Source organism: Felis catus, chromosome C1 (genome assembly GCF_018350175.1).
Source record: "Felis catus isolate Fca126 chromosome C1, F.catus_Fca126_mat1.0, whole genome shotgun sequence".
NCBI lineage: Eukaryota > Metazoa > Chordata > Mammalia > Carnivora > Felidae > Felis > Felis catus.
Genome location: NC_058375.1, coordinates 1,571,918 through 2,123,809, shown reverse-complemented (window position 1 = coordinate 2,123,809; position 551,892 = coordinate 1,571,918). Strand labels below are relative to the sequence as shown.

Below are 551,892 nucleotides of genomic sequence, written 5' to 3'. Positions count from 1 at the left end.
GGGGCAAGGGGCTTAGACCTCAGGCTGCGGCCTCCAGCAGAGGGAGGAGGCTGCCCGATGGGAGGCCCCACCCCCGGCGTGGAGGTCCTGAACAGTGTCTGTGTCTGGCCCTCTTCTGGGAAAGGAGCTGGTCTCCGGCAGGGACAGCGAGTGGAGTCCCAGGGAAAGGGGGGGAAAGGGCGTCCTGCCCCGGGAGCAGTAGGGAGAAGACAGAAGGAACCGCCCTGTGGTGGGGGTGTCCCAGCTTCCAGCCCGCCCTGCCCTGCATCCCCAGCCTCGGGGCCTCCCCGGTTCTGCAGACCGTGGGGGGCTGTCACAGCACAGGGCAGCAGCAGCAAAGCTTAGCACCGGGCTGGGGGCGGGAGGGGGGTGCATCAAGCTGGGGATGGCTGCACTGTCCTCACACAGCGGGGACACTCACTTTGGCCAGGGTCTCAGGTTTCAGCCCCCGTCCCCTGCCCAGGGGGTAGCGGAGAATGGGGGCTGGGTGGGGGGGTTCAGAGGCCCCGGGAGCCAGGCCCCAGCGCCCCAGGCACCCCCACAGGCAGCAGAGGGTCCGGCCTGCCCACCGGTCCTCCTCTCCCGGGAACCTGAGCTCAGCCCAGCCCTCCAGCCCCTGCCCCACAGGCTAGACCTCGCCGCCCAAGCCCCCAGGGCCAGGGGTCCCCACAGGTGGTCAGGTGGTGGTGCCTGGGCTGGTGATCCCAGAACGCAGGGCTCTCCTGGCCATCCCACTGCCCACCTAACACCCTCCAGAACAGGACTCTCTAATGTGCCACGGCCAGGATTAGTGCCGCCCACAAGGACCGTGTCCTGGGGCAAGAGGAGAAGGACAGGAGGGACCCCTCAGGTCCAGCAGGGTAGAGCAGGGCTCCGAGGTCTGCAGACCTGGGGGCCGAGGCACCCCCCCCCCATGTGACCCAGCCGGGACTCCACCGCTCTCGGCCTCAGCTTTCTATTACAAAGTAGGGGTGAAGCCATCCATAGGACCGCTGTGGGGATCAGGAGGGTCCAGGAAGGCCACAACCTGTGACTGTACATCAGGAGGAATGACCCCTGCCCAGGGGCCCGCCCAGAGCCAGGGAGCCGACCGAGCTGGACACACTCCTCTCCCCTCCCCCTCCTCCGCACAAAGGCCCAACAAGGTAAGGGCTGCAGGGAAACAAGCTGGGCCACCCCCAGACCCTCCCCACTCAGAGTTCAGGGCCGAGCGCCGGGCACAGGGATGGGGTGAGCGGGGAGGCCCCCGTGCCCCAGAGAGGCCACGTCCCACCGTCCCGTCGCGCCCAGCCCCAGACTGGAGGCTCAGAAAACTCTGGGCTGAAGGAAACGGACCCTGGAACTCAGCACACACGTGGGCCCGCAGCACCGCTCTTGCCCTGGGTGCTCTTTGGGGTCCAAGGCGGGTCCTGCCTCCGGGAGCGGCCACAACGCATGGCCGGGTTTGCACTTGGAGAAGATTCTCATTTTATGTGTTTATTGACACTCGGTAAACCATCTCAAGCGGGTTTTGGGGAGGTAGATGGAAAGCAAACTGCTCTTAAAGTTTGTGTGCTGGTTGCCTCAGCCTCCCCTCCCTTCCCAGCACCCGCGGCTAGTAAGACGGGAGGGAAAGTCAGGAGCACGGACCGGCTGTGAGCACGCGGCCCGCGACCAAGTGCAGCTGCCACACGCAGGATCCCCCGGGGGGACCTTATTTTTCTAGCGAAAGTCGTAACAGAAAACCTCGTCAGTAGAACTTCAGACGACTCTTCTTATGTCCCCAGAGGCTCAGTTCCAGGCTGACTCACTTAGTGGAAGGGACTTGAGGGAGAGAGGAGACCTCCAGACTCGTCCCTGCACCAGGCCAAGCAGGGGCAGCGGGAGACACTGGGCTCAAACACTGATTCAAAAGATAGAGCCCCTGGGCCTCTGGTGGGGGGCATTGATAAAGGGTCCCCCAAGGAGCCCCCATCCCAGCCTCCTTTGTACCTCTTGTCCATACCACAGGGCCTTTGCTCCTGCTGTCCCCCTCCTGGAACACTGTCTGTCCCCTTGCCACCTGAAAAGCCTTTCAAGGCTCACCTCCTCTTAGGAGCTTCCCTGGCTCTTTTCAACTGCCTCTGTGTTCTGGGGCTTTCTCTCCCGCTTTTCTGGGTAGTGTGACAAACACCATGACCCACACCCTTGTGGGTGCGTACCTCGTGGGTGTCCATTTTCCTCTGGCTTTAACCCCGAAACACAGCTGAACCCCGAAACACTTGACCAACATAGGCTTAGGGGCACCGATACCCCATGCAGTCAAAAATGCAAGTATGACTTTTTACTACTAACCTACTGTTGACCAGAAACCTTACCGATACCATAAAGTCACGTAACACAGATTTTGTAAGCCACGTGGGTCATATACCGTGTTCTTACTATGAAGTAAGCCAGGGAAAAGAAAATCTTATTAAGAAAATCATAAGGAGGGGCGCCTGGGTGGCTCAGTCGGTTAAGCACCTGACTCTTGATTTCAGCTCGGGTCAGGATCTCACGGTCCAGTGAGTTCAGCACAGAGCCTGCTAGGGATTCTCTCTCTCCCTCTCTCTCTGGAACTTCCCCACTCACGCTGTCTCTGTCTCTCTCAAAATAAATAAATAACTTGAAAAGCTTTTTTTCTTTTCAATCATAAGGAAGAGGAAATACATTTCAGTATTGCGCTGTATTTAGTAAGAAACAAAACACAGCCAACAGGACTGAGCTGTTCCAAGCTATGCTATCCAAAGCTCAGCTCTGACTATCTATTCACGCCTCTTGAAAAACCTGCAGCAAAGAGCTTCCACAGCTGACCTGGCTAAGCTCGTCCAGCATCGTGTACCCTTGACCCTCAGGAAATTCTTTCTGGACACTAAAGCCCACTTCCCTCGCTGCATTTCGGGCCGACGCTGCTCTGAACCGGGAGCAGCAAGTGGAGTCAGCTGCCTGTATCTCTGCTCTGTGACCCCGGCCGGCCTCCTGGGTGTCACGCGGGGGAACCCGAGTGTCCAGAAGGGGAGGCGAGGCTGCAGAGCCGGTCCTATCAGGGTCCTCTATCTGCCCCCTGAGGCTCCTGACCACGGGGAGTGAGGACATTTCCCAAGCACAAGCACTTCTGAAGAAAGCCGAGAGGTCCAAGTGCAACTCGTCACAAAGTCCACCCGTGACCTTCCCAGACGTGGAAGGCAGCGATGCACTTGGCCTGAGGCTTCACAGGTTCCTCTCTCCTCCCTCCTTGCCTCCTGCCCTCCCCAGCATGCCTTGCTGGGTCCCGGCGCCCCGCCCCGCCTGCCGTGTCCACTGCTCCCCACGCCTGAGGCACCGTGTGCATCCGTGCTGCCCGAGGGCCCGGCAAACACGTCTCCCTTCACGGCCGCAGGTGAACAGTTTGGAGGAATAGCCAGCCTTTGGCAGACAGCCACCCTGGCTTCCCTGGCCCCTTCCCCATCCCATTGGCCAGGTTCTGCCCTCCAGCCTCCAACCTCAGAGCCACCTCCCCCAGGAAGCATCCTGGCCCGGCTGCCCCTCCAGCCAGGAGCTAGGGCTGGAGCTGAGCCCAACAGTAAGACACAGCAATGGGTCGTTTCCCAGGTTGGCGGCCCCGGGGTGGGAACCACGTCACTGTCCGGCTGCGTGGCCCCCGTCTTTGTGGAAAACGGGTGAACGGTGTCAGCCATGGCTTCCTCATGGGACCACAGTGGATCTGACTGGAGAGGTGGATACAAGGGTCTTTACCGGGCCCTCTGCCCGGATGTCCTCCCCAGACCTCTGCTCAGGAGGCTCCCCCGACTCCCCCTCGGATGTCACCTCCTGGGGTGAGGCCAGCTCAGCGCTCCCCACTCCTGGGACGCAGCACCGCCTGGGCCGGGGCACGGGGCGGGTGGGGGGGGTGCGAGCATCATTCTCTCCCGCACGGTTGGGGCAGGGTGTGTGGAGTGTGGGAGACGGGGTCTCAGCTCTGCGGCCCCTTTGCCCCTGCTGTGGGCTCCGGGGGCGGGCAGGCGGGCACCCTATGGATCTCAGAGGGCTCTGCCTTGGGGGGCTCCCTCCCACCCCCAGCGGGCTTCTGCTCTGACCCCAGTGTCCCCCGGCTCTCCACAGAACACTGACACCAGAGGTTTCATAGGGCACGAAACTCCGAGCCCCCTGGTCTTCTCTGGCAGGCATGTCTGGGCTTGGGTGCGGCCTCACCCAGAGGTGAGTGGCTGGCATGCCGTCCGGGCTTCAGGGGGAGAGAACCCGTCCCCCTCGGAGCAAGACCTCCACCCGCGGTGTTTCCCACAGCATCTCCCGGAGTCTGAGTAAATGGGTGGAAATGCCAACAAGACCGTACTCGTGCTGGGGGAGGCGCCCTCCCCTCCTGAAAGTATGCGCGCGCTCTCCTCGCCCAATCCTACGCCAGGGCCGTGTGGAACTTTCCACACCTCGCGCTGGAGAAACGTGCCCCCAGCAGCCCGTTCCTGCAGCTGCCGAGGCGTGTGTCTGCAGGATGGCCCTGCTCGCCTCTGCCTGCAGACAGCGCTGCTGAGACAGCCGGGGCGGCGGCCTGGAGCCCGAGCCGCGCAGGGTCCCCGTGCGACTCCCTACCGGCCTCTGCGGGGGCCCCGGTGAACAGGCCGGAGGCCCACGGATGCACAGACTTTACTGAGCCCCCAGAAAACAGCCCCTTCCAGGGTGCCCGGGGCCTGGAGCAAAGGTGGGGTGCAGCAAGTGGGGGACCCCTCGCCCCTGAGCCCCACGGGGGACAGTCAGCCTTCCCAGAGCCTGACGCTGACCCAGGTGTCTGCCCTGACTTCCTTCGCCCACGTCTCCCTTGTCCGTCTGTCTATCCGCAGGCCCCAATCAGGCCCTGCCTGCACAGCACCTCACTGAGCGGCCCCTGGTCTCCTCAGCGACAAGCACAGTGAAGGAGGTGGGACTCTGGTGGGGGGAGGGGGGTGGTCACTTCGACGGCCAGCACCTGGGGATGGAGAAGCAGCCATCACCTCCCCAGTTCACGGCTCCGGGGCGGACAGACAGGCCAACCCCAGGCCCTCCTGCCGGCTCTGAGCCCTGACAAGCTTCCTGGCGGGTGAGGGTCTCCCGGGTGCTGGGGGATGGCAGCACTACGCAGACGTGGCCCATGCCCTGCAGGAGCTGGTGCTCACGTGCGGCCATGGCAGCCGGCAAACCAGCCGCTGAGTGTGTAGGGGGCTCAGGACTTCACAACAGGCTGAACACGCAGCTCACGGGGCGGGGGCTGGGGGTTTCGCATGAGAAGGATTAGCGAAGCCCGCCGGAAGTGAAAGATGGGCAGGGTGCAGGGAAGCTTCCAGGCTGGAGATCAGAGGGCAGAGCACCTGCGGCCAGAGGAAGGGCTGATGGGAGGCGGGGAAATGGTTCAGCCCAGGGACCCTCTGGCTCCCGAGTCAAAGGCGTGATACCGGTCGTGGGGCAGTGCAGGGGCTGGCACACTCAGAGGTCACGTCGGGGCTCCGAATGAACGGGACGTTGGCTGTTGCAGAATAGCTCGCGCGTTTTGGCCACAAGCAAGGGAAGAAGGGATTTTCCACTAGCAGAGACCCGCCTGGCCGACTGGCCACTGGCGGGGCAGCTCAGCGAGCCTGGCGAATGGGGCCATCCCTCACCTCCACTGAGGCAGGCTCCTGTATTCCCCTTCCGGAACAGTCAATCCCTGCCTGCCCGGACCCCAGCGGCCCTGAACCGGGTCGGAAAGGACACCTTGTGGCTGCTGCCCCATTCTGCAGCCCAGACCCCTGGCCACTCCAGCCCTGTCCTCTCCCAGCCACTGGAACCCCTCCTGCCGGGTCCAGGTCCCCAGAGGCCCCGCCCCTTCCTGTCCCCCATGGCCCGCCCTCCTGGCTCCCAGGCTGCCCCTCTCTGTCGCTGCTTATCTCGGATCTGGTCATTCTCCATCCGTGCAGCCCCCTCCCATGCCAGGACCCTCCTCACTGTCATTTTCCCCGACACCTGCCCCCAGGTGTTCCAGCAGGCTCTGTGCTGTGGGGGGTGTGGGGGGGTGTCTCGGCCCGCCGTCCCCTCCCCCACAGCTGATGAGTGGCTCACGAAGCAAAGCCGAGTTCACACTTTTCACCCCCAATCCCCCTCCTGCCGTATCCCATCTGAATAAACGGGCGACTCCCTTCACCCAGCCTCCCGGGTCCAACCTGGGTTGTGCTCGCCGTCCCCACCCCCCAGCCCACCAGCAAATCTCGTCCAGGACTCAGGTGCTCACCGCCTCCCCTGCTCCTGCCTGGCCCTAGGTACCATCCCTCCGCAGGATCCGCCAGCGGCTTCGGGCTCCCAGCCTCGGCCCTGCCCCCCTGTGGTCTCCTCCGAGCACTGCAGCAGGGGCCCCTTCTAGAAGCCTTGCGGGATCTCGTCCCTCCCTCCCTCCGTGTGCCTGGGATACAGGAGGCGCTTAGGACATAGTTCCTGATGCACGGATTGGCATTTCCTACCTGGGGCCCTTCCCGCCCAGAGGCTGCACTGTCTGCAGGAACAGAGTGACCGGATCCTCGTCGGACAGCGGGTGGAAAGCGCTGAGCCAGGACCGTGGGCACGGGCGTTCACACACACACACCTGCCGGTGCCCACCAGACTGGCGGACAGCGGGAACCGGCCAGACGCTGATGACCCAGCTCCACATGACCCTGCAGGGGTGCCTAGTCAGTTGAGCGTCCGACTTCGGCTCAGGTCACGATCTCACGGTTCGTGGGTTCGAGCCCCCGTCGGGCTCTGTGCTGACAGCTCAGAGCCTGGAGCCTGTCTCAGATTCTGTGTCTCCCTCTCTCTCTGCCCCTCCCCTGCTCACGTTCTGTCTCTCTGTCTCTCAAGTATGCTTAACAACAAGAAAACGATAACTCTGCAGCCCAGACAGTCCTGGGCCCTGGTCAACAGACAGGCCTGAAAAGAGCCACGGGGTCTAATATTGACCCTGCTTGTCTCTTGAGGCTCTAAAGCTTTTGCTAAATAGTGAAACAGCCCGAGAGGATAGTGAAGGGGAGATCACAGAGATCAACACGGAAAAGTCGGCCCCAGGTGCCTGCTCCGAACCATCTCCAGTGTGGTCTCAGGTGAGAAGGGACCGTCCGTGCCCTCAGCTCCCTCCTGGGTCGGGGGCAGGTGGCCCGCCACGGTGGGAGAAGCAGCCCCCCCCCCCGCCCCGGTGTCGGCCAAACGCCCCCAGTAAGTGGGAGCCACGAAAGGGGTCGTTCAGCCTTCGACGGAGAGGGACGGTGCAGAGGCAAACCCTGAGTACAAGACAGCAGCGAGAGAGGATGCCCCAGCCCCCGAGCAGCCCCTGAGCAGACCCGGGCGCAGGCCTGACCGAAGCCGAGCATCAGGGCGCATCCTGCTCACAGACAAGGGCGGGGCCACACGGGAGATCCCGTGCTGCTCGTGGCACAGCACCCTGCGGCCCCAAAGGGCTCCCAGCGACAAGGGACGTGACAACGTGAGCTCGGGACAACCCTGTTTGTTGGTTTTGGGGTTTCAGGTGCTTTGGGCCAAATCTCACTTCCTCTTTCCTGAGGTTTGCAGCAGCAGGAAGTTTCTGTCTCCTGGGACAGAAACAGGAAACAGACACATTTACAAATCAGTGACCCAGCCCCCCCCCCCCAGGGGAAGAGGAGGGCGACTCCACCTGCCCCGGGGCACAAACGCACCAGCCTTGCGGACAGACTTGTCCTCGTCTACACAGAACCGAGCAGGGGGTGGGCCGCAGCAGCAATGTAGATGCTCCGTCCACCGTCCACGGAAGGACCCTGCACCTCTCACCCCTGCACCCCAGGGAAGATGCCACGCTGCAGCCACGCTCAACCCTGCCGACATTTGCACTGCAGGGGCCACTTGACTGGAGAGAAAAGGTCCCCACGTGTCCAGGCTTCTCTGCTGACTGCTCAGGGACACTGTCCTCCAGGGGCCCTGGGGGCTTCTGGCTTCTGCCTTGGGTTGTGCACATGACAACCAGGTGCTCCGGCGGCAGGCAGATAGCTCCCCTGGGCCACACACTGTCACTCCCCCCACCCCCGACCTTGCTGGGGACACACGCGCACAGGCACACACACATGCTCATCCCAAACCCACAATGCACACAATACACGCACACGCACGCTCTCTCGCACACAAGCACACCCGTGCACTCACGCACACTGCCCAGAACCTTCGCGTCTCCAGAGGCTGCTGCACCCCCAGGTCTCTGTGGCTCAGGCTCCTGGCCTCTGCCAGCCGCCGGGTCTCCCACAGGTCCCAACGGCCCCCACTATACCTGCATCCCTGGCAGGAAAGACGGCCCCAGCCTCCACCTGCTCAATTAGCAGCCTGGTACCTGCCTGGCCCTCGGGGACCTGGCAAGTCTGGAAATGAGCCTGGGTCCCCAGGGCCCAGACGGCAGGGGCCCAGCAAACAGTGCCACCCCTCCCCTCCCTCTGCCAGGCTGCTACCCTGCCATGAGACGGACACCCTGAGGCCGGTTTGCCACAAGTCCTTGACCTCGATCTCAGACCACACCAAGCCAGCCTAGCAAGCAAATTCCCAGGAGAGGATGCTGTTGACCTGAGAGCAGGTGCGGGCAGGACCGAGCTGCCAGCCCAAAGCCGGGAAGCAGCGGAAAGCCCCACAACTCAAGGCAACCGCCTAGCCCCGACCAGACATGACCCGCCCTCCTCTCCCTGGCTGTTGGTCCTGTCCGGCCAGTGGGCACTGGTCCCAAAAGTTCTCCAGGATGGGCAGGCATCTGCCTCTCTGCCCAGGACCTGCCCCAGCCCCTCGGTGCATCCTGCCTGCCTCAGCTTACCCTGGATCGCGGCACCCAGCCAGCACCGGATGCCTGAGCAGGACACAGACGGGAGAACGCACTTCCTAAGCCCCATCACGGCAAAAGCCCCACCAAGGCTCCCCCAGGAGGATGGAGATACGGTTCCGGAGAGATGCGGCACACCTACCGTGGCAAAATGCTGCGCGGGGTCACTGACATACAGCATGGTGGGCACGCGGGGGTCCGCACACGCCGGGGAGCTGGCGTGCCGCGGGACGAGGCATGGGTCTGGGTGGCCGGGGGGCGAGGCGGAGAGTGGTGGCCGCCCGGCGGGGTGGGCCCAGGCGGAGGGACGCCGTGGCTAGGGGGGCGGAGGATGCCCTGGGACATGTGGGCTATCTGCGGGCATTTTCCTTCTCCTCATCTCCCCAGTTCTGTCAACCGGCTGCATCTAACAACAAAACCGGTGGCCCACCCCTTATTCCTCATGCCTATTCATCAAAGTCCAGGCAGGCCTCAGCTTGCCCACTGCTGTGCTGGACCGCACCACGGAGGCGCGCGGGGAGGGGCGGCACGCCGGGCCACCGGCCCGCTCCGCAATTAAGCCACAGCCGGCTCCCCCCAAGACACCGCCCCTGGGAGGCTTGGGGGCCACAGGCCTGCACCCCTGAGCGCGAGGGGGCCAGCCCGGGCCCTTGAGACCCAGATAGGTGGGGCCAAGCCACCCCAGAGCCAAGACGTGGTGCTGTAGCCCTGGCATCCTGGGCGGAGCAAATCCTCCTGCCTCGGGAGCGTGTGGTCCACCGGGGCCACCCCGCAGGGCTGAACAGAGAGGAGAGGCACCCCAGGAGACTGCTCCCCCCGGTACCCGCAGGGAGCCTTGCTACGAGAGCGAGCAGCCTAGGCGGGGTCCAAAGCAGCGGATCGAGCCGGAGGACCAGAGTCCCGATGCCCCAGCCCTGCCGGGGCTGACGCTGGCCTTGTCCCCACCGGTGCCGAGCCCCTGGAAACAGGGATGTGGCCCAGGAGGGGGACCGCGTGCTGGCTTCCAGGTGCCGCATAACGGTGGCCCGCCTAGCCGGGGGCTCCGAGGGGGCCGCCACTACCCACTTTCTGGAGTCTGAATCTCCAACCCAACGTAACCATCTGTGGCTCAACGTTGCCTTTGGGGTAGAGGCCGGAGCCCTCCCTAGAAGCAGGCAGGACATCAGTTATACAGTTACATATAAATCATGTGAAATTGGACAGGCCACCCTCAAGTTTCCAAGCCCCGCCCACCCCCCAAGACCACTGAGGTGCTGGAAAGACGTCCTCGAGACCCTTGTCCGCCAGCCCATTCTTGTCGTGTCCACAGCCATTCCCAGCCTCCTGGGGGGCTCAGGGCAGAGGCAGGCTCCACCCAAGTCCCAGCCCAGACCCCGGGCTCCTCCGGCAGATGGGGAGGGAGAGCCCATGGGGGGGCCCTGGGGGCTGCACCAGAGACACTGCTCTGCAGGCTGGCCGGACTCACTCACTCACTCCTGTGGCCTGAGGCTGTCAGCTCCTGGCTCACAATGAGACAGGGGAGGAAAGCAGGGGGCCCAGGTTGGGAGCTCTGGCTGGAAGATGGGAAGGCCTGGGGTGGGGAGCCCGCTGCCCTTGGGGGGCCCGTTCTTCAGGGAGGGAGGCTGGAGGTGGAGGCGCCTGGTGGGCTGGGCAGGAGGGCGGAATGGAGGGACACAGAGCCAGGTAGGGGAAGAGGAGGAGGGTTCAAACCCCAACCTCTCACAGCTGGTGTCCCCCGCCACCCCCCTTGAGGGCAACACCTCCAGCTGGGACTCCATGCAGGGCAGCTGGCTTGGGGGAGGTCGGCTGCCTTCTTAATCATGCTGGGTTTGTAAAAGCCCAAAGGGGAGAGGAGAGGGAAGAAGAATTTGAGGTGAGAGACCCCAGGAATGGGCACAGGTTGGCACACAGGGGACCCACGTGTGGGAACTCAATCTTCAGGTGGCCCCAAGATTCCCACTCCAGGTCTGTGCCCTGAATGCCCCCTGTCCTTGGGAGGCACCGTAGATGTGATGACAGCCCCTGTGATTAGGTTCCAAACCCAGTCAACTCTGAGCTGATCAGAAGGGAGAGTATACAGGTGGGCCAGGCCTAATCAGGCGAGCCCTTCAAAGAGGTCAGGGAGACGTCCTCGAAATGGCCTCAAGGAGCACACCTCCAGGCTGTAGAGGCACCACATGGCAGGCAGCCCCCAGGAGCTGAGAAAAGTGTCCCTCGGAACAGCCAGCAAGGAGGCAGGGGCCCCAGTTTGACAGCCACAAGGGACTGAGCTCTGCCAACAGCCAGGGAGCGGAAGGGGTCCCTGGGCCAGACAAGACTGCACGCCTGGCTGACACCCTGAGCAGGGGACCCAGGGGAGACCCGCGGGACTCCTGACCCACGGACACTATGAGGAAACACATGAGTGCGGTTTTAGGCCACCAAGTGTGTGGTGAGGGTGGGGCCGCTCGGGCCACTGGGATGGCCGGGGAACACAGGCTGGGCCCAGGGGAAGCCAGCCACACGTAAGCCCTGGACAGCATGCTCTCCAGAGGGAGGGCATCAGGTCGGGAAGGCGTCTTCTCTCGACCGCTGACGGAAGCAGAGGCAGAGGGTCCGTGCCCCACCCAGGCCGCAGGGGCGGCACAGAGGAGGCTCTAGGCACCTGGGGCCTGAGGACCAGCACTGTCCCCCGCACCGTGAGCTGGGCCAGGCTGGGGTCCTAGAGCGACTGAGAGCAAGACACCATATGCAGACGTGCCTGACTCCAGCGTCTTTCCCGAGCAGCACCCACTTCCTGCACACGTGTCCTAAGTCTTGGCCACCCAGGGGGCAGGGACAGGGCATTGGGGGACTCTGTCCTCAGAACTGTGCCCCCTCCTCGCTTGGTCCTCAGCTGCTTCCTCCGGGTGGCCTCCCAGGCAGCCCCACTGGGCCTTGGCACCTGCTGTCCTCATTCTAACTCACTGGAGGTTCCACCCCACCGACCACTTCTGCAGGCTCGTGGCAGCAGAGGGGGGTGGGATATTTCTTCCCCCTCCCACGGGCGCAGGAAGGGCACCAGCGACGTGCCAACTCGGGGCCACACTCCTCATACTCCTTCCTGAGCACCCACGGGAGGATGGCTCTGCTCACCCCACGGAGGATGCTACGGAGGATGCCACGGAGCTGGCTCCGTGACCTGGCGGCTGGCTGGGACTCAGCTCCACGCACCCCAGAGGAGTCCCCACCACAGCCTGTGGAAGGAAGGGCTGCTCGGGGCTCACTACAGAGGGCAGGCGGGCTGGGGTCCTGGAGCTGACCTCGAGCTGCAGACCCTTTGAGGAGGGGGCGTCCTTCCCCTCCGTCTGCGCACCTGCCCCCTTCTGTGGGCTAGCTCGGCTTCCTGGGGACACCTCCCCGGAGGACACGCTGGGCTGTGTCCTCCCTTCCCCACCTGGGGAGAAATGCACCCCCAGGCCAGGAAGGCCTGCCCCGGGTCACTGCTGGGGTCTCGAGCCCTGGGCATCCGCCTGGCTGTGCAGCAGGTGGGGGTGGGGCCCCAGCATGGATCAGCCGCCCCTGCCAGCCACAGCCCTTACCCCTGTGGCCCACACCTGCCCACAACAGCTGTCACCAGAGAAGAGGCGCCAGGAGAGGCGGGAAGGGGTGCAGGGGGGAGGGGACTCTGCCGGGCGGGATGCTGGGAGGGGGTGGAGGGAGGCGAGCCCTCCAGCCTAGGCTGGCCACATGCCATCTCCCCCTTTCATGCATCATCGGAGCTGAGAAGTTGCCCCTCCCCCCCCCAAGAGTCTGGCTTTCATTTTGTCCCTGGGGACACAGACTCAGAGGAGACACACAGGCCCAGCACTGTCCAGCGGGAGTCAGGATTCCCACTGCCGGCCTGGGACACCCGGAGTGCTCACCATGAAGGACTTCATCCTGTCTGCGCCCCCCCCAGACCGTGGGGGGGCCCTCCAGGGCCAGTACAGACCTCACAAGGCCGCCCCCCTCACCATGCCAGCCCACCGCCCTCCTGAGCCCCTGGGACGCCAGGGATCCGATAGGCTTTTCTCCGTTCTCCCCTTGCAGGATGCGGGAGGCCTAGCTTATAGCTCCTTGTGGCAGGGAGCAAGCCGTGTGCGGCAGGCGGATGTGGCCAGGACCTGGGGCCGCCACCCAGGGCAAGGGCTCCCCCCCGCAGGGACCCCTGGGCAAGGGGCGTCGGGTCCTCCCCGGGGGGGGGGACAGCGCTCTTGGACACGGGGCCCTTCCCCTGCCGCCCCCACCCCACACCTAGCCGTGTCACACGCCGCCTGAGGCCCCGCACCACCCTCGACCTTGCCGCCCCAGCTCGATGTACGGACAAGGACACTGAGGCCCCGTGCGCGTCCCCTGGCCGAAAAGGGGTAGGGATGGGATGCGTCCCAGAGTTCTCCATGCCCACGGCGGCCTCCCTCTGTGTCACCTCAGCATGTGGTGTGGTGGGGACCTCGGGAGCTCACTGCCCCCCCAAGAATCTGTGCTCAGGTCTCCTCCAAGGCCCGCCTGTTGGGGCCCTGTCCTCTCGACTGCCGCCGGACCCGTGTGGCGGGAGGGAGGTCCAAGGACAAGAAGCCGTCCTTCTCGCAGGGCTGGGCGGAGCTCCTGCTGGGCCCACACCTGACACCTCAGCGCCCCAGGCTGGGACACTGAGGCTCAGAGTCATGGGGAACTTGAACCCGGGACAGAGTGGCTCTTCAGGTGGGCCCCCATCCACTCTGCCTGTCCCCACTGGCCACTGAAGCTCTGGGTAAGGGCATCCCGTGGGCCTGCAGTGGCCTCTCTTCTGACCGTGGAGGGGATGCCGCTCAGGAACCGGCCCGTCCCGCGGGAAGAAGGCCCCGGATGGTGGAAAGCGCCACCCTGGAGGACCAATGTCCCCCACTCAAGGACCGCGCCCATCTAGGCTCTGCCTTGTTGCCGGACCAGCCCCATGACTGAGGCCGCCCGCCCAGGAGCGGTGGGGGGCGCAGTGCGCGTAAGCCTTTACACCTGCCTCATGCTGAGTCACAACTGCAGCGCTGGCCAGCCGGGGTCACTGGTTCCAAGGCCCGGCCTGGGAAGCCTCTTGTCTAAGGTCACCAGGCTGGGGCTACCCCGCCTCCCGTTGAGCGGCTGGGTGGGGAGAGAGCCGCGCCACACCGCCGCTGTGGAGCGTCCTCCGGGGGCTCCCTCCTGCACCTGCTCCAGGGCCCTGGCCACACGGGGCGGGGAGCGGGGGGGCCCTTCGGCGAGGCGGCCAGGCACCCGGCTCTGCCCTGGCTGCCGGGCTGCCTCCGTCTGTGCATCCGGCTGCGTCGGCCACGAGAGGGTGAAGGGGGGCTAAGGCAAGCTCTCTGCATGGCGCCCGCCCCAGACCAGTCGCCGTTCCCACTGGTCCAGGCAGGGCTCAGGACGAGGCCGAGGCTGACCCGGTGGTCAGGGAGTCCCGGCCTCTGTGGCCAGAGTTTTGCACACAGGTGTTTCTGCGTGACTTTTACTAAGAGGTGTGTCCCTCCCTGGCTGGTTCAGGGGTGCCCTTTGCAGGGGTGGGAGGCCACTCTCTCTCTCCCCCGCGGCTGGTGGGAGGCATATGCCCTCCATTCCCAGCCCAGACGTGCTCAGCACCTGGCATGCTCCTGGGGGGACTGGGGGGAGCGCGCCCCACCCCTCAGGAACCCAGAGCTGCTGCCTCTCCCCGTTGGGGAGCAGACCCCACCCCTACCCCCGCTCCTGACGCTGCTGGGGTCTCCAGGCTCCTCTGCCCTCGAGGGCAAGGCCGGGCCGCTTCCCAAACTCAGGAGACAGACCCCTTAGGACACTCTTCAAGGGTCCTCTGTCCCTAGAGCCCCTGCCCCTCCACACAGTGGACATAGCCAGCACCGGCAGTCAGCTTTTTTTATTGTGACAGAAGTACCTGACGTTCTGCTTTTGATCTCGAGGCGGCCACTCAGCAGACAGCCACCTGGAATAAACGTGCGGCCAGCCGCCCAGCTCGAGGAAGGGCCAGGCCACCCCTGCGACGCAGCTCCCCTTTGAGAAAGCCCTGAGTGATCTAGAAACTGACCATCGAGTGACCCTGCTTTCCCCTTCCTGAGCTTTAAATCTGCCTTTGTATTTTAAATTCACCAGTAAAGAGTGAGCCCACGAAACCCAGGCCCGCACCCCCACCCCCATAAAGGCAGAACCTCCAGTCTGCACTGTCTCTTTCTCTCTCTACCTGCCACCTGGCTGCGTGGCCCGGGCCCGCCTCGAACCCTCCAGCCCTGAGAGCAATGACATGGGTCCTGCTGTTGTCAAACAAAGAAGGGCTGGTCCAGCCACAGCACCGGCTCGTGGGGAGATGCCTGCGGGCCTCCCCCAGGTGAGTGCCCCAGACGCAGCCAGCCGACGGCAGCCCTACTGAGATGCTGGGGAGGACACTGAGGTCCAGGAGGGGGTCCTGGGAGGCGAGGGGTCAGGACCCTTGGCCCCTGGGGAGCAGCTGGTAGAACAGGGAAGGTTCTGGGGGGACAGGACAGAGCTCGCGTTTTTGCGTCCTGGTCCAGGATGACTCTGCCCCAGCCCATCGAGACCCACCCTTTGCCAGCACCTGCCTCAGTTTCCCCGCCTGTAAAATGGGAACAAACAGGTGTGGAAGGCAGGCGGGCTGCCTTCACTGTGATGGTGTCCCCGAGCAGGAGGCCGGGCCGGACAGTCAGCTTTCTCAGATCCAGCGTGAAAGGTTCCTCAAGGGAATGGATGTCACGGGGGCCCCCTGCCTGCCGTACCCCGACCCCCCGGCTGCAACGGCCCAAGTCGCATGTGGGCCAGTGGCCAGCCCAGTGGCTTCGACGGACACGACAGAGGACTCAGGGGACCCTCCTGCCCCATGTCCCCACCCCAGCCTCGCCGTGGCTCGTTCACACGCTCACTGGAGCCCACACGGCCCTCGCTATCTGCCGGATGCTCAAGGTGCCTCAGACGGGTGTGTGTTGGGGTGAGGGGCTCCAACTTCTGGACAGGGGCTTTAGGGAATGGGGGCCAGGTCCTCCTGGCCTCTAGAGCTCCCAGCACCGCCTCCTTCCTGGGCCCAGGCTCTCGGCCTGGTGCTGGTGCCCTGAGACAGGCACTTGGCCGCAGAGAGGCCAGGGACCAGCACCGCTGCCGTCTGGGGGTATGTAGCAACCTGGGGGGGGCCGGCAACCACCAGGCATGTGGTGGGGACAGCAGGCGTCACTAGATCTCCCCGGGGGCCAGGGGTCCTCACACCCCCTTCTTGCATTCTGCAACCTCCTTCTGGTGCACCAGTGCCTTGCAGCGGGTGGCCAGAGAAAGAAGAAGGGACGCGGCCACCACCCAGTTAGCACAGCCCTGCCTTCTTGCCAAGAGGAACGCAAGAGCGGTAGGACCCGAGACACCGCAGCAGGGTGTCCGGGCCTCAGTGGCAGAGAGGGGGTGGAGGTGCTGCTGGAGCCTGGCACCATCATGGAGAGAGCAGGGCAGGAGACGCAGAGGCTGTTGCACCACCTAAATCCAGCCATTCCTACGCCTGGATCCAGCCATGCCTGAATCCGTTCCTGCCCGTGGATTAACAGTCTCATGAGCTGATACGTTTTCTATTTTGAAACTGAAATGTCCTCACGAGCCTACCGAGGAAGCTGTACTCCTGAGCACCAGTGTCCCGGTTCTGCAAGCTCCCAAGACAGAACAGTCCACACTTACCGCCCCCGTCCTGAGACCCCCCGCAGACAGCCGCCCCACTCACCATGACGGGCGCGGTCATGCCCTGTAAGTGTAAGACATCCATGCTGGCCCCTGAGCCGCTCACCACCGCGTTATTTCCCTGGCTTGGCTGGGGAAGGTCAAAGTAGGTGCTGTCTGGTTCCCTGGGAAGAGGGAAACAGAGCCGTCAGCCCCGGGGCACCCAGGCCCCGAGCTCGTGCGCTAGGCCTACACCCGTCCTGCCCGCAGGAGCCCTTCACCCCATCGCCTGTCTCCTCTGCTCCCCCTCTCTCCTCTGCCGGCCTCACCAGGGCTAGTGTCTGTGCCTGGGGTGTGTGGCCACACGTGAGCTCTGTCCCCTGGACCCCCCTGGCCCAGGAGTGCTGGCTGGAGGAAAGAGCCCAGACTTTGGACGCCGCACCCCCAGGAGAAAGCCCCCCGAGCCTCGCCCTGCCCGAGTCCGGCCCTGGGCGGCCGGAGGAGGTACTCACAGGGATCTCCACAGGTGCTCGAACGTGGCCCCCTCATCGGCGGCGGCAGTGGGCTGGGACATCTTCCCCGCACCCGGCCCGGAGGGCAGCTGGCTCTGCGAGGAGGGAAGAAGGACAGTGGGTGCTTGGGAAGGCCGGCCCCCGCCCTCCTTCAGCATCCGTGGGGTCTGGGCAGGGCCCGTGACACCGATGCAGACGCCGCCGAAGGCAGGGCACCCCTTCGCACCCCCCCGTCCGTCCTCCGCTTTCCGGGCCCGGGTCCGGCCTTGCAGACGGGCGGGCCTGACTCCAGACCCAGGTTGGGGGGCCGGGCGGTGCCTGGCACGGCAGGGGCTTCTCAGAGCTGCCACCTACGGGGTGGGGGTGACCACGGCACCCTCTCGGGAGGCTGCCGCAGGGCCCCGTGGGAGCTGGGGAACAGACAGGTGCTGCATACAGTGGGCTGTGCCCGGACCGCAATAAGGCCCCGACGGGTGTGGTCACCATTGCTCTGAGCTGTGTCTCCGGGTTTGGCCTTCGGGGCTCAAGCCGGGTTTGGGGGATCCCGATGCCCCGGGACACGAGGACGGCTCAGATCCCAGGCCACTCCCTCTCGGGAAGGGCATGTGCCGGGCACGCCCAGAGGCTGGAGCAGAGCCCCGGGCTTGAGTCCTGCTGTGCCCCAAGGCTGCAGCACATTGAGACAGCCGTCCGCCTCTGAGACAGGGTCCTCCCCGCACCCCCCCCCCCCCCGGCTGGACACAAAAGCAACTCGGACCCCACGAGGCAGCCCAAGGCCATGGCTGTGAAGCTGTCACAGCAGCAGGACCGCTGCATGGTGCTCTTCTGTCACAGGAGATGCCCGGCCACACCGGCCTTTGTCCCCAGAGCTTCCTCTCCTGAGAGCGTCCACATCCAGCCCCCACCCCGCCATGGCCTTGCCCAGGCCCGGCACAGCTGGGGCCCCCGTCCTCTGTCCCCCTGCGGGGAGGGGCAGGGACACCAGAGGCCACCCTGCCCGCCGCCCCACCCGGGCCACGGTGGTGCCTCCCCGGGCCTGCCTCCGGGTCCTTGGCAGAGGGCCGTGAGAATCAGCCTGGCCACCGTCTGCCTGGCAGTGACCAAGCGGGCAGGCCCAGACCTGCCCAGAGCCTTTGGGGGAGGGAGGGCACACCCGCAATCTGTCACCATGTCCCCAGGTAGGCGGGCGCTGGTGGAGGTCTGTGGCCCCCTCCCGGGACCGCCACGTGCCGGGCCGCTGGTCTCTGGCGCAGTGGCACGAGCCAGCGGGGCCGCCTCGGGGGCCGGGCCCTGGCGAAAGGAGGCCCCCGGGCGAAGCCCGGCCAAACAGGATGGCCCGGGGCAGGCAGCTTAGAAAGCACGGGCCCCAAACCAACTCTCCCACGGGCTCAGAGAAATTCAGTGAGCTGCTGAGGTCGTACAGCACAGCCCTACGCACAAGGACGACGGAGTGGTCCCCTCAGAGTTCAAGATTAAGTTAGTCACCCCTGACCGCACGCACGCCTCCGGCGCACGCTCTCCCCACAAGGGGTTTAGCAAGGCTGGGGAGTGCTGACTTGCATGCCTCCTATTCTGGGGAGGTCACTCCCACCCTGAGCTGAGCTGTCCAAAGCCCAGCGGAGGTGAGGTCGGGATGGGGCGGGTTTGGTAGGAGGCAGAACAGCGCCAGCTGCCTGGCTGCGGAGCCGGCCGCCCAGCCGAGGCTGGGCAGAAACCCGCCTCACCCGCTCCCCACGGGGGAGCGGGGACCGGCCGGAGCGGCCTCTCGGTGTGGGTAGTGTGTGCCGACACGAGGCTCGACTCACCCACTCTGTTCGTTTTGCAGACGGACCGTCCAAGCCCAGAGATGGAAACCGTTTGGCTGACGGCACCCAGCAAACGGTCAGGAAGACCTTGCAGGCCCCCCTTCACGGCCGCACTGACCCCAGGAGCCAAAAGATGCCAGCGGCTCGAGTGTGCAGGACAGATGAATGGATAGACACGGTCCGTCCACACAGCGCGGTGTTATTCCGCACAAGGAAGCGTGGACACCCGCTGCAGCGGCCACGGGCCTTGAGAACGTCGTGGTGAGTGAGAGAGGCGGACGCCAAGGACCACGCGTCGTGGGACTCCGCCCACCGCGTGTCCATGGCAGACAGACACACAGACCGAGCCTTCTCCAAGGGGCTCCCGCGGAGGGGGCTCAGAACCCTGCATTTTTAGCTCCCGGGGTTCACCACGCCTCTGAGACAGACCCTGGCGGGGAGAGCATCCCCCAGGCCCTGCTCACCCAGTCCCGAGGGCCCTTCAGCGTCCGCCCCGACGACGGCCACTGGCCTCCCCCGGTGACTTCCGCTCAGGTGTTTCACCGGCAAAAGGAAGGTCCGGAAGCCTGACCTGCCCTGCTCAGCGGACGCATGGGGCTGGAGCCAGGAAGCCACGGTGCTCCGCGATTTCCAATTTCCCTGGGAAACTCCCCAGAGCTGGTGGCCCTAACCCCAGGCCCCCTGGACCATGAGCCCACGGAGCTGCAGACCGGTCCCTGTCGGTGCCGGGGCGCCTGCCAGGGTGTGAGGATATGGTGATGTCGGGCGAGGATCGGGGCTGCAGAGACGCAGGCCCCTCCCCGGGGGGCCTCCCAGGACCCCGTGGGCCCCGCTCCTCTCTCCACGGGACAGGGACAGGGGCAGGGGCAGGGGCAGGGGCATGGTCTTCCCTATCCCCACGGCAGCATTTCGGCCACGGACAGCAGAGGTGAGAGAAAGAAATCGACGCCAAAACCTCTCCCTGCAAAGGGTCCCCGGTGACCCCCGAAGGCCCAAGCCTTAAATTTGGGACCACGTCCACCACAGAAACGGGCTCTCGGACCTAATGGAAATTGCTTTCGCAAACGCTGCAAATCATCTTAAAAACCACATGTGTATGGGGGGGTGTGAGAAACGCTCTCGGGCGGTAACGGAGTTGTAAAGTGTCGACGAGCGTCTCGCACGGAGCCAGCCGCCCTGGACGGAAATGCCCGCGCCCTCGAGGATCCAGGGGCCACGTGGGTGGATCCAGGTTTTGGGTACAGGGCGTGCGGGGTGGGCCCTCAACCCCAGCTCACTCGAGCGGGGGCGCCACCCTCCCTGCTTTCAGCCTCTCGATGTGACTCACGGGTTTTCTCACCAGGGAGACCTGGCATCTACTGATATTTTCATTTTTAGTCACTTCTGGGAGCGGGGGCAGGGGTGCTCCCCAACATCGCACAGAACACGCAGCCCCTCACAGCGGAGAACCCACAGGCCCAGAGGTCAGCGCGCAGGGGAGACACGGGCCACACCACTGCTTCTAGGTGCTGCTGGCCACGCCCTGGACAGGGCCTCTGGGCATTCACACCACCTGTCACAGCCAGTCCCCACGCGTCCCCTCCCTGCCTGCTACCCTGTCCCCTCCATGCCCCCTGCCTTGTCCCCTGTGTCCCCTCCCTGACCTCTACCCTGTCCCCTCTCTGTCCCTACCTGTCCCCACATGTCCCCTCCACGGCCCCCACCCCGTCCCCACGTGTCTCCTCCACGGCCCCCCCCGTCCCCACGGGTCCCCTCTATGGCCCCCACCCTATCTGCATGTGGCCCATCTATGACCCCATCCTGTCCCCACGTGGCCCCCACCCCACCTGTATCCTCCTAGGCCAGGCCAGACCCCAGCCTCCTTAGGAAGCATCTGTCCTCCCTGACTCCTAGCCAGGATGCCCCTCATTCTGCCCCGTCACTGGCAGGTGGGGAGCACCCCTCGGCTATGTGGCCACAGGACAGCCTTGCTAGTCAGGGAGGGTTGCTTGCCTGTCCCCGCTGCCTGCCCCAGGCTCCAACGCCACATCTGAAAAACTGGGGCCCCTGCGAGGCCCCCGCAAACAGAGGCATCCCACGCGTGGGAACGGCAGTCCCAGCCGCCTATAGAGCCCCGAGACAGGGCCGACACGGGGCCCGCACCCCCCCAACCCCAGCCATCTGGGTGCCCACACACCAGGAGGGGCAACTTCCTTCAGTTCTAAGAAACGAGGCCCAAGAGCTCCATCCTGACCCCCACTCACAAACACTCGTCTCCTCCGCTCTGTCACAACGGCCGTGACGAGGCCCCTTCCCCCACCAGTAAACACTGACGCAGCAGACTGACCATCGCAGGAGGGGACCCGGGCCATCCTGGGCTGGACCCCTTCTAGTCACCCCTGTGGCCCCAATTCAAGGGCACTGAGAACGTTCTGGCACCCAGAAGTCCCCCTACCTGGGTGGAGGGCTCAGGCAGCTGTCAGGGGAGGACGGAGCGGGCAGGCCACCCCTCTGGGAAATGGCGCCCTTCCCTGGGTGGCGGCCCCGCCGAATTCCAGCAGGACGCTCGGGGCATTCAGGGCGGTTGGGGCCAAGAGGCCTCTGTTGCTCCTGCCGCCCACTGCAACAAGGGTGGCCCTGGCCTCGTGGGGGGCGGCCTGGCTGGAGGACCCGGCTGGAGTGCCTCCCTCCTCAGGGAGCCGGGGGCGGTGGCAGCAGCCACCTTCGCCCCCCTCCCCTGCCTGTGGCCCGGGCCACGTGGCCACAGGAGAGCTGGGCTGACCTTGCCACGCAGGGTAGGGTAGGCTGGGTCAGGACAGGGCCGGCCAGATCCTCGCCCCGGAGAGACGGGGTCCCGCGGGGCCCAGGGAGGGGGGCATGACTAGGGGCCTCATGTCCCCCGGAGACCACTCCCTGACGCCCCTCTGCCCACGCTGGGGGGAGACCAAGCCCTGGGAAGGAGGGACAAATTTAGCTTCCCCACCCTGGGCCAGGGTGCACTTGTGAAATATGAAAACAGCTGGAGGTACCCGATTAAGCTGCCCTCTCTCCCTCCTGGGCTGGGGCCCGCTCGAAGGGGGTGGGGGGAGACTCTGGAGCCACCCCAGGAGCCCCCCCCGCCCGGCCCTGCCCCTTCTCATCTGCCAGCGTCTTACCCCGGCCACCAGCCTCCGTTGTGGCCCACGGCCTCCTTCCCCTGGCACCTGCGCCCGCCCAGAGAACTGTGAGTCAGGTTGCCAGAAGTTTTGCTTTGAGTCTAGGGGTTGGCTTTGCACCCACGTAAGACAGGCCCTCTGACCACGTGGGCTTTGTGCACTTCTAGAAGGAAACAATGGTAACACAAGCTTCCTGGGGCTGAGTTCAGGCCTCGGCTGCGAGAAGGGCTCGGCTGATCGGCGATGCCCCAGCAGCCCCGTGGGAAAGGGCTGTCGCAGACCAGCTCCTGGAAGAGGAACTAAACCGGAAACACCCAAGGCTCGCGAACCAGCACGGCATCCCCGAGGCGGGGGGGGGGGGGGGTGCTGTGAGACCAGCAGATCTGCGGCTCATTTTACTATCAATGTGGGAACACGCACAGAGAGGTGAGGGCACCCGTCCAAGGGCACACAGCTAGTTGGGGCCGAGAGCCCTACCCAGCAGTCTGGCTCTAGCAACCTTGCTCATGACCCCTGCCCTCAACCTGGCCCGACCCTCCTCAGCCTGCAACCCCACCTGCACACCAAGTATCCTGCCTGGAAAGCCCCTTGCCCAGCCCTTTCTTTGCCCCGCACCCCGAAGCCCCCACCCGCGGCGAGGGCCCCCCTGCCCTCTGCAGATCTGCCGGAGTCCTTCCCCCCAACACCTGCAGGTCCTGCCGAGGCACACGGCTCCTGTCCCGTCATTTCCTGCTCTGCAGCTCGGCACTGCCCCACACCCCTGCTCCGTCTCCCCCTCCGTCCACGCCCAGCCAGCCCACCTCTGCTGTTTGGCAGCTGTGTGACCCTGGACAGGTGTATTGCCCATTCTGAGCCGCTGTTTCCTGCAGTGTGTGGGAAGAAGCCTGCAGGGTGATCCAGACACACCGGGAGCTCGAGAAACAGCCGTGGGTTGCAGTCGGCCAGGGGTCGCTCAGAGCAGGCGACAGTGGAGGCATAAGCCAGGCCCTGGCCCAGGGGTAGCAACGGTCACTGGCCCGTCCCCGACTCATTAGCAGAACCCCCGCCCTGCATCCTGGTCTCTCCAGGAATGAGGCGCCTGCAGGCTGAGACAGACCCGTGTCCCATCACAGGAGGAAGCTTTGGAATGCCCCGGCGGCTTGGACGGGCCCCCTGCTTCCTCCTCTAGATGTCAGCTCCCCCGGGGCTCGGTCACTGCTGCATCCCCAGAGCCCGGGAGCGTTCGCTCGGCACACTGAGGTGGCAGCTGCTCCCTGTCTGCACAGGTGACCGGCACGGGGGACCGTGCACCTCCACCTCGGGGACCACCAGGAGGGGGTGGCCGTGGAGCCCCGTGCCGGTGACCAGACACTGCCTCTCACCCGTGGGGCTGCCAGGCACCCCTGACCTCTCTGTCTCCTCCAACCCTCCCCTCCCAGACCCTGTTTCTACCCCGAGGGGTCACGCTTCCACAGGCCAGCGTGGCATCATTGGAGGCGCCTGCTCTGTCCTCTGGAATCTTCTCTTCCCCAGACAAGCCCGTGAGCTCCTTCAACCGTGCCCTGGATGGTTGTTCCCAAACCATCATCCCTCCCAGCCACCCTCCTCTAGACACCTCTACTTTCCTAGAAGGAGATGCCCCTCAGGTGTGTCCCCCAACCCCCATGCAGACCCTCCGGCGCTCTGGATGCCTGCTCTGGGCCTGGAAACGCACTAACTGCCTGGGGTTCCCCCACCCACAAAGTCACTGACACCAGCTACTTTGCCGACACTCAGTCCGACTCCCACAGTATGTTCCTCCCTGCTCTGAGGTCCCCTGCACATCCCACGTGACTTCCCCCAAGCCGGCCAGCCATCCCTCACTCGCTCTAGAAACATCCATCAGCGTTCCACAGAGCTGTCTCTGTCCCACGGGCTCTGCCCTGCCCACCCCCCCGCCCTCAGCCTGGGGGTTATCTTTCTGACGACGATGCCCAGTCCCAGCTCCAGCCTGGGTGTTCTGTATTTATCGACCTCAATCACCCAGGAGGAAGGAAAGCAGGCTGCACCCCTACTCTCCAGACGCTCTCACAGAAGCACAGAGAGGGTAGGTCACCTGCCCTGGGCCACACAGCTGGGAAGCGCAGACCGGGTCCGAGCCCACTCCCGTCCCCACCAGGCAGCCCTGCTCTCCAGGAGGTCCCCTCTATTGGGGGACAGACAAATAAACCAGCTTTTACCCCCTAGTGTAAAGGGCGCCGTGAAGGGGTGTGGATCACGGCCAGCGTCAGCACAAGGGTGCGCGAAGGCCCAGATGACCGTTGTCGTTTGCAGGTCTCCCAAGCTGACATTGAACTTGGGGGCCCGGGGAGAATGGGCACCGACAGGGTGGAGCTCGGCCAAGGACAGGCCCTGGCAGCCTTTAGGTCGGGGACAGCAGGAATAGCAGGGTGGGCCGGAAAAGGGACGGGGCCCTCTGGAGGCCACACAAAGGGCCCTGAGCCTGTGGACTACGGGCAGCAAGATTCAGGGCCCAGCTCTAGCGGGGACGCAGCGGGACGTTCGAGGAGAAGGTCATCCCGGCAGGCACACGTGGGCCCGGCGAGCCCAGAGGCAGGCGGTCGGTGAATCAGGCCTTGGCGGGGTCCAGACGAGCTGGGAGCGCATGGCATAACGGACCGCGCCGACAGAGGGGCAGGGGGATGAGGACACGTGTCCCGCCTCCCCTTCCAAGCCGGTTCACGCCGGTTCACGCGCTGCGACCAGCTACAGGTTCAGTGCCTTCGGCCTGCACGTGTGGGGCCTCTGTTTTCTGGCCTGTGCAGCGGGGATGGCCACACCTATCGACCACGACTGAGCCACACAAGAAGCTAAGGAGGGTGATGCCTGGCCTGGGCAGGCCGTGCCTCATTGGCAGGAAGTGGAGAGAGAGAGAGTTCCCAGCAGGCCAAGGGGAGGAGGCAGCCGGAAGGAAGCCGCTTCTGCCCCCACCCAGCCTGCCCCCCCCCCACCCGGGGCCCTTTGGGTCACTCAGGGCCCCCCAGGGGCAGAGGGCTCTGCAAAGTGCCACCAGAAGGGGTTGGTCTTCCTTGCCCATCAGGGGAACCACGGACACGGCCTCCCTGTCTGCCCTCCGTGCCCCCAGGGCACCCCACTCCTGGGTGCCGGGTGGAAGGCAGCGGGGAGGGGGCTCTGTCCCCCCCGCAGCAGGTGGCTGCTGTGTGGCCGGGAGGCCAGGACAGGACCCCACGCTCAGGCCTGAGAGAGGCAGCCAGGCTGAGCCCAAGCCTACCTTGGCGGAGCCTGGGCCCCGAGGGTGGGTTGGGGTCCGTGCGGAGGCGGAGGCGGCTGGGAGGCCCAAAGCAGCTCGTGGCTGGGCAGGCAGGCGGTGGAGGCAGCGTCCCGGTCGCCTAGGCAATGACATTGGAACCAAGGAAGCAGCGTGGCCGGCCTGGAGCCTGGGGCCGCCGGGGCGGAGCGTGGCTGGGAGCCCTGGGGCTGGCGGGCAGCACCATGCCCTCCGCACAGCGACCTGGGGACAGGCCCCTGGCCGCAGGAAGCAGAGCTGGAAGCTGGGCTCGGAGTGGGGCTGTGTCAGCCACGCCCTCATGTCCCCCTGTAGTCCTCATCAGAGAAATTTCCACACGCACACAGAAACAGAGAGCACAGTGCAACCAGCCCGTGAACCTACCCCCGGCCTCCGCGGCAGCTACAACGAGTTCCACACACACGACATTCCACCCGCGACGTGTCAGTGGGTGATTCTAAGCAGCGGGTGATTGAAAAAGGACCCACCTTTTTCACCGTTAGGTCCAACCAGGAAGTGGATATTCAACTGTTTTGTGCTGCCAGTACGTGTGGGAGCACACGTACACGCACACACACGGCAATCGGGTAATTCAGTGTAATACGCGGCCTCGAGACCGCATTCTGATTTTCCAAGCACGTGGTGTTTCTTTCTTTCTTTCTTTCTTTTTTTCCTAGCACCTAGATCTTGGGGGTTATTTATTTATTGATCTGTTTTTAATTTAAATCCAGGTTAGCTAACATCAAGTGTATTAATGGTGTCAGGAGAATTTAGTGACTCATCACTTACATATGACACCCAGTGCTCATCTCAGCAAGTGTCCTCCTTAATGCCCATCACCCGTCTCGCCCATCCCCCCACAACACCCCGCCAGCAACCCTCGGTTCATTCTCTGTATTTAGGAGTCTCTCATGATTTGCCTCTGTATCTGTTTTTATATTGCTTTTCCTTCCCTTCTCCTATGATCATGTTTTGTTTCTTAAATTCCACATAGGAGTGAAAACATATGGTATCTGCCTTTCTCTGTATGACTTCTTTCACTTAGCATTATACACTCTAGGTCCATCCACGTTGTTGCAAATGGCAAGAAGTCATCCTTTTTGGTCGCGAGTAATATTCCACCATATACATAAACCACATTTTCTTTATCCCTTCATCAGTCGACGGACATTTGGGCTCTTTCCATAGTTTGGCTATTGTCGATAGCGCTCCAAGCACATGTTTTTAACAACTGGCCAGAAGGACCCTGAGGAAGCCCAGATTTGGGGCCCTAACCTGTGTCACCACTCACTGCCCCTCCTTCCCCCACCACAGGCAGCAGCATAGAAAGCTCAAACCACCTGACAGGAGAAGGGACCATGCGGACAGGATTAACGGACATATCCAGGGGCGGAGGCATCTTGTCCTGGGCGGGGGGACCCAGTACAACCACAGGGTCCTGGTTAGAGGGAGGCAGCAGGTCAGGGGGGTGCACAGGTGCTGACCTGCTGGCTTTGCAGAGGGAGGAAGGGACCACGAGGCAGGAAGTGCAGGTGCCTCTAGAAGCTGGAACAGTCAAGGGATGCATTCTCCCCCTCGAACCTCCAGGAGCACCCCGCGCCTGCACCTTGATTTTAGCCCAGAAAGACGGATTTCAGGCTTCTGACCTCCGGAACTATGGGGAAAGCAAATCCACAGGGCTCTAAGCCGCTGAATTTGTGGTAATTTGTTACAGCGGCAACAGGAGACCAATCCAGTTTCACGTAACACAAGTTGGGGGAACGTTGTTTGCAGTGGTTTCCTGGAGCCCCTGGAGCAGACCCCGCGGCCCTGTGGAGTCTGGGAAGAAACCCTCGGCGGGGGGGCAGGGTACCCTGCAGGGTAAGGTCTCCGGGCTGGATGGAAACTGAAGATGCGGCCGACCCGGGAGCCAAAGCCCTCGCCCTTCAGGGACACAGCACACACGCACGCACACACTTCTGAGGGACGCTGCCAGGGTGCTCTCACCTGGACTCCCTGGGAGGGCGGGGGGGGGGGGAGGGAGGCGGCCACCCAGGGCAAGGGGCTCTGCTCCCTGACTGTTCCTGGGGAAGCGTCGGCCTGCGGCTGTGGGCTCCCCGACTCCTGCTGAACACGGACACATTTCTGCAGAATAGCCCGCGTCCGTGTGCAGCCCGTGTGTCAGGCGTGGGATGGGGCTGCGGGAGTCCTGTGTGCGTGTGCACACGCCTGCAGGTGTGAGGCATCGTGGCCACGCAGGGACAGTGGGTGGTGGCGGGAGGGAGGTGTTCCCTGGTCCTGGAAAAGAGGCAAAGCAGCCAGCGGGCAATGCCAGGCTGCCCACGGCCGGCTGTTGACCACAGCAGGTAGGTGCCGTGACCTGCACGTCTGGGAAGCGGCCCTCATTGAAGCCATGCGACCCTGGGGGGGTCCCTCCCCACCCGGCCCATGAGATCTCATGGCCTGAGATCTCATCACCAGGGCTCCTGTGGGGGTGACCTCCTGGCACGCCCTCCTTCCCAGCCCATCCCCTGTAGAGAGACGGACGGCCTGACTCGGGAGGCTGGGGCCCTGCCTTCTGAGCTGGGTGGTGGACACACAGCCCTGAACACTTAGGGCTCACAGAACCCTTGCCACAGCCCCCGACGGCCCTGTCTGAGACCAAAGGCGGGTGGGTGGCCCTGAGTGATGGTGTCAGACGGGCCTCTGGACACAGTCGAGGCAGTGAGAACGGCCACCAGCTTGGGGTGCTCAGTGGGGAGCCGGACGAGCATTCCTACACAACTTCCTGCCACCACAAGACCCTGTTGGAAAGCCCTTCCCGGGACGCTCTTGCCTAGGCCAGGGCCCGATGTTCATTAGCGAGGTCCAGGTGTGAACCTTGGCCCAGGGCCTGGGTGTCTTTCGAGCAGGATGAGAGCAGGACGTCACCCGAGGCTCCGTCCGTGTGGCCACACGCGCACTCTCTCAGGGTTCCGGAGCCCGGAGTGTGGGGAGTCTCGTGGGCCTAAAATCAAGATGGTGGCAGGGCTGCTTCCTCCTACTTCCGGCCTCTTCCAGCGGCCAGGGTGCTCATGTCCCTCGGCTCGAGGCCCCTTCCTGCAGATTCAGAGCCCACGCCTGCAGCCTCTGCTTCCACGGCCACGGCCCCCTCTGTCCCCGACCCTCCAGCCTCTATGTTACAGGGACCTGTGTGATGCCATGGGCCTAGCTGGACGCTCCAGGGTCATCACCACCTCCAGGTCCCCGACTGAGTCACTGTCCCTTTGGCCACGTGAATAACATGACCAGAGGTCTGGGGCCTTAGGACACGGGTGCCTGGGGGGCCCTCACTCTTCCAGGAGAAGGCCCAGGGTCGGCATTTACTCATTCCTGAGTTGGAAGGTCCCGCTTCTGCAGGGGAGACACAGGGCGCGCCTCTCTGCGGTCGGGCGGGGGGACCTTGGTGGCTGTTTGCTCAGCCGCCCTTCCTCCCTCGCCTCTGCGCCTCCTGCTCCCTCACGTTTACCAGCCACCCCTGCTTCGCAAGGACGAGACCCCGGAAACGTGCTCGAAAGCGAAACAGCGGCCACAAGGCAGCGCACAGGCCGGGACGCCTTCTGCTCCAGCCTGACACCCGGCTTTCTCTGCACGGGGACCGTGTTGAGTGTCTTACAGGCCCTAGTCCCAGGCCCTCACATCAGCCCCACGAGAAAAACTACTGACCCCATCTTACAGCCCAGGAAAGGGAGGCGCGGAGGTCGCGTGACTTCTCCAACGTGGGGCGGTTAGAGGCTGGAAATAAACCCCGCACAAATCGCGTGACCGAGCCGCCTCCTCCAGGCGCACCCGGGCGGCACGCGTACTTCCCGTGTCTGTTTCTGTTTTTCACGGTTCAAGGCCGTCACTGGGCTCCTGTCTCCTGAGCATCAGGTGTCCGACCACCCGCCCTCCTGAGTGCAGGTTTCCAAACGTCGAGGGAAGGGGCTTGCTGGAGCCGTGGGGACGGGCTCTCTTGCCCCCCAGCTGTCCCCCCACCCCATCCCACTGTCAAGACCCATCCCCACACCCCCCACCCCCATAAGCAAAGCCCACTCCCAGGCCCTCGGCAGGGTGCCAAGGTCTGGTGGGTCCTGGGTGTGGCCCCCACCTGCCTGCTCAGACCCTGCAGGGAAAGGGTGGGCACCCCCTCACACACGAGCCATGAATGAATGCGCAAATTAAGTCTTCAGTGGAATACAGCCTAGCCTCACTTCCGTACGTTTTTGGGAATCCGGAGAGCTCAGAAAACTGGGAGTTCTTTCCCTCCATCTGGGGCTGACTCCGCTGGGCAGATGCAAACTCTAAACCCACTCAGTGTAAACGTTCATTGGCACTCTGCTGCAGGAACGGGGGAGAGCCGGACTGCAGGGTGTTTCCATCGAACCCCTTGGTGGTGTTTCTAAAATACAAGATTCATGGGTGGTGGGGCCTGGGTGGCTCAGTCGGTTGAGCGTCCGACTTCAGCTCAGGTCATGATCTCACGGTCCGTGAGTTCAAGCCCCATGTCGGGCTCTGTGCTGACAGCTCAGAACCTGGAGCCTGCTTCAGATTCTGTGTCTCCCTCTCTCTCTGCCCCTCCCCCACTCACGCTCTGTCTCTCTCTCTCTCTCTCAAAAATAAATTAACATTCAAAAAATTTTTTAATACAAGATGCAGGTACTGTGCTACTCTTCTAAAGTATTCTTCCTTTAATCTGAATTCTGAAACACCAGTGGCCCCCAGTATGACACCCAGATGAGGGGCCCAGATGAGGGACTGTGGGCGGCGCTCTGGGACCACAGTGTTTCTGGGAAGACATTTCTTCCTCTCATCCTACAAAAGCCAAGCTTTGCAAGATCACATGACTAAGTAGCACATCTGGGGTGGATTTGAGCCCCCTTCTAGCCGGTTCCTAAGCAGGGCCACCCTCACCATGATTTTGTCACCTTTTACCATCAAGAACTCTCGTCAATGGAATGCCTTTGAATAGCATGAAATTTGAAAGGTCACAAAGGGCAAAGCACTGGTCCATACCCGGCCTCTTGGATTTGGCAGGGCTGTCCTGGCCGCCAGAGAAGGGAGTTGGAGAGACAAAGCAAACGGAGGGGTTTTCACTACAGCGACTGGAAGAAGGAGAAAGTCAGTAACTCAAGCTCTGCTGGTCACTCACACTGATCTGGGGCCAGACAGTCCCGGAAACTCTGGAAAAGCAGCCGGCCAGGGTTCCCAGCCCTTTACCCCGTGCCACTCCCCTTGAGCCTTTCTTGTTTTAAAACATGCTGTCCAGGGGCGCCTGGGTGGCTCAGTCGGTGAAGCGTCCCACTTCGGCTCAGGTCACCATCTCGCCGTCCGCGAGTTCGAGCCCCGAGTCAGGCTCTGGGCTGATGGCTCAGAGCCTGGAGCCTGCTTCCGATTCTGTGTCTCCTTCTCTCTCTGCCCCTCCCCCGTTCTCTCTGCCCCTCCCCCGTTCATGCTGTGTCTCTCTCTGTCTCAAAAATAAATAAACGTTAAAAAAAAATTAAAAAAAAAATAAATAAAACATGCTGTCCAGAAATTACTCTCCTACTCACCGTGGAGAGTAGACTCTTTGTCTTATTCTAAATATTTTCAGAGATCAAATCGACCAGAGGGAGGTTTGGACAGTGTTCTTGGAATTACCTTGACCTCAATCTTACAATCGTCTTTTCTGTTATTTTCACTAGAACTCATTATTTCGCATTAATCCAATTAGCGTCCTGTTTACCAAATGCCTCATCCTTACATTTACGGCTTGGTCTGAAAGCTCAGGGAGACGTCCCCCCCTCGATGCCTCCTCCCTCATTACTGCCAAATAATTAGTCAAGGAGCATCCCTGATCAAAAATTAAGAACCCAGAAGCAAGTTGAGGCTTGCCTTCCTCCGAAAGAAAAAAAACCCGACAAGAGATGCCTAATTACGGGGTTTTGCTGGTGGTCGGGGCCAGCGGGAAGCAGAAAACGGCCAGGAAGAGGGAGCGGGCAGTTGAGACGGTGCGGATCACAGCGGTTCGACGTGGAGCGGCCTCGATTTACACCCCAATGCCTAGTGGCCCTCACGCGCTCCCTAACGCAGACCCACATTTGCATAGGGCAGGTGCCAGAGCACGCGGTCTGGGGAAGCACCGTTCGGGTCTGTTTATTTAACTGTGCGCCCACACTTAGGAGCTTTCCCTCGTGACGGCTGCCACCTCTGCAAAAGTGACGCCTGTCTCTGTGGCGGGTGGCCCACAATCCTCACGCCCCCTCTACTCGGCGTCGCTTGGCGGGAGGGCAGGACCCACGCCAGGACCCGTCCCTCCCCCTCCGCCCGCCCCCACCCAGCCCCGCCAGAGTGTGCACGGCCCAGGTGAGCCTCAGAAGCCACACCTCTGCATCTTGCTCCTGTGGTGCAGACCAATGGAGGAAACAGAACCCAGGAAGTCACCTCTAAAATCCCAGGAGACGGGGCAGGAGGGGTGAGGGGACATCCTCCCTGCCCATTTTAAAGGAACCGGTGCAACCCCCCCCCCCCACCTCCCCCAGGAAGAAGCCACCTGCCCAATTAGCCAGAGGCTTCCCCAGATGTCCGCCCCCTCCCCCAGGGCTTGGCACCTCGGAGCAGCAGGTGAGCAATTACAGCCCCTGCCCCCTCCCCACAGGCATCCAGGGCCACAGGGAGCGATTCACCAGCTGGTGCTGGGCGGGCATCAGGGACAGGAACTTCCTGCACGCAGCCACTCTGAGCAGGATCACAAAGGAGAGATGTCCCTGGCTGCACCGGGTTCCCAGCCTGGCCCTGCGCGCTCGGGCCCCGCACCCTGGCTGCTGGAACGGCCGGACGGGCAGTGCCCAGGTGTTCTGTGCCTGCCTGGTGAGGGCGGGAGGGGGCTGGACCAGCCTTCCCTGGGGAATCCTGCCCTCCGGGGATCCCAGGTGAGTTCTCGTGGGCAGCTCACAGGAGGGAAAGGCTAGGGCCTCCCTAGGGAGACGGGGAGGCAGGCGGGCCCACAGCTCCCATACACATGAACACCCTGGGAACTCACCTAGATCAGGACGGCCCTCTCAGGCTCTGCCCCCCTGTCCCCCCCCCCCCCCCCCCCCCCCCCCCGCCAAGCAGTCACAGCCACACCCTGATTTGAGACTTCTGGCCCCCAGACCCAGAGAGAGTAAGTTTCTGTTGTTTAAGCCGCCCAGTCTCTGTAATCTGTTACGGTCGGTGCTCCAGAAAACCACCACAGCTATCAAAACGAAAATTTGTGACTTAAATCTGGACGTGTTTCTTTACGCATGAAATGACAAGGTCCCACCGCGGGTCTCATAACTCCTCATTTCAACTTGGTGACAAGCAGAAACGAAATTTTTCAATTTCTACGGCCACTGTGATGCACGGTGAAAACATCGGTGATTCCTCTCACAGAAAAAGTCACAGGCGCCACTAAAATAGGGGTTTGCTGTCACGTCCACAATCGGACGGGATGCTGAAATTCATGCTGCAGAAATGATACAAAGAAAGGTTTCGTCTTTCCCCACCGCAGGTCACAGCATCCCTACATTCCGGTTTAGATGGTCCCGCAGCACCAGGGTCGGGCGGTGCCCTGAGGTCGCCGCACGGGTGGCGGAGCCCCGCGGCTCCAGTCCCGGCTGAGCTCTCTGCCCTGGAGCCCCGACTCCTGCACCCTGCTGTTTGTAACCTTGGGCAAGCGCCGAGTCTCGACATCTCCACCTCCCCTCTGTAAGCGAGCACCCAGTCTGCGGGCTGTGAGGAGTACAGGGAAAGAATGTACCGAGCATTCAGCTCAGTCCCAGCTTGAGCCACCGCTCGATGTTAGGTATTATCACAGGTGTCCAACCAAGACTTGTTTGGCTGAAGTTTTTTTTTTTTTTTCTCTTTGGGTCTCTGATTTAGGGCAGCGTGTCCCGGAAAAGAAAGCACTTTTGATGAGCAAATGTCTGCTCTGCTAAGGAATCCTGGTCAGAGTGGGCAGAGGTGGGGCGGTGGGGGGGTGGGCGACAGGGGGGACACATGGAAAGTTTATAACCACTTGTGCTTGTCTCTTGGAGCCCACCTGGCCATGACGTGTCTTTAACTTGAAGCCCAGCGAGCAGAGGGAACTTTTCTAGAAACCAGAATCCACCTTCCTCTACCTAACACACAAGGAAAGGACTTGCCAGGCGTCCCGCGTAACTTGCTTCAGAGGCAACTTGTCAAGGAGACGTGGTTGTGTGTTTTGATGTGTCCTCTGCGTTTGTGAAAGAAATCCGGGCAGGACCTGGACGCACTCGGCAGGGGTAGGCGGGGAGGGGGAGGGGGAACCGGTCCATAAGAAAGCCGGTCCCACCTGGAGAGAAGACCCCTAGGGTGGCCAGGGAGATGCCATCTGCTCCTTTCCCCTTTCCTGCTCTATGAAGGTGATACATGAGAACGTGACATGTTTTAAAAACATTGACTCGTCACTCCCACAGAAATACCCAAACTGGGAAATAAAGGCATACGTTCCCCTTTCATGGGGGCCGGACGGAAGAAACCCACTTGGAAAATGTTTCTGCCTTTCTGGCAAACCGGAGGTTCACCGTGTGGGCGACGTCTTTTTTCCCCCCCTCATTTTATTCTGTTTTAGTTTATATTTTATTTTATGTTTTATTTTGTTATTTTATTTTATTTTCTATTTTATTTTATATTTTGTTTTATTTTCTATTTTATTTTGTATTTTGTTTTTATATTTTATTTTATGCTTTATTTTATATTTTATTTTATCTTATTTTTTATTTTATTTTATTTTATATTTTATTTTATGTTTTATTTTGTTATTTTATTTTATATTTTATTTTATATTTTGTTTTATTTTCTATTTTATTTTGTATTTTGTTTTTATATTTTATTTTATGCTTTATTTTATATTTTATTTTATCTTATTTTTTATTTTATTTTATTTTATATTTTATTTTATGTTTTATTTTGTTATTTTATATTTTATTTTATATTTTGTTTTATTTCATATTTTATTTTGTATTTTGTTTTTATATTTTATTTTATATTTTATTTTATGCTTTATTTTATATTTTATTTTATCTTATTTTTTATTTTATTTTATATTTTATTTTATTTTTTTATTTTTTTATTTTTTAAATTTTTTAAAATTTTTATTTGTTTTTGAGAGAGAGAGAGACAGAGTGCAAGTGGGGGAGGGGCAGAGAGAGAGGGAGACACAGAATCTGAAACAGGCTCCAGGCTCTGAGCTATCAGCACAGAGCCCTACGCGGGGCTCGAACCCATGAACCGTGAGATCACGACCTGAGCCGAAGTCGGACGCTTAACCGACTGAGCCACCCAGGCGCCCTATTTTATTTTATATTTTATATTTTATTTTATGTTTTATTTTATGTTTTTTATTTTATTTTATATTTTATTTTATCTTTTTTATTTTATTTTATATTTTATATTTTATTTTATTTTTTATTTTATACTTTACATTTTATTTTGTTTTATTTTATTGTTATTTTATTTTATATTTTGTATTTTATATTTTATTTTATATTTTATTTTATCTTATCTTATTTTATTTTATTTTATTTTATTTTACTTCATGTTAAGTGACGTCTTTCATACAAGTATCTAAAGGGTAAATTCCCCTCGAAACTGTCTCCCACGTGGATGAACATGCCGCCCCCACCCACCCTCCCACCCATGAGATGAGATGGTTCCCTTTCAGGTATCAGAACCCGGGGGGTGAATGTCTGCCTCTCTCCCTATGTCCTCAGGCTCTCCACCTCCACCCTAGCTGTGTCTTCGCCTGTGCTCAATGTTACAAATCCACTCCCAGATGTGGGTGGGGCATACTCTATAAATAAATCCCGAACCGAGGCATCCTGGAGGCAGTGCCCCTGACTGGGGCCATCAGCCTCCGCCCAAGCCCTGGGCAGATTCCTGCCTGGATGCCAGCCACTCCATTCCCTCCCAGGGGAGACCTGCTGGCCGCCCCAGAGCTGCCCCCACGCCCCGGCTCCTGGCTCTCCCAGCTGGGCAGCGGCACCTGGAACCATCCGCCATCACTTTTGAGCCACTTCGTGAAAGACAGGCATTGCCTTGTAATTGGGGAGAGGGGATTCGAACCCCAGCATTCTGACTTCCACATCCCCCTGCTTAATCTCTGTCTCAGACTGGCCTTCCCATGGGCTACCCTTCAGAAATTGGAGACGACCCTGTTCCCCATGGCCTTCACTAGAAAGACAGCGAGTAGGGCATAAGCACTGCGGACAATCTACAAGTGCCAGCTGCCGGGCCAGCTCACCTGCGGCAGCCCCGGCCGACAGGCCGCTGAGCAGGCACAGCCCCGCAGCCTCTTATTTTTAAAATCACACACACAATCCGTGAATCTGCATGTTGCAAAATCTCAAATTGTTCTCAATGCAATGCCTTTTTATCTTTAATGGGTAAATCAAAAGATGGGTGGCTGGACCTAACAGTAGACCCCAGCCCGGGAATGCGATACATTTCTGTACTCCTCTTCTTCCAAAGGTGATTATGAAGTCTATACAAATAAACAGCAACAACGAGAGCAAACAGAACCAAACCATTGTGCTAACGGTTCCCAAATGTCCAGTGATTTAATAAACAATCGTTGGGACCGATTGACCTCCAGTCAGAAGTTAACCATGCACTGTCTCCCTGGTCCCTTGCTGGTTGACAATGGTCTACCTGTCACCCGTCTATTTATGTCGCCATGTGCACACTTTCTGCATATCCGGTTAGGGACCAGACAAAAATGCAAGCTGAGTAAGAAGGTAACGATAGCTCCCTCCCTCCAAAGGCTGAAAGGACAGTGGATGCGAGGGAAGGAGGGTAGGGAGCCAGGGAGCCAGGGCAGAGGAGCTGCTTCCCCAGGGTGGGCCGGGGGCCTGACTCTGCTCCTCCTGAAACAGGCTCAGAAAACAGACCAGGCACCCTTGGCCAGCTCGGAACCACCTGGAGATGTCTCTCTGGAACCCTGGCTCTTTAGTGACTGGCCCCATGGATGTGGCTTGGTGGTCACGCCCAGCGCCGGGGTCCAGGGGAGCACTGGGTCTCAGCCTCGGGGAAGTGGGGAGTAACGCGGCCGGATTTCTACAGCCCTCTTGGGTGCAGACGGAGCGAGAGGGCACCGGCGGGGAGGAGCTTGTCAGCGACAGGGACGCTCACCAACTTCCATCGGCACCTGCACTCCGACCCGGCCTCTTCCCCGTCACCTTCGGAGCCTCCCCTCAGACGCTGGGGTGGAGAGGGGTCAGCTGGAGGTAGGCCCTCCGGGATTCCCAGCGACGCTGTTCCTCCCCCCAGAGCCACTGCTGGCAGGCCCCCCCCTCCCCCCATCTCCTCGCGGGCTGAACTCCGGCCACTTCCCTGCCACCCGCGCGGCGTCCCAGGGGCCGGTCGGACCCCGGAGGGGTGCCCCACGTCATCCTCTCTCCCAGCTCCCGCACGCTCGCCCCCTCCTCGCAACCCCTAGCTTCTGAGCCCGTGTGCCCCCCAGCCCCGCGCTCCGGCCCCCGCAGGCCGCGCGGCGCCACGCCCAGGCCCCCTCGCGCGGGCTCGCGGCGCTTCCTACCTGATGCAGTCGGAGCCCGGGGGCATCGACGCCGGAGCCGGCCCGGCAGTGGGTGCACGGCGGGCACGGGCGGCCCAGGCGGGTTATATGCGCGCGCGGAGGGGAGGCGCCGCGGGCAGGGGCGGCCGCGGAAGTTAGCGCCTGGCGCCGCCGGCCGGGCGGGAAGGCAGCGCGGGCCGCTCAGCGCGGCGGGAGGAGCGCGGGCGGCGGGGCCGGGCCGAGGCCGAGGTGGCCGCCGGCGCCCCGCCCCCCCAGCTGGCCGCGTGCGAGTCGGGGTCCCGGGCGCGCTCTGCCCCGCCTCCTTCCCGCCGCCTTTTGGCGCGCGTCGCCCCTGCGGAGCCCGCTGGGCCGCCTACCCCGGGCCGGACGCAGGCGAGATGGGCACCGCGACCCTCGGCCAGCTTGGGGGCCGCGGGCGAGGGCGCGCGGGAGCGAGGGCAGGCAGCCAAGCAGGCTCCGCGTCCCGACGCCTTGCTCCCCCCGCCCCACCCCATCCCACCCCCCAGACGCCGCATTTTCCCGACACCCCGGGCGGCCCTCCCGCCCCCACCGGCGCTGGGCTCCTCCGTGCGCGGGGCGCTCAGACCCCCGGGAGCAGGGGAAGAGCCGTCCTGGTCCGCGGAGTGTCCGCCCTCGCTGCCGGGAGCAGGGGTGAGGGGCGCGGTCCCAGGGCGAGGGGATTGGGTGGGGCCGTTTGCGCCCGTGGGGCTCCAGTGAGACTCTGAGGAGGGCGCGCCATCTATACTGACACCGAGCCGAGGTCACGGCCGCTCCCCGGCCCCGCTCGGCATTGCGGATCCGCGGGGACCCTCTGGGAACGACTGTCTGGCCCCAGCCCACACTCATCCTGGGCGGAGGTTGTGTCCCTTGGCCCCTGGGGAGGATCTGGTGACGCAAACACTCCCAGGTCGCGGCGCGCACCCTGCTCCCTCCCTCCTCTGGCCGCCGCCTGCCGCCCCCCAGCGCTGGTTTCTCTTCTTCGCGCAGGTGCGCGTGGGCGTCCACGGCGACACGTGGATCGTGCACTCGGAATTGCTCTCTACGTTCAGACACCGGCCTTGGGCCGAGTCTTCCCTCGGACCGGTGTCACCCACGGCTCCACGGGTCTGGACCCACTCTGGGCGGGTCCTTGGCCAGAGGACCCGACCCGCAGGACACGTTTGGAAAGGCTCTCGCGGCGTGCACCTGCCGTGAACTGCGTTCCGGTGCTCTCGGGACCCGTTATCGGCCTCCGAACCGGCGTCCCCAGGCTCGCGTGACCCTCGTGTCAGTGTCGCCTGTGGAACTGCGTACGAGCCGGGCTGGCGCAAACTGGGTTCTCTGGCCGCCTGGGTCCGCGTTCACCTGGCGGACCTGGCTCACTTCCACACACCTTTATTGCTCACCCACTGGTTTAGATTCGCGGGGGCTGGAGACACAAAGACGGATGGAGCTGTGGTACCGCCTAGCTGGACGCGTGCACGCATCCCCTGCGTGGCGGGGGACGTCGGCAGGCTGCAGGCCGGGGGCTGTGAGCACAGAGGTGTGAGGAGGGCCCAGGCTGGGTCTGGGTTCTCAGAAGGGAGGGGCGAGAGTGAGTGTCTGGGTCCGCCGGCCCCGGTAGACTGCGGAGGCTCTGGCAGGCAGGGCCTGGTCGGGTCATGGGGCAAGCCTCCTTCGGGGGAAGAGGACCAGGGGTTCCCAGAGGGCGAGAGGACAAGGCACTCGCTGGGGCGCCAGCAAGGTGCGCAAAACCCGCGCTGACACAGGCGCGCGCAGGTCCCAGGTCGCGCCCTGCGCTCTCCCTCTCCTCCTCGCGGGTGCAAACGCCAAAGGCATTCTCCCCAGATCTGCGTAGTGCCCGAGGGGAGGCGAGGGCATCCCTGCAGGCAGGGTTGCCCAATTCAGCCAAAAAGAAAGAAAAAAGAAAAGAAAAAAACCCAGAAAACGAACTTATTCATCGTGTATAACACGTACTTATTCACCGTGTATAACATACAACGTGTGTATATACACTATTACGTATTTAGATAGAAGCGCGTAGGTGTCCGTAAACGTAGTTACATCTAAGCATATTCACGTGTAAGTATAAACACTCAAACGTAAGCGGACACACAGGATGCCCGTTTACATTTGAAGTTCAGATAAGCGGGTACTTTTTTGGTGTTTGTCCCATACAGTATCTGAGAGCATTTTCCCACAAAAATGATTCGTTGTTTGCCTGAAATTCAACTTGAGCGCGCGTCCCGCGTTTTCGGTGTCAACCCTCGCTGGGGGGCGGATCGTCCTGCTGGCGAGAAGCGCGGCGGCGCGGGAACGCGAGAACTACAAGCCCCACAATGCTGCGCGGGCACCCGGGGCCCTGATAGGCTGCGAGGTGCTTCCGCCCCCTCCGTCACTTCCGGCCGCGGTGTTGGCGGTTGCCGCAGACCCGGCTGGAGTGGAGCGCCCGGGGCCGGGGGTCGGAGGCCGCCATGAATTTCTCCGAGGTGTTCAAGCTCTCCGGCCTGCTCTGCAAGTTCTCCCCGGATGGCAAGTACCTGGTGAGCGGCCGCGGGGCCCGGGAGGAGGGTGCAGCTTGGGGGTCCGCCGGTGCGGGCCTCAAGCAGGGGCCCCGGGCTGACACCCGAGGCTGGGGACCCAGGGCACGTGACCCCGGCTGACACCCGAGGCAGGGGACCCTGGGCTGGGGACTCGGACGGGGGCCCCGGGCGGACACCGAGGCAGGCGCCCTGGAGCAGGGGACCCAGGGCATGTGGCCCGGGCGGACACCGGGGCTGGGGACTCGACAGATGCCCCAAGCAGGGGCCCCGGGGGAATGGGGCGTGGGCAGGTGCCAGCCTCCCTACACCCCAGTTTCCATCTGTCAGAGGCAGGTAATGGCAGTGTTGTCGTCACACATTTGAGGGTACAGAGGATATCAGCTCGTTGTTGTTATTTTGACACATGGGGGGACATACCTAGTTCTGTTGGCTGTAACCTGGTGCAGCGACTTTGTCTCTGCCAGCCCTCCCCGCCCCCCACCATATGGCAAATAAGCGATTGAAATAACCAGCAGTCTCTGCCCGGATGAGTCCAGTCCTCCGCACTGCTGTTTATTCGAACGATTGGGATTCGAGCTGTTCATCACGGGGGGGGGGGGGGGGGGGGGGGGGGCAACCAAATGCTGCTGAAATCGCTGAGCCAGTCTGTGCAGGAAACACACCAGCATCATCAGTGTGTATCCTCAGGACCTGGCGGTATGATTGGCACTGGAAGTCCATTCAGGAAAAGATCAGCCTTATAGAAAGTGTGTCTGTTAAAAAAAAAAAAAAAAAAAAAAAAGTGTGTCTGTTTAGTTCTGTATGTTAACTCACCGACGCTTCATGACTTTTCAGTTTGAACCTGAACATTCCTGTTCTTTGTCCAGCTCTTTGAAACTGGAACTCCTTTGTGGAGATATTATCCTAAATACATAAATTAGCATTCTGCTAAGAGATACACAATGTCTTCAGCTTCAAGTTCACCCCCAGAAACCATTGCGTATTTTTTGAAGTGCTCCCCATAAATTCGTTGTTTAAAAAAATCGTCTATGAAAATTCCAGTGAATTATAAAGAGAGAGACTATGTTCCTTTGCTTCATTGTGGTGCTTTTTTTTTTTTTTTTTGGCTTCTCCACCCTGGTGGAAATATGGTGTTACTGGAGTCTTGTTCTTCAAAGCTCTATCCTAAATCCTGAAGAAAGTAGGTCTGTGTTGCCGTTTTTAATATCTTGCAACAGATCTGATAATGGTTTTTCCACACCATGACACATGCTCCCTGTCTTACGGAGCTCATTGTAACTGATGACAAAGCTACAATGTGACACATGTTCTCACCTGAAGTTACCCTCCCCTTCTCCTTTTTACAAGGAAGACTCATGAGGTGTGTTTTTTAAACTTTATTTTTGAGAGTGAGAGCGTACGAGTGGGGGAGGGGCAGAGAGAGGTGAGAGAGAGGTGAGAGAGAGAGAGAGGGGGGGGAGGGAGGGAGAGGGAGAGAGAGAATCCCAAGCAGGCTCCTCGTCAGCGTCATGGAGCCCACGGCTCAAACTCACAGAACTCACACTTCCTCACAAACCATGAGATCACAAGGAGCCCCCCCAGGCGCCCCGAGGTTTTTTTCAAAAGGAAAAGGAAGGTTTGGAAAAGGAAAGGAAAAGGTTTGTAAAACACAAACCAATAATTGAGTGTGATCTTGATAAGAATGAAGCAATTAACATTTAAAAATCAGTTCTTGGGGTGCCTGGGTGGCCCAGTCAGTTAAGCCTCTGACTTTGGCTCAGGTCATGATCTCGGGGTGTATGAGTTCGAGCCCAGTGTTGGGCTCTGTGCTGAAAGCTCAGAGCCTGGAGCTGCTTCGGATTCTATATCTTCCTCTCTCTCTCTGCCCTTCCACTGCTCGCTCACTCTCCCTCTCTTCCTCTCTCCCTCTCTCAAAACTAAATAAACATTAAAAAAAATTTTTTTTTAAAACCAGTTCTTGATTTTTAAACTATAATATAATCTAAAATCAGAGGAGTATACCCAAATAATTTGCTTAGATATGGATATCATTAACAAAGGTGGACACAGACTGCCTCTTCAAGAAAACAGGATTAATGCTTAAACATCTTCACGGTCAGTACTCAGAATAAGTCCCCGCAGTGAAAGAGAAACCTCCCTGCGTCCCCTCCTGTGTCGAGAAAGCGTCAGCCTGCTGCTGCTGCTCCTGGCCTCTGCTGTCCCGCTGCTGCTGTTACGCTCGCCGCACTGTTGACACTTCCCGTCACGTTTGCCAGGAGCTGGGGGTGTGTCACAGCACACAAGCCCCCAGGACACCAGCGGGTGCCACACAGCTCGATTCTGGCACTGTCCCCCTGGAGACCCGAGGTGGACCGCCCACCCACTGCATTTTTTTTTAATGTTTATTTTCTTGTTTATTTTTTTTATTTTTTTTCATTTTTGAGAGAGAGAGAAAGAGCATGAGCAGGGGCGCGGCAGAGGGGGGGCAGGATCTGCAGCGGGCTCCGTGCTGACAGCAGTGAGCCCGATGTGGGGCTGGAACTCCTGAAGCATGAGATCGTGACGTGAGCCGAAGGCGGGTGCTTCACCAGCTGTGCCCCCCACGCGCCCCTGTGCCCCCCACTTCAGATTCCAGCCAGAGCCGTGGGTCCTCGAGCTCCCCACAACCTCCGTCTGCCTGGGCCACCAGTCAGAGGCTCCCACAGCCCCCTCCTTGGGTTCGGCTGATTTGCCAGCGTGGCTCACAGAACTCAGACACTTGTGCTAAAGGAGACCAGAGAGGATGCAGGTGAACAGCCAGGCGAAGAGATCCAGAAGACAAGGTCTAGGAGGGTCCCGAGTGCAGGAGCCGCTGTCCCCATGGGGGTGGGTGCGTCACCTGCCCTGTGTGCCTGTGTTCACCGGCCTGGAGCTCTCTGAACACTGTCCTGTTGGCATTTTACAGAGGATTCCTCGTGATGAATTATTAACTCCGCTTCTAGCCCTTCTCCCCTCTCTGGAGAAGGGGGAGTGGGACTGAACATTCCAAGCTTCTAATCATGGCTGTTATTTCTGGTGGCCAGGAGCCCACTTAGAGTTGCCTCGTTAGAACAAAAGACGCTCCTACCGCCCAGGACGTTTCAAGGACTCGAGGAGTCCTGTGCCAGGGCCTGGGGGCAGGGACAAATACGTATTTTCTGTTGCCTTGTCCTTATGTCTCCGTGGTCCTTCTCACCAAGGACCCTGAGGCCCCCGTCCGCACTCCCTGTGCCTTGTCTGCCGGTGGTTAAAGCAGCAGAGTGCTGGCTTAGTTCACAGAAGAGCTGGTCCCACGCTGTGTCCTGCTTTAGTTTTTAAGACGCGAGTCAGAAAGTAAAAAGTGACCTAGTAGAGAGTTTTAACAGAATGTCTTATCCTGGAGCAACGTCAACACCTAGTTTGTGTATTTCAACCTTGTCTTTTCGTGAACCCTTATCCTTAGAGGGGGTGACAGTCTGTGAACATGAGGCCGTCCAGGCAGGAAACACATCCGGAAGGACAGAGGGAGCTAGAATTCCTGGACGGAGGGGAGCACCGGCTCCTGAGCTCCCTTCCCTTAGACTGTTAGACCATCAAGGGCTTTTTTTTTTTTTTTTTTCCCGTTTTTAGGCTTCTTGCGTCCAGTACCGCTTAGTGGTCCGGGATGTGCACACCCTCCAGATCCTTCACCTGTACACGTGCCTGGACCAGATCCAGCACATCGAGTGGTCGGCGGACTCCCTCTTCATCCTGTGCGCCATGTACAAGCGGGGGCAGGTTCAGGTGCGCCGCCCGCGGGGCTCCGAGCCAGGGGCTCTTGCCTGAGGGTAACCGGGAAGGAGCAGCCTCTTCTGTGCCCTTGTCGTTTGAGAAAAAAGGCGAGGCGGCTCAAGCCGGTTTCCTCTTAAAATTGTAACGGTTCCCTAATAGCTTAAGTACTTTGAAAACAGGAAAACACTTAAGTAGCCTTAATGTGTCATCAGGTAGAATTCAGTAAGAGGAAGTGTCCGCAGACAGCTGTCTAGAAGCTTGGGCCTCACGGGTTTGGGGAAGCGCGAAGATGCGTTTCTAGCAGATCTGAAGTTTCCCCGAAGGAGCTTGGAGGGCTGGCGAAGGGCTTTAAAACCACCACTGCGAAGTCCCCCGGGAGCGTGGCTTTTGTGCCGCGGTCCGGCTCCAGCCCTGCCTCGTGGCGGATGTGGAAACGCGCCCTGTGTCCTGACCGTGTGCCGTTGAACCGGCTGTTTTCCAGCTTGACGCGCGTGCGCTCATGTGTTGTGGGTCTGCGTTTCTGTCCGTTGCGAATCCAGGTGTGGTCCCTGGAGCAGCCGGAGTGGCACTGCAGGATCGACGAGGGCTCGGCCGGGCTGGTGGCCTCCTGCTGGAGCCCCGACGGCCGCCACATCCTCAACACAACCGAGTTCCACGTAAGTGCAAAGGCCCCGGGCACACGTCGTCGAGCGGAGGAGGGTGACTCCTCGCGCCTTTCTCCGGAAATTGCTGGGTAGCGGTCAGGCGGGTGAATTTTGGAGAACGATGTGTATCTTTCAGATATGTATATACATATATGGGGAGAGAGGGAGAGACGGAGAAAGATGTGTGTCTTAGGTCGACACGGTTGTTATATGATCTTTCTGCCCAAATCTAAGGAAAAGTAACGTGGGTTTTAAATGACAGGATTTAAGAATTAAACAGTTCCTTTACTTCGGGGGTAGAAGATGAATTCACTACGATCGACTTTACATCTTTAAGATGCCTGACCTGTGACCGCCGGTCACTGCTGCGTCCTGTCCGAGCCTCGCTGGGGCTCCCCCCCCCCCCCCCCCCCCCGCCAAAGTTAGGGAATTTGCACATATAAAGGTGTTGGGGTAGAAGGTCTTTGGTGTCAGCAGTGTTGTTTTCAAAGACAGAAAAATGCGCAGATCCCGTTAACGATGTGCCTTTTGAGGGGGCGTCATGACCCAGGGTGTGGGCCCGAACCCCCAGGCCTGGGCTGCCCAGTGCCCTGCAGGAGCCCCGCCCCAGGCTGCAGAGGGGACAGTGCGTGCGTGTGGCGAGGGCGAGTGTCTGTGCCCAGCCGTGAGGGTGCCTGGCGACCCTGTGGGATGTCATCATCGGGTCTTTTTCAAGTTGGCATCATGTGGGAGAAGGTCTGTGTCCAGCCATGAGGGGGCGGCTGAGTCGGCCGCCTCAGATGGCCGTGTGGCTTCACGTACCTTCTGTTACGGTTTAAGACCCGCTTTTGATGTGGTGTCTGCTCATACAGGCTGTCGGAGACTGAGCAGGACGCAGGGCACTTGGTTTCCTTGCGGTGCACATGGTGACTTTTCTTTCATTCATTCATATTTTATTTTATTTTATTTTATTTTATTTTATTTTATTTATTTTTTTAATGTTTATTTATTTCTGAGAGAGACAGACAGAATGCGAGTGGCTTAGGGGCAGAGAGAGAGGACGACACAGAATCCAAAGCAGGCTCCAGGCTCCAGGCTCCGAGCTGTCAGCACAGAGCCCGATGCGGGGCCCGAACCCACGAGCCGCGAGATCATGACTTGAGCTGAAGTCGGACGCTCAACCGACTGAGCCACCCAGGCGCCCCCATTCATTCATTTTTCATTTGAGAGAGAGTGGGGCTGGGGGCAGACAGAGAGGGAGGGAGGGAGAGAGAATCTTGAGCAGGCTCCATATGCTCGGTGCAGAGCCCAGTGAGAGGCTCGATCTCACGCGAGATCATGACCTGAGCTGAAATCCGGAGTCAGACAGAAAGTGGACCGAGACCCAGAGCTGCACACGTTGGCCTTTTAAAGACATTTGCAATTTGGAAGTTTTCAGACGTGTTGAACTGTTTATACGGCCTCACCCGACAGTCTTCGTGATTAGAATTCTTGGGGCCAGAATCCAGTGTCCAGACGGGCGTGTGCCAGGGCCTCCCTGCCTCCCGTACACGAATGTGACAGGCCCTTTGCACAGGGTCCCCGAGGGTGAAGCACTGTGTGCCCCCCCCCCCCGCCCCCGAAGGCCCAGAGCAGGGCTGCCTGCATGCCCCACAGAGGCGGGACGGACCCTGCGTTCTGTGTTAACCTGTTCTTGCTTTCCTTTGGGTCGTGTGTGTGTGTGTGTGTGTGTGTGCACGTGCGTATACACTGTTGCTTGCTTTGCATCTGTTTCCAGTTTGCTGACGCGAGTTCGTCCTCTGTATTCCGGGGTGGTTCTCTTCGCCCTCGGTGTTCATCCGTCTGGAAGGTGTGGCTCACTCTGCTGTTCCTCGCAGGGGAAGTCACGGCACACCCGTCTGCCCTCTGCTGCTGCCGGTGTTCAAGGGGGTAGGGGCCACGGTGCCAGGAGTATATTGTATGTGACCTATATTGAGGCACCCTGTTGGGGGTAGCCTGGGGGACTACTTGCTTATAGTAGATGGCATTCGACTTTCCAAAGCTTTTTATCGGGATTTAAACTGACTGCCAGTCCTGGGGCACCTGGGGGGCTCAGTCGGTTAAGCGTCTGACTTTGGCTCAGGTCATAACCTCACAGTTCGTGAGTTCGAGCCCCGAGTCAGGCTTTGTGCTGACAGCTCAGAGCCTGGAGCCTGCTTCGGATTCGGTCTCCTCCCCACCCCCCACTCTCTCTCTGCCCCTCCCCTGCTAGCACTCTGTCTCTCCCAAAATTAAATAAACATAAAAAAAGAAAAATGAGTGAAATTCTAATTTCCTTCTAAGTTCATTCAAGTTCCTGACAACACGAGTCTAAGTTTATTTACTATTATTATTTTTTAAAGTTTTATTTAAAAAAATTTTTTTTTTCAACGTTTATTTATTTTTGGGACAGAGAGAGAGGGAGACACAGAATCGGAAACAGGCTCCAGGCTCTGAGCCATCAGCCCAGAGCCAGACGCGGGGCTCGAACTCACAGACCGCGAGATCGTGACCTGGCTGAAGTCAGACGCTTAACCGACTGTGCCACCCAGGTGCCCATAAAGTTTTATTTTTATTTAAGTAATCTCTACATCCAACGTGGGGCTTGAACTCACAACGCAGAGATCACGAGTCACATACTTCCCCAGCTGAGCCAGCCAGGTGCCCCAGCATGAATCTAATTTTAAAAAACAACTTCAGGGCCACGGGGGTGGCTCCGTCGGTTGAGCGTCCAACCTCAGCTGGGGTCATGATCTCTCAGTTTGTGAGTTCGAGCCCCGCGTCGGGCTCTGTGCTGACAGCTCGGACCCTGGAGCCTGCTTCGGATTCTGTGTCTCCCTCTCTCTCTGCCCCTAACCCACTCTCATTCTGTCTCTGTCTCTCTCAAAAATAAATAGATAGATAGATAGATAGATAGATAGATAGATAGATAGATAGGTGATAGATAGGTAGCTGCCAGGCCAGTGGAGCTACAGAGGAAGTGCATTGTGGTTTTACTTGTTTCCTATTAGTGAGGTTGAGTGCTTTCATACCTTGTTTTACACACATGCACACTCTCGCACACTTGATTAATATGCGCTTCGGGTTCCTGTGGACTGTGTGGTGTGAGGAAGGGATCCACGTCTATCTTTTTCCCAGCGACGTTTATCAAGAACTGAGTTTCTTTATGTTTACATAAAATTTCCGATTTTCCTTCCTCTTCCGCTGTTGGCACGCCGGTTTGCCGTGCCACACTGTTTACGTCCCCGGGTTTGTAGCGTGTCGGTGTCTGTGGGGCTGCCCCCTCCCGTTGCCCTTGCGGTGTTGGTTTGTTTACTGTACTTGTGAGGTGCTGTTACCAGCTGCGCTCGGACTGAGGATGTTATGTCTTCACGGCCAGTGGAGCCTTGATTGTAACTCATCGTTCGTGGTCCCTCGTGGATCCTTTTGCCTCACAAACCTGTTTTGTCAGCTGTTCGCCTGTGGCTCTCGTGGTTTTTCTTTTTCACTCCTGCTACTTTTCCACCTTCCCGTGTCCTTAAATTTCAGTGTCTGTGTTGTAAACAGCCCATAGCTGCCTCAAAAACATTAAGCCGAAAACCTTTTTCTTACGTGTCCACAAAGCCAGTTAAAACCACCGACGAGCACCATTCACCCCTTGAGGCGCGCAGCTCAGCCAGGACGTGGACAGCCCCGTCCGCGCCCACCGCTGCTCCCGGATAGCCACTGCCTGCTTGCTGTCCACATTCTCTGTCGGTGGGGCCACGTGGCGTGGGGGGCTCTGTGTTTGGCCTCTGTCACTCAGCGCTGTGCTGTCACTGAGGGTATCGGTGGCGGTCCCTCGTGGCCGGGCGCCATTCCGTGGCACAGGGACACGGCATCTGCTTTCCGTCCACCATCTGGCAGGCCGTGGGCGCTTTCCCGTGGGTGCCATCCGGAACGAGCTGCTGGGACACACGTCATTTGACTCGGGTAAATCCCTAGGAGGGAGTGCCAGGGGGGCGCATGCAGAACACTTCAGGAAACTGCCGACTGCTCTCTAACGTGGCTGCCCCCCCAGGTTAGAGCTCAGGTGTCTACACTCTCACGACCCTCGACACGCGTCAGTGCGGTTTTCTGCTGTAGTCAGTCTTGTGTCGTGGTGTCTCCCTGTGGGTTTTTGTTTTTTTTGTTTTAATTTTATTTATTTTGAGAGAGAGAGAGATAGAGAGCACAAGTGGGGAAGAGGCAGAGAGAGAGAGAGAGAGAGAGAATGAATCCCAAGCAGGCTCCTAGCTGTCGGCACACAGCCCGACATGGGGCTCGATCTCACAAACCCAGAGATCATGACCTGAGCTGAAGTCGGACACCCAGCCACCTGAGCCTCCCAGACGCCCCTGCCTGTGGTTTTAGTTTGCATTGTCCTCATGACTAATGCCATTAGACCTCTGTCATGCCCGTTATCGTAGGACTTGTCTGTTCGTTTCTTTATCGGGTGGCTAGTCACGTTACTCAACTGTGAGGTTTCTTCTACTATATTCTGGATGCGAGTCCTTTCCTAGACACGCGCCTGGCAACTGTTTTCTCCTACAGGTTGCCCTCTCAGTTAGTTAACAGCTTCTTTTAAAGAGCATAAGTGTTTCCTCTTAATGGAGTCTAACGGATCAGGTTTTTTTTTTTTTTTTTTTTTTTTTTTTATGTTTTGTGCATCTAAAGAAATCCCCACCCAACCCAAGATCCAAAAAGAGTTTATTCTGTTTTCTTCTACAAGTTTTATGGTTTGGGCTCCTAAGTGTAGACATAGGACCTATTTTGAGTTTAGATCTTTTCCACTCGCGCTTCTGTCAAAAACCCGTTGCCTGTGTGTGTGCAGGTCTGTTTCCGGATTCTGTCTTGTTCCATTGACCTATTAGCCTTGCTTTGTGCGAACAGCATACTCTCTGATTATTGTACTTCACAGTAAATCTGGAAACCAGGTCAGTGTGTTTTCCAGCGTTGTCCTCGTTCAGAGTCAGCTGTTGGACGCTCGTCAAGTAGTGAACTGCCACGTCAGCCAACGGGAAGGGCACGGAGACAGTTTTTAGAAACAAAACTAGGAATCGGGGTTAAGAAATTCTGGTTATTCCCTTTTAAACTCTAATGGGATCTAGGGGGTCATAGAACCTCAATGTTAGATGTAAATGTAGATGGGTGTTTGAACGCTTAAAAGCTATACTGTGGGCTTTTTCTGGGGACGGGTGTCTGTGACCACCCCGCCAGGCACGCGGGCGGGAGAGGAGGGGACGGCCGGCTGACAGAGCGGTCACCCCCAGAAACCCTGTGGGGAAGCAGCCGTGCAGCGAGGCCACCGCACGGGCCCTTCTGCCCCCACCTCCTGCTCACGAGTCTGCTGAGGCAGAGGACCAAGCAGGTTGACCTCGCTCAGTCCCCAGGACACCCAGCATCCTGGACAGCTTGCCTGCCGGCGTCTGCATGTTTGTTAGGAGAGGAAAACCGCAGTTACTCTGAAATTTTAAACTAAATGCACTTATATTCGACTTTGTGCCGCTCATGCCATACTGTTACAAAAAGAAAACCAAACACCAGGAGCATGAAATTAAAGGACGGGAGACTGGGGTGGGGGGGGGGGACACCCAGGAGCAACTGCTGTTCTCAATTCTGCAGTAAACCTCTTACTGGGTCACTGATGCCTGTCTATGACTTAACCGCCGTCTTCCCAGCTGCTAAACGTGCACCGTTTCTCTTTCCCCTTCTCCTCGACAGCTGCGGATAACTGTCTGGTCCTTGTGCACAAAGTCCGTGTCTTACATCAAATACCCCAAAGCCTGTCAGCAGGGTGAGTCTGCCGAAGCTGATTTGAAAGCTGTTTCTTTGTTGTTTTTGTTCAGGGCCCGGGGGCGGGGGCGGGGGGCGGGGGGAGAGGGACACTTTTTTAACACAGAAAATTTACGGGCACAGTAGTCTCAGCGGCTTACCAGCGTGTGGCCAGCTTCTTTCTCTACGCCCCAGACCTGCTGATGCTTCTCTGTGAATAGTTCCGTGTGTGTCTCCCGAGGACAAGGGCTCCCCTTTCAAGATAGAACCACAGTGGTTTAAAGGACCTCGGAGAAGTAGGCTTTACGTGCGGTTCCCTTCCTGTCGTAGGACTGGGGATCAGGTCCCTTTGGTTGATGTGTGTCCCAGGACCTGCCCCCCCCCCCCCCCCCCCCGTTCTGCACTTCAAACCTCCAGACTTCTGTTGGCCAGCTCTGTGGTCTCTGTGCCGGGGAGAGGGCGGCCACCCCACCCAGCCGGCCACTGCGGGACTCGGTTGGACCGCGGAGAGCGAGTGGGGTGCCCATCCCTGAATCGTGAAGTTGCCGTGATGGGTGCAGACAGCAGCGCCTTGTGTGTTCTTGTGGCTCACGAAGTGTGAGCTGGGGCCTGGGGCCTTGTGACTAACACAGAAGGGAAAATACGGTTTCACATTTTCAACCAAAGCTTATTTCTAAACTCTGACCTTACGTTTTCTTCTCCTGAGTAATTCAAAAGTACACGTAGGAAGTTGGGGCGCCTGCGTGGCTCAGTCGGCCGGCTGAGGGTCGGCCTTGGGCTCAGCTCCTGATCTCTGCGCTCCCAGGTTCAAGCCCCACGTCGGTCTCTGTGCTGTCGGGGCGGAGCCCGCTTCGGTTCCGGTCTCCCTCTCTCTCTGCCACCGCCCCCCCCCCCCCAGCTGTTGCTTTCTCTCGGTCTCAAAAGTAAATAAGATATTCTTTTAAAAAAGTAAAACTGGGTGTGATGAGAAGCTGACAAGCTGGCTGAGCTCCCTACGATTTGTGCTCCAAAAACGACGATCCGTCAGGAGCTGCATTTTCAGTGACACTTTGTGGTTCTTCGGGGGCCCGGTTCCTGCGGTTTTCCGTCAGATCCCTTGCCGGTCGGGGGTCGGGGGGTGCCTGGAGCCTACTGCACCGAGGCCGCGGTCTCGCCCTCCGCCCCGCCGTCTGGCTGCGGGCGCCCGTCCCTCCCCGTGACCCCTGCTTCTGGTTTCTCACCGCTCCCTGGGGCTGCAGCGGGGTGTCCCTGTCCTCCCGCCAGGGGTCTCCTTTACCCGGGACGGCCGCTACATGGCGCTGGCGGAGCGGCGCGACTGCCAGGACCACGTGAGCGTCTTCGTCTGCAGCGACTGGCAGCTCCTGCGGGTAGGGGGTGCGCTGCCGGCCGCGGGGCGGGGGCGGCTGACGCCTGGCGTCTCCGAGGCCCCGGGCACCTTTGGGAGGGGTCGCGGCAGCGCCATCTCGTGGTGGGCGGGTCACCGGAGGGCACGCCCCGGGGGGGGGGTGGGGGGGAGGTGCTGCCCGTGAGCGGGGCGGCCACAGGCCATCGGCGTGAGCCGCTGTCCTCTTGTTAGGGCCGTGCGGTTCGCCCAGGGGCTGCTGCCCCTGGAGGGTCTGCTCTGGGCCAGCCTCCAGGGGCCCCGGCCGGGTGCGCGGGGCCCTCCTCCCCTGGCCGGGCTCAGCTCCACGGGCCGGGTGGGTGCGGAGAGGCCTTCGGACTGGCAGTGCCCCTCCTGCCAGAGCACGGAGGTGGCCCCATCGACCCGGGCACGGGGTGTCCTGGCGGGATCTCGCCGAGCTGATCTTCCAGGAGTGAGGCCGAGCCAGGCGGGAAGGGGGAGGGAGTGGGGGGGCGGTGCCAGGCCGCAGGAGCTGCTTCACAGCCAGCGGTGCTGGGCACTGTCCTGCCCGGTGGCCTCCGCCTGGGCCCGCCTGGGGCCTCCTGAGTGCTCAGGCAGGATTTTAACGACGGAAGGACAGGGCTGGAGACATTGTCCATTTCTGTACAAGGAATTAAATACGAAACGTGTTCCCAACGTCAGTGATAAAATGTGTATTTGTTCAAAAAAACACTTAAGAATTTAATGTTTCCCTGTCTTGCTTTGGAAGCACTTTGACACAGAGACCCAGGACCTCGCAGGGATCGAGTGGGCCCCAAACGGCTGTGTGCTGGCAGTGTGGGACACCTGCCTGGAGGTATGCAGGGTGACCAGGCAGACCCTGTGTGTTGGGGTGCTTTGACCTGTGTTTACCTGACGCTTTCTGAATGTGGAGGCTCGGTCGGCTCACCAGGCTCCGAGGCCAAGCCCAGCCCTTTGACCAGCGAGTCCTTACGTTTGCGGCCAAGGTCCCCACTGTCCCCTCTGCGGGAGGGCCTGTCCCGCTCCACCGGTCTTCCTTCTGACCTCCCGCTGGCCATCGGCTGTGTCCCCATTCCACCCCCCCCCCCCCATGCTCCGGTCAGGGTGAGCGTCAACATCTGCACTGTCTCCCGCAGTACAAGGTCCTGCTCTACTCCTTGGACGGCCGTCTCTTGTCCGCGTACTGTGCCTACGAGTGGTCCCTGGGCGTCAAGTCTGTGGCCTGGAGCCCCAGCAGTCAGTTCCTGGCCATCGGAAGCTATGACGGGAAGGTGAGACCGAGTAGCACACGTGGAGATGCTGTGGGCACGGCGCCCGCCAGGGGCCCTCACGCGCACTCTCCCCTCAGGTGCGCATCCTTAATCACGTGACTTGGAAAATGATCACAGAGTTCGGGCACCCAGCCACCATTAACAATCCCAAAATAGTAAGTCTGGAATGCATCTCCCTTCCCTTCCCTTCCCTCCCCTCCCCTCCCCTTCTTTTTTAATGAAATTTATTGTCAACTTGCTTTCCATACAACACCCAGGGCTCATCCCAATAGGTGCCCTCCTCAGTGCCCATCACCCACTTTCCCCTCCCTCCCACCCCCCATAAACCCTCAGTTTGTTCTCAGCTTTTAGGAGTCTCTTATGTTTTGGCTCCCTCCCTCTCTAACCATTTTTCCCCTTCTTCTCCCCCCTGGTCTTCTGTTAAGTTTCTCAGGATCCACATAAGAGTGAAAACATACGGTATCTGTCTTTCTCTGTATGGCTTATTTCACTTAGCATCACACTCTCCAGTTCCATCCACGTTGCTACAAAGGGCCAGATTTCATTCTTTCTCATTGCCACGTAGTATTTCATTGTATATATAAACCACATCTTCTTTATCCATTCATCAGTTGATGGACATTTAGGCTCTGTCCATAATTTGGCTATTGTTGAAAGTGCTGCTATAAGCATTGGGGCACAAGTGCCCCTCTGCATCAGCACTCCTGGATCCCTTGGGTAAATTCCTAGCAGTGCTATTGCTGGGTCATAGGGTAGGTCTATTTTTAATTTTCTGAGGAACCTCCACACTGTTTTCCAGAGCGGCTGCACCAGTTTGCATTCCCACCAACAGTGCAAGAGGGTTCCCGTTTCTCCACATCCTCTCCAGCATCTATAGTCTCCTGATTTGTTCCTTTTAGCCACTCTGACCGGCGTGAGGTGGTGTCTCAGTGTGGTTTTGATTTTTATTTCCCTGATGAGGAGCGACGTTGAGCATCTTTTCATGTGCCCGTTGGCCATCTGGATGTCTTCTTTAGAGAAGTGTCTATTCATGCTTTCTGTCCATTTCTTCACTGGATTATTTGTTTTTCGGGTGTGGAGTTTGGTGAGTTCTTTATAGATTTGGATACTAGCCCTTTGTCCAATGTGTCATTTGCAAATATCTTTTCCCATTCCGTTGGTTGCCTTTTAGTTTTGTTGATTGTTTCCTTTGCTGTGCAGAAGCTTTTTATCTTTATGAGGTCCCAGTAGTTCGTTTTTGCTTTTAATTCCCTTGCCTTTGGGGATGTGTCAAGTAAGAAATTGCTGCGGCTGAAATCAGAGAGGTTTTTCCCTGCTTTCTCCTCTAGGGTTTTGATGGTTTCCTGTCTCACATTTAGGTCCTTCATCCATTTTGAGTTTGTTTTTGTGAATGGTGTGAGAAAGTGGTCTAGTTTCATCCTTCTGCATGTTGCTGTCCAGTTCTCCCAGCACCATTTGTTAAAGAGACTGTCTTTTTTCCATTGGATATTCTTTCCTGCTTTGTCAAAGATTAGTTGGCCATATTTTTGGGGGTCTAGTTGTGGGGTTTCTGTTCTATTCCATTGGTCTATGTGTCTGTTTTTGTTTTTTGTTTTTTAATATTTATTTATTTTTGAGACAGAGACAGAGCATGAGCAGGGGAGGGTCAGAGAGAGAGGGAGACACAGAATCCGAAACAGGCTCCAGGCTCCGAGCTGTCAGCACAGAGCCCGACGCGGGGCTTGGGTTCACAGACCGCGAGATCATGACCTGAGCCGAAGTCGGACGCTCAACTGACTGAGCCACCCAGGCGCCCCTATGTGTCTGTTTTTGTGCCAATACCATGCTGTCCTGATGATTACAGCTTTGTAACAGAGGCTAAAGTCTGGGATTGTGATGCCTCCTGCTTTGATTTTCTTCTTCAGTATTACTTTGCCTTATTTGGGGTCTTTTGTGGTTCCATACAAATTTTAGGATTGCTTGTTGTAGCTTCAAGAAGAATGCTGGTGCAATTTTGATTGGGTTTGCATTGAATGTGTAGATGGCTTTGGGTAGTATTGACATTTTAACAATATTTATTCTTTCAGTCCATGAGCACGGAATGTTTTTCCATTTCTTTGTAACTTCTTCAATTTCCTTCATAAGGTTTCTGTAGTTTTCAGCATACAGATCTTTTACATCTTTGGTTAGGTTTATTCCTAGGTATTTTATGCTTCTTGGTGCAATTGTGAATGGGATCAGTTTCTTTATTTGTCTTTCTGTTGCTTCATTGTTAGTGTATAAGAATGCAACTGATTTCTGTACATTGATTTTGTATCCTGCAACTTTGCTGAATTCATGTATCAGTTGTAGCAGACTTTTGGTGGAGTCTGTCAGGTTTTCCATGTACAATATGTCATCTGCAAAGAGTGAAAGCTTGACTTCATCTTTGCCAATTTTGATGCCTTTGATTTCCTTTTGTTGTCTGATTGCTGATGCTAGCACTTCCAACACTGTGTTAAACAACAGTGGTGAGAGTGGACATCCCTGTCGTGTTCCTGATCTCAGGGAAAAAGCTCTCAGTTTTTCCCCGTTGAGGATGATGTTAGCTGTGGGCTTTTCATAAATGGCTTTTATGATGTTTAAGTATGTTCCTTCTATCCCGACTTTCTCCAGGGTTTTTATTAAGAAGTGTTGCTGAATTTTGTCAAATGCTTTTTCTGCATCGATTGACAGGATCTTATGGTTCTTATCTTTTCTTTTATTAATGTGATGTATCACATTGATTGATTTGCAAATGTTGAACCAGCCCTGCAGCCCACTTGATCATGGTGAATAATTCTTTTTATTTGCTTTTGAATTCAATTTGCTAGTATCTTATTGAGAATTTTTGCATCCATATTCATCAGGGATATTGGCCTGTAGTTCTCTTTTTTTACTGGGTCTCTGTCTGGTTTAGGAATCAAAGTAATGCTGGCTTCATAGAATGAGTCTGGAAGTTTTCCTTCCCTTTCTATTTTTTGGAATAGCTTGAGAAGGATAGGTATTATCTCTGCTTTAAATGTCTGGTAGAATTCCCCTGGGAAGCCATCTGGTCCTGGACTGTTATTTGTTGGGAGATTTTGGATAACTGATTCAATTTCTTCGCTGCTTATGGGTCTGTTCAAGCTTTCTATTTCTTCCTGTTTGAGTTTTGGAAGTGTGTGCGTGTTTAGGAATGTGTCCATTTCTCCCAGGTTGTCCAGTTTGTTGGCATGTAATTTTTCATAATATTCCCTGATAATTGCTTGTATTTCTGAGGGATTGGTTGTAATAATTCCATTTTCATTCATGATTTTATCTATTTGGGTCATCTCCCTTTTCTTTTTGAGAAGCCTGGCTAGAGGTTTATCAATTTTGTTTATTTTTTCAAAAAACCAACTCTTGGTTTCATTGATCTGCTCTACAGTTTTTTTAGATTCTATCTTGTTTATTTCTGCTCTGATCTTTATTATTTCCCTTCTTCTGCTGGATTTGGGGTGTCTTTGCTGTTCTGCTTCTATTTCCTTTAGGTGTGCTGTTAGATTTTGTATTTGGGATTTTTGTTTCTTGAGATAGGCCTGGATTGCAATGTATTTTCCTCTCAGGACTACCTTTGCTGCATCCCAAAGTGTTTGGATTGTTGTATTTTCATTTTCATTTGTTTCCATATATTTTTTAATTTCTTCTCTAATTGCCTGGTTGACCCATTCATTCTTTAGTAGGGTGTTCTTTAACCTCAATGCTTTTGGAGGTTTTCCAGATGTTTTCCTGTTGTTAATTTCAAGCTTCAGAGCATTGTGGTCTGAAAGTATGCATGGTATGATCTCAATTCTTGTATACTTATGAAGGGCTGTTTTGTAACCCAGTATGTGATCTATCTTGGAGAAGGTTCCATGTGCACTTGAGAAGAAAGTATATTCTGTTGCTTTGGGATGCAGAGTTCTAAATGTATCTGTCAAGTCCATCTGATCCAGTGTATCATTCAGGGCCTTTGTTTTTTTGTTGATCCTGTGTCTAGATGATCTGTCCAACGTTGTAAATGGAGTATTAAAGTCCCCTGCAATTACCACATCCTTATCAATAAGGTTGCTTATGTTTGTGATTGTTTTATATATTTGGGGGCTCCCGTATTCAGTGCATAGACATTTATAATTGTTAGCTCTTCCTGATGGATAGACCCTATAATGATTATATAATGCCCTTCTTCATCTCTTGTTACAGCCTTTAATTTGAAGTCTAGTTTGTCTGATATAAGTAGGGCTACTCCAGCTTTCTTTTGACTTCCAGTAGCATGATAGATAGTTCTCCATCCCCTCACTTTCAATCTGAAGGTGTCCTCGGGTCTAAAATGAGTCTCTTGTAGACAGCAAATAGATGGGTCTTGTTTTTTTTTTTTTTTTTTAAATTTTTTTTTCAACGTTTTCATTTATTTTTGGGACAGAGAGAGACAGAGCATGAACGGGGGGAGGGGCAGAGAGAGAGGGAGACACAGAATCGGAAACAGGCTCCAGGCTCCGAGCCATCAGCCCAGAGCCTGACGCGGGGCCCGAACTCACGGACCGCGAGATCGTGACCTGGCTGAAGTCGGACGCTTAACCGACTGTGCCACCCAGGCGCCCCTGGTCTTGTTTTTTTTTATCCATTCTGATACCCTATGTCTTTTGATTGGCGTATTTAGTCCATTTACATTCAGTGTTATTATTGAAAGATATGGGTTTAGAGTTATTATGTTATCTATAGATTTCATGCTTGTAGTGGTGTCTCTGGTCCTTTGTGGTCCTTGCAACATTTCATTCACAGAGTTCCCCTTAGGATCTCTTGTAGGGCTCGTTTAGTGATGATGAATTCCTTCAGTTTTTGTTTGTTTGAGAAAACCTTTATTTCTCCTTCTATTTTGAATGACAGACTTGCTGGGTAAAGGATTCTTGGCTGCATTATTTTTCCTGTTCATCACATCGAAGATTTCCTGCCATTCCTGTCTGGCCTGCCAAGTTTCAGTAGATAGGTCTGCTACTACCCTTATGTGTCTACCTTTGTATGTTAAGGCCCGTTTATCCCTACCTGCTTTCAGAATTCTCTCTTTGTCCTTGTATTTTGCCAGTTTCACTATGATATGTTGTGCAGAAGATCGATTCAAGTTACGTCTGAAGGGAGTTCTCTGTGCCTCTTGGATTTCAGTGCCTTTTTCCTTCCCCAGATCAGGGAAGTTCTCAGCTATGATTTCTTCAAGTACGTCTTCAGCACCTTTCCCTCTCTCTTCCTCCTCTGGAATCCCAATTATGCATATGTTATTACGTTTAATTGTGTCACTTAGTTCTCGAAGTCTCCCCTCATCCTCCTGGATTTTTTTTATCTCTCTTTTTCTCAGCTTCCTCTTTTTCCATAAGTTTATCTTCCAATTCACCTGTTCTCTCCTCTGCCTCTTCAATCCGAGCTGTGGTCACCTCCATTTTATTTTGCAGCTCATTTATAGCATTTTTAGCTCCTCCTGACTGTTCCTTAGTCCCTTGATCTCTGTAGCAAGAGATTCTCTGCTGTCCTCTATACTGTTTTCAAGCCCAGCGATTAATTTTATGACTATTATTTTAAATTCATTTTCTGCTGTATTGCTTAAATCGTTTTTGATCCGTTCGTTAGCTGTCGCTATTTCCTGGAGTTTCTTTTGAGGAGAATTCCTCCGTTTCGTTATTGTGGATCGTCCCTGGGGTGGCACGGAACTGCAGGGCACTTCCCCCGTGCTGTCTGGAGTAACTTGCGTTGGTGGGCGGGGCCGCAGTCAGAGCTGCTGTCTGTCCCCAGCCCACCGCTGGGGCCACAGTCAGACTGGTGGGTACCTTATCTTCCCCTCTCCCAGGGGCAGGACTCCCTGTGGAGTGGTGTGGCCCCTGTCTGGGCTACGTGCACACTGCCAGGCTGGTGGTGCTGCTTCGATGGGATCTGGCGTATTAGCTGGGGTGGATCCGCAAGGTGCACGGGGGTGGGAGGAGCAGGCTCAGCTCGCTTTTCCTTCGGCGATCCGCTTCAGGAGGAGCCCTGCGGCACTGGGAGGGAGGCCGACCGTCGGAGGGATGGATCCGCAGAAGCACAGCGTTGGGTGTTTGCGCGGTGCAAGCAAGTTCCGTGACAGGAACTGGTTCCCTTTGGGATTTTGGCTGGGGGGTGGGCGAGGGAGAAGGCGCTTCCCAGCGCCTTTGTTCCCCGCCAAGCCGCGCTCTGTCTTCCGGGGCTCAACAACGCTCCCTCCCGTTGTCCTCCGGCCCTCCCGTTCTCCGAGCAGAGCTGTTAGCTCATAACCTTCCAGATGTTACTTCTCACTGGCTGACAGAATACACTCCGTCCGGCCCCTCCGCTTTTGCCAGCCAGACTCGGGGGCTCTGCCTGGCCGGGCATGCTGGCTGCCCCTCCACCGCCCCAGCTCCCTCCCGCCAGTCTGTGGAGCGCGCACCGCCCCTCCGCCCTTCCTACCCTCTTCCGTGGGCCTGTCGTCTGCGCTCGGCTCCGGAGAGTCCGTTCTGCTAGTCTTCTCGTGGTCATTGGGGTAAATTAGGCAGATGTGGGTGGAATCTAAGCGATCAGCAGGACGCACTGAGCCCAGCGTCGTCCTTCGCCGCCATCTTCCTCCCTCCCTGGAATGCAGGTTTCTATGTGAGCCACATTTGGAGAAGGGAGGTAGAAAAAGTCTTTTTTCACTTTACATTATTCATGATGATGTCGGTACTCACATCACCAGAAACTTCCGTCACGGTAACATTTCAAATGTTCGACTCGACCAATTCCCAAAGGATCCGAAGTGGTGTCCTTGCCCTGCCCTCCCCACTCCCCAGATGGGTCACTCTCAGGTCTGTTCCTGCCCTCGGCAGAGTACCCAGGGTCCCTCACCCACAAGCACCGGGCGTTTGGGGCTGGAGAAGCAGACCTGAGAAGTGGGGGGCAGGTGTCCCTGGGGCAGGCAGGGACGGTCACGGGGTCAGGGGCCAGGAAGAAGTGATACGGCGTCGGAGGGAGGAGCAGTTCTGGCAGCAAGAACAGGAAGTACAAAGGGCCTGAGGTGGGCATGTGTGTCCTTTTTAGCAGGGGACAGACAGACCCCAAGCTTGGGGAGCTGTCCCACACGTGGGAAATATGAGGGAGGCCACCAGGAGTAGGGCTGCAGGTAGCCGTTTGGAAGGGGAGGGGAGGAGAGAGGGAGGGGAGGGGGAGGGGACAGCTGGGGAGGCGAGGCTGGGGCGGCGAGGCAGGGGCGGAGGTCCTGAGGTGGGACCTGGCTGGAGGTGCAGGCGGGTGAAGCCATCCATGGTTGTGGGAGGCCGAGGCGGAGCAGGCCAACCACGTGGGCCGCGAAGGGTTTGCTCGGCCCTCCCGGCCTGCAGCTCGAGCTCGTTCCGAGGCCAGGGGGCAGTCGGGCTGCCTCACCGCCTCGGCCTCGTGGGCCCATCAGGCTTCGGGACACAGATGTCCCCTCGTTCCCAGGACCTGCGTCTGTCACTTGGCACCACTGAGACGCTTGTGTCCTCACTGGCCAGAGGTCGGTTGGGCGCGTACAAACCCGCAGCCAGCACAGGCCACTCCCCCGAGGGGCGGGCTCGGGGTGGGGCTTGGGGTGGAACCCACGCCGGGCGCCCCTGCGTCTCCGTGTCCGTCACCAGGAACGGCAGCGCCTCACGTCGAGGTCCAGCGTCACCACTACCCGGTGCGTCACCACCGCTGCTCCTGCGTGTCATGTGCGAGCGGTGGTGGTGGCAGGACCGTCGTGTCTTCCAGGTTGTGTACAAGGAAGCCGAGAAGACTCCGCGGCTGGCGCCGGGCCGCCTGGCCTTCCCCCCGCCCAGAGCAGCGGCCGGCGTGGCCTCCCCCGCGGAGACCAAGTGTGAGCAGCAGGGTGGGGGGTGCTCCCTCATTTGCCGGCGACACCTCCCGGCTTGCGTCCTCCCACCTGCGGGTCACTAGACTCGCCTGACCGGGGGGGGGGGGGGGGGGGGGGGGGGGGGATGATGTTTCCATCGCGTCCGGAGGGTTGGCGGTCCCAGTGTGACAGGCGACACCCTGCAGGTGGTTCTTTAAGGAGCAGTAAGATGCCCTTGGAGGAGCCAGATGGGGTGGGGCTGCGGAACTGGTCGCGGGTCCTGGGCAGGTGGCCTGTGCCTCAGTCCCGGCATCGGTACGGTGGGCTAACGAGGTACAGGAGGTGGGGGAGCAGCCCCCGGGTCGTGTGGTGTCCGCGGCCCAGTCCCGCTCAGTAAGCACCCCGGACGGAGGAGAGGGGGGAGGGACACAGCCAGCACACCCGCTCACCTGGCCTTCCATCATCACCTTACCACCTTTTGCCGTGAGTTTTATAATGGCTTTTTGTTTTTTTAAGACTTTTTTAGAGCAGTTTAGGTGTATGGCAAAACTGAGGGGAAGGCACAGAGTTGCCACACCCCTGCCCACTCTCACGTGGCCTCTCCGCTACACAGACCCCGCCACGGGGGCACCTGGGGCGCTGACCCGCAACACGGGCTCCAGCGCCGTGGCCGGGTCCCCTTAAGCCTCTGTTTCCATAGAATCTTGCCTCCGTGGGTTAATGCGAAGTCATCTTTTCCTTCCGTCTGAACTGAGTGGACGAGGCCAGCGGCTCCTGTCCCCTCCCTTTCCGTGTTCTAGATGAGATCGCCTCCGTGCCAGTCTCCTTACAGACCCTGAAGCCTGTTGCCGACAGAGCGAACCCGAAAATCGGCATCGGAGCGCTGGCCTTCAGCCCGGACAGCTACTTCCTGGCCACGAGAAGCGGTCAGTGGCCGCGCTCGCGGGTCGTGCCCCTCCCCGTTTCCTCCGGTGCCCGGGCATGAAGACCGGGTGAGCGAAACCCCGGTGACGGGCTTCCGGCACGTCGCGTCCTCCTGCCGGGACGCTGTGCCCACAGAAGCTTCCGGAGGCGCGGTGTCTTGGCGCCTCCGTCCGCTGCTTGCCATCGGGTGAAGAGCAGGGTCTGGGCGCCACCACAGCCACGGCCTGTTTCGTGCGGGAAGGGGGTTCACGTGTTTTGAGGGCTGTAAAAACCGCCAAACCCGCCCTTGTGGGCTCTAAGCCTGGGCGGGGGACCGTCTGGCTCGTAGACACCGGAGCAGCCACGTCCACGGGGCTCGTGGCCTGCCCCCCAGCGTGCATCTCAGGCGGGGACACTGAAGCAGGGTGTCTGCGTCTTCCCTCCCCAGACAGTGTCCCGAACGCCGTCTGGATCTGGGACATTCAGAAGCTGAGGCTCTTCGTGGTGCTGGAGCAGCTGTCCCCCGTGCGCTCCTTCCAGTGGGACCCGCAGCAGCCCCGGCTGGCCATCTGCACGGGAGGCGGCAAGGTGTACCTGTGGTCGCCAGCGGGCTGCGTGTCCGTGCAGGTGCCCGGGGAAGGTGAGCGCAGTGGCGCTTGTGACCGGCTGTAGGCAGAACCCTAACAGATGAGTCCCTCCCGGCCGACCTGGGCACCGTGGCTCGCGTGGGCGACCGCCTCGGGTGTACGGTCAGAGTCCCTCTGGGCACATCCGGGGAGACCTCAGGCCGGTCCCCGGCATCACACACTGGGTGGGGGTCCACCGCTCTGAGCTCTCATGGGACACAGAGATGCCCAGCCGAGTTGAGCTTTGGGGCTGCAGCTGGGTCTCTCCAGACCTGTCCTTCGGCCACAGGATTTGGGGCCGCGCTCACCCTGGGACCCTGGCCTCACCCTTTCACCCTCCGGCTGCCTGTCTTTCTCCAGGTGACTTTCAGGTGCTTTCTCTGTGCTGGCATTTAAACGGGGACTCACTGGCCCTCCTCAGTAAGGACCACTTCTGCCTGTGTTTCCTGGAAACCGAGGACAGGGTTGGCACGGCCTTTGGACGGCCAGGTGACCACACGTAGGACCTGCGAGTGCCCAGGCCCGGCCGAGACGAGAGAACACCGCGGCACGTGGCAGCTACGGGGGAAGGTGCGGGGCTTCTGGGGGGCGGGGGGTGTTCCCCAACAGTGGCCCAGATGAAATGACCGGCTTTTATTTTTGTATAGCATTCCTGTAAATATGTATGGTATGAAACTAATTTTTATTTAAAATAAACATTTGCTAACTCATGAGACGGCTGATGGTTTTCGTGACAGGTTTAAGTCATAGGAAGGTTTTCTGGTTTGTTTCAGGTTTTGGGTTCACGGTCTTACAGAAAGTCACTGACCCCAGGCAGCAACTTCCCCCTCAGACAGACATCCTGCTCTGCTCTGGCGCCCCCGTTCCTGGGCACTGAACCTTCTGGAGAGCGGGCTCGGTTTTCACATGGGGTGCGTGCTGGAGCGCGGGGACAGGAGCTGCCGGCCCCAGGGCCGTTGGGTCAAGGCCGGCTCCGCACAGAGTCCCCCCACCTCTACGTTCAGGTGCTTGTGATGAATGAAGCAGGGCTCCAAACCTGGACTGGTCTTCCTAAAAGCTAGACAGTTGGCCCATCACTCTGGGTTTTTTCTGTGAGCGAACTCGGGACCGTACTTCCCTAGCATCCTCCTGAACGTGCACAGCAAGGTGGCAGGTTTACAAAGCTTTAACGTACACACTTCAGAGGTGACTTTTCTTGGTTGTCGCCCCTACTTTGAATAACGATCTCAAAGAACGAACGATATCCATTCGGTTGTAAACGTCTTTACTGTGAGACCAAAAGCAAAGGCTCAGGACCCAGGCAGGATGGAGGTGGCGGCCTCTCGATGTGGACAGGCTATGATCTGGATCACATCCACGCGGGTTAGAGCTACACCAGAGCTGTAAATGGGGAGGACGCCCTGCACCAGCGCTTGGGGTTGATAACAAAGCTTCCAGTCAAGCCAGCAAGCCGACGATGTGTGGGTGCGACGGGCGGGGGGGGGCCACGGTTCCCGCACGGACGTGCTCGGCGGGCCGCCAAGCCCCAGGCACGTTCAGGGCAACACCAATAAAGCCTCGCATTTGCGTGGGCACTGCGGTAACCAAGCCGGGCGTTAGCGGCTTCATGAGACTCTAATAATACGGTTCCTTTTTCAAAAGGGCATTCTCCAAAAGCAAACTGAGCAGTCCCCATCTTAAATACAAACGTGACCGTACAAACGTAAAGCACGTAGAGCTGTCAAAGAACTACCTACCAAGGTGACTCAAATTAATGAATTGTCTAAAAATGATTTCCTGCCAGCTTTGGGGCCTGGGAAAGATGCCACAAATACGAACACGATATAACTTCAGAAAAAGTGTGACTTCAGGTCAAAGACGTATTTGCACAAAAGCAACTGTCCATCCGGGAGCCGACAAGGCAGACTGTCCCCTGTTTACTTCACCAGTCTGCTGGCTTGTTTTGCACTTAGCTTTAAAAAAATGGATTAGATTTCCAAATACAAAACTTGACACTAAGTATAAACTTATTTGCCACTCCAGGCACTGGGGTTTGGGGCCCTCCCTGGATGGAACCATCCACACGGGTGCAGTGCTAGCGGGGAGGCTCTGGTGGGGGCACATGTTTATTCACATGCTGGAGGGCTGGGCAGGACCACGAGAAGCCGAATGGAGACACTCTGGGAGAAACACGGAAACAAGTTCTAGAAGATAGAACACCAGCCACGAGCGGGACCGCTGGATTCACCTTGCTTTTTTGTCTGTGACTCCTATTACCAGACTTCCAAAACCCAGGGATAGCAGGGAATGCGTTCGACTATTCTAATCACACTCAGATCCCTAGAGGTTAACAGCCCCGACTCTGCCGGTGCAGCGGAGCTGGCCCGGGTCTGAGGCCCCGCGTCCCCAAGTCTACCTGTGGGCGCCATCTAGAAGCCTATTTTGCCTCTGGTCATGGAATAGCCCAGTTTAGCCTCGTTGTTAATGAAGGACATGAGTCCCACGTAGGTCTCGATGAGGAGGGGACGATCCAAGACCAGCACGCCACTGGCTTGTCCTGGCAAAGGATTCTCTTTCTGGGCTTTCTTGACAGCTTGGATTAGCAGAGCTTTGAAACTTTCCAGCTGTAAAGACAGAAATCATGTTGCCGGTCAGTGGTCTACATGTGGAACGGACCACCCCTTCCTGTGCCAGCCCCGTCCCTGCCCTCGGAGGACGTGCCTTTCCAGCCACACCCTGGCCGCCCCTCCCCTCGGCTCCTCGATGCCCCTCTCTGGAAACGTCAGATCCTAGCTCTGTGCTCACCGGGACAGACGACAGGCCTCACAGAGCACTTGTGTCGTCAGGGACCTACTCAATCCTCACCACCACCTGCCAGACTAGTGGGCAGGCCAAGTGCGCGACTGGCGAGGGAGGCCCAACTCCCCTCACCGGTGGCCCCAGGGCCTCCTCTGCTGGCGAGCACGCAGCCTGCTGGCCCGGCACAGACTGCCCAGAGCCCTTCCGGGCCCTTCCCCAAGGTGACCATGGCCACAAGGGGCGATGTCATACAGCTACCCTGACCAAGAGCCACTAGCCACATGGGGCTATTTAAACATAAGTTAGCTAAAATTTCTAAAACTTAGAAGTTTGTTTTCTCAGTTTTGCTAGGACACAGAACAGTCCAGGTGCTCAACAGCCACACAGGCCTAGGGTGTCGCCATCACGGCTGGACAGCGCTGCCCTCACGGTCTTACTTGGCACAGAGACGCTGTCTTCTCATCCGCACCAGCCATGGGGTGCTCTATGAACGTGGCATAGGGCATGTTGGTGGACCAGGGGTTCCATCTGTTTATGAAGGAAGGGCGGCTTTGTTTGTCCCACTGAATGCGGATCCCAAAACCTTCTCGCCTACAAAGAAAGAAGCTTTCACGTCACCCAGCAGGCCACAGCGCTCCCTGGCAGCCCGGCAGGTACGGGGTGTAACGTTAGGGGGCTGCTCTGGGACCGCGGACAGGACCTGTGTCACTCAGAGCCGGGGGTCTCCAGTCACCCGCACCGAGCACTTTGAATACTACAAACCAACGCCGTTGTTTTGGTTTGGGCCCAACACCCTTTATGCTATTAGTGCAGTTCAACAGCAACGGGAAGGCGCTGCAGGCAGGCTAACCACGAGAACAACATGTCTGTAGCCTCAGGCCCTTTGTCCAGGAGGCCCCACGGCCGGTTAGCGGTCTTGACTTGGGTACAGCCCCGATCACATCCCTGCAGCAAAGCTCTACCTTGTATTAAAGTCCAGGCTTCTCGTATTTCAAGATCCGCCCTTCTGAAAGCAGGTCAGTAACTATCTTCTGCCTTTAGTAACATCAGTAAATAAAAGCGATGCTTTTTTTTTGTTAAAATTTAACCAGAGCAGAGCTCGATGTGACAGAGGTGACACACACCGAATGTGGCTCTCATCTTAAGAACGCTACGTCAGCTCTGCTTCAACAGACCTCAAGTTCATCTTACTACCAGCCTGATAGCTGTCTTCTGTGCCAGAATTCCTTTTAATGCACCTGCTGCCCACTTGCTTCTATTCTAAGAAACTATCGATTTGAAGCAGACGCTTTTATGTTCGCGCAGAATGGCAGACTCAGGACAACCAGGGGGCCGATTTGGGACGGACCTGCTACAGGCCCTGGTACTAAGGCTCTGTGTCCCACAGTCTTACTTGTTGAGCGATTTGGGGGGAAACTGGAACTCTCCGCAGGAGATGGTGTCCACCGCGTTTAAGGCGACCCTGACCACCTGCTGGCACTGAAGGCTGATGAAGTCGTACTTGCAGATGAGCAGTGCCTGGTCTGTGATGAGCACCAGCCGCTCCTTCTCGTTGTTCCAGTGGTCAACCCTGCCCGCAGACGACACGAGTCACCGGGCGCCGCCCCGCTCACAGGCCACCCGGCCGGTCCCCACGCCCCGCGCGCCCCGCTCACTCGGTCAGCAGCCACACGCCCTGAATGTCGCCGTCCTCCACCGGCCGCACCACCACGCCGATCTCCTCCACCGCCTGCTCGATGGTGCCGGGCTGCGCGGGCAGAGGGCGGGGGGGGTGTGTGTCACTCTCCGCCCCGCTCCCCTCCCGTCCTAGCACCCCCCTCCCGGGCCGCCCCGGCCCCACGCCCGCCTCACCCGGAAGACGAAGTACTCCTTGACGCGGGCGCGGCGCGTGGGGTCGTGGATGCTGAGCGGCCACAGCGTCTGGCGCAGCGGAGTGCCCGCCCCCGGCCGCCCCCCGCCCGCGCCGCCCGCCCCGACCTCCTCGCCGGCCGCCAGCAGCGCCGTGGGGCTCGTGCCGGCCGAGTCCACCGAGTCCCGCAGCTGCAGCATGGCCGCGCCCGCCGCCGCCCCAGACCCCGACCCCGGACCCAGACCCGACGAGGCCGCCGTCTCGGTCGCCGCAGCTACCGCCCCGAGGGCCGGCGCGATTGGCTCGGCCTCGCCAGCCCCGCCCGAGGCTCCGCCCCCTACCCGCGCCCGCCGGCCCTGGCGATTGGCTCTTCCCCAGCCGTCTTCCGCGATTGGCCCTACGCGCCGCCCGTTCACAATCGCTCCCGCCCCTCGCCAAGCCGGAAGCGCACGCCGCGCGCACGCCCATTTCCTCTGTACGCTACGCGAGGGGAGGGGCGGGGCCGCGGCTGGTTGCCAGGGAGACGCAGAGGGTGCGTCAGGAGTTGAGCGTGCCCGATCCCAGTAAAGGGGGCGACCAGCCCCTCGTCACCGCCCCAACCTGGACGCGCCCGTAGTCCCTGGTCTCCGCCCCCGCGGCCACCGCCCCTCCCCCTACCGGGCGCGCCCCACCCCCTCGATCACCGTCTCACCTCACAGTCCCCCGGACGCGACCCCGGCCCTTGGTCACTGCCAGCCACCCCCGGACGCGTCCCCCGCCCGCCGTCACCGCCCCTGGCCCGTTCCCCCTCCGCGATCCCCGTACTCCCCCGCCCCGACGTGTCCCCCTCCGCGGTCTCCACCCCCAGACCCGTCTCCCCCGCCCCCCTCCCCCACCGGGTCACCGCCCCTTCTCCCCATCGGACGCGCCCCACCTCCTCCATTACCATCTCACGTCACCACCCCTCTCCCCGCACGCGTCCCCCGCGCCCCGAGACGTCTCTGCCCCCCCACCCCCACCCCTCCACACCCGACCCGTGTCCCTGCCCGCCCCCCGCGGTCACCGCCCCTCCCCCCGGGACGCCCCCCAACCCTCCCTCGCGGTCCCCGTCTCACCGTCCCAGGACGCGCCCCGATGCCGGGAAGGGCCGCGGGCTCTAGAGGCCCTGTCCAAAAAGGCCGAGGTGGCGTGGGTTTCCTGGAGGAGCTGCGGGCCCCGCTTCTGTCCTGAGCACAGCTCGCTGCCCGAGATGGAGCGGCCGGGCGGTGCGCCCAGCGCTGTGACCAGCCTAGAGTCCTCACTGAGCCTAGGAAGCTGCCCTCCTCTGATCCCTGTTTCACAGAAAAGGACACTGAGGCACACAGCCGGGTCACTTACCACAGCCACGCGTCAAAGATCCATTCCAGGTCCCAGCTCTTGTCCTCTGGACACTAGAGCCACATCTGTTCCTCCTGTGGGTGACCTCTTTGCCCAGGGCTGGTGCCACCCTAGGCATCTGCCCTCCCTGTCAGGGGCCCCAGCTTCGGTCTTTGCCCCCACGGGCCCCAGGACTTCCTCACCACCCTCTTTGCACCCAAGGGCTGTGCATCCGTGACAGTTTGCAGCCCCTTCCAAATCCTCCCCCAGTTGGTCACTTGGGACTTCACTGCTTCTACTCAGGCCACCCTCTTACTCCCCCACTCCCCCAACCCCGAAAGCCTTGCCTCACCCCTACTGGGTCCATCCTGCCACACTGGGTCTAAGACTACCCTCCCTAGGAGACGTTGCCATTCCCCATGACTCGATTACTGTTTTGTTCTTCGCTTTTTCCTCTGTGTGCGTGCCTCATTAGTTAGGAAAGTTCAGTGGAACCAGCCCTTTGCATATGGTTGCATCTTGGGGTTTACAGCCAGTTTCACAGTTCTTCAAATTTCACCAGAGCCCAGGGCTGGCCGCACCGCACGCCACAGGTTCAAGAGCAGGTTCGGAGAGTTCTGGGGACATCCCCTAGGCCGGCACAGCTCTGCCCACGAGCTAAGCCCCTCCGGGGGCCGTGCAGACTCGGATGCCCTCTTGGTTTGTACGAGATTCACAATTCAAGGATGGCCCAACCTCCTGTCTCCCAGGACCTCCCTCCAGGGAGGGCGCTGCAGCCCTGCACACAGCAGGCCCTCGGCACCACCGGCTGCTGCCCTTGAATGTCAGCATCGCCAAGCTGGCACCAGATTCCACGGGTACTGTTACTGGCGGGAGAGCCTGACTCTTGGGAACCGGAGGGCTCGGTGCTTGGATTCCCGGCAAAAGATATACGTGAGGACTCTGCCTCGAGTACAGACAGCCAGAGGGAAGGTAGCGAGCACAAAGCGGTTTGTTCAGGACGGTGCACTCTCAGGATGGGGGAGGGGGCGGGCCTGGGGGGCAGGGCTGTCTTTCATGGCTCACAGCCAGGGTGGTCTCCCACTGAGGTGGCTTCTTGTCGGTTGGGAGGGGGAGTTGGGGCCCTACTAGGTCCTGGCTGGAACCATCAAGGCCCGTCCTCCCCCCTGAGGCGTGAGTGGGGGCGGGGAGAGGTCCAGACGGCAATGTCAATATATTGTAATGAAACTAAGGGCTAGGCGAGGCTGGGAAGCAGGGCGCACGTTCATCACCTGTTCCTCTTGGGTGGCTAGCCCCCCTCCCCCCGCCCCGGAGGTTGGAAACCACAAAATCACTCCTACTGCCACCTTGCCCCCAGCTCCTCTCTAGCTAACTTCCAACTCTCAATACCGGCATAGTTTTGGTACTTGGCTCCCTGCAAAAAAAACACAGAGATCTCAAAGAGTGTTAAGTGAGTGTGCAAATATGGGCGGCACAGTGCTTCTATCCCCTCTGGCCTGCTGAGGACAGACGCTGCTGCCTTCTGTTGACCCCAGGGCCGGTGACACCCTCTTTGGGCCCTGTCCCCGCGGGGGTTGGGGGAGCCCCTCTTCTCTGGCAACCACAGCCGGGGCTGAGTGTGCTCTGCCCTGTCCCTGTGGGGTGGGCCCCTGGGGGGCCTGCTGACCCCTCTCTTGGGTCTCCTGTCACCACCCAGGGGAGTTGGAGCAGAGCGGGGACCCATCAGGGATGGCAGCTGGCGTGTGGGCCCGGGAGCCCTGCTGTCTGGGCCTGGGCCCTGCCTCCTCTACGTCTGGCCACGAGGGCCAGCTCCCTTCAACCCTCTGTGCCCCGTTTGCTTTCGTACTGACTCTGGGAGATAATAGTTCCTACTTCCAATGGCCACAGGGGGGCCAAATGACGTGACGTGGCTGGCACTCTGCCGGGCCCGTGTCAAGAGCCGTGTCTGGGTCAGCGGTTACTCTTTTTTTTGTTTTTATTTTTTTTTATTAACGTTTATTTATTTTTGAGACAGAGAGAGACAGAGCATGAACGGGGGAGACACAGAATCCGAAACAGGCTCCAGGCTCTGGGCTGTCAGCACGGAGCCCGATGCGGGGCTCGAACCCACAGACTGTGAGATCATGACCTGAGCCGAAGTCGGACGCCCAACCGACTGAGCCCCCCAGGCGCCCCGGCGGTTACTCTCTTTTACGCTGGTCCTGAGTGCCGCTGTATCGCAGATATTGCCTCTGCTCCCAACACTCATGCACGGGGGGCAGGGATACCCCTTTTCCCGAGGAGCAAACAGCCCAGAGAGGTTGTCCCGTCCACAAAGCTAGGATGCCCCGAGGTTCAGAGCCTGTGCTCCTGCGCCCGAGGCCCCTGCGGTGCTCCGTTGGGCACCGATGCCTCCAAGTGGCCGAAGCCGGGGCTGGAAAGCTGCAGGAGAGCTGAGGTTAGGGGAGGGCGCCACGCTCTGCTGGGCTGGGGCTGGCAGGCGAGGTGGGAGCGCACGGTGATAAGCGAGAGGCTCCCCAAGCCGTCTCGCAAAGCTAGGAGGGCGCAAGCTGGGAGGACGGATGGCCCAGTGCTCCTGACGGAGCCGGAGCGGGACGCTGACAGGTGGAGTCCCCGAGAAAGTGGGGCGCGGAGGGGAGAGGGCTGTGATTGACGGCGAACTGTGGGAGTGCCCCGGGCGGCCCCACCCACCGGTAACGAAGGAAAATCTTAAATAGTCATTAGTCTAGACTTCTAATAATTGAGAACATACCCCAAAACTCCTAGGAGAAGACTTGCATTGTTCCTCTGCTTCTGGAAGCCGGAAGTGTCATCATGCCTGAGGTGCAAGCTCCCGGGGATGATGGAAACCAGTAACTGGATCACCTGCCTCTGGGTCAGGATACAGACCCTGCCGGGGAAGGTCCCTGCCCGCCTCTCCATCACGGCCTCTGCGGGACTGCCGGTCAAGGGCAAAGCCAAATCTTAAACGTCCTCTCCACAAACGTCAGTGAAAAGCCTCAGCCGCGGGAGGCGGCCCTCACCTGTTCCACCTGCCGGAGACACGGTGGTTTCCACTGTTACACTGTTGTGAGGTTCACGGCTGGAGTGTCCGTGCCCATCTGCGTGTTTACGGACGTGTACAGATGAGTGTTCCCTGTGTGCGACGTCTGTCTCCCCCGAGGGTACTGCGGAAAGTAATTTGTAAAAGGGCTCTGTTCAATCGCCTTACAGAAAAATACGCTTTCATATCAATGATGTACCCAGGAAAAATCGAAAATTGTCTTTCGTCTGGTGAAAGGACAAAGGTTTCTTGGGTGATTGGTCTCTCTTGATGGAATTATGAAAGGTTTTCCTTTACCTTTTAGGTCATCTACCTAGAAGACAAAGATTCTGTGTTTTATTAAAATACTTGCCTGCGTCCTCTGTTTTTATCAGGTCTTTGATTGCTTCCGGAAATGGAGTCTTCTCTATTAAAAGAACTAAGGGTTTATTTTAATAACTGTGTAACTTTCCATGTTGCCTTTGAAGCCTTTCGTTGTCATTTTATGTTTTTAAATTTCTTACCGTTTATTTTTCAGAGAGAGAGAGAGAGAGAGAGAGTGCGTGAGTGGGAGAGGGCCAGAAAGAGGGAGACAGAGCATCTGAAGCAGATGTGGGGCTTGAACCCACGGACCCTGAGATCATAACCAGAGGTGACATCAAGAGTTACTGCTCAACCACCGGTCCAGCCACCCAGGGCCCCTTTCATTGTCATTTTCATTAAATGGAGAGCTGATCCCAAAAGTCAAATTCTGGGTGAAGCCTCGTTGGCCTTGAACTATCTTTGGGATTTTGCGGAGGTCCCTGAAACATTTCAAAAGACGGGTTCTCTCGGGGCGCCTGGGTGGCGCAGTCAGTTAAGCGTCCAACTTCAGCCAGGTCACGATCTCGCAGTCCGTGAGTTCGAGCCCCGAGTCAGGCTCTGGGCTGATGGCTCGGAGCCTGGAGCCTGTTTCCGATTCTGTGTCTCCCTCTCTCTCTCTGCTCCTCCCCTGTTCATGCTCTGTCTCTCTCTGTCCCAAAAATAAATAAACGTTGAAAAAAAAATTAAAAAAAAAAAAAGACGGGTTCTCTCTCCTGTCAGAGAGAGATTATGCTAATGAGGCTTACTGGACACGTTAACTCCTGTGGGAAGTGCGGTCAAGAGAGCAGGGACGTTAGACTTCTGTTAGGGCAGATTTATATACAAAATTCCTAAAAATCTGATGTGTCCTGGTAAGAAGGCATCAGCCATAATTTTAAGGCGTATGTCGCGGAGCGGGGGGCGCCTGGGTGGCTCAGTTAGTTAAGCATTTGACTTCGGCTCAGGCCATGGTCTCACAGTTCATGGGTTCGGGCCCTGCATGGAGCTCTGTGCTCAGCTCAGAGCCTGCTTGGGATTCTCTGTCCCGCCCCCCACCCCTGCCCTTCCCCAGCGTGCTCTCTCTCTCTCTCTCTCTCTCAAAAATAAACATTAAAAAAAAAAAAAACGGTACGTGTCACAGGAATGTCCAACTTTCCTCCTCGGTGCGTCACAAGGCCCCCTCAGCACATGTGTAGATGTGGCGATTTGTGTTTCATGTTTTCTCATGTGCAGACGCGTATGGCTTTACTCGAACGCTTGGCAAACCTACTTCCTCTTCAAGGAGATTCATGGAAAAGACTCGGGCGAGTGCAGGCTTGTGAGAACTAAAGTCCGTTTGCCTTCACATGGGAGGGGCAGCAGCGGACCGGGGGCTACCTGCCAGCCCCCCACCATGTCAAGGGGTAGCAGTCCTGTCCCTGTCCTCCTCCCCCCATTACGTTGGTGACGCGGCGTTTGCATGTGAAGCCTTGTCCCTGCAGCAGGACACTCTGGGGACCTTGCTGGAGCACCTGTGTGTGTGTGGGGGGGATAGGTGGAGCCCAGGCACCCCCCCCGTAAGGTTTTGGGGAGCTGTGTGGTCGTGTAAGATGCACACCTTCCCAGAATGTGTGATGGATCAGATGCCAGCCTATCCAACCCCTGGGGACAGGAAAGAGGTGCGAGCCTGTGTAGGGATTTAGGGGCTAGGGAGGATTTTTATCCCCACCCGGCACGGTGCTTCTGTCCCTTCGGTCACCTGGGGAAGAAGGGGCATGGGGGGCCAGAGACGGAGCAGGGAGCAGCCTCTGAGAACACGAGAGAAGCAGGTGAAAGGTCTGGGGTCTCCCAAGCAGGGCCGCCCTTCCAGTAGGGCGTGTCTGTGTCACCGGGAGGTACCAGTTGGGGGCTGTGGCAGAGACAACGACTGTCCCCAGGATTCTGGTTCCAGCTCTGGAAGGGGCCCCCGAGAGCGGCAGCCCTGAGCAGTGTGCCCCGAGCTCCTCCAGTGGAGCGCCCCACGGAGGCACAGCCGATGGCGGCGAGACCTTCCCCGCCCGCCACGCGTGGGTGACGACGTCGCCCACCCGCGCACCTCGGCCGGGCGCAAACCCCCACGCTCAGCAAGCGGCGTGCCTGTGCGCCGCAGAGCAGCGCCCGGTCCGCCAGCCCGCCGTCTCCGGAGATGCGGGTGCCACTCGAGCCCGCGGGCCCGATCCTCACGTGCCCCGCCCCCCTCCGTGCCAGCCCGCGGGGAGGGAACAGAGACAGATGACGGATTCCGCCGACGCCCGCTGACGCCCGCTGTACGGACGGGTCTGTTCGAGGCAATCCGTCCACGCGGACCGGTTACCATTCAGCCCAACAGTGACACCGTGTGGACGGCAACAGGGACCAACCACAGCCGCCTCTGGGCGGAACTCCGGCGGTCTGGCTGGTGACCACTCGTGGGTTCTGGCCGTGAACCCTCTGTGCTGGCGGGCTGTTGGAAAGGGAGGGGCCTTTGGGCTCGGAAGCCGAGGGGTGACGATCGTGAATGAGCCTCTGTGGGGTCAGGATACGTGGAAGGACGTTCGGGTTGAGCCGTGAGAGCTTCAGGTGGTCCGCCAGCGTCTTCCGCATCCTGGCTCGGGAGGCACTGGGCCCCCTGCCCCCGCGCAATCAGGAAGCTGACGCCCCAGCCCGAGGATGAGCCCTAGCAGGTGACCCCCAGTAGACCCAGCAGAGGGCGTGCCGAGAAAGAATGGCCACGACCGTGCCCAGGTGAGGTGGCCTAATGCCAAGGAGGCCAAGGAGCCTGGGGCCGTCCTCCGGAACCCCCTGCTAGTAGGGGACCGGCACGTTATAGACAGACCGGTGCCGCCCTCTGAGTGAGGCTCCCCACAAGCCCCGGTTCATGCGGAGGCTGCATCTGGCCCAACCCAGGCCTCCCGTCACCACGCAAACCAGGCTGCCACCATCAGGGCCGCTGACTACCACGGATGGATACCCTTGTCGAACAGACGGTGATTGGGGGTCACATTTCAAAGGCCACGATGTGGAGCCCCCGCCCCCCTAACCAGCAAGCAGCAGGGGTCGTAGGAAGGAAACATAGGATATGGAACCCGCAGATTAATCCCCGACAGGTAATCACCTTGCCAGTGCGCTGAGTTACTGTTGGGTTCTTACACATTTCAGGGCCTGTTGTGCCCCACGGGCCAGCCTGGGGACCCCCGCAGAGGCACCCAACACCGGCCGGCCCCGTGTGGAACTGGCGGGAAGCAGCCGTTGCCCCCGGACCCTGGATCAACGCGTTGCGCTCCCGGGAACCCTGGGCCCGTCACGCCTGGGAGAGGAGCTGTCTGCCTGAGCTTGCGATGGGGTGGCCCCGGAATGCGTGAGGGGGGCCCCCGCAGTCTCCCTGGGACCCCAGTATCTGGCACAAGCTGGGCCGGTGGAAACGCACGGTGGCTGGAATGGAACACACACCGTGAAACGGGGGGTCCTGGCCGGGCGCACCCACCCGCCCAGTCCTCACACCTGACCATGCTGCCCTGCCGCCCCCCCCCCCCCCCCAACACGTACGTGTGTGCAGCACCTCCCTCACCCGGAGACCAGCTGTGCTCGTTCTGTTCCCACGGGTCGGGTCGTCGGGAGCCGTGTCTGCCCTCTACGGGCCGGGAGGCGCCACAGCGCGCAGAGGCCCTCGCCAAAGCCGCCCACAAGCCGTGAGGGACAGCCAACAAAGCGAGTCCTCGAGTACTGCAGGGTCCCTGACGGGAGAGCCACGCTCCGGAACAGGATACAGGATGGTCTTGGACTCGCCTCCTGCCTCTCGAGGAGTTGTGTGTTCAGACCCGAGGAGTCTGCTAGGGCGTCTTTATTAAGTCACACTGAGGACACAGGGCAGCGCCCTGAACCGTCTGACCCCCAGCCCAGGGCATCTCATAAACCAGTGGGTCCGATCATGGGGCTCTTGGTGGAAAAAACTGTCACTTGTTTTGGGAATTCCCATCCCGATGTGCGTTTTCTCCTGCATGTGCCCGCACTTTTGCTGTGGTCTCTGCCCCCAGTGGAGCCAGGAAGCCACCGAACGAGCCCCCTCCAGGCTAGTGCCGCCCCTTGCTGACCACGCAGGGCCCGCTGCGGAGGAGGGGGCCTGTGAGACTGAGAGCCGGTCACGGGTCACCGGGGGCCTGGCGTGGGAGGAGGTCACGGAGAGGACGCGACCGCCGGTGGACCCTGGAGCCGGCCCCTCACCCCCGCCCGGATGTGGGCTGTGACCCCTCATTCCCACAGCGGGAGCCCCGCGGAGGCCTCTGTCGTGAGATTCTGGCGGGTGGGCGCGGGGATCCCCTCGGCCTGCGGCGCCCAAGACCAGCCTCGTAAGTAGCTTATCACACCTGCTGCCCACCAATCACCAGCCGGGAGCGTCTGCCTCTTTCTTTGGGGTCCCCCTGCCCTCTGCGTACGGGGGGCCAGGTAGCCACCCAACAGAGGGAGGTACGAAGAGCCAGAGCCCAGAGGGAGCGCGTCGGTGTAGGGAGAGAAAGAGCTGGGCGTCCGGGCGCTGTGGCCCACGGGTGGGTGCTGGCAGCGAGATGCCACAGACAGGACGCTCTGCATGGTGGCCAGCCCCAGTCTCTGTCTTGGGACCGGTTGCTGCGGTGTTGGCATGAAAGACTGGGCAGGCAGGGGCCCGGGACCCGTCAGATGGGTGGGTCCTGAGGTCCCCAGGATGGTGGCAGCAATGGACGGGAGGAGGAGGAGGATGCTGGCCCGGTGCCCGAGCCTCGGGTGGGTGTGGGGAGCACCCAGTAGGCCCGCAAGTTGCGGAAATGACGAGAGATGACGTGTGTGTGTCATGGTAGGTGACAAATAGCATCGGCTGGTGCACCAGCTCCCAGGCTGCCACACGGAAGTCTCCCCCCCGCCCCCAACTCCGGGGCCCGAACACCAGGGACTTGTCCCCGGTGCTGGAGGCCAGAGGCCCGAGGCCGGCGTGCCTGCAGGGCTCTGCTCCCTCTGAAGCCTGTAGGGAAACCGCCCTGGCCTCTCCAGCGTCTGGCGGTGGCTGGCAGTCCTCGGTGTCCCTCTGCCTGGGACCTCATGCCCACAACCTTTGCGTCTGTTGTCACATGGCCATGTCCCCTGTGTCCTGTGTGTCTCGTTGGATGAGAACTCACCCCATGCCCTCATCTTGACCTGCTGTATCTGCAGAGACCCTATCTCCAAACGAGGCCGCACTCGCGGGAGCGGGGTCAGGACTTGAACATATCTGTTCGGGGGACACAGTTCTGCCAGGGCAGATGGGCAGTATGTGTGCACACGGTGACCGGGCCCCGACAGAAACGCTCTCTCCACACACGTGCGCACGTTGGCCATCGGGCAGGGGAAGGCGGCTCCCGGCCGGGTCCCCCTGGGCGTGCGAGACCTCTTTCCAGGGACTTTGACAGGCTGCTCCCCTCCCGTCAGCAGGTGGCAGAGTGGCCACACGGGGCCTTCGAACCGGGGCGCCTCGCACAGTGCGTGGCGTGAGATGAAACCAGTTTGTCTTCTCTTCCTGCAGAGGGCAGGGGAGTGTGGATGCTTACCTTATCTTCCCGATGTTGTGGTTTAGGGTTTTATGAAATCCGCCTCTGATGGAAGCGGCGGTCAGGGGCACGAGGGGCCAGGCACGTCCCGCATGGGAGCCCCAAGGGTGGGAGCTCAGAGCTGGACTGTTGGAGGCTAGTGCATAGTCCAGAGAATATTCCCGACTGCAGAGGCCGTGGGCCGAGCTCCTCTTCCAGAGAAGTGCACTCTGGGTGAGACTGCTCCCTCCCCAAAGGGACCAGAGCTGCATCCGAGGCTGCGTAGAGTTGGGAGGCTGTTGTGGCCCCTAGGTCTGAGAGCTATCAGATGTTATGTCACAGAGACAGCCTTTAATCTTTGACTTGGGCAGGTCACGGCGAAAGTAGGGGTGACGTGGACAGAGAAACACCCTTCCCAGAGGATGGGGGGCTAGGGACCAAGAGGGCAGGCTTCCAAATGTGGCTTTTTAAAAATAATTGTTTATTTGTTTTGAGAGAGAGAGAGAGAGAGAGAGGGAGAGGGAAAGAGAGAGAGAGAGAGAGCGAGAGAGAGAGGGAGAGAAATCGGGGAAGGGGCAGAGAGAGAGAGAGAGAAAGGGAGAGAGAGAATCCCAAGCAGGCTCCGCACTGTCAGTGGGGATCCTGACTCAGGGTTCGAACTCACGAACTGTGAGATCACGACCTGGGCCGAAATTAAGAGTCACACGCCTAACTGACTGAGCCACCCAGGCGTCCCAAAACATGATGGCTTTAAGGCAAGCAGGATTTGGAGAATTGGAAAGGGAGTGTTCTCCTGCAGTTTCTAAAAGCTGAGTTGTTTTCATGGTGACTTTGTCACACATTCTGAATGTCTCGGCCAGAATGGGGGTTTTTCTCTGGTTCCACCAGGCCACCCACCTTGCTGGGTCCAGGTGCCCCGAGGTCCCTCTCCACACCTGGCAGGAGCTGCAGCCACGGTGGGATCCATGAGAAGGTCAAGCTTTGATGTGCTTCCCTTGGGCGAGCTGCAGCCAGGAGGGTGCTGGGGACAGCAGGCTAGGTTGGGGGCCAGGAGATCTTGGAATGCACACTGTCAAGGACTGGAGCGTCAGCCCCGGTTCTGGCCGGCACAGCTGGCGAGGGGGACGCACACTGCCTTGTTTCTAAGAAACGCAAGGGCCACCCCGCAGAAAGCGTGTCCAGCAACAAACTCCGCATCTCCCACACTCGGCTTCCCCAGGGAGCCTCTGCTCGCTCAGTGTCCACGTGCTGCTGCGATGTCTGGAGGGAGGGGCCCTCCGCGAGCCCCCAAGATGGCCAGCTCCCCTCTCGGCCAGGAGCCCCAGGGGAAGGTGCTGGTCGGCCTCGCCATGGCTGCTGGCTTCCTGGGCTACCAGAAGAAATCCGCAGGCTGGGTGGCTAAAACAGCAGCCCATCCTTCTCTCCTCCTTCTTTGGAGGCCGGAAACCTGAAATCCCTCTGGCACTGAGGGACACCTGTCCAGGCCTCTCTGCTTCCTCGCTTCCAGGGCTCGGTGGCCGCCTCTGGCCTTCCTTCACCTGCAGGCACACGGCCGGACCTCTGCCTCCCTGAGGCCATATGGCCTTCTCCTTGTCTGTCTGTGTGTCCCAACTCTCCCTCCGTTCTCCATAAGGACACCTGTCCGTGGGTTTAGGGCCGCCGTAAGTCCAGGGTGATTTCATCCTGACATCTTTAATCACATCGGCAAAGACCCTCTCCCCAGATCCGGTCACATGTGCAGGTACTGGGGGATAGGACGTGGCTGTATCTTTTTGGAGACACAGTTCAGCCCACGGTACCGCTGTCCCCCGACACCCGGTGCTTTGCGTGAATGGGCAGGTTTTTGCTCTCGGTGTGGCAGGTGACCTCAAACACCCTGGTGACCCCTTTCCGGATGCTGCGTCCCACCCCGGGGGTGGGAGAAGAGAGCGGCTGCGGTGTGGTGTGGGCCAGGCCTGTCCGTTCACCAAGCAGTAGGATCCAAGGCTCGGCGGGCACCAACTCCGGAGGTGCCTCTCTGTTGTCTCTGGTTCACGCGTGAGGACGGAAGAACAGAAGGACGTTGTCCAGGGCCACGCACAAGGCACAGGGCCGGTCCAGGGGAACGTAGCTGGCCAGCACCTGCCCCAGAGTCTCCGTCCTACCCGCCACGCTTGAGTGGATTGCTTCTTTGGTTTTGTTTCTCTTTCGGGGCACATGAGGAGGTTTAGAAATGAACTTCAGAGCTGGCTACCCAAAGACTTCCCGCAGACGTGGCAAAAATATTTGGCGTGCGGTTCCAGTTGCCATAGTTTGTGTATCTACAGGATTCCCCCGTCTCTGGCTCCAACCAGCTATGGTGCTGATTTCCCGCGTCCCCTCCCAGCGCCGAGCACGCCCTCTGCCTCCGGGCTGGGCAGAGGGGACAGGTGGGGGTGCGGGGGTCTCCAAAGACAGTGAAATCACCCAGCTATGGACGGAACTGTGCCCCTCCCAAATTCACAAGTCGAAGCCCTAAATCCCAGTGTGCCTGTATTGGAACAGGGCCTTTCAGGAGGTCGTTAAGGTAAATGAGGCCATAAGGGTGGGGCCCTATAGGGCTGGTGCCTTCTAAGAAGAGGAAGAGACAACAGAGCCTTCTCTCCTGGCCGCCCCCTCTCTGCCGAGTGAGAACTTCGAGAGCGGGCAGCCGTCCTGGCACCAGTGGCCGGCACCTTGATCTTGGACTTCCCGTCTCCAGAACGGGGCGGCGGGGGTGCGGTGGGGGATGTCCGTTGTTCACCCTGCTGGGTCTGCGGTGCTCTGTTCCGGCAGCTGGATAGACTGGGACACCCCCGTGGGGCAGTCAGATTTGCGGGACCTCCACCTACCCCATCCCATGTGCTTTAGAGCTATGCTTAGGTTCACAGCCGCAGAGTAGGGCGTTTACCAAAGGTCCCCAGAGCCAGACCCTGCGTTCCGTTCTCAGACCTGCAGTTTACAAGCTGGGTGACTTGGGGGTGCTGCTCCCCACTCTGACCTCGGTTTCCCCATCTGCCGTCTCGGCCCGATGACTATAACCCTCCAGGTGGTGTGGAGGGCTCAGATCCTCGGCGGGGGGCGGGGGGCACTGCCACATCTCCACTGCTCCTGGACAGCTGGGGGTCCCTGTCTCCCAAGCCCCTCCCAGCCAGGAGTTCCTGCACTTTGTAGGAGGGCGAGGCGAGGGCCAGTCACCCAGACCACGGGAAGTGGCAAGGACGAAAACCCCAAGAAAGAGGCCTGCCAGCTTCGGAAGTGAGCCTGACCACCCGTGGGCCTCTGCAGCTGGGCCGGGCACACGGGTGGCTAGCGGGTCCTAAGTCCCGGCCACTCCTCAGGTCCTACCCAGGCTGCACCTTCCCCTGCTTTTCAAAAACCTCCGGAGGGGGTTGTTTCCACCCCAGGGACCCCCACGAGCCCCTGGACCCTGGAGCACCTAGTCGTCACCCCTGGAGTAAGTGAATTCCAAACCCCACCCAGCTTCATTTAAGTTACCTCTACGCCCAGCCTGGGGCTTGCACTCAGGACCCCAAGATCAAGAGGCGCAGGCTCTACTGACTAAGCCAGGCAGCCGCCCCAACCAGGTTACACTGGCGAGAAGCAGGGTCTCCGGAGGGAGGCTCCTGCCCTGGCCGGCTCGCCCACTTCAGGCCACGGGCCAAGAACGCCCTGCACAGAACAAGGGTAAAAATGCCCAGGGGGTGGTCGGTGATCCGCGACGCGGGTGCCCAAGGGGGAGCACCCAGAGGCACGGGGAGGGCCGTTACCCCCCACCCCCTTGCCCCCCGCCCGGGAAGGGAGGGGAGAGGGCAGCCCGTGACAACGGACCGAGCGTCCGCAGAGACTTAAGAGGGACGGAGGGAGGGCGGAGGGCTCCCCCAGAGATGGGCGCCTGGGCCCGAGGTCCGCCGGAGGTGGTGGCCACTCGCTCGCAGGGCATCTAGACCCGGCGGCCTCGGAGCAGCCGAGCGCGCGAGGCTCGCGGCGAGGACCTGAGGAGGGTTGGGGGCGGGGCCGGGCGGTGGGCGGGGCCGGGGCGGGGGTCCGGGCCGGGGGCGTGGCAAAGGCGGGCCGGCCTCTGGCGCCGGGGCCGAGCGCGCAGTGTCGCGCGAAGCGGGCGCCGGCCGGGCGGGAAGCCGGTCCCTCCGCACCTGCGGCTGCGTCCCGCGCGTCCCCGGCCATGGCGCACGTGCGGGCGGCGGCTCCGAGGGTCCGCCGGGACGTCCAGTGAGCTGGGGGTCGCAGGAGGGAGCCGGCGCGGGGCGGCGGGCGCGATGCCTGTCCTTCCGGAGGCGACGGCGGCGGGGCGCGCGGTGGCCCTGGCCCTGGTGCTGCTGCTCCCCGCGGGTCCGGCGGGCGCCCTGCCCCGCCTGCAGCCCGGCATGTGAGTAGCGGAGCCCCGGGCCCCTGAGCAGCTTTGTCCCTGGGGCCCTGACAAAGTTGGGCTCTTTGCCGCCCCTGGGGAGGGAGTGGTTAAGACACGGGGGTCGGGGCTTGGGTCTGGGGGCGCTTCCGTGGCGGGGCCACCTCCTCCTCCCCTTACCCTGTCGGTGACCCTCCACTCCGTCATGTGCGACCGCGCGCTCTGGCAGACGCCGCGCTCCAGTCGGGGTCCTCGTGGGCAGGGTCTGGCTAGCGAGCAGGAAGGAAGCAGCCCCTTCTCACTTCCTTCCAAAGCTGCCTCCGGGGGCCTGGGGGGCCTGTGCAGGGGCGGGGAGCGCCCAGACGCGGGGGGGGGGGGGCGGTAGTGGTGGTGGCTGGACGTGGTTTATGTGTTAAACACGTGCGTGCTGGGGCTGAGAGACAGAAGGAATTCAGCACCAGAATGGGCAGGAAGAGAGGGTCCGGGAGCCAGCGGAGATGAATTCAGTTTTGAAAGATGATTCCCCAACGGGCCGTTTAGCGGTCTCTCTTAACGGGCAGATTCATCCCGTGTTGGCCTCCCAGGACCGCTGGTGCCAAAGTGAGCCAGAGAGGAGGGGGAGGAGGGGAGGTGCCTGCTGGGGGCCCCCAGCCCAGGGCTCCTGCAGGGTGCTGCAAAGGGGCAGGCCAGTGGCCCGGCCCGGGTTAGGGACCCCTGCCCGGCACTCGCCCAGAGGGCCCAGTGCACCTGGTGGGGCAGAGCTGGGGGGCAGGGCAAGTCGGTGCCCCAGGACCCCCATCCCCCACCCTGGGTCTTGCTTTGCCCCAGGCAGGAAGATTTCCTTGTGGCCTTTGCATCCAGAAATGTGAGTGGCCTGAGTCCCGACTCTGCATGACTTCTGCTGGACATTTTTCTTTCCTGTGATCCCAGTGAGTTCATTTGTCCAAGGGAAGCTGCAGGCTCAGAAGGGATTATCACAGCGGCGGGCGGCCCCTGACCCTGGTTGGCATGTCACCTAGGGCTCCGGGAAGCCTCTGGCCGCTCTGGGGCAAGCAGTGGGTCGCAGGAGACCTCTTTCTGCTTCCTGCTTTTCCCCAAAGCCTCCTCTGCCCTGTCTCTTCCTCCCCTTCCTCCTCCTCAGGGAGCCTCCCACATGTCAGGGGTGGCTTCCCCTATGGGGGCCTGTGTCCCTGTTTCTTGGCTAGCCTTCTGTTCTCAGATGGCCCTGGGCAGACTGAGTTCTGTGACGCCTCGGGGTGCACCTTCCACAGCCCCATTGTCTCTGATTGTCTCTGAGGCACCTGGTGCTAGGCAGCATTGAGCTACGCTGGCCAGCTGAACAGGGGACAGCTTTCTGCTAGACCCCGGAGTGCTGGAAGCCGGTGGGCTCTGGGTGCCGGAATTTGCTTTTTGCTCCTTGTGCCCCAGAGGAGCAGGGGAGGGGGCCAAGAGAACAGCCGGGGTCCCTGAAAGTGCTTTGTCCTCGCTCGTCCTGTGCCCCCTGCCCCCTTCCCCTGGGGGAGGTCTGATGAGCCCGTAGGGCCCCGCACAGGCCTCCCCCCTGTCTGTGACTGGTTTTCCTGGTGGGCCTCTGTGGACGTGTGGGAGCTTGTGGCTGGTTCTTGGGTTCCCGCTGGCCGACCGTGTCCAGACTGAAAACCCTACAACATGTCTTTATTTATTTATTTATGCCTCTAAGTGCATTTCTGCTGGAAGAATGGTTGGCTTATCTTCCTGGGGCCTGGAGTGACCGCTCACTACACACAGGGCTGGCCCAGGGCTGCTGGCGGGGTCTGGGGATGGGGAGACAGTGTCCCCTACACTGGAGCTCCAACCGGCCCAGGGCCGAGCCTGCAGGCTTCCAAGTTCAAGGGTTGCGCCTGGTCCAGGGGGACGTGTGTTCAGAGGCCCACCCTGGGGTTCAAAAGGGGAGCTTGTCAAGACAGACATGACCGAGACGCTTCTGGGGAGCCTAGCCCTCCTCCTGCACAAGGGTGTGCACGCAGCCCGGCTTCGCCAGCTGGGCGGGGCTGCCTGCCTCTCCCTCCCCGCCTGCTTTTCCCCTTCCTGTCTCCTCACCCTGGGGCCATCATCCTGGGGCCTGCTGGCCTGGAACCGCCTGCCCCAAAGGGACGCCTCACGTGCCCACCTTCTCCTCGGCTCTGGGCTGAGGCGCCGGCCTCCAGGAGCCCCTCTCTGCCCGGGAGCAGATGTCCCACGGAACTGTTTGCTTTGTAGTCTGGGAATTGCCTTGCCTCTCCAGATGGGAACCAGGAGCCGACTGCAAGGACAGGCCTGTGACTGTCCTGCCACTTGGGCTGACACTTCGTCTCTATGTCTGTTCCCTCCCCCATCCCACCTCCTCCGCCCCGAAGATGGAAAAGTTGGCTCGAGCTGTGCTTCTGAAGGGCTGGGAGCTCCCCCGAGGGGATCGGTGCCGCGCTCACCCCCGTCCCCGGGAGGCCAGTGGGCAGCCAGCAGAGCGGGGACTGTTTTGGGGGGCTGTGGAGGGAGCAGCAGAGCCGGAGGGGGAGCCCAGGCCCACGGGCCTCGGGAGAAGTCACGCAGGTGACTAGGGGATGGGAGAGTGGCCAGTGGGAGTGAGCCCACAGGGTTGTGTGACCCTGAGGGTGTCCACGGGAGAGGCGAGCCCACCCCCCATCCCCTTCCTCAGAGGCTGTGGAATCTGGCTGGCCTCGAAAACTTTGTGCCTTGTCTCCCGAAATTTGAAATTTGCCTGTGTCTGGCTGGGGCAGCTGCCCCTCCCCCCACCTCCCAGGCCCCTTCTCTATAACCACCTCCTTCCTGAGCGAGGCACCCTCCTGTCCTTATTTGGGGGCGGGGGGGGGTCAAGGGCACTGGGGAGCCACTGACATCAGAGGGCTCCGCCTTGCACCCCTTCCACGCTCCCTGGTGGCTCCCCGCCTTCCACACCTTGTCCCACCTGGAGCGAACTCCGTGTGCCCAGCGGGGGCAGCTCAGGGGACATCTCTGAGGCCAGGATGGCTGGGAGGTGGGGGCCTAGGAAGGGAGTCACACGGACGCGGGGTCCGTGTCACTGTTTCTGCTGACCCTCAGGCCCCTGTTGTCCGGGCAAAGCTACAATAGTCCTGTGGGTGGTATGGGACCCCTGCAGGGGGTCTGCAGGCTGTGGCCCTGTGGCCGTCCCTCCTCGTCCTCTTCCCACACCTCGAGCCTGGCCCTGCCGCAGGCCTGGGACGGGCACCGCGGGGCCTGGCCCTGCTGTGCACCCCACCCCTGGTGGCTCCGCGCCCTGGACTGGGGCCTACTGACCATCTGTCCTCTGTCCCAGGCCGCACGTGTGCGCCGAGCAGGAGCTGACCCTGGTGGGCCGAACCCAGCCCTGTGTGCAGGCTTTCAGCCGAACCGTGCCCGTGTGGAAGCCGGGCTGCGGGCGGCAGGCGTGGTGCGTCAGCCACGAGCGGAGGTATGTGCTGGGGCCCCAGGTCCGGTGTGCGAGCGGGCTGCCGGGGTCGGGGGGGGGCTCTCCTGGTCCCAGGGCCGTCCACACCCCTTCCTGCTGCCCTGCGCCTGATGCCAAAACTTTTCCCACCCTGGAGGGCAGCTCACAGACGGAGCATTGCTGCGCAGTGGGCCCTGCAGGGAGGAGGGGACTCTGGGAGGGTGCTCTGAGGAGGACGGGGTCCCGTGGCCGAGGCGGGGTGCTGGGGGCAGTGGCTGGCCACACGAGAGGGGAAGAGTGGGGTGCCCGGCCCGCTGAGTGCCCTGTGGGAGCTGCATCGGCCGAGCCCTGGGCCTCGTTCCCCGGGGGAGCCAGTGCCAAACCTTTTCTTGCTCAAGATTTTATTTCAAAATCAAATTAAGGAGTGCCTTTGCATACCTCTCCTCTCTCTGGAATCTGCCCGACTGCAGAGCCGGATGGTGGGGGGGCCTCAGCTCGGGCAGCTCCCCCATTAGGTGCAGGGAAGGTAGGAGCGGCCCTCACGTGGGGTGTGGCGTCCAGCTTCGCAGCGTGGCCTTCGAGGGTCGCCTGCGTGGCGTCATCCGTGTGGGGTGCCAGCTCCCTCCGGGGGCCCTTGGTGGTCTCTGAGGGCAGCGTCCCTTGTTCCAGGTGCGCCGAGGGTGGGCGCCATAGCCAGCGGGCGGGGGTAGGGATGCCGCTGCCCGTGCCGTGGGGCGTAGGGTGGCCCCTCAGCCACGGAGGGTCCTGCCCAAAGGTCAGGGGCGTCGACGCTGGGAACCGGGGGCAGAAGGAAGATGTCTGCCCTCCTGCTGCCCCCAGAGGTGTGCTCTGTGCGGTCCTCCGGGCCTCCTCGTGTGTGCGGCCACCAGCATTCACAGATCGGGAATGAGGTCACGTCGGCCGTGTCCCCACGACGACCCGTGGGGAGAGGTGCTGTTTCTAGAAGCTGCCAGGGGCCCCGTGGTCCCAGGGCTGGAGCGTGGGGGGGGGTACGTGTGCGCTGAGGGAGCCCCCAGGGCGGACAGTTCCCCGATTTCCCTGTCGCTGGTCCCCAGGCTGGCCTGGGTAGGGGCGGGAGCATCCGGGCACCTTCAGTCTCCTGGCGGAGCGTCTGGGGCCCTGGGAGGAAAGTCCCACTGTCTGTGAGGGCCTTGCTGCCCGGTCACGTGGGGCGGGGGCCATGGGTCTCTGCCACGTTTCCTGCCAGGGAGTGGGGAGTGGTCTGTGTTCTGTGTGGGGGTCTCCTGGGAAGGCTCAGCAGGGGCCACGTGCGGAACGGGTTCCTGGCATCCTCTCCTGGCCCAGCTTGAGGTGATGGGGCTGGGGCAGTTTGGGTCCCTGGCCTGCGGGGGGTGGGGGTGCCTGGCCTGGAATGCAGCCACGTGGGCTGCTCCCCCCATGGTCCTCCACCCCACGTGGATGAGAGCTGTCTTACCACCTCTGTGTCCTGTAGGGTTTCCGCGACCTGTGCTAACCGCTTCCCTTCTGTGGGGCGCCCGCTGCGCCGTAGTGGGTGTGTCCCCTCCCGCGGTGCCACAGCCGAGCCCCACGTGCTGTCTGGGGGCAGTTGCCCACACGCCTCGTGCGGACGTTTCTCCAGTGGCCGTCGAGGCTGTGGCCTCTGCCAGGCACGGTCCCCTTCATCCTTCAGGAACGCACAGGGGCCCCAGCTTGCCTGGGTGGCCGGCCCTGCCCCCTGGCCCCCTTTCCCCATCTGCCAGCTCCTGGAGCATCAGGAGGGTCTCCCCGACAAACCACCAGCCAGCTCAGGCTGTGCCGGGGGGAGGGGCTCCCCTCCCCTGCCCTGCCCCTCCACACTCCCCTGCCCTTTGGGGGGTGTGGCCTGTGCCGGGGGAGGAGGGAGGGAAAGGGTGCTTGGAGGAGCCCGGAGCCCTCCCAGAACCCTTCCCTCCAGGCCCGCCCGGCCCCCCACCCCCTGTCGCCCCTGGCCCTGCCCTAAGCTAGCTCCCCGGCGGTGGCCAGAGCCCGCGTGGGGTGTCCCGTGTGGGCTGCAGGGGAGCGACGGGGCAGTAGGCCCACCAGCTGTGTCGCAGGGGTCTCTAACTCCCAAGGGCGGGAGCGCGGGGAGGTGGCAGATGGGCCGGCCGGCTCCGTTCTCCGGGCGACCGCGCACAGCAGCACGTAGCCCCGGGAGAGGGATAAATATTTACGGCGGAAGGGCCCGAACACCGTTTGCTCTGCCAAGAGCCGTCCACTGCTGCGGTCGGTGTCTCTCCAGGCAAGCGGTTTCATGTCCTGCCGAAGTGATGTTTTGCAAAGCTCTCCCGAGCTGCTGTGTGCAGCGGGCACATGAACTCACGCTTCCGGGAAGTGGCCTGCCTTGTTGGTGGGGTCCCGGTCCCCAGGGTGGCCGTGGGTTTCCCACGGCTCCCTGCGGCCAAGCCCCAGCAGGCAGGAGGTGTTTGCTCACCTGGAAAGGGCAGGCCGGGCCCTCGGGCCGCTCCCGGGGCTCAAGGGTCCTTGACCCCGTGGCTGTTGGACGAGCCCCGGTCACCTTTCCCACAGACAGCGGTGGGGCAGGGGTGGCCTCGGGTCACCCCCTTCCTTTTGTTCTGTTACTCCACTCTCTGTCCCTCTTCCCCGGCCTTCCTGCCCACCTCCCCACGGCCTGTGACCAGTCCTGTCCCGTGGACACAAGGACCTCACAGCCACGGACCCAAGGACAGGGGCTGAGCACCCGGGCCGCGTTAGTTTCCTGTTGCTGCTGTAACGGGTTGTGACAGACTGTGGGGGCGGGGCTTCAGTGTTCTCTGCCTGGGGGCCTGAGACCCAGGTGTGGGCACAGCTGGTTCCTTCTGTCCCAGGCCTCTCCCTGCCCCGGGTCCTGGTGGTGGCCATGTCCTGGCTCACACCTGCCTCTCCCCAGTCTCTGCCGCGGTGGTCACGTGGCCCTCCAACGGCGTGTCTGTGACCGTTCCCTGTCTTCCGAGGACATCAGTCCTTGGACTGCGAGCCCACCCGAAGTCAGTACGGGCTCCTCTCAGTTTGTTTCCATTGGGAGAGACCCTGCTTCCAAATAAGGTCAGCAGTCTTCGCCTCTAGGTGAGAACAGAGAGGCCGGGCTGGGGCAGTTAGCTGTCCGTCTGGCTGACCGTCACCCGGTAAGGGTGGAGGTGGGCGGGGCAGGGATGAGGAGGGAGAATCCGTTGTAACTCACTCTGAACAAGGGGGAATGGAGCTTTCCGGAATGGCAGAGACCCTTCCGAAGGCTGAGGCCCGGCAGCAGTGGAGCCAGGATGTAGGAGCCTGGGGCTGTGGGGTGCCACTGAGACGGGGGGCTGTGTGGGCGATGTGGGACCAAGGCACTTCTGCCCCCCACCCTGGCTGCGGCTCCAAGGTCAAGGCCGCGGGGCGAGTCCCAGGATCTTGGGAGGTGGACCCCTTGACCACTGCTCCTCCAAGGCCACCCTGTGGGGCCTGCTGCTGTGCAGAGAGGCAGGGTGGAGGCTGGGGTTGGCCAGCCCGCCATGCAGAGGGCGGCCCCAAAGGTCCTGGGGCTGCAGGTGGCCTGGGGCAGCCTCCAGGGGAGCTGGTCTCTTTCTGGTTTAGTCAACGCCCTCCTATGGGCACTGCCCGTGCCAGGCCCCAGACTGGCCAGACCCCGGTGCCTCCTTCCAGCGTGGACCCCCTCCCAGCTCCTGCTTGGGGCTCTGTCTCTCTCCGCTCAGCCTTTGTGAGAGCTGCCCCCATCCTGAACAGGAACTGGCCTTGGACCCAGGCCGCCCTGTCCCATCTCCTCTGAGGGTCCCTCCCGCCTGCTCCCCTCTGACGGCAGTGCTGTGTGTGACCACAGTCTGGCCCCTCTGCTGTTGTCCACAGCTGTCCTCCCCATCACCCTGGGTCCTCGGCTCAACCCTCCACCCCGCAGGTGGGGAAGAAGGCCCTCGCAAACCGCGAGCGCTCGGGGCGGTCCTGCTGTCTGGTGTACTGGCAGCCTGGGGTCTGAACTGGCACTATCCAGGGCACAGCCTGCCTAGCACTGGGCACCTTGGAAGCCACTCTTGGTCCTCGGCTGGACATTTCGAGTCTGACCCCAAAGGCCTCAAACCTGGCCTGGGGCCAGACGTGGGATGCTATGCCCATCCTGACGTTGGCTTGGAGCTGGGCCCCAGCAGGGGCGGAGAGGGAAGGGGGCAGTAGCCCCACGGGAGGAGCTGGCCGGGGCCATCGGTCCTGGCTCCAGGGCAGCCACGTGTGCCCTGCTGCCCCTCTTCGTGCGGGTGTGGCTCACAGACCTTCCCCCCACCTCGGAGCCTGGACCTGAAGGGAACAGTCGGGGAGCCAGCGCGGGGAGGGGTGGATGGGCGAGAGCCAAAAGCAGCGGGACGTGCCGCCAGAGCTGTGTCTCCACGGTAAACGTTTCCCTTCTCCCTTCTTTTCTAGAACCATCTACTACACGGGCCACAGGCAGGTGTATGCCATGGAGGCGCAGACCGTGTTCAGGTGCTGCCCCGGGTGGAGCCAGCAGCCCGGTGACCAGGGCTGCCTCTCCCGTGAGTGTCCTCCCCCAGCACTAAATCTGTGCCTCAGAAGAGGCCGCGTCTGAAGGGATCGTTCTCCAGTGGTGGGGGTAGAGACCCTGTCTCTGCACTTGGTGGCACTTCCCACAGCGTGAGAGTTCCCCACTCTGCCCCCCACCCAGGCTGTAAAACAGAATAATAGAAGAGTGAGCTCTGTAGGCTGATGCGGGCGGGGGCCAAGGAAAGAGGGCTGGGGCTGGTGGGGGCTCCGAGCGGAGGGTGGGGGGCTGTCGGCCAGGGCCTGGCATCCGCGGGAGGGGTCTGAGGGCAGCCCCGGGACCACGCGGTGGTGTATGTGGGCTCAGGAACCTCTTCAGGGCCCTGTCACGGAGCCAGCCCACCGTAGCCACACCCCTGCTCTTGGGTCTTGCGGGCCTGTGTTCCCAGGAGGGCCCGGGGCTGGGCGGTGGCCCCCGGCCTCTGTGGACATTCGAGACGGCAGCTCCTGTCCTGCCTCCCGTCCTAGAGCCATGGGCCTCAGACTCCCCAGGTGCCTAGTGGAGGTTTGTCACTGCCTCCCTCAGAGAGAGGGGGTCCTGATCGACGCAGGAGGGACGGGGAGCCCATGTGTCAGCACACAAGAGCCTCACTGTGATGCTTCTGCTTCTCGAAAGGAAGGGGGGTCACAGCTGTGGAGTCTGGCGGTAGAGGGTATTTGGGAAGCCGTTCCTGGCCTGTGGGTGTGGGCACAGGTGGGCCGGCAGGTGGGTGTGGGCACCGGAGGGTGTGGGGACAGGTGTGTGCGGGGACAGTTGGGCCAGCAGGTGGGTGTGGGCACCGGAGGGTGTGGGGACAGGTGTGTGCGGGGACAGTTGGGCCAGCAGGTGGGTGTGGGCACAGGTGTGTGGGCACAGGTGGGCCAGCAGGTAGGTGTGGGCACAGGAGGGTGTGGGGACAGGTGGGTGGGCAGTTGGGGTAACTGGGTAAGAGGAGGCCGCATCCCTTCCCAGAGAGGTGGCCTCGGAGGTCTGGCCTCCCCTGAAACAATTCCGTGGCGCCCCCTGATGTGAGGCGACGGACAGGGCCATGCTGTGGCGGTGGCTGGGGGTCCCGGCTCCCCCCTGCTGGGATGGGAACCAGACTTGGGGGGCCGTGTTCCAGCCTGTCTCTGCCCCTGGGCCCCCCTCCACACACGGGGAACGTGGGAGCCGCTGAACAGGGGCAGAGAGTTTTTACACGGACTCCAGTTGGAGAAGGGGAAGAGAAGGATGGTGGGTGCTGTTTTCTGGGAGAGGAAATGAATAATTCTCCCCAGGAAGGGAGCAGGAGGGAGGAGGCGAGGAAGCAGCTCCACCTCCCTGTGGGCAGGAGAGCCTGGGGGGACGAGGGGGGGACGCCTGGATGCTGGCCAGCCCCCCACCCCCGGCGGCGGCCCTTCTCCCCACGCCCTCTGATCGCTCTCTGATCGTGGTGATGTGTGTGTTCCCTGCTTCCGGCTTCTAGGAAAACAAAGGGGTCTGCTGAGTGGGGGTGCAGACATCAAAGCCAAGGCTCCTGGTTTCCGCTGTGAGGCCGGGGCTCCTCAGACCTGCCAGAGGCGTCCCTACCAATCTGGTGGGTGACGGGGGCGGGCGGAGGAGGTGCGGGTGGGGGTGAGGAGCGTGGCCTTTTACACCTGGGAGGGGACACGGATGTATAGCCACATGGTGGCCCGGGGGTGGGGGGCCCTCTGGGCTTGGCTTCCTGGTTTGGGGGGACTGGCGTGTGGCCTGTCACAGGCAAGGACGGGGGGAGCCCGGGTGCAGGCTGGGGTCTGTACCCCACGTTCCCACAGCCCAGGCTCATGAGCTGGGGTCCCATAACCCTTGGTTTTACCCGTGTCTCAGAGAGACCATCCCAGAGGCAGGGCCAGGGAGCAGCCGCAGGGCCCAAGGGCCGGCCAGACCCTGGGAGGCCCTGTTGGCCTCTCTCCATGGCAGAGACGGGGCCCAAATGCTGGCTTTTCAGGGATGGGAGGCCAATTTCAGCACAGGCGTGCAGGGCCAGTGGCCACCACGGTCTGCCCTGCCCGGTCTGGCTCCACTGGCAGGAGCGGGGATGCGGTGGAGGGGCAGAGCGGCCTTGGCCTTGCAGAGGTGGAGGAGATCGGCTGCGGTCAGGGCTGTGGCGGTGAGGACATTGTGGGGGGGCGGGTCTCGGCCACAGTGCCTGGCCTTGGTGGTCCCGCTTGTCACCGATCTCCGCGTGTATCCTGAACTGGAGGCTTTGCCTTTCTTGATTGTTTTTTTTTTTTTTTTAATTTTTTATTTTTTTAATGTTTATTTATTTTTGAGAGAGAGAGACAGACAGACAGACAGAACACGAGCAGGGGAGGGGCAGAGAGAGAGACTGAGACAGAATCTGAAGCAGCTCCAGCCTCCGAGCTGTCAGCACAGAGCCCCATGCGGGGCTCAAACTCACAAACGGTGAGATCATGACCTGAGCTGAAGTCGGATGCTTAGCCGACTGAGCCACCCAGGCGCCCCTCAGTTTTTTTAAAGGATCATTTTTAGTGCAGGATTTACTTATTTACGTATTTGGGTTTTATCTGTTTATTTGAACGTTCCAGAAAAAGCCCTGTGATCCAGCCTCTCCGGACACCCACTTGTTCCCCGGTGTCTGGGCTGCCGGCATGGGAAGGGGAGGGACTGGGGGGTTCACATGGGGAGGGTCCTGAGCCTGGGACCCTGCCCCCTGTCGCTCAGCTCCCACCGAACTCTGGGGAGTGAGGCCCGACGGGAGGCTGGTTGCTTGAGGATGCTGATGTGATGGGGTGTGAAGGGGAGCGCAGAGCCAGCTGGGGCTTCGGGGTGGCTTTGGGGTGCAGATGGGCAGGGGAGGCCCGGGGGGGTGGGGGTGGGAGCATTCCGGGAGCCTGCTGGGGCCCTGAGCAGGAGGAAGTGTAGCGGATGGCGGGGGGCGGCAGAGGAAGGCGGGAGCACATGTGGGAGCACCGCCGTGGCTGGGGAAGGTGGGCTCAGCACAGGGAGTGTGCTTCCTGCTGTGACCTCTCCCGGGCTGAGCAGGTGCCCAGAGCCCCCAGCGCCCGGGAGGCCCTGCCCTGGGGGGTCAGGTGAGTGTCTGCGGGGCTGCCTTTGGCCTCTCCATGGGCTTGCCTGTGGTGGCAGGGCTGGGGCAGGGTCTCTGGGCTCCTGAGTGCGAGCGCTGACGGGGTGCCGGGCCCCACTTGGGAGGGGTGCCCGCTTCCCTGGGGGTCAGGATCCTCTGACCTTGTCCCGTTCCTCTGGTGGCTTCCGGCACCTTCCCTCGGTCCCAGTGCAGAGTGTCTGTGGCCCAGGGGGAGTGGGAGGTGGTCAGGCTGGGACAGGGCAGGGAGCAGCCCCCGCCCTGCTCCACCAGCCTCGTGCCCTGGAAGTGCAGCTGTGTGCGGGCCGACGTCCGGGCCCTCCGTGCGTTTGTGTGGGATCGAGGAGGGGGCCTAACGCCGTCTGGGAGAATGGCAGGAAGCTTCTAATGGCCGTCATGATTGCTCAGAGACCCACTAAGCGGCATTTGTGACCCGGAGGTGACCGAAAAGGAAAAGTGCTGGCTGGGTGGGGCGCGTTGCCTGGTGACCGGGGGGCTTCCCCGGGTCCACGTGGCTCCCCTCTGCTTGCGTCCCCAGGGCAGCCTGGCGCTGACCCCCTCTGCTGTCGGGGTGCCAGATCCCTGCCCAGCGGCTCTCGCGAGTCCCCGTCTCTCCCAGTCAGGCGCAGATTCTGCCTAGACCCCCTGAGGCCCTGGGTCCTGGCTCCCCTTCATCAAAGGCGGGCCTGAGTGTGAAGGTGGGTGTCTGGCCTGACCCTGACATGCACGCACCTAGGAATGCGGTGCCGAGAATACGTTCTGTGGCTCCCCGATCTCTGTCCGTGTAGGGCTGGGCTCCGGCCATCTGAGGAGGCCACAGGATGCAGAGGTAGGGCCCGAGCAGGTGCTGGGAGCCGCACCAGAAGGGGTTCTGCGGTCCTCGCAGTTCTGGTTCCTTTGTTGCAGGACTTCTCAGAGCATTTAACATGCTAATGTGCCCTGAGGATTCCTGAGACAGACCGTAGTGTTCCCAACCAATTCTCTCTTTGAAAAGAAAGGAGGAAGACACAACAAAGTCGAAACAAGCAGGGTCCTTAAAGCAGGCCCTGGGAAACACTGACGCAGCTGATCCACTGGATGGACGTCTGTGCGGGGCCGACGCGGTGCCCGGCGCTGCTCTCGGGCAGAGGCTCCTGGGGCTGCTGTCCTGGGGCAGGTGGACACGCGGGAAAGCTTGCAAGCAATGCTGTGCGGGCTGGTGAGACGCGCTCTGGAGAACGCGGAGGTGGGGAAGGGACCGCAGGCCGGGCGGGGCAGGGCGGGCCTTGGAACGGCTCAGATTTACTCCCTGGAGGCCAGAGGTGTCCAGTCTAGGTGCGCGTCGGGGTCCTTCCTTCGTCCGCTGGCTTGTGGCCGCGTCAACCCCCTCCTGCCTCCTCCCTGCCTGTGTCACCTCCTCTCTCCTAGCAGGGCCTCCCCTGCTCCGAGTGGGCTCGGGCCTACCTTGGTCATACCCGCAAACACTCTATTTCCAAACGGGGTCGTTTTCTGAGGTCCTGGGGCCTTGTAAGGACAGGGAGCCAGGGCAGGGTCTGAGTGGGGCAGGGACACGGTCTGCTGTGGAGGGCAGAGGCAAAGTCGAGGAGCCACCTCGGGGCTGGCCCTGGGGGATCAGGGAGCATGGTGAGAAGGGGTCGGACTCTGGGTGCGTGGACAGTGGGAACTGGGTCTGGAAGCCGTGGCCGTGGCTGGGGGCCCAGGACCTCGGAGCCCTCCGGACCCCCGTGTGAGCCCAGGGTGCATGGGACAGCCGTGCCCTTGACTCTGAGCAGACCCTCAGAGATGACCGGGTCCTGGGGAGGACACTGTGGAGTGACCACCTGGAGCTTTCTCCACGGGCTTCCCGCCCCATCTTGGTCACTCATGCCTTCTTGCTGCCCGGGGGATGCCGGGGGAGCTAGAAAAAGTCTGTGGCCTGTGAGGGCTTCACATCAGTAGGGGAGGGACTGACATGGTTTGTTGTCACCGGAGCCCAGGACGGGCCGTGGGGCTGGCCGGGGGACGGAAGCCCAGGCTGCTGACTGCCTGGCAGGCTGGCCCTATAGCTCTCCCTCCCGGGACGGCCGCCGCCTCCTCTGGGCCCCGCTGGTGGGGGTGTTAGGGAAGGAGCAGCCGGGGGGCAGCCGCGAGGCCTGGGGATGGCCGCCCTCTGCTTTCCTGCCTTGCCGCTCACTTTTCCGTTTCTGTTCTGGACGCGTGTCAGCCCGCGCCCAGCGTGGGAATTTGGAGAGCTGGAGTCCTGGCCCTCCTGTCCTCTGTGTGGACGTAAGCGCCCACAGGGTCGCTAGGGGTGGGCATACTGTCCTGCTGTGACCTCCCCCCCCCCCCCAGGTCTCTCGCACCTGGTCACACGCAGCCCCGCACGGTGCCGTGCCTGGCACACGTTCGCACTTGTGCACACGCGTGCCCTGGGCCAGCATGCTGTCCACCCAGGCCAGCTGACCTGCCTCGCGGCTTCACACACGCGCCCGTGCATGCGAGTGTGCTCACACTCCCACATGCGTGTGCACACAATCCCGTGCTCACGTGGATGGTCTCACACGTGCTGACACGCTCACCCTGAGACAGGCGCACACACGTGTGCTGTGTGCTCACACACGCACAAATGCGCCTGCACACACGTGCTCGTGCTCACATGCACGCGCATGCACCCGTGCTGCTCACCGGTGTGAGCACTGCACGCCCACGGGGGTATGCTCGCACCCGTACTCACAGCCCCCAGCACTCACACTGACCACGCGCTCCTCCCCCGGGCCTCCAGCACAGGCCTGTGGTGGGCGTGTGCCCGTGGCGGCGCCCGTGGAGTCCCCAGGCCCCAGGGCAGGCACTAGCTCGGTGCTTCCTCCGGAGCTTGGAGCTGGAGTGCCTCCCTCCCCGCCGCGAGGGTCCGGGATGGGCGGAGGTTGGGGTGGGGGTCCGTGGTCCTGGCCTCTAGCCCCCAGCCGGCAGGTTTGGGGACAGACCAGGGACAGAGCGACGGAAGGGGGGGGGGACTCAGGGCCTGTCCTGTCCCCTGGGCTGCCGGGGAAGCGCCTCTCTCCCGCAGCCCCCCTTTGCTGTGAGGTGGGCACTGTGGTTCCCACACCTGGCCGCCCCGCGGCTTTGCTGGATGAGCGGAGGACCGCCCTGAGCCACGGCGCTGATCCACCTGCCCTGCGGGGCGACCCAGGGCCAGTGTCGTCCTCGCTGTCACCCCCTTTGTCTGCGCTCTCCCCCACCCAGGGTTGTTCGAACCCCTGAGTGCCTCCCTCGATGGCAGACGGAGGTGCTTTGCGCCGGGTCCAGCCCTGACTCCCCTGGCCTCCAGGGCCGGTTGCTGGAGAAGTGTTGGGGACAGGCGTGTCCTCCTGGGGTTCCACCGTGCTGTATGTGCCCCGCAGTCCTGGGAGACTTTCCTGGGCACCCGGCTGCGTCTCACAGACCCTCCCTCCGGCTGGCCTGGCGGGGTTTGGCCACAGGCGGGACGCTGCCGGGTGCTGGTGTCGCTGCTATCCTTGCTAAGGCTGGGAGCTGGGGACCAGCCGTCATCGGATTGATAGGCTGCATTTGGGGTGGCCTATCTGACCTTTCCTTGAGCCTGGCCCACACTGGGAGCCTATGTGGGCGGTTTTGTTGAGCCCCCACGTCCACCACGTGTCTCGGTGGGGGGCTGATCCCGGGTTCCAACCTCGGAGCTGCGGCCCAGAGAGCCCCCTTCCAGGCTCCGTCCTGGAGAAGCTGAGGGTTCAGCACTGGGCATGCGCGAGGTGCAGGGAGGGGCTGAGTTCGCCTGCGGGTCTGCTCAGGATGTGACCTCAGACCCATCCCATGGACAGGCGTGCCCCTCCTCTGGGGATGCCGTGGGGGAGCTGGCGGAGGGATGGGGCTCCCCTGCTCCTGGCTCAGCCCTCGCTGCGGAGAGACGACAGCAGCCAGGGGCGTCCGCAGGGGACGTGCGCAGGAGGCCGGCAGCCGGAGTCAGCAGGGTCACAGGCGGGGCACTGAGTCCTGGGTCTGAGTTGGTTGCTCCAGCCCCGGCCTCCTCCAGCTGCAGAATGCACGTAGGGTCTCCGGGCCGCTTCGGCAGAGGGGCCCAGGGAGGGGCTCATTCCCAGCGCTGGCCTGGAGAAGGCCGACGTTCGCCACCCACGGTTGGTGACCTTGGCCGCGTGCTCAGAGCCTGCGGGTGGGTGGCCTGGCAAGACCAGGAGAAACTCCAGCCTGGATCACACCTGTCCCGCCTGAGGCCACTCTACTGTCCAGCAGAGGAAGGGAAGAGGAGGGGCCGTGGGCTCGACGGAGGGGCCCTTCTGGGGGCGAGGCCTGGGCCTGCGTGCGGGAACCCAGCCACAGTGGAGGGGCGGGCCCCGCGTGGAGGGGGCGGGGCCATGTGGAGGGGCGGGGCCGGCGCGGAGGAGGGCGGGGCAGGTGGCCTGGCAGATACTGCGCCCGCTGCACGCATGAGGAGTTCCAGCCAAGCGCACCTGTTTCTTGCCTCCCACCTCGAGAGAAAGTGGCGCTAAGATGCCACGCAAGATGTCCACACGTGCCGCCCTCACCCTGGGGACTGCGCTCCCGGGATCTGCCATCCTGCCGACTGGACGCCCCTCAGGGCCCTGCCAGCCTGAGGATATGGGCAGAGCCTCCTTCCTTCCCCCCAGAGCCAAGGCCTGGTCCGGGGAGGGGCTGGAACGCTCGGTGAACCGTCACCGTCCTCGAACCTCCAGCCCGCACTCTGTACACCAGAGCAGTGTTCCCCCTTTTCTCCCCAGATCGTGGGCGAGGAGACCGGTTCAGCCCTGGCAGCTGCTGCAGGTAGCGTGTGCGGCTTCAGGCTGAGGCAGTGGTGTGGAGGGGATCCTTGGTCGTGTGAACGTCGCTAAGAATGTTGTATTCGATGTGTGCAAGTCGTGGAGCTTGACAGGACTTTCTGACCCACTGGCTAATATCCGACCGGAGCTTGAACGCCTGTGCACAACACCCAAGCCGCCTGCCTTGCCCGCTAAGGCATCTGGGCTGTGGGGCGGTGTGTGCACGGTGGTTCCTGGGGGGCTTCTCCAGCCACGCGGGACTCCCCCGGCTCGGCCCTCCCTCTGCCTGCTTGGCCCTCAGAGAACAGAGCCACCCAGCGGCAGCAGACCTGTGGGTGCCGTGGGCCTGGGTCACCTCTGCCTGCCCTGGCATTTCTCACTCTCTCGGGGCAACCGGTTCCTTCCAGGGCCCCTGAGGGTCCTGTGGGCACAGTCCTGGCCCCCCTGACAGCCTGAGGGGGCGTCCCCAAGCCGAGTCTCTGTCGCGACCCCGGACCGTAGTAGGAATTCATAAAATTCATTTAAAAAAATGAGCTAATGTTGGGGCGCTTGGGTGGCTCAGTCAGTTAAGCATTCGACTTCGGCTCAGGTCATGATCTCACTGTTTGTGGGTTTCGAGCCCCGGTTCAGGCTCTGCACTAACAGTGTGGATGGAGCCTGCTAGGTATTCTCTCTCTCAAAATATATAAATAAACCGGGCACCTGGGTGGCTCAGTCTGTTAAGCGTCCAACTCCGGCTCAGGACATGATCTCTCGGTTCATGGGTTCGAGCCCCACGTCGGGCTCTGTGCTGACAGCTCAGAGCCTGGAGCCTGTTTCAGATTCTGTGTCTCCCTCTCTCTCTCTCTGACCCTCCCCCGTTCATGCTCTGTCTCTCTCTGTCTCAAAAATAAAAATACACGTTAAGAAAAATAAAAAAAAAAATAAAAAAATGAACTAACGTGAAGCGTAAAACACATCTGTTCCTTGGAAATCCCGAAGTCGTTTTGCGAGGCATCCGTCCAGCCTTCAGTAGCAGCCACGCGTCGAGTTTTCACGTGTTTTGTTTCCAGGTCTCTTACTCGGTCCTTCTTCCTATCTACCTGTTCCTTTCCCACACAGGGAACCTCCCTCTTCCTTGTGCGGGTGTCAAACATGCTCATTTGAAAGCCAGGCTCTGGCTCCTGTGCTCTGTCTGCCTGGGGGGGGGGGGCAATTCTTCAGTGTTTGCTCGTGCGACCTCTTCCCTCAGCTGCCGGGGTGGGGGGGGTTCCTTGGGGGGCCTGTCCCCTTGGACAGGGGCAGGTCCTCAGCCAAGCCTGCAGCCTTCCTTTCAGTGGGGGGCTGTTCCCCTGCTGGCCCTGACTCCTTCCCCACCTCCTCAAGAAAGTGGGGGGGGGTGGTTGCAGGCTCTGGTGGTGTTGGGCCAGTGCATGACCCAAGACAGAACAGAGCTGGACCCTGATCTGGTGGCAGGGTTGGGACTGCCGGCCCGGGAAACCTCCTCCCCTCTCCCCCGCCACCCCCCCCCCCCCCAGCCAAGGTTCAAGGGCTCGGGCTTCAAGACGTAGTCTGGGCTTTGCTGTCTGTGAGCTGAGGCTCTGGGTCCCATCCATCTCCAGGCCTGGCCTTATGGGGAGACTTCAGGGACCATCCCCAGGGTCGCTGGTGGCTGGGCTGGGGCTGCCCCTAGGCTGTGGCCCCTTCTCACACACCTTCTCTCCTCTCTCCACAGCCCGGTGCAGTGCTGGCTTCTGTTTTAACGGCGGTCACTGCGCGCCCGGCTCAGTCCAGCTGTGCCGCTGTCCCCGAGGGTTCCAGGGTCCCCGCTGTCAGTACGGTGAGTGGACGGCCGGGCATTCTCTCATCCCCTCACCCTGCTCCCTGCGGCTCATCTGAAGTTGTTGGGAGGAGGGGGGACCCTGAGACCCCCTTCCTCCACCGATGCCTCCACACCCCTTCATCTTAGGGCCTGTCTAGTTGTGGCCTCCCCTGGAGAGATGGGCAGGGACCGGCCGGGCTACTGGGCGGCCAGGAAGCGGCCCGTCCCAGGGTCTGCAAACGGCATTCCTGCCTTGCTGGAGGCTCCAGCGTCCCCAAAGATGGGGGACAGCCAGGGTCCTATCGGAGGCGACTGGTTCAGTAAAACTGGGCACAGCTGTAAAGTGACGTGTCACGAAAACCCAGCCACGCTACACGCTGTTAAATAGCAGAAACTCAACGGAGCGAATTTCAGAGATCGAATTGGCTTTAGGAATCGATTCATGAACCGGGCAGAATCCCATATAACAAGGGGGAGGGGAGCTCCCGGGGGCTACAGAAAGGAAAGGTTTTTAAAGAGAGAGAGAAAGGGCAGGAAAAAGGAAATCGTCAGCCAAGAACCCTGGCTGCAGGCGAGGGGGGCCTCCTAAGGGGAGCGGAATCTGCCGGTTTGCTTCCTTGTGCCAACCAGGGTTCCCGTGATGACCCCCCCCCCCCGCCGGGGGCTTTGAGCTGCAGTCAGGTTGGGTCTTGGGTCCTACACTACGTGGTGCCATTTTGGGGGCCTGCGGTTTTCCTTTTAACAACGTGCCGTCGGGGTGCTGGGAGGGGGGTTGGGCCTTGGAGCAGACGTGCGGGTGACGGGGTTTCTGTAAGGAAAGGGAGTACAAGTGCGTGAAAACGCGTCACGGGAACCCCCGCAGACATTCATCCTAATCTCTCTGCGACGGATCAGCGAGAGCTCCCCTCTCCGGGGTTTCCTGCTCGGTCCGGGGTGCCTTCATTGAACGTGTAACTTTCCGGGTCCTGTCGCCACGGGGCGCAGAGCCACGGCCGCGGGGGGGAAGTGAAATACTCCCGACGGCTTCCGGTGCTTTGAACTTGCTCCTGGTGAGCGGCTGGGGGCTTCTTTGAGGGCGTTCGTCCTGCACCATGCTTCAATGCTTCGGATGCCCAGCAGGCAGCCAGGGGGAGGGTGGGCATCAGGAAATTGTAGGGAGCAGGAGGCTCTCTGTTTATAGAGGAGACCCAGCCCTCTCTCTGGTCCCTGCATGTTCACGTGTGGTGGCCCCCCTGCTGTCCCCAGCATGGGCTGAGGGTAGGGGTCCTGGGGAGACAGGTGCCGGTAGCTGAGGGTGCTGACCATTGCACAAGCTGGCGGGTTGGTGGCTTTTCGGATACCCTCTGTTAGCTGGAAGGTTCTCTGCTCAGCCAGCTCCTCAGTCCCGCTGCTTCATGGGCTCTGTGTGCTGGGAGGACCGATGCCTGGGCCAGGGAGTGAGGCCCGCTGTCTCTCAAGCCCTCTGGGTGCTGGGGGGCCTGCCCTGTGCCCTCTAGGACCCTGAGCCCCTCTGTGGGCTGTGACCCCCCGCCCCGGGCAGGCTGGAGAAAGAGACACACCTTGGTCCTGGGGTGGGCTGGCTTTGGGGCCGTTGCTGGGTCAGGGACGTGACTTACCAAGTCGGCAGCACGGATGCTCTGTGGTCCCTGCCGCGGGGGGAGGGCAGTGAGGGGATGCTGGAGCGTGGCCTGTCTTTGGTCACGTCCTCCAGGAAGCAGCTGGGGACACCTGCCCTGACCCCCTCAGGGCCGGCCTTCCTCCCATGCCCTGCTTCCTGTCAGCCATCAGCCACCCCCGCTCCTGGCCTGACTCTGTCCAGGTGGCCAGCTCCGAGTCCCGAGGGCTGGTGCTCTCTCTGATGAGCAGCCTTCCCCGCCCAGAGACCCTGACACTTGGCCTCACGGGGCCAGGGGTGGGGGTCATGAGGCCTGCAGAGGCAGAATGGGGAGGGAGCATCGAGTGGGGGGAGCTCGGCGTCAGCGAGTGACCCTGTGTCCACGGGAGGGGGCCAGTCTGGCCAGGACACCTGCTCGGTGGGCTCAGATCCACACACGGGGTCTTAGGGAGGGGGGAGCCGTGCTCACATGCCTTGTCCTCTAGCTTCCGGGCCTGGGCTCTAGGCTTGGCTTTGCCTCCAGAGCAGCCCCCACTCCCCGCGTTCACATCAGGGGGCCTCTCTGGGCCTGGAGACTTGCGCCGTCTCACCGAACCCTCAGTTTATCCACTTGGTGGAAGAGGAAACCGGGATCAGGGAGGCCACGTAGCTGGTCACGTCTCAGCAGAGCTGGGGCAGTGGGTGCTCGGAACCTTCCACCGTCTTCCCGCACCAGGCTTCAGTGGGGCCCTGTCAAGACCTGCTTTGGAGAGAGGGGGCAGATCTCCAAGTCCCCACCCTGCCGTGTACACCCTGTGACCAGCCTGAGTCCTCTGGGGTCGGCCGGCTTTCCGGGAGTGGCTGGTCAGGGGTGGGACAGATGTGGCCTTCAAGAAGCCGCAGGTCCAGCTGGAGGGCAGCTGCTGGGCTGCCTCATGAGGCGCCGTCTCCTGGAAGAGAGGCTGGGTGTGCAGAGCCAGCTATGCAGGGCTGGGTGAGGGCTGGGTGTGAGGGCGTGCAGGCTGGGTGTGCAAGGCTTGGTGTGCAGGGGTGGTGGGCAGGCTGGGTGTGGTGCAGGGCTGGGGGTGTAGTGCTGGGTGTGCACAGGTGTGCAGGGCTGGGCGTGCAAGGCTGGGTGTGCACAGGTGGGTGTATAGGGCTGGGTGTGTAAAGCTGGGTATGCATAGATGGGTGTGTACGGCTGGGTGTGCATAGGTGGGTGTGCAGGGCTGGGTGTGCCCAGGTGGGTGTGTGGGGCTGGCCGTGTAAAGCTGGGTGCGCACAGGTGGGTGCGTAGGGCTGGGTGTGCGAGGCTGGGTGTGCACAGTGGGTGTGCAGGGCCAGGTGGAAGGGCTGGGCCGCCTGCAGGGACAGCCCTTGTCTGTGCTGCTGCCCAAACGTCCACCAGCACCACCTTCCAGTCTCTCCTCTGTCCGGATGAGGCAGACCTGAGCCTCAGCACAGTTGGCAATATTTAACCAACCCCCCAGTTATAATTGCTTCCAGTTTTGAAAATAAAAGCCATATTTTTTCTGGTTCCCCCAAATTCTTTCGTTTGAACAAAAGAGAGGGGGGAGGAAAGGACCCAGCTGTGTGAATGGTGGAGCGTGGAGGGGGCGGAGCCCTAGGAAGAGCCCTCCCCCGCCTGCCCCCTTTCCCTGGGGCTGGGGGCCTCGGGGGCCCCGGTGGCTTAGCCCCTTTGTTCCACCTCCACCCGCCCCCATCCCCCCTCCGGAAGGCGGAAGGCTTTCTGCAGGAGCCAGGGGACACAAAGGGGGCCTGTGTGGGCAGAGCCCGGGGTGTGGGGCGGGGTGTGGGGGCTGGGCCCTGGGCACCCGCAGCAGAGCCCCCACCCCACCCGGCCCAGGCCCTCTGCCGCCAGGGCCAGCTTCGTGTCCCGTAGGTGGGCCAGTGTGACCGCGCACAGCATCCTGGACCCCAGTCACTCCTTCTGTTGGGTGGGGATCAAATGGTGTTTCGTGCAAGTCCCAGGCGCCAGCGCAGGTGAGGCGCAGGGCGTCCCGGTGGAAGAGGCTTGTGGTGGGGGTGGTGCTCTCTCCCCCCAGAGGCCCGGTCTGCTGGGCGTGAGGGCCTGAGGGTAGATGACCGGCTGGCTGGGGACTGTCCCTTGTTCCTGCGGTAACTGCATGCACAGCGTGCCTGAGCTTCCGGGCGGTGCTGCTCACATGTGGGCCCTCTGGTAGGGACACCCCCCAGGACTGGGGGCCTCCCCGCCCTGGTGGTGAGCTGCATGTCAGCAGAGCAGGGCCAGTAGCTGTCCCTTGTTGGGCTCCGCGGGCCCTGCAGATCCACCAGGAATGTTCTCACCAGCAGAAAACACGGCTTTGTCCCACCCCTACACCCGGCTCACAAGCGCGTGCTCCTGAGTGAGCCAGTACCTGCCGGTGACGCGAGTGCTTCCTGGCCCCGAGCATGGGGTCTTAAGGAAAATACAGGCAAGAAACACATACATTTAGGGACACAGCTTGCTTTTGCACTGGGCGTCGTGACCCAGCCGCTGGTCATTTCTTGTGACTCGATCTCACTTGACTTCTTGGGTAAGAAGCAGACTGAGAACTCAGGTCTGGGTTATCTCTAGGTACCTTCTGGGTCCAAGAAGCTTTGGCTTTTGTTCCCTTCTGGGCCTCAGTTTCCTCACCTGTAAAATGGGTGGGTTGGGCAGGTCTCTGAGGCAGTTCTGGGACTCTGGCTCTCGGGTCCAGCTGAGCGATCAGGGCATCAACACCGAGGCCCAACAGAGCACAGCCCGGAGCGCTTCCTGGAGGAAGAGGGCCTGTGGGCTGGGGAAGGTTTGGGGAGGTGCAGGTGGTTCAGGGTGGGCTTTCCAGGTGGAAGATAGGCTGGAGCAGAGCCGCAGAGAGGAGACAGTGAGCCAGCTTGGCCTGGAGGGCCTGGGCGGGGGCCGCAGGAGGGTCAGCCTGGAACCCCCAGGGCCCTTAGCCTCCCTCTCTGAGCTGGTGGAAGACCTGCTTCCCGGGGCCGCCTGGCAGGTGCCCCTGGGGACCCAGTGTGATCTGTTGCTCTGCCCCCACGCCAACCCAGCAGGGAGAGAAGTCAGCGGTCCTGCCTGGAGCCTCTGCGCCCTGACAGTCTGCCTTCTGAGCAGGAAGCCAGCGGATGGGAGACCCCGGAGGCGGCTGTGCAGGGAAACAGAGCTGCCGAGGGTGTGGGGGCAGGAGGCAGGCCTCAAGGGCGACTCTGTTTCTAAATTGGGATGGCTGATCAATGGGGAGGAAGCAGGCCCTCCCAAGCCACCCTTCCGTGCTGCCCACTGTGTCTGAGGGTGGGAGACTGACCCCCGGCCCGAGGTCCAGACACCATCAAGGGCTGCTCCTGGCCAACCGCTGTGACCAGCTCATCGAGGGGCCAGCGCTGCCCGCCTCGGAGGGGCTGGGGCCCTGGGTCAGGGTTGTCTCGTTTTGGAGGGCACGGCCCGCAGAGGCCAGGTTCCAGGACCTCTGTGGTCCTGCCACCTGCCACGGGGTTGCTGTCCTGAGGCCAGCAGCCACAGTGGCCCTACACTGGCCCGATTCCCTTGGAGGCAGCTCAGCCACTGTCCTGTGGGCGTGGCCTCGGGTTAACCTGTCCTGACCTGCCTCTGACCTTGGTCCTGGGCCACGGTTGCGGGTTCCCTGCACCGTTCCCTGCACCAGCCGTGTGGGGTGGCAGGGCCATTTGAGTCGTGCTGGCTGTCAGCGTGAGGTTGCTTTCTGAGCCCAGGAGTTGGGGGGCGTCCCCTGTGAGCACCTGGCACCTTTTGCCTAAGCCGGGGACACACCTTGGCTTCCCTGGGAGGCTGCCCTCAGGCTCTAGCCTTTGAGGAGCTGGGTCCAGTTTCTGGGTCATGAGAAAACCCAGGCATGTGGGGGCCTGCCATGCGTGGCTCTCCTCCGGCTGCGGGCGGCCCGCTCTGCCCTGCTTTCCCCCCCGGGTGGGCGGACTGGCCGTGGGCTTTGTCTTCTCCATGCACACCTGCTTTAGCTGCACCAAGCCCCTCCCTCGAAGACAGTTCCCGAAATTTCCAGAGCCCCAGTTCCCTGCAGGAGGTGGCCCTGGGCGTCTGCCCAGTGACTCTTGCTTCCTGGCACTGGGTGTGTGTGTGTGGGGGGGAGCCCTGCAGCCCCTGGGAGGGGAGGCCTGCTGGCTCAAATGCAGGGGTGGGTAGTGGCTTCGACTCTGCCCTCTGGCCTCGGTCCCGCTGCCCTTGACAGTCGGCTGGGCCCCATGGGTGGTCACTGCGGGTCCATCCCGCACTCGGGCCGGGCCGCATCCCTGCAGGGCCGTGTGTCTGCTCCGGGACAGTGGAGACCAACCACTCGCAGAATCGAACAGGTCTTTCAAAGCAGCTGACTCTGGGAGGGGTGTTCGTGTTCATACAGTGAATCACTTAACTACCAGGTTGGCCACCCCCCCTGCCCCCCCCCCCCCCCCCCGCCGCCCGCCCTGCTCCAGCCAACCACAAAGGCGCCTCTGTCTTTTGGGATGACTGTGGCCTCCAGGCAGGCCTCGTGCCCAGTGGGGCTGTGGGCCCCTCCCAGGGCTGACTTCAGAGTCGGGTGGTCTCATGGTATAATTATAGCCGAGAGCCACGGGGCAACCCTCCTGGGGGTGGGCCGAGAGCTCGCCCCGGCTGTGCATTTGCTGAGTGGGCATCTCGATGGCCCCTGCCCACGTGGGGCCTACTGTCCAGGCAGGGTCGAGGCTCAGATTAGAGGACACGGCCTCCGCGCCTCCCCTCCCCGTGCTGCCCCAGGCTATAAGCCCTGCCTCATCCTCATGGGTGGTCTCCTGAAAGGACCCTGTGAACCTGCCCTTCACCCGCCTCGGCCACACTGCCCTGGCCCTCCCTCCCCAGGGTTGGCCCAGACTTTTCCGTGGAGTGCTCTTCCCTTACAAGGGCGGTCCTGGGGCGTACCCTGCGTGGGCTGGATGCTCGTCCCGTTTTACAGATGGGGACACTGAGCCCTGTCACTTCCTGAGTCGGGGTCAGTGGTGACTCAGTGTAAACAGCTTCTTGCACCCACCAGGGCAGGACCGGATGCTCCTGGGGGCCCCCCACTGATTGGGGTTGAGGGACCCTGGGTGGTGTCTGGGGGTCTGTGCAGTACGGGTACCCCTTGTCGTCACCTTGGGATTGACAGACTCTACTGCAGGAACTCCCTCCTGCATGTTTGGGGCCAAGGGGCCTCTTCCGGGCCTCCAGAAACTTTTCCCAGGGGGTCCGCTGGACTGTAGAGCCTGGCAGCTGCCCACTGGCCAGGAAGCAGCAGTGCCCGATGGTACGGCACCCAGCTGGCCAGGGTTGATGGCTTGGCGCTTTCTATCTGGACAGAGGAAGGGCTGGGCCGAGCTGAGCCGGGCAGGCTGTTGTCCCCCGGCCCTCAGGGACCCTGCTCCATACAGAGGCTGCCCCTTGCCCTCCTGCACCGTTGGGTCCTTCAGACTGTCGCTGCCTCGGGCCTTCTCCGCCAGTAGAGGGGAGCAGAGCTGGGGAGGCCTCTGTGGTGGGCCCGGGCGGGTGCCCACTCCAGGAGGGGCGGAGAGATGGGCTTTCAGGTCGGGACAGTTAGCTGGAGGGGGCCGGGGATGCTAGTGCGAGATGGGGGGTGGTCCTTGCATTTGGGGAGCTCTCAGGCTGGACACGGGAGAGAACGTCTCCGCACAGGTGAGGATGGGCACCTGTGAACGGAACTTGCGTAGGAGGCCATGGGGGTCCTCCCTCCACCCCCCCGTGAGGACCCCCCCATGCAGGAAGGGGCACCTCCCGAGTGAGCTCCCTGCCGTGCTGGGCCCCTTCTCGCTGCCCCAGAAATCTGCCCCGTGGGGGCTTCTGTGGCTCGGCAGAGGCTTTGGGGTTTGAATTCCTGCAGAGTTCCTGCCTCGTGCAGCCCTGCGCTCAGGAGCCCTTTCTGGGCCTGGTGCTGCCTCCTTAGCGGTTGTGCCCCTCGGCCGCCACGTCCCTGTCTGCAATCCCAGCAGTGCCCCGAGACTGTGGGGGGAGGGCCTGGGCGGTGAGCACAGCAGGTCCGGGTGGGCCCGGACCCCTGGCTATTTTCAGGGCTCTTGGAGAGCGCCTCAGCCTCCTGTCTACCCCATCCCCCCAGGCGCTGGCCGCCCACCTGCCAAGCGCTGGCCTCCCAGCGCTGTTCCGGGGGCAAATTCCAGGAAATGTGCTGATTGCTCGTTTTCGGGATTCCTGGGGCTCGTGCCTGCCTCCCCATCTCGGCAGGATAATTAACGAGGGGTCTGCAAGCAGGGAGCTGGCCTCGGCATCCCGGAATCTGCTCTCGGGTCTTGGCGGCTCCAGGCATTCCAGAGCAGGGCCTGGCTCTCTGTGCCCGGGTCGAAGTGGGGCCTGGGCAGCATCGCGCAGAGCCAGGCCAGCTGACAACAGGGCAGCTAGCGCAGGAGGAGGGGGTGGCGGCCAAGGGTGCCGACGTCCTGCCAGACCGGCCTCCGGCCAGCACCGGCTGCACGGGAGCCCCTGCCCCGGTCAGTCTCTCTGGCCAGCATCTCCGCTGGGAGCCCCGGATACCGGGGAGGTCACCCTGCCATTTGGGGCCAGGGCGAGATGAACCTGTGCATTAGCCTTCCGTTGTGGGGCCCTCTACAGCCAGCCCCGCACTCAGAGGTCTCTGGAGGGAGGAGGCCGCATCCCCACCGAGCCCCGTGCTGCTGCCCGTCCTGCTGCGGGCTGGGTTTCTGCAGAGCCAGTCTCGAGGCCAGTCCGGAGCAGGACGGAGTGCAGGCGCCCCACGCGTCTGTCCGTGCTCTCCCCAGTGGATGCGGCCGCCTTGACTTGGGGACTCTCGACCCTGAGCAAACTATGGTACGTGTTGGTGGGTGCGGGCCTGTGAGCCCCTGGGACAGAGAAGCCCGGCGGACCTGTGGCCACTTGGTTTAACTGGGAATTTGGGAAGATTCTTGGACACTGCACACCCGGGCGCTTAGCCCCAGCTCCTAGCTGGGGATTATGTCCCGGACGGACTCGGTGGCCCCACAGACAGAAGGGGCGTGACACCTGGTGGAGTGCCCCGCCTTCACTCTTCCAGCCCCCTGGGGCAGCCCAACGCCCCCCGGCATGGCCCTGGCTGTCAGACGGGCTGGCTCTGCGCTCGTCCTTCCCTTCCCAAGGCCTGGCAGGGCCTTTTCTGCTCAGGGGAAAGGAAGGGCGAGTTTTGGCAAACCCGTGACACGACTTGTTTGTCAGGAAAGGCGAGCTCACACCTTGTCCTGCAAGCATCACCCTCCTAGCCAGGTGGGCGCGGCCACACGTCCCCGTTTGCGCTGCGGCTGCGTCCTGGTGGGCATGAGGGGCGGACGGCTCTGCCCGATGCTGGCTGGGTTTGGGCGCCTGTTGCAAGCTAGGCGAGACGGCCTCTGGAGAAGGGCCAGCGGTTTGTGTGAGCACTGAGGCCGCTGGGCCTTTCTGCTCTCCCTGGGGACTCGGGATCCAGTACCGGGGACCCAGATTGGCCCTGGAAGTCAGAGTGGCCGGGCTGGGAGCTGAGGTCTCCTGAGTGCCTCCTTCAGGGCCGTGGGCACAGGCCGGTGGGCCCAGCCCCAGAATTCTGGCTCCCTGTCCTGGTTTCCCTCACCTGCTGGGGACCGCCATCACTTTAGGGTCTCTGTGCCTGTGCCCAGTGCTGGCCTGTTCACCCCCAGCCCTCTCTGGCTGGATTTGCCCCCCTCCGGGGCTGTCTTTCGGACTGAGGGTGGGGCAGGCTGGGTTATGGATTCAGGCTGGCTCTGGGCTGCGTCCAGGACAGATCACCACCTCCCCGGAGCTGCTGCCTTCCGGGGAGAGCATTTCTGGCCACTCGTAAGTGGATGAGGACCCCCTAGAAGGGTGGGAGGTGGTCCTGGGGAGGAGGTGGCCGGGATGGGGTGGCTGGTCCTGGCACAGTCCTTGGCACTGGGCACCAGACCCATGCAAGGACCTCTCCCTCCAGCCCCCAGGGGGAGAACTCGTCCACTGGTGGGCACGTCTGGAACTCACACAGCCTGTCCCTAATTTGAGCTGCATACGAGGTCACCGCCCTCGGGACGGCCCTGCAGAGGCTATGGGACTAGGGAGCCGGGACGTGATACTCTGCTGGGTGCTCACACTGCTCTGTGAGTCCTCTGACGTCGACACAGCCCCCACCTCACTTTGTAGGTGGGGACACTGAGGTTCCCGAGGGGTGGTGTTCAGAGGCAGTGACTGTCCCCCTGTCTGTCCTTCCTCGGGGTCACTGGGTGCAGGGCTGAGCTGGGCAGCCTGTTCGTTGTTTGGCTGAGCTGTGGTGCCAGGCGTGGACACAGAATGGGTGCAGGCCGTGCTGGCCACTCTGCCCACAGCCTCCCGGGCCCTCCCATCTCCTGTGCCCTGCGTTCTGGTCTGAGGGGGAAGGTGCCAAGGTTTCTGGCCCTTGGGTGTGTGGGACTGGGAGATGCCCCACCTTGGCCCAGCCGGCCCCGAATGCACCTGCTGGGCCCAGAGCTGTCACAAAGGGCCTGGCGAGTCCACCTGGGAAGCCTCAGGAGATCATGCAAGGAGGGTCTTGGGCAGTGTGGCCCCGTGGCTTGAGGGCCCAGGCTGGCTACCTCCGCTAGCCCTTGGAGGCCACAGACACTGCTCCCGCAGGCATGGGCAGAGCACACGTGGACGGCATCGGGGTGACGGGGCCCAGCCTGGGCGGGACTGTCTTTGGGAGCCTTGTGAGCGCCTGCTCATCCTGCAGCGAACATGGTTTCATTTCCTGTTTCCCAGCCGCAGCCAGGCTGGGGCACTGGGGGTGGCCCGGGTGGGGCTGCAGAAGGCACCTGCCCTGCTCCTGGCGGTGAGTGGGGACGAGCTGAACCTGCCCATTTCCGAGGCCAGGCTCCAGGAAGGGGGCAGTCGGGCCATCAGCGTTGGGCAGCTGCCTGGGCCCGCCTGGCTGTCCCAGAGCAGGAGTGTCTCCCCGGGCGGGTGGGGACTTGGATCCCCTCAGAGGCTTCCGGATGGTGCTTGTGCTGGGAGGCTGCCTTGACCTTCGAACTCAGGGATCGGAGGCAGCCGGACACTGGCCCCAGCCCCTCCTTTCACAGGTTGGACTGTGTTCTGAAGCATGTGTGGCTGTGGCACCTCCCTGTGTGTTCTGGAGGGCAGGCGCCAGGCTGGGGACCTGCTGGGCTTTCTGTGGGCTGTGTGAATGAATGAACGAATGCATGAATGAATGAATGAACGAATGAACAAATGAATGAACGAATGAATGAACGAATGAATGAATGATATGGGTGATCTGGCTCTGTGGGCTATGTGAATGAATGAATGAATGAATGAACGAATGTATGAACGAATGAATGAATGAACGAACGAACGGATGACTGAATGATATGTGTGATCTGGCTCTCTGTGGGCTGTGTGAATGAATGAATGAACAAATGAGTGAATGAACGAATGAATGAATGATATGGGTGATCTGGCTCTCTGTGGACTGTGTGAATGAATGAATGAATGAACGAACGAATGAATGAATGAATGAATGAATGATATGGGTGATCTGGCTCTCTGTGGGCTGTGTGAATGAATGAATGAACGAACGAACGAATGAATGAATGAATGAATGAATGAATGATATGGGTGATCTGGCTCTCTGTGGGCTGTATGAATGAATGAATGAATGAATGAACGAATGAGTGATACGGGTGATTTGTAGCCAGGCCCACCTACAAACCTTCTGGCAACCTGTTCCTTTCCTTGGGATGTACTGGGGTGGGCAGCTCTCCGGGAGCCTGGAAGGTGGTGGCGGCCCTGAGGGGTGGTGGGTGGGGTGGGGTTCCTGCCAGGAAGATGTTACCTTGGGGGCCCCGGTGCCCAGGCCTGGTGGGACTTGAGGCCAGGCAGCCGGCCCTGTGCACCCAGCGGTGTGCCCCCGGGCTTCACCCCACGCGAGGCAGATGTCCACAGAAGGCCAGGTCGTGTCCCAAACCATCGTCCATGCTGACCTCTGCCCTCAGTGGGCACTGGGCTCTGCGGGTGGGGTGGGCAAGGCCCAGAGGCTGGCTGGGGGGTGACCCTTGCAAACGGGTCCCTCAGCCCCGGGCCAGCCAGCGGTGCCCCCGGGGCCGCCCAGCCCTGCCATCCTTTCCAGAGTGTGGCCCGGGCAGCGGGAAGGCACAGAGAGGGTTAGGGCCACAGACCCCTTCCGGGTGGGGTCTCCTGCCCCCGCCTTTCCCTGCCTGGGTGGTCAGGATGGGGCACCGGCGCCCCCTGGTGGCGATGAGAAGCCAGAGCAGGTGCACCAGGCTGCCTGGGAACTCTGGGGTCATTTCCTCAGCTGCTTCTGAGCCAGCCCAGCCCCGTGACGCCTGGTGTCACCTGGTGTCACCTCTGACAGCTGCTGAGGCCTGAGGGATACCGTGGGAAGAAGAAGATGAGACCCAGACCGGTCCTGGGCAAGAAAGGGGAGGGACGGCCTGGGAGCCCCAGGGAAAGGGGGCTCGCGTCCTGGGGGCAGATAATAGGAGACACGGGAATGATTTCTGATTTCAGGAGTGGCAGGTGTGAGGGTCGAGCCAGGAGGAGGGATGTAAGTGTCTGGGGGCTGCATTGGTGGGGATGGCGGGGGCTCTGAGGGCTTAAGTACATGCCCCAGACATGAGTGTGAAGGCCTGGCTGGTCCAGGTGGGGGACACGGCCAGCACAGGGCCCAGCTAGGCGGGGGCCGGGTCCCAGGGGTTTGTTTCCGCCGGACTGCTGAGGGCTCTAAGTTGGGGGGGGGGGGGTGGAGGGCAGACTTGTGCTTCGGGGACCACCCGAGGCTCCAAGGCCAGAAGCCCGGGTAGCTGTGGTGGCTCATGCTGGGACGGCCGGTGGCCAGAGGGACATCAGGCCAGGGCAGAGAGGCGGGGCTGGCAGGGAGGGGAGAGGAGGCCGCCGGTGGGTACAGGCCAGGGGCGGGTGCTGCTAGGCTGGGGCTCCGCGTGCAGTGTGAGGGCAAGAGGCGTCTCCCGGGATCTGGTCTGAGAGGTGGGGGGCATAGCGGCCCCTTTCCCACAACTGCAAAGACCGGGGCGGGTGCAGGCTGGCCGGCACTTGGAGCCTCTGTGCCGGGAGCCGCAGGCATGGCCGGGAGGTGCCCCCGGGCCCTGGGGGTGGGGCGTGGACACTGCAGGGCCCGAGGCTCCAGACACCGAGGTGGCAGCACCATCCTTTCCCGCGTGTGTTCCTATCTGTGGGTTGGGCCTTTGAGGGCCTCTTGGATTCTAAGCCCCGAACCCCAGCCTCATCCCCTCTGCAGGCACCCGGGGACCCAGAGGAGGGCTCTTTTTGGAAAACTGAGCATTTGCACCCAAATCCCAAGTGAGATAATCATCACCTTTAATCTTCCAGGAAACCCTCTTCCAACGAATGTTTGTTGGCTTTCCCTGTGTACCAGGTGCTGCTGGGGGCAGTCCCGGGGGGTGGGGGGCGGGGGGCGGGCGTGCGGTCACCAGAGGACCTGGTCCCGGGTGAGCAGCCACTCTGTGGGTTGGTTCTGTGCTCCTCTGCACTAACTTCGTCCATCTGTCTGTCCGCCTGTTGGATCCCATAGCTTTGGGGTGCCTGCCGGGACCAAGCACGGGGCTCAACGCTGGGCCTGTAGGGACTCGCCCTCAAGGTCTCCGGTGACCTCCAGGGAGACAGTCGTGAAGCTCGGGGAAGATGAGTATCTGCTGAGGGTGTGGGCAGGTAGGACAGCCGCTTGCGGGGGCGCGGGTGACATGTGTGTGTGTCTAGGGGCCCAGGCTGTGCAGAGGGCTGAGCTGGCCCGCAGAGTGGGTGGCCCCCAGGGAAGTGACCCTCGTGTGGGCTAAGAAGGAGCGTAGATGGAGGCCGGTGGTGCAGAGGTCCGTGGTGGGCAGCGGGATGCTTCTCTGGGGAAGCTTGTGGGGAGCGGCCTGCCTGCCCGGGGGTAAGTCCTGAGAGGGGCCCCCTCCTCCCCTCTGCTGTAGCCACCGCTGCTGCCCTGGATGGATGGGGTGGGCCTGGCCGCGGGGGCTCCTGGGGTCTCACACCAGGGAGGTGTGAGGGGCATCCAGGCGTGGAGCAAGGTGTCAGAGCCCAGCTTCGTGCGTTTGGTGGGGAGGCTGGGCTCCCAGCGAGGCCTCGGACTCTGCTTCGGGAAAGAATGGAGACGTGCAGGGCCCCCTCCCCCCCCACCCCGGTCCTTCCTGATCTTGGCCTAGAAACTGAGCGAGATGCAGAGAGGGTGTCACATCCTGTTGTCCAGACCAGAGGGTGGACGCCTTGTGGCGGGGCCGCCGGGGCCTCTGGGTTGTGCCGCTCGGGTCTCAACCATGCAGGGGATTAGATTGGCTGTGGGTGGACTGGATGTGAGTCCGGACGTCCAGGTTCTTGGGACACAGAGAGGCATGTGCACTCACACGTGCACAGTGCAGACACACATGCACACACGTGTGCACAATACAGGCACGCACACACAATGCACATGCGCACACACAGAAGAGTGTGCATGGCTCGGCCCACACCAGCCCTTCCTAAGCGTCGCTCCTGCTGTGGGTGTGGCTGGAGCCCCCGAAGCAGTAAGCTGTTTCGGGAAGGCGCTGCGGGGGAGGGGGGGGCAGAGTGGAGACCTGGACATTGGGGGAACCGAGGAATGTTCTTGGCTCCCTTCTGGGCCTTTTACATTTTGTCTTGTTTTCTGGGAAACAAATGGAAAAAAAAAAAAAGCCCCATTCCCACATATTTGAAGGCTGATTTGTATAAACAGACCAAACCCGATAAGTTTCAGAGTAAACAGAGAAACTCTGTCTGAAGTCGGGAAAGGCAGTCCTGTGTCCTGGGCTGATGGCAGGAGGTGATGGAGCCCTTCTGGTCCAGCCGCGGGTGGACCTGCTTCCTGAACTGTGCCTGCTGGGGGGCCCGCTGGGGGGCCCGCTGGGGAGCCTTCAGGGCCCCTCGTCGCCAACTCTGCCTGGACCTGCACCCCATGTCACACCTCCAGGCCCCTCTGGGACTGGCAGCCGAGTGCGATCAGCCCTGTGCCTCGACGGGGCCAGGCCCCCAGAGCTCCACTTGGAGCTCGAATTTCCTTGTTCTGCCACCTTCGCGGCTGGAGCCGGTGGCAGCCTCTGCCTGGTGGGACTGTGCCCACCTCCCCATCCGAAGGCGGTCTCCTGCCGGGTGGGCCTCTTCCTCCATGACCCCTCTGCTTTGCAGAGACAGGGTGTATTCAGCAGATGCTTCTGAGAACTTGCCGCCTCACCTGATCCCGGGCCACCTCTGTGCCTGGCCCCAGGGACATGGGGACCGAGAGCTGGCCCCTGGAATCCTCTGGGAGAGGCCCCAAAGAGGGAGAACGCAGCACCCCACTCCTGACCTGTCCCTACAACCTTCTTCCAGAGGGGACTGCCAGGTGACCCTGGAAATCCAGAGCGGGTGAGGCCTGTCCGACCATTTCTAGGCGACCCACTCTTGGTTTCCCTGGTTGCCCTGGAAACCACAGACGGGGAGGGTGTTGATGGGACCCCCTTCCCCCCAGCCTCTCTGGCCCTGGGAAGGACTCCCTTGAACCTGGAGCTTTCCCTGGCCGCCCAGGCTGTCCTCTTGGAAAACCACGTGAACAGCTGAGCATCCTTAAACACCGATCGCTGAGTGAAGGAAGCGTGTCCAAAAAGGCCCCACGGTGTATGATTCCAGCTGGAGGGCTGACTGGAAAAGGCACAGCCAGGGAGACAGCGCAGAGATCGGTGGTTGCCGGGGCTGGGGGGGGCGTGGGGGGACAGGTGGGCAGGTGGGGAGCCGGGTGATGTTCAGGGCAGCGAAGCTACTTAATGTGACACTGTCATGGTGCATACACGGCGGCACACATTCGTCAGACCCCTGGAATGCCCAACACCGAGAGCGGCCCTCTAGTAAGCCATGGGCTTAGTTACAGATGCTTCGTCAGTCCCGCCCACGTGGGGGTGAATGTGCCGAGAAGGCAGGGAGTTGGTAACGGGGACCCTGTGTCCGCAGAGAAGGCAGCGCGTGAAGTCCTTGCACTTCCTGCTCGATTTTTCCCCGGAACCTAGAACTTCTCTGAAGAATAAAATCTCTTAATTCATCACAAGGTGATGCAGGAGCCCAGCCTTGGTGGCCGTCAGGACTGGCCTTGCCCGACCCCGCCCCGAGAGCGCCTGCCCGCTCTTGAGATCAGGGTGGCTTCCTCGCTTTCTTTCTGTGCCTTCTTGGCATCTTGCGCCGTGTGCCTCCGGACGCCTCCTTTCCTTTGTCTCCCGAGGACGAGAACGGCTCGATGGTTCCCGTCTCTGCCTGGTCCCCCTGCCGCACCCCTGCTCACAGCCATTGGGCCTCTAATTGCCGTTGTTACAAATGATTGTAACGTGATATTTCAACGGTCAAATGTGGAGGCGCCTGGTGTGAATTTAATTCCATCCGGCAAAACGCTTTTGGACCTGCCAGTTACCATGGCAACCCCATGAAATGTGTGTGGCGTTTTCTGCCCCCAGGGAGCTCACAGTCTCCTTGGACCCAGGGCGTGGAGTTCGATCTGGAAACTGGCTAGCAGGTCACACACAGAAACTCCCGGGTTACCTGTGGACCCTTGATCCACTCTGTCCCTGGAACTGCCGGCCGGGTGGGGCAGGGAGAGGACCCCGAGTGGACCCCTGGATGGCCCGTCAGCACAGCCAGAATCATGCGGTGCCGGGGTCAGGGAGGGCTGCTCTGTCTGTGACAGGCTGAGCCCACCCCGAAGCGGGGCCTGCAGCCAAGACCCCTTCCCTGGGCAGTGATGGGACAGGTTTTTGAGATCTCAGAATAACTGTTTCCTCGCCGGGGGGCGGGGGTGGGTCTGCCTTTGGCTGCCCGCCTGGTCCCTGCCCTACCTGGTGCACACTTCCCCCCAGGGAATGTGGCTCGGGAGCGTCTGGGACAAGCCGAGGCGAGTGCCTGGTGGCAGCCGTGCCGGGAGAATGTGGGTGAGCCCGGAGATGTTCTGTGCCGCCCGTGGGCTCTCCGCATTTCCATCATAGGCCCTCGCAGCCACGGAGAAGGCTCCGGGTCTAGCTATTGTGGGCCTGGGTCCCAGTCTGGGCCCTGGGGCTGTGTGACCACAGGCTTTCATTTTTGACCCGAATGGAATTGAACACTGGCCGGGGCCTCTGTTCCTTCGAGGGGCCCCTCGGGCATCCCCTTCCTGCCCTCCGGTGCCTGCATCGCTCTCCCCAATTCAGAGACGAGGAAGCAGAGGCCCAGAGGGTTTTTGCGACGGGCCACGTTCACCCAGTGGCTGGAGGCTCGGGCAGCCCGGACCTTTGTCTGCGGGACCTGAGCCCTACTTTCGGGCACTGCCTCCCCCAGCTTCTGGGGGTGGACGTGCAGAAGGGGCCTCTTTCAGCCTCGGGCATCTGAGCAGGGGCCTGGCTGCAGCGGTGGGTGTGGTGCCCCGTCAGCCGAGGAACACGGCTCTTGGAAGAGGCCCCGGGAACTTCCGTTTCTAGGGCCTCAGGAGGGAGCGTGGCCCTGCCGCCACCTGGTTTCGGCCCAGTGACCCTGATTCTGGCCTGCAGGCCTCCAGAACTGTGTGAGAGAGTATATTACGGTTGTTTGAGCCCCCAGTCTGTGGCCCTCTGTCCCAGCAGCCCCAGGACACTATGCCACCACCTTTCGCCACGGCTGGGACACCTTGCCTGACTCCGGGTGAATTTCTGCTCTCCTGGGTCAAAGCCAAGTCCCCGTCTACAGCTTTCCCCCGACAGAGCCACCAGGGGCCCGGTGACCTGGCCTCCCCCTCGGCCCTGCCCGGCCTTCCTGGCACCGTCACGGGGGTCCCCGTAGGCCTGTCGCTGCTCCGCGGGCTCCTGTCAGCTGCTGTCCCCAAGGCTGGTTTGGGGCCCCCACAGGGGCCTTGCATCACCTGTCTTGGGGGCCGGGACGTCCTGTCCTAGATACTCAGTAGGGTGCATGGGAAAGGGGGGGTCCCCGGGGCGGGGGAGGGTGCATACGCCCAGCCCCACCCCATGTGGGCTCCTGGGGCAGGCCCAAGCCCGTTCCGGCCGGGGTGCCGAGCAGGCATGTGGGCCCGAGGAGCAGGCTTACACAGGGAGCCCCAGTGTCCTGTCTCCCCTGACGGAAGGAGGGGCCGGCTGGGCTCTGGGGGTGGAACATTCCTGGGGAGATAGGGAGGGCAGGCCCCGGCCGTGTGTCCTGCCCAGAGAGGGGGTTCCCTCAGCGTTCAGGCACGCTGGCTGTGGGGCTGGCCCGGGCACCCCTCTTCCCGGACGTTGAGCCTCCCGTCCTTCCTCGGGGCACAGGTACCTTTCCAGGCCCCTCTCCCAGTGCCCTTTGTGAAGCGGGAGCATGAGACCAGCCCCCCTGAACCTATAGGTCCTGAGCCTTGCGTGGCGACGCCGGTCCAGCCAGCTTTCATCAGCCCTCCCGGCAGAGACGTGGGGAACAGCCCTGGCCTGTCCGGGTGACACCTGGCTGCAGGGAGGGAGGGTTCTTGGCCTCCTTGGCAGGCAGGGCCTCATAAATCCTGGCTGCTAACAGGTTGCCCGGGGCCTGGTGGGCCGGCGGGATGAGGGCTAGCTGTGCCCACGGACCCAAGGCCCAGCCGAGTCCGGCACCCCGTGGGCTTCCGTGGCCTCCTTCTGGGTGCTGTCAGCCTTCAGTGGAGAATTTAAAGGCCCCGGGCCCCAGCGGGTGCCTCACGTAGTTGTTTTCTGGCGGGAAACCCGAGGTTGGTTTGGGGCCGGCGGGTCGTCGAGGCCGCTACCCTGCCCTGCCCGCCTGGAGCGGCTCGAGGCCTGTCCTGCCAGAAAGCCTGGCTCAGAGGGTTGCTTCCTGTCCTGCGGGGGAGACGGGGGAAGGCACGTGTAGGGGGAGGGCAAGGGCCAGTGTGCTGCAGGACCCTGGGGGCTCCCCCCGGCTCAGAGATAGCCTGTGACCCCCGAGGTCCCACCCGGGTGTGGGGGGCTCGCGTTCACGGGGCGCCTGCCCCGTGCGGGTGGGCGGCTGTCACTGCCACTGCAGTGGGATGGCCTTGCCGTGTGGCAGGCAGCCTGGTGCCTCTCCTCACCTGCTTCCTGCCTGGGGGCTCTGTGGCCCAGGCCAGCCCCGTCCTCACCTCACCTCACCTCACCTCACGGTCCACCTGAGAGGCCCGTGGCTGTCCCCAGGCTGCTGGCGGACGGGCGGGGAGGGCACGCGGGCCGTGGGGCGCGGGCCCCTCTGGTTCCCCAGAGGGTGGCAAAGGGACAGCTGCCGGGGACTCCTTGCTCTGTGGGGCCTGGTCGCCCGCCAGCTGCACAGGCAGGGCCTTCGGAGGAGCGCTCGTCCGGCGGGGATGCCGCTGGCTACTTAGGACGTTTGCAGAGTTGCTGGCGCTCGAGCAAGGGCCCCGCGGCCGGGCCAGAGCCTGCCTGGAGCCGAGGCCCGACCCCAATTCGTGCTGCATCGCCCCCTGGAGATGCGTGGTGGGGGGTCCAGTTGGAGGAGGGCTTTCTGATTGTTGTCCTTGAGGTGAAATTCACATAACGCGGACCTGACCCTTTTAAAGTGATTCCAGCACATTCAGGCTCCTGTGCCCCTTGGCACGCCTAGCTGGTTCACGACATTTTCATCACCCGAGGGGAGACCCCCGTGCCCAGCAGCCAGCCCCTCCTCACCTCGCCCAGGCCCCCCCCCTCTCCCCCCCCGGCCTGGCTTCTGTCCCCGAGGGCAGTGTTTCTAGTCTCTTCCGCGTGTCAGCTCCTGGTCTGTCCCTGTAGCTGAGTACTAGTCCCCCCGTGGGGACAGCACGGTTTATTGTCTGTTTGCCCACTGATGGACATTTGAGTGGTTTCCACCTCTGGCTGTCGTGACTCGTGCTGTGAGGGACATTCACGCACACATGTCTATCTGAGTCCTGTTTTCGAGTGTCCCGGGCACACGCACACAAGTGGTGTCGCTGCGTCCTTTGGAGACTCTGCTTAACCTGCAGAGCTGGAGGCATCCTCCCTGGGTGGGGAGGGCTGGGGGCAGGGCACCCTCCCCTCCCTTCAGCCTGACCTCTTGCTTCTGGTCGCTTCTGCCTGTGACCTGACCCTGCCTGGGCTCAGGCGGTCCCTGCGGCGTGCTGGAGTGAGGGGCCCACGTGGTGCCCAGCCTGCTGGGTTCCGAGACGCACCCCCGGACCGGCCCCGTGGGCGGGAAGGGCAGTGAGACCCGCCTGGGGGGTTTCCTGGGCCGAAGCACCCCCCGAGTCTGGGTCACGCACGACGGGCCAGAGCTGAGCGGGGTGCTGGGCTGCAGTGAGGAGTGGGGGCTGCCGGGGTGTAATCTGCTGGAATTTGGCTCCGGGGCACCCCACGCTGAGGTCGACAGTGAACTGATGGATGGCGCTGGAAGCAGCCATCCCGTGAGGCTTGTGAAGCGCATCACTCGCCTGGGCCAGGACTTCCCAGGATCTGCTTCCAGAACCCTCCAGGCAGCTCCAGCCTCCCCTCCCAGCTCCTGGTGCCACCTTTCCTTCCCAGGCTGTGTGGGGGGCTCCGGGCCCTTTGCCGCCCGCCTCGCTCTGGCCACGTGGCCTCAGCCCAGGCCTGCCCTGCCGTCTAGCCCAGGCCTGGCTACTGCTCCAGGGAGGGGTCATTGCTGGCCCCATCCTGTCCTCAGCAGGGCTGCTGATCACCCTGGGGTACCCACGGCACCCACAGCTGCCCCATAGCCCTGTCTATAGCAGTGGAGTTTTTGAAACATGGCTCAAGAGGGGCCTGCTGGAGGTGGGGGAGGGGCAGGAAACAGGTGACCAGGGGCCCCCACTGAGCAGGCGACTTTGAACCTGAAGTGTAGTCTCTGGGACCTTACTGCTGCGTGGTCCCCTCCCTCTCCCATGCTCCCCCCCCCCCAGGATGATGGGGTCCCTCGTCTATATCCTATTCCCCCAGCCATGTGCACAGCAGGGGCTCAGCGGAGGGGAGCCTGCCGAATCTGGCCAGCCCCTCCCTGGCCCCGGCCAGGGTCACGTTCTGCTCCGTCTGGGCTGCCGTTGCCCGTGGAGGGGACTTGGGGAGGGCCAGCCACCTGCCCTCTCTGCTTCCACTGCCCTCGGGGACAGGCCCTCGGTGTGATATTTGTTCAGGGTTCAGTGAGGGTGTCCCGTGGCCTCGGCTGGGCACAGGGACCCCGACACTAGTGGGGTCCTGCCCCCACAGCGAGGATGGTGCGGCCCAGCCTCGCGTGCACACAGGTGCCGAGCAGCCCGCCTGGTGCGGAGTCACAGGGGGCTCGGCCCAGTCAGGGTTGGGGGGCTTCCTGGGGGCTCTGGGGCCGAGGGGTATGGCACGCAAATGCCAGGGGTCAGGGTAGCAGCGAGGGGTGTAGCGCCGGGCCCCGCAGCCCCCTCCCCCCACCCCCAGCACTCAGGACTTTTCCTGGGGGGTGTGGAGCTGCCAGCAGGGTCCGGGTAGGTGCTGGCTCATGCAGCCGTCGGGCCCGGTGGGCCCTGTGCGCCAGGCTGTGAGGAAGCTCCCTTGGTGTGTGTCCTGCCGGCCTGGCACGCTCCCTGCCCCCGGGGGCCCACTTCCTGTCCACCCGCCCACTGGGGCTGGCCTCTGTGCTGTCTCCCCAGCCCAGGCCGACTGCTGCCCCGGGCACCCCGTCTCTGACTCCCGGGCCGGGCTGACCTCTGTCTGGCCCTGCGTAACTCTCTAGGAATTCCCAGAGAATTCCCGGCGTTAACCTCTGCGGGTCTGGGCCGAGGGCTGCGTTCCCGCGGTCCCGAGGAGGGTTCTGGCTGCAGCCTTTCGTGTGGAACTGCGGCCTCAGCCCGGCCCGGGGTCTCCCGGGGACCCTCCCGGGGACGTGCAGAGGTGACGGGGCCATCAGGGAGGCTTGGGCTCGGTGGGAACACCAGCGGTTGTGGGGTGGCCTGTGTGGTCATCGAGCCTTGTGGGAGGGGCTGCTCCCTGCGTGGCCAGGGAGGGTCTGGTGCTCAGTACTCGCACCTGGCCGTCTGTGGCCTGTGGCCCAGTGGGGTCTCAGCGTGGTCTGTGCCTGCCTCTGGGTCGCGTTCCCCATGAAACCAGGGGAGCCTTGGCCTTTGGCCTCGCGACGCCAGGAGACGAGCAGAGCCCCTCTCAGATCTCAGATGGGCATGGGGGCAGGGCAGCCCGGGCCCCCGTCATCCCACGCTCTTGTCCGTCCTTGCTGGCAGCCGTGGCTCTGTGAGGTCCCCAGCAGCCTGGGGTCAGCAATGCGGGGGGGGTGGTGCACTGGTTCAGGTCTAGGGGCTCCTCCTGGCCTCGGAGCTGAGGGAGGCCCGGGTTCCCTGGAACGCTGACAGGGGGTCGGAACACGTGCACGGGCAGTTCTTGGAAGGACTCAGAAGAGCAGGTGTGGCTCCTTTATGGGGGAGCAGAAGCTGTACCTGCAGGGCCTTCCGGAGAAACCGCCCTCCACTGCTGCAGGACAGACAGCTTGTCCTGGACTGACACGTTGGGTGTCCTCTCTCGTGGGGTCTGTCTGGAAGGGCGAGGCTTCCCCGTCCCTGCTGCTCAGTATCCCCCTGTGGCCTCTCTGGTCTGGGTCGTGGGGTGGGCCGTGGCTGGGAGGGAGGTCCCCACGGCTCACCAGCGTCTCCCCCTCGCAGACGTGCGTCAGTGTGCCAGTGGCGACAGGGGCCGTGGGGATCAGGGCTGCAACACTGTGGGGGCTTCCACTGCCGCTGCCCCTCCCCTCCCCCCACCCCGGCCGCAGGGAGATGGCAGGACCCGCCGAGGTAGGCCCCAGGGCCCAGCCCACTGCTGCCCCCCGCTGCAGCCCGGCCTCAGCCTCACATCGAGGCCCTGGCTGGTCCCTGGGGCGCCTCCTCCTTAGTCCCCCCTGGCTGCCCTGGGTGGCACTCGGGCGGTGGGCCCTTCCTGCCCCACCGCTCGTGATGCCGTTAGGGTACCCACGTGTGTCTCCTAAAATGAGCCTTGGGGGACCCAGAGAACCTGAGGGGGTGGGGGCACCCTGGAGGCCGTCTTGGGGGAGGTGCCCTTGGCGGGCCTCGAGCTGCAGCTGGCCGAGTACAGACAGCGGGGCCTCGGGAGGGAGGGCCGTGTGCCCAGGCATGCACGAGGCACCGGTGGGCACCGAGCCCGGCTGGGGCTTGCTGAGGCCTGGGCTGGAGGTGTTTGCCGGCCTTGGGTATACTCTCGACCTCGGCCCTGTGGTCGCTGGCAGGCTGTCAGCAAAATCGAGAACGGAGAGATTTCCCCCGGGGGTGGGGAGGGAGAGGGACGGATTAGGGTTGAAGCAGGGGGAAGGCAGGGGTGGGAGGGCGGCTCCCCTCACACTCCCCTGTCTGCCCCAGCCCTACCTGACCCCTGACCCCGGGGCCGGGTCTGGGCAGCGTGGGTCCCCCTGAGTGCACACCTGTCAGGCAGCAGCATCTGCCCCATTTCCCCATATTGGACAGCGCCCCACCCCCGTCTCTGCGTCCGGAACTTTCCAGAGAACACTGTCTCCACCGGTGCCAGCCAGGAGCTGTCCGTCAGAGGGCGGGATGGGGCCCAGCCTGCTGGACCGGGGTCCTGGGGTGGGGGGGGTCTGTGAACACAGGGTTTGCCTGTGCTGAGTCTCTTTTCCAGCGTTTCCATGGCCAGGAGGAGGGCTGGAGGGAGGCGAGCAAGTGCAGCAGGGACGGGGGGTAGGGGAGCACCCCCAGTCCCGGTGAGGAGGCCCCCTACCTCACTCCCACCAAATCCGCACGTCCAGTGGCCCACTGACGTTTTGGAAAGACGGGGCTGGAGGTTTGCTGCCAATGAGGAGCGTTTTTGGCACCCGTGGGAGAGTCCCGGTGGGGTTTTGGGGGATGGTGTTTGCATTTCCCCACCTGGGACCAGCTGGCAGTGCCTCCAGAAGGGAGGAGGAGGACGGACTGCCTCCCCCCGAGAGCCTGTGTACCTCTCTAAGCGGGGAGCACGTGTTGGTGCGGCGAGCGAGTCTGGGGTCCGGAGCGTGCCGGGCCCAGGGCAGAGCCCCGGGAGAGTCCGCTTCGCTGCCGGCTGCCCTGGCCCTCCTCCGCCCCAAGGATGCCCACGTACAAGACGCACACGCCCTCCGCGGAGGTTCTCCTGGGCTTCGGCGCCCCCACGGCGCCCCCGGAGGATCCTGGTCCGAGCCCCCATCTGCCACCTGACCCTGGTGGGCCTGGCCGGTCTGGGCCTCGACTTCTGCATCAGGGTCTCCAGCCTCAGGAAGCTGCCGTCTGCTCCTTTTGGGCCGGTTTGTGCACAGTTTGAGACGGAATCGGGGTCCCCTAGCCCAGTGGCCTCTCGGGTTGGGGCTGGGCCTTGGGTTTCCCGCCCCCCGCCCCTTCCTGTCCCCGGCCCCTAGAGCCGGACCCTTTCAGGGTCCGGAAGGCCCTGGGGAAGGTGCTGGGGCTGCTCCAGAGCTGGAGGTCTTCCGACATGTGCTCCGGGCTCCCGGTGCTGCCCAGCCACTGGCCAGGGCCCCGCACGGAGCTAGCACAGCACAGGATCTGCAAACCCGGCCTCTCCGAGTTCCTTTGGGAAGCTTTGGAATCCCTTAATCCACAGGGTCCCGAAGGGCAGGCGGGCTGCCGCCATCTGGCAGAGTTGTCTGAAGGCAGCGCCGTGGACAAAATGACGAGGTGGGGGGGCGGGCCGGGGGCGGGCGGGGAGGTTGGCCTCAGACCCTGCATCCCGCAGCGCTGGCCTTTTGTCCCCCGCCCGGGGCCCCTCCCTGGTCTCGGCCCCTGGGAGCGCGCAGACCCCAGCCCTGCGTGTTTGGGATGGCTGGGGCTCCGAGTCACCGCGAGGCTGAGAGGGCTCCGCAGAGAGCCAAGCGCCTGCTGTGTTTTCTCTGTCCCCCTGCCAGCCCAGCCCAGCCCCAGCCCCCAAGTGCAGCGCGCGAGCGAGTGAGCCGGACCGGTGGGCGGCCGGCGGCCGTGAGCGAGCAGAGCCAGCAGGAAATCAAGATGTTACCGCCGAGGAAAGGGCAGCTCTGCTCGTTCACACGCGGGGTGGTGCGCCCCGAGCTGACGGTGGGGTGAGCCCAGAAACCGCTCAGAGTGATGAATCGACGCTAAAACCCTGAGCGCTGGCATGGGAGCCTGGCTGCAAGGCGGCTTGGCCCTTGCTCCGGGAGCATTGCCAGACCGTGTGCTTGTCATGTTCTGGGACACCATCCTGGAGTAGGAGCCGTGCAATCCATGAGGCTGCGAGGTGGGGAGGCCGGGAGGCCTGGAGACTGGGAGGCAGGGAGGCCAGGAGGCCTGGAGACCTGGAGATCAGGAGGCTGGGAGACTTGGAGACCAGGAGGCAGGGAGGCCTGGAGACCAGGAGGCCAAGAGGCCTGGAGCCTGGGAGGCAGGGAGGCCAGGAGGCTGGGAGACCTGGAGACCAGGAGGCGAGGGAGGCTGGGAGACTGGGAGCAGGTGCACTTCCGAGGTGAGGTTGACGCTTCTCTCAAGTCCCAGGGCACGACCTCTGGCGTGTGTCGGCCTTACCCCCAGACGTGTGGGTTTATGGAGGTGGCGGGCCCCGGGGAGAAGTGTGGGCTCCCCCATAAAACCTCCGTCCTGGCCGCCCGGGGTCCCCGAGCTCCCGTCCACGGTCCCAGCTCTCCATGGCAACCCCTCTGGGGAGGCCACTCCAGGGCCAGGCTTTGGTGTCAGGCCCGGGATGAGCCTCAGCTTAGCACCTTGGGTGACTCTGAACCTCAGTCTCTTTATCCAGTAAGTGGGACTAAAAGGACCCTTATGTCTCAGGGAACTTGGAGAGGCCCTGGGGAAATGCCTCCAGGCCGCTGGCCCAGTGCCCTGCAGGCCCCCAGCCCCAGACCGGCTCCCTCGGTGGCCTGGGGTGGAGAGAAGGGCCGTTCCAACCTGGCCTGAACCTGTCCTCCCCCTGGCCTTGGGTAGCTTGCCCCTTCTCCAACCTCACAGCCTTCTCTTCAGCAAGGACCTCTTCAGCAGGTCCGGGGGATTGGGGAGACCACACTGAGGCCACTGGGGGGGTCCCAAGACCCTCTGGCCGGTCTCCGTGCCTGTCCCAAGCCCCCGCCCCACCCCACAGCTGGCTGGTTGGGTACTGGGTTTGTAGCGCCTCATCTGGAAGATGCGTCCAGGCCTCATGCTAGGCCAGATGGTGTGGCCTGAGGACCGCAGGGACACTGTCACAACGGGGGGAGGGGGTCTCGGTCCCACGCCCTAGGAAGATTGACACTGCTGTTTGGAGAGAACGAGGATGTCTCTGGGGGGGAACGTGAGGCCCACAGGCCTGCTTTCCCATGGCGGGTGACCCCACTCACTGTTCCCACCGCCCTGATGGCCCCCCTTCCAGGAGATAAGAGAGGCTCTGGGGAAGGGGCAGCGGTCACTGCCAGGCGGGAGCTAAGTGGGGAGCAGGCTTCCTTGGGGTGAGAACAGCTGGGTCTTTCCTGGGGGGCTGGGCGTGCCTCTCCATCACGCCTTGCCGCGGGAGGAGGGTGGCAGAGCTGGGGTCCACATCAGAGTGGCTGTGAGAAACCTGGGGGGCTCTGGGACTTGAGACGGTAATGGGGTCCCCGCGTCCCAGCCCATGGGCCCAGCTTGGGTGTCTGCGCTGAGCAGAGGGTTCTGCTGACCGCCGCCCCACCCCCCACCCCGACCCCCAGGGACACGAAGAGGGGGCAGGGCTTGCTCTCTGCAGGCTGGGCACCCCCCCCCCCCCCCCAGCCTCGGCTGTGGCTGTGGCTCCGGGCCTGTCTCCACCCCCGAAGCAGACGCGGCCGGACAAGTGCTTCTCTGTCGCTCCCACTCTGCCTGGCCAGACTCCTGGCTTGGCCTCCACTGGCCTCCTGGACGTGGCTGCCAGGTTCTCACCATCCCGAGGGAGAGGCAAGAATGTGGGAAGTGACAGGCCTTGATTAGGAGGCTGCAGGGCCCCGTCCCTAGCCTGGGAGGGCCGTGGGCTGACCGGGGCCAGCTGTGCTGTCCTGCGGCGACATCCTGGTGGGGGTGCGACAAAGGGGACTGCCAGGGACCCTCCTGGTGGCACCCAGGTGGGGCCTGACCACACTTCCATAGGGTCTTGATAGCGGGGGGAGGGCTTTCTCTGACCCCCGGCCCGGGTCATACTTGGTCCCTCCAGTGGCAGGGCCCCCCCACCCCCCCACCCAAGAGAGTTTCGAGGGAGATTTAGCATCGTGAGGACTTCTGCACCTCCCGGGATGATCATGCTCTTGCCGAACCCAGAGAACGGGGAGGGTGGCAGGAACCGTCATGGTGACCTCAAGAAGGCCGCCCTGTCTTGTCCAGCCCACACCGCACCCCGGGGCCTGCAGCGCTGCTGCTCAGGGCTCAGGGCTGCCCAGGGCCGCCCAGGGCCCAGGCGACACAATGCAGCGGGAGGCCCAGGGGTTCATAGTACATCTGGGGTCACTCAGCCAGGGAGTGTGGGGAGCCGGGGACGAAGCCTGGAGTGACATCCTGGGCTCCCAGGCCCCACCTGGGGGGCCCCTTGCTGTGTCCTCCGGGGCCGTCTGAGCTGGCGGTGCCCGGCCCATAGCGGGCGCTCGGTGAGCATCTGTTGGGTGACCCAGATGTGGAGACCGGGACCGGGACCTGCCTCGTTCCTGCGAGGGACGGACCCCGGGCCCGACTGGGAACCGAGGTCCTTCCAGGCAGGATGGCAGTGTTTCCAACGAGGCGTCTGTGGTAGGGTCTCCTTCTCCTCCGTCAGAGGCCCTGAGAATCGAGTGCTTTCGTTTCCCGACTCCGGCTGCGTTTGCTCCCCTAGTGAGCCGATGCCAGCAGCCGTGCCCTCGGTTAAGGGCCAAGGCAGGAAAAATGACAGCCCTGCTGTCGGCAGTCAGAGCCCGCCGGCGACCGAGAGACCACGGCCTGGCCCGCAGGCCTGCCCGACCCCCGAGTCCGGGGCCCAGTGCCGTTTTCCGGGAGGAGACCTGGGGATGGGCTGCCCGGACACCCACGCGGGTGAGCCTGGGTGCCGAGGCCAGTGGTACGGCCTGAGGGTTTAGGCCGAGGTGCGAAAGGCCAGGTTCAGATCCCCGACTTAGCACAGGCATGGCGGGTAACCTTGGAGGCCGTGGTCCTTACGCTCGGGACTCAGCAGGAGGAGGCCGACCCATGTTAACCGTGAACCCCAACGTGCGCCGGGGGCCCAGCCTGGCCAGGGCAGCTGCTGGGGGGTGGGGGGTGGAGTTGGGATATGCCCCTGGGCCGAGAGGACCGGCGAGGGAGGGCACAGCTCAGGAGTCAGGCCGCACCTTGCCCTCGCCCCAGAAGCTTCTGCCACGGAGCTGGGGGCCTGCTGTGTGGGGCAGCCACTGTCACCTGGAATCACAGTAGTCCAGGGCCCCCTGCTGAAGGCTGGGTGGTTCGGGGCGGCAGCGATGTGGAGCTCGAGGGGGCCGTGGCTCACCCGGGGAAGGTGAGAGAGTGGAGACAGAGGCCCCTCACAGCCTCGCTCCTGGGGGGGGGGCTCTCTGCCTGGCAGGGGGCAGGGGGTCTTACCCTCCGCTTCGTCCCTCACCCGGTCCAGCTCCCTTCCTTGTGAGTTTCTGCTCATCCTGAAGTATACCCCCCCCCCCCGGCCCCCATGCCTCATCTCCTGATTGGATTCTGCCCCATGTATCTTGGCTGCCCCTTGTCTCTGTCCCTCCTTGTGGAACGGTGGCCTCACCTTCCCCTCCCTCCCTGGCTCTTCTCCAGGCATCCCTGGGAGGCGGGGCTGGGCTGGCCTCCACTCCCGTCTCTCCCGGCTGCTCTGGACCTCGCTGGGCTGCTGGGCTTCTGACCACACCCTGGGGTCTGGCCAGAGCAGCCCTGGGGGTGGGCAGCTGTACCAGAACTGAGGGCAAAGGTTTTTCCTTCCTCCTGACGAGGAAACGAGACTCCTGTGGTAAGACCACAGGATTGGTGCATCTCCTGTGAACCGATCTTAGGGAGAGGACGTGGGTGCTCAGAGCCCGGGCCCTTGGCCTGCCGGGTCAGAGCTGGGGAGTCCTCTGGACTTACTTCTTGTCCCTCTGCTTGTCACATGCACGGTGTCTGTCCCTGAGCTCAGCCTCTGCAGGAGGTGGCCTTGAGTACTTGTGGTGTGACGTCGGGGCCTCGGCGGCAGGAGGGGCCGATGGCCAGCCTGCCAGTTTCGGGCTCGGGCACCTTGAAAAGGCGCATATGTGCGGGCTGGTCCCCGACACTGGCTGGAGCTGGCCGACACCCCCGTGACCGCAGTGTCCTGCCTTCGGGTTTGGCCTTCGGGTGGGAAAACAGCAGGAGGAGTGACCGACGGGGCCCAGCAGGCCGAGTGGGCTGCTGGGTGAGGGCCTGGTGATGCGCCTGGCCGTCGATGTTCTGGTTCCTTCTGGTGGTCTCTCTGGGTGACTGCTGTGGACCAGGGCCAGGCGCACGGCCAGATTCCCCGGCTGGCATCCTCCCTTCACCGGCCTTTCCTGCCTCTGCACCCGCAGCCCTGCACCCGCCCAGATGTCCTCCAACGAGCCAGTCTTCACGGCTGCCCCCTTCCCCGCTACCTGGCCACAGTCTGGCTTGTCGCCTTCTTGGGGAAACCTCCCCGTCCATCAGCCTTCACCGTCTCCCCTTCTCTGAGTAGTGTGAGCCCCAGCGCTGTGCATGCGTCCCTGGCAGCTCAGATGTCCTCGGTGAGAGCCAGGCCTCGGGGGCTGTGCCCGTCGTGGGGGCCGTGGGCGTTCCTGGACTCGGGTGGTGGCACAGCCTGCCCTGGACTCACCACAGCCTGTGCGTGACGGCAGGGGCGTGAGTCCAGGCAGCGGGCAGCCACAGAGCGGGCCCTGTCACGCGCACACACGCATGTGCACACGTGTGTGGGAGGCCTCCAGCACGGCTCTGGGGCTGGCCCTCCGCGGGCGCCTCCCCGGAGCAGGGCAGGCCTTGGGTTCTGCGGCGTGGTGCCGGGGTCGGAGGCCCCCCGAGCTGGCTGGTGCCCGGAGGACACGGGGCCTGCTCTACCTTGGGCTCTCCTGGGGGGCCCGTGTGTGAAAGAGGAGGGAGCAACCCCATTGTGCCGGGCCCCCGCCACCGAGGCCATAGTCGGGAATGGCAGCTGGGCTCTCGGAAGCAACCGTGGTTTCAATTTTCCTTCCCTCTGCTTGGGTGAGGAGTCCAGCCGGGTAATGGGTTTACCAGGAGGCTGGCGCAGGGACCAGCTGGCTCCCCGCTCCTGAAATAAACTCAGGCAGCAGCACGGGGGGGGGGGGCAGGGAGGGGGCGGGGGGTGTCCTGCAGGCAGCTCCGCTGGGTCTGGGTTGATCGCGTGTGGCCCCAGACCAAAAACTGGCCTCCCCTCTGGGCTGGGCTCTGGATGTCAAGGGTGGGAACAACCAGGCAGGGCGTTTGTCACCTGGGGGACCGGAGGTGGCAAGGAGGACTTTCCATCTGAGAAGACTTGAGTACCCCCACCCCCCCTCACAGGGCAGATTGAAGATAAGCCAGGGGCTGTCTGATCCCTAGCCTGTCATGTTCGGTCCCTGTGCCCCCAGCCTCCTGGATGGCACCCACACTGCTCTCCCCTGCCTTCGGCGCCCAGTAACCGGTCTCTGCCTTTCAGCCCACCCTGCCCCACTCTTCCCCTTTTCTACCCCCCTCATGCTCCCCCCCCCTTCATCCTGCACCCTCAAAGAAGCTTTTCCCCGGGGCCCAGACAGGTGGAACCCCGTGTGTGTCCCCGGGCACGCTGTGGCTGTGGGGAGGGAGTCCGCTCGGGCACTTGCTGTCCGTCGCTCCCGCCCAGAAGGGACACGGGACACGCCCAACTTCAGTAGGAGGGGGAGCGGAGTGAGCAGAGGTGCTGGAGAGCCTGGAGGACCCGGTCTTCCTGCCCGCGGCCTCGGCCCCCACACAGCGCCCAGGGCCACAGCTGCTGGGTGGCCAGCACCTGCTGTTGGACTCTGGAGCCTGCTGTGCCGGCGACTTCACCCTCAAGTCCAGGCACCCTGGGACCACGGGCAGTGACTTCTGGGAGTCTCTCTGTGTGTCCCTCTCTGCTGGAGCCCCCCACCCCCACCCCTGCCCCGCCTGCAGAGCGGTTAGCTCCTCCTGACAAGCTGGGACCCAGGAACGCCTGGCCCCCAGCCACATAGGGAGGGTCCAGCCCTGTGGGTTCCCCCTCGGGGGCCACACAGGGTGCCTGATGCTTGGCCTCCTTGGGTTCTGCTGGAGGGCCTGCTCACTCCATGTCTTGACCCCCAGGAAGGGGGGAGGTGTGGGGCAGCCTCCCAATGCGGGCCAGCATCTCACGCTCCCAGGCTCAGCCAGACTTCACCCGGCGCCCACTCTGCATCCCGGAGCTAAGGCAGCTGGCACGGGGCGGGGTTGGGGGGAACACCTCCCCACCCCCCTCAGATTGGCAGCATGTGGCCAGGCCCCTGAACTGAGCAGGGTGGGGCCTCGAGAGGCCTCAGGGAGGGCTTCAGGGAGGAGGTGTCCATGAGTACCAGGGGACAGACACTACAAGTGGGGGTAAGCCTGCCTGTGTTCTGCTTCCTGTTGGCCCCAGCTGACCCAGGAACGTGGCAGCTCTCCCTAAAGCCCCGATGTCAGGGGTCTGTGGCACTGAGGGGGCAGTGTGGCATTTGTGGGGCAGCACGGGGCCCTCACCCCAGCCTGGGGCCTGGCAAAGGAGCCCCGTGGCCGCCCAGCTGGGAGAGGAAAGCTGGAGCCGGCCTGGCGGGTGGGGGTGACACGGCTCCTTCTGCTGACACACAGACATTCCGCCGGGCAGAGACGCCCAGCCCGCATTTCCGCATCGAGAAAGCATTTCCCAAACAGCTTCCAGACCCCACAGCCGCGGCCCTGGATGCGCTCGGCGGCACCGAGCCCGGGGGGCGGGGGGGGGGGGACAGTGGGGCGGCTGTGGGCACTGTCTGGACGGCCGGTGGTGTTCTGTCCTGGGTGGTCTGCTGGCCTGCATGGCCGTGCCTGAGTCCCCGTGCCTGGCCTGGTGGGGGTAGGGCCCAGAGCCATCCGCAGCCCCCCTCCCCCAGTCCTTCAGGGAGGTGCCAAAGCCGTCTAGGGCTCTGGGGACCTCATCATAACCCTTATTTGCTGCTGCTCAGAACCGTGTCCTGCCCACTGCATAGACGAGGAAGCAGGCCCAGTGGGGTCCTGGGACTCGTCCGTGGGCCTGCACCCATGTCTGCTGCTTGCAGACTGTGCTCTGCCCTTCCCAGCCCCTGGCCGTGCCGGTGCTGAGGACAGAGGCCTGGAGCAGCATGCCTCCCCACCCCGAGGCTGGGATGTGCGACGGGGTCCAGGTGGATACAGAAGGGTAGTGACAGCCCCGCGGTGGGACGAGGTGGCCCGAGCAGCGGTCCCTGGCTGGGGGTCCTGGGGTCGGGGAGAGAGTGCAGGGGGCACTGGGGAGGTGGCTCTTGTGGGATAGGGACAGTCCTGGGGCGCCTGGGTGACTCAGTCGGTTGAGCGTCCGACTTCAGCTCAGGTCACAATCTTGCGGTTCGTGAGTTGGAGCCCCGCGTCGGGCTCTGTGCTGACAGCTCGGAGCCTGGAGCCGCCTTCGGGTTCTGTGTCTCCCTTTATATCTGCCCCTCCCCTGCTCGCACTCTGTCTCTCTCTAATACTAAGAAAAAAAAGAGAGCTAGGGACGGTCCTCAGGTCCCTTGGCTCGTCTCAGGCTGGCCTGGCTGGGTTCCAGGATGCCGTGGTCCTCACGGCTGCATCTGCCATGTTGCAGGGAGCTGGCCAGGTCCCAGGATACCGCCCCTCGGAGACCCAGTCTGGGCACTTCCTTGGGGCTTGCTGCCCCGCCTGGGGGAGGGCCTGGCAACCAACCTTGACTGACTCCTACTGACTCTCAGTGAAGCATTTTCCCCATCAGCTTACCGGCTCTGTGATGATCATCCCTCGTTACAGACAAGGCAGTGGGCACAGAGAGCCTCGTGCCCCTTGGTAGCAGAGCTGGGGGCTGGGCTCGGGAAGACCAGCGCTGCCCGGCAGAGGTGGCCGGAGCCACACCGAGAGCACGTGTCTACCTTAAGTTCTCTGGAAGCGGCACTGAAAAAGGGAGGAAGCAGGTGACGTTAATTTTGACGACGTATCTCATTTAACGCAACACGTCCAGGTAGAATCATTTTAACGTGTGATTAATACAAAAATAAGAAGGAGTGCCATCATCTTTTCGGTACCAAGAAAGTGGTGTGTTTTACCCCCAGTGCGTGTCTCCATTCAGGACGAGCTACAGTTCCCGTACTCAGGCCCCCCTGTGACAAGGGACAAGGCAGAGCCCTTTCCCAGGGTGGGCTAGACTTGGGCTGCACGGGAGACGAGGCCGGCGCCTCCCCCTTCCTGCCTTTGGCTCCTCCTCCTCTCACGGCCCTGGTCCTGCATGGGAGTTAGTGATGCTTCGAGGGGCCTCCACCCCAGAAGGGTGCTCCCGGAGGAGCCCCAGGCCCTGTGCCCCGTTGGTGAGGGTGATCTGTGGATCCGAGGTGTCTCTCTGCCCCTCCCTGTGAGACAGACAGTCTCCACGGCCTCCCGTCCCCCTGCACCCTGGCTGCTGGCTGCAGGGGTGAGATCCTCCGGTTTCTGTTAGCACTTGTTTGCATGCTGTTGGAGAACGAGGTTTACGTTGCAGTAACGGACTGCCAGCCCACGTGGAAGGCCCCGTTCAAACAGCAATCTGACAGTGTGCCCATCGGGGAGACTTCCGGAGGCTCCCCGGGTGAGAGCCCGGAGTTCGAAGGCTGGTGTGCTGTTCAGAGGGAGGCCAGGAGAGAGGCTCATCCAGGAGGCGGGGGCAGACAGGCAGGCGGGCCCCAGGCAGGCCTGTGTCTGCACTGCAGGGCGCCTGGCAGGCGGGGGGCCAATGGGCTGGCCTCCGCACCGCAGACAGGACCGGGCAAGGTGGGTTGGTGCCTCTCTCCCACAAACTTGAGGACCCCACCCATTGCGGGGCAGGGCTGAGTGACGGCCAATAGGGCCTTTGCCCCAGTAGTTGGCCAGGAGCTAGAGGGTCGGCCTAGGCAGGGCACGAGGGCCAAGACATCAGGAGCCAGCATGGGGCCGCCGGTCCGGCGCTCATCGGGGCCAGAATGCATAGACCCTTATGATGCCATTGGCCACTCTGGACAAGGCTGGAGCCTCAGGCCCTGTCCTTGAGCCAAAGTGGGGGTTCAGGGGTCTGGATTCGGACTTGCCTCCCGGGCTTCTGTAGCCTGGCATCTGGGGCTTGCTGTCCTTGCTAGGGAGTCCATTTTCCCCGTGGCCCTCTCCCACCTGCCGTGGGCACAGGGATTCCCTTGCTCCCTCCGGGTGCCAGTCCCTGTCTACTGGAGGACACGACAGTTCAGGGCGCAGGACACCGGGCTTGGGGGCTGCAGGCATCTCTGCCCCTTGGGATTTCCACTTTGGTGGCTTGGCTCCCCACCCCCCTCACACTTAACAGCACTCAACCCCACCCCACCTAGCCGCCTTCTCGAAGCCCCAGGTGGCATTGCCAGGGTGGCCTCCGTTTCTGCCTTGGTTACTTTCCCGCGTTGGTGCTGGAAACACATGTGTTTGAGCATGTGTGTCTGGGTTTGCTGAATACGTCTGTGCAGGGTCCCCTGTGTGTCGCGTGCGTATTTGCACACGTGGGTCTGTTTGTGCACGTGTCTCAGCGTCTTGGCCTGAGGGGTGCCTGTGTCCGAGTGCGAGGGCGCGAGTGCGAGGGCGAGGGCGCGAGGGCGAGGGCGCGAGGGCGAGGGCGCGAGGGCGAGGGCGCGAGGGCGAGGGCGCGCGCGCGCGCGGGAGTGCGCGGGGGCGGTGGGCGGTGCACTGGGGGCGAGGGCGCGGCCCGCGGGGGCGGGGCGAGGGGCGGGGGCGGCCCGTCCGCCTCTAGGATTTGGCTTTCACCTGCGGGGGGCGGAGGGAAAGCCGAGAACATAAAGGCGAGGGGCGGGGCGCCGGGCTCAGAGCGCGGCGGGGCCGCTGGGGTGCGCGCCGCTCGCCGACCGGCCATGGAAGCGTCCCGCGGCCGCGGGGGACTGGCCGCGCTCTGGTGCCTCGGGCTGCTGGGGGGCCTGGCGCGCGTCGCGGGCACGCACTACCGCTACCTGTGGAGGGGCTGCGTCCCGTGCCACCTGGGCCAGGCCGGCTACTCCGGGAACGCCGGGGACCGGAGGCCAGGTGGGCGCCGCGCGGACTCTGCGCGGGGGGCGTGGGGGAGGCGGTGCCCTGCTCCGCGCTGGGCTCCCTTTGCTCCGCTTGGGTCCGGCCTGCGCCCGTCCCGGCTGACCGGCTGACGGAGCCGAGGCCGGAGGGAGCAGGGCGGGGGCAGTGCCGCCGGCGGCCCCCTTCCTCTGGGACGGGGCCCCTGCGCCCTGAGCCGTCGACATTCCATCCCCTCTCGGGCCTGGCTGAGTGGGCTGCCGACAGCAGAGTGGTCTCGAGCGGAGGGAAGAATAAAACAGCCCCTTGCATTGGCCTGTGGCACAGGGCGTGCATTTCCCTGGCGCTGGCAGCTCTGGGGGTCAGGCAGGAAGGCAGGCTCAAGAGAGAGTCCTTGGGGTCCCCGGGCAAAGTCTCGGCTTCCGGGGTGCCCAGGGCCTGGGTGGATGTGCAAGCGCTAGCCTTTCTTTCTGTCACCTTTCCGCAAGCCTTGGGAGTGGTCAGCCCAGTGGGCTCCGGGTGAGCTGTGAGGACCCCGGCAGATACACCCCTGTCCTGGCTGCATCCTGCCTCTCCCTGCTCTCCAGATCTGGTACCCACGCTGGGCCACCCTCGCTGCGGGAGGGAGCTCCTCAGAACTTGGAGCTGGTCATCCTCAGGAATGCGAGGTGGGGCGTGGTGAGTCATCAACCGGATCACGGCAGGGGCGGGGGTGCTCCCCTCCAGGCCTTCCCGGCCCTGCGTGTGGCTCTGGGCAGGGCACGCGTCTTCTTGGAGATGCTGGCCCTGCCCAGCTGTCCCTGGGGCAGTCTCTGCGGCCCTCCGTGCCAGGGGACACATCGAGCGCTGAGCTGCAGGCCCCTGATGGTGGCCGTCTCCCACCTTCCCTGGCTTTGTCACTCGGCCAGCCGGGTCCCTGGCTGCGTCCCCACGGGGTAGGCAGCCCTCCCACTCTGGCTCAGTCGGGGCCAGGCCGGTGCTGTCACTGAAGCAGTGTGGCACCAAGCGCCGTGAGGCTGTGTAGCATCCCGAGGCCTGGGGCTGTGTGGGGCTGGGCTTCGGGGAACCCCCCACCCCCCACCCCAGGCCTGCCTGGACTTGCAGAGAGGAAAGGGTCCCGGCCTGTGGTTGACAGGGCGCCACCCGCGGGCCTGAGGACCCTCTGGCGTGTTTGGGAGGAAAGCACGACTCTGAACTTGGTAACCATCGGAGCCGAGCTTCCCGGCAGCATCTGGAGGGAGCAGGGCTTCAGAAGGGGCTTCTCTGGGTGGTTTCTGCAGGGGCGGCTTGTTTGGCCCTGGCCTGAGCTCCGGGCTTGGGAGCTGCCGTGACTTGATGGGCTCCCGGCCGCGTCGTGATGGGCGTCCCCAGGCACCGCAGGGGAGCCAGCCGGGTCTCAGCCCGGTGATGTGTCACCAGGCCGCTCAAGTCTCCAGCCACACGCGTCAGCTGAGGGCAGCACGGCACCTGTGGGCGATGCTGGAGGCCCCAGGCCCGGCTATTCCTTCCCGTAGCCCGGCTCTGGACCTGCCCGCTCCTGGGCTCCCGGCTCCTCCCACGCAGGTGTGAGCTGCCCCAGACGAGTGTCAGCTGGGCCTCGGGCTGCAGAGGGCAGGGGGTCTGCACCCAGAGGCAGCTTTCGTCCCCTGGCTCCACTGGGTCAGCATGGGAGGTGCGGTGCCTTCGCGCTCTCTTTCGGCCTGGGGGAGGACCCAGACCCCCTTCTGTGCCACCTGGAGAGTGATGTTCTCTTGGTGGTTCCAAGGCCTTCTGTGTCAATGCTCAGTTGGGGCCCTGCTGCTTGGGGTGCCTCAGGGCACTGATTCCACGGCGGGAATCGCTACGTGTAGGCCACTTGGCCCGAGAGGGCAGGCCTGCAGGACGGGGCCCAGGGGAGCACGGCCAGCCCCCGGGGAGCACCGGAGATCTTACTGTGGGAGTCAGGAGGCCGGGCTGGCCAGAGTGGACATTTGGAAACCTGGATTTCCAGCATGGGTGGTCTGAGCCTCCCCACCCCACAGTTCCAGAAAAGACCGCAGAGGGAATCTTTACATGTGCCCCATGTTTAACTCCTGCGGCTGCTGCAACAAATCACCCCAATCTGAGTGGCTTAAAACCATACGGGTCTATTACCTTACGGTTCCAGAGGTCAGAAGTCTTAAATGAGCTAAAGTCCAGGAATTGACAGGCCTGGTTCCTTCCGAGGCTCCAGGGAGAACCTGCTTCCTTGTCCTCCCAGCGTCTAGAGGCACCGCATCCTTGACGGTAGCCCCGCCTCCGTCGACACAGCCAGGGGCCGGGTGTCTTCCCATCTCTTTCTCTCTGACCCTCTTGCCCCTTCCTTTAAGGGCCACGTCATGACACAGGACCCCCTGGATACTCCAGGATCATTGGTCACCTCGCTGTCCTCAACTTAAGCCCACTTGCAAAGTCGCTTTTGCTGGGCCGGGCTCCAGGGATTAGGATGTGGACCTCTGGAGGGCTGACCACACTCTCCTTAAAGACCACTGAGCTGTGGCTCTCAGGGCACAGCCATGGCCACGGCCACGGTCACGGAGTCCGAAGCTCCCGGTGGTTGGAGCGGGCTGAGGACGGCTCTGCTCTGCCCCCACGTGGTCACCTCAGGAGTGGGGCAGGCGGGTTTAGGTAATTGGATGCTGCTTGTGTCCTGGTTATGTCTCTGTGAAGGGGCCCCAGCTGGAGGGCATGTGGCCAAACGCCCCACCACCCTTAAACAGGCTTCCCTTGCCCAGAGAGCTGAAGGGGGAGGCTTCAGATCCTTCGGCCTTGAACTGCCCACTGTGTCCAGATACCCACCCGGGCTGACGGCACAAGTGGTGCCCGAAGTGGTGGCTGAGCATCACTGCACCTGCCGGGGCCCCGCTCACAGATCTTGTCCCCACCCCCCCTCCCCAGTGGCAGGTTGCAGATCACCAGGCAGTGCGGCTCCAGGGGCCAGGGAGAGCTTGGGGCTGTGGTCAGCGTGCCAGCCCCTCCCGAGGGGGGCGCCCTGGGAGATGGCTTGGTGGATGTGGGCCTGTGCATCTTAGCGAAGAGCAGGATTTCTGTCCCCTGGGGTGGAGTCTGAGTGTTCCTGTGCGGGCAGCAGGGGGGCCAGAACAGTGGTCACGTGGGCAGGGGGTGTGAGCTGGGGAGGGAGGCCCCGACTGGAGGGGCCCTGCTGGCTGACGGCTGCCTCCTGCCCCTGCGTCCCCCCACGTGGCTCTTCCCAGACTGCCCATCTGGTGTCCTTGTGGCCCACAGGGCTGCTGAGCGGGCCCGACAGGCTGACGTTGACCAGGGCTCCCTGCGTATCCGACCCGCCCGGGAGCTGCTGGAGGGTGCAGTCCTCAGGGTGGGCTCAGCGCCCCCAGCCAGGTGTCCGAGAGGCTCAGGGGCGTGGTGCCATCCGAGCCTGCCTGTCCCCAGGGTCTGGACTGAGTGAGCATGGAGACAGAGCTGCCGGCCGAGAGCAGGTTTCCAGAAACCAGCGTCCCTGCCTGCCTGCTCACCCAGCACCTGCCTCTGCGGCCACGTCACGGGGTCAGCCTGCCGGAATGACACCTGCCTGCCTGGCAAGGCCGCTCAGGACACCGAGGCCGCCGTCCACCCAGCCCTCAACACACACGTGGTGCACCTTCCTCAAAGCTTCACTGAGTGCCAACTGTGTGCCCGGGGCTGTGCCCCCTGGAGGCACTTACCTTTCAGGGACTCTCTCAAAGACAGGGATCTGCGCTCAGAAGGGACGGGCGGGGTCTCCAGGGTCTCCTCTCTGAGCCCCCTTGGGTGGGTGCTGTCCGCCTGCCCTGCCCGATGGCTGTGGGTCTATCCTTCTATCCCCTCCCTGCCCAGCCAGCTCTCCCTCAGCTGTGCCCTGGGTCCCTCTGTCCCCCACCCTCTTTGGGGGCTCTGCTCTGCCCTCCAGCTTCCCATGAATCACCCTGGTTCCGTACTGAGAGGACTCCAAGAGAGCCTCTCTTGCTCCTCTGTCGTCTGTCTTAGGCAGCCTCAGGGCTTGGCAGGGCCCCGGGGATGTCCCCAGAGTAGACGCAGCTTGTGTGTGGAGCAGAGGCCCTGTCTCTGTGTCGTTTCTGGAGTGCCGGCCGGGCACATTCTGAGCATGGACCGGTGGCGGGGTTTGCATAACCTGGTGGGCAGGCTCTGGGGTGGCCGGGAGGAGCCTGGCCCCCGTGTGCTGCCTTTGGCGCCCTTCAGAAGTGGGCTCACGTGGCTGGCATTTTAGGGTCGGAGCACCGAAGGTGGGCATTTTCACGGGAACTGGAGGGTGCAGTCGTGGCTTGTACGTGCTTGAGTGAAGCGTCTGTGTGTCTGTCTCCTTGCTTCTGTGGTTAGGGGAGGCTGCGTCTGAAAAGTGCGGACTGGCCCGCGGCCCAGGCGTGGGCTCCCGTCCCCGTGCCCGGCACGCTGGGGATGCTCCGTGTCTGCAGCGGCTTCCCGCCTCGGTCTCCGTGTCTCCCGGGCAGTTGCGTCCTTCCTGGCCTTAGCCTCGCACGCAGGTGTCCCGGACAGCCTGTTCTGACGCCCTCAGTCGCTGCCCGGCCTCCCCTCGAGCTCAGCTTGGTGGACGGAAGCCTGGAGGGAGGGATGAGAGGCGAGGGCAGCCCCAGTCTTCTCCACACCTTTGCATTCCTGCAGAAGGAGGTGTGACCCTCCTGGGGTGCATGCGCACAGGTGTCCTGCCCTGGTGGCCGGTGGTCTCAGATGGGAGGTGTTCTCCCAGAAGCGGAGTGCCGGGGACCTCCACTGGGTCCTGTGCTGGGGTTCTTGCTGGTGGTCTCCTGTCCCCCTGGCATTGGGAGCCCCCCTGGACCCCAGACAGGTCCTGCGCTCGTTTCCTGGGAACAAAACGGACACAACAGTAGACGTCGGTTCTCTCGCTGTTCCTGGAGGCTGGGAGTCCAGCATCAAGGTCACGGCAGGGCCACGCTCCCTCTGCGACCTCCTGTCCTTGACGCGTCCCCCAGCCTCTCGTGGCTCCCGTTGTCCCTCAGCTTGTGGCCACCTCACTCTGACCTCTGCTTCCCCGTGTGTCTCTTGTCAGGACCCCAGTCGCAGGATCTAGGGCCCCCCTCACCCAGCGCGGTCTTGCCTGGATCTTTACTTGCATTTGCATTTTATTTGCGGATAAGGTCACGTTCTGAGGCTCCGGATGGATGTGGATTTGGGGGGCATCTAGTCCCTCTATCCCCTGCCCTCCCTTGGGCTTTTTGTCCCCCAAAGCCTGGGCAAGGGCACCTCACGAGTTACCGGTTTTTTCCTTTGGGGCCCATGGGCCCCAGAGGAGCGGCGGGCACTGGCTGGCACCGTCCCGGGTATTTCTGGATTTGGACTTGGGAAGCGCACTCCACTCCCCCACCGCTCCCCCTGCCCCGCCCAGTCCCCTCTGCAGCCACCGAGTTTCCTCAGTGAGGGGCCCCGACCCCAGGTGGCTGCTGGCTGTTAACCCTTGGCCTTGTGTCCCCGCGCAGATGTGGATGAGTGCCAGGTGCACAATGGCGGCTGCCAGCACAGCTGTGTGAACACGCCAGGCTCCTACGTCTGTGAGTGCAAGCCCGGATTCCGGCTCCACGCGGACGGCAGGACCTGTTTGGGTAAGCGCCCTGCGGCTCCGGGAGCGGCCGGCCCACCCACTTGCTGGGCGCGCCCGCCAGGACAGGGGCTGGGGTCCCTGTACTCAGGGACTGAGAGACCCTCTGGGGTCTGTGTGCTCAGTGGCAGCTCTGACGGCGTCTCCGTCCTGCTGAGTGTGTAGCTCCTGGGGGAGGGAAAGGAGGAGTCCCAAGGACCTGGCTCCCCCTGCTGAGGCTGGGCCCTGGGACGCCGAAGGCGCGTTCCCGGGGCGCCTCTGTGCACCTGGGGAGGAGCCCCTGGGCCCCCGATACTGTGGAGCGCCCTCTCTGCAGAAGCCGCAGTGATGGGGACCAACCTCGGGGGCGACTTGGGTGCTTGCTGGGTGTCAGGGGAGGCCTGGTGAGGGCGGGGGTGGTGTGAGACCGCTCTGGGGTGGGTGGGCTGGGGTTCCCGGGCCCAGGTCCCCCCGCCCCAGCCTTGGGGAGCGTAGGGGGTTGGGCCTTGGCGGGGTTGGGGGGAGGGATAGCCAAAAGCCGGGTCCTGACCCTCACTTCCTCAGCACGTTCTTTTCCTGTGGGGAGTAGGCTTGATGGAGTGCCTGGCCGTGGCCTGCTGTCCCTGCGAGCGAGCCTGGAGGGCTACTGGGGGGAGGGGACAGAGCCAGGCTCCCGCTGAGGGGGAGGCTGGAGGGGCGGGAGGCGGGTCTGGGGTCTGGCGGCCAGCGCTCACTCCCCACCCTCCTGTGCCCCTCTCCTGGCTGGCTCCGGACGAAGGGGCCGAGGGCACAGGGCTGCTGTGTCTGGGAGGCCACGGGATGGTCGTTCTCGGGGGGGGGGGGGGGCTGGGGGCCAGACACCCCTTCTCTCACCCCAGAGACCCAGAGCGGGCCCGGCAGGCTCCCAGCGGCCCCATCCCCGCCTGCCTTACTGCTATGTGGCAGGGCGGCCTGCCAGCCCCGGGGGGGCCCTCCCGGCACTCAGGGCGCATACTCACATGTCCGGGCGCTGCTCCGTGAAGCTTCTCTGGGTCGGGAAGTGGAAACAGATGTGGGAAGTGTTGTAATGTGCTTCCAGACAAATCTGACTAGGGTGCAGTCTCCAGCTGCTGCCCCCTGGCGCTAGGGGGAGGGGGCTTCTGGGAGTCTGCTGGCTCACCCTGGCCCCCCGACGTCTCTCCTCACCCTTCCTTCGGGCTGGGTTCTCCCTGGAGAAGGGTGTCCTGGGGGTTGGTCCGGGGTGGGCCGGGCCTGGTGGGTGCCCACTGCCCCCTCCCTGTCGCGGGCTCCCCTGCAAGGGGCCTGGGGCTGGGACCCACCTCCCCAGTCTCTCTAGTCCCCCCGTGTGCGCTGATCGTGGCCTTCAGTGAGGTGCTGGGTGGTGGTGATGCGTGGGCAGCATGCAAAGGGAGGGGGGCCTTCACGGCTGTGGAGGGACAGGCTGTGGCCTTGAGACTGGCCTCAGGCTGTTGGCTGCGGGAAGTTCAGGTGGGGCGCCCCTCAGCCTTGCCCTGGCCCCCAGCCCACCCCCTCGCTGCGCTGGAGCTGTTCCCAGGAGCCTTTCCTAGGAGTCCCCTCTGCTCTAGGCCCCAGAAGTCTTGATTTGTGACATTTGCTTATTTAAAGGTCTTCTCGGGTCTGATGCCGGGCTCCTGGGCGTGGTCTGCACAGCCCGACCTGAGGCTGCTGGGACCTCTCGGCCCCTGCCCGGCTGCCCCTCACACTGCCCACCGGGCGGGGCAGGTGCGCTCCGTGCCCAGGTGGCGGCCAGCCCTCTCCCTGTCGGTGCCGCCCCCTGGGCGCTCCCCGTAGCCGGAGTGGCTCCTTTCTTAGAGGGCATGCGGCCTCTCGCTCTTTCTCTTTCTTTGGACTGGAATCGCCGGCGGGAAATGCGCGCACTGTGCCCCGCTTACCTGCACACACCTGGCTGTTTTGGGTGAATTCTGGGACCTGGTGGATCCCAATGGATACCTGGGAGTCTGGGAGCTGACAGGTTGACAGGCCGGTCCCCACGTCCCCCACGGTGTCTGGGATTAGTGCAGGATTGTCAGACTTGGTCCACTGGGAGCTGCCTTTCCTGGGGAGGCCTGGGCTTTGCTGAGAAACTTCCAGAGTGGACAGGCGTCTCCAGGGGGCTTCTTCACAGGCAGAGCGGGAAGTGTTCGTTCTAGGGGCACCTCTCCCTTCTTGCTACTGTGCCCCTTTTGGTTGCCGAGGGACCTGCCCAGGTGCGGTGGTGGCCTTGGGTGGGTGGGCAGGCTGGCCAAGCATCTGAGATCGTGGATGGGTGGCTTCCAGGTGGGACTCGGGTGGAGGGTGCCACTGGACCCTCTGAGGGCTCTGAGTTGGGGGGGGGGCTGGACTTCTTGCCACTGAGAAGTTGTGGGGCCCTGCCCCCTCTCCTCTGGGGCCCCTGGGGAGGAGCTGGGCCTTGTCTGAGGTTTACAGGGTGCCTTCTGAGCCCAGACCACCCTAGGGCTGTAGCACAGGATTATGGGAAGCATCAGAATAGGACCCGCACCCCCACCCTGTGCAGCTATGGGACAGGCTGCACAGCTGGAGCACAGCTGCTCTGGAACCCCTCTCCTGGGCTCTGCTGGGATCCTCTGCTGGGGGAGGGGTGCTGGGAGCTCTCCTGGGACTTTGCAGGCTGGCAGGAGACAGCCCCAGGCACCCGCTCCCATCCAACAGCTGGGAGTAAGAGTTCTAGAGATGCTGGGGGGGGGGTGGGGAGAGGGCGGGTAGAAAAGATGCCCACAGGGATATGGCCATCTTTCCTGTGTGCTGGCATCTCTTGGGGTGTTCCATGTCACGGGGCCCTGAGGGACGTGGGAAGTCCTCAAGGGAGGCACACTGGAGAGGGGAGCCTTGAGACACACAAGGGGGGCCTTGAAACCTTTGAGGAACTTGCCTCCGAGGCAGGGAGAGGGCAGGAAATCCCTCCCTCTCAGAAGTTCTGATGGAAACAAAACACAGAAAGGTTTCAGTTCTTAAAGATGAGAATTTGCCAGAAGGATTTTGCCAGCAGCCTGAGGCCCCTGAGCACCACCCACTCAGCCTGGCCCCAAGGGAAGCAGCAGTAGCCGGGTGTCTTGGGGCCCTCCATCTCTGGGCTGCCCTCCTGGGTGTGTCCCCCGGGCTCTGGGGTGGGAAGAAAGAGCAGGGCAGGGCCCAGTGCTAGTGCACCCTGAGTGTCACCCTCGGGTCACAGAGCAGGCCTCTTGCCTTTTCCAACTTGGGGCAGCAGGGCCTGGGAGTGCCTTGGTCAGGTGATGTGTTCAGGAAGGCCATTCTCACTTTTCTGTGACATCTTGCCGAGGGCCCAGCTGCTGGGTGGTTTAACACTTGGCACTGGGAAACCCGCCTCCTCTGTGCGGCTGGGCGCCCTGAGCCAGCAGGACACCTGCCCAGTGGTCCCTTCTGGACCTTGGACGTGGAACTTCCCCTATTCCCCCGCAGCAAGCGATACAGCACAGGGTCCATTTGAGGGACCATGACCTCACTGGCCCAACTAGTACGGGGTCCGTCTGTGTGATACCCCCCCCACTCCCAGTCCTCTGCCCTTGGCCTTTTGGACTACTCACCCCCCACCCACACCAGCCCTCGCACTCCCCACCCCCCTTCACCCGTGTCCCAACGCCCTGACCCGGGTTCCTTCCCCTAGGAGTCAAACGGGCCCTGTGGTGCCCACGGTGTGGGGGAGGGTCTCCCCAGCCCTGTGTTTCCTCGGGCCTCTGCCGGCCGTGCCCCGTCGTCTCAGGGCCGTCCTTTCCCCACCAGGCCTGGGTCCCTCAGGGAGGGAGCAGCGAGGGCTGCTCAGAGGGGAGGCTCCCTGCCCCCCAGGAGGCCCCGTTGGCAGAACGTGGGGCTGGCGCCAGAGCCACAGGAAGCGGGAAGGTAGAGGGCTCTAGGCTCGTTTCCACGCCTCCCTGCAAAGCTCCCTTGCGGCTCCGGGCGTGCTCTCTGGTGCCTTCCAAACCCGAAACAGGCCACCGTTGCAAGAAAGCAGTGTGCCTTCCCGGCCCTGCGGGGCCCCTGGGTCTCAGTGGGGGGGTGGGAAGGGCTTCCCCGCCCCTGAACCCCCCCCCCCCCCCAGGAGAGTCCTGGCTTTGGCAGAGCCCAGGGCCCCAGAAGGGCAGCTGCCGGCGTTCGGGAGCGACGGGACGGTCACGCTCGAACCCTGGGGGTCGGGAGCGGTGGCCACAGGCCCTGGGCCGACAGGCAAGCCAGGGCGCAAAGACGGGGTGGTGCGGTGGGGAGGGTCGGTGAGTGTGGGCCGGCGCAGAATGAAGCGTGGGGCCGGGCATGGGGCCGGGTGGCCTGGGCTGTGCGAACAGTGGCGGATGCACCCCCAGGGGCTGCGGCAGAGCCCGGGTTCACCCCGAGGTGGGCGGAGCGGGGCGGGCAGGCCCTGGCGCCCTGCTCGTGGCTGTCCCTCTCCCGCTGGGACTTGGGAGCTGGCTGGTGGGTGTGCAGTCTGTGATGGGGCAGGTCTGGCCCCTGGCACGTGGGTGGTGGCGGCCCCTGCTGGCGGAAGGCGGCAATGCAGCCCCACCCTGAGATCCTGTCGGGGGAGGGGGGGTGCGGAGCCGAAGCCCCCCAGCAGGTACCTCGGTGGGTGTCTTCAGGAGTGGCAGTGCATTTTCTCACAGTTCTGGAGGTGGGCACTTCCTGCTCATGCTGCCGGCCAGCGGGGTCCCGCCTTCCTGGTGGCCTTCTGGCCGTGTCCTGTGGTGGAGGGAGAGACAGAGAGAATCTCGCGTCTCTTCTTACGGGGGGGCAACATTTCTGTTGGATCGGGGCCACGCCCTGTGACCTCATGTAACCTTAATTATCTCCACGAAATCTCTGCCTCCAAAGGGAGTCACCCTGGGGGTTAAATTTTAGGGGCACGCGTGTCGATTCAGAGGAACGGAAACATCAATCCCGTCAGGGGCGGCAGGGCCTGCTAACCTCCCGTTTTCTGACCGGTTCTTGGCTCTGCTTCGGGTCTGAGCACCGTCCTGATCTGCGGGGCCGCGCAGGCTGGGGCATGGGTTCCACGGCCGGGTCTCAGTGTGACCTTCACCACCAGCTCCGGGCACCGGCCGTGCCGAAGTGGGCCCGTCCCTGAGCTGCACGGCCCCGTGTCTGAGAAAAATCCGCCGCCTCCAGCTTTCTGGGCCTCCGTGGCACAGGGTGTGCCCGAGGCCGCTGGGCTTGGCTCCCTCGTGCACGCAGCTTGGGAGCACCCGGAACCTTAGCACTGTGTGGCCGGGCAGCGGGAGTCAGGTTCCGGAGGCCAGGAGGCCCCGCGGCGAGCCCCAGCTCCCTCTGCCAAGCCCACCTGCTGGGGATTTGTCCCCTGGCTCACTTGGCGGGGGCGCCCAGTGCCAGGTCATCCCCGGACTCGTCCTGGGGGCTCTGCCTGTCAAGGGGTCTCCTTTCCACCCCTGCCACAGCCCTCTGGGCCCTCCTTGTGGCCGTGGTACCAGTCCTGTGGGCCGCCCTGCCCTGGGCTCCAAGACCCTGTCTCTGGGCACCTGTCCCACCTGCCAGGAAGGCCTTCTGGCTCCTGTTACGAGTCCCAAGTAGGGAGAGGGCTGGGAGGTGTGCACACAGAGAGCCCAGGAACCGGGTTGGGTCAGGTCGTGCTCGGAAACCTCTGGGTGGTGCCGGTGGCTCAGTCAGTCATAGTGGCTCAGGTGTGGCAGGCAGGGCCGTGGGGGGTCAGTGCAGAGTAAGGTGGCTGTGTGGGGGAGGGGCTTAAGGGCTGACGGACATCAGACAGCGGCTGCCATGCAGGCCTTGGTCTGGCCCAGGTCCCACATCACTGCCATTCCTCGGTGCATGTGGCAGGCAGGTGCTGCCAGGGGACCGAGCCCTCACTGCCACCCTGGTGTCCTCCCCTAGGCTCACTTCCCTAGTGCTGGTTTGGGCCTGATGGGACCCTGGGCAGGGGCTCCCCAGCCGTATGCCTCACGGGAGGAAGTCGGGTCTCTCACGAGGGCGGTGTTCTGGATTTCTCAAGCACACTGCTCCTGGCAGACAGCGTGGTCCTGGCGTCCTCGGAGCCCTGAGGCCAGGCACCCGGTCTGTGGGGATGCCGTGTCTGCTCCTCCATGCCGCCAGGCCTGCCGCTCCCCCTCCCACAGGCGACGAAAAACGGCCCGGGGTGGGCAGGGGCTGCGGGCCAGGCCTGTGGGCTGTGCTGGCCACCTGGCCCTTGGCCTGACCGACAGGATAGTGGAAGTGTCTGGGTCTCCACCACCCACAGCCGGCCCACCGCCTCCTCCAGGGAACCTCCCAGTCTGCTTGGCCTCTGAGCCCCGAACACCCGGGCTCTCAGCGGGGCCCAGTGGTTTGCACTGCGGGCTGGATGGCGCTGGGTAGGTCTGCAGTCCCTGTCTGCACCCAGTCCCCAGACAGGCTGGGGATGTGGAGCCAGAAACAGACCCGCGTCCCGGGCACCCTGTGTATGGACTGAGGAGCAGAGCCAGGCCCGTGAACACCGCGGGAACAGTGTTGCCCTCTCACAGTCCCTGCTTCTGGAACACAGAGCAGAGGAGGGTCCTGGGGGCTCCCTGGAGGAGGCGGTCACGTGATATCCCTGCTCTGTGCCTGATGAGGGTAGGCCCCTCAGCCGGGTCACCCTCCTGGGCTGACCTGGGCTCCTGTCTGTGTGTCCCCAGCCATCAACTCTTGTGCCCTGGGGAATGGCGGCTGCCAGCACGAGTGTGTCCAGCTCACGGTGACCCAGCACCGCTGCCAGTGCCGCCCCGACTTCCAGCTCCAGGAGGACGGGAAACGCTGTGTCCGTGAGTGTGCCGCCAGCCCTCGGGAGAGAGGCTGGACCCCACCGGGGCTCCCATAACCCACAGAGCCACCCGGGGACCTGAAGCCTGAGCCCAGGGCGGGTGCAGGGGCAGATGCTGGGGGGCTGCGGCTGGAAGGGGGCCTCAGCGGAGGCGACGAGGCATCGTCCAGCCCCTGGTGGGCACTGGAGAGGAAGCCCCTTAGGCTGTGCTCTGGGAGCACGGGGGAGGGAGTCCCTTAGGCTGTGCTCTGGGAGCATCGGGGAGGGAGCCCCTGGGCTGTGCTCTGGGAGCACGGGGGAGGGAGCCCCTGGGCTGTGCTCTGGGAGCCCTATGGAGGAAGCCTCCTAGGCTGTGCTCTGGGAGCACGGGGGAGGGAGTCCCTAGGCTGTGCTCTGGGAGCACGGAGGAGGAAGCCTCCTAGGCTGTGCTCTGGGAGCCCTCCCAGGAGGGAGCCCCTGGGCTGTGCTCTGGGAGCACTGAGGAAGGGGCCCCCTAGGCTGTGTTCTGGGAGCACTGAGAAGGAAGTCCCTTAGGCTGTGCTCTGGGAGCACGGAAGAGGGAGTCCCTAGGCTGTGCTCTGGGAGCACGAGGGAGGAAGCCTCCTAGGCTGTGCTCTGGGAGCACAGGGGAGGGAGTCCCTAGGCTGTGCTCTGGGAGCACAGAGGAGGAAGCCCCTAGGCTGTGCTCTGGGAGCCCTCCCAGGAGGGAGCTCCTGGGCTGTGCTCTGGGAGCACTGAGGAAGGGGCCCCCTAGGCTGTGTTCTGGGAGCACTGAGAAGGAAGTCCCTTAGGCTGTGCTCTGGGAGCATGGAGGAGGGAGCCCCTAGGCTGTGCTCTGGGAGCACGGGGAGTGAGCCCCCCTAGGCTGTGCTCTGGGAGCCCTGTGGAGGAAGCCTCCTAGGCTGTGCTCTGGGAGCACAGGGGAGGGAGTCCCTAGGCTGTGCTCTGGGAGCACAGGGGAGGAAGTCCCTTAGGCTGTGCTCTGAGAGCACGGGGGAGGGAGCCCCTGGGCTGTGCTCTGGGAGCCCTGTGGAGGAAGCCTCCTAGGCTGTGCTCTGGGAGCACGGAGGAGGAAGCCCCTAGGCTGTGCTCTGGGAGCACGGGGGAGGGAGTCCCTAGGCTGTGCTCTGGGAGCACGGGGGAGGAAGTCCCTTAGGCTGGGCTCTGGGAGCACGGAAGAGGGAGCCCCTAGGCTGTGCTCTGGGAGCACGGGGAGTGAGCCCCCTAGGCTGTGCTCTGGGATCGTGCATCTGTTGGGAGCAGGAAGGCCAGGACGGGGCACGTGGGGGACGATGGGAAGGGCATCTGTGTGTTGGCCCTGGGCTTTGTGTGGGCAGGTGGGACCCAGGCCCCGGCCCTCGGGTGGAAGAGGTGGACAGGGTGCCACCTGGCATCTCGCCCTGGGGTCTCAGGGCTGCGTGCCACGTGGAGAGGAGCTTCCCTGATGGAGGTGGTGGGGGCAGGCCCGGGGGCCCCAAGATGTGGAAACTGGGGGGGCGGGGCGCTGGGATGGGGCAGGTACTGTGAGAGCACAACCCCCACTTGGCCTTCTGGGTCCCAGGCCAGGAGTGAGGGTGGATCTGAGAGGCCGAGCAGCGGGGGCACAGCGGCATGGGGTCGCGGGGGGGGGGTGGGGGGCAGCTCGGCTCCCACTAGAAGGTTCAGGAGGAGCTGGCCGGCACCCAGTCTTCTCTGGAGTCTTCTCGGGCTGTCTCGGGGGCTCCCGCATCTGTGAGAGGGAGCCCCCCCCCCCCAGCCTGGTGCCCTGGGGGAGCTCATGAGAGGCCCGGGACTGTCACTGCAGGGAGAAACCCGTGCGCGGACCGGAACGGCGGCTGCGCTCACACGTGCCAAGTGCGCCGGGGGCTCGCCCACTGTGAATGCCACGCGGGCTACCTGCTGGGGGCGGACCGCAGGTCCTGCGAAGGTACGATGCCCCGCCCCGGGGTGAGGCAGCCTCTGCACCCCACCTCGCGCGGGGGATGGGCGGGGGCAGGGACACGCTGAGCAGAAGCAGGTGGGAGACCTCGGGTTGTGTTCTTAGTCCTTATTTTTTAAATGTTCTATTTATTGATTCTGGGGGAGAGAGGGAGACTGAGAGCGGGGGAGGGGCAGAGAGAGAGGGAGAGGGAGTCCGAGGCAGGCTCCAGGCTCCACGCTGCAGCACGGAGCCGACGCGGGGCTCGATCCCACAAACCGTGAGCTCCTGACCTGAGCTGAAATCAAGAGTGAGATGTTTAACCGACTGAGCCAGCCAGGCGCCCCTTGTGTTTTTATTTTTTAAATAGTTCCCATATTAGCTAAGTAGTACACGGTCGTCAGGGAAACAGAAGAGAGATCACGAAGAGAAAGGGAGGGAGGTCACCCGAGCCCGGGTGGCGTCTCCGAGGCCGGCTTCTGGATGTCTCCACGGTTGTTTGTTGGGCCGGTGCCCTCGGAATCGTCCCCGGTCCCTGGTCCCAGGTCCCAGGTCCCAGACGAAGCTGTCCTTCATCCCTGGCTGCAGGGGTGTGTGCTGAGTGGCCTGGGGCGTCTGTTACCCCATCACAGGAGTTTGGGGCGTGCCCCCTCCTCCCCGTGCACACGGCTCTGGGGACGGGTCTGTGCATGTCCCCCTGTAACCCTCAGGGTGAGTCTGTGAGGCGATGCAGTGTGTCCAGGGCAGGCGGCAAACTTTTCCCCGGGCGTCCGAGAGACGTGCCCCCCACGGCACCAACACCAGGACCCAGGGTCTCGGGCATCATCGCCCTGCCGCTCTGTGTGCGGGCGTCTCAACAGGACATGGGGCTGAGGGGCCCCTTCACCCCAAGGCTCCCCCCCCTCCCCCACACACTGGGGGCTGTGCATCCCAGGCCGGCAGCCCAGGGGCCTCCTCCTCGATCTCTCCCATCCAGATGTGGACGAATGTGCCACAGGGCAGGCGCGGTGTGCCCACGGCTGCCTCAACACCCGGGGGTCCTATAAGTGCGTGTGCCATCCCGGCTACGAGCTGGGCGCTGATGGCCGACAGTGCTACCGTGAGTAGACGGTGGGCGGGCATCGGCCTCAGGGGGTGTGGAGGGGCCTGGGGGGGGCTGCAGGGGGTCAGGGAGGACCGTGCCAGGTGGGAGCGGGTCACCAGACCCCCGTCCCCGGTGGCGGGTGTCACTGCAGGGATCGAGATGGAGATCGTGAACAGCTGTGAGGCCGGCAACGGGGGCTGCTCCCACGGCTGCAGCCACAGCAGCGCGGGGCCCCTGTGCAGCTGCCCCCGTGGCTACGAGCTGGACCAGGACCAGAAGACGTGCATCGGTGCGCGGGCTCCCCGCACACGCCCCCGGTCTGCGCACTGCTGGCTGCCGTGACTCGGCATGCCCCCGTGCTCCCCTCCGTCCTGCTTGCTCTGCCCCCGGCCGGGGGTGGTGGCCAAGGGCGGGCCTGGGAAAGGCGGTACTGGGCCCCCTCGGCCCCCATCCGCTCGGTCACTTGGTTAAGCGCCCCCCTGTCCCCCGTGCCGCCAGGTGGACTCCTCACCCCCCCTGCGGCCCCCAGTCTGGCCCCCACAGCCGGCGGGGTGGCCCTGGGGCCGGGGCATGTGTCCCGTGTGTGTGTGTGTGTGTGTGTGTGTGCGCGCGCGTGCAGGGCCGGGGAGGTGCGTGGGTGCGTGTGACCGCGTGCAGGGGTGCGTGCAGGTGGTGCCAGCGGCCCTGTGTGCGCCCTGCAGACGTGGACGACTGTGCGGACTCGCCGTGCTGTCAGCAGGTCTGCAGCAACAGCCCCGGCGGGTACGAGTGTGGCTGCTACGCAGGCTACCGGCTCAGCAGCGACGGCTGTGGCTGCGAGGGTGAGCCGGGGGCCGCTGGGGGGCCGGGGCGGGACCGGGGGGACCCCCCAAGGGGGACCCGGGTTTGGCTGCCCTGCCTGCCGCCCCCACCCCCGGCCAGCCGCGTCCCGCTCCCGGGCTGTGCACCCCCGCCTGCTCCTGGCCCGGCCTCCCCCCCCGGCAGGTGTCCGCTGTCCCCCTGACGCTGGAGGTGGGGGGACGGCTGTGGCGCAGTCATTCTCGGTCACGCATGCCCCGACCTCAGTCCGGTGGGCGGAGCCGGGGGTGGGCGGACCCCGAGGCCCCCCGGACAGGCCCAGAGCCCCGGGTTTGCCCGCAGACGTGGACGAGTGCGCGTCCGGCCGCGGCGGCTGTGAGCACCACTGCACCAACCTGGCCGGCTCCTTCCAGTGCTCCTGTGAGGCCGGCTTCCGGCTGGACGAGGACCGTCGAGGCTGTGCCCGTGAGTCCCTGCCTGTCACCGCAGGGACCCTGCCTTCTAGGCACCTGTCCCTTATGCCCCCATGCGCCCCCGTCCTGGCCAGGCAGAGCCCACCTCAGTCCTGCCTCTGGCTGTGGGACAAGCTGGGGGCAGCGGTGTCGGGGAAGGGGCTGGTCAGACAGGCCTCCACCAGGGCAGGGGTTTGCCCAGGGGTCCGGGGTGGTCCAGTTCCTGCCCTGCCCCGGTGAGAGAGGGACCGGGGACGGCGTCCAAGGGAAGAGACCGCCCCTGACCCCCTCCCCCCCCCCGCCCCCACACCGCCCCTGCCGCATCTGGTCAGGAGTACAGCTGGGACGTCCCCTTGCCATCGAGCTGAGGTGGGGTGCGGCAGGGGCTATAGGTGGGGCCCCAGGGGGTGGGAGCTGCCTCTGGGCACTGAGGGGCGGGGGAGTCCGGGACGGGAGGGTGGCAGGGGCTAAGGGGCTTTTGTGCCCCCGCCAGCCCTGGAGGTACCCGAGGCGGACCTGGATGGCCAGCTGCCCTTCGTGCGGCCCCTCCCACACGTCGCGGTGCTCCAGGACGAGCTGCCCCACCTCTTCCAAGATGACTACGTGGGGGCCCAGGAGGAGGCAGCAGCGGTGGAGGCCCGGGGCGAGCACACGCTGCTGGAGAAGTTCGGTGCGGGCGGGCCCAGCCGTGGGGGCTCTGCTGTCGGGGACGGCGGCCCAGCCGCCACCCGCCCTGGGGTCTCGTTTGCACAGTGTGGTGGGGGTGGTGGGGTTGCTGAGCCTGGCCGGACCACGTGGGCCCTGACCTCTGTCTGCCGGTCTGCCCCCAGTGTGCCTGGACGCCTCCTTCGGCCAGGACTGCAGTCTCACCTGTGACGACTGCAGGAACGGGGCCACCTGCCTCCCGGGCCTGGACGGCTGTGACTGCCCTGAGGGCTGGACCGGGCTCATCTGCAATGAGAGTGAGGCCTCGGGGGCGGGGTCCTGCGGGCAGCCACCCTGGGCCGGGGGAGGGGGGTTGGTCCCCGGGGCCTCCCCGTTGCCGCCTTCCCTCCAGGTGCAGCGTCCAGCCAGGCGCTGCTCTAGGTGCCGGGGGGCCTCGGGGACTGGCAGGGGCAAGCGGGGCGGCAGCCCAGGCGGCAGGGGGTCTGACGGGGTGCCGCCGGTGGGCGGGACCAGCCACGACCCAGGCCGCACAGCGAGTTGGTACTGGAAGTGCCTCTGAGACCTGCTGTCCCAGCCCCCACCCGGTGACCAGCCCCTCTCAGGTGCACGTGGGTGGGCGGTCTCAGGGCCGTGGTGACTGTCCCCGAGGGTTTGCCTGCTGAGAGCACCGCACAGGAGGTGCACGTACTGGGGTTTAGAGGGAGGGAGTGTGGTGATCGATTAGTGATGTCTGCCGTGTGTCGTGGCCGGGCCCGGGGCACAGGTGCTTCCGAACTGGGGGGCTCACACCCCGGGAGGCGCCTCGGTGTCTCCAGAGGGGCTCCTGGGGCCACAGTGCTTCTGCGGCCGGTGACCCCGGTGCGTTGCTGTCACCGCCCGCAGCTTGTCCCCCGGACACATTTGGGAGGAACTGTAGCTCGTCCTGCAGCTGTCAGAACGGGGGGACCTGCCACCCCGCGACGGGGGCCTGCCGCTGCCCCCCTGGCGTCTCTGGAGCCCACTGTGAGGACGGTGGGTGCAGCCCTCCTGGGGTGGAGGGGATGGGACACGGCCTCCCAGCTGGCCTCCCGGCTTTCTCTTAGCCACCTGCCTCCTGCGGGAGTGGGGAGTGGGGAGTGGGGAAGGCGGCCGTGTGGATGCGAGCTTTGCCTGGGGCCCAACTAGAGCTGATGGTGAAGACTTGGCAGGAAAGCAGCCCCTTCAGAATGGGTTCCCCTGGAAGATAGTGAGCTGTCCGTTCCTGGAAGCATTCAAGCAGACTCCTGGTGGCTTAGTGGGATTTGCACGAGGGAACGTGCCTGGGCCCATCATTGCATGGGACGACGCTAACGTCCTTCCTAACTGTGAAGCATCAACATTTTTGAAGGAATTCGAGAGTCTATATAAATAAGCTTCCAAAAACGCTTTACCTTTAAGTCTGCAGGCCTTTAAAATTCTGCCTCTTTTGCCGCAGAAAGTAGCTAGTGCGTGAACTTCCTGCCTTAGTAAGGGGGTAGTTTTAGTCACTGGAAGCCACCCCTGGGGCTCTGCCCCTCCCCATTCGAGGCTTCAGGGCGTGTGTGGGCCCTGAACAGACCCACGGGGCTCCTGGCACGTGAACGGCTCGCATTGTTCGCTTTTGCTTGTGGCGTGGTGTGGCGTGGTTCCCCAGAGACCTGGGCCTCTGCTGGGGTCCTGTGGAGAGAGTGCACCAGTCCCGGGAGAGGCTGGCAGGCCAGTCCTCGGGCGGGAGGGCTCTGCGGCCCCCGCATAAGTTTCCTGGACTCCGGGCGCTCCAGGGCCCGGGGCTGCATCCCTCAGCCTCTGCCTCCGTCTTCCCATCTCCAGCTTTCCTCTCCTTTCCCTTTTAAGGACACTCAGGGGATTCGGCCACTTGGATAACCAAGGGGGGGTTCTCACCTGCAGACCCTGGGAATTTAGACAGCCGGTTGGGGCTGTGTGTCCCTCCTTCCCTGAGGGCCAGAGGTTAGGCTAGGTGACCACCGAGGGACGGAAGTCAGGATGCTGTAGATGTGGATGGGGGAGATCGGGGGAGTCTCTGTGCATCCCACGCATATGCTGAAGAATGTCCTTGGCTTTGCACCCCGGGCCATCCTCCAGGCCACAGATGCTGGGGAGACGGGCCAGCCAGGGCAGATGGCCATATGTATGGCTCATCTTGTGTCTGCCCTGTCCTCATGGTGCCCTTGCCTGCCCCCCGGGCCCCTCCCTGTCTGGGGTGCAGAGTCCTCTGACTGCTGGTGGCACCAGAGCCCTCTGCCCCAGTGGCCCGGGCCACTCCTAGCTCCTGTGCTAGGCACTGGGGCCCCCGGGAGCATCTCCACGGCCTGAGGGCGTGTCTAGGGGGTCACTCAGCAGGCCCTGCCTCCCCCAGGCTGCCCCAAGGGCTTCTACGGCAAGCAGTGCCACAAGAAGTGCCACTGTGCCAATCGTGGCCGGTGCCACCGCCTCTATGGGGCCTGCCTCTGCGACCCGGGGCTCTACGGCCGTTTCTGCCACCTGGGTGAGTCCCCCGCCCTGGCTGCCTGCGCCCAAGGGGATGGCCGAGGGCTCCTTCTGTGCCTTGCTGCCCGTGCTGAGGCTTGGGTGTGGCGTCACCACCTGCAGATGACGATGCCGGGCTGGAGAGGCCCCCCCGGCTGGGATGTGGGGTCCGCCCCCGGGGCTGTGGGCTCAGAGCCTAGTCCTCTGAACTACGCTGGCCTTCAGGGTGTCTCCCGTTACCTCCCGGCCCCACCCGGGCTAGTGGGTGGGCTGGCTTCCCTCTGAACGGGGTACAGGCTCACCTTGGCTTTTGGGGTTCCCTGGCAGCCAGGGGGAGTCCTGAGTCCCCAGCGGGGCCACCCCTCCCTGGTGGGCCATGGAGCAAAGGTGGGTGACGATGAGCCGACCTCACCTGGGAGCTCTCCACGTTCCCCTGTAGAAGGATCATTTAAAGGGGAGGAACCGGGAGTCCGAGGGTCTCCCGGCTGGGAAGTGGTGGGACCCCGGGCACGCACCCATACTCTGCCGAGACCGTGTCTCATCTATACAACGGGCAAGCGGGTCGCAGCCCCCTGGGACACCAGCGGCTAGGAGGGCAGGACCGCCCTGCGCGGCTCCCGCGGACACGTGTCAGTGAGCGGGAGCTGGAGAGCTGGGACCCAGGAGGGGCTGGCCCGTGCAGGTGGCCAGGCTCTCACGTGGGCTCTGTGGCTGCAGCCTGTCCTCCGTGGGCCTTCGGGCCGGGCTGCTCGGAGGAGTGTCAGTGCGAGCAGAGGAACACGCTTGCGTGTGACCGGAGAGACGGCAGCTGTTCCTGCAAAGCGGGCTTCAGGGGCGAGCGGTGTCAGGACGGTGAGTGCAGGGGGTGCGGGGGGGGGGTGGGGGGAAGGGCCCCAGCCTGGCCGACCCTGCAGGCCCCTCTCTCCTTGCCCCCCTGCAGAGTGCGAGCCAGGCTTCTTTGGGCCGGGGTGCCTGCAGGCATGTGCCTGCCCTCAGGGCGTGGCCTGTGACCCCGTCAGCGGCCAGTGTGGGAAGCAGTGTCCCGCCGGCTACTGGGGGAAGGACTGTGACCAAGGTCAGTGGCCAGCCCGAGGGGCGCCCAGGGTTGGGTAGGGTGGGGGTCACCTGCCTGTGCCGGGCACTGGGCCCCAGAAGTGACGGGAGCAGGAGGTGGAGTGAAGCCGCCAGCCTGGCCCCGTGGCACTTGCACCTGCCGTGGCCCCGCCCTGGTCATGCAGGGGTGACTCGGCACTGGTCTGCTGGTCCCGGTGCACCTGTCAGGGCTGCTGGGGAAGGAGTAAGTCTGTGCTCGGGGCCTGGCCCAGGGAAGGGGTCTGCCCCTCCACTGGTCAGCTAGAACGTGCTCAGTGTGCTGGGGGCTCCATCCCGGTGGGTCTAAGCCTGGGGGACCCGGGGCAGCTCTCTCGCGGTGGGTCTGAGTGTGGGACCCGGGACAGCTCCGTCCTGGGGGGTCTGAGTCTGGGGGACCCGGGGCAGCTCCCTCATGGTGGGTCTGAGTGCGGGACCCTGGCAGCTGCTCCTGCAGGGGCGACTTGAAGCACAATATTGGGCTGGAAGTGCAGCGTGGTGAGTGACAGAAGGCCCCCCGCACGGCTGCCCTGGCCACGCGGTGAAGGACATGGGCAGAGCGGTGGGCGAGGCTGGAGGCCCCTCTGGTGCTCACACGCCGCAGGCAGATGAGGAGGAAGAAAGCCCCCCGCGTGGGTCCTGGGGCTGCCCAGCCCTACTCTTGGGGTGTGGACAAGTGGGGACCTTCCAGAACACACGGTGTGAGCACTGTTTGCACCTGTTGGCCCAAGTGGATGGGAACTGCCCGGCCTGAGCGGTCCACTGGTGTGAGCATTCTTTGACGGGGGGGACTGGCTGGCTCGAGCTCCCCCTAGTCTTGGCCTGTCCCGTCCCGGGAACAAGGAGGGGATTGGAGGCCACTACCCAGCCTGAGATGAGTCAGTGTCTCCCTGTGCACCAGGCCAGGTCCCTCTAGAGGGGTAGTCCTAGAGGCCAAGGTGATGATCTCGCAGAGCTCTCGGGTCCCAGGGGTCCAGGAGGAGTGTGTGGGGGGCTGGGAACCCAGCCTGGACCCCCAACCCCCTGTGCACCCCAAGGGGCTCTGCGGTGTCTGGAGGTCTTTAGTAGCTGCACACATCTGCTCTCCTGTCCTACAAGCCCCAGCAGAGCTCAGCGAGTTACAGACTTGCCTTGGGGACCCCTGACTCTTCTCTCTGCCTCCCCCCACCCCACTGGACACTCACGGGAGTGCTTGTGAGCACAGCACACACTTGGGCAGCTGCCCCAGGGAGGGGCAGGAGGTCTCTCCGGACACCGTCTACCTGGAGCCCTTCTCTGCTGGGTTTCCTTGTTTCTTTCCCTTTTCTCTTTGATAGTTTCTTGCGCCCTAAGGATGCAGCACAGGAAATGCCATGCATATTTTTTTGGGAGTGATGGGCTCCCCACTCCTGTCGGTCTGGAGAGATTTACCACCCCAAATGCGAGTCTGCCGGGCCCCCTGAGGCCCCACGGGACAGCTTCAGCTGGTGCCGTCACCGGCCTCCGTCCCCTGGTCCCCACTGCACGGCTGCCCGTGTGCGCGCGCCTCCGGTCCTGCTCAGGTGCCCTTGCCCCGGGGGCGGGGGGAGGCGGGTGCGCGCCCCGCCCAGGATGGGCCCTCAGGACAAGGGTCCGCAGATGTGTCCTCAGTCCCAGAGCCCCCTCCAGGGACTCCACCCACCCCTCCGACACTCTGCCCCAGGGCAGGGTGCTTGCTCCCCACTCCCCCAAGGGCACTTTTTGATTCCTTGGGCGTGGAGCTCGGCCCCACAGCCCGTCCCCTCCAGGGGCTGCGCCCTCCTTCCTGGGCCTGCCAGAGCTTTCCTGTGGCAAGGGGCAGAGCTGCAGGGGGGCCCAGGGTTACTGTGCGGTGTGGGGGAGGCCGTGCCCAGGCTGGTCGGAGGCTTAGGGCGCCCTGGGCTCTGTGTGTTCTCTTGGGGAGGGCGCAGAGGCTCCCAGCACCTGCACCCGCAGAGCCCGGCGTCTTCGCCCCTCAGCAGGCTCTCTCTCCCTGGTCTTGGCTCTTCCCCCAGGGTCTTGCTGCCCCTCTGCTGGGCAGAGGAGGAGGGGGCCCCAGGACTCTGGGAGGCCCTCCACCCTCCTAATGTGTCTGGCTCCCACGGTAGCCCCCATCCTGCGGGGAGAGGGCCACAGCTGGGGGTAAAGTGGTGTGTGTAGACCCCCGCCTCACCCAGCCCCTACTCTTTGGGGATCTGAGATGGGGCCACGCCTGTCCTGGGCTTCCTGGCTGGCAGGGAGGGGGGAGGAAGGAGGGCAGAACTGCCTCCAGCTCCAGTGTGCTTGGGGGCCCGCAGAGTCCTCCCTGTGCCCCCTGCCCCCACCTACCCCGTGCACGGTCAGCCCAAGCAGGCTCCTCCCTGCCGGCGTGCTCTGTGCCTTGCCTGTTCCTATGACCACCATGGTCACCCAGGGGACTCTGGCTGTGCCCAGCAGCCCCACTGGGGTAGGGGGTTGGCGAGGCCCCACCTACCTGTTCCTTCCTGCAGAGTGCCCGGAGGGGACGTTCGGTGTGAACTGCTCGGGCTCCTGCTCCTGTGGGGGGGCACCCTGCGACCGGGTCACAGGGCAATGCCAGTGCCCTCCGGGGAGGACTGGGGATGACTGTGGGGCAGGTGAGTGGTAGCAGTGTCCTGAGATCCCCTCCCCCCTGCACTGCACAAGGCTGGGTGGTCCCAGCCCAGACCGTGTTTGGGGACCCCAGCCCCAACTGCATTTGGGGACCCCCAGCCCTGGCCCCCGCCCCGGAGGCCTGCAGACCCCGGCCCCATCCTCAGCAGCTGAGACCCCACGCTGAATCACGCTTGGGTCTGGGGGTGGGGACCGAGCTGACCTACGTGCACCAGGAGCCCGTCAGCCACGGCGACGGACCGGCCAGCTGAGCCGCCTGCCCTCCCTGTGGGCGGTGCTGTGCCCTCTGGGCTGCCGGCTTATGGGGGTCTCCCAGCCTCTCTGATGCACTCCCCATTTTGCCTGTTGAGCTGTCCTGGGGCAGGGGCTCCTCTTTGGGGGTGGTCCTCTGCAGCCCGCAGCCCAAGGAGGGGCCGGGGGCTCCCATGACCCGTTCCTCTCCCTCCCCTGGGCCGGCTCAGTTGGTGCCACCGCTAGGCTGGGACACAGGGTCGGTACCGTGCTCCCCCGGGCCAGCAAGGCCCCCGGGGAGACTGACTGGCTGTGGTGGGGGGGTAGATTGTCCCGAAGGCCGCTGGGGGCCGGGCTGCCAGGAGATCTGCCCCGCGTGTGAGCACGGTGCCGTCTGCGAGCCCGCGACCGGAGCCTGCCTGTGCCGCCCCGGCTACACGGGCAGCCGCTGCCAGGACGGTGAGTCCCATGTCCCCCCGACCTCAGACCCTAGCCCGGGCGGCCCCATCCACCGCTCACGCTTCCTCGTCCTGCAGCGTGCCCGGCGGGCTGGTTTGGGCCCGGCTGCCAGATGAGGTGCTCCTGTGCCAATGACGGGCACTGCCACCCGGTGACCGGACGTTGCAGCTGTGCCCCCGGGTGGACCGGCCTCAGCTGCCAGAGAGGTGTGTGGGCCCGGGGCCCGGGGCCGGGGTGGGGGGGCGAGGAGGAGACGGGTTGCTCGTGGGTTCTGCCGGGCCTGTGCGGGCTGACCTGGGTTGTGTTGCAGCCTGCGACAGCGGCCACTGGGGACCCAACTGCAGCCACACCTGCAGCTGCAGTGTAGGCCACGGGAGTTGTGATGCGGTCAGCGGCCTGTGTGCGTGTGAGGCCGGCTACACGGGCCCGCGGTGCGAGCAGCGTGAGTCCTGGCCCGCCCACAGCCGTGCTCCCACGCGTGTGCACGCACGCACGCAAGTGCTGGGGGCCCTAGTCCTGGGACAGGCAGGGGTCCCCTCCCCCAGCTCCCCCTGCCCCCCCAGCTCCCCCTGCCCCCCCAGCTCCCCCTGCCCTGCTGGGCCCAGGCAGCCCCCATGTACCTGGGCCTGAGATACAGGCACACTTGGAGCAGCAGACAGGGAGGGGTGGGGTCTGTTGCACCCCACGGGGCACCCGGAGGGGGGGGGGACCAAGGGCCACGACCTTCTGTGTGTGCCCCCCTACAGCTGGGCCCAGGGAGTCCAAAGTCATGCCTGGGGCTCCTCTCCTGGGGGCTCAGTCCTTAGCTGGCTGGGCAGGGAGGGGGTGGAGGCAGGAAGATGAGTCCCTTGGGGACTGCCCCACGGTCCCGTCCCCCAGCTCGGATGGCAGAGGCGCAGGCAGGTGTCTGTCAGTGTCTCCCCACCTCCGGCTGACGCTGGGCGGGGGCTGCACGGCTCAGGGTGTCCCCAGGGCTACTTTGGGCCGGGCTGCGGGCGGCGGTGCCAGTGTGAGCACGGGGCAGCTTGTGACCACGTCAGCGGGGCTTGCACCTGCCCGGCCGGCTGGAGGGGAACCTTCTGTGAACGTGGTGAGCTGGGCCGTGGGCCGGGGCTGGCGGTGGGCCCCGTTTCCTGGCTGTCTCCCATCACCGCCCGCTCTCCTCAGCCTGCCCGGCGGGCTTCTTTGGACTGGATTGCCGTGGCGTCTGTGACTGTGTCGCCGGAGCCTCCTGTGACTCCGTGAGCGGCTCCTGCCTCTGCCCCGCCGGCCGCCGGGGCCCCCGCTGTGCCCAGGGTACGAGAGGCCCAGGCGGCCCCGGGGGCTACGGGAGGGGGGCCGGGTCCACCGAGCCAGACTCGCGTCTAGGGCCTCATCCTGGGTGTTCGATGCTGCCTGGTGGCCACCTGGGAAACGCTGCTTTTGCCCACAAGGGCCAGCATGTTGGTCTCTGTGGCCACCCTGCCTGTGCCCAGCTGCCCCGGATCTGCTGCAGCCCCGGCCAGGGCCGCTCCCCAGGCCCCTGACTGTCCCCTGTCCTGCAGCCTGCCCAGCCCATTCCTACGGACACAACTGCAGCCAAGCCTGCACCTGCTTCAACGGGGCCTCCTGTGACCCTGTCCACGGACAGTGCCGCTGTGGCCCTGGCTGGATGGGCCCCACTTGCCTGGAGGGTAAGCCCTCCCGAGGAGGGGTCCTTTAGGAGCAAACAGTCCCACCCCCGGTGGTCTGGAACCAAGGATTGTGTCAGCCCTTCGATGAGCCGTGCAGGGTCACGTGGGCATGGGATGCCGGTGACGCGCGTTTCACCGGGAGCGACGGGCAGGGAGGACCGGGGCCTTTCACACCCCCACGGGGCCCGCGGCACCTGGGGGGGCAGGAGGGTGCCGAGCCCCCCCCCGAGGTGGGTTGGGGGCCCGGGGTGGCCTGGGGCAGGTTATCTTACACACAGCCCTGGGGGAGGTCCTCCCCACAGAGCCTGGTGTTGGGTTTTGGGGTGGCTGGAAAGCACAGAACCACCAGGGCCAGCCCTCGACAGGGGAGAGGCGTTGGCCCTGCTGGGCTGACTGGTGGGGTGCTGCCCCCCCCCTTCCAGCCTGCCCCTCAGGCCTCTACGGCGAGAACTGTCAACATTCCTGCCTTTGCCAGCACGGGGGCACCTGTGACCCTGTCTCAGGCCACTGCACGTGCCCAGAGGGCTGGGGTGGCCCAGCCTGTGAGGAGGGTGAGCACGGGTCAGGCGGTAGAGGAGGAGGAGGAGGGACCCGGGGTCCGGGGCGGGTGCTCCGAGTGTCCTGGCACGCCCCCCCCCCCCCCCCCCCGACCTCCGTGGGCAGAGGCGGCTTCCTGCTGCTGGGGGCTGTGGCCCTAGACCCGTAGTGTGGCCAGCCCCAGGCACCTCTCCTTCTCGATGTGGGGTGCAAGGCCCTGGGCGGGGTGGGGGTCTCCTGGGCACGGGGGGCACAGGGCACTCCCGGAGCACTGTACCCTGCAGAATGTCTGCCGGGACGCTTCGGGGCCGGTTGCCAACACAGCTGCAGGTGCCTCAACGGTGGCCTCTGTGACCGGTACTCAGGCCGCTGCCTCTGCCCAGCCGGCTGGACCGGGGACGAGTGTCAGAGCCGTGAGTGGGCCAGATTGGGGGCCGGTCAGGGGAAGTCCGGGAGTCCCTCTGGGCCCATCAGGGGCTGGCCTCAGCCTCCCTGCAGGGTGGAGGGCCCAGTGAGGGGTCACTTGGCAGGTGGGGGCAGGGGCGGCTGTCTGAGCTCCCAGGGGTCTCCTGTGGGAGGGCTGGGGGGGCCCCGCTTGAACCCCCGGAGCCCGACCCAGCCCTCTGCCTGCAGCCTGTGCCGAAGGCACGTTTGGGGCTCACTGCGAGGAGCGCTGTGCCTGCCGGCGGGGAGCCACCTGTCACCACGTCACGGGGGCCTGCCTCTGCCCCCCGGGATGGAGGGGCTCGCAGTGTGAGAACGGTGAGCCCCTCGGCGCCGCCGCACCCGGGGGCCCCGCTGCTCGGGTGGGGGTGGGCCCTGACGCCGTGCCCCCCCCCTCCCCGGCCCGGCCCGCGCCGGCCCCGGGGCTCCCTGCCACCCCAGCACATGGCTTCCCGCAGCCTGCCCGCGTGGCCGGTTCGGAAAGGACTGTGGCCAGCGCTGCCAGTGCCCGCCGGGCGCCGCCTGCCACCACGTCACCGGGGAGTGTCGCTGTCCAGCGGGCCTCACGGGGCCCAGCTGCGAGCAGGGTAGGTGACCCCGCCCGGGCGGGCACGGGGCTGTGCGTCCCCCTGGAGCGGCACCCCCATGGTGGGGGGGGTGCTCTGCAGGGGGGCGGTTCTGGGGCGGACAGAGGGGGCTCCCGAGCTGGGCCGGGACCGACCTCCGCCTGTGCCCCAGCCTGCCCGCCAGGCACCTTTGGGGAGCGCTGTGGGCAGAAGTGCCGTTGTCCCAGCGAGAACCAGACCTGCCACCCCGCCCTGGGGACCTGCACGTGTGCCGCTGGCTACCACGGCTCCGGCTGCCGGCAGCGTGAGTGCGCCGGGCCGCCCGCCGGGCCGTCCTTGGGAGGGCTGCGCACTGCCGCGGGCCCGGCCCAGCTCCTGGCCCCTGGCAACGGCCCCTGTCCTCGCAGGGTGCCCCCCTGGGCGGTTTGGACCCGGCTGTGAGCAGCCGTGTGGGTGTCTCCACGGGGGCTCCTGTGATGCGGCCACCGGCGCCTGCCTCTGCCCTGCTGGGTTCATTGGGGCCGACTGCAGCCTGGGTGAGTGGTTGGGGCGAGGGCTGGGTGGCTGGTTGAGGGAGGGGGTGGCTGCCCTCTGTGCCTCGGTGGGCAGGGCCCCTGACCATCTGCCCCCCCCCCCCCGCCCCCGATTCTCCTGCTGGCCCCAGGCTGGGCTAAGGTGGGGGGTGTCAGTGTGACCCCAGTGTCCCTGCCGGTCAACTCTGTCCCTTTCACCTGTCCCCACTCTACCCCCCCCCCACCCCAGGCCCCCCAGCCACGCCCGGCAGGGGCTTGTGGACCTCTGTGCAGAGGCCGGCCAGGCATCCAGCTGAGAAAAGTGCCTTTCTCTGAGTCATGTGGGGACTTCCCGCCCATCCGGGAGCCTGGCTGGGCTGGTGGGGGTGGGGTGGGGGCATCAGTGAGTCACTGTCGCTGCAGAGCAGGCCTGGCCCCCAGCCGACCCGTGGGTAGAGGGGAGATGCCAGGGCGGGTGGGGGCACGGGAGGAGGTCGCCTCCGCCCCGTCCGGGCCAGACACAGGGCTCCCCCTGCCCCTTCCTGTCCCTGGGCCGACGTGGCAGAGAGAAGGGCAGCCGGCAGCGGCGGCCACCCTCCCGTCTCCTCCCGGCAGCCTGTCCACAGGGCCGCTTCGGTCCTGGCTGTGCGCGTGTGTGCAGGTGTGGGCAGGGAGCGGCCTGCGACCCCGTGAATGGCAGCTGCACCTGTCCCCCGGGGAGGACCGGCCTCCACTGTGAGCACGGTGAGCACGGACTCCACCCGTCACTGTCCGTGTCAGCCCTCGGGAGCGGGGCCGATGGGCTGGAGCCATGGGTTCCCCAGGGGAGACCTGGGCCCCCAAAACCGGGTGGTACGTTCATGCTGATGGTCTCCGGCGATCCCAAGGGGCTCGTGGGGGCCGAACAAGTTCCAACCCGGACCCTCCCAGCAGATGGTGGGCGGGCGGGGGGTCGGGTCAAGCAGCTATTTCGTCTGAGGACAGAGCCAGCTTCCTGGCTCATGGCCCCTTGGCATAGCGTCCCGCTGGCCCTTTCTGCTGGCCCAAGAGGCCAGGGACCCCAGGTAGAGGGACGTCTGGAGCACGAGGCATGGGGGAGAACAGGGGTGGCTTGTGCCCATGATGGCGCCCGGGCCCCACGGCCACAGCTACAGCCCCTTGGCCTGGCCCCCCCACCCTGGTAGAGCTGAGCTCTCTGCTTTTTTTAGTCCTCCTCAAGGAGTCAGTGACAAACCCCCATTCTTAACCAGCGGCAGTAAGGAGTCATAAGCCTTATGGCCCGGCTGTAGCTAGGCTGTGTCTTCGCCTCCAGGGGAGCACGGCAGCCACGGTCAGTCGTATTACAATCAGAGGCCACCGGGGGGCATGGCAGCCCGGCCTCCTCCTCAGCCCAGAGGGTGTGCCTGTGCGGAGGGCCGCCGCCTCCAGGAAGGCTTCCCTGACCACCTCCTGCCAGCTGGGCGGGCACTCCCGTGCCCTGGAGGCCGCTGGCCCCTTTCATCCTGATCGTCCCTGGCGCCCAGCCAGCCCTGGCATTTGCTAACTGAGAGAACGGATGAATGAGCAGGACACGGCTCGTGTCACTCCCTGGCGCTCGTGTCCCTGGGGGTGGAGACCGGCACCAGCAGGCCCCAGAAGGCGTCTGTTGAAGGAAGGTCTGACGTGGTGGGGACGTGTCCCCAAGCGTGTCCAGCCCCGGCCAGAGCCGTGAGCAGCGCCTGACTTCTGCCTCCAGGCTGCCCTCGGAACCGGTTTGGCGTAAGCTGCGAGCACACGTGCTCCTGCAGAAACGGGGGCCTGTGCCACGCCACCAACGGCAGTTGCTCCTGCGGCCTAGGCTGGACGGGGCCGCGGTGTGAGCTGGGTGAGCTCCCGGGCGGCCGGAGGGCCAGGGCCTCGATGCGGGGGGGGGGGGGGGGGGGGCTCTGGGCCCCCTGGAGAGCGTGGGGCTCGGGGGCCGCCGCGGGTCTGGGCCAGGCTCCCGAGGCCGCTGGAATCAGGCTGGCGTGGGGGGGCCGCCCCTCACGTCCCCGCTCTCTCCGCAGCCTGCCCTCCCGGTCGCTACGGCGCCGCCTGCCGCCTGGAGTGCTCGTGCCAGAACAGCGGCACCTGTGAGCCCGCCACGGGCGCCTGCCGCTGCGGCCCCGGCTTCTACGGCCAGGCCTGCCAGCACCGTGAGTCCTGGGGAGGGGACCCCTGCCCGGCATCCGCCCCTGCCACGTCAGGGCCCACCTGGGCTTCCGGGGCAATGGCCGCCGTCCCCGTCCCTCCCCGCGGGGCGGATGGCTTGGGGCCCGGCCCCGCTCACCGTGGGAGTCCGAGGCCAGGGGTCACGTGCGAGCCGGCGGACCTCCCACCCGAGCCCCAGCCGCGATGGGGGAGCTCCCCAGGCCTGGGAGGGGGAAGGGGGGACGCGAGCCTTGGAACCAAGCCCTCTGCTCACTCTGGGCCAACTGAGGTGGGGACTCTAACGCGGGTCCCCTTCAGCCTGTCCCCCTGGCTTCCACGGGGCTGGCTGCCAGGTGGCATGTGAGTGTCAGCACGGAGCCTCCTGCCACCCCGTCAGCGGCCGGTGTCTCTGCCCCGCCGGCTTCCACGGCCAGCTCTGCGAGAGGGGTGAGTGCCCTGCGCTCCTGCGTGCGACCCTGGCCCTGTCCAGTCTGGCGCGGGGACCGGAGGGGACACCGAGCCCGCTGCCTCCCAGCAGGGTGTGAAGCAGGCTCATTTGGAGAGGGCTGCCGCCAGCACTGTGACTGCGAGGCCGGGGCACCCTGCGACCCCGTCACCGGCCAGTGCCTTTGCCCCCCAGGGCGCACAGGGGCCACCTGTGACCGTGGTAAGTCTGGGGTCCCGCTTGGTGGGGCACAGGTGTGGGTCTCTGCCTTTGGCGAGTGCTGCTGGTGCAGGTGGAGCCTCAGCTGTGCTCCGCCCTGGGCACATCTCCCCCCTCTGTGGGGGGCAGCTGCTGGAGGGGGCGCCCAGCATGAGGCTCCTGCTCAGGGTCGTCAAGGCCCCACACTCTGCTCTCTGGCCAGAGCGGGGGCCCGGTTGGGCGGGTTGGAGACCTGCCTGATCCGCCAGCCTGCCCGGACGGAGGAGGGGCCGCACACATGAGCTCACGGTTGTGCGCTCAGCTTGACCCGGGGAGGAGCGTCCCTGACCGCCAGGCCCCCTCTGCCAGCCCCAGGGCCGAGCGGGGAGCGGGGTGGTGACACCGGGCAGGTACCCGGTACCTGGCGTTTTCTGGTGTGGGAGCTCACGTGGGGCGGGGAAAGCAAGGCCTGGGGCCTCCGCTCCCTCACGCTCCTGCACAGAGGGCCTGGGTCCCCTGGGCAGGGCAGGTGGACGGACCCTCAGGCCTGTCTCTGCTACTTCGTGCTGCCTGCAGACTGCAGACCGGGCTTCTTTGGGCCAGGCTGTGCCTTGCGCTGTAGCTGCGGAGCTGGGGCCGGTTGTGACCCCGTCAATGGGCAGTGCCACTGCGTGGACGGCTACACTGGGCCCACCTGCCAGCAAGGTGAGCCAGGCTCCCGAGGGGGTGGAGGGAGGGCGACATGCTTCTCAGCCCCACCCCCGGCGTCCGCCCCACCCCTGGCGCGGGCCCCATCCCTCCTCCCCACACACGGCGCCCCTGCGAGGACATCACCATCCCAGCTGGGTACCCCTGTTGTCCGTACGGCTGCTGATGGGCGAGGTGCGGACCGTGGGGCCGGGTTCTGCCGCGCCAGCCGCCCACGGCGGCCCTAGACAGCAGCAAGGGTGGGCTCAACCCCCGGGGCAGGGCTGAATGCATCCGCTGACCTGGCCCTCCACCCCTCCCCTCCTTGCCCTGCGTGTGTGAACCAGAGCGTGATGGTGCGCCCGTGTGTGTGTGTGTGTGTGTGTGTGTGTGTGTGTGCGCGCGCGTGTGCTGCAGTCTATATGCTAACCCGTGTGTGTGCACGCTGGTGCGTGCCCGTGCCCCTGTGCACGTCGGTGCCTGCCTGCACCCCCAGGCAGTGAGGGAGGGTGTAGGAACTGCACCTTGGCCCCTCAGCCCCCTGGGGGGACGTGCCTCTGCAGGCAGAGCTCTGCGGTGCCCCTGGGGTTCCGCGGTCAGCTTGCCCAGACCCAGCCTGCTGAGGGGAAGGGCTGTGTGTGCTGAGAAGGTCGTGCCTGGGGCCCGTCTGGGGCCCGCGCGGACGGGTTGTGCACACAGGTGAAGCCAGGAGCCAGGCTGGGTGGGGATTCCAGACAGGTCCTCGGCTGGGAACCCCAAATGCGGGCCGGATGTTGTGCAAACGTGCCTTCCAGCCTGTCTGAGGCGGCCCTGGGCCCAGGAGTGTTGGGAGTTCCGGGGGCGGGGTCTCACGGGAGGCGGGGTGGGGGCGGGGCGGTGGAGGCGGGGCTTGCCGGGCTGCGGCTCGGGACGCAGCGCCACCCACGGCGGCACCTGGTGGTCGGCTGTGGGATTGCGCCGCAGGCGCTGCTAGGCGGTCCTAGCAGCCTGGACAGGTGGCAAGGGTCTGGGACCTGTGTCACCCCTGAGCCCGGTGGAAAGGAGGAGAGGCGAGGCCTCCCTGCCTTGCAGTTCTGGGCCCTGCTCACTTTCCTGGAGTGGAGCGGCTAGCTTCTAGTGAAACCCCTCTCCATCCAGCCTCAAAGTCCCTCTTCCCGGCCCTCCGTGATACTGGCCTGGGGCACTGGGGGCTTTCATTTGCAGAGGGAGGGCCCTACAGGCCTAGGTGGCAGAGAGGCATTTGCTGGTGTCACTGGTCTGTTACCAGGAGACTGAGGCCAGAGGAGGGATGAAGATTGTGCATGTAATTACTTATAACCCAGGCCCCACAGGGTGGCGGGCAGGCCAGAATCTGGACCTCAGACACGGGGCGGTGCAGAAGCTGGGGGGGAAGGGCTGGGCTGTCTCCCCTTCATCGGCCTGGAGCTGGAGGGGCAGGAGGGGACACCTGAAGTGGGAGCCCAGAACTGGCCGGGTCGAGAGTTTCTCCGTGCCCCGGGGCTGACCCTCCTTTCCCCTGTCCCTACAGCGGCCTTGCAACCGGCCTCGGACGGACCAGCACCTGGGCTCAGCAGCAGGGCACAGAAACACTAGCGCAGAGGCAGCAGTCAAGCAGGCCCGTCTCCCGGGTGCTCTGGCGACGACTGAGGAGGGCGCCCGTAGGCCAGGACTCCAGCCGCAGCCTCGTCCCCGAGGGCCGTGTGCAGCCACGCAGCCCCTCGCTCTGCAAGGATCGGCTGGCACGGGGAGGGAGGCCCTGGCCGGCCCAGCCGCAAGGAGCCCGGACAAGTGGACCGGCCCTACTGGCTGTGCGTGCTGAGCAAGCCCGCCTCCCTGGGTGGGGACTGAGGTGTGGGCGCAGGTGCGGCAGGGGACCCCTGCCCCCCAAGCTGGTTCTTCTGGTGCTAGGCCCTGGGACTGCTGTGGCCCCGTCTGTTCGCCTGGAGCCACAGCCCACTGTATTTATGTAAAAGTATTTATGGGCAGCTGGACACGCCCGCCGCACCCTGGGCACCGAAGGCTGCCCGTCCCCTGCGCCACGAAACCCCGACGCGGGACCTTGGGGCTCTGAGGGGCCTCTGGGTGGGGGACTCTGGTACATGTGAAACCCAGTAATTTAAGGAAGAAGCAGTCGCTTCCTTGTGACCTGTGTGCTCCCTGCTTCGGGCTCACTGTGGTGGCCTCCTGGGTGCGCCCAATGAGTGTGTTTGGACGGGGATCCCCTCCTGACCGGGGAGGCCCCGTCTGGCCCCTCCCCCCTCACCGCTCCCCCAGGGTGTGGCTGGCACACGAGGAGGGTTGAAGTTTGTCCTGGTTCCCGGTGCCCTGGAGGGGCACGAGGGGGCTGGTCTGTGCGTGGGCCCCTCGGGGAGGAGGCTGGCCCGAGGGCAGGGGTGCTGTGGCAGGGTGGGGGGGCAGGCTGGGCACCCCACCCCTCCTGTCTTCAGAGCGGAAACGGTGGAGGGGTGAAGAACATCCAGTAGAGTGGGCTGCACCCAGATGGTCAGGCCGGACACTTAGGGTCGGGGCTGTAGCCCCTCTGCCCTTCCCTTCGACACCAGCCTAGCTAGCTGATCCCCTCAGGGCAAAGCGTCTCATGGAGCGAAGCGACCCACCCTGTCCCCTTAGGCAGACACCTAGTGAACAACCCGTGGCAGAGGAGATGAAAGGGACGGGCCCCTGTGTTAAGGTCTTAAAGTCCCAGGAGGGACAAGGGGGGACAGATTGGTGACGTGATACAGGAAGCTGCGGTCACAGGAAGGCTGGGGGTGGAGCTGTGCAGGGTGGGCGGCGCCTGGAGGCGGCAGGGAGGCTCCTAGAGGGGACAGGGGATGGGGACAGGGGACCGGAGAGGACGGTTAGCAGAAACAAGGGGAGTCGTGAACATCCTTCTAAGACGGAAGCAACAGAAGTTGTCCGGCCAGAAGGTGAACCGTCTCAGACCAGAAGCGCTCCACGCATAACACAAAAGTAAAAGAGCCAGGATCCCAAGAATTTTAAGAAAATCACTGGCAAAGAGAGACTCTAAGACGCCCAGAAAAGAAGGGAAGTCCTGGTGACGTCAGACTTGACGGCAGAAACTCGGGAATTGAGGACTGTGGTGCTGTTTTCAACGTTTTTTTTTTTTTTTTTTTTTTTTTTTTTTTGGGACAGAGAGAGACAGAGCATGAACGGGGGAGGGGCAGAGAGAGAGGGAGACACAGAATCGGAAACAGGCTCCAGGCTCCGAGCCATCAGCCCAGAGCCTGACGCGGGGCTCGAACTCACGGACCGCGAGATCGTGACCTGGCTGAAGTCTGACGCTCAACCGACTGCGCCACCCAGGCGCCCCCGTGGTGCTGTTTTCAAAGCACGGATGACGCTCGAGATTGATGTTCCTGTTCAAGCGTCTGGAAAACACAGTCAGGGTTCTTCTTGGGTCTCCCAAGTCCCCACTGGGTGAGCCCTCGAGAGCCTGATCTCAAGATGCACTCAGAGGACGCTCACCAGCAAGGAGAGAGAGCCTAGGAAGGTGCAGTGAGATGTCCCCGCGGTTCCCGCATGACCTGGTAACGGAATCAGGTATTCCCCTGAGCCGGCAGCAGAGACCCCGAGAGTGTGTGTGGCAGGGGTGGGGAGGGACATCAGCAAGCCCCACGCAGCGGCAGGTGAGCGCAACTGAGTGCAGACATGTGCTAACAGGCTGGGTCACTTCCTGCCCGGAGGGAATGTCATCTCATCTCCGGTGGAAAGTGGAGAAGGAGGAATAATAAAGCAGAGTGAGAAAATAGATTAGCAAAGCCTTGTAAGTGGCTACAAAGGACATCAAAACGCTGATCCGTGGGTTGCGTCAGACCTCATTCCGTGGTACTTCAACTGTCAAAGACCTGCCTCGAAGGACAAAAACATAAGCTTACGAAATAAATCAAGAGAAAGCCGGGGTAGGAGTTTTAACGTTTCTGGGCAGAAAGCATCGTCAGTGACTCTATAAATACAGGTACAGATAAATGCACGAGACAGTAGAGGCTCTGAAGTCCGTAAAAGTGACACTATAACAGGTAGAAATAAACGACGGTGGGTGATTTTAACGTGTTCCTTAATAAAAACCACGTTAAGCAAGCAGGACATAAGCAATGATAAAATTTTAATAAGCTTTAACATGCGTGGTATACATGTAAACTTACGTTCTTATATTTATATTCTTATGTACAGAATTTATATTCGTGTATATAAAGTTTACATTCAGTAAGTGGAGAATGATGGGGCACTTAAGCCTAAAATTCCATTGAAGATGAATAAGGAAGAAAAAAACTAGCAAGGCTGATGATACTAAAAAAATTTTTTTTAATGTTTTATTTATTTTTGAGAGAGAGAGAGAGCGCGCGCGTGAGCGGGGGAGGGGCAGAGAGAGAGGGAGACCCAGAATCCGAAGCAGGCTCCAGGCTCCGAGCTGTCAGCACACAGCCCGACGCGGGGCTCAAATCCACAAACTGGGAGATCATGACCTGAGCTGAATTCGGACGCTCAACCGGCTGAGCCACCCAGGCGCCCCTCGATAGTATTTTTAAACGCAAAGAGAAGATACAGGAGGAAGGACTAACTTACAGACGCGACAGAGAGGAAGACCTAAAAATGATGTTAAGAATGATTACGTATAACTAACAGAATTAAAATTTTTTTTAACGTTTATTTTTTTGAGACAGAGAGACACGGAGCAGGAACAGGGGAGGGGCAGAGAGAGAGGGAGACACAGAATTGGAAACAGGCTCCAGGCTCTGAGCTGTCAGCACAGAGCCCGACGCGGGGCTCGAACTCACGGACCGCGAGATCATGACCTGAGCTGGAGTCGGACGCTTAACCGACCGAGCCACCCGGCGCCCCTAAGTAACAGAATTTTTAAAAAGTGGGTAAGTTTTGAGGGAAGATACGAAACGCCAGGATTGATGCTGGTGGAAATACACACTTGCACAAACCCACAACTGCAGTAAACACAAGTAGTAACGGAAGCCGCCGCCCGCGGGAGGGCCTGGCCGTATGCCCGTCCAGGTGGCTGGTGCCAGAGTTGCAAGGCCCCGTGAAGTTGTCTAATGGGAATTGTTCCGGAAACTCTCTGAAACCGAAAAGCAGCTCACCTCATTCCGGGAGGCCCATGTCAACCTGGTTCTGAAACCAGGTGAGGGCGGGGCAAGCAAAGGAGATGACCGATGCGTCACGGGTGCGCCCAAGTCCTAATCCCAAACACGCACCACTCCAAAATGCTCGCAAAGTAATAACCTGATCCAACGTGAATTGCCCTAAGACGGCGGGACAGCATAACATCACAAAATGCCTCCACGTGTTTGTGAGATGAGGAATCAGATGATTGTCCGACAGGAGCAGAAAGAACATTCTATACAGTTCGTCTCTTCAGGAGGTAAGTTCTTGGAGGCCCGGGTGGCTGCAGGCAGGAGCTTTGCTGGCAGTGGTCACGTGCCGAGAATCTCTCGCAAGTCTGGTGGAGAAGCTGAGGGGGTTCCGATCTTTAAGCGACGCGACGCTGGCCAGCCCTGCCCGCCTAGCACCCCGCCCCCACCCTCCCCGCGGCCTGCATCATCTGCATCCCCGGCCCTGACCCGAAAGCCCCCGTCTCTGGCTGTCCTGCCCCAGGAGAACGCAGTGCGGGAGACGGGGCTCCGCTTGCTTTGTGCCGGACCCCCTAAGGCCCAGGAAACACTGCAGAAGGAGTGGAAAGCCGGAGCGTCTCCCGCCCCAGGCCCCAGCGGAGCTCTGTGGCTCGGGCCACACTCGGTGCGAGCGAGACACTAGAATGTGAGGCTGTGGGGAGAGAACCCCGCCCGGTGCTCGGGGGGCAGGACCAGGGAACAGAAAAGCTTCAGACCAGTAAGGGAACAGAAAAGGGCCGACAGACCAGTAAGGATCAGCAGGGCGGGGCATAAAAATCGTATATAGCATATGAAATGTGTAAAACCTATAAAACTCGATCGTGCTTCAGCGGAGGCCATGACCAACTAGGAAACAATGCAAAGTAAGACGCCCTTCACCTCCCCAAGAAAACCCCTCAATGCCAGCAGATTAATCTGGCAAGAGGATGCGGGAAGCCCTGAACCAAATTAGGAGAACAGACCGGAGAGCCCCCAGTCTGATGTGACCACGTGCCCAGAGAGCTCCATGATGGCCCGGCAGGGGACAGCTGGGGTTGGGGGTCTGATCTTGGGGATACGGACAGTAACCAGGGGTGGCAACGTGAGCAGGATTTGTGGACGCCCAGGGCCAACGGAGGTAAGGGCGGAAACACTGACCTGCGCGTTGAAGGGGCAAGAATCGGGGCTACAGGGGCTCCCATCGAGTTTCAGGGACTGGGGAGCCCCAGGCACTGCTAGGGTCCCGCCGTGGCACCCAGGGGCACTAGATGTCTTCAGGGCTGTGGGCCCGACAACGGTGTCCCCGCCAGCCACCAGGGGCGCTTGATTGGGGGGAGGGGGCGCCCTGCAGAAAGGCCTTGGAATGTTTCGGAGTGGTTGTAATAGGTGGGTGGGCGGGGACACCTCGGTGTCTGTTCACACTGGGCCCCACGGGGGTTGGCTGATGTCCTAGGAAGCCCACCGACCCCAGCAGCAGGCCCAAAAGGGGCGGTGCGGCTGGCTGGGAGGAGGGGCTGGGCTAGATTGCTTCTGGAGACCCCTCCCCAGCAGGGCAGGTGTGGCAGAGTTCACAGAACCCCCAGGAATCCGGGGGTGGGGGGCAGTGCTGGGCACTGCCATGGAGGAAGGGTTGTTTGGGGTCTTGAGACCTCAGCTGGGCTAGAAGGCAGATCAGAGCCATCTCTGGGAGGGGCCGGGGTCCCGGCTGGCCTGCCCCGCCCTCAGGAAGGCACCTCAGGCTAAGCGGTGTCGAGTGGGCACTGGCCCTGGAGGGAGCCCTGGCCTTCCACACGTCACCGCCCAGCCCCACCCCCCGCCCACCTGAGCCCCTCCAGGCCTCCAAGCTGCCAGGGCCCTGTGCTTCTGGAGTCTGCTTTGAGGGGTTCCCGTCCTGGGCTGGTCTGGCCCTGCCCGGGTGGGCCCAGCCCCTCCCCCGGGGTCCTGGGGTGTCCTTCCTCCTGGCTAAGCACCTTACCCCTTGCTTGGGAGGACGAGGGGGCTCCAGCCACTGTGCAGACCGAAATGGGCCTGAGGTGGTGTCCTGGCCCCAGGTCAGGAAGTCGAGGGCCTGGTCTCAGGGCTTTCCAAACCCTCTTTGCTCCATTAACTGGAAAGGTACCCGGCAGAGGGCGGGCAGTGGACAGGTCTGCCCTTTCGAGGAGCTCGGGGGTCGGTGGGGAGAACGAGCAGGCGGGCTTCCTTCGGGGGATCTGGGCTTACACAGAAAGCCGCCCCCACCCCTGCCTGACACACACACACGCGTGTGCACACGCCCGGCCTCTGCAGCCAGCTTGCCCGCACAGCAGTTCTGGGAAAAGAGCCGGGAGTTAACCCAGCTCACAGGTGGGCAAGTCAAGGTCCCAGATTCCCACCTGTGCAGTTAGTGGCAGGAGCTACGGGGGGCTGACTTCAGTGACTGGACCCTGCCGCTGTCCCACCGCCCTCTGGTCGTGTAAAATCCTTGCCCGGGACCCCAGACCCTGCTTGGGCTCTGACCTAGGCCTGGTCCTTCCGACCGCCTGTGGCCACGGAGGTCACCCTGGAGGTCGGTGGGGAGGAGGTGCTCACCCCTCCTGGCACTATATTTCTCCTCCAACCCCATTCGGTGGGCAGAGCTGGGACAGCTCATCCCCACCGGGCCCTCCAACTGGCTCCGGCCGGCCTCCCCTCCCCACCTGGCCGGGCCCAGGACGGGGAGAGGCACAGCTCAGGGCCTGCCCGATCGCCCCCTTCTGGCTGGGAGTGTGGAGCCGCCCCCCTGGCTTTCAGACCGGAGCTCCCGCGGGATCTGGGCAGATTCTTGTCATAATGGGAGCCCCCACCCCAAGAACAGCACTGCCCGAGCCGAGAGGGCCCTGGGTGTGGACAGACTTCCCCACCTGCCCGTCCAGGTTCTGGGGGGACAGATGGGCCCTGAGGGAGGCGGGGGTTGGTGGGACATCCCAGAAGAGCCCCCAGACCCACTAGCCAGATGGAGCCCACTAGCCAGCAAAGGAGTGTGTGGGGACAGGGGTCAGGAGCCACTGGCCTCGCTCACCAAGCTCCAGGCGGACAGTCCAGCCAAGGCCACAGACGAGCACGGGTGACCAGGAAGAGGGGGGGCCGGACACGCCCCCGGGACCCGGCCCAGGTGACTACGCGTGGTCCTGGCCGGTGGCACCCTGGGGATGTTGCAGGGACTGCTCTGGCCTTCCCCGAGGCGCAGGCTCCCATGGAAATCCAGGCGCTAAAGAAATACTTTCTTTAATGTCTGTGAAAACCTCAGTCAGGATTTCAGCACTGGCACCAGAGTCCGCTCCCTCAGGCGGGACCTCCTCTCAGAGAGTGGGGCCCTCGGTCCCACGTGGGGGGCAGGAGAGGCGAGGGAGGAGCCGGGCCACGTCCTGCGTCCAGTCACGTGCCCTGCGTGGCGGTGCGGTGGGTGCAGGACGTGTGGGAGACGTGGGGCCAAGCTGGCTGGCGTGGCCCTGACAGCTTGGGGGAGGGTGGCCCCCGGGGGGGACGGTGCGTGCGGGCTTCCCACCGGATGTGTCTGCAGCCGGCACTGCAGCCCCCAGCGCCTCGGGAGACCCGCGGGCTGTCAGGCTCCCGGGGGCCGGTGGATCTGCGCCCCTCGAATCGCCGGGCAGAGCGGGCTACACGTCTGTCTCCACGCGCAGGCGCTCCATTCTGCGCACGTTGCCCTCCACGGCCACGCGGCTGGTGATGCATCGGGCGAAGTCCTCAGGGAACCAGCCCGTCTCCCCGTCTCTCAGCCTCTCGCCGTAGAACCATCCTGAACACAGATGCGGGGCGGGTGAGGGCGGGGTCCGGGCACGAGGGCGGGGCTGCGCGATGCCCTCTGAGCCGCTGTTCCAGAAGGCACCAGGCCGAGGCCCCTCCCTTACAGCAGATCACCACCAGCTCCTGCCAAGGGGGCCCGGTTCCGGGTCACACGGGCACCTGGTCCTCCATCGGCAGCTCGGCCTGGATGCCGGCGCATGCCCCGTGCGGGCGTGTGCAGGGGCCCCCGGAGTAGCACAGTCACCCTCCGCCCACTTATGACACAGAGTGACAAAGGACCTGATTCTGATACCGTGACTCAGGGACATTTGAGAACACCCCTGAGGGAGGGTGCCGAGGGGGCCTTGGAGCACCGTGAGCAGTGGCAGAAACTGTGTCCAGGGGGCCAGGGTCAGGGTGCACCGCCCACACGGGTGTGCCCTGGGCCCTGACGGGGCTGGCGGCCTGTCGCCCGGGGCCTCCCCACCAGCGCCGTTCCACTCACCGTCTTCCTGCTCCAGAACCAGGACCACATCCGCCTGCTGCAGGGTGATCTCGTCCGCCTGCTTGGCCAGATAGGCCTTGGTGACCTCCACCTGGGGCAGGTCTGCGGGGGCAGGTGGGGTGGGGGTCAGGGGCAGAGCCACCTCCCAGCACATCCCCCGTGGCCTGGTCTCAGCGGGGCCTGGGCTGGGCACACGGGCTGGGGACACGTGGCAGCTTCCCCCGGAGGCCACGGGACAGGCTGCCCCTGCCCGGCAGAGGGGGCAGGTGGCTCCTAAGGGGCGGGGCTGGAGCCAGGCTGACGATCTATGGGCTGGCCCGGCTCCGTGTGCTCCAGGTACGGGGCACGGTCCTCTCCCCCGCACGGACGAGGCGGCCCTGGGACAGAGCTGGGTCTGTGCGCACAGACGGATACACACGTACCTGGGCAGGTCACCCTGGGGGCAGACAGTGGCACGGACGGAGGGCTGGACGATACCTCTTAGCTCCGTGCCGCCCCCCTGCCCAGGGCCGGGGAAGGGGTCGCGAGCCCTGTTCTCGGTGCGGCGGGCACTCACCTCCTTTGTTGGCGGGACTCTGCCTCTCCTTGTGTGTGAGCGCCACGATCCAGCGGGCCCGGTCACTCCTGGGGCGGGACAGAGCGTGGGTGAGGCCCTGAGGCCAATCCCGCCAGCCTGGGGACCTCTGGTTTCACACGGCCCACCCCCAGTGTGGTGCTGTGCGGGGACAGGGGGTCAAAGGGCCTCCCCGGGGTTCCTCAGGCGTCCCCCCACGGCCCTGGAGCTGTGACCCGCAGTGATGATGAAGTTCACGGGACACTGGCATCCTTTCATGACCCCCCACAAACCAGTTCCCTCGGGGGCCGGGTGTGGGAAGTCACAGGCAAGAGGGGCAGCAGGCAGGCTTTACCGAGTCAGGCCGACCCCGAGTCTCATCTGCCCAGGGTCACAGTCAGGCAGCAGCTGCACCCCTACGACCCGGGCGCTGGGTCCCAAGCCCACCGTCCCTCCCTCCCCTGCCCGCTGAGCCCCCTCCCTGCTGGCACCTCCCTGTGCTGCCCAACGCCCCCCAGCCTGTTCTGACCTCATCACCCCCACCACTGGCGCCCATGCTCGAGCGCCACTGGCCTCACGGCTGCTTCTTGGCAGAGGCCTCCTGCCCCAGGACCTTTGTACTGTGGTGCCTCTGCCAGGCCCTCCTCCCCGGGCCACGCCGTGCTGGTCAGGCTGCCCCCTCCTGGCATTCCCTTCCCTGCCGTGTTTCCCTCCGTGGTCAGGTCCCCCCCCCCCCCCCCGCCCCGCCCCGCCCCGGGACCTCCCCCCGACTCACGCGGAGTCGGACGACAGCAGGATCTTCTCCTGGCGGCCCTCGCTGTTGTGCAGCAGGGTCACCTGGAAGGGGTGCGGCACGGAGGAGCCGCGGCTGCCGCCGCCCCCCAGCAGGGAGGGGTCGGAGGCCTCCGTCTTCTGGACCCGGATGTGGTCCACTTGGGCGTAGTCCTGCACCACGAAGCTGTCCTCGCTGCAGGGAGACAAGGGGGCGGCCAGATGCCTCCGAGGGTGTGTGGGCGGCCCGGGTCCCCCGCCCGACGGGGGCCAGAAGGACGCTCCTGAGGGCTGCCCCCCTCCCCCCACCCCCTGGGGAGCACAGGCGGTGCGCTTTCTCGTCCCCGTGGCCTGGGCGGGCAGACCCGGGTCTGCAGGCACAGGGAGAGACCTGGCCGCCCCACGTCACATGCAGGGGGACCCGGGCCGCCGCCGGGGCCAGGCCAGGCCAGGCTGGGAGGGGGCCCCCACCGTGTGCCCCAGCTCTGAGGCCTGAGGAGGCCCGGGTGACTCCCCCAGGCCCCTCCCGGTCCCCGTCTTGGGGCCGCATGGCCCGGCACCCACAGCGGCCTACCTCTTCTTCTTGGTGACCACCAGGACGTCGTTGAACAGAAACAGGTAGCACGTGGGCCGGCTGGCCAGTTTTCGGAAAAGCCCGGTTTCCTCCACCACAGAGAGCTCCCCACGCTTCAGCAGCCAGCGGGAGGCAGAGATCAGCGGGAGGGACTGGAAGGAAGGGCCGGGGAGGTGCCTGAGTCGGGGCGGTCGGGGGGCGGGGTGTGGGCGAGGATGTACCGAGGCCGGGTGGGCACCGATCCCTGCCTCCGAGGACTAGGTGACTGCCCCCTCCCCCCGGGCTGGACCGAGGAGGAGGACAGTGAGATGTGTCCTCGCCTCACAAAGGGCTATTCAGTTGGCCGACAGGCACGGATGGGGCAGCTGCGCCGTGCCAGGTCCCCGGCCCAGATCCTGCTCGGCCACCCAGGCAGGTGGGTGCCCTCCCTGCCTCCGGCCGGGCCCAGGGACTCTCCAGGCACCTACTGAGCACCCCCTGAGCCAGAGAGGCCCTCACACCCTCGTCCGGACCTCCGTGGCCTCCCTCTGTCACTCCGTGGCCCTCGTGCCCTGCCCACAGCACCTGCTCCAGCCTGCTGGGCAGCCTCTGCTGGCTGATGACAAGTTGAGGCCCGGCCCACAGAGCTGCCTCCAGGCCCTGACTCCTGTAGAGCAGTTCCCAGGAGGAAGCGTCTGTCTGTCTGCTCCTCTCTTGCTGCTGGGCGCCACCCTCCCCAGGAGGTGCTTCCTGCGGAAGCGGGATCCCGGTGGCCTGGGGCACAGCGGGGTCCTGGGCAGCCGGTGGGACCACCCCTGGACCATGGGGTGGTGTGGGATCCGTGGGGACAGAAGTCTGAGCCCTGCCTGCGTGGGACGGCCTTTGGGATGCCTAGGCCCCCACCCCAGAACTGACGGACTATTCCTGGCCTCGTGGGGAAACCCAAGACGCGCGCCGGCCCGGACATCGTCCTGCCCCTTGACCCCAGCATGCCGCCTGCAGCCCTGGGGGTGGGGGCACAGGCCAGAGAGACCCGCGTACCCACTGAGCCTCGGGCAGGAGCGCCGAAAAGCTGAGCCTGTGGCCAAGGGGGTGGGAGTCACAAGGGTGCCGGGGAGGCCGAGGCAGAGGCCCCGGCCCCCTCGGTGCGGGCGCCCGCAGGGGCCTCCCTCCAGCCGGAGCCCCGAGAGGCGGTGGCCCCCTGACCTGAGACGAGCCGGGCGAGGAGCGGTGGGGGTGCCCACCTTGACCTTGCCGAAGTCCAGCTGCGTGTGCAGGGTGTACATCTGTTCCGTGCGCTCCATCTTGTGGGCTCCCTCGTTGCACCGTCTCACCAGCTGCGAGGCGGGCGTCGGGAGAGCAGGCTGTGCCGTGGGCAGCGGCCCGGCCGCCCCGGCCCCGCCCCCGCCCCCACGGGCTCGCCCATCGTGTTTCAGCTCCACTCCCTCCGTGAAAAGCTGGAGACGGACGGTGCGGAAACCTTCCCTTCCTCCCGGCCTTGCCCTCAGGGTCTCTACTGCTGGGTGGGGGTAGGGGGGCAGCATTCAGGCCCGGGCTTGGTCTGGGCGCCCCCTCCTCTCCCCTGGACCCTCCTCACCTTGCTGATGGCCTTGAGCGCACGGCTGGCGGCCTTGTACCTCTCAGGGTGGCCCTGACTCTTGAGGCAGAGGGTCTGCAGAGAGAATACCACACGTGAGGTGCCAAGGACCCTTTTGCCGTCCAGGTTCAGGGGCCTGCACGGGCAGGGGCGCCTCCACTAACGTCACACCGGGTGGGGCCGCAGGGAGGTCGAGGGCCAGTGTCCGGAGGGCTCCTGCCAGGCCACCCTGGGGTGCACGGCCCCCAAACAGCTCTGCTGGGTCAGGCTGGTTCGTGGGACCTGGAGAGAGCACGCTCCCGGGACCCCAGCCCTTCCAGTCCTTGGCATCTTGGACCGGTCTGGGAGGTGCCCATGGCCTCTCTTTCTACGCTTCCCAGAGGGACCTGGGAGGTCTGATGTCCCGTCTGCTTGGAAAGACGGCACTCTAAGCGGGAGCCACACGCTGCCTCTGTGTGCTGTGTGCACGGCTGCACGTGTACGAGTACGTGCACGCAGATACACCTGCCTGCATGTGTGCGAGCATGCACACACGCGTGTGCCTACATGTATACGAGCGTGAGCACGTGTGCACCTGCGTGTGTGAACGTGTGGACATGTGTACGCCTGCATGTGTGCGAATATGTGCACACGTGTACACCTGCCTGCATGCGTATGTGTGCACACATGTGCGCCTACATGTGTGTGAGGGTGTGCACACGTGTGTGCCTGCATGTCGAGCGTGAACACACGTGTGCAAGTGTGAGCATACGTGTGCGCCTACATGTGTGCGAGCCTGAGCAATGCGTCCGCCTGCATGTGTCCTAGCCTGAGCACACGTGTGTGCCTACATGTATACGAGTGTGAGCACACGTGTGTGCCTGCATGTCGAGCGTGAACACACGTGTGCAAGTGTGAGCATACGTGTGTGCCTACATGTGTGCGAGCCTGAGCAATGCGTCCGCCTGCATGTGTGCTAGCCTGAGCACACGTGTGTGCCTACATGTATACGAGTGTGAGCACACGTGTGTGCCTGCATGTGTGCGAGTGTGTGCACACGTGTGCCTGCATGTCTTCAAGCGTGAGCACACATGTGCACCTGCCTGCATGTATATGAGTGTGCACGCATGTGTGAGCCTGTGCACACGTGTGTGCCTGCATGTTGAGTGTGAACACGTGTGCAAGTGTGAGCACACGTGTGTGCCTACATGTGAGCGTGTGGACACGTGCACACGTGTGCACCTGCATGTGTGCGAGCGTGAGCACACGTGTGCACCTGCATGTGTGCGAGCGTGAGCACACGTGTGCACCTGCATGTGTGAATATGTGCACACATGTACACCTGCCTGCCTGCGTATGAGTGTGCACACATGTGCGCCTGTGTGTGTGAGCGTGTGCACACGTGTGTGCCTGCATGTCGAGCGTGAACACACATGTGCAAGTGTGAGCACATGTGTGCGCCTACATGTGTGCGAGCCTGAGCACACGCGTCCGCCTGCATGTGTGCTAGCCTGAGCACACGTGTGCACCTACATGTATACGAGTGTGAGCACACATGTGCACCTGCCTGCATGCGTATGAGTGTTCACACATGTGCGCCTGCATGTGTGAGCATCGCACACGTGTGTGCCTGCATGTCAAGCGTGAACACACATGTGCGAGTGTGAGCACAGTGTGCACCTACATGTATACAAGCATGAGCACACGTGTGCGCCTGCACGTGTGTGAGCTTGAGCACACACGTGCGCCTACATGTGTGCAAGTCTGAGCACACGCGTCCGTCTACATGTATACGAGCGTGAGCACACATGTGCACCTGAATGTCTTCGAGCGTGAGCACGTGTGCACCTGCGTGTGTGTGAGTGTGTGGACACGTGCACACGCGTCCGCCTGCATGTGTGCGAGCCTGAGCACACGTGTGTGCCTACATGTGTACAAGCATGTGCACACGTGCACCTGCACGTATGCCTCTCGCCCCCACCTGCCCTGCAGCACTGAGCAGGCATCTCTGAGGCATGAGCCACTCCAGTGAGCTGTTCAGAGCTCCACGCACGGAAGGGAAGGTGACGGGCACCCGGGCTGCCCTGGGGGCCCACAGCCGGGACAACTGGCTGAGGATCCTGGAAAGGAGGCAGCGGCCCAGGACCCACCCTCGGCAGAGGCCCGGGCAACCCTGGTTCTCACTCATCCACCTGAAGGGACCTCGTGAACCTTCTAGTACAGGGACGAACACCTGCGGAGTGCTGGCGCCGCTCCTGGCACAGAGCCCGGGGGGAGGGCAGGGTGGGGGGAGGCTATCAAATGTCAAAGCCGTCTTACGACTGAGTGACGAGGTGGGGGAGGGGGCGTGCCGTGCTCCACTCCACTGGAGAGGGGACCCGGGCAGCTCCGTCCCGGCGTCCGGCCCACCTCCCTCCCCGGGCGGGGTCCGCGCTGTGTACTCACGTCTGTCAGGAGGGGCAGCCGGGTCACCCTCTGCATGGGGAGGATGAGGAAGGAGATCATGGGGAGACCCCCGCACGCGGGACGCTTCTCGATCTCCCTCAGGGCCTCGTGGAAGGCGGCGTTGCTGCTCCTGTGACAGAGAACGGGGCTTCCGAAGTCAGGGCGGCGGGAGGGGAGGGGGAGCCCGCAGGAACGCGCCCCGAGACCGAGGCCCCCCGAGACCGAGGCCCCCCCGAGACCGAGGCCCCCCGAGACCGAGGCCCCGCTCACATCAGCCTCTGCAGGGCGCGCTGCTGATAGACCTCATTGGAGCAGTAGGCGACGTAGGGGTGGAAATGCTGCTCCGCGTGTTCCTCCAGGATGTCGCTGATGTCCTCCACGCACACCTGCGCCTTGTGCCGCTGCTCTAGGGCCTCGAAAAACCTGAGGGGTGAGAGCGGGCTGGGGCCTGGCCGTCGGGGACCGGCTGCCCAGGCCGGCGGCGAGCCGTGACCTTCCCGGGGAAACCCCGGGACGGGTCAGCTCCTTCGGCCTGAAAAATCGGGCAACTCCGAGGCCACTTCCCGCGCGGTTCTGGCGGAGACCCCGGGGGAGCCCGCAGGCCGGACGGGGAGCCTGCTGCTCTGGTTTCATGCCCTGGACTTGGGTCAGGCCGGCCCGGAGCCCCGGCTCCCTCTGCCCGGCTCAGGGTGGGAGTGGGGGCTCTGGGCGGACTCCCCGGTAGGGACCCCCCAGGCCCCGCTTCCCCCTGGGGCTCCCTTCCGAGATCAGCCGTGACTCGGCCTCGGCCACGGACAGGAGGCCGCTGCCGCCTCAGGAGGCCGGACGTCCCACCCCAGGACAGCGACGGCCAGCCAGAGGCCCTGGGGAGCTCAGAGGCAACCACGTGGCCGCTTGGCACAGAGGACAGCCGGCCTACGGCGGCCCCGGGTCCTCTGCTGCGCCTCACGGACACGGAGCTGAGGGGCAGAGCTGGGCGGAGGGGCAGCCACCATCCCGGGCCCCCACGGAGTCAGGGGCTGCAAGCTTCCCCGGGGCTGGTCACCGCGGCTCCGCAGGAAGACTGTCTCCAGGGACAAGATAGCCACCCCCCGCCCACCCCACACGGCCCTGAAACTTCATGGGGCAACAGGTAGCAGGGACTGGGGGCTGGGGAGCTCGGGGGGCTGGTCTGATGCTGATGTGAGTGAACCGGGGCTGAGCCACCTTCTGTCACCTGCCCCACCCTAGTCTGCAGAGGGGGGCTCGTGGAGCCCACCTATGCAGTTTAGAGAGCATGCTGGGGCATGAGGGACGCTGTCCCAGGGTCTCCTGGGACCCAGCGTTGGGTGCAGCTGAGTGCACACGGGTGCATACGTGGGCTGTGCCCTCCGTGGGAGTAAATACACACGTGCACCCGCTACCAACCACACGCACACTCACGCAGGCACATATGCGCACACACACATGCACACACCTGCACAAATACATACACACACGCACTCGGGCACATGGACGCACACACACCTGTGCAAGCACAGCCACTCGGGCACACGGATGCACGCACACAGCTACGCACAGGCCCGTGCAGGCCTGGCCCCTCCTCCACCCTGGGCCTTGCAACCAGAGCCCCGGGCCAGGCCCAGACACCACCGGGCGGAACATGACCCGAGGCTGCAAGTGAAGGGCCCCCCCCCCTCGCCCCGCCCCGTGGGCACCGCCCGCCTCGTCATTCGGCCGCCTTCACCCGATGTCCCGGTGGGGATGTGTCCCGTGGGAGGAACTCCACCCTCTCAAACATCCAAGGGACAGGGCGCTGGGGCTGCCGGGGTGCCCGTGGGCCTGGTGCCCAGCCTGTCCCTGGCCCAGCTGTCGGCGGCCTCAGGGCCCGAGAAGGTTCTCGCGTTCCCTCCCGGCGGGCAGCAGCTCCGATCCGTCCACCCCGCAGTCCCGGACCGGGAGTGTCCTGGAGCCCCAGCCCTCCCGCCCTCTGTGGGCACGGGCCTCACCTCTGGCTGGCGCTCAGGACGTCCAGGATGTTGGAGAAGAGGTGATGACGCTCCATCTGGGTCATCGTTGCCTGCAGCTCCCCGGACTGCAGGAACTCGGCCACCAGGATGCCCAGGCTGTGCTGGTACGAGAACTCCGACGTGAGGATCTCAAAGATGGCCTGGCGGGAGGACAGCGGCTGCTAGGGCCACCCTGCGCCTCGGGGGTGCGGTCAGGGTGCGGGACGGGCCGGACCCGGGGCAAGGCTGGGAGCGTGGCCGTGGGGACAAGAGCCCGACACCTGGGTACGTGCTCTGGCTCAGCGGCTATGAGCCGTGATGCTGGCGAGGACTCGCACCCGCATCCGAGAAGGGGCGACGGTAGGCCCCGCCACCCTGCCACCCCGCCAAGGGCATCAGCCATCATCCCAGTGCCTGGCCCAGGAGGTGTCCCCACGACCACCGTCCCCCGTGCGTTGTGTGACCCATGCCAAGTCTTGGGCACAGGACTGGACCCCCCCCCCCCCCCGCCCCCAGCCCCCTTACCTCCTGCCTCTTGCGCTCCTCAGCAGGCAGCCTGTCCAGGATGCCGGACTCTACCACCTGAGGGGGCACAGGCCTGGGGGTCACGGGGTGCTCATCCCGGAAGCCCATCCTCCCTTCCAGAGAGCCCCGGGGCGGCTGAGGAACGAGACGGGCATCTGGAGGGGATGGCCGACAGACACCCGAGGGTGGGGAGTGTGGGCTCCGTCCCCTAGAGCTGTCCCGGGGGCCGAGAGGCCCAAAGCCACCCAGGAGAGCTGAGCGGCGAGCCACGGCCATGACTCAGACACACCTGGCCCAGGTGGGCGTGCGGCCTGCCCGGGAGGTAGGGGAGGCGTTCCAGCTCTCCACCCTTGCAGGCCCAGCGGCCCTTGGCTGCCCTGGCTCGCGTGCTGCCCATCCGGCCACAGCGTATCCGTGGTGGCCCTGCAGAGCCGGCCAGGCCGCTCCACGGCCCAGGGGCACCCCCCTGCAGGACCCAGGGCCACCTGATCCTTGCCCTCCTCCCCTCTGGGCTGGCCAGAGGCCGTCACCAGCACCTGGGCCAGGAGTTGGGGGGCTGGGTAACCCCCTGCCTCCTCGTCCAGCCCAGAGGCTTGGCTGAGATCCCCCGAGCTCGGGTAGGAACAGAATCTGCCAGCATTTTGAAGGTGCGGGGTCCTGGACCATCTATGCCAGGAGACCACCCACACACCCCAGGGTGCATGCAGCTCTGTCCCTGGGCCCTCGGGATGGGTCACCAGCGCTTGCCCTCCTGGGGTAGTGGCAGGCACCTCCCCACACACACCTGCTCAGAGCACCAGGGCCTCTGTCCCAGCCGAGCTCTCCCCGGAGACCCCCACAGCCCTAGGGCAGGGCCTTCGCCCTTCCGCTGCCGTCTCCCCCTTGGACCCTCCTGCCGCTTTCCCGGGCCTCGGAGGGGGGGTCCTTCTGCCCACAGCTCCGCAGGCCACTCTGAGTCAGGCGAGGGCCAGGGGCTCACCTGTGGGGGGCTCGTCACACATGCGCTGATGGCACGGGCCCCTAGCTGCTCTCCTTCCCTCGGGACCAAACCCAAAGTGCCCTTGGAGCAGGGCGGCTCTGAGGGTGCCAGGAAGGGGGGCCCCCTGCAAGCTGGGCATAGGAGGGTACTTCTGGAAGCCTCCTCCCCTCACTGGGAGGAGGGCCCCGACCGGCTTTGAGGGGCCAATCGCCCGTTGGCTCGGACGCAGAGCGTCACCCCACCGTCCTGGCCTCACCTCCGGGAGCTGGCTCCAGGTGATCTGTGCCGGCCGGTAGCTCTTGACCACGATGGGGGCGTCCGCCTTCCCGGTTCCGTCGGGGCTGGACGGCTCGTCGAGCAGGTCGTCGTCAGACTCGTGGCTGGTGTTGAGGCCCCGCTCCCGGATCTCCTGGTAGAACCTGGGGTCTGGGGACGGGGGCTGTGTCACCGGCAGGCCTGGGGGTTCTGAGCGGGTTCCCCCCGGGAATCTGCGGGCTGAGTCCTCCCCGGGAGACCCTGAGGGCATCAGGCGGCTCAGGGCCCCCCACAGCAGGCTCCCCTCAGGCTGGCTGGCTCCCATGGCTGTGCCCGGCCGAGCCCAGGACAGGGCTAGTGTCCCCATGCAGAATGTGGCACCTTCAGACCAGGGCTGAGCTGACCAATCAGAGCCGTGGGGGCCGCCCTCGGTGGGGGCTGCTCCCAGGCTGGGCCGAGAGCAGTGGACGCCTGTTCCCGAGTCCTCCGACCCGAGGTGCGGTCTCCCGCTCTCCCACTCTGCAGCCATCACCAAACCCCCTGCCCCCCGGGGGCCAGCTGGCGCCTGGCTCAGGGCCACCAACCCTAACCCTTCTCTTCCTGTCCTGGCTCTGAGACTGGGCACCACCGCTCCTCTCCCTGGGGCAGGAGGGGGCCCGGATCCTGACGCCTCCCCACCCCCAGGCCTGTGGCTGTCCACGCAGGGGGGCCTCCTCCTGGCTGAGCCCCTGCACCCTAAGAACCCTGCCCCCTCACAGCCACTGGGTGCTGCATCCTGGCAGGCGGGCCCCTCCCCCGCCCCCCCCCTCCCTTCCCCCTCCCTTCCTCCTCCCCTCCCCTCCCCTTCCCCGTGGGGTCCCGTTGGCATCACCCCTCAGCAGGCCAAATGCACTGCTCCGGGCCCTCCTGGGCCCCCAACACTGGGCTCCCTGTGTCCCGTGGGCAGTATACACAGCATGGGTGTCTACACCCTGGGGCCAGCACCCCCTGGCTGCACTGGTGCAGACAGGCCTGGCACACACATGCACGCTGGACAAACGTCTCCTGGGGTGAGTGTGGGCGCTCTGTCCATCCCCTGCCCCTGGAACAGCACAGAAGAGCCCGAGGGAACTTTCCACACACGTCAGAACTGCACGATGAGACAAGCCACCAGGACCTCCAGCCCCCAGAGAAATCCCAGTCGGCCTGTTCTCCCTGCGCCGCACCAGCCTGCCCTGCCCCCCAGCAGCCCCGGCGAGACCAGCCTCAGCTGCGCCCGGCCTGGCCCATACTGGCCTCTCGAGGTCACGTCCCTTGGCCACACTCACCGTCCTTGAAGGAGCCCTTGTGTGCACGTTTCCGCCCCAGTGTCCTCTGTGCAAACAAGAGACACGGAAACACCGGCCGTCAGTGGGGAGGAGGGGCAGGTGTGAGTCCACAGCAAGGCCACCCTGGGGGCCCGGAGATCTCATAGCACCACATGTGAAGGCATGCTCAACAGGAGGGGGCCCCTGCTGGGCACGTGGAAGGTGCTCGATAGACGTCAGCTCCACAAGGAATGCACGGCCACCAAGCAGAGGCTCGGGCAGGTAGGGCAGGGTGACCGAGAGCTAGGCAGATCCAGGAGGGCTGCCTGGAAGAGGCAGGCAGGCCTGAACTAATCAAGAGCGGTGCTCGGGACAGCAGCGTGTTCCGACTGGGTCTAGAGAGAAGCCCAAGCAAGGCCGGACGGGTGTGGTTGGAGGGGGCTCAGAAGGCCCAGGGTGGGAGCCGGGGCCACACCGGGGGAAGCAGAAAGGGCAGGGACTGGCAGGTTAGTGTCGAGCTCCCAGCACAGGCTTGGGGTCCCAGCAGCTGCTAGCAGGACTGCAGAGGCAGGTGGGGGCGGGCAGGGTCTTCAGGCACCCCCGGCCCCGGCAGCTGGCCGCACAGAGCCTGCCCTCTTGGCCGGGACACGGTTTTTCCCGACCTCGGGGCTATGCAGGTTCCGGGAAAGGGAGAGGTTTCTTCAACAAGTTGGGGCCTGAAAACTCCCCTTGTGGGTCGGGAATGTGTGGCGCTCCCCCCACACTGGGCCCTGCTCCCCCACCCCGGGCCCCGGGCCCCCCCTCCCAGCACCCCTACCCCTCCTGCCTCTGGGTCTGGGCACCTGCCCAGCGTTCACCCTCTGCTTTCTGCCTCTGGACCACCTCCGTGCCCCTGCTCAGAGTTCCTTGGGAGTCCCTCCTCCGTGCTCTGCTGGCCCCCCAGGTTCCCCCAGCCCAGACCGGAGCACCCCGGTGCACGCCTGCCCCCTCCCTGCCCTAGGACCTCGCTGGGGGCCACCTACAGGGGTGCCCTGGGCACCCCGGCTCCAGCTGTGCAGGAAGTCAGGAAACGTCTGATGCGAGGGAGTGAGGTGGCAGCTGGACGGGCCTTGGGTGGCTGCAGTGTGCCTAGGTCCTGAGGCAGCTTCTGGGGCCCGGGCATCTCAGGGAGGCCTGGCAGGAGCCGCGCCCCACCTCCAAGGCCACGGGCATCTGAGGACTGCGGCCAAGGTGGTCCCCGGGGGTCCCCTCTGCACGTACTCCGACGGGTGGGCTTGGCTTCTCCTCTGCCCGCGGCCACGGCTCCGGTCCCGGTGACAGCCCCCGGAGAGGCGGCCACCGGAACATCAACTCTGGGCACGGGGCCCCTTCCCACCAGCCCTGTGCCCGGCCCGTTCTCTTGAGAGCACTGAGGTAAGAGCGGCTGTCGGGCAGGGCGGGGAGGGCGTGCGCGCAGAGAGGGCGTCACGCGTCTCCTGAGTCCCCAACCAGGGGGCCCCTCGGGCAGACCCACCGAAGCCAGGTGCTGCTGTGAGGTCGGCACTGAAACTCGTCCTTGAGACAGGCCGGCTCCCCTCGGGGCTCAGAGAGAGAGGCTGCCTTCGGGACCCTCCATTCCTCGCTCCAGCTGAGAGCGGGGACCCCCGAGCCCGGGGTCCTACGGAAACCCCTCGACCTCGCCGAGCCTCGACTGCCTCATCTATAAAGCGGGCACACTCACACTCCGCTCGCAGCCTGCCCATCAGACCGAACCGGATACACGTCAGGACCCTGCGCGAAGTAGGTGCTCACTGAATGGCAGCCGCACGAGACAGGTGACGGTGGCGGTGACAGCGAGGGTGACAGTGAGCCTCCGTCTGTGCCTACAAGCTCCCGAGGCCCCTCGCGGCACGGCCCCCGCCCCGAAGTCCAGGCGGCACGGCCCCCTACCTTATTCTTGGCCGGGCACCGAGCGGGAGGCTGGCTGGGCTCCTCCGCCAGGGCCTGGAGCTTGGGGCTGAGCTGGAGGGGGCCCCTCTCCCCGCCCGGCGCCTCCAGGCCCTTCATGGCCGCCCGGTAGGATCGGTTCCGTAGGTTCCGTCTCAGCGCCCCCCCGGGGCCCGCGTCCACGTCCATGTCGTCCAGGGAGAAGCTGGGGGCTGACAGGAGCCGGGGGTCCCGCCGGGCGGCCTCCTTGCTGAGCACGGCCGCCCCGAAGCTCTGGTGGCGGGCCGGGGTCTTGGCCTTGCTCGACACGGCCAGGCTTCTGGGGATCAGCTGCTGAGTGCCCATCTTGAGGGCCGCGGGGCTCTGCGTGCTCAGGACGACAGCCCGTGGCTCCTCGTCCTTAGGGGACACAGAGGGGGGCACCGAGGTATCGAGCTGGAAGCCTTCGTTGTCCCTGAGCTGCAGGGCGCCCCGCACCATCGGGAGCCCGGACGCCGGGTTCCCCCTGGCATCGAGCCGCAGCTCGGAGTGGAAGCGGTATTCCAGCAGCTTCTCTTCCAGGGAGCTGTCCGAGTGTCGCTGGGACATGCTGAGTGGCCACGGTGTCCTGGGGCGAGAGGGCAAAGGTGAGGGCAGGCGGACACGCACACCCTGCAGCCCTCCTGCCCGCGGGCCCTGCCCACCGCCTCTCGGCGCCCGCCCGGCCAGGGACCCCGCTCGGGATGCAGGGCCCGGAGGCCGGGAGGGGGGTGTGCGGGGGGCGGGAGGCTCAGGGCTGCCGGGACCCAGCTGCTGGGACCGGAGCGGAGGACAGGCAGCCCCCCGCCCCCCCCCAACCGTGCTTCCTCTGGTGGGTGCCCACGCCGAGGACGGACCCCCAGGCCGGGGGGTGCAAGCGTGCGGCAATGAGGGGCGCGTGGCCCCGGGGCCCTGCCAGCCCGAGCCGGGTCGGACACTGGGCATCTTGGCACCACCTCCTCCTGGTCGCCGAGAGCACCGCGAACGAAGCTGTCTGCGGGGCTCCCGGGACCCCGGCCTCCACCGCACCCCCCACGTTCCAGAGCACGCAGGGCCAGCCTCCGCCGTGCTGGGGGAGGTCGTGTCAGCTCGCTCACTCGCGGGACGCGGGACACGGGACACGCCGGCCGTCTGCGTTCTCGGTTTGCAAACAAAGACACGAGGCCCCGAGAAGCCCAGGAGCCCCCAGGGTGTGGGACGGGACGTGTGGGAAACTGGGTGGGAGCTGACCCCTGGCCTGTGTGATTCCAGACCCTCTCTCTTCACTGCCCCGCGTGGTGACTCTCGCGTGGCCGGCTGTCTAGGTGGCCTTTCTGCGTGTGCAGTGACACGCCCGGACTTTCCCGCATTCACGGACTCTGAGCGGGGCCGACCGACCCCGTCTCAAGAGCCCACTGGGCACGGTCCCTCTATGCCTGGATGCAGAGGGGGGAGGGGGGCGTCTGCAGACACCCGGGGCCCACAGCCCCCGCTCGGTCTCCCTACATCCCGTGGATGCCCGTCCCTCGGGGGACCCCGAGCGCCTCACATGTGCAGAGCCCCGCCGACCGGCGTGGGGCTGGTTCTTCAGCTCGGTCTGGCTCGTGCCGGGCCGAGGGCGCACGGCCCTGCGGTGTGGACGGGCCCGCCGCTGCCTTTCCACTGTGAGGGCCCACACAGGCCTCCCGGCCACCGGCTTCCGGCCAGCGACCGTCACATCCCCCGGCTCTTTTCTGAGCCTCCCGCTCAAGATCAGCAACGTGGGCAGAATGGTGACAAAGCCTCGGGAGCAAGGCTCCCGCTCGCAGGAGTCGAGTGCTGCCGCGGCCGGCCCTGGGCTGCGGGGCTGCGAGGAGCGACGCCCCAGCCGCCGGGCGGAGCCATGGCCACAGCGACCCGCGCTGACCAGGGCAACAGTCAGGGTCGGGAGGACCTTGGAGGCCTGCGGGAGACGCACTCCTTTGCACCTCCTCCTTTCAACATTAACGCAAGCAAACGGAGCCGCCACTCCGGTGCTTCTTGTAGACACGGGGCTTGTGCACACGAGGCTGGAAGCCCATTTTTCAGGCGGAAAAATCAAGTCTCTGAATCTGCAGCCCAGGTGGCTGAGACTCCGCGCCCAGCTTCCGCGCGGCATCCTTTGCCACGTTCCCTGCCGATCTGGGAGGGAACGGAGACGCAGTTTATCCGACAGCTCCGTGGGAGTGAGGCGGTCACCTGCCCTCTCCTGCCCTGGGGGGGCGGAGGGGGGCGCGCAGCCAGAGGTGCCCGGGCCTGCGCCAGGCCTCCCGGGCCTCTGGAGTCGACGGCTCCCTGGACCCCAGGGACACCACTGCCATCCGTCCCAGGACACGCCAGGCAGGTCCCAGCCTGAGCCTACCTCCCACACTCCCCGCCCAACCCTGCATGGGAAGTTCCCGGCCCGGCCTCGGCTCCAAAACCCCTCCCTGAGGGGCAGCCGGGCCCCAGAGGGCCCTAAGCCACAGCACCGGCCGGAGTGACCACAGCAGCCGGGAGCCTGGCTGCCTGTGCTCCGACCCCCAGCACACAGGGTCTCTGCTGAAGCCATCCCAGAGAGGCGAGTGTGGCTGCCTGAGGAGCCCTGGCCGCCCCCACCCCGGGAGGACTGCCCACACATTCCTGGGGACATTCTGAGTCGCAGGCAGCCAGCGGCGGGCGGTCCCCCACCCTGGCTCACCCACCCCCACGTAAACTTTGCATTCACCCAGGCCTGGCCGAGAAAGGGGTTTCTGGTAGACTTTGACCTCTATGCAGGCCAAGCAAAGTGCCCCCGAGTGGGCAGCCCGAAGGCTCGGTCAGTCCTCTTAGTCTGGGAGGCGTTTACCGTGGGGGCATTTCACCTCGTCGCCCTGAAACCGGCACCGCGACTGTGCCTTCCACCTGCCCCATCCCCCGTCCTCCCCCTCCCCTTCCCCACCTCAGGCCCTAGGCCTGGGTCTTCTGGGCCCAGACCCCAGACCCGGACCCTGGACCCCAGACCCCGGACACAGCCAGTAGCAGGGCTGCTCCCAGCAGGGGGCAAAGTCTACTCTGGGGACAGGAGGTGCCCCAGCAGGAACCTGTCGGGTGAGCCACTGCTGGGTGTGACCTCCGTTCTCAGTAAGGTGGCCGCACCCACAGGCCTGGAGTGCCACCCGCGTGGGGACCGAGGCCCGAAGAGGAGTGGGTGCCATCCCAGGGCTCTGCTGGACCTCCAGGACCGGGGCCGGCTGCAGCCAGCTGTCGGGGGGGGGGGTGCAGCTGACATGGGCACACTCTGACCTCCTCCTTCTAACCTCAGGGTTCTCACAACTCCCCGGGCACAGGTCCAAAAGTCACACGGCACCGAGAGGCCTACCGTGAAAGACAGGTGTCCCCTCCTCCACTGCCCTGTCCCCCACAGGCCACCTCTCCTGATCGCACAGGCCAGCCTCTCCCCGCCGTGTGGACGGGATTCCAGCCCAGTACGCAGGACCCGTGGGTGTCTGTGTTAGTACAGCCGGCTCGGCCGAGCAGGACGCCAGCGCCTGGCCTCCCCTTGTTAATAATTCCCTCTTGTTGACCGGCGGCTGTCCTCCTGTTAACTCCCCACGCGTTCCCGCGTCCCTGCCTCGCGTGTTTGGACCACACACTCCATGCGATCAGCGCATCAGCCCTGGTTCTCCCAGAGACCCCGGCCTCTCTCCCCGGCGCTCCCTTCCCTGCCCCCAGATCCCATCCTGGAGCTCCCCACCTTCCTGAGGCTATGAGGTAGCCTCACGGGAAGCAGATCTTTGTCCCTGGGGCGGGTAACCTGCTGAGCTCAGAGTCCCGTGGGAGATTATTTTCTTCCAGAATCCGGAGGCCTCCTTTCTTGTCCGGTGCTTTGCTCCTGGGAAAACACCAGACACGCTCCGATGCTGGCTCCCCGGACGATCACAGCCTGGGGCGTCCCCTGCCCTGTGGAGGTGTGGCTCCCACTTTCAGGTGGGGGGTGACAGGGAGCGCCAGCACTCGTGGGGAAAGGTCCACATGCACTCCCTGAGTCACAGACTTGTGCCTCCTTCTAGCCCCTTCCTTGGGCCTCGCAGGTCTGGGCACATCCTGGTGATCTCTCGTGCAAACTTTCCCCCGCCTGCTTTCTCCAGCCCCTCGTTCCGGGACGGCCCGGATCCCGCACTCCAACCTCTGGCATTGTCCCCACGCTGCGGCCCCTTCTGTCCTGGGTTTTCATTCTCTGCCCACGCCGTGGGAGGTTCCAACTCTTCCAGACACCAGCACTGTTGTTTGCACGTCCTGCAAAGAGCCGTCCAGAGCGCCCTGTCCCCGCGGCGTGCTACGGCTTCTGTCGACGCTGAAAAGGTCGCTTGTGGTTCCTTTCTGCTCCCTGGCCGTCCCTGTATGGGCTTCCGTCGCCAGCTCGAAGGCAGCAGGCCCTCCCGGTCCCTCTTGGCTGTCTGCTTCGACTTTAGCAGGGAAGACGGCGCCACGCAGGGAGTGTTGCTGCCCCCCATGCTCCTTCGGGACCCCCGCCCCCCGCGTCCCCACCCGCCGCCTCTCCTCTGGCTGGTCGGCTCTGCAGAGCGGCTCTCCCTAGGTCCTCACTGGCTGCCGGCCTTGGCCTGGTGTCCGGGGGCCGGTGCAAGGGAGGGGCCGAGGGCACGGACTCGGGCAAATGCCAGCCACACTGTCCGGGCAACGGAGCTCCCGAGAGGGAGGCCAGCTGCCCTGCGGCGACCATAGGGTCACAGGGGCAGGTCTGCTCCCCAGCACAGCTCCTCCAGAGACACCCGGGGCCCTGAGGGCTGCGTGCTGCGTGTCCGTCTTCCTGAGGGGTCTGTGGGTCCTGCAGGCCCAGGGACGATTTCGGTTCACATCTGCACACGCGGCTGGGCTGGACGGTGAGAAGCAAGCTCTTGGCTGTGGTGGTGCGCGAGCTCCGCCCTGCTGCCCTCGCCCCGGTGCCGCATCCTCCCGGGGGGCCCTGGGGTCCGTGCCCAGAACCCACCCACACGGGTACTTAGCTTCGAGCCGGCAGAAGCCACCAGGGCGCATCGCAGGGGCTTCCACACCCATCCACACCACCTTTTAGGTGACTTTCAGGGGACTTCCTGCTGTCTCTGCACCGGGTGGGCGGGGGAGGGTGGTGACCTGTTAAGTCCTTGGAATCCATGGCATTTAACTCTCCTTTTGCACTCCGCAGCCGGCCCGGTGTCCCACGCACAGGTGCAGGGACAGGTGAGGGGCACCTGTGACTTGGGAGGGAGGAGGGGCAGCAGGCGGGGTCAGGGAGGACCAAGTGGCCGGGTCAGCGGGGCCTCAGCGGCACTTGGTGCCGGGGGTCCTTGCAGCCCGGCGCCCGGCTCCTGCGTTCTTCTCACCGGACGGGCTCCCCGGACTCCGTGGGCTCAGCGCCCGCCCTCCCGCTGCCTGACAGAGGAGATCAGTCCGCCTGGCCCTGTGGCCCTGTCCACAGCTGCTCCCACTGCCACTGGGACCACTCCGTCCGTGGGGCCTCTCTGTCCCTTCTGCCCTGCCTCCAGGTCCGGCTGACCCCACCCTGCCCGGTGGGGCCCGGCCTCCCGAGCACCAGACCCTGGTCTTTGCTCAGGCTGACTCGGGCCACGATGATGGTCTTGTACTTGGGTAATTCTGCAGGGCCGCGCTCAACCGTCAGAGTCACACGGAATCCGGGGGCAGGATTTGGCTGTGTAAGTCCCAGAGCACACAGCAGACGGTTCCATTTGCCAGGTGGCCAGGGGTGGTTCAGGGACTCTCGACTGCGGTGGCCTTGCCCTCCCCCCACCAGGGACACCTGGCCACGTCCGGAGCCAGTTTTAGAGGTCACGGCCGGTCCTGACTTGCTGCCCCGCCTGTGTGGGCGGAGACCGTGCCTGCGGGTCAACACCCTGCAGGGGGGACCTGTCCGGAGCAAATATCTGCAGTGCCTAGCTTAGCTGACTCCACCCCTTCACGGTGGGGGTCAGGGAAGCCCAGCCCCGCAGGGGCCCCCTCCCTTTCTGGTGGGGCCCGGGAGACCCACTGGCCATGCCCAGCCTGGCACCCGGCCTGGCAGCAGGGAGGGGCCGTGCTGGTCCCGCCCCACACAGAAGCCTCCCGCTGCCTCTTGCTATGAGGCTTCCAGGCTCGGGCAGCGGTCACAGAGAAGACCACCTTCCCGGCTCAGTCTGCGACGTCCACGCCCCCTGGCTCCTGTGTCTGGGTCCGGACGTCCCATAAACCTGGCTCCGGGCCCAGACTCAGCTGACACGCATGCCATTTCCCCAAAGAAGCCTCTGGATGGGAAATCAGAGCCCCGACTCTGACGGGAGCATGGACAGGTGACCAGCAGGTGTCTTCCAAATGCTTTCTCCCCCGCAGTGTCTGCAGTCCCTCCCCCATCTTCCGGAAGGTGGGTGTGTTCCCTCGCTGACAGGTGAGGGAACCTGGGGGGTGGGGGGGGGTCAGTCTGCCTGTCACCAGAGAGCCGGACGAGGAGCCAGGTCTGTGCTGACCTAGATGACCGTCCTGAGGGGCCCCGCAGACGGGCAGGGATTCTCACCAGAAATAAAGACGCTCTTACAGACGGTCGGTCGCACGAGCACGGTCACTGCCATGGGCAAAAACGACCAGCAGCCGCGATCCGTCTGGAAACCGAAACTAAAATTCCGGGCCCCAGACAGACGCAGGGTGAGTGGCTGTGCCCATCAGGTCACGCACACAGACTGCCCCTCAGGGACAGCACACGTGGGGGCCCCAGCAAGCCCCTCCACCCCTGTGCCTCATGTCCCCTGCTGGGGAACAGCACTTCCCGGGCGGGGGTGGAGATGACCCCGGGGACCAGAGCTCTCCCAGGCTTCTCCCCCAAAGGAGGCCCTCTGCTCGGCTCAGTCCCTCTCACTCTGCAGGTGACATCTGTCCAAGGGACTGAAGACCTTACTTCTTCCCGAGGTCCGCACCTCCTGCCGCACTCTCCCACCAGGCCTGGGGGAGCCGGGGGCAGCGCCTTTGATCTACGTGGGCAGAGGTCGCTCTGTTCTTGTGGCCCGCGGGCAACCCCAGAACAGCTCAGCGGCAACTGAGTCGGGGCCCTCTCTGTGGGTACCCTGACTACCCCCTTTTACAGACGAGGAAACCGAGGTCCAGAAGCCTCACGTAACTTGCCTTAGTTCATACGGAACCAGGACCCCCACCGCTAAGCACTCGGCCACGGGGGTGTCAGGGTGGACAGGGTCAGACACCCTCCTGCTGGTTCCGGCCAGGTCCCCGACAGGCGCCCTCTGAACCCCCACACCAGGAGGGGCAGATTGTTCACCTCAAGGAGAGAGAGGAATCAGGCCTTCCCGGGCTTCGGGTCAGATGAAGAGGTTCCCCCCCACCCCATGCCGGGTGCTGGGCTGAGACCCACCCAAATCTCAAAGGGGGCTCTTGCCCCCCGGATGCAGAAGCCGAGGCTGGTGTCAGCAGTAAATGGGGCCCCCCGCCCTCCAGAAGCTGCTCCTATACCCCTCCCTCCTCCTCCCCTACTAGGTAAGAGTGAACAGCACCCCTGCCCCCCACCCGGGCCTGCCCACCACATCCACCGGGTGGGGGAGGCGGTGGATTTTGGTCTGTTGTGGGCGGATGTTCGTTTCGGGGGCTGCTGACTCTTGAGGCCAAAGAGGGTTTGGGCAGCAGATTGCCCGGAGTTTGGGGGAGGGTGGTTTTGTCCCCGCTCCTGACCTCCATTTCCAAAGGTCCTGGGGCTTCCTCAGGGTCTCCCGGCTCTGATGTCTAAACAGGAGACCCTGCGACAGAAGCGTCCCCCCGGGGCTCGAGGGGAGGCAGGGGGCGGGCAGCAGGACGCCGGAGGCCGCGCGGGGTGGGGTCCGGGGACCCGGGTCGGGCCGCGCCCGGGCTGCGGGCTCCGTCCCGCGGCGGAGGGAGGGCGCCGCCAACTTCGCCGACCGCGGGGCGCCGGCGGGAAAGGCGCCCCCGGGTTCCCGGGCCTCCCCGCCCCCACCCCGCTCACCCGTCCCCAGGCTCACCTGCGCCGCGCGCCGGGCGGAGGACGTGGCGGCCAGCGGGCGGCGACTCGGGCCGGTGTAGCCTCCGGGCTCCGCGCCCCGGCCCCGCGGCCGATCCGGGCCGCGCTCCGAGCGCCGCCGGTCCCTCCCAGGCCCCGCCCCCCGCTCCCTGCGCGGCCCCGGGGCCGGGGTGGGGGTGGGGGGAGGGGAGGCGCGGGCGGGCGCGCGCGCGCGGCCGCAGGCCAGGTGGGCGCCCAGGTGGGTGGGCGCGCGCGCGCGGGCAGGGCGTGGGCCGGGCGGGAGCGGACGGCCGGGCGCGCCCGGGACACCTGGCCGGGCCACCTGCGTCACCGTCCCCACCTGGCCGGCCGGCGCTCACGTGACCCCGCGGCCGGGCCGGCTCAGCTCCCCGGGCCGCAGGTGTCCGCCCCCGGACCGCCCACCCCGCCCGCTGCGGCCCGGCCGGCGTCGCCCGCGGGCTTGGGGCGTGCGTGGCCGGGCAGTGACCCTGAGCGGGCTCCCGCCTTCCTTCCCGGCCTGGCTAGCCCGCCTCCTCCTCCAGGAAGCCCTCCTGGAAGCCGACCGGCGCAGAGGGGAACCCGATCTTCTCAAGGCAGGAAAGGCGCCACCTTCTGGATTCGTTCAAAAGTGCGGCCGGAGGGCGGCCCAGCACCGCACAAAACACTCTTCGCGGTTGTTGATGTGAGGCGTTGGGGGTCCGGGAGGCCATGGTCGAGAAGGAATACTTGAGAGGCGCCTGGCTGGCCCAGCGGGGAGAGCGTGTGACCCTGGGGTGGTGAGTCCGAGCCCCGGGTTGGGTGTAGGGATTACTTAAATACAGTTTCAAAAACTTAAAAGAAAAAAAATTCTTTAGATGTTTTTGGTGCAAAAACAGGCCGTGTTATTAAAACACGGGGACAGGCGCGGTGGGCAGAAAGAGCTGTCCTGGGGCTGTGAGAAGTGACTGGTTACATACTTTCAGGTTGGGAGGGGGTTAGGGACTGGGAAAGCCTCTAAGGACTTTGGAAGCAAGGTGTCCACGACCTTGAGGGGCCAGCTGCTGTTAGGATAAGGCCATTTACTCCTGTCTAGTAAACCCTTAGTCATGAGACCCTTTAGATGTCTATCAGTGGGCCACGTGCTTGGAGGCTGGTGGCCAGCATGTATCTTGGGGGGATAAAGGAAGGCATTTTTACAGGATCCTGGAGGTCAGGCTAATGTCAAGCCAAGGTTGCCCTTTGCCTTTTTAGCACATTGACATCGAGGCAGCTGAGCTCCTCGGGAAGGTCGCTCTGCCTGTCTCAGGTACTTGTCAGTGGGCTGCAAAGGGACTTTAACCTTTTCTGTATTTCTTCCGCCTTTGTTTCCCACACCAGTGGTTTTCATCACCCCCATTTTACAGGTAGGGCCACTGAGGCTTGGGAAGGAGGGCGCTTGCTAGCCTGTGCAAAGTCAAGCCCAGCCTGCAAGCCTGGCCTTTCCGGGTCTTGTCCACGGTGGGTCCCCCGGGCGGAGGCTGCCACAGAGGCTGATTTCAGGAATCAGGATCCTTAGTCCTGCCGGAGGTGCCAGGGGCTGGGAGAGGTGACCTGTCGTTCCGCCAGGCCGGGGCGGAATGTCCTTTGTCACCCAGCCTCCCCAACCCCCAGCCCCACACCAACCCAGGGTGTGGCAACGGCAGAGTGCTCCCGGTTCGCCCCTGCTCGGGAACCGCCTGTGCCCATCCAGCAGGGGCAGCGGCCTCCACTTCCCCGTGACGCCCACCCCTCTTGTTCACACTCTGCCTGTGCAGCCCCCCTCCCCGCGCCTTTTCAGGGGGAAAGCCCGCGTGACTCTTTCCCAGGCTCCCCATCCTGCGGGGGGCCCAGCCCTGCTCAGGAGAGCTGGAGCCCTCTCCGTGGGAGAGACATCCTCTTGCCCCACTGAGCCGGTGCCAGGCCGCCTGCCGAAACCTCAGGAGCCGTTGTGTGTTTGTGCCGAGTCACGGGGTCTGCCTCTCGTCCCTGCTCTGTTCCTCCTGCAGCTGGTGTCCCAGAAAGAGAAGGCTCGTGGAGGACAGCCGCGGCGCCCTTGGAAGCCCCTGGCGCGAGGGGCGTGCTCGTTACGGCAGCACGCCCTGGTGAGCCCTGACCGTGCCACCTCCCTTCTTCCTGATGTCACAGCCCTTCATCTGGGGCCAGCCCAGGGTTCATCTGTAGCAAGACGCCTTCTCCTTCCTGCTTTCCTTCCTCTTTCGCTTGGAGGTATTTATTGAGCGCCTACTGTGTGCTGACTGTTGGGCTCAGCGTCAGAGATACAGCTCTGAGCAAATCGGATTTGGTCTCTGTCCTGAAGGTCCTGACTGCGGCTTGTGCGGGGGGGAGGCGGGGGGGGGGGGGTCAGCACCACCATACTGCCCCTGAAAAGGGCTAGGAGACCTGAGACCCGGCGGATGAGCTGGAGTTAGCTGGATGAAAGGGGACGGAGGGGTGTCAGGCAGGGTCGCAGCACGTGCGGAGGAGGCTCTGAGGTGGGAGGGCGTGGGGCTGGGGTAGAAGGAGCAGGATGGGGGTAGGACGGGGCAGACTGGCGTGGCCTTGCCATCTGGGCGTGCGGTCTATCGTTTCTCCTCAGGGCAGCAAGGAGCCGCTCAGGTGGGGGCAACGGGCCGAAATGATCAGATCTGCTGGAAAGACCCCTCAGGCAGCAGAGGAGAGGGCAGGGAGGACGGCTGAAGCAGACACCCTGAGCCCCAACCCAGACCAAGGAAGCTGATGTCTTGCCTCTGGAATGCTTTCAGGGCGGGGAGCTCACCCCCTCCCAATACGGATCGTTGCATTGTCTGCCTTCATCACGTTTCTTAGACGTTCCTGGCGTGACGTGGTATCCAGATTTTTCATCATCCTGGCATGTCCCCCCCCCCCCCCCCCCCCAAGACACTTCAAAATGTGCCAAAATCCTTCTCAAAATGTGGTCTTCGGAACAGAACCCGGTACCACGCCAGTATAAGAAAACGGGGAAAGACTCACCTCCTCTCTTCTGGATATGATACCTCTGTTAATACAGCCTCATCCTGCTGCAGCCCTTACACGTATCCATCCCACAGCACAGAGCCCGAGGCCCTATATGCAGCAGGGGCTCAGCCAGTGCCTGGTGACTCACTGATGTGATCTGAGGTCCCAGGACTGAGCCCCAGAGATGGCGAGTGCCAGCCTCCTTCTGACCTGTCTCCAGGTTCCCTTTTCCGGAAAGGCCCATTGCTAAATTTCCATTTGAATGCACTGGGACGTGCATTTGGGTGAATTTTCAGACCACCTTGGTGCCTGTGCTGACCCCAGGCCTTGGTGCGGTGGGCAAGGTGCAGGGGCGTGTCAGCCCGCAGGGCACAGTCTAGCCCGGGGGCATAGGCCCGCCCTCCCCTGGCAGCTCCCTCTCCGGGGCTGGGTGAGGGGGTGCCACAGCCTCACAGGGCCGACTTGGCATTTTCTTGGGTGTCGTGGTTTGAAGGGTCCCGCCCAGCACACCTGTGGCCGGCCCAATGCTTGCCCGGCGTCGGGGCTCCCATCCCCTGCCACGGGGTGTAGGTGCCACCTGGGGGACCCAGATTGGCCACGGGAAGGTGCCCAATGGGGCCGTCAGTGCCATCTGTGTGTGTTTTGGGTAGGGGGTGCCGATGGCTGACCCCTGTGGGTGGACAGCTTCTGGGCAGAGCCCTGGGAAAGGTGGGGCGCTGCTGCCCTCCAGAGGCCATCTTAGGTACTGCACCCACAGGCCCAGCCTGTAGGAAGGGGAGCTGGTGGTTCTTGGGCCTTGGGCCGGGGGGAGACGAGGGCCGGTGGGTGCCTGACCCCCACTCGGTGCTTTCCTATAAAACGCATCTTCAGAACCCTGCTTGGTCATTGCAGGGTTAATCCCCACCCCAGCCCTTCCTGCCCAGTACCTACTTGGCCCCACCAGCACCCCGAATCTGGCTCTGTCCCCAAACTGGGGGGCTCTGGGGGGCATCTCCTTGTCTCCAGCTGGCTCAGTGTGTGGTTGGGGCCAGGTGACCCGGAGCGAGTGGCTTGCCTTCCCCGGGCCCCTACTGTCTCAGTCGCAAGCTGGGGGTTAATGATGATCGTCTAAGTAGTGTAGACCTGGTTCTCAGGAGGGGCCTGGAAGGGAGCGGCCCCGGGGTCATAAGTGGGGGGAGAAGGACCCCAGGGCTGCCCGCAGGGGTGAGTCTCTTCAACTCTCTGCGCCCTGTGGCTGAGACCACGAGTGCCGGGGGCCAGGGGACTCCGTGGCCCTCCTTCCCCACTTCGGGCCTCCGGGCTGGCCCCGCCCCTGGCTGACAGATGAAGGCTGTTTATCTCATGAAACCCCGCGAGGCCCTCTTCAGGGCCCCCCAACATCAAAAATAAGGACCCCAGTGTTTGCTCCCCGAAGCTCAGGGCCTTTGCACATGCCATGGTTTCTGCCTGGGATTCTCTTCCTCGGCAGTCTTCGCGGAGCCGTCCCCCGATCCTGCACACCTTTGCCTCAAGCACACCTTCTCAACCAGGCCTTTGCTCACCACCCCACAGAGGAAGGAAGGCACTCCTCACCAAACCCATTACTCCTGGTTCCTTGAGGTGGGTTGACTTGAGTTCCTCCCAAAATACGTTAACATCCTAATCCCAGTATCTGTGGCGTGCCCTTATTTGGAAATACGATTTTGCAGATGTAAGTAAGACAACGTCAGAGTAGAACAGGCTGGGCCCTAAATCCAGTGCTCAGTGTCCTCATACAAAGGGGGACATTAGACACAGAACAGAGAAGGCCAAGGGACAACAGAGGCGAGGGCTGGAGTGACGTGGTCACAGGCCGAGGGACATGAGGATGGCCGGCAGCACTAGAGGCTGGAAGAGACGAGAAAGACCCTGCCCTGGAGCCCCCAGAGGGCAGGCGTTCAGACCTCCCGCCTCCAGACGTGACAGGACCCGCTTCTGTGGCTTAGAGCAGCCCAGGGAGCAGATTCAGGCAGCTGTCTCCCTGTCTCCTCTGCCCTCCGGTGAGTCCTCTGCTTTGCTCATCTGTTTCCCGGTGTCCCTCTGGGCCTTGGACGCCCGCTTGTGGGGGTGGGAGCGGGCTGATCTGCAGAATGGTGGCCGGTCGGCCCGGGTTTCACGGGCTTTCGTGTGGCGGGCCTGGAAGGACTTGGAAGGGTCTGGAAGGGCCCAGAGGGGGCTGGAAGGGTCTGGAAGGGGCTGGAAGGGTCTGGAAGGGCCCAGAGGGGGCTGGAAGGGTCTGGAAGGGGCTGGAAGGAGCTGACAGGTCCTGGAAGGACCTGGAAGGGGCTGGCAGGGCCTGGAAGGGGCTGGAAGGGCCTGGAAGGGCCCAGAAGGGGCCAGAAGGGCCTGGAAGGGCCTGGAAGGGGCTGGGGCAGTCGGCCGGAGCTCACCCCGCACACCCCAGACTCCCTACTGGCCCGAGGGTTTTTTAGCCTTGAGAATTGAAAGGCAGCTGCCGTGTGGCCCTGGTTCCTGCCTTTCCCATGAAAGCCTTGGAGGTGATGCCACTGTCCCATCTCTGGGCCATCGCAGGAGGCCACAGGCCGCCTCAGCTCCTACAGCCAGCGTCCCAGGCCTGGAGCTGCACATCGGTGTGTGTGCCTTTGGAAGGTAACGTGTGGGTCAGCCTGGAGCTCAGGAATGAGGGGCCTTCCCCATGCAGCGTCCCCAGTGGGGGGAGGATGTGCACCCCCAACCCCGTGACTGCCCGGGTTTCCCTCTAGGGAAGTCGATGCTCAAGTCTGCAGGACCCCTTTTCCGTGGCCTGAGGGCACCCAGTGCCCCTGGACGTCTTGCTCTGAGACTTCCAGGGGCCGCTGGGGCTGCAGCCCAGAGAGATGATGCCCTGGGGCCGGCGGCCCCCCAGGAGGCCTTTCGGCCCGACCATCTGGGTGTCTGGTGCCGGGGCCGAGGACAAGCAAGGCCGCGGGGCGTGTCTACGTCCCCTTTCAGGGCCGAGCGCCCAGTGCCCGTGGCCTGCCCCCCTCCCTTCCTGGGAATGTGCCGGGGGGAGGGAAGGGGCACAACCGTGTCCTTTATTCTCTGGGCCCGGGCACCGGGCTGACCGACCCCTCGCTGCGGGGCCCTGTGTCCAGCCGGCGGGCAGCTGGGAAAGGCCTCGCTGATCTCGGAGGACGCTGCGGCCGTGAGTGGGCCTGAGGACAGAGGCTCCTCTGTGCTGGGTGAGTGGAGGCCCGGGCCGGGTGGGGTCCCCAGAGGGGGGCGGGGGCGGCACAGGAGCCCGATTGCCAAGCGGGGCCTGGCTGCCTGTCTGGCCCACCAGGGGAGCCCTGCCGAGCAGAAGGCTCAGCTCAACAGAAGGCCACTCGCCCTTGTCCCCCAAAGGGCAAACGGTCATTACTTGCCATTAAGCGCCTACTGTTTGCATCCTTTTATTAAGTTCTTACGCCACGTAACTGAGAGGTGACGCTTTGCCCGTTGTCACCTGGCTAGTGAGTGGCCGCAGTCAGGATGAGTCTGTCTGACCGCAGAGCCCGGGCCCCTGTGCAGTGATCACGGACTCTTTCAGGTTTCCAAAGAGGCAGGGAATTTTTTTAAAAACATGTGTATGGCCTCCAGCTGAGAGTTTCAAACATTGTAAGGATTTCACTTACAGTGAAAGCAGCTCCCATAATCACCAACCAGAAAACTGAACAGAAACTACAGGAAGGCGGGGGACATGGTTCCTGGGAGGAAGAAGCGAGTCGGGAGAGCCCCACAGATGCACGGCTTTCTTCCAAGAGGCAGAACGCGGTGGTCTGACCCAGCTGGGGGGACAGACGTGGGGTTCAGGGAGGTGGGGGAGGGGGCGGGGACGTCTGGCAGAGGTTCAGAGACGGAGCTCCAGGAAGCCTCCAGAAACGCTACTCTGTGCACACGCAGAGGGAGGTCCCAGGAAGCCAGGCACAGAGCAGTTACCAGGACCAACAGCACTCAGTGTCCACGCAGGGCCTGGGGGCTTTAAATGCCACTCACCCAGAATGAAGAGGCCTCGTGGCTGCGGGGCATTTGATGGGGACCAAAGGCCGTATTTCAGGTGTGAGCTTAGCCTTCAGGTGTGAAGGCTGCTGTATGCCTGAGCCGATGAGCTGTGCAGTAAGCCTTGAAAAGACCAGGCGGGTCTCTGTCATCACTTAACGCCCCGTTGGCACAAAACTCAACATCCTTAAAAAGAACGCCAACAAAATCTAGGATCTCAACAACTTAGCATTTACAAGCTCCAGCACCTGGTGATTTAAGGAATCTTTGCCCAAAAGGATTTAAAGGAATCTGGGCACAAAATCAAAAAAAGAAGGTATGGTGAGTGTAATCAAAAGGGAAAGAATAATAGTCAAATGCAAATTCTAAAGACAAAAATAGACAATATATAAAAGTAAAAGAAACAGTAGCAGCAGATAATATGCTACGGAAGAAAAGATCCGTGAACTTGAAGCTCGGCCGATTCGAGTTCCCCGAAATGAACACCGAGAGAGCAAAGCCTGGAAAAAGCAGGCAGAGGCTTGCTGATCTGGGCTGATGTCAAGCAGTCTCACGATAATACGTAGAGTCGGAGGCCCCAAAGGGGTGAGGGGCGAGAATGTCTGTGTGACAAAGTCATGGCCAAAAATGTTCCAAGTGTGAGAAAATCCTCAAGCCCACAGATCCGAGAGCCTCAGGAGTACAAAGAGAGCCCCACCGTGGCACCTGGCACCTCATAATCCGATGACTAGGAACCACGGCGGAGAGAAAGCCTTGACGCCTTAAGAGAATCAAGACACGAATCACGGCTGAGTCATCACTGGAAACCCCGTGAGCCTGGGGAACGGAGCCCCGTCCCCGGCGTGTTAAAACCATCTACAACCAAGATGTCCGTTTCTGGTGAAGGTGTCCTTCAAAACTGAAAGTGAGGTCAGTACATTTTCAGACAAAGGATAAGAGACCTGGCACCCCAAGAATGTCAAAGGAGGTTTTTTGGGGCAAAAGGATATGATGAGAGAGGTACATTCAGGTGTGCACAAGCCATAGAAGCCCCTTGGGAACTGTAAACACGTGAAAACACGTGAGATTTTTTTCCTGGATGTATTTTAACAAGTTCTTTACAAGATAGTAGACTATTTTTAAAAAACTATTTTTATTAATTTTTTAATAAATTTCATTATAAACATTTATAATTTTTTAATAAATTTTTATAAATTTCACACTCTCAAAAATAAATTTAAAAATTTTTAATATTTATTTCTGAGAGAGACAGAGACAGAACGGGAGCGGTGGAGGGGCAGAGGAAGATTGAGGGAGGCACAGAATCCGAAGCAGGCTCCAGGCTCCGAGCTGTCGGCACAGAACCCGACACGGGGCTCCAAGTCACGAACCTTGAGATCATGACCTGCGTCGAAGTCGGACGCTCAACTGGTTCCCCGAAAGTAGAGTATTTAAAGCAAGAGTGATGACGTGGAGTTTCTGACACGTGTAGAAGTAAGATATACTGAGGCAGAGAATAGAATTATACTTTTGCAAGGTTCATACATTTTATGTAAAATGGTATAATGTCATTTAAAGATAGATACTCGTAATAAATTAAAGATAAAGCACTTGACCCAACCCGGGACTTAACAACGATAAAAATCGTGGCAATGTAGGGACAGAAGGGAGCTTCCTCGTCCAGGTACAGGCACCTACAGCTGGCATGGTGCCCAGCGGTGAGGAGCGGGCAGTGGTCTCCTTCGGCTCTGGTGCCAGACAGAGAGGTCCACCCTGTCCACTTCTGTTCCCTGTTGGTCCTTGCCAGGGCCGTGGGGCAAGAAAAAGCATACATTTTGGAAAGGAAGAACTGTTTCTCTCTCTTTAAATGACCCCCTAAGTGTCTACAAGTCATTGAGGAGAAGATTGGAGCCCCTCCCCAGCCTTTCCCCCGCTCCCGCCTCTGTCTCTCCAGCTTCCCAGGGAAAACCACTCCCAGGGCGCCTGGGTGGCTCGGTCGGTTAAGCGTCTGATTTCAGCTCAGGTCATGATCTCACATTCGTGGTGTCGAACCCTGCGTCGGGCTCTGCGCCGACCGTGTAGAGCCTGCTGGGATTCTCTCTCCCCCTCTCTCTGCCCCTCCCCTGCTCTGCACGTGCACGCACGCTCGCTCCAAATAAATAAATAAACATTTAAAACCCAGCCTTCTCTGAGTTGGGTATTTATTCACCTCGTACATGTTCCTATCCGCTTTCTGCTCACATAACCTGCCATAAACAGTCCGCAGAAACGCTCCTGGCATTTCTAAGCTGTGCGGGCGGTTTCAGCTGGAAGTCTGTGCCTACAAGGTCTGCACTGGGTGGTCCGGGCGGGACTTGGGTGGCCGAGGGGTGAACGGTGGGCACACCCAAATGCCTGTGGTAAAGCAAGGCTGGGAGCCCCCCGAGCTGGGCCCCCGAGATCCAGGCTGGGTGCTGTAGGGCAGGCTGGACAGGTGGGGCCCCTCCCTTGCCAGCCTGGGTGGAAGGTGCCAAGTCCCTCTAGGGACCTCAAGCTTCATGATGGACTCGTGTCTCAAAGAGGGAGTGGGCGGGACACAGTTTTTACAAAAATCAGGTTAATTGAGGTACAAGGCACCTGTAACTAGACCGCCCCTCGGAATGTACTGTTAGTTGAGTCTGACACAAGTGCGTAGGTGTGTAACCACACTCACGCCCCGGCCAGCCTCCCCCGCCTCTCTTCCCACCTCCAGCCCCCTCCCCGTCCCTACAGCTCTGCCTTTTCTAGAATGCCTTGTGTCCGTGTATTTTCAGAGACTGAACGTACTGACAACGGCCAGATCGTACGTAGAGACAGGAGTCTGACCTCTGACCCACAGTGTGAGAGAAAAACCCAGAAAGTCAAACAGGAACCCCCGGAACGATGAGCCCAGAGGGGCCAGGACTCGATCCATCACCGGCGGCCTCCCTACGTTTTGTCCCCACCTCCGGCTCTGGAGCAGCCAGAGGAAGCCGCGTGCGCCCCCAACCAATCACGTGGGGTGCCTGCTTCTGGCCAGTGCCTCGACTCCCTGGTGCCATCTGGGCTCATCTGGAACTTTCCCTTTTTCCACCGGGAGGCTCCCCAGGCCCCTGCCGTCCTGCGAATCTCCGCCAAGTCCGGTGCTGTTGGCGGACCCCCTGCTGCACGGAGCTCTGAGTAACGTCCTCTGTCCTCTGACGGGCGGCCTTCCGTCACTCCCATGGCTTGTGCTTTCACTCACCAGTGGATGGACACTCAGGTTCTTTCCAGTTTGGGGCGATTACAGATAAAGCCGCTGTGGACGTCGGCATACAGATCTTTGTGCAGATGTTGGTTTTTCAGCTCACTCACTGTGTTCTAGAAGCAGGCTCTTGCTCTCTACAGGCTTGAAGGCTTCCCGGAACCTCCTGAGGGGCTCAGGAATCGGAGGGCCACAAGCCAGGTCCCAGGACAGAAGAGGCAACTCTGTCCTTTAGGGTTTTGGGTGGCCCCAGCCCCCCGCCCCGCGGGGCCTCAGCTGGTGCCCACGTCCCCCTTCTTGTGACCTTAGAATTCTATCCTCTTCTGCCCTGGACCCTGGAGCTGACTCTGGCTTCCCTTTCCTGAATCCAGAATAAGCCGTGTGGAAGACGTTGCCGGCCACGGTGAGCACAGGTGCCTTTTCCTTCACGGAGACCGCGATCCTGGCCGGCGACTGCAAGGCCCTTCCCGCGCCAGAACCCCGCCCGGCTCCTCGGACCCCACGAAAGCCACCTTGCGTCGGGCCATTTTGCCCCGAATGGGGACACATCTCGGTTCGGGGAAGACATTTGCTGCCGCGAGAAAGAAGGTTAACGATTCTCAAAATAGCTTCTCTGCAAATAAGCAACAGGCTCGCTTGGCCCCAGCTGAATCTGAGGGCAATTTCAAAAGCATCTCTTTTCCCAGAAAACAGATTCCTCATTGACACATGTTTCTCCAGTTGATTCTTGCCCCCCACCCCCTGCCTTTTCCTCCGTCTTCTGTGCAAGGAGCTGGGTTGCAGAGACAAAGTCCGCTTGTCAGCGGCTGGTCCTCTCTGCTCTCCCTTCCTCCGGGCGCCCCGACAACAGGGCTATTATCAGATAGCTCCCTCGTGGCTTGGAGTTTCCTCTCCCCTCAGGGCGAACGAGGAGGAAGGTTGCCAGGCTGGACAAGGACGGGAGGCACCGGAGCCCCGGGGCGGCGAGCTCCGGGAAGGGCCGCGGTGGGGGGCCCCGGCCACTGTCACTCTGTCGCTGGAGTAACTTGGAAGCACAGCCATTCGTCAGGCTCGTGATTCGCATGATCTGTCCTCCGAGAACGGAAGTGTGTCCCCCAGAGACAGGCCTCTCGCGCTGCCCCCTCGCCTGGAGCTCTGGGGTGAACCCCACATCTGACCATCGGGGTCAAGACCTCAGAGACACCTCATCAGTCACATCTGGGGGGAAAATGACCTGGAAACATTCAAACGCTTCCCCCAACCGACGCCTCCCTGGGGAAACACACTTCACTTGATGGTATTAAGAGAATGCAAAGGCTCAATGCCCCAGATTTGGGTCCGGGGATCTTGTTTCAAGATCAACTTCTGTTTCTTCCCTTTTGTGGCTACCAGCACTGCCGTGGCAGGGACCCCAGGCCTCCTCTCCCCGTCGCTCCCGTCAGAGCCCGTTCGGGCCCCTCAGAGGCACTGCCGTTCCCAGAATCCATGTGGGAACTTGCCTGCAGCGAGGGTCCTTATAGCAAATCGTCTATCCGTCCGTCCATCCACCCATCTACGCGTCCACGTGTGCAGCCCATCTTCTACCGAGAGAGTGTTCAGGCTAGGCCTTGGGGATTGAGAGGTGAGTCCTGACATTTCCCATCTCTGCAGCCCCAAATCCAGTGCAAGTGCTGATTTCTGACCAGGGAACAGGTGCAGGGGCCTCTGTGAGTCCCGGGGGGCCGAGAGGTTGCGGGGAAACTCTGGACCAGACACTTCTATGGCTGCCGGGGGGAAGGCATCGTCCCCCAGTTCGTCTGTTGGACATTAAGTCTTGTTTTCTTCCTGCCTCACACCCCTGGGGAGGGCCGTGTGTCGTCTTGGTGAGGGTGGGGGCTGTTCTGCTAGAGAGACAGCTCCTTGAGTGTGCAAGCCAAGCTATCCACCTCAACTCCATGCTCTGGTGGAAGGAGAGAGGCCACTGGGCGGACTTCCTGCTGTGAGTCCCCGGAATTTAGGGGCTGAACCTTGCACTTGAGTGGGTGAAGGTGGGGGGCACGTAAAGGAGGGGCGAGGAGCCCCCCTGAAGCCCCAGGCATCTGTTCAGTCCCGGTCCACCTGGCCGTCGCCTGGTGGGCAGGCTCAGGTCCCGACTGGGGACAGTGCAAGGACAGCAGGCATAGCCACTGTGGAGGGCTGGCCGGCGGGGAGGGCTAGTCAGTGGGGAGGTCCGCCCTCGGGAACGGCTGTGTTTAGGATTGGCCTTATGGGATGGGCTTCTCCACCGCCAAGAGACGTCATACAAGAGTTCCCGGTGGCCGGCTCGGGGCCCAGGTGCAGCTGGAGGCATCAGGCCTGGAGGTGGACACGCCTGGGGGCCCAAGTGCCTCGGGGGAGACGCACTTAGGGGAGAGCCCGCCTGGAGATCACCGCTCTCACCGCAGGGCCATCCAGAGTGGTGGCACCTTCACTGAGATTGTTTTCTGGGAAATGCGACTAGCGAGGGTCCCTGCCCTGGCGGTGGTGTTGAGATGATGGCCTTGCACGTCTCGCAGCCTGTCCCCGGGGACCCTTGACCCAGGCTGGCGAGCCTTGCCGCTGGCCACGCTCCGACCCCGAGTCCTTCCCCACCCCGGGGGCCTCTGTTGCCCCTCAGTGAAGCTCGCGGGCACCGAGACTTAGAAAAGCACACAGATTTATTGCGTATCAATCTCATGTATAAATTCATTGTAGCATCGGAAAGATTACATATAGTCCTATTCTACAGCATTAACCTCCGATCGGCTGCTCTAGCCTTCATCTTAAAGACGTTTCTCGACACAAGTACATCTGTCTTTATCACAAGCATCAAAACGAAATCTGCAGAATCACTCTCGATGATTTGCTACACGGGGTGTCTTTGACTTCACGGTCGTCAGCGATTTCCGCGTCGATTAAGAACTGCGCTTTGGCGTGAGCAGTTCTGAGCTCCTAGTCCGGAGGACGTAGACCCTAATCACGTAATTCAACAAGTGCATCTACGGAATTCTCCTTTTCATAAAAATTTCACGAACAGACACAGTAATGACCGCTAAACACGAGCCATGCACGGTTTACTGGTAACAGAAGCAATTTACAATCAGGGGGACATGGGACACACACCTGCCTCCTTCTCAATGGTTTTTTTTTTTTTTAAAAAAAACATTATCTGAAAGCCTGACATTTACACTTGATTTCTTTTTCAACACTATACAGTTCTAAAAGAAAAACGAAACAAAAACCCAGAAAACAAACGGAACCGAATCTGTAATGGAACAAGGGCAAGTGGGGGGGGGGGGGTCTTGCCAGCAGTTACACATGCACACGTGATGTGTTCTGACACGGGGGCTCAGCTTCCCTCGTCTCGGGAACACCGACGGTAGGAAACACACCGAGAGACACCTTGGGAAGTGCTCTGCTCACGAGTGAATTGCACGATTGGAAACTCAAGCTGCCTTTTGCTTTGTTTTCTTTTCTTTCTTTTCCCAAAGCCGTAGTACGAATCGGGGACAGAAAGGAAAAACACCACAAAACTGGAATGCAGGGAGGGAAGGAAGGCTCCTGGACTCACGCAGGAATGTCTTGTCACAGTATTGCTCGCTGCTGCACAGACAGTTTCATGGCTTTTGATTCCCGGCTGACCTCCACCGACCGGGAGCGGCCGCGGCCTCGCCACCCTAGCCGGGCCGGGCGCGAGGTACCCGGCTCTCCTGGGTGGCGCTGCCCCCTCGCCTCTCTCCCGGGCAGCACAGTAAATACAGCTCAGTAGATTTCAGTCACTTGGGCAGGGGGACGAGGGACGGGGGGACGGGGCGGGGGGACCACAATCCAGTGCTTCGAGGCTTCAAGGCTACCACGGGTGACACGTATTTGGGCAAGTGCTTTGCGAACGCTCATTGAAGAAGCAGCTAGGACAGAGAGGGCCGAGGGCCCTGCGAGTTTCCGGGGCCAGGCTCGGGCCGTGGAGGCGCTGGGCCTTTCGGGGTCTGGGCAGACCGGCTGTGCTCCTGCCTCGGACGGGAAGGCCGCCGGGGCTCACCCTGTCCACCGATGCGCACCCGGGGTCCCAGGCGGGCTGCAGGAGTGCACACCCCTGGGTTCAGAACAGGGGGTCTCTGGGGCCTACTCATGAAGGCCCTGTCTGGCCAAAGGATCGGAGCCCCATGCGTCCTACCCAATTGTCCCGGGGCCGAGAGCAGCGGAGGGGGCGGGGGTGGGACGGCGTCGGCCCGCTGGCGGCCGCGGTCTGAGGGACGGAGGGCAGGGCAGGAGGCTTCCTTCTGAATTTCCATTAGGGGATGTCAATCGTCCAAAGAAAGAACACCGTCGAGGCTGGACAGAAGGACCCTGGCCCGGTGGTGCCCGAGTGCACGGGCCTGACCCTGGCCACCACCCAAGGACACGTTGGCCAGCCAGCCCGTTCCCCTGTTGCAGCCGTGCCCTGAGGCTCGGGTCTCAGAATTCTGGCCGTCCGGCTCCCCGGCCCCCCACCGTCCGGCCCCACGGGCCTGATTGGCCCGTGCTGGTGCTGTGGCCCGGAGACGGAGAACCGCAGGGAGGGCAGCTCCCTGTGGTCTGGGGCGGGGAGAAGTGCCAGGCGTGGGGAGGAAATGGTCACTCTGTCGGGGGTCCAGGGACAGACCCCCCCGGACCCGTCAAGTGCTTGGGCCCACGGGACTGAATGTTTAGGAGAAATGGGGCTAGCGCTCTCGCTGTTCTCAGGGGGACAAAGGTAAGGACTCAAGATGTGCATGGGGCGCTGGGAGGGAGGGAAAGAGAAAGATGCCTGCCGGGACTGGCCGGAAAGGACACGACGCCCCTTATCTGGGACCACGGAGAACAGGCACTCAGGTCTCCACCGGCCAAACTTCCTCTTTTGGGCGGAGAGAGGCATATCGCAAAAAAAAGCACACACCTTACTCTTTAGCAGAAGAAATGTAATTAGGGTTTACAGAAGTGGGCGTTTATGTCCGAGGTCGGCTCTGCGAAACGGTCCGACGCGGATGGAGGGGAATTCGGAAAGCCCACGCCACGCCTGGCGGGCCCGGGGTGGAGGTGGGCGCGTGTGAGGAGGTGAGGGGGCCCCGCCTGCAAAGCCTCAGCCCTTCCTGGAGCGCGGCCACCTTCCAGCCGCACGCGCGTGTGAGCGGCCTGGGCGCCCGCGAGGCCGGCCGGGTCTTGCTGCCTCCTGTGGACCGAGAGCAGGGTGGGAACCCTTTCGCCGGGGCCCGCGGGCCTCACGCGGGCCTCCAGCGCCGACACAGACGATTGTCGCTGGCCTGGAGCGGCGGGGTGGGGGGACCCGGGGGCGCGGCTGCTCCGGCCTGCCTGCTGCCCCTGGGCCAGAGCCAAGGACTCGTGCCCCGCCAGACCCCCGTCCTCAGGTGCGGCCGCGCCCTCACCGCTTGCGTCTACATTCGTTTTTAAGGGCCACTTGGGCGATCTTCTTCTCTTCTTGTTGGGACACTCTTACTCTTTTTTTTTTTCTTCCAAACAATAAAAGAAATAAATAGAACACTTGTCTTAAATGCAAAGGTAACTGAGACTCTAATTTAACAAAAACACGTGATTGTCTGGAAACGGGGCAGCAGGATCCGTCGGGGGGCGCGGGGGTATTTGGCACATTTAAAACCTCCCCGCTCCCTGGTTATCAATCACACAACACACAACCTTATACACGGTTTTGGTCCTTCACTAGATACTTATATTAACAATATTTCTTCACAATAAGAATGTCTAATGCCAAAATACTGTTAAGGAAGAAATAAAATAAGAAAAGAAATGAATTAGAAAAAATTACAAGTTATATACAGATTCAGGTAAATTCCATCAGGGAAACAAATTATGAGTTGAAATTGGCCCCTATGGGAATAACTTAAAGCCCATCCGCGTGGAGAAGGAGACCCGTCCCGACCGGGCTGTGCTGTCTTTGCTCCCGAGGCGGGTCCCACCTGGATGCCCTTCCGTTCTGGAGCCGGGCCGGCCCGCCGGGAAGCCGCGCGTGGAGCGGAGGTGGCGGTCGCGTCCTGGAGCCCGGGTCTCACGCGGGCACAGAGCCTGGCGGGCGGCCTCGGGCAGGGGAGCCGCAGAACGCGCCCCACGGCGGCCACGGGGGATGCCCACTCTCCCCCTTGTCCGTCTGACGGTGCGGGTGGGGGTCGTCGGGCTGGAGACCCGGTGTGGCCAGCGGGGCCCCCCTCCGGCAGGGTGGCTGGCGTGGGTGTGGCTGACGTGCAGGCCGTGTGGGCAGGAGCGTGGGATGCCAAGCCCACCCTCGCACAGGGGACCAGAGCCGCGGCTCCCGCCTTCCCCGTTCAATCGGGGGGGTCTTGGTGGGGGCCACAGGCACGACTCACATGCCACACACACCTCCCAGCCTTGGGCCAGCCCAGGACAGCACGTCTAAGAATTCCGAGGTACAGTCTGAAACTGCTCCCAGGGGAGGGCCCCAGCCCCCTTGGTTCTGCGCAGGGCTGGGGTGGTGGGGGGGGGGGCAGAATCACGGCTTTACAAACACGGTCAGGGATAGAAAATTTCTCCGTTATCTACAGTATAAAGAGCACACCCAAACACGGTACCAGTTCCCAGTGTGGGCTTGCAAATAGGCTGAGATTTCAAAGCAATGCAAAATTACTCTTAAAAAACAATTTGCAAGTCATTTTTCGATTCTTTAAAAAATACTGTCTATTTTTAAAACCACATGCTTAAATAGACTCTGTCGTCAATAAGATTACCAAAAGGGTTACTCTCGTGATTCTCATTATAAAAATCGGTGGGGCGATCTCCCTTTCCAGGGCACACCCGTGTCCGTCCGTTCCTTTCCGGGGCACCAGGCGGGTGCCAAAGTGGCCCGGCTGGCTTCAGTTTGGGACTGAAATCCCGCCCTCACCCGGCGGGTCGGTTCCGTGAGCAGCTCCCGCGAGCCGCACGTGGCCGGCCGTGCGTTGTACCATTTCTGGAACGCTGTTCCGGAGACCAATTCTTAGACGGTGGGGCTCCAGGACCGCTCAGCGACTCCTGGGTTCTGAGTTTTCACCGGAAAAGTTAGAGCTGAACCATAGTGTGTGTGTGTGTGTGTGTGGGGGGGGGTGCTGAGGAGTGATCCACACAGGTGATGGGGGGTCTCTCTGGCCCAGGCCACGCCGCTCCCCAAGGCTCACTTCTCCATCTCCCGCAGCCGGGACTTCTGTTGGGACGTCGGGGCCCCACGATGCCTTGCTTGGACTCAGACCCCAGCCCGTCCTGGGCCCGTCAGAGGTGGTTGATGGGGTTAAAGGCTCCGGACTCTGGCGTGGCTCCCGTGATGTTTAACCAGGCGTCCAGAGGGCTCTGGGAAGAGGTGTGGAGAGGAGCCTCCTCGGAGAGGGACAGCATCATTGCATACGCCTGGCCGGGGAGAGGACAAGGACACACGTGCACACACACACACACACACACACACACACACAACAGGCAGGTGAGCTGCGTGAGCTGGGGTTCTGTAGATCCCAGAGGGCCCCTTCCTAGCCCCCCGTTGCCCTCTGGCTGGGCTTAGCCTTGCGCAGATCCAGACTCTCCCCTGGGGCCCGGAAGCGGAAGATATGGTGGGAGGTGGCGGGGTGAGTGTCTGCTGGGCTCCTGTGCAGACAGTGGCAAGAAGCCGTGGTCCTGGCTGGCCTCTGTGCACAGGGGCCCCTCGGCTCTTTGCGGTGCTCCCCCTGCCCCACCCCCACTTTTTCGAGGGCCCTGGGAGTTGCTGGTGGTTGACAAGAGGCAGCGTCTGTCTGGGGGGCACCGGTGGGCCTGGGGGCTGCCCGTCTGGACCACCGTGGGGACAGCGCGGAGCGACCCGGGGAAGCGGACGCACAGCTGGTCTGAGCTGGGCGCCGACACGTTTCTGGGCCTGGGGCGTGGCTGGCCCACGGGACGATTCTGCCACAAGACACAGGCCACGAGGTAATGGGACCTGGGGACCGTCCGGAGCAGAGCGGGGCGGGGGAAGGCCGACCCTCCTCCCACCCGGGTTTACACTCTGGACAGGATTAGTAAAAAGACAAAGACAGACACGCAGACGGTTTTTGCTGAGACTCAGGGGTGGGCCGACGGAGACCCCGCCCCTCTAGACGGATGAAAGCAGGAAGCAGGGCCCTGCGGCCGCCTGCGCTACAGAAGGGGGGGTCGAGGCCCAGCCTGACGCCCTCGCTGACCCTGTCGGAGCTCCACTGTGGAACGAGTGGCTGTGTGAGAGGGGGCTTCCTTCAAGAGAAGCCTGGGCCGCCAGCCATTCGTGCTTGAATCGGAGAGGGAGGAAGGCCTGCCCGGCTTCAAGGCTGGACGCCCGGCCGCGGGCGCCTGTCGCCGGGGACAAGAGGGCAGCGACCCACGCGCCCGGGAATGCCCGGTTCCCATTCATCTGCCTCAACCTCTCCCTGCCCCACCCCTGCTCGCGGGGGAGGGGCGGTGGCTTGGCCGTCTCTAGCCGATGCAGTGGGCCCCGGGACAGCGGTCCTGGCGTGCCCCAGGCCCAGGATGGCCACCACGAGAGGAGGCGCGGCCGCCACCTGCCACCTGGCCTGGGGGTGCCGGGGGTGGGGGGCTCTGCTCGGTACCTACCTGGTTCTTAGCCTGCCTGTACAGTGTCTGCTTTAAAGTCTCAGAGTCTAAGGTGGGATTAAGCACATCTTTAACTTCAAACGCTTCCTCAGCTGCTCTGCGCAGATCGAGCCCCTTCCCAAAAGTCGGCATCGGCTCCAAAGCTAACAGACCGCCTGGTTGCTCCTCAATACACCTGCACCAATGACCGGGGAGAGGGGGCCTGGCGTTAGCTGGTCTGGCCTCTGGCCGCCTCTCTGATGCCCCACGGCCGGCTCCGTGCCTGCATGCACGCCATGGCACCTCCGCGAGCCACATGCACAAGGAGACGGACACACAGACACGTCGACACCTGGACAGAAGCCACACAGATGCGGGAGGGCCACGGACGGAGGCCACCGGAGGGGGCGAGGGCGTGCACACACCACAAGCAGCAGGCGGGGGGCGCCCGGGGCTCTGGGGACGGGGGACAGATCGGGGGGCCGCTCTGGAGGGCGCGGGGGCTCCCGCTCGCAGGACCCAGGGGCGAGGGGAAACGGGCAGTCCCTGCAGGGCTCCCCCAGGACCGTCTGGAGTGCTGGCCGCATCCCTGGTGCCCGACAAAGGCAGTGAGCAGCCGGGCGGCGCGGGGAGGGGTCCGGCCTGCCCTGCTTGCAAACCGCCAGTGCTCAGCCCGCTGGAGGCCAGACGCCACTGCCCCGGCCGCGGGACGGAGGCCGTGTCGCTACGGACCAGCTCCCGCTCAGCTCGGGAGCGTGCCTGCCCCCGCCCCCCAGGCTTGGGAAGTGTGTGTGGGAGGGGGCGGGCCAGCCCCTGACCCCCTGCCTCGGGCTGGGCCTCGCAGCCTGTGTGTGGAAGCTCCCACCGCGGTGGAGACACCTGCTGGGAACCGGGGTGAACCCAACCAGGAGGATGCTGGGGCCTCGGGTGGCCTGAGAGCGAGGTCGCCCGCACGATGTTCAGGCCCCTCCCTGGCCCGGGCCCTAGCAGGTCAGGCTGCCCGGGCGTGGCCCCCACCTTCGCGTGTGTTCGAAGCCCACGGCCAGGGAGGTGGGCGGATCCTCGTCCTCCTCGTCCTCATAGGCACCCTGGGGTTCGGGCGTGGGGGACACGGTGTCGTCCTGGGACTTCCCCGCCAGACTGTCGTCGTCCTCCTCCTCCTCTTCCTCCTCCTCCTCCTCCACGTCCTCCGGCTTCCCGCTGGCCAGGCCCGGACACTGGGAGTTGCCGTCCAGGTCCTGGACCTCCGGCCTGAAGGGACAGGGGAGGGAGTTAGCCCCGGGGCCCACAAGGCCTCCGACTGGGCTCCGGTCGGCTCTCCCCCCACGGCCGTCTTCACCCCCCTGTGGAAAGAGCCTGCATTGTCGGAACCCTCGGCCTCAGCAGCCCCTTGAGGAGCGAGCGAGGGCGTGGCAGGGGCGAGAGCAGGGATTCAGGATGTGCGTGTCAGGGAGGGAGGCCACGGCCAGTCTAGAGGGGAAGGGGGTCTTGGGCGCTGGAGCTGGGGTTGGGCACTGCACAAGGGGTACCCTTGGGGAGGTTTGCTGATCGGCCCTTGCTGGCTCCTCCTGGCCAGCCACGAGGACACAGGGACACCGGCAACCCAGGGTGAGGGGGCCTCTGCCAACAGAGGCTCTGGGGGCCTAGGGCTCTGTAGGGTGAGGGCTGGGTTGCTGTCAGTCAGGGAAACCCACCCAGACGAGTTTGGTTCGGAGGCTGCTGGCCTCCCGCCTGCAGCCCAGACCCCACATCTCCCTCCTAGTGACTCTGGCTGGGTGACACTTTTCCACTCTGGATCCTCGTTATCAAGAGGAAGACACCCAGGGGACCTGGGTGGCTCAGCCTGACTCGTCTGACTCTTGATCTCTTGATCTTGGCTCAGGTCTTGGTCTCAACGTTCACGGGTTCAAGCCCCAAGGCAGGTCTGCTGTGTGGAATTCTCTCTCTCTCTGCCCCTCCCCTGCTCTCTCTCTCTCTCAAAATAAATAAAAACTTAAAAAAAAAAAAAAAAAAAGGGAAAAACCCAAGCTGAGCGATGGTGAGCCTTCTCCTTTCTTTCTGAAGATCCTGGCAGGTGTCCAGCGTGGAGGGGGAGGGGGAGGCTGGGCAGACGCCTCCTGAGCCCACGTCTGGGCCGGAGCTCAGAGCCCCCAGACCCCGTTCCTCCTGGAGCTCACACGGCCCACAGGAATCCATCCACTGATGTCAGGGGAGACCGGGGTCCTGGTCTGGGCATCAGGTGGAGGGGGTGTCACTTCCGAGTGACTGCTGGCCTCCACACTCAGGGATCTGTGCAGACAGACTGGGCCGGGAGGTCCCCGATCTCCAGGCTGTCGGCCATGCTCATTTTCCACCCTTGCCTTTCCTGGAGGAAGTACAAGATGCTGACACGCGACCGGCTTTCCCGGACATGCAGAACCCTTGACGTCCCCCTTCTCGATGGCCCCTCGCACTGTCACCAGGCACGCATCCACCCGCCAGGGGCAAGGGCTCTGGAGCCAAGTGACACGGGCCGGGACCCGGGTCTTGCCTTTGTCCCTGGCTCTCTGGTGGGTGACCTTGCCATCTCGGAGCCTGTGCCCCCTCGGCGGTGTGAGGGTGGGATGAGCCGCGCAGGTGGCTGTCTTGGGGGCCGGGACTGGGACTGTGTTCAGCAGGTGGCCCTGTGCATGTCTAATCGGAGTTAAGAGTGCTTTGCAGTTTCTATATATGGGCCCCTCTGTTTGGGAGCAGGGACCGCAGCCCCGCGCAGGAGGCCTGTATCCACCAGGAGCACTCAGTGGGGGGCAGCAGGGACAGAGGATGGGGTCCCGCAGGCTGGCGTCAGCTTCAGACAGAGCGGGCACCTGTGGCAGGTGACGTCCCGGGGCCACCGTGACCCAGCGCCGGGGCTGGGCTTGCACAACCGGAGCCCGGACTCTCCTGGTTCTGGAGGCTGGAGTCTGAGACCCGGGTGCAGGCGGGCCTGGTTCCTTCTGAGGCTCAGGGACAACTGTCCGGGCCTCCCGCAGCCACTGGCGTTTGGCAGGCGATCCGTGGCGCCCGATGGCTGTAGGTGTATCTCCCCATTTCCCATCTCTGCTACATGACACGGCTTCTCCCCGTGTGTGCTGTGCCCTAATCTCTTCTTTCACGACATCGCGTGGCACTGGGAGCCACCCTGGTGACCTCATCTTAACCAATTACATCGGTAAAGACCGTATCTCCAAACGAGGTGACGTTCTGAGGTACTAGGGGTCAGGATTTGGCGGGGGACGCAGTTCAGCCCAGGTATTTAAGCGCTTCTGGGGCCAGGGAGCCCGGCATCCCTAGATTCTCCTTGACGATCAAGAGAAGGAAACTGGTTCCGGACGAGAACCCGAGAATGTCAGCGTCGGCTCCACACGGAACCGCCAACGTCTCAGCACCTGACGCAGGGTGGTGGCTTCGTGCCGACTGTGATCGTGGTTCTCACTTCTGGCGATGACGTGGGACGTCTCCTGGAGGTTCCCCAGCTCCCGGGGACAGGGTCTCAGCGGGACAGGCCATCCGAGGGCCTGGGTCTGTGGCCAGCTCCGCCCCAGGCTTTCTGAGGGACGCGGGGCCCAGTCTCCTCTGTCTGAGCCTCGCCTCCTGCCCCTCCCGCGGGGGCTGGACGGGAAGCCCCGGTTGAGACGCTCCGTGGAGAAGGTTAGGGTGATGCCGTCTCCTCTCCCCTCCGTCCTGCCGGGTTTCTGGTCCTCACGGCGAAGAGCTGGGCCACCCGGGCTCTAGGCGTGAAGGTCTTCCCGGCGCTCCTGGGCTCACCCTGGCATGGCCGCCCACCCCGTGGTGGATGCCACTGACAAGCCCTTGTAGGCTCTTCGTCGGCCTCTGTCTTGGGTGGCCCTCCTGTGGCCAGCCTAAGGGCCAGGGCTCTGGGCCCAGGTTCCAGTCCCGGCTTTGTGGCTGGAGCAGTGCCCCCCCCCCCCCACTTCACCGGGCTGTCTTCCTCTGCAGAATTAGGGGCTCACACCCCAAGGCCACTTGAAGTTTGCAGCGTCTCTGGTTTTCTGACGGCTGGTCTGGCCCCAGCTTTTACGCAAGGAGAACGTCTTCCTGGGGGTCTGACGGGTCCTTCAAGAAGGGACCCCCAGAGTAAATGCCACACCGTGAGCCTTGGGATCCAGGGTTGTGCAATACACCCTCCACATCTCGAATCTGAATTCTACCATTTTTCTGCGACCGTGTGCATGTGCGTACGAAGTGTGCGTGTGTGCACGTACGTGAGTGCATGTGTGTGTATGTGCATTGTGCGTGCACGTGCATGTGCATGTATATATGTGGTGTGCATGTGCGTACGAGTGTGTGTGCATGTGCATGAGTGCGTGTGCGTGCATCTGTGTGCGTGTGCATGTATATATGTGGTGTGTATGTATGTGTGTACATGTGTATATGTGTGTAAACATACAGGTGTGTAGGTAAGCATGTGGGTAACTTCATGTGTGTATATACATATGCACATGTGTTCATGTGTCCGCGCATGTGCATATATTTGTGGGTATGTGTGCACATGTGTGCACGTGTCTGATTTCATGCAGATGCAGACATGTGTGCATGGGTTTGCATGTGCACACGTATGTACGTGTGTGCATACATGTACACACACGTGTGCCATCATGTGCATGCATATATGTGTGCATGTGCGTGCACATGCACGTGTGACTTCGTGTGCGCACACGTGTGCGCGCGTGTGTTGGGCGGCGCTCCTGTTTGGAAACCTGCAGTGCCTCGGACTCCACAGAAATGTTCTAGACTCTCACATCCACGGCAGAACTCACGCCAGAGCCCTCACCCGGCCTGTGCTCCGCGGCACGCCCGTGACGCCCAAGCCAAAGCACGCCAGCAGCTCGGTGCGGCTGTAAGCACACGGCGCGCACCCTCAGCCCGGGTGCTTACTGTCACCACCAGAGACTGAGGCGGGAGGGGACCCCCTGGCCGAAGCCCCCCCCCGCCCCCCGCCACGTGCAGGGGGCAGAGCCGGGCCACAACGGTGCCCGTCGGTCTCACCCTGCGCTGCGGGCCCCTACTCATGGAGACTTGGGGCTGGGTGGGGTGCCCCTGCTCTGGGCGTGGCCAGGCAGGTGGGCTTGGGGTCCGGAATGGACTTCTTACCGTTTGTCTGTTCGCGTTGATGCTTGGTTCATCTCACTATTGGCAATAAAGTTTCTGATTTCAGAGAAATAGGAGTCCTCTTTCTCGTCTAAAAGTGCATGGTTGTCTGACTCGGACGCGGGGGAGGAGGCACTGGTCCCCAGGTGGTTCGTGAGGACCCCGGAGTGCTGGCTCACTGTGGGGACGGGGGAGCATCAGAGAAAGAGCATCCCTCAGCTGAGCCCTCCCCTCCCCTTCCTCTCCCTCCCGTCTCTCCCCTCCTCTCCTCCCCCCTCCCCCTTCCCTCCCTTCTCTCTCCCCTCCTCTCCCCTGTCTTCTCCTCTCCCCCTCCCCCCTCCCCTCCCCTGTCTTCTCCCTCCTCCTCCCCCCTCCCCTCCCCTGTCTTCTCCCTCCTCCTCCCCCCTCCCCTCCCCTGTCTTCTCCCTCCTCCTCCCCCCTCCCCTCCCCTGTCTTCTCCCTCCTCCTCCCCCCTCCCCTCCCCTGTCTTCTCCCTCCTCCTCCCCCCTCCCCTCCCCTGTCTTCTCCCTCCTCCTCCCCCCTCCCCTCCCCTGTCTTCTCCCTCCTCCTCCCCCCTCCCCTCCCCTGTCTTCTCCCTCCTCCTCCTTCCCTCCCCCCACCCCCACCCCATGCCCACAGCCCACCTGGGGCGTGCTCGTGCTCGTGCTTCTTGAGGTGCCGGTCCAGGTTGGTCTGCTGCCCGAAGCAGCGGTTGCACAGGTGGCACTTGAAGGGCTTCTCCTTGTTGTGGATGTTCCGGACGTGCCGCTGCAGGTTGGAGGAGATGCTGAAGGAGCGGTCGCAGTACTTACACCTGGAAGACACGCGCGCCTCAGAGAAGCCCCGCCCCGCAGCCTCGCAGACGCCCCGCCCCCGCCTCCTGGCAGGCGGGGCAGGGGGGCGGGCGGTGGGGACTCACCCGGTGCTGCCGCCGCAGGGGGCCCCTGGGCGGGGCCGCCGGTGCACCCGGGTCCCCCCTCCCCGCTGCCCGAGGGCCGCACTCCCAGCAGCCTCAAGGGGGCAGCCGAGCACCATGGAAGCCTCTCGATGCTTTTCCCTCGTCCCCCCCCAGGAGGAGCCGGCATCCTGCTCCTGGCCACCTTCCTCCCGTCGGAGAGACGGCGAAGAGACCACCCCCCCCACTCTGGTATGGGGAGAGCTGGCCTGGACCCGGCCGCCTTTTAGTGGGTTTGCGGGCACATGGGGCCTCGCGTGCCAATTCACTAACTGGGGGCCGGGGGCTGCCCCAACTTCCCCAGAGGCTGTCCCCCGCCTTCCTGACACGGACCGCGAGGGTCCCGCGGGCCCCACGCGATCGCCTCGCGTCCCTGCCCCTCTGCGGACGGTGATCGCGGGCCCCGGCCGAGCACTGAAAAAATCCGAGAACGACGCTCCCTCCACCGGCGCCTCAGTCGGGTCCCTCAGAGTGTCCGTGACCTGAGCGGTGCCCCCTCGGTGTGGGGGCCTGGGGCGGGCGCGGCCTTTGCTCCCATCGCAGGCCCTGAGGGCAGGAAAGGGAGGCTATTCTCCCAGTTGAGGGAAATATCCACACCCAGAAGCCAGAAACAGCGGCCCAGCTAGAGCTGGAGGGAGGGTGGCCCGACACGTCTGCAGAGCCGCGCCGGCGCCTCCTGGTGGCGGAAGTCCGAGCAGAGGGGACCTGATGCAGTCGTGTTCAGGTGCACATGTGTGCGTGCCCATGTGCAGGTGTGTGCACGCGCGAGCGTCCGTGTGCAGGAGTGCACGTGCATGTGTGTGCGCGCCTGGTCCTCAGAAGGCCTCCAGGGATGCTTCCCCGTGTCACAGGCTGTGAACACTTGCAACATTGTCTGCAGGCTAGTTTATTTCCCGGACTTGGAAAAAAACAGCTTCTGCAGGGGACAGGAGGCAGTGCCCCGCCGAGTCTCTCAGGAGCCATCTTCGCAGCAGGTCCCAGCAGGGCACGCGATGGAGGTGCGTGTTCTTCCGGAGGGTGCGGCCGGAGGTGCCAGGGACCTGTCCTGAGTGTGGCAGCGTGGTGTTCCCACAGGAGGCCCCTCCCCCCTCCATCGCTCCAACATAGAATACGCTCACGTGCCCTGGGCCACGGGAACCGAGTCGTGCCCGAGGGTGCTTCCGAAACCCCAGCCTCCCACCCGGGGCCGGGCCAGCACGCTGTGAGGCCGGCCTTCACGGCACTGCCCTGCCCGGCTGACGTTTGACACCTGCCCAGGCAGTCTGGCCATCACAGTGCACTTGGGGGGGGCCCGAGGCAGGAAGCTTTAGGCCCCGGCTGGCAGCCGGAGCCTCCTGCCTGAGCCCCTGGGCGGATAGCACTGTACCCGGGAGCGGAGCTGTCCCTGCTCCCAGGGACAGCTTGATGAAGCCGTCCAGGGGAGCCCACTTCCTGCCTCACGGCCCCTGGGGGGGTCTGAGGACGGACGCACGGCAAACAGGGCGAGTCCCCATCAGAGGGGACCCCGGTCTCCCACGGTACGATTTTGGAGCTTCTCTCATTCGGTGTCTGAAGCTTCTTGGCCGAGGCTTCGCTGGCTCTGGCGTCCTCCACGGTCGGCGGGCAAGGAGCCATTCGTGATCTTTACGTGAGCGGCTTGGGCCGCCGTCCCTGGCGAACTCCTGAGTGACCTTCAGCCTTCTCTGCCCCTCAGCCCAGGACTGGCCTGGCGGCTTCTTCCCTGTTGGGCTGGCTAAGCCGCCTCCGGGCCTCTGGAAGCACGCGGATTTGGTCACAGCCTCTCCTCCCACGCCTCACGATGTCCGCTGGCCCCAGCGTGGACCCGCCATCCTGGAAGCCCACACGGGCGCCAGCGCTGTTCTGCGTGAGCTGCACAGGGACCGAGGCTTGAGCCCTTCACGCGGCTGGGTCAGCAGCGCTGGGGTGCCCTGGGCTGCCCCTCAGGATGGCCCAGGAAGGAGAGCTTTTACATCCCTGGACACACCATCTCATGTCACAGACGTCTCCTTGCCCCCGATGCTGACAGGTCCCCAGGCGACCATCCTGCTTTCAGGGCGATTGCTCAGGAAGGACCGAGTACGAGGCCATGCTGGCTGGGCACCTGCCCCCTGGCCACACAACAGGCCTCCCCGGGGCCTGTCTACGCGTGCGCTCACACACACCCGCACGCGGCACCCTTCTCGTCTCTTTGGAAATGCAGGAAACTTTGACAGCTTCCACCTGACCCACGAGCTCTGGCCGGGGCGCACCCTCGGTCAGACACGGGGTTGGACGGGATTGTCTCGTTACTGGAAACGGAGCGCTCTCTCCACCCGCTGTGGGGCCGGGGAGGGGGGCGGAGGGGAGCCATACATTGGATTTGGCCCCAGAGAGCCCTGAGTGTGGCCCTCTCCTGGTTCCAATCTAAACCAATGGCCCGGATAGAGAAGCCCATTTGAAATTTAGGGGAGCAGGGAGCCCTGGGCTTCGGGGGATCAGCGTCCTCTGAGCAGCCGGGGTTTGCCTTGTAAATAAGCCGCCAAGTGGCTAGCGAAATTTATGGCCTGGCTGTGGACCATCACGGCCATGGCACTGGCTGCAACCAGGAATGACCGGTGGCCCGGCAGCATGCAGCGAGGGCCTCGAGAGGACCCCTGGGCACCCTCACCCGAGGGAAGCCAGCCAGGCGGAGGCGCGGTAACAGGGTGGGGGCAGGCGCAGGGTCCTTCCCGGGACCGGACACCACAGGGGGACACGCTCTGCGTAGTTGTAAAAGCAGGGGGAAGGGAAGCGAAGAGAGAGTTTTGAAATCCAGCCCGAAAACTCAGAACTAGGAAAGCAAGGGGACGGTCTGGGCCACCTGAGGGGATGGGGACAGGGCCTGGCTCACGGGGAGGAAAGGACCTGCCGCTGGAGAGGCGCGTGTCCCTCCGGGAGCCTGCTGGCCAGACCGCGAAGGCCCGCGCCAGACCGTGACCCGGGTCCTGGGGGGACCCGTGGGCGAGGCGCTGGCATGGGTGCAAGGGGCAGCCCCTCACCCCAAGCCTAGGTTTACGTCCGTCCAGCCCAAACTGCGCCCCGTGCCCCCCACCTGCTGGAGCTTTCGGAGACGAGCATGTGTTTTCTGGCACCTTCCAACCTCAGGCAAAGATCTCTAAGCCTGGAGAAGCCATTAGCTGAGGACACTGGGCCGGCAGGTGGGCTGAGCTTCCCTCCAGGAAACAGACTGCCAGTCACTCTAAGGGGTCTTCCTTTCCCTGAGAGTCAGGGCTTTGAAACACATTCTGAGTGATTTTAGGTAATCTCGGGCAAGGGCTTAAAAGGAAGCGTCCCGAGGTCGTCTGGTTTGATTGTCTCTACTCTGCAGCACCCCAGCAGCCCTCCCTCCCTCCTCCTGCCCTCGAGGGGCCTCCAGGGGCACACGAAGGGGCGCACGCCTGGGGCTGGCCCCGAAGGGGAGCTCACCCCGGGTGGGCAGCCGGTGGTTTGGATTCACCCTGCCGGGGCGGGGGTGGGGTGGAGTCGTTGTCTTTTGGTGGAGGTGCTGGGGGGGGGGGGGCTGTCCCCTGGACAGTTTCTGAGGACAGACGGACGAAATTTCCTCCTCCAGTGTAGATTCTCCCAATGATCAAAGTGATCCCAGAAGCGCCCAGTGATGTCAAAAGGGAAATCACACACCCCACCCTCCCCATCACAGGGCTGCCTTGAGCCAGATAAAGTCAGGATTTGCAATGCAAACTTTCAAAGCAATTATTGTTAGGAAAGTCGAAACTCACAGATTGGAGAGAGCAAGAGAAATCAATGATAATTAAACTCTTCCATAAACACCGCCTGACCCTCGGGGGGGGGGGGGGTGGCTCCTACACACAACACTGTTCAGAAGGTGGCTCCCCTTATAGGAAAACACGTTTTCGGGGAGGAAGCCAGACCCAATCAGCCTTCCCTTTGCTAGGCTTTGTGGAATGGGGGGACGGGGGAACGTGCGTGTTGGGGTGGCCTGGGGGCACTGAGATGACTGCTGAGTGACCTGAGCTGTCACTTGTCCAGGCAGGACAGGACATGGCCCCGTGGTGGTCGCATCTCAGGGTGGGGCATGGGGACCACGACACCTGAGGGGACCCCACGTGGCTGCCCTTCCCAGGGACGGGAACTCCAAGCTCTGTGTGGCCGGGGCACAGGAATCTTGTGCTGCCGACTTGAAACCAGACTCCGAGTTCCCAGCAGCTGCCGCTCTCCAGACATACCCCAGAATGAGGTCTTGACATCTACACCAGCGTTTTCCCTGATTTGCCTCCTGGTCACTGCCACCCGGTCTCTCATATAAAATGCCACCTCTCGGGGCACCTGGGTGGCTCGGTCGGTTAAGTGTCCGACTTCAGCTCAGGTCTAGATCTCGCGGTTCGTGGGTTTGATCCCCGCATCGGGCTCTGTGCTGACAGCTCGGAGCCTGGAGCCTGCTTCGGATTCTGTGTCTCCCTCTCTCTCTGCCCCTCCCCTGCTCATGCTCTATCCCTGTCTCTCTCTCAAAAATAAATAAACATTTAAAAAAAAAATAAATAAAATGCCAACTCTCAGGCTCGTCGCTGAAAGCCAGATGTCACCCCCATCCCTTCTGCTTCTGATGAAGGCCCCAGGGACCGAGGGACAGGCTCTGCTTCTCTGGGGACAGGACGGTCACCTAGAGAGGCCATGGGCTCCGCTCCCGGGCAGGTCAGGGTGTCTAAGCCTCTGGCTCAGCATCTTTGAAACGGGGGTGCCACCCCCCCTTGGGAACAGATGTGACGGCTCTCACACCCACTTGCGGGGTGGCTGCGTGCCCGCAGGTAGAAGCCCAGCATTGAGGAGACAGGACGGGAGCAGACACACGGTTTCCATCCAGGGCTAGCGACCCGAGAGTCCCTCAGGACGCCCCAAGCCCAGGCTCAGACTCGGATTTGCATGGAGCTCCTTTTCCACTGCGCGCCCCGCCTTCGGTGCCGGCCCTGGCCCACCACCCACCCATCGTATGGGAGTTGAGCTGGGTGGGGGTGGGGCGGGGTCTCTCCATCAGGCCACCCGGGCCCTGGCTTTGGCCGGTGCTGCTCTGAACGCCCTGCCCCCATCGACAGCGGCGGTGGGAGAGCTGCTCCCAGGCACCCGACTCTGGGGGGTGGGTCCCGCTGGCCACCTCCTGCCTAATCTTTATGACACCCCAGGACACAGGACGGCTCTGGGGTCCAGGGAGCGACCTGACCCGAGCATGCTGGCTCCCACCCTCACCTTCCTGTGAGTGGGAAGTGGCGGGGGCGGGGTGGGACGGTCTCACCGGGAGCCTGCCTACCCACCGCCCCGGCCCCGATGGGACAGGCTCCTACCTGTACGGCTGCTCCCCGGTGTGCGTCCTCAGGTGTCTCGTGAGGTTTGCCGATCGGGGGAATATCTTGCCACAGTACCTGGGTGGAGAGGGCAGGGGGACCGTTAGGCAGTCAGGCTGCCACAGACTGGGGCACCCGCACCCTTTCCCGTTGCGGTTCCTCCTACTCGCTGTCTAGGGCCCGAGGTCCCAAAGCTGGGGGGGCAGGTGGCCTGGCTGTGGCCCCCGGGACTGCAGTCTGTCCTTCAGCCCCAGGGCCCAGCTGAACTTGACAGAGAGGCCTGCACCTGCCGCTGGACAGACGGGCCCCGCCTACTCTGGCCTGCTGGGACTCTGCCCCCTCCCCCAGCAATATGTCAGCCACGTTGAACGGGCTCCTGCCGCTGGGGACAAGCTGTGCGTCTGGACTTTCCACCCTGGCTCTGAGGACCGGGCTTAAACGCTGACCAGCACACCTTGGCTTCGGACCCTCCGAGTTCTGATCGGCTGGGTTAAGGCTGCATTCTCTTGTGCCACCCCACACCTACACATCCGTGGGGAACGATCTCCATTGGAGAGCAAACCGTGTACTTCTACCCCGCTGTGCTCTGGCTTTGACCTAATTTTCCCAGGACGCGCAGGCTCACGGCCGCTGCGGGGCACCTGCGGCCACCTGGCGGGGCGCCCACCGGCCCCCGGCCCCCCCGGGCACGCCCAGCCTTACCTGCACGTATACCGCTCCTTGCCCTTCCTGAGGATGGGGTCTGACAGCGTGGGGGGTGGGGACCGGAAGTTGAAGGGGTGGTGGGGGAGGGGCTGCAGGGAGCTGCCCGCTTCCGCCTTTATGGCCGCGAAGCTCTCCAGCTTGTCTGTCATGGTCTCGATGGCTGACATCTGTCGGCAGGTGAGAGGGAGAGACGGGGACCCCCTGAGCTGCTACCTCTCCTGAGCAGTGTGGACGCCTCTCCCGGCGACTGAGCACATCCGCAGCTGGGCCAGGACAAGAGGCTTGTGCGGGCCCTCAGGCTGTGGGTAGAACGGGCCGTCTCCGGGCTTCTTGGCCACTGTGGCCAGCCCTGCCGCTCGTCCTTCCCTGGGAGCCCCGTTTCAGCCCAGGGCCCAGGCCGTGGGAGCCTCTCTGCCCGACAGGGGCACACGGTGGGGCAGGCTCCTGCCTTGCAATGACTCGCCTTACCTCGGACCCCCACACCCCACCCCTCCCCGTTGTCCTCATCCCTGGCCGGCACTCCTGGGGGCCTAGCTTGGTTTAAAGACAGAATCATGTCTGATTTCTCTCTCCTTTCTTTTCCTTTAATTTTTTTTTTGAGTCGTGAAAAATCAAGAAATCGACCTGCATTTCACGTTAACAGGGACCAGGGGCCTGGGCAGCACCGCCTAGTGGCAGCGGGCCATGATTGCAGGCGAAGTTCTAAGAAGGAATCCGACAGCCCAAGGCTGGACGCCCTGAGTGTTCAAAAGGATGATGCCCAGGTGACCCAGCACAGACTTGGTGACCTGGATAAGAGGGGCCACCTCTCCAGGCCTTGGAGATGCCAAGGGCTTGCCTGGGGGAGGAGGACGCGGCACTGGCCATTTCCACCTGGTGGGGAGAGTTCTGATCAGGGTCCCAGACTGTGCCTGTCCCCGAGGGCTCAGGGTTTGGGGACAGGAGAAGGGAGGGGGCCGCTGGGGCTGCATGGACACACGATGCCACCAGCCGTGGGCTGCCCTCCCTGTCCCCGCTGACAGCTTGCCCCTCGGCTGCTGCCCGGCTTCTCGCTGGCCCCTCCACCGCCTGGACGATGGGACCCCAGGCGCACAGACTGCTGCCCAGCTGGCTTTGCACCTCAATTTTAGCTGCAGCCTTGAAAGGCTCTGGAGCTCTCTCCACACAGACTCCCTGGCAACTCCAGAGGTGGTGGGGGGCCGCGGCCAGGCAGGACCGCCTCGTCCTGTACCCCAGGGGCTGCACACACCTGAGTCGGGCGTCAGAAAGGCCCTGGCAAAGTCCTGCACTTGGCCGCTGCGGGCTGATGTCTTCATACAGCGGTGACCCTGTCCTTTGCAGAGGCCATCAGTTATCGCGCCCGAGTGACCACCGGACCTCAGACCATTTAATTAGGTGACTCCCTAGGCTTCCTCCCTGCCCCCCCCTTCCCCGCGCTCTGGCCCAGGGGCAGGCAGCAGAGCGGGGGTGGCTCGGCTCAGGGGGGAGCGGCAGGAGGGACAATGGGCAGCCGGCCCCCTGCCAGGCCTCTCTTCCTCAGGCCTGGGTGGGTCTTGCTGAGGCCGCCCGAAGGTCCGGCCTGCCGGGCCTGCTCCCCCGATCAGATATTCCGGGCCGCTAGAGCTCCCGCACAAACACAAACACAGGATGCGCCTGGCTGGCTTGTCGGCTTTTTCCAGCCCGACCCGAGGAAAATCAGGGGAAGTTATTAAGCAAACCCCATGGCCCCGACGAAACAATGGGAGGTGCTAAGTTTAGCTGTGAACCCAGGCGGGGGGCAGGTTTCACCGACTGGGGGTGTTTGTCCAAGGTGGGAAACACAGAGAGAGAGAACAATGCCCGGCCTGGGGTCTGGTTCAGGCCGTCTCACTGTTCAGGTACCAGGACGCCCAAGTGAGGTGGGGGCGGCCCCAAGGGGTGAGGACAGGTGGACAAACTCTCCCCTCTGCTGCGCATCCCCCACATCTCTGCACCCACCCCCTGGGAGGACGCAGCCGGAGTGGGGGATGGGAGTGCCTGCAGGCGGGCTGTGTGGCCACGACCTGGCTTGGGGATTCACGTTCCCAGACCCCTGACCCTGGTCTTCCCTCATAAACGTCCTGGGTCTGTCACCTTATGTTCCAAGTTCTTGGACCCACCGTCTCCAAGCTGTTGCCGACGGCCTTGCTGGCTCACTGCCCCTCCTAGAGCCTGAACCGTAGGTGGGTGAGTGCCCTCATGCTCTGGGGTCTTTGGCCACCTCTGAGAGACCCACAGGGCTGCCCTGCAGAGCACCACTCTCCTTCCTCACTTGTCTTGGACCTTGTCATTCTTCCGGGCTCATGGGGACCCATGGTGGCAATCCCCTGGCCGTCTGACGGCCAGGGGAGCTGAGGCACACCTTGAGTGTGGGAGCCTGCCCCCTGCAGAGCCCTGTCTGTCTGGGCAGCCCGGCTGCAGGGCCCCAGGACGGGGGTTCCGAGCCCAGCCCTCTTGCCTGGCCCCAGGATGGGGGGTCCCGAGCCCTGCCTGCCCACCTGGCCCCAGGATGGGGGGTCCCGAGGCCTGCCTGCCCACCTGGCCCCAGGATGGGGGGTCCTGAGGCCCGGCAGTCCTGGGTCTTACCTGGGGGTGGAAGAGCAGAGGGGACGGCCGCAGGTACTTCTCCTTCAGGACTCCCACGGGGTCTGTCACCTTCCGCTTCTCTACCCTGCTGGACGGCAGGCAACACAGAGGGTTACGTACCCCACCGAGCCACCGGGGCTGCACAGGGAGGGTGCCCATCCGTGCCCCCCCGCTACTACTCTGTGCGCCTGACAGTGGGGGGTGTAGTGAAGGAGCCCACCTGCCCACCTGCACGGCCTCCAGGCTGCCACCTGCCTGAACGCTTGCTGTACCTCCCCCGCTGCTCCCCACGCCCGGTTCCGCACCCCTGCAGGTCCACCAACCCCCCCCCCCACAGCGTCCACCAACCACCCAGCGGCTGTCCCGGGGGGTCCTCAGGGCCTCCCATGGCTGCCACGTGGGGTCTACCGAAAAGCTCACAATGGCTGCCGAGAGGACAATTCTAGAATATTCCCCAGATGCTGGTGACAACCCATCATAGGACAAGCAGAGGAAGTGGCCGGAGCCTCAGTCCCCTCGGGGCGGGGGGGGGGGGCTGGGTAGAGACTCACAGAGTGCCATCTGGGGAGACCTGCCACTTCTCTGCACACAGACACGGCTGCTCTGAGCAAACCCCACCAGCCACTCCCGTTTTGTCCACACCAGGGCCTTGCTCTGCTGCACAGCCGGGAGCTGACTGGACGCCGACCAGAGCAGGATGTACAGATGGCACAAGGAGAGGCGTGAGCCGCAGGGAGACAGCATGGCCACCCTGGGAGTGTCCCAGGGGCCACCGGGAACCGCGCAGGCCCGCCGGCCTGGCCCAGGAGGGAGAGGGCGCGGGAGGGGGCGTGGAGGGCCTCCCCCCGGAGAGGCGGTGTTGGTCGTGTGGGAAGCTGGCCTGGAGGGCGTCTCGCTCTGTGGGGCCTACCCGAGGCCCTATTCAGAGCTGGACGGTGTCCGACTCGGCCGTCGAGCGAGATGCTGTGGGGTTGGTGGATCGTCCCTGAAGCCAGGGGACCCCAGGGAGGAGGCTGGGCAGTCGTGTCAGGCCAGTTCCTGAGCATCCAAGGCCAGCTGAGCCCGGCTGACCGCACTGTCACGTGCGCCCAGCCCGGGGGATGGAAGATTGTGGGTCACGTGTTCGGGGTGAACCGGGCGGGGGGGGCGGCCCGTGGGGGATGGTGCAGGGTTTTGCTGGAGTCACCCAGGAGAGGAGGGGGGCCCTGGCCCCCAGCCCCAGGGCCCGGCCTGTTTGTGGGCAGTCGCAGCCGCCCACACCTTGGCTTGGGGAGGGACTTCCAAACACCGCACGTTTGTCCTGATGGGCTTGGTCGTGGCAGGGAGGGATGTGGAGCCAGCTTGCCCTAGGGCATTTCGCTGGTGTCTGTGCCCGAACCTGGGGCCCAGGCAGCCCCTCCCTCGGCTGATGGACCCCAGGGCTGACAGCCAGAGCCAGGGGTATGCTGGGTCTCAGAGGAGGCCCGATTGGACTTCCCCTTCTTGGCCTCACTCAGCTTCCGGTAAAAGGCCTGTGGCCCTAAACCAGGTGAGAGGGGGCAGAGGGGTGCCCTGAAGAGAGGGCGGGGAGGCCAGGGACAGGATGGGAAGAAGTTAACTGACAGCCCGCTGATTCCAGCCCTGTGGCCCGACGGGGAGGTCCCGTCTCTCAGCCTGCAATCACCCTGCCGTCCTCTGCACATCCCAGGGGCACTCAGGGCCGTGCCTACAGTCTGGAGAGCCTCACTGAACTGTCAGGCGCCCTCTAGGCCTTTCGCCGGGCACGTGTGGCCCAGAAAGCTAAGGAGACGCATTCGGCAGGTGGAGAGTCACCCCCTCCTCTGCAAGTGTCTGGTCAACTTTCTCAAACCGTCTGTGGATGGGGTGTTCCGCACCAAACACTTAAAGGGGCATTTTCCATGTTTCCTGTGGTGATGACGTCAGTCCTTGGCCGCACACACAGGCGGCCGGGGCCACGGGTGCTGAGTGCAGAGGGTGGGAGGCCGGGCCAGCCCGGGCTCGTGCTCTGATGTCATTCTCTCCCATGCGCACCTTCAGCAGATGTGGGCTCCTCACTCGCACATGGTCTCCAGGCCACAGTGGCCCCTTGGGGAACTCAGGCGTCTGTGCCTTCAAGGCGGCCACATACTCTGGTGCTCCCTGAACACCAGGTGTACACACACATGTGTGTGTGTGCATGGGCTTGTCACACACGGGCACCGGCGGTATCGGCCTCAGCAGCCTGAGCCCCACAACTGTGCCTGGCGCCTGCTTCCTGGACCCCCCGGCCCCCCTCCCAGGCCGCCCTCTCCTCGAGGCTCGGCCTGCCCAGCACCCACAGGACACCGTGTGGTGGCGGCGGGACCCCTCCCACCTAACAAGCCCACCTGATCGGAGTCTGCCCAGAAATTGGGGAGGGGGTTCCCCAATTGAGGGGATCAAAGCCCTCACTGGGAGGGCTACCAGAGAGGTGGATGCTGATGTTTTGCGGACCCTCCAAAGCTGCTCCTTCCCCCTCCTCCTCCCCCTCCCCCCTCCCCCCGCTCCCGGAGACCAGCGGCTCCTTCTCTGCTTTCTCCTGGGCCACCAGGAACCCCAGCTGTGGCTCCGGGGCAGGGTAGGGGCCACGAGGGCGGCCTCGGGACCGGGACTGGGAGCAGAGCAAAGAGCAAGGGTCTGAGTTTTGCAGGAGGCACAGCTGGTCCAGAGAAGGCGACTGGAGACACAGCGGGGCCGGGTGGGGTCCGAGGGGAGGCCGGGGATCCCAGCGGCTGTCCGCGAGAGGGAGCCCCGAGCGTCCGGGAGGCCCCGCCCAGACGCCCAGACGCCCAGCCGGGCGGTGGCGGCCCCTCTGGGAGAGCAGGTGAAGGCAGGGATGTTAATACCTGTAGATGGGGTCCATGAAAAAGGGCGATGGCTTGGCGTAGTGCAGGGAGGGCTGCTGGGGCAGCTGTGCCGGGCACGCCTTGGGCAGCCCCTCCCCGACCCCCAGCTTGCGCTCCCCGTAGACGTGGTTCTTGCGGGGCTCCCGCCCCCCTCCGTTCTGGCTGGCTCGGACGCGGCTACCGATGCTCAGGTCCAGTGGCTGCTCCTCCCCGGACGCTGGCGCCGGGGGCGCCTTGGGCGCGGCCAGCACGGGCTTTGCCTCTTTTGGTTTGGTGGTGAGGTCGAAGGGGGACTCGGCGCTGGGGCCGCCCACCTTGAGGGCGTCCCGGGGCGACCTCGGCTCGGCCTTGACCAGCAAGTTGTGGGCGAGGGAGCGGTCCGCGAAGGGGCAGAGGGCCGGGGGGAAGTTGGGCAGGAACTGGAAGGGGAACACAGAGTGGTAGGGCAGCGAGCCCAGCTTCTTCTCCTGCATGCCCACGAAGCCGGGGCCAAAGTACTTCTCCGCGATGGAGGCGATGGCCTTGATGGAGTCGCCCGCGGCGCCCGAGGCGGCCAGCAGCTGCTCGTCGGGCGGCGGGAAAAAGGCGTGCTGGGAGTAGAAGACCGGCACCTCGCCCACGCTGTTCGGGGCGCCCGGGGGCGCCGCGCCGCCCCCGCACTCGGGCTTGCCCTCGGCCGCCTTGCTCTTGTCCTTGGCCTTGTCCCGGTCGCTGTCCACGTCGCTGTCCAGGTCTGAGCCCGTGCCCGTGGTCGTGTCCAGGTCCGTCCCGGTCGTGGTGTTGACGTCCTCGAAGTCGCTGCCGTCGGACAGGTCGCTGCCCCGCGTCTTGAGCTTCTCGGCGTATGAGTCCTCCAGGCGGCGCTCGAACTTGTCCTCAGGCCCCGCGGCGGCCGTGGCGCCCTGGCCGCTGTTGCCCACGGCGGAGACGAGGGGCAGGGCCGGGTTCCCCAGGGGGCTGGGGAGCTTGGCGTCCTGGGTGTGGTTCAGGGGGCTCTTGAGCAGCGGCGTGGGAGGTAGCAGGGGCGGCCGGGGGTACAGGGACGGGGGGAAGATGCCCGGGAAGCCCGGGGCCAGCGCGGGGAATGGGGGGGCCGCCGCGGAGAAGGGCAGGCCGCCCGGGTGCGGCCGGGACGGGAAGTACTCGTTGAAGCCCAGGCCGGCGTGGTTGAGGTTGGGGGGCGGCTTCGCCTTGTCCATCATGGGGCTGGGGGTGAGGGGCAGGCCCGGGGCGAAGATGCCGCCCGGCGGGTAATGGTTCTTGCCCTCGCAGAACCGCCGGTGCTTGTTGAGGGAGGAGGTAGTGCTGAACATCTGCCCGCAGTCCTTGCACTTGATCTGCGTGCGGCAGTCGGCGTGCATCCGCTTGTGGCGGCACAGGTTGGAGAACTGCGTGTAGGATTTGTGGCAGACCTCACCTAAAACATCAGCACAAAGCAAAGACAAACGATATGAAATTACGGGGAAACCCTGCGGCGGAGGGGGCGGGGCCCCGCGATCGGGAGCAGACTGCTTATGTGCGCGAGCACACGTGTGTGCGCGCGTGTGCACGCGCGTGTGTCTGCGTGTTTGCACGAGTGCGTGTATCTGTGGGCACGTGTGCACGAGCGTCCATGAGTGTGCACGTGCGTGTTTGCATGAGTGCATGTATCTGTGGGCCTGTGTGCATGAGCATCCATGAGTGTGCACACACGTGTGTCTGCGTGTTTGCACGAGTGTGTATCTGTGGGCACGTGTGTCAATGAGTGTGCACGCGCGTGTCTGCTTGCGTGCTTGCTTGAGTGAGTGTATCTGTGGGCACATGTGCACGAGCATCCATGAGTGTGCACGTGCGTGTCTGCGTGCGTGTTTGCACGAGTGCGTGTATCGGTGGCCACGTGTGTCAATGAGTGTGCACGCGCGTGTCTGCATGTGTGCACGAGTGCATGTATCTGTGGGTACGAGTGTCCATGAGTGCACGTGCGTGTCTGCGTGCGTGTTTGCACGAGTGTGTGTCTCTGTGGGCATGTGCACAAGTGTCCATGAGTGTGCACACACGTGTGTCTGCATGTGTGTTTGCACGAGTGCATGTATCTGTGTGTGCACGAGCGTGTGCGTGTGCATGTATGTATGTGCCTGCATGTGTGCACACGTATGTAAGCGTGTGTGGGCACCCTACCCTGGGGGCTGACCTGTGGTGACCGGCACACACTGGTGAGACCTGCCTGCACCTTCCCACTCGGTCAGGTTTCAGGCGCCTGCCTCAACCTTCCGGTGAGAAAGTGGGGTACATGTGCTGTTTGTGCACGTGAGTGTTTGTGATGCGGGGGCCAAGGTCTCCTGGAATCCCTGCCGGGGGCTAAACCTCGGTGTGCAGCCACCCAGCCACCTGTTTCAGTCCCTCCCGGGCCCCAGGGTTCCCACCTGCACCCTGTCCACCTCAGTGACACTGTCCCCGCCACTAAGAGGAAACCCCACTTGCCAGATTAACTCTCTTGCTCTCCGTCTGGGGAGAGGGGCCTCGGGGGGACCAGCCCACTCGGGGGATGCTTAGGGGGTCTGGGCGTGGGAGCACGTCCCCTGGTTGTGTGTAGTGGCCGTCGGGGGATGGCTGGAAGGTGGGCACGGGAGGGAAGCCCAAGCAAGCCAGGCCGCGTGGAGACGGGCTGGTTCCGAGTTCGAGAGAGTGAGAGGTTGGGGTGAAGAAGCAGCAGGCTCAGGCTGGGGGACACCGGCCTCTGCTCTCGGCAGGAGGGGGCGCTGCCGGCCAGAGCCGAACACCAGGACCCCCGGGCCCAGGCGACCCCGTCTCCCCATTTCCCCGGTGGCTTGTGAGTCGAGTGTTGTCACGGAATCACCAGCTTTGCTTCCTTTCTTTCCTTGTTTTTCCAGCCAGAAAGGGAGGAGCGCACGTGCACACGTGTCTCTCTCCGCGGGACGATTTGCTCCCTAAACGCAGCCCCAGTGGAAACAGTGATTCCAGCCTGTCTCTTGTTCATACAAATCCTCGGCCGCCTGGTGTCCTGCTCCTGCCGTGGGGGCTCTGGCCCCGGATTATCGCGTGCTTTCATCGCAGTATCTATTTATATTAAAGGCCCTGCCTTCCTGGCCGTCGGCGTGGAGGGACGTGTTCTAGGCTGAGGGGGGAAGAGCGCGGCCTCGTTGGATCAAATCTGCCCTTTTTGGGAGGCGGCTGATACAGAGGAGACGGTCTATAAATACACTCGGGTCGCCCACCCGGCCTCGGGGGAGCAAGGCCATTCCTCAGCTCGGGCTGCCCTTGCTGGCTGAACGAGTGACGTGTCACTGTGCCCCGGCCCGGCTCGCCGGTGCCTCGTCACTGGCTGCTACGAACCCCAGATTGGGAACCGGCCTCGCACACGCACCACCCCCCCCCCCCGCCGGGGCAGCTCCTGGCAGGGCCTCAGGGCCGGCCCCACGCCCGGTCGTGGGGAGTCTGGGCCCCTTGGCTCCCACCGCTCTGCTCTCAGGGTGGAGGGTGTGGCAGGGACTCTGGGGCTACCGAGGACCCTCCTGGGGGCCCGAGATCCTCACGGGGCGGCCGGACCCGCACGCTGGCAGCTGGCTCAGAGCCGTTGCGGCCCGCGGTGGACGTGAGAGGGGCCCCCCGGCCCTGCCGGGGTGCAGAGTGGCCCTGCCCACCGCGTGTCTTTTGTTCGCAGGGTGTGTGCACGGATGCGCTCCCACGCGACACTCACTCTAGGGAGGGGCCCTTTCCGGAAAGTGCCCACGGGAGGCTGACCACCTGCGTGCCTGACACCGCCCTCCCAAACAGCCAGCACACGCTCCGCTCCGTGGGGCAGGAGGCACCCTGGGAGGCCACGCCGCCTCGGCCTGCGTGGTCAGCGGGGAAAGGGCTTGGGGGCGTCTGGGCAGATCCCACAGTTGCCGTGTGCATCCACGCAGGGGGTGCCCGGCAGGTGGACGCCGTCTGGGCACGCCCGTGACCGTGCTGCAGTGAGCCCGCACCCCTCCAAGCAGCCCGTCCTTCCTGACCGGCGCGCGCTGTCTGCGCCCCTCCTCGCTCGTTTGCGGGTTCGCCTTTCCAAGCCCAACACGGCCTTTACCACGGGCCGAAGGAGGCTCCGCCGGGGTTTGGAGGACGTGCAAAGCCACACTTATGTGCCATTTCCCAAGCGTGTGCCACCCTATCTGAGGCACGTGTGTGTGCAGGCAAGCCGGTGGCGGGAGCTGCGGCCCCGGGGGCCCGGCCGGGCTGCCCCACGCCCTGCCCACCCACACGGGGAGTCTGTGCAGGCGGTGTGAACGGTGGCAGAGACCTATGGTCCCTGGAGCTTCTGTCACTAAATACGCTCCAGGGAGACTTCGCCGAGATCTCCACGCGCCCGGAAAGGCGGTAGCTTTTGAACCTCTGCACGACTTCCTGCTCTTAGCTCATTTAGAAACTCTGAGCTGCTATTCGAGGCCCCACGGTGGGACTCCCTGGGACCCTCATCCACAGAATGCAGGACACACACCTGCAGTCACCAAGTCCCAGCCCCTGGCTCCCACTCACACCCGCTCGCCTCTTCCTGACCCCTCCCAGGGGGAACCACTGGTGCACCCCAGGGCGCACATGCCTCCATCCAGGACCTGCAGGTGACTGGGGGGCTGAGCGGCCGAGGAAGGCTGGTGTCTGGGTCATCTCTAGCAGGGCAGCTGGAAGCTTGGGCTGGGGACAGCAGCAGGAGGAGGGCACAGCCCCAGCTACCTGACAAAGGCCTGACCGGCCGGTCAGCCCTGGGTGTCCCACACCAGAACAGCATCGCTGAGACGTCCCCCAGCCCCCAGTCCTCAAGCTCCCAGAGTTCCTCTTCCTCACACCGGTGTTGTGGGGTCTGAGAGGCTCCACCCCCCAGCCCAGGGTCAAGGGCCAGGCCTGGGCTAGAATCCAGGCTCTGCAGCGTGGCCCTGAGCACCTGCTCCCCTAATGTCTGCAAGCCTCAGTTTCCTTCTCTGCCACTAGGAGACAGTGTGGCCCTGAAGGGTGCTATGAGATCGTGTGTGTGAAATGCTGACCCCATGCAATCCCATGTGGATGATGAGTCCAGGCAATTCTGGTGATAACTCTGCACAGGTCACGTGGGTGACGACTGCACAGTCCGTGTGGGTGATGACTCTGCACAGTCCGTGTGGGTGATGACTGCAGAGTTGATGTGGGTGATGACTGTACATTTCGTGTAGGTGAGGACTCTGCACAGTCCGTGTGGGTGATGACTGCACAGTCGATGTGGGTGAGGACTGCACAGTCGATGTGGGTGATGACTGACTGCACAGTCCATGTGGGCGACGACTGCACAGTCGATGTGGGTGATGACTGCACAGCTGGTGTGGGTGATGACTCTGCACAGTCCGTGTGGCTGATGACTGCACGGTCAGTGTGGGTGATGGCTGCACAGTTCTTGTGGGTGATGACTGCACAGTCGATGTGGGTGATGACTGACTGCACAGTTTGTGTGGGTGACGACTGCACAGTCTGTGTGGGTGATGACTGCACAGTCCATTTGGGTGATGACTGCACAGTCTGTGTGTGTGATTACTGTGCAGTCGATGTGGGTGATGGCTGCACAGTCGATGTGGATGATGGCTGCACAGTTCATGTGGGTGATGACTGCACAGTCTGTGTGGGTGACTGCACAGTCCGCGTGGGTGACGATTGCACAGTTTGTGTGGGTGACGACTGCACAGTTTGTGTGGGTGAGGATTCTGCACAGTCCGTGTGGGTGATGACTGCACAGTCTGTATGGGTGATGACTGCAGAGTCGATGTGGGTGATGACTGCACAGTCCATGTGGGTGATGACTGCACAGTCCATGTGGGTGATGACTGCACATTTCGTGTGGGTGACGACTGCACAGTTGATGTGGGTGATGACTACACAGTCCGTGTGGGTGATGACTGCAGAGTTGATGTGGGTGATGACTGCACAGTCCATGTGGGTGATGACTGACTGCACAGTTTGTATGGGTGAGGATTCTGCATAGTCCGTGTGGGTGACGACTGCACAGTCGATGTGGGTGACGACTGCACAGTCCATGTGGGTGATGACTGCACAGTCGATGTGGGTGATGACTGACTGCACAGTTTGTGTGGGTGACGACTGCACAGTCTGTATGGGTGATTACTGCACAGTCGATGTGGGTGATGGCTGCACAGTCCGTGTGGGTGATGATTGCAGAGTCGATGTGGGTGATGACTGCACGGTCCGTGTGGGTGACGACTGCAGAGTCGATGTGGGTGATGACTGCACAGTCAATGTGGGAGACAACCGCACAGTCCATGTGGGTGATGACTGCACAGTCCGTGTGGGGTGACGACTGCAGAGTCGATGTGGGTGATGGCTGCACAGTCCGTGTGGGTGATGACTGCACAGTCGATGTGGGTGATGACTGCACAGTCCGTGTGGGTGACGACTGCAGAGTCGATGTGGGTGACGACTGCACAGTCCATGTGGGTGATGACTGCAGAGTCGATGTGGGTGACGACTGCACAGTCCATGTGGGTGATGACTGCAGAGTCGATGTGGGTGACGACTGCACAGTCCGTGTGGGTGATGACTGCAGAGTCGATGTGGGTGACGACTGCACAGTTCGTGTGGGTGATGACTGCACGGTCCATGTGGATGGTTGCCGAGTGCAATTTGTGTGATTGGCGACAGTGCAAATCACTTGACGTGATGGCCGAGCACGATCTGGTGTGAATAACAGCACGCTGCCAGGTGGAGAGGAATCTTCCGTGGCTTCCGAACTCCTTGAGAATAAGGGTGGTGACCCTACGCTGGCTCACAAAGTCCCCCACGACCTGGCCCTTGGGACCCGTGGCCCCTTTCCTCTTAGTCCCCCTCGCTTACTCCCCCCCACACGCCAGCCTCAAGGCCTCTGTGCTCCCAGTTCCCGTCCCAAGCACCTCCGTCCCCCGCAGGGGCCCCCTCACACCCGCCCGTCCGCCAGCCGTCCACCAGAAAGCCTCTCGTTTCACAAGCCGTCCTGGCCCCCCTGCACTCACGGGACCAGCGCCCGCCTGGGCCACCCTGGACACTCGGAGAGCCTCCTAAGCCTGCGCCCCGTCTGGGCTGATAGGCCGGACGCACGTGCCCTCATCGTTCATCTGGTCTAGCCTCTATCTCCTCCACGGCGCGTAAGCTCCGTGAGGACAGGGGCACTTACGGCCGCCACCTGCCGTCCCGACAGTGCTGGGGACCCAGGCCGGGCTCCCTAAAGGCCGCGGAGGGGTTGAGCAGAACTCGGTGAGCGTCACCGGCATTTTCACGCCTCTCAGAGCTCCGGCCGGGGTGTGAGTGCGGAGGAGAGTAGGGAGAGCGGGGCGGCCGGGCTGGGGGACCACTTACATATGAAAGGTTTGACGGTGCTGTGGATGTGCTTGTGCTGCTTGAGGCCCGAGGACGTGGCGAACGTCTTCCCGCAGTCGGGGCAGGCGTGGGCCCGGGCGCCCACGTGCTGGGAGCGGATGTGCCGCTGGAGGTTGCTGGGGTCTGTGAACACCTGGGGGGACAGACACCTTTGCTCGCTCCCCTGTGGGCCCAGTTCTGGCCGCCGGGTCGGGGGACGGGGGGCGGGTCTCACCGCTGCTCTGCCCCCTGCGCCGAGCGGTGGCCGGGGAGGGGATGCTCCGGGCACGCGCTCGGAAAGCGTGGCCGACCCGAAGCGCTCTGACGACGCGCTGGTGGGTGGGGGGCAGGAGCCCGCCCTGGAGAGCGCGGGGTCGGGTCTCCCTGCGCCCCCTCCCGCTGCCCTTCCTCCGTCCCCGGTAAACCGAGAGCCCCAGAGGGCTTCCGGTGTCTTATTTGCACCCTCCGTCCGCACGCGTGTGGGGGGCACGGGCGGGGGCGGCGGGAGCGTTACCTTCACACAGTTTTCACATTCGAAGCGCTTGCCACTGTCGTGGGACATCTGGTGGCGAATGAGGTTGGACTTCCAGTTGAAGGCCTTGGGACACTGGTCACACTTGTACTCCCGCTCCTCCGTGTGCACGACCATGTGCTGCTCCAGGCTGCACGCGGACAGGGGGCTCGGGTCACCGGGGGGCCTGCCCGCCGCCCCGCCTGGCCGCGGCCCCTCCCGTCCCCACCGCCCCCCGCCCAGAGACGGGAGTGAGTCCGCAGCGCGTCTGTCCGCCCCCTCTCTGGCCGGGCCAGCAGGACGGAGGGCGGAGACGGCCCTCCCACATCCCACCGGGAGGAAGCGCTGCCCGGACAGAGCTCAGGCCCTCGTGCAAACGTCTCCTCTAGGCGGCCGGCGGCAGGGCGGGACCCTGGCTCACAGCTCCTCGCTGCCCCTCGGGGTAACCTTAACCTTGAGGCTGACCTCAGACAAGGGGCGCAGAAGCCGCCAGCACCGCCGAGAGCCCCAGAGTGGGGGCGAGGCCCGGGAGACCCAAGGCCACGCCCGGCCTACCCGCCTGGCACACACCGAGGGGGCGGGACGGGGGTGAGGGGATGGGTCCCCGAAGGTGGGGAGGACACAGCCGCTGGGAAGGGGCAACTGCGCCTGGACGCAGGAGCCACTCCTCACCCCTCCTCTCGGGGGCGGGGGGGACGTCCTGGCTCGCCTCCTGTCCCAGGTGTGACCGTTAATCTCCGTGAGCAGAGCAGTAATACATCACGGCCCGTTAATTACGGGGCCCAGCCATCCATTTACATCAGAAACGCTTGGTTCTCGAGTGCTGGCAGATTGTATCTTTTTCCCTGTTGTTAATTGTGATTTATGTGTTTATGTAAAGAAAACACGGACCCTCTTGAGCAGCGCTTACCGCCCAGGGTCTCAGTTGGGATTTGCCCAAACGCTCATTTTCTTAGTCATCTGTTCAGGGTGGAGGGTTTCCCATCCCCGGGGAGCCCACGGTGGGATTGGCGCTCGGTTCCCAGCAATAGCACAGCCAGTCAGTGACCCGACGGGGCTTTGCTCTGACCGTGCAGGGCTGTCCTGGGGAGAGTCCCAAAGGTCGGAGGAGGGGCCTACCTCGGACGAGTCGTCACACTTCTCGCAGGAGCGCTGGGACCGCATGCCCCTGACGCTGTCCCCACAAAGCCCAGAGGCTCAACTTTCCCGGGGGGCTCCCAGGGGTCCTCGGGGCCCCCATTTCCCAGGGGGAGGGCCAGCTCGTGCCTGCTCTAGGCTGAGCACGTCCGGCCGTCACATGGCGGGCCTGGTGTACCGTGCCCACGCCTGTGAAACCTCCCAGGACAGGTGGGTTCCATCCCTGGAGCAGAGGCCGGTGCCCGGGGTGGGGGATGAGGGACCCCCGGGCGGCCTTGAGCCGCCTGCTCCCGCCCACCGTGTGAGGAGTGGTCTGTGTGTGCAGAGGGTCCGGGGCACCGCACGGACCCCGGGACAGCAGGGTGTTGCCATCCTGCCGTCCTGGTCTTGGGCCTTGCTACGGGAGTGGCCTTGGGGCTTGAGCCCCGCACGTCTCGGGGTCTGGCCTGCATTTCTCGCCTTCCCCGTGGTCTATCTCCAAGGCTCAGCCCTGACTGCAGAATGGCAGGGCCAGAAATATCTCTACCGACCACGCGGATCTTCCGGGGGTGGGGGGCACCGGCCAGGGGTCAGAGCCGGGAGCACCCGTGGCCTGCAGCCACCAGCTCATGGGCCACGCTGTGTGTAGTGACAGATGAGTGGGCAGGGAGGGGTACCTGCCCCGAGGTGAGCCACACTGGAGGGGACGCTGGTCTCCCCCTGTCCCTAAGGCTCTCTCGGCTCGTCGGTGTGGACAGGGCTGAGGGCCGAGGTCCCAGCTGTGGTCCCAGGGTCAGCTGGCTCTGCTGACCAGCTTGGGGGGCCTGGGGGGCAGTGAGGGGGTGCGGAGCGGGGAGGACAAGGGGGGTGCGGGGGGAGGGGAAGAGGCCTGGGGGGACGGGGGCAGCCGCACCTGTACTTGTTGGGGAACATCCGTTCGCAGTCCTTACACTCGTGGGCCTGCTCACCGCCCCCACCGCCGAGCCCCTCCGGCTTGAGCTCCTCGCCCAGGCCCTCGTAGAGCGTGGCCCCCACGGAGCCGCACGCGTACTTCTTGTGGCGCCGCAGGTCCAGCTTGGACTGGAAGAGCTCGTCACAGGCGTCGCAGCGGAACGTGGGCTCCCCTGCTAGGGACAGAGGGTGGGAGGTCCGTGGGGAGCGCGAGACGGGGCCCAGGCTCCGGGCCCGAGAGGGGGTGTTGGGGGTGGGGGCGGCGGGCCCCGCTTCCCACACCGGCCGCTCCCGCTCCTGCTTCCTTTCCTCCCTCGTGCCGGGCCGGGTGCGGCCGCCCCGGGGACCTGGGGACCGAGGGGACCCTGTGTCTGCACCATCAGAAATGCCGAGAAACACCGGGCCCCACCCCGCGTGGCAGGAGGCCACGCCGGGCTCCAGAAGGCCCTGCGCTTGGGAGCAGAGAAGGAAGCTGGCCAAGTGGTTTGTTTATGAATCAGGGGAAAAAAGAAGACAGAGCTCTAATGCATATCGTAAATTACTGTCGTCAAGGTCAAACAAATTAAAAGGGGGGCAGCTATTATTAAGTTTACGAGGCGGCATCCTGACCACCGTGCCAAGCCAAACAACCCGCTCAAAGCCGTAAATTTCCCGGCCGAGACGTCCTCTGGGCCCATCCCCGAGCCCCCACCCGGGCCACTGCTTGCGAGTGGCTTCTCCCCAGCGCCGTGCCCCCTCCCTGCCCGAGGACGGGACGGAACGCTTGTGCTGAAAGCTGGGACGCAAGTCGGAAAGCGTGCCTGCGTGTGCGCTGAGCGGATGTGTGCATGCTCGTGTGCTTGTGCACGGGTGTGCGGCTGTGAGTGTGCGTGTGCACGAACATGTGTATCTGAACACATCTGCATCCTTGTCTGTGCACCTCTGTGTGAACGTGTAGAGATATTTGTGCATCCACACTTGTTTGTGTTGGTGTGCGTGCGTACTCGTGTGCGTGTGCCAGAGCACGCATGTGCTTCCGTGTGCGGCCACACGCGTGGAAATGTGTGTGCTGGCACATGTTCACACACGAGTGCGCCCGGGCGTTAGGGCACCTGTGCACGTGTGTGTGGGCGTTAACGTGCACGCTTGCTCTGCACGTGCAAGTGTCTGTTTCTGTGCACACATTTGTGCACACGGTTGGCATGTGTTGTGCATGTTAAGAGTGCATGTGCACATATGTACATGTGAGTGCACACGTGTGTGAATGTTTGGTTGTGTGCAGTTGTGCGTGTGCTATGTGGCTGTATTTCTGTGCGTGGCTTCGTGTGTGTTTGTGTGAACGTGTGTGGGTAAACAGGTATATGTGTGCAAGAGTGAGCCTCTGTGTGTGCCTGTGACCGTGTGTTGGAGTGTGGACATGTGTGCCTGGGCTTCTGTGTGTGTGTGTGTGTGTGTGTGTGTGTGTGTGTGTGTACAAGCTTGTGCAGAGGTCAGCCTTAATAAGCTGACCCAAATGGCCTGCCCCCGAGGGGCGTGGAAGTCAAGGACGCAGGGAGGTGGGGGCACAGGCACGCCCCCTCCCATGTCAGAGAGACCACCGGAAACATCTCAGAGTGCTAAGGACAGGGAGGGGGTGCTCTGCAGCCCGGACAGGGGGTCAGGAGAGAGGGCGGGCCACCTGTTCCCGACCAGAAGCTTCCCTGAGACTAACGTTGGAGGCACCGCTCCCGGTGTGTGGTCACACCTGGCATCCCCACCGGTGGCACCTGGAGGCCCCCACTCCCCGACACCCAAGGGGCAGGCTCCGTGGGAGCTGGATCCGAGATGCTCCGGGGCCTTGGACGACCCCCTCAGGTGCACAAATGTGACTTCTGTCCACATCTTTGCGTGGAGGCAGACATCTGGGTGACGGGAGGGGGGAGGGGCTGCCGAGAGGGGCCCTGCGGACAGGCCGGGCGGGCTCCAGTGCTGGTCTGACGCACCGTCCGGGCCTGCCGGCCTGTCCGCTGGCCTGTCCACGGACCAGAGCGGGCTGTCGAGAGTGTTCGTTTGGAGGAATTCAACACAGATGGGGACAAGCAGCTCTCACTTGTCTGGGTCAGGGAGTCGAGTTACAGCACCCAGCCCTGCTCCAGGCGAGAGCCTGGCGGGGCCCCCGTGTGGGCCTCTGAGGCCGCGAAGGCTCTGCCCCAAACACCTCCCCGAAGGGCCGCAGACGCATGGCGAGCTGCGAAACGGACCAGGAGGAGGCAAGGCCAGCCGGTCCACACCAACCGCAGACCGGGGGCTGGAGGAGGCAGGGAGGGCGGCCGCCCCGGTGACCTTTCAGTGTGTCTGCAAACACAAAGACCGGGGCAGGCCCCCGTTCCTGCGAGGGGCAGACCAAGGGGCGGGAGGATAGGGACGGCGGGGCCCGGGGTCACCCAGAGCACCAAGTCAGAGAAGGCGCTGGCACAAAACCCATGCGGGCACTGGGCGGGCACCCCTGGGTGCCAGGGTGGAGTCCGGGGAGGGGGAGGGGCGCAGGGAGGGTGCACATCACCGCGCCATCATCCCCGCGCGTCTCTAAAGCATCGCCTTTGCGGGAGAACCGGAGCGTCCGCGGGAAAGGCCGTGGACGGCGATGGGGACCCTGGAGGTCCGGGAGCCCCCACGCAGCAGGCGCCGCCATAGGAATTTCCCGGTGTTCGCGGATCTAAGGCCCGTGCCAATCCACGCGCTGCCGGGGGGAGAATATTCTTACCCCCGATTTATAAGTGGGAAACGGAGGCCGGGACAGACGGAATGGCCGGCCCAGGGCGCCCGGGGAGGAGGGGGCAGAGCCGTGTAACTGGAGCCTCAGCACCGGGCGGGGCCCTGGAGGCAGGGTGGCAGAGTCCCGCCGTGTGCGGCCCGGGGAGAGCACCGAACGGGCCGCGAGAGCTGGGCTCGCCCTGGCGTCTCCTGCAGGCCCGCCTCGACTGAACACATGTGGCTTTCCTCTACATCTGAGGACCGAGAGCCCCATTTCACAACGGGGCCGGATGCACGGACCCCACAGAAACGGCCCCTGTGGGTTTGTTCTGACTTCCTGGGGCCCTCCCACCGCCACCGGCGCCATGAGTAAGTTAGAAACGCCAGTCTGTAGTTTATTCTTTCTGGACCCAACTGGGAACAGTCCCAGAAGTTTGAAATTTGACAACAAATACGAGAAGAAAGGCCGACCCCACCCGCCCATAGCATCAACCAACCCATTCTCTCAGTGTTGATCTGGAATTTGGATTTAAAATGAAAATCCTGCCCGATTCTCACTCTGACGGCGTTTGAGGACCTCCTAGAGGCCACGGAACTGACTGGAGATACATGTCGCCCTCCTTCCCTGCCCCCTCATCCCTCCACGGACCCACGTTTGCCCTGGTTGAAGGACAGGGACGGACACCGGACATGTCTAAGCCTCAGTCCCCCACGCCCCGTGCCGTGGCGTGGACAGGTGTCCCAGCATCTCCCACGCAGGTAAGGCGGGTGTTGAGTGCACACGTCCGGGGCACGCTGCACGGGCCACAAAGGATGCACGCGGCCATGTGGGTCCCAGGGCCCGGCGCAAATAACCCCACGTGAAAAAACACCAAAAGGATAGGTTATATTCTGGTTATATTGTGTTACGTTGTATTATATCACGTTGGTCGTGTTATGTCATATTATACTACACTTATAGCATATCGTATAATGTTACGTTACATTGTATCATATTCCTCATACGCTTTATATACAAGTCGCTGCATGCTTGCGACTTCTTTGGAAGGGGGAGCGAAGTTAACGATTTTAAGCCTTTCTCGAAAGAAAAGCATCCTGGAATGGAAGTGATTTTCCTTATTTTCTCCCAAGATCAAGGGGCTTTCCCGCAAGGGAAATCTTTCCCCTCCGCGCTGAAAGAGTAAGCAGAAAATAAAAAGTCGCCGCAACTATTGAATGAACCCGAACGTGGCGTCCCTGTGCTCCGAGTCCCTTGCAGGGAGACTGGAACTGCGTTTCTTCCCAAAGCCGCGGCTCTCAAAGAGCATTTCCAGGCCGGGATCCACCAGACCGGCGCCCTCGGCCCCCAGTGGGCCGGCACCCAGGGGCCCCCGTGTCTGCCGCGATACCTGAACGCTGTCCCCGCCAAAGGCCCCCGCCCGCAACAGCAGCACGGAAAATTGTGAGTCAGCTCCGAATCTGACGGACGCTCCGTGTGCTACCCAAACCACACCGGGCCCGGGCCGCGGCAGCCCGTGCTGTGCGTGTCACATCCACACCCCGCCTGTCTGTGTGAAGTCCCGTCCGCAACTTCACAAGGCAGGAATGTGACAGAAAAATAAATCGGTGCCTAATGGCTTCAGAGAGCCGGGGGGGACACAATTATGCGGTATCTGCATGGCAATGGACCAGACCGGAGGCTCAAAAGCACTGGAGAACCCACTCCAAATTCCCGCCGCGATAAGGGGCCTCTGCGTTTAGCTGGGGCCGGGAGAAAAGATTTTTATGATAATTATCTTAGCGAGGAACGATTTTGCATTTTCTTTCTGTGCGATTCTGAGTTTAGCTGGGGAGGGGGCGGCCGTTGGGGGGCTGGGGGATGACTGTGACAGCAGAGAGTATGAAAAGTCAGATATTTGATGCTAGACCATTATGTGTGGAAAGCAATTAGCCCACAAATGTTTGATGAATTATTAGGGAGATGTGGACCCGGCTTATTTTAAGATCAGGGGGCCCGGTGGGGGCGGGCGGGCGGGGGGAGGGGGAAAGCAATCCAGGTTTTTAAAACCTTTTGGAAGAAAGAAGTTTCATTATACAAACGACATTCCCTGGCCGGGTGCTCCCCGAAGGGGAGTGGGTTTATCTTTCCGAGTTCTCGTGTGCTACCTGAGACCCATAGGTCTTTTCAACGATCATTTTAAGGAAAATGAGCCCATCCCCTCACTACCCAGACCTCAGCCGTTAATTTTTCTTTTCTCGACGGCCTAATTAAAACCAAACTTGAGAGGCGCGCGCAGATAGGATCCGGCTCCGTGACGACTTGGGAGCGGCGGCTCAGGGACACGGGCCGCGGGGAGGAAGGACGCAGCCGCCGGGCCAGGCTCGGGGATCGAAAGGGTAAATTAAGGCAGAGATCTCCGTGTTTGCTCCCGGCCCCGGCCCATGCCACTCCCTCTCGTGGCATTATTAGAGGAACCTGCGGTAAGTGGTGTTAATCATTAAGCCTCTGTGCCTCTGGAGGGGAGGGAAGGAAAGGCAGGAAGGGGAAAAGGCGGCCTCCCGCCTGCTCCGGCGTGAGCTGAGCGGAATCACCAGCCCCGGCTAGAAGGGGAGGTGGCTTTTCTGCTCCCTTGCGGGGTCTCAAAGGGAAGACGCCGCGAGCTCAGCGGCGGCACTCAGGGAGTTAACCACCGGCCCTCCGCTGCCAGTGCAGGGTTCCTCGTTCCTCGGAGGGACCCAAACGCTGTTCCAGAGTCGCCAGGTGAACGGCATGTTGCTTCGCAGTGGGGACGAAGGAGGAGAAGGCCGCGTTCCGGAAACGCCAGCCTGCTTGCGGCTGGAATTTTCTAACACCCTCTGAGATGTAGGTGTGTGTGTGTGTGTGAAGGAGGAAGGGTGGGAAGGGACGAGCACCGAGTGACGAGTCGGGAGCAAAGGACAGGAGGGCGGCTCTCCACACACGGTTCCGGGGGCTCAGCTGCCGTCCAAGTGCCCCTGTGGCAACGCCCCAACCCGAAATGTCCCCTTTCACGACATCAGTTTCCCCTTAACTTTTCTCTCGGACTCTGCTATCGACGATAGACAGGGCACCGCTTTCAGAGACCTACACGCCGGCGCTGCCCTCTCTGAAGTGACCCTGAAACGTCTCCCGCAGCACGGAGCTCTGCAGGGTGGAGGTTTCCAAGCCACAAAACCATGCTGCTAATAATCCAGTTAAAAAAAAAAAAAAAACAAAAAGTCCCCCGGGACACTTCCACGACAAAGATATAATACCACACGATACCCATTGGCTCCTATGGCCCGAAGTCCTGGCGGGAATTCGGCGTGTGGCTCATATAACCCGCGGTGGGGAGAGTGCGACGCTTCAGTGGAGAGCTTGTTAGGAGGGGGCCGGTCCCGCCGGCCCGGGGTCTGAGTGGCGGGCCCCGGCATGTGGCAGGAGTGACGGGCGGCCTCAGGAGGGGGGGCTTACCATCCAGACCGGGGGGCACCGGGCCCAGGGAGTACGCGCCTTCCTTCACGTGCACCAGCAGCTCTTCCCCAGGCTCGATGTCCTTGATGACTTTATAATAAATCTAGGCGGAAAGGCAGAGAGAAGGGGTGAGTGTTGCCGTCCCGGCTGCCGAGAGAGCCACACTGCGTGCACACGGGCGACGCCCGCGGGCCACTCGACCTGCCCACTAATTGCCGCTGAGAGTCTCCCTCCTGGAACTTTGCAGAATATGCTCACAAGGGCTAGAGCCCCGTGTCGTTTGTTCCGTCCCGTTGTTGGAGGTCGGTAAAGGGGACGGAGGACGCCGTGCCCAGGCGGGGCGGATCCCAGCGGCAGGCACCAGGGAGGCTGGCGCTTCTCACGGGCAGCGGGGCCTGGCTTGGGTCTCAGGCTCCTTTTCTCAAAGTGTACGCGAGATGCCCTTTGCCGGTGGGGGCCTGGAGGGGGTCGAGGGCCAATCTGGACATTCTCGAAGTGGCCGTGAACTCCGACAGAGGCTCTGCGGGCCAGGACGGCAGGCCGTGAGTCTCCCGTGAGCGTGGACACCGTCCGCAGGGACGGTGGAGGGACACACGTGCCTGCGGCTAGCTTGGTGACCGGCACCCGGCAGCCCTGGGGACCCAGATGGGGGCACCTTGAGCGCGGGGAGGGGTGCGTGGGGCCTGGGGGAGGGGCGGAGATCGAGGCCTGGAGCAGTGGGCTCAGGTCTAGGGGAGGAGAACGTGGGAAGTGTAGCCTCAGTACTCGGAGTGCCTCGGCCGGTGCCGCTGCATGTCCTGAGAAAGGGCCGTCTGCTCTGGGAACCCGAGGGCTCAGCAGGGCCACAGGGGCAGGGGCTGTTTGGGAGGGGACCCCGGAACCAGCTGCAAAGGCCGGGGTGACTGTGGGAGAGAACCGGGCTCTTCTGTGCCTGGGAGCCTCCCCACCCCTGGAGAGAGGCGACACGGGTCCTCTGCTGGGGGGGGGGTACCGACCCCTCACACGAGTGGGGCCGACACCAGGAAGGCTTCTATCTCAATTCCAGAAATGTCAGACAGCCAGGCCACTGCCCACCACCCCAGCACTTGGGTATTTGGGTCTCTATCCAGGCGACAGTAACCAAGGTCCTTCCAGAAGCCCAAAGGCCTGGCTGTAGGACTGGCTGGGAGACCAGAGAAAGACCCAGAAGATTCCATCTGCACCCAGAAAATTCGAGGGCTGAGGCTCCTCCAGGCCCTTCCCTCCCTGAGCTGTTCCGGCCCCGCCCTCACGGAGGACCTGGGCCTTAGGTGCCAGGCCAGGCTTTCCAGCATCGGGGGCAGGGACACGGTTCGAGCTGGGCACACGGCCTGCACGAGCCCTGAGCCTCCCCCCTGGCCCCCGGGCCCCAGGAAACATCTGGAAGCCTGAGCCATCCCCGTCACTTGTGGGACCCCTTTTCCCCTCCACAGGCCACATCCGTGCGGACTCCTTTACAAACCACCAGTCCTGACAACAGCAGGGAACCCCCCCCCCCAGGACACACAGAGCCCCACGGTGTCCCCGGGGCCTGCCCGGATTGATTCCCAGGGCACCGCACGGCAGAAACACACACGGCCCGGGCGTGTCACGCGGCCCAAAGTTCCTCCCCACCCCCCCCCACCCGCCCCCCACGCACCTTCATTTTATTTGGCACCTGCCGTCACACACGTCGCTGCCAAGACGTGGGGATTTCAAATGGGGAAGGGACCTTAGCAACTGTCGCCACAAAGCCATTGCTATTAAGATCCCGCTTTTGTATCACTTTCACTAAAAATTGCAGTGGCCAAATGGTTACTTGAAAAACAAATCAGATGAGCCACTGGATCTCAAAGTGGGACCCAGCGTATGGGACACTCCAACAAAGCCAGGGGACCCCGGAGTGACCGGGGAGGGGGCCCCGAGTCGGCAGGCCGGGTCTCACACGTGCATCTGGGCGGTGAGCGAGTAGGCACCCCAAGTGCACGTAGCCCCGGCCGCCAGCTACGTGCGCACAGGCTGGGGCCCGGCTGGGGCCAGAGGAGAGTCCTGGCGGCTTTCCTCAGGCCCCGTTAGAGGGCAATGTGGGCCCGCCCACCACATCCCTCCGCGGCCGCATCCCTCCCTGAGGCCCCGCTCTGACCTGGTCCCGCTCAGCGCGGCTCCTGGGGCCGCATCCTGCCTCCGGCCGGGACTGCTGAACTCCTGCTCCAGCCCGGCTGGCAGGGGCTGGGCGCGGCCCGCCTCCCCTCTCCGCCTCCCCGTCCGACCCCCTCGGAGGGCCACCCGGCCTCCCGGGACCCCCCCCCCCTCCTCACCCCCCTCTCTGAGTGCCACTGCCTCTCCTGCGACCCCCCACCCCGGTGGCTCCCAAGGCCACTGGACCTCCTGGAATCCCCTACCCGCACTCCAAGGCCACCTAGGTCCCCGCCCCCACACCCCTCCCAGCTCTGAGGGCTGCCCGGGCCTCCTGGGACCCCTCTACAGCCCCCACGTGTGGTCCCAGGCCGCCTGCCTCCCCGGGGACCGATCCTCCCGCCAACACAGCCTTGGAGGAGCTGAGGGAGGGTCTGGTGCACTTGGCCACAGGGAGCAGCTTTGTGCACAGCGGGCGCCCTCTCCCCAACCTCGGGACGGCACCTGGCAGGGGTGTGAGCGCAGCACAGGAGGGCAGCCAGCGGCCCGCAGCCGTGGCCGCCTGGACTTTGAGCGGAAGACAGAATTAATTGCTATTAGTGCTAATCGCAGGGCCCTGGTTAGGGTGGGGGGGCAGGGGCGCCCCCAACCTGCCTCCACCCGGAAGGGGAGACAGGAGGCGAACAGGGACCGGAGCAAACTTTTCCAAACTCAGCCGATGCCGTTGCCAAGGGCACGGAGGTGTGAGGGAGGCTCTGGAGTTTTTATGACCTGTTCCCACCGGCACAAAGGCCTTATCAGCCAGCCGCCTCCTGATCCTTGGTCCTCAGGCTCTGCTGACTTCCCAGGACAAAGGCCGGGCGCAGGCTTCGGTGGGACTGAGGCCTGGGCGGCTTCTGGCCTCTGGGGGCGTTACAAATTGCGCATTTACAGTGCGGAGCCCGGCCCCTTCCGCAGGGGCCTGTAATACATGATTCTGTAGCCCCTTAAAAACTCCTGAAGTGGGCGGGCGACTCCCGTTCACCGTGTGCCCCTCGGCGGCTGGGCCGGCTTCAGACCGAGGGCCCCGTCTGCCATGTGGACGGGCTGAGCACTCGTTTTCACAGGAGGGAGAGAGGCCTGTTCCTCCAGGAAAAAGAAACCCTCCCCTGTGGTGCCTCGTCCACCGCGGGAAAAGGAAAAAGGTTTGTGCCTGTGACAGCAGCGAAAACCGGCGCCCTCAACAGCTGCAGCCCTGCACGGCTGAAACCCTGTCTCCGTGCTCTGGGCAAGGCCCAGCTGGAGTTTTCTCTCTGGTTTCAGGATCTAAGAGCTGGGGAAGTCGCAACAGCTGGGTTCATGGGAGCCAATAAACGTCTGCTCGCAAACGGCTTTCAAAATACCGAAGCCAGACAGACAGGTCTGAGGTCAGGTCCCTGTTTGAATGTCTCTGCTCTGTCCGCAGGGACGGTGGTGGCCCTGAGTGTGGGTCCTCTCCTCCCCCTCGTCCCTCTCCCAACACGGGAGCGGGCCCCTTGCAGGTGGACGGAGCTCGGGGACAAATAAGCCCACGTTCCCAACACAAGGCGGAGAGAAGTGCCTGAGAACAGTCGATTTCACACAGGCCGTGCTCATTCAGACCCTTCCGCGAAAACAAACGTCACTCCCTCCCCCCAACGTTCTTTAAGACAAAGAAATATTTCAGATTTAAAATAGATGTCAGTTTTAGACAGCTTCTTGAGTTCCTCAAGTATTTTTTTTTAAATATCAAATCAACTCACGAGGGTGATACTGTTTTCGAACACGACGACTTAGGTTCTACGATTGTCGTTCCTACTTAATCTGGGGGTTTTACGATTGAAATTACGAGAAGCTGCCCCCGCGTTGCACGGGGTGCTCGGCCACAGCCACGGCTCTGCCCGGCCCGGAGCAAACGGACGGCTCAGAAAGGTGAAAGTGGTCAAGTGCACGGGACCGCTTCTCCCCCTCTGACAGTTTGAGGACCTTTCAAGGAGTGTCTGAGTTACGCGGGCAACATCGCTTTCAGTGTGCTTATCGCAAAAAGAAAACCTCCCTGCATCCTGGATTTCGGCTTTGTGCGGGATCTGTGAAGGCCTCTGGGGGGCTCTGCGAGGGCTTTTCACAAAAGAGAAGCAGCAAGGGGGAGTGGAATGGCCGGTCCGCTTCTGGCCTGTCCCCGCAGGGGACGCCGGTCCTTGGGCATTCTCCTCTCAGGGACCCCCGAAGAGGCAAGGCGGTTCCGGTGCGGACTCTGGAAACACCGCTGTGCGTCCTTCCTCCTTGAGGTCCCCACGCTGTGGGCAGTCTCTGCCTGGGAAGGGCTGTGGACACCAGAGCCCTGAGGCTGCCTGAGGGCTGGAGCACTTGGAGTTTAAAAAGCCACCCAGGCGGTGCTCCAAGCCGGATTGGGGACGGCTCCGGGAGCCGCGGGGGGCTGCGGAGGCCTGCCTGTGCCTTTTCAGAGCCGAGCGGGACCGCGGGGACAGCGGGTCTGGGTCGGGCCCCCACGGCAGGCTCAGGCTCCAGGGACAGGCAGACAATTCCTTCCTCCGCCGGGGAGAGGACACGGCCTGGCGTGCCTGGTGGTTGCCACGCTCCTGTCTTCCCACGTGGGGCTGAAGCAACTCGTGCCCGAGAATCTTTCCGGTCTTGCCGCTGTACCGTCTCCTTCCCAGCGGCACAAACGTGGGAAAAAGTCCCGCACGTCTGTCTCTTCCTTCGTCGTAGGTTTGGGGCTGGAGAGCGTGTGTATCTACACACGCACATTACTGGGGAACGTGGTCCCCACCGTTCTTACGTGGCTCTCCTAATCCAGCACCCCATTCGGTCAAGGAGAAGAATGGAAATTCTGACAAGGGCTCCGGCCGGTGTTGGGCCGGCGTGGTCGAATTTAGGTCTTGTTCCTTCCCGAAGACGGGGTCAGCTTGCTCTGAAGAGGACACCGCAGAACTCCTCGGCTTTTGGACTCCGATGAATTTGATATATATGTTAAGTCTTTTGTAAACTGGCCAAGAAACGCTACAATGAATCCCCTGCCCTTCTCCTTTCAAAGGGGGAAATTGTATCTAATTGTTTGGGAGCTACCATTGAAACGGGCCAATCCATTTACAAGGTTTAATTTAGAAAATCCTGGGGGGTGGGGGGAGCAGAGGCGGCGGGGGACCCGTGCTGGATGCCATCCTGCGGGTTCCAGCCCCGGCGGACGGCTCCACGCCCCGACCGGCCACCGCGGCGGGGTCCCCGCATCGAGGGCAGGGAAGCGAAAGCAAAAGAGAAGCTTCCGGGCCGACGTGCGGCCGGCCCGGGAGCACCAGGTTTTCATTAAACACAAGCGCTGGCTCTCCTGGACGCGGGGCTGTGTGGTTATCGGCCGGCTGATCTGCTAACGAAATGCCTTTCTTTAACAAGCTTGTCTGCTTCCTCTTCGGGGAGACCCGGCCCCGGTGCCCGGGCTGAGCCGGCTGTGCCCCGGGAAACCTGCTGGTGCTGTTGGGTTTTCCCTGCCGCCCGGCCGGCCCTGGGGGCGCACAGCGTGGGCCCCGGGGGCTCTCCTCCGTGCGCGGGGGCGTTCGGAGCCCCCGAGTCGTGCTCCCCGACATCTGCGTGTGACCCCAGCACCGGCTCACGCCCTCCTCGGCCCCGCTGGCCACCGACGTCGGGCCCCAGCATCCTTGCCCCGGTGAGGCGGGTGGGGACGGCGAGACAGCGCGCTGTGAACAGGCCTCCGCCCCTCTCTGCTCCCTCCGGTGGGCGTGTTACTTCCAAGCTCTTGATTTCGGGCTTAACGTTAAAACAAATCCAGGGACAGGCCCCGTCTGTCTCCGGCAGCGTTTCAGACCAACTCGTGTGCCCATAATTGCGGGAGAAAGAACCACCTGGGGGTGATCTGAGCGTCTCAGATTTTCCAGAAGGAAAAGCAGGGGCTGGTGGGCGGCAGGGGGAGGGGAGCGAAGGTCGCCCGGGGCCGGGGGAGGGTCATGCTACCCGGGGGGACTCTGCTGCCCGCGGGCTCCCCTTTGCTTCCCGTTTATGCTAAGTGGGAAGGTCAATCAGGGCCCTCCAGAGTCTACGGCTGTGATCCGACCACTTCCAAAAACCCAGAGACAGACCTGGAGCCCCCAGCCGTAGGCCGTGGACACTTTGTCCGGAGCAGACCGGCCGCCCCAGAGCCTGTGTTGGCCCAGGACCGTCTGTGAAAGCCGCTCACCACTGTTTAGTGGATGGGGCTGAGTCCAGGGGGAAATCCACGGCCCGACTGTGGCCTCTCTTGCCCTGGGCTCCGCCGTCTGGAGCTGCAGAGAGGGGGACAGAGGTGGCCGTCAGAGCCACAGGGCGCCAAGAGGGGGCCTTGTGGCATGAACGAGAAGCTGGAGGCAGGGCTGTGCTCACGGCCATGGGAGCCGCAGTCCGTGGAAGAAACGCGTGGCTCCCTCGGAAGGACACGGTCTCCTGTTCGGAGCTGCCAGCTCGGTTCTTCGGGGAGCCGTGACTTCAGGGACTTTCTCCTCGCGCCCCCGAGACCCCCTCCTGCCCAGGGTTCTTCGTCCTCTCAAAATGGGGGCTGAGGTCATGTGACGGGCTTCTGAGCACCATCTGGCAAAACCCACACTGCCTTATGCCTCTTAGATTCTCAGTCTGGACGCTGTCCCCTCCACGTCCGTGCTGTCGAGAGCGGTGTGTGTGTGCATGTGTGTGTGTGTGTGTGCGCGTGTGTGCACGTGTGCGAGTGCAGGCAGCGGGGGCTGGGGTGTCCATAAGTGCCAGGAAATCCTGGTAGAAACTCTTGGGATTATGGACATCTGAGAAACCCCATTAATATCGTGTAATGTTTCCTTCTCAAAGAGAAGCCTGTCTTCAAAAATCTTTGTTTTATTATTAATATTTCAGGGACGTTCTTATTCCAGCTCCAACCCAGGTCAAGCCTGTTGCTCTGTAGAAACCGGTGTTTCCAGCCGTCGGGACCGGTCACCCCCCTCAATGGGGTTAAGGGAAACAGCCGGGGTTCAAGACTCACTCCACCCCAGCCGAAAGTATCCCTGTTCCCTGATGGAAGGAGATGGAAAGACTTTGCTGCAAAGCAGTCAGTCCCACGTGGACCCTTATGTGGAGCCGGCAGAAACGCTTCCCCGAAACGTTAATAAGAAAACAAAGATGTCTGATGACACATCCGTGTGCTTTTCTAGAAGCTTGTCATGAAAAGGTACCTGCTTTGCTACTAAAGTTTGGCTCAAACGGTCCAGCAAACATGTTTCTTAAACGGAGAATCTGGATCCTGCCTCTCACGGAAGTGCCATCCTGGGCTCGGCCCCACGGTGTTCCTTCCGCTGCCCATCAGCTTCCAGACACGGGTCGAGGATACGCGCGGTCCGCACAGGAGGGGCGTGCCTAGATCTGACCTCCCGTCACTCAGATTTCACTTTCATTTGGAGGAAGGAAAAGAGGTTTGTTTTTTTAAGTTCTCTTCTAATTTTTGAGGATTATTCTTTTTGGCTTCAATTTCTGCAATATTTTTTGCAATCAGAAAAAAAACCCCAAACAACCCATACCACCTTATTTTCAGAATGCTGGGTTCTGGCTACAAGCTGTAGTCGTCTCAGGAGCAGAGGTGGATTCCAACTTCGCCGCGTCTGGCGGCAGCTTGTGTCCAGGGCTTAATCCAGGCCGAGCCCCAGGGCCGAGAAGGAGCCTGAGCGGATGAGGGGGGGCAGCTGACGGGGGTCCCAGGGACCTCCCTGGTGCGTGCTCTCTGTGTTTCCTAATGCAAAACTGTTTCTCTGAAGTCAAGAGCCTCGAACCACTTTTAATGGATTGCACGGGCGACGGGAGAATGCAGTCTTTGTTATGTGGTCTCCGAAAACATTTTTGGAAGCGGTGGAATCCCGTTCGCAGATGAAATCTCCTGTGGAACCCCAAGATATTCTCGGCAAGCGCATGCTGCTTCGATCGGCCGGGTCGGGCACCCGGGCACCCCGAGGAGCCCGGGGCTGCTCCGGGAACGCAGTGGAGACGCGCCGAGGGGCCTGGCTCCGGGGTGGGGAGTCTTCAGGGGCCATTTGCACCCTTGTAGTTAAAGACACAGAATAGGGCCTCCCAGCACTGGGGACACGTGGGGGCCACATACGGCATCTTCTCTCCTGTTCGGCGCTCAGCCCGGATGGCCGCCATGAGCAATGAGGGCCAGCGGTGCCTGCGTTCCCAGGGTGGCGTGGAAATAGCACGGCGAGTGAGGCTCCAGCGTGCCGAGCGGGGTCCTTGGCCTCCAGGGGGGCTGGCAGCAGGAGTGAGGCCAAGGGGCCTGGGGCTGAAGTCAGGGCCACCCGGCTCGGGAGAAAGATGCGTTGTCGGCCAGGGGAGCCAGCGGCCTCCGCAGGCTGGCCGGGACGCCGTAGGGGCTCACAGGGCACCCCCGGAGGGCGGTGCCGACCCCCCAGAGAGCACTTCCGAGCGGAGCCGCAAGGACAGCCGCGCGCAACTGGATTGCCAACAGAAGGCTCCAGGGAACAACCACGGGGCGTCACGGAGCTCCCTGCCCCGCGGCAGGACAGGGCCCGGCGGGGCCCGGCTGCCCCTCCGCCCCGGCACCCCCCGCCCCCACCGTCTCTCTGGGCGCCGAGGCCCCAAGAGCCACTCCGAGGGCCGGTGTGCGAGCCCCAGACCCACCTGCTCGTTGATCTGACACATGGTGAGGTTCTGGTCTTTACAGGAGCAGGCCACCCGGATGTACTTGAGCCAGCTGCCGGACCCCGCCGGGGCAGCGTCCATGCAGAGCTTCTCCGCGCTCAGGTCTTCGGAGATCTGTCGGGGAGAGCGAGAGCCGAGGAGGGTCAGAGACATCCTGTGTGCTGGTCTACACAGCCTGCAACTGCCCGATGAGGGACCAGCTGTCTGGGCCCAGTAGGAAGGCAGTTGGCGTCTGGACTTCAGCAGACCCCCTGGGCATCGGCCACGTCCTTGTCCCCCGCCTCCCCCCGGGCTGCCCGTCCCAGGAGCCTCTGAGAGCCTGGCGGAGGGACAGGAGGACGGCCCTTTCTCTCACCGAGCAGACTGCAGCCCTGGTCTGGCAGTAAAGGGGCTGCACAGCCCGCCCCCCCCCCTGCAGAGCCGCCCCACACGTGAGAAAGCGGAGGCCACTGTGTCTAAGAACAGAGCCCTCTGCTAAGGGGAGCTGGGGCGCTGGGCTGGAGGAAAACATTCTTGAAGGTAAAGGTGTTGTCGGGGTGTGTGACCGCACGGGACTCGGCGTGAGTGTGCGTGTGCAGGCGTGTGTGCGTGCGTGCCCACACCGGCGTGCACATCCCCCTGAAAGTAAGAGAGCAAGAAAAGCATTCAGTTTTCTTAAAGGTGAAAAGTTTCCGTTCGACACCCGGGGCCCGCAGATGCCCGGCCTCTCCCGGCGCGCCCAGCGGCCGACGCGCGTGTGACCGGCGTCACCGACCCGGTCCCCGCCGCGGGTCTCTCTGCACAAGCCCCTGGCGGGCAGGGCTTGGAGCTTCTCCGGGTGTGTGCGTCCGAGCGGGTCATTTGCTAGAAGACCTGAATGCTGTCCCCCGCCGGGAGAGGGGTGCCCCTGCAGCAGAATCCCTCCCATCCTCACCCCTGCTCCGTCCGGTGCTTGCGCGGGGTTCTGAATCCAGAGCCGCGGAAGCCAGCGGCATCTTGGACCAAATTCCCGGGCAGCGCAGCCCCAGGTCTTACAGCCTAGGAGGGAGGGGCTGAAGCCTCAAAGAAGGAAGGGGCGTCCAGTGGGCAGGGGACATGAGAACAGGGTGTCAGAAGGACCCAGTAAAGTCAGGGCAGGGGGTAGCAGCCCGTCCCGGCAGAGACAGAGGAGGCTGATCCCAAGCATCGTGGCCTCTGCTCCCCCGGAGGGCGTCCTGAGCGCCCGTTCTGGACAATAAAGCCCGGGGAAGGGCAGCTCCCGGCAGAGGCCCGCAGAAGCTTCTTCTGACCAGCAACTCTGGATGCTCTGTAACAGCTCAGGTGCTCCCCAAATGTCCACAGACACTTTCTACACAGCCAGGGCCTCTGATGGTGAGGAAACGGAGATCTCGGGAGGCAGGCGCGTTGCCGCGGGAGACGCGGAACCTGCCTCTGTCCCGTCTGCCCCCCCTGCACACGGGGGCGCCTGGAGCCCCTCCTGGAGCCACCAGCAGTGCCTCCCATAAATGACAAGTCTCGGAGCAGACAAGCTCGGGCCCAGCTTTGCTGACGTCTCTGGAGGCCTCCGAACCCAGGGACCACGGTTCTGTGATTCTCTTTTTTTTTGGGGGGGGGCTTTCACCAAATGGGCCTAGTTCTGAGAGAGGGAAGAGAGGCCGGGGGGCCTGGGGAGGAGGGAGATGAGAGACGGAGGGGTGGGGCTGGAGGGCGGTGTGGCGCAGAGAAGCCGGGCCTCGGGGTGCCAGGGGGCACAGGGGCACGGCTGGCTCCAGGCCGGCATCGGGAGGCCACTTGGGGCTGGCCGGCAGGGATGGGAGCGCAGGCCCACGTGGGAGAGGCCCCCCTCGGGGCACTAACGCCTCTCAGGGGCCCCCCTTGCGCCTCCTACCCCAACTGCAGGAAACCCGCAGAAAAGGCCCACAAAGCAAAACCTGCGGTTAGCGGCACGTCAACTGAAGGGGCAGTCCTGCCACCTTCCTCTGTCACCGGAGGAAGAGGGGCCGAGCGGCCGAGACCCATGGACCCCACCCCACCCCCCTCCGGGGGCCCGGGCTCCCTGTGATGCCCCCCCCCCCCACAGCCACTGTCTCTGTCCGACCCCACCCGTGGCACCGGCTGGGGAAGGCGAAGAGGGCACAGGCTGCCGGGACCGTCACGGCCCTTGCAGCCTCTGCCCCCACTGCCCGTGCGGCCCCCGTGGTTCCCCCCCACCCTGGGCTGACCTGTTGCCTCAAGGGTGTTGCTTCACCTTGACGGGCTTGGGTCTGTCTCCCCAAGTAGTGGCTAGAGGGACACTGATCCATCCGTCCAACCAACCAAGTAACCACTGTCCTAAGTGCTTAGAAGCCCTCTTCACCCAGTTTGCTCATATACGTGCGTGTGTATATGCATGTGTGTATGTGCACGTGCATGTGTGAGTGTGCATATGTGTGCATGCACGTGTGCGTGTGTGCACGCGAAAGTGCACGTGTGTGCTTATGTGTGCCTGTGCGTTTGCATGTGCACGTGCATGTGTATGCTTGTGCGTGTGTGTGCACACGTGTGAATGCACGTGTGTGTGTGTGCGTGTGAGGCGCCGCTCAGGTGGTTGCTGAGAAACCAGCAACATGTTTTGGGAAAAGACAAACCAGCCCCAGTGAGGAGGTGGCCCCGAGGGAGCCTACAGGGCCGACCCCCAGAGGCCCCCGCTTCCCCCCTGCACGCACCCTCCCCGGGGGGCCTCGCTCATCTGTGTCCTTTTTTGCCACCGTCCTCCACGGCTGCACCCTCCCGTCCCCCCCGCCTCCCGCCTCCCCGGCTGGGAGCGATCGTCCTGGGATGTGGGTCCCAGAGGCAGAGCACATTCTCTGGGGGCTGGGACTCTGCACTGCGCCTTGCAGGCTCCGTCCTCGGGGCTCTTGGCCTGCCGCGAGGGGAGCTCCGTGCCACGCGGGGGTGGCTCCACACCGCCCCCCAGAGAGTGAGTCTGACCCTCCGGGTGCTCACAGGACTTGTCCTGGGGGCAGATGAGGGAAAGCGCAGGGCGCCTGGACCACAGTGACTGTCCGTCGCCCTCCAGCACCTGTCGGTCCAACACCGCCACCTGAGTCCACGCCCGAGTCCCACGTGCGCACCTGGAGCCAGCCGCCTGGTCTCCCCTCGGTCTCCCCGCGGCGGCCTGGTCTCCCCTCGGTCCTGCTGCGGGCAGGGAACGCCTTCGGCGCGGACGCCCCAGCCCTCCCGTGAGCTTCCTGGGTCCTCGTGGAACCAACCTCTCTCTCTGCCTTAGGACGGCCGGGCAGGTGCTGGCACGTGGCCCGTGTTCTCCTGAGCCTTCCCCGTGCCAGGCAGCCCTCTCTGTCCTCTCAAGCGTGTCTGGGTGTGGACACGGCTGGCTGCTTACCCGCACGGGACGCCAAGCCGTCCCTGTCCCTGTGGGGCAGGCTCCGCGCTGGAGGGCCAGCAGCCCTCCTTCCTGGTGCCCCCTGGGAAGTGCCCCTTCCCTTCAGCCCAGAAGGCCTGTCCCCCCAACCCCTGACCATCTGGGTGGTCACAGGGTGGGCGTCACCTCCTGGCGGGTCCCGGGGGTCAGAGGGGACTCCTCCCTGAAGCTCCACCTCTGAGCAGCATCAGGTACCTCCTCGCCAGAGAAGGTCCGAGTCCTGGTCTGGGGCCCGAACCTGCAATGCCCGTGTGGTGGGAGGGCCCAGGCCTGCGTCTGCCATCGCGGCTGGGCGGTGGGGCCTCACCTGGGCCTCACCGGGGCCTGAGCCCCGGGCTCGGCGGGCAGGACACTGTAGGCCTGGCTCTGGTTTGGGGTGTGGATGGGCCCGTGCCCTCTGTGACTCCAGGCAGGGAGAAACGGGGTGCAGACACGTGTCTCCTCTGGCTTCCGCTCCTTTCCTCTCTCCGTCCTCCCCGCAGGGCCTCTGCAGGGGAGGAGCTGGGCCTTTGGGAAGCCCACCCCGAGAGCCCCTGCGGACTCAGGTCTCCGTCTGTGCTTGCGCGGCCCCGTACTGGTCACCGCAGGTGCTGGTGTTGCCGGGTTCGCCGCAAGAGGAGACAGAAGCCAGACGCAGGGCTCTGGAGCCAAGTCAGGGACAGGAGGGAGGGTCTCCGTGCCTGCTCAAAGACCCACGGGGTCCTGGAGTCCAGAAAGCAGGCCCAGGAGGCCACAGGTCTCTGCCCTTGCCTCGCCTACAGTGAGACCTTCCAGCGCCCAGAAGGCCAGGTCGAGACCACCCCTCACCCGCCTTGGCTCCTGGAGCCCGAGACAGTTACAAGTGGATGCGGGAGGGCGAGAGCGGCAAGCGGCTGTCCCCTGATTGTGCACGCTGCCTGAGGAGGGAAGGAGGGAGGGGGCCCAGCCCCCCGGCCTCTCCCCCCTGCGCCCCTCCGCCCCCGCCCCCTTGTAGGCAGCGGCCTGGGGGGCCTCGGGGCCGAGTCTCTAGATTTGCCATCCGGCTGCCTTGCCTGACCCCACTCCAAAGCCTTGCTCCGGGTTATTCGGGGCTGAGCTTCGGGGATCCCAGAGCCTCTCCTGGCAGCTGCCTCCTGTCCGTCCCCCCACTCGGCCTCACAGGCCCCCCCACCCCCGGTCCCCCTGCCAGCTCCCCTCGCTCATAAATCACCGCCATCAGAAATGCTGAGTTATGAAGCAAAGGGATGGAAAAATTCTTTTAACCTTGACAATTTTTTTTGCACATCATTTGAGGTTTCCTGCACTTCTAATCTGTGGGCTCTCTGCTGGGCTGGCTCCCTCACGTGCAACAGCCACGGCCCTGGCCGGGCGTGCAGGGGGGACGCCGAGGCATCTGTCGTCAGCTCGCCTAATGGACTCGGGGCATGCAGGAAGGCGCGGGCACTGCGAGCCTGCCCCCCCCCCCCCGGGGCCGTAAGGTAGCCCCGTCGAAGTCCGGGCATGGTGTCCACCCGTGACAGTGGTGGGGGGACCGGAGAGGGCCTCCTCCTACCCTGACCCCTTCTCTAAGGACCCCCAGAGCCGTGGGGGTCTCGTTTCTGTCCAGAGGCACATGCAGGCACGTGCACACACGTGTGCACACACACACACACACACACAGCGTGGTTACGATTTATGGGGTCCATGAGTAACTAAAGCAGAAAGTCCATTCTTGTGACGGAAGGAGGTGGGGGAAAGGCATTCTGGAAACACCTCTGTCCGGGTGCAGAGGGAGCCTGGATGAGCTCATAAATCCCCTGTCCTGACTCTCATTCTGGGGCTCAGTGGTGATATGACCAAGCACTGACCAGCAATGTGGCTGACAGCATGGGGTCATAACACAAGCAGACAGGAGTCCTGGCAGGCAGGTCATGGGCCTGGGTCCCCACCTGCTCCGGCTGAGAGGGAGGTGGGGATGAGAGGGGGAGTGAGGGAAGGGAGGGGTGGAGGGGGGTGGAGGGAGCAGGAGAGACGGGAGAGAGAGGGGAGGGAGGGGTGGAGGGAGCAGGGGAGATGGGGAAGAGGGGGAGGGAGGGAGCAGGGGAGATGGGGGAGAGGGGAAGGGAGGAGAGGTGGGGGATGGAGAAGGAGGGAGGGAAGGGAGGGGTGGAGAGGGGGTGGAGGGAGCAGGGGAGAGGCGGGCAGAAGGGGGCTGCTTCCAGGAAAAACAGGTATCTCACGGAAGCCAGTTCTCCAGGGCAAGGGCCAGCGTGGCTCCCAAGCTCATGGGGAGAGAGGGGCTAGAGAGCCAGTGTTTTCTGGAAGCAGCTGGAGGGGGCTCCCCATGCGTGTCTGGGGAAGACAAGGGCCGAGGTCGTTGGTCTCAAGGATCCGAGAGAAGCGTCTCTAGCTCAGGGCTGCTCTGAGCTGCCTGCAGCAGAACCGGGGTCACTGGCCCTTGCTGTGACCTGAACGTGACCTCGCTCTGGGGGTCCCCCCACACTCTGCAGCCTGAGGGGCTGTTTGGGGGCTGGGCTTCCTCCCAAGCGCACGTCTTGTCCCCAGGCCGTGGGCTGTAGCCCTGACCCTAGAGGAACACACGGGCAGACTGGGGATTCGGACCAGCGCTTGTAAGTGTCCAAGGGAATAAGGGGACAGAAACCCCTCGAGTGGTCAGCAGTGGTGGAGGTGGCGGTGGCGTTGGGACATCTCCGCAGGCAGCCCGTGGACGGGCGAGGGGCCTTGCGGAGAGGCGAGCACCCCGTCACTGGGGGGATTCAAGGTGTAGGTGGCCGTCCTTCCAGGGTGCTCAGAGGGAGGCTGGACTCTGACCTGTATGTGCCTGTCCTGCCCTGAAATCGCATAATTCCTAACTCGACAACACGGGGGTTGTCGGGTCGTCTTGCCTCAGTCCCTCCTTTGGAGCTAGAAATCCTCTTTCCTGATTTCTGGCTGCGTGCGTGGAGGCCCTTGGCTCCCTGCACACGTGGTGTGCACCGTAAGGGACACTTGGCTTCTCTTTGGAAGCTTGCTGCACACACCCAGCACGGAGCCCCGGGCCCACACCGGTCCCGAGAGCGCTCAAGTGTGCGCGTGCCGCGGGGACTCGTTTCCGGCTACTGATGGCTGTGGCGCCGGCTGCTTCTCCGGCTGGCCGCACCTGCTCCGCGGGCTCTCCAGAGACGCGCTAGGCTGGGGGGCTCTGTCCAGCACAGGACCGTGAGGGCACCGGTCAGAAGCGGGGCTCTTTCCTGGGTCTTCTGGCTGGTGAGGAAGTCGTCCCCTGGCCAGTCAGGAATCTTCAGTGGGAGGCCCCAGGACCCCGACGGGGACAGATCAGTTCTGGCTGTGAGTAGGAGAGCGATGCCCAGCAAACAGGTGTGTGTCTCCCTTCAGGAGCCCTGCTGCCCACCTGTGCAGGAGGTGGGCTTTCTGGAGTTTCTCAGGGTGTCCCCAAAGAGAAAGCCCCTGGTCACTACAGCGAGAGCCCCGGGCCCAGCCTCGGCCCCCAGCAGGAGAGGGTCCTCGTCACAGACCCGCCAGCACCAGAGCAGCGAGCTGAGCCAGGGGCTGATGGGCGGGAGTCCCGAGGACCCCCTCCCCTTGCCCCGCCCCATGGGGGTGCAGGCTGTTACGGCCACTCCCAGGGGGTGACTTTGCCCAGAGGCTCCGTCTTCAGATGTCATTCCTGGGATGACATAAGACTTTCACCTGTGATGTTGTTTGTACGTTGAATTTCTGTAGTGGGGACCCCGTCTACAGATGCGTCCTCCTTAAAGGTGTCCTGCATTGAGGTCGAACGGAAGGTATTCTGGAAGGTGAACGCCCCGTGTATGACTGCCTGGTTGTGTTGGGAGCGGGTGGAGAGGAGGTGGGAGGGGACATCGAGGCGGGCGCAATAGTGAGAAAGTCAGCCAGCCCTTCCCGCGAGACAGCTGGGACCCCAGGGTCTGGTGTCGGAGCTCCCGAGGGACGTGCCCGGCGCTGACATGCAGGGGGGGCCCGTGCGTTGCCTGGGGGCCACCTCGATCTGCGATGACGGCACACATCATTCCCTCCTAGCCAACCCAGAAGGACAGCAGAGAGGGTCACACTCTCCCGAGGGTCCCAGGAGAAACACCGGGGTGACTTATTGATATCAGTGCCTGGGGCGCTGGGGCCTGGGGCCTGCTCTGTCCGTTCCCTGTGGATAGTCAGGGGCACCACACCAGGACTGGCCTTCTGTCCCCGTGGGGACACCTGGGTTGGCTGCCTGTGCCGAAGCCCCTGCCGCCCCCCTCTCTGCTGGACGGAGTGGGCTCCTCACGCCGATGGCCCACCTGCTCTCACCCCCAGGGCTGAGCCCCAGGCGTCTGCAGCCACAGGGCGGCTGGGCCCCACCACACCTGTCCACCGACCCACTGCCGTGGCCTTATGGGAGAACTTCTCACAAGCATGGAGACAGGGTCTCAGCTGAATCCAGATTCAGGAAAGCAGGCCCTGTAGACCCGGGTCTCCCTTCTTTCCCACCTCTGAGGGGCCGGCTGGTGTGACGAGAGAGGCCTCTTGCCAGAGCCGGTCTTGCTGAGATTCCTGACTTCAAATAACCCAGGTATGATCTGGGTGCACACGCTCTGTCCCCGTGTGCACCCCCACCCTGACCCGGCAACGCCGCGGGGACACCGACACCTGTCTCGTGGGCGCCCAGGTGCAGAAGCATGGTCCCGCCAGGGCCCCCGGCAAACACCGGCGCGGAGGGTCCCAGCCCCACTCGGCCCCAGCTCCTTGGGTGGAAATTTCACAAGTGGTTCTGCTGCTGGGCCTGGAGGCTGACGGGGGCGCTGAGGCCCAGGGAAGGGCGGAGCCAAGAAGGGCCACCGAGGATCGGACAGGTGAAGGCCGGGTCCTGGCCTGGCTCGCGAGGCCCCCCCCCCCACCGCCGCCCCACCGCCGCCCCACCGCCCAGCTTGCAAGTCCCACACCCTCCTGCCCCTGCCCCTCGGGCTGCTGTGGTTACGATGCTAACAGCCCCAACGTCTTTTCAAACCCTAATTTGATTTGAAGCTGGGCCGGGAGCAGAAGCCTGTGAGCCGAAGGGCTGCCTGCACCACAGGCTCAGCTGTGACATTCTGAGCGAGACACCTCTGTTTTGTTCTCGATCATAAAAAAGATTGGAAAAAAAGCCCAAACAACCAAAACCAAACGCCTGTGGCGGCGTCCTTGCCCGGGGTGGGTGGGAGCCCGGGGTCTGCTCACAGGAAGCGGTTCCACCGACAGGCTGATGCGAGGCCCCGGGAGGTGTCACATTTGTAACCCTTCTCTGGCCACATAGAGGGTGACAAACTGCAGAGCTTGTGAACAGGCGCACCCCCCCCCCCCTTCCCCGGCAGGTGCGGGAGGAATTCTCACAGCTGCTGCAGACTGCGGGGGGCGGGGGTGCTGGAGACTTCCAGGCACGCGCTCTCGGCTGGACAGAAGCCTCCAGAGTGGAAGCCAACGTAGAAGCCCACCCGGGCCCCCCAGGGCCTCCTCACCCAGCTCTGTCTGCTCGGCTGCTACCCGTGCGTCCTCCAGCCCGTGACCTGGATTGAACGCTCCGAGGTCCGGGGCCTGGTTGTCCTCAGACCCTCCGGGTCCATCCCGGTCTCTGCGGACGACGATCATGCACGCAGGCTGCACCCAGGAGTGATTTCAGATGCACCTCTCAGAGAACCAGACGCGTCTGGGTGGAGAGAAGCGCAGTCTTCCCATCCCTTCCTCAGACATTCTCTACAGGGGCTGCCCACCCGGCCCTTCCCACCACGCTCCCCGTCATGCGGAGGCAACATGCCCTTCTGGCCACCACCCCCCTGCAGACCGCTGACTCTGTAGTCACTGCCGAGCCTCCCCACCGAGTCACGAAAGGCTCACATCCACCCAAAGGGGCAGCCACCGTTGTAGGCACTTCTGTAGATGAGGAAACTTACAGAGAGGAGTTGGGTAACTGGACCGATGTTGCACAGCAAGAAAGGGGCAGACAGGTTGGATAATGGGTCGGCTGCCTGCCTCATTCCTTTCATGACCTATGGGGACTAGTGCTGCACACCCTGGCTGGACCTGTCCTTCTCACCTGTCTTCTACCTGAGGATGGTGGCCAAGAACAACTAAGGCTTCCGCAGAGCTTTGCCAAGGACTGGTGTTCAGTTGGAGCTCACTGAGCATTTCCACCAATGGATGGATGGATGGGTGGATGGATGGATGGACGAATGGGTGGTTGGTTGGATGGATGGATAGATGGATAGATGGTAGGTGAGTAGATAGATGGGTGGATGAATATGTTGTTGGACAGATGGATGGATGAGTGAATTGCTGGCTGGATGAATGGATGGATAGATGAGTGGACTGTTGGATGGATGGATAGATGGATGGATGGATGGATGGATGGATGGATGGATGGACAGTTGGATGGATGGATGAATGGATGAGTGGACTGTTGGATGGATGGATGGATGGATGAGTGGACTGTTGGATGGATGGATGGATGGATGGATGGATGGATGGATGGATGAGTGGACTGTCGGATGGATGGATGGATGGATGGATAGATGGATGGATGAGGCACAGTTTTCCAGACCTGTCCAGACACTTTTGGCTTCCTCCACTTGCCAAAGTGAGATATAAGGGAGCATCTTTCCAGGACATGTAAAGCAGCAGAACACAGGGACGCTCTCTCAGGAGACCTGCCCTGATCCCACACATCAGGGTGGGCCCCTCTGGGGGTCCTCACAGTCCCTGCCCCATCACAGTACAGATTACAGTGGGCTGTGACTGTCTTGTCCACATGATTCCTTCCTTTTCCCCTGGATGATGAGAGCTTTGAGGGTTTCATCTGATTCCCAGAGCCAGGCAGACGATGGGTGCTCAGTGAATGCTTAGGAGACAAAATGGGCACTTGAGACCTCTCCCTCCTGCCATATTCCATATGGCTTTGCCCAGTGGGTCTTTCTTTCCTCATCTCCCTTTGTCCCACTCTCGACCCCTCCTCCTTGTTCCTCCATGGGTTCTGCTCAAGCAAGTACACACCCTCCTTCTAGTTGCCCTGCCTTGCTGGAAATCAGAGCTACAGTTTTTCCTGGATCCAGGGTGACAGTACGACTTCCCCCTAGTCAACGTGACCGCGTCCTATTTCCCAGGGCAGAGGCCACGCTCACTTGTCGGGCTCACACCCTGTGGAACCTGGCACACAGTAGGTGTTCAAGGACGCTGGGGCAGCGGCCAGGATAGAGCCGGTGGGGTATATTTAGTGCCTTCTGTGCCGCTGACTCAGTCTCTCCAAGCCCATCCTTCTTCCTCCTTGGGGACGCAACAGTCCAGAGAAGTACCATGACCGGCGGCCTTCCATATCGGGCGGTGTTTTGAGATCAGCTCCTGGAAATAGCTCAAATCTCAACAGGCCAAACCTAAGCAAATACCTGCCTGTCCCAGAAGGAGCACCTCTTGTAGCTCTTTGACATACAAAAATGGTCATTGGCAGACGGCTTCTGGCGCAGATGCTATCGTCTTTGGATGCCTTACAAATAGGCAACTCTGGGTCCTTCCCAAGCAGGCCCAGAACACCGCCCTGGGCCTGGGTCTGCACCTTGTCTGGCTTCATGGAGACTGGAGGTCCGCTTTTTCTCCGAAAAGTTGATTGCAGTGATTCTACCTCCTAGGATTTCTTGCTTCCCGCGGCACCCAGAGCTCAGCCACCGTCTAGTTGCATGAGTGGGGAGAGGCCCCGGGGTCCCGTAACTGTAATCCAACAGGCCCATCCTTTCTCTGGCACCCAGCCGTCTCCGCGTATCAGACGTGGAATGACAGAGACGGGGAGGGGCAGTACCCGCTTTCTGGGTGTCACGGGCTCTTGGAATCTCAGGCGCTATCATCCCGGGTTTTCAGTGATGGACCCTGAGCCGCACGCCAGGCCTGCCCTTGGACGTGAGCTCGGCCTGAGACGTCTCCCCGGGAGCCCGAAGCCGGCTTCCTTCCCAAGCTGTGGGCACAGTTGGTCCGATCGGCAAGTTTGAAAATGATTCATAGACAGAGGTGGGCAAAGTCAGTCTTGAATGACAAATGGGACCAATTAAATTCAATAGCTCTCCCTCTTTCCCCATGTTCCAGCCAGTTCCTACGGCCAGTCACCTTTGACGAAATATATCAAAGGAATTAAAAGTGTGTCCCCCACAATGATATTACCTGGATCCCTTTCAGGTCCACGCCAGCCAAGTTCAAGCATCTATTCAAGCCCAGGAAATAGAATCGAAACGGTTTATTAAAAACCTAATCACAAGCATTTATATGACACAAATGGTCCTGAATGGCACCCACCAACTCCACGGCCCCTCCCGGGGACAGCACAATGCAGCCGATTACCCAGAATTTAAACGGGGGTGTTTAAGAGCCTGGGAACATTTTAATGGGGATCTTTCTTTGTGGATTCTGCTATTGTGTTATTATTATTATTTTTTTTTTACTTGAAAAAAGCAAAGGATGGGAGGGCGCATTCGCTTTCCTCCCTTGAGTGATATAAGAATATATGACTTATTCTAGCAGATCTGTTTCTATGGATGCTGTCAGGATGTGAACATACACCCGTGGGGAAAGGGAACACCCTGCCCGCCTAATTAAAGCCGCACAGCGTGGCTGAGGGCGGCTCCCGGGTCAGCTGTCCTGAGCGGGGCCCCGCAGCGGGTGCGGGGCTCGGAGAAGCTCTCCCAGGCGAGGGCCGGGTGCGGGTCTCTGGTCCCTCTTGACTCTCTGGATCTCTGGATCTCTGGCTCCCCGACAGCCGGGCAGAACAGCTATGCATCAGAAGACTTTCCTTTGAAATCCTCCCGGTGGCCACCCCGGGGGCTCGATGGCGGGGCCCCCTCTGGTGGCCGGGACCCCCAAACTTCCTCCAGTTGGAGGTGCTGGAGAGCTGGGCTCCCCGGAGGCTCCTGGGGTCTTTGCCAGAGCCGGGCCCACCGCGGCGGTGGCCCAGCGAAGCCTGCACCCGCCCCACGCCAGCACCCCACGCCAGCAAGGTTCGGGGTCGCTCTGTCAGGACGAGCGGGTCCTCAGCGGTCCCTCGGAGGTCAGGGATGAAAGGGCACGGAGCTAGGGGTTTCTCTTCAGGGCACACGGTCCCTCTCTCTGTTGGGGCACAGGCTCTTTTCTAGAAGATTCTCTGTCTCCGTGAGGAGGTTCAGCCCTTCAGTGCGTCAGATGCATTATTTCCTTTACCCCTTACTCTCCAAACGATATACCCGTTCGCTTTCATTTTATTTTTGTTCAGTCCTCCCTCTAGAGGATTATTTTGAAATTATTCCTTCAGCACAAATAACCCCAACTTTGACTCTTTCCCGAGTGCCTTGTTTTGAAGAGGAGGCTTTCTCGTTTGACTATCCAGTTTAATTTTTCAACGACATAGTGAAACACGCAACAGGATAGAAACATTTAAAATAAGCACGCTCACTTCCCACCCCCGTGATTCATTTGCGGCATCAGCTACAAATTGTGAAAACCAACTTCAGAAGCGTAATTGCTTCAAAACACACGACTCCTGGGGCGCCTGGGTGGCTCAGTCGGTCGAGCGTCCGACTTGGGCTCAGGTCGTGACCTTACAGTTCATGAGTTCGAGCCCCGCGTCGGGCTCTGTGCTGACAGCTCGGAGCCTGGAGCCTGCTTTGGAGTCTGTGTCTCCTTCTCTCTCTGTCCCTTCCCTGTTCATGTTCTGTCTCTCTCTCTCTCTCTCTCTCTCTCAAATATAAAATAAAACACAAAAACATTTTTTTTAAATAAAAAATGAATAAAGTACACGACTCCTTCCACTTTTGCCCATACTTTACATTTATGTACATATTCCGCAGCGGAAGCAGGCGTTCTCTCTGAAAACACGACCTTACAATCCCGAGGGGCGCATCGGAGCCACGGACAACGGCTGACAGATACAGGCGGAGCCCGGGGTTCTGCAGCTGGCATTTTGCAGGTACCATCCACTGCCCCGGTGTGTTTGTGTTTGTGAAACGCATCCCCGGCTGAGTGACCCCACGGCACGGCCTTCAGCTCTCTCTGGGTGTTTCTTTAAGATTTGCAAAGCGGCCCAATCTGGGGGGCAGTCCTAGGCGGCCGCCGGTTGGAACTCCCTGTGGTCAAATGTACTTCTTCCGAGTCTCGGAGGCTGGCTGTGACGGAGGGCTCCAGGACGGGTCACGCCAGAGCTCCGTGGAAGGCCTCCCATTTGGGGTCCTGGACAAGGTCCCTGGGGACGCCTGGCACATAGAACCGTCCCTAGAAAGGGAGCCTCGTCCCAGGTCCTGGCCTCTGGGGAGGGTGGGGCAGGGGGGACGCTCGGAGATGTGCCTTTAGGACGAGTGCTCGCCGGGCTGTCACCGCACCCCACCGCCTGGGGCGAGACGGCACAGAGGCGGCCTCCGGAGGCCAGGGGGCCTCACGTTATATAACCACCCGTGAGAAGATCTCCATCTTTGGGTTTTCTGCAGAGGTCGGTGGAGAGATTTCAGGATCTGCATGGAACTCAGATCCTGGAACGTTCCAGCGAACAGCTCAGGGGCAGACAGGGATTAGACCTCATTTGCAGGGCAAGGGCGTGGAACTCTGAGTGAAGGTTCTCTCCAGCTTTGCCACATTACCTCCTACCCACTGGGGGAGCAGGGAGGGGCTCTTTTTCTTTTCACATTTGGGTGGATGAGGATTCACATCAGGTTTGAGATTTTCGTCCCGTTTTGGCTTCTGGAGCGATGTCCTTTCATGGGAATCTTCGAGAGTCAACTAGTTGCTTTTAGGAGCTGGTAAGTTGAGACACGGCCACGAAATCGGAGGACAGCAGGGCTGCACGCATGTTTTGGACGACAGACACTTGGGCGCAGGGAGGTCCTGGGGCCCCGTCACGTCCTGGTGGCTCCTAAAAAGCCATCTGGCTGTCAGGTGACTCGAGGGTCCCCTGAAAGGTTCCCTCAAGGTCCCCACCCTCCCAGCAAAGCCAAGAGCATGCATCTACCTGACCTTCCTCTCTGCCGGAGGAGACCCCTCCCGAGCCACACCTGCCACACCATCCACAAGGATGACCTCCTGTCGGTGGTGACCCCCTTTCTGGGACGGCCAGATCTCCCAGCTGCAGAGACCCCTTTGCTCGTCCAAGTGCAAACACTAGAAGGCAAGTGCCCCTTCCTTAACGGGCCGACATCTCATAAACAAAGCAGAGAAAATAACACACGCCCCCCCCCCCCGCCCCCACCGGCTGCCCCCAGTGCTACAGTGTCCCCTTTGTGAGCCCGTGACTGGGGTGGACGGGGCCGGTGTGCGAAGACACGTTTACAGCCTGGCATTATGCAACAGGATCGTAACCACACATTCTAATAATAAAATAAAATAAATACTAATAAACATTCGACCTAAAGATCCTTCACGAGACGCCCTAATCATTTTTCTGCTCCCACTTTGGTTTTTTCTGGAACAGCTCCAGCGAGCCCAGGGTGGTGCAGCAGCCTTTTTCTCCGAGGGAACAAAAGGTCTTTTTTAGTCCCAAGTTTATCCAAATATTCTCAGCTTACTACTAGCCCCTTTCTGAATTGATATTCCCAATAAAAGGACACTTTGTATCTTTAAGCCACACTGCCCACCCCCACCCCCCCCCCCGACCCGAGCGAGGATGGAACCCTGGTCTGCCACTTCCTCGGAGATGGGCGGGAAAGGGGACATCCCCAGTGTCGTGGGGTGGGAGTGGGCGGCCGGGGGCCCAGTGCGGTGGCCAAGGCCGTGCGCCGGGGGCGGAAGACGGAACCCACAGAGGGTGCCTGCCCTCCAGCACGCCGGGCTCTAATTTTGTGCAAGCCCATCCAGGCTGCACGCACCTGCCAAGCACGTTGAGTCCTGCGTGAGCTCGCGGCAGGGGAGAGAACTCCCTCCAGCCGGGCTGAGATGTGAGGCCTGTGTTCTGGGCCGCGAGCGCCGCTGGGGGAGCCCGCCTTTCACGCCAGGCACAGGCTGCTTCTTAGCGTCGGCTCCTCCCCATCTGCCCAGACCCTCTCGCGCCAGCCAGCGTCGGAGCCGTGTCCTGTGCGTGCACGTGTGGGCACGGGTGCCCACGGCCTCGTGTGCGCGCGTGTGCCCCCAGCAAGCACGTGTGCGCACACAGAGCCGTCCCCGCGGCCCCACAAAGGGCATTTCCTTCCACCCCGGCCTCCTCCAAACGGCTCTGATTAGCGTCAATGATAATTCTCATTAGTCACCTTCAGTGGCAGGAGCCACTTAGGCGGGATTTATGACTTGTGTGCGTGGTGGCAGCTCCGGGCCCTGATGCCTCTGGCCTGTGGCTGACATCACGGCCACATTTGGGCTCCAGCACGGAGCCTTTCGTGTTTCTTCTCCCCACCCGACCTCAGGGGTGCCACCGACCCGGGGGCCCTCCTGGTGCACAGCTGGGCAGAGCAGGGGCGGGGAGGGGGGCAGCCTCAGGGTTTGGGAAGAGGAAGGAGCAGGAGGGGCCCATGTATTACCAGCAAGTCTCCCACCTTCCTCCCCAAGAGCAGCCTCACACCCCGTTTCTGCCCCTTGAGCCCTTGGGAAGGTCGGCCGCCCCCACAGAGCCCAGCACAGACAGACCCACCTCGGACGTGGGACCGCCTCTGATCCACCCGTGACCTTGGTGGCCTGCACAGTAGGTCCTTGGGGGGTTTGGGGCTCGGCGTGGGCTGCGTGGGGGGCAAAGGAGGGGTTGCAGGGCTGAGCTCATGGGAATCCAACGGGAGTCCCCCTGAGCGGCCACCCAAGGTCTTCGGGTCACGGCTGACTCGGCAGCCCAGCCCCCGCGTTCCCACGTGGCCCGCACGGAGCCTACAGTCCGCTGAATCCCGGCTGCTTCCGACCCCTGCTCACCCTCGCGGCCTTGCCCACTGGCCGAGCTGCTCGCTGGCCGAGCGGAGCCCTGCTCATCGTGGGGACCCTGCAGGTTTCCTCCCTTCCCATCGCCACCTGTGGCCCTGCCCTGGGACTCTGCTGGTTTGGACGCAGCAGGCACGGGGGTCAGAAGAACGGTGCTCTGGAAGGACTGATCCGCCCTGGGACACTCTGCTTCCCTAACAAGCAAGCAAAGTGTCTTTCTCGGGTCTCAGGGAGGAGTGGGCCCATGTGTCGGGCTTCTGGGGCTCCCTGCTGGACCCTGATAATTCAAACGGTGCCCTCGGTCTGGTCTCCACAAGGCCCACCCGGCTGCCTGGGGCAGCTGGGAGCGGGGAGGGGGGCAGGAGGAAGAGCCTGGGCAGCAAGTAACGACATCGCCATCAGCCCGGTTTAATTTTGCCCTTGCGCCAGGGGGCCGAGTGCGGGAGCACAGGGTCATTACTAGGCTGTTGCCAGGGCGAGGGGGGTGGGCGGGACCGGCTCGGGCAGGGGATATTCTGGAGTCTCTGTTAACCTGGACTGAACTAGAAAAGGACTGAACTAGAAATGAATTGCCAGCCTCATCCAGAAGCACCCTGGGTGGGGTGGCCGCGACCCAGTGCGATAACCTCCCGGGCCGTCTCCAGGCCCTTCCGTGTTCCTGAGCGGCAAGGCCGAGGTGAGCTCTCTGAGGGCTGCTGTGCGGGGCTCTCTGGGATCCACGTATGGGCGAACCAGGAGCCCCAGAGAACCAGCCAACCACCTACAACGCAGACCTGTGCCCCGCACCTCACACTGGGAGCAAAGGCTTCTTAAGCAAAGGAACCTCCATGCCACGGCGAGGACAGCGGGGGTGTGGGCCGTTCCGAGCTCTGTGCCCTTCCGTGGCAGCCATGGGGGGGGGGGCGCCTCTTTGAATGTCACCTGGGCGTTCCCGCGCTCAGGGCCTCCGTGGCCTAAACCACGCCCCTGCCCCGGAGAGACACAGCTTCTCCGTGCTTCTGAGGGGCTCTTGGGCTGCATCGGGTCCAGGACGCTCATTCGGGCGCTGGTCTCAGACCCAGAACCACCTGCTATCAGTTGGGTGCTTTGCATCTACCTGCATGGAGCTGGGTTTGGTTTGTTGTGGGGTTTTCCCCTCCTCCTCCTCCTCGTCCTCCTCGTCCTCCCTTCCTTCTCCAAAAGGATTTTCATCCCAACATCCAGCTTCCTGAGCATTCCCGGGGGCGGCTGTAATCACTTGAAAGAGAACCACCAGGCAGTGTTGAGGCTTGTTTGGAAGGGGCCTTTTGGGGGACGGGGGGAGCTTCTTCAGGACCTTGCACTTCTGAAAGCATAAAGCCTGGATCACACTCTCCTAAACGAACACCCCCGCGAACGACGCTCAGGCGGAGCAGCCTCATGGGAGGCCCGGGGTGGGGGGGGGGACTTGGAGGTCTCGGACCGCCGGTGCTCCATTGGACTCCTCGGCCCCGAGGCTTCGGGGCTGTGCACCCAGCGACTCCCTCCCATGTGGGAAGGGATTCCCCAGAAATGAACACTTTCCTGCGGAAGGTTTACTTAGGGACGGTGCGGTCTGCGTCATGTTGGTGGTTAAACCAGTTGTCAAAGGACAGGGACGGCGAGGGGACTGCAGTTACTGGGACACCAGCCCGTGGCACGGGCGTCTCCTCAGACACCGCCGTCAGGGGAGGTGGCGGCCTCGCAGCCTGGGCGGAGGTCTGCCGCCGGCACCTGACCCGGCCGAGAACCAGGTGTCCCCTGCACGCCCTGGGCTGGAAGGCCCCCGAGCTGCAGCCAGCCTACCAGATTCTGGGTCCCTCCCTCCACTCCTGGGGTGCAGACGAGGGGGCCCTTCAATGGCCTCTAAGTAATGAGGCTGCACGTTGTGGCGTCTTCGAATCCCTGCTTCTCAGACGTCTGGGGAGACGCACGCCTGTGCTTCAGAAGGAGACGGAAGTTCTTCAGATCAAACCCTCGATGCCCTTCGCGGTCCAGGGTGGGCCTCGAGCCCCAGCTCCACGAGCGACCTCCGGGCTGGCCTTCCTGTGACCGTCCAGCCTCCGCTCTGCCGTCCCAACCTGCCCTCGCCGTCCCCGTCCCCGCCCCTCCAGGGAGTCCTGACGCCCGGCTCACAGTCAGGACTGTGAAATCTCTCGCCTCTCCTGCAGGAAGCCTGATGCATCGTTGCACCCCCATGGGTCTCTACGCGCCCTTGGTTCCCAGCAGAGGACCCCGGGCCGTCCTGTGCACAGCACAGGCGAGTCCCGTGCCACCACGTCCCCTCTGGTTAGAGTGTTCAGTAGGACTGGAGATCAGCACTCTAAACGCCGTGGGACACTTGTCGGAGGAGGAAGGACGAGGTCACCGGAGACAGCGGGCGGCCACCCCGGGCTCCTTGCAGAGAAGCCTTGCTGGGAGGCGGGGCCGAGTCAGGAGAGAGCACTTTCCCTCACCTTCCAGATGGACGTCCCGGGCTGGCCAGCCACCAGCAGATGCCCACGCCAGGCTGTGGCCAGTTGGGCCTTGTCACTTCCCACTTGCCAAGACTCTTTCGAGCTCACTCTTCTCCCTGGCCTGCTTGGGGCCTCTCCCAAAGTCTGGGACATGTTCCTTCCTGTTCTTCAACTGCTCCTTCCTCTGGGAAGTCGGGTTTGGGCAGGTGTTACGCCCAAAATGGGTAACGTTTGGACTACACCAGCGGTTGTGTTGCTAAATCTCTCTCTCTCTGCTCAGTTGTTTCCCTTTAAGGAAACAATGATTATCTTGGACTACACACGGCCTTGAAGGGGCTGCGTGGTGAAGTGGGGCTCCCCAAATGCCTGGAGCCTTGGAGAAGGTTCTAGGTAATTAACGCTGCAGTGTTGGCCCGATCACACGGAAGGAGGCCACGGACGTGCAGAGCCCATCAGCTGGGACAGGTTCTCCGGCCCCGCCGGGCGCAGCGCTCGGGCCTCGGAGGCCGTCCCACCTCCCAGGCTGGCGGCGAGGACACCGGAGCGGCATCCAGCTCAGAAAGCTGGCCCTTCCTCTTCCTCAGGGAGGGAAGTCTCCAGAGGGAAGGGCAGCAGCCCCGGGGCCACTCAGTGCTGGGAGCCCAGGCTCAGGCTCAGGCACCTCTGCTTGTCTGCAGGGAATGGGGGGGGGGTGGTCAGCACGACTCACATGAATGCAAGCCCCCAACCACACAGCCTCATCCCCAACTGGGGGGCTGGGGGTGCAGGCCCCTTGCACGGCACAACCTCCTCCATCCCAGCTGAGCAGAACCTTTGTCCAACAACATAGACTGTTCTAGAAGGATCCGGCTGCTGCCAGAGATGACTGGCCCCTGTCGCAGCATAAGACATCTCCCTGGACAGAAGCCCCTGGGCCTCCCACTCGAGTTCCGCACATACGGTCATCATTAACGCGCCGAGTCCCGGATGACGGGATAAGAGAAGTATTTGATTCATTTATCAGAGCTTTCAAATAGGTGGCAATTAGGGACAAGGGACTGTGGCCCAGCTGATAGGAACACATGGACTTAATTACGTTTGTCTGGTGCTCCTCTCGGGACGCCGAGCTGCTGCAGGAACCCCGTTCTGGGAGGGGGGTCGGGACACCCCGTCGTCTGTTTCTGGGGCGAGCCTGTCTGCACGCGGGGCGTGAGTCACGTCCAAGCCCAGACAGGTGTGTGGCTGGCAGCTTCCATTTTCCGGGAGACCTCACGCTCTGCACACCCGAAGCCCTTGTCTGGTGCCGACTTCAGATCAACATGACCTTCGAGTGAGGGCGTTGCTCTCACGGGGCCTCGCTGTCCACGGGCGGGGGCTCTGGCCTCCCTGCCCCCACACAGACGACACGTTTGTTCCCAGGGGGAAAGAAGTTATCACCGCCAACGGTTTTCTGAAGACGCTTTACAGGCGGCCCCACAGGACGGAGGTGACAGGGCTGCTGAGGATGAACAAGGGTGACAGGTGGAGTGGACCAGAGCCACAGAGTCACTGCGGAGACACTTCCTGCAGACGGAGGGGGCAGCCTCGCGGAGGGCGGCCATGGGTCCCGCTCGTCCCGGAGCCCCGGCCTTGGGCCCCGGACGGAGGGCACAACATCCTCACGGCCTCGGGCGGCAGGGTCCGGGGAGAGGGGGGCTGTGTCAATGACCTTCAGTCGCAGGAGAGAGGGGACCGCCCCATCCAGGAGCTGCCCAGCCCCCCGCGGTTCGGTTCGTGCCCCCGATTTTCTGAACTTCCGGAACAGTGCGCCACTTAGAAATTCAAACACGATGTGTTTCAAGCCTGCGGTGGGCACGCAGAGTTGGGGTCAGTCTGCTGAGTGACACGATGACCCCCGATCACCCTGTTGGCCATGGCCATGGCAGCACCCTCCCTGGCTCTCCTCAAGGGGGACCCGTGGGCCACCGTCCAAGCCCCCACGATTTTCTCTTCTCCTCGGACACGACGGAGGGTCCGTTTCCCTCACAATGGTTTGAGTTAGGAGTGAGCTCACCTCCTCCCCCGGCACGAACCGCCACACACGGGGACGACGCGGAGACGCGGAATAAGGTGGAAATCAGGCATCGTTTCCTATTGCTGGGTCCCATTGTCTTTGGTGGTGTTTGTTCCTGGGCCCTCCGTCTGGTTTGCTGGCACCGCCCCTGCTGTCACGCTTTGAGGGATGTCGGGAGCGGCGAGGGGTCCCCCCGCCTCTTCCCAGGCTCCGGGTGCCCACATCCCTGCTGCTCTTGGAGGCCGGGGCAGGGCGTCTGCAGTGAGGTCGTCTGCGCTCCGCTCCCTGGCTGCCACTGTGGGGGTCTTGCCCCCCCCCATGCCCTCTTAGGGCAGGGGGGCATCTGGTGTCTGGAGAAAACCCCTTTCCGGATCTGCTTGTCTTGTTCCTGGAGCCAGAGCCTGTGAGTTTGAGTTGCATGGTGACTTTTCCCTGCATTTGGGGACAGGGGACAAATGGACCCCCCTCCCCGTGGAAAGAGGCCCATTGAACTGTGTCTGCACTGCCTACGCTGACCTAGGCGTGTCCCGGGCCCGAGGGCAGATGCGGGCAGGACAGGACCACGCACAAAACGGCTTCTATATTCTCAAATCTTGGCATCGCGTTAAGAGCACAGCAAGGTTCACCCAAGGGCACGTTTTTGCCACAGCGTTAATACACGTCAGTGGTTTCGCTTTACTAAGACCGCAGCCTCAGACGGGGCCCCTCCACTGCAGCGCGTTTGGACCCGGACCGCACTCTGCTGTCGGGGGCCGGCCTGGGATCTACCCAGTGGCATCGCCAGTGTCTCCTGGAAGGCAGTATGGCCCGTGGGTGAGACCGTGGGCAGACGCTCTCCCCGCCGTCACAGGCAGGCCCCGGGGCACGTGAGCGGCTCTGGGGGAGAAGTGGGTTAATCTCGGAGTGGGGTCTGGGGAAGGTGTCTCTGTGGAAGCCGTCTCTCCCACGGGCGCTAGCCTGGCACCTGTAGAGAAAACCGTGCTTTCTGGATGCAGGGGAGGGAGGAGGAGGGCTGGGCGGAGGTCCAAGGCGCAAGAAAACTCTGCATGTGAGCCACGTGGAGGGGCTCCACTCGGGCACCTGGTGGGTTCTCTCAGTTCTGCCAGGCGGAGGGTACCAAGTTTCCCACGGCCAATGCTGACATGGGGAGGGGAAGAGGCTTCTCCAGGTGAGCCCCGCGGCTCCGGGAGAGACGACCCCCCGCCACGTGCACGAAGCCGTCGAGGGTGCTTTGAAGGACGCGTTTCATTCGCTCAGAAAGTGCGTCGTCAACAGAGCAGGGCTCCAGACGAGGAGAGAACGCCGTTTCCAGGGAGGAAGGTGGCCCCTGGCTGGCCTGACCACGAGGTCTCCCCACCCGCCCCAGTTCACCGCCCGGTTGGGGCACTGGGATGGTGGGGGCGCGCCGGGTAGTGGAGCTTCCAGTCTGTGCCTGGCTGCGGATTGCGGTGGCTCTCGCGGGGTCGGGGTGAGGGGCTGGGGGCCCCTCTCTGCGGCTCTGTACCCAGCGTCCTGAGTGTTTCCTCCAAGGCTGGCGGGATAGGAAGCAAAGCTGCCCCACCTGTTTGCTGCCCCAGGCACCTGGACGGCTGGTGGCTGGCAGGCTTCAGCTCCCTGAATGTCTCTGCAGTTCGGGGACTTTCTCCGTGGGGGCTGGCCAGCTTCCAGGACGCTGCTCCTGAGAGTGTCCTGCTGTGAGGGCCTCCTGGACCTGCCCCCCGTGACTTCACTTTCCTGGCCTTGGATTTGCACATCTGTGAAATGGGGGCAGCACTGCTCTGGTGGGACTGGCCTGAGGCTTAAGCAAGACCACAAACATTTGTATCTGACAAGTGCTCGGAGGGCCAGCTCTGCAGCCTGCAGGCTTTCGTTTCTAAATGCGCTGCAAACAGGCGGGGGCGGGGGGGGGGGGCAGGGGATGCTCAGGGCTTCTCTGCTGGAGAATGAGGGTTTCAATGCACCATCCCCTCCCTGGGCTCGCTAGGGCTTCCCCCCACCCAGGAAGGTTTCCGTCTGCCCCCCCACCTGGTTCCCGTCTGCCCCCCCCACCTGGTTCCCGTCTGCCCCCTCCCACAAACACCTGGTTCCCGTCTGTCCCCCCCCCACAGCTGGTTCCCGTCTGCCCCCCACCTGGTTCCCGTCTGTCCCCCCACCACAGCTGGTTCCCGTCTGCCCCCCACCTGGTTTCCATCTGTTCCCCCACACCTGGTTCCCGTCTGCCCCCCCCCACCTGGTTCCTGTCTGTTCCCCCCATCTGGTTCCCATCTGCGCCCCCCCCTTGGTTCCCATCTGTCCCCCCCACTTGGTTCCCATCTGTCCCCCCCACACACACCTGGTTCCCGTCTGCCCCCCCCCACCTGGTTCCCGTCTGCCCCCCCCACCTGGTTCCCATCTGCACCCCCATCTGGTTCCCGTCTGCCCTCCCCACCTGGTTCCCGTCTTCCCCCCCCCACCTGGTTCCCGTCTGTCCCCCCCACCTGGTTCCCGTCTGCCCCCCCACCTGGTTCCCGTCTGTCACACCCCCACACACACCTGGTTCCCGTCTGCCCCCCTACCTGGTTCCCATCTGCACCCCCCCTTGGTTCCCGTCTGTCCCCCCCACCTGGTTCCCGTCTGCCCCCCCACCTGGTTCCCGTCTGCTCCCCCCACCTGGTTCCCATCTGCCCCCCCCACCTGGTTCCCGTCTGCCCCCCACCTGGTTCCCGTCTGTCCCCCCCACCTGGTTCCCGTCTGCCCCCCCACCTGGTTCCCATCTGCCCCCCCACCTGGTTCCCGTCTGCCCCCCCCACCTGGTTCCCGTCTGCCCCCCCCACCTGGTTCCCGTCTGCCCCCCCACCTGGTTCCCATCTGCCCCCCCCAACCTGGTTCCCATCTGCACCCCCCCTTGGTTCCCGTCTGTCCCCCCCACCTGGTTCCCATCTGCCCCCCCATCTGGTTCCCGTCTGCCCCCCCACCTGGTTCCCGTCTGTCCCCCCACACACACACCTGGTTCCCGTCTGCCCCCCTACCTGGTTCCCATATGCCCCCCACCTGGTTCCTGTCTGCCCCCCCACCTGGTTCCCGTCTGTCCCCCCCACCTGGTTCCCGTCTGTCCCCCCCACCTGGTTCCCGTCTGCCCCCCCACCTGGTTCCCGTCTGCCCCCCCATCTGGTTCCCGTCTGCCCCCCCCACCTGGTTCCCGTCTGTCCCCCCCCCACACACCTGGTTCCCGTCTGCCCCCCTACCTGGTTCCCGTCTGTCCCCCCCACCTGGTTCCCGTCTGCCCCCCCACCTGGTTCCCGTCTGCCCCCCCACCTGGTTCCCATCTGCCCCCCCCAACCTGGTTCCCATCTGCACCCCCCCTTGGTTCCCGTCTGTCCCCCCCACCTGGTTCCCATCTGCCCCCCCATCTGGTTCCCGTCTGCCCCCCCACCTGGTTCCCGTCTGTCCCCCCCCACACACACCTGGTTCCCGTCTGCCCCCCTACCTGGTTCCCATATGCCCCCCACCTGGTTCCTGTCTGCCCCCCCACCTGGTTCCCGTCTGTCCCCCCCACCTGGTTCCCGTCTGTCCCCCCCACCTTGTTCCCGTCTGCCCCCCCACCTGGTTCCCGTCTGCCCCCCTACCTGGTTCCCATATGCCCCCCACCTGGTTCCCGTCTGTCCCCCCCACCTGGTTCCCGTCTGCCCCCCCACCTGGTTCCCATCTGCCCCCCCACCTGGTTCCCGTCTGTCCCCCCCACCTGGTTCCCGTCTGCTCCCCCACCTGGTTCCCATCTGCCCTGAGCCCCACTCTCTGGCCTCTAACCTTTAGCCTGGGGGCTGAGAGAGGACGATGGCGAGGAGGGTGGGGCTGCGGGTGCAGTTGAACCAATTCCACTAACACCAGCCACGTCGGGTGGTTCGGGGCTGGTGCGCAATCCACCTGCCCGCTGCATACTGATGTGGGCCAGATTAATTAGGGAGGTTTTGCTAATGCCGTCGGAGAGTCGCCAGAAAAGCAAACAGCACTGTTTCCACAAGAGCGAGGGTCTTGGACCCTTAAAATCGCACTTGGTTCAAGGTGTGGGTGGCGGCTGTCTCCTCTTCACCGACGGGCAGTTGTCTTTGTCGGAAGCACCCAGGCGAGCCGGACTTGAGTGTCTTCGCCCACACGCCTCCCAGATCTCCGGACTGGGGGTGCTGGGGGGAGGGGAGCCCTGGGACAGGCAGAGCACCCCGATTTCCAGAGGCAGCCGGTGGCACGGGAGGTCGGGAACTGAGCCCGGCACCCAGGTCCAGCTTGTCTCCCTGGGGCAGCGGCTCGGCCTTCTCGTCCGCGTGAGCCCAGAGCTACTGAGTGTCCCCACTCGGAGGAGGTCATGAGGGTCGTGGGAGCCACCGTGCTGTCCGGGAGCGGACGCTGTCCTTATTCCTACTGTCACTGACGTGCACCTGCGAGCGGGGCTTCTCCAAACCGGGCCCCTTCAAGCAAAAGCTGCTACGGGGAAAGCCTCTGATGCCCCTTGCCCGGGGACATCGGTCAGCAGGGGCCCTGCTGCCTGCTGGCCGCAGAGAGCACAGTCTGTGCGTCTTCAGGGGGCAGGGCTCCCGCACACAGACCTCACGCACACCGCGTGTCAACCCTTGTTTGCTCCCAGGGAAACTGAGGCCCTGCTCCCCGCCCTGCTGACTGAATGGAAAGAGAAGGTGTGGGCGGGCCGGGCTGTGTGAACCCGACTGGAGGACGAGGGGTTGACGCCAGGGGGCAGGCGGGTGAGGTGAGGAAGGAGCTCAGCCCCCCGGTGGGTGGCCTCCCACCCGCACCCTCCGGCCTCGCCCCTCCCCTCCCTCAGCGCCCCAGGCCCCACACGCGTTCGCGGCACCCAGACCTCCACGCGCTTCTCGAACACCTGCAGGTCGGGGGCCCTCGCTCCAGCCTCCCCCCAGCGGGCCCCCGAGGCTTCCCCTGCCGTCCGTCCTCCCGTCCAGGTTCGTTCCCAGTGGCGCTCCCTGCCTGCCCGCCCACCGCGGTGCTGGGCCTGCGCCCCGGGTCACGCTTCCACAGGCTCTGGAAGGCCGGCTCCTTCCGGCCCCGGGACACACTCGAGGTGCCCCCCTCTCCGAGCCCTGCCCATACTGTGTGTGCCCGGAAGTCCCTGTCCCGCCTGCGCATGATTGTGTATCACACACACGGCCTCTTGCCTTCTCTTTCCTGATGGTATTTGCTGGAAGGTGGTGGGGGCGGGTGTGTGTGTGTGTGTGTGTGTGTGTGTCAGGATTTTGGTGTCCGGGTCCCAGATTGCTCGGTGGGAACCATGAAGCCCGCGTTTACTCCCCAAGTTCTAACGGGAAGGAAACTGTTCTAACTGCCTGATGGTAACGGTGCCCCTGCACACATCTCCGCTGCACCCTGCCACAGCCCTTCTCTGGGGACGTCTCTGGGGACGCCCCGGACCCTGGCCTGGGGAAGGGCCTCTGGACTCCTCTTTGAGGTCCCCTGCCCTCCTGTCCACGGCTGTGGTCGGCTCCAGTCCCTGTGCCGGCCTCCCAAGCGTCTGTGCTTGAGGTGAACCCCAGGCCTGGGCACCGAGTCGGGGCCAAAGAGTCGGGGATCATGTGCCAAGGCCCGGCAGGGTCCTCTGTCTCTTCCAGTCCCTCCAATGCCACATCATTCAGAGTCTCTGGCGCTCTGGTCTGTAGTCGATTTTCACCCACCTACACCGATCCACTCAGTTTCTCCCAGACAAGTGTCTGGACCAAGAACCAGTTCCACAAGCGTGGGTCTCGTGGGAGAGCCCCCAAGAGCACCACAGATCGCCCTTCTCTTGGGACCTGGGGCCAGGCCCGCGTGTGCCCAGCAGCCCGGGTCTCACCTGCGTGCAGGTCCCTAGGCCCCGGGTTGGCCTCTAGACTCTCTGGGCTCACAGACAGCAGCTCCTGGCTCCACTGGGAACCAGGGTGACCTCTAGGGAGGGAGGGGCTCCACAGGTCGGAGCAGCACAGCAGGACGTGGACCCCCCTGAGCTTTCTAGCTGGCCCTCTGCAGAGCTCACCGGAGGCAGCATGGGGGGGGGGGGTATGTGTCATCAGCCTGTGGCCAGCGCAGCACTTACATGAATTATAAGCGGCTGGCAGTGGGGACCGGCCTCGAAAAAGGCATCTTGGGACGGCCCCCAGGCCAGGTGCAGGGGGCCGCTGGATGGAGCCAGGTCCACGTCCAAGAGGTGACCAGAGGTGCCCTGGGCTGTCCCCCACCCCACCGAGCTGCGGGGACCCTGGATGCCGTCTGCAGGCGAGCAGCGGAGAGCCAGCTCGGAGCAGGTCAGGGGCAGATTATCCGCCGTCATAAACTTTTACCACATTTCACACCCGGTTAACTTTTATGACACCCTCCAAGAGGAAGCAGCGGCAGCTGGGGAGCACGGAGAAGCAGGCCGGTCTCAGCTACAGGGGTGACCCCCAGGCGCGCAGGAGTCTGGCTGGGGGCCAGCGTGCGAGATCTGCCCTCCTCGCCCCCGTGGCGGGGACCGGCCGGGAGCTCCGCACCGCGCTTGGCCCCGCCTCGGGCTGCTGCCCAGAAATGGCCCTCAGCCTGGCCCCCCGCGGGCTCCGCAAGGAGGCCCCGGCCACTCCGGGGACAAGCCTGCAGGGTGAGCGCCCCAAACTGCACCCCAAACCGTACCCGGGCCCCCCTTCGACGATGCACTCCTCCCCCCACCCCCCAGCCTCTGCGTCACTTTTGCACACGACGTGGAACTTTGATGAGTTCCAAATGTGGCCTGACCTACACCCCCAGCTATCTATTGTTCATTAAACGGGGCAGAGGCCCCGGTGGGGGCCCCGAAACTGGGGGAGGGCGAGGCAGGGGCGGGGGCTAATGTCTGTTTTCAATATGCGGCCAATCACGGCCTTTTCTTCCCAGTTAGTATAATTTATACTGGGTGGATGTACTTAGGGGCTGAATGGCTTGACAGTAATGGTTGATACTCTGCATTAGGAGGCTCCAGCGTGAGTATCGGACGAGCCGCCAGTCCGCTCTCATCAGATGGCCGGGCCGCAGGCCTATTAAAAGCAGCAGGAGACCTTGAGGCTTAATCACAGAGGCTGGGCCCGCGGAGGGAGAAGAAAGGGAAGGGGAAGGAGAACAAATGACGTGGTAGAACGCAGAGGCGGGGATGCTTCTGGAATCCCCCTCCCCCCCCCCCAGGCGCAGTTAGCGGGTGGGGGTGAGGCAGTGGAGGGGAAAGGGATGGGGAGGGCATTCAGGAGGGAAAGCAATTAAAAACTGCCGCCACCTCTGCTGCTGGGGACCGCGGCTCTGCTGGGCCCTCTGCGAGGGGCGGGCAGGGCTGGGGCTGAGGAGGGCAGAGGGCAGCCCGCGGGGGCACCGGGGAGCGGCCCCCACCCTGACGCGCCGGCTGCCCCCAGAGGATGGCCGCTTGCACGTTCCCTCCCAAGAGTGTCCCCTCTGGATGTCACGTGTGTGGTTGTCCTGCTCTCTCGGGGTCTGGGCACCCGGGCAAGGCTGGCGTGGGCACAGCTGGGCCCCCGGGAGCCTCAGAACCAAGTCACGGGCGCCGTGGGGTCTCCTGCCCGGGACGAGGAAGTGAGTTCCCACCGGGGGCCAGAACCCCTCCAAGTGGGCTGGAGAATGGGGGGCAATGGTGAGACCGTGTGAGAGGGAGACAGAGAGACGCGAAGCCGCGGGCACCGAGTGAGTGGCAGCGAGGGTGGGGGCTCCGGGCGCTGCAGCACCTCGAGGCGGGAGCGGGGCGGCCCCTGCCGGGCACCTGCTGACCGCCCCCCCCCCCCCCCGCCCCGGGCAGCCCGGGTCCTGCTGAGGGACCACGTGCACCCTCCTGGAGGAAAGCGTTCCCGAGTGCAAAACGTGAAGTTCGAGGCGGGGGGAGGGAGGTTTGGTTTTGTCTGAGAATCTGGAAAAATTTCAGAGCTCTGCCTCGAAGGGACCTCCCTGCCCCCGTTCCGGCTTCTTTTTCTGAATTCCAGGCTCAATGTGACGAGTGTTACGCATTTGGGGGAAAATGAATAAAAGACAAAAAAAATTCTTCTGAATTTTTCCATAAAATATACACCTCACCCAGCCTATCTGCACAGAAGTCAAGGTCCCCCCGCAGGCACCCAGCTGTCACAGTTCGCAGGGGAGGGGCAGCCAGTGGCCCTGGCCCTTGCTAAGCCCTCTGGCCTCCGCAGACCCAGACACCCAGCTTCAGGGGCCGAGAGGGGTGAAGCCCAGTCTTTGGAGAGCTCCACCCCCAACCGTCTGGCAGTGCTTCCTCGTCAGTCGAGACAGGTTCCATACAGGTCCCGAGACCCCAGGCGGGTGGGTCCCAGGGCAGAACTTTCTCCTAAACACAGCCAGGTGAACGGGTGTTCCAAGTCGGAAATCTCCAGGTAGGTGATTTCTCCTGCCCCTAACAGGGTCTTTTCCACCTGAAAGCCCGGTCCCCTCTCTGTCTGCCCAGGGCCCCGTGGGTGAGGGGGTGTGGCTGGGAACCCGGGCAGCACCTGGGTGGACCCTGGGGGCATGGTCGGCTCTGCTCAGACACCCCGAAAGCCGGCGGACAGGCCACGTGCGACGCCATGCCTGGCCCGACCGGCCGATGACCATTCCCAGGACGCGGGCAGGTCCCGCTGGGGGCTGCCTGGCAAGCCGGGTCTGTCTGGGTCTGGGAGAAGCTCGTGCCAGGTGCATCACCCCAGCGGCCCGGCGGGCAGCGTGCAACGGTCCAGATGGTCCCGCTCTCCACTGGCTATTTTTGGAAACGGTTTTCTGACTTTTCCCCCCCAGCTCCAGGGTAACAAGAGCCCAAGAGCAGCCCTGACGCCTCCTTCGGAGCAGCCTCGGCAGGGACAGGGGCCGTGTGACCCGGACGGGCTAGGACTGGCCACGTGCCACCACCCGGGTGCAAACATGAGGCCTGGAAAGAGGGAAACATTGGGGGTCGCATCGGGGACGGGGGCGGGGGGAGGCGGGGATGCCTCGCAGACACAGAGCTCTTGCCGGGGAGGGAGCTGCGTGTTTCGAGCCGGAGAAAGGCTCTTGGACATCCGGGTCCGGGTGACACGGGGCCTGGCTCCCCTGCTTCCCCTGCCTCCCCTCTGCCTGGCGGAGACTCACTCCATCTACACCCCGGTGCGAGGGGCCCCAGAATAGCATCCCGGAGGCCCGTGCAGCCCCGGGGTACATGTATCTTTGCACTAACACGCATCTCCACTGGGCTGGGACTTCACACTTGCACCCTCACCGAGCTGGACCCCGACGGCAGCCCCAGGACATGCAGACGGGGAAACGGAGATCAGGAGGGGGAGTGGGGGGGCCCCGGGAGCACTCAGCTCCAAGGTGGCAGAGCCTGGCACTTCTAGCCCCTTCCCTGGGTTGGGTGCGCACCTCTGACCCCTGCTCTCCCCGCTGGCGCTCAGGGCTCGGGCTGGGGCAGGCCGCCTGAGGCCCGGCTCGGAGGCAAGTGAACCGAGCGCTCCCGGCAGGGGGCGCCTGAGCCACGTAGACCCGGGCCCTCACTCCCCACGGCCGGCGCGGGCTCTGGCGGGGCCCGGGCTCCGTGTGCGTTCCGGGCAGCAGCGACCCTGCAGGACATCCAGCCGCGGGGCCTTCGAGGCCCCCAGAGCTGGCCGCTGACCTGGCGGGGCGGAGAAGGCGCAGCGTGAGCTGACTTTGACCGACGCCCCGAGCCCCGATGACAGCCGCCCCTTAAGTGCTGCTCTCTCCCACCGGCCCCGAGGCTGTTCCCTTTGGCCGTCCTGGGACAGGGATGCCCCTGGGATTAGGACGGCCGCTTCAGATGAGCGGACACTGGACATCGACGGGTGCCGGCGGGCGGCCGCGCTTCCCACCCCGGCCACTTGGCGGGCGCCTGACCTCCGGGTTATCGGGGGCAGCAGCTTGTGCGATGACCTCATTAAATGCGGCGGCCACGTCAGCACCTTTCTGAAGCCCCTTTTATCACTCACAGCGTGCCGGTGCGGCCCCGTCGGCACCTCCTCCCTGACACCGGCTCTATCTTATCTCCCTCGGGGTGGGGACCCTCGCTGGGAGCCAGAGAGCAGGTCTGGGAATGCCTCCTCCAGACGGGGGCCCGGGGGCCCGGCAGCTGCTGACCCGGCGGGGGCGGGGCGCGGGGACCGTGCATTCTTGCTGACGACACGGTGCAAAAACGCATTGGCTTCTGGCTCCTGAAATTTAATAACGCGGGGTGGCTGTGCGTGCGAGGGCCAGGCCTGTCCGGCCACCACCCGGGCCCCCGTGGCGGGAGGATGACTGTCCTCTGAGGAACCCAGGGGCTGGTGTCAGGAGCCCTGCACGTGGCCGGGTGGCACCTGGTGTTCAAGGTCACCTCCCGAGAGGCGCTGGAAGAGAGGCATGAAGACGCTCGCTCGCGCCCTCCCCGCCGCCCTGCACACGCAGACCGCCTTTGTGACCGCACGCCTGATGGCCCGACAGAGACGGCCCTCCGTCCCCTGCCCTTGGCCCACGGTTTTAGGGACGGGCTCAGTAGCTGCCCTCCTGCTCGGCTCTCTTTCCACTCTCTGCTTTGCCTCTCCCGGGTGTCCACACGAACACGGACGAGGGCCCAAGCAGGCAGCCAGTGTTTGCTCTAGAAAGCTCAGGGCCCAGGCCCGGGGTTGGGGGGCAGTGGGGGCTGGCAGAGACCCAGGGACCCCGCAAAGCCCGCAGGCTTCAGGCTCACGGTCAAACCTGCAGAGACGCCCGGCCGGAGGACTGAGGCCGGGCCTGGGCTACCGGGCTGGAGCCCGGGGCTGGCCACGCCTACCCTCTCTCATCTCTGTCCCGGGCTTGCCAGGGCCCCGTCCCCTTGGTGCTCCTCTCCTGGCCCTTCCGTGCTCCCCTCATCCTCATCCACGTTGCAGGCGAAGCTCTGCTTCCTATCGCCAAGTGGGTCCTCTGTGCCCGTCGACCTACAGCTTGCTTCTGGCCCAGGCAGGATGAGCCATTGAGATATGCAGGCCAGGGTCCAAATCCTCGGGAAGGCCCAGGGCCCAGCACCAGCCCTGGGGATACTTGGAGGACCCCATAGCCACATGGGGTGGGCCACTGTACAGGACCAGGTGGTGCCCTCCCTGTGACAGGGCCCCCATGGCCAGTGCTTGCCTGTGGAAGGTTCTGGGGCATTTGCGGTGGGGACCAGGGCCAAGTGGAGCCTGGAGCGGACCACTGCTTGCTCTCTCTTGGGCCTCCTCCTTAGCCCAGGACCTGTCTGTCCCCCATGGCACACCCCAGCATCACAGAGGCACCAATGTCATGCACCAAATGGATCAGCGACCCCTCCCCGTGACTCAGGCTCATACTGCCCTGAATGTGAGCGGACCCTGTCCGCGGGGCGAGACGGCTCTGACTTCCTGCTGCTGCCCCTCGGCTGGCCCCTGGCCGCCCCTCGCGTTCATTCCAGAGCATGTACTGAGTGCCCACTGTATGCAGAGCTCTGCCCTGGGTGCAGAAGGGACAGGGATGCACCTTGAAGAAGCAGACAGACAGTATTTATCAGTGGGACCCAAGTCACCCCCGTGTGACGCCCAGGGCGCTCCAGACTCCTTCTGGGACTGCAGCCAGTGACCGTGCCAGAACTTGCAGAGGCTCCCAGGGGCCATTCCCTCCCTCGGCCTGATTCCCCACCTGGAAAGGGAGCCGAGGTCCCTTTCAGCATCTGGGCTGGCTCTCCGCTGCCCCGGTGCCTCTCTGCTTGTCTGCCTGGTGAGAAAGCTCACGTGGCATCGTGAGCCCAGGGTCAGTGGCCTGGGAGGTGGTGTCCCAATTCCTTCCTGTTTTCCCAGGGCCACACACCTTTTTGCACTCCTCCCACTCTCCCGGGACACGACTCTAAAGCTGGGTCCTCTGAGGTCTCCAGGAGCTCACAGCAAGGCGGTGGGACATCTCTGGGCCTCCCTGAGCCTGGTCGGGCCCCCACGCCAGAGCTGAGTGTCGGGGAGAAACATGAACGAGTCCCTGAGACAGATGTCTTCAGCCGTCTCAGGAGAAAACACGGACACTTGGGGAGAGCGATGACAGGGGCACGTGGAAACAAAGCCAATTCGAGTGACCGGTCAAACGCGTGGCCTGCTCGACGCCCCACATAACGCGCCAGGCGCTGGCCACACGCCAGGGATGGGCGTGCGTCCGAGGCAGTCCCTCCCCTCGTGCAGCTGCCCACCGAGGCAAAGCAGAGTGGGTTCTGCGCGGGCACCAGGAGGGGCCTCTGGGGCAAGATGAAGCATTAGCGTGTGCCCCCTAGGGGACAGAGGCCGCTCAGAGGATGAAGGGAGTGGGCCTGGCTGGCCGTCTGGATAAATTTCAAGGAGGATGTGGCTTTTGCGCGGCCCCTGGGAGACTGGGGCAGGTGGACACGAGAGAAAGGAGGCCCCGGGACGGAACGGAGGGCGGTTATGTGGAAGCCTGGGATGTCCCGGGGGGACCACAGGGCACCCGAAAGGGAATGATGGGAAATCGAGCGGGGGGCGCGTCGCGGGAACGGCAGCACTTTCCGGACGTCGGACTTATTCATTCAGATGGACGCTCCCTCCAGTCGGGCAGCCCCAGCGTCCCCCCCAAGACCCCTGACTCTCCACGGCCCCTTTACTGACAACAGCCACGCCAGCGACCTGAGGCCCGCGTTCTGGGAAACCCGAAGCCCCTCGCCCAGTCTGTGTGGAACCCAGCGCACGGCCGCTCTGCAGACGCTCCGGGGTGGGGGACGGGATGGGGTGGGGGGCACCACTGCCCCCCACCGTGGGGCAGAGCCAACGGGAGGAACGACAAAGGAAACCTGATAAACAGTTTCCATATCCAACATTTTCCACATTCAATTATTTTTAAATTAAATAATCTCTCCCTAGGAGAAAAAGGAACGTTCCCACTCAGCTCAGCCCTGCCAGGCCTCACAAAGCCCACATTGTGGGGCCCTGATGGAGAATGCGTCTCCTTGGAGCCCGCCCCTCAATGCCCCCCTTTATGCTCACACTCAGAGGCAGCCCCTCAGACCGTTCCTGAGCGGTGGAGACCCTGGCCCACAGCCACGTGGCCTCTGTGGGCTCTGTGGGCTCCCGGGAACCCGGGGTGGGGCCTCAAGCAGCTCTGGGTGGAGCGAAAAGGCCGCCAAGAAGGCGGAAGGCGGCATGGAGAGTCTGAGGGGTGACCGGGATGGGGCCGCAGGACCCAGGAGCCGGAAGAGCGTGAGGCTTGCAATCAGCCCCTCGGGGTTCAAGACATAGGCTCTCCTCCTAACGGTCGGGTGTCCTCCAGGAGAGGTGCTCGACCAGGGTGAACCTCGCCACGGCCAGCGATACGACGAGCGTGGCGTTTGTGCTAGCCGCGTCAGCGAGGGCAACGGCACGAGGCCACGCAGACGTCACACAGACGTGCGCACGGAATGCCGAAGGACGGGGGCTCCGGAGGCTCTGACTCCAGAGTAGGTTCGTGCTGGGTTCACCGCCCCCCCTGCAGAGAGCAATTACACACTCTGGACAAAATACATGAGAAAAACAACGGGAGGCATTAAGGAGCGACCGGAAGCAAGTAGAAACTTGAGGGAGCGACCCCCCGCCAGAAGGCGATGCACTGGCAAGGTGCACGATCCTTTGGCTTCTCCTCGAGGCCACCTTTTGGCACGCGGTGGCTAGGACTCCAGCAGAAAGCCACAATCTTGCCAGACTGGGGTGCCGGAGGATGGGCCTGGAGCCTGCCAGAGCGGCTCGACATGGAAGGAGGAACTTCTGGAGAGGAGGGAGGCATAGACGGGGGTCCCCAGTGTGCAGCTAACCCCTCTGAGTCTTGGGCTTGCTCGCACCGGCCAAGCCCGGGGGACACCGCAAGGGCCCCAGTCGAAGGCAACGGCCGGAAGGCTGAGAGAGCTGAGCAAACATCCCAGCTACCGCTCCCCACGGCGGGAGAACGAAGATCCGGGATTCGAGCCCTGTCAACTCGGAGGGTAAGAGCAAAACTGAAACAGATACACCCCAGCCGAGTATTCGCAAAGCTTCTGCGAGGTGAGTTCAAGGAGGGGCAGCCGGTGACTGAAAGGTCGGCCAGAACAAAGCCCAGCAGTCTCCAGAGGAAACTCACAGAATCTAGACTTTCTCCAACGTGTCACCCATGACGCCCAGTACGATGAAACAAGAAATAATTACTGGGGCACCTGGGTGGCTCAGTCGGTTGAGCGTCCTACTTCGGCTCAGGTCATGATCTCATGGTCCGTGAGTTTGAGCCCCGCGTCGGGCTCTGTGCCGATGGCTCGGAGCCTGGAGCCTGCTTCGGATTCTGTGTCTCCCTCTCTCTCTGTCCCTCCCCCATCACGCTCTGTCTTTCTCTATCAAAAAATGAATAAAAGTTAAAAAAAATTAGAAATATTACTAAATGTATAAAGGAACAGGAACATGTGACCCAGAGTCAAAGGAAAACAGCCCGGATAAGCCAACTCTGATATGACCCAGGTATTGGAATTAACAACAAAAACTTTAAAGCAGCTATTTACGTATGTCTGAAGACTTAAATAAAAAGATGATCATAATGAGTGCACAGACAGGAAAGGCTGCCAGAGAAATGGAAAATGCAACGAAAGACCAAACAGAAATTCTAGAACTGAAAAGTACAGCATGGGCTGGGGCGTCTGGGGGGGCTCAGTCGGTTAAGCATCTGATTTCGGCTCAGGTCATTATCTCACGGCTCATGGGTTCAAGTCCCGTGTCTGGCTCTGTGCTGACAGCTCAGAGCCTGGAGGCTGCTTCGGATTCTGTGTCTCCCTCTCTCTCTGCCCCTCCCCTGCTCGCGCTCTGTCTCTGTCTCTGTCCCTTTCTCTGTCAAAAATAACTAAACATTAAAAAAAAAAAAAAAAGCACAATGTGTGAAATGAATGAGTCTTTGGATGGGCTTTCAGAGTAAGTTGAAGATGGCAGAAGAGAATGTAAGAGAACTTGGAGACAGACCCACAAACATTATCCAATCAAAATTAAAAAAAACAAAACAAAACATTGAAACAAAAGTGAACAGAGCTGCAGTGACCTGTGGGACAATATTTGGTATATGTGAAACCAAAGTGTCAGAAGAAAGAGGAGATAGAAAATGGAACAGAAAACATAAAATGAATTAAAGAAGTACGAAACACAAAACATTGGAAAAACTTCCACTCACCCCAAAACTCAGTTCAGGAAGGAAAAAGCCAAGCCATGCGGTAGGAGAAATATACTTGCTATATGTGTAAAACGACTAAGATTTATCTCCTAAAGATTTCCTAACACTCAATCAAGAAAAAGACAGTCTAATAAAAAAAATTTTTTTAAACATTTATTTGTTTTTGAGAGAGAGAGAAAGACAGAGCGCGAGCAGGGGAGGGGCAGAGAGAGGGGGAGACACAGAATCCGAAGCAGCTCCAGGCTCTGAGCCGTCAGCACAGAGCCCGACGCGGGGCTCAAACTCACAGACCATGAGATCATGACCTGAGCCGAAGTAGGACGCTCAACCGACTGAGCCACCCAGGAGCCCCAACAAACAACTGAATTTAAAAAGTGGACAAAAGACTTGAACAAACGTTGCACAAAAGCCATTACACCCAAGACTCATAAGCACATGAGATGAAAATATGTTCAACACCATTCATCATCAGGGAAATGTGTACTGAAACCACAGGGAGACGTCGTGTCGGACCCACTCGAATGGCGGGAGCTTACAAGATGGACAATGTTGAACGTCCGTGAGGAACGGGGCGGCTGAAGAGTCGGCCACTGCTGGCGGGGACGCGAAGTAATTCATTACGTTCGAAAACAACCTGGCGATGTCGCACACGCTTAGACATACACTCACCCTAGGACCCAAAGATTCCACTCCTAGATCACTTACACGAGAGAAATAAAGACTTGGGTCCACAAAGGCCTGTGCGTGAATGTTTGCAGCCACTATATTCACGGTAGTTAATCTGGAAATGACTCCCAGTGCGCCACCCGCAGGACGACAACGGAAAAACACCCTGTGATCTCCTTCGGCCATAGGACACCACTCAGTGGTGACAAAGAGCGAATTACTGGCAAATGCAACATCGTGGATAAATCTCAAACATCATTAGGTTGAGGAGAAGGAGCGAAGGAAGAGAGGAGACGGTATGAGTCTCTCCTTAGGAATCTCAAAGACAGGTGGAAGTCATCTGGAGAGGCCATAGCCGTCAGAAGGGGGTGGCCGCGTGCCCCGGGGCGCCCTGGCTGGCAGGGTCGGGAGTGACGGCTGATGGAAATGCCCTCCACCTCAGCTCAGGTGGGGTTACATCTGTCAAAAGCCGTCTGGGCGCACGCTCGTGATCTGCACAGTTTATCATCCGTGCGACATGGCGCGCGTGTGGGGCCCGGAGGCCACGCTGCCCGGGTTTGAGTCTCAGCTCCACCCCTGGCTGGACGGGAGGCTGTGTGGGTCCTGTATCTTTTCAGGGCCTCAGGTCTCTGATTCATAAAATGGGGACAGAGTCATCCGGGTGGACTGTTGTGACAGCTGAATGAGACACCCGGGGAAACTCCCAGAACGCGGTTGGCACAGAAGAAAAACGCTCCGCCCTGTCAACTCCTGCTATCTTTCGTGTGAGCGGGCCGGAGCCCCCGGAGCCCCACATTCACAAGCTGCGGGCCGCCTTCCCTGCGAGCCACCTTCCCTGCGGGCGTCGAGCAGATGTCACGCAAGCTGCCGCCCGATTAGCGGGTGGCCTGGCCGTCCCGTCCGCCCCGTGGCTTTCCCCGGATCCGCGGCGGTTCATTTCTCTGCCCTGGAACTTGTCACAAGCGGCTCAGTGGGGGAGGGGACTCCCTGGGGAAACGCCCGTGAACTCCCCCGAGGACCTGGTGTGGACTGCGGGGTTTCAAGGTTGTTGCTGGGGCGCAGACGGAAGAGCACAATCAGAGGCCAGCGGGTGTGATTTTCCGGCTGCCACCTGTTGGCGGAGCGAAGCGGCCCGAAAGATCAGGGGCGCCCGGGTGGCTCGGTCGGTTAAGCATCGAATCTTGATTTCGGCTCGGGTCACGTGGCTCTGAACTGACAGCGGGGAACCCGCTTGGGATCCTCTCTCTCTTTCTCTCTCTCTCTGCCCCTCCCCCCTCCCCACGCTCTCTCTCAAAAATGAACATTAAAAAACTGCTTTAAAAACCTAAACTTTGGCTTCGTGCAGGCCCTACTCCGGTTTTGAATGAAGACACTGCTGATCTTCGAACCAAGAAAGCGTGTGTAACTCCCGACACCCTGCTTCCCCATCTTCGTCTGCCCCTTGCTGCGGGCCGCGCCGGCTGGGCTGGCCGGACACACGGATGGAGGCTGTGGGATGTCCCCCGTCACTTGTTTCAGGAGATGCTCTGGAGGCATGTGGCCCAGCGATCAGTCTGCTCTGGGCTTCCCTCAGCGGACCGGGAGCTCCCAGAGGAAATGGCTGTCTGAACACGCTGCCCCCCGGCCCCGGGCACCCGGCCTGGCCCTTGCTGGGCGTGAAGGAGGCTGAGGGAGCATCTGTCACTGCCTCTGTGACCTGCATACCCTGTCTGGGGGGGAGCTTGGCAGGGTGGGGGAGCCTGGCTAGCAGGGGAGCCTGGCTGGGGGGGAGCCTGGCTGGGGGAGGGAGCCTGGCTGGGGGGGGGAGAGCCCGGCTGGGGGAGGGAGGCTGGCTGGGAGGGGAGCCTGGCTGGGAGGGGAGCCTGGCTCGGGGGGAGCCTGGCTGTGGGGGTGCCTGCCTGGGGGAGGAGCCTGGCTAGTGGGGGAGCCTGGCTGGGGTGGGGGAAGCCTGGCTGGGAGGGGAGCCTGGCTTGGGGGGAGCCTGGCTGGCGGGGGGAGCCTGGCTGGTGAGGGAGACTGGCTGGTGGGGGGAGCCTGGCTGGGAGGGGAGGCTGCCTGGGGAAGGAGCCTGGCTGGGGGGTGAGCCTGGCTGGGGGAGGGAGCCTGGCTGGTGGGGGAGCCTGACTAGTGGGGGAGTCTGGCTGGGGGGGTGGAGCTTGGCTGGGAGGGGAGCCTGGCTGGGGAGTGAGCCTGGCTGGGGGGAGGGTGTGCACCTGTGAACTCTGCCTGGCGCCTTGGCTGTGAGCTTGTTCACAACCTGCCGTCCTGTGGATGCTCTTCCCGTGACAGCAAAGCGGAAACCACGGCTCAGACAGCCACGTGTCCTCCTCCTCAGCCCGGGGCTGTTGGCACCACGCTGCCTGGCATGAGGTGCTTGGGGACCTGCTGTGCTCCCTCCTCTGGAGGCACCCCCCCCAAGAAGTGCTCAGCTCTACCCCTCTCCCCTGTGCGGAGGGGCACAGGGGCACCTTCCTTCAGTCCCTCTGGGACTTGTGCTCCCCCTCCTCACCCATCTCTCTGGCTGTTAATTTCATAAAGAGGCCATTGTTCATCTAGATGGTCTTTACAGAAGCATGTCCCCAGCGAGTGGAAACATTTAGTTAATAATTTAACACTGTGCTGTCTGCTGAATTTTCAGGCCCCCAAATACGATCGATGAGGCTTACAATTGGCTTATTGAGTTTCCCAAAGACACAGACGAGCCGAGAAGGGACGGCCGGGGAGTGGGGGAGGGGAGCGCCGTAGAGGGAAAAAATGTAGATGGTATTGATGCAACTTGTCAAAAATAATTGTTTTATTTTCCCTGGGAATGTTCCAGACACCCCCGGACGCACTGATCCGTGACGCTGGCTCTCCAGAAGCAGGAGTTTGGCATTTATCGGCATTTTGCTGCCCCCTCCTGAGATGTTCATCAGGTAAATGCTCGCACTCATTATGTTACAGCCTATCCCCAAATTGTTTCGGGGGGAGGGAGGGAAGGAGAGACAATGGCCACAGTCCTTTCTGCTGGCCTCCCGAGGGGTGGGTGGGGGCTTGGAGGGCTTGGCCCGGAGGGTCAGAGGTATCCGAGTCTGTGCGGCATGTCGGGGACGCTCTGGGTTCCGAACGTCCACAGCCAGGAGAAACAAGACAGAATGGGGCCCGGCCAGCGTGGGCAGGACCCCAGTACGAACTTGGCTGGTGCTGTCGAGGACCCACGGCCCCTTTTCCAGAAGAAGGTGGGGATGGAACTCTGTCGTGAGGACGTCAGGTAGCAGATTCCAGACGGCAGGTGCGTCACTGCTTACCCTTGGGATCGTCTCAGAAATTCTGCTGGCAACCCCGGGGGCGGGGGCACTCAGATCACACCTTCCCTGGTCCCAGCACCTGCCCGTCGAATGGTTTTTCCAACTTTGGTCCGCTGCCCGGAAGCGTTGCCTCTTTCCACGGATCGAGAAGCAGTCTGCCTGAAGTCCTCACCTCCTGGCTGGGTGGGTCCATCCTTCCCCGTGAGGGGGTGGCTCTCTGCTGATTCTGGCAGTCAGGGACATGCTGGGCAGAGGAGGGGTCGGCCCCACCTTGCACGTTTCTTGTGCGCGGGGCCCACGGTGAGAGATGTTGGGGTCTCATGAGAGCAAGGTGCTGGTCTCTCTCCAAAGCCCCTCCCGTGCCCGTCCGGCCTCCCTGCCTGTGTCCCTTCATCAGGGACAAAGCCTGATGCCCTCTGGATTCCGGGCAGGGCAACACCTTCTCCAGGGAGGTAGGCACCCTCTCCACTGTGCTCTGAGCACGCCCCAGGGCTCACTGCCCAGGCCCGTCATCGCCCAGCCGTCCGTCTGTTTACAATTCCAGGCACTGATGCATCGATGCCTGTATGCGCCTCACTCCAGGCAGGAGCCAGGGGTGCTAAGATGGGCAGGACACCTCCCGTCCCCAGAGGGCTGTTTCCACTGGGGGCTATGTCCCACAAAATGTGGTTCAGCTCTTAGTGGCCGGAGGAGAGGGTGTCTAAGAAACCGTGCTTTAGGAGGGGAAAGATCAGGGGACGCCCAGAGTGCCTGGACAAGAAAGGGCCTGGGAAGGACAGAGCGGGGCGAATGGTTCAGAAACTCCCAGTTAATGACCTGAGGGGGCAAATGTCTGCAGGGAGAGAAGGACTCCAAGGCTGCCTGTCACCCTCCGAACTGGGTCTTCCTGCTCTCTGGGGCTTGGGGAGCTCAGCACAGTCCCTCCAGCACAGAAATGGTTTGGACGGTGCTCCCTCGGCAGCCCATCCTCAAAGATCCTATCTGCTCTGGTCAGCTCCCGGCTCGACACCAGGAAATGGGGTCCGTGTGCTGCCCACAGAGGGCCCTCATCCCATCCACGCACAGACACCTTCTGTCCTGGTTGCATCTGGAGCCCCAGGAGGGCATGGTGGCCAAGACCCCTGGATTCTGGGTACTCTTCCCCCCCCTCCCCCGCCCCACCCAGCCAGCTGAGTGCCCAGCCTGGCATCAGACCTGGGTTGTCAGCACGAGAGCCAAGCCTGGAAGGTATTCGTCAACCATCAGCCCTGGGTAGACAGACGGGCAGGGTGGCCAGCACCCCAACTTTGAAAGGAGCTCTGATGTCAGGAGGTTGGGTTAGGAGCCCCAGGGACCTCTTAGTTGCTCAGACAGCTGGGAGCACTTCGAGCATCCTGGGCCCGCGGTACGTCTGTGGGAGCCCAAGAGCCAGATGCTCCAGGGGCCTCTTCCGCCCTGCAGCGAGGAGGGAGGGGGGCATCTGGCCCAATGACACATCCTATCTGAGGATCCCAGACTGTTTCTGGAGGCACGCGGGGGGCCTTGCACCATGTCAGGGGGCCTGTACTCCGTTCCTTCCTTCCCGTCAGATCCCCCCCTCTCCCCAGCTGGAGTCTCCCTTGGAAATGCCAAGTAACATCGCCTGCAGCCCCCAAAACAGAATGTGGTTTGTTTCTCTAGAATGAGAAAATGACCACTGTCTTCCGTGTGTGCACGTGTGTCTGTGTGTGTGCCCGTGTGCGTGTCCTGTCTCTTTCCCCATCTTCTTTCTTTCTAGCGTCACCGCTCAGGGCACTTGGCTCTGGGTCGTCGCGTGAGAAGGGGCTGGAAATGAAAATCAGGAAGAAATTTACCTCCTGTGCCACCTGGTGTCCCCAACCAGAGAGGACAAATGGAAAACCGTCCCACATCACGCAAAGGGAAGGTCGCCAGCTCAGGGCCGTGACGGCCGTGTGGCGTGCACCCACGGTGTCCGTCTCGCCTGCCCAGCAGCGCCCGGGCCCCCGGCCCGGGAGCAAAGCCTGGGGCGCAGCCTTTCCTCGGCCGCTCCACCGGGCGGGGCTCGAGCAGAGGGGCCCCTCCAGGCAGAGATCGCGACCCTGCCGGTGATGCCTTGGGAACCCAGCCTGGTCCTGGGGGCGCGCCCCTGCCCCCCGAGACTCCAGCTCCAGAAAGCAACGCTCTCCTAGGAACCCACACGGCTGCTCATCCACAAAGGGAGGCTAGGCTGCCGGCTCAGAGAAGTAACAGCAGGAAACATCCGGAAGGCTCAAATGAGGAGAAAAACATAGCCAGCCTCATGGGGCTCCTTCTCCTCCTCTCTCCTGATTTAGCCTTCCACAGCGGGCGTGCACACACACATACACACACACACACACACACGCTCATGCACCCTATCCAAACATACCTCTCCACGTGTGTGCACAGGCACGTCCACATGTGCACGCACTCGGAGGCTCACACTCCCACACCAGCGCACGCGTGCACGTATACGTGCCCGTGCGTGTCTGAAAGGCGCACATGATGGGTTGGCCTGGCGGTCAGACTCTACCCCACCCCCCACCCCCGCCTCCATAGTCCTCCAGGGCCGGCTCGGTGGACGGGGCTGGCACACAGACTCGTTTGCTAGCGGGTGGGGGTGTCACAGCCTCGTCTGTCGGCAGCCAAGGGATCCGAGTCTAGAATTCCACGAGGGAGTTTCACAGGGATGCCAGGTTCTGACGGCCGGCGGGGAGAGAGGTCCCTGGCCCAGGTCAGGGGGACCAGCCCACGCGGCCCCTGTGACCCCGGCTGGGGGCTGGGGCTGGCAGAGGGGCCCCTCCTCGCACGGGCCACGCGGAGCTTTTTTCTGCCGGGACTGGGGACGGAACCCGGAATAAGGGTGGGCTTGGAAAGAAGTAGACATTTTCCTTCGGAAAGTTTATTTGTGGATTTACGTCCGGGGGCGTGTTTTGTCTTGTTTTTTAAACCTCAGCCTCTGGGGTCAGATTTCAGATGTCCTTCTACCGCTCGGCTTCTTTGAGGTCCTGTTTATGTGTTTGGCTTGGCCGGTCAAAAGTCAACACACACGCTCGACTCCGCTGAGCGCACTTGTGGCCACGTGCCATGTGGTCGAGTTCGGACACACAACGTGCTCTCTGTGGACGCCTCGCGGGAGGGGCTTCCCAGTGTCCCCTGAGGTTTCCGTGCGGCCCCTCGCTCGAGTCAATGACATCCTTTCATCCACTGTGCCGAGCGGAAGGGCCGAGGAGGCGTGCTTCCGTGCAGGGACCTGGCCGCGCGAGGTGCCCGGCTCCCGAAACACGGCCTCCATCGGGGCTGCCGCACACAGCGTTAGGTCCGCGTGCACTGTGTCCCCTTCTGGGTTGGGGCCGGAGCCTGGCAGTGGGTCCCCGGTCCTCTCTGGGAGACCAGCTGTGTCTCCTCCCTTCCCGCCTGTGCCCGCGTCCAGGTGAGGCCAGGGTCTCTGGCTCTTTCCAGTATCCGTGCAGGCGCTGTCTAATGGGGTGGGGGGACGGTCGGCCGTCGGTGCGGGGGCAGGTCACGGATGAACTCGGAAGCCTCCTTTCCTGCAAAATGGGTTTGGTTGTTGGCACTAGATTTGCGGAGAGAGAGGCGCCTCGGGCCCCCCTCCCTGTGACGGCTCCGGCTGGTCACTGACGGGCACAGTGCAGGCCAAGCTGGAACTCGGGAGAAGCCCGTGGTGGCCAAGGCGGCCATGGAGGCATCCGGGGCTCTGAGCCCAGGTGGCCTGTAGGTGGGCGCTCGGGGGCCAGCTTTCACCAGAAGGATCTGGTCGTCTCAACTTCGGGAATGACTTGAGTAATGTCTGCGGTGTCCCCAGAGAAGGGAGGGACAGGCTTGGGTCTGCTCTCTGACCTCGGCATGTCTCTCAGACTTTGTGGCCTTGCTGATGGGAGCTCCTGGGTCCTGGGCTGGGGTCCGGGGCTGTGGCTCTTCACGTGGGAGGCTTCCAGACCACACCATGGTGCGTGTCTGCCCTGTCTTTGCTGTTTCCTGAAGTTTGCGTGTGTTGGGTGTGGGGCCATGCGGATTCTCATCCTCGGGTGCAGGACGCGTGAGCCTGTCTTCACTCGACAGGGAGGGCGGCCGATGCCCAGGGCATCGACCCTGGGTTTGAAGTCAGATGCATGCCACGTCAGCTGGACTCCACATCTACGACCTGTACCACAAAGACTTTGATGGAGGGAAGGTTCCAGAAGATTTTGGAGGCAGGCGCTTTAGCCCAGAGAGGAGAAGCCTCGCTTGCGCGTTCCACAGACATCTGCCTCCTCTCCGGTCCTGTGCTCCTCTGCTCCAGCCCCTCCCCGAGGGCCTCCCGGGGTCCCCAAGGTGCCCCCTCACCGGCACCCCTTCCCATCACCTCTGCTGCCCAACCGCATACGCTTTGTCCCTCTAAGATTTGTAGGTGGACCAGATGACCCAGCAGGACCACCCGAAGTAACATCCCGAACACCCGAGGTTCGAACAGAGATTTGGACACAAGCGTTCACAGCAGCACGATTCACAACAACCGAGATGTGGAAACAGCCCGAATGTCCATCAACAGAGGACTCAACGAGCAAAATGCCGTCCGTCCACACAACGGGACGTTATTCAGTCATAAAAAGGAACGCGTTACCGACACCTGCCGCGTGGTGGACAAACCCCCAAAACGCTAGGAGGAAGGACGGCAGACACGAAGGGCCGCGTGCCCGGAATGGGGGGACACAGAGACGCAGAAAGCAGATGTGCGGTTGCCAGGGGTGCTGCCGGGCACGGGTTCTGGAAGGGGGCGACGGCTGCACAGTGCTGGGGACGCCACCGAACCGCACCCTTGAAGATGGTTACGACGGCGAGTTTATGTTATGTATCTTGCCACACAAAACAAAAGACAAAAAAGCCAAAAAAACCCCCAAAAAAGCCAGAATAAAGCAAGCCGGGCCTCCCCACAAGCCTCAGGACCTGACTTTCCCACCTGGTCTTTCTCGGTTCCCCGTGGGTGTGGCTGGGGCACGGGCTGGGGGGGGGTGGTCCTGGGAGTGCAGCCGCTGTCCCCTCCCCCGGGACGGAAGGCACCGTGGGGACCCAGGCTGCCCCCCACCCAAGGCAGGAGGCCCCAAAGCCCCCGAAAGAAAGGACAGGCTCCGCGCTCGCCGGGGCCGCGGGAGCCGAGGGCCGGCCTTGGCCGTGGCCGCTGGCCGCCGCCCCTCGGCAGAGCTCCCCCTGCAGCCCCCGCCATTAGAGGCGTGATGATTGCTTCTCTAACCCGGAGCTCCCGCCTGTAACAACGGGGCCGCCTAATTGAAATGTATGAGAAACAATTAAGAGTAATTGGAATCAATTAATAGATGATTTTCTTGGGAACTAGTACACAACGTGAGGCAGAATGTAATTACCATTTCCAAGTGCACGCACCTCCCCAATCGGGAGCGGGCATATGCCACCTGGGCCTGAGGATGGGCCAGAGCGGAGGGGGCGGGGCGGGGCGGGGCGGGCCGGTGTCCCCGGGGCAGCTGCATCCACCCGGGGCACGGCCCTAGGGGGCCCCCACGCCTGTCGCCTGCGTCCGCTGGCCCCAGGGCCGGGCTTTATTCTTCAGGGACGCGGTTGAGCCACTGTCCAGACGGACGTGGAGGTCACACCTCTGTCATCCTTTGAGACTCGGGGACACCCGTGTGAAATGAAAAAAACACCCCAAGCCCGGAGTCCCCAAACCCCTCCAGGACTACGCATAGAGCGGACAGAAAGGGGAGTCGGGTGACAGCTCATGGCCGTCCCACCCAAGGAGGGGAGACTGCTAATGAGGGCCAATTAGCCCAGAACAGAACCGCCAAGAGCCCAGGACGGGGGACCCAGGGGTGACGGCTCCTCAGCCTCTTGCCAACACCTCGGCCCAGGGTGCCGGGCAACAGAGAGAAAGGCCATCCTGCCTGTTCCCCTGCCTGTCGGTGTCCCAAGGACCAGGATCCTGCGCGGCCGCTAATTAGGGGTTTCGGACAAACGCGTTTTTCCTCCAGGATTTGGCTTAATTCTTAAAGAACAGGCCGAGAGAGGCCCCCTCCCCCCACCCCCCGTTCCTGCCCCCTTTTCAGCGGTCGCTTAGCCTGGGAGTAGAGTCTGGGATCTCTGCCGCCTGGTCCCCTCGTGCATTCGTTCACGCGTTTCTTCGGCAAGGGTGTTGGGGCCTCTGGGGGCGGGGTCTCCAGTTTGTGGATCTGCCGACCGCCTGTCCGCTGCGGAAGCAGCGTGTGTCTCAATCAACAGGCCCTGGGATAAAGGGGGGCTGTCGGCAGAGCCCGCGGGGAGTGTGTGTGTGTGTGGGGGGGGGCGGCCTCGGGTGGGCTCTGAGTGTGCCCTGTTGGGTGTGCAAGGGGGAAGGGAGAAGCTGCAATCCGCCACGGCCAAAGCCCACCCTCAGGCCGAGGCCCCTTCTCCCCAAGGAAGGCTTCCCAACTGGCCGGTTCCAGGCTGGCGGGCAGGAGGCCCTGGGGGGCGGTGGGCGAGGGCCTGTCAGTGCGGGCTTAGCGTCCTTCCTTATCAGATGGGACCCGGCTGGGTGGCTGCTGGAGCTGAGAACACCGAGCTGTCCCCAGCATTCAGGCCTGCTTCCCGTGCTTTCCACGAAAGCCCCCCCCCCCCTCCCCGGGCACAAAGGACCACCTCTTGTGTCCTCCCCCTCTGACCCCAGGCCCCCTCGGAGGCCGGCCGTAGCTCCAATTTCTGCCCCGGAGCAGCAGGTGAGACCAGAGGGTTCCCCGAGGGGGGAGGGCAGCATCCTCAGCGGCCTCCTCTCCAGGAGGGAGCGAAGGTGGGCTCCCTCATTCTGGCCCAAGATCTGAGGGCCTCGCAGGGTCCACGCTTCCCCACGAGCCGGCCCTCCCCCGCAGCGCCCCCACGCCCCCCCCCCCCCCCCCCGCCGGGTGGTCTGTCTTCTCACTGCTGTGCAGCCAGGACGAGTGGGCCCTGGGGAGGCCCTCGGCTCGGGATCTGGAGAGGGGGCCGGCTGGAAGGGGCATGTCTGTGTCCCCAGGATGAGGACAGGGAGCACGGTGAGGTGGAAGGAGACAGAGAAAGGGCCGTGAACCTCGGCAGTTACAGGTGGGGCTGCGGGGGCAGGAGGAGGGAGGCGAGCAGAGAGGAGGGCCAGCACGCAGGGGTGAGAGCGGGGCGGGCGAGGCGAGGCCGGAGGCTGCTCTCGGCTCCAGGTCAGCGTCATCCCAGCCCAGCGCCCGCAGCTCCGGCCAGGCAGGAGTTAAACGCTGCCTGCGACTTGGCGACTCCGAGGTAAAGTGGGTGGCCAGAGTCTCAAAGGCGTCCTTAACCCCTCGTGGCTGAGAATTCCAGCTGTTGTTCTCCAGATAGACTCCCGTCATCACTTGTCACTTGACACGGGAATCAGAGACGCTGGCAGCGAGATGGGCTTGCGTTCTTAAAGGGACAGTGAGGCCACACATCCCCGCCCCCCCCCCCCCAACCCCGGGAAGTTCCGTACCTCGGTGCGTGTCTTCCCAGCTGCAAGAACCCCGCGCGGCCCGGCCCCGGCCCGCTGTGAAGGGCGCAGCCTGGGTGCCCGGGACTCGGAGTCAGGCCCACGGCAATGACGGCTGCGTCGGCCGGGGCGGGGATGGGGGGTGGCCCGGGGCCTCTGACGATGCCCCTCTCTGGAACCTGCACAGACCACGGGCGCCCCTCTTCCCGTGGGCTGAGCAGCTGGGAGGGGGAGGGCTGGCCCCGGCAGGGAGCTAACTCACAGGGGGTCCTGCTCTGCCCTCTGAGCCTGGAGTCTCCGTGGGTCTCAGCAGCATGTAGGACCCCCGCAAGAGCCGCTTCCGCTGAACCCCCCGGTCTCCCTTTTCGGTGTGAGGTCAGGACGATTCTAAGCCGCATGCCTGGTGCCTCGGCCACGCGAAGTTCTCGAGCGGCAGTGGGGAGTCCGGTCGGATCCCCGCAGCCTCGACAAGCCAGCCGAGGTCCCAGCTCACTGCCCAGGGCTCCCACGGACTCTGGTTGCCCAAATCCGGACAGTGAGACGCTTTGGGGGCCGGGGGCGGGGTGGGGGGGGGTCGGTGAGCAGGAAGGGTCCTACTCCGATACTTAACCCTTGAGATGAAGAAGCCGGAGAGAAGCCCCCCAGGCTCAGGCTCACAGCACATCTGCCTCCCACCGCAGAGCTCTGAGCCCACGACAGCCCCATGGCCACGATGGGCTCACTCCGTTTCCACCTGCTGCACGGCCCAGCCCCACCGTCAGCTGCCGGCACTGCCCTGAGCACAGCCACCCGAGGTGCCACGGGGTCAGAACAGGGCCCCTGGGTGGGGAGGGCAGTCCCCTACACTGTGTGGTGCAGGCTCCGCGGGGCCTGAGGCCAAGGCCATGCTCAGGAAATGCGGCCTGTCTCGTCCCAGGGCACGGTGTCCGTATCCGGTCTGGCCTCCTCCGGGACGGCGCCCACACCTGACTTTAGCAAAACGTGGTTGGTGGGTTTGGGGACAGCTTGAGAGGCCGTTACAGGGACAAGAGCTGGCTGACGGAGGGGCTCCAAGCTCTTTCCTTGCTTTGCCATCAGACAGTGGGCGCAGGGCGAGGGTGCCCTTTCGGTGGCTGGAGCAAGGGGGGGGTGGGCTGCTGGGGGGGGGGTCATTCCAGCCACGCCGGCATCGGTGCTCACTCCACGCTGTTGTGCACTGAACGAGAAGCCGAGGGGTGAGCTCTGTGCGTCGTGTCTTTGTACGGCAGGGAAACCGAGGCATTCGGGATCCCACCCAGCTGCAGAGCCCCAGTGTGAAGCAGCTCACAGAGCCCAGGGTCCTTGCCAGGTCCGCACGCGAGCCTGGTTCTCCAGGAGGGACGGAGGGTTGTCCAGGGTCTGACGAAGCTCACTCCCAGCAACACAGTGTCTCTGCATGGGACCCTCTTTGTCCCAGAGGAGGGGCTGTCCTGTGTGGCAGCGCCTGGTGACACGGGTGCCACCGTGTCCTATCGGCTCCAGCAGGATGCGGCAGCCTACGGCCCTTCGAACGAGGAGGGTCTGTGTGTCTCCTGCTGCGTTTGTAAGAGACCCGGTGGCTCCGGAGGAGTAAATCTGCTCCCGGAGCAGGGCTGATGGAGCAGGAAGCCACCTCAGCCGGGGGGACCCCCTCTGCCCGCAGTGTCACCTAGCAGGTGGAAGCCAGGGATGGGCGAACACCCCCCCCCCCCGCCCAGTGCACAGGGTGGCCCCCAAGCAGAATGACCTAGCCCCAAGTATCAGTAGATCCGAGGTCTAGTGCTGTGGCCACAGCAGCTGGGAGTGGGGACATCTGGGGACTTCTTGGAGTCCCCCCAGGTCCAGTCAGCTCACTGCTCAGCCCAGCAAGGGCTCTGTCACGGGAATCAGTCCCCCAGGACTCTGTGCCCAGATACCCAGCCCTTCGAGGCATAAGATACGGACCCAAAGAAGCATCTAACAGCTTGCACAGTAAGAGAGCCCTCCGTGGTCACTGTCCTGATGGAGAACTCCCGGTCCTCCCAGTCCCCAGAGACCCCTGCTCCTGAGCCCTGGGTCCCCCGCGCCTCTGACCCTCCATCAATGCACCTGCTATGAGGGGCCACCCAGGAAGGACGTGAGGTTCACCCTCGAAGCTCTGGGACCCCTCCCAATGTGGGGCCGCCCCGACTCTCCTGCTGTCCCTCCCTCCTGGACAGGGGTGAGCCCTGATGCCCAGGCCCCTCGTGCGTCCTCCCTGCCACCATGACACGGCCTCCCCAGCGAGGTCCCGCTTCTCACCCCAGATGTCTGCGAGCGGCAGCCGGGTGCAGAGGCAGAGCCGGCAAAGAGCTGATACGCTCAGTATCAGTAACGGATCAGCGTCCGGGTCAAATAACTTATTGTCGGGATAAACAGAATTCCTGCCCGGGACCCGCCGCGTTTGTTGTCCCAACGGTGTGGACGGGGGTGTTGAAAGACGGCTCCAGGGTGCGTGATTAGGGAGGGCGGGGTGGGGGGCCCGAGGGGCTCACGGCCATGGAGATGGGGAGGCAGACAGGTGGCAGAGGGGCCCCTGGCAGAGGCTGCCGACCCAGCCCCTGCCTCACAGACGGATCCAGCTTCTCAGGAACCTTCTCTGCACTGGCCCGAGGCACTGCTTCGGTGCGGGGTCCGGCAGGAAGAAGGACCCCCCGGTTGGGCAATTTTGTACCTGGGGTCTCATGAGGGCGGGGGCCCTGAGGGGGACTCCTGGCCGAACGACAATTCAGAAATAAAAAGAAGGATGTAGGAACAAAGCATTGTAAATGGCGAATGTTAGTTTCGGGGTCCTTCCCGCTGGCCCGGGGTGTGTGGGCCCCAGGCCGGCTCCCTGCTCCCTGCTCCCTGCCTGCGGCCCTTTCGTCCCACGGAGGGTTGTCTGTGGCGGCCCACAGAGGCCCGGGGACTCAGAGAGCTATTTTCCCTCTCCGACACACTGGGCCCAGCGAGGCTGAGTGTGGCCTGGAGGGCAGGAGACCCCTGCTCTGCCCCCGGCCCACAGACACGGCGGCCTGAGGGCCCGGGGGGCAGCCAGCGGAGGCCCAGGAGCCACCACGGTCACGGGCCCCGAGGGCTGCTGCTGGTCAGGCTCGCGTCAGGCCAGGTGGCCGCGCCCCGCACCCCCGCGGCCTGCCGTCCGATCCTCTTTCCTGGGCTCTGGCTCCCACACGTGGAGCCCCCTCTCTGCTCTTCTGCTTGACCCTGGCAGGGGGAGCGGCACCCATAGGCAGAGGTGAGGACGTAGGCGCCGGGGTGACGGAGGGTCCCGGGTTCGCGGCTGCACAAAGACAAGGAGCGGTCACCTGGCCGCTGCCCTTGCTTGGCTGGCTTCCAGCCCTGGCTGCACGTGCCCCTCCTAGAGCTCTCTGTGGTCCCTGTAGTCGGTTCAACAGCACCCCGCCAAGAGTCACGTCTGCCCAGAAGCTGAGAATGTGCCTCGTTTGGAAGGAGGGTCTTTGCAGACACACGGGAGAAGCCACGTGACAACGGGGGCGGAGGTCGGGGCGTGGGGTCTACGGGGCGAGGATGGCCGGCACCATGACAGGCCCCCAGGAGGAGCCCGCCCCACGACACCTTGATTTCAGCTTTGAGACGGCAGCACCGTGAGGGTAACCGAGGGCCGCTGGCCGCCTCCCAGCAGCGGGCACTTGCCACGGCAGCCCGTCCCCGAGCGCCTTCCCAGACGGGAAACCCGCTGACGCCAGCGGTCAGGAGCACAGAGGGGACTGCCCCGCACCGTGTCCTGTGCTCTGAGGGGCGTTCATCACGAGGGGGGCTTTGCGCCTCGCAGGCAGCAGATTTCCTGGAAGACGCTCCCAGCGTCCCTCAGAGAGGGTCTGGGGGTTTGGGGTAACCGCTCCAAGGAAGTGTTTTCAAGTCACAACACCAAGAGCAGGGGATCTGGAGCTGGTGGGCTTTGGGGGCGGCCGGTCCCAGGAGCCGTGGCTCCCCTCCGTGTGTGTGTGGGGGGGAAGGGATCTTGGGCTCTGGGGATGGGGCGAAAAGCGTGTCCCTACCGGGTAGCCAGGGACTCTGCCCAGACCCCTGGTGTGTCCCTTCCACAGAAACAGCACCTCTTCTCTGTGTGGCCCTGGGGCCAGCTGTCATCCTAGGTGATGAGGACCATAGAGCCTTTCCTCGGGGAAGGAAGGAAGGACAGAAGGAAGGAAGGAAGGAAGAGGGAAGGAAGGAAAGAAGGAAGGAAGGAGGGAGGGAAGAAGGAAGGAAGGAAGGAAGGAAGGAAGGAAGGAAGGAAGAAGGAAGGAAAGAAGAAAGGAAAAAGGGAGGGAGGAAGAAAGGAAGGAAGGAAGGAGGGAAGAAGGAAGGAAGGAGGAGGGAAGGAAGGAAGGAAGGAAATAAGGAAGGAGGAAGGAGGGAAAGAAGGAAGGAAGGAAAAAGGGAAGGAGGAAGGGAAGGAAGGAAGGAGGGAAGAAGGGAGGAAGGAGGGAAGAAGGGAGGAATCTGTCAGACGTGTGTCTCTCTCACGACGCCCTCCCGCGCTGGCAACACCGTGCGGCACAGGGAGGTTGTCTGGAGTCTGCTCCAAGCTTCGGCCAGAAGAGGGAGGGGGTGGCCCCGGCCGGGGTGGGGGTGCGATGCAGCAGGTGCCGCTTCGGGGAGGAGCGTCGGGGGGACTAGCCCCCCAGGCCCCGCTCTGAGAGTCCCGCCCCGTACCCCCTTCGTGGCGTGGCTGGGACGGGGAGGTGGGGGGGACGGGAGTCCCCGGGGCCACCGTGACCTGTCCTGGCCGCGTTAAGTCCACACCACGCTTGTTCCTCTGGCCGCGGGAGGGGAGTGTCCAGGAGCCGCCAGCCCCTCTGCCCGCGAGGCCCACCCCCGTTTGGGCTTCTGATGCCCAGTCGTTCTTCAGCCCGGGGCCCCCCTTCCATCCGGAGACGGGGGAGATGGCGGGTCCCTCCTCACCCGGCAGCTCGCGGCCTGTTCTTCTCCTTTCCAGCGAGGGAGCTGTTCCCGCTTCCTGGCCCCGCCCCCGCAGCCCCACAGCCCCGGGGAGATGCTGCCCGAGCCCGGAGCTGGGGACGACCAGAGGCTCTCTAAGCTGGAAAGGCCTCTTGACATCATTACATAAGCTGTCACATTGTTACCCGCCTTGCCAGAAGTTGTAAATACTCAGGGAGAAAGCCCTCTTTGTTGATGAGGTTCTGGGATACGGGGCCTCGAAGCTTTTACTACTCTGGATTAAGGGCAATCAGGCCTGCTGGAAAGCACGCTGCCCGGGGAACCTCCGCGCCCTTGAAGCAGCTTTTTCCCGATCGTGCACATTTGGTTTCCTGGCGGGGGGGGGGGGGCGCCGGGGGGTCCCCTCCTGGGCTCACAGGCACCCGCGTGTGGCCGGAGGGGTGGCCCCGGTTCTCACGAATCCTTTCTCCCTCGGCCGATCCGGCCCCCTGGGCCCCCTGGGTCCCAGAGAAGCCCCCTGCTGGGCGCGGAGAGGAGCCGCTTTCCCAGGCTGGCCGGGCAGGAGAGCACCTGTCCCACTGGCAGACACATCCCCGGCTCTGGCTGCACAGGCGGGGTGAAGGTCAGACGCAAACCACGGCCTGCGGCGGCCCGAGGGCTCTAACCCACCCCGGTCCGTCAGACTCCCAAAGCCTCTTGGGGATGGTGGGCGTCTGGTCGCTCTCGGCCTCCCGGTGCGCCACGGCCAACGCCCTCGAGGGAGGGGGCTGCCAGTGGAGGGGGTCCCCAACGTTCCCCGGTGCAAAGTCCCGAGAGAGGCGCCCACGGGATCCCAGGTTGGAAACATGCCGACAGCATCTCACTTCCCCACCAAACCACAGCAAGAGGTGCACAGACCCACGGACCGCTCCTCGTGGGGCACTAGGTGGCCTAAACCCAACACCGCAGCCCCGCGCAGGCGCTCCCCACAGTCGCACGGGGGTCCAGGGTCCTGTCCCAAGAGCCGGCGTCCACATCAGCCCCCACGCCCCAGCCAGCGCCCGGCCCCCCGCATCCACGGGCCCGGAAATCCCACCGAAGCCTGGAGCATGACCTCGGCAGAGACCGAACCCTGGGGAGGGCCTTATGACCGAACCACAGCGGCGAGCAGAAAGTCCAGAATGCCATAAAGCCCCGCATAAGACGGAATTTTCTTTCATTTCTCCCCAGGGGACTGGCAGGGACGGCGGGGTCCTCTGCAGTGTGGAGCTTTGCACGGAAGAGGGAAGACGGACGGATAGGGTGATCGTGGCCCAGTTTCTGGGTATAGGAGGCTCTGCCTAGTCAAAGGGTTTGGGGGAGAGGCCAGGACCCCAAGTGCAGGAATTTCTGTCTGCACAGCCTGTGGATGTGGGGCACCTGCCCGTGACATCTGGGCCGCCCCAAGTCTGGGAGGACAACAGAGCCCACAGACCAGCAGGGCTCCCCAGTCTCCTGCCTCAGAGTGGGTCCCGGGGTTGGGACCTGCCCACGAGCCCTCCCCCCAACCCTGTCCACAGGCCACAGGGGCTGGGGTGGCCCGGAGCCTCAATTGTTTTTAAATTCTGTTTTTACAAGGAGAGGGAGATTTATAGGCTCTCAAGGGGGAAGAGAATGATGTCACTTGAGTCAATCAACTGTCGGTTTCTTCCAGGCCCCTTTCCTCTCTGTCTCTGAATTCTGGAGGTGGCCTGGGGAGCTCACACGCACATGCCGCCCTGCACGCACGTGTGCACACAGAGGCGCACCCACCCCCCCCCCCCAACCTGCTCAGGTCCACTGGCTCAGACCCAGACCCAGTGCCACTGCACACACCTCCTGCAGCTGTCCCCGGGGTGTGTGATGAGGGCAAACCCGGCGTCTGGCCATCCTGTCCCTCCTAGAGTGCGACACAGTGCGCCCCGTGGGCTGCGGTCACTGGAGAAGCACACCCCCCTTCCCCACACCCCCCTTCCCCACCCGGCCTCAGCCGGCTCCTCCCAGAGGCATGGCTGGACCCCGCTGACCAGGTATAGCTCAGAAGCCCTTCCTGTCACTACGGCGGCTGGGGCGGGGTGGGCGGGGTCTCTGAGTCACCCGGGCTTGGGGAGACGCCTTTGCAGAGATCGATGGAGATCAAAGGACTTTGTCTTATCTCAGGAGGACCTTTGCGCAGTGCCGGGAGGATGGCTCAGTGGGAGGCGTTTCTGTAGATACAGGTCCGCATTATCGATTCCCCTCTCCCCCGCTCAGGGTCAAGGTGGACAGATGCAGACTTTGTGCCTAAAGATGATGATAACAGTGGCCTGGCCCACCTGGAAAATGAGCCTGTTTGTCAAGAAGGCAGGTGCACTGCCTGTGCCCGCCCCACTTCCCGTGGAGCACGCTGGAGGCAGCCCCCGCCCTCAGCCTCTGCAGACCCACGCACACTCACGCTCCCCTACACACACACACACACACACACACACACACACACACACAGCACCCATCTACCTTTTAGTTGTACTTTGCAAAGCCAACACCCCGCATTCGAATTCCCAGGGACCTCTAGGGTCTGGTCCTTAACAGACAGCAATTTGTTTTTATTTTCTGGTCTCGGCCTGATTTACATGTCTCTGCTAATTCTGGGTACTCGTGCATTTTATCAGGACGCCGCAGTACAGCTAATTACCAGTAGAGGGCGTGATGTACACTTTGCGAAGCTTGCATGGGGGGGAAAAAGGAAGTAGGTCTCCCAGAAGGTCGTACCTGGCCACTGTGGCAAGTCTTAGGCTCCTCCCTCTCAGGGACAGCCTCGCCGTTCTCTCCCTTCACAGCCCTCTGCCACACGTAGCCAGAGTCGTGCTGACTGGGAGGCGGGCCACCCTGAGTCACTCAGCTGTGCCCCCCCAGAGGCCGGGAGGCCCATTAGTGTAACCCGGCTGGTCCCGCCTTGGCTTCCTTCAAGCGTGGGCACGAGACAGCGGCGCCATGGGAGAGGCACATACCTGCCCATGGAAGGTGGTCTCTAGGCCACGTAGGTGGCTTGGGGTGACAGTCCTCTAGACTGGGAGCCAGCAGGGCTGGGCTGGGCTGAGGCTCGGCTCTGCCCCCGAATTGGGGAAGTCAGCGTCACCCCCGGGGGTCAGTTTCCCCAACTGGACAGCGAGGTGGGACGTCAGGCAGGTGCTCAGATCACCCCTGGAGCCAGGGCCCGGCCGGCAAGATTCCCACATGGGGAGGGCTTCTCTCCCGGCTATACCCCTGCCCCCCACTTGGTTTGACAGCCTCAGACTTTTGTCTCAACTCTGCGGGAACCAGAAGCAAGTCACAGTCCATGTTGTTCCCCATCGTTCACCTGCCCCGAAGGCCGATGCTCCCAAGCCAGAGAAGGCCGGACTGTTTGGAACAAATGCCCAACTGAGCATGTCAGAAGAAAACTGGCCGGTTTTGACTCATCCTTCAAATATGGAGACTTAAGGCCAGCTTCTAATCTCCCCTCCGACCTGCAGAGGAGCTGGAGGGCCCCGCGCAGAGCCACATGTCCAAGCCCTCCCCCCCAGCTGGCCCCCCCTCGCTCCTCGACACCTGCGGGGCCTCTGGGGCTGCCGGACCCCCTCCCACAGCGTCCTCGCTCGCGCTGCACGTCACCCGAGCGTGCTGGTGCCCCTGGCTTCTGGAGGAGCGTTGACGGCGGGACACGCGGGGTCGGAATTCCCGGGTGTCACTTCAAATGTCACGCCACGTGTGTAGCCGTTTGTGGCATTAAAAACGCAAACGAATTTAAAAATGTAAATGAATTAATTACGGAGCTGGGGGGGCCCTGCTCTGTCAGTCACAGTTGTGTGTTTCCAGGGAAAGTGGCTGGGCGCGGGCCGCGGGCACGGTTCCCTCGGCGGCAATCCGATGACTTTTTATTGTTACCAAATCTCTCAGTAAGCAGGGGAAAAACACACCTCTCCGGCTTTCTGGCACGCCATAAATATCCAGATGATGCTCGGAATTTACAAATTTGCTTTTGTTACTTGCAATTTAGAAATGTGGTTACTGAGATCTGCCACCCTACCAGGAGGTTCAAGGCCGCGAGGGCTGTTGGCAAGGGTGTTGGCAAGGGCGGAGCTAGAAGCCCAAGCTGGAGAAGAAATGACGTATCTGTGTGTGTGTACACGTGTGCGTGTGTGCACAGGTGTGCGTGTACGTGCACGTGTGCACGCGTGTACATGTGTGCGTACACATGTGTACACATGCATGTGGGTGTGCATGTGTGTGCACACATGTGCAATGCAGCTGTGTGCACACGTGTGCACACAGGCGTGCTATGTTACATGTGTGCGCATGTGTACATTCATGCAGGTGTGCACACATGCACGCATGTGCGTGCATGTGTGTTTGCACACACGTGCCTCGTGTACACACGTGTGCTGTGCACGTGTGTGCATGTGCGTTTGCACACGTGTGCCTGCATGTGGCATGTGCACTGTGTACGTGTGTGCATGCGTGTGCGTGCACATGTGTGCGCGTGTGCACGGGTGTGTGCGTGTGTGCGTGTACACACATGCTGGGCCGAAGCTTCCTTTCCCACATTTTCCGGTCTAAGGTGTCGAAGAACAAGAAGGGAACGACAGGGAAAAAGGGAACTTGAAGCAGATCGTTTCCTCGAGCACAGGGGCGCGTGTGACACAGCTGTAGGTTAGCAACCTGATAAAGCGGGGCAGAAGGGAGCTCGGAAGAGGCTATTCATACGGTTATTAAAAGTCCTATACGTGTCTTCCCTTGTAATTGAATTTCACCGCATAATTTGGGAAAAGCCACACAAAAAAAAACTTGTAGTAAAAAACTGGGGTATAATTTTCTTCAATCAGCTCTGGCTCATGACTGCAATTACCCCGAACCCTTTGCGAGCCTCGCCGCGATGCTCGGGGCCGGGCTCGGAGCCGCCGTGGGTGGTGCCTCTTTCATGTGCCTCCCAAACCCTTCTTTATTGTAAGGTTTCGAATTAGCGCTAGCAGCAATGAGCAAATTTGATAATTCGATCTCAAATTAGTTAATGTAATGTGCCAGTAACCACTAACTAGTGCATTACAAAGAGGAAAATGTATCTTTTTGGAGTTGGGATATGAAGTTAACCAGCCTGTGATTTTGCCTTTGGAAACTTCTTTGGTCTTTATTAAAAGGAAATAATCCTCTGAACGACGTGCATCCCTCACGTTGCTGGTGGTGTTGGGGCGAGGAGGCCGGGGTGTGCGGCAGGTCCGGGCCCGCGATGCCGGCCCCGCCGGGCCTGCCCTCAGAGGGCTTCCCCGAGCGGCCGGGGCTGGAAGGCCAGGGCTGCCGAGGCGTGGCCCGTTCGGGAGGACCCACCCCGACGGCAGCTTTGCAGGAGGAAGTCGGTTCCCAGGGGAGAAGCTGGCTCTGGGTAGAAGCGGGGTGCGGCGGGAGCCCAGGGCCCTCCGGCCCCGGAGCCTTCCCACGGCTCTGCACCTTCACCGAGACCCTGGCCGCCCGTGTCTGCACCCAGCCTAGTAACGGGGCCGGCAACAAGCGACAGGCGCCCGGAGAGAATGGGCACCGGGGTGCCTGTCCTTATCAGCTGGGGTCCCCACAGGGTCAGCGAGGGGCTGGCCAGGAGTGTCCTTCTATTCCCCTCGTTACCGTCACCCCCCAGGGAAGTGCCAGCAACATGGCCCGGGGTGCCTGCTTCCGTCGTCGGAGCAGACAGCCGAGGGGCCGAGCGGCCAGAGAGATGGTCCCCCTCCCCCCCCCCCCCCCACCTGTCATACTGTCAGCCGGCAAGGGGTTCAGGAGTGAATGTTCATCCAGAGCTTTTTTTGGACCAGGATGTGGAGAGCCTCATGCCTGCGTCTGGGTCACTGCACGTGTCACTGGTTCCCGCCACACTGCGTCCCTGCCTCCCGCCACACTGTCTCTGCTTCTTGCGACACTGTGTCCCTGCTTCTCACTACATGGCCCCTATTTCCTGCCCCACCGTACCTCTGTTTCCTGCTACACCGCATCCCTTTCCCCGCTAACTGGATCCCGGCCCCCTGCCCACTCCTTTCTCCTCCCAGGTCCTCACCTTCCTGGGGGCTGGAGTCCTCCCAGTGCTTGCTTCCTACCGGTGGGTATTTAATGAGCACCCACTCTTCCCTGGGAGGCGGATGGATATGCGGTTGGGGACCTGAGGGGCCTGGAGCCCTTCCTTCCAGGCTGGACCGATCTCAGGGCCTCGGAAAAGGCGGGGTTCCTCCGGAAGGCAAGGCCGGCGGCTCCCCTTCCCCGTGGTGCGGGGCAAACCCGTAAGTAAAGCAGGAGAGAAGGGCTGGAAAGGCTTTCGAAAGCTTCACTGTGGCCCTGAACTTGCTACTCTAATCAGAGCTGAAAGGTCCCTCCCGCCCCCACCCGCCCTCAGTCAGTGACAGACGACTCCTGCCCGAAATGGTTTAGAAGGAAGAGGAGAAGCTCTTTATCTGTGTGGCCCGAGCCCGTTTGCCCGGGAGAAAGCCCCAGCCCCGTCCGGCTGAAAGCCATGGTTTGTTCTCTCATCTGATGGATGAAAGGAATTTGGAAGCCTGATACTGTCCCCTGAGATGTCATTCAAGTCCTCAGATACCTTCTCCAGGCAGGGCCACCGCCACTCACACGCATCCTCCCTGCCCCCCCTTCATCCCGGGCCCTCACCTCGGAGCCGGGCTCTAATCAATAGAAACTAGAGTGACCTGGGGGGGTCTCCAATTGGTAGACCAGGAAAGTAAAAACATGATTAGAAACGAAGTCGCTGGGGATGCTCTAAATTGGAGCTCTTTGAAACCAGCCCAGGCAGATCGGCTTTCCTTCATGGGGGGATTTCTTGTCAGTTTTCATGTAAACGAAAAAGATGAAAAATACAGAAGACAAAGCTTGTGACCCCTCCTCTCCAGGCTGCGCCGGGGACAGGGCAATGTTCTCTTGGCTCGTTAAAAAAGTACAACAAAGAACAACAAATTGTTAAGTGTTTCCTCTTAAAAAGAACAAAGAGAAAGCCGCAGGTCTCAATGGTTCTTATTGATGGCTTATAAATGTGCCCATGTCCTTCAGCTAGAAGCTCTTCCTTGGCCAGTCCTCCTCGGTTTTATTCCAAACTCCCCTTCCACCATGCACGGCCCCCCCCCCCCATAATAATTCAAGCAAACTTTAAAATCTATAGATGCAGCATTCCCGGGTGATGGATTTGCCCCTCTTCCTGAAATTCAAATATAAATCCCCCAGCCTTCTGCAAAGTAACCATGGCAGCTTGATTTATTTGGGCTGCTGCAGAGTTGCCCTGTAGACTTTCAAAAACTTGGAAAGGCAAAGAATGCAGGGTGAGGGAGAGGGAGAGGGAGAGGGAGAGGGAGAGGGAGGGAGAGAGGGAGGGAAGGAGGGGGGAGAGAGGGAGGGAGGGGCAGGGGGAGGAGAGGGAGGGAGAGGGAGGGAGGGAGGGAGGGGGAGGAGAAGGAAGGGTGGGGGAGGGAGGGGGAGGGAGGGAGAGGGGCTGCGCCAGCCTCCCCCATGCCCTGGTGGGGTTCCCGGCCAGCCCCACGGAGGGGCTTTCCCCAGAGCGGGGGAGGGAGGGGTTTGCTCGGAGCAATCTCGTGAACCCGGTCAATTCATCTTTGCCCGGATATCACTAATCTGCACATTTCTCTTCTCGTGTGATGTTACCATCGCTTTATCATAAATGGGCTATGAAGACATTCGGAGCTGCTACTGTTGTAATCTATCCAAGATGAATAGGGGCGAGGGCTGAAAGAAACTCCCCGCTTCCTGTCCCATCTGTCTGCCAGACTGCGGCTTCAGGTCAGGGCATCCTCCCTCTGGGCTGGTAATTGCCAAGAACGAGGCGGCTGAACCCGAACCAGAAGATCAAAGCCCAGAAGAGGAGGAGGGGGTCGAGCCTTCTGAGAGCAAACTGGCCACGGGGGCGAAGGAGATCGGGGAGGGGGGGGCGGGGGAAACAGCACCAAACCCCAACCTGCCCTCGCTAACAGAGAGAGAAGCCGCTGGCGGGCGACGTTCGCTCCGGTGATAACTGGACCCGAGGTGGCCGGGGGCTCAGACGCGCCAGGTCCTTGTCCCCGTGGCCCTGGGGCCCGCAAGATCTGATCAGCCTCCGGAGAGAGACACCGTCTCTCCCCCCACCCCTCTCCCGCCACCCCTCCCTCTCTCCCCCTCTGCTCCCCAAGGCCAATTTAAAACCAGTCTTGGCCACGACAGAGTTGAGAGAGCCGGGGAGAGCGGCGCTGGGTGGCTGAGCTCACGCCCGCCGGGGCCCTGACGCGCTGTCCTCTCCCGCCACGTGAGGCGTCCTGTCGCTCTCCGGGGACCCCTGCACCCACAACTTCTGAGACGCCCTGGGGATCCAGGCTCTCTCTCTAGATTTGGGGGACGGAGGGGTGGCTGGTCCTCCCCTTCGGGAGGAGGTGTGCTCCCGGGAGCCGGTCCGAGGGACGCCTCTAAAAACCAGGTCGACGGACCCGTTTCTGGGGGCCCCACACTCGGCGACTCGTTAATCACATTTTGCATTCAAACGGACGAAACTCTGCCACGGAGCGATGTTTCCCCGGCATCATCGGCAATAAATCGCGGCCGGGAGTGCTAACAGAGCTCACATTTCCTCCTGTTAATTCTTCCTGTTTCTGGATGCTGGGCCGGGTCCAGGCTCGCTGCCTTACAAGCCTTGCTGCTGGAGAGCGAGGCCCCCAGGCCGCGTTCCAGTTCCGACTGGCAGCTAATACCTTCACACATTCGCAGATCCCAGGCCGGGCCGCGGGGAGCCCGAGGGTTGCTGGGGTCAGCACAAAGCGGGGCTCGGCCCGGGGGGGGGGGGGGGCGCAGGTGGGGCGGGCCCTGGGCGGCAGGCCCCGGCGCACGCTTTCTAATCCGGGCGAAAAGTTTCTGTCCGCGGTCGGTTTTTCTTTCCACTTGGTCTGTGTCCCCTGGACACTCAGGCGGGGCCACGAGCGCCCTTCTCTCGAGGTCTCGACCTTGACCTCCTAGAGGGGCAGCACGCTTCACAGGCACCTGACCGTCCTCGCGAAGGCTTCTGGTAAATTCCGGGGCTGGATGCTGCGCTCTCCCTTTCTGACTCACGGCCTCGGGGATGACTAATCCTCACGGCCAGCGTGGGTCCAGCTTCGAGGCCCCACAGGGCAGAGCGGATCGGGGAGCGTCTCGCGGACAGCGAGTGGGGACGCTCCTTTCCAAGCATTGCTCTGCCTCACCGCCTGACCCCTCGTGGGCAGAAGGCCGGGGACGAGGCGGCAGAAACCACATCCCGTCAGCGTCCACACACTGGGAAGCGCATTTACCGCAGCGGGCAGATCGGCCGAGGGCCCTCAGCTCCCCAGGAGACACCGCGTGAAACACGCCCCCGGCCCACACCTGCCCGTCACGTGTGACCACGGCCTGACGTGGGACGGCTCGGACCCTCCCGAAAGCCCTTCCGTGGACAAAGGCATGTGGCACTTCCTCAGGCGGACGCCCAAGGTGCACTCAGTGCGTGTGTGGGCACACACACCCGTGTGTGTGTGTGTGTGTGTGTGTGTGTGTGGGATTTGAAAGCTTTTCTCCCTGTATGTCAGGATCACACGTGTTCAAAATCCAGGCACACTTTTCAGAAGTTATTTCTGGAAAAATGTTGAATCTCATAACAGCAATAAAAGGAAAACACTGCCTCGGCCAACATAAATGTCTCTCTGGAACATGCTTGGAGAGCTCGGGGATATTTGTGTAAGTTTGAAATTCCAGCCTTCCGAGCCGAGCAGCGCGGCTGTCGGTGGGCTTTTCGGGGCGAAGGCTGGAAGGGCCGGTTCTGAAAGCCCCTTGCTGGGTCGATCCATTTGGTGGCGCAGGTCTGCTGGCCTCGGGCTCCTGGATGGGCTCGTGACGCTTTCCACCGAGAGAGATCCTGGCGTCAGATGCAGGCTGGGGGGTGGGGGGGGGGGAAGGCTGTTGGGACACGGTTGGCGAGGGCGGGGCTGCGGCCTCCTGCTATGACCCGCACCCCAGTGCCCGACCTGCCGCTCCCCAACCTGGCCGGGGGCATCCTCTCTGGGGCCCCACGACGACCCCAGGTCCCGGCACAGGAGGAGCATGGGAGGAGCAGAGGGGAGCCCAGTGAGGGTGAGGGAGTACAGGACGCCGCTGGGCCAGGCCGAGCACCCGCCTGTTCTCCCACTGCCTCGTCTGATCCCCACAGCACCGAGGGTCCTGGCCACCATCCCGATTCACACAGGGGGAGGCAGAAGTCAGGGTCCGGACCTGGAGCTCCTCTCCAGGGACGGGCAAGCTGGGTATGGAAGCCGCTGGCAGCATCCGAGGCCTGGGCATTGCCGGCCAGGAGCTGACCTGTGACGGTGACTCTGGGGCGGGACTGTGCAGACCCGTTGGCTTTGCAGGCCTTCCGGACTCAGGGGAAGGGGCAACGGGGGTGTGGCTTCCGACTGCCTGCAGGCAGGGCTCTCTGCGGGAGGTGGGATGGCACTCGGTTCATTCTCCTGGGATGGGACACGAGGCGGGGCCGTCTTTGGGGTCCGGCAGCCCTGGCCTCCCGCTCTGACCCTTCCTGGGCCACCCGGGAGGGCTTCTGGACCTCTCTGTGCCTCAGTTTTCCCATCAGTTACACAGTCAGGTGACGAGTAAACAGAACAATCTACTGTGCTTGGCCCGGTCCTTGGCCGGATTGATCCTTGATCATTTCCTCTTTTCCTTCCCTTCTACCTCTGACTCCCCGAGACCTGCCCGTGGGCCCGGAGCCTCCCCGGGGCCAGGATCAGCCTCAGAGCGGTGGCCCAGGGCGGGGTGCGGCGGGCACGGCGGAGGGGCAGGTTTCTAGGCAATTTGGGGAAGAAATAAAGAATCTCTCTCTCTCTCTCTCTCTGGGCTTGGCTTCTCCTGTCTGTTTCCAAAAACGAAGGAAGAAAGTAAGGCAGCAGACGCAGACGCACCGAGCCTGCCCTGGGGAGCACCAACAGAGATGCGTCCCGGGAGCGGGAGCGCGGGAACACTGCGGCGATTGTTGGAGGACGGCTCTGGTTTGCATTAGCGGGAAGTGACGGCTGTCTTGGCACAGGACCCCGAGCCCGGCCCGAGGGCGTTAACCCCTTCCCCGCCTGGCTGCCCTCACCCGCACACCACGGGCAGCCCGAGCTGGGCAGTCCCGACCCCCAGGTCCGAGTGAGGGCCGTCTGCACCCTGCCGCCAGTGACGAGCGTGCTGGTGCTCACACACGCGTGCACACGCACGGGGCGCTCTTCCCTGGGGCTCTGTCCCCGGGGGTTCTGCAGAGACTCACCTAAACCATTAAAGGGCACGAGGGAGCGGGACAGAGGAGGGAAGGAGCCGGGGGAGCCTGGGGCTACAGGTGGGGTCAGAACCGGGTCCGCTCAGGCGAGAAGGGCTTGTTGGCTGGGCTTGGGGACCAGGGGCAGCCGTGGGCACAGGAAACCAAGTGGCCCAGCTGGTTCAAGCCTCCGCCTCTGGAGACCCTGACTTGGCCCCAGGCTGGGCAGCCCAGAGACCCCCGTGCGCCATGATGTCAGAAGTGGGCAAAGCAGGAGGGGCTGCGGGACCCCTGCCCCACCCGGCTGAGGAGAGGGCGTGTGAGCGTGCCAGGGGCCTGGGGTCTCCTGGGGACGTGGGTGGGGGGACCCTGGACTCCAGAGGCTGAAGGACGAGAAAACTCTGCCGCTCGCGGTGGGCTACCTGCCTCTGGGTTCACAGCCGAGTAGACTAATGTCCCATCAGCACTTGAGGCGAGCGTCCATCACCCCCGTGCGGACGAGGAGGAAATGAGTCCCCCAGAGGCTGTGACCTGACCCGGGGCCCTCCGCCGGGCAGTGGCGGGGCCACGACGTGTGTACGTGACTCAATCCTGGCTTTGTATTTTAAAATGCACTTTCCGCGTGGAAAAGGATTAAAGCAAAGTGCAATCCACGTGATGCACACACGTGTGCACGCACACCTGTGAGTCGGGTCCGAGGGGCCCCTCTCCGGGGGCCGGGCCCGCGCTGAGCCCTGCGTGGACCCCGGGGCTGGCGGCAGCGGGCGCTCCCGGGCTTTCCTCGGAATCCGTGGTCTGAATGTGGCACGGTGTGGGCCCTGCCCCCCTCGGCCCCTGCGGCTTCGCTGTGCCCTCCATCCCTTGTCCCCCGGGGCCCTCTGCCCACCCTGTCCCCGAGAGCGGGGGTCACCCAGGAGAAGCACGTGCTTCCGGAAATGCCCCACTCCAGCCGGTGTGGCCTCAGCCTCCAGAGTGGTGGCGAGTACCCTGAAGCTGGGCACAGAGCGAGCAGGCCTCGGGGGGTTGGGGGAGGGACCGCCCCGTCCCCCGGACGTTTGCTGAGCGTCTTCTCCGTGCTGAGTACAGTCACTTGCTCTGCCTTCTCCTGATCCTGTTTGGCATCTTGCAAACGGGACACGAAGCCCGGAGAGGTCGAGGGCACTGCCCGTGGCTGCGGAGCTGGGATGACGGAACTTTGGAGCCACCGAAGGTGCTCCCCACGTGTGCGTCCACGGCGGCCGGGCCCTGCCCTGCTCCCTGACTGGAAGGGGGTTGCCAGGCTTGGGTCCAGGCGATATTTTCTAATGATCAGAATCCGGTTTCTTCCCCGTGACCCTCTGCTTCCGGCAGAGGGCAGATGGTGTCCACGTCAGGGGAACTAGAAGGCCTTCTGGAAAGGGAACCGGGTGCTGGGGAGGTGGGGCGGGGGGTGGGGGGAGGGCAGAGGACCGGTGTCTGCGGCTCCTTCCTACCCTGAGAAAACCTGGGAAGGCGGTGTGGACAGGGTTCGGGGCCGTGGGCTGGGGGATGTTCAGGGTCACTGGGGACCAGCCCATCCTGGACCCTCCGTGGACCTTCGTCATTACGTATGTGTCACCGCATCACGTCACCCAGACTGTTCGCACCTCTGACGGAGGAGACCCAGGTACAGCGATGTTGCGTCACCTGCCAGGGCCACATAGCCAGGAAGTGGCCAAGTCAAAGGTCTGGCTGGAGCCCAGGTCTGCAGTGAACCCTGGCCGGGCAGCGTCTGGGCCCGAGTTTGGTTCTTTCTCAGGGCCGCGGGAGACAAGGCAAAGCCACACCTGAGCGGGGCTTGGCGACGACAGGGCTGCTGTTCTTTATGAAACCCAGGCGCAAGGACACATGTCACAAACCCAAGGTGGCAGTGGTGATTTGTACCAAGAAGAGGAATCCCTCACCACCCCCCCCCCCACACACACACACACTGGTCCTGCCAACTGCTGAACTTGGGGCCGGAAAGCAGGGCCATCACACGCGGCCGTCCACGAATGTCGCTGGTCTGTCAGGTGACCAACCCCTCTGGCTGGCAGGGGACTGAGAAGTGTCCCGGGACCTGGGCCTTCAGTGCTAAACCTGAGGAAGTCCTGGGCCAACCAGGATGGTTGGCCACCCGACTGAGGCCACACGGGGCCGTGTTGTCCAACGGGCAGCGTTGGACCGGAGGGGGAGGGACACTGCCTGCCAGCAGGCCCCCCTGCCCAGCGCTCGCAGGAGGGCACACGGGACCACTCGACGTGGCCCCGGGACCTTAGGTGAGTGGGGATCAGATGGGGGAGGTTGGAGCCCTGAGAGAGCACGGGGATCCCGAGGAAACCATGCGGGGCTGACGTCCCCACCGGGGAGGCTTTTGCAGACGACCCTGCCCTTGGAGACGGTCCCCAAGCAGGCACAGAGCCTTGTCCACTTGTCCACAGCCACGTGACGCCAATCCAGACAGCATTCCCCAAACTGTGCAATTTAACTGAGGGACCGGTTAGGGATGTGAGCTGTATCTCACGAAGCCGCCTTGAAACTTCAGTGACTGCGGAGGGCAACCCTGTTTCGGCGTTCCTACCTCCCTGCGGAATACGCGAACGTCTCGGGAACATCCCGCACCTGTGTGCACAGAAGAGCTGCTCCGCGGATTCTCCCAGAACTGCCTCCGTCTCTGCCCCTCGCGTGTCGCCACGTGGCTGCCTCTGGGCGCAAAGGAAGTTCAGCCTTCCGGAACCCGTCAGTGCCCCGCTCGTCTGGACCACGACGTTTTCCAGGTCGGAGAGGGCGTACCCCTTCTGACCGCTCTGCCCTTGGAGACGGAGGGTTTCTAAAGCCTGTGCGCCGTCTCCTGGCCTTTGGTTGCTGGGTTCTGCGTGGACGAGCCACGTGTGTGAGGGGGGTCCACAGAGCCCACGGGAGCCGCGGCGACGGGCCCAACGATCCGGCCGCTTTGCACCCTTGCTGGCTGCGGGCTCTCGCACCTGAGGGTCACGCTGTTTTGCTGCCGTGACGGTCGGCTACGACAACAGATCATACCGACAGAGGAGCTTCAGCCAAAATCATTAGCAACGTGCAAGAGGCCGCGAGAGAGTAAGCAAATAGATAGAAAGAAAAGGAAAATCCACTTATACCTAATTATGTACCTGGATGGTTGCCACGGATCAGGCCCTGGGTGCTCAAAACCAGCAACCAGCCAGAGGCTGTGCGGAGAGAGGATAGGACCGCTCCGCGCCACCCGCCCCCCCAGGCCCGATAGACATCTAGGGCTCTGCCTGAGCGTGGGCTTTGCACGCGGTTCCCACAGCCCCTGCCACCCCTCTGCTGGGATTTCGTGACTTCAACGTGCCTGTGGGACCCTCCGTGGTGGGTCCTTTGTGAACGTTCACGGAAACGTCGCACAGAAGCACCAAAATGCATCAGTGCTGCTTGCAAGGCGGGTGGCTTTCCTGGTTCGCGCTATTTCTGGCCAGTGGAGTCTCTGCTATGTTTATTTGCCCGTCAGTGACCCTGGCGCTGGACGGTACTGGGTCCATACAACCCATTCCCTGGGTCTGAGTGCAGATGTGGCCTGTCCCACGCTGGCCGGGCCACGAGGGAGCTGGGTTGGGTCCCAGGTTCCCCGATGGCCGCGATACGGGGGCTGAGGAGGAGGAGGAGCCCCCGGAGGTGACCCTTGCTCTGAGGCCGCCCCCTCGCCTCTCTGGAGGATTTGGGGTGCGCTGGACCCCGGGAGAAGGGGGCAGCGAGTGTTGGAGGCTGTGTCCCTGCTGTCGTGAGCTCACCCAGGAGGCCCCTCCCTGGAGCTGTTGCACATGATGGGCTCCCTCCTGCACCTGCGCTTGGGGGGGGGGGCGCCACTCGAGGCCAGCGGCCCTGCAGGGGGGGGACGAAACACAGGCTTTCTTTGTTTCACAGAAGGGGATGAGCGTGTGCCTTGGGCTACAGACGTGGTTTCAACTAAGACCTGTCGCGAGAAAGTTCCACGGAAAACTGCCTTCCTTCCTCCCGGCTATTTCAGAGGCAGCGTAGTTCACAGATGAGACGATCCCCCTGCACCGCCTTGGCCGGGCTCCTGCCTCCTTGTCCCCCGGCGTCCCGAAGCTACTCTCCTCCCGCACCGCCCGGAGCTTCCTCTCCCAAAGCAGCACACACACGAGACACACGTCACACCCGCGTCACACCCACCGGGACGCTGCCATCAGAAACGATGTGCCGGGTGTCGGGGAGGATGTGGGGAATCAGACCCCGGGACGCCGCAGGTGGAAACGTAATACGGGGCAGCCGGGGCAGAAAACGGCAGGCGGTTCCTCACAAAGTTCAACGTAGAAGTCACCGCACGACCCAGCAAGCCCACGCCTATCGGCACCCACCCAGGAGAAGCGAACACGCGTTCGCACAAAAACCTGTAGGCGACCGCCCGGGGCAGTGCTGTGCGGAACAGCCCCGATGCGGGAACCCCCCCAAGCTGGACACTTCAAGGGGGTGCAGTTTGCTGGGCACCGGCCACACCCCAATAAAGCCGACAGACGTCGTAGCATCTCGGTATCCAGATTCCGTATTTGCGAATTCAGATATATCTGTAACCCCCAGACCAGCAACCACACGTCCTCTGTCACCCGTGGACACGCACGGTCTGCCATGCACGCTCCCCGCGGAGGCTGGCGGGACAGCGCTCTGCCCGGTGCAGCACAGGCTCTAACCAAAGCGTCCCTCTCGCTGTCCGTTTAGTGTCTCCTTTTTTGCCTTCTTGTGGGTTTTGTCAGTGATTTCACCATTTAAAATGGCTCCTAAGCACGGGACGCAAGGGCTGTCCAGCGTCCCAAGCCCAACGAGGCTGTGATGGGCCTCAGGAAGAAATGGTGTCAGAGAAGCTTCCCGCCGGCACGAGTCACACGCTGTTGGCCCTGAGTTACTGTTTGTGAATCAACAGCATTTGCGAATGTGTCTTCAGACAGAAGCATGCACGACACAAGGTTGTGTATCGATCCGAACACAAATGTTGTGACCAGAGGCCGACAGGAATTGAGTAGCCTGTGTCCCCTAGGAGCCGTGGGTGACGTTTAGTGTCCCCGGCAACTTTATAAAACTCAACTTCCACAGATGATGAGGGTTGGTGGTGTGTCTAAATGGGAAGGAGCTGGTTCTGGGTAGCTTAAGGGGTCTCCCCAGTTGGCCTGAGCGAAGCCTGTGTGCCCCTCCCGCCCCCCCCCCCCCCCGTGGCCCAGCACGTGCCCGCAGGCTCCCGAGGGAGGGGCCTCAACCAGAGGAGTCAGGAATCCCCCTGAGGCTTTGACTCTGCTGTGCCAAGTGCATCGACCTGAGCGAGGATGCCCTCTCTCAAGGATGCTCGGGCGGCAGACAAAGAAGGCAGCTAGAGACACAGAGGGTGGGTGTCTGGGGGCAGGTTAGACACCAGGGCCTGTTTGGGATGACCATGGCTTTGCTCAGGGTAAGTAACAACCCACCAGGCAAAGCGTGAAACCCATCTCTGGCTGGGGCTCCTGTAATATCTCTGTTTGTTTTTTTTTTCAATTTTTAAAAGTGTTTATTTATTTTTGAGAGAGACAGAGCGTGAGCAGGAGAGGGGCAGAGAGAGAGGGAGACCCAGAATCCGAAGCAGATTCCAGGCTCTGAGCTGTCAGCACAGATCCCGACGCGGGGCTCGAACTCACGGACCGTGAGATCATGACGCGAGCCAAAGTCGGACGCTTAACGGACTGAGCCCCCCAGGCGCCCCCGTGTGTCTCTGTTGATGGGCAGGCAGGTCCGTCCTGACCAGCTTTAGACTCCAGAAGCCTTGGCCGCAGACCGTGGTTGGGGCTTAGAGACAACCTTGTCATGGCGAGCTACGTCTTGCCCTTCGCACTGAGCTGGGCACACGGTCATGAGATGTTTTCCTCGGAAAATACAATGACAACAGAGGGACGACGACCAAGGGGCCACGTAACGTGACAGAAATCCAACCTCCCTCTGCGTCTGACGCATGCGCCCCCAACCACATAAGCACCTACTCTTTTTCCCTGTGTTCGTTCATTAGCAGGTGTTCCTTGGACCCTGTTAAGGGTCAGGGTCTCCAGTCGAGGGCTGAGGCCTTGTCCTCGAGAAGCTCGCTCAGGGGAAGGGAGACGGACCCAAGAAGACAGGGACAACTGTGGGGGATAAGTGCAGAAAGCAAACAGACAGCCCACCAAGCGGCCCTTCCTCTGCCCAACGGGGCGGTCCCCACGTGCGGGAATGACGGCGGAGACGGAAGCCGTTTCTCTCTGTGGTTGCCCGTCACTCACCCGATGGACGGATAAATGTATCTCACACACGTGAGGCGGGGGGAGGGGCGGGCACAAGACAAAAACCAATAACAACAAGGAAGGAAACTGGAGGGAAGGCTACGGTCGCATCCAGACCGGATGTGGGGGCACGGAACGGCGAACGGTGATCCACGCAGCCCAATTGCATAATCGTTCCAGACGCCGGCACGCCAGAAACCTGCTCCTGGACCAGAGCAGGGCAGAGCAGAGGGCCCTTGGGACTGGGACACTGGGGTCTGCAGACAGAGCTCAGAGTCTAATCCACAGCTGATTCCAACCCACTTCTTTGAGGGACAGCCGATGTCACTTTATACTCATTCAGGCTCTGAAGGTCTGGGAGACCTTCTTTAATGGCCCCGCCCCTGTCTTCCTGCTCCTCACGGCCCCCCTGCCTTTCGGGGGGACGTGGGAGTCTCCAGGGATGCTTTGGAAACAGCCCCTCCCTCCCTGGATGCTAGTCATTGGATTTCCTTTCCCCTCTGGCCTCCTGGGCCCCTCCTTCCGCCCCCTTCCTGCTCTGGGGCGGCTCCCTTGGTTCCCCTGCTGAGCCCCGGACAGCAGCCTGAGGGCAGAAGTCAGCCTGGGTGGGCATCAATGTGACCCAGGAACCCGGTCCCCCTCCCTGATCCTTCCTGCCTCCCTGCCCTCATATCACCTGTAGCCTCACAGATGTCGATAGGGCTCCCGAAGCCCAGGACACTGAGCCACAGAGAGGGCATGGACACCCCCACAGACCCCAGCACCTGCCGCAGGGTGGCCCCGACGGACGACAGGGCTGTGGAGCACAGACCGGACAGGCCACCCTCACCAGAGAGCCACAGCATAGACAGCAGACAGGGCAGGGATGGGGCGGGGGCGGGGTGTGGGCAGCTGTGGTCATCAATCCCAGATTCCTTCCTTTCCTTTTGAGCACCCCTTCTCCCCCTGCTGAAGCGAGTCCCTGGCGGAGGGGGGTGGGCGGTGGCGGCTGGAAGCCCCTCCCGGCCCAGCCCCTGGCCCCTGGGCACATAAAACAAGACGGGCATCCGGCATGAGGCGGGGGACTGAGTATCTGTCAGGTGGATTCACGGGGCGCTGGGCCCGGTGACGGATGCCGCCTCTGGGACCATAGACACTTGTGGCACATCTTTTCCAGGAGGGAAACGGGGCCCCTGTGTCCCCGCGTGGGGTGGGGCCGGACGGCACCCCGACGGGGCTTCAGGCAAGAACTGTAAAACCACCACCACATAAGATCTGTCGGTGTGACGGGCACCCGGCCACGGCCACACCATCGCCGCCGGGAGCTGGGATCGAAGGGATTTGAGCAGACAGTTCAGGCTGGTCTGGAGACCGGCCTCTGTCCTGAGTTTAGGATGCGGGCTGGGGGTGGGGGGCTGCTGAGCCCTACCCTCCTGCTCCGGGGCCTTTGGGAACACCGTGTCCCACACTCGAGGCCTTCCGGTGGGGCGTGGGGTGTCACGCTTCAGTTACCCCCGTTCTCCCCTCGCTCTCGCCCTCGGGAGAGACAGGAACTTCTCCATCGAGGAGGGCTATTTACTCTCCCCTGGGGCTGCCTGAGTGGTGTCTTCAGCCTACAGAATTTTGGAAGAATTTGGAGAAAAAAAGAGCCCGACGCCCAGAAACCCAGACTAAACAAAGTCTGCAGTGGGCGAGCCGCGGCGTGCGGGCCTCGGGAGCCGGACGGCACAGAGGGAGCGGAGGCAGGCTTCTGGGTCACAGGCGGGGCCGGCGCCGGGCCCCGGGGAGGTGACGGTGAAGGGACCCTTTGTTCCTGTGGCACACGTGCAGGCTACCTTCAACGAGTGGGGGCCGCCCACCTGCATCAAAGGCCACTTCGTCCCATCCCCCACGCGCTGACGCTCCCGGGGGTCCAAGCCAGGGGCACGAGGGCCAGCGAGGGACCTGGACACGAGTGTCACCTGGATGGGCTCATCACGGGACGAGCTCGTCTAGGGCCTCTTCCACGAGGGGTCTCCCCCGTCAACACGACCCCCTCCCGACCTACACTCAGACGAGCCCACCCTCCTGTAAAGAGGGAAACTGAGGCCAGAGGGGTGGCAGTCCACAACCCAGCCCTCCTGCGCACCGTCTGACGTCACGGCCCTGCCTGCGGCCGCCTGGTCTCCCCCGCCTCTGTGTCTGCCTCCGCATCAGCGGCTCCCATAGACGCAAAGACAGGGAGACACGGGACTTAAGGGGTCCGCCAGGGCTGGGGTCCCTCTGGAGGCAGCTTTTCAAAAGCCAGTCCAGGCCCCGCAGGCGGGAGAGCACCTCGAGTACACGGGGGTTTCCCGGGGTGGGTGACGCCCCAACGGTGGCTGAAGGGTTCCACGCGCTGCCTCCTGGCACATTCCTGACCACGAGGTGGGCTGGCTCCGTGTGTGGGTGCACACCGGCCCCCCCACGATGGGGACCCCGGCTAGTTTTGAGTGGTCCCGCTCAAGGTGCTGGCTCTGATTTCCTCGTGGACACTCCTGGCGGGACCGCAGGGTCTTTGTTAATTCGGAACTCAACAAGGTGTGGCCAGGGAGGGGCCAGCCAGCCTCTTCCCTCCAGGTTCCTTGAGATCCAGCTGGCTGGGGGTGCTGGTCCTTCTGGGGACTCTGTTCTTGGGGGACAAGTTGCTGCTGAAGAGGAGGGGGGCACACGGGAGCCCCCAGATGGGACGGACCGGGCCCCCCGATGCCTGGGCAGACGGGCCGGGTGCTGACGCCACGGGCTTAACTGACTGGGGACGCCCCTGTCCGCTGTGATCCTGCAGCCAGGCTGGGAGGGGAAAGCGAGTTGTGGGGCGGAGGCCCCTGGAAATGCTCCCCCAAACCGCAGCTGGAAGGAGGCTGAGCACAGACAGGGAGGGGGAGAGGGGTCCGACCTGCCACCTGCTTCCTCCACACAGAAAAAGCCCGCTCGGGGGGCTTCACGGGGAAGGCCCAGGGGGTGCGCTGCCCCGTCCACCCCGGGGACGCCCTCACTCTGAGCTGGGCTCTGCCAGGGCAGGGAAGCTCTTTGCACTGACGACACCTCACCTGCTCACCTAGATCTCACCGTTGCTGTCCCTCAGGTGGGCGCGAGGGGGGACGCCCGGGTCCCGAAGGAGACAGGGAAACACGTGGCTCGGCCGAAGTCCTTGTGCCCGACTCCTCTCACAAGTGCGCGCACAGGGGCACACGCGCACACGCGGGGCTCCCAAGCACCTGCTGGGAGCTCTGCTGGACCTGCGGCCGTGCCCTGCGGATACCCCAGGCCCTGCAGGGCCGGAGGGAGCCTCCCGTTTCCAGGGGTGAGGTGAACCGGGGGTGCTGAGAAGCCCACCCGGGATGGAGGCAACGGCAGTGCCCACTCCCCACCTCCCGGCAGCCGCCGAGCACGCGGCACAAACAGCCACACGGGATCCCTCCATAAATCCCGTTCAACAGGCTCTTAACAATGAAATACCCTACTATTAGCCGAGACAACCTCTTACTCAAAACAAATACTGGTCTCGAGTTTAGCTGACGCACAATCCCCTATGATCATCGGTTCCTGGCCCGGGTGCTTCAATCTCTGTATTTATGAAACAATAACGGAATTCTATTTCACGGCACGGCGCTGGGGCCCAGCGCCTCCGATGAGCTTGCAAAAGCGTTCGTGCTTTGCCCCCGGCGATCGGTTCCTTGCCATTACCGCCTTGTCCTGCTTCACAGATGGATGGATCACCGCCCAGACAGCAATAGCACCTTCACCCACGTGTCATTATCAGAACCAGTGTCCGTGGCGATTTGCAAAGGTTTCATTCCGGCACGGCGGCGGACGGGCTGGGTGGGGATGGAGACGCAAATGTGGGTCCCGGTTGCCGTCCTTCCGTCCCCACAATCCCGCCGGGGAGACGCTGCACGTCTCGGGTGGAGAAGGGAGCCGTCCGGGCCCCCTGGCGTTCTGGCGGGCTTTGCCGAGGCCCCTCCCGGACAAGACCCTTCCCTTTTCCTCTGGTGGCTGGTGGGGAGGGTGAGGTGCTTACTCAAAAGCCTGGAAGCCCCGGCCACGTGTCGGGCACCAGGGTGGGATGCGGGGTCAGTAGGATCTGGCCCCCATCCTCGTGGGCCAAACAGCTCTGCGGTAACACTCAACAAGGGTGCGTTCCCTGTCCTGGTAATTAGCTGTGGACAGACAGTCAAATGAGGCCGAGCCAGAGTCCAAGTTCATGAGACAGACGCCCCCCGTTTGGGACGATTCCAGCGAGATGAGCCGTTAAGCCTGGACGCCTCCCCCGCAGGGCTCGCCACACCTCTCAGCCGCCCGAGACCCTCTGGGGCCGTTTCGAAGGGATCGGTTTTTCCGTCGCTCGGCTGTGGGGTGGGACCCACCAGCCAAGATGTCGGTAGAGGTGTTCCGCCTGGGCCTCCCTCTCTGCCTCTGCACCAACCCCCCGATTCCCATCTCCCGGGCTCACCCCCGCCCGAAGGGAGCCTGGCAGTGCTCCCCCGCCGCCTGCCTCGTCTTTCTTTGTGGGGGCGGGAACACTGTCCCTCCTTTCCTTCCCGTTCTCGACACCCCCAACTGCTTATCTGCCACCAGACAGTGCGGTCAAGGGCGAAGGTTACGTATGCGCCGCTTGCCAAGAGAGCCCTTGTCAACACGTGGGGAGGCCGGTCGAGGTGCTGCAGGGCCGGCACGGCTCGCTCAAGTGCTGTTTATCTTTTCGCGCCCTCTGTCTCTCCGTGGGTGGAGCCCCCGCGGGCCGGGCTGGAGGATCAAAGCCTCCCGGACAGAGCCGGTGGCCACTCTGATTCACAGGAGCTAAAAATGCACGGGTTTGGGAAGGCCGTGCACCCTCCCGGCTGCGTTATCACCTCCTCGCTCCCTCTCATCTGGCTTTGCGCCGTAATAACGCGAGTGTTGAGTAACAGGCTTGCGGCTCGGCCACGGGAGATTCCTTCTGGTGATGCCATCGGACAAAACAACTCGACCTGTTTTCCTCTCAATAAATCCAGCGTGTGCAGAAGGTCGTCAGCATGACCTTGAAAGGCAGGCACCCTGCCAAGGCCTCTTTGGCCCGAAGACTCGGGCCCCTGAAACGGCCTTTCTGAAACGATCACGCGCGGTCATGCTGGGTTTCCTCTGCCGTGTGCAGCTCCGGCCGGACTCAGGGGCGTCTGGAGACGCCGGGCCCTGTGGGAGCCCCTGTGGAGACGTATCCACGGTGGGTGCGGGAGACAGGCGCAGGGCGAGTTCTCGCACCTTACCGGGGGACGTCCCAGGCAGTGGGAGGCCTCCGTTTGCTCCTCGTGGAGAAGATCCTACAGGAACAGTAGCTGGAAGCAGATCTGTCCTGTGCGGGCCAGTGGTCTTCCTCCCGTCAGGATCACCCGCAGGGCTCAGTAAGAGACGGGAACAGAGCCCTGACCGCGGCCCCCGAGCTCCGCCCGGAAGGTCTGGGCTGGACCCTGAGCACCTGCATTTCTGACGGGTCCCCGGACGATGCTGAGGCTGACGACCTCTAGCTACCATACGCACGACACTTTCGTGGTGCTTTTTGCATTTGGAACTTATTTAAAACTTGTTCAAAAACTTATTTAAAACCGGCAATGGTTCCATCAGCAGGCAGCGCGTGGCTGGGGAGGCCCTGTCCCACGGTGGCCGCTGGGTGGTCCACGTGACCCGCAGCACCTTGGAGGCTCCAGTGCCCAGGAGGCCCGCGGACCCCGGGGCCGGCCCTCCGGCCTTCCGGCTGCTGGAATAGTAACAACAACAGATGATGTTTCTTGAGAGTCCAGGGGTCAGGTGCCTTCTGTGTCAGCTCCTGTCCCCAGAGTCCTAACTCTGGGGAAGTCACACTGCTGTCTGGACCGCTAGGGCCCCGGGACACGGCTGCTCCCACACCTCCCCGGTGCTGGGGACGAGACAGCCTCTCCCAGGCCCTGCGGTCAGGAGGCCAGGCTGCCTCTCACGCCGTAGGACAGTTAATAAGGCCCCGATGAATGATGGGGTTGGATTTCTGCACCACTAATTTCCGTAACTATCGCTCTTTGAAAGATAGCTCGGTCCCCGGTGCTCCCGTCCCTTCCCAGACAGAGCTGTATTATGTGGCCAAGTTCAGGGCACATATCCCGTTTCAGGGATCGAATAGGGCCCGCCTCGGAAAATTTTGCAATATTTTGCGATGCGTGGCCCCCGTCTTGAGTTTCTTCCTCTGCCGCGAGGCTTCCCGGAGCCCGTTCAGGCTCGGGCCCAGTGCTCATCCGCAGGGGGGACGCCGCTCAGCAGAAGGGGTCGGGGCCACACGCCTGCTTTAGCAATGGCTGCCCCAGCACTGTCCTGAGCGTGTCCCTCTGTCCCCATCATGGGAGGAGCTGGCCAGACTCGGTGCGGTTTGGGCTCAGAAGTGGCATAGAGCAGGAGGGAGAGACCACGTGAGCGCCTTGGGGAAAGTGGGGGTTCTGGCCGTCTGTGTCCCACCCGGCTTGGGGGGACTTGAGCTCCAACCGCTCTGTGCCTCGGTCTCCACATCTGCGCAGTGGGGGGTGCCAAGACCCTCTCCGTGGCCGGGTCCTGGGAAGATGGCAGGAGCTCACACTTCAGGAGCTCAGAGCCAAGCCAGGCTGCTGGGCACCGTCTTTCATTTGCGTCCGTTTTCTGCCCCCAAAGGCTGGGACCCTGGCCTCTCAGGGAGGTCCTGCACAGGAGATCTGGGGATGAGGCTCGGCTCCCGGGTCAGTATCGTCAGGAGGCCGACTGTGGGCTGGGCTGCGGATGCCGCGACAGGCCTCCTTTGCCCCAGCCCCAGCCCCAGCCCCAGCGCAGCCCCAACGCAGCCCCAGCCCCGGCCCCGGCCCCGGCCCCAGCGCAGCATGGGCCCCAGCAAGGGGCAGGAAGGTGAGTTCAGGGAGCACCCAACAGAAGGCACGGGGGCCAGAGGTCCAGATCACCTGTAGGTGGAAATGTGCTGCAGGGAAACACCTGTGAAGCTGTACCTGAGCACGTGTATGGCACCTGCATGGCCAGGAGCACAGGTGTCACCCGCTTTAACTGCCACTTGGTAGGTGTCCCATCTTATAGGTGCCTAAAGCGAGGCCCGGAGCTGAGTGGCTGCGCTGGGTCTCCTGGGCGGTGGGGTTGGGGGTGGGGGTGGGGGGAGGTCTGTCTGTCTGCAGAGTCCTTATCATCACCGCTGGGCCCCCAGACTGTGGTGGCAACAGGACTCCCAGGGGGGTTGTTAGCCTGCAGACCCCCCCGGCTAACACTCCACCCCACGCATTCCCCTGGGTCCTGTGTCAAGGGGCTGGGACTGTACTCCCTGGAGCCCTGCCCCCCCCAACTTGTGACCCCTAGTTCCTGTGGCCAGACGGGCAGCCTCCCCTCCCCCCTCCTCCCCTTTTGGGGTTCTTCTGCCTACGGCCTGTAGTGACTGCTCAGAGCACCAGGAAGAAGGCAGGGCCCCGGACGCAGCACCAGCCCCTCCTCTGCAGGGACTGGGGTCATCGGCCAGGGATTGATGGCGTCCAGGCAGCTGGCCAGCTGAGCATGCGGCCCCGAGGCCCTGCACGGAGGTGCTCCAGGGATGGCATGCCAGCTCCCCCCACCATCGGGCCCGCCCCCCCTTTGGAAATTCTGAAGCCTCACAAATCCTGGACGCACCGGGCATCGGCCACGTGCAGGAACAGAATAGCTACACTTCCTCCCACGGCGTCGGCTGAACCCGCACGCCAACCCGTGCCCCAGGACACGCGCTGGGGAGGGAGGCGGGAAGGGCAGACCGTGCCTCTCTGACCCCGGCTCCTGGCTCCTGGCTCTAGGCCTGGGGGTCTCATCTGCACTGTGAAGGCAGCGGGTTAAACTCCCTGCAGCAGGATGGCCGGGCTGAGGGGGAGCGGGGCACAGTCCCCCCACCACCCCGGCTGAGCTCCGTGCCGGGGGCCTGCACCTTGACTTTCCCGGGAAAGATCCCGGGGGCCCCCGGTGGCTGGGCTTTCCGTGCCCAGGGCATGTAGAAGAGTCTGGAGGTGCCTTCCTCCAGAAGCTGGCGAGGGGAAAGCGCAGACAGAAGAGCGGAAGGGGGCGTCCCAGCCGTGCCGTGACCCTGACCCACAGCCTCACACCACAGAGGACGTCCGGGACCCGCCCGGCCCCCAGGTGTCTGCTCCCCCGTCCAAACACTGAGCTGGGCACGGGGGTCACAGGTCAGCACTCAACGCCAAGGCCCTGGGAAGTTCGTCACTTCCTCCTTGAGGCTGGGACCGTCTGCGTCCTTGGGGACGCAGGCCGTCGTGGCCGCCAGAGCGGACACCCCAGGTCTCCTGGCTGAGGCAGCTTTGCCTCTGCGCCGTGTGGCTCGCGTGGCCCTGAATAGACCTGCCTGGAGTTCCAGCTCTTTCCACCCGACAGCACGTGAGCCAGGCCGGCCCCGGGCCCCTCCGTGCCTCTGTTTCCCTTTTTGGAGCAAGGCCCTGAGAGAGTCAAGCGTGAAGTACCCAGAAGGCTGTCAGCACGGAAGCCATCGCTGCCGTTGCTGGCGTGGGCGGTGTAAGCGTGCTCGCGGGACCCCCAGGCCCCCGTGCGGGGTGCGACGCTCAGAACCCTCAGCTGGGATCCCCTCCCAGCCATGGGGGAGCCGGTCGGCCCACTCGGGAGCCCGGAGGGCGGGCGAGGAAGCCCCCCAAGAGGAAGGAGGGGGTGCAGCAGGGGCCGACGGAACCTGGCAGTCTCCCCCACCCCACCCCTGCACGTTCAGGAAGGCCGGGAGTTTCCCACCCTCTTCCTCCTCTGCTAGGGACCCGGCGGGGCGCGCGGCTGGGGTGGGCTCGCCAGTTCTCGGGGCCAAGTGCAGCCACCACCCCCACCCCCGGGGTCCACACACGCTGCCCCGTTAACAACGGGTATTCCTGGCGCCCGCGCCCGCTTGATTCCACGACGGGGACGGCTTGGCGGGGTGAACCCTACAGGGACCCCGGCGAACGCTCGAGTGCCCGTCGCCGCGGGGGAGCCGGGGCTGGCGGGAGGAGGGCGGAGAATGCTGACTCCATCGCTCCAAAACTCCTGTAATTGACTTTTTAAAAAATGACATTAGCATTTAAATGGTCCCATCGTTATGAGGGTGAAGGTTCACTGGAATATGATCAATTTATTGAGCTTTTCAAATGTTCTCTTGGTATTTGTGCTGCCGGGGGCCTTCAGCACCAGGCTGTGATTGGGCCCCGCGACCGCGCACAGAGCGCCGTCTGCCCGTCCCGACCCGCGTCCTGTGCACGCCGCGGGCAGGCGCCCCTGTCCTTGGCCAGCAGCCAGCCCTCACCTGACCAGGTGCCCACGGCCCCGGGGAGCGCCGCGGAGGGCTGTGACCACCCCACGCTGACGTCGGGGCGTGGGTGGAGGGTGGGGCCGGGGCACGCGGGGCAGTCCCATCCCGGTGGCCGCGGACCTGCCCGCTCCCAGGGCCCGCGCCAGCCGTCTGAGCTTTGTGAGCAGGGGCGAGACACCAGCTGTGGCAGGGTCGTGCTGTGGCCTGGGAACGTTTTACAGAATTACAGGGATCAGGTGGAAATGTAAAATGACCTAAGAGAGAGCCTGCGGAACAATGGGGCGCAGGCAGGAGGGTGAGCTCCTTCCCCAGCGACACCTGGAGAGGTAATAAGAACGACCAGGTGGCCAAGTGGAGGGGAGAGGGCCTTGCCCTCCGTGGGGCTGGGGCCGAGTGACGGGGCCCCCAAGCCAGACGGGCCTGATCCCACAGGCACCCGGGGCCCCCAAGGGTACCCAGTGGGCTCTGGAAACCTCTCCAAGGGCCGCGGGGAGATGTTCCCCCTGGAGCTGGGGCCACGGAGCACCAGCTTGCCCCCCCCTCTGGGCTGTCCGAGGCAGCCTCAAACCCCTCGGGCTCCTGTGCCCGGGGACCCTGCCCCCATTGCCTCCCAAAGCCCACGATCTATTCCTGGGCACGTCACTCTGGAGCTCAGAGCTGGGGGAGGGGCCAGAGGGCGTGGTGGACGTGCCACCTGGGTCACTGAGCCGAGAAGCTTCCGTCTGTCGCTGTGGACTGGACCACCCGTGCCAGGCTCGGGCTCTGGTCCCTGCTCTGCCCCTGGCCCGACCGGGACGCTGCACTTGTGGGGCTCTGTCGCCCGCTCGGGTGGGCTCTCTGGAGTTTTCCAGATGAAGAGCTGTTTTGGGAAGCCAAGCACAGAGCCCCCAACCGCCCAGGGTTTCATCCCTCTTTCCCCGGCACGGGATGAAGCGCCCGATTTCCCTTCATAAGGCTGCAAATTCTGTCACAGAGCATCTGTCTGTACCAAGGCCACATCTCCATTCCGTCGGGGCCAGGGGCTCTCTGCGGACCCAAGCTGTGCACGGGACAAGGTGCTTGACACCAGGGGGGGCAGGGACCCCCTCACCCACCAACACCTGGACAAAGGATACCGCGGACGGTCCCAGCAGACCCTCCAGGGCACAATGGGGGGCGTTCTCTCAGGTTAGGTGGCACCCCCCCATTCCCCCCCGTGGTTGTTGGGCCTTCCATAAACTCATTCCCCAATGTGGGACTCATAAAAGCTTCGCCGACGACACGGAGCCCACGTGCCTTGGAAAGGTTTCCAGAGCTGTTAGAGACGGTCGTCAGCCCAGGGCCTCGCTCAGGTGGGGCCCGGAGGTTAGCAGGATCCCCGACTTTAACAGGACGCCCGGGCCTCTCAGGTGACACGAATGTGGAACTCGTCTAATGGTGTCTGGGCATCCTCAGAGGCTGCAGAACCCAGTCCAGAATTTCAGGGAAGGCTCATTGTTACGGGAAGTGTAGGCTTATGATCCGATACTTCCTCTGCCTCAGCCCCCACCGGCCTGTCCCTCCTGCTCTGTCCCGATGGGGAAGGACTTCCGTGGCCCCTGACCCCTCGGGGATGGCCTGGGGGGGGGGCCCAGTGCTGCCCACACAGCGTGTTCTGCCTGGGGAGACCCACGTGTAGGGCTGGCCTCCACTTGTCTGGTCAGGAAAGCCAGACGGACGCACTAGGGCGCAGCTGTCCCCTCAAGTGAGTCACTAGAAGGAGAAACAAATTGCCACAGAGGGAGATAAAAAAAAAAAAATCATCCATTTGTTCCCAGGTGGAAAACTGACATCTTAGACACGGAAACACAAAAACAAAAGCAGAAGCCGCTCTCCATAAAGCACTTAAATATGCTTATTAACTCTGATGTTTGAATGCACGCAGGCAGTTTGGAACCCGGGGAGGAAAAGTGTTCTCCCCAAGCTGGAACGTGCGAAGGAAAACCGTAAAGGTGGTTTTCCTCTGCAGCCCCGCCTGCCATCCGTCCCGTCCCCGCCGGCGACGTCCCGCCAGCGGAAGAGCCCCGAGGACCCCAGCCCTGCTCCCGACGCTACACGCACACAGCCCGGGGGAAAGCTGGCCCTGGGGAGGCGTGCCCCCTCTCCCTTGTTTCCGGAGCTTTCTGAAATGCTCGTGCTCTGGACAGAATGCCAGGCCGCCGGGAAACATCAGCTTGGCCGAACCTTCAACTGCTTTCCATGAACGCTGACTTAACAGGAGAATGTCCGTTTTCCTCCCTCCCCAGCCCCCTCCCCAGGTAGGCACCGCCGCTTAAACGCTCGAAAAACAACTCGCGCTTCAAGAACCACACGGTTTATATTAAGTCAGACTCTATTTTAAAGGTTCCCAAAAGGCAGATAATGTCTGGGGAAACCGGGGCGTGTGATGTCGGTCTGCAGGCTTTCGAGCGGCTAGGGTGTTGGGGAGGAAAGACGTCCCCCAAGCAGGCGACAGAGGGCGCCTTCACCCCAGCCTCCGGGCAGACCGGTGGCAGCCCCTGCCCAGGCCCGGACCGCAGGAGGCGAACTGACCAGCCTCTGGGGTCCGTCCCTCCAGGCAGCCGGCCACCTGCCACGCAGAGCCCCGCCCGCCACCGCCGGGCCCCCCAAACTCTGTATCTTGAGATGCTCCTGCCTGCCAGGGGGGAGCCAGGGTCCCACCCCAGAGCCTTGCAAGCCTCCCTCTGCCCCACCTGATCTCCTGCAAATAACTTGGCTCTGTGAGATCGAATGATGGCCTTCCACGGTCAGGGCTTTGCTGGAAGGTTCTGGAAGAAATAGGTGGGTGACACGCTCAGGCTTCTCCCTCGGAACAGGGTGGCTGTCCGGCCTCACGGCATCCTGCCCTTGACCCTCTGCTCCCGCCCACCCTGTCCGCAGGTGTCTGCCCGGGACCTGGGACTGCAGGGCCCCGTGCTCGAGGCACCGAGCTAACAGGAGGCAGGGCCCCCCCACTGGGCCAGACTTCTCCAAATACAGTGTTGGGAGGAACCCCTACGGGAGGGCTCTCCCCTCTGACCTGGGCTCTGACCTGGGCTCACAGAGCTCCGCTTGCTTGCTGCTAGGGAGCGCTCCAGAGCCCCTGGCTGTGCCCACCGAAAGGGGACAAATGCAGAAGAGAGAAGAGAAAGGGAAGTCGCTGTTGCTGGAACCGCCCCGCTCTGCCGGCCTCCCTCACCGGGGCCTTCGGGGGAGAGGCTCGCGCCGTCCCCGAGCGCCCCGGCCCTGCGGCCTGCAGCCCTGACCACGCATCGGGGGGAGGGACACACCCAGGTTCGACACGGACGCACACACAACAGTGAACACACCAGCAAGCGAGGCTAATGACCAGCAGTCTCGCCTGTTCAGACGTACACAGGCCTCCTGGATTTTTCTGCAAGTGCTTTCCAGACACGAGACTGGGGTCCGGGGGGACCTCGGTGGCCGTGGCCGTTACCAAGCTTCTTGGCTACTCAGTCATAAGACCCTCCGGTCTCAACTCTCAACACAAGGTGGCCGTCCTCACTGCGGGCTGACTCTAGAGTAGCCTGCATGGGGCGGGGGGGGGGGGGGGGGGGGAGGGCGGCTGCCGGGACCCTCAGCCATAGGGGTTGCCGGCAGGGGCAGGTGGAGGGAGGGGCTTCTCGAACCAGAGCTGGCCTCTGCTCCCAAAGTATCCCGAGGCCCAGACTGCAGGGGCAAGGTCTCTGGGTCAAGGACGTGCGGCTGCTGAGGGAGGAGCCGGGAGCCTCCGTCTGGCTCACAGGCAGCTCCTGAGCTGAGCCAGCCAGCCTGCGTTTCCAGGGTAAGTGCCAGAGCCTGGCACTTACCGACCTCTCCATGGAGATGTCTGCGTGCCAAAGCCAGCCCCAAGCACATTCCTCTTCTAGAACATTCTGAGAACTCACGAATCGGGCCTGTTTATAGGTAGGCGGGTGGGGCCAAGTTGGAGGCCAGTTTCAGAGGCTTTTCATTTGCAAGTCTAAAGGGGCTTCCTGGCGAAAGGAGGGGGCTGGCGGCTGCACCCCGGGGGCTGGACAGAGACCTGGGCGGAAGGCAGGGTCCACGCAACGCCCGTAAGGACCCTCCGCTTAAGCAGAGCTCTTCGGCTGCTGTGAGGGGCTCTGGCCCCCCAGAAGGCATAAGAGACGCATAAACCCCGTGGGAAGCCCAGACCTGCGTCCTGAGGGGCCTTCGGGAAACGTTCCACTACGGAACCTGTTCCAGGGCCACCTTCCCGACGGGTCCGTCCTGTCTTCCTCCTGGTTCCAAGAGTTCATTCAGAAAATGCCCACCAAACACCTACTGTGTGCCAAGCCATACTCTGGGGGAGAGAATCGGTGCGACAGCTAGGTTCTGCCATCATGGAGCCCACGTCAGAATCTCCAGGCTCTTGGGGGTCCCTGCGCTTGCCCACCTACCCCAGGGTTCACGGCCAATGGCCACAGCCGGCCACCGCCGGCTATGACGGCCGGTGCTTCCTCTGTGGGGCGGTGCCCACGGGCGTGTCCTCGGGTGGGGAGCCGGCAGCACAGAATGGCAAGGTTCACAGTGACAGGACATCTGGGCACCCTGCAGCGTTGTCCCCAAGGCCCCGATTCGTGGATTCTCTGATCCTCCGGGGCCCCCGTCCCCACCTCCCAACCCCTGCTCAGAAGTTCCCTCCAGCTTCATGGCAGCCGCGGGGCTGACAGCATCGTCCCCACTTGCAGATGAGTTAGGGACGCGGCCGGCCGGACAAGGCTGCCCGGGGCAAAGGACCGCCCAGAGCCCTGCTCTCTGAGGCCCGGAGCCCCGGGAGCCCGGCTTGGGAGGAAAGCATGAGCAGGGCTGTGGACCAAGCCTTCAGGTCTCCTCGCTGCTTCCGACCAGCCTCCCCGAACCCGCCTGGGTCCTGAGCAGATTCTCACTCCCTTCCCCACTGCCGGGGGACATGGCCCTGGTTTCTCGTGGCCCCGGGACGGCTGGCCGGCCCTGCCTCCCCCCTGCCCAGGAATGGGTCTCGCCCAGGGTTCCCTTTTATTAGTATTTTTTTTTAAAGCTAAATACCTCTTTCCAGACCTCAGAAGCTTCAGTTGGTGCCACTGTGCTTGTAGCCACGGCCCGTGGTGGAGGCCAGGGTGACAGGTGGGGCTCTCCCAGCGGGAGACACATGGGGACGATAGGAGCCCCAGGCCCTGAGGCGGACGCTCCCTGATGTGGGGCTGGACGCAGTGGTGAGGGGCGGGGGGGGGGGGCGAGAGAAAACCACGCCCTCGGCGCGAGAGACAGGCCAGACCCGTGCCCAGGTGAGGCAGGGAGCCTCAGTGTGGAAAGTGACAGTGACGGGGCCACTGATCTGGCCAGCTGTCCGGTGAGGCTACACCATTCCCCGCCGAGCACCATGCAGCGACTACAATGGAGAGCCGGCCATGCCCTTGGGGCGCCACGCCGCTCGGGAGGGTGAGTGCGAGAAGCCGCGGTCACACTGCGTCTGGGGTGTGACCGCGCGTGGCACTACGCAGAACCGCTAAGCGCGTGTGTGTGCCACCCTCGAGCACAGCTGTGCACAGGCGGGCACCCGCCCGAACGCAGACGTATGTGCACCTGGCTAGGTCTGTGCCCACTCGGGAGTCTGTGTCTCCCTCCCGGAGCCCATGCGTTCATCCTGTTGTCCCAGCGGGGGAATCACGGTGACCGGGATTTTCTCATTTAAGGGATCCTGGTTTCTTCCCCATAATTGTTCCACAAATGGACTTGGGATTCCCGGAGGTTTTGTCCCAACCTGGCTCAGGCTTTCCTGGTGCTGGGGAGGAGGCCATCTGCCAATTCTGCATTGGCTGGCCTTCTGGGTGACATTGCCTCGGGGCGGGCTGGGCACAGGCTGGCTTCCCTGTCACCTCCCCTGGTGGCCCTCCTGCCTGCCCGCAGCTCCAGGCTGTCCACGGGCCCCTGGGGGGCTCCCTTCCGAGGGGGCCTGGGCACCAGCCCCTTTGTCCCTGCCTCCCTCCCGCTGGGCCCTCCCGCAGCACGCCCCCCCCGCCCCCAGTTTAGGTTGAGGAGCGGCCTCCCCCTCCCCCTGCTGTCTCTCTCCCTCGGCAGGAAGCGCTCTCAGAGTTTCTTACTCTGTCCTGCCCTCCAGCTGGCCAGGGCAGGAGACAGCCCTGAACCAGGGGTGAGGCCAGTGCAGCAGGAAGCCAGCCCTGCGACCTGTCGTGTGCAGGGGTGCCTGGCCCGAGGCTGCTGTGCAGGGTGGCTCCTCCAAATGCCGTGCGCCCCACCGTCCATCTTTAAGGATCTGACCTGAGCTCATTCACCCCCAGACCCAGCTGTGTTCTGGGCTTGACCTCGGGAAGCAACTCCTTGTTCCATCTGCCCTGCAAGTGCCCACAGAGGCCCCACCTCCTGCTAAGAAGCCAGGGGCCCCTCTGGGTGGACGGGGTGGCGGGGGGGGGGGGCGGGGAGGCGCAGGGCCCCTGTGATCATCTGCCCTTTGACAGGAGGGTTCCACGGTCCGCCTCGCACTTCAGGGACCCAGGACTGCCCTGGTGGCCTTTGGTGGCGGCTTCCACACCCACTTTCTTTGCAAAGGCTGCACAGAGAGGATGTGGGGCAGGCCAGCCCCTCGGGCCTGATGGTAGTGAGAGGATGATGATGATGGACAGACAGACAGACAGCATACTAGAGGACAGAGGCACAGGCAGCTTCTCTCCGAGACCCACTAGAACTCCACACTCGGGCTGGAAGCACTGGGTGGGTGGGTGGGGGGGCGGAGGGGCGACTGGGGGGCTTGGGGGGCACCTGGCCCTCGTGACACCGGGCGGCTGTGCTACGTCACCCCATTTCCCCCCCAGCGTCTCTGTCCTCAGGTCAGCAGAGGTTTTCTGAATTCAGACCCCACCCCCCCAGCCAAACGCACCACCAGACAATTTGCCAACAAAGTTGGGAAAACTCTCGGGGGGTCACTTTTCACTGGGTTGGGAGCCTTGCATGGAGAGGCCCCTGGTGACACCTGCCGCGAGCTCCACAGCCGGCCCGGCGGTCGCCGCTGGGTATCCTGGCTCGCTGTGCTGCCCGAGGGGACCCGGAGGTCTCAGGGCTCGTGTTTCTCCGTCAGCACAAGGAAGTTCTGGAGGTGCCCGCATCCTCTGGCCAGTTGGTCCTCTGGCCGCCGGCCCCAGTGAGCAGGCCCGGGCCGTCCCTGGGAAAATACATCATGGGAGACAATCCACGGGAGGAACTGGGGTGTCCAGGGAGGCCCCGAGAGGCCTCGGGGGGTCCTCTCCGCCACAGGCAGGGAGGGTTGAGACCCAGGCGAGCACCGGGAGATGGAGGGGGTGGGCCTGGAGGGGCTGGGCCGCGATGGCGGGGGAACACGTGGAGGTCAGTTGGCAAAGAGCCCAGACCCTCCACGTCCCCAGACTCCTACTCTGGCCACTGTCCTTTCTGGAGCAGAGGACTCCCCCGCCTGCCAGCATTGCTGCTCACGCAGCTCCCAGAAACAACGGATCGGTGATCTTAGGAGGCCACGTACACGCGTGTGTGCATGTGTGTGTGAGGGGGTGTGAAGGAAACTAGGACTCATTCCCCTTTCCAGGGCACTTGGGGATTCACTTGGGGCCGTGCCCCGTCTCACCTAGGCCCCGATGACCGGGGAGCACACGCCCAGGCCACACCCCCGAGGGCATCCGCACATTCCCGTCAAAAGCCTGTTCTTTCCTCCCCAAGAAGGAAGGGTCGGGCCAGCAGGGGGCTCCCCTTCATCATGCTCCTGGTCTGTGCACACGCGCCCGGGGTACCGCATCCAGAAGAGGCCTTAGGGGGTGCCCATGGGTTGGGGGGGGGCGGACCCAGGCGGTCAGCGCTCCCGAGGGTCCACACCGCCGCCCCAGCCAACGTGCCTGTTGGCCTCCAAGCTGTCCCCCGAGGCTTGTCGATGCCCCCCTGGGGAGAGGGTAGGCCATGGCCGCTTGGCGACATCCCCAGGTGACACGTGGCCCAGGGGCCGGAGCCTCACCCGACCTTCCGGCGGGTCCGACGGCATGCAGACACATCCGTTTGCCACACAGCCCCCCAGCTGGCCCTCCTGCAGCCCCGTCCCAGCCTGGTTCCTGTCTGTCTGCTGGTCATCGCGCACAGTGACCGCAGAGCAGGTGACGAATGGCTGGTGTCGAGTCCTGTCATGCCAACGGAGTCCTGGGGGAAATGTGAGAGGCTCTCAAAACGGCTTTATTACCAACCTGTGGCCACAGAGATGATCAATCAAACTGATTGGTGATGGCAAACACCAGGAGACGAGAGGCAGACGCCGGCCCCAGGGGCCGAGGGTCAGGGCCAGGGGGGCGGGGGCGCCCGGGAGAGGACGGCGGCACATTAAATGCTGAACTTGACTGCGGTCCAGGCCCCGTCAGCGCACTCGCTCTCCTTGCGTTGCCGGCTGGCCTCGGGGGCCCTGGCGGGAGCCCCCGGGGACAGAAAATGCCAGATCAGCAGGGCAGAGGGCTGCGTGGGCAGGGGGCTGGTTCCGGTGCCAAGGAGAAGTGAGAGCCTGGGGGCTTTCAGAAAACGGGGGCTTTCTGTGCCTCGGCCCTGTTGGCGGAGGGGAGTCGGCTGGCGGATGAGGTCCCGAGCCCCGAGCTGCCCGCGGGCCGGGGACTGGAGACGGTTCCCCGCGCGCCGTCCAGGGCAGGATGAATCAGACCTTTCTTGGGGAAGTGCCTCCCCGCACAAGGACGTTTTAGTCAGACATAATTGCAAGGAAAAATAAACCTGCCTTAACAGAAAACAGCTTTCCAGTTGTTTTTTCCCGTCCTTGAAGGCCTTTCAACTCCAGGTTTTGGCAAGTCTTGGCCGGGGGTAATTGTCAACACGGTGCCGCGTCCAGAGACCAAAGCCAGCGGCACGGAAGTGGTACCCGCAGCTCGAGAGGGACCCGGGCGCTCTGGTGCGCGCACACGCCCTCCGCGGGGGCCGTCCGACCGCAGGCAGCAGGGAACTTGGGTCTTGGCCGCGGTGCACATGGCTCAGCAGCACCTCGGAGGCTCTGAGCCCCGAGCCACAGAGAGGCAGGCCTCGCGGGGGCAGCCGGAACCACCGGGCCGCTGCAGGGACCCTCCGGTTTGGGGCAGCCCCCTCCCACCCTCTGGGCTCCACCCCCGATTCTCAGGTCGTCCGGCAGAGAAAGGTCCCCCCGGGTCCTTGGTGGCCTCCTCTCCCCAGGGGCCTGATGCAGTTCTCAATGGCACTGGGCCCACCAGCTGGGCCCCGAACTGGCCCCTGAAAGAGGGCACCTGCCTGGAGCAGAGCTGGCCCCTCGGGGCCCGTGCTGTCAGGGTCGTGCCAGCCGACAGCGTGTTGGATGACCGCCAGTCTGTACCCGCCCCCCCTTGATAGGCCCAGCCAGACCCTCCTCCTCCCTCTGTCTTCCTTTGGGGGTCCCACCAAAGGGCCGTGGGGGGCGAGCAGGGGACCCGGAACAGGCAGCTGTGGGCAGGGGCCGGGCTGGGGTCTGCCGGGCCTGGAGGACGGGACGCCCACCGCTTTGTCATCACCGACGTCCATGTTGTTCACGGGAGGGAACCTGTTACAGGGCCTGTCAGGCCCACGGCTGACAGGCCGATGTTACTCACTTGGCTGGGTTCTGGAAGACTCGGGCTCATTTGCCAGGCAAAATTAATGAGAAAGGAAAGACGTAAACGAGATAGTAATTTATGACTTCCACTGAGGCACTCTCTCTCCCCGCTCCCCACGCATGGGGGCGCATCTCATTTGAAATAATGCTCTGCCCTCGGAGGACGGGGCCGGGCCACGGAGCTGCCCTCACAGGCCCCCAGCCTGGACGCCGGTCCCGCCGGGCCATCGGTACACGGCGGGCCCCCGGGGTCTCCGGCATGCAGCGCGCCAGTTTCCAGCTCAGGCCACGGGGAGCAAACCCAGGGCGTTTTGGTGACTCCCGTACCGTCGGCCCCGACTCTGGCTTCCCGAGGCCCCGATGCGCCTTTCCTCTCCTCCTTGCCCTCGCCGCCACCAGCCCCCCAAAAACACAAAGAAGCATGTAAAGGGAAAGCTGGCAATTCGGCAGCAAAATAAACCTTTCCTAATGGCTACCGAACTTGCTGAGTGTCACAGCTATAGTGACTTTGTGCGGGGAGTCTGTAATAATCACGCAGCTCAGAGACAAGGCCTCTCTCCGGCAGGAGCCAACATGACAGGGCCTGGAAGGCAGGTGTTACTGTAATTAGCTATTGTTTGACTATCAAAAGTCAGGGCTGATTAAAGCCACTAAGCACGAGTGCACTATTTTATTTCAAAGAATATTTTGAACTGCACGCTGGGCCCTTTCAGAGAGGACCTTCCTTCCGCAGCCGGCTAAGAGCCCATGCCAGCAGTAATCAGACGCGAAATCTGCATAAACCTTCAGGGTTTAATTCAAGCAGAGACCTTTCATTAGAAATATGTTACTTTATGAAATCTGGTCGCCAGCAAGGGGAGAAAAATGTGACTTCTTAAGAAAAGTGAATGGCATCTCTTTAGTGATTAACCCGAGATTAATGGAGGTCCCCACTGCTCGGTCTAAGTCCATTTTATTGCTAATTCATTTAGGTACCATTTCAGATACGCTTCATGAAAGTTACCTGCCAGGGCGTCGGGCTTTGGCAAACGAGGATAGCCATTACGGTCAAATCCCCAATACACTTTTCATTAAAGAAGCTTTGAAAAGTGTCTCGTGTTAGTCTTTCTTCCCCTTTCCTTTTTGGGGACTTTCTATTCAATGTACTCAATTAGTTAAAGATTTGGATCCCGATTCATTATGCAGACATCGATGTGGCTGTTTCACCTTCGGGGCTCGCTCCCGGCGCCCCACGCGGAGCCCGCGGTTGGGGACCTGCCCCCCACGCCCACCCGCAGACGCGCCACCCTGGAAACACACGTGGGCGCACCCCAAAACGCAAGGATCCCGGCGCATGGGCAGGGGGCACCCCCACTCGCCACTTCTCCCCCAAAGGCCCCTCCCGTGGCCGAGCACCCCTGGTTCTTCTAGGCACGGGGCCTCGGGGGTGGTGGGGCTCCTTCCACGTGGTTCAGAGAAACTAGGGTGTGGGTGGGTGGGAGGTTAGGGTTAGGTCCTGCCAAGCCGTCTCGCCCTGCCCCCATCCTGCCCCGGGGCTTCCCTCTGTCTCTGGGAGGGGGCTTTGCCCCGTCTTTCCATTCTGAAGGCATCCCCCACCACCCCCATGCGGGCCCTGACTTTCCTCCCGGCAGCCTCAGCCCCACCAGGACACCTGTTCAGGTTCAGGTGCTGCCCCCGCCCCCGCCCCACATTCTGGCTCGGGGGGCGTCCCTGCCGCACCCCCGGGGGCTGTGGAGTGGGAGTCGCAGCCCAAGGAAAGAGGGCGGCTCTGGGTCCGGGGGGGCCTTTCTGTCCCTCATCTTTTCCCCAAATTGTATCAGAGCCTCGGTGTGTTTTGGGGGATTTGAACAATGCAGCAAAGAACACGGAACAATGTAAAACCTTCGCTGCCAATTGAGGACGTTTTATTCTCTTCCCTGGGAGTTGTGCTTTTTCGCGGAAGGAACAGCTTTCTGGGTAAGGTGAGCCCTGCTTTGGCCAGACTCTGCCAGGCCCTGCTGCCTCTGGCAGCCAGAGCGGCCAGGGTGCGGCCCCGGGCTGCTGGGTGTGTCCCTCCCCGACACCTGGCCTGACTGCCGACGTGGCACCTAGGCCCTGGCCACGCCCCAGACACACAGAATGACCCGCGGCCTTCTACATGCTGTTCCATGCTGCTGGGCCTTTGCACATTCTGTTCCTTCTTTAGGAACACCTCTCCTTGGACGATAACTGATGGTTTCCACTCTGTTAGGTCCTGCCTAAACCTTCCCCAGCACGAAGCCTTCCGCAGCCCCTGCCCCACACGCCCCTTCAGATGGCCTGGGTGCCTTCTCTTCACCCCCCAGTGCCCGTGAGCTCCGGCCACATCAGCGGACTTCGTGTGAGCCCCTTAGACGGACAGGGCAGGGCACACAGGCCATGCAGGCCTCGTGACGGGTGTGGCTAATGAGCGAATGGACGGATGGACGGGTCTGTCTCACACCATACGTGGGGTCCCTGGGCCCCACGGAACCACTGAGGGGGATACGGCACGGAGGAGGGACCCCGATCCTCTCGGCAGATACACAGACCTGTGCGTCCCGCTCACTCCTCAGCACAAGCCCACCAGGATGACACGACACGGCCCTAGGACCACGGTCCCCACCGTTTGGCAGGTGAGAGCCCCCTCCCACGGCAGAGCATCCTGTGTTCTTGCAGGCACTGGGGCTTTGGGGGGGGCCAGTCCAGGCGGGGGGGCCTGGGTGTGACCGAGCTGCGATCCCAGGGCCCGGCTGCCCCTTCACCGGCATGCCTCCCACAGCCACTGCCCTTCCTGGCCCTCGGGGGGCACGGGGCGCGGAGCTTTGCCCTCGCTCCGGCCCGGAACGCCAGCCCCCAGCCCCAGGTTAAGGCAGAAGCCGTGGGGTCCCAGCTTGGCGCCTCCCAAAGATCCAGGCATCACACCGGGAGCTTTTAAATCTCCCTCAACGAATGCGAAACCGGGGACATGTAGCCAACGTGTCTGTTATATTCCAAACCCGAGCCGTCCCAGGGCCAAACGTGAGTATCAGGAGCTGAGCCCCGGGACACGCCGTGTCCTGAGAACCTGCCGGCTCCCTGCCGGCCAGGCCTGGTGTGGACGGAGCAGCAGGGCCCACGGGACACCGACAGCCCGGGCTGGAGGGTCGGCCTCCGCGTGCTGTGGTGTTGGTTCCTCTGCGTCCCGGCGACTGGGAAGACGCGTCCAGCCCCCGCCTCTGCAGGTGGGGCCCGTAATGCATGATCTCAGGCTTCTTGCTCCTACTTCCGGCCTGGCCCACAGATACAAGAAGACAACAGCATCCCCGGGCCCCCAAACCTAGGACCTGGTACGATTTTCCCTGAAAGAAACCGTCAGCCAGATCCCCCCCCCTTCCCCCTGGTTTAAGCACTTCCTGGGCTCCAGTCATCTCTAGAAGCTTCTGGGAGCTTCTAGAACCTGCCGTCCTCCTGCAACCCACGGGGACTTTGTGTCCCAGCCAGGGTCACCCCCTGGTCAAACAGCTGCTCCCCTGGAAAAGAAAACCCACGAGCAAGGGTGCCTGTGGAGCTGGGAGGGCTTGTGTCATTGCGTGGGCGCTGAGTCCGTGGCAGGGGCCGTGCGTGATGGGATGGGGGGGCAGGGGGGAGGAGCAGGGGAGGTGTGGGTGGATCTAGGGAGGCAGAGGAGAGAGGGGGACACTGGTGCCCTGGGGCTCCTGAGGGCTGGTGGCCACGGTGCTTTCTCGTGCCCAAGGGGCAGGGATGGGCAGACCCGGGCCGAGGTCAAGCCAGAGTTGTCCTTGGCCTTCCTGCCACCCAGATCCACCTCCAGTGGACCTTGGCCGGCAGCCTGGCTTTGCCCCAGAACCAGAGCTGAGAGACGTGGGCCCAGGCGGGTCTGCAGGACTGGTCAGCAGGCCCTGGGGCAACTCTGAGGTGATCCCCAGAACCCACTGGGCCTGGATTTGGTCGGCAGGGACTTCAGAGTGAAGTCTTTACTCCAAAGTCCCCTTGTCACCATTCTCTGAGGCGAGAGAGGCCTGGGGGCTCTGCCGGGAACAGAAGCAGCCATCAGGGGCTTTCTGGCCGTGGGTGACCCCGGGGACCTGACTGGGGTCTGCAACAGCTTCTGGAAGGCGCTCCCCTACCCTAGGGCTTGTCCAGCCCGCCCCTTCCTTCCTCCCGGGTACCCGACACCAGAGGCTGGCCTCATGAATTCTGACTGGAGGCTTCCAGGACCCGGTGGGCCTGAGGAACAGGACCGCCGCCCCTGGCCCCGCCTCCCCGGGCCTGTCGTCAGCGCCCTCCACCCACCACCCCACCTGCTCTGGGCCCTGAAGGTCAGCCTTGACCTCTGCACATCCTAGCAGCCTTTTCCTGGTACCTGATCCTAAACCACACCAGAAACCCGTACGGGGCGCCTGCTGTCCCCTGCCTGGAGGAACGTGCCAAAGACGTGTTGCCGGGATCCCCGTTTCCAGCAATGTCTAGCAGAACCTGGGAGGGACTGGTCGCCAGAAGGGGTTTGCTGCTGTGGGGGACCTGTGGCCGGTCATGGGGCCCGGAGAACGAGGGCCTCTGTACCTCGCAGGGCAGTTCCCCGGCCCTGGGGTCTCGTGTCCCTCTGGAGGAGTCTGAGTATTGGGTGGTTTTCAGGGATTCCCCCGCCCAGCAGAGGAGGCCATCCCCCCACCCCCCGCCCAGGGGGAGCCCCGGGTGAAGGCCGAGAGGACAGCAGAGCAGCCGGGAGGGGGAAGTCTGCACCAGGCTCCCTTCTCTTAGAGGCGTGGGGTTGGGCTTGCTGGGGGCCCCGTCCGGGTCACCTGCACCTCCAGAATTCCAAGAACATTAGGATTTCCTAGCGGCCTCGGTGGGCTTTGGGGTGGGGGTGGGGGCAGGGGCCCAGCTCGGCAGAGGGCACGGGGTCCCCCAGCCTGTTTTCACCTGTTCATTGTCACCAGCAAGGTGGCTCCCCTGGAGGCCACGGTTTCTGCTGTGGACCGTGGAGTTTTCTGCTCCCAGAGCCGCCTGGGCTTTCTGTGACCTGCCCTGGGAGCTGGGGCCAGAGGGCCTGCCCACCAGCACGCAGCGCTGTCCCCGGAGAGCCACGTGCCCCGCCAGGGGCCCCCTCACCTCCGCAGCCGGCCCCGCACAGCCCGGCACCCTGTCCCCATAGCCCATCTGACAGTCTCTTGTAAACGCACGTGTTAATTATCTTTCCACTGCTGTAATTTCTCCCCGTGGCCCATTAATTAAGGGGTCACAGTCTGAAAGCATGTTTACCCAATAAGCTTTATTTTTTAATTATCCTAATTGCTCGGAGACCGACAAAGACTCTGCTCTTCTCCCGGGGGATTGGCGGGTCACAAACACTTGCTCGCACCCTACCCGATGCTCCCCAAGTGGCCGGGTCTGTGTCCACAGCGGGGTCACGTGGCCCTTCCTTGGGGTCGGGGCGCTCACGGGTGGCTGGCCGTGGGGCCGGTGGGCTGGCACCCAAGGCCTGCTCATTGTGTGTTCACAGGCGTGTGCAAAGGTGAGCCGGAGTTGGTCACGGGGCGAGGGCCGAGGGCCCAGGCCGTCAGGGGTATGGGCACCTGCCTGCCAGATCTGGAAGTCAGGCCAAGTCAGCTCACATACGTTCGTAAACCGCAGGCAAACCCAGCCCCAGTGTGAGCCCCAGTCAAACCTAAAACCACAGTTTGGGCTCCTTGTAGGGAGGTTCACTTCTGACCCGGCTCAGAACAGGCGTCAAGGACCTTCATGCTACAAGGACCCGGGGCCAGGCTGGGTCCCTGCCTCCGTGCCCTCTCCCCCCTGATGGGGGGGGGGGTAGTGGCCTGCTCTACCCCGGTTTACAGGTCAGCTGGGGGGTCAGTGGGGGCCGACCCTGTGGCCAGTCTGTGAGCCCACCCTTGCTTTTGAGCGACTCTGAGTCCAAAGGGCACAGACACGTGCAGAGGTGACGGGGGGGTAGGGGCCGGGGAAGGCAGTCTGACAGCTCCCTGGAAAGACCCAGAGTCACCTTAGCGCCCAGCGAGTCCACAGCTGGGTGTCTGCCCCGGAGAGTTGAAAACAGGGACACAAAGCGACACAGGAACACACACGTTCACGGCAGCACTCCCCACAAGAGCAAGAGGAAAGAACACGAATGTGCGTGGGATGGGGAGCAGGTGCAGGGGTCAGGGCGGGTCCACACGGCGGGATCGGGAGGGAAGCCCGGGGACACGCCAGGGTGGATGTCACTGGGAGGCAGCCGGAACGCAGACCCCAGAGGCCACACACGGATTCCCTTGGTGGGACCGTCCAGAGGAGGCCAGGCCACAGAGACGTGGACCTGCGGCCGCCTGGGGCTGGCGGGGTGGGGGGCCTGGGGTGCCAGCTGCCGGGTCGGGGTCTCCTTGAGGTCAGTGAAGGTGCCTGGGGCCAGGCCCAGCCGGGGGCCACCCAACAGCACGAAGGGACCGAATGCCACAGAATCGCTCTCTTGAAAACGGTTAATCCGTATGTTTGCGAATTGCGCCTCAATGGGAAGGAGAAAGAAGGCACAGCCTTGGTCCCAGAAGGCACAGCCTCGGCTGCACGTGCCCGCCGGCCGCTCGGAGGCTCCTGGGGGCTAAGGGGCGCGCGTCTGCCGAGGTGAGCGGGAGGAGAGGCCCCCGCGCGCATTGTTGTGCGGGGATTAGGGGGTGCCGGCGTCCCCGTCCCCGGCCACTCCCTGAAGGCTCTCCTGGCGTCCGGCTGTGCCGGGCAGGCCTGCCTGTGCCGTGCAAGTTTACGTCTCTTTAATAAAGATTAAGATGTCAGAGGGCCAGCGTTGCACAAAATCCCACTTTTATTAACTTCCCATTACCAGCCGAAGGGCGAAGACCATTCCGGAGCTTCTGAGGCGGTGAGGGGAGGGCGGTTATTAAATATGCATTTATGACGACGGAAACCTCTGGCAGGGCTCGCTGACTCAGCACAACGGCCGCCGGCCTCCCTGCTGGACACAAGACGACGGAGACCTGGTGCAGAGCGGCAGCACGGCCTGGCCCAGGCTGCGGGGAGGGGGAAGGGCCTTGGCCGCTTGCACGGGGGTGGGGGGGGGCCCAGCGTGAGGGCCGGGGGCTCGCCCTGTGGTGGGCGCATCATGGGGCGTGAGGGTCCCAGGCCCACACCAGAGACTGACCGCCAGATCTGCCGTGCTGTCCAGACGGCACGCCGGTCCAGCCGGGTTCACCATAACCTCCCCCGCGAGCCACCCCCAGCCTCCAGCCTCGGCCTCGCCCGATGGACCCCACAGCCCACCTGCTCTGGGCCTCTGGAAGGGCCTCGGTTGGCTTCACCCCTCCCCCGCTTCCCAGGAGCCCCAGACAGGTCCCCCGAACCACAGGCCACCTTGCTCCCCGCCTGCCTGCACCCCCAGGGTGAGCATCTGCTCACGCGGGGGTGGCGGGGTGGGGGATGTCCTCCTCCCCGCCCCCCCTCTGCTGCTCAGGCTCCCTCTTGGTGCCTTCCACGTCCGCAGCCCCTGGGGGGGGCGGCCCCAGCGCCAGGGTTTCCCGAGTTTGTAAATCTACATCCACCTGCCCACGCTGACACCTTCGTGGCACATCTGTCTACGGGGCGTCACAAAAGTGAGGTGGGCCAGACCGACATCTCCATCCCTGCCTGCCCCCTTCCCCAGGCGCCCCTGCAAATGGCCTCATCCTGGCCCCAGGAGCTGGCGTCTGGCCCCTTGTCCTCCAAGTACTGAAGTTTCTCACTCTGAAATATCCCTCACACGGCCACCCCCCACTCCTACTCTTGCCCCACCACCCCTGCCCTCGACTCCCCACGCCCCATGTCCCCGCCGGGCACCCAGCACCGGGCCGGCGCTTGGGACCCACCAGCCCCTCCAAGCCCCCTCCCTCCTGGCCCTCGGGGGTTCTCAGCGGCATATCCTGCCTGCCGTGCTCTCAGCTCCGTCCTCATAGGCCTCCACCCGCAGGGACCTCCCCCAGTGGCCCCCAGAGGTGCCCTGGAGACGCCGGCCTGTGCTCCCGTCACAGCCCCTATGTGCCGTGCCAGCCTGCGGCCCTTCTGGTCACTTGCTCACATGCTTATCGCTTGAATTTGTGTCTTATTTGCCTCTTTGGTGTAATCAGACTGAATGAATGCTTGTGTCCCCACCCCCCCCAAACTCACATGCTGAAACCGTAATCGCCAGGGTGATGGGTTTTGAGATGGGGCCTTTGGGAGACGATTAGGTTTAGATGAGGTCCGGGGGGCTGGGCCCCCACGATGGGAAGAGGGCTCTCTTAAGCAAAGACTCCAGAGAGCTTGCCCCTCTGCCCCTCCTCCCTCTCTCTGCCGTTTGCGGACGCCCCGAGAAGACAGCCGGCCGTAAACCAGGAGGAGGGTCCTCACCAGACACGAAGCTGCCGCGTCTAACTCCTGGACGGGCAGCCCCCACACCCGTGAGAGAGAAGTGCCTGTGTTCGGGCAGTCGGTCCTGTCTGTGGCTGTCTGCCATCACGGCGGAACTGACCGACGGCCGCGCGTGCAGACCGAACCTTCCACCGCTGTGGCTGAGCGCTGAACGCCCCCGACCCGCAGCCTGCGGCCCACCGGTGCCCGCCCAGGACACAGGCCGCCGCTCCATCCGGCCCACGCAGTGGCCTGGCGGGCGCGGGGCACAGTCCCCACCCGGCGGCCCCGCCTTGTCTGCGTTATCACCAGCATCACCTGCGGGGTCACGGAATCGCTTCCCCGCAGACAGCAGCCCCTCCGCGGCGCTCCCACCTCCCTGACCGGTTTGAGAACGGAGCGCCCAGGGGCGGAGGCGGCCGGGGACCCCACGGGGGCCTTCGACCCGCGTCGCCTCCGATTAGGTGGGTCTGTCGGGGCCTTGAGACCTGCTGGGTTTGTCTTCTCCCCGTTGGCTGGCTCTGCCTTGAATGGACTCCCACCTTTCCTAAGTGGGGTGCTGCCCCCTGGAGTCCCCTGTGCTGACAGAGTGCTCAGAGCAGAGTCTCTCAAGAAAAGAAAGGAGTGCTGGGTCATCGGAGTCCAGGGACCCGCCCGGGTGAGCAAAGGCACATTGACTTAGCCAACAGACACCTGTTGAACAGCATTGCATCCTACTGCTTAAAAGCACGGAGCCAGATGACCCCGCTTCGAACCCTGGTTCCACCTCTCACCGCTGCGTGACGTTGGGCAGGTTACTTAACCTCTCTGTGCCTCGTCCATCCCCTGTAAAGGGGCGCCGATCTATCCAGACGGTCGGCCCCATAGCCAGTCTTCTGTAGCAAATACAGGTGCCCGGGGAAGCACCAGCCACGTGCGCAAGTGGGCTCGGGGCTCAGTCTTTCGCCCAGAAAACACCCTGCCGTGGGTGGTTCAGCTTTGGGACAGTGGGGTAGGTGGCTTGGAAAGGAAAAGGGACGCAGGGGTCCCCGGCACGGCCCCTTCCCGTCGTGCTGCCTCATGGCCCGGGATGGCAGCAAGTAAGTGCACCCCAGACCCGCCAGCGGCCGAGGAAACCGGCCCCACGGGGGGGCACTTCCGGGCTGCGGCCAGGCTGGAGGGTGACCCAGGCTGTGAGGGAAAGGCCCCTTCCACGAGGCAGGCCGTGCCATCGCAGCACCTGGGCCCCCTGCGTGGCAGCGGAGGGGCGACCGGGCCGGCCTGCCCCGAGGGCTCGGCCGGTGTGGAGTGTGGGCGGGCAGGCGGCTGTCCCGTGCACCGGCCCTCACCCGCCCCGGTGCTCGCTCAATAGCCTGTGCTCGGGCCTGTTTACCAAGGGGTTGAAAAGGCTTCTCGCTGCTGTGTAAACAGACCTCGCAAAGGCCTCTGCTTTCTCACCCGCTACAGCTTTCTGAACGCACGTTATGAATTGGCCGGCTTATCAGAAGGGCCGTCTGGCAGTTAAAAGATGTTTCCACGCATTGTGAGGCTGCATGGAAACCGAGTTGTGTCAGCCCCCAGGACAAAGGGACTCAAGTGTTTGAGATGCAAAGATATTTTGACCCGACTACATCATTTTTCAAAGGAAAAAAGTAATTCACGGCTCACAATTCACTTGCTATCTTGCAGGAAGTCCTGTATTTCTTATTAACTCCCCAAGGCCTGCTTCTCTGTGCGAGAGGTCATCTCGGAGGGCCGGTATGTGAGGGACGTTTATGAGTTTTCTTTCCGTCTCTCCCTGTTGTTTTTTCTTTCGGTGCCGCTTCGCGTTTGTGAGGTACAAGCCAGGGCCCCGCGCTAGCCTTATCTCTGGTCTCCTCCCAGTCCAGGAACTCGAGTGGGGTACAGATTGTCTGTCTTATGCCTCCAGGTCGGAAAACAAGGTCCCGAGAGGTTAAGTGACTCTTGCCCAGGTCACACCCACTGGTGGCAGAGCCCAAACCGGAGTTTCGGGGGGGGGGGTCTTCTGATCTTTCTGTGGATCTCGCCTGGGTTCTCGGCTTCCTCATGTACGGACTGCGTCTGGATGGGCTCTCAAAGACTCACCACCGTTATCGCAAGCACCAACATCATCACCACCACCGTCACGTCCGTCTCCCCCACGGTCACCACCTTGGTCTCACTCGGAGTCCTAAGCACGGGCCGGGTGCTATTGAACGTGTGCTCTATGCATAGTATCTCATGTAATCGCTAACCAGAACTCTGGGGCAGGAGCTATTATCACCCGCACTCTGCAGATGAGGAAACTGAGGTCCCAGAGGATGAAGAAACCCTCGTGCGATCCTTTGCCTTCTAAGAACTTTCCAGCACCAGACCTCCCAGGTCCTTAGAGAGCGCCGTGGATAGGCCTGCATGGCGGCCGCTCGGCAGCTCATCGGAGGCCGAGCAGAAAGGCAGCCTTTGGGCTTAGCTGAGCGGGACGTCTCTAAAGCTGGGCTTGGGGGTCTGGACCCCGACACCACAGGAACCAGGACAGCTCTGGAAGTACTCCCACGGGTGCAGCGGGGCAGGGGCGCTTGCTGGGGTTCACAGGGCTGTTTGTCCTGCTGGCAGACCAGTGTCCCCCCCCCCCCCCCTCGTCACAGTGAGGCGGCGGTGAGGCCCCGGGGGCAGGACCAGGAGGGGGCGACGGGGAGACACAGAGCTCTCCGTGCCTCGCGTCGCGTGTGGCGGTTTCCAAGGAGGCAAATGATGTGTCATGATGGAGACCAGGGAGCCAAAGAGGGGCGAGGGCTTTGAGGAGTGTTACGGTGGCCCTTCGAGGCCGAAGGCAGCTGGCCTGTGGGACGTTTGCCGCACTGGCAGGAGGGCAGACCGGGGACAGGGCGGCAACCAGTGAAACCAACCGGGAGAGGAGGTGGGCGCCAGCCCAGGCCAAGGGGAGGCCCCACCACCAGCACCCGGTTTGGGAGGGATGCACGCTTCCTGTTCAGATCCCAGAGGGTGAGCCGGCAGACCGTCCCAAAAATGCCTTGCCGGGGCCCCCAGGGAAGGGCCTCTTGTACCGGGGTCTGGGGCTGGGGGCCCAGTTTGCAGGCCGCTGCCTGCGTGACTGCGGTGGGTGAGTTGGCCCGTGTGACCCCAGGGAAGAAAAGTATCTGCCTCGCGGAGCTGCCGTGAGGCACCCAGCACGCCTGTCACCCGGCTCAGGCTTGGGACCACGGCAGCGAGTGGGCAGCCGGGGCTCCTGCCTCCCTGGGGCCTGACTTCACACACGGAAAGACACAATCGCTGTGGCCTGGACACAGGAGCTGTCCTTCCCACCCACGGCTGCTCACCCGAGCACCTTCCTGTCGGCACTGGCCTTGACCCTCGTCCTGGGTGAGTGAGTAGGGAGAGACACAGACCCCCCTTCAGGCTGGTCCTCCCTCCTGGAGGCCTGCACGCTGGCAGACGTGGGGCAAAGGCGCCCCTTGTCCCCCCGCTCCCCCCCGGCTCGGGCGGCCCCCGCCAAGCCAGACCTCTCCCAGGGCTAACTTGATGTCTCTCTCCCCCTCGCTAGCTCTCCTTCACTCCTGCCTCTGCCCTTCTCGTCCAAACCAGGAACACAAAGGGAGGAAAGCTATTCAAAATTCCTCCTCCTCACTTTATATCTGCTGCTCTCTGGGGTGCCCACGCTTCAGACTCTCTTCCGATAATTATCTGCCCTTTCGAGGCCTTGGTAACCCGGAGCCTCTGGTCTGGGAGGCAGGAAGAAAGTGCCGGCCTGCCCTCCGCACGCGGGACGCCCTCCCGTAAACTCTAAATGTGCACCGGCTCACCCGTCCCCTGCACACCCAGCGCGGCGCTGGGGAAGAGGAGTTTTGTTATTATTTTTTGTTTGTTTTCGGATCTCTCCTCCCTCTCAGCTGATCCGTGATGAACATCACATCAGACTCTCTTTATGTGATAATTTTCCGTCCCCGGCAATGCAAACATTTCTGTGGCTAATACTCAGAATCTTGGCCATTGCTCAGAAATAACAGAGGCAAGGTTCCAACATAAAATAATAAGTCTTGCCTTTTATTACTTAATTTATCAACACTATACTGGAGAAACATCTTGTTAACTGGGTAAGAAGAAACCGTTCACCAACACAGCCTTGGCTGATGGAAGGGGATGTCAGGTGGAATAATGAATCCTGTTAGCATACAAAGAGGCCGGTGCTGAAGGAGGGTATTATTCAAAGAAGGAAATATTATTAAGTAAGAAAACGGGGCACTCACAGTGAATCTGTTAAATTAAGAATCCCACTCTTCCTGGCCAAAATCTATTTGTTATCCTCACAATTTCCCCTGTATATAACAGGGGATTAAAAAAAAGGGAAAATTGCCCGGAGGACTGACTCCTTAGAATCACCGACCGTGCGGGGACACGGCCAAGCCCACATGGCAAGATGGGGTCACTGCCACCCGAAAGGAACAGAGGAAACAGCACAGGAGGCTCTCGGAAGCTCACCCCACCGTGACGAGGGGTATCTGACTTGGAACTTTGCCGCTGGGCGTCCCCAGGGGACCAGGGGCACGAGGCCATCGGCACAGGTGACTGAGGTCCGGGAAGGACACGAACCCCGGGAGGGCAGCAACCTGGAGGAATCCCACTGCGCACAGTAGGCGCTTCGTCAGTGTTGCCGGGTGACTGACGAGGCCGTGCTGCGGTGACGAACCCGGAGCCCCGAAGACAGGACCAAATGGCTGCATTTCTCCCGTCTGCCTCGCGTGATTCTGCTTACGGTAAGTGCCTTGGGAGCTGTCCAGAACTTTCTGGCTGCAGTGTGGGAGGGCAGGGAGCTCTGGGGGCTGTCACACCGGCAAGCGGCCGCTGGGTGTAGAAATGCCCACTGGCCACGCGGCTCGGCCAACCACAAGGCGGGCCGACGGCCGCGCAGTACCGCGCTCCGGGAAGGCAGAGGCCCACACGATGGGTGAGTGGCCCGGCATGTCGGCAGGATGGGGAATCTTGGCCACAAGGGGTTTATGATCCAGCAAACGGGAACACCGTCCACGGGCCGGCCGTCACCACCAACCACAGTGGTAACGTCCTTTGCCATCTGGCGTTGGCGTGGGCCAGGCACTGGATAAGCTCTTCACATAAGTCAACATATTTAACAACCAAAATACTGCAGACAGATGTTCGCTTCAAAAGAAGTCAGCCATCACGTCACAGCAAAGAGTGACGTCATCATTTTTGTATTATTTCCCCGCAGACTTTCCCTGTATGTGCGTCCTTCTACACGCACGTATGTTTTACAGAAGATGTGTGTGTGCGATTGCCACTTTTCCAAACTCCTGTTCTTAACAAAATTAACACTCTTTATTTTTTAGAGAAGTTTAGTCTTACAGGAACCTGCGTGTGAAGTACGGAGGGTCCCCGTAACCCCCCTCCCCTCCCAGCTTCCCCTGTTTTTTTTTTTTAATTTTTTTTTTCAACGTTTATTTATTTTTGGGACAGAGAGAGACAGAGCGTGAACGGGGGAGGGGCAGAGAGAGAGGGAGACACAGAATCGGAAACAGGCTCCAGGCTCCGAGCTGTCAGCCCAGAGCCCGACGCGGGGCTCGAACTCCCGGACCGCGAGATCGTGACCTGGCTGAAGTCGGACGCTTAACCGACTACGCCACCCAGGCGCCCCTTCCCCTGTTTTTAATAGCTTGCGTTAGTGTGGTCTTTTGTCACAAGGAACGCCCGTCATTAATATTGGGGGGAGGGTCCCTCCTGGATTGGACTTTCTCTGGGTTTGGATGAATATCAGGCTCACGCAGCCACCACGGGTCACACAGAATAGCTTCGCTGCCCTAAAAATCTCCTGTGTCCCGCCTGTTCACCCCCATCTCCCTCCCAAACCCTGGCAAACACCGAGCTTTCTGCTGTCTCCATGGTTCTGTCTTTTCCAGAACATCACAGCATAGCCTTCTCAGATTGGCTTCTGTCACTTGGCCCTGAGTACTTACGGCTCTTCCTGTGGCCTGACAGCAAAGCCCTTGTTTCACCGCGAGGTCATCCGAGTGCCTCTTTGTAGCGCCCCCGTCCCCCGCCTCCCCGCCAATCCTGGGGGTCCGTGCCCAGTAGGTCAATGTCAACAAAAGGGAGAGGCTATCTTCCCTCCCGCACAGGGACCCGGGACACCCCCACGACTGATTGGCATCGCGATTTTCTGGCAACTCTAGACCGCAGACCAGAGCCCCTCCGAGGAACAAGCGGTCATTCCTAAGGGCCGGACGCATGTAAGAGGCCCCAGAAGCCTCCAGGCATCCTTGTCTTTCCCTGCGTGCTCACAATTTACTTGCCTCGCCGCGGACTCCGTTCTCTAGCCCCGCTTTAGCTTGTCACCTGGGAACTGGTCACGTGCCAGCTCCGTGCCGCCTCCTGCAGGAAGCCTGCCACAGTAGAACGTGCCGGGGTCCCCGCCTCCGCCCCCTGTGCCGCAGGACCACACCCCTGCCCTGACGGGCACAGCTCGCTCTCCCACCCTGCGGATGTGGGTGCGGCGCACTCCTGCTGAGCCTAGGCCCCATGATGACGGTGCATGTCCCCTCTTCTTCTGCCATCACCGTGGGGACAACGCGCCCCACAGAGCCCACTGTTCCAAGGAGGGTGACAGACATTCAGAGCAAACCACACAGCCGAGCCCAGCCTGGAGCAGCCGACCCGCACACGTGTAGGTGAGGACAAATGAGCGTTGTCTTAAGCCGAGTTTGGGGGACCGTTCGTTACGCAGCATCACGTGGCAATAGCTGACTGAGACACCCACTTCCACTCCGCGCAGCCTCACTCTGGCTTCCCTTCCTCTGAGCGCAACGGGGGCCACGGTTTGGTGCCACCCGAATGCTGAAGCGCGTAGGCGAGCTCCGTCTGGTGGGAGGCGCTGGAGGCACGCGCCAGCACACGGTTCCTGAGAACGCTGGCTTCAGGGTCTCGTCGGCTGGCATCTGGAGACTCCTGGCCTTCCCGCTGAATCACGCGGCCTTGGGCAAGTGACTTAAATCCCCTGTGCCTTAGTTTCCTCCTCAGGAAAGTCGGGACAGTAACGCCCATCTGGGATGACTGGGGACCAACGAGCTTATGGACATGACGCTCCGTAAGTGACAAAACAGAGGACATCCTCGCTGGGGCAAGCGGGGCCGGCTTCCTCTTCTCTACAACCCCCCCGCACCTGCCTCTCCCTTCCCCCCTCGGGCCCTCCTCCTGGTGCCCGGCCCTCTCACAAGGCAGCGCGTGTGGCTGGCCCAACAGCAACACGAGCCTCGAAGCTGCCGTGGGTGCCGGGGCCGAGGCCGGAGGCTCGGTGCCGGCCGGTGTCGGGCCCACGGGGGCCACCACCCGCACCCCCGGGCCTGTGGCGTCAGGAGGTGATGCAGGAAGCCAGGGCCGCAGCTCAGGGGCGGTGGCGAGCGGAAGGCCAGCGGGGATGCTGGCGGACCCGTCCCCTCCGCAAGCCGGTGCGGGTATCCTCTTGCTTGGACGGCCGGTGGCCTCGCAGGCGGGGTGGACAGGGCCCAGCCTTCCCTGCCCAGCGTCTCCGCTGGCCAGGCAGCCTCGGAGACCCCTGAACACAGGCCCTCTCATCCCGTCTCCAAGCAGAGGGGCCTTCCCAAGCCCTCACGCGGGCCTGCGTGGGGGGCGCCACCGAGGGGACCTCGGGAGCCAGCCCTCCCTGGAGGCCTGGGGGTGCTCGACACGTGCCCCGAGAGACAAGCGGGCACGGCACAAGTGACTGCGTGGAGGGAGGGTCCCCCGCGCCCACAGCCACTCGCACTGATGTCTTTCACCCTGGAGAGGGCAGGCCCGCCTTGACAGCCCGTGTGTGAACACGGGAAGTTGGCCTCGCACGCAGGAGGGTGGACAGTGACGGGCTCTCCGAGCGGAGGTGAGCCGGGCCTCCTGGTGAGAGCATCTGTGTGGGGGAGAGGCCCCCCAGCCGGTGACGCCCCACGTCGCTGGGGTGCGCGTGTCTGCGCGTTTAAGGCAGAAGACTTGCTAACTAGGCCTCGAGCTGATGTATTTTCTCTCCTAATAGTGAGGCACAATTTAATTAACTCGCTATTGCACCCACCTGAAGATTACCGAGTTTATTCACACCACCATCTGGCTCCTATAAAGCCAGTAATGTAGATAATAAATCTGCTTCATTACCCGGCGTGAGAGGCGTTGTGCCACAGTCTTTCCCGGCGCCCTCCCGCGAGCGCCACCCTGGGCACCCCGAGGCTCGGTGCGGTTTCCAGGGGGGCCCCGCTGCCCGTGGCCATCCCCACACCCCCGACGTCCCCCCAGGAGGTCCCGCTGCCCAGAGCCGTGCCCAAGTGCTGTCTTGTCACCCAGCCGACTGCCGGGACCGAGTCAGGTGCTGACACCCATTATCTCCCGGCCCGCCGAGAAGGAGCCGGAAACGCACGAGGCCAAGCTCAAGGCTGAGGGCCACGCCATCCAGGGCCAACCAGATTCAGAGGGCAGGGGGGGCGGGGCGGGAGCGGCAGTGCCGGACCGGCCCAGCCTGCCCGGGTCTCTGGAGCAAAGGAGAATTTCTTTTATTTACCTTCCGGGTTAAGGCGTATTTCCAAGTGCTGAGTCTGCCCTTGGAAACTGGTGATGTTTTATCTGCCTTTGAGATTTAAGTTTGGGCAGCTTGTGTGCAGGGCGGCTGGGGGTGGGGGTGGGAAGGGCCTGACCAAGCGGGGGGGGGGACCCCCATCACCTGCTCCCACAGGTCCCGCCAGTGGCTGCTGTTGGGCACTGAGGGGCCTCCCGTCTGCCTCCTCCAGGAAGTACCCCAAGCTGTAGCCCAGAAGGCTTTCAGAACCTGTTTCGAAGGAGGCGCTCCAGGGAGAGCAAGAAACCCAGCTTGGCTTGTTGCTTTTCTCAGTTGCAAGAAAGGGGAGGAACTAAGCACTCTCCCCCCCCCCGCCCCCCGCCTCCCCCCCCAGGGGTGGCTCTGAGAGCAACATGCCCCCCACAGCCTGCCCACAGCCCGAGGGCGCCCTTCCTCAGGCACAGCAGGTCCCCCGGCAGGTGACAAACTGATGTGCCCTTTAAGCTGGTTTCAGGGATCCCTAGGGTGGGGCAGGGGCAGAGAAGGGGGAATCGACCCAATTTAGGGGCGCAAAATGCAAGAAGCTTACGTTTATAACGTTGTCCCCCAGCCCTGCAGCTGCCCCTAGCTCTCCCATGCTGCCACTGTCCGCCCATTAATCACCCTTATCAGGGCTGGAAGTGCCCCCCCCCAGCCACCGCCCCCCCCAGGGACAAGTTCAGGAGCTTCAAGGTGGCCAGAGGTCAGAGTCCGCCAGCGGTGGGGCTGAGCCTCCGGGCTGCGGCCCCTCCCTTGGGCCTGACTCTCAGCCCAGGGCGCCGGGGCCGCCGAAGTCACACCTAGGCGGCCTCTTCAGATAAGCGTCACAGTTGTGAAATCAGAGGCCTCCTGAGGCGTAGGGACCGGAAGCCAGACTAGAGGCTGGGCCGAGGCGGCCGAGGGTCCCTGGGACCGTCTGGGGAAGGGGACTGGCGGAGGCCGCCGTGCTCTGCACTCCAGTCTCGGCCCCCTCACACCTCTCCGCTTTGCAGCCTTTGATTCAGCAAAATCAGGGGTGCGAACTTCTTAGGAGTACTTAGTTTCCATGGCAACCGAAGCTGACCTCAACATTATTGTTCTCAAGAGGCACTGACTTTACTATATGTTCATTCGCTGAATTAATGGACTCCTGGCTCTTTTGTCAGCGGCCCCCGAACAAAGGAAAGAGAGACGAGTAGTCAAAGGGCTTTCAGCCACTGCCCAGCCTTTTGTCCGGGGCTTACTGCGTCCAAGCAAGTCTATTCAGCCCGAGATTATCAAAATCAACTCGGGGCTGTCTCCGTGGCAGCTAAACACACTTTGATTTCATAAAGACATAACCGATCCCCCATGCAAATTATTAATTGTGACTGCGGGGTTCTGAGGGCTTGGGTCTCTGGTGAGATTTTGGGGGGGTCATAAAGCGTGTTTGCAGGTACACGGGGCGTCGGTGGCTCCCGGGGGTCGCGGGCCGGGAGGTGAAGTGGAAAAAGGAAAGGATGGCTGAAACTACCCTCGCCAGCACCGGCAAAGCGGAAGGACCGCAGCGAACCTTCCCGTCCCGCTAAGACCAGCTGAACCCAGCCTGTGCACGTCAGCGCCGTAAGCTGGGGCTTCTGCATTTTCCGACCTCCTTCGTGTTCCAGACACGTCCCTTGCGTCTCCACCGCCCTCCCTGCCACCCGGGAGACACCTCTGCTTCCCCCAGAACGAGGCCAGAGAGACCGCAGAATGAGACACTGAACACAGGTACCCGTCTGTGGGCGTGGGCAAGGCCAGGAACCGGGCTCGCAAACCGCCGGTCCCAGCTTGGTCGCACCGCGCTTGGACCTCGGGCCGTCTGGGCCCCTCAAGCGATTGTTGCACAACAGGTACTCGGCGGTCGTCCGTCCCGTCCGCTCCCGCCTTCCTGACGCTTGAAGAGTTGTCTTTCCTGACTCCCTGGCCGGCCTTCCCTAGCCCCCAGGTGCCCCCAGGGGGGATCCCGGACACCGGAGGCATTTCGCCAGGGCCAGGCTATGGAACACGTCTGCGCGCAACAGCCCAGTGGTGCAGACCACGGCCCTAACATCCGAATAATCATTTCACAAATAATAATAATTATCAATCAATCACCCTGTGTGGACAGTGCCAGGCTGGCCTATCGGATGGCTTTTATGACCTGTGGCATTTTGCACGTAATGACAGAGAGAGATTTATGGAGCCATCGCGCCCCGTCTTCCAGCCGTGGGACTTCATTAACTTCCTTTAGTTTCGAGTCTCCGCGGCATCGCCCCCCCCCCCGGTCCCCCCCCACCCAGAAGGGCGCAGAGCGCTGGCTGGGTGGCTGTGATCCTCACCCCCTGGGCTCCTCAGGGGTCCTACCCCTACTGCTGCACATTCCTGAGTGCTGGGGCGGGGGGGGGGGGCAGGCGGAGAAGGGGTGGAGAAGAAGAAATAAAAATAAAAAAAGGAAAAGGTCACTTCCTTTTGTTTGCCTTCCCCCCCAGTTGTACCGTATTAACACGTCCTTCCTTTTCAAGATGGTCAAAGAAAACAAGATAAAGTGGGACAAAGGGAAGGCTGCTGGGGCTTGGTGTCCCCTTTTCATATCACCAGAGAGATTAAATCAAAATTCTTTTAGCCGATATCATCTCCCCGGGTGGACTGCACTCTTGTTAACGGATAAATTCAAGCCCTCCAGAAAGTCAAAGAATAAATTTAAGCCTTTTGCCAAATGTCTATCCTATTGGATTTTGATAAGACGGCCATTGAGTCTTAATAACGTCTTGCATCCATTTTCAGCAGGCCCTGAACGCGGCTCTTTATTCGTCCCCAAAGCCTCTTCGCTGGGCCTTTTTATTACAGGCTCCGGAGGGCTCTCCAGGGAGCCGGGCGACCCGAGTGATGGATGGACAACTCACTAGATTATCTCCCGCAGATGTTTGCTCTGCTGGAGCCCCGGGCTTTCCCTCTAAGTAAACAGAGACTAAATAGAGTCCGCCGGAGGGAGCAGTCCCAGAGGCCCGGCACCGAGGCTGGAGGAGGCGACGCGGCCGGACCGCAGGCCCGTAGTCACGCTGCGGCCCAGGGCGCGCGCCTGCCCGGGCGGGCGCAGGGGACAGAGAGGCCTGCAGGGCTGCGGGGGACACAGTGTCAGAAGTGCTGGTGGCCCCAGGATGGGGGTGCAGGGAGGTCAGGGGCGTGGCTCACAGGCTGTGGGCGCGGTCACGCCAACGGGAGCCCCGCCCTGTGCCTCAGGCCATGCCACAGCCCTGGTTCGAACCCCACCTCCCCTCGGGAGTGCGGGCGCCTCCAGCCTCCCCGGTCCTGGGGTCCTGCCCCCCCTGCAGCAGAGGGATTCCACGCATCACCTGTCCAGCAACCTGGGTCTCTAATGCTTAGAATTTATAGCCACGACTTCCCACCAAATATCACATTTTCTGCGTCTGTTGTCAGGCCATTGATTGCATGAATTACCTTTTGTTACACTTGACTAATGCACAAACAGAACGGGAAGTATCCTCATCCTAAGGACTGGATAACCAAAGCTCAGAGATGTCGGCAACCAACCCAAGGCCCCCCCAGCGATTCCCCGGGGTATTTTTAAAGCTCCCAGGCCTGTGGGGGAGCACAAGCCCTGCTCAGCCAGACACAAAAATCCCGAACCCCAAAACTGATAAATGGGGGTCCACCTCGTATCACCAAGGAGTTCACTAAATGCACGCTTAACACAGCCCACGAGGCAGGTGTGGTTATATTCGGTCGTGTGTGTGTGTGTGTGTGTGTGAGTGACATGCATCCGTGTGTACAGTGGGACCTTCTTTTTGGAAAGAGGGTCCAAGGAATGTCGCATTTACCCATTTTTCAGCCTCGGTGCATGAACCCATTTGGCGTGTACCTTAGCCCCGATCTCCCCCCACCCTTCTTCACTCCCTCCCAGATCGTCTGGGCATGGAACCGTAACCGGATGGGTCCAGATCTAAGCACCAAGGTTAGGTTTTGATCATCCCACCAGTGTGACCCTGGGCACCCATCCCGTCATACTTGAATGCCCCCAAAGCTGATAATGTCTAAGTTCAGTGCGAGGCCGGAAAAATCCCAGAGTTCAGTGGATGGCCGAGCGCTGTGTACCAGCTTCTCAGTGTGTGTGTGTGTGGGGGGGGGCGTTGCATGAGGAGGTGGGCAGAGCCCCCTTCCAGGCAGCAGGCTCCCCCCGCCCCCCGAACAGGGGCCTGCAGGGCAGCCGAAGGCAGAGGTGCCCGGCTGGGCGTCAGGGGGCGTGTTTCAAAGCAGCCGCCAAGGCTCGCTCCGCTCCGGGGCCCGGGCCCCCCTGACCGTCGGGTCTGTTCAGATTCTGTCTGAGGAAACCTGGGACCGTCCGACGGGCCTCACGAGGGCCTGTGTTTGATGGGATGCCCACGCCGAGCACCGTGAGTGGTTCCCACCCATCCCCTGGGCGGCTCTCAAGGAAGACCCCCGACCGTGTCAGCCAGCACCCGATGGGCTGACTGTTTACAAAAGAAAAATGCAAATCAGGAGCACCACAGATGATGTGCCGACTGGAGTCCCCACTCTGTCTCTTTCGGTCACGGCTCAAAGCATCCAGCACTGGCCTCCTCCCCATCCTCACATTTAGACTTAACCTTCTTCTTCTTTTAATGTTTTTATTATTTATTTTTGAGAGAGAGAGAGAGAGAGAGAGAGAGAGAGAGACACGGAGCGTGAGCGGGGGAGGGGCAGAGAGAGAGGGGGACACAGAATCCGAAGCGGGCTCTAGGCTCCGAGCTGTCGGCACAGAGCCCGACGCGGGGCTTGAACTCACAAACCGCGAGACCATGACCTGAGTGGAAGTCGGACGCTTAACTGAGCCATCCAGACGCCCCTCGACTTGACCTTCTGGCCTTGAGCCTTGAGCCTTGCCCCCATACCCGACAACCGTCTGCCTGTCCTACCGGGAACGTATCACCCCTAACCTCCCGCCTGGCGGCAGATGGTCAGCTGCCTGTTCACGGTGAGCAAAGTGGAGATTTCGTGTTCTCCTACAGGTTAAGAGGCCGGAGTTGACTGCAGCTACCTTTTTACGGGAAGAGAAAAGACCTCAATTCGTTGAAATATGGGAAACCCGTGTAAAGTCTCCACCCCCTTATATCCTCCAGGGAAACAGGAGTTTGTTCCCAGAGGCTGGAAGAGGGAAAGGAGTCTGTGGGGATCGATGCTCCGTTTTAAGGAAGAAAGGCCTCAGGCCGCCCTGGGCAGTGAGGCTGGGACGGGACGCTGTGGTTTACGGAGAAGAAGGAGTTCCTTCAGGAGGTCACTGTAGGGTCAGAAAATGCCTTCTTTGGCAGGGTTTTCTCCTAAATCGGCACCTCTGGGGCTGAGCCTGCCGAGAAGGGGCAGGTCCCCCGTCCCTTGCGGAGGGCACGGCCCAGACCCTCCAGCCAGGCACAGGGATCTCCCGCCACGTTGGCCGGTGCTTGTCCCTGCTCGAGGACACGGACGCCCAGCTCACACCTCAGCCTCCTCCCCCTGGGAAGGGCCGACTGTGCCCCGTAAGCAGGCGGCGGGAGCCACGGCACAGGACGGGAGCCCGAGCGTCCGGACGCTGTCTTGCGTCCTGCTCAGGGGGGGACTCCCCGCCTCGCTGGGCAGTGCTCGGAGGCAAGCGTGTCGGGAGAGGGCTATTGCCATTCAACTGGAGAATCCAGAAGAGACGGTCAGCTCCCGTGTGTGAGCGCAGGTGTGGCTGTGTGTGCTGTGTTTGTGCGTGTGCGCGGGTGACCCGAGCTGGGCGGGAGAGCCGGGCCCCCTCTGGTGAACGGCTTCTGGGTTTGGGGGATGATTTCTGGGTCTGATCCCCTCTGTGACTGGCCAGCCCGCGGTGCACAGGACGCCCCCCCGGGTATTGGGTTTTTTCTGGGCCTCGTTTACCCTCTGGATCTTGTAGAACTAATGTTTGCTGCCCGGCTGTCGCCATCGCCCCCGGTAGAGCAGGCGGCCGCGCCCACGCTGACACTCTCTCTCACCTAACGGGCTGCTCATTTAGCGCCCAGCCCGACCGAGTCCTCTCTGGAGGCTGAGCACAGCAAAGGCTTTGTTGGATTTTCAGCCAATTGTGGGGATTTTCCCCTCTCCGTATTCTTTTCACATGAGCATCCAGTGAAGACGGTTAAACAAACACGACCCGCGTTTGTTTAATTTCTCGCGTCCGCGTGGCCTGAGTGTTCCCATGGGCGCGGGCTCTCCCGGGTCTCAGGAGTCAGGATGGTTCAGTGCCCCCCGCCCGCTCACAAGATGAAAACAAGCATCCGCCCTAATGTCGGCGGCGTCACCGCCCTGTGCACGCGCTCCGCCCGGACAAGGCATTGCTCCCACCGCGGACCTGGCTACGCGCAAATGAGCTCACGATCGCACGCGGGCCACGGCGAGGGAGAAGGCACGGAACCAGGTCTCCTACCTTCTGGATGCAGACCTCCTGGGACGACACCTCCGCATCCGTCAGCATTTGCTGCAAAACAATGGTGAGAGGGGGGGGTTAGTTTCTGAGGAACCGAATGCCCATCTCGGGCCGCGGCGGCTCTAAGCCGTGGGGCAGATCATCCGTCCCCTGAAATGACCAGGGGGCGGGTGACCCGGTGGCTTCTCCGTGAGACGGAAGCACGTGCCCTGTTGAGAAGCCAGGGCCTCTCGTCCCACGGCGTCTGCTGGTTTGTTGAGAACCACGAGGGCCCCTCCTGGACGCCACGTCCCTGGGAAGGCAGCCGGGTCCTTGCCAGGAGGGAGCCACTCTGTGCGGCCCACCCCGGTCCTTAAAGCAAGCCACACGCTATTAAACACAGGTCGGTGGGGGCAGGAAGACGTTTCGAAACGCGCAACGGACTCTCTCCTGTGTCCCGAGCTCCGCCAGCAGAGAGGGGCCCGTCTGGACGTGCCCCCCCTTGGGCCACGCACGGCGAGCGGGAGGACGCACGCACCCGCCTGCATGGGGCTTGCAGTCCCTCCTGTGAGGCCAAGCCTGGCTGAGCGGCCGGCTTCACCCGGGGACCCGGTAGCCACGCTCCAAGGGGAGCCGCCACGGAGGAAGCGAGCGTAGAGGGTGGACGGCTGGAGCCTGGCGCGACCTGGCGGCGACCGCGGGGCCGGCGGGGCTGTGATTCGATGCCATCGCTCCGCTCCTCCTCTCCTGGCAAATCAGAGGGGGCAGCATCGCTCTTTACTGCAGACCCCTGGGAAGCGCGTGCGGTTTTCGGAGGAAGCTTCTCACAGGAAATCAGGCTCAGGCAGACAGCGGCGGCGGCCCGGTCACAGAAGCACCCTAGGGTGGCCGTTCACGGCCAGCTCCCCTGGCGGTGGGCTGTGGGCGACGCCAGGACCCCCGCCCCTCCCCCTGCCCAGGGACACAGCCTCGGGTGGCGAGGCCAGCGAGCGCCAGCCGCTCTGGGTCTCTCTTCCACCCGACAATTTTGACTCGGAGCTTTTCTTGGCTCGGCTTTGGAGAGCTGTAGCGTTTTGCCTGCCTGGCGTCTCCTCTTAAAAACCACCAAGCTGCACTCCAGAGGGACAGCATTTCAGCGACGGGTCCCCGAGTGCTTTCTAAGCTAAGCAAACTGACAAATTAGCTGTATAAATGGGATTTTCCCTTCTGGATCACAAACCCCGGGCGTAGACGCGTCCATACGTCGCAACGTCGTTTCCATAAGAATAGAAACCGAGACCGAAGCTAATAGTGGAAGAACGACACGAGAAATGGTGTCAGATCCAAGGGTTTCATTTGCCCTCCCCTTAAAATCACACCAGGGCCCTTCCAAAGCACCAGCCCGGAGCCCGGAGCCCCGGCCAGTGCCCACGCAGGCCGGTGAGGGGCCGGGGTGCTGCCATCCAAAACGCTGGCACGTTTGCCCGGCTCAGCTGTAATAACAATAAGTCGTATTTTTCAATGTTGAGAATTCTAACCAGTTGGGGATTTTATGTTTCTTTTAATAGATTCTGAAATTGCGGTTTGGAAGGTGGTTCTAAGTGGGGAGAGACTGAGCGGAGCAGGTGGGCAGCGCAGAGCCCCCCGGAGGCCTTCCGGGGCATCCTTGGGGAGCCGGGTCACCGGGGGCCCACCCGCGAGGGCCGGGGCAGGGTCAGCCTCAGGTGCCGGGGGCCGAGCCTGCCCAGCGGGGGGCCCGTGTTTCTACTCCCTCATGATCCGGCTTCGCACGCCGAATCCGGAGCCAGGAAGCCTGGTGGGTGGCTCGGTCAACCGGGAGCGAGAGGACGCGGCAGACGGCCTGTCAGCAAAGCTGTGGCTTCCGGAAGGGGCTGCGCTTGCCGACGCCCAGAGGCCAGAGACCAGAGACGGGGCCCGCCCTCCCACTGGGGGCTGCCCAGGCCTGCACCCTGGACACGTCCACCCAGCAGGACGGAGACCTGTGTCAGCACCACACAGAGCCGCGGGCTCCGTGCTTGGGTCGTGAGGTCCCTCAGACCAGGTGGACCTGCCCCTTATGGGGGGTCGGGGGGCAGCTGGATCCAGGAGGAAAAAACTGCGTCTTATCTTTCTGAGCCGTGCGGCGCCCCCGGGCAGCGGACACAGCCATGGGAAGCAGCCGCGGGAGGGGAGCGCCCGTGGGACGGTTTCCGTTCCTGGGAAGTCCTGAGCCCTGAGTCATGGCCCTTCGGGACTGAGTTGCGGACACCATGCGGCTGTTCCGCAAAGCCCGGGAGAGCGGGCTCCCCGTGACGAGGCTGCCACATGACTCTTTCCTGGGACCCGTTCACGGGCTGGCCTTCTCCGCCTCGACTGCGTCCCTGCAAGAGCCTGGGGACTCGCTTCTCTAACCACAACGCCAGCGTGGACGTCAGGCATCCGGAGAAGCCGCCTCCAGCAGGGGACACGGCTTGGGAGGGCTGCGACCTGCCCACGGCACCCGAGGCCGCCCCGAAGGCCAAGTCCTGAGCTCCCTCTTGGGTGGCTCTGGCCCAGGCCACGGGCCGGGTCTGGGAAAGGGGACGCCCCCATCCCGTGGTGGCCCTGGGGGGGGGTCCCCCTTGTGTGTGGGAGGGAGCTGGGGTGCCTCCCAGCAGTTCCCGCTGCAGCCGAGCCTCCCCCAGCAGAAAACTGTCTGTGGGGCGTGTTTTGAGTTAAAGGCTGGGCCTTCCTGGCGATTCTCGAGGTGCCGATGTTGTCTCTCTGGGGCAGTGCCGCCTGCACGCACACCAGGGACAACAGGCCCCCACGCCGGGCCAGCCTGGCTCGCTGCTCACCCCCCGCACACCCAGCCTGGGCCCAGAGGCACTGGGTGGGGGCTGGGGTGCAGTTGGCTGCCCTCTGGTTGGAGATCAGCAGGGAGGCACCTTCCTCTTCCTGGTGGGGAAGACGGCTCGTTGCTGGAATCTCACACCCGGTGCCCAGCTCTCTTCCTCCCAATGGGCACGTCACGGAGAGCTTCGGAGAGAGCGAGGAAGCCACGTGCTCACCCCGGGGCGGGGGGGGGGGCGGGCTGTCAGCCCACAGCCCCACACGGGAGCCCTCTGGTCTCCGGCACGCCCCGTCCTGGGTGGACGCCCAGGGTGGGAGCCACCCTCCCTCTGCCCACCGGCCCCTCTGTTGGCCTGTGTGCCATCCCGGCCATGTTTCCTTTTGAGTTCTGGTGGCCCTGACCTCCCTTTCTCCCTACTCCCCAGCGGGGAGTGTCCTGGGCGGGAGGCCCAACGTGGACAGAGAGGCAGCTGGGGTCGCGCCGCTCCGGGCCGCAGAAGGGGCACGGCACCCTCTGTCCCTAAAGGTGGCACAGGCCATGTTCCCGCAGCGTGGGGCCCCGAGGTGGCCCTTCCGGCAGTCTCGGTCCTACGGGCTCCCCAGCCGGCATCCGAGGCACCTGCGTGGACCCTCCTGACTCAACCAGAGACCGCCGGTCACACAGCAGCAGGAGACGCCTTCAGGGAGAGCCCGGCCAGCCCTGCACGGAGCCCAGAAGACGGGGCCCGTCCTGAGTGCGGCCTTGCTCCCCACATCTGCGCTGTCCCTTACACAGCCGGCCCGTGTCCAGACCCACCGTGTCCCACGGGCTTTGGGCTGAGGGGGGCCAGAACCACTGCCTTTTGTCCGAGGCTCAGACTGGCCCCGTGGCACGAAGCATCCCAGGAAATCTGCCCGTTGGACAGCCTCGAGGCTCTTTTCTCCATTCTAGGAAGAGTCCCTCGAGGTCTGGGCACACCGGCTCGGAGAGGATCGCCACCTACCCAGGAGTCTGTGGTCAGATGGGGACGTGGAGACGGCACTCACGCCACACTGTCCACAGAGTTGCTATGCCTGACACACGGAAGGAAGCAGGGAGACCAGACAGGACGGAGCACCTCCGCGGGGTGGGGGGTGGACAGGCGGGACCAGGGTTTCTTCACCCCTCCTCTGAGCCTGGTCCTCGGCCCCCTTTGGGCTGCAGGGCCCAGCTGTAGGACCGCAGGTGACCAGGAGGAGGCCCGCCACCCCAGTCACACGATGCAGACAGGGGAGGCCGGCACTTTGAAGAAAGGAGTGTCCCCTCGGAGGAGGGGACGCCTGTTCCAGCAGCTTCCCTCTCTGCCTGCCCTGTGTAACAGCCCGCCTCGGCAGGCAGGCACATCGCCATCCGCCATTCACCCACCACTGACCTCGGGTGAAAACCCACCGGACGCACCCCTTCTGGAGCCTCTCGGCCCCGGCCTTCCCTGCCACGGCTGCCGCTTTGCTGAAAAACCTCTTTATTTTGCTAGCTGAGCCTCAGCACGCGCGTTGCTGGCTGGCCGGCTGCTCTCGACCCCCCCTCCACGCCCCGGCAGAAGTATTAGGTGTGTTTTGATTAAGCATTTTAGCCAAAAAAGGGAGGTTTGACCTCCGGCATTTCACTTCTTTTGCGGGTATCGGTGCCAGGATTGAGCTAAGTGGGGTTGGTCAAAACATCTTTTTTGACTCTTAAAATAAATACCCTCTGTTCTGCAGAAAGTCGGCCCGGAGTAGACACACACACACACAGACATCTCGTTCGTTCACAGCTCTGGAGCCCTGGCGCGTCCCCCGAGGGGGGCTGAGCTTTGGGGCCGGTGTCACAAACGGATCCCAGAAGGCGTCCTTCCCTTCAAAATACTTACTAAAGCATCTGAAAACAGACCCACAGGAGGGAACCCAAACGGAGCCATGACCCTGTGGACCCCCAAAACCAGACGGAAGCGGACGCAGCCCCCAGCCCGGCCGGGGCCCAAGAGAACCCCCTCGGCTCTCACTTACTGACCTCCCACCCTCGACCTCCCAGCCAGACTCTCTCCGACCCGTTTCCCTCCTGTCGCCTGCTGCCATTCTCCACCCAGGGACGTCCGGCCAGGCCCAGAAGCGGCCAGAAGCTGGATCCTCGGCCCCTCCCCTTGAAGGAGCTGCGGGGGGTGGGGGGCCAGCTCGGTCTGTGCAGGGCCCGGCACAGGACTGTCCCGAGAGGTCGGGCACGGGCCCAGGTGGTGGATGGGGAGCCCTCCCCACGCGGTCCCCACACACAGCCTCCTTCTGATGACCTCCAGGAGACCAGGGGCTCAGGTCCTGCTGGAGACACAGACCGGGCGGACAGTTCAAGACAGATGCCGGTGACCCCTTGGAGGTCAGCCGCCGTGGACTCTGTGTGGCCTGCCCTCTTAGGAGGGTTTCTGCCCAGCCGAACGGCGCCCTGGAAACGGGCCGGATGAGCCAATGGTCAGAACTGACAGAACGGCCGCACTTCACCCTGTTTCCTCAGCCTGGGATGCCCACGGCCTCACGTGTGCGCCCCCGTTTCTGGGAAGACGGAGTTTTTAAAGGACAGGTCTCGCCCGTAGGTTTCTGCCCATATCAAAGTCCTGCCGGGAGCACCACCCTCCCTGGAGTGCACGCTGCATTGACATCATGGTCCCAGAGGCCACAGCAGGGGGGATGTGGTGACGGGGACCGCTAGATGCCCCTCCCGGAGCCCTAGTCCCTCACTTGTGTCCACAGCCCCGTCCGGCAGAAGCTGTCGGGACCTGGCAAAACAGAAGGGGAAGCAGGGGCCCCAGGAGTCGGAGCAAAGGGCACGTGTCACAGAGCCGCTAAGTAGGGGGCCTGTGTCCAAATCCCGGCCTCCGGTTCCAACTTCTGCTCTGGAGGAACAGGGTCGCGGGGGAAAGAGGCCACACGGCCTCCCTTCTGAGCGGGACCCTCCCGGGAGGGGGCTCCCCACGGTGGGTCCACGGCCGGTGGCCTTCAGCAGAGCCGGGTGGTGGCCCCGCCGGCCGCCCCGCCGGGGGACCGGGAAGGGCGGGTTAGTCACCGGTGGCTGCCCTGGCTCCCGGCACAAAGCTTGGCCGGTGTTGACACAGACGCTTGGGCTCTCAACCGGGAGCAGGGTAATATTTATTTATTTTTTGCATTAAAAAAATCGGCTTGGCTGTGATTGAGCTACAGAAATGATTTTTTTTTTTTTGAAAGGCGCCTTGGACCCTGTTTTCAGCTTTTATGCCTAAACAGATACTTCTCAGTTCTTTCAAGTGAGATCTACCCATGAATGCAGGCTCTCTCTTTACTCCTAAGAAAAATATTTACACAGTCAAGTACGGCACGAGAAGGGACGCGGGCTCCTTCAGAGGGCCCACCCCAGAGGCGCATGGGTCCCACACCGCTGTTTACATTCCCAGCCCACACCTCCTCCCCGAGGGCGGCTCCCGCCTCCCGCCTGGGACCCTGCAAGCCTGGGGTCTGCACTCCACGCCTGCCTGGGAGCCCACACCGCCGTCCGGCAGGAGGAAACCGCCCCGTGTGGACGACGGCACAGTCCCACCTTCCAGACCCCTTTGTTGGCCAAGACAACCCGGCAACTCGGCCTTCAGGGCCCCAGGAGCGGAGCCCTTATCGGCACTCAGCCCCAGCCTGCTTTTTCCCAGGGGCGCCCCTCCGAACCTCGGGTCTGGACGTGGGGCGTTCGCGCTTGACCCCTGGGGAGGGTGGCGGGGCCCGCGGCTTCGCTCTGGCCCCAGGAGCTGACGATGGGCGGACCACGGTTCCTGGCCAGCGCGGCCTTGCACAGACCCGGAATCTCTGGGCACGGCTCGCCTGTTTTCAGACGTGCCGAGAACACGCTGTTCGCTGCCACCATCCCGTCCTGGGCACGTGCCCTCTCCCGGGACCCCCTGGCCTGCCCGTCTGGGGCCCGCACCTTCCTTCCTGCAGAACGAATGGACCCCCCGGCCCTGAATCTTCCCCTCGCCAGCTTCTGGTCCAGTCCGCGCCTCCGAGGTCCCCTGAGGGCAGGACTCAGAGCCTCATTTCAAAAGGAGCACCTTTTGTCTACACTGCCCCGTGGAAGGCGCCTCAGAGGCATTAAAATTGAGTCCGGGATTAGCCACTTGGGGGCAATGAACAAAACCGACCCCTCCCTCAACAACAGCACAGGTGTTAGGAAATGGAAGCCCCCCTTGGCCCCCCCCAGTCTCCCGCTGAGAACCAGGAGTGAGTGCACACGGCCCTTCTGGGAGCCAGGAAACCCCGGGCTGGAAGTGGGGGGGCGGGTGGAGGAGGCAGAGGAAGGGAAGGCACGGGAACTGAGCACCCCCAGAAAGTGGCAGGGGGGGCAGGCTTGGAAAGGCTCCGGGGGCTCGTGGTATGTGTCCTCGAGTGCGAATCTGGACAGTTGGGAGCAGGGCAGGCAGCAGGGGAGGAAGGAGGGGCTGCAGGGCACAGCCTCATATTGACCCCTACGTCCCTGCGTGACCGCAACCTCCCGTCCCTGCGTGACCGCAGCCCCCCGACCCTGCGTGACTGCAGTCCCCCCGTCCCTCCATGATTGTAGCCCCCCGGTCCCTCCATGACCGCACCCCCCGTCCCTGCATGACCACAATCCCCGTCCCGCCATAACCGCAACCCCCTGTCCCTGTGTGACCGCAACCCCCCCGTCCCTCCGTGACCACAACCTCCCCATCCCTTCATGACCACAACCCCGTCCCTCTGTCACCGCAGTCCCCCTGTCCCTGTGTGATCGCAGTCCCCCTGTCTCTGCATGACCGCAGTCCCCTGTCCCTCCATAACCGCAATCCCCCCGTCCCTGCGTGACCGCAGCCCCCCCATCCCTGTGTGACCGCAACCCCCCCGTCCCTCCGTGACCACAACCTCCCCATCCCTTCATGACCACAACCCCCGTCCCTCCGTCACCGCAATCCCCCCGTCCCTGCATGACCGCAGCACCCCCATCCCTGCGTGACTGCAACCTCCCGTCCCTGAGTGACTGCAGTACCCCGTCCCTCCATGACCGCACCCCCCGTCCCTGCATGACCACAAACCCCCGTCCCTCCATGACCACAACCCCCTCGTCCCACCATGACCGCAACCCCCCGTCCCTGCGTGACCGCAGCCCCCATCCCTGCGTGACCTCAGTCCCACCGTCCCTGCGTGACCTCAGTCCCCCCATCCCTCCATGACCCCAACCCCCATCCCTGCGTGACTGCAACCCCTCGTCCCTGCGTGACCACAACCCCCCATCCCTCCGTGACCGCAGTCCCCTGTCCCTGCATGACCGCAGTCCCCCCATCCCTGTGTGACTACAGTCCCCCCGTCCCTCCATGACCACAACCCCCCCGTCCCTCCGTGACCACAGCCCCCATCCCTGCGTGACCACAGTTCCCCTCGTCCCTCCATGACCACAACCCCCCCATCCCTCCTTGACTGCAGTCCCCTCTGTCCCTCCATAACCGCAATCCCCCCGTCCCTGCGTGACCGCAGTCCCCCCCGTCCCTCTGTGACCACAGCCCCCCTGTCCCTGCGTGACCGCAGTCCGCACGCCTGCTCTGAGTCGCTCTCAGGGCGTCTTCCCCGTTCACCGCAGGTGGGCCTGCCACGCTGGGCTCCCGGCAGCCAGCGCTCAGGCTTCTGGGCCCCCTGGTTCCCACCAGTAGCTGTGGACCCACCGGGGGCTGCCTGGACAACAGGGGGACAGAGGAGGACCCAGGGCTGGCGGGGCCAGGCGGCACACCTGTCTCACGTGACACATTAAGACGTGGAGCAGCCGTCTCAGGAAGGGCTGTCGTCTCTCTGTGAAAGGGAGGGGGAAGCTCAGAGGCAGAGCCATCGTCCCACATCTTCCCGCATCGTCCCGCATCCGCACAGGGATGTGAGCCCGGGCTGTCAAGATCCAGGTAACGGGGGTCCAGTGGGACAGGGCCCAGTCGGAGGGCGGGACGGGACGAAGGAAGGTGGAAGGCAGCACGGCTGTGGACCGGCCCGGCCTCCGCTCCCAGGTCTCCCAGACAGAGACGCAGCCCCTCAACCGCCCGTCTTCCCGATAAAGGACCCAGAGAAAGAAAGGCGATGCCACCAGCCCAGCCCCCACTCCCTCCCGCCCCCAGAGCCGCCTTGTTAACAGGTCAGCTCCCTGGCTGACCTCAGTGCACATGCTCCCTGAGCGGACAGCAGGTCTGTGGCCCAGAACCACAGAGGCCCCTGGGTGACGGCTCCTGTCCCTCATTCCCGCCAGCCGCTGGCCTGCCCCACCTAGGATTTGCTTTGTCCCCTGCATCTAATGCCACGGGGACACGGGCAGAGCTGGGGGCAGGCCTCGGGCTGACCACCTCCCCTGGGGGCTGCGGCGTCTGCAGGGGCTCCCTCTCTCTCCAGACCGACCCTCCCACAAAAGCTCAGAGACGAGAAGGTACAGGGGACCCCCAGCTCAGCACATCCCAACCTCTGGAGCACTTGGGCCTTTCCGACCAAGGGTCTGAATTGCCCATGAGGCCAAGCACGAGGCTCCTCCCAGAAGTGACACTCGCAGTACCCGGGGCAGCTCAGATCTCGGGCCGCCCCCCTCCCTGCAGAAGCGGCTCGGCTTGGAGCGGGACAGGACTCTGGGCTCCCATACCACAGGCCCCCGTCCTTCTTTCCTGGCTGTGGCTTTATGCCAGGCTGGGCTCTGGGCGCGGAGAGGACTTGCTGGTGGCACAGGCCAGCGAGGGCGCCCTGGCCGGGGTGCTGACCACGCTGACCAGGCCGGACGAGGCCGCCGACCCCACAGGAATATCAGGTTCTGAGCCCCTTCTCTGCCGGGCCATGAGCTGAGGTTCAGGCCCGGGGCGGCCTCCGCAGGCCCTTGTCCTGAGGAGACGTGTGCCCAGCACTGCACCTGGCCCCTGGCGGACAGCTTCCTCCTCCTGCTTCCGGAAGATTGATGTCCCCAGAGGAAGAGCACGTAAATCACGAGAGCCGGGGACGCGTGGCACTTCCAATCAATGACTCATGACAAGTCATAACTTCCACCGTCAGAAAGGGAAGCTCTGGCACGTCCAGGAGCCGAGCAACAGCCAAGCCCAGGAACTGGACACGCACGCCCCGGAAACGGGGAGAAAGTTCCGCAGGGCTGCTGGTTCCTGGAGCTGGCACCCGGGCTTCCTTCCGAGCGCTCGGGTTCAAGAGGAGAAAAGCCACGAGCTGGAAGGAGCCGTGTGGATTTGGGAGGTCCCGCACTCTGCAGAGGGGGACCTGGGGGGCGGGGCTGACAGAGGAGACCGCACACCCCTGTGCTGCGGAAAGTGGGTGGTTCTACGGGGCCCCCGGTGGCCTCACTCACTGTCCTCCGTCGCTCTGAGTGTTTCCCAGCCCCTCTGAGCGCACACAGAAGGGAACGTGCGGGTCTCAAAATCTCCCCGACTGGCTGCCCTGTCTGCCTGCTCCCCCTGGATCAGGTGGGTGCTAAGGTCAAGGGCAGGGTCGGAGACCCCAGTGTGGTTGTCCCGGAGCAGAAACAGCTGTAGAACCCAGACCCAATAGAGGTGAGCAGGTGAGTGAATGTGGGAACCCTTCGTGGAGGGCTCACCAAAACGCTGTCCCAGGCACTCTCCCCAGTGCCAGCCCGATGGTGGGAGGGGGCAGCCAGGTCATCCCCGCTGCAGGGGGGCCCGGACCCCATGCCCAGGGCAATTCTCTGTGATCTTGGGGACTGGGTGCCTATACAGCTATCCTAGAAGCTGTGCCATGTAGGAGCGGGGTTCTCACCTTGCTAGGCTGGGAGTCTGGGCAGGTGCCTAGCCATCAGACAGCAAGGTCCGAGGGGCACAGAGCACAGCCCCTTTGATGTCCAGGTGGAGGACAGGAGGGGGCCCCGGTGGATCTGAGCCATGCCGGTGGAGGCGGTCCTCCCAGGCCCCGATACCAGGGGGCAGCCTCTCTGCGTCCATCAGCCCCCGACGCAGGGGGACCAGCGTCCCATTGCCCGGGACTGTCTGGGGCGGAGCACCGAAAGGCCGCTGTCCCAGGAGATCCTCCTTTGGTCACTCTGCAGGAGGAGAGCCACCAAGGCTTGACCCACAGGAGGCCCCCCTCCCAGAAGGCAGGTATGTATGAGGGATAAGATCCCTAAAGAGAAAACCCACACAACTATCACACACAGGCCTAGGTCATCTGGGAGTCTGACACGCCCCCGGTACACGGAGATAAATTAACGAAAATGCCTAATGCGAGAATTTCCAAGAGCTTCAAAGAGCTGAGGGCTCTGGGCTTTGCCAAGACAAATAAAGCGGGGTGGGGGGGGGCTGACAGGTGCCTGTCCCCATTCTTTAGCAGCCACTCAGACACTTAACATAGCCCGGCCAGATATTCTAGAACGTTCTTTCATGTTCCGGGCAGCCCGCGAACATTGTGTTTGTCCGTGGTGAGTGTCGGCGCATACAGGGCACAACGTGGCTTTGGGGCTAATTTCTCCATTTCCTTAAATCAACACTCAGCTCTGTGGACGGCAAGCCCGAGGGGACTCTCCCAACGCAGGTCTGGAACACTTGTCCTCCGAGGCCCCCATGGGCCGCCCTCGCCTTGCTCCGGAAGGCACTCACTGACAGCCCTGTGTACGTCTGTGCTGAGCTGGGTGCCAGGCAGTGTCCCCACCAGGGAACGGGCGGGGCTGCGTCTGGACGCCTCCGTGACAGCCCGTCCGAGAAGCCGCCTCGGGGACTCCGGGGCAGCCCTCCGGGGACTTGGCACCTCAGTGCCTCCCAAGGGGGAAAATAAATCACGGAGTGAGTTATTGGTTCTATCTGCACATTTGTCTCCTATCCTCAACCCTCTTTAGTTACAGAAACAGCCTGGGTATCGACAGAATCGTATTAACGCACTTCACCTTGACCCTGCCTACTGATAATGTGTTTCTTAAGATTATCCTTAATAATCATACGTGAGTATGAAGGGGTCACAGATCTCCAGGCGATGGCTGCCCAGACATGTTAGTGGGGAAGCCCCAAGCCACAAGGTCCAGGGGGATGGGCTGGGCCGATGCTGAACTTGCCCCTTCCCCAGGGGACGCCCCCAGGACTCAGGCTCCTCATGGGCTAGGAGTTCCCACCCCTCCGGGGTTTGGGGTAAGCTCTCATCATCGGAAGGTGGGAGACTCCAGATCACCACGCCACAGGTCAAAGCAGAACTGAATTCCAATTCCCATAAAAATGGGGGCAGACAGAGCTTCCCGGGGGTTGCGGAAGGACGGAGCACCAACTCACAGACACCACTCGCCACCCTCCCCTTGGGGTGACGACGTGGGGGACAGAAGGCCTCTCCCCCCATCAAATTCTGGCCTCACGTCCTTGCTGTTTAATGATCCCATCTATCCAGTCGGCAAATATGGTGGACCCTCTCTCACCGTCGGATTCTGCACCCTTGCAAGGCGGTGAAACTAGAAAGACAACGGTCTGCACTCCTGACCTTCCCGCCCCCGAGAAGCCTCTCTGGTCCCCCACCCGCCCCTGGGAACGCTGAGCTCAGGGAGACCGAGTGGCCGGAGCGGCGTGGCACAGCTGACGAGCGGCTGGGATTCGGGCCGCGCGCTGAGTCGCTGGGTCACACGGCCTCAAGACGGGCTCCATTCGGAGACCCGGTGGGGGGCTGGGGGCAGGGAGGGGGCGTGACGCAAAGGAGCTGGACTTTGTCTCCCACAAAGAACGTTCCCGATCTGTGGGGAGGAGGCCTCGCGGCAGAGCCCCGAGCGCCCGGGTGTTTGGTCACAGCTGCCGGGCTGACTCGAGACCCCCGTGCGTGGGGGCGGGGGAGGCAGAGGGCCACCAGACGAGACCGCACACTTCCTAACGGGACCCAATTACAGCAGCAGCTGTGTGGGGGAACTCGGCGCTGATCCGCTGTGAAAAATGGGCAGCGCTCGGAATCCAGCGGCATCCGCGCGACTGTCCCCCGAGGCCGGGAACCCCGCGGCCAGGCTTGCTGGGGAGGGTGCAGGGGGGGCAGGTGGAACCAGCAAGGCTCCAGCCTCTTGCATTTCCAGCTCAGGGTCGGGGGTCGGAGGTGCCCACGGGGAATCCTGGAGGACTGCTTCCCACCCTGGGGCCCTCGAGGGCTTCTGGCTAACATGGAGCGTCAGCCTCACCCTCTCCCTTCCGGAACCTTCGCGGAGCGGGGCAATGCCCCAGGAGCGGCACGGAGAACCCGGGCTCGGAGCCCCATCTGGCCTTTTACAGGAGAGGCGCGCCGACCCCGGGCCTGCGGCAGACGCGGCTTCCCAGAGGACGGAGATGGGAGCTCTCCCATCCAGCTGCGAGCCGCAGATGCAGGCCCAAGGCTTCCTGAACATTCTGTGGGAACGAGAGGCTTGCACGGGCAGAGGCCGCCCTCCTGTCCCAGGGTGGAGGACGCCCAGCAGCGAGGCAGGACTCCACGCGGAAGAAACGTTGTAGGTTTTTCAGTTCCGATGCCCCAGGTCTGCGGCCACCACGAGGGGACCCTCCAGGCAGGTGGGAGAGGGGTGGCCAGCGAGCCCGGCAGGCAGAGTTCCCAAGAACACCTGATCCTGCCGACAGCTGCGGCCGCGCGGCCTGGGGACCGCGGGGAGCGCATTCTCAGCTGTAGCCTCCCACCGGGGAAAGTCGGTGTGAAATCGGACGCAGTCTGAAGCTGCTCAGTTCGTTTCCCTTTCTTTCTTTGTGTCCCTGCCTGTTTTCCGACAAGGAGAGGCTCTCAAAGTTGGCGCGAAGCGAGGCCCAAGCCGCCACTTGGAGTTTCTGCCTCCAGCCTCTGGGCTCCGCTGGGTGTTCGGCCTCCCCCGAGTTGCGGTACGGTCCCTTCCGGGGGCAGGGGCGCATCCTCATCCGCAGATGCCTCGGGGTGGGGGGGTGTCCTCGTAACATCTGGGGACCTGGAAGGCTATTGTAATTGGCAGCCTCGAAACCGCCTTCTGGAGAGTGGCCTTGAAACCGCCTTCCAGAGAGCGGCTGGAACATTAGGAACCACACGGCAGGTGTCGATGGAGGCAGCTGTCTGGGTGGGGATCCTCAGCTATGGAGCTCGGGCCCCCAAACTGTCCTCTGGCGATTTCACTTCATGATGATGTGGGCTGGGGGGGTTACCCTGCGGCCCCAACCGCTGCCTGTCCCACCTCAGCCACAGCAACACCTACCTCACAGGCACCTGCAGGGTGAGTACCGGCCAAAGACAGAGGCCAAAGCCCCTGCTTTCCCCCCGCACCCCTGCGCACCGTGCAGTCTTCTCCCACGTCGCCTCGCCCTGCTCTGCAAAGGTGGCCAGCATGTGTGCAGGTCCTGGGGCCGTGTCACCGTCTGAGGAAGAGGAGAGCCCTGCCCGGTTCTGAGAACCGGCTCTGAACCCCATCGCTGTCCTGGGGCCTGCGTCCAGGAAAAGTGTGCACACCTCCCTCATTCCTCTCCGTGGTCCTGGTTTCCCTGCAGCTGGAACAAGCCACTGAGTTCACAGACCCTGGAGGCATCTGGACGGGAAGGCGCTCGGATGAGCCCAGAGACCACGGCAAGAGCGCCTGCCGGCCTGGACGCGATGGCCGCAGCCCGGCAGCCCCGATGGGCGTGGATGGCCCCTGGATGCTCGCTGGCTGTGTGTGCGCCTGTCAGTTTAATGTGACGAGGTCACCGTCTGTGTGCAGGGTGCACTCGGGAAGATGACCCCCATTAGCTCAGGGGGGACAGTGCAGCACAGAGCGCATGTGGCTCCCTGGGCCGTGGTGGGGGCGCGGGACGGCATTCCGGGTGGGCGGGCTCCTGGGCAAAGACGCCACGCTTCGCTAAGGACACCGCTCACCTGGACTCCCGGCCGGCCTCAGCTCGCCCCGCCATTCCCTCCCCAGGCCAGCTTCTGGAACGAGCCCCTGGGAAGGCGGAGCAAGATGAGGCCCCCGTTCTGGCTGACCCTTTGCCTGGACTCTCGTCTCGGCTGGGCCACGACCCCTCTTCCCGGGCGGCTGCCACAGCGTCCCTTTTGCCCGCAGAAATGGACGGCCATCCAGGGAGGTACAAAAGGTCCCTTCTCTGACCTCCGGTGTGGGGTGTTGTGCTTGGCCTCGCGGGCTTCATGACGGCACATTCGTGCGCGTAACGGACACAGTTGACCCTTCAGAAACATGCGGTTTGGGAGCGCCGGCCCCCCGAAAAGCTGAGTATAACTTTCGACCCCTCCCCAAACTTAACTAACAGCCTGCTGTTGACGGAAGCCCTACCGGTCACCGAAACAGTCGGTTTACACAGAGCTTGCGGGTTACGTGTATCATGTCGTACGATCTTACGATAAGGTCCGCTAGAGGAAAGAAAACGATACTAAGAGAATCACAGGGAAGAGGAAATACTGTAACGCACTGCCTTGAATGAGGAAAAAACCCACGTATAAGTGGGCCAAGCCCCTGTGGTTCAAGCATCCGCCGTAGAACCGTCAGTGGGGGCTGCCCGGGGGTTGCAGGTTAAAGCAGAAGATTTGGGGGGCCCGTCCCCCACTGCACACTTGAGACGTTTTGTTTCCGAAGGCAAACGTATTCGTGGACCTTCATGGGTTTCCCTCCCTTCCCTGGAAACTCTGTGCTTCTGTCCCCCGGGGCGGTGCATGTGGCCGTGGACAGGGCCTCCCCCGGGCTCTCCTTCGAGGAGGGACGTCCTCAGATCGGGCCAGCGTCACCAGCACGGGGGCGGCCTCCTGGCGGGAGATTCTTTTTTTTGTCTTGTTTTCCCCTAATGGAAAAAGGTTTATTTGAATAAAACTGTAAAACTCAGATGTAGCCAAGAGGCCACATCTCAAAACAGAACCGGAGGAGGAGTGCAGGAGGCCCCAGACCAGCACCTGCGCTCAGAGCCCCCCCGGGAGCCAGAGCTCGGGACACAGCCGCCCGCGGGAGGCTTTCCGCGGCCAGCGAGGGGATTTGGCCGTTGCCCTCACCAAGCCGCTCCCAGAGCTGGGCCCCGATCCAGTTTCCAGGGCCCACTTTTGGGCCCACGGGTCCCGTTCTCCTTTCGGCGTCGGCCGATAAGAGTGAGCGGCAGACCCCGTCACGGTCCGTCCCTGAGTTCCGCGCTGTCACGGTCCTGCCTCCCCGAGCACCTCTGCTCAGCAGCTCACGCCTGAAAGACACCACAATCTTTTTACCCAATTTTCCAGCTGAGTTGACTGGGGCCGGCAAAGGTCAAGGAGCTTGCCCAGGGTCACTGAGTAAAACAGCCAAGCCTCTGGCCTCAGGACAAGGACGCGGGACTCCGGTTCCCCTTCCTGACCGCTTAACCAGAGGCTCCTTCATAAATAATGGCCATAACGGGGCTTCACTCTGTCTTTGGCGGGCAGGCGGTGCAGGCAGCCACCGGGGCTGTGGTCCCCGTGCGCCGCCGAGCCCTCGCGGGGCTGCAGGCCTCCCGGCCCCGTGCGCTCCCGGGACGGAGTTTGTCGCGGGCGTCCCAAGACCTGGAGAGACAGTCCGACGGTGGGTCGGTCGGTGGGCACATGCGACCGCGGCTGATTACTCATCACTGACAGTTATTAGCCTATTATGAAACGTATGAATTGCGTCTTTCATACCACATCCCTGTCCTTAAAGTGCCTTATTAACTGACGTTAACCAATCCAATTAGCAAAAGACACTGTATTCGCGTAATTAGCAATTTGAGGCTTTGTCCCGTCTTGGTCTTAAAGAGAAAGGCATCGGCCTATGATTGGAGCAGCACCACACAATTAAGTGAAGTGCTCACCGATCAGCGGGGGACACACTCCATCCCTGGGGTCCCGCCCGGGACCTGGCTCTGCGCGGGCGCCGGGGCTCGCGTGTGTGGAGTTCAAGTGCACCCGCGCTGCTCCTCTCCGCTGCTGGCCTGGCCTGCTACACCAGGACGGGAGATGTTTATTTTTCTTATAAACTGAGAGGCCAAGCAGTGAGGAACCTGGTTATTAAACACTCCGAGCCCAATTCTGCAGAAAATCAAAAAAATCCAACTTTGAGGATTGATTGCAAGTTTTTTTTTCTAATCGGACGCCAAAAGGAACATTGTGGGGAAAGATGTCTCAGGGCGGTCCTCCTCCAGGCAGCTTTTCTGTTTACGTCTCCGAGCGAGCAGTTAGGTTTCGGAGACGCGAAGACGGCCTCCACGGGGCCAGATGTTCTAGATAAGACCTTCGGGCTGCGGGCCGCGTGTGTGCACAGCGCATCCACCCCCAGAGCCGGCTGCGGCCTCGTCGGAATGATCGGGCTGCGGACGTCCGCCGGGAGAGCCCGTGTTGGAAGTGACCGCAGCACGACGTGACTGGGGCCCTTCTGCTTTGCCCGCGGGACAGTCCTACTGGCCTATAAAGCCGCGGACTATGCTCTGTGAGTCTCAGCCCACCCCCTCCCCCTGCTTTTTGGGTCAGCAAAACTCAACAGCTTTTGTTTAGCTTTATTTGTATGTATTTTGCTCATCAGGAGGCTTAGCGCACTCGGAACAGGGGTTCCCCCGACGACCCCCTGCCAGCCGTCCCTGGTTCTGGACGGGAAGGAAGGCCCTGGTTCCTAGCACCTGAGCCGCCTGAAGGAGGCAGCCGCCGTTTCACGACACGTCCTTGAACCTGCCCACCCGCCTGGCACTGTCCCCACTCCGCAGGCCAAGCCTTGTCCCGGAAGGGGCCACCGCAGGGATCCAGGCGGGTTACGGCTATCACCCCTGCGGCACGGACGCGGGAGAATCACCCCCACCAAACGCGCTCGGCTCCTCCAGAGGGAAAAAGGTGGCCCTTGAGGGTCGATGGCCGGGTCTGCGCCCTGCCCACACGTCTGGCTGTCCCCGGGGCTTGTCTGTGCTCTGGGAGCCTGTCCTTGGCGATCAGACACTTCGGGGGGTCGCGCCTGGGTTTCCCACTTTGAGTCCAGATGCCGACTTCGTTTCGGTGCCCATTTTGGATGCAGCCTTTTTTCGCCTCCTTCGAGTAGGATTCTCATTGTTTTCTGTTTTTTGTTTTTTTTTTCCGTTCCGTGTCAAAGGAAAGTTCAGATCTGTACGCCTGAAAGCATCGTCTTTCCTGATTCTCCCCGTGCGTGCGTGTGCCCGTCGGCCGGGGCAGACGGGAGGAGCCCGCGCGGTGCTCACGGGAGGCGGGACGGGCGAGGAGACCCTGGCTGCAAACATTTCAGAAACCTCTTCAAAATATCTGGGTTTGTCAAAATCCCAAACCACCGTTTGCCAGGCACTTTTCCCGCTAGTGTTTGAGCCCGCGGGTATTTTAAAGGAAATGAAATCCGTGTGTTTCTGATTTATTTATACTTAACTCATCAAAATGCTGTTTTAAAGAGCTATTTTGTGTCCAAAATGCCCTTTATGCCTTTTTCCCTTCCAAACTAAAAGCCATATTTTGCCAAGTGTATGTGACCTTAAACGCTAACATTTTTCAAGGCTCTTTGGAAAATCAGGTTCACCTAGCCCACGCAGACCTGCACGGGACCGAACGGTGTCCCCCAACACAACTCCCCCCGCAGGAACTAACGGTGTCCCCAGGACACACGACTCCCCCCCCCCCCCGGAACTAACGTTGTTCCCTCCCACATGCTACTCCCCCCCCAGAACTAACGATGTCCCCACGACACACGACTCCCCCCCAGGAACTAACGTTCCCTCCCACATGCTACTCCCGCCTCAGAACTAACAATGTCCCCACAACACACGACTCCCCCCCCAGGAACTAATGGTGTCCCCCCGACACACAACTCCCCCCCCAGCAACTAACAGTGTCCCTCCCACACACAACTCCCCCCCAGAACTAACGATGTCCCCACGACACACGACTCCCCCCCCCCAGGAACTAACGATGTCCCCACGACACACGACTCCCCCCCTGGAACTAACAGTGTCCCCCTGACACATGACTCCCCCCCCAGGAACTAATGGTGTCCCCGACACACAACTCCCCCCCCCAGCAACTAACAGTGTCCCTCCCACACACAACTTCCCCCCAGAACTAATGATGTCCCCACGACACACAACTCCCCCCCCAGGAACTAATGGTGTCCCCCCGACACACAACTCCCCCCCCAGCAACTAACAGTGTCCCTCCCACACACAACTCCCCCCCAGAACTAACGATGTCCCCACGACACACGACTCCCCCCCCAGGAACTAACGTTCCCTCCCACATGCTACTCCGGCCCCAGAACTAACAATGTCCCCACGACACACGACTTCCCCCCACGGAACTAACAGTGTCCCCCTGACACATGACTCCCCCCCCAGGAACTAATGGTGTCCCCCCACACACAATTCCCCCCCAGGAACTAACGCTGTTCCCTCCCACATGCTACTCACCCCCCCCAGAACTAACGGTGTCCCCACAACACACGACTCCCCCCCAGCAACTAACGGTGTCCCCCCAACACACGACTCTCCCCCCACCCAGGGGAAACCCAGGGACCAGCTGCGGACGTGATTACCCTTCGGCCTTACCGGCTTTTTGCTCTGACCCAGAGCACCCCACCCCGAGCCCAGAGCCCCTGAGATGCTGCGCCTGTTGGCCTGATGGCAAGGAGCAAACTCTCCAGAGACGAGAATCCCCAGGTCGTGATCTTACGGTCTCTCTCCCAGCCTTCTTGCTGGGCCAGCTCAGGGTCATCTCGAGGCGGGCCCCCGCTTGCCCCAGTGGTAAGGGGCTCCCTCCCCAGGAGGGCAGCCGAGCTCGCTCTCTGGTCCTGTGGAGCCCAGCTACCCGCAGGCTTAACTCGTCGGCCTCCCGGTCCCCGGGGGCCTGGCTGATGCAGGCGCTAGGTGAGCCAAGGCAGACAGAGCGTGTGCTCTGCCCACGAGAGAAGGGCAGGTGCGGGGGGGAGGGGGCCGCCGGGGGCCACGTGCAGCCTGGGTCACTCGGGAAAGGGGCAGGCGAAGGCCCCGCGAGGATAAAAAAATGGAGTCTTGGCAACACTCTTGCCTGACCTATAACACGGGGACTCAAGCGATATGTTTAGGGTGTTATATTTATTTCTACCTGATTTCATGCAATGGAGTTCAATTATGAATTTGATTGCTTTTTTTTGTGCACAATATAAAATCCTTTATCCGTCTAGCATTTAATTGTGTTCCCTGGCAGATTTGGTATTCGTCATGGCCCTGCCGTCCCCAGCCCCAGAGATAAACCATCCGAGGGGCCATAAATGTCCACTCTGATTATTGATGCTTTCAGGGAAATTGATTATCTATTTGAGGGGCAGAACGGGCTGATGTATTGCTGCCTCTCTCTCTGACATAAGAGCTTCCCCGAAAGACAAATCCCTTGATTGGTGAATTGGAGAATGGATTTCCTATTATATTTTAAATTTTCGAAAGCGATACCGTTTATCTTAATATTTGCGAAAGGGGGTGGGGTTGGAAACCGGCGTTCTCTCTCATCCGTTCACGGGCTGAGAAAAGCGATGCGACAGGGAACCCGGGGCCGCGAGGCCGGGGTCGGCTCCTTACTCCGGTCGCACGGTCCGCGGCCGCGGCCACGGCTGAGCGCGCCGGACGCCGGGCCCACGTGACACGCGGCACCAGGTCCGTGATTTACTGAGAAATTTGCTCCTGAGGTTGTGATGATTTCTATGTGCTCCAAATATTCAAATTGATGGGTATTTCCCTGCGGCCCGAGAGGGGAAAAGCGAGCTTTGCAGGAGTTCAATTTGATCTAAAGGGGGGGAGAAAAAAAAAACCCAAACCCCAGCGGATTTACCCTGGGTTTAATACCGAGAACCTTGATGGCCGGAAGGTCTTTCTCCCTTTTGTCACCATTTAAAACAAAATGTGTGGTGCTGGCACGGCTGTGGGGGAAGTGCCACCCCACGGGGCCGGGACGGAGCTGGGACAAAGGGTGGACTTCGGCTCATCAGCACCTCTTGTATCAGAAGATAAGAGGCGCTCGGCTCAGGCGGTGTTTGCTCACCGCGAAGATCGATACGGCTCCGTAATCCGCGCCGTGATTAGCTCTACCCCGGCTACAGCCAGGTGATAATTCCCTAACAGGAGAAAGAGTCCTTTATTTTGGTGGCGGTGGAGACAGGAGAGTCATCTGGGCCGTATCAGCTCACTCCCAGGACACGGTGCGCCCCGGGGCCGGTGGTCCCACACAGGCCACACACATGCCGTCCGTCTGCCCGTCCGAACGCCCCCGAGCTGGGAGCAGGCCTTCCGGGGCTGCGTGGCAGGGCGAGCTGGCCGCACACTTTCCCCGGTCCCCTTTGGGGGCAAAATGCGTACACTTCAGGGCGTGGAAACCATCGGCCGAGGGAGGGCAGGCGTGCGCGGAAAAGACAGAGAACGGAGTGTGGCCACGGTGCTGCGGGTGGGGTTCTGGTCCCCGTCCCCGGCTCCGGCCGCACGTTGGAAACGTCCGGAGGCCTTGCGAAATGCCGGTGTCCGGGCCCGCCACCCGTCACGGGCTCGGGCCCTGGCTTCAATGTTGGTGGAGTCTCCCGGTGACCCGGAGGACAGCCAGGGCACGCAGCAGGCCCTGCCCAGCACGGGAGTTGGGGCGCTGGCATGAGGCCGCGCTGTCCACGGGCACGACCCGACAGGGGCCACCACCGGAAGCCCTGGCCAGGAGGGAGCGACTGCTGACAAAGCGCTGATGGGGGAGGGGCAGAGGCTTGTCCTCAGGAAGAGGAGGAGCCCAGGGAAGCACATCCCGGGCCTGGCCTCCCGAGCAGGGGCCAGCAGGCGTGGGGGCAGGTAGGTCTCTTCCTCTGGGCAATTTGCTTTGTCGGGGGATGGGCCCGATGGGACCCGCGCTCGAGGTCACGGCTCCTGCCACGGACGCCCAGCCCTGTGAGTGCACCTGAGACGGCCCTCCCTTCCCTCCCACGGTGCCAACGCCGGGTCTGTGGGCCTCTGTCGGGGAGCAGTGCGTGTTCTGGGGTGCAGGGAGCAGAAGCGTGGCCAGCCAGCTTCCGGAGGCTTCTGGTGCCACATTCCAGCCTCTCGGGCTTTTCCTGAGCCTACGTCACAGCAGGTCACCTCTGAGGGTCTCTAGGTCCTGGGACTCTGAGAGAAGAGTGAATTTATGTGTGCCTGCATGCACATGCGAGTGTGTGTGCGTGAGAGGGAGTGCGTTCTGTGTGCACAAGCGCCTACGTCCACGCTGGTGTGTGTACGTGTGTGCGTCCACGCGAGTGTGTGTACGTGTGAGTGTCCACGCTGGGTGTGTATGTGTGTGTCCAGGTGGGTGAGTGTACGTGTGTGCATCCACGCTGGGTATGTATGTGTGAGTGTGCACGCGGCGTGTACGTGTGAGTGTCCACGCTGGGTGTGTACGTGTGTGTCCACGTGGGTGCGTGCATGTGTGCATCCACGCGAGTGTGTGTACATGTGAGTGTGCACGCTGGGTGTGTACATGTGAGTGTGCACGCTGGGTGTGTACGTGTGTGTCCAGGTGGGTGTGTGCACGTGTGCGTCCATGTGGGTGCGTGTACGTGTGTGCATCCACTCTGGGTATGTATGTGTGAGTGGGCACGCTGGGTGTGTACGTGTGAGTGTCCACGCTGGGTGTGTACGTGTGTGTCCACGTGGGTGCGTGTATGTGTATCCATGCGAGTGTGTGTACATGTGAGTGTGCACGCTGGGTGTGTACGTGTGAGTGTGCACGCTGGGTATATATGTATATGTTCACGTGGGTGCGTGCATGTGTGCGTCCACGTGAGTGTGTGTACGTGTGTGCATCCACGCTGGGTGTGTACGTGTGTGTCCAGGTGGGTGTGTGCACGTGTGCGTCCATGTGGGTGCGTGCATGTGTTCATCCACGCGAGTGTGTGTACGTGTGAGTGTCCACTCTGGGTGTGTACATGTGTGTCCAGGTGGGTGTGTGCACGTGTGCGTCCATGTGGGTGTGTGTACGTGTGTGTATCCACGCTGGGTATGTATGTGTGAGTGGGCACGCTGGGTGTGTGCATGTGAGTGTCCACGCTAGGTGTGTACGTGTGTGCGTCCACACGAGTGTGTGTACATGTGAGTGTCCATGCTGGGTGTGTACGTGTGTGTCCAGGTGTGTGTGTGCACGTGTGCGTCCATGTGGGTGCGTGTACGTGTGTGCATCCACACTGGGTGTGTATGTGTGAGTGTGCACGCTGGGTGTGTGCATGTGAGTGTCCACGCTGGGTGTGTACGTGTGTGTCCAGATGGGTGCGTGCATGTGTGCATCCACGCGAGTGTGTGTACGTGTGAGTGTGCACGCTGGGTGTGAAGGTGTGAGTGTCCACGCGGGTTTGTACGTGTGTGTCCACGCGAGTGCGTATGTGTGTGCACACAAACGTGTACTCGTGTGCATGTGTGTGTCCCCCCCCGTGTACAGGGTCTACACAGCTCAGGGCCCGGCAGGAAGGGGACCCACGAGCACCTCTGTGCCTCGGGAGCGGTGCTGTGAGTGTGGCAGATGGAGACTTTTCCATGACTGACGGCCTGGCCCTGACTCTATTTCGACTGGAGAAAACACCGTCTCCCAGGCAGGGCCCGCTTGGGACAGGGGACTCAGCATCCTTCCTCGTCTGCACAAAGACAACGCACCCTGGCACCCGTTCACATCTTGTCCGTGAGGTCCCACGTGCGTGGTCCGGGTTGGTCCCGTCCCTCACGCTTTGAGGCAGATGCTCAGAGAGGTCAGGTGCCTTGTCTGAGGCCACAGTGCACCAGAACCTGGAGGACCCGAGTCCAGGCCTCTGCTTCCTGAGCCTAGAGGCTGTTTCCTTACAGACCGGAGTGTGGTAAAGGCGGCGGGGCCTGCCAGAACTTTCTCCCATGTCTCCTTCTGTGCCGGAGTTGTGCACGGTGGGTCCGACGCAGACATCAGCCGTGGCCAGCCGGGCTTCCGGGGCTCGACCTGGCCCGATGATCACAGTCCTTCACCTAACTGTCCCTGCTGGGGCGCCGCCTGGTCCCCGCACGTGGTCTGCCTGACTCGACCGTGCGCGGTGAGCGTCCCGGCACCGAGCGCCCGCAGGCTGACGGGAGCCGGCTTTGCTGGGTGCTGACGGTCATCCCGAGCTGGCGGCCCTTTCCTGCCCAGGCAGCCTGTCCCTCGGGGAGGAGAGCAGGCCCCCTCCCCACGCAGGTGGAGCCTTGGCCCCCGTGCCTCCACACTGCCTCTGGCTCAGCATTGCCGTTTGCCTGGCCTCCGTGGAGTTCCTTCCATCGCCAGCGTCACAGAGCTCTCTTGGTCCTGGACACCCCAGGGGCCACCGGGGGACTGAGCAGCCTCCTTGCCTGGCACTGACGAGAACCACTTCCGAGGCTGGCCTCTTTTAGACCATACCGGGGGGGCACCTCTGCCCCTCAGGTGGCAGGGAACCAGCCCAGGTGGGCAGCAGGATCCAAGCACGGTCAGGCCAGGTGCTCCTGAGGCCCGGGTCCCGGGACCTATAGCTGGTCCCAGCTCTCCCGGCCCCCTCCAGCTGCTCGCTGAGCTGCTCCAGGCCCTGCGTGACCTGGTCTAACGCCCGATGAGCTGACCGGAGGCAGAGGTCACAGAGGACGCCTCACGGTGCCTCCCGGACCGGCCCTGCGGGTGCACCTGGACCGGGTCACAGCACAGCCTCGGCACACGCCCCCTGTGGCTCCACAGCCCCGAGGACACTTCCTGGAAGAAGCCCCGTTTGCACGGGCTGGGAGAACGGTAGGATCTAGAACGACAGCGACGCGGGGAGGAAGGCCCTGCAGATGGGGAGCCGGCGTGGGCTGAGCTCAGGGAACAGAGCGCTTTCACCCCCAGCTCCCGTGGGCGCGGAAGGACCGTCTGCTCAAAACGAGGCTCGTGTCTGGAGATGTAGGCAGGCCTGTCCTCCAAGAGCTACCCGGAGGCTTTTATCGTCTGAGGTTACGTGGTCAATGGGTTTCGAGAGACGTTCATTATTACCTCAGCGCCAAACATCTGTGGCCAGCGCGACTGCCTCCTCATTTCCCCGAGGAGCCCCCGTCAGCTGGATCCTCCTTCTGCCCTGACCCTATGGATCCCGAGGTCCCGAAGCCCAGAGGAGACGTGGCTTTTCTGGGGGGGGACCCACCCAAGGCTCTCCCACGGCGGGGGGGTGATACCCCCCAACGCGCGCTCACGCACCCGCCCGGGGTGCCGGACGGTAACGGGCCACGACGGTTGGTTACGGTTGCCTTGAAAGGCAACGTCAGAGCCGGCCCTCTCCTGGGCCTGTTCAGTGATTAACTCCCATGGGACATTATCTTGCACCGAATCTCCCGGGTGCAAAGCTGCGGCCGGGCTCTGGGAGAATTTTATCGTCCTGTTCCCGAACACCGCAGACAGCCCTGGGTAATAATTAACTTCTGCCTCTCTCCGTTCCCCGAAGATGATCCTGCCCCTACCAAAGGCACGCCAGCCCCTGGCCTCTCCTCCCACGCTCGGACCCCTTCCCCCGCCCCAGCTCCGAGGGGAAAGAAAGAGAAAGCAGGTCCTCCGGGAGCTGGCATGGCAGACAATGTGTGTCTTGTGTGAGTAATTTAGCACTGTGGCCAGTCAATCTGGTTTCTGGGCCCGCTGCCCTGACCCTCTTTAGAGAGGCTCGCTCTCGCCGGCACAGTGTGAAACATTTTCTTTCACGGCACTGACACTCTGCAGATTGAGACGTCAGCCCGGCCCGACTGCAGCAAATTAGCAATTTTTCTTTTGCTAATTGGAAATAAAAATGTTTGCCGAGGGAGCCGTTTGTCGGCATGCGGTTTTGGGTTTCTGTGCACCGGGAGGCTGCGTTGAAAATGCATCCCGAGACGCTCCCCACCCTGGGGTGCCCCTCGCCACAAATTCTAAGGGGCTTCCTGGTGGCAGTGTGCCGGGGGCGCCCCTCCCTCGCGGCCTCCCTCCAGGCCCGGGACCCCTCCTCTGGGAGAGCGGTTCCCAGAGCCACCGTGCACCTTCGGAAAACCACCAGGACCGGGCAGGTGGCAACACCGTCTGGGACGAGCTGGTGAGACAGCCCTTTGCCGAGAGGAGGCGAGCAGAAAATCAGGGGTTAATGGCCGAGGGCAGCCCACACCTTTCCTAAGCACAGAAACGTCTCCTCTCTGGAAAAGCCAGCCGGGTCACATGGTTCCTGAATCTGTGTGGGGAGGGTCACCCACCCTCGCCCCGTCCCGTGTGCGCCCTGGGAGGGACTTCCTCCGGCCTCAAGGCGGCGGCTGGTTTCAGCCAGCCCTCCCTTCCAAGGGTGGGAAAGACCCCCACTCCTGGATAACGGGGGGCAGAGGCGCCTGCCGGGGCGGGGAAGGGAATGAGGCGTTTTCTGCTGATTGGAACAAAGGAAGAACCACGTGGAAGGCCCGGAGTGTCCCTCCCTGAGGAAAGTGGGCCAGGACCTTTAGACGGAGCGCAGTGATTTGGAAACCTGCTTGTAAATAGGCCGGAGCGCACCCACCTGTGCACGTACACACGCTCGCATGCCTGTGCCCGCACGCCCGTGCCAGCGTCGCCGCGGGCGTGCGCGTGAGCGCGTGGCGTTGACCGTGGCCGCCCCACCCCCGCCCCCGCGCTCCCCCGTGGCCCGGGCTCCCCCTCGGGACGCCCGGGGTCTCTCAGGAGCCAGGCCAGCGCAGAAAGGGTTACCCTGCTCCCCCTCCCTGCTTTTCTGATAAAGCATTTGACAGCCCTGCTTAATAATTCTTTCTGCTGGGTTTTTTTTTTCTTGATGTCTTTATGTGAATATGAAGCCGGAATGAAAGGCTTTGGGGGACCCCCACGAGAGAGGAAAAGTATGAACCAGGGAGGAAGAAAGAGTTGCTGTAGGCTCCCCGCCGAGAGCCAGGCATCTCCTTTGGCGTCCACGACTTGGCTTCAGAGGCCCTTTGTAAGTGGAAATGACTCTTCTTCCCTCGCCACGACAATAGGTGTTTTGTCAGAGGGGGCCGGGGTGGGGGGGTCCGCAGCGGCAAGGGGCTAGCCCCCGGGGCCTGCAGATGTTGGACCAGGGGATGATTTATTGCTCTGGTGTCCTCGGTGGCATTTGGCCACCTTCCCAGACCCCAACATCGGTGGCAGAGGAGGGCGGGAGAGACGGGGAGGGACGGGGCTGTGTCGCCAAGGGGCCCCGCACCTTGTCTGGGGGGACGGTGCTGGGGGTGAGCGGCGCCCCCCCACCCTTGGGCAGAAGCCGGGGCGAGGCAGCCACTCCAGGCCGGGACTTGGGGGGAACTTGAGGGAAGCGGGCTGTGCCCCCTCAATGGCATCCCCCAGGTTCGAAAGACAGCCAGGGAAGTACGGGGATGAGCTGCACAGGGGTAGGTGAAGGAGGAGCAGCGAGCCAGGTGACGACGGTTTGCTCTGGGAAGTCACTGCCCGGCCGCGGTGCCAGGAGGCCCCGAGTCCCCCCCGCCCCGGCCGTCTGCACCCCTGCCAAGTCCCCCAGTGGCTCGTGTGTGCTCCCGGCCGCTCCGCGGATCCGTTTTCCTCCCGAACGAGGAGCCGAAAGGAGCGGTTTTCCTCTGGTTCCCTGACCTGGCCCAAGCCAGAGGAGCCATAAATCCAACCAGGAGGGCTGTTCCCAGGCATCCCGGTCCCTTTCCAGACCTGGGAGCGTCCACGGGAGCGGCTCGCGGGTGCGGGCAGCCTCACGCCGGGGCCCGGCTGCCTGAACCAAGATAGTCCCTGAGCCTCGGACGCCTCACCGTCGCTACACCCACCCACTCGCCGGTTCAAAGGCCCGTGCCGGCCATCTGGCACGCCGGCCACCACGCCGAGGTGATGCTGGGTCCTTTCCAGTGAAAAGAAATCGCTGCTGGACAGCTCACACACTGCGAAAACCACAGCTTCCTAGCGGAATCCCGCGTGGGGGCGAATTCCACTTTGGGCCTCTTTAACCCGGGTTGGAATGAGCTTTGAAAACACCAAAACTTGGATCAGGAAGCACTGGAGGGAGGGTGTTACATAAACTCGACGTTTCTGGCTCCGGGCTGGGAGTGGGACCGCACGGAGGAAGGCGGCATGACCCCGGGGTGGTGGCTTCGTGCCGTGGAAGGCAGTGGTGGCCCCGGGAAGGGACCGTGAGCAACCTGTGTCCTCTGGCTGCCGGTGGCCCCAGGCTTAGTGATGCTGAGAATGATTGCAAGTTCCCCGACCTCAGGTTTGGGCCGGGGCCTTCACTGCATGAGGCCGTATGTGGCCCAAGGACAGCGTGGCTCGTGGCTCCCCCTCCAGGTCTGGGGGTCTGCCCCTCTAGGCGGGGTCTGGCAGGTGACGGCCACCCAGAAGGCCCGGGGGGGGGCACAGGACCCCCGTGAAGCCACCGGCCGCTGGGATGCAGCGTGTCCGTGCGTCGTGGCCCTCCCCGCGGGCTGTCACGTGGAGAGTGGAGGGGGGGCAGGGGCCGCACGGGCCGGCACGCATGCTCCGTGCGGCCGCCAGGCTCCCCGGCCCCATGGCGCTGACACGGACGTGAGAACCACTCTGTGCTTTTTGTTCGTCGGACACTATTTGGACACAGCCCGTCCAGCGTCGCGAGGGCCCCGCGATTGCCACATCAGCACAAATATCCCCCCCGCCCCTCGACTTCTCACTGGGATATGCGGAAACATTTTTCCCATGGAAAGAGAGTGTGGCCTTTGTGAGGGGGGCACGGCCGGCCCGGATTACAGTAAAGATTAATCCCGAACAAGAGACAAGAAAAATAGACAAAGAGCATCATACACTTCACTTTTCAATGGCTGTTTTCATAAATGTATGAATAATTTAAATTATCATTGCCGAGTATTTATTCGAGTGTTTCAGGGGGAAAAATGCCTCCTCTTTTCTCTCCTCGATTCTTTTCATTTTTGTCTCATCTCTTTTATGTGCTGCATGGGCTGTTTTCTTGCCATCTGAATCGGCCTAGAACAATGGGATGTATGAGGCTGAGGGGGCCGCGGAAGAATGCGGGCCTTGTTGCTGATGCCGTGCTTGACATTGATTAATGAGGGTGCAGACACGGGCAGAATCTGTGAGAGCCAGGGGGAAATCAGAGGGCCCGAGGGCACCCCGAGGCGGAGGGCAGGGATGGCAGGGAGAAGGCCGCAGCCGTCCGTCCACGCCCAGTGGGAAAGGGCAGAGGGGAGGCGGCGCTGACGGACGGGCACGCAGACGGGTGCCCCAGGAACGAGGCACCGGGAGGGGCCCGGGGCCCCAATCTGCCCGGCGGAGGGAGCGCAAGCCCACCTGCCCGCTCCCACCTCCCAGACTGGCCGGCCCCCGCCCGCCGTGCGGAGGGGCCTGGCCCAGAGGGACGGTCCGAGGGGACCGCGGCGGACCCCGCCTTCGGCTGGGGCTTGCCCCGCTCTCCTCCTGACGGGGCCTAGTGTTGCCTGCCGGTCCGGGACAGGGTCTGGCCTCTTCCGTCCTCTACCCCATCCCGCCCTGCTCGCATACCTACTCATTTGTAGAACAGCAAAGAACGCCCGGGGACAGGCCCCCAGTTGGGACTGAACTCTCAACCCAGAGCTCATGAGTGGCCATCGGGGCAGATCAGGGACGCGTGTGCAGACGGGGTGGTGTCTTCGAATGGTCCCCGTGACGACGGCCTCCAAAGCCACCCCCCCACCCCCAGTCTCAGGCCTGCTGTTGCCGACCCTGAGTCCAGGGGGTCCCGGGGTGGGGGGATGGCTGGGGGACGGGCACCTGGGGCATCCCCCAGGCTCCCAGGCCCCGCCCGGCGAGAGGGTGCGCGTCCACCTGCCCAGCACGCTGCACCACGGTCTCCTGGGCCAAGGTCAAGGTTGTGCCTCCGTCTGTGGGTGTATCACGTGCGATGTGGATGCCGCCAGCCCAGCGGGCGGGGTCGGGGGCCGCCTCGGGTTTCTGGCTCCTGCCCCAGGCCTGGGGCTCCCGGGCCGGCGAGTCTGACCTGGGCTCTCACTTCGGAAATCAGCTCCTGGAAGCTTCCATTGCTCTGGGCTCCCGGGGCCATTTGGATGGAAAAGGCACTACGTTTGCTCAGAAGGAGAGGTGGGGTTGGGGGTTGACAGGTTTGTCAGAAACCAGAAGTTTCTGGTTTGTGTCCGACAGGAGAGCCGAGTGAAAAGGCACTTATCTGAACAGGGAGACCCTGATCCTTCTTTCTTATTTCCCCCTTTTGTAATAAACTGTTTATGGAGAAACACATTTTCGCCCGGCCGTGTTGAGTGCCTCACGCCGGCTGTGCGCCCCCCGGAGGAGGGGCTGGCGGAACAAGGACCAGAGGTCGCAGACGGGTCCGACCGCGTGGCCACGTGAGACGCGGACATGCGTCCGGCCACGGCTCGCCTGGCCGTTCCTTCAGCTCACCGGCCACTCCCTCTGGCCTGCGTGCTTCCAAATTAATGTACCAGGCCGAGCGGCCTTGATAATGATCTGCACTTGCAGGACGAATGGGGGGCGGTGAGGCCTCGTGGAGGGCACCCCGGGGGCCTTTCGAGTCCTCGGTTATGGCCGTGGCTGTGACCTTGTCCGTGGGAGACCTTGGGGGGACACGGCGTCCCGGAAACGTCGCTTCCTCACCCGGAGTGGGCGGAGCCTGGGAGGGGCCACTCGGCCTCCGGAGTCCAGAGGACACAGGCACCTATGGGTTCACGTCCGACTGGCACAGGCCGGTCCTCGGCCCCCGAGGAAAGCAAAAGGCTCCCCAGCGCAGAACACACACAGCGAAGCCCCCAACGTTGAAAGGGGGGCACCTCCCGGCGCGACACTTGTGGCTTCCCAGCCAGTGACAAGCCTGAGCGGCAAATTGTAGTCGTTACGATTTCATAATTACAACGGCCGAGCGGGGACAGCCGGGGTCCCGTCACCCTGCCCCACGCAGCCCTCTCCCCAACAAAACAGGCGGGGCCAATTCCGTCAGCAAATTAGGCAGAAATGGCTGCATCTATGGCCCGATGGGCTCCCCATCTTTAATTCATAAAGATCTGGGAAGGTGTTTTTCTTCCCTCTCCTCCCTCTTGCCGAATGAGCAGTGCGTCCTCGCTGACTCGGGGATCTGAAAATCGGAGTTTGCCGGTACCGGTCGCGCTGGTGACTCTTTTCTGGCAGGGGATGGGGCCGCCAGCGCACAGGACGCGATCTGCGGCGGCTTCGAGAGCCGGGGCCTTCCGAGGAGGGGAGCGTGCCTCCTTCCTCGGGTATCACGTGCCCTGTCGCCAGGAAGCTCCCCGCACACGGCCCTTTGGGAGGCTGCTTTTTCGGCAGCGCCCGGGGTGGAGGGCTCCCCAAGAAATGGAATAAAATGCCCAGGGACCCCGACTCGGGAACAAGAGAGAGGATCCCTTATGAAGCAGGATACTCAAAAATTGGGCTCCTTTGATGCTGTGCCTCAGGGAGAGGACAGATTGCTGGGGGTGGGTGGGGGGAACAGAGCCAGCAAATGTTGGGTGGGAGCCAAAAGGACACTGCCTCGTTAATTTTAATTTGTGTTGCGCCCATATATTGTGGCAAGCGAGGCAGGGGCGAAGCGGGGAACCAAAGACAGGATGTGAGACTAGGAAATAAGGGATCTGCAGCCAGGACCCCAGAGGGGCCCCAAGCCCTGGGGGCAGAGGAGGGATGTGCTCCGGGCTGCCTCTGGCGCCCCCCCCATCTCGGCCCAGCCCCCCACTCCTGGCGGGGACGCCCCGAGTGCCCTTGGTGGCCTCGCCCCAGGCCGCCCGGCCCCTCCCCACCACCTGGGGCCGGGGGGGGGGGGGGGGCCGAGATCACCTGAAAGGCAGCCCCGAGGGTGACCCAAGCCCTGAGCCCCTGGCGGGGACAAATGAGGAGCTTAACTAGTGCGGGGCCACATAAAAGGGGAACAGGAGGAACAAAGCTTCCTGTGGAAACTGGCCCCTTTCCCACCACATCGCGCCCCCACTGAATGGGGCCGGGCTAGGCGCAGTCCCTCCGCGGCGCTGACGGGTTTTCACGGGAGGGTGAATGGAGTGCAAATTAGCGGAGCCCTCGGGACGCTTGTTACTGTCACTCCCAGACTGACGCCCAAAGGCCACGTGAGGATTAATCCATCTAAAGAACGCGTCCATTATCGGGGCAAGGTAGGAAGCTATTTATTGTGGTCCCTTTCATGTTCGTCCACGTTGCCCACTGCCGTGAGGCTTTCCGCAGGGACCAGGCGGCGGGCGCACACGCTGTCCCCCCCCCCCGCTCACGCGCGTGGGCCCCGGCTGCCGGGCGTGGCCTGCACGCGCGCGTGCACGCACACACGCTTGCACACGCATGCCACAGAGGCGCCCCGGTCTGCTTCCCGCAGGTGGATTGTTCAAAAGGACCCGGGCTGTCTGGTCGCTGAAATCCCTCCGTGAGAGGCCACGTGGGGTGGAGCGGGGCCGAGCCGGGTGGCCTCACGGTGCTCCCCGGGGCCCCTGGGGACAGAGGCCCCATGATCATCGAGCAGGAGGAGGATGGGCAGAGCAGAGCCCAACTCGCTTTCGAGATGCGAATCCGCTGAAGTCCCCAACCCAACAAAAGGGCCTCCATTTTAGGCCAAACCGTCTTCTCTTAGGGCCGGCCCGCTGCCCGCTTCCCGGCGGGTCCAGACCGCGGCCTTGGCACAGAGACCACCGTCGAGTCAGACCCTCCCTCGTCTCAGACTGGAGCCGGACGATGTTCGAGGACGCAACTCACAGGTGGTTTCGGCGGGTCTGTTTGGGAGAGGGAGACGGATGCTGAGGACCCCGCGGCCTGATGGCTCACGAGCGGGGGCGGCCGGCGGGCGGCCGGCCCTGGGCCGTACGCGTGTCTGAGGAGCGAGTACATACACATCTCACAAGTTGATAAGAGAATACGTAAGCGAAAAAGGAAATAGATATCTAGAGTTGGAGAGTGAGTCCTTGCAAATCCCGCGAGTCAGGACATGCGCTTCGCTGCAAACTCTCTTTCATTTCAAACCCTCAACTGGGACTACGGGGCATCCGTTCTTGGGAGGATGTCTTGGAGGTTATTCTGTGAGCCTGTACACGTGGCCCGAGCCCCGTGTGCACACACGCCTCTGAGAACCCTCTCCGACGCCTGTGACAAGCCTGACGAGGCCCCTCCTGAGTCTGCAGGACGTTATCACCTTCCCGGGCCTCAGTTTCCCCGTCCATCACAGGAAGAGCATTCTTTGCTGCGACGGCTCACGCCGATGGGGTCCCGAACCTTGAAGACCCGCCCAGAAGCCAGTGTTGCCCTTGCTGTGGTCCAGACGCCCCACGAGCCCACAGCCAGGAAACTGAACGTGGGAGCGTATCCAGCTTATAGAAAGCTATTTTCCGGTAGAGTAATTCTGAACGCGGGTGATTTATTCAATATACGCCCGTTCTAGACACTCATACCTGGGTTACTTTGCCAAGTAAGGTTATACTAATAGTCGCTGATTTTCTGTCGCTGGGAGAGAAAAGCGGCTCCCAGTGCGGGCCATGTTCTCACAAGTGTCTCTAGAAGGTGCTACGGCACCTTCCGTGTGAAATGAGGGTCCTGGGAATGGACTGGTATGAGAACAAAAGGGAAAAGCACCCCCAGCCGTAGGGGATCAGACCGCAGCTGGTTGAGGCTATCAGCCTTGGCCAGGTCCTCTTATGCGGCCAGCCCGGAAACTTCTGGAGACAGTCCTGGGCGGCAGTGACCAGGGGGCCACGCTACGTGGCCCAGAACTCAGGGAGGTCCCTGCCCGGGGTGGGTGGTGGAGATGCCGGTGTGGAGGCTCCAGGCGTCAGTCGCCAGGGCCCCCCAAAGCAGGGGCACGTTTGCGGTAGGGCGGTCCCCCACAGGCTCCCGACTTGGGGGTTCCAGGACACTCCGCCTGGATGCCCCGCCCCCACCCGCACCTGCGGAGTTTCCAGCTGGAATGTGCAGGAGGGGAGCCGAGGCCTTGGCCGCCTGCCTGGCTCTCGAAGGGGAGCACGTGCATGGAAGTGACCTTCACAGACCTAACCCGGAAACGGGAGCCCAGCCGGCTGTGGTCTGTCCGAGGTCACGGCGGAGCAGGTGTGGAGGTCGGGACAACCCCGTCGGGACCTGGGGGCCCGCGGAGCTGGGCTTCTCCACTCTCCAGCTCGGGACAGTTTTCGGGACTCCTGGGGGTTTTGAGCCGGGCCGTGCTTGGCAAACCCCAATCTAAGACTGATTTCATGTCCTTATCTTGTTGCTTTCCTACTCAGGCATGAACCTTTACCGGATCAATGATTAATTTTTCTTGTCACTGGAGCCAGAATTTTCCCATATTTTTGACAAAGACATTCCAAGGCTGCCTGGCGTCTGGCCTACCCCACCCAGCAAGCAGAGCGTTCCCTTCCCAGCTCATCGGGGATTGCCAAGGCGGCCTCGTGGGCGTGAACTCCGTCCGCAGCCACCGTCTCCCCCCAGCAGGTGGCTGCAGGAGGGCTGGCCTAAGTCACCACTGCACCCGTGGATCGACGACCCCCGCATCAAATGAGAGATCAGCGCCAGGTCACGGACAGGAAAGCCTGCTCTCCGGCAGCGAGCCAGGCTTCCCCTCTGCTCACCGGGACTCTGCATGGGGGCCAGCGGGGAACCATGGTGGGGTTTGGCCCCCCAGGCTATCCGAGCCCCCTCCCCGGCCCACCGGCCTCGTCACACCCCCGGCCCATCGCAAGGGCCTGCCAGCTGCTGCCATCCAGGAGGTGGGGCGGACCCGCTCGTCCCTGTTCAGGGCCGGACAGGAGGGCCTGTCGTCTGCCCTCTCCGTGTCTCCCGGGGTCTCCGGGGCACCTGTATGGCAGCTTCAGACAGGAGGAAGAAGAACCCAGCTTCTCCAGGCCTGGGGAGGGGCCCAACTCAGGGATTAGGCCAGGTCCTCAGGACGCTCCACAGAATGCGTGGTAAGACCCGCGGCCTGGGCCCGAGCCCCCCTGGAGCCAGGGGCACAGGCTGGGGCTCAAGGCCCTGAGTTGGGTACAACTGGGCACTGCTGTCCCCTTGGCACGTGGACGCCTGGGGGCTTCCCATGGGCACCTGGTCCTGGCGGACGGCAAGGTACCTGAACCTCTGTCCTTGGCGGACAGAGAAGCAACCACGCCGAAGGCAGAGGTCGGAAGAGGGGGGGATGGATTCCTCCTCAGCCCCCCTTGTTCTCAGGCGAGGGCGCCTCTGCTGCCCAGAGGACATCTGGCAATGTCCGGACACACGTCTGGCCGTCGGGACTTTGCATGGGGGCTGCTGCACCCCACGTCCTCAGCACCCTGCGTGCCCAGGACGACGCCGACAGCCGAGGCTCCCCAGGCCCCTCGAGTCGGTACAGGCACTGGGAGAAACCTGCTTTGAACGAAGAACACGAGGGGCCGCTGTGTGGGTCACTCCACTCACCCTCCTGTCACCCCCTGGGGCAGAGACCCTGTGACCGTGGGGCCCCCTCACGGTCCTGATGAGCCCGTAGGCTGCAGGTAGACCACGGTCCGAACGCAGAACACACGGGGCAACGGCGGGAGAAGCCGGGACCACTTTCCAGACGGGCACACTGAGGCACGGCGTGGAAGGCCACCAACCGAACGGGGGGCTGAGGCGGGATCCAAATCCCGGGCTGTGGAAACGGGTCTCGCGACCACCCTGCCAGGGGCCACAAGCGTGGGCGAAGGGACTTCCCCTTTGGCCCCGCCCACAGCACAACTCAAAAATAGACCTTAAAGCAAAGTCCCGCCCTGCGCTAGCTCTGGCCTGCAAACTCTGAATTACAAATGCACTTGGCCGCTTCCACACTGTCCCTGGCAATGCACTGGCCACCCCGGGAGGCAAAACTTCACGTATCTTTGCCACGCACGGATGCCGAAGGCACTGAGGTCGTAAAACTTGCTGTTAGGAAGGGACCCGCTCGGGGAGTGTGCACGGTGGAGCACGAGGAGTGGTGGTTAATTAAATGACCTTGTGAATTTCTTTCCAAATCATAAAAAAGGGATAAACAGCATTGAGCTAGAACTCCTTCCTGGATGTTATTTTGGAGACGGAAAGCTGCCGAGCTGGCTCCCTGACCCCGGCATGGATGCGTCCGCCTGCCTGGGCGCCCCCCACCCCGGGACCGTCTCCACTGCTGCAGAAACAGATTTGTGGGCTGCAGAACACGTAAATCGTACACCCGCCGTTTCACAGAGCAGCCGGGTCTCAGCCCCGAGGGCTCCTGAAGCACCCGTGTCGTCCGCCCTGCTGGGAGGCCACCCCCAGGGGACCCCCCAGATGCTCGAAAGGGACCCCTCGCTGCACATGCATGTGCGTTGGCTCATCCCAAGGACTCCGAGCCCTGCCCACCCAGCCTGGGCGCCCACCTGGCTGTTCTCTCCCTCCAACACCTGGATAAGTCGGCCTCTTCTGGCGTGAGGAGCTCACGAAGGTGTCTGAATGCGGAACGTGACGCTCGGCTCCAGGGCACCTTGCCAGAGCCCAGGACTTGCCACCTATATGGGCTTTGCGCCTGCCTGGGCCCTGGCCCGCGCAGGCAGGGGGGACGTGCACGCAGCCACCAGTGAGTGGCAGGCTCCCGTGACCCACGGGAGCAAACCCACGGCACCAACAGAGACTGACTCTGTGCAGGATGTTCACTCACCGGGAGGTTTCACACTGGGGCCTCCTGACAGGCTCACGGCCCTGATACGGACCCGCTTGGGGACGGCGAAGACCAAGCCCAGGTCCGGGCGGGTCAGTGGGCTCTCGAAGGCCACCGTGAACCAGCTCTGTGACCCCGGACGAGGGTCTTTACCGAGCAAACTGTGACAAGGATGCCACTTGGGGTCGCTGGCAGCAGGGAATGAGGTGGGGCGGCTACCCCGTCCACGACTCACGGGAGCCGCTGAGCACCAGCCAAGGGGTCAGGGCCGAGCGGAACCCGCGGGGTGGGGGTGGCGGTTCGGGGCGCGCCTTGCCTCTGCGCCGTGGGGAGTTCTGGAGTTCGAACCCTCCGGATCCCCCGGGCACCCAGATCCTCGCGAGAGGGTAAACCGGGCAGGATTCTGAGATGCCGAGTGCGGTCAGAGGGCACAGGGGGGCCAAGAGGGGGCTGGCCGCCAGCCGTGGGTGGGCCTCGAACGGCAAATCAGCTTCTCCGAGGACGAGGACACCGGGAAGCCCGTCCTGGGTCCCCCCCCCCAGGCGCCCAGCCCCACACCTCACACACACCGTGTTCCTTGTCATGTCCAGCAGGCCGCCTAATAACCAGACCCCGCGTCGCTCTTAATCCCTACTTTCTTTAAAAAATGGATTAGGAAAATCTCATCTGGAAAATTAATTAATGTGTGAATTCAACAAATATTTACTGAGCATAGCACTTTGTTAAGTATTTATTTTTTTATGGAAGCCCGTGTCCCCCCCCCACCTCCCCCCCCACCCCCGCCCCCATTCTTTCTATGGGTTCGTTGCTACTTTCAACAGCATCCTCCTCCGATTCAGCTCGCAAGATACGTTCCTGCATCTGGAATGGGCCACAGGGCACGTATTAAATCTCCACGCTCGGGCTGGAGACAGAGATGTAGAGAAATCCCCCGGCCTGATCACAGGTTGTCGGTGGGGGGGGGGGGGCAGGCATCCTTGGCGGTGGGGCGGGGGGGCTCCTCTGACACGGGCGACCCGGCCCACGGCCTCCCGGGAAACGTGCGGGCAGAGGGAAGGAGCTCTTTGCAGCGCCCTTGATGTGTGCGTGCGATTGTGTCCGCTGTCATTCCCCCGCGGGCCTGGGGATTATTTTCAATGCCCCTTTTTCCCGCCCTCCGCCTGTCACTGGCTGTAGGTAAGTACATCCCCAGGAGCAGGCCCCGCCCCCCGCCGAACAAAAGTGGGCTTGCCCCCCCCTTTCCCCAAGAAAAGAAGCCGAAGCCTTTTCATGGGCAGTGAATGGGGCCCCTCATTTAGGCCGTATTATACCCGGGCCTTCATTTCCCCTTCCCTTCTTTACCTCATTCAGGGGGGCTCTGACTTCAACTAATTCGATAACAATCCCGCCGGGCCTTCCCAGCCCCCGGCCCCGGGGGACATTGTCCGGGTTCGCGGCCTTCCCCCCGCGCCGGGCCCGCTCTCCAATTAGCCAACCGCTGGGCCCCTCTGTCCCCCTGCACTGCCTTCCTGCCGCCCGCCCACTTTTCACCGTGGCTTTCTGAGCTGGACTCCCGAGGGCCCCCGGGGGCGCAACCCCGCGCGGGGTCAGCAGACCTGGGGGCGGGCAGAGCAAAGACACGCGTCCGCAAGGCCCGCGCCGACGCCCTCAAACGCGACACAGACAGCCGGGACTCTGACCCCTCAGCCTCGCCGGTTCCGGGGTTCGGTCTCCCCGCGGCCGGTCTCCCCCTCTGACCCGAGCGTCACCGCTCCGGTCCCGGCGACCACTCCCCTCTCAGGTGCGAATACTACATCTTTTCTCCCCTTAATCCGTTTCTCCTGCTCGAGGAAGAGACTTCCAGAGCCCCGCAGGGAGGCCCTGCAGGCTGGCCAGGGCCCGCGCGCACACAGACCGGGGCCGGCGGGAAGGCCGTGCGTCCGCGGGGGCAAGCCGCGGATCCCCCAGCGGACATGATCCCCCAGCGGACAATGTTGGCTCAAAGAACAACTGGCTAAAAAGGCTAACCCTGAAAAGTATCTTACTGTCATGACCCAGGCTGTGATTCACCAAACCCCTCCCGGGTCAGGCACGGCTCCTGGCCGGGGGTCTCGGGCACGAGCGTTCCTTCAGGGACACCAGGACCAGGCGTCATAGCAGCATCTCCCGTCACCTATGGTACCTGGGAATGACCGGGCCCAGGTGTGTTTGATCTCTGGGGAGTCTGTCTGGGTTGCATTCTGCCCCCCCAAGGTTCACGTGTGAAAGCCCTAACCCCAGGCCCCGCAGATTGGGGCCTTACGTGGAAATAGGGTCAATGCGGACGTAATCAGTTAAGGTGAGGCCCCGTTGGGGTGTGCAGGGCCCAACGTGACAGGCGTCCCTGCAGAGAGGGGCACACTGTGCACCTGCAATGCCGTGTAAAGACGAAGCCAGAGATCCTGGGGTGATGTGTCTACACACGAGAGATTTCTAGCAAACCACCGGATTCGGAGACGGCGCCCTGAGGACGCGCCGACCCCGGGACCTCCGGCCTCGGGGGCTTTGTGGGGCGGCCGCCCCTCCTCACTGTCAGGTGCGCCGGGACCTGTAATCCACTCTGCGAATCTTTCCCTCCACTGCTCTGTTCAGAAAGTGCCTTGGAAGGTGGGCTCACCAAGACCGTCTGGGCAGCAGTCAGTTTTGGGGAGGCTCCTGATCACGTACTCAGGCCAGCGTGTGGGGGGTGCACGGAGCCGTCGAGGGTCACTTGTGATGACCGCGGTGTGCGCCCTTCTGCACAAGGGCCCGGAGGAAACACAGGAATGAGGGGGCTCGGGTCCGGGGGGCGGCTCTTCCACACCCGCCAGGAAGAAGCCAACAGGGGCCGGTTAGCTCACGGGGGACACAATGCCCTTTTGGAGAGAGACTGTGGCCCTCGCTTGGGGGTGCGCCGCCAGGTTCCATCAGACCCTTCCTTCCCCCCTCGTGAAGACCAGGGTATTCAGGTGACAGGCGGGGGATGGGAGGCGCCTTCAGGACGGCGGGTGTCAATCCTTGCTTAACAAGCGGGGAAGCCGAGGTCAGAGGTAAGGACGGCTTGCTGGAGTCTCAGAAGCACCGCGAGTCCGAGCCGCCTTCCTCCGTGCACCGCGCCATCTCAGAAAACCCCGCAAACTATCTGAAGCTTACGTGAGACGCACGCGAAAGTCTTGGAATGGCCATTCGGTCCCTCACCTGCTCGTGCGTTAGAGCGCGTGACACGGTCCCCGCGATTAACACGAGGAAGGCGGATGACGTGGGCCTTTGCGCTCACAGCCCTGACCCCCGCCGCGCCAGGGACCGGCCGGGCAGCCTTCTCGGTGCTCCTGCGTCTCCCAGCACGAGGCGCGCCCCGTTTCCTGGAAACGGGTGAAGGGAAGTGAACCAGCCTCAGGTCTGAGCTGGACGCAACGCCCCAGGTTACCTGCTCTTTTAGCAGCATCCGCTACCCTTCCTGAGACTCGGTTTCCCGTTATGCAAGGGAGAGGACGAAAATCCACCTGGAGGTAATGGGGGGCAGGACAACACCTCCGAGGGAGCACCTCCAGGTGAGGATCACGGAGCTGTGCTGTCTGGACCCTCAGAAAGGGGCCCGTGAAGACAGCCACCCCCAGAGAGGGGGTCCCCACCGCACGTGGGCTCTGAGGACTGTGGGGGGCACCCTGGAGCAGCGTGACCGTGCTCCCTGAAGCCGGGGCAGCTGGAAAGCCCTCCTGCCCTCAGCCACGGGGCACAGAGCTCCGGGGCTGTGCGGGGTCCTCGTGTACAAAGGCACCGCTCAAACAAGGAAGCCAGACGAGCCGGGGCTGCGCCTGAAGGCCCCAGAGGAAGGGGGCCGTCCGCAGGCAGGGGAGCTCCCGGATGGGGACCCGCCCCGGGCGCTGGAAGCGGAGGAACCGAACAGCAGCCGGGTGCGGGGCGCCACGAAGGCCACCCTGGGCCTGACGTGCCTCCTGGCTCGCGCTCCTTGCCTTTAATGTATTTCAAATTCCAAGTAGGATTAAACGAGGGAGTCAATCCAAGACAGACAGACCCTAAAGCATCGGGGAATTCTGGTTTTGCTCTGGTTTCAGCGAGAGCCTCGCATCTCCAGACAGGCCCTGCTTGTGGGCCTCGGCTCCTTGTGAGGCTGGAGGTCTGCTAGAGGGACGCACGCTCACTTGGCGTCAGAGAGCAGGCACCTGCCAGGGGCGGAAGGACACAGACCACCCCCTCGGGTGCCTTGAGCCCGCTGCTCCGAACGGCCGGCCAGCCCGCGTCCCCGGCATCGGTGGGGATGCCCCGTCCTTAGCGGTGGGGTCCAGACCTTGTCAGGGACCGTGCCCCAAGGGCCACCTGACTGACGCTGGCATCTTCCAGCACGACGTTCAGTGACAACACCGAACACGGAGGCTGAGCAACATATCCTCTAGGTGTTTTCTCCCAGAGCCCCTGACTGGGCTGGCCAGGCACCCCAACTCCCACTGAATTTTCAGGAGCCCCCACCTCTTTCTGCGGGTCCCACCAATGGCTTTGAGGTCTCTTAACATACTGGAATCTAAAGGAAGCGACTGGCAAAGGGCCACGGCCACGTAGGCATCCCACAGGCCGGCCAGACCTCAGGTGCCTAGAGGAGCCGGCCGAGGCTCGCCTTCCCCGTGACCAGCCCTCCCCAGGGCCGTCTGGCTGTGTGGCCGGGCAACAGAGGGGCCCCTGAGCAGCCGCACCGTGGGCTCTCCCTGCTGGAAGGTCGGAGGTGAGCCCTCAGCCTCCTCGGAGAGTCAGCGCCATGGTTACCTTGGCGGGCGGTCTGGAATCACAGCCGACTGTGCCTCCGGGAGACGCGAGGTCTCATTCTTCAGGTGACCCCGGGAGGCCGCGACGTCCGCATTTCCTGGGGACGCAGAGAGACGCAGACAGAAGGTGGGGCTGCAGCCCTGAGCCCTCCACGGGCCAGCATCACCTTGGAAAGCTCAGATTTGAGACAGGGTCAGCAGGGGCCCCCTGGGACCGCGCAGGGCGGTGACGGCCTGGGCAGGGGTCAGGATCCGCTGCCGTGCGCCCTCTGGCTCCTTCTCGGTTGGCGAGCCCTCGGGTGGGTGGGACCCGCGTGGGGCGCTCGGGGGCTCAGCTGGCTCCCCCTGGGCTGGGCACACTCACGTCCTTGTCACCTGGTGAATCTTCACGCACATGAGGCTTGGTGGAAGTTCACTCCATGGGACGCTCCCGTGCGAACCAAGCTCCAGCCACCAGAGCCGTCGGAACCTTCTAGAAACGTGGACCTTGGGAAGGTCCTCAGCTCCGAGTTCTGGCCCAGGAGAGGCCTCTGCTCCCTGGTCGCTGCCTGGGACTCCGCTCTCTGGACAGGGCAGGAGGGAGGATGGAGCTGGTGGCTCTGTGGGCAGACCCGTGGCTGTCACCCTCGATGGCGTCTCCTGGGGCTCCGGGGCCTGCAGGCCATTTCATATCCTTATTGTTATTTCCAGCCATGATCCCCCTCGGCACATGAGGTTTTACTCTGGCGCAGAAGGAGGCCAGGGGAGGGGGCTCAGCCACCCACAGGCCCTGCCCTCTTCGGCGAACACCTGACTGCATCTTCCCGGCCGGTCCCTCCCTGCTCTTCCCACGGCCATTTCCTGCTTTCGCCCCGACCCGAAGGTGCCCGTGGAAGGGGAGGACCCGCCAGGCATCCTAATCCCTGTCCCCTCCTGGCAGCCGCCTCCGGGGCCTCCGCTGAGTGCCTGGCTGAAAGCAGGCTGATAAATTAGTCTAGAGGGAAACAAGGCCGCTCCTACTTGTAAAAGGTCATGGCGACTTTGTTCTGGGTGAGGGTTTATCTCGGCTGCCGCAGGGACAGACAATGCCTCGGGCCTAAATGGCAGAAATCTTAGCTCCTCGTGAAATGACTGTGCTGATAAACCCGAGGGACTTTAGAAAGATCTAAATGGGCAGGAGTGATGCGGGCTTCTGGAGCAGGGCCGAGCGGAGAGGACACAATGGGATGGGCAATTAAACTGGGCATTAGCCCAGACGGGAGAAGCGCTGTCCTCCAGCCAGACGCAGGTGGTTCCCGAGGCAGCAGGACACGCACGCGGGACCCTCGAAGGGCCGGGAGCTGCCGCTGGGGTGTCCTCCAGGGTGGCGGGTGTCTGGGCCCGGGCCAGCGCTGAGGGGAGCCGGGCCCCAGGCCCCTGAGGGGGACAGGTGGCCGTTCTGGTCTCAGCATCTTCCTTCCTGGAGGAGGAGACCCCACCAGATACACGAGCGTGTGTCCTGAGGGCTGATTTTAAAAGTCCCTTTCAGGCTCTTTCATTCGCAGTGTTCTAAATGGTGTGAAAGGCGAGATGGGCGCTGCCTGGAGGCCGTCCCGCGGCCTCTGCCCTGCGCCCAGACGGGCCTTAGGCTGACTGGCCCCTCGGATCAGGGCAAACCCGGCGGGACCCAGGGGGCGCCGACGCCCTTCACCTGCCCGGAGCTGAGCAGTATGCTCACGGCCGTGCTGCCCTCCGTTTTGGCTGGGGCCGAGGTGGCCCGTGACATGCCGAGAACACATTCCTAACCCAGGGGTGACCGGTCACAGAAATTCTCAACTGGAGAGAAGCTCTGATAAGCAGGCCAGGCCTGGCTGGGCGGTTCACGCCCTTGTCCCATGACCCAGGGAGACCTTTTATGGCCTGAACGCCGGGGGCTCTCGTCTGATCCAGCGGGAAGGAGGCCCACGGAGGGGCCGAGGCCGTGCTGGGGTTTCCCAGGGACCCTCCCCCCCACTCCTCTCCCTGGGAGGCCTGCTGCTGGGAAGTGTCTGGAGTAGAACTTTCTCTGCATAAATGACGATGCTACAGATGCGTCATCCTGGCAGGTGTGCCCTCACACTGCTTCCTGCCTGGGGGGGGGGGGGGGGACAGGGTCAGCCCCGAGAGGCCGCCCTAACCGCTGCGGGCACAGGGGAACCGGGTCCCGCGAGTCTGGCCACTCGCCCCTGTGCCAACCTACTGTGTGACCCTGCGTGACCCCCTCTCTCCACTGTGAGACTAGCCGCTGGCCACCGCAGCGGTTTCTGGGCACGAAGCTGTGGCCACAGCCCCAGGAGGGGTCTCACCACTGGTCAGCCCTCAGGGGCCACCGTGTGGGGGCGAGAGCTCGGGCTGGGTGACGGTAGGGCCCCCGCAGCTCCTTGCCCGTGGGGACCGCCCCACCCCCACTCCCTCTACAAGGCCCTGATAAGGTCTACGGTGAAGAAAGGCTCTGTGGCTACCTGGTCCCACACCTGCAGGAGAATGTCTCTCTGGGGTCGCAGGGGTGAGGAGAGGGAGGCACCGGGAGGCGGGGGCAGGAAATTTAAGGCCAGCCCTCATCCGCCGAGTGTGCAGACCCTCATGGCTGATTGGGGTGCGCGTTCCTGGGGACCCCCACAGGAACTCGGATCCAGTATTTTGGCCCCAAATCTGCATTTTGAAAGTGCCAGAGGGATGCTCGGCACACCAGTTTGGGACCCAAGCCTGAGGCGAGCGGCTGGGGGCGCGGGAGGGGTCTGCCCCTCCCTGGCCTCTCTCTTTCCGGCCAGAACAAAACCTTGCGTGCAAAGGGCGATCCAGACTGTGCCTCGAAGCCTGCCCGGCTGGGACGGGTTCCTGCCCGGACGCGTCTCAGCCGCACCCGGGCCCCGGGCGCTCGGGGCCGAGGCCGAATCCTGACCCCAAGGCTCTCTCTGGGGCCTGGAGAATTCCACGTCATGATGCCCTGCCAGGCCCCGCCGCAGCCCACGGGGCTGGGACGTGGGGTCGTCTCCGCGCGGTGGAGTAAGGGCCGGGACTAGGAAGAGGGTGTGTGGACTTCATGTGGTGCACAGTAGGTGCCCGGCCGGCTCGGGCCTCTCCCCTGGTCTGCACCACTGGCCACGGGTCTGCCCGGCCTCGCCAGGTGCCCTGTCACATCCCCCCCTGTGAGCGCTCTGCTCTCTTCCTGGAGGAAAAGGCGAGAGAAAGGGGGGGAGGGAAGAGGGGACAGAGCCTCGGGAGGCGGCGAGCAGGGCCCAGCCAGAGCCCCACGGGAGGAGACCCGAGCTGCCCAGCCTCCCCTCCGCCCCGCTTCCTGCCCACGACCCCCGTCAGGATTTTCCACGTTCACAAGCAGCCCTTTGCAGAGTAGGGGTGGGTTGGCTTGGTTGTCACTGGTGTGAGAGAGACGCAGAGGGTAAAATACCATTTAAGAAGTTGGTATTTGGGGACGTCTACTCGAATATGAAAAGAAAATATTTATTTCCTTTTTCGCTTGTGAATCAGAATGCTCTATTTAAAGAAAGTACCCTCTGCTGGATTGCGGCTGAGTTATTACCCCTTAAGGAAATAAAGGAGAACAGTATCAGGGAGGTATTCTTAGTTAGTCATTCTCTACCCTTTTTTCTGAAATTCCTTATATACCCGCGCCTCGGAGCCCGGCCAAAGATAGTGCAGGGCATTCTTGGGCTGAAACGTCTGGACCCAGCGTCACGGTGTTCGGGGGTGATGGCGGAGGGGTTGTGCTGAGTGGCTCCAGGAGACCGAGGAGACCGAGCATGGGTCTCCGTGCATCCCTGCACCCCCCGCGTGCACAGCGAGCCCAGCCCGGGCCCCGTTCCCACAGGACGCGGCCCCTCAAGTCCAGAGTCCCGTTGGTCGGCCCCAATACACCACCGTCCAGGTGTTGTTTCCAAGGGTGTGAACGTGCACTGAGTCACCCATCTAAGACTTCCAGAACGTACGGTCAGCCTCCTAAACGGATTCGGAAAATCATTGGGCGGCGGGGCGGCGGGGGGGGGGGGAGCCCATGCAACGTTTCTCAGCCTAAAATAAAACTCCAGACCGCCCTAGACGGAGGGGGGAAAGCGCCAGGGGGAGTCAGTGCCAGGCAGGGGAGGGAGAAGCAGAAAGGATCTGAGACTCCCCGGTCCCGGGGGTAGGATGCTGCCTGCCGGTCCCCAGTGCGCAGAGAGAGAGGACGGCCAAGCTCTGGGGCTGAGAATGCCATGTTCGAATACTTAACCCGCGAGGCTGTCAGACCAGCGGGAAGCCGCACAGGGAGCCTCCGCGACTCAGGGGGGCCACCCTCTCCCGGTGCCCACACGGCCACTGCTCTTGTGCCACTGTCGGCATTACAAGTCACACGGTCTGAGAGCCACCCCAGCCTGTGTCTGCTCCAGGGTGGGGGAGACGCTCGGAGGAGGCTCATGTGTGAGCCTGCCCAGGGGGCGCGTGTGCACGGTGTGTGTGTGGGCCTGGTGTCCTTGGAGCAGAGCCTGATGTCCCTGGGCTGGGGGCTCTCACTTCTCAAATCACCTGGAGCACCCGCGGGAACTCACAAGTCCAGCTTTCTTCTCCCGCCATCCTGCGGCCGAGGGGCCTCCCGGCTGGCTGGGCCTGAAGGGCCTGGGGTCCCGCGGCTATTGGCGGCTCCTGGGCAGAGGAGCACCCTGCCTGCTGACCAGGTGACCCCGGGTGCACGAGCTCTGCTTCTGCAGAGGCTGCCGGCAAAATGAAACACCCACGGGTCCGAACCGGCCTCCGGCCACTGTTGGTGCTTCTGCTGAAGGACAAACCCTTCCTCCCCGAATCCTGGGGGATGACCGAGCCTGGCTGTGGGGGGTGCCGGCTGCCCCGTCCCCTTTGGGGCAGGATAGGAACCCACGGCCCGAGGGGTCAATACAGGGGGCAGGGTGCTGGGGAAGGCGGCTTACTCTTCCGGAGACATCAGACGCCTCGAGGGGCTTGACGGTAATGTGGCGACTACACGGGCCCGGCTTTGGGTCGACCCTTGTTCTTGTTTGGTCAACTGTGTGGTAAGGACTAGAAAGAACGGAAGCAGGTTCCCGAGAGCCTGGGGAGCTCTGTCTCCAGAGGGAGGTGGGTCCTTGGTTATGAGAGGGCACCCTCCTGTCTGGGCTCAGACCTACGGCAGAACTGGCCCCAGCTCCTGACCCGGCCCCCGGTGGGGGCGGGGTGGGGGGGCCTGGTCCAGGTCCTGCAGCAGCGGCAAACTGTTGTGGCAGTGACCGTGGAGAAGGGGAGCCTCGAAACTCCATCTCCTTGCCCTCTGGCCCCCAGCCAAGTCCCTTGTGATAAGAGACCACCCACTCAGTACGTGCACGTGGGACCCTGAAGCTCTGAATCGAGGGGTGCGCTCGTTGAGAGAAACACAGTTCTAGAGGGGAAGGTTGGCGGCTTAGGGCTTCCTCTGACGCCGAGAGCCCGGGAATTAATCCGGAGCCTGCTAACTCAGAAACTGGGCCAGAGATCACGTGAGAAGCGTCCCCTCCGTTGCCCCAACGTGCACTCGTGGAGCCAGCTGCCCAGAGCTGCCAAACCTAGACAGGGTGGACGGGACACCTCCTGCCCTTGGAGGCGGGGCGCCCAGTCTAGGGTTTTCAGCAAAAACCAAAGGTGTGCGTGCGTGTGCGTGTGCATACGTGTCCGTGTGTGCGCTCGCGTGCGTGCATGTATACACTCACGTGACCACACCGGGGCGAGTCTGGGTTCACTTCTGGATGTGGAGGAGAGAGGCACAGGTGTTTGAGGTGAAGGATGAGTGGTGGGGAAGAAGGAAAAGAGGTTCCCTCTAGAGACCCTGGATCCGAGGAGGAGAAGGAGGCCTCGGGTTGGGGGCCGGGAAAGCCTCCCGGGTCCCTGGAGAAGCTAGTCGTCGGCGCTGTGCTTCCACGCGTGTGTCACCGCACCTCCGAAAGCCCCCCGGAGACTTCCATCCGGAGGCGGGAGAGGCTGCTCGGCCACGCGGGAGGCAGCCCAGTGCCCGGGGAGCCAGCGGGACGCCTACTGGGCCTCATCGCCAGCCTCCACTTCAGTCCAAATTGAGACCTCCGAATTTCCTGTCGTTTTAAGGATGCTCGGCAGCTACCTTGGAAAAGAAATCATTGGTTTTCTAAAAATACACGTAGGTGGACAAGCACGGACACCCAGGGAGTCAGCTTCCGTTGCACCCCCGGCCCTTCTCCAGGGCTGTGTGTTCCGGATCATAATGTGATCTTAAATGCACGGCAATCTCTCAGCATCTGAGAGCGCAGGGCCGCGTGGTAGCTTTGGCCTGCACAACCCGCCCCCCCCCCGCCCCGCCCCCAGCCTGGCATCTCTGGGTATGTCCTGGCACCCCAGGGTCTACAGGGGGCAGGGGGGTCCTGGCCCTCGGCAGAGCCTGCCAGCAGGCCCCCGGGGATCCGTGGGGGAGTGGGCCTGGGGGCTTTGTGATCGAGGCATTGGAGCATCAGAGCAGCCTGCGGCCTCGGGGCCGTTTTCCCCTGTGATCCCAGAGCTTCCCATGTGGCCCTGGCCCAGACACGGCCTGTTTGTTGACTGAACAAATGAGCACGTACGTGAATGTTCAGAAAGTAAAGCCAAGGGGTGAGATAACCCATTGGAGTGAATTCTTCAGATAAATGAAGCCCCATCAAATCACGTTAACAGGTCCCCCCAGCCTCTTACAGGGAGGCAGGCACACTTATTCAACAGCTGATGTTAAAGCGCCCGTTACGGGCCAGGCAACGCTCCGGGCACTGGGGACGCTGCCCTCAGCTGGCTTTCCAGGGGAGACGACGGGCTCTCAAGGAGGCGACGAGCCAAACGCGGGCAGTGTCGGGGTGAAGACGGTCCCTGCCCCCCCCCCAGGGGCCGGCACGGTGCCCCCCCCCCCCACCGGCCACAGGCCCTGCCCGGGGGCAGGTGGCACCCCCAGGAGCCACTGCCTCCGGCTGTCACTCGCAGCCAGCTCTTAATTAGCAAAATAAGCCCCACGATGATAAATGTCATGATTTACTCAACAAATGATCAAAATCATTGTTTTTTCAGACCCCAGGGCAATCAAATGCAATCATGGGGTGATTTATTCTGGGCAGAGTGAGTGGTGGCTGCATTAGCCAGCAGGCTGCGTCTGGGCGGAGGGGGCGGGGGGTTTGGGCCCCTTCCCAGGCAGGGGGACAGACCACCGCCCTCTGAGACGGATCCTGGGGGCCGTTGCCACGCACCCCACACTCCCATCTGGACACAGGGCTGGGGTGCAGGGGACACTCCTGACGCGGGGGTCACTCCCTGCCGTGTCCCAAACCACCAAGGAGGAGGGGGGTCCAGGGTCACTGACTGTCCGATGAGCGTGTGGGACGGGAGGTACAGGGGGCAGTCGGAGGGACCTCCACACGCATGCCCGTTACTGCCCCCGTGACCTGGAGCCTGAAGGTCGTAGGTCACCCACGGAGCCCCAGTGGGCAGGAGACGCGCTCTTACCAGAAGGGTCACATCACCAGAAACCACGCAGTGGCCAGGCACCGCGTCCATCAGGAAAAGAGAAAAGAAAACAGGACCGTTTGGTCTGATTTCCAAGGAATCGTCCGGAAGAAGAATGTTGTTCTCAGACTAGAAAGAACATTGTTGCCATGGTGCCCCCAAATGACGGTACGAATATCCTATTTGACCTTGATTTCAAACCAGTCCTCCAGCGGACGCCTGGCCAGTGTCCGGGGTCCCTCTGGCTTCTCCCTCCCGCCGGCCCTGGGGCGCAGACCGTGCCCCGTCTTCCCTGGATCTCCTCTGTCATCTTAGCTAACCCGTCATCCCTGGTTCTCCTCAGGAAATGAGTCCTGTGTCAATTGCAGCGAAATCAAAGCACCCTGATCCGTAACACTTCAATACCGGCGCGAGAGCCAACAGTTACGCATCTAAAACTCAGGCCGCCACAGGATGATGCGCGCACTGGGGTGTTGTCGCTGGGACGGGCCTGGGACCGTCCTGGCTGTGACCAGAAGGCCCGCGGAGGGCGTCTTCGAGGTCAGAGTGCCTTTTAGCATTCATGGCTCGGAGCTCCCCGGAGCCCCCTCTCCTGTCCAGAGCCACAGAGGGACCCGGGCTGGGGCCCTGTTTGCCCAGGCAAGGACGGGGCCTAACTGAGATGGGGCACCTGGGCCGGCCGGCCTGCCAGAGGAGGGTACAGGGTCACGCAAAAGGGCAATAATCTGTTTGCAGGTGACAGTGGGGAATCCAGCAAGGGCGGCTTAGTTACATCAATTTTCCGGTCCCAAAGCCCCAAACGGAGGTCCGTGGAGCTAGAAAGAGGCCACCCGGACCTTACGTGTTTCAGGGAAAAGTGGGTTTTCCCCGAGTTTTCAGGGTGCCTGCCTCCTCCTCTCTCTCCTTGGGGGAGACGGAAGCTGCCCGCCCAAGTCGGCCATCGGTCCTCAGTCGCAAGGCACAACACAAACACGGCTGGGACCCCGTGTGGCGGAAGGCCACCAGCCCCAAAACAGATCCCAGAGGCAGGTAAGCGGCGCCCGAGCTCACGGGGAAAACGAGGTCGGCCGAGATAATGCCGGGGTGCGTCTGGAAAGCTGTTTGAGGACATTGGGCCGTGCACACAGTCCTAAGTGCTGGCATGAAAGGCAGCTGTCAGGTCACGAGCACGGAACAAAGCCCGCTGCGAAAACGGGAGGCGCGCCGGGGAGGGAGAACGTTCCCTCACGTACGCGGAGAATAAGCACTATCGAAAAGTCAACAGGCGCCGGGCAGATCACAGTGACAGCAGGTACCAGGCCTGGCACCGAGCGAGCAGAAGCGATAGGGGCCGTTTCTTTAGGGAAAGAGCAAACAGAAACGAGGATCAGCACAGACAAGAGCAAGGTTGCCTCAAGGTCGTCCAAAGCCCCACCTGTCGCGTGAACCTCTGCCCTCTCAAAGCAACCTGCTCATTCAACAGTCCAGATCCTTCTGAGTGTGTCAGAAAAACAGCCTTAAATTCCTCTCTGGGGAAGCCAGGTGGGAAGGACAGGACAGGCAGGGTCTGCAAAAGGCCACCTTGCAGCCAAAGCCACTTACCTGTCACGTGGCTGGGAAAAGGCTCTCCTTGGCCCCCCGAGGGGCCACCCCAGAGCAACGTGCCCACAGAACGACTCTGATTTCAAACCCCTTCGCTACCCGCCCCACCCTGCTCCCAGGCCCTGGTCTGCTGTGAAGGTGACCCCGACCTTGAGGAGCACACACCCGTCATCAAGGGACGGACAGGCTCCCACTCCGGGGGTTCGGCCTCCCCCATTCCTTCATCCCTCTGATCAGCCCACTGCTCGTCTGAACCCTCAAAGCCCCGCACGGAGCTCGGGGCTCTCAGCCAGTGCTCCGTGTGCCCGGCGTCCACACCCCACGTGCCTCCTGCTGGGCGGTCGGGCTGCCAGTGTGCAGAAAGGGAGACCCCAGTGTGCAGTGTGCAGAGTGGAGACCCCACTTCCGCCGGAGACCCCCCTCCCCCGGTACCACCACGGGCACCAGCACACCCAGCGTCCTGGAGATGCTGCGGAAGGTCCTCAGCGCTGGGCGCCTGGGCTCGAGGGCTGGGGAGCAGGGCACACACCTGGGCATCCCAGGTCTCCGGGAGAAATGTAGGCACAGGGGGCAACGTTTAGAAACCATAAAGCCTCCGGAGCGAGAGCAGACACGGGCCTGAGCTGGGGACTTTTCCCAGAGGCCCTGAGAGGTGGGGAGCACGGCCTCCCCTGGCCCTTGCTCCCCTGGTCTCCCCCAGGCAGGCCTCTCTTCCCTCCCTAGACTGTTCGCCCCTTCCAAGAGCTGACCTGCGGCAAACACCGTGGAAGGGTCTGGGTTTACGTCTGCATTTTCGACCCAGGCAGGGTCTCTGCGGAAAATACCACCGCGCGTCGGCTGTCGTGAAGCAGATCGGCTGGGGCCGGTGCAGAGAACGCTTTTGTGGGGCTCGTGGTCCCCATGAAGACCATCTTGAGAGACCCCCAAGCTGGGGCCCGGCGTCCCTCCTGGCCTAAGATACTTGCAGGGGGAGGGATGTTCTGGGGGTCATCGGCACCCCTCACCTAACGGTCTCCCCTCTCCCGACCGCACGTGGGCTCCGGAACCACCAAGCCGGGCCCAGATGGTGAGGGAGAGCGAATCCGCACACGCCCCTCCCTGGCCGGATGAGACGCGCGCCCCACGCTGCCCGAGAGGTGGGGGCCCCGGCTGAGCAGGCCACGGCGGGCGGGGGCTTGGGGTGAGGTGCAGGGCCCTCTGGGGGCAGCACGGCCACCAGGCACACAGTGCAGGAGCGTCCCCCAGAGTGGAGACTCCTGTTCTGGGACGCTCCATTAATCTGCACGGCTCTGCAGAGACCACGGCCTTAGCACCTCAGGTCCAGACGGGGAGCACGGGGGTGTTTTAAGACATGAGCTCATTAAAGACACATTTCCGGGAAGAGAGCGGGCACGGGGGCTGACAGGCGCCCACGAGGACCGCTGATGTTTGCGGACTCGCGTCATGCGAGCTGCAGGACCAAATAAGCCTGGGAAATGTGACATTCGAGCGCTCTCTCCGGCCGAGCCTCCCGCCTCGGGCAGCGCTGCTCAGCCCGGCTTTATAAATAGATGGAACACAAGATAAATGGCCGTGATCAATCACGCTCACACGGGAATGCTCACCTCCCATCCAAAGTCGGCCTCCTTCAACGTGGCCCGCGGTGCCACCATGTACGGGCCAAACCTCTCCCCGATTTCCATCCTCTTCTTGGCCCAGACCCCCAGGCCGGCCCCTGGGATAGAGGACTCTCGGAGCTCAAAGTCTGGCGGGATGGGAATGTCCTCAGGAATGTAGACGGGGGCCTCGTACGGCGAGCCCTCCTTGGGGGTGAAGTCCTCGCTGGTGGGGAAGGGGGACGGCGGCCCCATGGGGGTGGGGGACACGACGCTGTCCTCGGTCTCGTACTCCGCGCTCTCGCCAGCCAGCAGGTCTGGGTCAGGCTCGTGCATGTTATTTACAATGTCGCCGTCACCTGAAGGAGACAATGCAGCGTCAGGCTGTGTGGCACACCCTCCCCGTGCGGGACCCTCAGGGGGCCCCCGGGACACAGGACAGGACGGGGGCCGCGGGCTCCGAGACGCCGCCGCCACCCCCTGCCCAGGACGCGTCCGCTCTGCCCCGCCCGGCACAAAGCGGCCCTCCCTCCGGGGACGCGGCTCTGCGGGGCTCCTTTGGGAACCGGGGTTCGGAACCGCAGGGCACAGCAGAGGTGTGCGTTTCCCCGCGGCCCCACGCCGCCACCAGAGGACGCGTCTGCCCCTTCTGCTTTGGGAAAGTGAGGCAAGGAGCTGCCCACGCTCCACGAGTTTGGGAGCGGTGGGGAAAGCCGTCACAGGGGGCACCCTACCCAGGGCCGGGAGTGAACGATTCCTTCCGGACCATTCTGGTTGCCGTGTAGCCTTGGAAATTAGGGGTCGGAGACATGTCTCGGGTTCTTGGGATTTGGATTATATGAAATTTGCCCCGACACCTGGGCAGCACCTTGGTGGGGCCGGGGGCCCTGGGGATGGGGTTCCTGAGAGCCCGGTGACCTTGGGGCCAAGTTAAGACAGAGGTTTGCTGCAGGTCTCGGGGCTGCAGGTCACGGGGTCCGCCTGTCTGGTGCAGGCCTCTCTTGGGGTCCACCCTAAGAGAGGGTTGGGGCCAAGATTTTGCCACCTGGACAGACAGCAGGCCTGAAGCACGGAAGAGACGGTGAGAAGCGGGCCGAGGGAGGAGTGGGGTCAGCCAGGACAGCGGCTCTGCTCATAGAACGGGAAAGGGGGACCCAGACAGCTGGGTGGCCACGGCAGCTTATGCGGAGTCCCCAAGGGCACAAAACACCCCGTGTCCGTCCTCAGACAGACAAACGGACTGTCCATCCACGCAGCGGAATATTACTCAGACACAAGAGGAACAAAGGCTGACCCCCACCCAGCAGACGTGCTGCTCGGCCAAGGGGGCCAGGCACAGAGCACACAGGGTGCGACCCACACGATCCGCTTGTAGAAGCATCCGGAAAAGGCAAATCCATAGAGACAGAGCTCATAATAGTGGTTGCTGGGGGCCGGGAGGGAGGAGGGCCAGGAGGGGCTGAATAATGGGCACGGGGGATCCTCTGGGGGAAGAAAACGTTCTGGACCGAGAGGGAGGAGGTGGTCGCACACCTTTGTGAATGTGCCAAAGGGACCGTTCACACTCAGGAGGGGGATTTGTGCTCATGCCGCGCGGCACGGGGAGCCAGAGGAGGGCTGGAGGGGTGAGGGCGCCGCTGACCTCCGACCTGGCTGCTTCTGCCTCGACGCCCCTCCCTGCCCCAGCCCCCCTCCCCCCTCCGCGTGGCTGCTGGAGCAAGAGTCTCCTGAAGGGTGGGGGGGGGGACAGGGACGGGGACGGGGACCTCAGGGTCCTCACGCTGGTTACAAACAGATCCGCCTGAGAAGTAAGAAAATGTTTTCTTTCACAAGAAACCAAAGTCTTGAAAAGACAAAAAAAAAATCATGGGGCTAATACTTATTTAATTTAGCAGCATTCACAGAAGTAATTATTCCGTTTTAAGTGGCCAATGGTTGTTCTGATCGACTCGTAGGCTCCTTTCAAAAACGCAACAACAGACCCACAGCTACCACTCCTTCCACCGGGAAGATCCAGGTCGTTAGGTTTGAAAGAACACCCCCATAAACCTTCGCGCGACTGCGCCCCACACAAAGGTAAATTACAAGGGGGGGTAATTAACAAGCCGCCTCATTATCTGGGACTGGTAACTGCACGAGGCTCACAAACAAAACCAGGTTGGGAGCCCCCCCCCCCCCGCACCCCTGCGCGCTTCCCCAGCCTCGGGGTGCCGCGGCTTTGCCAGCGCAGAAAGTGGGGAGGGGTCCCCATCCTGTGCATATTCAGCTCAGGGCTCTCGTTCGGCGTTGGTTTTTTTTATTTTTTTTATTTTTTCCTGTTTGAATTCTACTTCCCAAAACTCCTCACCTACTGGAGGAAAATCAGGGCTTTAAAGGCATGTTTAATTTACTGGCCGAGCAAACAGTTTAGGAGAGAAAGGTGGTGTTTCCTGCTGATTAAAGGCAGGCAGCACATGGCTGGCCTCCCACCCCCCGGCGGGCACAGGGGTTAAGTGATTGCCTGAAGCTGCCAGAAGAAGCCAGGTCTCCAAGCCGCGGCCCCCGCTGTTGGGGGAGAGAGAGAGAGAGAGAGAGAGCTCTCCTTTCACAGGTGGGGTGAGGGGACCTCATCAGCGCACAGGAGACATTCGGAGAAAATGAGGGGCAGCAAACAGCCCCAGGCCCTGGAGAAAGCAGCAAGCTGAGAGAGAGAGAGAGCCTTCCGGGAGGACCAGCACCAACTGCCCAGCTCCCCAGGGTCCCCGAGCAAACCAGCACCAGGAGAGGCTGGACCAAAGAGCATCCTTCCTCAGCCCTCTGCCCTGGGCCGGGTGGGCATTTCCAGGGACGGGGCGGCGTTTTGCCCCCGGCCTCTGCCACCTAGGCCCGCAGGACGGCCAGCACATTCCAGCCAGCCCTCTCTCGAAAGTCAGGATGTAGAGCCAAGAACATGAGCTTTTTATGACTTTGGAAATATAGGCTGTGCAATGTGTGTTGTTTACTTGTCGGGAGAGCCAAGGTCCTTTATTTGGGTTTTGCGGTAATTTCAGGCTAAGGGTTCACGACAGAGTCCATCACTCCTAAAAATTCTTTTGGGAGACCTACCCAAATAATAAAAGCGGGCAGGGGAGGGGAAGGGAGGGGAGGGGCAGGAGCCTGGAGCCAGTGAGCCAGCGGAGTCATCCTGAGCCTTGGCCCCTGGGCACCTGCACCAGGCCAGGGTCCCAGCCGGGTCACTGAGCTCTTGGTGAATGAACTACATGCCGAAACCCCGTTTGGAGGCCAGTCACGTGCTGCTCTATGCACGCACGATGGACATTCGGTCTCATCAAACGGGTCAGAGAAGTGAAACCTAGCCGCTCCCCGGGTCTGGACCACACCGGCTGGGAGTCACCAGGTCCTCAGCACCCCCCTACCCCGTGGGAGCCTCTGTGCCCCGCGTGGGAGCCTCTGCCTGTGGCTGGGGGACCGAGGTACCGGGGCCACCTTGCCCTCTGTCCTTCAAGGCTGAGGCATGGTACTCGGGCGGCCCCCACGGTGGTCCCGAAGGACATCCTGATGCTGGCCTGCGACGTCGTTGTCCTCTGGGGAACGATGACACTGCCCACTGCCAGCGGGCCCCGTGAGGGACTATGGGGAACCCTGCCCGCCCGCCATCCAGGACCAGCTCTCCCCCGCCGGGCTCGCTGCCCTCCGGAACACGGTTTCTTTGCCCCAGAGGTTTCTGCCTCTGGACACCTGAGGTGGCCGCGCCAGCCCATGGGGACGCGTGCTCACACCACCTCCCTGGGGCTCCCTCCCCGCGTCCCTGCACCCCTGCAGGCCCACCCCGCCGCCACGCGGGCTCCTTTGGCGCAGGGAGGCCCAGCGAGGGAGGAGGGCTGCTTCTGCCACTTGTATGCTTTTGCTCCTGGAAACTGTGGGGTCGAGGAGGAGGAAGACGGGCTCCTGGAGAGGGGCGGACTTCACACTGGGGGTGGCCCCAGGGCCCACTAAAAATGGGCGCTCACGGGGGGAGAGGGCGGCCGAGGGTCAGCAGAGGACCAGGCGAGGCGTCCTTAGGGGCTGGGGCGGCTGTGGGCCTGTATCCCGGCTGTGGTGCTGCGTCCGCGGACCTCCCCGGGGTTAGAGCTAAACGCTGGGGGGGCCCGGGTCAGACCCCGCGCCCGGGGAGGTGTGCTGTGTCCGCATCCTACATCACGTCCCTGTGGGTGTCGTGCTACAGAGGTACCCCTGGGGGTCACAGGGCAAAGGGTACCCGGCATTTCTGTGTGTTTACTCTTTTTTAAAAAAATTGTTAATGTTTATTTTTGAGAGAGAGACACAGAGCGTGAGCAGGGGAGGGGCAGAGAGAGGGGGAGACACAGAATCTGAAGCAGGCTCCGGGCTCCGAGCTGTCGGCGCAGAGCCTGACGTGGGGCTCGAACTCACGGACCGTGAGATTGTGACCTCAGCCGAAGCCGGATGCTCAACCGACGGAGCCCCCAGGCACCCCTCTGTGTGTTTATTCTTAAAGCTGTGTGTGAACGCACATTATTTCAATTAAAATCTCTGTTAAAAGAGCCCCTCCTCCAGAAAACGGCCGTTCTGTGTCCCACCTGCGTGCACATCCCGGGTCCTTCCCTCGGCTCTGGCGGTTTACGAGAGAGCACATTTAACTATTCTTTCCTGTCACATTTAACTATCCCGGGTCCCAAAGCCGGGTGCGGGGGTGGGGGCCGGGAGGTGATGCTTTAAAACAACAAAACCAGCCTCTGAGGATGACAGCTGTGTCCCCAGTAAACTCGAGAAACGCCAGGGGACCCCTTTCTCACGAGGGCACACACGGACGGACCGGCAGGCAGCCCGTGAGCGAAACCGCCAGGGAGGGTCCCCGTGACGCAGGCGGGAGCCGGGAGGTGTGGACCTCACCCCCCGAGTTCCTGCCGCGTCCCACCTGCCCGTTGGCACAAAAGGTTGTGCCGATCCGCCGGGACCCGGGTATGCCGTCTGGGTCACACTTGGTGCCGACATTGGTGCCCGCCAGGGCTGGGACGGGGAGGCCGGCGAGCGCCCAGCGCCCGGCCCTGTGACTGAGCCCCTGAACTCTGCCCCTTCTCCCCTTCGGGCCTCACACCCTCCTGCCCCGGTGCCCCCGACAAGTTCTCAGGGACAGGTCCGGCGGGAGCCCGCGGCGCGACGGGACGTCTGTGAGCCTGTTTCCCCGAGTTAAGACGGACCCAACATCATGCGTTCGTCAGAAGACTGGGCGTCATCACAAGATGCCATGGTGATCTGAAAATACTAATTCTTAGAAACCCCGTGTGCTGTTGCCATTGTAGTTCGGGTCGGGAACGCGGACCCTACCTTCAGGAGGCCCCCGGGGGGTGGTGGACCGGGTGGTGCGTGGGGCCTCGAGGCGGTCGTTGGATTCACCCCAAGTCTGAAGCTTTCCTGGGAAGCTCCCCGCTGGACTCCTCGAACCCCGAAATTCTGCTGCATCTCAAGAGGGGCCCCGGGGGAGTGGGGAGGCCAGCGGCCGTCCCGAGAAAGGCCCACACCCGGCAGCACGGATGCAGGAACACAGGCAGGGCATGGAGAGGTCAGTGCCCCGAAGGCCACCCTCGTCGGCCCCATACGCGGTGGGAGGAGGGGCGCAGCCCCCTCACGGGCACCACCTTCTCGCTGCTGAGCCACCCGCTTTACAGACGGGGAAACATCCGTAAACACCATCCCCACTGGTCTGGGGCGGGCCCAGCCTCAGGGGACCGGCAGCTAGATCTGTGGACCCCGCCCAGCGAGGGCCGATCACCTCGGGGTCTGCGGTCAAAACCAAAGTGTCCTCAGCTGATTTGATGATGACTCTCGAGGGGACACCAATGTCTGGAACTGGGGGGGAGAAAGGACCATGGGGAGAGGAGGGGAGGAGTTGCCACGGCCCCCAGGAGCTGAGCTGCTCAGGACAGGACCTCGGTGTGCGGACCCCGGCCCCACAGACCTGGGGGTGGACAGCCCTGCCCAGTGGGGACACGCAGGCTGACCACGGCCTGGCCCTGAGGGGGGGGGGTGGCGCACCTGCTTCCTGGATGCCCCGGGGTCTGGCCTGCCGGCTGCAGCCGCCTCGTGGGGCCCACAGAGCCCACGGAGGAAACCGTCCCTGTCACCCCACAGAACCAAGCCCCAAGAGGCCCTGTTGCTGGCCTCAGCCCTCAAAGCTCAAAGCTCAAAGCCACCTCCCATGTTCGTCCTCAGAGGACCCCCAGCAGCCGGGCCTGGGCTGCCCCTCCCGTCCTCCGGACCCACCTGTCCCCGAGCAGGTGACAACGATGCTCCAGGCCCGGGCCCGGCTGGCTCCCCAAAGCTCTTGGGGACACATCTGGGGCTGAACATTGTGACAGACATCCTCCCCAGTCGGACAGGGTGCAGTGAGCGCTCCTGGCCCCCGCGGGGCACCGCAGCGGCTCTGGGCCGGGGGCACTCCGCCTCCGAACCCAGAGATCCATGGCCGCCCCGTCAGAGAGGCCGTGGCTTCTTGTGGGCACTCCCGGTGCCCTGCTGGCACAGCCACTTAACAGACACGAGGACGCTTCCTGAGTCAAAAGAATCAGAGTCACAGTAAACTGCACTGAGCTGGAAGCCAATCTGACGGTCGTCCCCGGTCTGGGGAACCCCAGGTGGACTCAGGAGCGAGGGCAGGACCTAAATGTCACCGCAGGCAAGCCCACACGGATGGCATCCCGCTGTGGGTCAGGCCGAGGTGCTCAGGGAACCGCGCCCAGAGAAGGAAGTCGTGCCCACCAGCGGCCCCGAGCGCCCTGCAGGGGAGGACCGCACCGGCCCAGAAGGCCAGCTGCTGAGCGGCAGGGGACGGGCCCTCTGAGCGCCCACACAGAGCAGTGACCCTGGGCAAACCCTGGAGGCTCCTGGTGATGGGCGGCCCTGCCAGGCCAGGTGAACCCAGCTGCTGGATGCTTTGGGGGTGTCCTGCCCCTCTCTCAGATTGGAGTCCCTAAGCCAACAGCCCCAGCAGTCCCCCGACCCCCCTCCAGACCCGCCCAGGCTGAAACGGGGTGGGCGAGGGGGGTCCGTGAGCACCCGCAAGTGAGGGGCCAGCCCGCGCCAGACGGGCTGAAACGGTGGAGCGCACGTCGGGCAGACGGGGTCTAACACGGAAGGAGCCGCGTGTCCTTAAAACATCCAGAAGGTCACCCTGGAAATCCGGACCAGCGCCTGTCCACACGGCCCCGACCCACTCAGCTCTGACCCGCTTCCAACAAGCCCCGAAACCTGGCACATTTGTTCGAGCTACCGGTCACCCCGTCGGGTCCCGAGAAGGGAAATGGTGTCCGTGCTCCTCTGCTGGAGGCGCTTACAGAGGAGGTGGCAAAGAAGCCGCCCGCGTCCCCCGGGCCCGAGCGCAAGAGAGACTTCCAAGGACGGTGCTGAGGGTTCCCCTTGTCCTGCCCACAGCTCTGGGCCCCCAGCTGCCTGCTGTCATCAACGGGGTCTCCGGCAGGTGACGGAGTTCAGCACTGCCACCGTACCTCTAAGTGCCCCTCTCTTTTGAGCACTGCTGGTGGGGGGGGGTGGTCTACACGGGGTCGCACGTGGAGGCCCCCACGGGTGGACCGCAGGCCTCTGGGAAGTGTGTCCCTCCCCAGGGTCGGTGTGGGCCCCGGGCCAGAAGTCGCCATCACGGCAGCCACTAGGAACGGCCCCAGACCACGGTGTCTGCCAGGGAGAGGCCGGAGGAGCACAGGGCACCCCCCCCAAAGCCAAGGCCAGCTTTCTGTGCCCTGGGTAGAGAGACACCTCAGCGGGCCTCCCCAGAAGCGGCATTTACAGGTATCAGCTCAGTTCGGGGCAGCTTATGTACAGAATGTGAGGGTTGGCAGTGTGGAAAGCAGAATGTCCCCATCACAGTCCTGAGACCGTGGACAAGCACACCGTTCAATTCTAGAACCACTCAGCAGGGGCTCTGGAAGCAACTGGGGAACTACAGGCGGGCCTGCTCACAGCATTTTCTTCTCCTTGGTTCTGCAGGCTGTGGGCACCCGTGGGCACCTGTGGGCACCAAAGGCAGCTTGGCCTTGGGGTTTCACAGGCTGCTTGGCGCTCATGGGGCCCAGGGAGCACGCAGCCAGCACTGCCCTTGATTCAGGGGAGGCAGAATTGAGACGTCCCCCACTTTGTATATCAAGTCAGGGAAGTTCAGGGAATACCCACTTGCTCATGGCCACAGGGGCAGCCAGGGCCCAGCGGGGGGGTTGCCCAGTCCTGATTCTAAAGCTCTCAGATGCCACACTACCTACCCCAAGTTTCCAGCTACAGTGAGAACACACCTAAAAAAGTGTCCCAACATTTCGTGATGGCCTCCCTCATGCCCCATGGAAGACATACAAGAAGTGAATGAATAACTTGATGGTGGAGGAATGGGTGGGTGGGTGAGTGGATGAAAAGGTGGATAGACGGATGTATGAATGAATGGGTAGGTAGGTAGAAAGATGACTGGGCAGATGGATGGATGGAAGGGTGATGAGTCAATGTGTAGATGAATGGAAGGATGGATGGATGGATGGATGGATGGAAGGATGGATGAATGGTGGATGGATGGGAGGATGGACAGATGGATGGAAGGATGGATGGATGGATGGTGGATGGATAGAAGGATGGACAGATGGATGGAAGGATGGATGGATGGATGGATGGATAGTGGATGGACAGATGAGTGGAAAGATGGAGGGATGGATGGGTGGAAGGAAGGATGGATGAATGGTGGATGGATAGAAGGATGGACAGATGGATGGAAGGATGGATGGATGGATAGAAGGATGGACAGATGAATGGTGGATGGATGGGTGGATGGATGGATGGATGGATATAAGGATGGATGGGTGGATGGATGGAAGGAGGGAAGGAAGGAAGAAGGAAGGAAGGAAGGAAGGAAGGAAGGAAGGAAGGAAGGAAGGGAAAAGGAAGGAAGGATTGATGAATGGTGGATGGATGGGTGGATGGATGGATGGACGGATGGATGTGAGGACAATCTTGAGGGCAATTCTTAACAGTAAAGGTAGAAGGCAGGAGTGTCACTGCTTCTTTCCCTGAGGATGAGTCCCCATTAACATGACTCCATGGCTCTTCTCCCTCTTGACTCTGATTAGTTAATCTGGGACGAATACCTGGGTTTGCTCCACCCAGCCCCCACCTCGGGAAGGGGGCCAGTTTCTCTACTGCTCCTTCAGGACTGCCCTCCCTCCACCCACCTGCCTGGCCCAGCGTTCCAGGGGTGAGGTGAGCATTCTGTGATGCTGGGGCTCAGCCCGAGCCTGCCCTGCCCTCTCACTGAGCTCTTTGTGGAGAAATAAGGTGGGAATTGAGTTCTTATCTTCTGACCCTGACTTCTCCAACCAAGCAGGGAGGAGCACTCCGCACTGGGCCCCTCGAGACCCCCCCCCCCCCCCCAAGCTCCCCCTGCTTCAGAGCCTGGAAGTCCGCATGAGCTGTCACATCGCCGGGAGAAGGAGACGCGCACTCAGTCAGGCTGGGTCTACGGAAGCCCCCCCACCCTGGGAAATGAGATGTGTCTGTTTCTCGGAGGATTTCTGTGGGGTGCGGCCATTCGAGGAGAAGCCCCCTCGTCGCTGGAAGGGGTCTTGGAACTGCAGACCTGCTCCTGGAAACGGTTTGCCAGAGAGGGAGGCGGGAGTCGGGGGTTCTGCCTCCCCAGGGTTCTTGCACTTTCCTGGACCACAGCAAACGCGGGGGCTCGCCTCCAGGACCGCCCCCGCCAGGAGCCGCCGCCGCCCGGGGACGCACCTCCCGACCAGGCGGCCTCAGGCCCGCGGCTCATTGGCATTCCCCACGCCACGCAGCCGCCAGCCCAGAGCGGTGGTGCGGCTGCTATTACCGCGGCAGACTAATAGCACCGAGAAAAGACGTTTCTGCAAACATGCCAAATATTAATAATAATCCATCGTCGCTTAGATTCTCAAACCCACGCCCGGGACTTTGCCCACAGGGACCGGAGGGCAGCGAGCCCCAGCTGCAGGGCCGATGGCGCAGAATCGTCATTAGGGTCCGCGAGAGCCTGGGATGGTGACGGTGCTAGGCTCACCGCCCTCTCCGAGCTGCTCCTGCAGGGAAACCTCCCCACAAAGGTGGGGCTTCCTCCCTCGTCTCCCCAGTCCCGAGGCATGGTGGGCATGGCGGCCTCTTGACCTTCATGCCTGCTCTCCCTTCACCTCCGGCGCTGGGTGAGGCAGGGAAGGCCCCGGGGCTGCCTCCTCTTTGGGGTGAGGTCAGAACAGCCCAGCGGCTTGTCCGGCGCCCACAGCCACAGGTCCAGGCCTTCCGGCTCGGGAATGGTCCCCACCACCTCCCACAGCCCACGCCGGACAGTCCCCAGGATGTCCCCAGCATGGGGCAGCTCCCAAGACTATGTGAGTTGAAATGTGTCCCCCAAACAGGTATGTTCTGTCCCAACCCCGGTCCCGTGAACGTCGCCTCATTTGGAGGCAGGGTCTTTGCAGCAGGTCAAGATGAGGCTGTTGGGGTGAGTTCCTGTCCAACGTGCCAGGTGTCCTCAGAAGAGGAGACACAGGGAGACACACGGGGGGGCATGGCCACGTGATCCCAGAGGCCCCCAGAACACGAGCAGATCAACTTCTGTGGTTTTCAGCCACCCCCCGTTTGCGGTACTCCGTCACAGCATTCCGGGGGGGGTGGCCTGGGGACCGCCGTCGCCCCTCCCAGACTCCCTCTGTCCTTCCTCTGCCATGGTTCCATGAAGCGGTTCAGCCTGCCCATTTCGCAGATAAAGAAACCGATGCTCTAGAGGATGCAGGGCCCAGCTGAGCTCCTTTGCCAGAGCGGGGAGCTTGAGCAACAGCCCCGAGCCTGGGAGACCGGACATCCTACGAACCGGCCTCCAGACTGCTCAGGGTCAGCTGTGCCTCCCGGGGGGGCCGGCCTGCGAATCCAGAAGGGGAGCCAGAGGGGCTCCTCCTGCCCTCCCGCCCCACCACACACAGCAGCAGACGGGGCCCTGGGCCCGCTTCACAGCCCATACCACCTGCCCCTGCCCCGGGGCCCCCGCCCTCCTCAGCTCCCGCCGCAGCCAGGCCTGGGTGCCCAGGGGCTGCCTGCTGAGACAGGGCCCCGGGAGCCCATGGCCCTGGACGCTCCTCCCTAGCCCCCGAGTCCCTTGTCCGGCCGAGCTGACACAGGGCCGCGGGGGGCTCTGCCCAGCAGCCCGGACCACCTGGCCCCTGCTTAAAGCGAGTGCATTATTCTAAGACGATTATTTATCCGTGCAAAGCTCCAGGGACGGCAGTGTTCCTATTTCAAGCCCCATACCCCTATTTCCTCACTGCCTCCACCGCCCCGGGCAGGCGCTGAATGGCTTGCGATGCCACTGTAATTTTTTATCAAGGCTTGTTCCTGGTAAAAAGCCTCTTTGTTTCAGGGAGATGTGATTTGGCCTTTTTTCTTCCTCTCCTTTATTCCTTGGTTAATATACCACTTCCCCGAGCCCTGGGGGCAGCGAGGTAGCCCATGGATTGCTCAAATCTGTCTGTTTTTCTTCTAAATCACAGCCGACTCTCCCTGGCCCCCGTGCTAAGCACCGTGTGAGCTGGCGGCCGAGCAGGGGCGTTCCCCCAGAACCCTCACGTCTGCATTGTTAATATGCCGGTGGGGGGGGGTCCCCGGCCGACAAGACCCCCCCAAATATCAAGGGAGGTTGGCCCCAGACACCAGCTCCATATGTAACCTGACATCTGGCAACAAAAGAGTGTGCTTTTTGAAAATTGTGGTAAAAGACACATCACCATTTTAACCATTTCAAGTGCACGGTTCAGGGGCCTAAGTGCGCCCCCACTGCTGTGCCACCACCCCCGCCATCCCTCTCTGGACCCTCTCTCATCTTCCCAAACCGAGACTCTGTCCCCACGAAACCCTCCCTCCCCAATCCCGCCCCAGGTCCCGGGGTCCCCCCTTCCCCTTTCTGTCCCTGAATCTGATTCTTTAGGGACCTCCTCCGAGTGGAGTCCTATACGATCCGCCCTTTGGATTCTGGATGATTTCACGAGCTCGAAGCACCTTCAATGTTGCGGCAGGGTGCCAGCGTTTTTAAGGCAGAGTCACCCTCCACGGTGTGGCCGGACCACGTCCGTGTCTCCACCCGTGTGCCTCTGGGCACCGGGGCTCTGGTGGAGAAGGCTGCCGTGCGCGTGGGTGGGCAGGTGTCTGAGATCACAGTGCACTGTGGCACGAGCAGAGCCCCCGGGGAAGAGGGGCTTACAGGCTATCCCACCAAAGTGAAACGGGGTTCCATCAACGGCGCCCCCGGCCGGCCCCGCGCCCTCTGCCTCCTCACCCCAGCTGATTCTCGCTCGGGACCTACAAACAGGGCAGGCTCTCCGTCCGTCTCTCACCCAGACCCAGCCTGTCCGGGGATTCTAAGTGACGGTGCACCTGCACATGGGGACACGGCCCCTACCTCCGGGGCCCGCCAGCAAACACAGGCTGCACCAGCGACCAGCATGGCCCGCAGTCATCACTGAGCCGTCCTCGCCCCTGCACGCCGGGCTCTGGGTGCTGTGCTGGCAGCCGGACCTCATGGCTGCTCCCTCCTCTGGAGGCTGCCTGGGCTCTTCCCACCCTCTGCTGGGGCGCTGGGGTCCAGGCCCGAGGGCACTGGGGACTCCAGGATGCCCCAGATGGAGGAAAGGGAGGAGTCGCCCAGGAACAAGCTTAGCCCGGGACAGGGACTGGTCTGGGGAAGGGACCCTCCCAACGCGCACAAACACGCCATTCCATAGACGCAGAAGCCTAAACAGGGTGCTGGGGGCGCGCGCTGAGGGCACGAGCCGAGGCGGGCCCAGCCGCGCCTGCTGGTGGTCGGCCACCAGGGTGCAGAGGACTTGGGGGCCCGAGACCGAGGCTCTGCAGGCCCCTGGGGCCGCCCCACAGGCACGCGGCGGGGAGAGGACGGCTCCTGCTTCTCCACTTCTGCTCTCGGCTTTGCTTCCCTCCCCGTCCGGGCACCACCGTGGAGGAGGAACGGGTTAACGCTGAGCAAACAGCCCCGACAACCGCCACCAAACTATTTATAGACATATTTATCTCCTCAGTTCCTACCAACTGGGCCTGTGGCTGCCATTCACAGGCCGGAGTAAGTCAGGCCGCAAGGAAACAAATGTTGCCCTGAAATAAAAATCGGGAGAGGAAGAAAGCCACTCCAGAGCACCTGCCCCTCGACCCAGAAGGCGGGTCTCCTCGGGGCGGCCTGAGACACAGGGTCCTGGCCGGCCCGGGGTGGCCTCGGGGCCCGCCAGAAGGGGCGGGGCGTCCTGCTGCCGGGGTGGGCGTGTGTCCTCTGCCCCCTTCCCCTCCCTGGAGGCCCCGTCGGCTCCCCGGGCCACCCTGGTCCCCAGCAAAGCATGGGGGGGCTCCAGGGGTGGGGGCTGCAGGGATGGGGGGCTGCAGGGATGGGATCTCCGGAGGCACGCCATCCCCCCGGTTTAGGAAGGGGGTCCGAGCCACCGGCCCCACAGGACAGTGATGCCGTCTTGAGCCTCGGCTCTCAAGGGGCTGGGAAGACCGCCCCCCCTCCCCGCATGGCCGCGCTGCCCGGACGTGGGGCTGCAGACAGGAGGGACGAGCCATCAGCCACGGGGGTCCCCATTCTCTACGCAGGAAAGCCCCCGCAGACCCGGGGGAGCCACTCACTGACCCCCACCCCCCAGCAGGCGCCACCCTGGCCCTCTGGCTGCATTTTGCCCTAATAAAGACGTTTCTAGTTTCAACCATCAAATAAAGTGCCTCAGTCCGCACGATCGTCCGGCTCAGCCAGTCTGCAGTTTCATTTAGCAGGCCAGTGGCGAGGAAAAAAAAAAGAAGAAAGAAAGAAAGAAAGAAAGAAAGAAAGAAAGAAAGAAAGAAAAAAATTCATTAATTTTTATTAACAGGGAGAACCATTTGCTCCCTGTGACAATATTTGACTTGTCGAAATGATTTTCACCTCTGCCATGAGGTGGGCGCTCCCCACATACATCACCCGATTACTCGGAGCACGCCGGCCGCAGTCATTAGGCAGTGAATTAACGACAATCCCCACCACTATTAATCACCCTGACAAGGCAGTAGCTTGCTGCTGACCGGAGCACGGCCGGCCCGGGACCGGGAGCCAGAGGAGAGCTGCTCCGAGAGGCGCCAGGGGCTGGAGCCGACGCCGGTCCCTTCCCTTCCTTCCCCCCAAGACCCTGACGCCGGCCAGAGGGCGCCAAGAGCTGGCGCGGTGACACGGGGCTGGGCGGGCCCGGTGCGATGGGTCCCGAGGTTTTCCTTCCTTCGTTGTCTGGTTCTGTGTCACTCTCCTGGTCCAGGTCGCGACCAACAGCGATGTGCTGGCCGCCAGTGATCTTGCCAGTAACCCCAGGACGAAGGCCCAATATTACCCCCATTACACGGAGGAGGAAACTGAGGCACAGATAAGCCCCGCCCCGCCCCAGACAGTAATCTGGCGGTGCGCAGAGCGGGGACCGGAATCTGGTTCAAGCTGCCACCAGGCCACTGCTCTGGGCTCTGAGCCCCGTGCAATTGTGCCCCGGCCCCGATGTCCCCAAGAAAGCCGCCGGAGACTCGGCTTCAGTTACACAAACGGGTGTTTCCTTTGGCTGTTGATCAGCTTTGTGAGAATATTTTCTAGCCATACGTACTTGAATGCTAGGCCTACGGGGCAGATCTCAGAAGCGGATGTCTTGAAGTTCAGTCGCTCCTGAGGTCCCAGATCTGTGGGTTCTGCTGATAGGGGCGAGCGGTGTTAGGGACGACTGAGGCCCGTGTCCGAGGGACGGTGCCCTGCACTGGCTGCGTGTGGGGCCGCGCGACTCCCTGGGCTGGACGTGGCTCCCGAAGGGTCTCCTTCTTACAAGAACAGCCGGTCTCTGGCGATGGGAGAGCCCCGGGCAGCCACCTCGAGCTCCCCCCAGGCGCTTTGCTGCGGGTCCCGGAACCCAGGGGGTGGGTCGGCAGGGGGCTCTCCGGGCTCTGTGTCGGCTGGACGATACACCTGCTTGTGGAGCTTCTCTGCGGAGAGGAGCCTCGGGCCCACCCGCCAGGTCCTTGCGGGGACCAGTGTGCAGAGCCCTTGGCACGGGCCGGGCAGGGGGCAGGCGGCCCCATCACGTCGGCCCCTCGCCCGGGTTCCCGGACGCCACCTTCGCCACTTTGGCGCATTAATCCGATTAATTGTCTCTACATTTTCAACCAATTTCTTCCCATTAACCCGGCCTCCGGATCTGTGTTTCCGTCCGGTCTAACCCAGAGTTTGAAAGCACGCGGGCGGGGGTGGGGAGGGACTACCTCCGGACCCATTTATCTTCTTTCTCTGGGCTTCTCATTGTTTATGCCTCAGCAAATTTCCTAATCTTCCTCATTAGCAACTAATTTACGAGCCTCAACAATCTTCCCACCTGTTCCGTTCACGGTGGCTGTCACGGGGCCGGAGACAGCCACGTGCTCCCGCGTGGGATGCTGGTGCCGTGTCCCGCAGCGGACGGGCCTGGGGACAAGGCGGGTTCCCCTCCGCACCTCGGTCAGCAGTCACGGTGGGCAGACTGTGTCCCCCTCCGCCCGCCCCCGCTGGCTGACCCTGGTGACCATCGACCTCCTGCCTCCAGATGGGGCCTGTCCCTAAAGCCGCATGCCCACACGGGCCCACGGCCCCAGGGACCGGGGCCCCCCCACTGCGCACCTCCGGTTCGACTGATGGCCGACTGGCGGGCTGGCCTTGGATGGGGCCCATTTTAGAAACTCCTCTCACGTAAGAGCTTCTCGTGCTGCGTGGAGGCCGGGGACAGAGGCCTTCACCCTGGCTCTCAGAAAGAGCCTTCTCCTTCCTTTCCTCCTGATAACACCCTTGAACCTGCCTTCTCCCGTCTGGGGCCAGTGGTGGCACCAGTGGAGTGTAGACCGGCACCGAATGAGTCCAGGCTGCCTGCCACCAGCTCGGTGTTAAGTCCTCGGGAGTCCTCCTGACGGGGAGGCAGGACTGAGTGGTGGCCTAGAGGACAGTTTTCAGCCTTATCCTACAGCATCTGGCTGTGCGTTCTCGGGCAAGGGCCTTGAGGTCTCTGGGCATCCGGGCGGCATGTGCACAGCAGGGGTGCTCCGACAAGGGCTGGTCAGAGCAGGAGGTGAGCTAACACAGGCGACGGACTTCTGAGCACCCTGGAGACACAGTTACCACCCAGAACGTCTGGCCTGGTGATCGTCCCACGGCACAGAGACCTGAGTTCACTCGAGAGGCCACGAAGCTGGCCTGAGCCCCACTCCTACTTCGGCCCGCCTGCTGCCGACCACGGGGAGGCTCTGGCCAGGGCCTGGCCCTCGCCGGGCACCAGGGGCCTCCCTCCCAGAGCCCATTCTCGCTTGCAGTGAAGGCCACGGCCATCGGTGAAGCGCCGTCCCAGGGCCGTGTCCCTGACCAAGTGGGCTCACGAGGGAAGCGAGGCAGCCGGCGGCTCCCGTGAGCCCGGCCCGCCGTGGACCTGGGGGCCCATTCTCCTTTCCGGAATTCTCCAAGGTGCCCCGACGCGGCTTCGGAGCGTGTTCACGGGTGCTCGCCGCAGTCAGACCCCCGGCCCCCGGCACCTGGCGCGGACCCCGGGGGGTGTCTGCCACCCGCCACGCCGGGAGAGCCGGCGGCCCGCCTTCCTCGCGGAGCTCTCCGAGGCTGTTTCTCGTTAGGTGCGTGCACCAATTTGATTTTCTCTGCTTAAGCGGAAGGCCGTGGCAAGAGCTGGGTTTGGAAATCCATGATTTCCTGGCAGTTAATGAATTTCAGCCAAACGGAAAGTAAGGTGGGGCTGCAGTATAGCCCTCAGACCCGGACACAGGAAGGGCCAGGGGCTACGGGGGGCTCCACCCTGCCGATCCGACACCCCCTGCCGTGCCCTCAAAGCCCTTCTCCAAGGCACTTCTCAACTTGCATTTTGTTGAACGTTCAGTAAAGTGAGTGGTGCGGCCACAGGGGAAGGAGGCTGCGTCCCCATCCCCGAGCCCAGGCGGGTCCCCTTCCCAGAACCCAGGCAGGTCCCCTTCCCCGAGCCCAGGCGGGTCCCCTTCCCTGAGCCCAGGCTGCATCCCCATCCCCGAGCCCAGGTGGGTCCCCTTTCCCGAGCCCAGGCGGGTCCCCTTCCCAGAACCCAGGCTGCGTCCCCATCCCCGAGCCCAGGCTGCGTCCCCATCCCCGAGCCCAGACGGGTCCCCTTCCCTGAGCCCAGGCGGGTCCCCACCCCTGAGCCCAGGCGAACCTCTGTCCCCAAGTCTAGGGAGCTCGTCCCTGAACCAGAGTGGGAGCTCCCACCAGGAGGCTGCGGGCCTGTGTCCCAGGTCCCTCCGGAAGGGCCGACTGCAGAAAAACCCTGGAGCTTCTGCCACCAACGGCACAGGCCTCGAGCCACGTCTGAGCGTTTCCTTGCGCACTGGGCCACCAGGCACAGAGGCACAAAAACACAGATACAAGGGCCAATCGGCCAACCGAGCAGGTCAAAGACAGCCAAACTTGGGGTGTTGGGAAGCCTCTGGAGGGCAGGGGCCCCACCCTGAATGCTGGGGCGCAGGCACAGGGCCCAGGACACGGTGGGGGTGGGTGGCGAACGGGCCAACGTGGAAGCTGACCGGGCGTTCGTCGGGCCCATCCCGCCCTGCAGACCCCCATGGGAGCCAGACGCCCCCGCCCCCTTTCCCAGGGCCCCCCAACACGGCCCCTCCCCGGACTGCCTCCCATCAACACGGCAAGGCCTGGCGTGGGCCAGCGACGTGGCTGCGACCTCATTCTCGCGCAGGGGACCCGCTCACCCACGCCCCTCGCAGGCCACCCACGCAGCGACGTTTTCTGTCCGCTCAGCAGGTTGCCTGGAGGATCTCGCGGTGGCGGCGGGAGGCTGGGGCCGGGCTCCTCACTCACCCAGCGCCAGGGTTATGGCTGTGAGGCCCCGACCCGCGAGCCCGGGCGGCCTGTGGGAAGAAATGGCTCCTGGAGGCTGTCGCTCGGCCTCGCAGGCTGACATCAGTCATGTTTCTAGAAATTAGAAACATGGAAGCAAATGCTTCCGTTTAGAAACTCTGCCTTCTCGAATTGCCGAGCACACCGTCTGCCAACCCCAGGACGGCCTAAAATTATTCCACATCACTTTTCAGACCTTCCTTAGAGAACCACAGGAACGGAGTGATCGCCTGTGTTTATCACACATTCCACTTAAGCTGCTGGCCGGCCAGATGAGGGGCACAGAATTCACAGGGCAGGGGCCCCCGCGGTCTGCAGCAGACCCAGGTTTGGGGGCAGGGCGGGCCAGCGTCCCAGCACAGACAGTGTGCACCCCACGACTGTTTCAGAGGGGACGCCGAGGCCGGCCGGACTGCAGGGATGTGTGGCTGCACCCTGGGGTGGCAAGAGCCGAAGTTGGGGCAAGCCGGACTCTCCCCGGGGGCCCCTCGGAAAGATGGTGTCATGTGGGACGACGTGGGCAGATATCCATTGTCGTGGGCTGATCCGTGTCTCCCCAAGTTCACGTGTCGGGAGTCCTGACCCCCAGTACCCAGAACGTGGCCTCACTCGGAAATGGGGCCGTTGCGGATAAGCGGTTAAACTGAGCTCCTCAGGTGGGGCTCATTCCTTGTGACAGGGACACCCGGACACAGGTGCACACGGGGAGCGGCGGGCTTAGATGCCTCGGAGGTGCCAGCCGACCCCGGGGACCTGTGGGCAGGCCTGGGACGACACTGCCTCGGCCTCAGAAGGAAGCCACCTGCCTACAGACTCACCGGCCCCCGACTCCCGGCCCCTGGAAGAGCGGGAGATATACCGCTTCGGCCATGGGAGCCCCCAGTCTGGCGCTTCGTGAGGACAGGGCTGGAGACGAAGACGTCCGGTCACTTAATCCATGGACGTCAGCTTGAACTGAGAGCCCGCTTTGTGCGGACGGTCCCAGGAGCTCATTCCTGGCCCCCGTCGGACGCTCACTTTGACTCGGAGCAGAGCTACGTGTCTGAGACACCCCCAAGCACCTGCCGGGGTTGGCACTCGTGCCCCCCTCCTGGAGCGTTCCCGAGCTGCGTTCGCAGACGCCCCCGGCTCTGCGGCCACCCTGCAACGGCGCCGCGCTGACCCTTGACCTTGGACCTCCTGCCGCCTGGTGTCAGAGACCATAACGCGGGGACGATCTCGTGCCTCCCTCGACCGTGACTCTGAAGGTTAAAGACGGCCGAGCTCAGTCAGACCCGCGCCTGACCCGTCCCACGTGTTCTGTGCGACCGCCTTACTTCCCGACACGCAGTCCGGCCTCCCCCGCGCCCATCGGGGTTTAGAGCCCCCGCGGCGGGCATGCTCTCGCTGCTGTCAATCCCCAATTACTCGCTTCCCGGGGCAGGGTCATTTCTGTCCGAACAGGCCTCTTACAAAACCAGGGTAAACGGGCGATTAATAAATGCATACAGAGGACGACCCCGGCCAAGGCAGCGGCCGTTCCGAAACGGCGGCCGAGGTAATCTTTGCTTTCCCGGGATAAAAGATAAGCCAGCAAATCCATAAAGACAGAAAAGAGAATGGAGGCTGCCAGGGGCCGGAGGGAGGGGGGACGGGGGCTGCGTGCTGAGCGGAGACGGAATTTTTGCTGGAGACGATGGAAAAGTTCCGGGTAGAGATCGGCGACGGCTGCGCAGCCCGTGAGCGTGTCTCACGCTGCCGAACCGCCCGCTCACCCAGGGCTGAACTGACAAACGTTATCTGGTTACCACAAAGGCGAAAAGGCCGGTTCTCGGAGAGAAGGTTCTCCGGGGCGCTGCGGCCTCCCTCTCGGCCTTCATTGGCACCTCCTTGGGGAGAAACCCTGCTTCCTCTGTGACGCGCGGGCCCCCGACCTCAGACCGGGCTATACTCGCTTGCGGGGGTGACGAGCTCAGCACGGCGTGGTGGCCATGCGCGAGCGTGGGGCCCGGGGCGGGGGGGGGGGTGGGGGGAGGCAGACGTAGGGCAGCCCCCTGGGGCACGATACAGCTCTATCGGCCCCCGGGTCAACCTGCCGGCCTGAGACTCTGGGGACAACGTGCTTCCTGGGCGAGGGGACCGGGGGCCGGTGTCACGCAGAGCACAAAGGGCACGGCCCAGGAAGTGGTTTTAAACCTAATTGTTCCGATTTCTTTTGCGAACCGCCCTCGGGGGCGCCGGGGAGGCCTGCCCACACGGCTTCCGGCGTCGGCCAGCCCACGAGATTGTGCGTGGGAGCAGCCCCCCGACGGCCCTCGCCTCATCGTTGCGTGGGGCTGGCCTGCGTTTCTTTATGCGCCCGGTAAACTCCCGACACAGATGTCTGCTGTTTCGAGAGAACAGAGAATGTGACAGTCCCTCTGTGCGGGCTGGCTGGGGCTGGGAGCCATCTTTCCTGACCGGCTTCTCTGGCAGCCGGGCGGGCAGGGGACACTTAATTGTGGAGCCCATTTGCTGGCAGGAAGCCCTGCCTCGTCCAGCGGGCAGCCAGCATCATAATGAGACAGTTTCTATGGAAATGAGCTTATAACTATTCATTTTCTCCCCATTCCCGACCCATCCACAAAGAGGTTTTCCAAAATGACCCCCATTTTCCTTCCCCCAACATGTCCTCACGCCACGGCCTGAGCCGCTAATCAGCCCGAGGAGAAAGGAGAGAGGAAATGCTGTCCTTTGACAAGATGTGGGAAAGCACTTGGTTGTACTTGGTGTGGCTGTGACCAGCACACAAAGAACCCTCCCGGCTCCGGGGGCCAAGTTCCAAATAAACTTTTTTCCCTGACCACTTTCCAGCGTGTTCCCGTGTGTGTTTTCTGCCGGGGTCTGGGGCACGCCTCTGCCATCTTTTGAGAAACTCTGAAAACCGTCTTTTTCTTCTGGAACGTTCCCAGCGGGCCTCCCTCACCTGCCGGCTGCTGCCCGTGAGCCCCCGTCTTTCTCGGGACGGAGAAGCACCCGGCCGCCAGGGAGCCAGCCCCCTCCAGATCGTCAGCGACCGGGGAGAAGCTTCCGAGAGCCCATTTCGCTGCATTCTGTCTCCCTGTTAGGGTCTCAGAAAACAGAGCGACAACGTCGTCACGGGGATGGGGAGAAGGAAAGCCACAGACCCACGGGGGAGCTTTGCCCAAGATGCAGCACGGGGCTCAGACGCGGGCTCGCCTCCTCACGGCTGTGCGGCCTCAGGCAGGGCACCTGGCCTCTCTGAGCCTCCTGGACCCTGTCCGGAAGTGCAGAGACGGAGACAAATAACCCGGACAACTCCTGCCGGGCCCTTAGCAAGATGTCCGCGGCCAGGTGCTCACAGTCAGCGGCCACTGTCACGTTCTTGTCCGCCGCGGGTACGGCTCCGGGACCCCGACCCGGAGGGGCGTCCTGACCCGGGCGACACACAGGAAACGCGGACCCCATTTGCTCCATGGGCCCCGGGAGGTCCTCTATCCCCTCCCTGGAGCCCTCCTTACCCCCGGGTCCTTGTCCTTTCCTGTCCTCTGCAATGTCAAACCTCAGCTGTACACACGGGAGGCACCGCACGGATGCTTGAGGCGGGGGAGGCGGCGTCTCGGGCAGACCCCGTGCGCACCCGGGAGCAGCCGGTGTTGGGGGGGCCGGCCCTCGGGCTGCGAGGTGTGAAGTCCTTCTCGGTCGCTCTCTGCCTTCCCAGCCCACCCGGACAGCCACGGGGCAGGGCCTACCGTCTCACCCCGGGGTCCCCAGGGCTGATCCCTACAGGACCGCCAGCTCTGCCCCGGCTGCAGGGCTCAGAAATGCCCGGCTGTCCACAGCCCGTGCCCTCCGCGGACCCCACGCCTGGCGGAACGTGTGAGGTCTCCAGCGTGGGGTGAGCAGAAGTAGCAGATAAAATCCGGGACATCCAACCGGTCTTGAATTTCAGATAAACGAGGGGTGACGTCTGAGTGCAAGTGTGACCTGTGCCACGTTTGACACCCTCCTGCGCGCCTGCCTGCCGGGGGGGGGGGGGGGGCGTGCCTGGGACCCTGAGCCTCCACTTTGTGAAGAAAAATATGTAACCAGCCCTTAAGCTCAGACTCCTTCCCCCACGACAAAAGCCAGGCTTGTCTCTTCTAATCAGATTGGAAAGTGCCAGCTTTCGGGGGGAGGAGCCTTCTCAGCCTCTAAACAAAACACCAGTTCTAAAGCTTGGTTCCTGGTTTTGGAAAGTAACCCCCTTGAGGACAAGACCCGCGCTCTCCTCCCGCGCCGTCTTGAGGGACGTACTACACGCACGAAATACTTTTCATAGAGAGTTACGTAATTTATATATTATCGGGTGACATACGTGCGCTGATATGGGAAAGAAACAGCAGGTCTGAAAACGTGTGCTCAGCGTTATCTCTAGATGGTGGGGCATGGGATTTTTTTTTTTAATTTTTTTTTTCAACGTTTATTTATTTTTGGGACAGAGAGAGACAGAGCATGAACGGGGGAGGGACAGAGAGAGAGGGAGACACAGAATCGGAAGCAGGCTCCAGGCTCTGAGCCGTCAGCCCAGAGCCCGACGCGGGGCTCGAACTCCCGGACCGCGAGATGGTGACCTGGCTGAAGTCGGACGCTTCACCGACTGCGCCACCCAGGCGCCCCAAGGGGGCATGGGATTTTAATCTGGAAACTATTTTTCTGTATTTTCTACAACGAGCGAGCGTTGTTTTTTTACGGCTGCATACTTTTTCCAATATATGCGGTAATTTACGTGAAAAGTTTGGGTGGGAAAGGAGGACCGGATGCAGACGCTGGGGGGGCCACCGCAGGCGGGCTGAGCAGGGGCGTCACTGTCTGGGGGTCCCGTCCGGGGCCCTCGCGTCTTGCCGCTGGATCCGAGCCAGCCCCACGCAGCCCGTCCGTGCCGTGTGCTCACGGGGCTCCCGCCCAGTGCCATCCAACCCGGGAACGTTCCGGAGAAGGCACTCGGGCCACAGCCCCCGGCCACAGAGCAGCACTGGGACTGCCCCCGGGCTGCTGTAAACCAGGGGCCGTGGCTTTCCTGCAATCGACCTTCTCCCTCTGTCGTGCAGGGTCTTTTGCCAGACAGGCGGACCCCCGCCCACCAAAGGACCGGATCTGGCGGAGTCTGTTTTCGAGGCTGCAGCACGATGTCAATAAATTACAGGAAAACAAATAAAATACAATAAAGCACACGCCGTGCTCGGGATTCGCTTCTACTAAAGGATTATGTGCCGTTTATCTGGAATTCCAGGAGGAATTAACCAGGCGCCCCCCATTCCCCATCTGCTAAACCCGGCCACCCTCCCTGCGGGGTGAACCTTTGCTTGGGCTCCGCCATCGCCGAGGGACCTCCCTTTTGCACTCCCGGCCCTGTGGGCCGAGCAGGTGGCCAGGTAGGAGCTAAGCCCCTGTCCTGGGACCTGCTCCTGCCGACTAGGTGGCCATGGCCATGCCTTCCTGCCCAGAGACCCACTGACCTACGCAGGGTGCCTCATGCAAACCACACGGCGGTGGGGGCCTGTCTCATCGGTCCCTCTCCGGACACTCCGGGAGCCCCCAGCCCCCACCGAGGCAGCCGGAGGCCGCCCCCCAGGCTGACCCCCACCCCTGAGTTCCTACAGGAGGCCCTTTCTGCCTCTGCTTTCCACCCTGCGGGAAACCCCTCCTGACACCCAGGAGGGAGCAGGTCCGGGGCTCTGACCTGCAGCTGTGGGGGCCAAGGGCAGGTGTGGAGGCTCCCCTGTCTGGAGCGGAGAGAAATCTCCCAAAGCGGCTTTCTTCCCCCGTTTTCCGATCCCGGCAGTTAAAACCCATCGTGAGAGAAAGCCCCCAAGTGCGCGGCTCATGCCCTCGCCCGGAGGAGGGAGACATCAGCAAACAAAATCCCTCCGAACCAGGAAAGCATTCTGTGTCTCTTTCGGGGGGTATTGATTTGGGTTTGGGCCAATTCTTCTTTTTAATACCGTTCACGTCGTTCACGTGTCATCGACCTCATGAAACCCAGTCACAGACACAAGAGCAAAAAGGCTCCTTTCCCTTCGGCGCAGAGAGCGCGGCGAGGCTTTGTGGCAGAGATCACCTTGTGCCGCTTTCCTCCGGGAAGAGTTTCCCCAAAGTCACCCGAATTCAGACAGATCCCAAGGAACCCTGCACCCGGCCCCTGTGAAAGGCGTCGGGACCGCCGCGCGTGCGGCCTCATCTGTTGCTGGGGCCGCCGGGGCCCCTCATTCTATCACGGCCCAAGTAGGTTATCTGAATAAACGGAGAGGAAATCAACGAGATATATTAGCGCTGCGGGATATTTGTCATTTCCTCTGTCTTTCCTTCTCCCAGAATATCGGTGATGAATTTGCAAATGGTCCTGGATTATGACAGAGCGTTTCTCTCTTCATTATTTATCCCTTCCCTGAGCACCTCGATTAGAGGCCACAGTGACAAACACATGAATAAAAGGCAGAGACAATATTTTAGCGACGTGTTGTAAATCTCCTTCTACGCATTATTAATTTAAGGAAGTCCATTACCCCGAGCAGCCCTGAAGAGGAAGACAGGGTAAGGGAGGATTGGCTTGGGCACGTGAGGGTCAGAGGAAGGAAAAACAGAGGCTGTGTCCCTGAGCTGAGGTCGGGCCGGGCACTCACCAAAGCCCCGCAGCCCTCCAACCACCGAGGTTTTGTTAAAATAAAAGACAGAAGCCTTGCCCCCCGCCCCCCACCCCTCCCGACGCAAGCTCGCTCTGCAAAGCGGGAAAGGCACGGTCCTCAGCGATCTCAGGTTTCCGGAGCGGCGCACGAGAGGCCCAGGCGGGTCCCCGACTCTGAAATCAGGGGCAGCGAGCAGCCACCAGCGTGAGCTGGCTCCTTCCAGAGCAGCACGGCGGCCACGCGCTAGACTTTTCTTTCCATTTGTATTTTCTTTTGAAATCCTCCAAGAACGGAGCTGCGGGTGCCTGGTCCCCCCACCTGCCGCGGCTGGCTGGTGACCTGCCCCCCCCCCCATCTAGGAGCCCACTCGGGGTCCCCGCAGGGATGCAGCCACCCTCAGATCCGGGGGCCCTAGGGAAGGGGCGGGAGGCCAGGAGGCCAGGAAGGCCACCAGCCTTTCCGGTCCCCACCTGACCGGACCCACACAGGCTCCGGCACCCGGCGGGGAGAGCAGTGGTTATTCCCACGAGGGATGAAGGGGTCGCTTCACGCGGAACCTTTACTCACCCACACCGACTTGTTTTTGGTGCATGTGGCTATTTTTAACGACAGAATTCGGGTTTCTTTTTTTTTCACTTAGACGGATTTTCCAGCGCTTTTTTTTTTGCGTGCTGCTACTCCCCAGCCCTGTGTGGCTGGCCTTGCCTGCACTGGACACCCAGGTTCCTGATGTAATGACGTGATGGTGGCCTGGAGGCGGGGGGGTGGGGGGCGCAGCAGGGGAGGTGAAGTCCTATTCAGAGCCCTGCGCCTTCCTTGGCCACGACGGACACGGAGATCTTCCCACTCGGGCTGCAGCAGGTGTGGCCTACTGGGGGGGACTGGAGATCACGGGGACCCAGCTGGGGCCACGGGGGAGGCAGAAGCGGCAAGGTGGGCAGAAAGCCCCCGGAGTCTGCCTGACACTGGACCCACGGGACTGTGGGGCTACAGGAGGCTCACGTTCTGGGCCACCGCCCATCCTGATGGTGCCCCACGCGGCGTCCCTCTCCCTGAAGGTTCAAGCTGCTCCTGTAGAAGGAAAAGGCCTTCCGTGGCGGTACAGACAGTCTGTCCCCCTCCTGTAACAGCCTGTCAGGTTGGGATGAGAGCTCCCACCGAAAAGTACCCCCCCCCCGCCACCGCCCCGCCACGAGAGTGCTTCAGCCGGCGGTGACAACACCCGTCAGCCCGTTTAGGGACACGTTGGCAGATCGCCGCGGCAGACCCTAATGACTCATCACAGGCGAGGCCCTGGCAGGTCCCCGTGACAGAACACAGCGGCACACACGGGAAGGCAACAGCAGGGCCCAGTGGGGCACGGAGGCTCTAAAATCAGAAACTCACAAAGAAGCTCATAGATCAGGAGACGGGTTGGAAGAGGCAAGAAACGCCAAGGTGGAGTTTCTTTTTTTTGTGTTCATCAGCCTAATGGCTTCGGAAGCTGTGACTTTCTTTAAAGTAGAGCTTGTAAAGGAAGACTCCCCAGCAACACGTTAAATCAAAAGTTCCCGAGCACGGATCTCCGCGTAGACGTGCACTCGTTCATTTGAATTTTGTAAGAGTGTGGCGTGTTATTAATATAATTGCCAGTTGCAGAAACGGCACATTTACTGAGTTTTCTGTATAACCGTGCGTCCCGTGCTTCTCAATGGTGTCAGTTTGATATTCAGCTGGTGTTTACTTAGCATATGACTGTTAATCAGCGTAAATTAAATGTGTACTTGAAACCCCCACTTAAAGCCCTGCTAATTATTTTTTGATCCAAACAGGACTGCCTTTTCCGGAAGGGTGAATCGGGGCTCTCCGGGACCAAATATTAGCGAGAGAAACTGTTGCCAGCGTTGAGGACTGGCCTCCAAAGAGACGCACCGCTGTTTTGCCTACGGCGAGTCACGGGTCGTGTCCGCAGGAGCCGTGCTCTGGTCCAGCCCCGCGGTCATCCCCATACAAGCAGGCTGGGGGTCAAGAGCTCGCTTTTCATCTGGGAGAGCCGCGTGCCCACCGGGTGGGTGACAGCCGCGCGAGCCGTTCCTCTAACCTCAGGCCGTGTCCCCGGCACAGACGGGTAGCCCTCACACAGGCACGCACACGCACACACGTGCATGCAGCCCAGAACCCCCCAAATCACCACCCAGGCCCCCACCATGTTTCTGGTTCCACTCGCGACCCACGCTCCTAATTCCCTTCTAGACCCCTCCCGGCCCCAGCGCACCCACAGCCTCTGTCCTCGTTGGGACCATCCACCCCACCGCCTTCTGTTGCCTATGAACGCAGAGAGGTGCAGGCAGATCTGGAGAGGTGGAAAGGAAGGTTGCGTGGCAGGCCCGACGGCGAAGGCCCGGGGATGGGGGCCACCTCCTTCTCCCACTCAGAAGAGAGGGGCATACACGAGTTCCCGCACTGCCCACGAGCCAGGTCTGGCCTGGCCTGGCCTTCGGCCTCGGGCCATCTGGTTACCTACCCCAGGCGGGCATTTCCTGGACATTTCCTGACTAAGGACCCCTTAGCAAGGGCCAATGTTAGGCTGTTCTTCTGGGGACAGTTCTTAGTGGCCATCCCTTAGCCCTGGGCTCAGTCAGGCAGAGAGGGGATACGCAGGAGAGGGGGCTGAGAAGAGGCCTGAGCCTCTGGGCAGAGCTTGTATTGCCTGAGATGACCCATAGGTCCTCTAAGTCTCTGTTTCTTTGTCAGAGATGGGCATCTAAGAGTACCTACTGAGAGGATGAACGAGGCAGAGCACAGATAGTGCCTGATAGGTTAAGGCCCTCATACGTGTCAGTGGATGAATGGCTGGCTGGCTGGCTAAATAGGGGGTGGATGGATGGATGGATGGATGGATGGATATGTAGATGGGTGGATGCATGGGTAGACGGATGGGTAGATAGATGGATGGATAGATGGGTGGATGGATGATGGGTGGGTGGGTGGGTGGATGGATGGATAGGTGGATGGATATGTAGATGGGTGAATGCATGGGTAGATGGATGGGTGGATGGGTGGATAGGTGGGTAGATGAATGAATAAATGGATGGGTGGATGGATGGATGGATGGATGGATGGGTAGATGGATAAAAATGAGTGGGTGGGTGGATGGATGGGTAGATGGATGGATGGATAGATGGGTGGATGGATGATGGGTGGGTGGATGGCTATGTAGATGGGTGAATGTATGGGTAGATGGATGGGGGTGTGGATGGATAGGTGGGTAGATGAATGAATAAATGGATGGATGGATAGATGGGTGGATGGATGGGTGGATAGATGGATGGATAGATGGGTGGACGGATGATTGGTGGGTGGGTGGATGGATAGGTGGGTAGATGAATGAATAAATGGATGGGTGGATGGATGGATGGATGGATAAAAATGGGTGGGTGGGTGGATGGATGGGTAGATGGATGGATGGATAGATGGGTGGACGGATGATGGGTGGGTGGGTGGATGGATAGGTGGGTAGATGAATGAATAAATGGATGGGTGGATGTATGGATGGATGGGTAGATGGATAAAAATGGGTGGGTGGGTGGATGGATGGGTAGATGGATGGATGGATAGATGGGTGGACAGATGATGGGTGGGTGGAGGAGAGGTGGGTGGGTGGATGGATGGATAAATGAATGAATGGATGGATGGATAAGCACTGCCTATAGTTCAGGGGCCTCAGGTGCTAAGTTTCAAATGGGGCCTAAAGGGCTTTGGCCCCTGATTCTGACTCGAGGGTCCTCAGAGACCCCTCACCTTTCGCACACACCCCGCATAGGGACACCCGTGTCCAGCTGTGGCAAAGGGCATGAGGCCGGGGGTTGGTTCCCATTCAAAGCCAGCACAGCTAAGACTTTTGCACTCAATCTCCCACATCCCCACATACCCCGGGGGTTAAAGGGCAAGGTTCAGCCTCAGCTATAATGTCACGGGTGGGCACCAGCTTCCCCCAAACATCTTTTTTTTCTCCTACTTGTTTGAAGATCAAACCCTGAGATGGGGGACATCCAGATTCCTTGGGACAGGAGGGTGAGGGCAGACACACTCTGGAGAGAGGGCGCACTCGCAGTGGGTGGGAAGGGCTGCCTGTGCAGGGCCAGAGGGTAGATGCGTGCCTTCACGGACTGCCTGTGGCCATGTGTCCAGAGCCACAGTCCAGAGGGTCACGGGCACGGGGAGGACTCACGTTTGGCCCAAAGCCCTTCCCCTAATTAGCAGACACCCGAGGCTTGCTGACCTTGCACTTGTGCTTAGATGCTGGATTGTGTAGATTTGGGGAGGACCGTCTGTACCCAACCTCATCGTCTGGGGTGCGTTTTCTATTAGGAGCTCTCCGTCCCTTGAGGGGGAACCTGCGGGGTGGGGGGCCCTGGCACATCCCAGCCATGGTAGGTCTCCGTCTGTCGTTGGCAGGGCCCAGAAAACACCCGGGCTCCGGCTCCCTAGAGTGCTCAACGTCAGCATCGAAGACTGCCGCCAGCCAGTCCCCGGTGAGGGAGCCTGTCCCAGGGCCACGTTAGCTGGAATCGGCCTCCAAGGTGACAGCAGGCCCGAGCACATCTCAGAAAATGCAATTCCCCAGCCTGGAGCCGGACGGTCAGCCCTGCTGCTGAGGCTGGACCCTCCCTCCTGAGCCATGAGGTTGAATGAAGAAGTTAATACGAACTTGTCGGTTTCCTTCTGGTGAAGTAAGACCCAGCAGGCTCTTGGTGCCACGTGGTGCCCTGTGCCAGGGGGCAGGTGGCCGCTCGAGGCCCCACAAACACCAGCCTGACCTCTGACGCCGTCGGAGCAAACCCCGGACGGCACGGGCCTCGCGCAGGCTGGGAGTCTCCGGGCCCTGCAGGAGGCCGTGCCGCCGGGTCGGGGCAAGGCCCCACCTTCGGGGCTTCCCGCTCCCCCTGCAACGCGGAAAGGGACGCGACTTGTCGCAGACACAGACACGTGACCCCGGAGCTGCAGAACCCTGGGCCAGACCTTGGGAGCTCAGGCCGGACGGGGCCTTCAAGGCTGCTGTGGTTGACGCCCCAGCAGGCTGATGGCGCCCCGAGTGCGGAGGCCTGAGGGACTCTCCGAAGCCGGCAGAGCGCCAAGCCACGTCCTCGCTCACTGGCCCGGGAGCCAGCCGGGTGAGCCGCGAGGCCTTCTACTGACCGGAAGAGCGGTACTGAACGCTCTGGCTTTTAGCTCTTTGGACGACGGCAAGTAAAGGGACGGGTTTGGGGACGTGGGGGAGACGCGTCTCAGGAAAGCAGAGCAGGGGGTGAGCGTCCACGGTGTCCTGGGAGCAGCTGGCACGCCGGCCCAGACTGCCCTGTGAGGCTGGGCGGGAGGAGTCCAGCTGGACGGAGGGCTCTGTCCCGTCGGTGCCCCCGGGACAAACCCCCAGACTGTGCTCTGCCAGCTGACAGGGGTGCCGGACCACACGGCGGGTCGAGGGGGGCAGACCGCGGGACTGACAGGAACTGACAGGGCCTGGGTGGCCCCGGAGAGTGTCCCCCACCCCACGGGCCGGCCCGACTCCCGGTAGGGGAGAAGCTGCTGATGACGCTCGGGCGTTGAGACTCGGGGAGAACCAACTTCAACCCTGACTAGTGCTGACTTCTCATCTTTGTGGCCCCACATCCGGAGGAAGGGCGTCGAGACCCCCTTCCCGCCCCTGGTCCTTTCTCAGGGCTCACCTCTTCCTGCCGCAAAAGCCGGAACCAATTGTGGATCCCAGCCCCTCCCAGGCCTGGTCACAGAGGAGACGGAGAGGTCCAGTGGACCTTCTCCAGTGTTACTTGAGCAGATCCTAAATTAAACGGAAGTTTCTTAAAAGCCACATGGTGCGGGGCGCCTGGGGGGCTCAGTCAGTTAAGCGCCAGACTTCGGCTCAGGTCACGATCTCGTGGTTCGTGGATTCGAGCCCCACATCGGGCTCTGTGCCGACAGCTCGGAACCTGGAGCCTGCTTCGGATTCTGTGTCTCCCTCTCTCTCTCCCGCTCTCCCACTCAACTGTCTCTCACTCTCTCTCTCTCTCTCTCTCTCGAAAATAAATAAAAACATTAAAAAAACATTAAAAGCCACGTGGTGCTCTGATCCCACTGGAAATGGGACTCTGAGAAGCCAGCCCGGTGTTTGGGGGAGGAAGAAATCTAGACAAGCAGGTAGCTGAGGTCAGGAAGCTGCGTCGTGCAGCCCCGGGGCAGGGCCAAGGTCGGCCGAGCAGGGGACACGCATGTCTGGGCGCCCTCGGGACCCTTGGCCACCTTGTCCCAGAAGCCTGCTCTGCTGCCTGTGAAGGACACCTTCAACGTTCTCCTGGAAAGTTCCGTGTCACGCGTCATGTCCTTGACCTAGACAGAACGGCCTTCCCAGCTAAGCCCAGCCCTCTCGAGGTCATTCAGAGTCACGAGTGCTTTTCCTGTGAACTTCCCGGCACACACCGGACTCTCGAGAACTTTCTCAGAGGAGGAAGCACAGGGAGAACACTCCCTAAACTCAGATCAATACAGTGCACCTTTTCACAACTATCCCGATTGATCCACTGTGTACCGACAGCCTCAGAGGCGCGGCCTCAGCTTTCACAGAATGTTAAGCTTAGGAAGCACCTTAATCGATCCCCTCCCCTGGGGAAACTGATGCAGGGAGGGGCAGGGGAAGGGCTGGCCCAGTGCAGGCTGCCGGCAGGTGGGGCCAGCGCTGGGCGGGGAGTCCGCAGGGCTGGCGTGGGCACCCTCCATCGGGTAGGCGAGCGAGGGGCACGCCTGTGTGGCCATCTCGATGCTGATGGAGGGGCCCTGGGTCTGGGCACCGCCCGGCCACAGCTCCTGAACGGACTTGGAAAGCCAGAGAAAAATGCAGGTGACAGCAGTTACGCCCCCCGGCACCTCACGGGCCGCAGACCTGCCACAGGCCCCTCCGCCCTGCCGGCTTTCTTCCCCATGTGCTGGGGCGGTGCAGGGGGGGAGGGGGTGCCGGGCGCGTTTGGGGGATCCCAGGGATCGGGAGCCTCTTCAACTTCACGCAGTGCACTTCCTGTGCAACCCCCCCGAGTCGGGGGGAGCCTCAGGACAAGGCGGGGAAAGCGAGGCTGCAGACTCCTTCCGTCAGCTCGCAGGGGCTGGACGGACGGCGGCACGGGGAGCCGAAGCTGTCCACCTTTCCCGGCAGGGCCTGTCCGGGGGCCGCCCTCCACCATCCACCACGTCCCAGGGAACGCGGGTCACCGAGCCATTGGCAGAGAAGGACACTTGGGGCAGAGAGGGACTTCACAACGATGGGGCAAAGGGAGCCTTGGGCAGGACAGGCCACGGCCCACCCCGGGCTCGCAGGCCTGGCCCCCCGGGCTCCTTGCCGGTGTTGGTGCCCCAGGAGCCCCAGCCTTCCCGCAGGTCTGGCTGGTGAGGGACACGGCCAGAGTCAGGAGCCCACGAGGACATCCATCTGTGACGCTGCTCTGCCCCGGCACCCAGACGGCTCCCATCGAGGCACCCCTTAATTCCCCTGGGGGCTCCTGCCCACCCCTCAGTCGGGACCCCCTCCATGAAGCGGTCCTGGTACCCCCACATCATGCCACCATCCCCCAACCACGGCAGCAGTGAGCATGGGGCTGGGGTCCGTGTGATGCAGGGGGAACAAGGAGGAGGCCTGGACAGAAGGCCCCTCAAAGCCCAGAGTGATGCTTCCTCTTCTCGGTCCCCCATGCTGCCGCTCAGAAGGGGTTTCCGGAACAGGGTCCGCAGAATCGGGTTGAGGTCAACCCAGAATCACAGATCCTCAGGGCTGCGTTTCACAGCGTCTGGCCCAGAACGTGCATCTGAACGGAGGCGTCGTAGGAAATGAAACCTGAGGCGGACCCCGACGCAGAGCCCGTGAGCTCCCCACGGCCCCCGCTCCCGGACGCCTCTGCACCTCCCCTGGGAGCAACGCTGTCAGGTGGAACCAGGCCTCCCAGGTCAAGACCGGGGGTCTCAGCCTTCGCCAAGACGCTGCAGGGCAAGCGCGACCCTTCCCATTCGTCCAAAATAGCCACAGAGGGAGGGACTGCGCGGGTGACCTGGCCTCTGTGGCCTCAGCTCACAAACGGCCCGAATGGCCCACAGCGTGGTCCAAGGTCGTGTCACAAACGATGGCATCCCCGAGGCATCTGGTGGTGGCCCCGGGTCCCCCCGTATTTCCATCTGCCTGAGTCTGATGGCTGGAGAAGGGGCAGCCGGGACGGAAGCGGGGGGCAGGTGTCCCCATGATGCCCGCTCCCTGGGGCTCGGCCTCCTTTCCCTCCCTAGGCCCCAAATTACCCAGCGCTTAGGGTGCGTCCTCCTCACCCTGCTTACAAGGCAACACACACAAACACGTGCACATCTCGTCGCAGACACACACACACACGTACGTGCACACACAGGACACCTTGATCACAGGCTTCCACGTGGCTATAAAACGGGTCATTGACATGACTTGCTTCCGGGAGGTTCTTGAATGATTTCTATGACCCCCCCAGGCAGGTGGTGGCAGTCCCAGCGGAGCGCCCACTCTCAGCAGAAAGCCAGCACCCATTTGCTGGCTGGTGGGCGCCCGGTTTCTACCAGAGAAGGGTGAGGGTTGGGGTGCGTGTGCCAGGGCAGGACATCCTGAAAGGCGCAGGGACGTGGACACGAAATCCAGAGGCCCTGAGGGGCTGGGGTGTGGCCTGTCTGGGTGCCTTCCGCCTGGTGGGACCCCTACAGCTCAGAGAGCTGCGTCCGGCCCTGTTCCCTCGGAGGGGTCAGAGCCCCATCCCGGCCCGGAGGCCCTGCGAGCTCCCAGGTGGAGGGCACATCTTCCCGATTCTGCTGACCCGGTGCCTAGGGACCACGTGATGCCATCCTGACTGGGTATCTGGGAGGGCCAGCGTCTCCGAGTCTCTCCCAGGGATGCCAGCCGCCCACGCTCTGGGTCTGGGGTCCCGTTGAAGGCCCCCTGTGGGGGCGGGGGTGGCCGGGCCTCGCCAGCTGGTCACATGGGGTAGAACCAGTGGCCGGTGTTCTCGGACCTCCCTGCAGGGCGACGGGGCCCATCGGCCCAGCACCGGGGTCTGCAGAGGGAGAAAGAGTTTCAAGGCTGTGGCTGTCATCCCCATCAGGAGAGAGAAGGTGCTCACGCAGGCTCAGTGCAGAAGGCGTTCCCTAGGTGGGGGTCCTGCTGCCCCCGTCCTGACGCCCCGACCGGCAGGCAGGGGAGAGTCCGAGCGGGGCCCAGACCCGCGTCCACTCTGCCAGGCCGGCCAGCGCTCGCCACGCGCCTCGCCGGAACAGCGGAGGAACCCGAGCTCAGGCCATGCGGGCCCACGCGGAGCCCTCCGGGAGGAGGCGAGGACCAGACACGGCCCCGCGCGTCTCCTGCTTCGCCAGTGTTGTCTCCTTTCTTATTTTTTTTTTATATATTTTAAAAAATTTTTTTTTTAACGTTTATTTATTTTTGAGACAGAGAGAGACAGAGCATGAATGGGGGAGGGTCAGAGAGAGGGAGACACAGAATCTGAAACAGGCTCCAGGCTCTGAGCTGTCAGCACAGAGCCCGACGCGGGGCTCGAACTCACGGACAGCGAGATCGTGACCTGAGCCGAAGTCAGACGCTTAACCGACTGAGCCACCCAGGCGCCCCTCTCCTTTCTTATTTTTATTCAAAATGACAGGCGACCCAGGAGGCGGAGTGCAGGCTGCCGTGTGTGCACGCGTGGTCACCAGCCACGTGTGACCTAATGGGAAACACGGCAGCCGCAGCCGGCATCCGAGAAAGGCTCAGGGCTCCCTAACGGGGAAGCCTCCACGGACGGGTCCACATCCCGCCTCGGCACCGCCGAGTTGGCAGCACGGACGGCTCAGGGCCCCCGTGGCGGCCGCAGCCCCGGCGCTGGGTTAACCTCCCAGCGACGCCCAGGCCCAGCCGGGCAGCGATGCCCTCTCGCTGCCGCCCTTTGCCCTTCTGGACGCCGCCGGCTCGTCGCGGCCGGGCCGGCAGACCATCCCCGAAGCCCCCGAGCGGTGCTCATCAAGGCAAACGTCCACTCTCGAGGGAGCGCGTGGCTCGGGAGTCCCGGGAGGGCACGCGCTCCGGGCAGACACCTGACGGACGGAGGCCGGGTCCTGACGCCCGGGGCTCCAGCCCTTGGCGTCCGCGCCGGCTGAGGATGGCCCCTGTGCGCCTCCTGCAAAGATGCCTGCCTCCCACGACCCACGAGCACCTCTGCAAGTGAGACGAAGCCTCCTCTGCGGCGGCACGAGGGCGCGGGCAGGACTCTGGCCTCCGCCCCCCTGCGCCCGGGGCAGGGCTCCCCACGCTCGGCCAGGCGGCTCGTCGTTAGCTTGTTCACAGATGTTTCCACTCGATTTTGCAAATGTGCTCCAGGCCCAAGACATCACTGTTTGTTCTAGAAATCAAAAGGTCTTGCCTGGCTGTGAAAGATGCCTGACCGCCACCGTCCCGAGTCCCTCCCGATCCCTTCCTGCAGGACCCAACCCCTGATGAATGCGCCCCGGGGGGGGAGGGGACGCCCAGACTGCTTTCGGTTTCTCATCGGCCTCGTTCCAAAACCCGCTCCCTGCCCTGCAGTTCTCGCCTCGCTCAGTCCACGGCGTCTGCCCCCCCCCCCCGCCCCGCCCTGCCGCCTTGAGTGGCAAATGCACCACATGACCCTGGATTTTAAAGGAGCACCGTCGAAACGCGTGCCCCTGCACAGCTGAGCCCAAGCACCCTTGGCTCCAGAGGGTCAGAAAAAAAATGTCCCCTGCCACAGCGGCACACACTTCTGTCACAGGATGCCGGGGGCCATCCCGGGTCTTTGCTTGGCGTCTCCGTGACCGATTTCCAAGCGCTGTCACCGCTCCCGGAGCCAAGACGGTGGGACTGGGTCCCCTGTTTCAGGAAAGTTCTGAATCCGTGCACCGTCTCTGTCTTTCTGCCTATTTCTCTCTGCTCCCCTGTGGCTCTCAAAAATCAGGACTAGCAAAGCAGCACAGAAGAAGGCCATTTATTTCCACAAAATTTATCATCCCCTTAACGGGCTGCCGTGGCCGGCCTATTATTTACACCGCATCGGGACCCACTCGGCGCTCCCGACTCCCATCCTCGGCAGCTGGGGCGGCCGGGAGGGTCCCGGCAGAGGCCAGGCCCGGCTTTGATATCTCACTGATAACGTATTGTACAATTAGATCAATTTGACAATTTCCATTATGGCTGATAAAATATTTATCGAGCCTTGGAGATGATGTCTGATCTCCGCATCATTTGTTCTGCTAATGGGGGGGGCTGACGAGGCCGCAGACAGAGCCGGGGGCCCACCCCTCACCCCCCTGCTCCCCATTAGGTTTGCAAATTGCTGGCACCAGTCATAAATTACCGCCCAGCCCAGCGAGATTGATGCTGAGCTGACAGGGCAGGTAGGTGACTTGTGATGACATTGTTCTATAGAAGCATTAATCATGGCAGAAAGAGAAAATACCCTCAAATTGGCCCATAAGTCTAAATATTAAGGAACGAGGCGCAGGCAGCTGGAGAGCGGCTTCAGCAAGAGCTGGAAATTGGGAAATGAAAAACATTTTCTATCATTTAACAAATCATCTTAATAATTCCCAGTGTTTGTGCTCGGAGTGCCAGGGAGCCCAGACCCTCGTGCCCTCCTGATGCCTCGCACGGCAGGCCGGGGACACCGAGGCGGCCTCGGGCCGGGGCGTCCACACCCGCGCTCAGAGCTGCAGGCCCTCGGCGCACGGAAGCACTGCCCCTGTGAGCGCGGGGACGGACGCCCAGTGCAACACGGCCGTGCGCGCTCTCCGGAAACCGAGGCGAGGACCCAGAAGGGCTGCCGGGCAGCGGGGGGCTCTGGGTACAGGAAGGGACCGCTCGGCTGTGGTCCCCCCGACGACTGGGCACACGGGGGCAGCAAGGGCGCCCCGAGCGCCACTTGGGAGCCCGCGAGTGTCTGCAGCCCCGGGCCGGGCAGTGAGGGGGGGCGGGGGGACATCACCATAAAAGACAAATGGCCCTCGAGGAATCGCCCCGAGTTAGAAAAGCCCACGTGCTTTTAGCGGCAAATGAAAAGCAAACACGTCAATGAGTGAGTGAAGGGCACGGTCTGCGGCCCGGTGCTCAGCAGGGGTGAGCGCCGGCAGGGGAGGCTGGGGGTCCGAGCGCGGCCCCTCAGCTGTGCCCGCCCGACGCTGCCGGGCGCATCCCAAATCGGGGGCCCCGCGAGAGCCCCCGGTAGCCGTGCTCCTGCTCGGAAGGCTGCAGTGCAGAGTAATTAAATTAAATTGATGCTGTCCCTGCTTTGAGGCCACCCTTGATTTAAGGCCAGAAAAGGAAGCAATTAAATTTAATAAAAACCAGGTCCCTAAACAAAGATATACGGCCAGCGCGGCCGTCCGGAGACGGCATCCGCCCCGCGAGAGGCCGCTCTGGGCGCTGCTGATGTCGGGTTTAAAATAAAAGAAATAATCACCTCCCGGAGCCTCTTTTCCAGTGCGCCTCTCTGAAGCGCCCGTCTCGCTAATGACTCTGTCAAGCACCAGAAGCCGACAGTCCCGCTCAGAGGGGGACCCACGGCCACTGCTGACCGGGGGACGCGGCGCTGAAGTGCGCGTCCGGCAGGGGCAATTAAAGGTGGGCTGTCGGGGCTCAAGGTCAGGGTGCACGGCCCCCGGGGGACGGCGTGCGGGGACGGCTCTGGGACGAGGGGTGAGGAGCGGGAGGCGCCCGTCACCCTGGCACGCCTCCCGCGTCCACCCCTGCCCCCAAACCCCTCTCGGCCCGGGGCCCTTCCTTCCGCCTTTGACGGGAGCAGCCCCCCCACCCCCGTTAACGGGCCCGGGCACGTGTGCGGCCTGGAAGGCGGGCCCCTCGCACTCTGAAAACGGCCTCTGTTCTCAGCGGTGAGGGACGTGGTGGCAGCCCAGGCAGCCGGAGCGCGGACCACGGCGGGACACAGCCAAGGAGGCTGGTGACCGTTCGCGCTGGCATGGACACAGCGAGCTCAAGTCCCCCACGTGCCCCCCAAGACAGAGCACTGCAGCGCTGAGCCCCTGGAAGGGCGCCCGGGGGGGGGGTCTGGGGCCCCAGCGGGATCCCCGCCTGCCCCGATGGCACCTCCGTCCCTCCACTGTCGTGGCTGGGTGACCAGCACTCAGGAAGCGAGTTATCTGCTATCGATCTGCTGCCCGCTTTGGGCAAAGGGGCACGTGACTCATTATTTAAGCACCCGTCCCCCCCGGAAGGTCGCCAAGGGCAGCCCCACCCCTGCTTCTCCGTGGTCCCCGTGAAAACGCTGGCTGTGCTGGGCGGGGGGTGCAGAGGGAGGCAGGATTCCCGAGTGTTGCGTTTCCCTGGGGAGGGAAGGCCAGGGTGCCAGGCAGGGCGGGAGCGTGGGCCGGCCAGCCCGCCCCTCCGAAAGGAGACAGCAGAAAAGTGCAGACGTGTCGGTGTTGAGATTTGTCGGGACGATAAGTCGGGGAGCACACTGGGCCTCTGAGCACCGGGTCCCGAGCCTCTGCCGAGAACAGAAGCCCCATTCTCTTATCCCAAAGGTCAGAGTTGAGCGCCCACGGCACCCAGGAAAACCGGCCGAGGAGGAGGTGAGAGGGCAGCACAGGGAACAGTCTTGGTTCCTCCTCCTGCTTCCCAAGGGCTGATGGAAGTGGCAACAAAACCAGAGAGATCCCGGATCCACCAGCCAGCCCCAGGCCTGCGCACGCGGCTCCTTCCCCAAGGTCCTCTGAGACCACCCCCCTCACTTAGACGGCTGAGTGACCACGAGGCCACATCCACCCCACCCCCCCCAACATGGCTGGAAAGCCTGTGCCCTGACACCTGCTAGGCCAGAGCAGGGAAGCCTTCGGGAACTTTCTGGAACTTTCCCGAACTTTCTGGGCCACATCACCCAAACCTCCCGAGGGGCCAGTACCGTATTCCGAAAAGAGGAGCCTGTGACAAACAGCCAGGACCTCTCGGTTGCCTTCCGGGTGAACTTTGCCGACCACTCCTGGGGCCAGCCGCAGAGCGTAGGGAAACCCGGGCCCCGGAAACGAGGATGTCTTGTTGGCTTCTTCGGATGAGGACACCTCAGGGGGGGAAGCAGAGGATGCCGCACCCACCTTCCGCCCACACAGGAACCGGGGAAGGTGATGGTCCAGGAGGTGGGCACAGGCGTGTGGGCAGCATGGCACTGGGAGACCCGGGATATGGGCCGGGCGTTCCCGGGGGCGCAGCAGGCGTGCCTGGGATACAGAACCGGACGCAGCCGCACCCATCGGCGCCCCGACAGTGCGCCCTGAGACCCAGCCCCTCAGGACGGGCCCGGCGAATCCCTCGTGTATCTAACCGACGGGTTTTCTCTCAGTCCTTGGAGACGTGGGTGCAGAGTCAGTGCTGTTGAACCTGGACCAGACCCTTGGGGTTCCACCCAGAGCTCCGCGGCATTGTTCGGTCAGGAAGGAGGCGACCCCACACCCTTCCCCCCGAGCTCCTGAGATTACACAGAAGAGGTGGGGGGGACACGCTGTTACTTCAAGAGGGATTTGGGGTCCCCCCGTCCTTTCCTAAGAACACAAGCTTGTCATGAACAGCATCCAACAGCCAAGGTCTGCGGGCTCTAGGCCTCCCACCCGCCCACCCAGCCCAGGCGGCCCCTGCAGCCCTGGCCCTGGCCCCGCCCCCCCCCCCCCCCCCGCAAGGGACCTGAGACATCTTAGCGCCCAGGATGGCGACACTGGAGGGGAGGGGCTGGCCCGGCGCTCCCGGACACTCGAGGTCCAAGCAGCCGGTGCTGCGGCCGCGAGGGCAGGAGGGCGGGCGGCTCTGCTCTTTGGCAGGAACCCCGAACAGGCAGTCCCAAGAGCGAGGCTTTCCTCTGGTGTCAGGGATACTTCCCAAGAGCCCACTTTGTAGGAAACCTGATTCCCAGCCGCTGCGTGGAGGTGAGAAGCTATCTCAGGGTTTACGCACCCGAGAAGAAATCCCCTTTGTTCCTCTCGGGGAAATCTCTACCCTCCTCTATCCACGCAAAGCCACCTCCTCCAGGGAGCCCTCCAGGGCGTCCCCTCTGCACCCGGCCACATCTGGTCTTACTTGCAGCACCTCCCTGGTTTCCAGGACTCGGGCACCCCAGGGAGAGGTGCTGCTACCGGAACATTCTGGGATCTTGGAAAGAAGCATCCTCCACACGTTGCCTGGGCGGTTTGGGACAGCGCGGGTGGCATCCCCCTGGCAGCTACCACTGTCCCCGGAACTGATCTCTCACACATGATGGGGCTTTGCCGGGAGGGGGAGGGCTCTGCATTCCTTGTTTCCTGTGCGACAGGCACACATCTAAATCTGCATCGTGTGACCCGCCTCACATGCCGGCTCTCGGGCTGGCAGCTGTGAGGTCAGAGAGAGGGGAGAGGGGGCCCGGGGGCCGCCGGAGGGTGCCGCTGCAGGAATCCTGTCCCCGGTCCCCTGGAGGGAAAGGGGTGAGAGCAGGGATGACGTCCCAGGGCTGCTCTGCACATCCCGGGCTGGGGCTGGACTCCCTGCGGCCATGGCCTCCCTGACTCAGTTTCCTCCTCTCTACAATGGGATAAAACTCCGTTGACGGCTTCCCTGCCCACCGCATTTGTCTGACGACCCGGCACTGGGATGAACCCTCCGGACCAGCCCCTCCCCGGCCCAGAGCCAGGCGTGCGGGGAGACGGCACGTCCTGCCTCGTTCTCCTCAGAGCCCCGTGAACCATTCCCAACGTCCCAGCACAGACAGCATGGGACACGGACAGCACGCTGCCCCAGGAAGGGGTTCGCGTGTGGAGACGGTGGGGGGCCTGTAACCACCTATGGGGCAGTGTTTGCCAGAACTCAGAGGTGGGGTGGTGGGGGCCCCTCAGGAGACATCCCATGAGCCCATTCTCTGCCCATCCCTGTGTCCAGGGCCTCTGTCCCTCAGAAAGCCCAGGAGTCCACAGAGCTGACTTGTGGGTGCAGTGACTCAGGGGTCACTGTGTCCAAAACCTAGGGACCAGCTTCTCCCGTTCTGCCACTCGGCAAGACAGGGACGGTAAAACAGGGGGGGCGGGGCCCCGGACATGGCGGGGCCTGGGTTTAAATCCGGCCTCCAGACTCTGACACCATCTGTCCTTAGAGAAGTGACCTTGAGTCCTCCTTCCTTGTCTGTAGGACGGGCGGCACGCGGTGAGGACTGGGGCCGGCGAGCCCGGGCGCCCCCACCTCCCGGCCGCACCCTCACCTCTGCCACCATCACCTTGCCCGGGGCAGGTGGGCTGACGGCGGTGGCTTCCACTTTCACGGTGCCCCGAGTCACTGCGCCCCAGTCGGCCAGTGGCTGGGCATCACCCCACCCCCCCCCGCTGGGTGCAGCTCGAGGCCGAGACCCATGGGTCCACCGCCAGGCCGCGCAGGCTTCACTCTCTCTTCCCAGGGGCAGCTCCTGGGCCCCTGGCCGGCACCCCGTGCCCCGTCCCGGCCCCCGTCCCGTGTCCCGTGACTCCGGACAATGGGGAGCCAAACGATCTCCTTGCACCTGGACGTTTAATTCCAGCTGCTGGAGAAATAACAAGAGACGCCCCCTGCTCCTCTCCCAGCTCCCCACCCGGCCCCCGAGACGTGGTCCAGGCCCCTCCCCAGCCTCACCCTCCCTGGGCGGGCGAAGGACACTGAGGAGGGGGACGGCACTTGGGGGACCAGCCGAGGGACGAGGGGAAGGGAGGGCTGGGGGCGGCCGGGGTCCAGCACCGGACTCAACAATGCCAATACCTGTTTCTCGGGGTAACCTGACCCTATAATTATGCCTAAGCCCCCGTGGCGGGGGGGTGCTCAGAGCCACAATGCGAGTGCTCGGAAGGAAGCCGGGGAAGAGACCCTTTAATTGTCATTGCCACGCCGGGTGCATTGCGTCAGGCGGGTTCCAGTTACTGGGCTCACAGCTGGTGTGGCACCTGCCGCCTGGGGTCGGGGGTGGGGGGCGGGGGGTGGGGGGGGCGCACACCTTGGCCGAGCGCAGAGGCCGCCAGGCTGGGCCTGCTGCCCCCGGCCCCGTCCACCGGATTTGTTGCGAAAGCCCCTTCCCGGGCTGGCGACAATCTCATTGTTTGCCCCTCAGATAAGAAACACGGACTCGTGTGTTTTCTTTTCTTGAGGAAACGTCGGGCCCGAGGACGGTGTCTGCAGCACAGGAAGAGCCGGCCCGGGGGAAAGGCCTCCCTGGGCCCGCCCTTCCCACCCAGGCCCGCAGCGAGGACCACAGGCGCCCCTGCGGCCCACCTGCCTTCACACCTGCCCTCCCGAGCCGCGGCGCTCCTCGCGGTGACCGAGGCCCCTGAGTGGCCAGGGGACCCAGGCGTGCCGGGAAGACCCAGCCGGCGGCCGGCACGCGGACACGGGACCCCAGGCCCCGGCCCGTGGGTGGCCAGCAGCCCCCCTGCCGCCCGGCGGGCTAATCCGCGGCTCCGGAGCGCCGATTCCCTCCACCGGCGTGCAGGGCGATGGGCTCCCGCGAGCCCCACGCAGGCTCCGCGGGCAGCCCCCCCACCAGACAAAAGGCTGCCTGTTCCTTGCCTCTGCCTCAACGCGGCTTAAGGACATTTTTGTCATTTTTGACCAGCTAATGTCTTGAAAAAGAAAATAAGTTGGCTAATCGCTTTAAGATTAATCTTCGCTGTTTTTGAACACTCTGGGTGCCGACGCTGGCTCTCCTGGACCAATTAGGTCACGGCCCCCGCTGCTCACGGGTCTCTTCCTGCCCCGCCTGCCCTCCGTGCCCGCGGGAGGCGCTGGAGGCCTGGGCCCAAGACGTCCCCGCCGGCGGTCACAGCCGCGGGCTCTGAAGCCGCAGCCAGCAAGGCCCCGCAGCCCCAACCCGGACCCACCTTCCCGCCTCCCGGCGGCTCCCCGGCCGTGCCCTACGCCTGGCGACCCCTGCCCTGCCGTCTGCCCCTGTGCCAGCCAACTCCTAGTCTCTAAGAGTCCAGACGCAGGCCACGCTCCGGGGACCCTTCTGGACTCCCACGCTCCTCCACACGCTGCTGCCTCCCTGGCCCTTTCCACACAACCCCCCTTATCTGAGGAGTTTCCGTGCCGGGCCGCCCTCCCCATCGGCCACCAACCCTGAGGGCCCAGGCCTGGAGCACCCTCGTGGGTCCCCAGCGCCGACCCGGCCCGCCCTGAGCCCAAGGTTCTGGCTTCACTGGATGCCGGATCCCTCAGCCAGGCCGTGAGCCTCCGCAAATGGGGCATGAACAGCCCCACGAGTCGTGGGCTTTCGCAGAAGTCGGGTGGGATGCGGGGCGGTGGCCGGGGGCCGGCCGGCTGGGTTTGTAAGAACTAGCCGGGGAAGGGCGGCTCTGGGGGTCCTGCCCTGCGTGACCCATGGCTCCAACTTCAGCAAAGTCTTCCTCTGGGTAAGACACAGCTGCTCCCACCCCAGGGCGTGCCCTGGAGCCGGTAGAAGTCAGCCCCGCCGAGAAACCCAGTGGTTTCGTCTCCAACACCCAGTCGAGGCCGTCCCTCTGGTCTTTGCCAGGAGGCAGCAGGTGTAGCCGCCACCCCGGGGCCTCACGGCCACCCCGCTGGATGCTGGAGGGCCTCCATGGCCAGTGTAGATGTTCAACATTTAAGCTCCTCTGAAGCTCACCCTGGCGTCTCCTGTAAACACGCTCCGCTCAGGGCGTTCGATATGGCTTCGTGTCAATGACAAGCCTAGTTTTCCATAAACTGAGGGCGGGAGCTCGGTGTTTGTGCTGTATGAGGCTGTGGTCCTCGGTGTGTGCACTTGACTGGGCAGACCTGCCAAGGCCACCTCAGGTCTCCGTCTCCGAGCCCCCACCCCAGGGTCCCTCCAGGAAGGAGAGAACTCCTAACTGGATGTGGCCAGTGCTCCCCCAGGCAAGTCCCCAAGGAATACTGGGCCAAAATAAGGGCCCCTTTGCTTTGAAGACAAGCTCTGTTTAAAATGATTCATCGCCTCTCTCTTAGGAAGTGGAGGTGCTTACTCACAGAGGCAGGAGTGTGAACAGGATGGTTCTAGAACATTCCAGGTTCATGTGGGAGGAAGGAGGGCGCGGTGGAGGCGGGTTGAGAAGCCGCCTCCCACGTTTACCTAGCATCCAGGGTCTGAGGCAGTGAACTACGAATGCTGTAGCCTATCTGCCTCCTGGGGCATGTGTGCTCCTCTGGAAGGTTCTGGAAAGTTCTAGAAGGTTCTGTGTGGATGTCACCTGCAGGAGCCCAAGGCCTGGGGTTTCCCATCTGGCCTCCACCCGGCAGCCCCTTCCTTGCCTGCTGGCCAGCGAGTAATCTGGGCAGAGAGCAGGGCCCGGGTCCAGGTTCTGACACTCGTAAACACTGTCGACATAAGATGATATAAAGGCCACATGGTTTTCTGCCGCGCGGCCACGTTGTCCTTCCTCCTGGCCCCCATCCGCCCTCCTCCTCCTCCTCGGTGCCCACCATCAGGGCTGCTCAGGCTGCAGACACCCAACCCCAAACTCTGATAAATAAGTTCAAACCTTTAAAAAGTGCCCTTAATGCCCCATTGTACCCTTGATTGCTCATTTCCCAGCTATATAATTAGCACATAAAGAACTCTCTCCTCCGAATTAAATGGCAGTAATTGGGTTTTTAAAAAACTAATTTAAATCCTAAACCCTTTGAAAAAAAATTGTCATTGTTTACATATTAAATGGACTAGCATTTTAAGTATTATGGGGCTAATTTAACAGGCTTATCTAGGACGTGGGCCACGGGGCAGGGCTGGGAGGGAGGAGACGGGCCTTCTCAGCGCAACAAGCAACTAGCGGAGGAAAAGGCCTCACGCTCACTCGCAGGGGGCCGGGAGCAGGACCCCAGGGCAGCCCGGCCACCCTGTGACAAACTCAGAGCCACCTTGCGCCCCTTGCTGACCCAGAGCCCCACCCAGCACCCCCAGGCCATGGCACTCACGTCGGGGGCACCCGCTACCTTCCCGACGGCTCACCAAGACTCGCCTACTGTTTCCAGAGCCGTCTCTACCCGTGTACTTTCTGCACAGGCGCAGTAGATGGGTGTAAGAGTTCGAATTATTTCCACTTTGGAAGTTTTTTCTCATGCTAAAAAAAAATCCTCAGAAGTAACTAACGCACTGGGGAGTCTATGAACCGAGCCGGGCATTCAGTGAAAACCATTTTGTTAAAGACCCGGGCTGAACGGAGGCCGCTCCTGTTCCTAAGTGGGAAAAACTACAAATCACCAGGATTCCTGGCCCCGGCTTTAACCCCAAAATGGAATATGGCTGCAAAATAAATATGTGTGTTTTAACTGGAGAAACCTTCCCGACGGGGAGAAAACCAGTAAAAGCTGACAAGTGAGGGGAACCGTTGGAAACAGAAGGGGAACCTTGCTTCTCGGTGAGAATTTAAATGTTTGAGGATGGTTTGCGGATCCCGCAAGGACAATACAAACAAAACCGAAGTAGCTACAAATTGCGCAAGGCACAGGCAGGAGGAAGCAGAGAGCAGAGCCCGCCAGCAGGATGGAGTGTTCTAGAAGAAAGGCATCTTCACTGCCCTCGGCAGGGCCTCTGAACAAGCTCCGTCGTGTGCTGCCCATCAGAATAGATGGCCCCTGGGGGCCCACGGAATCCCGGAAAGACATCGTCACCACAATTAAAAGGACCAGCAGCTCAGGGCAGGACAACGGGGAACCTGCCTACTGTGAGCTCCTGAAACTTCGGGGTGGAGAGGAGGGGACCTCAGTGTGAGAAGCACCCCCCACCCGGGCCCCACACGTGCCAATTAAATGCGCAGTGATGTGGCAGCTGCCACGCCCGGCGGGAGGGGACAGCCTCTGCTGCCGGACGGACGGCGATCGGAGCGGCTTTGGGAGGCCATCTGGCAAGGCTGGGCAGAGAGCAGGGCCCGGGTCCAGGTTCTGACACTTGTAAACACTGTCCACCTGACCAGGCGGGGCTCAGCCTCGCCCGGAGCTCTGATAGGTGCTGCTGAGTTGGGGTTTTGTTTGTGGTTTGCAGAGGACACAGGGATGGGGACGGACGGACCCTTTGTGGCCTCCAGGGATGAGCCCAGCTGCCCATAGGCCGCGGGGGCCCAGCGGGCAGGGCCCCTGTGCTGCCTCCCTGCCTGCCCAGGACGGGAGGGGCTGCCGGCCCGTCACCCAGAGCCCCCGAGACCCTGAGGGCCGGGCGCACTGCCGGGACCTTCCAGGGGACCAATTAGAGTGTCTTGGGGGTCTCAGCGCCTTCAGGTCCTTCTGTAAAAACGGCTGGGCCGAAGTAGGTCCCTTGTGTCAGGAGATGACACCCCCATACCCGCGAGGCTCTGGCAGCCGAGTCCAGCTGGCCCCAGGTCCTCGGTGGATACAGACAGGTGTGAGCCTCGCAGGCCCGGGGCGGTGGTCGGGGGGTGGTCCTCACAGCTCCGGGGACCCTGGCATCCTTCCTTCCACCGGCCAGCTTCTCTCTTTCCCTCCTGCCGTGTAAGTTCAGCTTCTATGGAGTCAGCTGAATCGGTTAGAACAGAGTCTGCACACAGACATACTGTGTGTGTCGTGTGCACACATACACACGTGTGTGCACAACACAGAGAAACGGACGGAGAGAGAGAACTCGCCGGGCCGGGACAGACAGACTTCTCTCCCAAGTCCTTCTTGCCCCTCCAGGAGCTTCCACTCCGCTGAGGAGCCTGCCACCCCCCACCCCCACCCCGTGGCATCACGTCCCACAGAGAAGCCGCCACGGAGGCCCCTGGGCTCCCATCCCATCCTGGCCCCGAGCGTGAGCGCCAGGATGGGTCCCCGTGGGTCTCAAGTGCACAGATGCTCCCAGCCGCCCTCGACGCTGCCCTCTGCGTTTCTGCATCTGTTCACGTGTGCACGCGCACGCACACACACACGCACACACACGGGCATGTGCCCAGGTTCCCTCATGGATGCCCAGACAGCCCTCACGTTCCAGCAGCTGCGGGGGGAGAAAGAGGTGGGCGGGACTGCTGACACCCCACCTGGGCCTGGTGTCACCCATCCTCGGACCGGCCAGGGGACAACTGTCCCCCAGCGATCAGAAGCACGGGGTGGCCCCTCGACCTTGGACACTCAGCCTTCAGAATCAGGTCATGACCCCGCCCCCATCTCCTGCTGGGATGGGGACCACTCTGGACCCCGAGCAGGGAACCGGCTGGGCCATGAGGCCCCCACTGCAAGCCCCGGACCTCAGCCCTGCACCCGGAGTCACGCAAGTGAGCCGCACGCGGGGAAGGGGCGAGGGAGGCCACGCGGTGCTGGGGCTCAGCTTGCCTGTCTGTGCCCACACGGGCCCGCGTCCCGCCCCAGCTCGCACGCACACATGCACGGGCGCGCATGACCCCAGGCCTGTTATGAGCCCTCGAGTTCAATCTCCGCGCTCCAAACGCATCGACCTCCGCAGCCTCCTGGAGCTTCCTGTCACGGCCGGCCCGCCCCAAACGGTGCAGCCAATGCCCGAGCACCCCTGGGCTGGGCCGGACCATCCCGGGCGTGAGTCTGAGGGCCACCGCTGCAGGAGAGAAGGTCCCCAAGGTGGACCACCCGCGTCCTGGTCCGCGGGTTCCTTTTTGATGTCTCCACACTGGCTTTCATCTTCCAAAGGCGGACATGCGGCTTCGTGGTCAGAACGCAGGGATAAGGACGCAACCCCAGAATATCCTAAAGTCCGTGTCACCAGGGATAAAACAGGACTCAAAGTGGGTTTGATGGCCCCCAAGTTTCCTGGGACACAGTCGAGAGCAGTGAGCAGAGATTCTCACGGCTTCCTGTCACACCTGACGCATTCTGCTTCCCTTTTTCTAAAAATAACCCGCCCACCGTGACGAAGAATGTGCTTGGAGGACAGACCCGGAGTTTTCTTTGCATTTTCCAGCACTGAGAAGGACTCCTTCTCAGCTGAAATGGAGGTGCCCCCTGAGCCGTGGGGCTGGCCAGGGGGACCGGGGTTTTCATCCGGGCACGGTCTGAAGCGGAGGGAAACAGGTTGGCCCTTTTCTCAGGGATTAGCACCTTAGGCAGGAAGCGTCCTGGATGCCAGGAACCTTCCAGTGAGGGCCTGCTGTCCAGCGCTCGGCTCACAGCCCCTCCCCGTGACCGCCCCATCCAGCTCTCTGCCCCAGGCCGCCGGGCCGCCGGGACTCCCCGGCCCCTGGAGGACCTGCTTCCGGTCAGAGGCAACAGGCCTCTGCCCGGCGGGACACCACCCAGGTCCCCCTGTCCCCTGCCCTGCGGAGAAGGGGCAGGGTCTCAGGCACGGAGGGAGCGCAGGGCCTGGAGCGCCTGCATTGTTTTACAGGCAGGATGGATCTGTTTAGCAGTAACTCTTCCAAAATGAAACCAGAAACCAGGTCTAATCATTTGAGCTCGATAAAGACTCCCCGAGTGCCCAGGAACCGGGCCGTGCCGCACCATAACCGGCGTTCCTTCTGTCCAGGCACGGAGACGGAGCTGGCTGCACCCCCAAAGTTGAGGGGTGGGGGGGGCCTATCTCGCGAGGGCATCGTCTGGGTAAGATGATATCTGATGTAGCACACAAGAAAAGCAAAGTTCAAGAAACCAACACGGATCGGCTTTTGGCAAGGTCTGTGCACCGCTGTTGTGCATTTTAAATCGCTCAGTGCCAAATCGTAACAGGCTCCCTTTGCCAGAAACCAGGAGGGGTCAAGCGAGGATCGCGGCAGAGAGCAGAGATTCGTCTTTAAAAAGCACGGTGCTGAGATCTATTTTGAGTTTTGCAAAACAAGAGACCGTCTGGGCCTCTCTCTCTCCGTCGTCTCTGTTCCGCTCTCCCTTTGGGTTTTAAAACCAGCGGCCCCGGCCGTTTCCCGCCTCCCGCCTCCCGCCTCCGGCTCCAGGCCCTGGTGGGGCCGAGCCAAGGGGTCGGGGGGGGGGGTGCCCAGCAAACATGTCCACTCACTGTCCTGCCTGCTGCCTCCCCGCTGTCTGGTGAAGCCAGCTGTCAGCCCTCCTAAGTTTGTGAGAACATGCAGGGAGGGCGTCTGGGGCCCCTGACGTGGGAGAGTCTGAGCCCCTCCTCACCCAGTGTGCCAGCCACATAGGATCGGGAGCCTTTCTGGAGTATTCCTTGCACCTCCTGCCTCGGCATGTGGTTCCTCCATCACCAGGTGCGCCCTTCTGGCCGGGCCGGGCCGGGCCCCTCACCTCCCTACCCTCCCTCCACAAGCATTTCTCCTGCAGAGTCCTGGGCTGGGGGTCACTGGCCCCGCCCCGCCAGTCCTCCTTCTCCGCGAGAGCTCACAAACTGGAGGAGGCTGCTGCCTGCCGTCACCCAGCGCCCACGGGCTTCCAAACCCCACCTGGGGATTCCGCAGCCACGCCAGGTGTCAGATAGGCTTGTTTCTGAAGGGACCGGGCACACGCGGTCACGTGGTTGGAACACCCCCTTGACAAGCTAGAGAGAACCCAGACGCCGTCTGCAGGCAGCCAAGCCTGGAGCTCTCTGCGCAGCCCCCACGGGACCCTCAGGCCTCGCCGTATCCACCTGTACAATGGGTGTGCCCGTGCCTGTCCCCCACGGCTCAGGGAGGGACCCAGCCGCCAGGGGCTGGGAGAGCCCGCTGGGGAGAACGGCCACGGACAGCTGGGGCCCACCCCGCGGACATCGTTCCCACGCGCAGCCAGGCCGGCCGGGCGAGGGCCTGGGGACAAGCTGCCGCCCCCGCCTGGCCGCAGGAGCTGGCCAGGGAAGGGAGGCCGCCCAGCAGCGCCCACAATGGGCCCCTTTCTCCCCTTGCTGATTGAGACAGTTCAGTTGGGAATATTTAAACAGTTGTATATTCACAGACCTCGAGGAGGGGACGCGATCAATGCTTAATCAGATAACTGCCCGCTCTCGACAAGTCTTCACGGAAGATCAGCCACTCAAACGCTAATTCCTCTTGCTAATTAAGCAGCCTGTTAATTGCTCCCGGGCTCTAATGCCCGTCATTATGCCCGTAACAGCCCGCCTGACAGCACTGGGCCTGGGGCTCGGGGCCCACAAAGGAGCGGCCGTAATGAATCCGCCAGCGCTGGGACCCCCGACGCCACCAGCCCGCGCGGCTCCAGGCACGCAGGGGTCAGTGCCCCTCACGCCAGCCGAATGCGTTACGAGTCCCGGAACTCGCCAGGGCCGGCAGACCCCAAAGGAGAGGTGCCAGGAGACGCGTTCTTTCTTCCTTTTAGAACAACCCTGCCTGGGCCCCCAGGGACCGCGCGATCCCTCGCTAGAACCCACACCCCCCCTTCCCCCCCCCCCACCCCGTAAACCATTTCAAGAGCCCGCTGCCGGCCGTGTTCCATTGGCGTTTCCAAGTGTGCACCTGCCGGGCCGGGCCCTGCGCCCTTCAGAGCCAGCGGGCCGCAGCCGAGTGGCCTGGGGCCTCAGTTTCCCCTGCGTGACCTGGTGCTGACGGTGCATACCTCAGGGCGTCCCAGGAGATGTGCGGGTACCACGGAGTGCGGCTCTCCCCATAACTGTCCTGTCTGGGGCTCACAGAAGTCGCAGGCCCGGCCTCCCGGTCCACGTGGAGGCCTCTCGGGCACAGAGCCCCGGCCCGGGCTGTGCGATGACTCCCAGGAGCAGGGTTTTCCCGGAGGCCCAGAAAGAGACACAGAGAACACCAGGGGCCCAAGGGCCCGTGGGGGGGGGGGGGGGGCAGTGCCGGCCGAATCTGAGCCCTGGCAGGGGGCGCCTGGCACAGCCACACCATCCCTGCCTCCTTCCGGCGCCTCGAGACCCCACCAGGCCTGCAGATCCAGACACTTCTGGGCCCTCGACGAGGCACGTCAGCCAGTCAGGAGACGTCACCATGCTGCCACTGCCTCTCCCGAGGCTGAGAAGGGTCCCACCGGTGCCACGGGCCAAGCAGAGTCACAGGCCTGGGTCTGTCCGAGCCTCGGTCCCCGCTGCCCTTCCTGCCCAGGGGGCCTGGCAGGGTGGCCCAGTGGCCGTGAGGCCGGGTCGGGCCTGGGATACGGCCAGAGGCTGCTGGCGTAGCAAGAGGCTCCCTCCTGGATAGAGGGGCCGGCCTTCACCCCGGGGCTGTCGCCCTGTCCTGCCCTGTCCGCTCACTGTTCCTGGAGGTCGTGTTTACACGTGGGGTCGCAGATGGCTCCTGGCAGAGGCTGCGGCCAAGCCCTGCCAGGCCAGTGGCAACGCAGAGCAGCCTGTGGGCTCAGAAGAAACCAGCCTCGCCCGGGGCCTCCGCAAGCCCGCGACCTCGCCTGGGCACCAAGCCGTCCCCGGACCCTGAGGAGCCAGAGAGACTGAGCCAAGCCTGCCCTTGGGGGTGGGGGGTCTGCAGGTGTTCCCCGTGTCCTGCTTCAGGACAGAAGCGATTCCGGCCACGGCCGCCACCGGGGCTGGGACCCACCCCTTTCAGAGATGCCCTCGTTCAGTCTCGACGAGGACACGAGTGTCTTTTCCAAAGGAGGACGGGCAGGGTGACTTAGTCCAGGGAGGATGTCTGATCACCTGACCGGCAAATAGAACGAGTCTGCTTCCGGCCCTGTCTCCCGGATCCCAGAGGAACGGGAGCGGTGGCCTTCAGCACCCCAGGAGAGTGCACGGAGGGGCTGGGCAGGGCTGCCCCACCCCCGGGAGCACTCTGGGCTTCCTTCCCCTGGGAACAGGCTTCCATCTCAGACCCGAGAGACGGTACCAGAGGAGGATGCGAGAGCCCATGTCACAGACTAACGCCTCTTCCAGGAAGTCCCCATGGGCTCCCCCTCTCTCCAACCACACCTGGGGAAAGCATTTTATCTCTGCCTCCCACACCTTGCTTGGGGGTTTACAGATTTCACAGATGTCACCCCTCAGTCAGCAAAGGTCCCCAAGGGCAGCCATGCCAGCTTCCCAGCCCCTGTGCAGGTAGAGACGGACGCATTCCCTGACCACGGCACCTGCAGCCCCCGGTCCCCCTGCAAGGGGACCCCCAGGGTTTGAGGAGTGCGATCGATGCCGGGGTCCGGTCACAGAGAAGGCAGCTCTGAGGACTGGGGGCCCTTGGCCGTGCACGGGCTACAACCACACAGCAGGCACCCAAAACCTGAGGGTTGACCCTCCTCCGTGTCTCCACCGGGCACCCAGGTGCACAGTGGCCAAGGGGGACTGACACCTCCTTCCCTGTAATCCTTGCTGAAACCTGGGGTCTCCCCTGCCCGCCTTGGCCCTCTGCGCCCCCCCCCCCGCACCACCCCCACGCTGCCCCCCCAGGCCCGGCTCGGCGGGGGCTCCCGTCCCCGCCATCCCGCTCGTGGGCCCCACGGTCCCCCCCCCCCCCCCGGGACAGGAGGCGGCGGTGCTGGTTTGAATTTGCGGGTCCGGGGCTGGTGTCCATTCCCAGCCGCCTTCCCAGAGCCCTGCAGGAAGACACAACCCGCACCGAGGAGACCGAAGTCAGAGACAAGAGCACCCCTCCTCCCCGTATTGAATTAACCATTCTGGCCAGTAAGGGAAGCCCCTAAATTTGATTTCCTTTCCTGGGCCGACTCTTCTGGAAGGAGCAGGACTGTGGTGGTGTTGAGTCAGGAGGGTTCATTTCTCCCCCCCAGCAGGCACCTGAGTGCTGTTTATTCTGCCAAACCTGAACCCCTCCCCTGGGGCTGCTCCGAGCTGCCAGGGGGCCTGGGAGGGCGGCACCTGAGGAGGCCCCTGGCCTTGGCCGCACGGCTCCCCCCCGGTCAGACATCGGACCCTTCCGCAGACCGGTCGCTGGGTTTTCGGGGCTCGGTCCCTCTGGGGGCTCACTCACCCCAGCGGCCACGTTTGGCTGTCGGGGGGGACGTGGGGCCGCACCAGGAGACAAAGGACTGTTTGCAGAGTGTCGGGGCCGAGCTGTCTCGGGAATTGTGACAAACGGAGACACGTCTTCCCCTCGCTGAACAGGGAGGCGCGTGGCGGGTCCCCGCAGGCGGGCGGGCGGGCGGTCCTGACCCGGCCGCGCGCCTGGCCGCCGTGTGGCTGCATGCGGCCCCCTGACCCCCTCGCACACCATGTGCAGGCAAGGGGCTTGCGGTGAGCGCGGCTCCCCTAATAAGATCCATATTCCGCCGGGTGCACATTTAATATAAAAGATCTGCCGATACCCACCGCCCGCGCCGCTCGGGCCCAACTGAAAGGCCTTTGTTCGGGGAGATTAGAGGAGGATTTGTTTCATTTTTCACCATGTTTCACTCACTACATCACCGAGGTTATTGACGTGGTCGCGGCCCCTCCTTCCGTCCACGGCCCCCCAGCCCTCACACTCCGGGGTCTCTGGCCGCCAAGGATGGAGCGCGGGCCCGCCCAGGCCCCGGCCCCGAGGCCGCGTGGATGCACTTCGGTCCTGCCCCCGACGCCCCCACCCGCCCCCGTCAGCCCCGTCCAGACTCACGTCTGTTTCTCTGGGTCTGGAGGCCATGTCTCCGTGCCCCACCTCCTAGTCCTGGCCACGGAGCCACGGAGCCACGGAGCCACGGAGCCACGTCGGGAGCGGGCCAGCGGGCCCGCGGGTCAGCGACCGCTCTGCTTCCGCAGGCCTCCACAGAAACGGTTTTGTTCCGGTCGGGGCCTCTGGGCTACGGCTTGATCTCGCCGTGTTTTGTTTTAATTAAGAGCTGATCTTTCTAGAACCCATTCCTGAAAATAGCTCCGTGTTGCTTTCTTCCAGGACATGGGGCTTTTAAAATAAAAGCCTTTTTGAAAAACAAATAACGTGGTGCTCCCCACCGGCCCCCACCACCCCCCCCCCCGGGTCATTTTCGTGGGCAGATGCTGGCGTGGGAGCTGCCGTTGCCCTGGGAGTCGCCCGCTGACCCCACGCACCCAGAGGGCCCAGGCCGGGCCTGTGGCCGTGGGCTTTGGGGGGGAAGCAGGCCCGGGGCCCACGCGAGCCCAGCGGCCTTCTGCGCGGAGCCTCCGTCACCTCCCCCAGCCCTGCCTCAAGAGCCAGGCACTAATTGAGGCATTTTCCTGCACAACAGAAAGAAAAGAGGAGAAAACACCCACTTATGTTGTCCCAACACAAGATTCTGACATGTTAACAAGTTTATTATATCCTGTTTCTAATCTAAACACAGAACGAGTTCTCTGCAGAAGTGGGAAGTCAGCCTCCAACGGTCCTCTCTGGGGCCGGCGGCCTCCCTTTGCGCCTGGCCTGGGCTCAGCCTGTCACCCTGGGTCCCCTCGCCCCACCCGCCTGCGGCCCCTCCCAACAGCCCGCCGCTCCCAGACCCTCCGGCATCTACCCCGGCTTTCACCACCGAAAGCTGCAGAAGCTCCAGCAGGACGGGATGGGGGGGGGTGCACCCCCCACGCCCTCCTCTGGGGTCCACAGGGCACCAGGACCAGGAGCCAGGCCCAGCTGACAGCCCGCTCCCTTTCCTCCAGCATCAGGAGGCGTGGCAGACCCTCCGGGGCCGTTAAAAATGCAAGACTGGGTGTGCGGTGGGGATGGCCTTCACGACCACCCCCCAAGATCACGAACAAAGCCACACCTCAGCCTCTCTGTGTCCCGGGGCGGCGTGGGTGCCCTCCGTGCGCCGAGGGCCGTCACACAGTTCCTGTGCTGCGTTTACGCTTCGCCCATTTTCTGGCAATTAGGGTGGACGGGCACGGCGGTGACCCGGCTGAGACGCGTCCCCGGAACCTTCCAGTGCCTGGGGAGGGGCGGCCGCCAGACTGTGAGGGGCACGTAATATTTGTGGAACGACACGATACGGGGCCAGAAGGAGACATCTTACAGATTTAATCCGTCCCCTTAATTACTTGGATTTCAAGTCGTGGGCTGAGAACTCAGCGGGGCGGCAGGGCTGGCCTGTCCTAGGCACCCCACGCTGGCTCAGGGAACCACCTGTGGGTTCCGGCCAAGGACGGGCGACGGCCGGCCGGGACCCTCCCCGAGCGAGGAGGCGGGGCCCTGGCCTCTCCCTGGATCCCTCTGCCCAGCGAGGGGCCGATGGCACCCACTGCCCGGTGGGGCTCAGGCTGAGCAGATGGGCAGGCCGGGAAGGCGGGCTCCCCCTCTCCTGCCCCACAGAAGGGACGGGACGGTGGCCTGTGAGGCAGGGCAGCTCTGGGGGCCCCAGGGATGGGGTGCTGCCCTGCCCCCAGCCACGGCCCTCCCCTGAGCTCTACAGATGGGCCTGTCAGCTGCTAAGTAAGAGACAATCCAGCGTGACCAGAAGGGCAGGCCTTTCTCAGCTTCTGGAACAATTTTCAAACACTTAACTCCACGGCTTACATTAAGAAAAAGGATCAGTCATCAAAATCTCATTGTGCAGGCACAAAAACACGGTACCCCTGCCACTCTCCCACATTTCCAAGCCCCAGGTCTCCGTTTCCTTCCTGCAAGCCTGGTTCCACGGCCCCCAGGTTTCTAGAACCCTCTCCCCGGACACACTGCCCTACCCAGTGCCCCAGGCTGACCCAGAGGACACACAGCATGGCCTGCGCCCCCCCCCACCACCACCACCACAGCCAAGGCCGCGGGGCCACCAAGTCTGAGAACCCTCGCCCACCTCCCCAGCCTGGCCCAGGCCGGCCTGAGAGCCCCCTCACCGTGCCCTTTCAGGGAAATGACTTTCCACGCCGGGGTCCGGAGAAAGGTAATTAACCAGACCCCAGAGGCCGAGCCTGCGTCGAATCACCCGCCTGGTCACACAAAGAGCCACCGCCGTGCCGGCCTGGCCTCGGCGCTCCCACATGGCTAAGAGGTGGGTGGTTCACTCTCCTCCACCCACGCCTCAAAAGGAAGCCCCCTGTGGCGGAGAGAGGCACCCAGCTGCTCATGAAAGGGAACCGCAGGACTCTGCCAGGCAGGGGGCATCCTCGCGAGCCCTGCGGATCGATGCGCGTCCGGGAGGAAGTCTCAAGGCCGCTGTGCTTGGCTACAACGGCCCCGGGCCTGAGAGAGTACGGGGAGCAGGGCGGAGGTGGCCGGTGCCCACACTGTCCCCACCTCCCTGGGCGGCCAAGGCGGACGGGCTGCCTGGCTGGGATCCCTTCTTGCAAAGCACCTGGGAGAGCTGGGCCGGCACCCTTCCGGCGCTTTCTTCTGGGGGGGGGGGGGGGGGTCCTGAGTCCCACTCAGCCTCGGAGACACTGCCTGGGCCCTCGTGTGCACACTCGCTCACGCGCGCACGTGTACGTGTTGAGCCCTGCCCTGTGGGCCTGGCTCTCCCGGTGCTCTTGTCTGCCCTGGGCTGGGGAAGTCCCCGGGACCCCAATCTCTGCGCGACTTTCAACCTCAGCAGATGCCACCCACGGGCCACAAGCCATGCCAGGAAGGCATCACAGGCACAGGAATGTGCTCCCAGCTCCGGCAGGACCAGCAGACTCGGCTCTCTGGTTGGGCTGGAGAGAACTCAGTCCCACTCCGAGGCCGCCTGGCCCGTGGCTTCAGCTCCGCAAAGTGAGCACGGGGCCGGGGGAGACCGGGCCCCAGGAGCCCTCAGCCCCCAGCCCTGCTTGGTCTGGGCGACTCCGTGAATAACCTGGGAGCGGCCGGAACATCCACGAACGGACGGTACAACGTGTGTGCGGCAGCAGTCAGGCGCTGGCCTGCCGGGGCCTGCACGCCGTCCCCCACCAGACCCGAGGCCCCCCGGCCCTGTCCTGGGAGAACTGGCCGTGCCGGACAGAGCAGGAGGGGCGTCTGCACACGCCTCACCCCAACAGTGGACTTCCAACCTCCCCCACACGCACTCTCCGAACCCCTGGTTTCAATTGGCCAGACCCCTCACGGTCTAATCTGATTTCCTGCCTCTAAAAAAGGCCGAGCCCATATTTGTATTTGAAATGCCCTTAAACCTGGCCCGGCCTGGGGCAGCTCTCACAGAGGTGGGTATGGAAATGGAAAAACCAGGAACGAATTATTCCAAGTGGATGTTAACTGAGAAAACCGTGGCTAAACACGTTATGAGAGAGCACGGGGGGTGCGGGTGGGGGGGCCCATGGAGGACGGAACTCACCAGGCCCGAGCCACTGGCCTGTCCCCCCAACCCCCGCGGACCTCTGCGGGACGGCCAGTCCTCACCTGTCCAGCCTTGCAAACTCTTCCCACACCGTCGGTACAGGTGCGGGCCGCGTGTGAGTGCCCTCAAGACGGTGTGGTTGTGGGGTGGCCCAGCGAAGGGCACTTTACCGCGTTCCACGGCTCCGGCACGAGTCGGTTCCCAAGCTTCGGTGCAGGGCCTGGGGCGGCTGTGTGAGACCCCGGAGGAAGCAACGGTGACCCTTCCCGGGGCTGAGAAGCGCAGGCCCTTGGAGGCCCACAGCCCAGGCCGAGTCAGCCGCCGGGGCTGTGTCCACCGGCCGGTCCCGCGGCCACCAAGGAGCGGCTCTGACCTGCCTCTAGCCCCACCTCTGGAGTGTGGGGAGACCCTCACCAGGCCCGGCCTCGGCTAGCCGGACCTGGGGTCCCACGGTGTCTGCGATCCGAGTAGGGGCAGAGTCCAGGGTAGACAGACAGAGGCCCGGCAGGGCCGTGCGGCCCCGGAAAAGATGAGGGTCCACGTCCCGGAACGACCAAGCCCAGTACTGCCCTCCTGGGACCAGGGTCGGTGGCATTCAGGCCCAGAGGCCTTAAAATTCCCACGAAAGCAGGGAGAAGGCCGCCTCCTCTCCAGGGCGGCCCTGGGCACTGTCACCCCCTACCGCTCCCGCCCTTGGCTTTGGCCCTCGCTTTCGTAAACAGCGTACTCGCCCTCCACGAGCAAACGTGCCAGAGAGTGGATGCGGGGGCTGAGCTTCTCTCTGGTGACCCGCTCCGGGGCCTGTGGGACAGTCCCTCCATGGCCCAGGAAGCACTTGGTTCCCGCCGCTGAACTCGGCCTCCGGGGCCGCCGGGGGGCAGGAGGCGCTGTGAGGACGGCAGCACGAGGTGCCCAACACAGGGCCCGCGTGGGGGACAGCCCGCAGCACGGCCACTGGGGGGGCCGGGGGAGAGCCAGATGGACGCGCTGGACGTCCTGGAACCGGGCCTCAGCCATCGGGCGCCCGATGGCTCGCTGACCTGCGCCCCGGGGCCACCAGCCTGGCTCGTGCGGGGGACGCCCTGCCCCCACCTGCCTCCACGTGGCTCACAGCGAAGGCGGCGCTGTGGACAGCGTGCGTGCAAGACTCTCGCCGGATCCCCTTTGTCCTCGGGAGCCGGGCTCGCGGGCCTGCCTGATGGAATATCGATCCTGGGAATGCCAAGTCCAGCGAGCCATTAGTCCAATCTGCTCTCAAGCTGACAGGGTCCCATCATTTGTCATCGGCCCTGTCCTGCCGGGTTTGTTTAGGGGTGGGGTATTTGCTCTACGCTGTTTTCCAGGCCTCCCTGCTGCACTCCCTCCCTGACGGGTGTTTGTGGAGCGACCGTGGTCCCACAGGCCCCGCCCCCACCGCCAGGACGGCCTCTGTGGTCTGAGGCCTCCAAGCCGGGTCCTGTGAGTGCCGACCCGGAGCGGCCCACGCCAGCCCACGGCAAGTTTCTCCGCAGCCACCCCGCGAGGCCAGTGCCATCGGACCCCTCGCCCACCGGGACAGCGGTGGGGCACAGAGAGGGGCGGCCCCTGCCTCAGGGTCACGCAGCTAGCGAGGGCCTAGCTGAGGTTCGGAACCCGGCGCCGCGGGAGCCAGAGGCTACCTCCCCGGGCACAGGGACGGTGTCACCAAGCAGGGGCCTGTGTGGGACAGGGTGTGACCAGAGGGGCCGGGGGCCAGGGCCGGCCTTGCAGAAACGGGCTGCACCCTCACCGCTGACGCCACCCTGCCTGGCAGACCTCTCGGTGTCTGCGGGACCCCCGCTGCCCCTGCCCCTGACGTTCGGGCTCTGCCGGTCACCTCCCCCAGGGCCGCCCGGGCCATTCCAGCCACAAGAGCGATGCCCCAGTGGCGAGGCTTTGGGGGTGGACACAAAGGGGCACGACGTGCAGGGGGTCTTCACTGGGGGCCCGGAGCCACCTGTGTGCCTGGCAGCAGGTAGGGCGGCTAGCTTCCCAAGTGTGCCCGTGTGAGCCCACGTGTGGGAGTGGGTGTGAACCATGTGAGTGTCCACATGCATATGTGCACACGTGTGAGAGTGGGTGTGAATGCATGTGAGTGTGCATGTGCATATGTGCACACATGTGAGAGCAGGTGTGAGCGCGTGTGAGTGCACATGTGAACATGTGTGTGAGTGTCCGTGTGCATATGTGCACATGTGTGAGACGGCTGTGAATGCATGTGGGTGTGCATATGTGCACACGTGTGAGCACACATGCAAGAGTGGGTGTGAATGTGTGAGTGTGCGCGTGCATATGTGCACACGTGTGAGAGCGGGTGTGAGTGCACATGTGCATATGTGAACATGTGTGTGTGGGTCCATATGCATATGTGCACACGTGTGAAAGTGGGTGTGAATGCATTGAGTGTGCGTGTGCATATGTGCACACGTGTGAGACAGGTGTGAATGCATGTGGGTGTGCATATGTGCACACGTGTGAGCACACATGCAAGAGCGGGTGTGAATGCATGGGTGTGCGTGTGCATATGTGCACACGTGTGAGACAGGTGTGAATGCATGAGTATGCATGTGCATATGTGTGCACGTGTGAGAGAGGGTGTGAATGCGTGTGAACATGTGTGTGCATGTGTGAGCAGGTGTGAGAGCAGCTGTGAACCGTGTGAGTGTCCATGTGCATATGTGCACACGTGTGAGAGTGGGTGTGAATGCATGTGAGTGTGTGTGTGCATATGTGAACATGTGTGTGTCTGTGTGCATATGTGCACACGTGTGTGACAGGTGTGAATGCATGAGTGTGCGTGTGCCTATGTGCACACGTGTGAAATGGGTGTGAATGTGTGTGGGTGTGCATATGTGCACACATGTGAGCACACATGCAAGAGCGGGTGTGAATGCATGGGTGTGCATGTGCATATGTGCACACGTGTGAGACAGGTGTGAATGCGTGAGTGTGCATGTGCATATGTGTGCACGTGTGAGAGAGGGTGTGAATGCGTGTGAGCATGCGTGAGCAGGTGTGAGAGCAGGTGTGAACCGTGTGAGTGCCCATGTGCATATGTGAACACATGTGTGAGTGTGCATATGTACACACGTGTGAGAGCGGGTGTGAATGTGTGTGGGTGTGCATGTGCACATGTGTGAGCAGGTGTGAGAGTGGGCATGAATCATGTGAGTGTGCATGTGCATATGTGAACACGTGTGGGCACACGTGTGAGAGCCAGTGTGAATGCGTGTAAGTGTGCATGTGCACATGTGAGCAGGTGTGAGGACAGGTGTGAAAGTGTGTGTGTGTTGTGTATGTGCACACATGTGAGCACAGGTGTGAACTGTGTGAATGTGCATGTGTGAACCCATGTGAGCGTGTGCGAGCAGGTGTGGAGCGTGTGAGTGTGCATGTGCATGTGTAACCACGTGTGACCATGAGTGCGTGAGCACTGTGGATCTGCTATCAGATGTGTGTGAGCATATTCGTGGGTATGTACGAGTTTGTGAGCACGTGTGTGACACCATGAGTGTGTGTGTGCGTGTGTGCGTGTGTGCGTGTGTGTGTGTGTGTGCGCACGCGCCGGGGGAGATGCCCATGTCTCCAGACACATGGTGACCATCCAAACGCCAATCCACAATTTAGAACCCGGCAACTTGGCCGCAGAAACTCATCCCACCCCCCCTCCGACACCCGTGGGTTTAAAAACAAAACATAAAAGGGAGCAACGCCCTGTTCTCAAGTCAAAACACAACCCCCGAGCCCTGGGGCCAGGGCCCGAGCAGGTGGGCAAAGCCGGGAGACCTCTGGGCTGTCAACACTGCCGGGTGCTGTCGGGGGCAGAGGCTGGGGACGCTGCCCCGAGACAAGGGGTGCCCGGAACACAGTGTCCAGGGGCCGGGAAACCGTCCCGGCCCCTCCCGGGCTGCTGGCCCTCGGGCCCCAGGCTCCCTGCCAGCCCGTGAGGTGTCTGCCTGGACCCCCTGCATCTCTCCTGCTTTCTTTCCTCCCTGCACACCTTCGCTGAGCCCCAGCTGCGAGCTGGGGGCTAACCAGCTGGGACCCGGGGTAGAGGGTGGCCAAGTGGACAGGGCCACGGGCCCCCGCCCCCGACTCGGCCCTCCCACACCGGCCTCCTTCCTCCCGGACCACCCTCCTCCTCGTGCCGCAGCAGGGCCCCGGAAGACAGACCTTAGACGAGACCGCTTCCCTCCTGCCTACTGTGGAGCCCGGGCGCGCACACCCTCCCTGGCCTCCAGGGTCTCTGGCCTTGCGGGGGAATGGGTCCAAGCTGCACTGAGTCAGTTCCAGGGTGGGCGCAGAGTACTCGTGACCGCAGCTGGTGCTGCCCTGGCTTTAGAAGGCCCTCTCGGCCCTGGGGGTGCGTGCTGATCCCCATAATGGCGTAATGAGTCTGGAGCTAGCGGGGTTTGGGACTGAGCCCCTCACAGGCCTCTTTCGGACCGGGAGACCCCACTAGCCACCCTGCTCACCTCCCTGTGAGACGCCCACCCGGGCGTTGCAGACCTCGGGTCCATCTGTCAAAGACGCGGGACTTCCTCCTGAGGCAGCAGAAGCCCCTCCCCGCCCAGAGCGGCTGCCCAGATGTTGGGGCCGGGTCAGCAGCGCAGGAAGGCCCCGCCGGCGGGAATGTGGCCTGGGAGCTACCGGCGACGGTCACCGGCCCGGGCCGTGCGGCGCGGGGTTTGAGCTGTGGCTCACTGAAGTCACCAGTAGCGAAAATAAACACCCCAGTGCACGGTGGCTCCCGATGTGCCTCCGGAGCGCCGCGTGCGTCCGTCCGTGAGCAGGCCGCCTCCGGGCCCCGTGCGCGCGCACGCAGGGGGCTGGTTTTGTTTCATTTGAGGAAAACTTGTGTTGCGGCGAAACATCGTTCGTGACCAAAGGAAAGCAAAACTCAGAGGCCTGAGGCCCACCTCCGTGGACAGTGCGGACACTCCACCCGAACGAACGCTCAGCATTTCTTGCGAGCGAGCGGGCATTTGGAGACTTCTGCCGTCTGCCCTCTGTCGCCAGAGGGGAAGCCCCGAGGCTTCCCCAGGGCCCGTTTAACCCTTTCAAGTGAAGGCCTGGTTGCGACTTTGCCTCTAACGGGGGTCTCCCCGGATCGGGTGCGTCCGCCCCAAAACACGGGAAAGACGAGGGAAAAAAGGAACTTGCCGACTCGGAGGCACGGATGGGGCCGGAGTTTTATTAAAGTCGTTTCTATGTACTTCCCACCTAGATAAGATCTTAATCGCAGCCCCCAAATTATCCGCGCTGACATTTATCAACGCCCGTCGGCTGCTCCCGCCCGCGACGGCCATCGGCCTTTCTTCCCGCCCTGCCTTTCAATGGAAGTTAATTTCGAGTACATGATTTATCTTGCTGGGTGAGCAGCGCCGAGGCGCCCACCTTTTCAAAGGGCGGGCTGGGGAGTGAATTATAGCGACGCTGTCCAGTGATTGGGTTCCGTGGGGAAGGAGAATAGGCAGCTGTGTGTTGCCTGATGTGATGCTGGGCCTTTTCAGCCCGCGAAGAAAAAAAGATTAGGCCTCTGACGGCGGGGCTGACAGGCGAGCTCAGGGCAGCAGACAAAAGGCCGGTACCTGAAAGCCGGACCCGCGCCCCGTCCCCCGGGGGTGTGTGCGCCCCCGCCCCGCCCCCTTTGCACGAGCTCGGCCACTCAGCTCTGGCCCACCTCGCCCCTGCCTTCCTCCTCGTCCTCCCCCACCCCCTCCTGCCCCTGCTCTCCCTCCTCCCTGCCCTCCCCCACCCCTCCCTCCTCCTCCTCCTCTCCCTCCTCCCGGTCCCTCCTCCCCTTCCTCTTACTCCTCCCTCCTCCTCCTGCTCTCCCTCCTCCCCGTCCTCCTCCCCCAGCCCCTCCTTCCTCCCCTCCCTCCCCCCACCTCCCCCCACCAGAAATCCTTCGGGTCCCAGGTCCTGCACTCAGGTCACCCTCTGGCTCACAGCCCTTTTGACAAGAATCCCTCCTCTGTACGTGGATTCCTCCCGTCAGCACCCCCTCCAAGAGGGAGAATCTTGTCTGCCACAACCCCCCCCCACCCACAGCTCAGAGAACACACAGAGGCCTGTGCAGACCCGCCCCCACAAAGGGTGGCAAAGGCCAAGGCCCTTTCTCTACAGTCCGCCCGTCCCTGGGGGTCTGGCAGGCCGGGCTGCGGGCGTGGGCGCAGGGCTCCAGGCGGGCCGCGGGCCGGGGCTGGGGTGGCCTGCGGGCTCAGGGCCCGTCCCTGCCGCTCTGATGGTGATGCTGCTGCCCCCAGAGCCTCAGGAGGGCCAGGCCCGGCCCGCCCAGCCGGAGCGACGCTGAAGCATGTTTCTGTGCAGAACCTTCTCTCCAGGCCCGCAGGAAGCCCACAGCTCGGCAACGCCACGCCAAAATAACCGTCTCTGCGGATGTCCACTGGCACGACATTTTGAGGGAAAGGCAACTCGCGATCCACTTTCAATCGCTAACATTTACTCCTGATCTGAACGCTGGGGCGGGAGGTGGGGCACACAGAGGTGCCCCTGGCGGAAGAACCCCAGGCCCCAGTCGCCCTCAGCACAGCCTGGGTCCCCAGGGAACCGGCCTCCTCTCTGCCCGGCACGGACGGGCTGACCAGCTTGTCAGCACAGCATGCGATTCAAAGGGGAACGGGTCCCGCCCTCCAGGGTCCACGCAGCCTGCCTGGGGCAGAAGCCGGTGGGAGGGTGGCACTCGGGTCGGCCTCTCGAGCCGGCTCCCGGCCCCCTGGAGGGCAGTCTCGGCACCATGGGGTGCACCGTGCTGGGGTCACCTCAGGGCTCCCAGGGCCTATTTGAGCTGCAGATTTGGGGGTGTGGGCCTCCCTCCTCTGTCTGGCTTCTCTTTCTCCCCAGGGCTTCCTGACAGACAGGGCCCTTCCTGCTGAGATCAGTGCGAGGAAGAGGGCAGATGGAAGAAGGGGTCCTCGGGGGCATCCGTGGGCTCTGGGGAGGACCTCTGGGCCCGGAGCTGAACAGAGTTCACACCTGTCCCCTGCCCCCACGCGCATGCCCTCTGCCAGCTGTTCCCGCACCCTGGTGTGTGGTGGGTGAAGGGTGAGTAAACACAGCAGGGGAGGGTCCTGGCAAGACACGGCGCACCGTCACCGCCCATCACCATCGCGTCCTCTGTACGGACGGGGAAGAGCCAAGGGCAGCGGCCGCCAGCACCGCAGCCCTCCCCCGCCCCCCAGGAAACACACTCGCCCATGGGCTGCGCCTGCGTCCTCAAGGGGGTGATGCCACCGTGAACTGGATAGTTTCCAAGCCTCCCCCCAAATCACACCGGTCACTGATCAAATACACCTGCTGGGGTTGTGGGAAATCTGGTTCCCGAGACCCATGGTAATTTCAAGTTTCACTCTCGCCCGGACACACAGACTCGGAGGGACAGTCCCCTACGCCCGGTGCCCTGGGATGATTCGATGCTGTTCACTGACGACTCCAGTTTCCAGCCCTGGTGCAAAGCCACTCCCTAATCACCGCACAATTAATCCTTGGCAGGAGCGCCGGTCTAACGACTGGTGATGCTTCACGAGGCCCCCGGGGAGCTCTAAGTATCAGACAGTTATTAAAAGGCAGTTGACTTCTGGGAGCGCCGTGGAGCAGAGTCATCTGAGCATCTGTTCAGGGAGCCACGCTGTGCACTGGCCCCGCGGAAGCAGGAGATCACGGGCCGCGTCCTGGGGCGGTGCGTTAGCCCTCGTAACGGTAATGGTAATAATAACACATGCAAGCTAGTGTCCACCCGATTCGGTCTCAGCTAGGAACCCGACAGCCCACCCACCTGCAAGGCACCGACCGGGTGAAGAAGCATCTTCGGGCCCAAGACGGGGAAAGCCAGCAGCACTCAGGACAGAGCCTTCAGCCTCTGGAGGGCACCGCACAGCACGTGACTTTGTCATAGTCTGTTTTTGTAACGCGGGACACTTTTTGGAAGAGCCCAAGGCCTTCTTGGAGTGACAGGGCGGCTGGGTCTGGCCTGAGGCATCTGCCCTGGGCGCCCCACAGCCTCCAGATCTGTGAGGGCAGAGTGAGGCCGGGCCCACTGCTGGTTCCAGCCCCGCGGCCCGCCCCCCCCCACCGGCTGTCTCAAGGTGGCGTCAGCTCCTGGCAGGTTACAGACTCCAGTCAATGTGCCTGGTTCCATCAGGCTCTGCACACTGACCCCCAAACAAACCCTCACACGTGTGGAACTTTGACCTTTCACAGGGGGCTGCTGCAGGGTTATTATCTGGTGGCATCCCAGGTCACGAGACCGGCACGGCCAGTCCACGCACCAGGCTGGGAGGGCAGCTCCCCGGGAGGCTCATAAGTGAAGTCAGATCCCTACCTCACGCCATACACAACTCCCACTAGAAGGAGGGAGGGACTTAAATATGGAAAAGCAAAACCCCAAAACGTCAAGAAGGGAGTAGAGGAGACTCTGACCTGGGGACAGGGAAGGGCTTGTGAACGAAGACACGGAAGCCCTGAGGACGAAAGGCAGCACTGATTGCCCGGCCCCACCTGCTCCCCCCTCAGCCACAGACGCAAGATTTCAAGCCCTACGCACCAGGGGCTGTGAAACTGGTTTGTCACAAGCAAGGAGAGAGCTTGGCAGGGCCCTGTGTGGAAAAAGCTCCCTCACACGGGGACCGTGGGGGGGGGGGGTGAGGGGTGCCTCTGCGGCTTCCCTCTGGCGCTCCCGTCCCCCTGCATGCAGGGGCCACGTGTGTTCTGCCCCAGACCTCTTGGGAGAGCCCAGCCCCAGGCTGGCCACCCGGGTTGTCCACGTGTGTGTGTGGGGGCGGGGGGAGGAAGGGCTGGACTCGGCTGATGGTTGGGGGCAGAAGGCAAGCAGGCACTTTTGGGGGCTGAGCCCTGGGGAGGTGCCCGGGGCTGGCCAGCAGAGCCCCCCGGATCGTGTGTACGCCTCACCAGAGAAGGAGGTTCTGAGGTGCATCCGTCCGGCGGAGAGGACAATAGGGGAGTGAAAATCCTCCTGGGCCGATTCCCATAATTACTGTGATACTCGACCAGGGTTGACCACAAACACAGCCCATCAGGGAAATGGGCTGAGAGCACAGAAGTTACCTGGCAGGTATTTCGAGCTGCTGTTAAGAGGATCTGCGGGCTCCCTGTTGAGCATTAAGTGATATATACTTAAAGGATTGCTCTATTTACATTAGAATTAGTCCAGCAGGCTGACACCAAGGGACCGCTGGCTTCCAAATCCCGGCCAGTAATCCCTCCGTGAGCCTAAACCACCTGGGCGCAGAGTCACGAGCTGGCAGCTCCTCCGGGGCCACCAGCCCTGCCAGCCGAGGGCTCCCAGCCCTCTGCCTTGGCCCCGCTGGCTGGGCTGGGGGTGACACCTGCAATCCCCCAGATGGGCACTCCCCCGCAAGACCAGCAGAGCGGGGGACACTCGCAGGGGGGCTCAGGGGCCCTGTGGATGGATGACGGGACCTGACACAGAGCGGCTTTGTTCTCCGGCACAAGGCTGCCCCCCCGCCCCCACCGCCACGGCCCTGAGAAGTGACCGGTCTGCTTCCTGAGCCCTTTGCCCCTGAGGCCGGAGCAGCCGTGGGCACCAAGCCTCGTGGCACCTACTGTCCCTGCTCTGATGAGGTCTGAGCTGCCCACCCAAAACCACGCCACGGGCTTGACCCCAAGCAACCTGACCCCAGGGCCTCCCGCCCCTCAGGCCAGGGCAGGGACAGGAAGCCTCACCCCCGTGGCTGGGCCGGCGGGGCTCCGCGGGCCGAGAACGAGCTCCCAGCAGACGTGTGACGCCGGTGGGAGCCCGCGCCAGCCACGTCAGAGGGGCACATCCCGCTGGTGCAGGTTCAGGGACGGCGCTGCCTCGATGTGGCCCCGAAGGCTGCGGGCTGGGACCTGCCCCTCGAGGCCCAGGCCCAGCTGGTGAGGACAGAAGGCCGGGGGAGTCCTCCCTTCCCAGGGCCCGCGTGGCGCCCTTGAGCCCGGGCTGCCCCGCCCCCGCCCCCTCACCTGCACCCACCCAGGCTCCTCTCCAGTCTCCGCTGTGTTCCGGAGTCTGAGTGACCTCTGACGAGTGGGACCAGGCTCACACGACTGTCCTGCCAGAAGCCCCTCGGGGGACCGCCCGTTACACCTCGAGCAAAGCCCACCACCGGCCTCACGCAGCCCTCACCCAGCTTCTCCAATACACCGAGCCTCAGGGCTCAGCACCCCCGGCCCCTCTGGTGGCCGGCTTTCCTCCCTCTCTGGGCCTTCCGGTTCCCCAGTGGGTCCCCCGTTTCTCGGAAAGGTGCCCGTTCTCGGCACGGGCCGGGTCATCCTCCAGCCCGGGGGGTTAGCAGGCCGGGCCCCTGGCAGCCGCTGTCCCCCACGCTGCCCGCCCTGCATCCCCACACCCAGCAGGGGGGCTCCATCCCCGCGTGTGCCACCAAGGTCCTGTCCCAGGCCCGGCCGGTGGGGACGGCAGCTCCCGGGGGGGGGGGGGGGGCCGGGCCAGCCTCGCAGGACACACACCCCCAAGCCGGGGCAGAGGTGGACGCCCAGGGGACACGCAGAACGGCCGGAGCCCAGGGGGAAGGGCTCTCAGGGCCTGGGACTTCCCGGCCTGGCCTCACGGGGCACCTCACCCGTTTCTGTCCTGTCTGAGGAAGAGGAGGGGCGGGGGGTGGGCTGTAAACAGAAGGCGCCTCCCTCCGGCCCCTTTCTCAGGGAGGAGCTAGAACCCCCTCTCTCGGGGCTAATTAGCATGCTGTCTGTGGGCCCAGCTAGGAATGTAATTACTGAGGAGGCCGTGCCTGCCCGAGGAATGCATTTTGAAGGTTACCATAGGAATGGGCCTGGCCTATTCATCGTGCAGTACGGTGCTAATCACGGTCATGAGGAAGGGATTGGGGGCTCTGCAGGTTAGCTGGGGAGCCGCCTGAACAAAGCCCCCGCACTCACTCCTTAACCCTTTGGGATCCAGACTGGTGACCGTGGGAGGGCCCGTTCCCTCCGGGCCGGTTCCAACCTTCATGCACCACTGTGCTCTGGAAGAGTCTCCTGACAGCCGCCGGCTTGGAAGGCGCGCGGCCTCCTGGGACCACCCCGCCCCCCCCCCGCCGCCCCCCCCCCCCCGCCAGCTCCTGTCCACCTTGCGGTGCACAGAGGGAACCAGGGGGTTTAGGCCAGAGGTGAGTGGCCGGGCCCCCACCCTGGGCCTGGCCACGGGGGGGGGGCAGGATGGCCACAAGGGCCCAGAGAGGCAGACGGGACCAATCGGCCAGCGGACCCTCGGCACACAGAGACACGTGGACATGGGTTGGCGCCCCGGGGTGGGGCTGGGGAGCCCAGTGGGCAGGACAGCGGCCTCCTCCAGGGCAGAGCCCTCCAGGACACTAGCTGTGGAAGCCGCCACTGGTCGGGGGAGAGCCGACGGTCCCCGGGATGGCCTCCCCGCGCTGTGCTGGGGGTGCTGGGCTCCTGGGAGGCGGCCCTGCCAGTGTTCCTGCCTGAGCACCCCTGAGCCACACCGGCGGTGACAGCCATTTTGGGACAGTCCTGCCCTCCGCCCCCGCTTGACCGGCGTCTTCCCTTCTGATGGATTCGCCCTGAGACACACCCTCAACTCTCATCCAGCCTTTCCGGGGACATTTAATAAGCGCCTACTGGGTACCAGACCCTTCTAGGAGTTGGGGAGACCGGGGAGACCATCCCTGCCCTGGGGTCGTGGTCTTCTGGGGGGACAGCCACGCCTAGAAAGGCACGGGGGTCCAGGCGATGCTACCACAGGGGGGCAGAGACAAGAAAGGGGTCTGGGCAAGGATGCTCAGCTTGTGGCCCACGTGTGCAAGAAGGGACCCTGAGGGCCACCCGGGACACTTCTCACCTGTCCGGCCGGGTCCCTGTTCCCGGCTGGACTGAGGGCTTCTGGGGGTCCGCTTGGGCATCCCACCCTCCCGGCGCCCTGAGCGGTGCACACAGCCCGGGCAGCTGGGCCAGCAAAGGCAATTCTCCGGGGCTGTTGTGTGCGCAATGGGCTCCGAGCCCCTGCGTGGGGGCTCCCGCCCACCGGAGGTGCCCACACTGTCCCAGCCCCTCCAGAGCTGTCCATCGGGACCCCCTCCCAGCCCCGGGGTGGGCTTCCTTCTGTCCAACACACATGCTTCCAGCCCCAGTGCACGGAGGCTCCCGCCTTCCAGTGCCTTCCGGCAAGCACAGGCCTTCCGGGGGCCACCTCCGGGGTCCCCACCACGCGGCTCGTTAGCTGGGGCTCTGAAAAGCCTGGAAGGGGAGAGCTTGCTCCTGGGGGACCTTGTCTCCGTGGGATCCGCCATTCAGCAGTGACCCAAGGAGCTGTGTGTTGTCAACATGCCTTCCCCCGGCCAAGGAGCAGACCTAGGAGGAGGAAGGCAATTTGTTTGTGAATTTTGCCCTTTGTTATGGAAAGCTGCTGGGTTTTAAAAAATTGTAAAGGTTTGAACCGTTAACTCCCAGGGTAGTCCCGCCCTGCGGATGGGGAACTTTGAGGAGGTGTTTATTCCTTCTTTTTTAAAAAAACACACAGAATTGATGTTAAGTAGCCGTATGCAAATTTCCTGGGGCCTGTTGATTTCACTCTCTTGAAATCTTATTGAAAAGGCTCAAGCCCACAAAAATGAGAAAAATTGTCCTCTCCAGTCAAGCCCTGATTTTCACGGACGTTTCTCAGGTTCAAGGCCTCTCTTTTAAGCCCATTTGGCTTTTCAGAAAGGACCTTGTGCTAATCGCACACTTCCTGCCCCTCCGGGTGCATCTGAGGGCTGGGCTGCCCGGAGACCCCACGGCCCTCCGGCCCTGTGCGTCTCTGCCTCGCCCCTCGAAGGCCTGGGCCTTCCCGGGGCCCTTCTGCAAGCTGGTTTCTCGTGGGCGTGGGAGTGCCCTCGCAGATAACCACGCCCTCAGAGCCCAAACGAAATGCATCTACAGGTGGGCAGAGAGGGTGGCAAAGACTTTGTTTCGGGGTGAAGTGTGTCCTCAAAATCTGTACATTGGAGCTCGGACGCCAGGACCTCAGAACGTGACTGCATCTGGGGGCAGGACGTTCACAGAGGTGACTAGGGTAAAGTGAGGTCGCTAGGGGGGGCCCTAGTCAGGAAGACAGGTGTCCCTATAAGAAGGGGGGGGGATAGGGACACAGACGGGCACAGAGGGATGACCGCATGAGGACACAGGGACAGAACGGCCGTCCACACTCCGGGGAGAGAGGCTCAGGAGGACCCAGCCCTGCCCACACCTGAGCCTCTGACCCTCCAGGCTCCAGGACGGGTTTGAGCCCCCGGCGGCTGGTGGTCGGCCGCAGTGGTCCCGAGAATCTCGTGCAGCCCCACAGCGAAGGGCCAGAGTCGCCCAGGTTTCCCGCCAGCGCCCCGCCACAGCCCCGAGTTGGGGGGCTTGGGGAGGACGCGCTGAACCCGCCCGGGGCCAGACGGGGATGAGCCTGGCTTCGCCTCTCCTCTGCAAAGACGTGACTGGTGGCATCCGGTCTGGGCCGAGGACGGTCCGAACACGTCACACATTCAGCACACGCGCTGGGTTCCTCTGACCATGACGCTCAGAAACGCAGGTCGTCCCTGAGGTCCCAAGTCGCGTCACTGGCCAGCTGGGCACAATCTCATCGAAGGCAAGGAGAAGGGGAGGAGGCCGGCAGGAAGCCGCACGCTCCAGACCAGTGTGTGTCTGCACATGGGCGTGCGGCTCCGCGGGGTCCGGGCAGGCGAGCTCCGCGCCCCGTGTGCCCGCAGCGTCTCACCCTGCTTTCAGCTCCTCAGAGTCAGAACAGGGCCGAGCCTGTTCCTTCAGCTCTGGCCGGGGGCTTCTTCCAAGGGGAGACGGGAGCTGCGTGCAGACAGGAGGGTCTACAAGAGGATCGGCGACCTCGAAACGGGGAACCTTCCCCGCAAGGCACAGAAAACCCCGGTTAGCACTTCCTCAAATGTGCAAAGGGGGAAATGCAGGTGCCTTCGGGGGGAGCATTGCTACGGCCTGGGGGGTCCCCAAGAGCTCTGGGGGCCCATCGCCCACCAAACTGCTCGTTCTATAAATTAAGGTCTTGCGTGAGGTTCAGGTTAAAAAGGATCCTGTTGCTAAAAATGTTGGAAGACTGACCCCGGATCCTGCCTCCTGCCTGAGGGGATGGAAGCCGATAAGGGGGGGTGGCCGAGGGCGGCTGTGCTTTGCCCGGAGCACCTAGCCAGCCAGGCGGGACCTCAGCACGGCGCAGGCCTCCCCCGGTGGGTCTGTCTGGGCCTGGAAGGGACAGGCATGGGGTGGCTGCTCTGGAAAGTTCCGGATCACTTAGGTTACTCCCCTCTCAGCCTCAAGCCGCCCTGAGTCCTCCCCGCTGCTCCTCGCCTGCCGCTGGCCCGGCCCCGCCCTCGGTGGCTCCCCCGGGGACCCCGGCAGGTCCCCTGCTCCTCAGGCGGAGTCCACCCAGCCTGCCAGGAGAGGAGCCACCTCTCACGGACGGCGTCCCCTCCCCAGACGGCCCCTGCTCCGAAGGTGCCCAGGACGGCCGCTCCCAAACACGTCCGCTCAGGCTGCGGTGCGGCCGCCCATTCAGCACAGATAAGCCCCTTCAGAAACGAGGGGGGATTTAATTCAGCGTCTGACTGACAGCACCGAGATTTATCCCCCTGCCCAGACAATGCAGCCCTGGGGCTTTAATCTCCCCCAGACAATGAGCTGCCTCCCGGCCCCCATCCTGCGCTGTTCCCACGATGGCTGGTGATTAGCCGAGGTGCACTGGACGGGAGCCACTATCTCTCACGGAAGAGTGTTTGCTTGTCCGCCCAGGCCCGGAGGCTTCTCCCGACGGCCCTCCCGGGCGCCCCCGGGCCAGGTGGATGCTCGGTGCGAGAGATCCCCTCCCCCCACGGACGGCACAGCCCCACTCCCCAGACGGGACACCTGCCCAGGTCCCGGTCCTTCCGAGGGGCCCCTTGGCAGATGCCCTCCCCTCCTCCTCCCGGAGACTAGGGGCCAGAATGGCAGCACGTGACAGAGTGACAGAGGTCACCTTGAGTGAGTGCCTCCCTCTCCGACGGCCCAGCCTGGCTCTGTCCCTGCGGGAGGGGCTACTGTCACGGCTTTCGCCACTGCACCCGTCCGAGGACCACCCCCGAAAGCCCGGGCCCAGGTAGGTCCTCAGACTCACGGGGCCGGCCGACATCCCCCTCGTGCCCCCTCGCCCGCCAGGAACGACCGAGGGTCTTCAGGCTGGCTGAGTGTGGGGCATCGCTCTCCCTCGAGGGACGGTCATGGGGGCAGCTCCCTAAGCCCGGACGGGAACGGGGGGCTCCCGGAGAGCTGGCCCGGCTTGCTTCTCCAGACCTGCTGGACACCAGCCTGAGGCAACTGTGAAGGGCCTAGCCCACCCCAGGAGGGTGGGGGGTCCACATCGCTGGCCTTAGTCCCTCAGGGAGGGTTTGACTACCTGCCACCTGTCACCGCAAAGCTGGAGCAGGGCACGGTGTGAGCTTCTTGACTGCTCGCGCTCAAGTACCTGCTATGTGCTAGGCGTGGACTCAGACCCCTTGGCCGTCACCTACCCCTGCCCTCCCCGCCCCCCTCTGGTGCCCAGGGCCCCAAGTCCCAGCCTAGTCGGCACAGTTCACAAAGCCTGGGATCTCTCGGAACCAGACTCCGGACGGCCACACACGGCCTCCTCCCTGTCCCCTCCTGTCCACGTTCTTCTTCCACAGGGGAGAGGCTCGCCTAGACCCACCGGTCACCCCTGAGAGCCTGGCTTTGCAGGGACGGCCTCTGGTCCATCGCCACTGTCATGGCGCCCCAGCCCCCAGTGCTGCCCTCGGTTCACACACCCTGACACCCCACACGTCCACTCAGCCTGCGTCCACCTCCCGGACACAAACACGCATCCCTCCCTGCCCACCACCCAGGGCCAATGAGGTGGCGCGGCCCAGCCTGGGGCCCTGTAAGAGGAGGCACCGGGCAGAGTGTTTAACGCAGTTGACCCCCTGGCCTCTGTCACCACCACGTGCGGCAGGCGGTCCCGACCACGCCAGGGACGGAGGGCCCTTCCCGCAGACGCACGCTGGGTGTGTCCTATCCCCACCAGCCGCTGCAGCCACCAGAGCAAGCCTAATGCACGGGGAAGCGTCACCCTAGCATACGCGGCCCCTGCTGTCCAACCTCCGCTCTGCGTGGGGTGAGCCCCACCCACGTTCAGAAGTCTGTCCGGGGCCGGGCAGGGCTCGCACCGCCATCCCCCCACAACCCGTGCCCAAGTGTAGATGGGATGTCAGCATGGACCACGCGGCGAGAGTGGAGAGCCTCACCCAGTCCCTTCCGTCCCGGCCAGTGCACCTGCTGCGTGGCCGTCGTCAGCTTACAACCCAAACCTGAGAAACAGGGGCGCCTGGGTGGTTCAGTAGGTGAAGCGTCTGACTTTGGCTCAGGTCATGATCTCATGGTGTGTGAGTTTGAGCCCCGAGCCGGGCTCTGTGCTGACAGCTTTGGATCCTCTGTGCCCCTCTCTCTGCCCCTCCCCTGCTCGCTCTCTCTCTCTCTCTCTCTCAAAAATAAACACTAAAAAAAGGTTTCAAAACTGAGAAACAGCAGAACTTAGTAGCTTTGTCCGCTGAGTGTGGATTTTAGTAAGGATGGGAGTTTCTTCTGCATTCAGGTTAGTTGTTTTAAAATCATGGAGTCGAGGCGGCCTTGATCATGACTGATGGTTACCTGGTTATGACTACAAACGGCTTTGTTGGGTCGAGCAGACAGTGGTAAAAACGACCTCGGTGCCAACCTCACGGCTCGCCACCTGCCCGCCCGCCCACCCTACAGAGCCAACTTGGCCTCCCCCGCCGACACCCTCCTGTCCCTCTGAGCCGGGGTCTGGGGCTCCCTGACCTCGTCTGTCATTCACCACAAGCTTTCCACTGCCGAGGCTGGGGACACCCTGGCCCAGCACATAGCAAACTGGCCACAGGAGCCCACAAATGCCAGCCGAGCGGCTGACTCCTGGTTCATCCAGACCAGGGAAGGGAAGCGGGGGCGGGGGCGGGGGAAGCCGGTCATCTTGGGCACAGCACACCCCCCACAAGGCCAGTGGCTCCTACAGAGCTGCCCTGCCCAACCCCAGACCCTGCCCTGTTTGGGAGGTGAGGACTATGCCCCCCAAAGACATAGATGCCCCTCCCCTTCAGGGGGCTCCTTGCTGTCATCAGCCAAGCCTGAGCCGGGTCCTGGAGCTTCCCTGTGAAGATGGTCAGCTCGAAAAGCCAACCGGGCACATTCACCTGTCCCATGTCCCACACAACAGGTGCGGGGACCAGGTTACAGAGCGGGCGGAGCCTCCACGCTGCTAAGTAAAGGTGACACAGTCCCGGGCAGGGTGGCCGCGGACCAGCAGTGGCAGATACCTCAAATGGGGGGCCGAGGGGGGGACAGAGCCAGCCGGACACGGGGAGACGCCCCAAACTGAGCTCACAGAGGGGGCGGTGGAGAAACGTCCCCCCTGCCTGCCACGAGGCCACAGACGGTGCCCTGCTGACCTGATCCCTCCCTAAACAGCAGGCTCTGAGGACAGAAGAAAAGCGACCCCACTGCCCCCTCCTGTCCACTGGCGTCAGGAGGAGGTGCTTGGCCAACGTTGGGGACACACGGGACAGAGCCGAGGGCCCAGCCCCCCAGCCCCCACGGGGACTCAGGAAAGCCCCTTCTACCCGAAGCCTCCGTGCCTAACGGGCCCCCCCACCGATGATGCCGCTCGTGGTGTCCCCCCCCATCTGCTCCCCAGGTGACGAAGCAGGCTGTGCTGCAGGGGAGCCCCTCCTCCTCTGAGACGGGTTCCCACCCGCATTTCAGGGTAACCACCGGCTCCCGGGCCGTATCCCCTGGGAGGAGATGTGGGGAAGGGTGGCCCCATCGGCTCACGTCCCCATCTGCTGTTCACACCTTCTTGGCTCCTTTTCCTCCTGTGTTGAGGGCAGGGGGCATTTCTTCCTTTTAAACAATCAATGTCGCCCGTTTTCTGACACGGGCTGAAGGCCACGGCCCCATGGCAGACCCCAGAATATAGGAACGAACGCGTCCCCCAAGTTGGGAATGAATTCTTGAGATTGTCTCTGCCCCCCAGCTACAAGCATGGGGCTCCAGCAGGCCCGGGGTTTGGGGACCACCCGTCTCTGCGACGCTCAGGAAATACCCGGCAGCATCCCGGGACCCATGTCCCGCCCCTCGGCCCCCTTTGGTCGATGCCCAAACCAGCCCCTCAGCCCGCCTGTGACATTGGTGACCCAGAGCCAAGCAAACAGGACTCCAGGGAGCCTGCGACTAGCCCAGGCCTCCTGACACTGGTCACGGATGTGAGTGAAACGCCTTCCTCTGGTCAGCCGGGGCAGGGGGGTTGCTGGGGGGCGGGGCTTATCCTCGGTATTTCCAGTGCCCACGGCCTCCCTGCGTAGACGGGTCCTTTCGGGCAGGTGCGTGGGGGAGGGAGGGAGGGGAAAAGGCAGCCTCCCTTTGCCCCCCCTCTCCGGCGAGGTCGATGAGCGCGTGCTGAGTGCTGTGTACCGGGCCCTGATGGGAAGTTGGCAGGTCGGCACCAGGGGACGTGGGCCCGGCCCTCCAGGGCCACACGGCCGGTGGAGGCAGAGATTCCCAACAGGCGGGGTCTGCCAGGGCTGAGGGCAGAAAGAGGCTGCATAGGGGAGCCCCCATTGCCCGCAGGCCTGCCTGTCCTCCGGCAGCTCCCAGGGGCACCCTGTCTTCAGCTTGGGGCCATCATCCCTCCCGCACAGACCCACCCAGGGGACGTGGGGCCCCTCCTCTGCCCCCGCCTCTTCCAGGTCAGCAGCGCCCTGCCGTAGACCCAGGTGCCAGCTGGAGTGGGGCTCTGGACACCCTAGGCATCCCCGGGGCGAAGCCCAGCCTCCGGCGAGGCGGACCAGGACCGGGGGGTTTTATCCTAAATTAAGTCGTGGCTGATCGAAGGTCTCGGCCCCCACGGACCCAACTCCTCTCCGGCTCCTTCTCCACTGGAAGAGGGTTTGCGGAGGGACTCGGGCGCTGCTCCTTCTGTGGCCGGGGGACATTGGCGTGCCTCAGGGCGGAGCAAGCCCTCAGAGCAGTGGCATCGTGGGCGGGGCGTGCCCCTGAGTTTCAGGGAAGCCTCCTCTCTGCCCGTCAGGTGGGCACAGGCCACGAAGGAGGCCCAGGGCAGGGAAGGGGGTCGTTACCCAGAACCAGAGACTGGACGGGGACACCGGGAGGCTGGCCGGGAGCCTTTGGAGGGGGGAGGGGTGTGACGCGTTCTCCCGATCGTGTAGGCTGTGGTGCAGGTGACGGGGCCGGCTTCCAGCTTCTGCCGGACGACCGGGCCCTGACCAACCCCTGCCAGCGTGGCAAACTCCAAGGGACGTATGGGGACGCAGGGACGGAAGGCTCGCCGCTCGCAATTATTATTCATCATCGCGTTATCCTGGGTGCTACGAGGCGGGCGGGGGGAGCTGCTCCCAGCCCCCTCCCGGGTGGACATCCTCACACCCACCCCGTTGATAAAGAAGTAGACCTCGAGAGGTCAGGAAACTTGCCCAGAGTCACAGGAAGAGTGAAGGACCCATCGGGATCCAAAGTTTGTCCGGCAGAGCTGGACCTTGTGGCTGGATTCATGGAGAGCCTCCACTACCCTGCCCTTGACCTTTCCCGTGGCCCCAGTGACCACAATACATTTGCAGGCCGTTCTCTGAAGCCGGGTCCTCACCCGGGAAGCGGCAGGGGCGTCTCCGACCGTCACGGTCCCCAGGGACACGCACACCCGGGCGTCCAGGCTGATCTCGTTTGGAGGCAGCAGGGGGGCAGCGGCTCCCCGCGGGGAGAGCAGGAAGGGGCGCAGGGAGACGACGGCCTGGCTCCAAGTCACCAGCAAAGGGCCCCACTGGTCCTGCCGAGGACGGTGGCCATCTCGCCGTGGGACCGGCCCCGGGGGACAGGCCAGCTCGGGGAAACCGAGGAAGGGCAGGGCCCCGCATCACCCACACTCTCCGCTCTCCCGGCAGAGAAACGGCCTACTCACCGTCTGCCCCCGCTTGGAGGCGAAAACGCCTTCTCCGGAAGCTTCTGAGGCTTGCCATCCCTGAGCCCCACGCCTCCCTCCTCGCTTGTCTGGGGGCAGGAGAGGGAGGCCCTGACGTCCAGCTCCCACGATGCCCTCGACGTCGAGGCGGCAGTGACACCGAGGGAGGCCCGAGGCCGGCGGGGAAGAAGCCCGCGCTGGCGAAAGAGGAAGAGCCAGGCCGAGAGGGAAGGGGTTCTGGCCTCAGCCTTGAGGTGTGGGCTCTAAAACCAGACCCTCTCCCTCCCAAGCACGTGACCCGCCCCCACCCATGACCTCAATCCTTCCCAACTGGGGGCCTGGCTTGGGCAGCACTGGCCGGCGGGGCTCAGAGCAGGAGAAGGACAGGAGGCCCGGGGGGGCTGGGGCTGGAGCCACAGGAGGGAACCCCCACGGGGGCGGGGGGTGGGGGGCAGGGCGTGTGGCGAGGAGAGGGCGGAAGGCCCTTCCCTCCATGGGGGGCCCTGGCGCTGCGGCCTTCCTTGGGCCCGCCGCACAGCCCGAATGGACAGGCGCCAAGGCACGGGGGAGACAGGCTGCGGCCCGCTCCGGCCCAGGCCGCGCGGGGGGCCCGGGCCATCCCCGGACGGAGGTCACCGGGCTGTTTGCGAGGGAGCGAGGGTGACGGGCCCCCTGACCTGGGCTCGACCCTGACACCGAGTGCCCGTCATCAAGCCCACTCTGCTGAGATGAAACGAACCTCTGATTTGACCCCACGGACTGGCTGTGCGGTCCGGAAACAGTACGAGGCAGCGTCCGACCCACAGGCGCCCCAGGGCCAGCCCTGAGCAGGTGCCGCCCACGTCCAGACAACCAAGTGACGAATGCGCCCCCACAAGTCACCCCTGACGCCACGGGGACGCCCCACACGGACCCTGGTCTCCCGGCCCCAGCCCACGGCTGTCCACACACCCTGCAGGGCCGGCCGAGTCTCGAATGGGCACACGGTCCCCAGTAGCTGTCTGGACAAGGAGGCCGAGCCCAGGCTTTGTCCAAAATCCACCTGCTGACCCGGAACCTTGGCCGTCAGCAGCAGAGGGGGCCATGGGGGCCACTTGCACCAACCCTCCGGCCCGTTTCCAACGCCGAGGCCGCACCCAGGGAGGCCCCAGGCAGGACCAGAGTCCAGCCCTCACCTCCTGCGGCTCGCTCCCTGGCCTCATGGCCTCACTCCTTTTTCTGGAACCAGTTGCGATGTTCCCCAGGCTCTGGGGTCCTCCTGCCTCTGTCCTCCTCCCCCACTGCCCCGACCCCCTGCACAACAGCGGGAGCCGTGCCCACACGCACGCACCCCCCACATTACTGATGGGGAAACTGAGGCACAGAGGCTGGTCTGAGCCTCAGCTGCACACATCGCCGCACCCCAAACTGCTATAAATCCACCCAGCTTATTCTGCCTTCTTCCCAAACCCAGAGGATGAGCCCAGGCCTCTTCTGCGAGGACCCACCTTCCTCAGCGGCCGTGGGCGCTCCAGGCCCCACCGGCCCCGCTGGGGGCTTCTCCTCGCCCCCAAACGTCCACCGGCACCGGGGCCAGCAGCCAGGCAGGACGAGCCTGGGGCATCACTGCCCCCACTGGAGGGGTGGGCAGAGCTGCAAGCTGGCCATGGGCACCAGGTGGGGACACTGAAGGAGCCCTGGGGCAGCAGAGGGTCCCCGTGGCTCCAGCCCCCAGCCTCACCCCTGCCCGGGCTTTTCTCGCCGGAGACTGGAAATTCCCCATGCTGCCATAAAACAGGTCAGTGCCTCAGGCTGCCAGGCCCCTGGGGCTCCACGACACCGCCCACTGGAGGGAAGACTGGGAAGGAAGCCCCCCGCCCCGGGGCGCACACTCCGCCCCCCGTCCCCTTCCCGGCCCTCCGGGCTCTCCCAGGGGTCAGGCGCCTCGCCCAGTGACACCAGCAGGGCAGGACCCCAGGGCCCGGCTGCGGGAAGCGGGGAAGCTCCCACCAGGTCTCTGTTCACTTCAGCAGGACGGCCACCAGCTGGCTGTGTCCCAAAGGCACAGCCCTCCTTCTGAGAGCAAAGCCCACATTCAGGGGATGCCCGTGATCTCCACTAAACGAATCTGCTCACACCAATAAGTGCCACGCTCTCTTGGTCACCAGCGTGACCGGTCACTGCTCCCCAGAGCCCAGTGGAAGTGACAGCCGCTCTCTGCAGGGTCCCCAGCCCGGCACTGAACCTCCACGGAGCCCGCAAGCCCTGCCGTCCCAGCCAGGGCTGCTCCCTTTTGCCCAAACTGCCCTCTGACCAGGTTCTGATCCCGCGGGGGGGGGGGGGGGGGGGCGGGGGGCACCATCGAGTGACGTGAGTGTGTGTCCCTCTGTTCTGAGAATCCCACCTCTTCCCTGGAGATGCTTAGAAGCCATGAGAGAGGACGGGCAGGCTGGGGGCCTGGGTGCCCGCTGTCCCATCCCCCCACCCCGAGCCCCGGCGCGGTGAGTTCCCCCTCCCGCCCGGCCCCCGCCCCGAGCACTCCGGCATCGGTTTCTAGGTCACCGGTGGTCACAGACCACACTGACTGCGACCACTGCTTTCCCCAGACCAAGGTGACTGGACTCAGCCACGACTTCTGTTTGGCACGTCCTGGAACACAGCAGCCTGACCGCAGAATCACAGAAGTCCAAGTGCCGTGGTGACTTCGAAAAATTCTCAGCACTCAGGGGAATTTACCAGGACTCTTTCCTTGTGCCGCCCACTCTCTGTCTAGGCATGTCGGGGGTGCACGGGCCTGACCCCATCGCCCAGCCCACCCCCCAAGTGTTCCCTGTCCTTCCTTGCCCTTTGGAGCCCATCGGTACTGGCTGTCCCTAGGCTGTGGCTCAGGCGGGGGTCAACATTTACCCACAATTTGACAAAGCTGTCGGCCCACGACACCGGACTGGCCTGGGCCCTGCCGGTGACATCGGGCCAGCCTCAGTCCTGGGAGGTTTCGCCTGGGGAGAATGAGGAACCACAGTGGACACAGGGAAGGGACCATCGAGGTCACCAGCCCCGGCTCACTGTTGCTTCTTGATCACAGAGCTGGGCAACGGTTTCCAGAGGCAGGGACATCCCTCCATACGATCTGAAGAGACCCACACGGCCAGACCTGGCGGGCTGCTGCCCCGTTGTCACCACCCGCTTCAAGATGCCTATGGCAGCTGTAATCCCTTCCTATCTTCCCCGGATTTTAAGTTTTGTCTTGAGATGTCATGGCCCCTCGAGACAAGCAGAGGCGGCACCCCCAGGCCGGGCCCCAGTCCTGGAGCAGCCGGCAGGTCCACCGGCACCTGGGCACCCACCTCGTGGCACCGAGCTCAGGCGGGGACCACCGGCCAGAGGGAGGAGGGCCCCACGGCCGGGGGGCACCAGCACAGCACTCATCCAGAACCATCCGCAAAAGCCCCCGACCGGCCCTGACTTTCCACTTCCCAGTCCCTGACCGTAGGTGGTGAGCACAGGGCTTTCTGTAACTAAACGGCACAGTTTTCATGGGCTGGAAAGGGACTCTGCCGGCACGCCCATCCACACCTGCCTGGACCGTCCCTGGGCCCGTGACTACAAAGCCCTCTCCCTGGACCCGATCCGTGACCCTGGAGTGCTGGTTGGCCACCTCGGGGGCACGCAGGGTGCCGGGGCGCAAGATGAAGAAGGTTTAGGATGTGCAACACGCGGGATGGGCCCCTCCGTTCCTGGTGGCTGCAGCCCCGGGGAGCATGCGGCCCTTCTGCCACAGGGTTGACTCTGGGGGGGGGGCCTCACGCCCCCCACCCCACCCCCAGCAGGGGCAGCTCGCTCCATGCTGCCGGCTGGAGTGCCTGCGGGGACGCCCCCGGGGCTGGCAGATGTGTGAGCTGGGGGACCAGTGACTTCGGTCCTAACCCCATCTGCCTCGGCAACCCCACGGGGGTCCGAGCGTTTCCGAGAAGTCCGACCTCTCCGGCTCCTCGAGGAGAGAGCCCGGAGGAAGAGCCGGGGGGACAGAAGCTGGAAGTTCGGTTGCACCGTCATGGGAGAGTCGGCCCCCGGCAGCGTCCACGGGCCACCTCTGCTTCCCCCGTCCTCCCTGGGCCTCGGGGTGCCCGCACGCACAGCTCAGGTACAGGAGGGCCTGCCTGGCGTGAACGTCCTGCGCCCTTTCTCACCTTGTCGCAACGGCCGTCTCTCTTCGCTCCCCGAGCTTCCTCTTGGCGCCTGGGCTTTGGAAGAGGAGGCCCCCATCCCGCACCCCAAGCGCAAGACTGCGGTGTGGGCTTCAGGGGAGAGCCGAGACCCTCCTGCACAAGCCGGACCCTGCTCGGCTCCTGGGTCCCCGTGCGCCAGCAGGGCGGCCCGGCGCGGGTGTGGACGGCGGCCTGCCCGGGGAGCCCCGCTTCTGGACGTCTCGGGAGCCTTGACGTTGCCTTTCTGGTCCTCGAGGCTCACCAGAGAGCACCGCCAAGATGCCCTGTGGCCCTCGGAGTCCAGTCTGTCTGGTGGCCCCCGAGTCCAGCAGGGACATCGCCCCTGCTTCGGGAAAGCTGAATCAGATGGGCTGCTTGCTCTCCAGGAAAAGCCGCTCCCAATCTGAAATCGGGGTGCCTCAGCCAGAGGTCAAAGGTGGGAAAGCACTGGGGGTGCAGTGGGAGGTCACCACTAGTGTCGCGGGAGCAGGCAGTGGCCAAACCGTGTCCCGGGCCCCCCAAGCCAGGGGCCGCCGGAGGCCGAATGAGGGTCATGGGTGTGAGAAGCCCACTGACAGGGACGCACGTGCGGCGCGCCTCCAGAGGGGGACACCTGCCTGGAAGGGGTATGGGGCCTGGCCCAGCGTCTTTGGGCAAAAACGGCCACTTGACCGCCGACATGTCTCCACCGTTACCTGGGCCACCCCAGGGGAAATGGGCACCGCCCCAGGCGCGGGGACAGGCACAGAGGGGCCCCGCGAAGCCCTGTTGAGCCACAGGCACGGTCCTCTGACCGGACAAGGCGGGTGCACGGCGGAGTCTCCCGGCTGGACTGCAGTTGGGGCAGGCAGGCGGCTCCTGGGGTCACCCCACCCTGTCCGGCCCCCCAGGCAGTCTGGATCCCCAGGGTCCCCTTCGTGCGGTGACACCTCTGAGCTGCCCGCCAGATGCCAGGGAGCTAGTCCACACTCTCGGTCCCCCAGGGGCCCGGCAGTTGGGACTCGCGGGATCCGAGCTGGAGAGCGGAGGGCAGCTGATGGGTGGCGGAGATGGGGTTTGAGCCCAGGCCAGGTTGGCACACGTCTGGGCTCTTAACCGCCCGCCGCACGCAGGGGCCGACCGCGCATCCCTGAATCCGGGCTTCACGCGGCCGCGTTCGTAGCGCACTTGCCCACACAGACCGTGAGCACCGAGGAGGCAGGACAGGGCCGAGGGGGCACCCCAACCGTTATGGGCACTGAACAAATGAGTGAGCGAATGGACAAATGAATGAAGCGGCTTCGGAGGACAGTGCTGACCCGTGAGCGGGCATGGCGAGGTCGGCATGTGCCGTGGGCCCATTTCACCAACTCAAAACGCCTGCGGGGAGCCGGCTGGGGCCCCGGGATCAACGTCCCAGCATGGGGCTGGGCCTGGGGGAGACGCCAGGAAGGGGGGTCCGCAAGCCCCACACACACGGCTCCCTTGAGTTTTCTGTGCCGCGTGGCTGTGCGGGAACGAGCCACTTGGGGAGCCGTGCTCCCCGAGAAAGCCGTGTTTGGCCCCGTGCCTGGCAGGGGCGCTTCTGTTTCGATGAGTAAACTCTGTCCTATAAAAGGCTGATTGAACAATGTGCGTTTTATGGCCTGGGGACGTTTTATTTTTCCTGTGCAGGAACAGGGCAGGCTGCTGGGCTCACAGCCCTCCCGTCCCCTCCCGCTGCGTTGCATGAGCTCACAGACCCCCTTGAGCTCCAAGTAGGTGAATGGGCTCCTCTCTGGCCAACTCCGCGGGGAACACAGGCCCAGGCGGAGGCACCCTCGGCAGCAGGGACGCAGGGCTGGACGCGGGAGGCCGGGGCCCCGCACCCCTCGGCCGGTACCGCCGTGCGGCCGCTGGCGTGTGACCAGCTTAGGGTCCGACACCCATCGTCTCCAGGCAGGGGTGACGGTGCCACAGCCACCCACCTCTGTCCACGCATGGCGGGGCCACGTCTACGGAGTGCATTCCCTGGGGGAGGACGATGGGGGACACGTGGCCGAGTGCCAGGCAGCCCTTCTGAGCACACGTGGGGAGGGGGTCCCCAGTCCCTCCAGAGTGGGAGTGCGTTCTGAACTAGAAGTCGATCCCCTGCCGATGGAGAAAGGCAGGACACGATTTGGGGCGGGGAGGGGGGTGAAGGGGGCAGCCATGACCTCCCCATGAGTGCTCCCCTCAAGGTCAGCAGGCCCAGCAGCCTGCCCAGAGACTCGGGGACCGGCAGCGGGGTGCTGCATTTCTTACAGGCTAGGCTGCCTGTGTCCACTGTCGCCCGCAGCAAAAGCACCCCCAGGAAGGGTGGGGCGTGAGCGGCGGCGGGCAGTCTGGATGCGCGTGTCACGTCCCCACCGGCTCCCACCCCAGCGGAGTGGACTTCTTCAAGCACACCAGAGCACACGTGGGGAGAAGGCCTTGGCGGGGTTGTGACTGCTTTCTGGATGGTTCTGAGTGCCTCGGGGCCCCTATCCTCCAGCGCCCGGCCTGCCCTTCTCCCACGGGGAGACTTCTTGGCCGCACAGAAGCCCTGCACGCACACCTCGCACCGACGGCGGCCGAGGTCAAACAGCCGGGGCAGCACCGAGAAGACAGAAGATAGACGATCCCGCCGCACGTTTAGGGCTCATAAATCCCCACCGCGCTGCTGGCTGGCTTTAGAAGGTGACAGGAACAACATTACGAAGCGAGATGAGGAGAGCAAGAAGAATGTAGCGCGAAGGCCAAGGAGCAGGGGCGCTGCGGGGGCGGGGAGGGGACGCGGCTCCGGGAACCTGGGTGCAACCTTCGCTCAAGCGCAAGAGGGAGGCCGGACCCCGGTGCCGCTAACACAAACGCGCCTCCCTCCCCGGAAAATTGATTTGTCAACCACCAGAGACTCGTCCAAAGGCATCTCAAGGTTGTTGGTTTTTTTTTTTTAAAGGAAAGACCAAACCCGTGGGCAGCGTGCACGGTCGAGAACGCGTTTTGGAAGCTGCCGGGGCTGCTGCGAGGGCCTCTCTGGGCTGACGGTCGGGAAATGTGGGATTGGCGGCGGCCGAGGGGACGGCACGCAGTGGGCATTCTTGGCTAAGAATTCGTTTGGAAAAAAAAAAAAAAGCAAAGTTGGTTCAAATCTCTGATGAGCTAAAAAAAAAAAAACTCCCTCCCACGAACCCAAGAAATGTGCATTTCCTCATTTGGGGTCGCGTCGCTTGCCGAGCACAGGGAAGGACCCTTGACCTGACCCCAATGTGGAAAGTGGTTCCCGGGCGGGCGGGCGGGCCCCGCGGCGTAACCCTGGGGAACGGGGCCGCCACGGGGCCTCCAGACGGGATGCCCGGGCGGGGACCCGCTCCCCTCCACCCTGCAGACACCCGCCAGGCCCCCTTTCAGAAGTGAGCCTCACCTCACCCTTCACCTCCAAAGGCCGGGCCGGGCGCGCAGAACCCCCAGCGTGGGCTCCGCGTCCCCCTGAGAGCACGTGGCCCTGGGCTGAGAGCCACTGTCACTCGGATTTCGGTTTTTCCCTTTCCTTTTTTTTTTTTTGTTTTGTTTTGTTTTTAAACTTTCATGGGAGGTGGATGGTACTGTGTTTCAAATTGCCAAATTCCATCACTTAATTGCTTCACTACTGGAAATTCCGAGGAGGGGTTCTCATTTTTCGCAGAAAACTCCAGGCACGGCCTCATTTCTGCACATCTTTTGCCTAATTAACAGCATACTCCATAAAAATAAATAAATAAATAGGGCAAGCACCGACCGATGAAGCCAGGAATCTTTCCTTAGCTCGGAAAGGAAGTCTCCAGAGGGGAGGCACTTGGTAAAAGCCCCACCCTCGGGGTCTCAGGTGGGGGCGGCCCCCCCAGGGGAGGGTCTGCTCTGCCGGCCCTGGTTGGTACCGCCGCCCGGGGTGCCTTCTGCTCCCAAACTGGACCGGGGTCCAGACGGGAGCTCACCCCGGGGCAGGCAGGTCGGGCAGGGGCCCGGCGGGAGGAAAGCCAGGCCAGGCTCTGGCTCCAGACGTTTCTGTGCTGAGGGGGTGCGGGGCCCGGGGCCCACAGAGTCGTCTGGCCGGAGCGGGCCTCGGCCTGAGGGGGAGAGCCGGAGCCCTCACACGGGACAGGAAGTGCAGGGTGACCAACCCCAGGCCGGAGGCCGCCGAGCCAGGGCGTCAGAACCCACGACGCTGGAGTCCAGGACGCCCGCCCCAGCCGGAGACCCTGCACGTGGACAGATGCTGCCCGGTCACCGAGACTTCCTCATGCACCTGTGCGCCTTGAGCACAGCTCCACTTCCCGGCCTACCTTCCTCCCCAGAAGGAAGGGGTCCGGGGTGCAGAAGCAGAAAGGCACCCGGCGGGAGGCGACCGCACAGTCGTGCCAGGCCACCGCGGCCTTCCGGGGCACCTTGAACGCATAGGAGGCTTCGGGGCCAGCAGGTTTGCGGTCGGGTGAGGACAGCTGCAGGGCCCCAGAGCAGCTGACCCAGCAGTCAGCCCGCGTGTATGGACTGCAAGTCTCAGGACCAGACATGCTCCTGGGACTCAAGAAGCTTGGGGCAGGCAGGCCCCCCTGGAGCCCCCGAAAACCCAGGGGGGACGTCCCGACCGAGGGCTTCCTGCCGGCTCTGTGAACCGGGCAGGCCACCCCAGGCTCCCGCAGACGACCAGCCAGGGCCCCTTCCACGGCTCCAGGAGGACAGTTGGTGTGGGTGCACAAGCCAGCCCGTTCTTGATTCAACCACAACCCTCCAGGATCCCCTGTTTCTCAGCGGACACTGAACAAACTGGGAGAGGCAGGGGGAGCCGGTCGCACAGGCTGGGGGCGGGGGGCGGGGTTCCGCGGGCGTCTGCCTGAGCCCAGAGCCTGGACTGCTGGCCCGGCAGCCAGTCTGTGAGCACAGACGGCACCCTTGGGCGTAGGGTCAGGACGGACGCACTTCCCTGGGCGGAACATCCAGCTCTTGCCCCGGGGCGGCTCTTCCCTCCTCCCCCTTCCTCCCCCCTTCCACCGCAGTTTAGAGCCACATCCAGGGAGTTGGACTTGACCCATCCATGGTCCTCCCAGACTCTGCTGGGCAGCCAGACGAAGCTTCGTCCTTGGGCTGCAGGACGATTTGGACCCCATGAGGCAGAGAACCCCGTCACCGCGGTTCGAGAAGAACAGGGCCCGCCAAGACGGTGCATGGCCCGTTCGTGTCCTCGTCTCTTCCAGGCCGCGGGGCTGCCCGCACGTGCTCGGTTTGTGCTCACGTTCTGCCTGCACTTGGACAGGGCCAGTGGCGGGTCCCGGGCACCAGCCCCCAGAACAGCGAGATGCGCTCCTGTCCACGGACAAGGACAGGAATGAACTGGGGACTGAGGGGGGCAGGAAAGGGGGCCCGAATGCCCCGTGGAAGCAAACCCCAAGCGCGCCAAAGCCTGGCCAGCAGCCGCGCCCGGCGTGCGTGGATACACCTGGCACTTCCCGCCTGAGGCTCGCAGACGGGCACCCAAGAACTGCCAGCCTCTCTGCCTGGCCTCCCCATGGCAGCGGAAGCCCACGGGACGCCCCCAAGCAGCCCGGTCTGGGAAGCAAGACGCCGCCCAGGTCTCTCCAGACTTCGTGTTTTCTAAGCGGGCAGGAGCCCTGGGTATCGGCAACGGCAGACGCAGCCGGGACTCAAATTCTCAAGAGCAAAGGCAGAGCGGACGGTGCCTCCCTGGCTCAAATGTCCCGGGCCAGCGGCCTCCACTCTGGGCCCGCACCTCAAATTTCGGCGACGGAGCGGCCACAGAAAGCATCCCGCTTTATCGGTGGCCTGCGGGAGCTCTATATCACCGTGGCCTCTCACCCCGACATTCCACGCCTCCCAGGGGGGCAGATAATCCCACAAAGGGCCTCATGCCAGAGTCCCCACGCTTTCTCCAATGCTGAGAGCTTTGACTTCGTCAGCACTGGTTCGCGGGAATCTCCTTACTGGGCCCCAGGGTTCAGATCGAATGTCCCTTTGAAAGGGCCAGAGGGGACCCTGTGCCCCTGCTCCTGTGTCTGCATGACACCAGATCCAGCCCGTCCCCTGGTGCTTTTGGAGGCCACCGCCTGTCCCACCCTAGAGGCAAAGGCCCCCGACACCCCCAGGGCCCTCGAGGACCGCCGTCCCTGACGAGGGAGGAGGGAAGGGCCTGTCCCCTGGCCCAGAAGATGCCAAGACCCTTTGTCCTGCAGGGTCCCACGGACTAGTGCTTGGACTCGGCTGTACCAGCCTCCCTCTCCTCCTGACCCAGCAGCAGCTCCCTGCAGGAGGGTCCCTTCACTCACCCAAAACGCGCTCTGCTCGGATATCTACATGCACACCCAAAAAGTGTGCGTGTGTGTGTTCCTGCACACGTGTGTGTGCATGTGCGTATTTCTGCATACATGTGTGCGTCTGTGTTCCTGCACACACGTGTGCACTCGTGTGTGTGTCAGTGCACACACAAACTGATTACAGGAAAGCCCCGTTATCCTGTGGTCCCCTGAGCAAGTCCTAAGCTCGTCCCCCTGGATGTGCAAAGACGCTCCAAAGCAGAACGTCAGCTGGATGACGGGGAGAGAGAAGCGGCTTCCCTCCTTTGAGGTTTGGGACCTGCCACTCGGCGCCCCAAAGTCCTCTGGCAGAAAGCTAAGCAAAAGACCCCGAAAGTCAGGGCTCACGACAGACCCTCGCCCCTTCCCCGGCTGTGCCCTGTCGGACCCTGGCAGCGTGGCTCCCCACGGTCCCTGACTCCTCTCCTCCTGGGAACTTGGGGGACGGGGGTCCCCAAATCCAGTGAAGACACCTGCGGGGGTCCCACTGAGCACAGCTGCCCGAGGCAGCCCGGACAGTCAGCGGCTCGCGGACGGCGGGCACAGCTCCTCGGGCCAGGCGCGTCCACCCAGGACCAGAGCCCTCTGCCTGCTTCCCTCACTCTCCACTCACCACAACATCATTTCAGATGAGCTTTCTAATCCATAGCCTCTAATCCGGAGGCTCCTACGCCCCGCACATTCCCACACATATGCCCTCAGGCAGGTGCAAGAAAGTTCCAGAAACCCCAAACAGCCGCCGACAAAGACATCATAGCAGTGATAATGGCACGTTCACGGGCCCCCCCATACACCATCCCAGCCTTCTGCCTCTTGCCCCGGGTCCCGTCTGAGCCACTCAGGTGAGCATCCTGCCCCGAGAGGAGGGGAGAGGCGTGGGGCTCACCCCCACTGAACGCGCACCAGGAATGTCATCCTTCCAACCAGTCCGGCCCTTCTCGTGGCTCGGAAGGGACAGAGGCGGCACGGGACCCCCACGTCTGCCTCACTGGGTCCTGGAGAAATTCCCCGGCCCTGCAAGGCGGGCCGGACACGTCGGGGATAGAGGGCACGCGGCACCCGCCCTCGGCCCGTGCTCTGTCCGGACCCCGCAGAGACGGGATGGGTCAGGAACCAGGAGCTGACCTGCGGGGACAAGGGTGCCGTGATTGTGACCAGGGTGTGTCCCCCAGTCCAGCCCCGGTAAGAGTGCAGGATGCTTCCCGGGGGCCCCCTGCTCAGCTTCTCTAAAACTAAACTCACCCTTGGCCAGGGCCTCCTGAGGGGACTGTCCTTGGAGCCCAGCACGTTGGGGTCCAGTCGCCCTCAGGGGTCTGACTTATCAGCAGGTGTCCTGTCTCCCTCCGCTTCGGCCAAGGGAGACCCCAGATGGAGGGTCAGGCTGGCCTGGAGGGGCCCTTGCTGGACAGACAGGGGGCATGCGAGGGACAGGACATCACCCCTGCAGCACTCCCTGAGACCACCCTGACCGCCTTCCCTCTGCCGGGGCCGCAGGGACCCTGGGGCCAGCCCTCCGACCCAGGCACCAGGCAGCAGCACTCTGCTAGCAGGCGGCCCATCAAGTTCCTCTGCTTTGTCCAAGGTCAGCTGACATGACGGAGCCACTCACGCCATTTGGGATTTGGGAAGTGAACGCCAAGACCGCCTCCGAGGCCGGGAGCAGGCGGCCCTCAGGTCCGAGGCGCCCGGTGGTGTCGCTCACGGGAGCATCCACTACCGCTCCTGGGGCGCCGTGGCTCCATCGCCCCAGCCCTGCCTGCTGAAGGCTTCTGCCTCTGGGCCGGGCAGGTGGGCAGGGGGGCGGGGGGGGGGTCGGCTTGGTTTTGCTTTCACAAATTCGGTGAGCGTCCCGGACTTCGACGGGAGAAGGCATCGTGGCCCCTGGGTGGCCCTCCTGGCCCCGGCGGTGCCCCTCCCATGCGCCCTGTGGTGGGGGCCAGCACGGCTGGTGCGGGTCCCCAGGAGGTCCCGGTGTCCCGCCGCTGCGGGCCTCGCCAAGTTGTCTGTGGGTCACTTCCCTGCATGCCCCCTGCCCCCCCTCCTCCCCCGGCCAGCCACGGACACTGCAGGCGAGGCTGAGGATTATTCCAGGGCCTGGCGAATGAGGAGTCGGGGTTCTTTGTCAGAGAAGTCGGGCTGCGCCCCTCCCCGCCCAGCCCTCTCCCTCACGGTGCCAGGCGGAGTCTGGGGGCCGAGGAGCGGCTCCCGAGGGGCACCTAGGACCGGCCGGGGCAATGGGCTTCTCACCCTCGTGGCCATGGCCCCTCCCCTTCAAACGCGGGCACAATGTCAGCATCAGGGGGCAACCTAAAACCCCCGTGAGGGAGATCTTGGGTTGCAGTGAAGAATGACCCCTCTCCAGGCTGCCAGCCGCGGGGGCCACGCGGTGCGGCCCAGACGGGCCTCGGACCAAGGCCGCCACTGTAATTAGCAGAGGAGATTCAATAACAAACAGCTTTGAGCGGCTTTATCTAACCTTTGGAAGGTAAGATTAACACCTTCGATGGAGAGAAAGTTAAGACTCCGGGGCCCCTTTGCTTTGCGGTTCGGACTCCCAGCCGAGAAATGAGAGCCCCTCCTGGGCCGTCTCTCTACCCCCGGGGTTTCTGAGGACTTCTTTGCAACGGCCCGGGTAGTGCTTTTGTTCCCCCCGCGAGTGTGCAGGCACCGAACCGCACCGTCCCGTTCCCCAGGACGCGCGCGCGCACACACACACACACACGCACACGCACCAGCTCCTTGAACACGGCTGAGGGCTCCCCACGTCCAGACGGGAGCCCCCCCATCTCGCCAGCTGTTGTCAGAGATGCCGCGTCTCCACAGGCCCGGTGGAGACACGAAGAGTCCCCTCTTGTCCCCGACTGGCTCGTTGCTGCCCAGATTTCACTGGCCCGGAAGAAGACGTCGACCACGCTCCTCGGAACAGAAATCCGTGATCCGTCCACCCCGTCGGAAGGAGGGCTGGCCCTGCCGAGGCTCGCCGCCCGCTCGGGCTGCTGACCCGTGTTTCAGAGCACGGACCGTCTGCAGAGCCGCCGACTGGACTTCGGAGCTCTGAGGACAGCACGCGGCCTAGCTTAGCGGGTCTTATTTCCAAAGTACCGTCAAATCACTTCCAGGGAAAAAATCGATCTGTCTCTGACAGCTTTCCTCCCGCTAACGTGATAAATAAATAATCAGCCACCTCGTTGGGCTGTTTCATTAAAGAAAGGGATGGCTGGATGGGCCGAGGCGGAGGACCGATCGGAAGGCAGAGTCCGGCTGGAGCCCCCCACGTTTTATGACACCATTTGTATTTTGTCAGTCACTGGCTTCACGCTCGGCCCGAGCCGGGAACTGAATGCGCCATTCAGAGAGGCACTCACAGGAGTGTTATTGCAATTGAATATTTTCGCACACAGACACATCATTATCTCGGAACCTGACACTGAGGCACAATTCTGTGATTTTTCGAGAGGCCCTAATTTTTCCAAATGTGAGCGCTAGGGCCCGGGATTATCCAAACACCTCCTGCTTCTCTTTGTGTCTTCCGGGGGGTTGTAAACGTGCGGGGAAGTGCCCCCAGATTGCCTGCGCTCCACCTTTGAACTTCTCCGTCCCCTTCCCTTCTCCCACAATGGCCAGCTGCGGACGGCGCCGGGCCCGGCCGCCACAGCCACGGTTCCAGACACGGCGGAGAACTGAGCAGCGTGGGGGGGGAGGGTGGCGGTGGGGGGGGGAGCCTCCGTGCACAGCACAAGTGGGCAGGGACAGGACAACGTCACTGACAAAACAGAAAGAACAGCCTGAGGGTGAGTCTCGCTCAGACATGAGACCCACGCTCGGACACAGGCGCACACGCACGGAGCACCTGCTCGGTAGAAATGTCTGCGCTCCGGGGCCATCTCCGCACACAGACCAGATGAAGGGGCTGTGCCGGGGGCAGCGTCTCCCACCGCCAGCCGCGGCTCCGGCCGACAGAAACACCCCCCGGTTTTCAGGCGGTTCAAGAATGCACTGACTTTCCCAGGGATAAGAGCTGGGAGGGCTTTGCAAGGACAGCCAGGTTCCCCCAGGGAAGCATCTTGGCATGCACGGGCTGGCAGTCTCCAGGAAGGGGGCCCAGCCGTGGACACGCACGCCGCACCCCGTGCTGGTCGCTACAGCCTAAAGCAGCCCATAAACTCCCATCCGAAAGGGACCTCGGGGGCCTTCCGGCAGCACGGGGCCCTCCTCTGAGCTGACGGACGGGCGCCCCGGAAACAGTGCCCGGGACCGCTCGGGATTTAACCCTGACGACAGCAGCATCTCGGGGCTGGGCCAGCAGGGGTGACCGACAGCCACTTGCGAACCCGCCGGCTAGAAACGCTGGCCAGGTCAGCACAGGCCAGAGATGCTGGTTTGCAACGCAGCGAAGACCTAAGCGTATGGCTCTCCCGGGACCGAGGGAGAGAACGGGCCGCCTGGTAAAAACGTGAAGTCTGGGGAAATGGCCTGAGTCTGCACCTGCACCTGACCTGACCTGACCAGGAGCGCCGGCTGAGGGCCCTGCAGCCGGGGGTGGGGGGGGGTGGGGGGAGGCGTGGGGCACGCACGAGGGTCGGCGCCCTGCGCTTGCCCGCGGCGGGTAGGGCTCCTCTGTGTTCACCGTTTGGGCTCCTCCGGTGAGCGTAATTTCCAGTCTTTGTTTAAATGTTTTATGGACCGATGTGGCCGGGCCTCCCCGATGAGGCTGTTACAGCCCATTGAGCAGATTCAAATGTCTGCGCGCCTTTAAATGCGTGCCCCTTTCCCTCGGAGACGCAGCCAGAAGGGGCAATGGCAGTCTGTTCTGTAAATCCATATTTCGGCATGATATCGACCGCCAGCTTCTGAATATAGATACGGGGATCAAACTGTGTCACAGGAAAGGGTTCTCAGCCGTAGCAAGTCCCCATTCATCACGCGTCCACCCAGGCACCTCCTCTCCGTGCCCGAGTGTTGGAGGTGCCCTGCCCGCCGTGGGTGCCAGAGAAGCCCCACGCGTTCCAAGTGAGCCACTGAATTTAAAACAGAGGCACACAGAAGCAAAGGCAGACGAGCAAAGCTCCTCTCCGGGCATCTCTCCCTCATGTCCCCTCCTTCTGGCCTTTTTAATCTGAAATAGAGTCACTAGTCGGCTCCCGCGTGGACGCCAGGCCAGGGACGCCCGAGAGGGTTTGCCTCCGGACGCGCTGAGGCTGGGGGCGGCCTGTTGGTCTGATCTGGCTTCCCCTCCGCCCCAACAGCTGGGACACGAAAGCCCAGACCCTGGGGCAGCGACCCGTGAGCCCCCAGACTCGTCACGCTGCCCAGAGCGTGGCGACCTGACACCTGTCTCTGGGAGGCCACCCCACAGCATCCTGCAACCGTGTGGCACTCGGAGGGAGCCCTGCACGCAGTAGGCCCAAGGACAGCGTGTTCCGCTCCAGGGCAGGAAGGAACAGACAGATGGAACCGAGCGCCCGAAACACACAGAGGACCCTGAGCTCCTGCAGGAGCGGGGCGGGGGAGGGTGGGGGGCTCTAACGAGAGGAGAGCTGGCAGATGTCAGCAGCTGTTGGAACCCAGAGACGGCGTGAGGATAGGAAAGGTTTGGGAAGGCAGCGGGAGGGGGTGGCTGCCCTCGGTGCAGGCTGCAGGTCAGAGGGGCCAGATGAGACCCCAGCACCCGAGCTTCCCAGTTTGAGAATAAAGACAAGCTGAGATCTCGTCCGTGTGTTTTATTTCATGGCCGAGCCGTGCGCAAGAACCAAAGCGGACCTTTGCTGGCGCAGAGCAGACCTCTGGGTGCTACGGCTTTGCGCCCTCGGCCTGACTGGCACACACGTGTGCAAGCCTGCACGCCCCCACCGTTCCCCCCCCGTGGGCCCCCCCGGGTGACCCTTGGGAAGGCTCGGGAGCCTGGGGACCAACAAAACGTCTCCCCAGGCAGACGCGGGGGACGAAACTCAAGCTCTGACTGCCGGTCTGAACGGACTATGAATTCTGCCTCACTCCCTGCCTGGCTCCAGGATCCTCCCCCCCTCCAAACCCCATGCTGGACCCTTCCAGAACCTTCCACGCAGCTCAAGGCTGGGGGACAAGTAAGACGCACGTGCACACAGGTATTTGTGGGGGCGGGAGGGTGAGCAGGCAGGCCCCGCACCCCTGCCTCAGCTCAGGCGGAGACAGTAAGGGGAGAGGATAGGGCGGCAGTAAGGTCGGGAGCCACGCTGGCAGCAAGGGCAGGGGGTGGGGATCGGGAGTGGGGCACCCACGGTATGAAGCCAGGTTTCTGGGGCCAGGACGGGAAGCCCCCAGCCTGCCCCACGGCGGCCTCAAGTGCAGCGTCCAGGTCCGGGGCTTGATATTTGCAGGAAGCATTCGGCTTTGTTATTCTTTCTCAAGTAGGAAAGCAGGCAAAGCCATTCACTTCTCGACCAGGTAGCACCTCGAATGGAAAGAGAACGGCCCGAGGGCACACGCTGGGTAGGCGGAGGTCACGTCAGCGGGACTGGTCCCCAGAATTGGGATCTGGGGACACCTGGCTGCGGTGTGCCCCACCAGCCCCAGGGGCCACATCCCTGAGGAGCAGGAGGGGGCTCCAGACCTAAGGATGCCGTGCCTGTGTCCCTGTCAATGTCCTCCCATCACCCACACCGGAATCCATTAGAAAACAGAAATGTGTCCAAAGTAAACCCATCCAGGTGAGTCAGGAGGCCAAGGAGTAGGGCCAGGGGTTAGCCCTCCATGTGGCCAGAAAAACCCAAGGACGTCTCCAGGAATTCCCCGAGAATCCACTTGGAAGGCCGGGGCACCCCTCACATGCCCCGGGGCACTGCCTGGGCCTGGGGAGGAAGGCCCTCTGGAAGGAGCCCAAGGCGAGGCTGAGCCCGCCTCCTTCCCTCCCCACCTCCACGCTGGGAAAAGCCCACCTCGAAGCTCACCTGAGAGCCAGGAGCCACCGAGGAGCCCTGTTCCCCACCACCCTGCGCCCAGGTCCGTCCCCCCGTCACCTGCCATGCCACCTGCGGGGTCAGCTCGGGCTGGGCACGGACGCCCGCGGACACTGCCGACCCCACACACAGCCCGTGCGCCGGGGGCGCACCCCCGCCCCGGCGCTGGGCTGCCACGGGAGCACAGTCTGGTGAATCGTGCGGAGAAGCCTCACCTCGGGCTCAGAAAGCACGTGTGTGAGGGTCACCGATCCTCTCTCTTTCCCGCGCAGGGGTTCACAGGGGAGCACCACAGAAGCTGCTCCTGGCTTCCCCAGGTTTGAGCGGGAACACCGCCGTCCCTGGGGGTTGGGTTCGCTCCCACGCCCGTAAAACCCTAAAGCCAGGTGTGTTTATGGGTCCGTCCGCCCACCGGGGGTCGGGGTGGGGGCGGCGGGAAGGTCTGCGGCGCCAGCCTCGGGGTCCCCTCTGACCCCGGACGGATTTCAGAGGGGTCTCGCTACGCGTGACGGTCCACGTCAACCCCAGGGTCGGACCAGCACGGAAGGAGAGGCGAGACCCCACATCACCAGGTTTGTTTAAGGACGGACCCCGCCGTCTCCGCCCTGAAAGAGGAGTATTTGGGGTTGAAAAGGGCCCGGGCGTCGGAAAGTAAAGTGGACAGGGATGATGCAGGGCCTTCTACGGAGGAGAGAAAATATTCACCGGGACCCAGCCATGTTCTGAAATGATTATAAATTATTTTAACAGTGCCTTTGCAAAGGGTTATAAAAACAGCCATAATATATTTTTTTCCTTAGATTCTAGAATTACCAGTGTGACAGCTAATGCAATAATGATTTGTTTCAAATGCCAGTGTTTAAGCTGTATAAAGCTGATTTTATACATTTTTCCAGTAGGCCGCATTGTAGTTAATGAAATTAAACACTCCAATCGCATTTGTCCCCAGGGGACGAGGAACTGTACACAGCACTGGTTTATTTTTTTATTAAAATAAATTGCAGCCAGCACGATGGACTTAATTGCAGACAGAATTGAAAAAGAAACATTCCATTGATATAATTAAGCCAATTTTCATGGACAGAAATAGTTATAGTGGATATAAAATAAGCAAAGCCTTCACCAGAATCTGACTTCCCTCCTCTTTTGCACAGAATGTTAACTATTAAACAAATATGTATCTCGGAGCCGAGGCACCGCTCTCTCGGAGCTCCGGGGCACTGTTCCGGAGTCTTGGGAGAGGCCGGCCAGGCGGGCCAGCCAAGGATGTGATGGCAGAAAACCCAACACAGAGAGTGGTGGGGCAGGAAGAGGCCTCCCTCGTCGCGCGGGGGGCCCACAAAAGCTTCGGAGCACCGGCCGGCCCAGGATGGGTACCGTGGCCCGGGGGGTAGCCCGTGAGGCGCCCAGGCTTAAGCAGCAGCGGCCGATTCCGGGCTGGACCTCCAGCTCCAGCTCCCAGTTCCTCCCGCCCAGTGGCTGAGGTCCACACAGCAGCGGGCTCCACCTCTCCCTGATTGCCTTGGGGGAGGGGCAGTGATTATTTCCCTCCAGATTTGGGGTGGCAGCGGGAGGGTGAGCAGGCAGCCCCCACACCTCCGGCCTCTGCTTCGGCGGAAGGCAGCACCTAGAGGGTGTCGACACTTCTGCCGTTCTGCACCTGCCCTGGGGAGAGGACGCGGGGACCCAGGGGCTGGCAAAGCCCGGGGCGAGCGTCCTGCGCAGCCTAGGGAAGAGTCCAGACCCGGGCAAAGAGAACCGGGCCTGGAGGAGGCCGACGACACAGTCAGCCGGCTGCATTCACAAGCGGGAAGGACACCGATGTCCTATTTGCCGTTAAAGACCAGACCTGTTATAGGCTGAGCACGGGCCTTGGGAGAACGCTTAAACCTTGAGACAGTTTAAAAAAAAAAAAAAATCCTGTGGAATCAAGTGCAGCCTGCAGGACCCTAAGGAAGGGGGCGGGGAGGGGGTGTGAAACAAGAAAGCTTGGGGAGCTTTGCCTAAGTGGCATTCAATTTCATCCCTAACTTGCTGTGTGCCTTTGAATGGGCTAGTTGACCTCTCTGTGTTTGGGAGTTTTTACCACGAAAAGTGGTGCCCACGAGGCCGAAATCCCTCCTCCCCGGGTCAGTGAGAGGAAGTGGGGTCACGCCCAGTAAGCGGACCAAGAGCGCCTTTCAGGGATCCTGGACCCTCCCCTGTGTCCGGAGGCTGCGGCTGCGGCAGGGACCCACCGGGGCATCGGCTCAGGCCGCAGGTCCTTCTGGGCCTCCCGGGGCAGGTGCTGGGGCGAATGCCCGAGGAGGGGGGGTGGTGGGGACCAATGGGCCACCCGGGGCGGAGCTGGAGGAAGCATCCCGGGAAGGCAGGGTTGACGGATCCGCAAAGCCAGACCTCCACCCTGCGCTCGCTCATCTCGGCATCTCCCCCCTCCCCACAACGCCCGACAGACACCCGCTTGAAGCGCTCTCTGAGACTTCGTGCCCAGATCCGCAAAGCCACCTCGACGGGGACGCGGGCCTGCCCCCCACAGCGTCGGGGTCAGGGTCAAGACTCAGGGAGTTCAGGCGCAGAGCCCGCCCTCCTCCATCCAGGAAACTGAGAGGTGGGGACCCTCGGGGCCCGACCTCGGCCCTGGAGGAGGAGGGCGCTGCTCCCGCGAGCTGGGCTGGGGCGAGGCGCGCCCCGGCCGCTGCTGCCGCCAGGAAGCCGGCTGCGCTGTGTAGACGGCAGCGCCGTTCGCCCCGCTCGGTAGTTTGCCGGGACTTTGTGAGCGCGGAGGACAGGGGACTTCGGCAACCATCCGCTCGGCCTGGGGTCCCCAAGGCCCCGCGGCCCGGCCAGCCCGCGCCAGTCTGCAGCCCTCGCGCCTGCGACCGCCGCCGTACCGCGCGGCAAGGCCCGGGTCTCCTGTCCCTTCGCCAAGTTTCCTTCCCGCAGGGGGACAGCGCCCAGGCTGTCCCTTGTCCTCCCGCGCCCGCTGCTCGAGCTGTGGCGTCCAAGACTTGTTACACGGGTTTGATTCAAAACCTGATAAATTGTCTCTAACGCCATTTGAAATTTTTAAACGAAATTATTCAAAAGATTTTTAATCCTGGATAATTTTTGTTGAAACTCTAATTATACATCACCTTAATTACCAGCCCCAGCCCCCCAAGGATCCCTAATTGCCTCCTAATTGAATAAAACAGGGGGCTAATAGAGCCCACAGCCGCCCTGCGAGCTGGTGGCCTCCCCCTGGGGGCCCGGTGGGGGGAGCCTCTGGCTGGCCCCACCGCCAGCACCGGGCCTCGGGACCAGCTCCCCAGCTCCGAGCTGTGCCCAGAAGGGGAGCTCAGGGCGCTCGGGGCCATGGGGCCTGAGGGTTGGAGGCCCAGCCCGCACCTGCTCCAGACCTGCAGCCGACCAGGAGGTTGCAGGGCGGCCTGGTGGGGACCTCGGGGCACATCCAGTGCCCTTCCCCTGGGAGCCCGCTCGGGGGTCACTCAACGCACAGCACTTGGCCTCCGCCCACCCCCTCCCCCCACAGGCCTGGGCGCCCAGGCACACCCGCAGGGCCAGTGTGGAAGCCGGAGCCCGAAGGCGCCCGGTGCGCGCACTGCCGCGGGGCACCTGGCCTTGGCCGCCAGCCCTGCACCCCGCCCCTCCACGGCGGCCTCCGCGTTTTCGCCCGAAGCGGGGCGACAAGCTGCACTCCGGCCGGACATTTCCCAGCACTGCTGCCCTCGCAGGCGTCCAGACAGGAGGCCGCTGTCCTGGCTCCGGGGAGAGAAAACTGGTGGAAGGGGCAGACCTCCCCTGGCGGGCAGGCGGGGGGAGGGCAGGGCCCAGCGGGGCGGGAGCCTGGCCGCTGTGGCTGGGGACAAGGGGCTCAGCCTCCAGCCGCGCTCCCCTCACCCTGTGTCGCACACACACCTTCCTCACGCGCACGGCGCTGGAACTCACAGACGAGACGCGCCAAGTTGGACGTCGGGCAGAGGCAGCGGGCCCCCCAGGTCGGCCCCAGGGGCTAGGCGGCGGGCGCCCCGGAGGACACTAACCCCGGGCCCGGAATACGTGGGGTCTAGGAGTCTATCGCGCCCGTGGGGATCAGGTCTCAGGCGCCGCTCTAACGGGGGCCGCAGCGGCCGGACAGTCTCTGGGGACGCTTCTTCCCCTGCACGGGGTCCCCCAGCTGTGCTAGCAGGAGGTCAGGAGGGGGGCACCTTGGCTGGGTCGACCCCCACCTGTTCACCTGGCTCCCAGCAGGGGCAGAAACACAAAGCTTTTGTTAGGCATTTCATTTTTAAACGTAGGGCAGGGACGCCTGTGATTCCCCGCAGGCCAGCGGTGCCCTGGCCAGCGAGAGGGCACTCTGGTGGACCGCCCCCCCCCACCCCCCCGGTCCTCACTCTGCCCGCAGCTGTCTGGGCTCACATCGAGGAGACGGTGAGCACGTCAGTGGCCTCTGCCCTTGGAAAGCTCCATTCGGAGCCCCCGGCGTGGGCCCCAAAGGTGCTACCAGCTCAGTGAAGGTGCTACCAGCAGCCCCAGCAGGGGAGCCCCCTGGAGTGGGGTCCCGGGAAACACAAACGAAATCGCGGCCCCAGACGCACCCTCTAAGGCAGCCCCCGCGCTCCGACTCAGGGACTGACGCTCGCTGACCAGGCTGTCCTTCCACGTGGCCTCAGGCACAGCCCAGCCCGGCATGCTGGCCTGATGACCGTGACCCCTCGTTTCTCCCCCAGCCCCCCGACCCTGGCCGGGAGGTGGCCTGAAGGTGGGGGCGGGGCGCAGATTCTGTCGGCCGCCCTGGGGCTGCCCTGCTGCCTCACATTCAGGTAATGGAGTCAGGTCCCCAGGGACGTCCACATCTGCTTAAAATATTGTCCAGTGAAATGAAATTCCTCAGCGGATCCAGGGCCCTGTGCCTGCCTCGGCCGCCTTCCTGAGGAGGGCCGAGAGGGGTTTCCAGTTCCTGCCCCAGTGTGGGCTCCAGCTGGGTCTGGGCCTGAGCCACGCGCTGTGCTGGGCTCTTCCTCACGAAGGACTCCCAGGAAGGGGGAACCTGGGCTCTGCCCTACCCTGGGGTCTGGTTCCCTGGCCTCAGGGCTAGGGACGCCGCGGGACGCTGCCAGGAACCCGTTCTGGGTCCTGAGGGGAGCGGGCAGCGCAGGCTTCCCCACCTGACAGAAGGGCTGGAGGCCAGATGGGTGGCCCGCAGGGGCGTGGGACGCTGGCTGTTCCCGGGGCTGCTCTGGGGGCACTGAGCCGGCCTCTCGCTTGCGGCGAAGGCCCAGGGAGAGCGCCGCGCTTTCCACTTTCTCGCTCAAAGCTTCGGCCCCTTCGAGAGCCCGAGGGGGCAGCTCGCATCCCAGGGGCGAGGCTCTGAGAAAGCCCGCTGCGCTCCCGCACAGACCCCAACGAGCACGGGGACACCCACACCCCACGGCCCACGGGCCCACAGGTAGTGCAGGCACATCCCTGGACCAACCAGCCAGGAAACACTGGGGCCTTGTTCGCACCAAGAGGGGCCAGAGATCACAGGAGGCGGAGGAGGCCCAGGCTCCGAGCGCCGGGCAGGGGAGACGGGCTGGAAAGGGGAGCCTCCAGGAGGAGCCCCGCACAGCCCCCGGGGGACTCCAGGGGCGCCCGGCAGAAGCCGGGAGCTGCTTTTCCCCCTGGCGGGCGGCGGGTGCCTGGCCTCCGGCCGGGCCGCGGGGGCGCAGTCCTGGGGAGCCGGGCCGCCCCAGTCGGCGGAGCAGAACTTCTCGCGAAAAGTGTGGGCAGTTTCTGGCCCACCAAGGCTCGTGCTCAGGGGCTCAGCCGCCGTGCGGTGAGGCTCGGCCTGGGCCGGGCCGGGTCGGGCCCGGGTCAGGCCGGAGAGCAGCGCGCTGGACGACCTGGCGGCCGGGCGGGGATCCCGAGGGGGAGCGGCCCGGGCGCCCCTGCCGCGGGTGGGCGGGCGGGCGGCCGGCGGAGGAGGGGGCGGCGGGAGCAGGCGGCGCCGTGTCCTCTCCGCGCGGCGCTCGCCGCTTCGCTGCAGCCGGGCCTCGGCCGGGCTTCGGGAGCCGCGCTCGCCCGCCCCGCCGCGCCGCCGCTCCCACCTGCCCTCCGCCCGGGGCCGCGATCCCGGGCCCGCGGGCCTCTCGGCCGAAGGTGCCGGCGGCCGGAGCGCGGGGGGCGCGGCGGGGCGGGCGGCCGGGCGCACCGGGCCGGCGGCGAGGACCCGGCCGGCGGCGGGCTGGGCGCGCGGAGCCTGGGGCTCGGCCCGAGACGGAGCGAAAGAGAAAGTAAAGACCGGGGACCGGGCAGCGTCGCCGGGGGCAGCCGTGTCCCCGCCGGGCCTCGAGGCTGTGCCGGGCGACCAGGGGCAGGGGGGCTGGGGAGAGGGGACGGGGGCGGGGGGGGGCGGGTGGCCGAGCGGGGCCGAGCGGGGCCGAGGGCGGCGGCAGCAGCGGGTCGGAAGGCGGCCGGGTGGGGACCCTCCTGCCGGAGGCACCCGCGCCGGGGCTGCCCGGGCCACGGAGGAGCGCCCGCCCCCCGCGCGGGGGCACCAGTCGGGAATAAACTTCCCGACCGCAGCTCCAAGCCCAGGAAAGAGTCTCCATTTTGCTCCCCAAGTGGCCGCGGCTGTCCCGCCGCCGCCACCCCTGCCCCTGCGCCCGCGAAGCGGGGTGGACGCCGGCCCCGCGCCCCCTCCTCCGCCCCCTCCCCGGCTCGGGGTCTCCCTCCTCTGCGCCCAGCTGGCGGACGCCAAAGGCGGTGCTCTAGCGCCCACTATTTCAAAAGCCCGGAATATGATTTGACCAGGACTGAGAGCCACTCCGAGAGAGAGAGGGAGAGAGCGAGCGAGGAGGAAAAAGTTGCTCTACCCTTTCGTCAACTTTTCGCTAACTTTCGCTTTTCGCTCCCCTCCACCCCCAGCCCTCCCCCTCCGCCCCCCTCCCCGGCCCCCACCGCGCGCCTCGGGTTCCCGGGCCCGAGCGCCTGACACTGGGGGTGGGGGGGGAGGGGGTTCGCGAGGAGGGGGCCGGCGCCTTCGGGGAGCGCGCGGCCCGGGCGCCCCGAGCCTCTGCGCCGAGCCCGGCCGCCCCGGAGCGCGGGAGGCGGAGCAGCCCCCGGGGCCGCGCGGCCGATCGGAGGGCCGGGAGCCCAGGGCGCGCCGGCCGCGCCCCGACGCGCACCCCTGGCCCGGGCGCCCCGGCCCCGCGGCCCGGACCCGGCGGCGCGGCGCGGCCGAGCGCGGGAGACTTACTTTTGGCCAGCTTCCTCGCCCTCGCCTTGGATCGCATGGTGCCGGCTCGCGGAATCTCTCTCCTCCTCCTCGAGTCCAGAAGCGGCTACACACTATCTTCATCTCCGCAGCATTGTCAGTTTGGACACCTTCGCACATGCGCACAGAGCACTCAATCTGACACCCCTCGCCGGGGCCAAAAAAACTTTGCAATGTATTCATCATCCTCATCGTCGCGCCGCCGTCGCCGCCGCCGCCTCGGCGCGGGATTGGGGGGCTCTCCTCGGCCTTCCCGGTCTTCAACTCACTTATCTCTCCCCCCCCCCCCGCCCCCTCTCCCCCCCCTCCCTTTTCGGCGCAGCTCGGAACTGGCCCTTTAAGAAAACATTCTGTGCACGGCGCTCCCGCCCGGGGCCCGCACCCCGGACACTTTAAAAGGACCCAGGTGGCCCCGGAGGCGAGGTGACTACTCCCCCCCCCCCACCCTTCCCCTGCGCCGCGTCGCGCGGCTGCTCCCGCCCCGGCCCGGGCCGCGTCCGCGCCGCCACTTCCTAGAACGGGGGCCGCGCGCGCCGAGAGTTCGGACGCGGGTCTGGCTGGGTCGCTTCGTTTTGTTGCATTTTGTTACCGATTAAAGAGCCTCGCGTTCGCCGCCGCCCCAGCCCGCTCCTGTCCCCGCGGCCCCCCGGCCCGCCGTCGCCCGAGGGGGTGTCCGGGCCCCGCGCGCCGAACCCGGCTCCTCCGAAGCCCCCTCCGGGCCCCGCGCCCCCCTCGGGCCTGCCCGGCTCCCGCCCCTCCCCTCCGCCCCCCACCCCAGCGCCGCCGCTCCGGGCTTCGCCGCTCGAAAACAACAGCGGCGGCGCCGCCCGCCCCGCGCTCCGCCGCAGCCCCGGCGGGCGGGCGGCTGAAACTCGGACCCGCCGCCCTCGGTCCGCGCGGAGCCGCCGAGAGCAGCGCGCCGGTCACCGGGGACGCAGCGCGGGGGCAGCCGTCCGAACCCCGGGGCGCCCCGGACCTCGCCGCCCTAGGGGCGCGCCCGCGCACTCCCGCCCCCGCCGGCCCCAGGTGAGTACCCGGCGGCGCGACCCCCGCCCCCTACCCCGGGCCGGGCCGCCTTCGGGGAAGGGGCCTCTCGCGGCCCAGGTGCGTCGCGGGCGGGAAAGGCCGGCGGAGCAGGTGGCAGGGAGCGGCCGGCCGGGCGGCCCTCCGACGCGGAGGGCCGGGCGGGATGTCCGGGCCAGGGGCCTGGTGGGGACAGTGAGAACTCCTCATTCGAGGGTGTCTGGGATTCGAGAATGAAATGGGGGTGGGGGCGTGGGGGGGAAGGAGGCGCTGACCCGGGTCCTTCCTCGGGCGGGAGCTCTGCCAGGCTGCAGGACCGGGAGCCGTCCCAGAGTCCGCCCGAGCAGGGCAGAGGCCGAGCCTCGGATGCGGGTCTCCGCTGCGGCGGGTGGGCTCTCGCCCAGCCGCTCCCCATTTGTTGTGCAGCGAGGCCGGGGCGCCTCCGCCGAGACCTGCGTTCCGAGCCTCACGGAAGAGAGGGGAACTCGCCGCGGTGGAACAGCTAACACCGAGACCCTGGGGTCCTAGCAGAGGCCCTCCGGTGGCCCGTGCCACCCCGGGCGGGCGAGCTCAACGGAGCAGGGCTTGGCAGGGGCAGAGGCGGGGATGAGCCGGGCCTCTGCGCCCCCGCGGCCCACAGCTGCCTCCCTGTCTGAATTCCAACGCCCACTGAGCTCCCCGGGCTTCGGGGTGCCCCGTCTCGAGCCCCGCTTGCTGCCCCAGGCGGAGAAGGCACTCTCTTCCCTGCTCTGTTTCTCACTGAAGGCAGCCTCTGCTGTTTCCGGCCACAGGTGAGTGTTGCCCCTCTCGGCGCCGCGGGGAGCTCACCGGCGGCCGGGTCCCCTTGCCTGCAGTCCGTCCCAGGGCCTGTCGCCCCCACCCCACACTCTCTCTGTCCCCACGGGCTGGGTGGAGAACTGCCGGGGCCGGTGGGGGGGGGGTCCCTGGCCTGGCTGCCAGGCTCTGGAATCATGATGGGTGGTCCCCATGGGGGACTGGGGCCTTGCCGCAGCCCCTAGCAGGCTCCTAGCCCACTTCAGTCCCAGGGTAGGGGGTCACCCGGAGGGGAAGGAGGGCACCTGGAGCCCAGAGCTGGGAGCTATTCTATAACCCAGCCGAGGCGGCTCCAGCCCATGGACCTGACCTGTCTGGTGCCACTGGCCAAAGAGGACACAAGGTCACCCTCAGACCTCAGCACCCCAGGACCCCCTTTCCCCACGCCTGGAGCCCCCTTGCAAAGTTGGTGCCAAGGCCGCGAAGCACTCTCACCTGCAGTTCTTCCCCCCACCTCCATCCCTCACCCCCAGTGCAGCTCAGGCCTCCTTCTCCCCTGCCCTGGAGGTGGCCAGCAGGCTCCAAGGTTAGGAAGGCCCAGCCTTCTTCTTGGGACACCCCAGCTCACTCTGGCCATCTAGCTCAGCTCAGAAGGTGATTAAAATCTTCTGGGCCATGATGCTCTCTCGACTCTGGGGCTGTTACCCCTTCCAGGGTCTGGGGAAGGAGGACATGAGCTGCCTCTTCCCTGCCTTCCTCCAGGGCCCTGGGCTGGGGGTGGGGGTGGGGGCCGCAGCTCAGGGCCTGCCTGGGGAGAAGGAAGTAGGGGTCAGGAATGGCCCGGAGAGAGCCTAGCTGCTGGCACCCCTGGTGCAGAGCGCTGGCTCCCATCCCCCAAGGGTTCTGCCTGGGCCGACCATCCTCAAGGCCATGGCCCTGGCCTGGCCGGGCCCTGCCCCCGCGTGGCCAGATTTAGAACCGAGAACAGGTCAGGCTTTGTAGAGTCCTGCAGAGAGAAAGGGCGAAGAAGGGGGGCTCAGAGGCCAGGCCAGATCCTAGCCCTGCCCTGCAGACATTTGGGGGCGTGGGGGAACAGGTATGGGCCGGCGGGGGCCACTAGAAGAGGGGCAGTTTTCATTTTGTGGACACTAAACAGTCGGAGGGCAGTTTCCAAGGCAAGCCGAGCCAAGCGTCAGGGACTCCCGTGACCGAGGCCGGGCACAGGGGACACGCACTGTAACGCGGGCTTCGGCCGTGGGCCAAGGGGCCCGATGGTCAGAGGCTGGCGACCTGTGGGCAACAGGGACACCCTTCAGGACCCGGCTTTGTTGCTGGGGTCCAGGGTCCTTGATAGAGGACTTTTCCCGCCAGTCTTTGCCACAGCCTGAAGTCCAGCTTTAGCCAGGAGCTCTGCCCACCAGGGCCTTTCCAACAAGCAGGGAGGTAGGTGTAGCTGGAAACCCAGGATCAGATGCACTCTTTCAGGAAAGGGCCCGATTTGAGAGGGTGAGCAAGCCAGTCCTCAGTGCTGTCGTAAGCAGCGAGCAGGGGGGTCCCCAACTCCGGGACGCCCCGAGAAGCCCAGGAGCGCCTCTCGCGTGCTCCCAGGGTTCACTCTGTCCTCGACTAGAGGGTCCCTTTGCTTGGCTAGGACCCGTGCTTCGTGCTAGCTCTTAAGGCCCGACTGCCGGAGAGCTCTGCGTTGTGATGCCTGTGCATCTGGAGTGCAGGGCCCTGGCCTCCTAGCCGGCACCCAGCCACCCGCCCAGGCCCTCGGGGCCCCAGGGAGCCCCACTGGGGCTGGGAGGCAGGACCGGGCAGGTGGATGGGCCCCGATTCTCACTGCTTCCCCCCTCCCTGTTTCTCTCTGCGCTCCTGAAACTTGGCCCTGGGCTTTCAGGCACTCAGCCTTCAGGGCTCAGTTGGATTCCCGGTCAGGTTTTGACCTCCAGTTCCTGCTCAGAAAAGCTCTGAGTCGCTTAACAGAATAAAAGCACGTCTCCCTCAGTTTACGTACGGAACTGCCCCCGAAGGGTCCAGACCACCAGTCCTTGCCCCACCCCCATCACGGGAACACTGGATCAGGCTGAGATGAGGGTCTCCCTCTCTGGGCACATCCTCTTGCCCCACATGGGGTGGAGACATCTCCCAGACTTGAGCAGCAGAAGGCTTGGAGACCACTGGGATGCTGGAGGACCATCTGGTTTGATTCCCACTCTAGAGAAAACGGAGGTGGCACCCAGCAGGGGACTCAGCGGAGACCCAACGCAGAAGGCCGTCCAGTGCAGGGCCCAGAGCTAGCTGGAGCCTTTGGTCTAGGATGCTGGGGCTGTGGGGCACAGCCTCCGCTGTGTTTGTCCTCCTCCTGGTGCCTCAGCTCCGGCCGGGGCCACAGGAGCCTCCCAAAACTCTGGGGTTAATGTTTCAGGCCCCCTTTTGCCCTTCATCCCACCCCAAGGCCAGGGACACCAGCTGTGAGCCGGCTAATTTTAGGGGACAGAGGACACAGGCCCTGATCTCTGGCCCGGCAAGTTCGCCGTGGAGTGGCAAGGCTGTTCCCTACGCGGCTCTCAGCGCAGGTCTCCCAGCGCACAGGCGGCCCCTTCTCTGGACTGGGTCCTGACTGTGTTGGGGCGCTGGCGGCCAGCGCTTCCCAGGAATGTGAGCCATGTACTCGATTTCCAACAAACCCCAGGTATTTGCAAGCCTACTTCCTCCCGAGGCAGGAGGACTGGGTCCCTTGCGGTCGGGCAGCCTCTTGGGAGGGTCCCCGGAGATTTCGCTGCCCTGGCTGGGACAACTATCCCTCAGGGGCACAGGCGCAGGCGTCTGCGCATTTGCGGGGCGTAATCAGAAATTCGTCTTGTTTTGTTTTGTTTTTCATGCAAGAGATTGCAGCTGTGGGCCTAAAGTCCCCAGCTGAGCTCCCTGGGGCGGAGCTCGGTCCCAGGACCCCTGGCCCAAACGGGCTCTCTCCAGGGAGCGCAGGAAGCCCCCAGATGCGGCTTCCTCCGCGGCGCGCACAGGGGGCCCGGCGGAGCGGCGGGTAAGCGGCCAGGCTCCCGCAGCTGCGCGCGGACTCCGGCTACCGCCGCGCCAGCCACAAACGGAATCGGCTTCCCTCGTCGTTTCTCTCCATCCCAGACCTTTCAAAATCCGCCAACGAATGTGGTTGCGGGTTCGCGCCGATCCCGAGCCCTGCGCTCACCCCGCGCCGCTTGGAGCGGGGACTTGGCGCCGCGCTCACCCCCGGGGCCGCCCGCCTGCGCGCCGGGAGCAGCTTCGTTCCACCGAGCGCCCGTGCCCAGCAGCGCCCAGAGCTCCGCGCGGCGGAGGTGGCGCGGTGGTCCCGCAGAACGCTGCCCGCGTGGACGCCGCCGCCTCCTCTTGCTCCCGGTTCCGGCCGAACTCCGGCAGGGCCCGGGGAGCAACGAAAACCGCGAGCCGAGTCGCTTTCCCGGAGGCGGAACCCCGGGAACCTCTGGGTGGGCGCCCGCCCTCCGCTTCCCCCAAAGCCCCAGAGGCAAGGACAGTGACGCAGCGCCCGGATAACTGAGCAGACTCCCCAGGTCAGCTTGCGCCCCTTCACCTGTCGGCTTGCAAAGCCCCCTCCTCTCCGTCCTCTCCGCCCCCGCAACAAGGACCCTCTTAGTTTGGAAACCAAATGTCGCCTTCGCTCCCGCGGGCTCAACACATCAGACCTGTAACCTTGGAAAAGCTGCGATGGGTTGCTTCTTCCCGCCTCAGTTTCCCCATTTGTGAAGTGGGGCCAAATCCTGGGCCCCTCCCACAGGTTTATGTAGGGCAGGTTGGAGAACTGATGGATGGAGCCCCCAGGCGGGGCTTCCACACGCAGCCCACCCCTTGGGGCGCGTTTGGGCCAGGAGGCTCAGGGCTGGTGCCCAGGAGCCCCGGGTTGCCCTCCAGCAACTCTGGCCGGTCCTGCCTTGTGCGTCCCCAGCCGCGTCCCGGAACTGCCCTCCCCGGGGCTTCTTGCAGGTGGTGTGAAGGCCCAGCTCGGCGGCCGGTCTCCTCTCTGCCCCTGCCTGGGTTTTGCTCGCCCGACCGTTCTCTCGGGTTCCTCGGGGCAGGGGTGCAAGGAGGCTTAACACGCCAGGGTCCAGCTCTTCTGGTGGTACCACCAGCACCCCAGGTCCCGCAGAGGGAGGGTCCTGGGGCTGCCAGGGAGCGGAGACCGGCGACAAGGGCCCGAGTCCCTGCTGAGTTCCCAAGGGGGACTACGCCCCCCCTCCCTCCTCCTCCCCTCGCTGCGGGTGCTGGGGAGATCCGGTGCGGCCAGAGCTGGAGTGTCCCGGCGGCGCGGCGGGGTGGGACCCTTGGGGCAGGACCCTGAGGGCGTGCCCCTGCGGTGCTCTTCCCCGCTGAGTGGTGTCCGAGGGGCTGGGGCTGGGGAACCAAGGGGAGGGGGCATGGCTTGAGCCAAACTTCCAGACCACGCACTGCTCTGGGCAGGACTGCCGCCGCCGCCGCCGCCGCCGGGGGAGCTGGGGAGGGGAACTGGGGCGACCGAGAAATGCTCAGGGGGACACTCCCTCCCCTACACCCCTTTGCTACTTCTAGACCCGTAATGGGGGCGGGAGGGGGTGGCTGGTGGAGACCGGGACCGCCTCTGGGGAAGGCAAAAATTGACCTCCCCTGCTGAGGACCCGGGAGGTGGATGGAATCAGTCATGAGTCTCCCTCCCAGGACAGAGCCTCCTGCCCTTGCCCCGGGTGCTGGTGCCCTGACACGGGGCTCTGGAAGGGAGCAGGACCCATGCCTGTCTCGGCTCCGGTGCCTGGAGCACACTCCCCGACCCCCCCCCCCCCCACTCTCGCCCTGCATCCCACCCCACCCCTGTCCTTGCCTCCTGCCTTCTGGAGGGAGCTCCCGTGAAGGAAGGGGGCCAGCCCCACGCCCCCTGCAGCCCAGGCAAGTCCACAGACCCCCCTGGCCTGGGGCAGGGTCCTGGCCTTGGGTGGCTCCCCATTCATGGGACAGACCCCCGCCCCCACCCCTCCAGAACAGCAGAAGTGTAGGGTGAGGGGAGCCGAGAGAGCCCAGTGGAGGGTGAAGGCAGGAAGAGCCTTAGCCGAGTCAGACCCCACTCCCTCTGGGACCCTGAGTCTGTCCCCCAGCTTCCTGGGCACCCCAGTTTCCTAATGTGTAATTTGGGGGCCACCGAGCGGGGGGTATTGTGGAGAGAGCTGCACGCAGACCCCACTGGCCCCTCCGGGTTGTGGCAGCTGTCATCAGCAGGGATCTCTGTGCCCTCTGACCTCTCAGGTCTGTCACTAGGGACTCTGAGCTGGAGTCATGGAGAGGAGCTGCTCACTGGCTGGCCGGACCCGGAGGGCAAGTGGGCCAGGCCAGGGCTCCTGGGAGGCTCGGGGCGCACGGAATCCCCAGGTCTCAATGGGCTCCCAGAGTCAGGCCCCGCCCTCTGGCCCCCTGGGCCTGCCCTGGTCTTCTCACGGGTGCACCCCTGCCCTCCGTGAGGCCAAGGCTCTGGGACCAAGCTGCAGACCTAGCATTCACTCGCTGACTCATTCGTTCATTCGCTGCCGTGGCCAGAGGCCCCCCCGAAAGGCAGAGTGCTCCTGGAACTTACCAGGTGCTGTTTGCCCCTGCAGCCTCCGGGGCGGCTCAACAAAGCCCCAGGGTTATCTCCAGCTCGCGTGGGGCTCAGTGAGTGAAAGAACGAGTCACGAATGAATGAATGAAGAGCACCGAGTGCGAAGAAAGTGGCTCTGAGATCTGATTTCGGTCCAGAGGCCCAAGGGGACGAGGGGAACCTTCCCAGACGTCACCCGTTCTGAGTGCCGGAGCCCGCGTGCCCTGTCCTGCACCTGTCCCGACTCGCACAGGGCCGCCAATGCCGGGCCCACATGACAGGGACACGGCAGTGAACAAGTACCCGGTCCCCTGCTGCATCGTGTGTGGAAAAGGAAGCCAGCTTGCTCGAGGTGGGGGGGGGGGGGCTCCGCGGGATGATGGGGGCAGGGGGTGACAGCGGCAAGAGAGAAACTGGCCCCATGGCGGTCCCTGGCTTGCCGTGACGGAGCGCGGGCGGTGCCGGGGCTCCTGGGCCGGGCCGCCGTGTGACCCTCGCGACAACGCGGCAGGAACTGCAATTGTTCGCACCTTACTGACCGTAGACCTGCGCTGGGAGGCACAGGGGCTCGTCAGAGGGGCAGGAGAGCGGGGTTCATCTGCCTGACCGCCGAGCCCTACGGTGCCGGTCGCCAGGGTGGGCGCGTGAGAGGCGCGGCTTGCAGAGGGGTCTCTGTCTGGGACCCTTTCTGGGATTCCTTGTGGTGCCCGGGATGTGAGCCCCAGAGGGCGCGCTGGCAAGACGGTCACCCGCCTGCTCCTGGCGGTGGCCAAGGCATTTATTTGTGGGCGTCCCGAGAGACGGAGCCGTTTGTGGCACGTGTTTCCCCAGAGTCCGGTTCCCACCGGGGAGTCGGGGTCCCCCTTTCCTTCCCAACACCCGCCCCTGGGGCCGTTCCGCGGCGGCCCCCGCGGGCCAGGCCCCGCACCCCAGCCGGTGGCTTCGGGGACTCCGCGTGGGGCTGACGTGCCCAACTAGTCATGCTCTGTATCTGGGCCTCCGCGGAGATATTTCCAATCGTAAAATGTGTCGTTCAAAAAACATATGTGTCACTGGAGTCCTCGCTGAGCCTGGACCACATGGGACATAGTTGTTCTAATAAACACGAATCGGCCAGTGTTCACATTAGAGAGGGAACAGTTTCTCGGGGAAAGGCGGTGCTTTTAACAGAGGCTAATTAATAAACAGCGGGTAATTGTTCGTGGCACATTGTGGCAGAGAGTAATTTTCGTTTCAGAGGGTAGAAGGGCCGAACCCCCCTCCCCCCCAGCCCTTCTGTGTAATAACCACCTTGGCTTCACCTCTGCCTTGAATTTTTACAGCTGGAGCTGTTTACCATCTTCCAACTCTCACGAAGAAAGGAAAAACTATCACTTAGACAGAGCCATTGAAAACTCAGCATCGTACGTGGATTTCTTCACGTGAATAAATCACACGAAGCGAGACTCGTGTTCTCCGAGTGACGTCATCCGCTGAAGGCCGCCTCCCCCGTCAGATCAGCGTTGGGTGCTTTCCTCCTCATGTGGGCGCCCTTTCCGCAAGACCAGGGCCCGGCCTCGGGCTCGGCCCGGGACGCCGGAAAGGTCTCTGCCTGGGTCAGCCCGGCACGACCGGGTCCAGAGGGCGAAAACAGTTCCAACTCCACAGACTGCTCGGAAGCTCTGCTTTGGAACCACAGGTTCTGAGGTTGAAAGGCCGTGAACGCGTCCAGAAGAAACGTGTGCAGCGCCCAGCGGGAGGTGAGGGCCCTTTGGGTCCTTCCGGAGCCGACGGTGACGCTGGCTGCGGCGTCATCCCCTTGAAATGAACGAGGAACCGGAAAATCACCGGGAAGGCGTCCAGGAGATGTGGCGTATTTGGCCACGAGAAGGGACAAAGTCCTGACACGTGCCACAACGCGTGTGACCTCGGAAACATTATTCTCGGTGAAAGAAACTAGTCACGAGGCCACGTGTTGTCTGGGTCCATTTACAAGAAGTGTCTAGGACAGGAAAGTCCGCAGAGACAGAAGGTGGAGGGGTGGCTGACAGGGGCTGGGGGAGGAGTAGCGGGGGGTGACTGTTGACGGACGTGGGTCTCCTTCTGCTGGGTGAGGACCGTGTTCTGGAACCGGCTGGCTGTACTCAATGCTATCACACCGTTCGCTGTAAGACGGTAAATGTTACGCTGTGTGGACTGGATCTCACTACATCCGTTATTTTGCAAAGTCACCGCTGAGCCTGCACGTTGCAAACCTCCGCGCCCATCTCGAAACCCTTGTTAAATTCGGGACCGAGCACACGGCAGGCAGGGCGGGTGACGGGGGTGTGCTCCCCGTGAAGGGATCCGCGAGCGCTGGCCCGGCACCTCGGTGAAGCCCAAAGCCACGGCCCCTTTCCTCGGGGCTGGCTGTGCGGCCCCCTCCCCTCAGTCTGTCTCCTTCCCACCGGCCCAGAGGGAACCCCTACCCGGCATTTTGCGTTAACCGTCTCCTTGCCTCAGTTTACGGCGTCGTCACCCAACACAGGTGCAGAGTCGAGCTGTGGTGTCCGTTCAGCATGAAAATGAGCGAGACGCATTAAAATCACCATAAAAGGGCAGGGGAGGCGTGATCCGTCCACACCACGGATTATCGTTCGGCCACTGGAAAGGGCACTGGCGTAGCTATGACACGATGAACCTCGCAGACGTGATGCGCGGCACGAGAAGCCGGTCGCAAAAAGCCACGGGTCCCACGACTCTATATGACGTGCCCAGAGGGGCGCCCGGGTGGGTCTGTCGGTTAAGCATCTGACTCTCGACTTGGGCTCAGGTCATGATCTCACGGTTTCGGGAGATCGAGCCCTGTGTCGGGATCTGTGGTGACGGCACGGAGCCTGCTTGGGATTCTCCCTCTCCCTCTCCCTCTCCCTCTCCCTCTCCCTCTCCCTCTCCCTCTCTCTCTCTCTCTCTCTCCGCCCCTCTTCCCACCCACCCCTCAAAATAAATAAATAAACATATTATACCAAGTCTCCAGAATAGGCAAATCTGTAGAAACAGAACAGGTTGCCGGTCGCCAAGCTGCGGAAGGAAAGGCAGTGACGTTGGGGCGGGTGAAGGTCTCAAGGGACGAGCCAGACCCGAGTCTTAAGACCCTCAGTTGGAAGCCGGGGGGGAAGTAAAGCTGACCACTCACGGCCCCCGGCCCTTCTGTTAATTCAAGCAGCCCACATTCACCGCACGCCTGGTGTGTGCTGGTGTGGCCAGAGGCCCGTAGATGTAGCCGTGACCGAAACAGGTAAAAGGCGTCCTCGCCGTGGAGCTCGTGTTCCCATGAGGAAGGCAGCAGAAGCAGGCTGAGACCCTGCCCAGCAGGTTCAAAGTCTCTGTGCGACGTGGGGGATAATCAAGGAGGGAAATGAGGAGACGAGCCGAGACACGAGAGAGTCAGAAGGGAACACTGTGAGTGTCTAGGGAACAGCATTTGGGCAGAGGGAACAGCCAGTGCTGAGGCCCTGAGGCACAAGTGGTCAAAGTGGCTGGAACGCAAGGATGGAGGGAGGAGATCAGTGCGGGGGCGCGGGGGGCAGGGGCGAGGCGGTGCAGGTCAAGGCTACAGATGGGGTTAAGACTTTTAATCAGTCTCCCTTTCTCCCTTTCTCAAGGTTGGTTGTCCTGTATTCGTCTGTGGGCTCAACGTAATCACAAGGGACCTTAAAGTGGTGAAGGGAGGCAGAAGGATTCAACCGGCTTTGAATGTGGAAGGGGGCCCCGAGCTAAGGAACGCGGGTGGGCTTCTGACGCTGGTTCTAGACGGTCCCCGGAGGGAGGCACGCCTGCCGATGCCTCGGTTTTCGCCTGGCGTGACCCCTTTCAGACCTCCCATCCACAGAACCGCAAAATGACGAAGGGCGCCGTGTCGGGCCACTGAATTTATGGGATTTTGTTGCAGCGGCCACAGGACATTCGCACGGGGCAGGAGGGGAGGCGGGAAGTTCACACGTGGTCAGGACAAGGCGAGGGACCGTGACCGCAAGGGTGCTGGCACACCCGGCCCCTTAGTCACTCTACTCGGGTAGGGACTGGGAGTCCTCAACATCTGCCTGCAGCCGTGGCCCTGGGGCTGCTGCCCCTACTGTCCCCTGGGGGGCGTCCGCTGGGCTCTCGCTCCCCCGGCACCCACATCGTCGTGGCCTACTTTCTCATTAAAAAAAATTTGGGGGGGGGAGGCGCCTGGGTGGCTCAGTCGGTTAAACGTCTGACTTCGGCCCAGGTCATGGTCTCACGGTCCGTGTGTTCGAGCCCTGAGTCAGTCTCTGGGCTGACAGCTCAGAGCCTGGAGCCCGTTTCGGATTCTGTGTCTCCCTCTCTCTGACCCTCCCCCGTTCATGCTGTGTCTCTCTCTGTCTCAACAATAAACGTTTAAAAAAATAAAAATAAATTTTTTTTAATGTTTATTTATTTTTGAGAAACAGGGAGAGACACAGCATGAGCATGGGAGGGGCAGAGAGAGAGGGGGACACAGAATCCGAAGCAGGCTCCAGGCTCCGAGCTGTCAGCACAGAGCCCGACGGGGCTCGAACTCACGAACCGTGAGATCATGACCTGAGCCGAAGTCGGACGCTCAACCGACTGAGCCACCCGGGCGCCCCTATTTTCTCATTTTTCTGGGGCACATCCTCTAGGAACTCCCGATAGACTGGGAGGTACATCTTTTAGGACCTGCATGTCTGAAAATGCCTTCATTCTCCCTCCACACGAGTGAAAGCCTGGCCGGGCGTGGAATTCGAGCTTGGAGAGGCTCGTCATCCAGAATTGTCAGATTATCTTCTTGCTTCCGGAGGAGCTGTGGAAAAGCGAGGACACTCTGTCCCCTTGTGCTTTGGGTACAACGTGCTTTTTCTTCCTGGGAATCTCATAGAACCTTCTCTTTGTCCCAAGTGTCTCACTCGGTGGAGCATCAGGCCAATGTGTGCTGGGGCGCTGGGGCGCTGGGGCTCTAGAGTGCTGGGGTACTGGGACATTGGGGTGCTGGGGCACTGGGATGTTAGGGTGCTGGGGCGCTGGGGTGTTGGGGCGCTGGGGTGCTGGGCTGTTGGGGCACTGGGGCTCTGGAGTGCTGGGGTACTGGGACATTGGGGTGCTGGGGCACTGGGATGTTAGGGCGCTGGGGTTCTGGGCTGTTGGGGCGCTTGGTCTCTGGGGCTCTGGGATGTTGGGGCACTTGGGCTCTGGGGTGCTGGGATGTTGGGGCGCTGGGGTGCCGGGATGTTGGGGCGCTGGGGCTCTGGGGCACTGTTATGTTGGGGTGCTGGGTCTCTGGGGTGCTGGGATGTCGGGGCGCTGGGGCTTGTCTGCTCTCCTCCAAGGGGGCTTCTTTCAAACTGGGAGCTTGCGTCCCTCAGTTCTGGGGAATTTCCGCGAAATCCCTCGTTGCGGATTTTCTGCCCTCTGTTACCTCCGCTCTTTGTTCTTGGAATCCGAAGGACACTAAGAAGTTTTCTTCTGTCCACGTGGTCTGTGTGTCCTCCAGCTGGCTTTGTTCTAGGCCTTTTAGTCTCTGCGAGTTCATCTTCCGTCACCGCTCTGATCTGAAGCGGGGGGCACAGAGCTGGTTGGAAGATGGAGGTAAGGGAGGGGCTCGTCACCCTTGGCGCTCAGAGCGGGGTGATCCTGGCAGCACTCGATGTCAGCGTCTTTAGGGACGGGTCTGATGCCCAGGCAAGTTCTCCAGGGGCTGAGGGGGGGCCAGCCGGTACTCTGGGAGCCAAGTTGGGGTGTCTGCAGTCGGCGGTGGGTCACGGCTGCCTGCGTGCCGGGGCAGAGGCCTTTGGACTGTTGCCAACCTGGGGAGGGGAGGGAGGAGCGCGTCCAGGAATCCTCTCCCTCTCAGCCGGCCTTCCCGCCCACAGCTGTTCCTTCCCCCCAAGTCTCAAGCTTGCTTTTATGGCCAATCCTGGGTTTGGGGCGCTCTTTGTATTAAATCCGGTGAAAGCCGGGCGCCTGGGTGGCTCAGTGGGTTGAGCGTCCGACCCTCGATTTCGGCTCAGGTCATGATCCCAAGGTCATGGGATCAAGCCCTGTGTCGGGCTCTGTGCTGAGTGTGCAGCCTGTTTAAGATTCTGTCTCCCTCCGTCTCTGTCCCTTTCCCCGGCTCATGCTGCCTGTCTCTGTCTGTAAAATAGAAATGAAATGAAGTGAAGTGAAGTGAAGTGAAGTGAAGTGAAGTGAAATGAAGTCAAATGAAATTAATCCTGTAGGTGCCCACCTTCCCTCTCTCGGTCCGGGGCCGTCTCTCCCTCTCGTCCATGAGCCAGGTGCCAAGGGTCCCTCTGCCAGGGGGTCTTCAGAGATTTGCCGCTGCCCTGCCCTGCCCTGTCCTCACCACTCCCATGGGTAGATGTCTTTTAAAGTCTCCTTTTTTGTGCGGTTGGCGTGGGCGTTGCAGAGTGGGGACGATAGGTGTGTTTAATCTGCCGTCTTCACCCGGAGTCTTTTGTGGCCATTTTTTTATTTCATTTTGTCCTTTTAGTTTTTGCGTGCTTATATTAGAAAGGCTGTGTCCACTTTAGATCCGGGTTTAACACCGTGTGGGCTCCACAGGCTCTGAGGTTTTCTGGGTCCTGACCTGTGAGTCCCCTGGAGCCCCCGCCCCCTTGAGCCGTGTCTGTGGGGTCCATACGCGGACTGCTGTGCAGACAGTGAACCTGATGGTGTAGACACATGCGTGTCGCCACCACTGATATGACCCTGAAACCAGGGGGGGGGGAGGGGCCTTTAGGAATACGAATTGAAATATTAACAGGAGTCTAATCTGAGTGATGAGATTTCAGGGTTATATTATATTATATCATAACTCCTGGGGGGACAGGCTCTTCCTCTCGCACCTCTGCCTTCTCCCTCCTGACACTGGCCTCCCTGAGCCCACGTGGGTCTGATCGGATTCCCCCTCAGCCAGTGCCCCACTCATCACTACGTGGACACTTTGCTTTGTATTTGAGATTTTACTCACTTTTTACCGGAGGCTCAACCCTGAGGGCTGCTGGGGGCTGTAGTTGTTCCCAGGTCCCTGCCTTCCCTTTGTCCCGGACCCCAGGAGGACACAGGGGATGGGGCAGAACCCCATCCAATTGGGGAACTGGGGGCTTCCGCTGAAGGCTTGAAGGCAGAGACTGGCCTCCCTCCGCACCCTTAGAATTGGATCCGTTCCTCCAAAGATGGCTAGGCTGGCCAGGGTCCAGGGGCTCCTGGCATTTCCTCTCAGGGAGACCCCTGGACCATAGGAGCCCGGCACCTGCCCCTTCGCTCAACCCCAGGCCAGCTCCTCAGGCTCAGGCAGGCTCCAGGGAAGGAGCTTCTCTGTGCCCTCTGCCACCAGCCTCTTCCAGGCCACTGCCATCTCTCACCGGCTCTCTTACCTCCTGGCTGGTCCCCAAACCACAGTCTGTCCTCCCACGCTACCCTCAGGGCCAAGAGGTGAGCTTCTCGCCTGTTTTATTTCCTCTTATTCTCTAGGATCTATCAGAGTGTGGCACATGGAGATGAACAATAGTTTGGGATGGAAGGAAGGAAGGAAGGAAGGAAGGAAGGAAGGAAGGAAGGAAGGAAAAGAAGGATTAATGGATGGATGGATTAATGGATGGATGGATGGATGGATGTTTGGAAGGAAGGAAGGAAGGAAGGAAGGAAGGAAGGAAGGAAGGAAAGGAAAGAAGGGAGGGAGGGAGGGAAGGAAGGAAGGAAGGAAAGAAGGAAGGAAGGAAGGAAGGAAGGAAGGAAGGAAGGAAGGAAAGAAGGAAAGAATGAAGGAGGGAAGGAAGGAAGGAAGGAAGGAAGGAAGGAAGGAAGGAAGGGAGGGAGGGAAGGAAGGAAGGAAGGAAGGAGGAAGGAAAAATAGAGGGGTGGATGGATGGTGGATAGACGAACCCCTGCCCAATGAACCGAGGAACTGGAGTTTCATGATGAAACTAGAGATGCACTGGGGAAACTGAGGCCCAGCAGAGGGGACGGTAGAATTTTCTCACGATCACAGCGCACGCTGGCAACAGAGCCGGCCCGGGACCCCAGAGCTCTGCCCTCCCTGTCCGGCTGCCCACAGTGGTTACGTTTCACTTTGACAAGCAGTCAGAATGCGTGTCCTGGGCCTTTTGTTGGCCCCAAGGTGGAGCTCTCCAGGGCCCCGGATCTGCGACCCCTCACCTCTGTTCGCCCGCACCTGTAGGCAGCACAGTAGCCCTGAGTGTCCTTCCTAACTGTGAGACCCCAGGCTCAGGACCCACGGAAGGAAAAATGACAAGGTGATGCCCACCTCTCAGCGTTGCTGCTCAGAATCAATAAGGTGGTCACGTGACACCTGTGCCCTGCCCCTGCCACACACTCTGTTCTGTACCCCTCCTTCTGCTGAAATTCCTCTCTGGGCCCCCAGAGACATCCGAGACGACTCTGTTCTACTTTGTCCCTTGTCCCCCTGCAGCACTGCACATGCCCCTTCAACTCATTCCTTAACATTCCCAAAAACCTGCATCCCCCCGTGACAATGCTCAGACCCCTCCCTGGGTTAGGGTCTCGGGATCACCCCTGAGGGACAGCCCATCGGCTATCCTTCCAGTCGGGTGTAGACAGGCACCATCGGGTGGGCCAGAACTGTCCTTGGCTGTGGCCGTGCTGGGCACAGCACAGCCTCCTTCAGGGTCATCGGCCCCGTAGAGGGGACTCTGTGACCCATCAAGTTCCCCTGTGGGGCAGCTCCAGGCTCTGTGTAAACGAGGCATTGCGAGAGCAGCTGCCTCGAGCTCCAAGGTTTTTATGGGTTTGCCTTAAAGATTTTATTTCCAGAAAAAACCAAAAGCAATTAATCCAAATTACAGAGTAGTCATTTGCAATAATATTTGCTTTAAATATATGTATTTTTTAAAACCCCTAAGCTGTGAGCCTCCAGTGAGTTCGAGGTGAAGGACACCTTGAAATAATTACATTTTTTTTGCTTGTTTTATGTTGTGAAAATGGCTTGGTCGATTTAGGGAAAAATTGTAAAATAGTCAGCTGACTCCTTATAAAGGCAACATTATTTTTTTTCTCCAAATTCTGCCCGAATAACCACATCACGCTCGTTCACCCTCTTGCCTTGAAGGTGGATTTCTTCCAGAAGCGCCTCAAGCATCTGTTCAGCTGCCCCTCACCCCAGCCTTGGCCAGCAAGGGGAGCGATGCCCCTCCCAGAGACACAACCCGTGGGTGGCGTTTCCCAGCGTGCAGCCAGGAGGACAAGGGTCCAGCACGGTGAAGGTCCGTGTGCCGACAGACCAGCCGACCACCCCCCCCCCCGGCTGGGTGGGAGGGAGGGGACCCAGGTTCACCTGACATCTTTGTGTCAGTGATGATTAGGGACCCTGCCAACTGTGATGCGTGTAGCCCAGACAGAGGGCACCCAGCCCAGCTAGGACCCTCTGGCCAGTGAGCGTGCGTAGTGAGAGGCTTCGCTGCTTGGAAGATGGAGATTTGCTGGAAGATTCAATTGTGCTTAGTAGAGCATCGGAACGCCCAACCACGCTGGGTCAGGATGCCTGGTTTTGTTGCCAGCACAGCCCCCCGAGTGCCTGGGAGTCCTTAGGCGGAAGCTTTCCCCACTGTTCCCCAGACATTTTATCATCCGATGTGTCCTCCCCAGATCTGTGAGTTGCAGATATGTCCTCCCAGGACTTGGCTTTCCTTGTCATTTCTGTAACAGTGTCTTTTGACACCAAGGTCACCAAGATTTTCTACCACCTTTTCTCTTAAAAAGTTTATGGTTTTAAGTCTTAAATTTGGATCCATTTTGAATTTGTTTGTTTTTGTAGTGCCTTTGAGGTTTTTTGGGTTATTTTTTTGTGGTGTGAGGTAAGTGTTGAAGTTTTGGTTTTTTGTGGGTTTGTGTGTGTGTGAGTGTGTGTATGTTTTGCATATGAGTGTCCAATTTCTCCTGCATCATTTGTTGAAAAGTTGATGATTTTCCCCCCCTTGAGTTGCCTTGGCAACCTTGTCAAAAAATAATTGACAAAACATGTATGGTCTACTTGTGGACTCTCTGTTCTGTTGATCTCTGTATTTATTCTTTCACCAACACCACACTGTCTTGATTAGTGTAGCTTTACAATAAGCCTTGAGATACAGTACGCCTTCCAATCTTTTTCTTCATTTTCAAAATTGGTTAGGCTATTTTAGGGCCCTTGTGTCCCCACATAAACGTTAAGACTCGTGAATTTCTCCAAGAAAGCATTCTGGGATTTTTTTAATTGCTATGGCATTGAATCTATAGATCAATTACAGGAAAATTGTCATTCTTACAATATTGAACCTTCTAATCCATGAAAATGGTATATCTCCCCCATTTATTTAGATCTTAATGTGTTTCAGCAATGTTTGGTTATTTTCAGTTTACGAGCCTTACACAATTTTGGTTAAACTGATTTCTAAGCATATCATAATTTTTATCCTATTATAAATTTTAAAAAATTTCATTCAGTTGCCAATTGTTCCTTGCTAGCATGTAAAATCTGATAAATATTTGCACATTGACCTTTTGTACATTGTGATCTTGCTACACTCACATATGAATCCTTACGGCTTTTTTTTTTTTTTAAGTTTCCTTTGAATTTTCTACATAGGTAAATATGTTATCTGTACCTATTTATTCCCTAAGTGAACCCTGGTGGTTTGTGTTTTTCGAGAAATTTATTCTTTTCATCTTAGTTTTCAAATATATTAGCATAAAGCTGTTCATAGCATTTCATTATTACCCTTTTACTGTCTATAGAGTTGGTAGTGATGTCTCCTCTTTCATTTCTGACTTTGATAATTTGTGTCTTCTATTCTTCCTAATCAATCTGGCTAGAGGTTTATCAATAAACCTTTTTAAGAACAGGTTTTGGTTTTATTGATTGTTGTCTATTATTTTTCTTTTTTCTATTTCATTTATTTTTTCTTTTTATTATTTCTTTTTGCTGACTTAGATTTTCCTTCATTTTATAGTTCTTTCAGAAGGGAGCATAGATTTCTAATTTGAAACCTTTTGTCTTTTCTAATGTAAGAATTTTTAAGGATCATTTTTAAATTCTAGGTAGCTTTCTTTTTTTTAAGTTTATTTATTTTTGAGAGAGACAGAGACAGCATGAGTGGGGGAGGGGCAGAGGGGGAGGAAGAGAGAGAATCCCAAGTAGGCTCTGTGCTGTCAGCACAGAGCACTATGTGGGGCTCAAACCCATGAAACCACGAGACCATGACCTGAGCAGAAATTAGAGTCGGACGCTTAACTGACTGAGCAACCCAGGCACCCCTAAATAAGATTTAATGTCACAAGTTTTCTTCTAAGCACTGCTAGGCTGCATTCCACAAATTTCAAAATATTGTGTTTTCAATTTTGTTCAGTTCAAAATATTTTATAATTTCTTTTGTGATTTTTTTGGCCCATGAATTATTCAGAAATGTGTTCGTTTTCAAATATTTGGGGATTTCTGGATATCGTCTATTATTGATTTCTAGTTCAATTATATTGTCATCAGAAAAAGCTTTGTGGGCACCGGGGTGGCTCAGTCGGTTAGGCGTCTGACTCTTGATTTCAGCTTGGGTCATGACCTCATGGTTCATGAGTTTGAGCCCCACATTGGGCTCCATGCTGACAGTGCAGAGCCTGCTTGGGATCCTCCCTCTCTCTCTCCCTCTCTCTCTCTCTGCCCCTCCCCTGCTCTCTCTCTCTCTTTCTCTCTCTCTCTCTAAAATAAATAAACAACAACAAAAAAGAAAATATACTTTGTATGATTTCAGTCCTTTTAAGTGTACTGGGACTTGTCCATAATGCAGCCTCTCTTTATGGCTCTTATGTGCACGTGGGAAGAAAGTATATTTTGCTCTTGTTAAGTGCATGCATATTTAGAATCGCCGTGTCCTCCTAAAGAATTGACTCCTTTATCAGGATGAAATGTCTTTCCTCATCCATAGTGATATTTCTTATTCTGCAATAAACGTTATTGATGTTAATACAGCAGCTCCTGCTTTCTTTTGACTGGTGTTTACATGGTGTGTCTTTTCCACCTGACTTATGTATGTTTTCCTGGCATTCGAATCGTGTTTCTTGTAGATAGCATAAAATCGGGTCTTGATTTTTTTTAATTCAACCTGAAAATTTCGACTTTTAAATTGGAAAGTTTAGGCCATTTACGTTTAATGTGATTGTATATGGTTGGGGTTCAATATACTGTCTTACCTTTTATCTTCCTATCTGTCTCATTTCTTTGTTGTTCTTGGTTTTCTGCCCTCTTGAATTAAATGTTCTCAAACATCCATTTTACCTCCAATAGGGGCTTACTAGCTATATCTTTTCTCTTTAGTGACTGTTCTAGTTTGCCACATACATCTTTAACTTATCAAAGTGCCTTCAAATAGTGTTATACCTCTTCATGTATAGCGTGGAACCTTATGGTAGTGTGGAACCTCACGGTAGCACGCTTCGATTTCTCCTCCTCTGTCCTTTGTGCTCTTGTCATAGAGGTTACTTCTCCACCTTATCAATTGGTTAATATAGTGTTTTCCTTTGAAAAGTTAATTTCTTTTCAAATTGAAATTTTTATTTAAATGTTCTTATATTTACCTACATATTTGCCACGTCCACAGTATTCATTTCTCTATATGTGTCCCTTTTCCATCTGATGGAATTTCCTTCCACGCGAAAAATGTTATTTAATACTTATTGTAGTGTTGATCTGCTGACCATAAATTCTCTTGGCTTTTATTTTGGCTAAAAAATTATTTATTTTGCCTTCATTTGGAAATTTCGCTGAGTATAGAATTCTAGGTTGACAGTATTCTCCCTTCAGAATTTTAAAGAAGTCTAAGTGGCTTGCGTAGTTTCTGATGAAGTTTTTTTTTTATTTTCATATAGAGAGAAGAGCACAACTGGGGAGAAGGGGGGAGAGAGAGAGAGAGAGAGAGAGAGTAACAAGCAGGCTTCACGCTCAGCATAGAGCCCAATGTGGGGCTCAATCCCATGACCCTGGGATCATGACCTGAGCCAAAATCAAGAGTAGGACACTTAACTGACTGAGCCACCCAGGTGCCTTGGGAAATTTATTTATATATTTTTCTTTCTTCATCTGCCCATAATATGTCTTTTATTCTCTGGCTACTTGTAAGATTTTCCCTTTACCACTTTAGCAATTTGATTATGATATATTTTGATATGGGTTTCTTCTTGATTTTTCTGTTTGGAGTTCATTGAGATCCTGGATCTGTGAGTTTATAGCATTTTTAAATGGAATTTTTAATATCTTCAGCAACCATTTCTTCAGAAACTTTTCTATCCTTCATTTCTTCCCTGTATCTCAATGATAATGTCTGTTAGATTGTTTCCTGTTACCCTGCTGGTCACTGTTGCTCTGTTCATTTTTTTCAGTCATTTTTCTTTGTATATCATTTTGGAAAAGTCTCTTGCTCTCTTAAAAGATCCCACTGATCTTCAAAAAAAAATTGTTCTGCAGCATCGAATCTACTGTTGACCCCATTCTGTACATCTTCCCATCTCAGAAAATGCATTTTTTCCATCTCTAGTTCATTCTGGGTCTTTTCTGCATTGTGTGTTTCTCCCCCATCTTATTTATGTTTTCTTCCACCTTTTTAAAAAAATTTTTTAAGTTTATTTTGAGAGAGAGAGAGAGCAGGGAAGGCACAGAGAGAGAGAGGGAGAGCGAGAATCCCAGGCAGGCTCCACACTCGCGGTGCAAAGCCAGCACGGGGCTCGAACCTGTGAACTGTGGGATCGTGACTTGAGCTGATATCAAGAGTCGGACACTTAACCAACTGAGCCACCCAGGAGCCTATTGGGGTCTGTTTGTAATTATTGCTTAATCTCTTGGTCACGGGACATATATTCTGGCCTTTTTTCATGCCTGGCAATTTAAAAATATTTGTTTTATTTTTTATTTATTTTTTTTAAGGTGGGAGAGTTTTGTTTTTTTTGTTTTGTTTTGTTTTCAACGTTTATTTATTTTTGGGACAGAGAGAGACAGAGCCTGAATGGGGGAGGGGCAGAGAGAGAGGGAGACACAGAATTGGAAACAGGCTCCAGGCTCTGAGCCATCAGCCCAGAGCCCGACACGGGGCTCGAACTCATGGACCGCGAGATCGTGACCTGGCTGAAGTCGGACGCTTAACCGACTGCGCCACCCAGGCGCCCCAAAAATATTTGTTTTATAATCTCACTTTTTAAAAAGCTGCCGACTGGGTGTCATATGTACATGATGAGTCACTGAATTCTCCTGGAACCACTAATACTATGTGTTAACTAACTTGAATTTAATAATTTAATTTTTTTAATGTTTATTTATTTTTGAGAGAGAGACAGAATGTGAGTGGGTTAGGGGCAGAGAGGGAGGGGGACACAGAATCCGAAGCAGGCTCCAGGCTCCGAGCCGTCAGCACAGAGCCCGACGCGGGGCTCGAACCCACGAACTGTGAGATCACGACCCGAGCCGAAGTCGGACGCTCAACTGACTGAGCCACCCAGGCGCCCCTTGAATTTAATAACTAAAAAAAAATAAAAGCTGCAGAGGAGCACACAGGGTTCCAACATCCTCTCTGCTCAACTTGCCCGAGTGCCACCGTTTTATGTAACCCGAGTACAAGCCGGGATATTCACTGCTACCATACGATCAGCTTATCACATGTGTCCTCTGAATTTCACCAGTTGCGCACATCTGGGGGACCCTGAACGCATCTGCCCCAACTCCCCATGAACTTTAGGCTCAGCTTAGGTTCCCTTCCCTGGGGACAGCCTGGAAACTCTCCTTGGACAGTGAGCAGGGCCGTCGCGGGCGGGAGTCAGGCTCCGATGACACATTCCGGGAGACCCGCTGCCTCACTCTTGTCTGGGACGGGCGCACATCGCTGTGGTTTGAGGAGCACCCAGAAGCTTCTGGCAACCTCCGACTCAGGATCACGTGGCCTCACATTCTGGTATCAGAGACTTGCTCCTCTGGACTTTAAAAGAGAAGAAAGCAAGCCTTCGGAACCTCACTACTGCTGTATTTCCTGAGAGGGAGACAGGAAGCAAGTGTGGCTGCACAGACACCTGCCGCGAGATGTGCTTTTTACCTGCTTCTCACTGAATTTGCCTGGTCCCTCGGACGCACCGGAGGCAGCGACCACAATCCACTCTGTCTCCCGTACACGCCTGGGGCAAGTGTCCAGTCCTCATCTTATCCCCCGCACACACCCGAGGCAGGTGCCACCACACCCATTCCCCAGGGGAGGGCCCCGAGGAGCCTCCAGAAGTCCCTACAGACCCAGAGCTTCTAAGTGCAGACGTCCTTCCGGCTTCCCCGGAGGGGAAGCTCAGCCCTTCGGACGTCACACCAGGTCCTCCAAGGTTGGGAAGAGGGAGTAGTGTCTGCAGGGTGGCTGGTCCTGGAGCTCAGAGCCCATGCCAGGACTCACCTCCTCCAGGAAGCCTCCCGCCCTTGGCTGCACCACTCTGGCCTCCGGGAGCAGCCCTCTGATCCTCTGCCCCGCGGGCCCCCAGGTCTCTCTTTATGCCCAGCTGAGGTATGAGGCAAGGGTATTTAAGGAAGACTTTGAGATAAAATGGGCATGTTTCTGGGCAAATACAAAGTGCCAAGCCTGGCCCAAGAAGCAATAAAAGCGTAAATAGACGTAAAGTGGGAATCGGGGTTTTCGCAGCTTTCTCGGGAGAAGAGCCTTCTGCCAAAGCAGTTGACGGCCCGTCTCCGGGACAGCAAGTCCGTATCTTAAGCAAGCTTTTCCAGAAAATAATAATAGAGGCAAAACAATATGCTTCGTTTCAAGACACTGGTGTCCTTCTTGTTCCAAAGCTGGATAAGGGCAACACGAGGTCAATGTTCCTTATAAACACAGGTAGGAGAATCTCAAATGAAATATTAACTAACGGGATCCCACAGCATGTTTTAGAGTACACATTCACGGGGCGCCTGGGGCGGGCGGGGGGGCGGTGATTGAGCATCTGACTCTTGGTTTCAGCTCAGATCATGATCTCGCGGGTTCACGGGTTCGAGCCCCGAGTCGAGCTCCACACTGACAGTGCAGAGCCTGCCTGGGATTCTCTCTCTCTCCTTCTCTCTCTGCACCTCTCCCCCTCTCACGCTGTCTCTGTGTCCCTCTAGAATGATTATTTAAGAAGTACACACTCACCAGAACGGCTGAAGTTGAAAAGACGGTAACTTCAAATTTGACAAGAACGTGGGACTACCCGGAGCGGTGGTGACGGGGCACGCGGGGTAGAGATCTGGCCGTAGCTTATACATCGAAACACGCAGGTGCCCCCCGACCCAGCAGCCCGCCTCAAGTTGTTTACCCAAGACAAGTGAAAACACACGTCCACAAAATGGCTTGTACGAGAATTCGATCCGTAACATCCCAGAAGTGGCAACATCCCACGACTCCCTTAGCGGGAGGACGGATTTAGCAGGCTGGACGGAATATTAGTCGGTGATAACACCAGACGGACCGCCAGCTGCTCGACGCCACGGCCAATCCCAACACCCGACGTCTCTTTGAAAGAAGCCAGACGCAGAAGGTACGCGCTGTGTTCGGTTTCCGCGAGGCTCTAGCACAGGCAAAGCCAGCTCACGGTGGGGAAGAAAATCAGAGCTACGCTGACCTCTGGGGAGGCGGGGGGCTGGGGAGCAGCACGAGGAAGCTCCCCGGGGTGACCGTCCAGCACCGCCGTCGGGGTTGGGGCCACACAGGCGTGTGCGTTCGGCAAGGGCGTTGTACGTACATTTCATCTCCAAAGGGAAACGACAAGGACCAGGCAGAATGTCGTGCTGGAGAGTTCAGGGGCAAGGGAGCTGAGAGTCGCGAGGTGCCTCGACGCGCCTCAGAAAGAGGTACAATGCGCACAACACGGCGATTACCGTCAACACTGCATCCCACGCTTCACAGCTGCTAAGAGACGGGGCGCTGATTGTCGTCACCACGAGAGACGGGCGATAATTCCGCGAGGCGATGCAGATCCTAGTTAATCATCCTACAATACATAAATGCATCAAATGAACACGTGATACGCTTTAGACCCACCCGGCGCTGTGTGCCAGTTCCATACAGATCAATAAAAATAAATTGCCCTTAACAAGTTAAAAATTAGAAAAACATGAGCCGATGGATGGATAGACGGACGGATGAGTGCGTAGCGGTGTGATAAAGCGTGTTTAGTCGAGTGCGAATGTAAAGGGCGTCAAATGTTAGCAAATTTTATTAGTAATAGGGCAATCTATAAAGCCCTCTAAACGCAGGTGCTCACGGTACGACTCGATTTTTCTATATGTCGGAAAAATTTCATAATACAATGATGGAAGGGATACAACGTGGCCAAGGAGGGTTTATCCCCGGGATGCAGACGTGGTTTCCATTCAGAAAATGACCTGTTACGTCAACGGACTGAGGAAAAAACTAACGGGTGTAGCGTGAATATGTGATAAAGGTTATCGCTTACCGTCTTTCTAGAGACTCCGAAGACCAGAGCACAAGAAGCTTTCTCAGCCTGATGAAGGCGGTCTTTACAATACCGCCAGCAGGGTCCCCGCGACGGGGTTTGGGGGTGTCCTCCCCGTGATCAGGGACACTTGCGCCTGCCACTGGTCGTTGGCCCTGGGCGGTCCTGCCTCCTCCAGCAGACGCACACAGGAGATGAGGGTTGAAAGGAAAGAATGAATCTACCCTTACTTGTAGGAATGAAAATCCAAAAGGCATAAAATAAGAATGAAGATAAAAAGAATGGTTGTCTATCTAACGACTACGTCAAAATCCTAAATGACTAACAGACAGACAACAGCCACGGCAGCAACATAGGTGAGATTCTAGGTTAAAAAGAGACCAACCTGGGACACCTGGGGGGCTCAGTCGGTTGAGTGGCCGACTTTGGCTCAGGTCACGATCTCACGGTTCGTGGGTTCAAGTCCCGCGTTGGGCTCTGTGCTCACAGCTCGGAGCCCGGAGCCTGCTTCGGATTCTGTGTCTCCTTCTCTCTCTGCCCCGCCCCAACCTGTGCTCTGTCTCTCTCTCTCTCTCTCTCTCTCTCACTCTCTCTCAAAAGAAAAAAAAAAAACCATTAAAAAATTTTTAAAAGTAAATAAAATTCTTGGGGCAGCTGGGGGGCTCAGTCGGTTGAGCATTCGACTCCGGCTCAGGTCATGATCTCGCCATTTGTGAGTTCGAGCCCCGGGTCGGGCTCTGTGCTGACAGCTCAGAGCCTGGAGCCTGCTTCGGATTCTGTGTCTCCCTCTCTCTCTGTCCCTCCCCCATTCATGCTCGGTCTTTCTCTCTCTTTCTCAAAAATAAAAAAAATTAGAAAAAAACATTTTTTAAAAAGAGACCAACTCACACACGGACCAGCAGGAATCAGTGAGGAAAAGTAGTAGACAGCATATGATGCTGCTCACACCGACAGCAGAACGTCCTGGGAGACCCAGAGTCGGCCTAAGCAAGAACTCACCAGACTTTTCCGGGAGATGCGTCTCTGTGGGAGCGAAACAGCTGGACGGAAGGAGAGCCGCGCTGGGGACAAGTTGGGTTTGAGAGACAGCAGGTCCAGAAACAGGTTCAGAGAGGCCCGGCCCAGGCCAGCTTTCGCTCTGCAGAGAAGATGTGCATTTCCATGGATGCACTTGGAAAACTGAGTCACCGGGTGGGGAAAAAAATCAAGTCTTCACACAGGTGCACTTTGGACAGAGAAAACCCCAGGTGTGACAGGCGGACATACAGCGCATTTAGTAAGGAAAGAAAAGGTGGGGTATCAGTCATCTTGGGGCAGAAAAGAACTTTTTTTTGTTTGTTTTTTAACATTTATTTATTTTTGAGACAGAGAGAGACAGAGCGTGAGCAGGGAAGGGACAGAGAGAGAGGGAGACACAGAATCCGAAGCAGGATCCAGGCTCCGAGTTGTCAGCACAGAGCCCGACGCGGGGCTCGAACCCACGAACCGAGAGATCATGTCCTGAGCTGAAGTCGGATGCTTAACCCACTGAGCCCTCAGGCGCCCCGGGGGAAAGAACTTTCTTAATTAGACCTAACGTCTTTACCTGTAGCTGGGGATCAAGGCCATGTCTGAATTAAATGTATGAACAGGCAGGAGCGCCTGGGGGCGCACGACACAGGTACCCACACAACACGCACACGCATTGAGCCCAGAACCCTGAAGGCAGCCGCTACCCCAGGCCCCAGGCCGCGGGGACTGGAGGGTGCCTAGGGCTGAGTCCCCGGAGCTGCTGAGGCAGGGATGCCCCTCTGGGGTCCCAGAGATGAACAGCAGGTGCGGGGCCTAAAGGACCAGCTGGCCGCAGGTGTGTGGCCGCACGTGCCAGCTGGGGTCGCAGGCCGTGGGCTTCCCCTAAGCCCTCCTGTCCCTACTCCAGCCCCGACCCCCCCGGGGGGCAGCAGAGCACCTGGGTCCTGGTGGTCAGCATCAGTGTCTAACCCGCCACAGGCTTCAGGCGCGGGGACGGGTGAGGGGTGGGAGATTTGGGCCACGTGACCCCCCGCCCCCCCCCCCCCCATGCTCATGGTGTGAACTCCAGCTCGCACCGGCGTTCCCGAGGGTCGTCCTGACAGTGGCCCGGGAGGCACGCTCCTCACAGTCCCTGGCGGTCAGCTCGCACCTTACTCCCCACCTGCCCGACCCATTCAGCCGTTTTCCCACACTTTCTAGGTTGTTCACGTCTTCCGTGTTCTTCACCTGAGGAAACTGAGTCCCAGGGCAACCAGATAAGGTCCCCACGGTCCCAGGGCTGGTGAGCGTTGAGCTCCATTTTGCACCAAGGCTGGCCAGCTGCCCCGCGCCACAGCCACCCGGGGCAGGTGAAGACAGCGGAGTCGTCGGAGGAAATCAGAGGGGAGCGTCCCGGGCGTGCCGGTGACGCGCCCGTGGTCAGGCCTGGCCAGCACCCGGTGGCGCGTGGGGCCCGGCAGCATCCCTGGGCCGTTCCTGTGTTCCCAGCCTCAGGACCTTAGCACGGCAGCGTCCGCCCGGGTGTGGGGTGAGAGGCCGGGGAACCGCGGTCCCGAGGAAGACACGGGGGTGGGAGAGGTCAGCCCACGTCTATGGCTCTGGAGTCCCGGCTCCTGACCACGGCGCCCGGGGGATTCTGCCCAGCGCACCAGTGAGGGAAGGAGCAGGGACCGTGCGGAAAAGGCTCCGTGAGGGTCTGCCCTGGGCGGGCTGGGGACCCCAGAGAGGAGCCCTCGGGTTCAGGCACCCCAGGGGCTAAGACCCCGTCCTGCAGGAGAGTTGGGGATGCTCCCAGCGCCTTGCCCCCCCGCCCTCCCCCTCGCCGGGTGAGAGTCTCACGCCAGGACCCGGGTCCTGGGGGCGTCACAGACCCATGGATGTGTGTCAGCAAGACAGATTTGCTGGGGCTTCTGGGGCCGGGGAGGGGGCTCGGTGCAGCCCCCAGCCAGCTCTGGACACGGCGGGGGCGGCTGGCTTCCAGGAGCGGCAGGGGGAGGGCAGGGGTGCAACCCACTGTTGGTGTTGGGGGTGGGGGTTCTCACTAAACTGGGCTCAGAGGAGTGTGGTCCGGGAGGGAGCCCTGGTCCGGTGGGGGGTTCTCCCCTCTCTGCCACAGACCGGGACCCCTCGTGCTCGTCGCCCCTGACTCTCGGGATTTTCCTGCTGAGACCCGGGACTGGGGGGCTGGTCGCCGTGGCCTTCCACAGACACAGGCCCCCCACGCATGGCTGTCATGTCCCCCACGAGCCTGTAGCGTTATGAGGCCCCCGCCGACGGCTGGCGCCCCACCAGGTTGGCCAAGCTGGTGCCACCCCCGAGCCCGACGTCTTTGTGACGTCCTCTCTGAGGGGCCCAGCACAGCCGGCCACGGCCCCGCAGACGGCGGCCCCGACCCCCCCGCCCAGTCCCCCACCGACGCCTGCTCGGCGCTCTGCTCTCTCCCTCGTGGTTTCCGTGGCCCCCTCTGCTTCCCCCTCCCGGGGGTCACCCCAGGGTCCCAAAGCACAGTCTGTGTGGGGGACACATGTCCACCTCTCGCAGCTCATCACCGGGCAGATACCCCCCCCCCCGATGGCTCCCCCCACTCCCAGCACCCTGTGGCCGGAGGGGACGACCCGGCTCGGGAGACCAGCGCTGGAAGGGACCAGGTCTTCGTCCGTCCCCTCGCCTTGTCCTGGAAGGAAGCCTCGGTCCTCCGGCCAAGGGTTTGGAGCAGGAAGTTTCCCTCCTTGTCCTCAGGACAGAGGGAGAAACGTGTAAAAGAAAGGCGGTTGTGTAATCGTCGGAAAGAGTGACTCTGGCTTCGTGTAAGCCCATGAGAGCTGCCGGGGTCATGTCAGACTCCAGCCGCTCGCGAGTGCCGGTGGGTGAGGGGCGGCGGGGGCGGCAGGGAGCGAGCGTCACGTGACGTGGTCCGGCCTCAACGCCGACTTCCCTCCATCTGTCCCCGGTGCCCAGCCTGGGGGCTCCCGCAGCTGGGCGTCCCTGACCTGCTGGCCCCGAGGACCCGCACGGGGCACCCGGGTCTGGATGGCAGGGGGGCACGTGTGCGCGGGGTGGTGGGCCCGACGTGATGCTGTGACGGAGCAGGGCCCGCGCCACCGCCCCCCCCCCCCCCCCCCCCCGCCTGGGGCTGCCCAGGAAACCCCGCCTCTGCAGGACGCTCAGGCCACGGAGCCCGCGTCTTCAGCCGCTGGACGGTCACATGCACCTCCCTGGAAATCTCTGGCACTTCCTGTGCACAGCAGGGGGTGGCCGTCCCGGGGGCCAGAGTGGAACCGGGGCCAACTTGGACATAGAGCCGGTTGTTGCTGTGGCCCCTCCCTCCGTGTGTGCACGTGTGTGTGTGTGTGTCTGCTTGTCGGCAGGTGCACGTGTCTGCATGTGTGCGTGCGTGTGCACACGTGTTCACGCATGTGCACGCGTGTTTACACACACGTGTGTCTGCACCTCTGGCGTGTGTGCGTGTGGGCACGTGTGTGTGCCTCTGCGTGTGCGTGCGCCCCCACAGCCTGCGATGCACGTCCCCCCACCTCCGAGGGTCCCCAAGATCTGGGAGGCCGAGCCGGGCAGGGCCAGGAGCCCGCTTGGTGCTCACGGCCTGTGCCCTGAGGGCCAGAGTCACGGCCCGGGGGCTGAGTCACTGAAGACGCGTCAGCCAAATGGGTCACTCAACTCCTTCCGCTAACGGTTCATCAGGCTCACGGTAACTTACGTTATGTGGCCTAGTTTCAACATTAGAGTGACTTTTTCCCCCAAAGTCTGGGCTTTGCTGTGCTTTGGCTGCAGAAACTTTAAGTGTGTACTTGGGTTCTGAAAGCTTGGCTCCTATATTTTATTCACCGGCTCTCAGAAAAGCGAGCTGTTTCCTAGCCTCTTGCAAGCTGACTGAGCCATTTCGGGCGATGTTCGCGGCGTCTCTGCGAGCTCGGGGCATAAGGGGCTCGGAGAAGCTTGGCGCGTGGCCATCGGATCTGCCCGGGGCCCACACCGTCTGGCTGCTCAGTGGCCGAACGTCACTCTCCTACCCTTCACGTTCGGACCCAGGCGCCTCTGGCGCTCATGCAGACCTGTGTGCAGAGGCGCAGAGTTTGGCCAGTGTGGGCAACCGGCCCAGGCGTCCGAGACGCCCCCGGCAAAGGTGCGGCCCCGAGGTGCCTAGGGAAACTGACCCTGCGGTGCGAGGCGTGTGGGGCGGGCTTGGTGGCGAGCGGTGAGCCGGCTTTGAGCAGAGGGACCCCTAGCCGGCCAGCATGGGTTTCCACCTGCTCGCCCAGAATGTGCCAGTCCCCAGCCGGCCCTGCCCAGCTCGTCCCCCGGCACCCCTGCGCTGTGGGGAGTGCCTGACGGTGAGGGGTATTTTGAGTAGAAAGCACATTGCCCTGAATGTCCTAAACACTTTCCCTTAGGGTATGTGTGTGTGTGTGTGTGTGTGTGCGCACGCACGCGTGCAGAGCGCCCCAGAGAACTGAAGCAGCTTGAGCCCGAAGGTTGTCTGATGGCAGAGCTCCTCCCCGCCCCCCGACCCCCGGCTGGAGCTCCGTCTTTGTTCTAGCCATGCCTTCAACTGATCGGATGAGGCCCACCACGTACTCTGCTCAGAGTCTACTGACTTAAACACTCATCTCATCTAAAAACGTCTTCACGGCTTGGTCTAGACCGGTGTTTGACCCAACGTGTGGCCCTGTGGCCTGGTCAAGCTGACCCATGACACTGGACATCGCTCGCCTGTTGCAGGCTCGGCCAGGACGGTGAGAGGAACCTCTGCCCTGGACCCCACGGTGAGGGCTGGGTGTCCCGAGCTCTGGCTGTGGCTCAGCTCGCGGAAGGGACCGGATCACGTGCAGGTTGGCTTGCGAACAAGTAAAGCCATTCACGTCTCAAACGATGCTGACAATTTCGTGAAGGTGACGTCACCACGGAGTCCTGAGGGGAAAACGGGACAGGCCTGGAAGCGGGATCTGGGGGCGCGTTTCCACGCGCTGACCACGGCCTGCATCGGGGAAGCCCG

General features: G+C 62.6%; 7 protein-coding genes and 4 long non-coding RNA genes across 41 annotated transcripts in view; 6 read left to right on the top strand and 5 right to left on the bottom strand.

Annotated features, from left to right (window-relative positions):
- The window catches only part of TP73 (tumor protein p73), a 60,682-nt gene extending 23,798 nt beyond the window's left edge, over positions 1–36,884 (bottom strand). Inside the window, exons 1-3 of one of the 4 annotated variants that reach the window (XM_023258003.2) lie at positions 36,736–36,884; positions 16,975–17,069; positions 16,527–16,647 (exon numbers count right to left, since the gene is read on the bottom strand). In XM_023258003.2, the coding sequence (XP_023113771.2) occupies positions 16,527–16,647; positions 16,975–17,036 (183 nt within the window). In that variant the 5' untranslated portion in view covers positions 17,037–17,069; positions 36,736–36,884. Of the gene's footprint in view, positions 1–16,526; positions 16,648–16,974; positions 17,070–21,913; positions 22,000–25,163; positions 25,251–36,329; positions 36,370–36,735 lie in introns of those variants that run through there. The other 3 variants (XM_045034971.1, XM_019836037.2, XM_003989443.5) reach the window with 3 other exon arrangements.
- Positions 31,082–38,943, top strand: LOC123379425. Its single transcript, XM_045034867.1, has 5 exons — positions 31,082–31,165; positions 31,496–31,520; positions 31,756–32,086; positions 36,074–36,424; positions 37,723–38,943. The coding sequence occupies exons 1-5, from the start codon at positions 31,082–31,084 to the stop codon at positions 38,261–38,263; spliced, it is 1,332 nt and encodes a 443-aa protein (XP_044890802.1). The 3' UTR covers positions 38,264–38,943.
- Positions 38,944–39,098: 155 nt separating this feature from the next.
- On the top strand, positions 39,099–62,112 carry WRAP73 (WD repeat containing, antisense to TP73). 7 transcript variants are annotated; one of them, XM_011284462.4, is made up of 12 exons: positions 39,100–39,257; positions 42,864–43,016; positions 43,544–43,660; positions 49,367–49,439; positions 50,681–50,784; positions 51,529–51,615; positions 51,917–52,051; positions 52,129–52,206; positions 59,792–59,897; positions 60,674–60,799; positions 61,225–61,416; positions 61,763–62,112. In XM_011284462.4, exons 1-12 carry the CDS (start codon positions 39,189–39,191, stop codon positions 61,903–61,905), a joined length of 1,383 nt encoding a protein of 460 aa, XP_011282764.1. In that variant the 5' UTR covers positions 39,100–39,188; the 3' UTR covers positions 61,906–62,112. The 7 variants fall into 7 exon arrangements, with proteins under 7 accessions (XP_044890910.1, XP_011282764.1, XP_044890909.1 ...); XM_011284463.4 differs by having other exon boundaries at positions 39,107–39,257; positions 43,486–43,660; XM_045034972.1 differs by lacking the exon at positions 39,100–39,257 and adding an exon at positions 41,159–42,024 and having other exon boundaries at positions 43,486–43,660.
- Positions 62,113–62,649: 537 nt separating this feature from the next.
- Positions 62,650–66,244, bottom strand: TPRG1L (tumor protein p63 regulated 1 like). The gene is made up of 5 exons (XM_011284465.3): positions 66,032–66,244; positions 65,836–65,927; positions 65,574–65,750; positions 64,618–64,771; positions 62,650–64,005 (listed from the first exon to the last, which is right to left on the bottom strand). The coding sequence occupies exons 1-5, from the start codon at positions 66,227–66,229 to the stop codon at positions 63,811–63,813; spliced, it is 816 nt and encodes a 271-aa protein (XP_011282767.1). The 5' UTR covers positions 66,230–66,244; the 3' UTR covers positions 62,650–63,810.
- Positions 66,245–67,066: 822 nt separating this feature from the next.
- On the top strand, positions 67,067–70,773 carry LOC111561668. The gene is made up of 3 exons (XR_006583837.1): positions 67,067–68,336; positions 69,379–69,801; positions 70,131–70,773. It is a non-coding gene; the product is annotated as an uncharacterized LOC111561668 (long non-coding RNA).
- A 3,512-nt stretch (positions 70,774–74,285) lies between these two features.
- On the top strand, positions 74,286–166,564 carry MEGF6 (multiple EGF like domains 6). 6 transcript variants are annotated; one of them, XM_045034970.1, is made up of 37 exons: positions 74,286–75,071; positions 83,936–84,070; positions 88,472–88,581; positions 98,179–98,283; positions 138,486–138,608; positions 145,255–145,380; positions 147,184–147,306; positions 148,274–148,396; positions 148,533–148,670; positions 149,083–149,202; positions 149,522–149,644; positions 150,125–150,301; positions 150,462–150,593; positions 151,180–151,308; positions 152,672–152,800; positions 153,499–153,633; positions 153,722–153,856; positions 156,357–156,482; positions 157,057–157,188; positions 157,266–157,394; positions 157,499–157,630; positions 158,150–158,278; positions 158,356–158,484; positions 158,733–158,861; positions 159,284–159,412; positions 159,683–159,811; positions 160,032–160,160; positions 160,301–160,429; positions 160,581–160,712; positions 160,816–160,944; positions 161,536–161,664; positions 162,656–162,784; positions 162,966–163,094; positions 163,408–163,536; positions 163,625–163,756; positions 164,309–164,437; positions 165,948–166,564. In XM_045034970.1, the coding sequence occupies exons 3-37, from the start codon at positions 88,509–88,511 to the stop codon at positions 166,010–166,012; spliced, it is 4,416 nt and encodes a 1,471-aa protein (XP_044890905.1). In that variant the 5' UTR covers positions 74,286–75,071; positions 83,936–84,070; positions 88,472–88,508; the 3' UTR covers positions 166,013–166,564. The 6 variants fall into 6 exon arrangements, with proteins under 6 accessions (XP_044890905.1, XP_023113768.1, XP_023113769.1 ...); XM_023258000.2 differs by lacking the exon at positions 74,286–75,071 and adding an exon at positions 80,366–80,643 and having other exon boundaries at positions 163,628–163,756; XM_023258001.2 differs by lacking the exon at positions 74,286–75,071 and adding an exon at positions 80,366–80,643 and having other exon boundaries at positions 164,336–164,437.
- Positions 166,565–172,766: 6,202 nt separating this feature from the next.
- On the bottom strand, positions 172,767–194,822 carry ARHGEF16 (Rho guanine nucleotide exchange factor 16). Of its 4 annotated transcripts, none has more exons than XM_023257998.2 (15): positions 194,667–194,822; positions 186,667–187,270; positions 184,759–184,804; positions 183,453–183,622; positions 182,218–182,274; positions 181,693–181,853; positions 179,975–180,127; positions 179,705–179,834; positions 177,281–177,355; positions 176,928–177,020; positions 175,705–175,856; positions 175,135–175,326; positions 174,363–174,430; positions 173,807–173,908; positions 172,767–173,314 (listed from the first exon to the last, which is right to left on the bottom strand). In XM_023257998.2, the coding sequence occupies exons 2-15, from the start codon at positions 187,249–187,251 to the stop codon at positions 173,175–173,177; spliced, it is 2,124 nt and encodes a 707-aa protein (XP_023113766.2). In that variant the 5' UTR covers positions 187,252–187,270; positions 194,667–194,822; the 3' UTR covers positions 172,767–173,174. The 4 variants fall into 4 exon arrangements, with proteins under 4 accessions (XP_023113766.2, XP_044890903.1, XP_011282768.3 ...); XM_045034968.1 differs by lacking the exon at positions 194,667–194,822 and adding an exon at positions 193,202–193,301; XM_011284466.4 differs by lacking the exon at positions 194,667–194,822 and adding an exon at positions 190,394–190,529.
- Positions 194,823–194,908: 86 nt separating this feature from the next.
- Positions 194,909–208,280, top strand: LOC109502036. 7 transcript variants are annotated; one of them, XR_006583832.1, is made up of 6 exons: positions 194,909–196,888; positions 197,259–199,237; positions 199,327–199,656; positions 200,147–200,266; positions 200,752–200,838; positions 201,273–202,801. It is a non-coding gene; the product is annotated as an uncharacterized LOC109502036 (long non-coding RNA). The 7 variants fall into 7 exon arrangements; XR_006583833.1 differs by adding an exon at positions 204,406–208,280 and having other exon boundaries at positions 199,327–200,838; positions 201,273–202,543; XR_002744273.2 differs by having other exon boundaries at positions 194,909–195,950; positions 196,048–196,888; positions 199,327–200,838.
- PRDM16 (PR/SET domain 16) lies at positions 207,491–521,282 on the bottom strand. 8 transcript variants are annotated; one of them, XM_023257992.2, is made up of 17 exons: positions 520,988–521,282; positions 419,633–419,982; positions 367,947–367,997; positions 255,874–256,008; positions 247,081–247,183; positions 240,880–241,093; positions 238,854–239,001; positions 238,340–238,493; positions 230,993–232,409; positions 228,129–228,216; positions 225,522–225,691; positions 224,820–224,897; positions 219,176–219,345; positions 218,535–218,709; positions 214,419–214,652; positions 213,423–213,597; positions 207,491–212,216 (listed from the first exon to the last, which is right to left on the bottom strand). In XM_023257992.2, exons 1-17 carry the CDS (start codon positions 521,022–521,024, stop codon positions 212,082–212,084), a joined length of 3,834 nt encoding a protein of 1,277 aa, XP_023113760.2. In that variant the 5' UTR covers positions 521,025–521,282; the 3' UTR covers positions 207,491–212,081. The 8 variants fall into 8 exon arrangements, with proteins under 8 accessions (XP_023113760.2, XP_023113761.2, XP_023113763.2 ...); XM_023257993.2 differs by having other exon boundaries at positions 240,880–241,090; XM_023257995.2 differs by having other exon boundaries at positions 228,129–228,213; positions 240,880–241,090.
- LOC111561666 lies at positions 244,005–245,252 on the top strand. The gene is made up of 2 exons (XR_002744274.2): positions 244,005–244,388; positions 244,761–245,252. It is a non-coding gene; the product is annotated as an uncharacterized LOC111561666 (long non-coding RNA).
- LOC123379443 lies at positions 332,860–338,518 on the bottom strand. The gene is made up of 3 exons (XR_006583835.1): positions 338,300–338,518; positions 338,023–338,077; positions 332,860–337,759 (listed from the first exon to the last, which is right to left on the bottom strand). It is a non-coding gene; the product is annotated as an uncharacterized LOC123379443 (long non-coding RNA).
- Positions 521,283–551,892: the final 30,610 nt, after the last annotated feature.

Coding starts and splice junctions, on each gene's coding strand:
- LOC123379425 (XM_045034867.1), top strand. CDS start 31,082: ATGCCTAATTACGGGGTTTTGCTGGTGGTCGGGGCCAGCGGGAAGCAG. Junction 31,166..31,495: donor GGGAGCGGGCAGTTGAGACG/GTGCGGATCACA, acceptor GCCCCCACCCAG/CCCCGCCAGAGTGTGCACGG. Junction 31,521..31,755: donor CCAGAGTGTGCACGGCCCAG/GTGAGCCTCAGA, acceptor CCCCTCCCCCAG/GGCTTGGCACCTCGGAGCAG.
- WRAP73 (XM_011284462.4), top strand. CDS start 39,189: ATGAATTTCTCCGAGGTGTTCAAGCTCTCCGGCCTGCTCTGCAAGTTC. Junction 43,017..43,543: donor ACAAGCGGGGGCAGGTTCAG/GTGCGCCGCCCG, acceptor TTGCGAATCCAG/GTGTGGTCCCTGGAGCAGCC. Junction 51,616..51,916: donor TGTGGGACACCTGCCTGGAG/GTATGCAGGGTG, acceptor TGTCTCCCGCAG/TACAAGGTCCTGCTCTACTC.
- TPRG1L (XM_011284465.3), bottom strand. CDS start 66,229: ATGCTGCAGCTGCGGGACTCGGTGGACTCGGCCGGCACGAGCCCCACG. Junction 65,928..66,031: donor AGGAGTACTTCGTCTTCCGG/GTGAGGCGGGCG, acceptor CTGCCCGCGCAG/CCCGGCACCATCGAGCAGGC. Junction 64,772..65,573: donor CCCCCCAAATCGCTCAACAA/GTAAGACTGTGG, acceptor CTTTCTTTGTAG/GCGAGAAGGTTTTGGGATCC.
- MEGF6 (XM_023257999.2), top strand. CDS start 80,534: ATGCCTGTCCTTCCGGAGGCGACGGCGGCGGGGCGCGCGGTGGCCCTG. Junction 147,307..148,273: donor GGACCGCAGGTCCTGCGAAG/GTACGATGCCCC, acceptor TCTCCCATCCAG/ATGTGGACGAATGTGCCACA. Junction 159,413..159,682: donor TGGCCCAGCCTGTGAGGAGG/GTGAGCACGGGT, acceptor TGTACCCTGCAG/AATGTCTGCCGGGACGCTTC.
- ARHGEF16 (XM_023257998.2), bottom strand. CDS start 187,251: ATGTCCCAGCGACACTCGGACAGCTCCCTGGAAGAGAAGCTGCTGGAA. Junction 177,021..177,280: donor CGCTCAAGGCCATCAGCAAG/GTGAGGAGGGTC, acceptor CCCGCCTCGCAG/CTGGTGAGACGGTGCAACGA. Junction 173,909..174,362: donor GAGTCCCGCCAACAAAGGAG/GTGAGTGCCCGC, acceptor CTGCCCCCGCAG/ACCTGCCCCAGGTGGAGGTC.
- PRDM16 (XM_045034961.1), bottom strand. CDS start 256,801: ATGGGAGGGATTCTGCTGCAGGGGCACCCCTCTCCCGGCGGGGGACAG. Junction 256,009..256,249: donor CCAGGGCTGCAGTCTGCTCG/GTGAGAGAAAGG, acceptor TCTCCCCGACAG/ATCTCCGAAGACCTGAGCGC. Junction 247,184..255,873: donor TGTGTCAGATCAACGAGCAG/GTGGGTCTGGGG, acceptor CTTTCCGCCTAG/ATTTATTATAAAGTCATCAA.